The sequence below is a fragment of the Hyaena hyaena genome, unplaced genomic scaffold (genome assembly GCF_003009895.1).
Source record: "Hyaena hyaena isolate Hyena2069 unplaced genomic scaffold, ASM300989v1 scaffold_103, whole genome shotgun sequence".
Taxonomy (NCBI): Eukaryota; Metazoa; Chordata; class Mammalia; order Carnivora; family Hyaenidae; genus Hyaena; species Hyaena hyaena.
Window position 1 is genome coordinate 1,796,396 of NW_024080735.1, and position 555,006 is coordinate 2,351,401.

At 46.7% G+C, this 555,006-nt stretch overlaps 3 protein-coding genes and 1 long non-coding RNA gene across 11 annotated transcripts; 2 read left to right on the forward strand and 2 right to left on the reverse strand.

Moving 5' to 3' along the window:
• Positions 1–4,128: 4,128 nt before the first annotated feature.
• DNAH14 (dynein axonemal heavy chain 14) lies at positions 4,129–297,745 on the forward strand. Its single transcript, XM_039235797.1, has 86 exons — positions 4,129–4,181; positions 8,187–8,324; positions 15,591–15,736; positions 19,565–19,695; positions 22,182–22,334; positions 23,442–23,554; positions 31,871–31,933; positions 36,714–36,858; positions 40,105–40,236; positions 47,689–47,939; positions 53,648–53,777; positions 70,508–70,784; positions 71,291–71,333; positions 71,421–71,518; positions 75,649–75,815; positions 76,530–76,874; positions 82,593–82,934; positions 84,750–85,119; positions 87,109–87,299; positions 90,668–90,913; positions 95,303–95,424; positions 97,277–97,448; positions 106,354–106,458; positions 106,547–106,665; positions 107,402–107,476; positions 112,367–112,454; positions 116,236–116,489; positions 121,226–121,457; positions 122,139–122,192; positions 123,646–123,791; positions 125,714–125,782; positions 126,611–126,797; positions 127,671–127,747; positions 129,404–129,575; positions 136,249–136,338; positions 137,961–138,095; positions 154,186–154,401; positions 157,114–157,204; positions 159,225–159,433; positions 160,130–160,382; positions 167,688–167,957; positions 171,904–171,988; positions 174,539–174,768; positions 181,211–181,327; positions 184,469–184,627; positions 186,394–186,529; positions 188,076–188,137; positions 188,987–189,174; positions 190,032–190,160; positions 191,757–191,894; positions 193,313–193,480; positions 194,375–194,545; positions 197,191–197,358; positions 198,216–198,308; positions 202,536–202,727; positions 204,975–205,136; positions 207,507–207,698; positions 208,773–208,954; positions 209,464–209,572; positions 210,499–210,624; positions 214,715–214,809; positions 218,345–218,504; positions 225,624–225,755; positions 226,128–226,223; positions 233,131–233,271; positions 234,105–234,320; positions 237,937–238,167; positions 238,783–238,904; positions 240,346–240,590; positions 242,773–243,191; positions 243,318–243,516; positions 249,218–249,433; positions 252,138–252,223; positions 255,086–255,242; positions 256,562–256,772; positions 260,669–260,771; positions 262,449–262,676; positions 269,286–269,483; positions 270,411–270,607; positions 273,571–273,731; positions 275,156–275,352; positions 293,063–293,175; positions 293,979–294,118; positions 295,498–295,649; positions 296,825–296,971; positions 297,512–297,745. Exons 1-86 carry the CDS (start codon positions 4,129–4,131, stop codon positions 297,725–297,727), a joined length of 14,055 nt encoding a protein of 4,684 aa, XP_039091728.1. The 3' UTR covers positions 297,728–297,745.
• Positions 297,746–298,428: 683 nt separating this feature from the next.
• Positions 298,429–320,762, reverse strand: LBR (lamin B receptor). The gene is made up of 14 exons (XM_039235783.1): positions 320,660–320,762; positions 317,256–317,434; positions 315,697–315,900; positions 312,978–313,061; positions 311,771–311,966; positions 310,912–311,108; positions 308,964–309,018; positions 306,252–306,443; positions 305,524–305,627; positions 304,475–304,600; positions 301,688–301,856; positions 300,418–300,498; positions 300,206–300,328; positions 298,429–300,085 (listed from the first exon to the last, which is right to left on the reverse strand). Exons 2-14 carry the CDS (start codon positions 317,418–317,420, stop codon positions 299,925–299,927), a joined length of 1,857 nt encoding a protein of 618 aa, XP_039091714.1. The 5' UTR covers positions 317,421–317,434; positions 320,660–320,762; the 3' UTR covers positions 298,429–299,924.
• A 202-nt stretch (positions 320,763–320,964) lies between these two features.
• LOC120234124 lies at positions 320,965–323,392 on the forward strand. The gene is made up of 2 exons (XR_005528996.1): positions 320,965–321,163; positions 322,680–323,392. It is a non-coding gene; the product is annotated as an uncharacterized LOC120234124 (long non-coding RNA).
• Positions 323,393–349,317: 25,925 nt separating this feature from the next.
• Positions 349,318–483,523, reverse strand: ENAH (ENAH actin regulator). 8 transcript variants are annotated; one of them, XM_039235811.1, is made up of 16 exons: positions 483,231–483,523; positions 414,980–415,145; positions 406,758–406,935; positions 389,643–389,699; positions 385,049–385,060; positions 384,550–384,634; positions 370,323–370,645; positions 368,495–369,283; positions 366,327–366,631; positions 365,271–365,416; positions 365,058–365,115; positions 364,285–364,333; positions 362,082–362,148; positions 355,981–356,059; positions 352,754–352,811; positions 349,318–352,214 (listed from the first exon to the last, which is right to left on the reverse strand). In XM_039235811.1, the coding sequence occupies exons 1-16, from the start codon at positions 483,233–483,235 to the stop codon at positions 352,177–352,179; spliced, it is 2,415 nt and encodes an 804-aa protein (XP_039091742.1). In that variant the 5' UTR covers positions 483,236–483,523; the 3' UTR covers positions 349,318–352,176. The 8 variants fall into 8 exon arrangements, with proteins under 8 accessions (XP_039091742.1, XP_039091744.1, XP_039091741.1 ...); XM_039235813.1 differs by lacking the exons at positions 385,049–385,060; positions 483,231–483,523 and adding exons at positions 358,948–359,010; positions 457,459–457,559 and having other exon boundaries at positions 368,495–368,605; XM_039235810.1 differs by lacking the exons at positions 385,049–385,060; positions 483,231–483,523 and adding an exon at positions 457,459–457,559.
• Between the last annotated feature and the right edge of the window lie 71,483 nt (positions 483,524–555,006).

Below are 555,006 nucleotides of genomic sequence, written 5' to 3' on the forward strand. Positions count from 1 at the left end.
TATTGACTGTAATTATTCATATGTTTTGGTTTATTTCTGCCACCTTATTTTGTGGTTACCATAGAAATTTTAAGATGTATGCTTAACTTACCAAAGTGTCAATTTAACCAACTTCAGTCTCCCTACAGAAAATCCAATGATCTTACTTTAATTTTGGTCCCCTCTCCTGACCTCTGTGTGGTTGTTGTAGTGTTTAGTTCCATCTCACTTTTAATCCCACAAGAAATATTTACTGCTATGCAGTTAGTGTTTATTTACATTTACACATATTCATTACTTCTGCTGATAATTATTTCTTATATCTTAGACCTGTCCTCTTGGGATCGTATTCCTTCTTTTTTAAGTCCTTGCAGAGTATATTTTATGTGTCTATTGATTTTATTTGCCTGAAATGTCTTTATTTTGCCTTCATTTTTGAAATATATTTTTGCTAGGTGTAAAATTCTAAGTTGACAGCACCTAGAACATCAGAGATGTTATACTATTGTTTTAGGTGTGTGTGTTTGTGTGTGTGCATGTGCACACTGGTGCATGTGTGCTATAAAGAAGCTTATACTCTGGTTTTTGTTTTAAGTAATCTGTCTCTGGCTGCTGTTGTGATCTCCTTTTTGTCTTTGGTGTGTGCGTACACATGTCTGTATATACAGGATATATTTATCCTGCTTAGGATTTGTGGAGCTCTGTGAAACTGTAGATCAGTGTCTGGAAAACTCTCAGTCTTTATATTCCCCGTTCTCTCTTTCCTTCCAGACTCCTGATGAGTGTTCTGTCAGATTTGACATTCTGTCCTTTCTACTGTTTAACCTGTTGTCATTTTTTCGATCTCTATCCCTTGATAATTTGTTCCCCTAGGGTACTATCTGGGGAAGGGAAGGAGGGAATGAATATTATACAGGCAACCTAGTGAAGTCAACCACAATTATCCTTGATTGATTGACTGATTGGTCTATTTATTGTGTTGTAAATTTTGTGTAAACACATAGTTGTGTTTTGCTTCTGATATTTTGAAAGGTTCATGCATTATTTCAGTTCTAGACTTATGACATAGTATATATTTTAAACTTTATTTTGTTATCTATGGGTGTTAGGTAGCATCTGTTGACTCCATGTTGTGAAATGAAGAAATTAGAACATAATTAATGCATTTACATTGTTTTTATTTTAAAAAATTTTTGGAGGGGGGTTTATTTTTGAGAGAGGGATGGAGACCGAGCGCGAGCAAGGGAGGGGCAGACAGGGAGACACAGAATCTGAAGCAGGCTCCAGGCTCTGAGCTGTCAGCACGGAGCCCAATGCAGGGCTCGAACCTGCAAACTGTGAGATCATGACCTGAGATGAAGTTGGCCCCCCAGGCGCCCCTATGCATTTACACTTTTAACTGTTACCTACCTTGTACTCCCAAATTTTTATTGCATATATTATCATTTTAGTTACTTTTATGGGTATCTTTATACTTTTAAGTCATATGGACATATTTATCAGCTTTAAGTTGTGTCTGTGACCGTGTACATAAAAGATGGAGAACCCCCGTGCTCCCCATGTTCCGTGTACGTCTTCTCCCCTCCTTGTTTTTCTCAGTTCTTCCCTGTTATTCCTGTACAGTCGGGGTTCTGTTGGTGTAATCATATGTCTGGTAGTTGTTTTGACCTAATTCTATTCTTAAAATGAGTCTAGTGTTCTTACCATTGTTGTCTTTATTGCCATATTTTTGCCTTCATCTCTCTGAGGGTGGAATTTATTGCATACATTTTACAAGAAGTGTTTCTGGACGGTATCTTTACCAAATTCTGCACGTGTGAAAGTGTTAGCTTCACGCTTACTTGGCTCCGATAAAATCCTTAGCCACTCTGTTCTCCCGAGGGAATGTTCTGGCGTGTGAGTGTGACTGTGTGCGAGTGTGAAGGTGACTTGGGTTTTTACTTGTCTTGTAGAAAAAAGAATAACTCATTTGATTTTTTTTTTACACTGTTTGATTAGAGTGAGACCGAACAGCTTTTCACATCTTTTTTTTTTTTTTTTTTTTTTGATGTTTGGTGCTGATGATGATAGCATGAAAATATGAGCCGCTCCACAGTTGAAGTAGCTGTAGGGATTGGCACATCCTCTCTTGTAGTGGCTGGAAAATGGTGGCCACATGGTCAGATCTGGGCCGCCACCTGTTTTTTTATGTCCACAAGCTGAGAATGGTTTTTATAAAGGAATAATGATAGGTAATTTAATGATAGGTAACTTTGAATTCCAGTCACATAAATGTTGTCCTTCTCAAAAGAGCTGTATTTTCCTCATTAACAGGCCTGTATTAGGGTGCCTAGGGGTGCAGTTGGTTGAGTATCTGACTCTTGATTTTGGTTCAGGTCATGATTCCAGGGCTGTGGGATCGAGCCCTGCACTGGGCTTGGCACTGAGCAAGGAGCCTGCTTGGGAGTCTCATCTCTCTCTCTCCCTCCTTTTCCCTCCCTCCCCCTTCTCCCCCTCTCCTCCTTTCCATCTCCCTCTCCCCCTCCATTTCTCTCTCCGTCTCTCCCTCCCCCTCACTTTCCCTCCCTCCTTCCCTCCTTCTGCCCCTCTCCTCTCTCTCAAAAAAAAAAAAAAAAAAAAGGCCTGTAGTAAAAACACTGTACTCAGCTATTTTCGTATGTTGAATTTTATCAATAAAACATCTGTGGAATTTTTTTTCTCTTTTGTTGTATGGTTACTATGTAATATCTTTGATTTTTGCCTTCTGGTCCACAAGCCTAAAATACTTATCCTTTGGCCTTCTAGAAAACTTTCCTGACCCCTACTCTGTTGGAAATCCAGAATGGGTTTGATTCAGGGGTGCTTTTGAATCTAGTGGGAGTCTCCCTTGGATTCGTCTCTTTGTCTCAAGTGTGGGCCCCAGATTTGTAGCCCTCAGTTCTGGGCCGCAGGAAGTGACCTTTCTGTGGCCACAGGTCTTGTGCTCTCTGGGCCTCATTCCTATACCCTGAGTCTCCTCAACAGATCAGCCTGTCCTGCATTGATACTGTCGCTGTGGCTTCATAGCTTACGTAGAACTATCTATCCTTTCTATTCCAGTAAGAACTACTCTTGCCTCTGGCCTTTTTCAGTCCATCGCATTTGATTTGTCTGATGCTTATTCACATGACAATCAAAGCTTTTTCTCCCTATGTGGCTTCTAGGCTGACATCTTGGTTTAATTCAATTACAGTAGACTTCCAGGCCTGGGCATCACAGCATTGTTATGTGGAGGATTCCTGGGTCTTGTTAGATTTCCCTCAGGACTCACAAAACAGAACTCTTTTTTCAAAACATGCTCCCTTTCGTTCTGTCTGAAGAACGCTGGTGGTGTATGGACATGGCCTTGTAGTACTTAATGCTGGCAAGTGAGTTTAACAGCTTAGACCGTCATTTCTGTTGACTACACTACATTCTTTCTGATGATTTTCCCTGAGGGGAGGCCTTTAAAACTTACTATTATCTTTAGTATGGAATCGAAGGTAAATTAGAATTGTATGCACACAAACCCGTCATTATAAGAAGGAAAACGCTGCCTTAGAGAAGAAGTTAGTACAGAGACTGCACTGAGAGGGACAGCTAGCCTGGTGAAGGGTCAGGAAATTCTATTATAAGGAGGAAACACTTGAAGGTCATGGAGATATTAAATTAAGCCTATGGGGAAGATGGGAACCATATATGCAGTTTTGAAACCAATAGTCATAGCTGTGAAAGCGTCTTTTATATTTAAAAGATAACATGAGGGGCGCCTGTGTGGCTTAGTCGGTTAAGTGTCCGACTTTAGCTTAGGTCATGATCTCGCGGTTTGTGGGNGTGGCTTAGTTGGTTAAGTGTCCGACTTTCGCTTAGGTCATGATCTCGCGGTTCATGGGTTCGAGCCCCGCATCCGGCTCTGTGCTGACAGCCAGCTCAGAGCCTGGAGCCTGTTTCAGAGTCTGTGACTCCCTCTCTCTCTGACCCTCCCCTGCTCACGCTGTCTCTGTCTCTGTCTCTGTCTCTCTCTCTCTCTCCTAGAAATAAATAAAACATTAAAAAAATTAAAAAAAATGAAAGATAACATGAATGTATATTTTGCAGCCTCTATTTCATAGTCCTGTTTAGAAAAAAAATATCAAAAATCTACCCATTGACATGACAACGATAAATCAAGACATAAACCAGGAGAAAGACAACACAAAAGCAAGGTAAAGTAAGATACGATAAAATTAGCGTTTCAGTGCCATATGGTAGCGGTAAGCTGCTCTGACTGTGAAAATGCAGGGTCCCGTGAGGGCTGGATGAGGGTGCTGGAGCCTACGAGGGAAAGGTTCTTAGGGAGAGGTCCCTGGCTGGGTAGGCGGTTAATGCTGGCTCCTCGCTCCTTCCCCAGCCCAATGTTGGATATGCCAAAAAAGTGAGAGAGGAGTTGATGGAAAAGAGAAAGTAACCAAAACCTGAAAAGCCCCAGGAAGGAAAAGGTGGTTAGTTCTGGGTGTAGGTGGTGGATAGCAAACGGCAGCTCAGCGTGGAGGAGGGCAGCGCGGAGCAGGTGGGGAAGAGGTGAGGAGATGCAGGTGTTTTCCTTCCGCACAGTCCTCGCGGCGGCTCAGCATCCACTCGGGAAGAAAAGAAGGAAACATGATGGGTTCGGCTCTTGGCTCTTAGCGCTCCCCTTCCTGAATCCTCACTCACGAAAGTGGTAGGAGGAGGTTAAGGAACAAACCCACAGAGAGATGAGGGATGAGACAAAAGCGTGTGGGAGATCCCGGTGGAAGACTGGAAACACGGTGGAGTGATCGCTAATTCCGCAGAGCGGACGGGGCACACCTCCGGTGGCAGCAGGTGTTAGCCCAGAAGCAGCTGCTTCACCCCTGCTTCCCTCCTCTTTTCTCCCCTCCCCTCTGTGAGGAGGCCAGAGACTGAGGAGGCGTGGCTGCAGAGCAGGAACTTGGACGTTTGTGGCAGAAGCTGTTAGAAGGCCAATGCGATGCCCTTCCTTGTGCTCACTCAGCCAGGAGAGTGTTTCTTCTTCATCCCAACAAGAGAGTCAGGGACGTGGGGACGGCAGACCCAGTGAAAGTAGGTGGCCATCTCTGGATCCGAGGTGACCTTAGTGCTCTTCCTCTCCTTGCCTCTGAGACCACTCTGAGCCGAAGGCTAAGGAAAGTGTCCTCTGGGAAGCTGGCCAGCAAACAGGAAAGATCCACACTTAACGCCAGTTGGGAAAACCTTCGATTACCCCACCGTGAAGTCTGCCATTTGGCAGAAGGCGCACGTGCCTGAGGAGCGGCCATTGCTTGATGTCATTGAGGGTTCTTCAGTATGAATGTGTGACCCATGGCCATCGGAGGGAAGCATATGGCTTGGCAGAAACACAAATCACAGGAGCCTATCACAGATTGTCAGGTGACAGAAGAAACAGCATTAAGAGAAATGTGGAACATTTGGAGAAGAAAAATAGCTTTTGGAAATTAAATATATATTAGCAGAAATAAAGCTGAGGAAATTCTCCAGAAAGACGAATGAAAAGGTAGAGATAGAAAATTGGGGAGTAAAGATAAGAAAAGGGATACGTAGGAAACAAAAATAAGATGATAGAAATAAATTCCAAAAATGCCTATAATCACAATACAAGTGGGCTAGACTTCTTTTTTTTTTTTTTTTTTAATGTCAAACTGGATTTTAAAAAAGCACGTGTGGAAACATCCTGGAAAGCACAAGGTACCAACAGACGGAAAGTAACAGATGCTTCCGCACCCTCTCCTGGGTCATAGGGAATGGTTACAAGGGGTCCCAGTAAAGACCATAAAGTTAGAGTCCCTGCTCGTTAATCACGGAAATTGGTTACACGAGGTTAGCTAGGAACCCCCTCCATCCGGAAATGAAATACAAGGTCTGAAAAACACACCTTTTTGAGCAGTGATGGTGGAAGGAGGCCCCATAAAGGAAACTGGACTGGAAGCAATTTAGAACTGAGTGGAGAAGAGCAAGTGACAGAGCAGCAGGGAAAGGCTGCACCTGCCGCACCAACCCCGGGCTGTGTGGGCGCGGCCGCTGAGCCGGGTGTGCCACGAGAGATGTGTGGTTCTACAGCTCTTACCAACAGTCAGGAAGGGCTGAAAAATTAATGTGGCAACAACCCATTTTAAGAAGAATAGGGGAAAAAAATGGAAGAGAATAAACCAAAAGAATGTTGAAAGAAGGAGGTAAACACCACATAGTAACAAACAGCAGAAACCAAAGATAAAATAGAGAAAATCAGATCAAGCCACGGCTGTTGATCTGATTGGCCAGGAGAAAGACAGTCACCAGTGCACAACTCCAGGGGACAGCACTAGCACGTGCTCTCCTTGCATACCGCCTCCTGAACACACTTGTGCGGAGCGGGGCAGTGGTAGGTCAGTCCAGGAAGATCTGCAGAGATGAGAAAATTTACTATTTAATGGCAGTAGTCCGAAACACGGTATCAAATTTTTAGGAAAAATTTGAACAAAATAGGCTCAGTAAGTAATAGGCAAGACAAACTTTTTATCCACTAAAATTGTCACGTTGGTAGTTATGAATCACGACTGCCCCCCCCCCCCAAAGCCTCTCCCCCACAGACCACACTTACCAGGCTCAGGCAGATTTCCAAAGTTCATGAGTTTCTAACAGGTTTATGAGTTCTAACATCAATTAAAGAAAAAATAAGTCCGGTGTTTTACAACTTCTTCCACAGAACAGAAAAAGAGAAAATAATCCCTAAATTGAGTTAGGGTACAGTCTTCCAAGTCAGTTTCATTCACAACCTTAGAAGCAAAAAGCCCTAAAAAAAAAAAAAAAGAAAAGAAAAGCAAAAAACCCTAAATAAGATACTAACCTACAGGTTACAGTAGCTTGTAAAAGTGAATGATACACCAAGATCAAATTGAGTATCAAGAAAATACAAGGTTAGTTGAACATTAGAAAATGCATCAATACCAATTACCATTAATAGATCAAAGGAAGAAAAGCATTTGATAAAATGCACGCATTGTCTCTTAGTGATAATCCTTAGCAAGCTACATGATTAAGGGCACTTACCAAAAACATGAAACAAATATTTTTAATGGTCAAGTACTAAAAGTATGCCTTTTAAATTGAGAAAAGGGTACTTGGTATTGCCAATTCTATGTGACATCCTATAAAAGGATCACATCCTGTAGAGGGTCCTAGGGCAGTAAGATAAGGCTGGAAGAAAGAACAAAAGGAAATGAAAGCTGAAAGGTTTTAAAAAGGAGAAACAAACTGTAATCATTTATAGATAATGTCTAGAAAAAAGTACAAAAGAATTTACAGAGTTTCATAATTAGTGAATTTAATTTTGCAAGACTGCTAGATTAAAATCAATATATGTAAGTGAATTTTAATCCAGCAATTGATTGAAAATGTAAATAAGTCATAACTATCATTTGTAATAGTAATGAAAACTCCAGTACCTGGAAAAAAATCATTTTTAAAATCATATGTTTGGGGGTGCCTGGGTGGCTTAGTCGGTTAAGCGTCCGACTTTCACTTGGGTCATCATCTCGCGGTTCGTGGGTTCGAGCCCCGCGTCGCGCTCTGTGCTGACTGCCAGCTCAGAGCCTGGAGCCTATTTCAGAGTCTGTGACTCCCTTTCTCTCTGACCCTCCCCTGCTCATGCTGTCTCTCTCTCCTAGAAATAAATAAAGATATTAAAAAAAAAATAAAATAAAATCATATGTTTGATCTTAGTGGAAAGATTACAAAATATTCTTGAGAATGCAACATGATTTATATAGAAAAGCAAAGGGATTCGGTTCTTAATGAAAAGATTTTCCAGCATTTACACATAGGCAGTTGGCTAATGTATTGCAAAAAGATTTTGGTTTGAATCTTGGTAAGTGTGGTTGTTGGTGATGGTTTTATAAAGATTGGTGCTGAATTCCAGAAAACTGTATTCTGACCTCACTCTGCCATGAACTGGGTAACGGTTCTTCATCTTTTGGTTTAAGTGAGGATTCTTAACGTCCTTTCCAGCATTAAAATTTCAATGATAATATCAGATGTCTTTTGCATTTAACTAGACTCTCCCTGTTTCAGATCTGCTTTCTAAAGTGTCTATAAAAAATTGTTTGGAAGGATAGATGTAACACCGCATAGAATGAAGGTTCAGGCTTCAAGTCCTGGAGAACGTTAACTGTGGCATCTTCCTTTCTTTGTCACATCAGCTCCCTGAGCCGTGAGGAGCAGGAGTACAAGGGTGACACGCCGTCAGAGACTCCAGCAGCTGAAGCAGCAGAAAAAGAAACCTTAAAATATAAAACATTTGGAGCGTCTTCTGTAGCCTCCAAGTCGGGACAGACGGAAGAAATTGATCAAGATTATTATCCAGGCACGTCAACTTATGTTTTCTTTTATGGAGATGGAAAGAAATTTCCACAGTATAAACTGAGGAAATGAGTGCCGTACACTGAAATCTTAGTTCACCTTCAAAACACAAGGTTTGGTACTTGGTGGGTTTCGTTAGTCTTGGTGGATGGTAGTGTATTCAGATAGAGCGCTTGCCTCTTAGAGGGGACATAATCATCACAGTCAAAGTAGCAGCAATGATCTCACTGCCACCACCGAGAATATCTGGCGTTTCTGTGGCTTTCAGGGGCTTTTGTGAGGCGCGGACCCTCACGCTGGCTGAGCGTTCCCTGAAGGCCCCTGTGCCTTCCGGTTGTGCTGTGACCTCCTTTGTCGCTCTTGTCTTTGGGAGCCTGGTGACTCCTCATGCCTCCACTGGTTGTCTTCTTTCTGCTGTCTCAAGTTCTGCTGTTAACCATACATAAAATAAATTAAAAAAAAAATTTTTTTTTGAGACAGAGACAGAGGGTGAGAGGGGGGAGGAACAGAGACAGAGGGAGACACACAATCTGAAGCAGGTCCCAGGCTCCAAGCTGTTAGCACAGAGCCCGACGCAGGGCTTGAACGCATGAACAGTGAGATCATGACCTGAGCCAAAATCAAGAATCGGACGCCTCCCTGACAGAGCCCCCAGGTGCCCCGTCCACAGCTTTTATATCCTCACTTTTATAAAGGTCACTCCCTGCTCTCCATCCATGGCCCTCCCCTCTTCCCCCACCCCCCCAGCAGCCTCTTGGATACCAGTGTCCTCAGCTCTTCCCACTTCTCTGCTCTCTCCTGGGGTGGCAGAACATCAGCGCCAAGCAGTGGGATTGTGGGTTTTCCCCGCTGTCACCCTGGACCAATAAGCCTTTGTGCAGAGCAGTCCCGCACTCCTGTGTTAGTTCTTCCTCCGGAGTCGTGGTCTCTGGCGTGGGCGGGGCCCTCCCACTGCCTCCTGCTGGTTTGCCTGCTCTCATTGCCCACCACGTCTGTTTACACTGTTGTGGTTTAACCTTCACCCCTCTTACTTGATTATGCTTCCTACTTTATAAAAAAACAACATTAAAATCAAGGTAATCACATGGAAACACCTGGCTTGCAGCTCCCTGGCCCCGTTTCGGTGCTCATCTCGCTGGAGCGCCTGCCTGGGCCTTATGGCCAAGTGTTCGCGGGGCTGGCGAAGCTTCCTCTCCAGCGAGTAGGAAGCAGAAGTACTCTGGCCCTCCTGTGGCTTTCTTCAGTAAACAGGGGCTGAAGTACAAGGCAGGATAGGAATATAGGGCCAGATGGAGTAGTGGCTCCTTGGCTGTGAGGACCCAGGTCATTATCCTGTGAAGGCAAAGGCCATGGAAAAGTTTAAAACAGAGCTGACATCAGATTTCTGCTTTGAAAAGATCACTCTGGGTGCCCATTCAAGAATAGACTGAAGGGGGCCGCCTGGGTGGCTTAGTCAGTTAAGCATCCGACTTTTGCTTAGGTCATGATCTTGCAATTTGTGGGTTCGAGCCCCGCGTCAGGCTCTGTGCTGACTGCCAGCTCAGAGCCTGGAGCCTGTTTCAGAGTCTGTGACTCCCCCCCCCCCCCCCCCCCCCGCCCCGGCTCACGCTGTCTCTCTCTGTCTCCTAGAAATAAATTAAAAAAAAAAGAATAGACTGGAGGGAACAAGAATTGATAACAGGGAGCCTTTGGATATTCTTTTTTTTTTTTTTCTTTTTAGAGGGAGACCAAGAGAGCAAGCATACAAGCAGGGGGAGGGACAGGGGGAGAGAAAGAGAATATCTTAAGCAGGCTCCTTGCTCAGGACAGAACCTAATGCGAGGCTTGATCCCATGACCCTGGGACAATGACCTGAGCCGAAATCAAGAGTTGGATGCTCAACCGACTGAGCCACCCAGGTGCCCCAAAAGGCTTTGGATATTCTGAAGGTAGGATTATTGTCTAGGGTGACGGGTTGGTGAGAGAGAGGTGGTGTCAGAAGCGACAGCTAGGTTTCTGGCTTGTTGGACATAATGAACAATGGTGCTGTTCTCTGAGATAGGAAGCCCTGAAGAAGAGTCAGGATCTGTCGGGTCTGGGAGCAGATCATGAGTTCAGTTGGGAACACGTTGAATTCGAACTATCTGGAATGATTATGTGGATGGAAACTTCAGCCGTGGACATGGGTGAGATTGCTTAAGGAGAGTGTATGAAGTGAGACAGAAACAGGAGGTGGCTATAGTGGATACATGGGGATGGTCAGAGTCAGGCTCAATGGGGTGATGAGTGAGAGGGTGACGATGCGTGTCACAGAAGCCAAGGGAAATAACTATTGGGAATGAGGGAGTGGGTCCTGGTTCAAGATGGTCGATGTAGAAGGACCCTGAACTCCCCACTTCCCACAGACACACCAAATAATACAGCTACGTATGTGGCCATTTCCTCTGGAAAACACCCCAAAACTAACTGATCAACTCTTACAGATTGGGGGAATGAAGGCCAAAGCCCCCTCAAAATGGGTAGGAGAGGCTGAGACAGTCTTCCCATAAACCCTGCCCACGGTACCATAGCCCACATCCAGGAGGGGACTCAGTCCCGAGCTGCTCCCTGAGGAGCAAAGAGTTAGAACCCCCACATTGGGTACCCCAACTTTTAAGGCCTATACCTGAGAGATGAGCCCCTAAAACAGCTAGCTTTGAAAGCTGGGGCTTTGACCCATGACATGTACGAGGCTACCGGGAACTGACGCTGGAGGCTGGCTGGCATTACCCTCTCCCTGTGCCTTGCTCCAGCCCCCCAGCACCTCCCCAAGGGGAGCATGCACCCTCATCCGGTGCCCTGATTTTTGTGGCTGCCGCCCAGGAGACCCCCTTTGACCTCCTGGCTCTGCTGACCATGGGACTTGCACGTGTGAGTCCTGCTGAACTGTAACAGTTGGAGGAACGTTTCTCACGGGCCACCTGTCCCACCGAGCAGAGAGTGTACTGAGGCGCGCCCGCCCGCACGGTCTGCTAGAGTAATCTGATGTAAGGGGGGGGGGGGTGTTAATTACTTCTATGTGGTATGAAGGTTAAGAGCTGAGAGTAGTAAAAAGAACTATAAACACAAAATGTTGTTGATGGATACACAGGATAGAAGAGTAAACTGAACATCAAAGACATAAACGAGGGATGGAGGAGAAAAGTGAAGAACTGTAGAATGCATTCAAACCTAAGTTGCTATCAACCTAAATAGATTATTATAAGTTGTTTATGTTAGCCTCATGGTAAGCACAAAGCAAAAACTTATGGTCTATACACAAGAGATAGAGAGAAAGGAATGTAAGAATACACTAGGGAAAACCATCAGATCACAAAGAGGGCAAGAGAAGAAGAAAGGAACAAAGGAATTGCAAAATAGCCAGTTAACAAAAAGGCTTTAAGTCCATTCCCGTCTTTAAATGTAAATACACTAATTCTCCAAACAAAAGATACAGAGTGACCAAACGGATAAAAAACAAGACCTATCTATATGCTGCCTACAGGAGACTCACTTCAGTTGCACAAACATACAGACTGAAAGGAAAAGATAGAAAAAAATACTCCATGTGAATGGAAGCGAGAAGAAAGCAAGCTGGGGTAGTACTGGACTGTATGTAATAAGAGACGGAGACGTCAGTGTATAGTGATAACGGGGTCAGTACAGCAAGAAGGTATAACATTTGTAAACATGTACCCAACATCAGGGCACCTATGTTAACAGACCTAAAAGAAATAGCGAAACAGTACTGGTAGGGGACTTTAACATCCCACTCACATCAGTAGATAGATCATTCAGACCAAAAACAGACAACCGAACAAAAAACCCCACACCCCAAAACAATAAGGGAACCTTGGCCTTAATGTGTGAGACCAGATGGATGTAACAGATGCAGTAGTACCTTTCATCCCAAAGGAACAGACTAGACCTGTGTACATGGGGGACGTGTACTCAGCACAGACATTCTTCAGGACAGATCATACAACAGGCCACAAAACAAGCTGCAATAACTGTAAGAAGATTGAATCCTATCAAGCATCTTATCTGCCACAATGGTAACAAACAAACAAAAAACTAGAAATAAGCTAGAAAAACGCACACTGGAAAATTCACAAACGTGGAGTTAAGCAACGTGCTACTGAACAACTAAGGGCCAAAGAAAAAATCAAAGAACAAATAAAATATCTGAGACAAATGAAAATCTAAATACAGCATACCATATTTGCAGGATGTAACAAAGTAGTTAGAAGTCGATAGTAGTGCAGGTCTACTTCAGTAAGTGAGAAAAATTCAATCTAACTTCATTCTTGAAGTAGAAAAAAAAACAGATCCAAAAATCAGTAGAAGGAAGGAAACAACGGAGATCAGAGCAGAAATAAATGAAATGGAGACTAAAAAGACAATAGAAAAGATGAATGGCACCAGGAGATGTTTCTTTGAATAGATAAACAGTTGAAAGACCTTTAGGAAGAATCACACACCCAAAAACTCAAGTAAAACTAGAAAGAAGAGATGTTATTACCGTTACCATAGGATCCAAGAGACCCCATGAACAATGATGTGCCTGCCACCAAATTGAGTAGCCCAGAATAAATGCATAAATTCCTAGAAACCTACAACTTACCAAGACTGGCTCATGAACGAGTAGAAAATTTGACAGAAAAAATACTAGTAAGAATTTGAATTCAGTAATCAAAAAGCCCCCCAACAAACAGAAGTACAGGACCAATTGGCTTCACTAGTGAATTCTACCAAACATTCAAAGAAAAGTTAATGCCAATCCTGAAACTCTTCCAAAAAATTAAAAGAAGTGAGAATACTTCGAAACAAGGTCCGTATCACCCTGATATCAAAGTCAGACAAGGATGCCACGGGAAAGGAAATTACAGGCCAGTATTACTGATGAACATGCAAAAATTCTCAAGATATTAGCAAACCAAATTCATTACATACATTAAATGTGTTAAAAGCATGAAACACCTAGGAGAAAACATAGAAACCTCCTTGACATTGGTCTTGGCAATGGGATGTGTTTTTGGATTTGACACTAATAGCAAAGGCAGCGGAAGCCAGTATAAACATGTGGGACTTTATCAAACCAAAAATCTTCTGCATAGCAAAGGAAAACACCAGCAAAATGAAGACTGTGAAATGGAAGAATCTTTGCAAGTGATGTATCTAATAAGGGGCCATATCCAAAACCTATGAAGAACTCTTAAAACTCAACAGCGATAAACCAATCCAATTAAAAACTGGGCAGAGGACCTGAATTTTTCCTAAGACCTGCAGATGGCCAAGAGGTAATCAAGGAAATGTAAATCTAACCTCCAGTGAGATGTCCCTCATACCTGTTAGAATGGCTGTTATCGAAAAGACAGGAGGAGTGTTGTGTGTGAGAAACATACCCCCCTTATTAAGTCAGAGGGATAGGAGGAAAGGACGGGTGCGGGTGTGGGTTCGTTGGCTTGCGTAGCCCCGGCAAGGTGAAGGGATTCCCGCCGGTGCCTTTATGTTCCCCGGGAAGCAGACATGGAGAGTGGAAGGTAGAGATTCAGAGCTTGGAGTGCATGGAGTCCTGAGCTGGCCACTCACGAGCTGCAGGGCAGGCGAGCCAGGCCAGCAGTGGGGCTTCAGGCTGTGATGAGTAAGAGTGACCTTCGGGGTTACCGGTCCACTCCACTGGGGGCTGATGTCTAATGGCACCGGGCTGCGCAGATGTGGGCACGCCAGGCACGGAGAGGTGGGTTCGTCCAGGGCTGTTGGTGCCACGGCGATGAGATCAAAAGACGGCGAGGGTGCAGGGTGTTGGCAACATGAGTTCAGCTGCATAAAGAGAGAGAGGAAAGTAAACAGGGATGATGGATCGAACGTGATGGGGCCGTGAACTGGAGGTGCTGATGAGGAAAACAACGTGATGTTGGGACTTATAAGCGCGCAGGAAGGAGACAGGCAGTTGATGGCTGGCGCTAGGGTGTGATCGGGGGCTGGTTAGCGGAGGTGGGCTGGAAATGATGTCAGAGAGTGGGCTGGGGCATTGTACCAGACTCCAGAGAGGTGGCAGGTGTGATTTGAGGAAACAGGCCCTTGCTGGAGCCAGGGCCCCAGGGCAATCGGTGGACATCAGTGAGCTGCACAAGCGTAGGATGTAGTGAGCGGGAGTGAGCTTCAGGGTGTAGGGTGTGTTCAGGGAGAGCAGATGGAATGGTTTGGGGGTGGTAAACGGGAGCGGGGACAAAAACGAGCCCACTTCCTGGTCTTGAGGCACGCGGGGTGCAGGACTGTTACCGCCCACTGCCTGTGAGGGCTGCACGTGCGTGACGTCTGGGAGACTGCCGGCTTTCAGCTCAGGCACAGAGTGCGAGGGGCTCCCGGACTCGATGCTGAGGAGAAGGGAAGATTTCACGGCTCTTTCACACACAAGCGTACTTGTGTTCTCTTCCCTCTCTCCTCCCCAGCCCTGTCGCCCGCCCGCAGTGAAAGTCCTTACCCTCCCCCACACGTGATGCCCCCGGGCGGCTGGGTGTGTGTCTCCGGGTGTCTCCTGACTTGGGACTTGGGCAGAAACGGAACGTACCGGCTGTGTCCCTTGTACTCATTTTGTGTGATGTGTAGTCATTGTGACTTATACCTGCTTACTTGACATAGGTCACTGCCTTACACTGCATGCATTTTCATCCTATCAAGGAGAAAGTGTAGAATTTATTTGCTTTCGAAAAGTGCATTTTCAGTAATTTCTGCGTACTTCATGTGAGACCCCCACCGGTCAGGTGAGTCATAGAAGGAATCTGGGAAATCAGCAGAATGTGACTTCCCTGGATCTGTTGCTAAGCATATTCTGGCCTCTGTTACCAAATTGCAGTTAATAAAAAAGCTTTCGTTGGTATTTCACGTGAGCATTCACATTGTAAAGATTTATTGTGATAATAAAGTTAACACTTGTCTTCATTAGCACTTACCATGTGCTTTACACTTAGGAACTGACTTCAGCCTCTGAGGTCCTCCCTGGACAGTCCTCAGTCCCAGGTGAGGGAGGAACGGGGAACAGCTCCTCACCAAGTGAATCACAGGACTGGGTGGGGAAGCTTGTAGCTGCGCTCACTCGGAGCATAGGCCTCTGCCCAGAGCTTGTGCTCTTAGGTCCTGAAATCACATCACGATGGCCGCGTGGCCTGGCCCGTAGCACGTAGCATGCCCTGGTGTCGTTCGTAGCGCTCGCTGGTTATTCAGTTAATAATGCTGTTGTTTTCAGATTACCTTCAAGAAAGTAGAATTCTGCAAGATCTTTCAAAATCAGTTCCTCGTAAGAAGAAAGAGAAATCAAAGAAAAAAAAGGATCAAACTAACGCTTGTCCAAAAGTTAAGAAGAAAAAGCTGGTGTCCTATGACAGGACAGGTATGTAGTGCCACTGACCCGGCTTGTTTAGAAGACACCATGTTTTTTTCAGATTATTCTGTGCTTTTATGTGCTTATGTAGGACACTGGTTTTAGAAGAAACAGTCTTACTGAATTTTGGTTCCTTAGAATTGTTTTCTAAATCCTTGAAAACCTAAAATATCAATAGATCAAAAAATTGACAGACAGTTTGCTGACTGTATTCTTAGTTAGGAGCACTCCCTGAAGCTCATAGTGAGAGAACTGTACATAAAAGGAGTTGTGTGCCTTTGCCTTATCCTTTCAGTAAAATTTTGTGGTACCGTTACATTTAATAATTCTGTGTCTTTGTCTGACACAGAGTTTGAGTCCGCAAGTAAATGATTCATTTAAACTGAATTTCCTCACTGACATTTTCCAGTTTGTACTTTCTTTGTGCCTCAAATTCTTATTTGTATTAATATTTTCAGTTTGACAGGAAAAGGGAAACTTTTCTATGTTTCAGAGACACACCATGGTCCATGGCAGATGAGTCATAAAGCTATTGAAACTTAAATTTCCAGGCCTGACATAAACAGGCTTCATTTATTTATTTATTTTTATTTTTTATTATTATTACTTTTTAATGTATGTTTATTTTCAAGAGACAGAGCACTAGCGGGGGCAGGGCAGAGAGAGAGGGAGACACAGATCTGAAGCAGGCTCCAGGCTCCGAGCTGTCAGCACAGAGCCCGATGTGGGGCTCGAACTCACGAACCACAAGATATGACATGAGCTGAAATTCAGACACTTAACCAGCTGAGCCGCTCAGGTGCCCCAGGCTTCATTTTTCTTAAAAAGGAGATCCTACTGTCCATGCCTCTGATCACACAAGTCTGTGTGGACTGGATCTCACCATCCTGAGATCATGGCCTGTGTTGAAATCAAGAGTCAGAAGCTCACCTGACTGAGCTACCAGGCGCCCCTGGGACCTGGATTCTTGACTCACTGTGAAAGCGGAGTGCAGGCCAATCTTCAATTTGTGATGTAAAGACTTGCCGTCTGGGCCCGTAAGGTGCACCCAGCAATCTAGGGCAGGGCCTCACCCTCAAGTGTCAGGTGTATAATGTATTGTCCGGTTTTAGTAAATATCTGTGATTTTCTGAATTAATCTGGCTTCCTACAAAATTTTCCCCTCAGCTTTTTGGAGGATATGTATTTTCCTTATTCTGAAAAATCTTTATTTTTAAATTTGCCCTAAATTGCTTCCATTCCCCAAAGGTCTCTATCAGTTCATTAAATCTGCCAGGTCGCCACCAAGAATGGACGTGTTACTTAATGGGTAAGAGGAATACCCCGGTCAGCACTTGATATTTTCTGATTTAGTTTTTTGCAAGTCTGATGGGTGAGAATGACTTTTTCATTATAATTTTAAATTGCGAATTCCTGATTACTAACTGGGTTGAATGTTTTTTAGTGTTTACTGGCTGCTTGTCTTTTCCTATAAATTGTTCATCTTGCCATCAGAATGTTTATTTCTTACTGATTGGGAAGAATTCTTTAAATACTTTACACGTTAATGCTCAGCTTCTTACATAGGTCGTAAACATTTTATCCTCAGTATTAATTATGCTTTAACTTTATTTATGATGGCTTTTTTGCATATAAATTGCTAAATTTGAAAAAGTCAAATTTATTATTTTTTTTATCATGCTTTGATTCTTTTTTAAGAACGTAGTCTAGGGGCGTCTGGGTGGCTTAGTCGGTTAAGCATCCGACTTTCGCTTAGGTCATGATCTCACGGTTCGTGGGTTCGAGCCCCGCATCGGGCTCTGTGCTGACTGCCAGCTCAGAGCCTGGAGCCTGTTTTAGTCTGTGACTCCCTCTCTCTCTGACCACCCTCCCCTGCTCACGCTGTCTCTCTCTCTCTCTCTCTCTCTCCTAGAAATAAATAAAACATTAAAAAAAAAAAAGAACGTAGTCTATATTTTCTTCTAATACTTCTATCATTTGCTTTTCCACATTTACTTCTGTAATCTATCTATAATTTACACTCGCATGTAACTGCATAGTTTTCTTTTTTTTTTAATATTTTTATTTATTTCTAGGAGAGAGAGAGAGACAGCGTGAGCAGGGGAGGGTCAGAGAGAGGGAGACACAGACTCTGAAATAGGCTCCAGGCTCTGAGCTGGAAGTCAGCACAGAGCCCGATGCGGGGCTCGAACCCACGAACTGCGAGATCATGACCTAAGCGAAAGTCAGACGCTTAACCAACTAAGCCACCCAGGCGCCCCTAACTGCATAGTTTTCTAAGTGGCTAAGCACTTTCCCATTATAATTTTTGAACAAGTAACGATTCCGCTACTGATTTGAAATCCCTTTTTCACTTACTAGATTGTCTTTTGTAAATGGTCCTATCTCTGGATTCTAATCTGTTCTACTGGTCTGTTTTCCTATGTCACAACCATACTCCTTTGATTTCGTTAGGTAGGTGTGTTTGTACCCTCTCCGTATTCCTTACCTCTCAGGCCCTTATACTAGTGTCCATTTATACTAACATCAACTAGCTGTCTTGTCAATTAAGTATTTGAAGTTTCCTTCTGTGTTTCAGCAACTGATAGGGCCCAGACTAGGGTGCGGCCGAGGGCACAGAGTTTAAAGAGGAGCTGATTCTTTTGGGGGGGGGGGTGGTACCTTACCTTCGTCCTGTCCTGAGACTCTTATACAACAGTTTGAGTCTCCCTTAATCCTTAGCAGAGACCCTGTTTTGATCAGCTGGTGTTTGTGGTTTCTAGAAGATCAGAAGTTTTTTTTTTTTTTTTAATATATTTTCTAATGTTTGTTTATTTATTTTTGAGAGAGAACACAAGCAGGGGAATGACAGAGAGAGAGGGGGACAGAGAAGTGAAGCAGGCTCCAGGCTCTGAGCTGTCAGCATAGAGCCTAGCGCGGGCCTCAAACCTGCAAACCATGAGATCATGACCAGAGTCGAAGTTGGCTACTTAACCAACTGAGCCACCCAGGCGTCCCTAGAGGACAAGAAATCTTTAAAAACAATTTTTTTTAATGTTTCTTCCTTTACTTTTGAGAGAGAGAGAGAGAGAGAGAGAGGGAGAGAGAAGCAGACAGAGCAAGAGTGGGGGAAGGACACAGAGAAGGAGACACGGAATGTGAAGCACAGAGCCTGACGCGGGGCTCGAACTCACAGACTATGAGATCATAACCTGAGCTGAAGTCAGCTGCTCAACCAACAGAGCCACCCAGGCGCCCTGAGGGACCAGAAATGTTGAACAACTCCATAGCATTGCTGGTTTTGCCAGCATGGTGTTGGGATTGCATCTTTCCCTGTGATGTATCAGGAAAAGCTTAAGGGCTACGAGGAAAGCCTGTAGGCATGGTGAATACAGGCCACGCAACGGGACCAGTTCCAAGAGACTCTTTAGCTACTAAGAGATCAAGAGGAAAAGGTCTCAGAAGGGTCTGTCGGATGAGTATCTTCAGGAAGCGTATTTCCACCATGCGTGGTCATCACTTCTTTCCCGGCCTTACTGCTTCCACCCCAGCTTAGGCTTCTGTTAAGAAAACCTTCTAACTGGCTCCTGTTCCAGTACCTTCTCGTGCCACCAACTGTGGGATTGCAGAATTAAGGCTTCTCTGCTACCTCTCTTAGGTGGAAAAATATTCCTTCTTTCTAGCTTCTGTTAAAAGTAAATTTTAAGCTATTTTTTTCTCTTCCAATTATAGAGCTTTCGTGTAAACTTTAAGTTCCCATTAAAATGTTTTCTCTATGTAGAAACATTTGGAGTAGTGGACATTTTCCTTAGGTGATGCCCACATTCACACTTACATTCGGTCTTTTTTGTCAACCAGAACCAGAGGATACTGACGTGACAAGGCATATTATTAGGCTAAGAGACAAGTTTGGTTGGCAGACGGTGTTACCGCAGCGCCGCCTGGAATACAAAAGTTCCAGGCTTGCAGTTCCGGAGATTATTCTAAAGGTATTCGTCTGTTTCATTCTGTTTTGTGCTATAAAAGTTGGTCTTTGAAGGTGTATCTTAATATTTATCTCATTCTCTCCACATATCGCATCAAAACTAGATATTATCACATTAGTATCAAGTTGACAATCATGGTATCAGAGTGCTTGCTTGTAAGAGTGTTGGACGTCAGAAAAAATCCCCAAAACAAAAACGAAAAGTGCTGGATGTCATTTCATTTCACTTATTCTGAGAACGGAGAGCAGATACAACATCTGCCTGGAATTTGAATCTATTCTCATGTTCATGTTTATCAGTTTTTTTGTGATTTAAAAGAAATCCTAGTGTACTTTTGTAGCACGTACATTCCTTCTTACTGACTGGCACCCAACTTTCTGTTTCGTTGTCTGTGTGTGTCCTTATCCCTTCCTCTTCGGGGATGTTTTAGCATGTCTGGGTCATGTGACCGGAGGGGACAGGGGTGACAAGAACTAGTAACTGTGCCTCCTGTGACCATTACAGGAGATGGAAGACTGGGCAGGTCCCTCTTGGCCTACTGGTAGACCCAGGGTGTGCAAAGGGAAGGCCCCAGACCAGTGGCCTCGGCATCCCCTGGGGCTTGTTAGCAACCGGGATCCATTCCCCTCTCTACCCCAGAGCCTGTGGGTCAGAGAGTCTGGGCGTGGAGCCCTGCGATCCATGTCTGGGGCAGCTTCCCCGGGTGATTCTGACTCACAATTGAGAACGGTGTTTCTAGACCAGGGGCCGACCCCCTTTTTATGAAAAGCACCACGTGGTAAATACTTTAGGCCATGCAGGCCCCCAACCTCTGTGGTAACTACTCAGGCCTGTCCCCCCTGGTGCAGGAGCAACGAGTGGGTGTGGCTCTGTTCCAGGGACACTTGATTTACAGACACAGGCACCCAGGCCCAGCTGTGGCTTCTGCCCCTGAACTTGCTGACAAGGTAGGCCTCGTTTGTAGTGAAGACAGGACTGGACTGAGAATGTGAAACACATACTTGTCTTTAATTGGAAGATGATCATTTAGTTGGCGCACATTGTGCTGCTTGTACGTGGGTGATTTAGTTCCATGCACGACCTGTTCGCAGAGTTGGGTCTGGGTTAAGGCTCTGACATCCTCAGGTTTTTGAATGACAGTTACAACGGAAGTGCCTCGAGTGGCCCAGTAACTGTCACACAGCCGCATACCAGCACGTCACCACCCAGGGCTGAGTTGCTAACATTGACTCGTGGTTCATAGACCTGTTTCTCGAGGCTTCCAGGGATCCATGGTGGCAGGTCAGAACAAGAACAAAAAATGGCTGAGATGTTGAGGAGGAACAGGAATGGCCTTCAGGGAAGACTGCTTTTTAAGAAGTAAAACTGGATCCAAACTTTCAGATTCCAGTAATTAGAAACTGTTTACTCAGTTCAGTAGTGTCTGAGGGCATCACTGAATTATAATAAAGACTACTCAGTGCTTTTTTTTAGTAATAAAATTTAATTATCCAGAAATGATTAAATTGAACTTTCTTGTAAAGTGTTCATAGTAAAAGTTAAAAATTTTCAAAGTGAGAAGAAATAAATTTCACTTACAAATGGCTGATTTCTCAATAATGCCAGGAAAAAAGAAGCAGGCATTATAGAAAATCGCAGTGTGTCAGAGTGTGGGTTTGGTCAGACACATGGTCACATCTTAGCTTGCCCCTGCCTGTCTTTGTGACTCTCCTCAAATTACCTAATTTCTCAGACTATTAATTTCTGCATCTGTTTAATGATCATCATCCCTTGGTTAATTTAAACAATTAGATTTAAGAGATTAAATTCTTGGAGTTATAAATGTATACGAAATGATTACTTATAAGATATTTATTACTTACTTAACAAATATTAACTACTGTTATGATAATACCGAGCCACCATCATTACCAAAATAAATGATTAATATGCTCAAAAGTCTTCTGGTGTTGGCAGATTTACTGAAAGAGGGGCATGTGTGTAAACTGTACGTTGCTGAGTTCTCTGAGTGAATAAGCATGTGTGAGTAAGCACATAGATCAGTTTTCATGAATATTTCTCACATTATAAGAATGAAAATTATATATTTTAAATCTTTCATAAGGAGGCGCCTGGGTGGCTCAGTCAGTTAAGCATCCGACTTCGGCTCAGGTCATGATCTCACGGTTCGTGGGTTCAAGTCCTGCATTGGGCTCTGTGCTGACAGCTAGCTCAGAGCCTAGAGCCTGCTTCAGATTCTGTGTCTCCCTCTCTCTCTCTGACCTTCTCCTGTTCATGCTGTCTCTCAAAAATAAATAAAAAACATTAAAAAAATTAAAAAATCTTTCAGAGGATCTCATTGAACTTTGGTTAGACACAATTTGATGTTGGCTTGCCTCAGTCATGATGTTCTTAATTTTAATCTAAAATTGTTTCAATTTATTGAGTGACCTGTTTGGCCACGTTACTACTTAATTTGGTCAAGTTAATTAAAATGTTTTTAACCTCAGGAACCTTTAAAAGATGATGGAGAATTTATATATTGCCTTTCTCGGAAAAATCGAAAAGGTCTCTACAATCCGTATGACCTTCAGGTGGTCTCTGCCCACAGAGCCAGACACAGCAAAGAATTCTGGGTCATTACAGCATCATCTGTCTCCAAGGTAACAGAGGGAGGGCGTGGTCAGCTTGGAGAGTCAGGATGGAAGAATATTAGTCACTTTAGAATCTGTGTGTGTTTCAGACCTGGCCATTCGAGAAGTAGCTTAAGTTTAAGATCCTCGTTAGGCAAAAGCTTTTTAATGGCGAGGTTCCTTTTCTTTTCTATAGAGATTTAAGTTTTAGGATTCGGTTATATCTCAGATGCTTTAAGTGTTGTTGTTTTTTTTAAAAAAGAAAACGAGACTGCAGGGATTTGCTGACGTATTAGGAATTATTACATTAAAAGAAAAACTGTTCTCTCAGGTTTGCCAGAAACATCGCCAGAGGTGGAAACCCCACTCCCCTAGCACACTCACATAGCACTTTGAGAATGATCACAAGTTGTGATTCTACAGTTACTCGTTTTGGCCGTTTGTTTGGTGTTAGTGCCCCAGCCACCCGGCCCCAACGTCGGCACGCGTGAGCAGGGCCACAGCGAGTGAGGCACATCTATAGGGGCACATGCAGAGACGCCCCCGTGTGTGTTATCAACCAAATGTGGAAGGAATAACTTCTGTATAAATAAAAGTGTGCCTCTAAATACATATGTGCTGATGTAGGCATCCTTTCATTTCCAGAAGAAATTTAAGAAGACGCTAACATTTGCAAGGAGGGGAGAGGGATTCTTTGGAATAGAGTTCCTTGATGACAGAAAGGCCTGTGGTCCTGGAATGTCAGAATGGGGTGTCTTGGCAATGGGATTATTAGCCCCTCTGGAACCACTACTCTCCCGTTGTTAAAACTGAGCTCATAAATACCACTTTATAGAAACTGAGAATTATGAGACTGAAAAGAACAGATATTTATGAAAACTATGTCAGGGTGAGGGAGAGGTTTCGCTTATTCTTTCTTTATTGGAGCACAAGAAACAGCACCAGAAAAATGGCAAGAATAGCAGCATGTGGGACCAGACACCAGGTTGGGTGTAGATGACGTGGTGGAGCTTGTATACAGAACAGGCCTGTTATCAAGACAAGTAGTTCCGAGGCAAACACAGGGGTTCCTAAGTCCTTGAAGACAGTGCATATTTGTTTTAAAGAAAGTCATGGTTGTGTGCTTTATATTTGCAGGTTACTAAAGTAGGTGGTTTAGAAGAACTAGAATCTGTACCGACTTTGGAATGGCTTCTAGAAAGAACGTGTTACCATTTACTACAGCAATTCAGGATATTTTACAGTTTTCGGTGAGATAAAAAAAATGCAACCAATTATTTGTAGTATGGTCCTGTTGAAATAGCAGCTGCCTGACTGACATGTGGGTGCCACCTGGTGCCACCTTTGTGGGGACTCACAGAGGAAATGGGATATTCCATAGAAGTGTTTTAGAGTAGATGGAGGTGTAAGAAGGCCTGAACTTACCACCTCCCAGAGACACAGCAAACCTATGTGTGGATAACGTCCTCTGGAAAAGTCCTGAAAACATATGATAAAGGCTGCGTGGAGATGGGTAGAAGAGACAGAGACACGCTCTCACCAAACAGCCCACCCCCAGTGCACAACCCACAATCAGGAGGGATCTCAAAATCAGGCACCTCAATCCTTGGGGTCTGCACCAGAGAGGTGGGCCACTGAAATGTAAAACAGTGGGGGTTGTGTCCAGGAAAATTGCAAAACTATGGGGAACGGAGAGCCTGCCCATAAAGAGTTTGCACTGAGTTTACCCTGGGACCCAGAGCGAAAGGTGCACTTTGAGAAGCGTATAGGCCACACAGAAAGGAGACTCCCTTATTCTTAAAGCAAATCCCAGAGAATCAGGACCCTTTCTGGGACTCTTCCTGGGACGGAAGTGCTGGCAGGTGTCATTTTTGCCATCCCGTCGTACTTCGTGAATGCCAATGTTGGCGTTAGGCATCTTGGCAATCTTCCTATAACCTGGGCATGTCCCAACCCCCGTACCACAGGCGCGCCACAGCCAGTGGGGTGAGCACCCTGTCCTCCCCTGGCCTTAACTATACTCAGCTTGCCAGGTGAGTCCATACCCCTCAGGGCCACAGCCAGCAGGTGCCTGCAGCCACACTCGGGACTACCCTGGGGCACCCGGCACTGCTTACCTATGGGACTGTGCATCTCTGCCTCAGGTAATCCACACAAGGCCACTTCTTCAACACTGGGAGAGGTAGCTGTTGTGCCTAATATGTAGGAAGAAAATACCTAGAAAATTAGGCAAAATGAAGAGACAGAAAAATTATCTCCCAAGCAAAAGAACAAGATAGAACCTCAGGAAAACACCTTAATGAAATGGCAGTATAAGTAAATTACCTGATAAAGAGCTCAAAGCAATGGTCATAAAGAGGCCTACCAAACTTGGGAGAAGACTGGCTGAGTGCAGTGAGAACTGCACCAGAAAGAGAAAATACGAGAGAGCACAAAAAGGTAGTCACAGAGCTGAAGCAGAATGCAGGAACTCAAGGGGTTCAACAGTAGACTGGGTGAACCAGAAGAGCAGGTCAGAGAGCAAACGGGACAAAGCCATGGAGCTCACCCACACAGAGAAGCAAACACAAGAGAGATTTTTAAAAAATGAAGATAACTTAGGTGACTCATGGGACAATTTCAAGTAAAGTAACATTCACATTATAGGAACCCCATAAGGAGACGGGGGAGAAAAAGGAGCAGAAAAACTTAGCTGAAGAAATAATGGCTGAAAATTTACTTAATCTGGGGAAGGAAACAGACATCCACATCCAGGAAGCCCAGAGAATTCTAAATAAGAATCCAAAGGGGTTCACCCCAGGATACAATTAAAACATCAAAAGTTAAAGCTAGAGAATCTTAAAAGCAGCAAGAGAGAAAACTTGTTTATACACAAGGTAAACCCACGAGGCTGTCAGCAGGCTTCTGGGCAGAAACTTTGCAAGGCAGACGGGAGCAGCAGGGCATATTCAGAGTACTAAATGGAAAAAAAAAATGCAACCAAGAATAGTCTATCCAGCAAGGTAGCCACTCAGGATTGAAGGAGAGATAAAAAGTTTTCATCTAACAAGACCACTCACCCAGTCTTACAAGACATTTTAAAGGGACTTCTTTAAGCTGAGAAGAAATGGCACTAATTAATGACAAGAAAACAAATGAAAGTGAAAATCTCAGTGGAAAAAGGTAAATATATTGTGAAGGTAGTCAATCATAAAGCTAATATGGTTCGAAAGACAAATGTAGTAAAATTAACTAAAAGTACGGTAATTAGTTAAGGAATACATAAAAAGTTGTAAAATGTGATATCAAAAACCTTAAACATTAACAGAGGGGGATGAAAATGTAGAGTTTTGGAATGTATTCAAATTTAAGTTGCTATGAACTTACAATACATCAGTATATACATAAGATGTTATTACATCTGAACCTCATGATAACCACAGAAACTTTCAGTGAATCCACAAAAGAAAACGAGAAGAGAATCTAAAACTAAAGAAAGTTACCAGACATCAAAGTAAGAGAGAAAGGAGGAATAAAAGAACAGAAACTATAAAAACAGCTAGAAAGCAGTTAATAAAGGGCAAGAAGTACATAACTATTAAAATTAAATGTAAATGGACTAAATTCTCCAAAGGATGTAGAGTGACTGAATGGGCTTCTGGAAAAAAAAAATAGACCTCTCTGTGCCACTGACAAGAGACTCACTTCAAAAGTAAGGGCACATAGCATTAAAGTGAAGGTATGAAAAAAGATACTTTATGCAAGTATAAATGAAAAGAAGGATTTGGTAGCTTCTATTCATATAGCCTCAAAGACTTATAGAACATCAAGTAGGGCATTAAATAGATAATGATAAAGGGATCAGTCTAGCAAGAGGATGTAATATTTATAAATGTATGTGAACCCAACATAGCACTGAAATGTTTCAAGGAAGTATCAGCAGACATGAAGGGAGAAAGAGACAGTGATCCCATAAAGGAGGAGACTTTAACAATCCACTTATGTCAATTATTGGATCACTCATACAAAAAGTCTGTAAGGAAGCATTGGACTCAAATGACACAGTAGACCACATGGACTTAGTAGATCTATGTAGAACATCACATTCAAAAGCAGCAGGAGTGCCATGGCACATTCCCCAGAGTTAATAACATACTTGGCCACAAAAAGTCCCAGTAAACTTAACAAGGTTGAAATGATCAAACATCTTTTTCAACCATGATGGCATAAGACTGGAAATCAGTTACAAGAAGAAAATTGGAAAAATCACAAAAATATGGAGATTAAACAGCATGCCACTGAAACGAAGGGACCTTTGAAGGAAACAAAGGAGAAATTAAAAAAAAAACCTAGAGACAAATGAAAACAGAAAGAGGACATGCCAAAAATCTTGGGATGCAGCCCAAGCAGTTAGAAGAGGGACGTTCATAACAATACAGGCCTACCTTAAGAAATAAGAAAAATTCCAAACAGCCTAACTTTAAACCTAAAGGAACTAGAAAAGAAGAGCAAATGAAACCCAAAGTTAGTAGAGGGAGGGAAAAAATAAAGATCAGAGTGGAAATAAGTAAAATAGAGACTAGAACGATAACAAAAAAGATCAATGAAGCCAAGAGTTGGTTCCACGAAAAGATAAAATTGGTGACTAGACTCATGAAGAGAGAAAGGGCTCAAAATCAGAATAAAAGAAGTTACAACTGACACCATAGAAATATGAAGAATCATAACAGGGGCAACGAACAGTCACAAGCAAACTGGACCACCTACAGGAAATGGATAAATTCCTAGAAACATACAACTTAGCACAGCTGAATCATGAAAAGGCAGAAAATGTAAATAGACCAGTTACTGAAAAGGAGATTAAATCATTAATCTAAAACTTCCCAACAAAGTCCAGGACCAGAATTCACTGGTGAATTCTACTAAATGTTCAAAGAGTATTTAATGCTTATTATTCTCAAACTCTTCCAAAAAAAAAAAAAAGGAAGGGGAAGAACAGCTTCAAAGTCATTTTATGAGGCCAGCAGTTATCCTGATATCAAAACCAGAGGACACCACAAAAATGAAGAAATTTATGTTCCTGATGAACATACATGCAAAAATCCTCAACAAAATACTGGCAAATCAAATAAATAGATTTAAAAAAAAATAGATTAGAAGGATCATGCATCATGGTCAAGTGGCATTGATTTCAGGGATGGAAGGCAGGTTCAACATCTGCAGAATAGTGTGACCTAGTGTGATGCACCACCGTAAGAGAAGAAAGATACAAATCATATTGTCATCTCAGTAGATGCAGAAAAAGCATGTGACAAAAGGCAACATTCATTTATGGCAAGAGCTCTCAACAAAGTTCATATGGAGGGAACATACCTCAACACAGTAAAAGCCATATATGACAAACCCACAGCTAAAATAATATTCCAACAGTGAAAAGCTAAAAGCTTTTCCTCTAAGATCAGGAAGAAGACAAGGACAATGACATTTCTCAACACAGGATTGGAAGTCTTAGCCACCGCAGTTAGGCAAGAAAAAGAAATAAAAGGCATCCAAATTGGAAAAGAAGAATGAAACCGTTGACATGACATTACACTAGGTATAGAAGAACAAAGCTATAGATGTTGCAATTTCAGATTTCCAGATCTGCTACAAAGCTGTAGTGCTCAAACAGTGTGGTATTGGCACAAAAACAAACCTGTAGATAGATCAGAGGAACAGAGTGCACAGCCCAGGAATAAGCCCACGATTATATGGCCACTTAATCTTCCACAGAGGAGGCAAGAATATGCCTTGGGAAAAAGTCTCTTTAACAAATGGTGCTGGGAAAACTGGACAGCCCCATGCAAAACAATGAAACTGGACCACTTTCTTACACTGCACACAAAAATAAACTCAAAATGGGTTAAAGACTTGAACATAAGAACTGAATCCATAAAACACCCAGAAGAAAAGTGGGTGGCAAACTCCTTGATGTCATTCTTGGCAATGTTTTCTTAGATCTGACTTAAAGGCAAGGACAGCAGAAGGGAAAATAAACAAACAGGACAGCATCCAACTGAAAAGCACCTGAACGGCAAAGGAAGCCGTGAATAGAATGAAAAGGCCAACTACTGACCGGGATAAGATGTTTGTAAATCATACATATAATAAGGAGTGAATATCCAAAAAATAATAATAATAAGGAATTCATACTCAATGAATGACAAACTCAATGACAAAAATAATTCAATTACTAAATGGGCAGAAGATCTGAAGAGAGATTTTTCCAGGACCTGCATACAGGTGGCCAACAGACATGTGAAAAGATGCTTAACATCACCAATCCTCAGGGAAACGCAGGTCGAAACCACAATAAGATATTACCTGCTACAGGTCAGGACGACTATTATTAAAAAAAGAAATCACTAGAATTGATGGGGATGTGGAGGAAAGGGCCCTCACTCACTGCTTGTGGGAATGTAAATGGGTGTGTGTGTGGCCACTGTTTAAAACAAGATGGAGGTTCCTGAAACAGTTAAAATCAGGACTACCAAACAACCCCACAGTTCCACTTCCAGGCGTCCTGAGAAAACAAAAAGACTACTTTGAGAAGATAAGCACACTCCTTTGTTTACTGCGGCACTGTCTGTAATGGCTAAGACATGGAAACAACCAGAGTATTCATGGATAGATGAGTGGATAGAGAAGAGGCAGTGCCTGTATACAAGGGAACAGTCCTCAGTCATAAAAAAAAAAAAAAAAAAAAAGCTTACCATTTGCGTCAACATGGATGGGACCCTAAAGGTATTCTGCTAAGGGAAGTAAGACAGAAGGAAATTTACCACGTATTTCACATATATGTGGAACCTAAAAAACCAAACCAAGCCGAGACTGCTAGATACAGAGTACAGAGTTGTGTCTTGTCAGAGGGGAGAGGTGGGGAGGGGAGGAAATGAGCGAGGAGAGGAGGTACAGACTTGCAGTTGTGACCTAGATAGCATGATGGGATATACAGTATATGGGGTGCGGTCAGTAATGACATATCCACCGCAGGGTCCCCGGTGGTAAGTACGTGTGTTGTAGGCGTCAGTTCACAGGGTGTATGTACAGTGTCAAACTACCGCATTGTACACCTGAAACTCATATAACATGCATATCAATTATACTTGGGTACGGTATTTTTAGATAAAGGAAGTTGACTCAGGTATTAAAACTCCTGTCTTTTTGGATAAATACTGTAAGGAAAAGATTTTTTGTCGTCTAATTTAAATTGACTGTAATGACCTTAGTTTACCATTTGTTTTTCATGCATTTATTCATTAAATGAATATTTATTGAGAGTTTGCAAGAACCACGCATTCTTCTGGATGCTGGAGATTTCTCTGTTGACAAAACAATTGTCTTGCTCTTAAGTGTCTTCTGGTGGGTGAGAAATGAAAAAAACCCATAAGTATGTAAAATATCAGGTGGAGGAGGAATGTTACACAGGAAAATAGATCAGCATTAGGGAGCGGGGGCGGCTTGCTGATTCGAGGTGATCACTTAGTAGTTTATGTAGTTCTGAGTGACAGGACGGAACCAGACACCAAGATGTCTACGAGTCCGATCCTTCAACAGTGGTCCCAAATTTGTTCTTCTAGCATTTGTACCTGTTTTTTTTTTCTTCCTTCTGTTTTGTTTTCTTTGTGTTTAGTTGACACCTGATGTTACATTAGTTTCAGGCATCTGTACCTTGTGCTGTGCGCACCTGCGGGAAAGGCCGCGCGCTATTACAGTAATTCTTTTGTTTCTAATGTCTGTCTTTCCTTGTGGTCTGCTGCTACCTGCTGGAGACTGGGGGAAGAGATAAGCAATACCTTAAATGGTTACATTTGATATTAAATAGCTGGAATAACTAAGCCTGAGGAAGTTTGTTTCTATGCGAAAGGTGAGTAGATCTTGTAGCAGAGACATTACTCACAAACATGTATTTTTTTAAAAAATTTTTAATATAGTTTATTTTTGAGACAGAAAGAGACAGAGCATGAGTGGGAAAGGGACAGAGAGAGAGGGAGACACAGAATCTGAAGCAGGTTCCAGGCTCTGAGCTGCCGGCATAGAACCGATGTGGGGCTCAAACCCACAAACCGCGAGATCATGACCTGAGCCAAAGTCAGACGCTTAACCGACTGAGCCCCCCAGGCGGCCCACAAACAGATGTTTATCGTGTACTTTTTGCTCCCTTGTTCTGGGCATTGGAGGTGTCATAACGTAAAAAATATACAAGATGTGTTTTCCTGTAGAGCTTCCATTCTGATGGAGGGAGGTAGATAATAAGTAAACAAATAAGGTCATTTCAGCTGGTGATAGGGGCTAGAAAGACAATGCAGCAGAGAAACAGAGATGTGAGGTTGCTCCTTTAAGTAGGCCGGCCCGAGAGGTGCTCTTTAAGCAGAGGCCTCTGCAATGAAAAGGGCACGTCATCCACATGGGGTCTCGAGGGAATAGTTTCAGCCGGAGACCATAGCAAGGTCAGAGGTTGGGAGGCAGGATCAAGGTCGGTGTGTATCCAGAAGTAGAGATGGCTTACGGAGGTGATGTGGGCCCAGGGCAGGGGGTGAGGGGGGCCCAGCTTACAGAGGCAATGTGGGCCCAGTGCAGGGGGGTTGGCAGCTTATGGAGGTGATGCGGGTCCAGTGCAGGGTGCTGCAGGGCCTGCTTTCTACCTCGTGGGCCTTCCTGGAGGACTCGCTGCTGTGGCCTGGTGCGGACACTCCTCACACTGTCACTGGGGTGATTTCGTCTGGGTTAGTCTACTGGAGTCCTGAGGGTCTGTGCCCAGATGGAAGTGAATGGCTCTTGGGAGCCTGATGTGCGTCAGGATCTGAGGCACTTCTGATCTCTCAGGCCAGGGGGTGCCTGTCTGCATGACGTCAGGGGTGCTTTGTGAACTACTTGCTCTGCCCTGGGGTTCCTCAGTCTTCTGTGGTTCAAATCAGCCGGGACGATGGGCTGGACTCGGGTGGCCCCTCGAGTGGTCCTGACCTGCCGTCTTCCTCTCCTATCCGCTCTCGCCTGCTGCGTAAGGAATCTTGCTTTGGCAACAAGTAGCACCTTGAAAGTGTCACCAAGTGTCAACGTTACCTTCCTTCTCAGACAGGTTCTTTGAGTTTTTAAAATACAAATGCATTTTTTCAAAACCATAAATATTAAATATCAATATGACGTACACTATCTTAATTTTTAATTTATGAGTATACTGTGATTTCTTATCAGTGTTCCTTTTCATTATCACTGAAAATTGAGTCTTGATTCTTCTCGAAATAGAATCTCTTTTAAAAATAGTAAGCGAGTAAAGGTTTAAGGGAAAAGAATATATTTTTATAGTTTTTCTATTAATAGGGATGTAACTAAACTATGTGTCTATGATATTATAATGAGTTTTGATAACATTTACTTTTCTCTATGTTGTGTTGATAGTTTGAGAGAGAAGTGATATCTGGTTTTTAAAGTTTATGATGAATGCAACATGTTGTAGGAAATCTAGTATTCTTTAAGACGTTACTAAACATATTCCATATAAATACGTGATTTATGAATACAGAATGTAAGAAATATTTTTCTTTCAGAATTAATAAAGCATTTGTTACTTGGAAATTGAATGTTAGAAGAATTAAGACCGAGAAGAGCAGGTGAGTTTTAATAGGAAATGTATTTTTTAACAATGTTAAGGGGAAACCTTATTCTAAATATGTAGTGTGGAAGCAGGTATAAGTCATATTTCACTCAGTGATTGGAAAGTCACATTGTGATTATGATTAAATTTATCCACTCTTATTTTCAAACATGATTTATATGTAAAACATAATAAACACGACATTTCCCAGTATGTCCGTCCACGACATGAGGAAAGGACAGTCCTGTGAAGAGCTTGCGGTGACTTCCCTTAGTTACTTGGTTGAACTTTTTGCTTCCACAAAGGGGAGCGACTAGGTCATAGGAGTCCGATGGCCGTTAATCCTGTTTTACGGGGTCTCTGGCGGCCCCGTGCTGTTGCGGTGGTTGAACTGTGCACTGGGTCACTGTGGTTGGAGATGGTGCCGAGAGGCCTCCTGTTCCCCCAGAGGGAGAAGCCCCAAACTTCGCACACCGCACGCCAGCAAGGACAGAGGCACTGACGTGATCGGGGTACAGATTTGTCCCCGCAGGGTCCCTTGTGTTGCTCTCGTACAGCCATGCTCACGTCCCTCCCAGTCCCACCCTCTCCTTAGCCCGTGGCAAGCGCTACTCAGGGCTCCATTTCTGTGAGTTTGTCTTTTTGGGAACATCGTGTAACTGGAGTCGTGTGGTCTACGACCCGTGGGATTGACTCTTCCCTGAGCGCAGCTCTGGAGCTCCGTCCGGGCCGCCCCATTGACCAGGCGATCCTGGAGTGCTGGGGAGCAGCGCGTGCTGGGAGTGTGAGGTGCACCTGCTGGTCTCCAGTTTCGTTTGTTACAGATAACGCCACTCTGAACCTTCATATGTAGGTTTTTATGGGAACACAAATTTTCATTTCCCTGGGGTAGAGGCCCAGGAGTGCAGTCCTGGGTCATGTGGTGATTCCATGTTTAGTTTTGTCTTGTTTTTTAATTTTTCATCCCCAGCAGCAATGTAGGAGTGATTCAGCTTCTCCACTTCTGTGCCGCCATTTGGAATTGGCAATGTTCTTTTATTTTAGACATTCTGGTAGGTTTGTGGTAGTAGCACGTTACGGTGTTAGTTTGCATCTCCCTGATGACTAATGATGTTGAGCGTCTCTACATGTGTGTACTGGCCATCTGTGAATCTTTGGTGAGATGTCTCTCCGTGTCTGTTGCACATTTTCTAATTGGATTGTTCGTCTTTATACTGTTGAGTTTTAAGGGTTATTCTCTAGATACGAGTCCTTTGTCAGATGTATGCTTTGAAACATTTTCTCCCAGATTTGGCTTGTTCTCTTTTTAAATCAAGAATATTTAGCACCTGTACATGCCAGCCATTTGGCTAGAGTTAACCTGCTTTTTGAACAGCTTCATGTAACCCTCTGGCCTCACTGCTTTACTGGTCTGGGTGGCTTTGATGCAGAGAGCTGGCCTCTCACTCAGCTGCTTCTCTGTTCGAGGGACAGCCTTTGCTGCAGGGGTGGTTAGAGCGAGGGGTGTGGATGAGGGATGGGAAGAAGGGGTTGTTGATGGCCGTTCATTTCTGGGAGACAGCATATAGTTCGATCGTGTTTTTAAATTTTTTTTTAATGTTTTATTTATTTCTAGGAGAGAGAGAGAGACAGTGTGAACAGGGGAGGGTCAGAGAGAGAGAGAGAGTCACAGACTGAAACAGGCTTCAGGCTCTGAGCTGGCAGTCAGCACAGAGCCCGACGCGGGGCTCGAACCCACAAACCACGAGATCATGACCTAAGCGAAAGTCGGACGCTTAACCGACTAAGCCACCCAGGCGCCCTGTTCGATCGTGTTTTTAGATTCATCTGCCAGTCAGTCTTTAATTGCTGTGTTTAGACCATTTACATTCAGTCTAATTATTTGTTAGGTTTTAGGTTTGCTAATTTTTTTTTGTTTCTTCCCTCTGTTTTTTGTCTGTTTCTTCCTGTGGATTATTTGAATATTCAAAGAAGGCAGTATTTCTTAGAATTGTGTTTGGGTTTTTCTGTAGTCTTTTTTAATGTATCTCTTTGTGTAGCTGTTTGGTGATTGCTGTTGGTGTAACATTATGTATACATAACATGCACTTTACTGGCATCATTTTCTTAGTTTCAAAGTGAACTGTAGAAACGTTACCTTTATATCCCTCTGCCCCCCCCCCCCCCCCCCCCACCCCCCCCCATTTACAGTCGTTCCTCCACGTGCATCCAATGCCACAGAGAAGAGTTACGGGTTTTGTTTCCAAACATACATTGTAAAACTCAGGAGTTTTTTAAATGTATTCAGTTTGGTTTGTGTGTCATGCTCTTGCTTCCTTCACGGAGTGGCTCCGTCTTTGACTGCGTGTTTCTGTTGCAAGAACTTCCGACGGCCATTCTGTTAGGGCAGATGTGCGGGCAGCAGAGTGTCCTGTGTCTCCCATTCCTGAGAGCGTCTTCATTTCTCTGTCATTAGAGAACATTCTGCTGAATATGGGATCTGAGGGACACTTCTCCCGGCCTCTGCGGCCGTTCGAATTGCTTTTCTTCTACAGATGTTTTCTTCTTTTGCTGCTTTCAAGACTTTTTCTTTTGCCCTTAGTTTTCAGAATTTTGACTCTGATGGGTCGTGGGTGGATGGACTTCTCTGTCTTTATCCTGGTGTCGTTACCTTGGCTTCTAAACCTCTGCATTCGTGCAATGTTGACAGACTTGGTAAATTTTCATCCTTGTTTCTTCAAGTATTTTTTTCAGCCCTGCCCTCGCCTTAATCTCCTTCTAGAACTAGGGACACAGGTGCTAGATCTTTCCTATGGTCCTGCTGGTCCCCGAGGGTCTGTTTATTCTTCAGTCGGGTTTTTCTCTGTTGTTCAGACTGAATACTTTCTGTTGTTCTTCTGCTTCCAGTTCACTGGTTTGTTTCCCTGTCCACTCCGTTCTGCTGTTGAGCCAACACGCTGTTTTTCATTTCAGTCATTGTGTTTTTTAACTTCTAAATTACAGGTCTTCTGTTTCTCTATTGGACTTTCCTTTTCTCTGCTCGCCACCACCCGGGGAGGCTGAACTTCCCTGTTCCCTGCTCGGCGTTCCCCGGAACCCCCCAGAGGACTGCTGGGGAAGCTCACTACCACTGGCCATGCGTGTGCCGCCGGACTGTCCGCGTGGCCCTTTACCCTGTGGTTTCTCGCTGGGATGGAAGGGTCATTGCTGAAAAGCTTTCTGTCGTGCTCAGCTGTCCCTTTCCTGGTCCTCGAGCTGGACAGTGGGCATTTCTGTCCGCACCCGATGGTGTTTCCAAGCCTGGGCTGTAGAAGGCAGAAGACGCACCTTACCACCCTGTCACTCCTGGCCAGTCAGTCCGCTCTGCCTCTCAGTGTCTTCTGATGTTTGCTTCATATATAATGTTCAGAGTTTTTAGTTGTACTTAGAGGGAAGAATAATGAAAAGTACACTTACTCCATTTTTATAGGAGCCAGGACCTGAGTTTTCATAGATTTCTGTGATATATTTTCTAGTACCAAGCAGTTCAGTCTTGTGAGTGAGTTTGGGAGAATGTGTTTGGCTTCCTAGTACAGAGTGTACAACGCAGATGTGTTAGGGGGTAGAGGTCCCCATGACACCTGTGCCTGGATGGTCATCAGATGGAGCGAGCTCACTGTAGATGGCGCAGGCTCACCGTGACAGCTCTGAACTTCGCCATGCTTCCCCTACCTGTAATTGTTTTCACAGTGAACCCTCCCTAGTTTCCTCAGACCTGTGTTACAATACGCAAATACAGTCAATTATATTTTTTAAAGGAAAAAAGAAAGCTTTAAACAATGCTGAGTCATGTGAATTCATGACTGTGTGGACTTGGACCATCATTCTCCTGTGAATACGGCACAAGATTGGGTTTGATTTCTGGGGCGGTGCACCTTCTGGAATGTGCAGTTTGTCTTTTGTATGATTTCTTTTCCTCCCTATGCTAGATTCCCAGGGGGTGTCGGTGAACTGATCCCACCTTCATGAGTAGCTCCAGGTCATGTGAGGCCTGTCATTTGTGGAGCTTCTTTACGACGGAGGCCACAGGGCCTTGAGGAGGCAGTGACCATATAAGGCCCAGGACCTTCTTCATGGCACAGAAAGCTTTTGCCAATAACATGGAAAGACAGGAAAAGGCTAATACAAAAAGCCACAAAAATTAGCCACCCCACAAGGGATCACTGAAGAGCACAGGACCCGCCTTTTCTGATACACGGTTGCACAGGGAAGTTTGCTCTTTAAGGATCCTTTCTCTCCCATTTTGTCCCTTTCTCCTTTGGTTCTGTCGTGTGTGGTTAGAAGTGATCTGACTCACTTTGTGACCATGATCAGACCAGCAGAAAGAGGCAGAGGAAAGAAAAAGGCCTGGCTTTTCTACTTTAGGATATAGGTGGTTGGAGAATTTAAGCAACAATCTCCAAATGGTTCCCTAGTCTCATTAATTTTTCCTGTAATTGAGGAAAAAATAAATTAAGGAAAAGTATTTAAATTTAATAGGGGAAATCTAACTCTTTTGGACATCACTGCCTTCTATTTCAGAATTGTTAGAACTCAGTGGCATAAAATACTACCATCACTTGTGTGCCTACGTATTTTGTTTTTACTTAACACACCCAGTACCAAAACCTTGCTTTCAACATTATCAGCCAGACAAACCCCTTCATGCTACTAATGTTTATTAGTGCCATTGAAAATATGATGTGTATGTATACAAAACAAATTATACAGTTACCTCTAAATGAATTATATTCAGGTTGAACAGGAGATAGATAAGTCTGGAAATTGTTTACTTTCAGGTCATTTTTGCACCACAATCTTTTTTGGGCTGATGAGCTATTTCAAGGCTGTCTGCTTTATATAAAGGGACTTTGTGAAGATGCAGTTGACTACAAAAACAGTAAAGAACATGAAGATAATGCATCTGCCATCTGCCTTATAAACGTGAGTAGACGCGCACTAATATAAGCCACTGTGTGTGTGAACCAGGAAGAACAAATGGAAGTTTGAATCAAATACCTACTCTCTAGATCCGTAAGTAAACCATCACTACAGGTGACTAATGTTGCGTGATCATGCAGTGAGCATTATTCCCGTGGATAGTCAATATTAATAATTGACACTCCTTATTTAAAAAAAATTTTAAGTGTATTTACTTATTTTGAGAGAGAGTGAGCAAGCGGGGTAGGGGCAGAAAGAGAGAGAGGGAGAGAGGATCTGCCAGTGCAGAGCCCCATGTGGGGCTCAAACTCACAAACCAAACCGTGAGATCATGCCTGAGCCAAAGTTGGACACTTAAACAACTGAGCCACCCAGGGGCCCCTAGAATAGTTCTTTCACAGAGGTTAAGTATATAGAAGTATATGTTTTAAGTGTTTAATATACAATTGAACAGGATTCCAGCAGCTTTTACTACATTTACCTGCTGTGTGAAGGAGATACTGAAAAGTAAGATTGATCGTCATCTAGACTTAAAAATAGTAAAAGGATTTGATAAATCAACTCAAATTTGATAATCAAATCAAAAATTGTGTTGACTATACACATGTAATAAGGTTAATACCTATAAATCAGCTTATTTTTAGAATTGATTATATATAGTGACTGATACATAGATCCTTAATAAATAGTCTTTGAATAAATGAATTAATGAAGAAGATGAATTAGTCATTACAAATAAAGTATTTTTATAGTTGTATTGAGATTAATGTTTCAAAAGGATTAAATTCAAGTTAAGTAGGAGACATTTCATTGAAGAGTCCTTTTCTTGGTTTCATTCTAGAAGGAAATTGGCTGGACAGCCATATTAGATTGTTTTATGAGTGACTGAGTGATGGAATTCATCAGTTAATGATGGGCAGCAAGGCAAAGGAGACTATAGAATGTCTGGGAAAGCCGTGCCTCATGGATGGCAATGCTCATGGAGTGACAGGAGGGACGCTAGGCTCTTTCTTGGAGACCTGGAGTCCTGTAAATATTTGTCAGTTACCTATTATATGCAGAGAGGTGGATAAAACTAAAACTGAGGTATTGTTAATTTTCCTTTGCTTACAGTTTATTGGAAGAGATCATCCTTTGCATAGAAAAGTGATGGCTAATTCCAGAGGTCTTCCCTCAGGTCTGCTAATCATTCTGGCCAGCCGGTTAGCAAACAGAAGGCAAGGAGGGTTTATCAGCAAATGGTGCTTGTGAAATACTAGTGCCCCCAGAAATTCAGGGGAAGCAGAGATCAGCCTTTGCGGGTAAAGTCAGGGTGTGTTTCAGGAAAGGAGGACATGATGAGCTGGATTCCAGGAGCTGGGGAGCAGGGGGGAATGTGAGTGTGAGTAAATCACTCAGTCTATGTTAGATTTGAAAGTTAGGTTGGTCTCGAATGTTGAGCCAAGAATAGCTGACTAAAGCAGGAGCCGAACCTGCCGTGAGGGTGGGGGTGCCCCTGGAGGGGGGGTGGGGAAAGTTCCCAGAACAGGAGTTTGCACAGAGGGAGGAATGGCAGTGATTAGTAGCCAGGACAACTGAGACGGGGGTGAGGAGTCAGAAGGCGGCCCGCGTGTGCCTGAGGACCGCTGGGGTGTGGGTACCAAGGAGGGGGCCCCGGAGTAGGTGTGCGCGTGCCCCCCCCCCACCACGGGTGCGCGCTGCAGGGCCTCGGAGTGGGTGTGCGTATGCCCTCGTGGATGGGTCCGTACTGCAGCTCCCTTCCCCCCCCCCCCGCCCCCAGAGCACCCACAACAGGACGGGAAAGGGCCTCCGTGACTGTGTTCATCAGACCTAGGGAGACCGGTTCATCCAAAGCCGCAGAACCAGTTGGAGAGTTGCGAATTTGGGTTCAAGAATAATTGTGTTTTGGGGGTGCAGTACCTTAAATACATAATGAAAATGTGGATGTGCCCCACTCGGGGGACAGGGGAGTGGGCGGCCTCATAATCTACACGTTTCACAGGCTGCCTACACAGTTCTTCTTCTCAAAGAGTAAACTTTGAGAATTATTCTTAATTACTGAAAGTTTATAAACATGTAACTTTAGGAAGATTAATGTGATGTTAGTTGATCAGGGAAACAGAAAGCAAGGAGTTATAAAGAGATGGTTAGAGCGCTGGGGTAACGCAGGTGTGAGCAAGAGTGACTTAGTGGTTGGCAGTGAGCTCAGGAAGGGGCACTCTGAGAGACACTTTACTGGAAAGATCCGGACCTGGTAACCAGATACAGGACCAGGAGAGAGAGACCACGGATTAATGCAGAATTGTAACCAGGAGAGGGGGAACACGGAGCTAATCCAAGATTGTAAGGCTTAAGCAGCACTTTTCACATTTTTTATTGGGAAGACTCACGTACAAATATTATAACTAGGGATAAAGGCATCTGCGTATTTGTTGATGAAAATGCATTTTGGTGAGAGAATTAACACAACATGGGAAATACAGGAAAGTACTGGAGAGAGGAAGGACACAGAGGAGTGGGCGAGCTGTTTGTGTGCTGTGGGCTCAGGAGCGCAGCCGATGGGATTCCCCCGTGCTGCATTCCGCGTAGTGCAGCTTAAACTTCACCTCGTTTGGATGATTTAATTTTAGCCTCTTTATCTGACATTTAGTGCTCATATCTGTAAATGTTACACGTAACTGAGATTTCAGAGGTAAAAGCAATTCCTGGGTTTGGTGGTTCTCCTCAGCTCACAGATACTTCGATATACCTCAACTCCTCAGTTCTGCTTAGGCTTAATTTTCGTTACAATTAAGATGATAATGTATTTTTCTGTGTTTTATTAAGATATAGTTTGGGGCACCTAGCTGGCTCAGGCAGTTGAGCGTCCGACTTCGGCTCAGGTCATGATCTCGCGGTTCGTGGGTTTGAGCCCCGCGTCGGGCTTTGTGCTGACAGCTGAGTTTGGAGCCTGTCTTCAGATTCTGTGTCTCCCTGTCTCTCACCCTCCCCTGCTCTCTCTCTCTCTCTCTCTCTCTCTCTCAGAAATAAGTAAAACATTAAAAAAAAATTAGAAAAAGGTGTAGTTTAATTGTGTGTGGATTCTAAGAATGTGGAAAGCATCTGGCATATAAAGCGTGACATATATGAAGGAAAGTATAAAATATACTCTTTAGGACATGAGAAGGTGGCCAGAATATTTCATGTCTTTTTTTTTTTTTAATTGAACTTTGACTCCAACATTCAACGTCTCCTGTCTTGTGTGAGTAGCTGGATAGTTCTCGAACATATTCTCTAGACGAGTTTTGTGAAGAGCAGTCCCAGCAGGCTACCCGGGCAGTGAGACAGCTTGAGGATTTGAGAGAGAAGGCTATTTGCAAAATGAAAAGTACATTTTTGAAGGTAATTCTTTAATTCTATCTTCTCTACCAATGTGTGATGTATTGCCTAAGGCAGTGGCTCCCAGCTGCAACCCTGTAGATGGGCGGTGGAGGGACAGAGGTGGCCCCTTAGCCTCGCAGCTTCTGCTGCATGGTGGCGGCGCAGGACCCTTTCCAAGGGCCATGTGGGCGCAGGTGTGCACGGTGCAGGAGCCCCCGCTGCATGACAGTTTGTTTATCCCATTTGGCTTTACAGCAGGTGCGTGTTCATAGATGGTTTGTTCACTGAAATCCAGAGACGATGTTGCTTTTATGAAAAAAGGCAAGAAGCACAAAGAACCTGCCCAGCTCCTTCCCCAGACCTCCTGCGGCACCCCCCGCCACACCCCCCACGTGTTATCCCCATGCCGCATCCCCGTTGCAACACCCCACACACGGCACCCCCTTTGGCACCCGCGGCACCCCCACTGCACCCCCCACGTGCTAACCCCATGAGGCATCCCTGCGGCACCCCCAAGGCACGGGTGCAGGCAGCATCTCTTGAGCATCAGTTAGTTTTGTGCAGACGTCAGCAAGATGTGCCTACGGTATCAGAAGAGCCTGGCAGGTTATTTTTGGGGTGTGGGAACACTCAAAACATTTGTCTAAATTCATGGTAACTGCTGCTGCTTTCTTTGTGCTGTGTTGCTTGTGGAAGGTTTCATAGCACCTGTACCTTTGGATAGTGGGGGAAGCCTCTGCAAGTGTGTGTGTGTGTGTGTGTGTGTGAGAAAATGCACACATATGGATGTTTACCTTGAAGACACTTAAAATCTAACCCGAGCTGAGCTGTACAGGGAAATACAGTTTGTTACAAGGTTCAGTGTTTATAAGACGAAAACTCCCTGCTCAAGGGGAAGCATAACCACATGGGACAAAACTTCACTGAGGACTTTATGAAAAGGACTCCGTAATAAAGGCCTCAGAACACTCTTCCCTGAGATGCTGTGACTCACTGGACAGGGTTATTTTACAGTGCCTTCCCGGCCAGGGAGTGACGATGCGTGGAGGCGTCCCTGCGGAAACTAGTTGGTTTGGTTTATGTAACTTATAAATGAAGTTAAAAATTTTTTTTAATTTCAAGTTTTTATTTAATTCTAGTTAGTTAACATGTGTTAAAAATTGGTTGCAGGTGTAGAATGTAGTGATTCCTCCTTACATACAACACCAGCGCTCATCACACCAGTGCCCTCCTTAATGCCCATCCCCCCCACCTCTCTCCACCCACCCTGTTTGTTCTCTGTGGTTAAGTCTCTTATGGTTTGCCCCCCCATTCTTTCTTCTCCTGTGTTCATCTGCTTTTTTAAAGTTTATTTTAATGTTTATTATTTATATTTGAGAGAGAGAGAGACAGAACGTGAGTGGGAGAGGGTCAGAGAGAGAGGGAGACACAGAATCCCAAGCAGGCTCCAGGCTCTGAGCTGTCAGCACAGAACCCAATATGGGGCCCAAACCATGAACTGTGAGATCCTGACGTGAGCCAAAGTCAGACGCTTAAACAACTGAGCCACCCAGGCGCCCCCATCTGTTTTGTTTCTTAAATTCCACAAATGAGTGAGATCATATGATTGTCTTTCTCTGACTGGCTTACTCTGCTTGGCATAATACACTCTAGCTCTATCCACATCATTGCAAATGGCAAGATCTCATTCTTTTTGATGGCTGAGTAATATTCCATTATATACATATACCACATCTTTATCCATTCATCAGTTACTGGACATTGGGCTCTTTCCATAGTTTGGCTGCTGTAGATAATTTTTGTATCCTTTGGGTAAATACCTGGTAGTGCAATTGATTGGTTGTAGGGTAGTTCTATTTTTAACTTCTGAGGAACCTCCACACTGTTTCCCACAGTGGCTGCACCAGTTTGCATTCCCACCAGCAGTGCAGAGGGTCCCCCTTTCTCCACATTCTCGCCAACACCTGTTGTTTCTTGTGTTGTTGATTTTAGCAGTACGGACAGGTGTGAGGTGGTATTTCAGTGTGGGTTTGTATTTCCCTGATTATGAGTGATGTTGAGCATCATTTCATGTGTCAGCCATCTGGATGTCTTCTTTGGAGAAATGTCTGTTCATGTCTTCTGTGCATTTCTGGACTGGATTATTTATTTTTGGGTATTGAGTTTGAGAAGGTCTTTATAGAGTTAGGGTACTAACTCTTTATCCAATATGTCATTTGCAAATATCTTCACCAATTCCATAGGTTGTCTTTTAGTTTTGTTGTTTTCTTTGCTGTGCAGAAGCTGTTTATCTTGATGAAGTCTCAGTAGTCCATTTCTGCTTTGGTTTTCTTGCCTCCAGAAATGAGTCTAGTAACAGGTTGCTCAGGGTGCCTGGGTGGCTCAGTTGTTCAAGCATCTGATTCTTGATTTTGACTCAGGTCGTGATCCCAGGGTCACAGGATTGAGCCCTGCATTGGGCTTTGCGCTCAGTGTGGAGCCTGCTTAAGATTCTCTCTCTCTCTTTCTCTCTCTCCCCCCCCACTCTCCCCTGCCCTCCCTCCCTTCCCCCACTCACTCCTGCATGCTCTCTTTCTCTCTCTAAAGAAAAAAGTTGCTACAGCCAAGATCAGAGAGATTGCTGCCTGTGTTCTCCTCTAGGGTTTTGATGGTTTCCTGCCTTACATCTCACATTTAGGTCTTTCATCCATTTTGAGTTTATTTTTGTGTATGGTGTAAGAAAGTGGTCCAGGTTCATTCTAATGCATGTCACCATCCAGTTTTCCCAGCACCATTTGTTGAAGAGACTGTAAAACACTGGATATTATTTCCTGCTTTGTTGAAGATTAGTTGACCATGTAGTTGTGGGTTTATTTCTGGGTTTTCTGTACCGTTCCGTTGATCTATGCATCTGCTTTTGTGACAGTACCATACTGTCTTGGTGATCACAGCTTTGTAATACAGCTCAAAGTCTGGGTTTGTGATGCCTCCTGCTCTGGTTTTCTTTTCAACATTACTCTGGCCATTTGGGGTCTTTTCTGGTTCCATACAAGTTTTCAGATTGTTCTAGCTCTGTGAACAATGCTGTGGTATTGTGATAGTGATTGCATTAAAGGTAAAGATTGGTTTGGGTAGTACAGACATTTTAACAATGTTTATTCTTCCAATCCATGAACATGGAATGTTTTACCATTTTTTTGTGACCTCTTCAATTTCTTTCATAAGTGTTCTGTAGTTTTCAGGGTACAGATCTTTTACCTCTTTAGTTAGGTTTATTCCTGGGTATTTTGTGGGTTTTGGTGCAATTGTCAATGGGACTGTTTTCTGAATTTCTCTGCTGCTTCATGACTGGTGTGTAGAAGTGCAACAGATTGCTGAACATTGAGTTTGTATCCTGCAACTTGGCTGAATTCATGTATTCTAGCAATTTTTTCATGGAGTCCTTCAAGTTTTCTACGTAGAGTATCATGTTGTCTGCAAATAGTGAAAGTTTGACTTCCTACTTGATGATTTGGAAGCCTTTTATTTCTTTTGTTGTCTGATTTCTGAGGCTGAGAATTCCAGTACTATGTTAATAGTAATGGTGATAGTGGGCGTCACTGTCGTATTCTTCACAGTAGAGGAAAAGCTCTGTTTCCTCCGTTGAGGATGATAATAGCTGTGGGTCTTCCATCTATGACCTTTATGATGTTGAGGTGTGTTCCATCATCTATACCTACTTTGTTGAGAGTTTTTATCAACAAAAGATGCTGTATTTTGTCAAATGTTTTTCTGCATCTATTGAGAGGATTGTAAGGTTCTTATCTCTTTTATTAATGTGGTATATCAGGTTGACTGATATGCAAACATTGAACCAACCCTGTAGCCCAGGAATGAATCCCACTTGATCATGATGAATAATAATTTTAATATACTGTCGAATTAGATTTGCTAGTATCTTGTTGAGAATTTCTGCATCCATGTTCATCAGGGATATTCATCTGTTCATTCTCCTTTTTAGTGGGGTCTTTGTTTTTGGAATCAAGGCAATGTTGGCCTTGTAAAATGAGTTTGGAAGTTTTCCTTGCATTTCTGTTTTTTGGAACAGTTCGAGAAGAATGAGTATTAACTCTTCTTTAAATATCTGGTAGAATTCCCCTGAGAAGCCATCTGGCCCTGGACTCTTGTTTGTTGGGAGATTTTTGATTATTAATTCAATTTCTTTGCTTATTATGGGTCTGTTCAAATTTTCTATTTCTTCCTGTTTCATTTTTGGTAGTTTGTTTCTAGGAATTTTCCCTTTTCTTCCAGATTGCCCAGTTTGTTGGCATATATATTTTTAAAACTTTTTTAAGTTTCCTATTCTTTTGAGAGAGAGAAAGCACAAGTTGGGTAGGGACAGAGATTTCCAAGCAGACCCTGTGCTGTCAGCACAGAGCTGAACATATGTGGGGCTTGAACTCACAAACCGTGAGATCATGGCATGAGCTGAAATCTAGTGTAATGCTTAACCGACTGAGCCATCCAGGCACCCCCTGTTGGCATGTAAATTTTAATAATATTCTCTTCTAATTGTTTATATTTCTGTGGTGTTGGTTGTGATCTGTCCTCTTTCATTTGTTGTATTATTTGGGTCCTTTCTCTTTTCTTTTTGATAAATATGGCTGGAGATTTATCAATTTTATTAATTCTTTTGAAGAATCAGCTCTTAGTTTTGTTGATCTGTTTTTTTGTTTGTTTGTTTCTACATCATTTATTTCTGCTTGTCTTTATTATTTCCCTTCTTCTGCTGGCCTCAGGCTTTATTTGTCCTTTTTCTAGCTCCTTCGAGGTGTAAGGTTAGGTTGTGTATTCTTTCTTTTTTTTTTAATGTTTATTTTTTGAGAGAGAGAGAGAGAAAGTGAATGCGAGCAAGCGAGGGAGGGGCAGAGAGAGGGAGACAGAAGATCCGTGTGCTAATAGCACAGAGCCTGACGCGGGGCTTGAATTCACAAACCGTGAGATCATGACCTGAGTCAACATCAGACGCCTAACTGACTGAGCCACCCAGGCACCCCCTTTCTTCCTTCCTGAGGAAGGCCTGGATTGCAGTGTACTTCCTTCTTAGGACTGCCTTTGCTGTATCCCAAGGGTTTTGGACTGTTGTGTTTTCATACTCATTTGCTTTTGTGTACTTTAGTTCTTTAACTTCTTGGTTAACCAGTTCGGCCTTTATTAAGATGTCCTTTAAGGATTTGTGGTCTATTCACATTTTTTCTTGTGGTCGACTTCCAAGTTTCATAGTGTTTGTGGTGTGAAAATATGCACAGTATGATCTCAGTCTTTTTGTACCATTGAGGCCTCATTTGTGACCTAGTATTTGATCTCCTCTGGAAAATGTTCCAAGTGCACTCAAAAAGAATGTGTATTATGCTGCTTTAGAAGGAAGTATTCTGAGTATATCCGTTAAGGCCATCCAGTCCTGTGTGTCATTCAAAGCCACTGTTTCCTTGTTGATCTTCTGTTTAGATGATCTTCCCATTGCCTAAGTGGGGTGTTGAAGTCCCCTACTATTATGGTATTATTATCAATGAGTTTCTTTATGCTTGTGATTAATTGACTTATGTATTTGGGAGCTTGCAAGTTGGGGCATAAATGTTTGTAATTGTTAGACCTTCTGGATGGATAGACCTCTTAATTATGATATAATGGCCTTCTCCATCTTTCTTACAGTCTTTGGTTTAAAATCTAGTTTGTCTGATAAAAGTATGGCTACTCCAGCTTTCTTTTGACTTCCATTAGCCTAACAGATGGTTCTCCATCCCCTCAGTTTCTATCTGCAGGTATCTTTAGATCTAAAATGAGTCTCCTGTAAGCAGCATATAGATGGGTCTTGTTTTTTAACCCATTCTGATGCCCATGTCATTTGATTGGAGCATTTAGTCCATTTACATTCAGAGTGATTATTGATAGATATGAATTTAGTGCTGTAAAGTTGGTGTTTCTGGTGATACTCTCTGTTCCTTTCTACTCTTTGTCACCTTTGGTCTTTTTTCCAACTCAAAGAGCCCCCTTTAATATTTCTTGTAGGGCTCATTTAGTGGTCATAGACTCCTTTAGGTTTTGTTTGGGAAACTATCTCTCCTATTTTGAATGACAGCCTTGCTGGATAAAGAATTCTTGACTGCGTATTTTCCTCTTCAGCACATTGAAGATTTCCTGCCACTCCCTTCTGGCCAGCCAAGTGTCTGTGGATAGGTCTGCTGCGAACCTGATCTGTCTTCCCTTGTAGCGTAAGGGCTTTTTTCCATTGCTGCTTTCAGAATTCTTGCCTTGTCTGTGTGTTTTGCGAATTTGACTATGATATCTTGGCCATGGCCAGCTTTAGTTAAATTTGATGGGAGTTCTCTGTGCTTCTTGGACTTAAGTGTCTGTTTTATTCCCTGGATTGTGGAAGTTCTCAGCTATAGTTTGCTCAAATAAACCCTCTGGCTCTTTTTCTCTTCCTTCTTTTGGGACTTTTATGATTCACGTGTTGTTATGCTTTTTCCCTAAATCTGTATTTGTGATCCGGTGCCTTTCTTTCCCTCTTCTTTTCAACTTCATTATTTTCCATAATTTTACCTTCTATGTCACCAATTCATCCCCTTGGCTATGTCCATCCTCATTGGCATTACATTCAAGTTGGGCTTGCGTCTCTGTTATAGCATTTTTAATTTTGGCCTGACTGGTTGTTAGTTCTTTTAACTCTGCAGTAAGGGATTCTCTGGTGTCTTCTAGACCTTTTCTCAAGCCCAGCTAGCAGACTTGCCCTAGGAAAGACACACCTGCAGGGCACGGGTGAGGCTTGGTGTAAGTGGCTCCTGCTTGCTGAAGTCCATCAGTGCTGTTGGGCTGGGGTTTGTGGCAGTGGCAAAATGGTGTCACCACACCCTTGTCCCCAGAGTGGGGAGTTCGCACCCACCACTTTTCAGGAAGCCCTCACAGAAAAGCACACGATCACCCCTCTTGTGTCCCCAGCTTCCGTCAGATCCCTGCCTTCACCCTGTGTCCGAGCTGTGTAGCTGCCAGGAGGCCCAGTGCTCCTGCACGTTACCTCGGGCACGTGACTGGGTGTCAAAACTCCACATTCTAAGGTCCCACCTGGCACACACCCACGCTGATCCCCTGGAGGAGGGTCTCACTGTGCTTTTGCCATTTGCCAAGGACCCTTTTTATTTAGATTCGACTCTCTCCCATTGGCAGCTCTTCGTGTCCTTGAGGAGGGCCCTCTGTGCAGGAAACGTAGGTCAGTGTCAGTATGTACTTCCCGTTTGTGTTCCATAAACTCGTCTGCTTATGAGGGAGACCCTGAACTTCACAGGCCGCTCTAGGTCTGCTCTTCATATACAGTGCAAACATAAAGGTTTCTTTTGAAAATCTTCCTAATAACGTTTAGTTGCAATGTTATTCAGACTAATGGAAATACTATACATTAGAAATCGTACTATATTAACATCAAAAACTGTCACTTCTCCATTGTTTATTGAATTGTAGGTGGCAGAAAAGAAAGAAATTGATGAATACTTTGAGTCGAAACTCTCTGAAGATGACACAACACATTTCAAGCTGCCTGAATATCGACGTTTATTAGAAACAATTTTGAGGTTTCTGAGTCTGGTTGACTACATATTTCAGGAACTTGTCCGTCAGCTGATGAACACTGCAGTCACACTACTTTTGGAATTATTTAATAATTCTGCTAGAATGCCATTTACAAGGGAAAAAAAGAATGAAAATCTCATCAAGTAAATGACACTTTTTTGACTTGTAAAAAGAATTTATGATCACAATATGATATGTTGCAACTTACAGAAAGATATCCAATAATTTAAGCTAGAATTTGAAAATTCTCCTTGTAGTAAATCATAAGTGCTCAGTTTTTGCAATTTTTTGAACTTTGTATCTGATAATACCTTCCTTGATGCTGTCCATGAAATTTAAGAAAATTTCCCTTCCTTCCCAAATTCTGCACAGGTTAGGTTACCATTTGAAGTATATGATGCCCAGTAAAATTTGAAATTCAGATTAACAATAATATAACAAAATGTTTTCACCTTCTATTTAAATACTACTGTTAAGTCAGTTTTCTTGTTTTCTGTAACTGAATCTATCGCTGTACTTTGTGAACCATGGAATATGAATTAAGACTGAAGAATAGTTTATGTTCATACTGTCAAAACCTAGCAGTATTATTTCAAGTCAAACCAGAGTTTTAGTATCATAACTGGAGAGTGAAAATTTTATCAATTCATAAAATTTTGAAGAATCTTAAATATATTATTTCTCTGATGTATTGTGGAATTCATCAGAGCTTATTAAATCATTTGTCTAAGGCCATGGAAGTGATTTGAGTCAGTGTCAGGACTTGAACCCATATAAAAGCATTATTTAGTAATAGCACATTATAATTTTATTTCTCATAAAACTACAAGTATAAGTGTATGTGCGTGTTTGTGTGTTTAGGAGAAGTTTTTAATTTGGAACTTATCTATTTTATTATTATTATTTTAATGTTTATTTTTGAGAGAGAGATCGAGCACAAGCAGGGGAGGTGGACAAAGGATCCAAAGCAAGCTCTGTGCTGGCAGCAGACAGCCCAATGTGAGGCTCAGACTCATGAATTGTGAGATCATGACCTGAACCAAAGTCAGACACTTAATCAACTGAGCCACCCAGGCGCCTGAGCATAATTTTTATGTTTTAATATATTTTAATATAATTTAATTCATCATATAATAGAAAATATGGAAAACAAAAATTACCCTAGTTCCATCACTTAAATACAATGTCTTGTTTTGGTACAATTTCTTCTAACTTCTTCTATGTATTTTTTCCATTGTACTGTTTCATAGCTTATTTTAAAAATACAACATGCCTTGTATACTTTTTTTGTAATATTATAGGAAAAATATTTGTGTAGTGGTTCAAGTACATGAATTTTAGGAATCATACCACCTTGGTTAATCCCTGTTTTACCTCTGACATATTGTGTGACTTAGGTTAGCTAGTGAGCTAACAGAGGTTGTATACATTCTTTAAACCTCAGTTTCTTCATCTATAAACTAGAGATAACAATAATACCTATATCATAAGGTTGTTTGAGAATAGTTAGAGTAAATGCCTGCTAGACTGGTGGTGCCACCATTACTGAATCTGTTTCCATCGACCTCCTTAACAGTATTGGTGTGTATTTCCATAATGACTAATATTGTGCATCCTTTGTTATGAGTATTGGCTATTTGTGTATCTTCTTGGACAAAGTGTCTATTCATGTCCTTTCTCCATTTTTATTTTATTTTTTAATGTTTGTTTATTTTTGAGAGAGTGCTTTTGGAGGAGGGGCAGAGAGAAGGGACAGAGGATCCAAAGTAGGCTCTGTGCTCACAGTGGAGAGCCTGATGTGAGGCTTGGACTCGCAAACTGTGAGATCATGACCTGAGCTGAAATCAAGAGTCAGATGCTTAACTGACTGAGCCACCCAGGTGCCCCTGTCCATTTTTAAATTGTGTTGTCTTGAGGGCCCTGGGTGGCTCAGTCAGTTAAGCATCTAACTTCAGCTCAGGGAATGATCTCACAGTTTGCAGGTTTGAGCCCTATATCGAGCTCTGTGCTGACAGCTCAGAGCCTGAAGCCTGCTTCGGATTCTGTGTCTCCCTCGCTCTCTGCCTGTCCCCCACGCATGCTCTCTCTCTCTCTCTCTCAAAATTAAACATTAAAAAAATTGTATCGTCTTTTTATTGTTAAGTTATAAAGAATTTTTTAAATACATTTTTGATACAAGAGCCTTATTATTTCCAAATAATAGATTACTTGCAAAAACTTAACTTTCATTCTATATACATCATCTTTTCACTTTCTTGATAGTATCCTTTGGAATAAAAAAGTGCTTAATTTTGTAAAAGGCCAATTTATTTTTTCTTTGATTATACTTTAACTGTCATATATAAGAAATCATTTCCTAATCCAAGGTCACAAAGAATTATACCTTTGTTTTCTTCTAAGATTTTTAATTTTAGCTCCTGCATTTAGATCTTTGACCCATTTTGTATTTGGCGCCCTCTTGACCATCAGTTGATGATAGACGTGTGGATTTATATCTGGACTCTAAATTGTGTTCAGTTGATCTCTAGATCGATCCTTATGTCAGTGCCACAGTCTTGACTACTGTTGCTTTGTAGTAGGTTTTGAAATTGGAAAGTGTGAATTTTATAATATTGTTCCTTTTCAACATTGTTTTGACTATTCTGGGTCCCTTGCGTTTGCTATGAATTGTAGAATAAGATTGCCAATTTTTATTAAAAACAAAACAGCTAGAATTTATATGAGGATTGTGTTGAATCTGTAGATAAATGTGGGGAGCATTTATATTTTAACAGTATAAAGTTTTCCAGTCCATGAATGTGGGATTCTCTTTCCATTTATATGGGTAGTCTAATTTCTTTCAGTAGTCTTTTATAGTTTTCAGTGTATGTGTCTCACTTCATTTGTTATGTTTATTTTGAAGTATTTCATTCTTTTTTATGCTATTATAAACAGATTTATTTTTAAGTTTTATTTTGGATTAATTGCTAGTTTATTGAATATGGCTGATTTTTCTAATTGATCTTGTATCCAGCAACCTTGTCAAAGTGATTTATTAGTACTAATGGGGTGTGTGTGTGTGTGTGTGTGTGTGTTTTCACTCCTTAGGATTTTCTGTACAGGATCATAACACCTGTAAATAGAGATCGTTTTACTTCTTTTTTTCCCAGTCTGATATCTTTCATTACTTTTTGCTGTCTGATTGCCCTGGGTAGAATTTTCAGTACAGTGTTATTAAAAGTGGCAAGAGTGACTCCACAATAGCTAAAACATGGAAAGAGCCTAAGTGTCCATCAACAGATGAGGATCAAGAAGATGTGGTTTATCTATACCATGGAATACTACATGGCAATGAGAAAAAATGAAATCTGGCCATGTGTAGCAACATGGATGGACCTTGAGGGTGTTATGCTGAGCGAAATAAGTCAGGCAGAGAAGGACAAATATATGTTTGCACGTATAGGGGGATTAGGAGGAACTTGACGGAGGAACAAGGGGGAGAAGAAGAGGGGAAATGGTGGGGGAAAGGGAGAGAGGCAAATCATGAGAGACTCTTGAATGCTGACAAAAACTGAGGACTGATGGAAGAGGGGGGGGGGGGGGGGGGGGCATGGAGGAGGACACTTGTGGGGATGAGCACTGAGTGTTATGTGGAAACTAATTTGACAATAAACTATTTGTAAAAAATAAATAAATAAAAAAAGAAGTGGCAAGAGTGAACATTCCTGTTTTATTCCTTGTCTCAGAGGGAAACTTTAAGTCTCTCTCTTTTTTTTTTTTATCTTTAAGTATGTTAGCTGTAGGTTTTTTGCAAGTGCTTTTTATCAGGTTGAGGAAGTTCCCTTATAGTGTTAGTTTAATGTTTTTACATGAAGTGTTGCATTTTGTTAAATGCTGTTTTTCTGTGTCAGTTGATCCTGTGTTCTTTACTTTATGCTACTAATATGGTATACTATGTTATGTTACATATATGCATTTTTGTACAACTTGCATATGTACATTTTTGTACATTTTGAACCAACCTTGCATTCCTGGGATAGTTTCCACTCAGTTATGATATATAATCCTTTGTATAGGCATCTAGATTGAGTTTGCTAATATTTTCTTAAGCATTTCTGTGTCTCTATTCATAAAGGATATGAGTCTGTAGTTTTCTTATGATGTCTTTGGTTTTGGTTCCAGGAAAATTCTGGGCCTATAGAATGAATTGGTATAATTTCTTCCCTAAATATTTTTGACAGACTTCACAAGGAAGCCTGTCTGGGCCTAGGGCATTCTATTTTGAAAACTTAACAAATTATTTGTTCAATTTCTTTAAAGATGTAGTCCTATTCAGATTATCTATTTCTCTGATTTTTATGAGGGGATGTGGAAAGATTTTTTAAAATGTTCTGTGCCATTCTCTTGCTGCCATAAACTCCTAATCGTTTTTATTTCCTGCCTTTTTCACCTTAAATTGAGATACTGATCTTATCTTATTATGGTTTGATGTTGCTTTTTAACTCAGTCTGATAGTTTCTGTCTTTTAATTAGGAAATTGAACCTACTTAGATTTAGTAACTTGTATGCTTTGTTTTTAATCCTCGCATTTTATTTATGCTTGTTATTTATTTTACTTTGCTTTTTTTTCTCTTTTCTCACTATTTTCCTGTTTTTCTTGATTCAGTCAAATGGCTCTTAATTCCCAATGCCTCCTTCACCTCCTTGTTTTAGTGTTTCTTATGCTTTGCGGTGTGTTTACGAATCCTCCGTCTTTCTAATAATAATTATTTAAATTCTATTTCCCTGTTAGTTTATATTTGTAAATCTTTACTTTTCGATAAAAATCTCCTTCACTTCTTAAAAGCTTATTTTTAGAGACAGATGGAGGGAGAGAAAGAGCACACACACATGCGTGCACACGAGCAGGGGAAGGGCAGAGAGGGAGGGGGAGAATTCCACGCAGGTTCCATGCTGTCAGCGCAGAGACTTTCTGTTTATGAATTTGCCCCTATTCTCGGTACCTCATTTGGCAGAGTCATACAGTATTTTTCCATTGTTTCTGGCTTGTTTCACTGAGCATAATGTTTCAAGCCTCATCCATGTTGTAGCATGTATGAGAATTTCTTTTTTAAGGCTAGATAACAATCCATTGTATGCGTATACTACATTTTATTTATCTGTTCATCAATTCATAGACATTTGGGTCATTTTCACCTTTTGGCTATTGCGAATGATGTTGCTACAAACATTGATGTGTAAATATCTGTTTGAATCACGAATGTTTTCAGTTCTTCTGTTTATATGCCCTGAGGTAGAGTTGCTGGATCACATGGTAATTCCACATGTAACTTTTCGGGGAATTTCCCTGGTAATTTCCACAGTAACTGCCCTATTTTATTTTATTTTTTTTAATGTTTATTTATTTTTGAGAGACAGAGACAGCATGAGCAGGGGAGGAGCAGAGAGGGAGACACAGAACCCAAAGCACGCTCCAGGCTCTGAGCAATCAGCGCAGAGCCCGATGTGGGGCTCAAACCCACCGACCTCAAGATCATGCCCTGAGCCGAAGTTGGTTGCTTATCCGACTAAGCCACCCAGATGCCCCAGTAATGGCCCTATTTTGATTCCCAGCAGGAAGCACCAGGATTCCAGTCCTCACCAACCCTTACTATTTTCCTCTTGTAGAAAATAGTAGCCATCCTGTTTGGTGTGATGTTATATCTCATTCTGGCCCTGATTTGTATTTCCCTAATGATTAGTGATGCTAAGTGTGTTTTTTAATTGACTTTCTGTGTATCTTCTTTGGAGAACTGTCTAATTGTTTATGTGTTCTGGATATTAAGATACAAAAGTTTAGAAAAACCTTTTTTTTTCTTATTTCCTACTCTAGAACACACAAGAATATCTTTGCTTTCACTGGAAAGATAGCAAATGATGGTGAAGAATTTGTTGGTAATCCAAACTTATGTGCCACTACTGTTTTTAAGTCAGAAGTGAAAACGGAAGCAGATATTAATGAGGTAAAATGGTCTTTGAAAAATATAAGCATAGATTTTTAATGTAAAATGAATGATAAGTTTTGTAATTAAAAGCGTGATTTATTTAAAAATGTGATTTGTTTAAAAATGTGATGTATGACTATTCACAATTTGATGCACACCACACACGCATACACATCCTTCCCACTGTAGAAAGCTATAATGACACTTCTCTCAATTGGTTCATCCATTAATGCATCACTGAGGACTTCACATTTACTTGTTACTGAGCTCGGCACTGAAACACACCAGCGGGCAGAACAAATTCCCTCACCTCTCAGAGCTTCTATTCTACACCAAGAGAGACAAGTAGCGAAGTGATGAGTCCTGTGAGGAAACACAAAGGTAGACAGGGGAGTGTCGAGTGATACCATTTGCAACTTTCACACAGGAACGATGTGGGAAGGCCGCCCAGTCTAAAGTAGCAGTTATTCCCTTCCATCCTCACTGTTGTCTGTCTCTAACTCTTTACTGTTCTACAGAAAACAGAAAATAACAAAAAAAATTTTGTTAATAACTTAAAAATGACACAAGCCAAATATGAAAATCTTCACAGAATCCTAGAAAAACTTACATTAGGAAATCTTTTTTTTAAATGTTTTTTTATTTTGAAAGGGAGAGAGAGTGCATGTGAGTGGAAGAGGGACAGAGAGAGAAAGAAGGAGAGCAAGAGTCTTAAGCAGGATCCACGCTATCAGCGCAGGGCCTGATGCAGGGCTTAATCTCACGAACCATGAAATCATGACCTGAGCCCAGATTAAGAGTCAGGTGCCTAACTGACTGAGCCACCCAGGTGCCAATCATTTTGTGACATGGAGAATTGTCTCCCCCTCCCCCCCGCCCCAATATTTTCTTGGGATTTAACTTTATACAGTAGATTATTTTCCTATTTGGCAAAATCAGCATTTTTATTAAATAGCACTGTATATGTATATATTTTACGTATTTCAGAAAAAATAGGTAGATTTGGTAACAAGGGAAAATGTTTACATTTTCAATTTCAATTTATATTTCTTTTAGTAGTAGTCTAATTATGTATTTTTAAGTAGTTTACCATCAAGTTGGTTTCCATACAATACCCAGTGCTCATCCCCACAAGTGCCCTCCTCCATGCTTAATTATGTATTTTTAAAAATATGTTATTGGAGACTCATATTTTTTCTTCTATGTCTTTTGCCCATTTATCTGCTAAATAGATTTTTCTATTATTTTGTAGGAATTTTTCATATTTATATTGCAATTATCTTTCCTATTAGATGGCTTGATAGTTATATTCCCTTATGATAATTTTTATTATCAATAATTCTTAATTTCAGTGTAATAGAATTTATTAATCCTCTATTTTGTTAGTGTTTGAAATTAAGTTTATGATCCTGAGTCCTACCATCTGTGTGTAGTATAGATTAGGGCCCATTGTCATTTATTTCTATATGAGTAGCCATTGCCCAGGCATAGTTTCTGTCATTTATCATATGTTTCCATATATGTGTCTTCTCTTTCCTGTTACCCTGGCCTGCTGATACCTTTGCCTGTGTGCTGATCCCACACTGTATTAGCTTTGAAATAAGTTTTCTCCTTTCCTAGGAGTGTCTTCTCTGTTTTCAGCCATTTGCTCTTCTGTATACATTTTAGATTCAAACCCTATTTGGATTTTGGTAGAAATTGCCTAGAAGATGGGAAGAGCTAATATTTTGTGATTTGAATCTTCCCAACATGATTGTCTATTTAAGTCTTCTTGAATGTTTTTCAATGTCCTTTATAATTTTTCCATAAAAATATTGTATGGTTTTTTGGTTAGATTTAATCCTATGTGTCTTGTAGCTCCAGGCTGTACTCTATGGGAATTGTTATTTTAGTTGCTTCTACTAGTCTTTATGAACACTTTATAATAGAAATATTTTTAAATAAAAATATATGCACTGTTTATTTTTTAATTTTTAAATTTATTTTTGTGAGAGAGAGCGTGATCAGGGGAGGGACAGAGAGAGAGGGAGACAGAGAATGTAAAGCAGGCTCCAGGCTCTGAGCTGTCAGCACAGAACCTGATGCAGGGCTCAAACCTGTGAAAGGTGAGCTCATGCCCTGAGCTGAAGTCAGCTACTTAACTGACTGAGTGACTCCAGCACCCCTGCACTGTTGTAATGTTTTCCTTAGGATTAACAATCAGCACAATATACCTTTTTATGGTCTTCTATTTGCATTGCAGAATCTATCTTTAGACAAAGTTATGCTAATTTCTATTAGAGTGCCTTTTACATGTATCCTATTTTATACTGGCTGTTGCTTAATGATAACTGAAATCTCAGATTAACTGGTCTTAATTTTTACTTATTACTTATAATGGGTATTTTTCTTAAGCTTATTAGTCATTTGTGTTTCTCATTTTTATGACCCTTTGATGTTCTTTCCCATTTTTCTGATGGAGTTTTCTCTTTTCTTTTTTCTTACTGGATTATACAACTATAAAATACCATAACCATTTGTTCTGTCACAAAAATATAAATCTTAAATCATTGTTTTTCACTTGGTTAACAGTGTTTCTAGTATGAGGAAGATTTATTTTGAGTAATTAAAAACCTGTCCTACCTGGGTTCACTGGTGAAGTATACCAAACATTTAAGAAATAAATTATATAAATTTTCTACAGTGTTTTTCAAAGGAATGCAGAGGATAAAATAGTTTCTAACTTATTCTATGAGACCAGTGTTACTTTAATTCCAAAACCAGACAGTACAAGAAAGCTACAAATATCTCTCATGAACACAAATGTAAAAATCCAACATAGAAAGAATTGTACACCAGGTGTGATTTATCCCAGGTATGTAAGGCTAGTTCAACACTTGAAAGTTAATGCAATCCATCACATCAATAGGCTAAGAAAAGTTACATGCTCATATAATGCAGGAAAAGCATATGAGAAAATATAGCACCCATTCATGATGAAAATTGTCAATAAACTAGAAAGAGAAGGTAACTTCTTCAACTTGACAGAGCATCTTTACCAAAAAACCTGTAACTCACCTTATATTTTGTGGTAACAAGCTTGAAGCTTTTCCGTTAGGATCAGGAGCAAAGCAAAAATATCCCCTTTTCAACATTGGACTGGGAATACTGGCTAATGCAATAAGACAAGAAAAGGAAACAAAAAGTATACTGTTTGGGAAGGAATAACTAAAACTTCCTTTGCAGATGACATGATCATCTATGTAGAAAATCAAAAAGATTCCACAAAGATCTGTAACTAATAAGTGATTATAGGAAGGTTACACGACAGGGTTAATTTTAAAAGGTCAGTCACTTTCCTAGATGCCTGCAGTGAACAAGTTGAAGTTGAAAACAATACTATTTACATTAGCACCTCCCCAAATGAAATACTTAGGTATAAAACTTACAAAATACATACAGTATCTATATGAGGAAAACTACAAAACTCTAATGAGAAAGATCAAAAGAGAACTAAAGAAATGGAGAGCTATTCCATGTTCATGGATGGGAAGACTCAGTATTGTCAAGATGTCAGCTTTTCCCAGCTTGATCTATAGTTTTGATGTAATTCCAATCAAAATCCCAGGATCTATTTTGTGGATAGTGACAAACTAATTCCAAAGTTTTTATGGAGAGACAGAAGACCCAGAGTAGCCAATACCATACTGAAGGAGCACGAAGTTGGAGGACTGACACTATCTGACATTATGACTCACTATAAGGCTATAATAATCAGGATAGTTTGGTACTGATAGAAGAGTCAAATAGAACAGAATAGAGAGCCCAGAAATGGATTCCCATAAATACACTAAAACCTTGGTTTGAGAGCATAGTTCATTCTAGAAGCATGCTTGTAATCCAAAGCACTTGCCAAAGCAAATTTCAAAAACCACTGGCTCAGCTGTGATCATGTGATGTTTGGTGTCATGTACTACTTGTATTGCAAGACATCGCTCGTTTATCAAGGTAAAATTTATTAGAAATGTTAAAATTAGAAAATTTATTAGAAATGTGGAATGTTTGCAGAACAAGTTACTCACAATTCAAGATTTTACTGTATAGTCGACTAATCTTTGACAAAGGAGCAAGAGCAAGACAGTAGAGCAAAGATGGTACTCAGTAAATGGTGCTGGCACAACTGGATGTCCGTATGCACACACAAAAAAAGAATTTAGACCCAGACTTTACATCTGTTACAGAATTAACTCAAAGTGGATCGTAGGCCTATTTGTAAAATGCAAAATTAAAGAGATATAAGAAAAAACCTAGATGACCTTAAGTATGGCAGTGACTAGACAGAACACCGAAGGCATGGTCCATGAAAGAACTGATAAGCTGGACTTTATTAATAAACAGAAGACTTCTTGGGGTGCCTGGGTAGCTCAGTTGGCTAAGCATCTGACTCTTGGTTTAATCTCAGGTCACGATCTCCTGGTTCTTGAGTTTGAGTCCTGCATTGAGCTCTATGCTGACAGCATGGATTCTGCTTGGGATTCTCTCTCTCCTTCTCTCTCTGCCCTTCCCCTGCTTGTTCTCCCTCTCCCTCTTGCAAAATAAATAAATAAAAATAGAAAACTTCTTTGAAAAATGCAAAGTTATGAGAGTGAAGTCAAGCCACAGACTGGGAGGAAATATTTGCAAAAGATATAGGTGCTAAAGGACTGTTCTCTAAAATACACAAAAAACTCTTAAAACTCAACAGTAAGAAAACATAACCCAATTAAACAATGAGTCAAAGACCTTAACTGACACATCAACAGAGAAAGGATACAGGTGAAAAATAAGCATATGAGAAGGTGTTCCACATTATTTGTCATCAGAGAAATGCAGATTAGAACAAGGACTCCACTACATACATATTAGAACAGCAAAACTCCAGATCGCTGACACCGCCAAGTGCCGCTGAGGGTGTGGAGCAACAGGAGATCTGCTTCCCTCCCAGCAAGGATCCAAGGCGGTGGTGCCACGCTGGGAGAGTTCGGCAGCTTCTTACAGTACTAAACACACGCTTACTGTAAGAGCCAGCAGTGTGTTCCTCGCCATTTACCGAAAAGAGATGAAAACTATGTGCACATGAAAACCTGCACCTCGATGTCTTTACTCATAATTGCCAAAATCTGGAAGCAACCAATGTCTCTCAGTGATGGACACTGATGGTGATGGATGAGCTGCAGTCCTTCCAGAGAGTAGAGTATTATTTGGTGTTGCTACGTGAGCCATCAAGCTGTGACCACATGGAGGAGTCCCCACTGCTTCTCACAAAGTGGAAGAAGCCAAGCTGGAAGGCTCCACACAGTGTGACTTCAATGACCTGGATCTGCACACCACATGCTAGATGATTCCACTGTAAAGAGTCAGTAACTGAAAAGGGTGAATAGGTGAAGTACAGAGGATATTTAGGATGGTGATACTACTCTGCGTGATACTACACTGGTGGACACGTATCATCATACATTTGCACACCAAGAGTGAGCCCTAAAGTGAACTATGGGCTTTGGATGATTCATGTCTCAATGTAGATTTATCGGTTTTAACAATATGAGGAGGGAGGGCAGGACATATAGATCTCTGTGCCTCATACTCAATTTCTCTCTGAGCCTAAAATTGCTCTAAAAGAGTAGTTTTTTATTTTTATATTTTAATAATTGTTTTTGAGAGAGAGAATGCAAGTGGGGAAGGGGCAGAGGGAGGGAGACACAGAATCCAAAGCAGGCTCCAGTTCGACACGGGGTTCAAACCCATGAACTATGAGATCATGACCTGAGCCGAAGTTGGATGCTCAACTGACTGAGCCACCCAGGCGTCTCAAGAACATTGTGTTTTAAATCATGTCAGTTTTCTTTATAGTATCTGCCTTTGGCATCATATTCAGAAAAGAATTTCCCATATCAAGACAAGATAAATGTTTATTTTTTCATAATTTTGTGGTTTAATTTCTACATTTAAAGAATTATTATTTTTTTAATACTTCAGATTTATTTTGGCATTTAGTGAGAGAGCTAAATTAGTTTTCCCCAAATGTACTGCTACCTCTGGTTGAATACTTTATCCTTTTCTAGTTTATTCTTTTTTTTATTTTATTTTATTTTATTTTATTTTTTTACAAATAGTTTATTGTCAAATTAGTTTCTACGTAACACTCAGTGCTCATCCCCAAAGTGCCCTCCTCCATGCCCATCCCCCCCTCCCCCCCACATCCATCAGTCCTCAGTTTTTGTCAGCATTCAAGAGTCTCTCATGGTTTGCCTCTCTCCCTTTCCCCCACCATTTCCGCCCTTCTAGTTTATTCTTACTGTGTGCTAAATTTGTGTGTATCTTCTGCCTGTTCTTTTAGTGTATTTTTTTTCTTTCATAGTTTATTGTCAACTTGGTTTCCATATAACACCCAGTGCTNTATTTTTCTGGCACTTTCTAGATGTTTGTACTTCCTGTTAACAGTTTGTTTTAATAGGTCTTAGAAATATACTTCCAAAATTCTTCTTCATTTTTTAAAATAGTTTATTGTCAAGTTGGTTTCCATATAACACCCAATGCTCATCCCCACAAGTGCCCTCCTCCATGCCCATCACCCCCCTTCCCCTTCCCACCACCCCCATCAGCCCTCAGTTTGTTCTCAGCATTCAACAGTCTCTCACGGTTTGCCTCCCTCCCTCCCCACCCTACTATTTTTCCACTTCTTCTCCCCCATGATCCTCCGTTAAGTTCCTCCTAATCCTCCTATACGTGCAAACATATGGTATCTATCCTTCTCTGCCTGACTTATTTCGCTCAGCATAACACCCTCAAGTTCCATCCATGTTGCTACACATGGCCAGATTTCATTCTTTCTCATTATCATGTAGTATTCCATTGTAGAAGTATACCACATCTTCTTGACCCATTCATCAGTTGATGGACACTTAGGCTCTTTCCATGATTTGGCTACTACTGAAAGTGCCGCTATGAACATTGGGGTACATGTGCCCCTATGTATCCACACTCCTGTATCCTTTAGGTAAATTCCTAGCAGTGCTATTGCTAGGTTATAGGAGAGTTCTATTGTTAATTTTTTGAGGAACCTCCACACTGTTCTCCAGAGGGGCTGCATCAGTTTACATTCCCACCAACAGTGTAGGAGGGTGCCTGTGTCTCCACATCCTCGCCAGCATCTATAGTCTACCGATTTGTTCATTTTAGCCACTCTGACCGGTGTGAGATGGTATCTCAGTGTGATTTTGATTTGTATTTCCCTGATGATGAGGGATGCTGAGCATCATTTCATGTGTCTGTTGGCCATCTGGATGTTCTCTTTGGAGAAGTGTCTGTTCATGTCTTCTGCTCATTTCTTCACTGGATTATTTGTTTTTCAGGTGTGGAGCTTGGTGAGTTCCTTACAGATTTTGAATACTAGCCCTTTATCTGAAATGTCATTTGCAACTATCTTTTCCCATTCTGTCAGCTGCCTATTAGTTTTATTGATTGTTTCCTTTGCTGTGCAGAAGCTTTTAATCTTGATGAAGTCCCAATAGTTCATTTTTGCTCTTGATTCCCCTGCCTTTGGGGATGTGTCAAGAAAGAAATTGCTGTGGTTGAGGTTAAGGAAGTTGTTGCCTGCTTTCTCCTCTGCGGTTTTGATGGTTTCCTGTCTCACGTTCAGGTCCTTTATCCATTTTGAGTTTAATTTTTGTGTATGGTGTGAGAAAGTCATCTAGTTTCATTCTTTTGCACGTTGGTGTCCAGTTCTCCCAGCAGCATCTGTTAAAGAGGCTGTCTTTTTTTCCATTGGATACTCTTTCCTGCTTTGTCAAAGATTAGTTGGCTGTACATTTCTGGGTCCAATTCTGAGTTCTCAGTTCTGTTCTGTTGGTCTATGTGTCTGTTTTTGTGCCAATACCATACCGTCTTGAGGATTACAGCTTTGTAGTAGAGGCTAAAGTCTGGAATTGTGAAGCCTCCCGTTTTGGTTTTCTTCTTCAATGTTACCTTGGCTATCCAGGGTCTTTTGTGGTTCCGTACAAATTTTAGGATAGTTTGTTCAAGCTTTGAGAAGAATGCTGGTGCAATTTTGATTGGAATTGCATTGAAGGTGTAGATTGCTTTGGGTAGTAATGACATTTTAACAATATTTATTCTTCCAATCCATGAGCATGGAATTTTCCATTTCTCTGTGTCTTCTTCAATTTCCTTCATAAGTTTTCTATAGTTTTCATCATACAGATCTCATATCTTTGGTTAGGTTTATTCGTAGGTATTTTATGGTTTTTTGTGCAATTGTGAATGGGATCAGCTTCTTGATTTCTCTTTCCGTTGCTTCACTATTGGTGTATAAAAATGAAACTGGTTTCTGTACATTGACTTTGTACCCTTCAACTTTGCTGAATTTATGAATCAGTTCTAGTAGGCTTCTGGTGGAGTCTGTCAGGTTTTCTATGTAGAGTATCATGTCATCTGAGAAAAGTGAAAGTTTGACTTCTTTGCTCATTCTGATGCCTTTTATTTCATATTGTTGTCTGATGGCTGATGCTAGGACTTCCAACACTATGTTAAACAACAGTGGTGAGAGTGGACATCCCTGTCGTGTTCCTGATCTCAGGGGGAAAGCTCTCAGTTCTTCCCCATTGAGGATGATGTTAGCTGAGGGCTTCTCATAGCTGGCTTTTATGATGTTTAGGTAAATTCCATCTATCCCATCTTTCTCGAGGGTCCTTATGAAGAAGGGATGCTGTATTTTGTCAAATGATTTTTCTGCATCTATCGACAGGATCATATGGTTTTTATCTTTTCTTTTGTTAACGTGATGTATCACAGTGATTGATTTGCAAATATTGAACCAGCCTTGTAACGCAGTAATGAATCCCACTTGATCATGGTGGATAATTCTTTTTATGTGCTGTTGGATTCGATTTGCAAGTATCTTGTTGAGGATTTTTGCATCCGTATTCATCAAGGATATTGGCCTTTAGTTCTCATTTTTTTGCTGGGTCTCTGTCTGGCTTGGGAATCAAAGTGACTTTGGCTTCGTAGAATGAGTCTGGGCGTTTTCCTTCAATTTCTATTTTTTTGGAATAGCTTGAGAAGAATGGGTATTAAATATGATTTAAATGTCTGGTAGAATTCCTCAGGGAAGCCATCTGGCCCAGGGCTCTTATTTTTTGGGAGATTTTTGATAACTGATTCAATTTCTTCAATTCAGTTCAATTCAATTACTAGTTATAGGTCTATTCAGATTTTCTGTCTCTTCCCATTTGAATTTTGATAGTGTGTGTGTTCAGTAATTTGTCTATTTCTTCTAAGTTGTCCAGTTTGTTGGCATATAATTTTTCATAGTATTCCCTGATAATTGCTTGTATTTCTGAGGTATTGGTTGTAATGAATCCATTTTCATTCTTGATTTTGTCTTGATTTTGTCTACTTGGGTGCACTCTCTTTTCTTTTTGAGAAGTCTGGCTAGAGGTTTATCAATTTTATTTATTTTTTCAAAAAATCAACTCTTGGTTTCATTGATCTGTTCAATTGGTTTTTTTTTTTTTTTTGGGATTCTATATTGGTTATTTCTGCCCTGATTTTTATTATTTCTCTTCTTTTACTGGGTTTGGGGTGTTCTTGTTGCTCTTCTTCTAGTTCCTTTAGGTATGATTTTTCTAATTTCTTGAAATAGGTGAGAAGTGCAATGTACTTTCCTCTTAGAACTGCCTTTGCCACATCCCAAAGAGTTTGGACTGTTGTATTTTCATTTTCATTTGTTTCCATAGATTTTTAAAAATTTCTTCTCTAATTGCCTGATTGGTTCATTTGTTCTTTAGTAGGGTGTTCTTTAACCTCCATATTTTTGGAGGTTTTCATGACTTCTTCCTGTGATTGATTTCAAGTTTCATAGCATTGTGATCTGAAAGTGTGCATGGTATGATCTCAATTCTTTTATATTTATTGAGGGCTGCTTTATGACCCAGTATGTGATCTATCTTGGAGAATGTGCCATGCACACTTGAGAAGAAAGTGAATTCCATAGCCTCAGGATGTAGAGTTCTAAATCTATCTATCAAATCCATCTGGTCCAATGTGTCTTTCAAGTCCATTGTCTCTTTAGTGATTTTCTGTCTAGTTGATCTATCCATTGCTGTAAGTGGAGTATTACAGTCCCCGCTATTAGCACATTCTTATCCATAAGATCGTTTCTGTTTGTGATTAATTGTTTTATGTATTTGGGTGCACCTGTATTCGGTGCTCCTGTATTCGGTGGTCCTGTATTCGGTGCGACATTTATAATTGTTAGTTCTTCCTGATGGATAGACCCTGTAATTATTATATAATGCCCTTCTTCATCCATTGTTACTGCCTTTACTTTAAAGTCCAGTTTATCTAATATAAGTAAAGCTACTCAAGCTTTCTTTTGAATTAAAGTAGCATGATAGATATTTCTCCATTCCCTTACTTTCAATCTGAAGCTGTCTTCCAGTCTAAAATGAGTCTCTTGCAAACAGCAAATAGATGGATTTTGTTTTTTTATCCTTTCTGCTACCCTGTGTCTTTTTATTGGAGCATATAATCCATTTACATTCAGTGTTATTATTGAAAAATATGGGTGTAGAGTCATTGTGTTCTTTATAGGATTCATGCTTGTAGTGGTGTCTCTGGTACCTTGTGTTCCTTGCAACATTTCCCTTAGAGAGTCCCCCTTAGGATTTCTTGTAGGGCTGGTTTAGTGGTGATGAATTCTTTCTGTTTTTGTTTATTTGGGAAGACCTTTATCTTTCCTTCTCTTCTGAATGGCAGGCTTGCTGGATAGAGGATTCTTGGCTGCATATTTTTTCTGTTCATCACATTGACGATTTCCTGCCATTCCTTTCTGGCCCGCCAAGTTTCAGTAGATAGGTCTGTCACCACTCTGATAGGTTTCCCTTTGTATGTTACAGCTCTTTTATCCCTAGCTGTTTTCAGAATTCTCTCTTTGTCCTTATATTTTGCCAGTTTCACTGTGATATGTCACGCAGAAGATCGATTCAAGTTACCTCTGAGGGGAGTTCTCCGTGCCTCTTGGATTTCAGTGTCTGTTTCCTTCCCCAGATTGGGGAAATTCTCAGCTGTAATTCGTTCAAGTACTCCTTCAGTGTCTTTCCCTTACTCTTCCTCTTCTGGAATTCCTATGATATGAATATTGTTCCGTTTGATTGTATCACTCAGTTCTCAAATTGTCCTTTCGTGCTCCAGAATCAGTTTATCTCTTTTTCTTGGCTTCCTCTTTTTCTGTAACTGTGTCTTCTAATTCACCTATTCTCCTCTCTGCCTCTTCAGTTGTGCATTGGACGCCTCCATTTTATTATGAACCTCATTTATAGCATTTTTTAATTTATCACAACTATTTTTATGCTCCATAGTCTTTGTAGCAATAGTTTCTCTGATGTCTTCCATGCCTTTTTCAAGCCCAGCAATTAATTTTATGACTATTGTTCTAAATTCTTGTTCAGTTTTGTTGCTTATATCTGTTTTGAGCAGTTCTTTAGCTGTCACTTCTTCCTGGAATTTCTTTAGAGGAGTGTTCTTCCGTTTCATCACTTTGGCTAGTTTTCTGTCTCTTGTTAATTTTAAAAGCTTATTATGTGGTCTGCACCTGCAAGTACTGCTATATTAAAGAAGGCTCATTGACTGTCCAGGGCCTGTCCATTCAGGAAGTGTTCTTTATTATCAGAAATGATTAATATCATTATTCTTATTGAGACAGAGAGAAACAGAGCATGAATAGGGGAGGGGAAGAGAGAGAGACACAGAATCCAAAGCAGGCTCCGAGCTGTCAGCACAGAGCCCGTTGCAGGGCTTGAACCCACGAACCATGAGATCATGACCTGAGCTGAAGTCGGACGCTTAACCAACTGAGCCACTCAAGCACTCCTAGGAAGTGTTCTTTTAATGGTGTCTCTTGGTGTCTCTTGTTGGGACTTTGGTTATTTTATTTTCCTACTCATAGTGGTATTTGTGACTCAACTATGTGTACTTTGGCTTGTTTCTTGAGGTAGCCCTGGAAAGGAAACAGACAGACGAATACACAGGGAGCAAAGGCACGCAAACACACAGACAATCCAACAAACAAACCGAAAGGGAAAAAGAAAACAAAAACAAAAACCAAAGACAAAGGACAGTCTGAAAGCATAAAACCAGAATATCCAGCTACAAATAAATAGTAGGGTGTATGCAGTGCTGATGGAAGAGGATATACAAGAAAATGACAGGGGCGGGGAGAAAAATTGGACAATGACCAGGCAGAGAGACCAAGGTCCCGTCTTGGTGGTTGTGGGGAGAGAAATGGCGGTGCCCCAGTCCCTCTCGAACCAAGCGCTGCAAATCACTCTTTTGGGTCCCATCTCCCTGTGCCGCGGGCGTAGCCAAGGTGGGCCATGTTCTATGTCCCAAGCACAGCCTTGTTTCCAGGTCTTAGTCTATGCGCCCCATTGAAACTGCCCGAAATATAACCCAGCCGGGATCGAGCTGGGAGCACAGCAGCACAGTTTCTCCTGGCGCCGCCTGGGACCAGGGGACCCAGCCCAGAGTCAGCGCCACAGCTAGAAACAGGATCTTCTCCACCCCCAGCCGAGGTTTTTCTCTTCTCCAGGGATAGATCTATGAGCAGCCACTCTTTCTCTTCCCCTCGACCCTCCACGGCTCCCCATGAAGGGGGTTCCCTTACCTCCATCTGCTGTCTCCGGTCCCGGCCCGTTTTTATCTTCCCCAGTTTGGACTCAACACACTTAGGAGGCTGTCTTCTTAGTGGACTCTGTTCTTTTCTTCCCAAACTCCTGCGGTTCAGTGTCCTCCGGCTTCAGGCCTTCTCTGTTTGAGAGATGGGGGCGAGTGAAATGCACAGAGCTCCCTACTTCTCCGCCATATTGCATCTTATAGTGTATTTTTGAGGAGATCAGATATGTTGCGTTGATCAGCCTTCTAGTTCACGGCACACTGTTTTCATCAGTTCTTTCAAGGTCGCCTGTTGGCTCTACTTTTCTCCCTTTTCCCCATCTGTATGGATGAGTCCCTCGTGAGGACTCATGGGAAGGTATTCCATCCCCCCTCCATAGTTCACAGTGGATTGTTTTGTAACGTGTTACCGGTTGACGGGACACACACGCGCCGAGTTTCCATGGCGTCATGGGGCTGTGCTGCCCCTGTGCGTTTTCTCACTCAGCACTACGTTGGCAAGACCCGGCTCTCGTCCTGGTGGATGTGGGCCCCGATCTCATGGGATTGTTCCAGGAATCCCCACACTGTGGGACGTGTTGCCCAGCTGCTGGGGCTGTTGTCAGCACATAGCCCTTAGCTGTCCGCTTTTTCAGAGACTGCTTCAAGTGCAGCCCCCTCGTTCAAGGTCGTGCCCTTTTTGGGGTGGCCCACATGCCTCGGACATTTGTCACAGGGTAGAAAGGCACAGCATCTTAGTCCCTCTCTGGACAACTCTGCGGGGCCATTCAAGCACCAGAGCCCCCGCGGCCTGGCTGGGCCCATCCATCCGCCTGTATCACAGCTCGACCTTCCCTCCACCCACCTGCTTCCTTTCTCTCCCTCCCGCACTTGACCACAGGCATGTTCCTCAGTAATCTCCGGCCTGTCTCAGGCTGGCTGCCCAGGGAACCCAGGCTGTGACAATATACACACACACAAACCCACGCCAACATAGGTCTCACTGTTCCTGACTGTGCGGCGCTCCCACGCATCACGTTTTCTGTCCATTTTATAGCCACTCTGCTACTTCCAGGTGTCTGTTACACTAGTAAGACTGTGATAAGCAGCCTTTTACTGTGTATCCTGTGGACTTTTCAATTCTTGCCAGTGTGATGTGTAAGTGACATCTCACTGTTTCTACCTCTTTCTTCACCAGTGAGGTTCCCCATTCGTACTAACTACTTGTCCCTCTTTGAAATGCATATTGATACTTTTTGAATATTTTTTTTCTATTGGATTTATTACTGAGTTTTTGGACTTCATTGTATATTATAGATACTGATTCTTTGTTGACTTTAGATTTTGTAAATACTACCTCTTAACTTTGTCCCTTTCTGTTAACGTTAGGTATAGATCTTTCATAAGAAAGTCTTAATTTTGATATATTTTTTTTAATTCAACACTGATTCTGATTTTCCAGTTTGCTCATGATTGAATTTGGTGTAGGCAGCCTTGCGATCCTGGCATAACTCCTTTCCATCCCTGGTTCCACTTATGCCCCACAGCCCACTCTGCCATCTAGTATTTGACATTGGTTCACTCCTACTTTTGCCTGTGTTAAAGTTGTGGTGTCGACTTCTTGAGTTTGTGCTAAGATCCAGTTCAAGAAATGATGCATAATTTTTTTACTTTGGGATGTGTTGAGTCAGGGGTACCCATGGGTAAGCAGATGAAAATATTTCTATTAAGATATTGGAAATCTGGATTTCACACTCAAGAGAGAACCTGGGGCCAAGGCGGGGAGGCCCCCGGTCCATTGCATACTGTCGAATATAGCTGGGTTTTGGTGTTTCAGCTGTTCCCCTCCTGTAATGTACAATCTGGAGGAAATTGAGCCATTTTCTGGTCCGTTCTTGTTGACCCAAAAAATAATAACCAAGAATTTCATCACAAAAAGATATTCAAGCTCTGCTTCATATGTTAACATGGGCTCTTGAGTCACAGACCCATGACCTCAGCCAATACAGCCTTTAACAAATTAACAGCTTTTTTGTGCACAATAAGAGTAATAATTTCTCTCTAGGTTACTGTGAAGATGAGGCAAAGGCAACTTGTTAACTGTAGTGTTTAGGACATGATAAGTACTCATCCAATAGGAATTGTGTCAGATGGTATTCTAGGAGTATGTGGTATCAGGTATACATAAGTATAGTTAATATAGATACAAGTACACTATAGTAAGTAGTAATGATACCATATGTATTTCAAGAATGATTCTATGACAAAATATTTATACTATAATAATAGGGTGTAGGGTTTAAGGTCCCTTTGTTACTAGGATTAGAGGTTGTTTTCCAGAGGAAGCTATACAACACATTATATGTTTGTTTGAAATTGTGAACTTTATTATGATAAAACATACATAAAATGGAATTTACCATTTTAACCATACTTTTACAGATGAAATTCAGTGGCATGACCACACTCACGGTGTTGTGCAGTGTCACCCTATCCATTTGACAGCAGTGTTTCATCATCCCACAGAAACTCCCGTATTTATTTGTTAGAACTTCTAAAGATTGTGTATCACCTTCAGCATCAGCTTAGGCTCTGGCCCAGCAGCTGAATAGGGTGCTAATGTTTGTTTATAGCGTCAGCTGCTTTTATTTGTTGTCTGGTGGTTGAGGTTCTGACAGGTGACTGAGAAATCCTGGATGCCTCAAGAACAGTGGGTCACCTGTAGGGAAGAGGGGTGGATACCTTAGTTGAGAATACCTGCCTATGAGCAAATACATTGTTGAGAAAGTTATTTATCCGTGAAGTAGTCTGGCTGTTTCTCATTAAGGATGGGTGCCTGTACTAGGATGTGTATACTTCAGTAGGGACTGATGCCTGTACTAGGGTGTGTATATTCTCCACAGGGATGGATGCCTGTGCTAGTGTGTGTATATTCTCCATAAGGATGGGTGCCTGTACTAGGGTGTGTATATTCTGCATAGGGACAGGTGCCTGTACTAGTGTGTGTATATTCTCCATAAAGATGGGTGCCTGTACTTGGGTGTGTATATTCTCCATAGGGACAGGTGCCTGTACTAGTGTGTGTATATTCTCCATAAGGATGGGTGCCTGTACTTGGGTGTGTATATTCTCCATAGGGACAGGTGCCTGTACTAGGGTGTGTATATTCTCTGTAAGGACGGTGCTTGTACTAGAGTGTGTATATTCTGAGTAGGGGTGGGTGCCTGTAGTAGGGTGTGTATATTCTTCATAGGGACTGGTGCCTGTACTAGGATGTGTATACTTCAGTACAGATAGGTGCCTGTACTAGTGTGTGTATAGTCTCCGTAAGGACAGTGCTTGTACTAGACTGTGTATATTCTTAGTAGGGGTGGGTGCCTGTGCTAAGGTGTGGATATTCCAACAGAGACAGTTGCTTGTAATAGGGTATGTATACTCTAGTAGGAATGGGTGCTTGTACTAAGATACTACTCCATAGGGACTACTATATACACTGAGGTGTGTATATTCTCCGTAGTGATGGGTGCCTGTACTAGGGTGTGTGTACTCCGATAAAGAAATCAGACCTGCACCAGTGGTTCTGAAGTCGATTTCTGATTTGTAATTCCCAAGCCTGAGGACCCAGTAGACTCACCCGTGCAGCTTTTAAATGGTTCAAATTCTTGTATAAAGTTGTTTAATCAATGTTTTGGACACCTGAAACTAACATACCATTGTATGTTAATTATACTTCAATTACCAAAAGATTCTTCGGCCCTGCTACAAACATTTTAACTCATAATCTCTGGAAATAGGGCCCAAGAATTTGTATTTTTAACAAGCTCCCAAATGAGTAATATGTAGCCACTCTGGCATTAATTTATACCACAGTCTTTCGGGGGATCTACTCCATTATATTGTGCCATGTATTTTATATTACCTTATTTTAACTTGCAAATATCAGTGACTTGGTGACCTGGCATTATTCACTTGCACCAAAGTTATTATTTATCATTTAATGTTTAGGTCTATATTATCCTAAGTTGAAAGGAATATTCTTCGTGTTATCTATTGTTACTGTCACTCTAACATCTTTTAATTAGATTTTGAGTCGTATCAAAGCGGAGAAGGAGTTGAGAAAAATATATGCCCCGATATTTGAAGTGACTCTACACTTGAGTGCTCCTGGAGAAAGTGACTCTTCAGAAACTTCCACAGAGAACTCGCATAAGTCCAACAAAGGCTCTGAAGAATCTGGGGTGTGTGAAGAAGAGGCGTCCAAAAACGAAGTCAGTTTTGTCATAAAACAGTCGAATGAAGAAATGCCAGTAATGAAGAAACCAGAAAACGTTTGTTACAGCCTTGAAGAAATTCTTTCAGGTAAGATGAATGAGGCTATTAAGGATGAAGGGAGATATCCTAATAGCCGGAACAGAACAAATGTGAGAACATTTTAGTAGTTTATTATTGGTGACTAGTGATAATAAATATTAAGCAATAATATTATCTCTTAGTGATATAAATGTTAAGAGAGCATTAAGTGAGCATAAGCTTAGACCGTCGGTGGTGTGTGTAAGCGATAACACCATTACTCATTTTGGCCTCTCGTGCACACCATTCTCAGTCCTGGGGCCTGATGACCCCCTTCCTGGCGGTGAGCACCCCTGCGTGCTTGTTGAAAACCCAGACCCTCGGACCGCAGCTCGGCCCTTGTTCCTCACAGTCTGGGGCTGCGGCGGGTGACCTGCTGGAATGCTACCCCTCAGGTGACCCTCCCGTGTATTCTTGGGTGTCTGGGAAGCACTGCCACGTGGCAAGTGGTCACTTAGCTGGTTTACACACGAATCAGTGTTTCATTCCCTCTCTTTCTCAATGGACTCTTGTAGATGTAGAAATCGGGACCAAGTTCGAGAATAAATACATGTATGAGTAAGTAGTAGACTTTTTTGATATTACAAGTAATTGTCATCTGTGGTGGTTACTGCATTTTTCTGAAATATGCTTTTATTTTCTCAGATTTTCAGAATTTGCTACATACCTCTTCATAGCTCCCAACAGATTAGACTTTTCAATAAAAATTCAAAAAATGGTGTCTGACATTGAAAAACGTATAAGTAAGTATTTTAAAAGTGTGGCTAGATACAGTCTTTGGGAATATTCTCCCAGGTGTAGGTATCTGGTATTCACACCCCGCAGGGTGGCACACATTTCCGTCTATCAGGGGATCAGAAATGTGCATCTTTGGGACCAAGTAGTGTGAATTTGGGATTATTTGAGGATGTGTGACCTCTACACATAACCTTAGATAAGGTGCATAAAAGACGGGAATTAGAAAAATAGCGTAAGGTTTGGATTTTTTCAGTATATACTACAGAATTTTATGAGACTTGATTAAGCCATATCTTATTAGCATAGCAAAGATACTGTTTCCATCTGAAACCGATTTTGATCAGCCCTTCTTAGTCCTGTGTGTCCAGTCTGCACCTGCACAGGCATTAGTAGCCTGACCAGTGAATGTGTCCCTTCTCCTCAGTCTGCATCGTAAAAGATCTTAAAACGCAGGACCCATGGCAACTCTTGGAAAGTTTATATTTCCCTTTGTTATTAATCAGTCTGGGGAGGGATATTTTGAGATTGTCAAGTGTCTTTCTTTGTTCTGAAAATTTTGCCCCCTAATTTTAGCCTTTATTAAAGTGGATCTCACCACCTTAGCGGATCCATTTCTTTATTTATTCAGTTATTTATTTACGTAAATTTACGTAAATGTGGACTCACTGACCTACATAGATGTTTATATATGTATGTATACGTGTGTGCATTTGTGTGCACACAAACTTGAGAAAAAAAAACATTTAAACCACCCCATCTTTTCAACTACATGCATATAACAAGTATGTGTTTTCATTTTGCATTTTTACCTTCATAAGCATACAGGAGTGAAACTCATATTTAAAACAGTTTATAATCAGGGCGCCTGAGGGGCTTAGTCAGTTAAGCATGTGACTCTTGATCTCAGCTCAGGTCATGATCTAGTGGATTGCCTTGATGGCTCAGAGCCTGCTTCTCTCCTTCCCCTCACCCCCCACCCCTCCCTGGCTCACACAATCTATCTTTCTCAAAAATAAATAAACATTAAAAAAAACTGTAATGAAACATTTTATGATCACCTGGCATCCTGTGGGAGGCATTTTCCTCATTGTTGCATACGCTCTCATAATTGTCACTTAGACAGCCAGTAATACTCCCTCGCACTAACATGCTGTAGTACATGTAACCACACATGCACAATTACACGTGTTCATTCCTGCACACAGTCATGCAGGTAGCATCTGGCACATGGCCTGTGGCTTCCGTGGGTCCTTCTCAGAGTAAGTACATGGGAGCGATGCTGGTGGGCAGAAGTCTTTCTCGTACTGATTTGTCATTCTGGGTTAGGAAAATGAACTCTTCATCTCTAATATGAGTCTTAAGAAAACTGCGTCATCTGGCTGACTTTATGGTGATATTTTTTCCCATGCAGAACATTGTTTTTAAAGTATAACATTTGTAGAGCCTTTTAAAGAAGGCTTCAGGGCGTGGTATCAGAGAGAGGCTTTGCCCACTGATCACATATTACCAAAAGCACTCTCCTCCTTGCCTTCTAATTCTCTTAAGATTTCATTTTTATGTTTAAGCTTTCAATTGCTTTAAGCTTCATTTGCGTACACCAACTTGTAGTTTTTTCCCAGATGACTCATGATGTGTCTCTTCCAGTATCCGTCATTGAATAATCCATTCGTCACCCTCACTGACTTGAAATGGCACTTTGATATTTTATTTTATTCTATTTTATTTTATGTTATTTTCCTTTCCTTTCCTTTCCTTTCTTTTCTTTTCTTTTCTTTTCTTTTCTTTTATTTATTTTATTCTTGGACTATGTAGGCTTGATGTATCTGTAACTCTTGTGCCGGCACTATACTGTTTTAATTACATAACTTTTCCCCCAGGGATTTCTGAGGCTCACTGATACCTGTGTTAGCCTGGGAGCACAAAGACAATATTACCTTTACTTAACTTGTTGCCCAGATTGTGTGGCCGTGTTTTCGAAGCCTAGTTCTTTCCACATGGACCCTGTGGTCTTTGTTGTGAGCCCTGTAGCATCTGTGGGCACAGGGGGCTCCCGTGTTTCCTCAGCGGCAGCCCCGAAACCGGCTCGTTGCAGGAGCGGGGCTGCTCAGAGGCCTGTCAGTGGAAAGTAACAGTGTAGTTAGTGATCTGTTATGCAGGTAAAGCAATGTCCACACCCCTCCTCCATACCTGTATGAGACGCAGATGGATCAACCAGAGCACAGGGTTCGTGGGCCGTTCCTTTCCCATCTGTCCTGGAGTTTTCAGTTACAACGCTGCTCTCCAGAGTCCCTTTGTTACCCGCTTGGGTCACCACTAAGACAGCAGGCTACTTTGTCACCGTCCATATTCCTTGTGGAGTTCTCCCGGCATCCTGCTTGGTTTCTTAAGACTTGTCACACCACCCTGTGCGGTATGCGGGTTATGGTTTTGACAGTTGCGTGTCCACCCTCTGAGGTCCTTAGAGCGCCGCTCCGTCATGCCCGCGCTCCCCGGTCCTGCCCCTTTGTCCCTCCTGTACCTGCAGCCTCAGATCTGTTTTCTGTCTTTACAGCTCTGCCTTTTCCAGAGGTCATAAAAGTGGATAGGGAGGTAGCCTTTTGGGTCTGGCTTTTTTCACCTGGAAAGATGGATTTCAGATGCATCCGTCTTGCCGCATGAGATGGCAGGCTCACTCCTCTTCATCGCCGAGTTGTATTCTACCATCCGGGCGTCCCACGGTTTCTCTCTGCACTCAAGTCTGGCTCATTTCCAGTTTGGGGCAGTTATGAATAAAGTTGCTATGAACATTCGTACACAGATTTTTGGATGAATGTAAGATTTCTTTTTTCTTGATCTGATAACCGGGGGTGGGCTTGCTGGGTCCCCTGGTAGGTGCGTGTTTCATTGTAGGAGAGGGTAAAGTGGAGTTATTATTCTGACTTCTGCCAGTAATGTATAGAGTTCCAGTCACTCTGTATCCTTGTCACCAATTGGTACTGTCAGATTAAAAAACAGTGTAGCTGTTCTGATAGGTATGTGGTGGTGCCTCACTGTGGTTGTGATTTGTTTCCCAAACAACTAACATGGTTCATCTTCTCATGTGCTTATATACATATGCTTAGGTACATTTTTTGTGGTCAGATCTTTAGATCTTTTGCTAGTTGTTATTAGGATGTTTGTTTCCTTATTGTCAAGTTGTGAGCACTCTTTATATGCATCCTGCCTGGATACACGTCTTTTCTGAGATACAAGATCTGAAAACATTTTCCCCCAGCCTGTACTCATCTTTTCATTCTTTGTCACAGAGCGAACCTCTGAACTCTGATAAAGTATGGCTCACCAGTTTTTTTCTATTCTGGATTATGGTTTGTTACCTGCAAGCTCTCTAACTCAGTCCTACAGATGTTTCCTGTATTTTCTCTTAGAATATTAATAACGTTGTGCTTTATATTTAGGCATATGACTCATCTCGAGTTAATCTTTGCATAGTTTGTGATGTGTAGGTTGATGTTTTGATTTGTGTTGGTTGGTTGGTTGGTTTTTGCCCACGGACATCCAGTTTCTCGGCTAGTCTATGCACATACTGGTGGTGAGGCTTTGTCCCCCGTTCGTCACCTTGCTGTGCTGGTCTGATCCTCTCTACAAGGCATCACGTAGCACGGACATTACAACTATTTCTTCATGATTTTTCTCAGCTTCTATTTAATTATGCCTCGTCCCACCACTACCCAGTACTTGTGAGTGGTTCTGCTGTTTCCCTAATATTAAATCCAAACTTTTACACTGTCTGAACTTCCATTTATTTTTTTTATGTTTATTTTATTATTGAGATAGAAACAGAGCATGAGCGGGGGAGGGGCAGAGAGAGAGGGAGACACAGAATCTGAAGCAGGCTCCAGGCTCTGAGCTGTCAGCACAGAGCCCAACTCAGGGCTAAACCCATGAAATGTGAGATCATGACTTGAGCTGAAGTCGGACACTTAACCAACTGAGCCACCCAGGTGCCCCTGAACTTCCATTTATTGGTATAGAATACTCTCCAGCCCTCAGAATACATTAGCCTCAGTTTACAGTGGTTGTGGATGTCATGGATAATTTAAGGTGTTGCTCTCAGTGGGACATCTGAAAATGTTAACTTTTGAATTATGTATTTTAGCCAAGATTATTCCTCTTTGCCAAGATCCTCGCCTGTCTGTCTTTACTGAGTCGGTCTTAATTGTGAATTTACCTAATAAGACCGGAAGTGGAATTGCCTCTAAGAAAACAAGCAGGTGGCCAGATTGTCAGATCCTTTTTGAAATGGATCCTACTTACCAAGACCAAGTGAGTCTACAAACGACTTGTCTTAGGGAGACTCAGCCGGTCCTCAGACTAAAGGGATTTCTTGAAAACTTGAGGACCCTAACTTAGGACAGTTGAAGTGTCACTTCCACCTTCTCCCTCCATCTGTCCTGCTCATGTGCTTTCAGCTCATTTCTTCTTGTTTGTTTTTTCCAATTTCCCCTCTGAAAATGAGCTTTCTCTTTTATGGTTCCTGCATGATACTGACTTGCAGTCTATTGACCTGTGTTGGCCCCTACTCTCCCCTTACCATCTAGCTGGGTATTTTTGTGTCGACTTACAGGGGACTCTAATTGTCTTCGCTTGGGTCAAGTAATTCCTCGTCCGATAGCTGTGTCTCAGGTAAGGTCACACAGTCCATAGAAGTGCCCTGTGCAGGGCTGCGCACAGAGCATCTGTACTAAAGCGGGATGTCAAGTGAGGGAATAAATGATTGGTGTTTCTAGTCCATGGCTCAAAATAGCATGCTGATTATAAAGATAAATGGCCTGGTAAGCCTTTTCATAAACACCAAATATTTAAAAGGCCATCTTAATTTCCCTAAGTCTTACATTTCCAACATAGTTCTCTTTAGTTCCTGACAAAATGAAATCCACATAAAGCTATGATTTTAAATATTTTAACAGAACTATTAGCCCATTAGAGCACACGTTTTTTACTCTTAACATTCTGACTTTCTGACATTGTTATTTACAGATTGCTAGTCTTCTGACCATTATTGGTAACTCCATGGGCCTGGTTAGTGCTTACAGCTGCCAATTTATAAAGTACTGCTCCATGGTACAGAGGGCCAGAGTCATGGACGTGAAGATGTCTTCTCTGGAGGAATTAACTGCAGCACAGTTTAAAGCTATACTAGCCAAATTCAGAAACTATCTGAAACACATTGTTAATATGGTCATTGAGAAACGCATCGGTATTTTCAGTGTTACGAGTCTCGATTACCAGTCAGAATGCCTACCTTACATTGAGAATATCATACATCTGAGCCACAACCTCCTGCAATCTGTAACTGAAAACAAGAGCACAAATCTATTAGAAGTAAGTATTTTGAAAATGCCTGTTGCATGAGAATCTTTATGATTATTAGGTTATAATTTTAAAATACATACTTTAGAAGCATACACGATAAGTGTTATTCTCAGATATGTACTTGTTGCATTTGTTTGGGTCTTTGATCAGATGTCGTTTCCTCAGAGAAACCTCCTCCCCCGTCTGTAAACTTGCATGCTGCATTCCTTTCCCCCTTTTCCTGCCGGGAATCATGGCACGATTATAAATGTGAAAACGACACGATACCACTTCGTGTTTGCAGGGCCCGCTCTGGCTGCAGCGTGAAGAGTGATTCAGGTAGGACGAGACAGGAGGAGAGTGGCTCCTGGAACCTAGGGGAGAGGTGACGAGCGCTGGGACGAGGGCGGTCGCAGTGTGGAGTCGGGAGCAAAGGGGGTTGACATCTATTTAAGAGGGAGAACCGACAGCCTTTGGTGAGTGGCAGAACGTAGGAATAAGTGAATGACAGGAATTAATGATACTTTCAGCCTGGTGGTTAGGCAGCAGGGTGGACAGTGGGGCACCGGGGATAGCGGAGCCCAGTGCTTGCTTCACGGTGTCGTCCTCAGGGAGAGACGTGCACGTTGTGTGTCGGGAGTGTGTGTTTAAATGACCGGCATCCAGGGGGTCCTAGACGTCGTCAGGGTGAATGGGAGTGCGCCGGTTACATGCATGGTGAGGATGGAAGAGAGCCCCGACAGAAGCCTCCAGAACCCTGGTGTCTAGGAGGTTGTTAGAGGCAGAGGAGCCTGCAGGATAAGCAGAGGGATGGGGAAGCGAGGGCGTGTCTGCAGGAGGGAGTATTTAGCAGTTGTTAAAACCACCAAGAGTTTGTGGGGATTGCAGGTGTCCCTTAGGCGAGAGGGGCTGAGTGCTGCATATGGCAGGCTCCGTGGCCTCTGCATGACCACGGCCACCCTGAGACCCACAGAGTTCCTCTCTACTTCACTTAGGGCCCTGACTTAGGAATTCCCCGACAAGGATCTGAAAGCCAAAAACAGGCTTATTTAGCAACGGATTTCTCTGTCTCGTGCGAAAAGAAGCGTGAGCCCAGGCTGGTCCGATGGCTGCACGCAGCCGGGACCCAGCGTCCTCACCCTCCTGCTCGGCTCCCGTGCTGAGGGCTGCACTTGCACGTGGCTCACACTCTAGGCAGAGATAAGGGAGGTGGAAGCAGCAGTGTAGTGTGTGCGACCTCACTCCTCGGTGCCACAGCTGGTCCCCGGGCCCCTGAGGGTGCAGAAAGGCCGGTCGTCGGCTCACCCAGGCTCCTCTTCTCGGCAGCGGAAGGGGGCAGGCCAGATGGGGAACGGCTTGGATGTCGAGTCCACCAGCTCACAGCGTCTGCACAGTCGACGCCTGGCGGTTCACGCCTTTCCTCCCGTATGTCGACTTTTAGGAGGCACAGTAAATATTCCCACTCTTACCAAGGAAGAAATAGGACAAGGCAAAAAGAGATTGAGATGTTTCCTCCATTACTAAGAAGGAGAGGCTTGGAGAAAATGGCTTAGAGTTGTTTAACTGTCCCCAAACTGAAGCTCAGAATTAGGGAGAGACTTAGCGCACTCAGTACCAGCACCCCGGCCTGGCCCAGCCGTGAGCAGAGACGAGCACACAGGCTTCGTGGAGCAGGTTGGCTTGAGGGGAAGTGTGTGGGCTGAGCCTGTCGCTCCCTGCTCCCACACACCCCAGTCACAGGACTTGCCTCTGCTCTACCAGGACGTGGGTGCTTGGTGGTGGGACGCCAGAGGGCTAGGCGAGCAGGGCTCCCTCCTCACGGGACGCGGGAAGTAGGGGTGAGGGTCGGCCCCCCGCCACAGACGACCCTCCCTATCAAGTGCAACATGGCGCTTACTATTCTGCCGATCCATAAATGAAGACCAGGGTGCAGCCCCCGCCCCCACCGTGTAAGATGGTGAAGGTACAGGGTGACAATAATTAAAATTTTCCCTCTATAAAAATAGAAAATGAAGAAATAGCTAGCTTACGTGGTCTGAGCTAATGTCAAATCTTGCTGGACAGAAGTGACAAGAATTCGCTGCTTTGTCTGTAGAAGAGCTTCTGTGGTTGGTCAGTGTGGCAGCCTCTTGCTCCGAGCTCGGGGGAGACGACCTTGTCTGGTCCCCGCGGCCCCCAGTTATGCTGCAGGATGGCTCTCTGGGTTTACCATTCTGCATGACCTCATCCCATCCAAGCTGGGCCTTGAAGGTTGTGCTTGCCGGACACTGAGCAAGTATGGCAAGGGCATGAGTTAGGACACCTGGGTGTGCCTGAGGGATTGTCACTGACGACACGGCTTGGACTTTTCTTCTTTGAAAATTTTTTTCCTATTTGCTTCTGGCTAATTCCCCATAAATCTAGGTGTGATTTTTAAGCCTGAGAACTCTTTAGATATAGCTGCTGTCTGCTTTACACCTCCCCACCACCCCTGAAAGGATGGTTATGTGTGTGACCCTGTTTGGAACATGGACTTGGGGGGGGGTCACATACTTAATAGTCCGCCAGCACACTTGCTGCCAGTCACCTTGTCCCATCTTCTTCGGTGGTGGGGCTCGGTTATGGAAGAAGGGCTCTCATCGCCATCCTGCTAGGGCCACCGCCGTGAAGCCACCTCTTTAACAGAGAGCTCAGAGACAGCTAGCTGTCACCTCATACAGCCTTTGACCTGAAGAATGGGCAAGCCCGCTCTCTGCAGAAGTCAGAGAAGAATCTTCTTACCAGAGCTGCAGCCCCTCCAGCTCTGCCTGGCTTAGCGTAGCAAGGGTTCAGCACCTAGGATTTCAAGGAAAGTAATAAAAAAGGGACAGCACGTGATACAGATTCTTCCTCCTCTTTACCTAATGCCGCCGCTTTGCGTAGCACGTTAACTCAGGCCCAAGAAACAGCCGCACCAGCGTGACCAGCGTTGTGCCACCGCCCAACGCATCTTCCCGAAAGGAGCGGGTCCCTAGGCTCTCAGTGTTCTCAGCATCACAGCCCCCGGGGACTAGCATTTAAAAGACCGACAATAGCAAGGAACTAACTTCTGCTGCGCGCGCTTTGGATGAGTTTCAAAACTGTGTTGACCGAAAGCCAGACACAGAGGAGTACCTGCCAGTTGGTTCCGCGTATGTGTAACATGACAGATAGTTTGCCCGCAGCCACAGCAAGCAGAGGTGGCTTTCAGAGGCCGGGGCGGGAGGAGGTTGGGATGGGGGCCCAAGGGGTCCCAGGGCAACGAGAGTTTTCCATGGTTTGACTATGGAGGTGACTGCAGGGGTGCGTAACTGGCTGAAACTCATCCTAAGGCTCAGTTAGCGTCTTTGACATGTAAAATGTGTTTCACTTGAGTGTTTTTTTTTTTTTAAATCTTGGCCTTTCCATTTACTATTTGGAAGACCTTAGTTAATTAATGTTCTTATTCTCACTGTACCTCAGTTTCCTCATCTGTAAGTTGGGGATAATATTAGCAACTCACCTAGAGAGGTTGTAAGAGTCACATCAGGTACTGATTATAAAGCAGGTCTCTGCGGTTGGAAGAATCAGGGTTTTTTTGTTCCAGAAAACGTCCTGAGTTTTAGTTGTTTTAGGAAGCTGTTCTGAAAGGCCTCTCTGTTCATCCTCTCACGGCTCCCATGTGCTCCCTGGGGTGTGTTTGCTGTTTATTTATTCCTGAGGCGTTGGGAATCTTCCCTTGATGTGGTCAAGGAAATGCCCTTGTTCTGGTGAGAGCTGCTAATTTGATAGAATATTTTTTTATCAGAAATGAATTTTAAGAAATGTTCATTCTGCATCTATTGGAATAATCATGCAGACTTTTTCTTTCACCTTTTAATGTGGTTGTTACATTAATTGACTTTCTTAGGTCGCTCTTGCCTCCTAAGCGTGAGGCTTAGTGTGCCAGCATGTACGTGTACGTACAGGAGCATTTTTTCCATTTTTTGTAATCTTTATTTATCTTTGAAGGAGAGAGAGAGAGACAGAGTGCAAGCAGGGGAGGGGCAGAGAGAGAGGGAGACACAATCCGAAGCAGGCTCCGGACTCTGAGCTGTCAGCACAGAGCCGGACATGAGGCTAACAACCACCAAGTGCGGGGTCATGACCTGGGCTGAAGTCGGACCCTCAACTGACTGAGTCACCCAGGTGCCCCAGGGACATTATTTTTAAGACTTGCATTTATTCCCGTTCGTGAAATTGGTCTGTGACTTTCTTTTACCGTCCCTATCTGTCTTTGATATCAGTGTCGTAAAATGACATAAAGTAAGTTTGGGCATATCTCACCTTTTCCTGCCCTCTCTTGCACAAAACTGGAATTAAATTACCTGTTTCTCTGTGATACAAATCTGCACTTTAAAATGTTTCTTAATTCTGGCATTTAAATGCAACTTTTGGTTAGAGTCAAGATAGCTGTGTTTAGTTGGTCTTTTGTTTGGATCCATTTCAGTCAAATGCAGAAGGCATAAGCCTGTTACTATACTGTTACATTTTTTCTCCTCAAAACTGGAGATGAGGACACCAAGTTTTTTAAGGCAAAGGTACTTGCTTAGGGTCACACGGTTAGGAAATAACTGGAGCTGGGATTCAAACACAAGCCTCTCTGTAAAGCCTTTTCAGAGTTGGTGGGTTAGCAGTGCTTATCTCTGAGTGATGGCATCAGAGGGATTTTCTATTTTAAAAGCTTTTTTGTATTGATTGTTTTGTATGACCATCTATTTTATAATCGAAGACAATATAGTGCTTGAAAAATTAGAGACATACAGGCAATTAATTCAAGGCTGTGAAACAGACAATTGAAATGACATTGATTCCAAAATTATGCATGAGTATTCATCAAGAGCCCTGGAAACATGAGAAAAAATATGACAAAATTGTAATTTGCATATAGAAATGCCATTATTTTGAAAATTTCAAGGAATGATGTACACACACTCAGGAAAAGTGTTGACCTTCTGCATATAATTATACTGAATACTTCTAGTGGATAAAAATGGCATTTGGAATCATGCTTGGGGACTCGTAGCTCTGTAACTCACTACATTTTTGACGGTAGACTAACGAATCCTCTGAGACTCATTTCCTCCTGCATGAACGGGAGAAGATAACACCTAATGAACAAACACGCTATCAGGACCAGGTGGGACTACGTACATGCTCAAAATACGGTAGCAGGGCCGCCTGGGGGGCTCAGTCAGTTAAGCTTCCAACTTGAGCTCAGGTCATGATCTCATAGACTCTGGGTTTGAGCCCTGTGTTGGGCTCTGTTCTGACAGCTAGCTCAGAGCCTGGAGCCTGCTTTAGAATCTGTGTCTCCCTCTCTCTCTGCCCCTCTCCCACTTGTGCTCTGTCTCTTTTTCTCTCAAAAATAAACACTAAAATTTTTTTAAAAACCACAGTAGCCATGATCGATTATCCATATGGTAGCCATGGCCTTGCCATTGCTATTGTGTTTATTTCCTGAGAACAAAATTATTCATAATATAACTTCCTTTCTATCTTAGCACTTATTTTATGTGCAGGTACATTCGTGGTCCCTCTATTAACATAGAAAGGAGTTGAGCAAATCTGCTCTGGTATTTAAACACTGTCTAGAGTGGCATCTGGGTGACGTCTTCATTTTCTCGTGAAAGTAGAATTCCATAACATCATGACAGGTTCTGAAAGAGTAATCAGCCTTCTAAGGTAGCGAGCAGCCCTCCTGGAATTCAGATCGATGTGTTAACGGTCCAGGTGGTGGAGACGTCCCTGAGGAAGATGGAGTGTGATCCCACTGAAATTGAAGAGTTTGTGGAGCATTTTACCTTTCTGGAGGGGATCTGCTCGAAGTTGTCTGTGTTGGAGAAAGAGTACTCCAAGATCTCGCAGCTGCACTCTGTCATAAGGTCCTACCAGGTCCAGATTTCAGGAGAGCAGATTACCATCTACAAAATTATTCTCATGAAGTTTGGTCAGCTGAAGACCGCCATGAAGCTACGGGAGATGAATAAAGACGCCGCCATTGCTAAATTCAGAGACAGTCTGGAAGCGCACATCACTGGACTGCGAGTCGATGTCAGTAACTTGAAGGCCAAGGTCAGTGCGTGTTTCTCATCAAAAGTCAGCTGGCTCTTAGCGTCCTGGAGGCCTAAGCGTGTCGGCACTCGCTGTCTGCGGAATCTTAGGTGAATACTTTAACCCAAGTATTCTTAGCCTAGACTCCTCAGACAGAAGGTTTGTGAACCTCAGTGGAAAGAAACATTGCATGTCTGTTTTCACAAATGCGTGACTGACATTAGCATTTTCCTCAGTTATGGACGCACACAGATGACAACGCAAAGCGGTGACTCTGCCCGTAGGAGTCAGCGTTCTGCCACGGGAGGCCCCCGGCCCAGAGGGCTACACCTGTGACATCTGCCTGGGCCTCCTTCCAGGCCAGCGGTAGTGAGTGCTACAACTTGAGGCACTTAAGGAGAGCCAAGCACACAATAAACCCACTCACCGAGAGTCAGTGATGGTGTGGGCCGGGTGCTTCACCCCTGTACTGGCCCGCCAACAACAGTGAGACCTAAGGTGGTCCAGTAACCTGCTGAAGATTGTGCGGCACGTCAGAGCCGGGGCTTCAGGGACCGTGCTCGTGTGCGCCCCTCTGCCCCCAGTGCCCCCCCACCCCAGGGGCTTAGTCCCGTACCGACTCTGCCTCTGCTGCAGTGTTACTCATTGCAGTTATAGGCAGTTCCTCCACTGACCAGTAGTCTGTACTGTTTCACACAAACACAAGGAAGGTGAAACACATTCATCTTGAAACCACTTGATGCACACATCCCACCTGCAGTCTTTCAGGTATGACCAAGGGCACCTGGGGCTCAGTCCGTGAGGCCACTGCCTGGATTTTGGCTCAAGTCATGATCTCAAGTTTGTGGGATCGAGCCCCACATCAGGCTTTGTGCTGAGAGCATGAAGCCTGTTTGGGATTCTCTCCATCTCCACCCCTCCCGCTGCACACTTAATTTTTAATAAATTAAATAGTACTAGAAAGTTACAGGCCCTTACATAAGTGTCTGGTTTACACAATTCACGCTTGTTAAAGTGTACGAGACTGGACACCAATGGAGCCCAGGGTCTGTATTGCAGGGGGTCCGCACGACTGAGCGCTGAGCGGGGAAGTCTTTATTTTTTTAAGCACCTCTCAGCAAAGGAGAAACTCCAGTGGTCAAGCTTTATTGACTTTCAACTCCATGGAAACAGACTTTTAATTTAAATTTTTTATGTTTGTTTATTTTTGAAATAGCATAAGCAGGGGAGGGGCAGAGAGAGAGGGAGACACAGAATCTGAAGCAGGCTCCAGGCTCTGAGCCGTCAGCACAGAGCCCAATGTGGGGCTTGAACTCAGAAATGGCAAGATCATGACCTGAGCTGAAGTTGGACGCTTAACCAACTGAGCCACCCAGGAGTCCCTAAAAAAATAAAATCTTAAAAACAAAAATATAGTACAAAGTTAAACAGAATCAGAGAAAGGAAATGACCTCTGGAGTCAGCCGTACCCTGAAACTGCCACTTACCATTGGATGATGTGACAATTATTGATAACTTTAGAACTTTCCTGAAAAATTGTGAAAAATATTAACTACATCTCGGGATTGTTATATGGATTTAGTAAGTTAGGTAATGTGTTACTAAAACTAGCACAGTGCCCCAGAGAGGGAAGGAACATGACAAATTATCGCTATATAGTAATAATGATTAAATAATTAAGAGCCCTCCTAATGAACACACACAATTATAAATTAAGGACAGCCCTTACAGATGATCATTTATTAAAGCTTAGGTCACGTGCTAACCTGCTGTCAGTAGAACACGTCAGTGTCCCAGATGTACAGTCTCTTAGAATGTCTCCCTGCCATGTTTCAGATCAGAACCCCCATTCTGCTATGTGCTGGGACGCGCATGGCCACCGCTGTGGAGATGATGCGGACGCTAGCAGAGGAGGCGGCGGGTCTGGCACACAAAGCGAGCACCTACGCCAGCTTCCAGCACTGTTTCAGCGACTCCGAGGCCCACATGCACTCCCTCAACATGGACGATATCACACAGATCGTGCGTGCAGAGATTGCAGACATCGAGTGCGACCTGGCCTTGCGGAAGACGCTGTGGGACACGCAGAAGGAGTGGAGAACGCGCTTCGCAGAGTGGAGGAACAGACCTCTCCATGGGGTCGATATAGAATCCGTTCAGAGACACGTTTCAAAATGGATGCATGTAATCTCCACACTAGAGAAAGGTAAAAGCATCTTTTTCAAGCTTTCCCACCTAGAATTGCTCACAGTGAGCGGCCTCTGAGTCAGGAGGATTGTTGTCCTTGACCTTAACCTCTTTGCCTGTTCCCAAGTCCTGGCCGTTAGTGGCTGGAGAAGCCTCACAGGAGCATAGGGGCAGGAATCGTTTCCTGAAGCAAGAAAGAGATTAAAAATTGGTGGTAAATATATATTTTTCAAATGTTTTATTTATTTCTGAGAGAGAAAGAGAGACAGCATGAGCAGGGGAGGGTCAGAGAGAGGGGGAGACACAGAATCCCAAGCAGGCTCCAGGCTCTGAACTAGTGGTCAGCACAGAGCCCAATGTGGGGCTCGAACCCACGAACTGTGAGATGGTGACCTGAGCCAAAGTCGGACGCTTAACCAACTGAGCCACCCAGGCACCCCTATATATATTTTTTAAGTAATAACAATTTTGTGTATTCTTTAAAAGCTCTTTCCTGGGGCGCCTGGGTGGCTTAGTCGGTTAAGCGTCCGACTTTCGCTTAGGTCATGATCTCGCGGTTCGTGGGTTCGGGCCCCGCGTCGGGCTCTGTGCTGACTGACAGCTCAGAGCCTGGAGCCTGTTTCAGTCTGTGACTCCCTCTCTCTCTGACCCTCCCCTGCTCACGCTGTCTCTCGCTCCTGGAAATAAATAAAACATTAAAAAAAATAAATAAATAAAAAAATAAATAAAAGCTCTTTCCCTAGGTCGGACCACAGGCACTTGGCCACGACCGTGGCCTTGATGACACAGGCCCACCTGCATGTGGGGCATTAACCCAGGTGCTCACTGTTCTCGCCCACAGCCTCCCTCAGCCAGCGGGAGAAATAGCTGAAGTCACATTGAGAGCTGTCCCTTCTGCGAACCCTCACATCTGAAATCGCGCCAACACAGAGATGTTCCTGTCGGAGCGATTCTGTGAGGCCCGTCCTCTCGGCAAGGCGAGGGTCTCAGCCCCTGGCAAGAGCGCTTTCGCTTCTGAATCTCCTCCCTGACCCTCAGCTGCACTGCAAACTCTAACCTCCTCTCTGGAAAACACTGTACTTTGCCTGTTTTCGAAGTCTACAAGAAATAGAACAACATCATGAAACATTTAGAAAAGAAAAAAGCTGGGGACATCTCCCACCGTGTCGCTGCTGTGACGTGACACTCACTCTGTGAATCCTTCCCCAGCTTTGTGCTGCCCCTGCCCCAGCAGAAGGCCTGTAACGTAGCACCTAGATGGTGCTTCTCTTACACAGTTTCCCAGAAAGATCTTGCTCATTTCCAAGATATAGACTTAAAGAAACCAAAGTTACTCTCTTTTCCTTCCGTTTCACTAGGTCTCGAGCAACATTTTATTATCCAGTGTGGCTTTATAAAAGGAGCCCCATCTGGACAGATTGGATATTCCAGCATATAGGTGTCATTCTCGATTTTTCTGAGTCCCCGTCTTTGGCTATGTCTCTGTGTCCTTTTTCTTTTACAAGTTGAGTGAAAAGGTTGAGGTTTGAACCTTCAGCTGCAGTTTGCCAGTGCCCGAGGATAGACTGGTCCTGATCTGTGGCAGAATCTTTACCTACATCCCTACACTGCAGCGTTAGGTACATTTTTTATGAAATGATAGTGGCAGCCCCCCCCCCCCAACCGATGGTCCTCCTTCGTGAGCAGAATGTAAAAGCCTGTAACAGTCTTGAAATGTGTGTGCATGTATTAGTCTGCATACCTAGTCACTAAAAATCTGGGAACCGCCGTGGTAGCAGGCTAGCCCTGTGTCAGATCCGCCAAGAAAACTTGGCTTTGCTGGTCTCGGGTTTGATCATCAGCTCTGATGACTGCTGCTCTTTGTTTTAATCCATAGCCAATCCCCTCTGCAGGGTGATGTTAATAAAATTCATTATTTTAATACAGAACGATAACTGCGAAACTAGAATTACATTAAATAGTAGACTTGCTTTCTGGTTTAAAAAATAAGATCCATTGTTATTTGTAGGTTTACCTAAGAACGACCTGGTGACCCATCTTAAGCAATCAGTGACAGAATTTAAACAAGTGCTGCCCACCATCATAGCTCTGGGCAACCCCTGTCTCAAGCCACGGCATTGGGAGGCTGTCCAGGAGATTATCGGAAAGTTGGTGTCTCCTGATAAGAACTGTACGGTAGAGAATCTTCTAGCACTCAAGGTAAACAAATTATTTGAAAGCAAAAATAGGTTGAAATACCAGAGGGACTAATTTTAAGCAAGCAAGTCAGTCTACAAGGAATAGGAATGAGAAAAGGGAGACGTTGGTCGACCGTCTGCGCAAAGGGAACAGACTAGCAGGGGACAGGTGGTCAAAAATTACATGTAGCTGTGGGTACGGGTCCACCGTTCCATTCCACCACCACCCGGTGATGTGAGAGCAGGGGCGGTGGTTTTCCCGGATGACAGATGGAATGATGTTTTCTTTCTTAGAGGGGCTACTTCTCACAGAGAGTGCGCCTTCTAGGAGCAGACATATCAAGCTGCTGTGTTCCGTTTTACGTAGAGTGAAGATACAGTAAGAGGAGGTTGGGGTGACTCTGCCAGTACCTTGATACGACGCTTAAAATACACAGGGAGGGACTGTTTGATCTGCCATCTAGGTTTTGTTATAAAAGTAGATTCTGTGGTTTTTGTGGTTACAATTTTTTCTGTTTTCATAACTAGCTTATAGTAAGCTTCATTTATATTTCAGCCTTCGTGATTCACAGTGTCTGATATACTTTAAAATAGTGTTTTATAATTTTCTACTACATGATCTGTTATAATGAGGAAATGGGAAATTTTAAGGAATTTAAAAAGAGGAATTTGCTTCTTTTAAAATTTTCTAACATTTCTTCATTTTTGAGAGACAAAGTGTAAGCAGGAGAGGGGCAGACAGAGAGGGAGACTCAGAATCCGAAGCAGGCTCCAGGCTCTGAGCTGTCAGCACAGAGCCCAGCATGGGACTGGAACTCACAAACCTCAAAATCATGACCTGAGCCGAAGTCAGATGTTTAACTAACTGAGCCACCCAGGCACCCCTAAAAAGAAGAATTTTAAAAGATACCTTTTGTTGATCTTTAAAAATACGTTACTATAGGGGCGCCTGGGTGGCTTAGTCGATTAAGCGTCCGACTTTCGCTTAGGTCATGATCTCGCGGTTCGTGGGTTCAAGCCCCGCTTCGGGCTCTGTGCTGACTGCCAGCTCAGAGCCTGGAGCCTGTTTCAGTCTGTGACTCCCTCTCTCTCTGACCCTCCCCTGCTCACGCTGTCTCTCTCTCTCTCTCCTAGAAATAAATAAAACATTAAAAAAAATAAAAATAGGTTGCTATATATGTCCAGCCCTCAACGTGGTTTCCTCCTGAACTCACATACCCATTTCCCTATTTAGTATCTGCACTTCTGTGTCTGAGAGACCACACAGTTAGCGTTCTCATCTCCCAGACGCCCCTCCCCTCCCCAGCTCAGCAAATGGCACCTCCGTTGTTTTTCAGGTGCTTAGCCTAAAAATGATGAACTCTTTCAGTCTTCTGCTCTCTCCACAATCATCCCATCTAAATCTCATCCTGTCCTGGAGCATCCCAGGTTTCCTAACTGATCCACGTCCCAGCAGTGAATTCAGCACAACATCTAGATGATTTCAGACCATATATGTCAATGTCGTCAGCTAGGTTTATCCAAAACAGCATCCCAGGAACGTAGCACAATTGCAATGACATTTTCCCTTTCCAAGCCTTGGGCTGTTGGAGTCATCTCTGTGTGAGTCACGGAAAGGGTGACAGTTGGCAGACAATCTAGCAGCAGGCACTAAAAGTGAGGGCAGACGGGGCTCGAGGGGATCAGCAGGTGGCCTGGTGGCTCCAGAGCTGGAAAGGGTTCCAGCGAGCTGTCCTGTATTTCTCATGTGAGGAGTTAGTTTAAGAACGGATTCTCATGCCGTTTGTGGCGGATCCAAATTAAGATAATGCAACATCCAAACAAAAACGAACAAGGTCTTCAGCCTCTGAAGTGCTGTCGGCAGGAGTCGGAGGAACCCTTTCTCCCCGAGGTTAATTGCTGCCATGGTCAGAGGGGAGAGCGGGCCATCAGCTGCTAGTCTTACCTGAACTTGAAGAGTTCCCGGAAGATTTTGATCATCCTGTTTCTATTCAACAACTTACCTAGTGTAACATGAGTACCTAGATGGACAGGATTGGGCCCCGAGACCCAGCCTTCGTTTCCTAGAGCATGTGTAGTGCATGGCTGACCCCGAGACGGCGGTCTTGCAGCCAGACTGCCCAGGACAGCCCACGACAGGAGCTGGCCTGTGGTCCTGCCAGATACATCTGTTACGTCATGACTGCAGTTCCTGTCCAGCGTGTTGTGTAGGCTCTGAAAAGCCTGTGACACGGAAAGCACGTCACAAAGTAAATGCGGAGGAAGAGATCGTTTTCATAAAATGAACACAATCACTTCATGATTCGTCTTTTTAATCAATCATGCGTTAGAAACCCTGTGCTTAATCCCAGAGGCAGATAATCAGTGATCGGCCTTAAGACTCATCTGAAACCTCTTAGGTATTACTAAATTACTTGATAGATCTGAGCATTGGTCAGTCAGCTCCCAAACTTGGACCATAAAGAGTGGAAAGGGCTAAGCATGCTTGGTTGAAATTTTGCTTTATGCGTTACCTGTGTCTGGAGTTGGTTATTAGCAACTTCGGAATGTCATTGTGAGGCACAAGCTTCTTTGTTCAGCACAGAGGCTTGATGGCCCTGTGGTTCCTGATCTGCCTTTGGAGGAATAGTCTGTGTCCAAAAGCAGGCGTCCTTCTCAAAGTGTCCGCTTAGGCCATAAGCAGTCAGCTGATGTCAGCACCGTGACGCCCATCTCTGGCAGGCCATGAGCTCTGGCCGTGTTTCACCAAAACACAGGATCAGGCATCACTTTTCAGCCCCATGGAGATGACATGTGGGACCAGCGGTAGCTCCTTCTTTGAGGGATAAGAGCGATCAGACCATGAGTTAATTCTCACATGTGGAAACGCAAGCTCTCCCAGTGTCTGTGTGGCAGTGATGCTGAGACCCTGCATCAGGACCTTGTCTCTGGGAAAGGAAGGCCTGTACGTACAATGCATCCACTAATGTGAGTTTGAGCCCCTTATCCTCCTGGAGGCAAGGCAAGGCAAGCTGAGCCAGGGGAAGCTGGGTCTTCCCAGATTCCATTCTCTCAGATCATTTCCCGAGAATTACTATTGGAAGTGACAGCGTGTCACGGAAGGGGGAAAGCCGTCAGCGCCAGTGCAGAGAAAGGAAGGCTGAAGGGGGCAGCCATCTGCACAGGGGCTCAAGGTGTTGTCCACTGATCTTCACACGGGCTGCAATTAGAGGAAGTGCACGGAGTGACTAGAAACTTCACCGAGCATGCAGAGTGGGAGATGTGAAATGGTCAGGAAGGGCCCTGAAGTGAGGGTCAGGCCGGGAGGGGCACGCTCACAGCAGTCCTGCGTTGTAAGCACATCAGGAACCCTTCGTCTGCCGAATGTTAAAGAATAATGTTTCATTTCAGATGTTTCAGTACGAAAACAAAATAAACGAAATCTCAACCTCTGCCACTAAGGAGGCTGCTCTTGAGAAAACACTGTTTAAGATTATTGATCTGTGGAACACGACCCCACTACACCTGGTCGTCCATCAGTCCGAGACGTACTCCGTCCTGATCCTTTCATCCACAGATGATGTCCTTGCTCAGCTAGAAGAGTCTCAGATCACACTGGCAACAGTTAAAGGGTCTTCCTCTCTCGGGCCATTTAAGGTAAATATTATGGCAAAAGGAAAATACTGTAATTTGTGGCGAAGGGAAAATACTGTAATTGTCTGTAGTTTTATTTGTTGCTTCAAATTTTTGCGTTTCACAACCTTTGAATTATACAAATCATTTATATACCCATACAGAAATGAGATGGAGTATTTAGTAGTTTGAAAGCTAGAAACAACTTTTTTGGGAAACATTAACTGTTCGTTGGTGAAGAGTTGTCATAAAGTTCAGTTTGGGCAAATAAAATAAATTTAGATCTTATAAAAACATGACCGCGTACGCGGTGACTTACCGATGGTGCCACTGCCACTAGAAACATCTGTGGTTCTGGTGGGGCGCACACCAGGCCCACTGCCCGCAGACCCTGCTTGCCGACACGAGACTCTTCCTTTCCATTTCCTGTGCAGTTGCTCTTAATGGTGAGTCCTGTGTGTCCACACCTGTGTGTCCATGCAGTTTGCTAGAACACATCATGATTAGGAATTGAAAGACAGGGTCAGCTGATAATGGTCCCTGATAGTGCCTCTCTGCACAGCACCGCATCCACTAACATGGCCAAGAATCACTTAAAAATTTAAGGAAACTCAACAAGACAGGTAATAATATAGAGATACTTAATACTAAAATTACCATAACTGATTATAGGTAGTGTGAGAGAAATGTGTGCCCATCAAATGGGATTCACATTATTTGCAAACACGCTAGCATTTAGGGAAGATGTCAGTTAACTGAATCTTAGAGGAAAAGGGGATAAACCAAATAGACCATATTCTCCAACCACAGACATTCAAATAAAAAAATGAACAGCAGAGAAACACCACAAAATAGACAACAACAGCAAAAGTATCACAAAAACTAGAAATGTAAAAGCATCCATTAGAATATACAAGAAATGTACTAATTTTTTCTTAGAAAATTTATTTAGAAAGAGAATTCTAAATCAGACCTTGTCAGAGTTGGCTTAGAGCCCATGAAAAGGTACGTTTAGAGCACCTGATGCCTTCAGTAAAGGAAAGTAAACGTGGTAAATGATACATGGGCGTACTCAGAACGAACAACTGCGCATGTGCGCGCGCGCACACACTGCTTCCAGGGGAGGGACCCGTACGCCTTGCCGCGAAGTACCCGCGGCGGAACAGAAGGAAAGAGACAGACTGTGGCTTCTGGGAAGCCCGACTTCAGGCATCGAACGGCCTCAGGCATCGAACAACGAGATTCCGTGAGGAGGGAAACCAGAAGAGCCTGAGTTTAGGCCTCCCTTGAGCGGAGCGACCGGAGCCTGCTGGGCGCGGGGTCACGGAGCACGGAGGGCACAGCCCGGGGCCTGGCCGCGCCGAGTGCTGGCACGCGCACTCCAGAAACTCCTGGCGCTCAGGAAGTGAGCCCGCGCGAGGGCGAGGGGACCAGCCCGCTGGGCTGGGAGCGGCGCCCGTACCCACCAGCGCCTTGGACGCGCAACGCCGGCGCGCCGGGAGGACGCGGCTGTCAGCCTTGGAGGAAACGCTGCTCCCACAGGGCTTCGAAGCAAAACCCGTAATGATGAAGCCGTTTCTAAGTAACATAACAGCACTCAGAACAAAGCTCAAGACTGTTTATGGGAAAACAAAACAAAAATATCCAGGCCCCCATACGATAAAATCACGGTGTCTGCATTATGATGCATTCAAAAATGTAAGAAATAGAATTCATAGTGAAAAAAATGTACTGACGGAAACTGATCCTGAACTGAGCGGGAAGTCCGAATTAGAGACCAGTAGATCGGGGAGGGTTAAATAGATTAAATGTGAAGACCAAAGTCAAACTTCTGCAGATGAACACTAATATCTGAGGTGAAATGGACCGGGAGGGGATTGACAGCAGATCGGACATTACAGGAAGGAAGATGAGTGACTTTAAACAATTTTCAAAAAGAACAAAGTTGGAAGATCAACAGTACGTGATTTAAGACTTCTTGTAAAGCTGCGTAACCAAAACTGGTCTTTGTATTGGTTTAAAGACAGACAAACAGTACAGAATAGGGATCACAGAGCAGATGGGGGTCTCAGTCCGTCAAGCGTCCGACTCTCAATTTCTCACAGTTCATGAGTTCGAGCCCTGCATCAGGCTCTGCACAGTGCCTCCTTCTCTCCCTCTCTCTCTCTGCCCCTCCCCTGCTTGCACTCATAAACAGACCTAAAGAAAAGAATAGAGATTAAGTGTAAAAAGAAGTCTTTTTAGAAATGGTGCTGACAAATCAGACAGCTGTATGCCGAACAAATTTTTAAAATGCCTTCAAACCATATCTTATAGCACATGTAAACTTTAACTCACGAGTGGATCATAGACCTAAAACAGCAGAGGACATTTCTGAAACACTGAGAAGAAAACATCAAAATTTTTGTGATCTTGGGCTAGGCACTTTTCTTCAGTGTGCAACCTAGAGACTGATCAGTAGAAGGAAAAGTCTGTCGACTGAATTTCATCAAAATTAAAAATTTGTGCTCCTCCAATAACACTGTTAAGGCAAATATATATAAGCCAAGGCTGGAATGAAATATTTGCAACACACATGTTTGGTAAAGGACTTCTTTCGAGAATATATAAAGAACTCTCAAAAAACAGTAAAGAGATGGGAAAAACATTTAAGTGGCTACTTCACCAAAGAAAGTATTTGGAGGGAACATAAACATGTGAAAGGATGTTAACTTCATTGCTCATCCAGGAAAAGTTAAAATCCCAGTGAGCTACCACTACACATCATATGGAATGACTACAACGAAAAAGACGGATCATCCCAGGTGTTGGTGGGAATCTCATACACAGCTGCGTAACAGGTAGGGTGTTCTAATCACTTGAAAGGTTTCTTTAAAAGTTAAAAAAAAGACCCACCACGTGAGGCAGCCATTCCACTCATAGGTATTTACCCAAAAGGAAGGCAGGTTTATGTCCATACAAAGACTTACACCCGAATATTCACAGCAGCTTTATTTGTATTAGTGAGAAACAGGACGCGACGTGGCTGGACGCCTGGAGCAGCACAGGCATGTTGTCGTACATCGGTACCAGGGAATACTGTGCAGCAGTAACAAGGAAATGCGGTTCTCATCTGTGCAACAACATGAGTGAATCTCAGAATAATTCTGCTGAGTGAAAGAAGTCAGACCAGAAAGAATACCTGTTGTACGGTTTCATTTATATAAAATTCTAGAAAATGCAAACGAGGCTGTAGTTTTAGAATGTCGATCAGCGCTCATTTAGGGATGGGAAGAGGCACGTGTAGAGGAAGGGATTGCAATAGGGCACAGGAAACCTTTCTGAGGTGATGGATACGTTTGTTATCTTGAGGTGACTGCTTCATGGTTGCAAACATATGTCAAAGCATTAAATTGTGAGATTTAAAAATCCATTTACTGAAGTCAGTTATTCCTTAATAAGGGTATTGAAATATAAAATGGATTTAAAAGGAAATATGGGCGTACACAGCAGATGGGAGATAAATAAATGAGTTATAAGTGGTTCCCTCTCAAGAATCCATGTTAAGGGAAGGGCCATTCTACTGGTTTTTAAGCATTTTAGTATTAATTGATTTTTAACCATTTTCCTCTTTCTTTAATAAATATACTAGCTGGAAAAATATGTGATATCCACACAATGTTTTATTTAATTAAAAGACTAGGAGCACCTCGGTGGCTCAGTCAGTTGAGTCAACTTCATCTGAGGTCATGGTCTCGTGGTCCATGAGTTTGAGCCCCACGTCAGGCTCTGTGCTGACAGCTCAGAGCCTGGAGCCTGCTTGGGATTCTGTGTCTCCCTCTCTCTCGGCCCCTTGCCCACTCATGCTATGTCTCTCTCTCTCTCTCTCTCTCTCTCTCTCTCTCATAAATAAATAAAATGTTAAAAAAAATAAGAGAAAAGAATGAAGACAACCTGTAAGTACTAATGCCTCTCTAAAAGACACTATTAGGTAAAGAAGCCAAAACAAAACACAAAAAAGTTAAGAAGGAATGTATATAAAATATGAGCATATTTATGTAACATTTATGTAATATGTAATATTTATGGTTAAGTGAATGCAGCCACATTATACACATTGTTTTGTAACTGCATTTATGTAACTATGTAATACGAAAGGTATTCTATGTACTTGTGTACAAAAATATTTAAAGAAAGCACTGAAAGGATATACAAGCCAAAAAATACCTGTATGCTGCATCATAAATTAAGACAGAAAATTGCATGAACAGAAGAACAGCTCAAACCTCTCCCCAAACGAAATATAATTAGATTTGCATTTACTGATGTGACCGTCTACCATAGCATCTGTGTGTCGGTGACTGATAATCCCCTTGGATATATTTCTACTGCATGACCTGTAAAACTTCCTGAATGTACATGTTTATCTTACAGGATCTTGTGAAAAAGTGGGATCAGAACTTGACTCTCTTCTCTTACACTCTGGAGGAATGGATGAATTGTCAAAGAAATTGGCTGTATCTGGAACCAGTCTTTTATTCTGTAGAAATACAAAGGTAAAAAAACAAACAAACAAACAATAAGCCATATAGAGGTTGAAAAAAAGAGAAACATACGGTGAGTATTTATTGCCTGTAATCCCTGAGAAGTCATTTCTTCAGTGAACATTCTAAAATAACCTGCCTATGGGCACAGGAGTAAAATGTGCTGAATTATTTTTTCTTTCATGGAAGATTGCAAGCATCATCTCTTTTTAAAAAACTCCTATTTCTCAATTTCAGATATGAAACTGTTAAGGATTGGATAAGAAATGTCACATAGATCATTGTAATCCCTAAACCACAATACTGTGTGTCTACTTAATTCTAGAACATTAGTGTGGTTTTCGTATGAGCAGTAAACGTGTGTTCAGTAGTCTATGTACATGAATGGTGGTTTCTTACTTTGGAGCAGGTGAGAGAATGGAGAGAACTGTCCCCTAGACAGCTAGGGAAAATTCTCCCTTTTCTTTTTATTCATAGCATTCGCATTACTTGGTCTCTCTTTAAAGTCACTGGTCACAAGAGTGTGTAAATTGTGACATCTGTAATGTCTAGACAGATTTGAAGTGTTGACCATAAATGACACAGGCTAGTCGGGGAGCCATTCTGAAATCCGGTAGGCTATCACAGAGCGCGTGTTTGTAAGGCGTTAGAGCAGATGAGGGGGGACCTTAGGTATCGGGTTAAGTATCGTGACGTTTATTTTAGGGGCAGAGGGGAGCTTCGGGTGGCTCACATAAGAAAACTGCGTAGGTGTGAGTTTTGCTTTGCAGGAAACAATGCCGTGTTTGTGATATGTATTTTGTGGGAGGAGCCCTTTCTAAAGTCCTTGCACCAAGCTCTAGTCATTTTGTAGTTCTCATGGGGAAACCACATACCCGCGGAATGTGTCCTTTGTGGTTACAACTTAGTGCCTGAAATTCAAACCTCAGTCTTGCTCTTTACAAAAATTCTTAATTGACGGAAAGATAAGACTCTCTCAGTTCAAAATGGCGCCACCTCATTCTTCCCAGGCTTTGCTGTGAGAGAAAAGGGGGCCTGAAATTAAGGGGTGCTGATGACTGCAGCACCACAGCGCTCAAGGAAAGGAAACACGCGTCTGTCACGGCCCTGCCTTTGAAAAGAGGAGGATGATGGGCCCTGATTCCAGGGGGAGTGTGGTAAAGAGGAGGGGACGGGAGGTTCATTAGCAGGGAGAATTTCTGAAGAGAATGTGTGAGAGACCAGGATGCTGTCCATTCCCCTCCCTGCATGCTCCTGGTGAGGTCACCCTAGAGTCTTCTGGGGAGAGGGGAGGGTGCCCGACAGAGGGGATGATGAGGGCCCCTCCCCAATAGGGTTTTTGCTAAGCCGAAGAAGTTTCTAGGCCCATTGCCCCAAATGGGGAACGGGACAGTGGTGGCGCACTCGTGGGAGAGCTTGACAGTTGTTGCCCTGGGGTTTGGGGTTTTGGAAACCAGGACCTGCCTCTTCTCTGGATAGAAGCATGAGAGCACACTGCTGCTGCAGGCCGCTGGTTCTCAGCCACAGGTGACCTTGCCCTCTCGCGTATGCTTGGAGAAGCTTCTTGGAGAAGTTGTTCCCGCAGACCCCATTTCCTCTAGAATTCATTAGCCTTTGCTTTCCTGCATTTCTTAGGACACAAATCACTTTTACTCACTTTATGTAGAATTTGTGTCTATCTCGGAACTCGCAGTAAGTCTGATCTTGTTAAATGATGGATGTGTGTCTGATCTCTCCCAGATTTCCTATGTGTACGTCGTCGTGTATAATAAACACTATGAAATACCTTGTTATGGATCGGCAAAAACAACACGTCATGACATTTCTAAATAGGTGACGTTGTCTCTTGTTTCCCTTCCTCAAGGCAGCTCCCCGCGGAAGCAAAGCTCTTCTCTCAAGTGATCTCCATGTGGGGAGAAATCATGTCAAAAATACAGAACAAGCTGGATGCTTTGCGGATAACTACCTCTGCTGGGTTCCTCGAAACTCTGCAGAACTGCAATCTGCATCTGGAATACATAATGAAGAGTCTTGAGGTAACACCAATAGTCCCAGCATGGGGAACGATTGCATCTTGGAAATGTGAGGTAGTGCAGGACAGAAACGAGTCCTGACACGGATTTTCCATGCTGTGGCCGCCAACAATTTTGCCAGCCCTCACCAGCTATGGGGTTAGTGTAGGTATCATCAGGATGAACAAAAAGGTGGACAGGCCACTCTAAATGGCCTCAGACAAAACCAGGTTTTCAGTGCCTAGGTTTCCCTCTCTTCACATTGGGGATGATGGTGGTGCCTGCCTCGAGGGGCTTTGTGCTAAATGAGCTGACACAGAGGAAGTACTTAACTGGTGTCAATTATTTATATCAGCATGACTGCTATTATTAGATGGACAAGATTAGCAACAGTTGAAATTGAGTAGTTTGTTGATTTCATTTTTTTTAATTTAATTTAAAAATTTTAAGCTTATTTTGAGGATAGAGACACAGAGAGAGAGAGTGAGCCCAAGCAAGGGAGGGAGGGAGGGAGAGAGAGAGAGAGAGAGAGAGAATCCTCAGCAGACTCCAAGCCATCAGTTCAGAGGCCAATGGGACTCGAACTCACAAACCATGAGATCATGACCTGACTTGAAGTCAAGAGTCAGATGCTCAATCTACTGACCCCCCCAGGTGCCCCTAATGACCCCCCCCCAGGTGCCCCTTTACTTCTGTCTTAAACCCAGTACAGCTATTATGGAGCATATTAGTTCCAGGCATAGAGTACGGTGATTCAGCACTCCATTCCTTACTCATGCTCATCGTGGTAAGTGTACTTTTAATCCCCTTCACCGATTCACCGATTCCCCCCGCTTTCTTCTGGTAACTACCTGTCTGTTCTCTAGAGTTCAGTGTCTGTTTCTCAGCTTGTCTCTTTTTTCCCCCTTTGTTCATTTGTTTTGTTTCTTAAATTCCACATGTGAGTAAAATCATAGGGTATTTCTTGTTCTCTGACTGACTTACTTCCCTTAGCATTGTGCCCTCCGCAAGTAACCCATGTCGTTGCCAATGACAAGATGTCATTCCTTTTTACCGCTGAGTAACATTCCATTGTGTATATACACCACATCGTCTTTCTCCATTCATCGTTTGACGGACACTTGGGCTACTTCCATGGTTTGGCTCTTGGCGATAGTGCTGCTATAAATGTTGGGGTGCATGTATCTTTTTGAATTAGTGTTTTCATATTCTTTGACTAAATACCCAGTAGTGGAATTAGAGGATCATATGATAGTTCTAGTTTTAATTTTTTGAGTAACCCCCATACTGTTTTCCTGCTGCAAAACAGTGGCTGCACCAGTTTGCATTCCTAACAACCGTGCACCAGGGTTCCTTTGTCTCCACATCCTCACCATTTGTTGTTCCTTGTGTTTGGGATTTTAGCCATTCTGACAGGTGTGAGGTGATATCTCACGGTGGTTTTGATTAGTATTTCCCTGATGATGAATGGTGCTGAGCATCTTTTCATGTGTCTCTTGGCCATCTGGATGTCTTCTTTGGAGAAATGTCTGTTCATGTCTTCTGCCCATTTTTTAATTGGATTATTGGGGTTTTTATGGTATCAAGATGTATAAATTCTTTATATATTTCAGATACTAGCCATTTATCAAATATGTCATTTGTAAATATCCCTCCCATTCTATGGGTTGCCTTAAAGTTTTGTTGATTGTTTCCTTCACTGTGCAGAAAGTAGTCTCACTTGTTTATTTTTGCTTTTGCATCCCTTGCCTCAAAAGGCATATGCAGAAAGAAGTTACTGTGGCCAGTGGCAAAGAAGTTACTGTCTGTGTTCTTCTCTAGGATTTTAATGTTTCCATGTCTCACATTTAGGTCTTCAATCCAATTTGAATTTACTTTTGTGTGTGGTGTGAGGAACTTGTCAAGTTTCATTCTTTTGCGTGTTGCCATCCAGTTTTCCCAGCATCATTCGTTGAAGACACCATTTTTTCCCCATTGGATATTCTTTCTTGCTTTGTCGAAGATTAATCAACCGTATAATTGTAGGTTTGTTTCTGGGTTTTCTGTTGTATTCCATGGATCGATGTGTCTGTTTTTATGCCAGTACCATACTATTTTGATTAGTAATGATTTGTAATATATCTTGAAATCTGGGATTGTGATGCCTCCAGCTTTGTTCGTTTTCAAGATTGCTTTGCCTTTTCAGGGTCTTTGGTGATTCTGTACAAATTTTAGGGATGTTTTTTCTCATTCTGTGTAACGAGAACATCCTGGGATTAACTCCCACTTGATCGTGGTGAGTGATTTTCTTAATGTATTGTTGGATTCGGTTTACTAATATTTTGTTGAGGATTTTGAGCATATATGTTCATCAGGGCTTTGGCCAGTCTTTCTCTTTTTTTGTGTATCTTTCTGTGGCTTTGGTATCAGGGTAATTCTGGCCTCATAGAATACATTTGGAAGCTTTCCTTTCTCTTGTATTTTTTGGAATAGTTTGAAAAAAAATAGGTATTAACTTTTTTTTAATGTTTGGAAGAATTTGCCTATGAAGCTTCTGGTCTTGGACTTTTGTTTTATGGGAGATTTTTAATTATTGATAAAAAGTTGGTTTAAAGTTTATGTTTTGGGGCGCCTGGGTGGCTCAGTCAGTTAATCGTCCAACTTCAGCTCAGGTCATGATCTCACGGTTTGTGGTTTTGAGCCCTGCATTGGGCTCTGTGCTGACAGCTAGCTCAGAGCCTAGAGCCTGCTTTGGATTCTGTATCTCTCTCTCTCTCTGCCCCTCCCCTGCTCGCGCTGCCTTTCACTCTGTCTCACAAAGAAATAAAACATTAAAATTTTTTTTTTAAATAAAGTTTATGTTTCTTTCTGATTCAGTTTTGGGAGGTCATATGTTTCTAAGAACTTATCCATTTCTTCTAGGTTGTCAAATTTGTTGGCATATAATTTTTCATAATGTTCTCTTATAATCTTATGATCCTTCATATTTCTTTCTTGCCAGTTGTTATTTTTTCTCTTTCATTTATGATTTTATTTGGGTCTTTTTTTTTTTGCAAGGGAGGGGAATGGATCTGGCTAAAGATTTATCAGTTTTATTGATCTTTTCAAAGAACCAGTCCTTGGTTTCATTGATCTTTTCTACTGTGTTTTTTAGTTTCTGTTTTGTTTAGTTCTGCTCAATCTTTATTATTTCCTTCCTTCTTCTAGTTTTGAGTTCTGTTTGTTCTTCTTTTCTTAGATCCCTTAGGTAGTAGGTTAGGTTCTTGAGATTTTTCTTCTTCATTGAGGTAGACCTATATTGCTGTAAACTTCCCTCTTAGAACCACTTTCGCTGCCTCTCAAAGATTTTGGACCACTGTGTTTTTGTTTTAATTTATCTCAGTGTATTTTTAAATTTCCTCTTGATTGACCCATTCATTGTTTAGTAGCATGTAATTTATCCTCCACATATTTGTGCTCTTTTCAGATCTTTTCTCGTGGTTGATTTCTAGTTTTGTAGCATTGCAGTTGGAAAACATGCATGGTGTGACTTTGATTTTGTTAATTTGTTGAGACTTGTTTTGTGATCTAACACGTAATCTGTTCTGGAGAATGTTCCCTGTACAGTTAGAAAGAATGTGTATTCTGCTGTTAGGGATGGAATGTCCTGAATATATCTGTTAGATTCATGTGGTCCAATGTGTCCTTCAAAGCCACATTTGTTTCCTTGTTGATTTTCTGTTTGAATGATCTATCCACTGGTGTAAGTGGAGTAGTAAAGTCCTGTACTATTATTGTATTACTGTTGATTATTTTTTCAGTGTTCGTTATTAGCTGCTTTATGTATTTGAGTGCTTTCATATTGGGTGCATAAATATTTACAATTGTTATATTGTGTTGGAATATTTCCTTTATGATTATACAGTGTCTTTGTCTCTTGTTATAGCCTTTGATTTAATCTTTACTTTGTCCGATATAAGTATTGCTACTGTGGCTTTCTTTTCACTTCAGTTTCCATGATAAATGCTTTTCTGTCCCCTCACTTTCAATCTGCAGGTGTCTTTAGGCCGGAAATGAATCTCTTGTAGGTGGCATATACATGGATCTTGGTTTTTTTAATCCGTTCTGTCAGCCTGTGTCTTTTGATTACAGCATTTAGTCCATTTCCATTCAGTAATTATTGACAGGTGTGTATGCATTGCCATTTTGTTACTCATTTTTTGGTTGTTCTTGTAGTTTTTCTCTGGTCCTTTCTTCTCTTGCTGTCTTCTCTCATGGTTTGATGGCTTTGTTTAGTGATATACTTATGTTCTTTTCTCTTTATTTTTTGCATATCTATTACCAGTTTGGGATTTGTGGTTACCATTGGGTGTGTCTGTATAACATCTTATGCATGTAGAAATCTGTACTAAGTTGATGGTCACTTAAGTTTGAACCCATTGTAAAAGTACTAAATTTTTACTCCTCCCCACATTTTAGGTATATGGTGTCATACTTTACATACTTTACTCTTATTTAGTGAATCCCTTGACAGAGTTTTACATACATACTTGTTTTTACTGCTTCTGTGATTCCTGCTTTTCTTATTCCTGCTTATGATCTTTCCTTTCTACTCAGAGTCCCCTTTATCATTTCTTGTAGCGCTGGTTTAGTGGTCATGAACTCCTTTAAACCTTGTTTGTCTGGGAAGCTCTTTATGTCTCCTTCTGTTCTGAAGAAGAGCCTTGCTAGATGGAATATTCTTGGCTGCACATGATTTCCTCTAAGCACTTTGATTACATCACACCCCTCCCTTCTGGCCTGCAGAGTTTCTGCTGAAAACTCAGCTATTAGCCTTTTGGGATTTCCCTTTTATGTCACTAGTTTCTTTTCTCTTGCTGCTTTTATAAATGTTTATTTTTTGAGAGAGAGAGAGAGAGAGAGAGAGAGAGAGAGGCGTGCGGCATGGATGCAGGGGAGGGGCAGAGAGAGAGGGAGACAGAGGATCTCAAGCAGTCTCTGTACTGACAGTACAAAGTCCAGTGTGGGGCTTGAACTCACGAATGGCAAAATCATGACCTGAGCTGAAGTTGGACACTTAATTGACTGAGCCACCCATGCATTCTCCTGCTACTTTTATGTTGTTCTTTTTTTTTTTTTTTTTTGTTAAACAGTGAGAACAAGACGCTTGACTTGAAGGTCTCCTGCTACTTTTAAAATTCTCTCTTGATCACTGCTTTTTGCCACTTTAATTACTGTGTCTTGGTGTTGACCTCTTTGGGTTAGTTGGTTAAGGGCTTTCTGTGCCTCCTCGATCTGGATTTCTGTTTCCTTCCCCAAATTTGGGAAGTTTTCAGTTATTATTTCTTCAAATAAATGTTCTTCCCACTTTCTCTCCCTTCCCCTTCTCGGATCCCTATAACATGAATGTTATTGTGCTTGCTGGTATCTCTGAGTTCCCTTAAACCTGTTCTCAGTTATTTTTTTTTTTTCTCTCTTCTGTTCAGCTTGATTGCTCTCCATTACTCTGCTCTCTAGGTAGCTGATCTTCTGCTTTCTCTAGTCTACTATTTATTCCCTCTCATGTATTTTTAACTTCAGTTCTTTTCTTCATCCCCGATTTCTATCTTTGTTGAGTGTCTCATTGAGACACTCAACTCCACTCTCATCTCAAGTCCAGTCATTAATGATGGTTATTTTAAATTCTCTTCCAGGCATATTACTTATCTTTGTTTCATTTAGCTCTCTTGCTGTGGTTTTGTTCTGTTCTTTCATTTGGGACCGATTCCTCCGTCTCCTCATTTTGTCTGTTGCCCTGTTAGGAAAGCCAGCTACGTCTGCTGTGCTTGAAAGCAGTGACCTTATGAAGAAGAGGCCCTGGAGTGCCCTGGGGTGCGGTGTCCCCTGTTCACTGGAAAATGGCACTTCAGGAGGGTCCCCTGTGTGTGTTGTGTGTGTTGCTACAGGGGTGTCCTACTGTTGCAGCCAAACTGTGTTTTCCATCCAGTCGTCTGCAGTGGTTCTCTGTGTGCTGTGGGCAGGGTCCCATCCCTGTGCTGTTAGTGGGCCGGCCTGGGGCGGTGGCAGCCCGGACCAGGAGTTTGCCAGAGATGGGACAGCTCCCAACTGCAGGGCACTGTCCTGTGTTTTCGCACAAACTTGTACTGAGGGGTGGGGCTGCAGTCAGACCCGATGTTTGCCCCCAGCCCACCGCTGGGGCCACAGTCAGACTGGTGTGTAGGTTATCTTCCTCTCTCCCCGGGGGCAGGACTCACTGTGGGGTGCTGTGGCCCGTCTGGGCTGCTCGTACACTGCCGGCTTGTAGTGCTGCTTGGATGGGATCTGGCCAAGGGCCCATGGCGGTGGTGGATCCACACATGAGTGTGGCTGGGGGCTCCGTGCTACCGTGGTCTGTGCAGGTGTGTGTGGGAGGGGGCCTGGAGCCGAGGTCTGGCTGGAGGGGGACTGTCCACACCGGAATAAGGAGAGATGCTGTTAACATGCTAGTTCCAGCAGGGGTCAGGACATCTAGGCCAGGGGCAGGGGCGGAAGTGGTGCCTGCCAGCTCCTGCGTTCCTGGAGGCGTCCCCCACCGAGCCCTGGCCCTCCAGCACAGTTACTGATTTTTAAAATTCTAGATTTTTCAGTCCTGCCCGTTGTAAGAGCTTGTGAGATTTGACCCGTCTCATTTTCCAGGCCAGAATTTATGGGGATTTGTGTTTCTCATTCTGGTCCCCATGAGAGGCTCTGTTTCTCTCCCTTCTCTGCACCCACTCTCTCCTACAGACAGACCCCAAAGTCCACTTAGCTCCCCAACACCTCTCTGCCTTTCCTCTCTTCCTCAGGGTGATCTCTTCTCTACGTTTAGTTGGGGGGTTTGTTCTGCCAGTCTTTGGGTCATTTTCTGAGCTATTTATGCAGATGTGGGTGTTATCTGGGGGGTGTCCCTGGGGCGGCAGGGCAAGCCTAGGGTCCTCCTACTCTGCCATCTCCCCTGGAAGTCCTAGTGTGATCATTTTATAAAGTGAGTTATTGATTCCATCCATATATTTAAATTCCCAGGGTCACCTGGGTAGCTCAGTCAGTTAAGCATCTGACTCTTGATTTTGGCTCAGGTCATGATCTCATGATGTATGAGATCAAGTCCCACGTCAGGCTCCACACGCAGTGTGGAGATGCTGAAGATTCTTTCTCTCTCCCTCTGCCCCTCCCCAGAATGTCCTCTCCCTCCCTCTCTCTCTCTCTCTGTCTCACACATCCCCCCATAACAAAACAAACAAAACCTCTGCCAGAACATTAAATTTTCAGCCAGATATACATATTTTTTAAATATTGGGTTTTAATATTTGAGATCCGTGGTGAATATATTCACTTCAAAAAGCAAGATCTTGTTCCAGTTTTGTACCTTTTTTCCTTCTTGCACACAACTCACAGTGGTTGTGGATGACCTCTCCAGAATACCCACATGTGGCAGGTTCAGCCAATAGAAAATTCTCTACCCAGGGAGACCTACTGCTATGTGAATCCAGGATCTGGGGCCCCTCCCAGAGGGATCTAGTTAATCATAGCAAATTTACTGAGTAAGGACTGAGATAAGTCTTCTAAGTATTTCTAGCGTATCTTTGGACTCTTACTAAGCATCATTACCAAGCAGGAATTTTCCATGTATTTATGTATTGAGCACCTGCTTCATAGCAGGCACCGCACTACATGCTGGGACTTCTGAGAGCATCCCCTCCGATTACAGAACTCAGGGTCTGTCCCAGGAGCCCAAGTAGAGAGATGCCAGCCTGTGATGTGTGCTGTGATGGGCCAGGTGGTGTGGTCGCACAAAAGAAGAGAGGTTCACCCAGGCCGGGGGAAGCAAGAACTCACCTGGGTTTTGGAATAGGTGTGGGAGTTAGCCAGGTGGAAGAGTCAGGGAGTGGGTGGCTGGGAAGAGCACCCCAGGCAAGGGGGGTCACAGACACGGAGCACGGGTAGGTGTGGCACACTCTGGGGTTGTAACAGGATGGTACTCATGGAGCCTTGGTCGCAGAAGGGCAGAGGGCGGGGGAAGATCCTCCGGGCAGCAGGGCCTGGTGACAAGGGCCTTGGATGTCACGGTGGATTTTGACTGGGAGAGTGAAGTGACTTGATTGAGAAATGTGTCTGTAGAAGGGAGCACAGACTATGTCTAGATAGGGGGCAGTGGAAGTACATATGAAGAAACCAATGGAAAGGCTAGGAGTCCTGGGGGACTGAGGGAAGACGGTGGTCAGGATGAAGGAAGGTGGAGCCAGGAGCTGCAGGTGGGCGGATGGAGGAGAGAGGCCCAGGGTGATGGCCACTGGAGTGGTAGGTGATCACACTTCAGAGATAGGAAGTAGGGGGAGGCAGCTTGTGTGGAACAAGTAAGTGCTGTCCATGTTGAGAATCCAGTACTTACGGGGCAGTCAAATGACCATCTTGAGTCAGAAGCCAGGCACGTAGATGTGGGGCACAGGGAAGTGACGGAGCCACGGAACAGGTGCGTAGCTGGGCAGGAAGTGCACTGGCAGGTGGGAGGAGAGAGGGGCTGGGGAGCTGGGGACCATGGGCTGCACAGTGATCCTGGAAGCACATGGTCACAAGTGGCAGAGGGATGAAGAAAACAGTTAGCAGTGGGGCCGCCGGCAGAGGGGCCTTGTCCGCAGCAGGGCCGCAGGCTCCAGGAACAGCAGAAAGGTGGGGCCCGGGGGCGGCCTGATGGCCCCACACACAGCGCTTTGTGAGTGGGTGTCCGTGCGCGTGTGCTCACCTGCGGGACTTCTGTCTTTATCATCATCTGTTTTAGTTTTGTTTCATTAAGAATTATTTTTAGTGATTTAAGTATAAATTGAGCACTGGTACTATGCGCACTGCAATTTGAACACTCTGGGCTTTGTGTGTAAACAGAGGCTCAAATGCAGAAGTGACTCCTATCATAATTATTCACATGTTATGAACTCTAATTTCTTTTGGTTCTGGACAGGACTACCTTGAAATTAAAAGAATGATTTTCCCCAGATTTTACTTTCTCAGCAACACTGAACTTCTCGACATCATAGCGAATAGCAGAAACCCAGAGTCTGTACAGGTAATGGTACCGTTCTCCACCGCGCGATGTGAGGTCCCAACCGAGTCAGAACTTCTCAATGTGACTAACATTCGTTTCTGGTCCACAGCCTCATCTTGCAAAATGCTTTGAAAATATAAAGCAGTTACTGCTGTGGAAGCAAGAAATCGGGCCCCCGGCCGTCATAATGCTCATATCTGCGGAAGGGGAGTGTCTGCTGCTGCCCAAGTACGGTTTGTAGGTGACAGACTTGGCACTCAGAGTCTGTGACACTTGTTTATTGATAAACTCGGGACGTTTCTGATCTTTCATGGAAGTTTGCTGAGCCAACTGTGTCTTCAAAGATCATGTACCTGGGCAGAATTTGAGCTTTCCATCACTGTATTCATTGCCATCACCCTGAACGCCAGCACGAGGTTTTGTTATAGGAACTTAGTTAGGAAGGAGATTTGCAGTTGGCTTGGTGTTGTAAATGCCACTCCCCTGCTTCCTTCCCGAGCCCGGGCCCCATCGTGAACGTCCCCACGTTCGCCGGGTCCTGCAGACGCTCCTGCTGCCACACGGGTCCAGTTTGCTGCCAGCCTTCGGCCTGCGGCTCTGGATGTGAACTGATTAAAAAATGTGGCGCCCGAGTGTTTCCATCCCCAGAATCCCTAACCCGCCCCTAGAGCCACCGAGGAGTCAAGACACGCTTTGTAACATAATTTATCTACTTTGTCAGTTCGTATTTTACTGGGAACTCTTAACTCTGTAAACCCCTGGTTTTGACTTCAGGAGTCCCTCAAGTTAGGTGGTGTGTTTTGTGTGGGTTTCCAAATTATGATCTAGAAAAAAACAAAATTACAGAGTTAAAGTCTTTTGGCCTGTGGATGTTGTAACTGTAGAAAACAGCCTGCAGCCTTATCGAAGGAAAGGGACATGAATAAAAAGAATTCTTTGCAAATTATTTTTGAAAAAACTGTAGGAAAATCCGAGTGAGGAGCGCGGTGGAGCAGTGGCTGGTGAATGTGGAGAAGAGCATGTTTGACGTGCTGAAAAAGTGAGTACGATTTTCAAATCCCAAGATCACATGGCATGTACTTTAACTCGGTTAATTACCTGCTAACCTAAGTGGGAAGTCTCCGCAGAAATGTATGGAGTCTAGTCTTTTGTGAAATGGGCTTTGATAGAGCATGATGGGTGCATGGCTGAATGGAAAATAATCAATTTTACAGCGTGAATGTCCATTTGAGCACGTGATCATGGACCACACTTGGGCAGGTTTTGGGTGCTTTGAGACTCATGAGTATCTGCAAATTGGCCGAGCCCGAACCCACGGGGCATCGCCACCTGCTTCCAAAAGACCCAGTGGCCACCGGACTCTGGCTACAGCTCACCCTGCTTCTCCCTCCTCACGCTGTTTTCTCCTCCTGACCCTTCAGTCTGTCGATGCTACTGTTCGTGGAGGAAGAGCCTCAGAGTGTGGACTTTCGAAACTAATTTGACTAGAACAGTCTTGTACATTCCTAATTATTTATGGTTGCTTCTAGAAAAGCTACTTACTGGTCTTGGGGGGGGCCTGGTGGCACAGTCAGTTGAGTGTCTGACTCTTGATTTCAGCTCAGGTCATGATCTCACAGTTCATGAGTTCGAGCCCCGCATTGGGCTCTGTGCTGACAGTGTGGAGCCTGCTTGGGATTCTCTCTCTCTCTCTCTCTCTCTCGCTCTCTGCCTCCCTCTGCTCCTCCGAGCTCACTCTCTATCTCTGTCTCAAATTAAATAAAAATAAACTTAAAAAAAAAAAGAAAGGCTGCTTGTTAGTCTTGAAGTTGTAATATCTGTATTTATTACCATGATCCTAAATGACCACACGGGCTTCTAGAGCAGAGCAGAATATTATTTACTTACATAAAAAGCCACGGTGGCTGGCTCTGGCTCTGGCTCTTCCCCAGGGTGATGTGGTAAGAGCCAGACAGACGTCCTTTCACGTGTGAGGCCAGGAACTCCTGTGGGCAAGGACCCCCCCAAAAGGCATCTGGGAATTTGAGAGACAAAAGATTTTCACTTGTTGCATTTGAGTTTTCTGGTTAGAGAGTCTTTTCATTTGCTAATAATGTCTTCTTATGATCCTTTTAAAAATGTCACTTCCTCTTCATGTTGTTTAGGATGACAGATGACAGTGAGCATCCTTCTCCCGTTCCTTTTACTGGGAACATTGCTGATATGTCCCCATTTGTAATGATGCTTAGATTTCTGGAATATATCCCTCGTCAAAGTAAAGAGTTTTGTTCTATTCCTTGTTTGCAGAGGTTTTAATGATTAAAGAATGTTTATTTAGATCAGAGGGCTTTTTTTAAATGAAACTGTCAAAAAACCCAAATGCTCTTTCACCTTTGACTTGAGGTGATCATGAATTACAATAACAGATTTCCTTATGTTGAATTTTCCTTGGTTTTCCAGTTCATTCTTTGGTCTACTTACTTTATTTTCTAGAAAACCATATTAAACATTTCCTCCTTTTCTGTGGCTTTTTATCCTTTTCATATTTCTAGCATTTTTTTTATTTGAAATTTATTTACTTATTTTGAGAGAGAGAGTGTGCACACTTGCGAGCTGGGGAGGGGCAAAGAGAAGGAGAGAGAGAATCCCAAGCAGGTCTGCGGTGTCATCACAGACTGAGTGGGACTCGAAGTCACACGCCATCTGATGGTGGCCTGAGCGCTAATCAAGATCTGGGCTCTTAACCAATGGAGCCACCTGGGCCCCCCAGCACTATTTTTAATAAATAAGTGCTTCACCATCCCCATCACCTCCCTGAAGCTTGCCGCACGTCTGCAGAGAGTCCCTTCCATAAACTTCCCGAGCATCCTTCCCTTCATGTGTGCTCCTTCCCCCAACCCTGTTGTATGTCTTCTCTGACTGGGCTCTTGGTTTGGGGTGGGGGGGGTCAGTTATCCTTGTTATATTGACTTTCTTCATCTCTTTCGGGACAGCCGTGCCAAAGTCCAAAACATTTCCTATACTCTTAAAATGTTTATGCGATCAAAGCCTGTGGTAAAAATGGCCGATTTGTCCCCAGTGTGCCTGGTCATTCCGTAATGCCTCATAGGTCTCATATTACAGAGTTTAGTTTAATTCTGGTGTATATTTCCAAGTATTTTTTTTTTTTCAGAAAGCATCTGTGAGTGGCAAATATTTTTATTTTGCCCTCTTACTTGCATGCTGATCTGAGTGGAAATAATTTTTAAGTTCAGATCCAATGGGTTGAATTCCAGCTCCCCAAAATATCACCAAAACGATGTGCTGGTGAGACAGAGCTGAGTGGATGGGGTAATGGAGAAACACCGCGGGGACCCCGGGAGCACCAGTGGGGAGGACGGGGCTGGAATGTCTGCTGGCCTGCTGTGTGTGGTCTCAGGCGGCCTCTCGGAGTGGGGGGGGGGAAGGGGGGGCTTGCTGACACCTGGGCCAGGAGTCAGAGACAGTGGCACAGGGTGGTGCACCGGGTGGCCAGGGTCAGCCCTTTCCTGTTGAGTTTGGGGAGAAGCATCGGTTTTGTTTTGACACATGACCTTCTGCAAGTCAGCCCAATGGCGAGCCCTCTCTCCCCTGTGGAGAAGTCATTTTTATTTTACTGAGTGTTGTGGGACTTGGCAGCCCATCCTGTCTTGCCAGGTAACGTTCGGTGCCAAGTCACACTCCCCTCTGGCTGAGGATCGCCCGCGGCCTCCCATCCATGAGACGCAGCTGGCCCCAGGGCCTTGGCTGTGCGCCAGCATCAGAACAGAGCTGCGTGTGGCCATGTGGGCTCCGTCCGCACCGCGCCCCTGGGCCTGCTATCCGCCTGCAGACCGGCGAGCCCCTGCCCTGTGAGCCAAGCCTAGTGTGTGATGGCAGCGGGCCGCCCGCCGCAGATGGACCCCCAGGGCCCTGTCCGTGTGGCTCGTGGCTCGTCTCTCAGCGGGTGCAGGTTCTCTCCGCCTCTCCTGCAGCCTGCATGCTTCCTGCATCACCTCGCTGGTCCCCAAGTTCCAGCCCCGCTTCAGATCCGTCCTCCTCTCGGAAAGTGCCAGGGTCCACTCCCTCGTTTCCCCTCCTCCCCTCTTCCTCCCTCCCTCCCTATCTTTCCAGGTCGAGTTTCAGGCTGTGAGCTGTGATTTCCGGCTCTGCTCTGCTGCTCCCTCGAACGTTCACCCCAGCAGTCAGCACAAGGCAGTCGGTGGGGACAGAGGCAGAGGCCACGGCTGTCTGTTTAGGAAGCTCTCTCCCGATAGATCGATAGATCGATGGCTCTTCCTGACGATCCTCCCCAGCTCAGCTCTCTCTTGTATTTGTCAGACTTGGCGGTGGTTTTTCGGTTTCTCTGCTCTTCTTTCTGTAATCGAAACCCGCCTGCGAGAGACTTTCCAAGGTGTCAATGCCCCAGAGCACACTTTGTTGTCGTCCAGTGTTGTGTGTGTGCGTGTGTGATATACATGTATATGTGTGTATGCATGTATGTGTGTGCGTGTGTGCATGTGTGGCCATGCACATGTGAGTGTGTTTGTGTGTATGTGTGTGTGCATGTGTATGTATAAAATATGCAGTATATCTGTTACATATAATATCCGTATCCCATCTGCCATTTGAAGGAATGTAGTTCAGGGTAAAAACAGGATTATTAAGTCAAAAATTTTGATCCACTGCAAGAGCTACAGCCGTGCTCCAAAGTGTTATGAATAAAAGCAGTAAAGGCAGTTGATGGAACAGCGAAGAAAAAGAAAACAAACGCGCTAAATGAAATAAAAGGCCAGTTTAATTGAGTAAAGATACATTCATCACTGACATTGTTTTGAAATATATAAAAAGTCATTATTCTCAGTGGCAGTGATATGGAAGAAAATAATAAAAACAGACACCATTTGCAATTACAGCAAAAATTAGAATCAATATTCAATTAAAAAATCAGATAAATTCTAGGGCTACCTGGAGGGCTCAGTTGGTTGAGCATCTGACTCTTGGTTTCAGCTCAGGCCATGATCTCACAGTAGGTTCTCTCTCTGTCACAAAATAAACATTTTTTAAAAATTAAAAAAATTAATAGTAAATTCTAAATAAAAATTGGTAAATAAAGTATTAGAAGAAAACAAATTTAGTGTTGAGAATTTCTAAAACCTGGTATCGGTGAGAAAATGTGAAGATTCATCAATTTGACTGTATAGAAACTTAAAACTTGTGAGTGAAAAAAAACCCACCATAACAATATGAAGATAATACTGTTGGGACACGTGAACTTCGTTTTAAATAAAAATTTCTGCATATTTTTCAATAAATCCTATTTTCTCCATCATGATTCATTTTTAAAGCTAAATGGAAGGCTTTTCTGCTAAAATCCATTTGGTGGTTTCAGCCCAGTACTCCATCTTGTGCAAATTATTATTTTTAAAACGTTTTATTTATTTTTGAGAGAGGAGAGAGAGTGAGCAAGGGAGGGGCAGAGAGAGAGGGAGACACAGAATCTGAAACAGGCTCCAGGCTCTCTGAACCGTCAGCACAGAGCCTGATGCGGGGCTTGAATTCAGGAATCGCAAGGTCACGACCTGAGCTGAAGTCGGACACTTAACCAACTGAGCCACCCAGGCTCCCTGTACAAATTATTTTAAATGCTGACTTTGTCATGGATAGTATGAGAAATTCAAGCCTGAATACGCATCATCTCCCCCTTCTAGCTTTACCACCCCCAAAACTCACTGGACAAGTACGGGCGATAGTAAAGAGAAATTTAGGGAATATGCACCATGCATGAATTAAGGCTCTCTTAGCTCTAGCATTTGGTCCCACACACACTCCTAAACTAGAGTTAAAAAATCTTGGGTCCTGAAGGAAAGTCTCCCCGTGATCTTGTCCTGCTTGAGCATTAAAGGACCACGTGATTACATGTAATAATGGAAATAAATTGTTTTGTTTATAGATTTATAAGTCAAGGGGTCGAAGACTGGAGCTCCCAGCCTTTCTCCACGTGGGTGGTGTCTCACCCGGGGCAAGTGGCCCTCACGGTGGTAAGTGAGCACGTGGCAGGACTGTCGGGAAAGCCGAGGTTTAGGGACCAGCCATCCTGAGGATTCTAACTTGTTGCCCCTCACTTGGAAACTCATCAGAAAATAAGATGGATAGATGGACAGATGGGTGGACGTATGTGTGAGAAAGTAAATAGAAAAATTAGTTAGAACATAGGTGGTGGCTCTATGGGTATTTGTTTTATAATTCTACCTTTTCATGGTTTAAATGGTTTCATAAGAAAATGTTGAAGATAAATCACATTTTCTTTCCTTAGGGATGTCACTCTGTTGTGCTGTGGCCATTAGAGACTTACTACAGACTTACACACGCTTGTTAAGTCACAGCACTGTGGGCTCCAGGCCTCCCTGGTCGCCCTGGCTAAAACCAAGCCATCAGCAGGGCTGCACTTCTTCCTGGAGGCTCTGGGGGAGAGTCTCTCTCCTTATCTCCTCCAGCTTCTAGAGACCACTGGCAGTCCCCGGATTGTGGCCCCTTCCTTCGTTTTCAGAGCCAGTGGGTGTTTGTATCTCTCTGGCTGCTCTTCTTAGCCTAACCTCCCTCTGTTCGCAGGCAGAAAAAGTTCTCTAATTTTAAGGGCGCATATGGTCCTATGGGGCCCCCTCAGATAATCCAGAATGATCTCTCCACCTCAAGGTCTTGATTTAATAATTACGGAAGGTGCCCCAGTCACCTAGGGATTAGCACCTGGATATCTTTGCAGCGAGCCATTATTCTGCTAATTAGTGCTTTTCTGGGCCTCAGAGGAGAAAGAGGAGATGCACTAGGCATGTGTGGCGCCAAGAAAGCCAGAGCGCCCGGCTCTTGTGAGCAGAGCCAGTGGGGCACCGCCTGACGCCGGGAGCACGCGGGACCTGCAGAAGAAAAGGACGAGGAAAGACCCCAGGGGACCCCACGTGTGACAAGCAGGCGAAGGAGGGGCTCCGTGCGGGGATGGAATCGCGTGGCCTGGGGGGTCCTGGAAGCTAAGGGAGGAGAGAGGGAATTTGATGGACTTTTCTGTAGAAAAAGTGCGTCGTCGTCATTTTAAAATGAGAGAGGCCTGCAGAGCCCGCTGTGTCGATCGGCGAGGAGGGTCCACGGGAGCCTTGGAGACCCCAGTGTCCCGCAGTGGTGAAGGCACAAGCCTCGTCACCAGGGGTCACCACTCTCGGGTGTTTTTAAGACATGCTTGACTTTATTAAATCCTCTATTAAATTAAAAAACAACATGGTGAGGATGCGGAGACACGGGCACCCACCTGCACTGTTGGTGGGAATGTAAACTGGTGCAGCCCCTCTGGAAAACAGTATGGAGGTTCCTCAAAAATTAACAATAGAAGTTCCCTATGACCCAGCAATAGCACTGCTAGGAATTTACCCAAGGGATACAGGAGTGCTGATGCATAGGGGCACATGTTCTGCAATGTTCGTAGCAGCACTCTCAACAATAGCCAAAACATGGAAAAGCCTAAGTGTCCATCAACGGACAAATGGATCAAGAAGATGTGGTTTATCTACACAATGGAATACTACATGGCAATGAGAAAGAATGAAATCTGGCATGTGTAGCAACATGGATGGACCTTGAGGGTGTTATGCTGAGCGAAATAAGTCAGGCAGAGAAGGACAAATATCATATGTTTGCACGTATAGGAGAATTAGGAGGAGCTTAACAGAGGATCATGGGGGAGGGGAAGGGGAAAACAAAGTTACAGAGAGGGAGGGAGGCAAACCATGAGAGACTCTTGAATACTGAGAACAGAGAGTGGATGGGGGTGAGGGAGAGGGGGAAATGGGTGACAAACATGGAGGAGGGCACTTGTTAGGATGAGCACTGGGTGTTGTATATAAGCAATGAAACACGGGAATCTGCTCCTAAAACCAACACTGTATGTTAGCCAACTTGACAATAAATTACGTTTTAAAATAATAATAAAATGAAGAAAATCCCAACATCATCTCTTTTCCCCCTGCCTTGTCCCAGCACAACTGCCAAGTCTCTGTTAAGATAACCTGGGATTATGGACCCAAATTACAATATCAAATCCCCCTGGTCCCGTTTGTTGTTCCCTTGACTGAATATTGATCAAATACTTGTTTATACTGTTGTCTACAAAGGCAGTGAAATTAAAATGAATCCATCTGGACGTTTCTGTGGTTTACCAGGCAATTGAAAGATTGAATCTGTTCTGCAAGGAAAAGATCTTCCCCAGATCTCTGCTCCTTCAAAAATGTGAACAGTAGGAAGCAGGCTCTATTGTTTCCAGAGATAACTTCATCATAGGCTTGAACTTGAACCATTGAGCAGACTTTGCCACATTTCCTGTCAGCTCGCTTACTGCTGATCTCCTCTCCCCCGTACAGTTGACAGCCTCCCTTTCTCCTGCGTGTGTGACATGACTGGAAGCCTCCTCCCAGCAGACACCTGCGGGTGGCCGGGGATGAGACGTCCACACGTTCTGGCCACCGAGAGAATTCCAGTGTGGGTTTATCCAAGCCATAGCAATTGAGAGTTGCCTTCCATCCATCTAAATAAGTAAATGAAGATCTGGCTCCCAGTCCACCTCGCCAGAACCAAATCCTCCTCTGTCTACACTGCCGCAGCCCAGGGAGGGGTCTCGGCCCATGGGACACTCTCTCCTGAAGCTGGGAATCTTGAATAAATGCCTCAAACACAGCAGTGCGGTGGCTTTGACTCTTAAGTGCTGTGGCCTTGACAACGGTCCCTGCTGCCTGGCCCAGACTCACTCCCGCCTTCTTCCCAAGCCTCGGTGTCCAGCCTCCTGTGGACCCGCTGCTGTGGACCTACCATGTCCTTGAAGAAAGTCAGCCAACAGCAGTGACAGATGCATCAGGTGTCCTGTGCTCTACCCTCTGACCTTGCTCTGGGCAAAAATCCCCCCCGCCCCTTGCTCCCCACCATACATATTATCTTTGCTAATTACTCCAGGGTTTATCTCTCTATAGCCTTACTTACATGTTTCTCATTCACTTCATTTCATTAAATCCCAAAACGAATTCACTGCCCCCTCTCCTACAGCACACTTGTCCCTCGGTAGGACTGTCCTAGTGACCGAAAGCACGATGTATCCAGTTATGGGACAGAAACCTACAAGCATCATGACATATCCCCTCCACCAACCTCCGGGCCGATGTGACATTAATCCAGCAGCCGTCTTAAAACAGCTCTGGCATTTATGGGCAGAGTGAGTGCCTGAAGATGGATCAAGTAACGAAAGTTATACCGTTTCTGAAAATGAAGATTGCAGACGCCATATTCTAAGACTAATATTTCCGGGTTCAACTGACGAAACAGTACTAATTTCATGTTGGGGTTTTCCACCATTATTACTGTTCCCAGGTTATTATTCTAGTGATGATGGTTAAGAATACAAGATTTCAGGGCACCTGGGTGGCTCGGTCAGTTAAGCTTCCAACTTCAGCTCAGGTCATGATCTCACAGTTCATGAGTTCAAGCCCCACATTGGGCTCTGTGCTGGCAGTATAGAGCCTGCTTGGAATTCTGTGTCTCCCCCACTCTTTGCTCCTTCCCCACTCACGCTTTCTCTCTCTCTCTCAAAATAAAGAAATAAATAAGAATACATGATTTCAAAAGTAGAAATATTGATGGTTAATATATTTCAGGGCCCCCACAAGCATTAACCAAATTTCAGTGTGTAACACTCAGACACATATGAGTGTGTAACCTGCGCACACTTGCACACCACCGGTCTCACTTACAAAGTTTACTCTTTGCTTGTCCTCTTGATGTCCTTGTCAGAGCCAGATCATGTTTTCTAGCGACTGCATCAGAAGCTTTGCGAGTCCCCGTTCACGAGAAGCGCTGGAGGAAGTCCGTGCCACTCTGATGGGTCGCCTGGAGGAGATCACGGAGCTGGTGGCGCTGGGTGCGGGGGGCGCGCGCACCAAAGCCGTCCTGGGGGCGCTGCTCACGCTGTACGTCCACTGCAGGGACACCGTGGGGGGCCTGCTGCTGAAAGGGGTCCTCAGCGCCGACGACTTTGAGTGGACCAGGTAAGCAGCCGCGACCACAACTCCACCTAAAGCACCTTGTCCCAGGGCTGCCTGGACTTAAGTAAGTCTCTGCCTCCGGTTTTGTCCGCCCTGAGGCTGACTTTTCCAGGATGCGCAGAAGTTCTGAGCGATCCGTGTCGGTTTGGATACCGCCTGCCTCTGCTGCTCCCTCCTTTCCGCTGGCCTTCCTCCGTGTTCGCGCCTCCTTCTGCCTCCCCTTCCTGGCCTGGCTTCCTTCCTCCTAAGGTTGCATTTTCCCTCGACCTCCAGTGGGAGGGCAGTTCTCCGTGGGCAGGGACAGCCTCCGGCCGCACTCCCCCGGCGCCATCAGTTCCGGGGCACGAGTCAGGTCTCTAACTCAGAACCCCTTCCTCCCACCAGGAGCCTGGTATCACGTACTCGCCCGCACCTGGTGTTTTGTGTGCAAACACTGGAGTAGAAAGACAGGCACCGGCCTTGGGGAGAAGAGAACAAGCATAAGGGTCCTAATGAGAAATGTGAAGTTTCAAACCTCAGAACTCATTTTTCTCTAAAGTCTCCTCTGTTCATGGAAAAGCATAGGGTCTTTGATTCTCAAGAAAAGTTCATTGTTAAGAAATCCTACATTAGTATAATTTTCCTCATTTTTGATGTGACAGTTTCCTTTAAACTCTGGGGGAAATGGAGCATTTTCAGGCTGGTATGTTTGACTGACACCCCTTGAGTGTGTCCTAGCTGAATGCTTCTTCTTTGACACACACTCACGTGTTCATCTTCCTGCAGCATATAAGTGTATGCATTTTTAATCACCAAGGAAATGGCCATCTTTAAGAACCATCACCCCAGAGTTTAGTATGTCATCGTTACTTTGCTAGTAACTCTTGGAGAGTGAGAATGACGGGTGGAAGAGCATATGTAGATAAGCAACGTGGAAAAGATGTGATTCCAGTAAATTCTGTGAGCACCTGTGATTCTAGGCCCCAGTTCCCAAATTACATGCCAGTGTGACCGAAGGCATCACAGAGGACTTGACACCATGAGCAAAAAACGTTAAACTTTTGAACGACTCAGACGGATACAGAACACCTGTCAGACACCAGGCAAACTAGTAGCTCAAAATAGCTGACAGATGTAACATTAGAGCACCCTACAACCTGTCAGTGATTTCTTACCCTTGTAAGGCTAGGTTTTGGACAGTTTCCCCAATTTAAAAAGAAAAAGGCAAGCACTATACAAAAATTAACATGGCATAGGAAACAATATTGGCAGCATACTCTCCGATTCTAAGGTTTGAGAAATTATGCAGTGCGCAACACATACACACATCCCATTAGTAAGTAACTGTGATTATTTAAAAGTGAAATAAAAGTGATTTTCTTTTGAGGCACCTGGGTAACTCAGTTGGTTAAGCATCTGACTCTTTTGGCTTAGGCCATGGTCCCAGGGTCATGGGATTGAGCCCTGCTTCAGGCTCCACACTTAGTGGGGAGAGAGAATCTCTCTCTCCCTCTCTCTCCCTCTAGCCCTCTCTGCCCCCTCCTCCACTTGTGCTCTCTCCCTCTTTCTCTCTCTCTCTCTAAAAATAATTTTTTTTTAATTTTTAAAACATTTTTAAATGATTTCCTTTCAATTTATTTGTATATACTTTTAAAATAAGCTACCAAGTCATTTAGACAAAAACACCTTTTAAGTTGCTTTGGAACTAAAAACTAATGAAATGAACTATGAAATAATTTATTTTGATCTATGATAATCAAGAAAAAATACTGATATACTACAGGTGCAGTAAATCAAGAAAGTTTGGGAACCTCTGTTCTAGGGGAGGAATGGGGGGTAAAGCTCTGAGAATTAAAGTTCTGTCTAAATGACGATTTAGTACTTGAATCGTAAAACAAATGCTGGGTCTGAGGATAGCAAATTACTCTTTACTTTCATTTAGCTTTCCTTTCCTTCAGCACCACAAAAGCCATATGTGATGAGCCCACAGCTAATGTCATACTCAGTGAAAAGCTGAAAGCCATTTCTTCAAGATCAGGACCAAGACAAGATTGCCACTCTACCCATTTTACTCAGCACAGTCTGGGAGTCCTAGTCAGAGCAGTTAAACAAGAAAGAGAAGTGTAATGCATCCAAATTGGAAAGGAAGGAAGTAAAATTGTCTATTTGCAGGTGACATGGTGACATGTTATATGTAGGTAACCCTAAAGACACCACAGAAGACCGATAGGCCTAGTACAGGAATTTAGTTAAGCTGCAGGTGGCAGAGTCAGTGTACGACAATTAGTTGCATTTCTATACACTTAGCACAAACTATCAGGAAACAATCCCATTTACAGATGCACCCAAGGAATAAAATACTTAGGAATACATTTAACCAAGGAGGTGAAACATCTGTACACTGAAAACTCTTCTGACATTAATGAAGGAAATTGAAGAAGACACAAATCAATGGAAAGATAACCCATGATCAAGGATTGAAAACAATTAATATTGTTAAAATTTCCATACTCTTGTATCTGTGGATTTAATGCAAAGTGATCTATGGATTCAATGCAAACCTTCTCAGAATTCCAATGACAGTTTTCACAGAAATAGAAAAAATATCCTAAATTTGTATGAAACCACAAAAGACCTCAAATATCCAAAATAGACTTGAGAAAGAAGAACTGACTAAAAGAGCCAAGAATAGACAGTGGGGAAAAGACAGTCTATTGAATAAATGGTGTTTGGAAAACTGGAAAGCTACATGCAGAGAATGAAATTGGATCCCTACCCCATGGTACTCACAGAAACCAACTGAAATGGATTCAAGACTTGAATGTAAGACACACATGGCAGTAAATTCCTTGTTATTGGTCTTGGCTATAATTTTCTGATTTGACACCAAAAGTAAAGGAAACAAAAGCAAAAAGAAACAAATGGCTCTATGTCAAACCAAAAGCTTCTGCACAAGAAAGAAAACCATCAACACATTAAAAAGGCAACCCACACAATGAAAGAAACTATTTGCAAACCATTTATCTAGTAAGAGGTTAATATCTAAAATATATAAAGGACTACAACTCAATAGCAGAACAAAATTTTTTGACTAAAAATTTGGGCAGAGGAACTGAACAGACATGCAGTCTAATGAAGAAATGCAGATGGCCAACAAGTATGTGAAAGGTCATTCAGCACCAGGGAAATGCACATCAAAACCACAATGAGATACCACCTCAGCACCTGTCACAATGCCTATTACTAGAAAGACCAGAAGTAGCAAATTGTGGTGTGGCAGTGGGGAAAACACATACACTGTTGGTGGAAATGTAGATTGGGGTACCTACTATGGAAATGGGTGGTGATTTCTCAGAAAATTAAAAATATAACTACCATGTGATCCAGCCATTCCATGTCTGGGCATTTTCCCTAAGGAAATGAAATCACTATCTCAAAAAGATACCTGTACCCCATGTTCGTTGTACCATTATTTATAAAAGCCAAGACATTCATTAAATGATGAATGGATAAAGAAAATGTAGGGGCACCTGATTGGCTCAGTTGGTTAAGTGACCAACTTGGGATCAGGTCATGATCTCATTGTCTGTGAGTTTGAGCCCTGCATCGGGCTCTGTGCTGACAACTTAGAGCCTGCTTCAGATTCTGTATGTCTATCACTCTGCCTCTCTCTCTCTCTCTCCCCCGCCCTCTGTCTCTCCCAAAAATAAACATTTAAAAAATTAAAAGGAAATGTAGAACGTGTATAGAATGGAACATCACACAGCCATAAAAAATGAAGGAAATCCTTCCATTTGCTACAACATGGATGGACCTTGATGGCATTATGCTAAATAAAATAAGTCAGATAATCTGTGACCCCACTTATATGGGAAACCCCAAAACACTGAATTCATAGAAACACAGAAGAGATTGGGGGTTGCTAGAGGCCAAGGATGGAGCTGGGGTGGATGATACAGGAAGGAGATCAAAGTACAAGCTTCCAGCGATAAGATAAATAAGTTCTGGGGCTGGAGCCTACGGCCTGGCACCTGTGGTTCACAGCACTTTGTTGGAACGATGCTAAGACATGACGTCCTCAGAAGAAACATAAATTCATAACCGTGTGAAGGAGGGACACTTCCTAAGTTTATTGCGATCCTTTCACACTATGTACAGGTATCAAATCACTATGTTGTGTGTACACCTTACACTAACACAGACATGTATGTCAATGTCTTGATAAAAACAGGTGGAAACGAACACGTACTGTAGAGCTACAGATGGGTCACAAGTTTTACTGAGAACCTCTCACAGAGAAGATTTACAGTCATCACACAATTGATCGGTCATAAGATAAATACAACAGTTCTGTTTGACACTAAGAATGAATAGCATTTCCCTCCGTTACCCTTATAAGGATCCCGGTTATAATGAACAATGTCTTCAGCCACGTTTTTGCTGAAAACCATAATAAACTAGATAGGGCTGATTCTCGTCGGAGTCCTCCGCTACTGCTGCCCGCATCCCCCCAGGCAGCAGCGTCGTGCAAGGCCAATTTCCTCGCCAGGAGAAGGGCTCACAGCTTGTAGAGTTCTGAGTCCTCCTATTTCCTATCTGGCATCGTCGTTGAGTTACCTGTAACTCTTGTCATTTGTATTTTAATGTGCATTTGTTTTTTAGTCAACATCCCATTTTTAGTCTCTATTATGTTTCTACAGGTGCAAAACACTAAAAATAATTTGGCCCAAATAACACCAGCATTTAACATACCGTTTCAGACATTTGCAGTATCACTGGAGCGAGAAACAGAAGCTGTGCTACGTGTCTCAAGGCGATGCCAACTTCACCTATGGCTACGAGTACTTGGGCTGCACCCCCAGACTGGTCCTTACGCCCCTGACCAACAGGTGCTGGCTCACGCTCACGGGGGCTCTGCTCCTGAATCTCGGAGGCTGCCCCGCAGGGCCCACTGGGACGGGCAAAACAGAGAGTGTCAAAGATCTAGCCAAAGTAAGCGGTTTCTGTATCCAGGATAAATACACAGACTTTAACCGTATCCTAAACATACACTGTTCCTGCTCTTGAGATGTTCCTAACATTTAACAGGCACCTCACCGTGCTCATTAATTCATATAATTCATCCTTTAATTTTCAAATGTCCACAGTGCGGTGGGACTTGGCCACTCTGGGAGCCCAGTCAGCTTCATGTTAGGAATTCTACTGTGCTAGCTGATGCATGAACGGAGGTCTTGTCCCCCTTCGTTTAAGGGTGATCCATTTTCTTGAGCCCCCCACACACACACTTTTACCTAGTCTTTGTGACTAATAGCTGTTTGTGTGTGTGTGTGTGTGATGTGTGTGTGACAGAGACAGATCAGAGATAGAGAAGTAACCGATGAATGAATGCACGGGGCATTTCACTTCCCTGGAATGCTTTTTTTCTTAGTTACTTGTTGGTGTGTTTTAAAAACATGGCTGTAGCGTTCCATGTACTCATCAACTTAACAAATGGCGTGTGTGCATTCAGACTCGACTAAGTTTTGTGCATTTCTAAATTTGGTAGGTAATTCATGCTTATATTGCAATGTTTTCTCAGAAGAGTAAAGACATTTTATTACTCTAGAAGTTTTAACATTAGTATTTTGTGTCAGAAGTCGAGAAATATACTAAAATACTGTTTTTGTTTCTCAGGCTGTAGGCAAACATTGTGTGGTGTTCAACTGTTTTGAGGATTTGGATTATAAGGTAAAGTCTATTCATATATATGCAGAAAAAAATCATACACATAAATAGTTCATTGAGAATTGAAAGAACAAGGAAATATTTCTCTTGAAGAGACATTAAGTATTACCTGCAAATGCTATTAATTCTTTTAAATTAATGTAATTGAGACTTAAAACATTATGCAGTTGAACTATTTAAGACAGTGGGTTTCAAACTTTTTGATGGGGGAATCTTTCCAAACAAAATCCATTCTGGGCTGTGAATATATTAAGAAATTAAGAGTTCCGCTTTGTTAATGTAAATTTATAAGTTCTAACCTTATACCTTTATTTACTGAAGAGGTAACCGCTAAGAACCTGAGGCTGTTAACACAGGAACGTGAGTCGGGGCAGATACAGATGATCAGGAGTTTGCACCGTGTTTTGATTGCATATGACCTAAGACAGAGCTCATAACGTTCCGAAATATTGGTTGAAACTTCGTGTACTTCTGTGCCTCTCACCAATTTATTTGAAGTTTTGAAACACTCCAGTTTATTTTGTCTTGGATGTTAAGTTCAAACCAGTTACCTTTTATTACTGTCGGTTTATTTGCAGTTCAACGTCCATTATGGTGAGATCCTGCCTTTTCAGTCTGTGCTCACTTAGCACCTCAAAAATATCGATAAAACCTAAACAAGCTGACTGCACTCATATCATTAAGACCCTCAGGAAGGAGAGTCTCTTGCCTCCTTCCGGCGGAGTCGGGGGGCGGGGGGTGAGCAGGGCTGCGGGGAGCGTCGGAACTGAGGCACCTGCCCACACAAAACCCGAGGGGCACCCGGGAAGCCTGCTGATGAAGATAAATAATACTTTAATGCCATACTTTTTTTGGAATCAAAATTAGTGCCCCCCCAAGCCCCATGAGAAACCGAGTATCAAAATTATAAAATAAAGACACGACACGATTCCTGCAGCCACTGGGGAGAACCAGTCCCCGTGTCTGCCCGGAGGGGCTCCCGCGCGCGCTCCCGCCCCTGCGCCCCAGCGCGCGCGTCTCCTGGCCTGTCCTCGTCCACACAGGTTCTGCTGGGCCTACGGAGTTGTCCCTGGTTTCTGCACTCAGTATTGACGGATTGGTAGGTTCCAGACTGAGAGCCTCCCGGGAGCGAGCGCCAAGAGCCCGGGGCGCAAGCCTGCACCTGCCAGGGCCCTGGGCAGCCGCTCCAGTGTGGCCCAGCCCCACGCAGGCCCTCAGGGCGTCACCCAGCAGCAGCCCGCCCTCCGCTCACCCCGCGGCTGCGGATGTGAGGACCCCAGTGCCGTGGGGCCTCCACCCCAGGACCCCCAGCACCGGCCTGCCCTGGGGGGTCGAGCACCTGCCGAGGGAAGGCCTGGTGGAGGGAGGCCAGGCACCTGTTAGGGTCAAAGGCTGAACGCGGGCGCTGAGCCCTGGCCCCGGGAGAGCGTTCACCTGTGTAATAATTGTTTTCCAGATCATGGGAAGATTCTTCCTCGGACTGGTCCAGTCCGGGGCGTGGTGCTGTTTGGACGAGTTCAACCGGATTGATGCGCGTGTCCTCTCTGTGATTGCGTCGCAGATCCTGACAATCAAGGCCGCAAAAGACAGCTATTTGGTCAGGTACCCTTGAATGCGTTTCCTTACTTTCTATCAAATATTTGTTCTACAGTCAGTGTTTGGGTTGTTTTTCCCCTCAAACACAGACCGAAAGGAATGACATTTATCTTGAATGTCTCCTTTGCTTGTCAAGTAACATGCAAATACATGTAACTTTCATGCCAACCTGGGGGTATCCAAGCTCCTGCCCAGCCTTGGGACGGCCTTCAGAGCCCCCAGACCAGGTCACAAATGTATTCCAATCACTTTTACTTCAAGGCTTAAATTCTCGTAGTACTTATTTCATTTGAAGAAACCAAAGTATTTTTCTTTAACTCTACATCATTTTAAAAAAATAAAATTATACTGGCCACACCTGAAGCCCTCTCTCAGCCCATTACTCTGCATTAGTATATTTGTATTGAAAAAATCCTGTAAAAACACTGTTTGTTCATATTACTAATGTTTACTAATCCAAGCAAAAACATCTTTCTCGTCAGGTAAATTCAGGAACATACGTGATTTACTTTATGGGCATAATTGGATTTTGTGGGTTTAAAATGTCTATTACAGAGGCATCTAGGTGTCTCAGTTGGTTAAGCGTCCGGCTTTGGCTCAGGTCATGATCTCACAGTTTGTGGGTTCAAGCCCCACGTCGGGCTCTGTGCTGACAGCTCAGAGCCTGGAGATGCTTCAGATTCTGTGTCTCCCTCTCTCTCTGACCCTCCCCCACTCACACTGTATCTCTCTCTCTTAGAAGTAAAAAAAAAATTTTTTTTTAAATAAATTTAATAAAATGTCTATTACAATCTAATACTTCTTTTAAAAAACAGAGAGGGAACCCTCAGGGACTGGAGGGTTCCAGTGTTCTTCCTTTCCTGCTTCAACTACCCTCCCCGGTATTAGATGCCCATAAAATCATTGGACGATTTCTCTCCACGATCGCTCCATCTGGTCCTGACAGCAGGGCACTAATGTCCATGCCAAGGCTTCCCCTTCACGACGTCCTGGAGATTACTGAATTAGGAGCGGAGGGCGGGCTGTGTTCCATGCTAATGCAGGAACTCTCTACGGTGACCACTATGCTCCACAGTGTCACCAAAGGAAGACCTTCTGTCTGAGGGTCTCCTAGGTTCCTTTTCCCTGTTAAGTCCATTCATTCAGGTGGGTGCCCGCCAGCTTCAGGCCCCACAAAACTCTTCACACGCGATCAAATAAATCTGAACCCCAGCAGGACTTGCAACGTGGGCTCAAGTGAGCCTCTTTCCCCTCTTACAGTTGTTTCCCCCCAGTCTGTGCTATTTGGATTTAAATGTAACACGGCCTTAGGAAAGTTCCCAAGCTCACTTACAGGTTTAACCTACTTGGGCTTAAGGAAAACCGTTCTCTTAGTAGGGAATCATAACGTACAGTGGAGGACCATTTTTCCTTTACCCTTTTAGGTTCTTGTGGCTGACATAAGATAAATTAACAGGAGAAAATTTAATTTCATACTTAGGGGAGCCTCACACAGACTGAGAGGTTCAAGGAGAGGCAGGCAGTTAAGGTTTGTGTGCCGTCCGAGCTAAGGAGAAGGGGGAAGGGGTGTGAGTCTTCAGAGGGAAGGAAGAGAACTCACGGGGAGAGCAGGTGTTTGGGGAACAGACGGCTGTCAGGTCTTGCAGAGACCACGGGCCATGGAGGAAGAGGGAGGAGCAGGTTCTGCTGAGCCCCCCACAGCTCGCACGCGCAGCCCAAGCCCTCCGGAGCTGTCTCCGGCAGCCGCTCTCTTTCTGGACCAGGCCCTCTGTCTACATTTGTAGAAACAGTTAGGGGGGAGGTTAAAAGTGCCTTCTGAGTTTTTTGGGCCTTCATTGTCTTCAGCTACAAATAATTCATATACCAAAGTGGCACATTGTGGGGGGTGGGGGGCCAGCTCATTTTGAACCCCTTCCCATGTCTTCTAGGTTTGTACTGGAAGGAAAAGAAATCCGTATCAATATGTCTTGTGCTATATTTGTCACCATGAATCCCGAGTAAGTACCGGTTTATGTGCTGGGAGTGGAGACAGGCCAAAGCCCCCCTCTCACATCACAGCCGGGGTGCAGTTGTCTGACCTTGTAACCCGCCGTTCACTCGCCAACACAACACTCTCTACCCGCACATTTCTAAACGGCTCCGGCTCCGTACTTATCCACATGCATGTTTCTGACTGAGGGACTTTTTCACTTCATGAACAGCCAGGGGGAAAGGAAAAGGTGGCAGTTTGTCACAAAAAAGACCAAAAAAAAAAAAGAGAGAGACAGAGAGAGAGTACCAGAGGGAATGGAATATGGTGGTTATAAGGAGCAGAGGCTGGGCGGGCAGAGGGAATGTGGATGGTCCCCTCTGCTGAGGGCATGTGGGGGCACAGGGGAGGAGGCACAGGAAGAAAAGATGGTAAAGACAGAAGCTCTTGAGATGAAAAGTATAGTGGAAACTGTCTTGCAAACTTGTCTTCGGATAAAGGTCACAGGGGGCGCCTGGGGGGCTCAGTCAGTTAAGCATCTGACTTCAGCTCAGGTCATGATCTCACAGTTCGTGGATTCAAGCCCCATGTCGGACTCTGTGCAGACAGCTCGGAGCCTGGAGCATGCTTCCGATTCTGTGTCTCCCTCTCTCTCTGCCCCTCCCCTGCGCATGCATTCTCTCTCTCTCTCTGTCTCTCTCTGTGTCACTCAAAAATAAACATTAAAAAGTTAAAAAAAAATGGGGGTCATGTAGAAGCTAACCGGATTATTTGGGGGGGAAATGTATCATGTAGTTCCTCATTAGAAAAACTGAAAAGTGGCTTTCTTGTTTCTCTGTTTTTCTTACCCCCTAAGGTACAAAGGGCGAGTAGAACTCCCAGATAACTTAAAATCTCTGTTCCGCCCAGTGGCGATGGTGGCTCCGCATTATCAAATGATTACTGAAACAATGCTGTTTTCAGTCGGTTTCAAATCGGCGAAGTCCCTCTCTAGGAAGCTGGTCAACATTTACAACTTAGCTCACAAACAACTCTCACAACAGGTAACAAACTGCTTTCCCCAAAATAAAAGTAATCGTATAAATCTTGAAATGAGATCCTGTGGTATTGGCGCAGGGATGACCTGGGGAAGTAATGGAGCTACAATCCCGTTAGCACATCAAGTTCATGAACCAGCGCGGATGTGAGGTGATGCGTGAAATCAGGCAGGGCTCTAGTCCTTCCCTCTGGGACCTGAAGACGATCGTGAAGGGTCTGCTATTTTAAATGACAGACCGCCTTCTCCATAGAAGGCAGTGAGCATCCACAGCACTGATTCTCACACCTCCTTGTGCTTCGAAATAGTGGGGAGGACCGGCTAAAACACCAGTCACCGCGCTTCACCGCCAGCCTCGATTGTCCGGGGCGGCGCTTGAGGATCTGTGCTCCCAACAAGCTTCTCAAGGGCTCCCGAAGCTGCTGGTCTGGGTGCCGTGTTCTGAAAATGACTGGTCTGGGTTATGCCAGAGCAAAGGGTGTTTGTCTGTAACCCAACGTGGTTTGGACAGCGAGCCTGCTTTTTAGAGGGAAGCTTAGGGGGGATTCCTGGGGGGCTCAGTCGGTTGAGGGTCCAACTCTCGATTTCATCTCGGGTCACGATCTCACAATTCATGAGATGGAGTCCTACATCAGGCTCTGTGCTGACAGCACGGGGCCTGAGTGGGGTTCTCTGTCTCCCTCTCTCTCTGCCCCTCCTCCTGTGCACTCTCTGTCTCTCTCTGTCTCTCTTTCTCTCTCTCTCTCTCTCTCTCTCTCTCAAGATCTATCATGGTCTGTCTCCACAGCATACATGACTAGGGATTTATCTGTGGAGGATACACATTTATTTCCATTTTTTTCCCTGAGAAATGTAACTCAAATATTTTAATGCTTTATAGGTTCATTATGATTTTGGCTTGAGGTCTCTGAAGACCATTTTAACACTGGCTGGAAAAAAGAAATGGGAGTTAAAGTGGTGAGTTGAGTTTGATTGAGTGTTAGGTCAAAGAGAGTTATACGACACAGGGACAGTAATTTGTAAAATCTAAGTAGTAAGGGCAGGATAAAGCAGGGAACTTTCAGAGCGCATCTAAGTAGAGATAAAATATGGTAGAGGTGTTGAAGAATGTGAAAGAAGAGGAAGGAAGGATGCACAAAACCCTGTTACTTTTCCCCCAAAAGAAACTGTTCTTTAAAAAAAAAAACAAAAAAAAAAACTTTTATTTTAGGGGTGCCTGGCTGGCTTAGTCGGTTACGTGTCCGACTTCGGCTCAGGTCATGATCTCACGGTTTGTGGGTTCGAGCCCTACATTGGGCTCCTGCTGACGGCTAGCTCAGAGCCTGGAGCCTGCTTCAGATTCTGCATCTCCCTCTCTCTCTGACCCTCCCCTGCTCATGCTGTCTCTCTCTCTCTCTCTCTCAGAAATAAATTTTAAAAATGTTTTTAAATAATAAAATAAAGCTTAAAAAAAAAAAAAAAAAACAAGCTAAGTGCCCAGAAAAAGTACTTAATAAATGTTAGCTGTTAGCTATCAGTTCTTTCTCTCGGTTGCCTGTTTAATGTGTAAGAATATGTAATAAAGGGTTAAACATGTAAAATGTTGTTAGGGGACGATATTTTACATGACAACTTTCACATCTGGAGCCCTTTGTGACAAGTAACAGAACACTTAAGTTGGTTCAAACAGTAGAGGGAATTTACTATTTCTCTCAATCAGAAAATCCGGAGATGGGCAGGGTCTGCTCCTCGGATGCGGGTTTCAGTTTTATTTCTCTGCAGTGTGGTCCGCACCGCGGCCCTGCCCGTCCCGGCTTGGTTGGCCGCCTCTCTGGTGGTTTGTAAGGCTCCCCGGAGCTTTCCGCCCCACTGAACGGGAGTCCCGAACCACGCTGAACACACAGGTCATTGGAACTCCTGTGTCCTCGTGACTGCCATTGACCAGAGCTGGGATCATCTTCCTTTAAGGAATATTCATTAGGCCCCATTCTTGCCTTTCAAAACCGCCTTATACCCATGGCTTGAACATACAGCCTGGACAAATCAGAGACAGTTAGACTACAGTCTGAGCCTGAAGCTAGTGGGGAAAGAAATTGGATCTGCACAGAGGGCATTCAAGCAAGGTGACAGCCAGTGAGCAGGAGCGGCAGGGGCGGCCAACTGTCCTGGTCACCAGCATGAGTGGCATTCTCACGCATGGCCACTGGACCCATTACGTTAGCCATCAGGTCTTCACAGGACCGGATCTGTAGCACAGTCTTGGCCATTGTTTGCAGCCACATAGCCTGCGAGCTGACCTCTCTGGCCCGCCTAGAGATTTTTCATAGATCCTTACGTTACTTTCATTTCATATTAGCCCAAATTCATTTCTGTTTGCAGCTAAAACACCTTATTGATACAAAGCCCATCTCTGAATCAGTGACTGGGGAATGGCATTATCCTGAGCGTTCGAGACCATTCTGGATCTGGGGGCCAGATTAACCTCACCCATACCACATGGCTGCTTTGCAGGGAGGGGGAGGAGGAAAGGAGATGGGGATGCCCATCTCTGAAAAAGAACGTGAATGGCCTTGAATGTCAGCAGAGCGCACCTGCTAACCTGTTCTTTACATGTCTTTTCTTCTTCCACGAAAGTAACACTAATGGCAACCTTTCTGAAATGGATGAAAGTCTGATCCTTATTGAGGCTATACGAGAAGCTAGTTTACCAAAATTTCTCCCGCAAGACGTCCCACTTTTTGAAAAGATTATAGCAGACATTTTTCCTGGAGCAGTGGTTTCGACAGTAAATCAAGTTGCCTTCGAGGTAATAAGAATTTTGAAAACCATCACAGATGATTTCGATGAGGAATATTAATTACGGTAAAAAAAACATGATATAAGTGAAAAATACTATAATTTTTCCTGAAATAGTCTATTCGTGTTATAACTTGGGGGATGAAAATACTTGCACGTGTATTTTCCCCTTGGGAGAAAAATGGCCTCGATGAAGAACAGAACATAGCTTCAAGTGAAGAAGGTTCCCCATATTTTGTTCCCTGGTTTTCCCACCTTTCTGGGAGTGGTAATGTTTTTCTCTTCCTCCTTTAAAGGGGCGCTTTAAGAATCAACCTGGATCAGAATTATGGAAAAAAAGACTTTAACATGTAAATATTTTGTGATGGTAAAAAATTAGGCATTATGATTGGAGAACCCTCTTGTTTTCCCTCTTACACCTGCCTTAGAGTCATTGCCTTAGTGTGGTTGGGACCTTGACAGGTCTCATGGTGGGAGCCAGCCTCCGGCCACCCCCTGGCTTCATCTGGGACCGGTGGTCCCTTAGCAGTGCTTTCCAGAAACATGCGTTTGATCACATCAACAAAGCCACTGTTGGGCGAAACCCAAAACCAATTACCCCAACGTATATTCTTACGATGCCTTTCACAGCCTGGCCAGACCGGGTCATCTCTCCAGCGCCTCCCATCCTTTCTCCTTCTGCCTTCTTCCCGCCCCAGATTCTCCCAGTTCTCTGACTCCCCCTGGCCTCTATCAGGTATCAGGCCATCACACCCACAGATTCCTTTCCCTGGGACCCTGCCTAATTTGTAAAAACACTGTTTAAAGTTTATTTTAGAATACATGGCTTCAGTAGCTTGTAGTTGAAACACTTTCATAATTGTCTGTTCCTTAAATACAGGTATAAGCTATGTATGCAGCTTCATACCCAACAGGCACAGAATATGTATGATTTGTAGTCCAACAGGAAGCACTTAGTGAAGGAAGATCATTCATTAGGTTATGTAGGAAGGTTTGGGAGAATTTTCCTTGAAAACCATGTGGACCAGGAGTTTCATGACAGGAGAGTTCTTTCACAGTTCTGGTCTAGTTAGATTTCATATCCCTCCTGGGTCAGTTTCATTAAGCTAGATAACATTCTCTTTTCATTCCAGTGTTCAAATGTACCGCGTGGATCTGAGCCAGCCACTACTTTAATATTCTTTCAGTTTCCAATTTCTGATGTTATTTTCCTGGTCATTTCTTGTTTTATTAATTTGGGTTTTCTCCATTACAGAGATTACCTAGAAGTTTATCTAATTGCTTTCTTCAGAAAAACAGCTTTTTATCTACTTAATACATCCATTTGATTTCTAGTCTTTCAATATCCAAATTAATATTTTTAAGTATCTTCCTTTATTCTTCTGGGTTTTGTGTTGTTTTTCCCTGTCCAGCTATTTGAGGAAGCTGTCTAACTCATGTAGCTTATGTTTTTACTAGTGTAAGTTCATAAAACCATGTAACTTCATCTAAGCACTGTTCTAGTTATGTATGTTTAAGTTCAGGCAGGTAGGGTTTTCCTAAGCATTTCTTTCCCAGAAATTCAGTAGCTATTTCTTCCTGCTTTTTGGCTTGAAGTCCACTTTGGTAAGACTGTTACTCCATGTTTTGTTTGCCTTGTATACTTCTGGGCTATTTTTTTTTTTAATTTTCAAACTTTATAAATTCTACAGAGTGAAGTGGTCTTTTGCTTTTGTTTTATTCTACTGATGTTTATGCAGGTTAATATTTTTATTGTAAGGGTAATTTTGTACATTTTCATAATAAGATCCATAATTTCCTATTTATTTGGGTATTATCTGAACAATGAGGAAAATTAGCTCATGTCTCTTTGCCCAAGTTTACACACCCATATTATCTGCCCCTTTTTTTTTTATCCTTGTAAATTAGAAGTGATGTCTGTGACTCTGCGGGGAAGGCGTCGGTGAACTTCTTGTGTCCCTGGACTCCTGGCCTCGACCCTCCCGCCCTCCTAGGCTCTGTCACTGAGGCTCAGCCTAGCCACAAGATCAGCTATTTTCTGGTGTTATAGAGTTTTTGACAAAAGTGGTGACACATTTTTATAATATTCCTAGTGGTTTATTGCAGGTGTTTTGAAATGCCTTTGATTTGAAGCTTATCTTGAACATGGCGACGTCACTGGATTCTCTTACTCGATCAAAAGTAGCTCTGATTTTGTCTTCTCTTGGGGTTTCCATCATACTGACCGTGGTACGTCCTCCCTCCAGTCCTTGTATCTCCTTGTATGATGCTTTTCCGGGGTGAGATCACTCCGCGTTCCCGGGACGCGCCATGCTCTGTCGCCATGTGATGCTTAAGACACCAATGGAGTAAGTTAGTTAAAGTTTTATTTAGGATTTTCACATGTTCACTTACACACGAACTATCCTTATCTGTCTTAGAGTCAAGATTATTACTAGCTCCTCAAAGTAGACTGAACAGCAAATGTTCTCTTGTTTTCTGAAAAAAAATGTATAAGATTGAGATGAATTATCCCTTAGATTTTTGGTCAAATTCACTGTAGAACTATTTGGATCTGGGTTTTGTAGGCGGAGGCTTTGACTACTATTTCAACTTTATGTTACTTAGTGATCACTTCACATTCCCTACTTTTTATACATCTCTGTGTTTCTAAATTCATTAACTTATTTCTCCTCCTCTCATCAGTCTTCAGTCTCCACTACAGTTATTTCTTTTTCTCATGACTCATCATTCTTTCTTGAGGTCTGCAAATAATTAGTTTTTTCAAAGAGCTGGCTTGTTGTTTTGATTATTTTCCCTATTTCTTTTGTGTGTGTATTTGATGGATCTCTTTCCTTCATTATTTACATATTCCTTTATTTCATTGGACTTGTTCTCCTTTTCTTTTTTCTAGTTTCTTGAGTTTAATGCTTTGTTTATTTACCTGTGTTTCCTCCTCAAAGATCTCAGTTTTCCTCTACATATTCTTTGGCTGTTTCCCACAGGTTTTCACATGTAGTTGTTTAGTTAGCATTTCTCTATAAATATTTCTTAATTGCCTTTATGATTATTTATCACCCAAGAGGTTTTGTTTTTTTGTTTTTTGTCTTTTGCCAAATTCTGAGAATCTCAACTACCCTTTTATTATTAATCTCCATTCATGGTTAGTTTTGACTGGGGACTATATGCTACTGTATGTATTTATCCCTTTGAGATAACCTTTTCTGAGGGTTCTGACATCCCCTAATGATACTGTTTTATAAGTGATTCATGTGTGCTTAAAATAATATGTATTCTATGCTCATTGGGTATAATGTTACATGTGTACACTGTTCTGTACCTTTGATATCTGTTTCTGAAAGGGGCCTATTAAGATCTTAACTACAATTGTTGATATATATTTTTCTCTGCCTTTCTATCAAGTGCTAGCCTTACATAGTTTGAAGATATAAGTGATATATGTATATTCTTGTTCTTATTATTTAAGACTTATTCTTCTTAAATTTCACAGATGAGTGAAATCATATGGTATTTGTCTTTCCCTGACTGACTAATTTCAAAGATTTCATTCTTTTTATGGCTGGGTAGTATCCCAGTGTGTATACATACCACATCTTGTTTATCCATTGGCCTATCAATGGACACTTGGGCTGCTTCCATATATTGGCTATTGTAAATAAAGCAGTAAACATGGGGGTGCATATATTTTTTCAAATTGCTTTTTTCATATACTTTAGGTAAGTACTCAGTAGTGGAATTACTGGGTCATACGGTAATTTTATTTATTTATTTGTTTGTTTGTTTATTTATTTATTTTGAGGGACCTCCATACTGTTTCCCACAGCAGCTGCACCAATTTGCATTCCCACCAACAGTTCATGAGGGTTCCTTTTCCTCCACATCCTCCCCCACGTTCACTGTTTCTTCTGGCGTTTTTTGTGGGGTTTTTTTGGTTTTATTTATTTTTAAAATTTTAATTCCATTGTAGTTAACATGCAGTGTTGTATTAATTTTAGGAGTAAGCATAGCAGTTCAACAATTCCATATATTGATTGCAATCTTACCTGCCCCCTCCCATTTTAGGTACATGGTGTCATACTTTATATCCTTTTATTTTGTGAATCCTTCGACTATTTTTATGGCTACATGTAGTTTTGCCTCTTCTATGCTTCCTGCTGTTCTTACTTCTGCTTATGATCTTTCCTTTTCACTCAAAGAATCTCCTTTATCATTTCTTGTAGGGCTGGTTTGGGGGTCAGGAATTCTTTGAAATTTGTTTGTCTGGGAAACTATCTCTGCTTCTGTTCTGAAGGACAGCCTTGCTGGATAGAGTATTCTTGGCAAAGATTTTCCTTTCAGCACTTTGAATATACCATGCTGCTCCCTCTGGCCTACAGAGTTTCTACTGAAAAATCAGCTGATAGCCTTATGAGGTTTCTCTTGTAGGTGACTGTTTTCTTTTCTCTTGCTGCTTTTAAAATTCTCTCTTTATCACCACTTTTTGCCATCTTAATTACTACGTGTCTTTTTGTGGACCTCCTTGGGTTGAATTTGTTGGGGGCTTTCTGTGTGCTTCCTAGATCTAGATTTCCATTTCTTTCCCCAGATATGGGAAGTTTTCAGTGATTATTTCTTCAAATAAATGTTCTGCCCCCTTTTTTCTCTCTTCTCCTTTTTGGATCCCTATAATGCAAAGATTATTACACTTGATGGTGTCTCTGAATTCTCTTAACCTGTTCTCAGTCTTTATTATTCTCTCTTTTCTCTCTCTTCAGCTTGATTGCTCTCCATTACTCTGTCCTCCAAGTTGCTGATCCATTCTTCTGCTTCCTCTAGTCTGCTGTTGATTCCCTCTTGTGTACTTTAAATGTCAGTTATTGAGTTCTTCATCTCTGACAGGACCTTTTCTTGTTTTCTCTTTGTGAGGGTCTCACTGAGGTTCCCCACTCTTTTCTCAAGTCCAGTGAGTATCTAATGACCATTACTTTAAATCCTCCATCAGGCATATTACTTAAGGTCTCTTGATGTGATTTTTGTCCTGTCTCTTCATTTAGAACATACTCCTCTGTCTTCTCATTTTGTCTAACTCTCTGTGTCTGTTTCTATGTATTAGGAAAGTCATCAACATCTCTTGCTCTTGAAAGCAGTGATCTTACGAAGAAGGAGTCATATGGTGCCCTCTGTCCTAGTCACTAGAACTTGGCATTTCAGGAGCATCTCCTGTGTGTGATGCATGTGCCATGCTCTTGTGGAGCAGCTGCTTTTGCCTTCAGTCCAGTCTGTAGTGTCTACCTCTGCCTATTGTGAGCAAGGCCCATCCCTGTGTTGTTAGTGAGGTAGTCTGGGGCCCCCTTGGGCTTTAGTCGGGCCAGGCCTGGCATTTGCCAGAGCTTTGGTGGCCTCAAACTGCAAGACATATTCCCTGTAGGTGTGCCGTTTACACTTCCTGTTCATTTGAGATACAGGAATCTGAATTGCATGCAGTGTTTGATTGGAATCTATCCAACTTGTTCACATATCTGTCTCTGATGGTTCTACAGTGTGAGTGGGGGAGGCTCATTAGCTCAGAGCAACCAAGGGATTAACAGAGAATTACTGAAACCATATCCTAGAATAAACTATGTATCGTTTGTCATCCAGTTGACTCTGGAACATCACTTACAGCCATAAACACTTTACAGTATGATTATGATTTTAGTTTAAAACCTTCTGTGAAAATCTTTAACCAACTGGGATGCCCTGTCTGAATATCTCTTCCTTGACTCTCCCACTTCTCCTGATCTCCTGCGCCCCATGCTCCCACTTCTCCTGCACCCCATGCTCTTCCCCATCTACCCCAGCAGGACTACATGCTCACATCCAGGGAGGTGTCTGGGTTTGTGTCATCCATGGCAGAGGACACCTGGCCCCTGCATCTAAAACCACTCCAAGTACACGCCTTAAGTGGGTGTCTCATCAACTCTGCTTGAACAACATTGCTCTCAGCTGACTTCCCACCTCCAGGGGCCTTGCTGTAGGAACTACTTTTTCTCCTGCTGAGTGTTCTGGGTCTCCTTTGGCTGCCCCTTTGTCCCACTGTGGGAACGCAAGGAATGAGAAATGGATGGGGAGAGGTCAGTGAGAAAAAGGATAAATCCCACTTTTTTCTGTAGACAGATACCAGTAGTCTTGGCCCCACTGTAGAAGGAAACCTGGCCACCCTTATAATTCCTGTGTTAAAATATTCAGTATCTTTCCAAGCCTCAGCCACTTCCTGAATGCTTTAATGCATAACCACAGCAAGTCTTCAATCTTAACAAATTTTACTTACTATCCTAGAATATTCTGAACACAGAAACATTAAAATAATTGTTACAAAGCTGAAAATCTACCTTAATGGTGATTGGAATTACACAAAGATAGAGACTTTCTTAAATTTTCTTTTAGTATAAGATAATTAGACAACCATACTATGGTAACAGATGGTTTTTAAATGCATCTTAAAGAATAAATTCTTAAATTGGGGGAAGGTCTGTGAATCTGCTACCAGGGATCTGTGAACACAAAATTTTGTGTATATCATATTTTGAGAAGAAAGTAATAATCAGGTTGATGAACTAAAAGATTAAGAACTACTATTCAGTACCTAGTTAAGAGAGATTTTGAGGGATTATGTATTAAGGGTTCAATTGCAATGCAGTTTAAGCGTATTTATTTTCTTTTAGAAAGTAATATCTGTTGCAGCACAACAGTTGGGCTTCCACCAGTGGCCAGCTCAGAACAAGAAAATCATACAGTTTTATAATCAACTTCAGGTAAGTGGAGAATGGCATATTAGCACCTCTTTGCTCCTGAATTTTAATAGGTCTGATCAAGGAGAAAACCAGGATAACAGTAAAAGAGAACTAACTGGTCTACTGTTCTTTAGAGTCAAAGTAGCTTACTCGTTTATTTGCCCACATGTGGTTATTCAACCCTGGATGTAACTTTGAACAGATTCATTTTCTTCACCCTCATCCCCTTAATACATAATTGTAAAAAAAACCCTACAAGCGTGGTATAAATTTCTGCCTTTCATAACTATACCTTTTTTGAATTTCCTATTGCTATGAATGAGCCATTTGACGAGGTGATGCACTTCACTGATTACTAGTAAAATTGAATGCCCTTGTCTATATTTATTTGCCATTTGAGTTTCCTGTGAATTGCCAGATGATGTACTCATTTCTCAGTTGAATTTTTTGTCTTTTTCTTACTAAATGTGTAGACTTTTCATTATGCATTTTTATATCCTATCCCTTTATTGTTTACATGCAATGCAAATAAATTCTCCAAGTCTTGGGTTTTCAGAAATGTTCCCTAGAGTTCAGTTGTGCAGGAGACATTGTTAATGCAGTATAAAATCTATTGTTTTTTATGGTTTGTGTTTTTCTGAATTTTTAGAAATCTTTTCTATCCTATTTCAGAAAGATATTTTCTATAGTTTTTTTCTAAAAGTTTTTGATATTTGCATTTCGCATCTTTAAATTCTCTGGAATTTTCCTCACTGAGGATAAAGAAATTGGAATGGAAGTGAAAAAACTGTTTTAGGTTTATCCATATTTGAATTTTAATGTATTTATGTGATGCGTTATTAAATATAATCATTCCTTTAAGACTATCACAGTAGTCTAGAAGAGGGTAAGGGACACTTGTAAGAGCTTGACCATCTGACCCTTTTCCCCTTGTCTTAGTCCGTCCAGGCTGATATAACAAAATACCCGTAGACTGAGTGGTTTAAGCAACATTTATTTCCCACAGTTCTGGAGGCTGGAAAGTTTAAGATCAAAGGAATAAGAGAAGTGACAAGTGTGAAAAGAAGGTATAGAGTAGATTATGTTGACTCTGAAAATCATATGAGCTATCCAGATGGAAATATATAGTAGACTACTGAAATTTCACTCAGGCACACAGAACCAAAGACTGGAAGAAATGCATATGTTAGGAAGTCATTAGAACTCATGTTGTAGTTAGAGATGTTCAAGTGGATGAGATAGGATAGGGAGAAAAAGAGAGAAAGGGATGAATTAGGGAAGACTAACATGGAAATGGCATTCAAAAGAGAGAAGAACCACAGAAGAGGAAAGCTGAGATAAATCACATTACAGAAACAATCTTAGAGAAAGGTACAGAGTTTTTAAAGGAGAAAGGAAAGTGAGATAAAGTGTCAAAAAAAGAATTAAAAGTTATTCTTTGAATTTTAAAATTAGGAAATTTCTGTACATTTTGATATCAACCTAGTCAATGAAAGCAGAACACAGATTACAGCAGATTGAACAATAATTTAAAGGAAGGGTTGTGGACACAGAGGTGTGTGTAAATAAGAAGCTTCAGATTTCAGTTGAGGTGAATTATTGGTAAACCGAAATTAAATCATAAATCTGCAATTTTGTTTTAGACTTGTGTTGGTGTGATGTTAGTAGGCCCAACAGGCGGAGGAAAGACAACAGTCAGAAGAATTTTAGAAAGAGCATTAACACTATTACCAGTTGAAGACTTCCTGTCAACTAAAGAAAGAGAGTCTATTTCACAGGTAAGTATTACACTGAACAAAGTATTTCTCTATTTCTTCAGATATTCATACTTAAGTAACATTTTATATCCTATTTATAGAAGTATGTTCTTGTTAACTTTATTGCTAGGAATTTTGTAATTAGGAATCATTGTAGTAAGTGGAGTTTTTTCTTTTCATTTGAATCTCAAACTATTAATTACTAGTGTAAATTAAAGCTATTGAATTATATACTTATTTTGTATTTAGTCACCTTAATGGACTGGTAATGGTAAGTTGTGATTGCTTTTATAGATGATCCATTGAGTCATCTTCAGTGAATATAATTTTGTCTCTCTTGTATTATTGATATGATTTATATTCTTACTGCATTGATTAACCCTCCAAGCCATGTTAACTGTAGTAATATCTTGCTCTTACTTTATCTGAAATGCAGTTAATATTTCTACTTAATGTGGTATTTGCTCTTGGTGTATGATAGATATGCTTTCATACTTTGGAAATTTTCTTCCGTTCTCATTATACTTTGGTTTTTGACTTTTGGGGTTTATGAAGTGATTGTTAGAATCTATTTTAGAAGTTTTTAGAATCTATTTTTTTATTCTAATTGGTTAATGAAATAAGTTATGTTGATAGATTTGCTAACGTTAAGTTGTCCTTGAATTCCTGGAATAGCTCCAACTTTTTCATGATGTATGTATTTTTTAATTTAAATTTTAGTTAACAGTACAGTGCAGTATTGGTTTCAGAAGTGGAACTCAGTGATTCATCACTTACATACAACACCCAGTGCTCATCCCAACCAGTGAATGCCCATCCTCCACCCAGCCCGTCCCGCACCCACCTCCCTCCGTCAACCCTCAGTGTGTTCTCTTTCATTAAGAGTCTCTTGTAGTTTGGGGGCACCTGGGTGGCTTAGTCGGTTGAGCATCCGACTTTCGCTTGGGTCATGATCTCGCAGTTCGTGGGTTTGAGCCCCGCGTCGGGCTCTGTGCTGACTGCCAGCTCAGAGCCTGGAGCCCGTTTCAGTCTGTGACTCCTTCTCTCTCTGACCCTCCCCTGCTCATGCTGTCTCTCTCTCTCTCTCTCTCCTAGAAATAAATAAAAAACATTAAAAAAAAAAAAGAGTCTCTTGTAGTTTGTTTCCCTCTCTCCTTCCGCCCTTTCCCATATGTTCATCTGTTTTGTTTCTTATATTCCACATATGAGTGAAATCACATGGTATTTGTCTTTCTCTGATTGGCTGATTTTACATAGCGTAATACATTCTAGCTCCATCCACATCATTGCAGATGGCAATGTTTCATTCTTTTTGATAGCTGAGTGATATTTTATTTAATATAAAGTTAGGTTGCAATGAATAATGTGTGCCTCAGTTATCTTATTTAAAGACTCATTGGCAGTGTATTCCAAAAGCTTTAGAAAGTCTGGTTCTCAGTTTTGTGGATTTTTTTTCAGTTAGTGTGCAGTATCCTACTTCAAAATCATTCCTGTGGCAGTTTATCGCCTTTATCCTTTTCTCTGTCTACCTCAATTTATCAGCAAGTCTGAATTAGTTCTTAATCAGTTATTGCAGTTGATAAGAGGTGAACTATCCAGTAATAACTAATATTTATACACCACTAAATATGAGCCAAATACTAGCCAAAACACTTTTACTAGAATTGTCTCATTCAATTCTAACAACAGCCCTGTGGGCATGAATCTGTTCTATTAAAAACATTTTTTAAATTACAAAAGAAGTATGTACAATTGTGAGAGATTTGGGGAAAATACAAAAACATAAATTAGTAACCACCTACAGAGAATGACTGCAGACATCGCTGTATTCCCTTTGATTGTTTTCTCCTGCACAACATATATTTTGAAATAATTGAGATAGTACTGTGTATAAATTACCTCAATTTTATTAGCATTTATTAGCATTACATTACGCAGTATTAGGTTGGCATTTTCACCTAATACTGTATACTGAGAATTAACCCCATGTCATTAAAATGTTCTTATAATATCATTTCAATGACTGTATTCTGTATATATGACTATACTATCATTTATTTGTAATTCCCTCATGTTTAATATTTTTAAATTTGGGGTTCTTTAAAATATTTAGGTTGGTAGCAGGGCCTTAGGTAATGGAATTGTTTTTAATCTTCCTCCTTCGTTTGTGGCTTTTTGCTAATTAGTCTGTTCAAGACCTTCTCTTTAGTTTCTTTCAGTGCAGTTTCGTTTCCTTTATTTCCTAATCTCTCCCTCTCTCCCCTCTTGGTCATAGGAACTCTGTAATGTGTTTACCGCATGCCCTTGACCAAGCATCCCTTGAACACGTCTTTCTAGGGAAGGGCCTGGTTGCAGGAGCCTATAGTTTCACTGCCTACTGTGAGGTGAGCCTGACCGTGAGGCTCCCATACACAGTTGGCCACTTCAGCCAGACGGCTCAGTGACAGTGCGCTCACGGTGTTGTGCGGTCACCGCCTCTCTCTACTTTCAGAACCTTTTTGTCACTGCAGGAGAATACCCCGTATCCATTAAGAAATCTCTCCCCATTACCTTCTCTCTGTTCTCTGGAAACCACTGGGTGGCTTCCTGTCTCTATGGATTTGCCTCTTCAGGATATTTTGTGTAAAAGGAATCACATGTGACCTCTCGTCCGGCTGCTTGCAATTAGCATACGTTATTGAGGTTCATTCAAGGTGTAGAATGTGTCGCTGCTTAATTCCATTTTGTGGCTGAATAATGGTCCTGTTTATGGAAAATTTGTGGGTCCATTCATCACAATTTACCTGTTCCTCCCTTGATGCACATTTGAGTTGTTGCCACCTTTTAGCTGTTAGGAATAATGTCACTATGAACATCTGTGTACACGTTTTTATGTGGACGTGTTTTCATTGTTTGTGGACATCTGTGCCTATAGGAGTGGATGCCACCTCTGTGTACGTTTCTGAGGGACCCCGAGCTGTTCTCCCAGGAGCCAGACCGTGTTGATGCAACTTCCTGTTCCCCCAGCCTCGCCTACACTGCCTGTGGGTTTTTCCATTCTAGTGGATGCGAAGTGGTGTCTTACGGTCATTTTATCTGCATTTCCTTAATGACCGATAGATGTTGAATACCCTTTTATGTGCTTATAGGACGTTTGTGGATCTTCCTTGAAGAAACATCTATTCACATTTTTTGCCAATTTTAAAATTGGATTGTCTTTTGTGTTGGTGAGTTAGAAGAATTCTTTTTTTTTTTTTTTTTAATTTATTTTTGAGAGACAGAGCGTGAGCAGGGGAAGGGCAGAGAGAGGAGACACAGAATTCGAAGCAGGTTCCAGGGTCTGAGCTGTCAGCACAGAGCCCAATGCAGGGCTCAAGCCCATGAACCATGAGATCATGACCTGAGCCAAAGTTGGACGCTTAACTGACTGAGCCCCCAGGTGCCCCTGTTTTTGCTTTTTAATATTATTTGAGGGCCCCTTGGATTCCATATGAATTGCCCATTCTGTTCTTTTTTTCTGCAAAAAAGGCTATTGGAATATTGATAGGAATTACAAAGTATCTGTAGATTCATTGGAGAACGTTACCATTTTAACAATAGTCTTCTAGTTTGCAAACATAGGATCTTTCCATTTTTAGATCTTTCAGTAAGCAAGAATTTTTTTTTCTTTTTTGTAGTTTTCAATATGTCAGCCTTTCTCCTCCTTGCTTAAATTTATTTCAAAGCATTTTATTCTTTGGATGCAATTATAAATGGAATTGCTTTCGTAATTATTTTGTGTTGTCGAAGTGGGTTCATTGGTGCTCTGTAAAACACAACTGAGTTTTATATGTTGATCCTGTACCCCTACAAATACGCTGGCTCAATTATTAGCTCTAGTCGTTGTTTTGTAGATTCATTGGGATTTTCTATATATATGGAATCATGTCATTTAAATAGAGATATTTTTACTTCTTTCTTCCCAGTTTGGATGCTTATTATTTTTTTTCTCACCTAATTACCAGGCTAGGACTTAACAGTACAGTGTTTGATAGCTATGGCAAAAAGGGAATTCTTGCTTTGTGCCTGACTCAGTGTTTCACCATAGAGTATAATGTCAGCTGTGGGTTCTTCATAGAGTATAATGTCAGCTGTGGGTTCTTCATTAATACCCCTTATCACAGTAAGCAAGTTCCTTTCTATTTCTAGCTTGAGTGTTTTTCTCATGAAAGCGTGCGGAATTTTATAAAATGCTTTTTCTGGCTCTCTTTATATGATCCTGTGTGCTTCTTTTGTCATATTAGTATGGTATCGTACACTGATTGATTTTCTTGTGTTGAACCCACCCCTCCATTCTTGAGATATATCTCATCTGGTCTCAGCGAATAATCCTCTCAGTGTGTTGTCACCTTGAGTTTGCTAGCACTTTCTGGAGGATTTTTGTACCTCTATTCACAAGGGATGTTGGTCTGTAGTTTCCTTATGGTGTCTTTGGGTGGGTTTAATATCAGGGTAATTCTGGCCTCATAGAATGTGTTAAGAAGTATTCCCTCCTTTTCTGTTTTTTGCAAGAGTTTGAGTAGCATCAGTGCTAATGCTTTTTCAGGTGTTTGGTAGATATTTCATCTGCCACCTGATTTTGGACTTCCTCAGAGATTTTGATTACTAATTCAATCTATGCTTGTTACAGATCTGTTGAGATTTTCTATTTGCTCTTGTATCACTTTTGATCATTTTTGTTATTTCTAGGAATTTGTAGCCCATAGATTATGTAATTTGTTGGCATACAATTGCTCATAGTGTTTTCTTATAATCCTTTTAATTTCCATAAGGCACTAGTAAAGTCCATACTTTTATATGATGTTATTTATTTGTGTCTTTTTTGTTTGATAATTATTTCCTTTTACTTGAGTATTATTGACATACAGTATTACATTGTGTCAGGTGTACAACATAGTGATTGCTCTTTACGTACACTGAGAAATGGTCACCACCAGTCTAGTGACCGTCTGTCACCATACAGTCACCACAGGATTGTGACATTGTTCCCCATTGCGCCCCCATCACTTACTTATTTTATAGCTGGAATTTTGTACGTCTTAATTCCTTTCAACTCTTATGACCCCTCTCCCAATGCCCTTCCCCTCAGGCAGCCGCCAGTGTATTCTCTGCGTCTGTGAGTTCCGGGTTTGTTTTGTCCTCTAGATTCCACATAGAAGTGAAATCATGTCATATGTGTCTTTCCCTCTCTGACCTGTTTCCTGAGCATAACCCCATGGTCCAACCATGTTGTTACAAATGGAAAGGTTTTGCTCTTTTTTAATAACTGAGTAGGATCCGTGTGTGCCCGCGTGCACATGTGTGTGTGCGTACATCACATCTTCTTTATCCATTCACCCATCAGTGGACATTTAGGTAGCTTCTATATCTTGGTCATTGTAAATAATGTTGAAATGAACATACAGGTAAATATAGCAAATTAGTGTTTTTGTTTTCTTTCAAATAGATTCTGAGTAGTGGGATTGCTAGGTGATAAGGTTGTTCTATTTTTAGCTCAGTTTTGTGTTTTTTAGGAGCCTCCATACTGTTTTCCGTAGTGGCTGCACCAGTTTACATGCCCACCAAGAGTGCAAAAGGGTTCCCTTTCTACACATCCTTGCCGACACTTGTCCGTGGGGTTTGTTTTTTTGTTGTTGTCATTTTGTCTTTTTGGTAATAGTTGACAGATGGTATCGCACTGTGGTTTTAATTTGCTTTTTTCTGACAATGGGCGATGTTGAGCATCTTTTCACGTCTCTGTTGACTGTCTGCATGCTTTGGAAAAGTTTCTATTCAGATCCTCTGCCCATTTTTTAATCAGATTGCTTGTTATTAGTTGTATATAAATTTTGGAGATTTACTCCTTATCAGATAGATGATTTGCAAACATTTTCTACCATTTGGTAGGTCACCTTTTCATTTTGTTGATAACTACGTTCACTGTGCAGAAGTTTTATCATTTGATATAGTCCCAGTTATTTATTTTTGCTTTTGTTTCCCTTGTCTTTGGAGTCAGATCAAAGAAAACATTACTGAGATCAGTGTCAAGGAGGTTACCACCTATGTTTTCTTCTAGGAGTTTTATACTGTCGGGACTTACGTTCAAGTCTTTAATCCATTTCAAGTTAATTTTGTGTAGTGTATAAGATGTAGTTTTATTCCTTTGCATGTGGCTGTCCAGTTCTCCCAGCACTATTTATTGAAGAGACCGTCTTTTCCCCATTGAATATGTCTCCCTTTGTTGGAAGTTAATGGACTGTGTCAATGTGGGTTTATTTCTGGGCCTTCTGTTTTGTTCCATTGAATATGTGTCTGTTTTTATGCCAGTATCATACTGTTTGGATTAATATAGCTTTGTGGTCTCGTTTGAAATCACACTTGATGCTTCCGGCTTTGTTCTTGCTCAAGATTGTTTTGAATATTCATGGTCTTTTGTGGTTCCATACAAATTTTATTTGTTCAAGTTCTGTGAGAAATTGCCATTTGAATTTTGATAGGGATTGCACCTATTTTGTTGATTGCTTTGGGTAGAATTAACAATGCTTTAACAGTGTTAATTCTCCCTAGCCATGAGCACAGAGTATCTATCCATTTATTTGTCTCTTTACTTCCTCTTATCAATGTCTTACACTTTTCAAAATACAAGTCTTTCAACTCCTTGGTCAAAATTCATTCCTAAGTGTTTTATTCATTTCAATGTGATCATAAATGGGGTTGTTTTCTTGATTCTTCTCTCTGATAGTTTTTTTTTAGTGTATAAAAATGCAACTGATTTTTATATAATAATTTTGTATACTGAAACTTTATGGATTCATTTATTGGTTCTAACAGTTTAGGGGTGGAGACTTTAGGATTGTCTATATCTAATACCATATCATCTGCGAATGGTGAGTTTTACTTCTTCCTTCCATTCCTTTTTCTTGCCCAGCTGCTGTAATCAGGACTTCCAATACTGTGTTGAGGAAAAGTGGGGAGAATAGAATCAGAGGAATTGTTTTCCACCATTAAGTGTGATAGTAGTTGTGGGTTTGTATATATGGCCCTCATTATGTTGAGGTATATTACCTCTATAACCACTTTGTTGAGAATTTTTTATAAATAGATGTTGAATTTGTCAAATGCTTTTTCTGTATCTGTTGAGACAATCATATGACTTTTATCTTTCAGTCGTTAATGTGATGTGTCATGCTGATTGATCTGCAGGTGATAAATCCACCTCTGTATCCCTGGAATAATTCTAACTTAATCATGGTGCATGATCCTTTTAATGTATTGTTGCATTCGGCTTGCTAATGGTTGGGTGAGGATTTTTGCATGTATGTCCATCACGGATATTAGCCTATATTTTCTTTTTCGTGTGTTGTCTTTGTCTAGTTTTGGTATCAGGGTAGTGCTAGTCTCCTAAATGAGTTTTGGAAGCATTTCTTCCTCTTCAGTTTTTGGAAGAGTTTGAGAGGAATCGCTATTAAATCCTCTTTGAGTGTTTCTAGAATTCACCAGTGACACTGTCTTGTCCTGGACTTTGGTTTGTTGGGAGCTTTTTGATTACCGATTCAGTCTCTTTGCTAGTCATCAACCTAGTGAGATGTTCTCTGTGTTCATGATTCAGCCTGAGGAGATTGTAAATTTCTAGGAACTCACCCATTTCTTCTAGGTTGCCTCATTTGCGCGTCTTTAATTGTTCATAGTATCCCATGCGATCGTTCGCATTTCTGTAATATCGTTGTCACTTTTCACTCACATCCGAATGTATTTATTTGATCCTTTTCTCTTTTTTCTTGGTGAGTCTAGATTTGTCCATTTTGTTTATTTTTTTCAAAGGACCAGCTCTTAGTTTCATTGATCTTTCTGTTGTCCTTTTAGTCTCTATTTCATTTATTTCCTCTCTGATCTTTATTATTTCTTTCCTTCTACTATTGGACTTCATTTGTTCTTTTTGTAGTATTTTTCGCTGTCAAATTAAATTGACATTTATTTCTTGAGGTTCTGAACTTCCCTCTTAGAACCACTTTTGCTGCATCTGCAGATTTCATTTTGTCACATTTCTGTTTTCATTTGTCTCTCCATATTTTTTTGTTTCTCCTCTGATTTCTTCTATGACCCCAGTACTTGTTCAGTAACATGTTGCGTACTCTCCACATATTTCTAATTTTCAAGATATTTTTTTTTGTAATTGACTTCTAGATTTATACCATTGTGGTTGAAAAAGATACTTGATATGATTTCAGTCTTTTTGTGTTCACTGAGACTTATATCTTCTTGCTGGACTGATATTTTTATCATTATGTAGTGTTCCCCATTGTCTTTTTTTTTTTTAATGTATATTTATTTTTGAGACAGGGAGAGAGAGAGAACAAGCAGAGGAGGGGCAGAGAGAGAGAGGGAGACAAAGGATCTGAAGCAGGCTTCAGGCTCTGTGCTGATAGCAGAGAGCACGATGTGGGGCTCAAACCCACAAACCAGGAGATCATGACCTAAGCCTAAGTTGGATGCTTGACCAACTGAGCCCCCCAGGTGCCCCCCTCCACATTGCCTTTTATTGAAGTCTTTGTTGTAAAAGTGTGTTTTGTCTCATATAAGTATAGATACACCACCTTTCATTTCATTTCCATTTCCATGGAATATCTTTCTCCGTCTTTCACTTTCAATTTGTGTGTGTCCTTACTACTGAAGTGAGTCTCTTATAGGTCCACTCAGTATATAGATTTTATCCATTCAGCCATTTGGTGTCTTTTGATTGGAAAATTTAGTGCATTTACTTTTAAAGTAATTATTGATAGATCTGTACTTACTGCTATTTTGTTCATTGTTTTCTGACTGATTTGGCAGTTCCTCTCCATTCTTCTTTTTCTTTCTTCCATTGTGATTTGTTGACTTTCTTTAGTGTTGTGTTTAGATTCCTTTCTCATTTCCTTTTGTGTACCTATTGTAAGTTTTTGGTTTGTTGTTACTGTGAGGTTCACTCACATACATCATCCTATGTGTAGAACAGTCCATTTTAAGATGGCAGCCACTTAAATTTGAAACATTCCAAGCTCAGGGCTCCTGGCTGGCTCAATCAGTTAAGCCTCCAACTCTTGATTTCAGCTCAGGTAATGATCCACGGTTCATGGTATCAAGCCTCACATTGGACTCCACACTATCAGCCTGGAGCCTTCTTAGGATTCTCTCCCTCTCCTTCTCTCTCTCTGCTCCTCCCTGCTTATGAATGCTTGCTGTCTCAAACTAAATTTAAAAAACATTAAAAAAAAATTCCAAGCTCTACATGTTTATCCCTATCTTGCACTGTTTTTGATGTCACATTTTACATCTATTTTTGTTTTTATCTATTTATTTTGAGAAAGAGAGAGAGAGAGAGAGAGAGAGAGTGTGTGTGTGTGTGTGTGTGTGTGTGTGTGTCTGTGTGTCTGTGTGTCTGTGCAAACGGAGGAGGGGCAGAGAGAGAGGGAAAGAGAAAGAATCCCAAGCAAGCTCTGAGGTATCAGCACAGAGCCCAATATGGGGCTCAAACTCACAAACTATGAGATCATGACCTGAGCTGAAACCAAGAGTCAGATACTTAACCCAGGTGCCCCACATTTTACATGTTTTTATTTTATGCATCCGTTAAACTAATTATTATAGTTTTAGTTAATTTTACTAACTTTGTCTTTTAATTGTCACAGGTGATTAATCTATTACCTTTACTATATATTATCCTTTTCCAGTGAGAGGTTTACTTTTGTATGTTTTCTTGGCATTAATTAGTACCATTTTCAGCTTAAAGAGGTCCATTTAACACTTCCTGTAAGGCTGGTTTAGTATTGATGAACTCCTTTAGCATTTCTTGTCTAGAAAACTCTCTCCTTCAGTGATAGCCTTGCTGGGTAGACTATTCTTGGTTGGAAGGTTTTTCTATCCAGCCGTTAAATACATCATGCCACTGCCTTGTGGCCTGTGAAGTTTCTGCCAAGAAATGTGCAGGCTTATGTGAGTTTCCCTTGTGTGTAACAATCTGTTTTTCTCTCATTACTTTTAAGCTTCTCTTTGAGGTGCCTGGGTGGTGCAGTCGGTTAAGTGTCTGACTTCGGCTCAGGTCATGATCTCATGGTTCGCAAGGTCAAGGCCTGTGTCGGGCTCTGTGCTAACAGCTCAGAGCCTGGAGGCTGCTTCAGATTCTGTGTACCCCCCACCCTCGCCCCTCCCCTGCTCATGCTCTGTCTCTCTCAAAAATAAACATTGAAAATATATATATATATTTATAGTTATAGAGAACCTTTAAAGTTAAAGAGAACCCTTTTTTGAAATATAGTATATATATATTTGACTTTTTAATCACAATGCAACCTTAGCATAGATCACTTTGGAGTTATCTTATTTGCAATTCTTGAGGCTTCTGGACCTCAATGTTTGTTTTCCTCCCTAGGTAGAGAAGTTTTAGCCATTATTTCTGTAAACCATTTTTCTACTCCTTTCTCTCTCTTCTCTTGGGATCCCTATGATGCAAATGTTATTCCATCTGATGTTGGCCCAGAGGTCCCTTCTTTGATCTTCATTTGTAAAACCTCTTTTTTCCTTTGGCTCCTCTGTCTGGGTGAGTTTCATTGCTTTCTCTCCCAGCTCAATGATCCATTTTTCTGTCCTGTCCAGCTGCTGAACCCTTCTAGTATATTTCTCAGTTCAGTTACTGTCTTCTTGTGCTCTGTGACTTGTATTTGGTACTTTCTTGTTTTCTGCCTCTTTGTTAGAGTCCTCACTGGGAACTTCGTTCCCTTCAGAAGAAGAAGTTCATCCATTCTTCTCCTGAGTTCAGTGAGTTATCTTTATGATCATTACTTGGAGTTCTTTGACAGGCAGTTAGATGCCTTATCTCCATATCATTAAGGTCTTTTTCTAAGGTTTTGTTTTGTTCTTTCATATGGAACATACCTTTCTTTCTTCATTTTGCTCGACTCTCTGTTTCTATGTGTTTGGTGAAACAGCTACCTCACTCTTGAAGGAGTGGCCTTTTGTAGGTGATGAAACTTCTCACTCACCTGCCCTAGCTCTTGGCTGTCTCTCAAACCTTTGTCATTGTTTAAACTGCCTGATCTTGTCTTGGTGTGTCCTGTTGGACATGTGTCAAGACCCGTCAGTGTCCCAAGGGGAGGGATCTCATTCATACCTCCTTTTAGGCTGACTCAAAACCAGACCAGGGCAGCAGCTTTTTTAAATTATGCAAATATATACAGTCCCGTGGGGCCACGATCAGAATCCTCGCTGGAGGTGTCCCCTAGGCACCAGTTGCAAAACTCAGGGCTCCAGTGGGAGATTTGTTCAAAGGGGCAGGGGCAGCAAGGCCCAGGAGGTGTGCAAAGATGGCGTCTTTGCTTCAGTTCTGCAGGGGTGCCTCCTCGGCCACTAGGTGTGTGGGAAATCCGAGGCCTGTCACGGAACTAAGTAAATAGGCCCTTTTCACAGGAACACTGGTCAGTCTGCTGGTTGTTCGGCCTGCGGTGGTGGTCTGCCGATGACGGTCTGATTGTCCTGTGGAGCTCAGTAGTGCCAGCGCCTTTGGTCATCAGGACCAGTTGATCAAGGCGTGTCCCCTATGTGGATTAATGTGTGCCCACTGGCTTTAGTAGGGAGGCAGCTGGAGAGTAGAGGGTTGGGGCATGCTCACCAGCCGTGGAAGAGCAGCGGGAGAACGCATAAGGGCGCATACCCACATGCTCCAGTAGTGCTCTGTCTGGGACACAGCCTCGTCTGCCCGTGCTTGCAGCCGGAAGCAAGACAGCGCTGTGACCTGGGCCTTACCTGCCCCCACCAGGGAGTCAGGGAGCCCTGCCTGTGCCTGCGCTCCTGGGCTTCAGCGGTGCAGCAGGGTGCTGCTTAGCAAGGGGCAGGCGGGTGCCATGGCGCCGCTCACCCGGCCAGGCCAGCAGGGCTGGGAGAGGGAGCACCCCCAGCCTGGGCTAGCTCGTCGGCACCTGCCCCCCCACCCCCCAGCAGACACTTTCACATTAGCAGGCAAATCCCCTTCACGTGTGGTCCAGACACGTGACAAACTGCTATTCTTCTGATGGGTTTCAGGGTGAGCGAGACCACAAGCAGCTCTTGAAAAGCCAGTCTTCATTTCTGGAAGTACCTTGATTTTCTTGGATGTCAGCCCAATTGGTTTTGGGGGCTTCTCTCTGTGGGGCGCATCCTGGGGCCAAGGTGCCGGATGTGGGTCACCAAGCCTCTGCTGTTCTCATCCCCTGGGAGAAGCACGGGCCTGGTGAGAGGCCCCCCTCCCTCCTGTGCCACCATGCTCGGGGTGGGGATGTAGCCAGACAACCTCTCCGCCTGTCCCCCAGGATGTGGCCCTTTGGCCCTTTGTTGTGCAGAAGCGAGTCATCTGCTTTTCAGATCATTTTCGGAGAGAAGTGGTCCACATGTAGCTGTAAATGTGGGGTGTCTGTGGGAACAAATGAGCTCGGACTCCCTGTTTGTATCTTTTCTATTATTTTTTTTATCTCAGTCTGGCTAAAAGTTCCTCAATTTTGTTGATCTTTTCAAACAATGAAATTTGGTCTTCTTGGGGTTCTTTCTATTGTTTTTCAGTTCTCTGATTTGTTCATCTTATTACCTAGCCATTGTTTCCTTCCTTTTGCTGGTTTGGGTTCAGTTTTCTCTTCTTTTTCTAGTTCCCTATGGTATAAAATTAGATCGTTGATTTGAGATTTTTTCCTCTTTTAATGTGGATGCTCACAGCCATAATTTTTCTTTTTCATACCGCTTTCACTGCATCCCACAAGTTTTGGCATATGATATTTCCATTTTCATTCATAGCAATTCCCTGCATGTCTCTTCTTTGACCCATTGGTTAAGAGTGTATTGTTCAGTTTCCGCGTATTAGCAAATTTTCCAGTTGTATTCTGTTACTGATTTCTAGTTCAGTGCCACTGTGTCTGAAGGAAGGTACTTGTATGATTTCACAGTTTCAAAATGTATTGAGTCTCTTTTTTAAAAAAAATTATTTTAGTGTAGTTGACACAGTTTTACATTCAGTTCAGGTGTAGGACTCGGCTAACTGACAAGTTTACACAGTGTGCTGTTTTGCTCACCACAGGCATAACTGCTGGCTATTGCCTGCAACACCATTACAGTGCCATTGGCTGTATTCCATGTGCTGTGCCTTCCATGCCCCTGACTTGTTCATCCCGTAACTGGAAGCCTGTTACCTCCAATTTATCTTCACCCATTTTGCCAGCTTCCCCATTCCCTCCCATCAGTTTGTTCTCTATATTTGTGGGTCTGATTCTGCTTTTTGTTTATTCATTTGTTGGGTTTTTTCTTTTATTTTCTAGATTCGACATACAAGTGAAATCATGTGGTATTTGTCTTTCTTGGTCTGACTTATTTCACTTAGCGTAACACCCTCTGGTCCATCCATGTTACTGCAAATGACCAAAATCTCATCCTTTTTATGGCTCCATATTCCACTACATGTATGCACATCTTCCTTATCCATTCACTTAGGCTGCTTCCAGATCTCGGTTATTGTAAATAATGCTAAAAAATGGGGATGCATGTATCTTTCTGAACTGGTGTTTTCCTTTACTGTGGTTGGATACCAGTGGAGGAATTATTGGATCATAAGGTATTTCTATTTTTAATTTTTTGGTGAACCTCCATACTCATTTCCACAGTGGCTGCACCAGTTTGCATTCCCACCCACAGTGCCCGAGGGTTCTTTTTCTCTACAGCCTCATCAACGCTTGTTTCTCGTCATTTTGGTTTTAGCCATTCTGACAGGTGTAAGGTGGTATCTCACTGTGGTTTTGATTTGTGCTTCCCTGATGATCAGTGATGTTGAGCATCTTTTATGTGTCTGTTGGCCATCTGTTGGTCTTTTTTTGAAAATTGTCTATTCAGGTCTTCTGCCCATTTTTTAATCAGATTGTTTGGGCTGTTTTGGTGTTGAGATGTATAGTAACCTTCTATGGGGTGTATCATTTGCAAATATCTTCTCCCACTGAGCAAATATTATAATTAAGACAGAAGGTTGCCCTTTTGTTTTGGTGTTGGTTTCCTTCCCTGTGCAAAAAGCTTTTCATTTTGATGTAGTCCCAATAGTTTCTTTTTGCTTTTGTTTCTTTCACCTTAGGAGACACATCTATAAAAAGGTTGCTGTGGCCAATGTCACAGAGCTTACTGTCTGTGGTTCTATTCTAGGTTTTTTATGATTTCAGGTCCCACATTTAGGTAGTTAATCCATTTGGAGTTTATTTTTGTTTGTGGTGTTAGAAAGTGGCTCAGTTTCATTCTTTTACATATAGGTGTCCAATTTTTCTAGCACATTTAATGAAGAGACTGTCTTTTCCCCATTACATGCCCTTGCCTCCTTTGTCATAGATTAATTGACCATATAAGTGTGAATTAATTTCTGGGCTCTCTGTTCTGTTTTATTCATTTATGTGTCTGTTTTTATGCCAATACCATGCTGTTTTGATTGCTACAGCTTTATAATCAGCATGTAGTGTGGAACTGTGATCCCTCTAGCCTTATTGTTCTTTCTCAAGATCACTTTGGTGATTCAGGGTCATTTATGGTTCCCTACAAATTTTTGGATTGTTTGTTCTAGTGTTGTGAAAAGTTCTATTGGTATTTTGATAAGGATCACATTGAATCTTTAGATCGCTTTGGGTAGTATCAACATTTAGCAATATTTGTTCTTCCTATTCATGAGTATGGAATATCTTTCTATTTGTGTGTGTCATTTTCCATTTCTTTCATCAGTGTTTTATCGTTTTCATAGTACGGGTCTTTGACCTCCTCAGTTAAGTTTATTCTTAGGTATTTTAATCTTTTTGGTGCAATTATAAATGGAAGTGTTTTTATTCCTCTTTTGCTGCTTCATTATTAGTATATAGAAACACTATTTCTTTGTATCAATTTTGTATCCTGAAACTTTACTGAAATTATGTATTGTTTCTAACTAGGTTTTGGTGGAATCTAGGATGTTCTATGTATAATACCATGTCATCTGCAAATAGTGACGTCTTTTTCTACCAATATGGATGCCTCTCCTTTCTTTTTTCTTGTCTGATTGCTGTGGCTGGGACTTCCAGGACTGTGTTGAATAAAAGTGGTGAGAGTAGCCATCCTTGTTCTTGATTTTAGGGAGAAAGCTCAATTGAGAGTGGTTTTATGACTTCTTTTCGGACTAAACTTCAGCCAGGATGGTTTCTGTCAATTTATTGTTATTTTTTTTAATGGACAATGTTTTTATGTTTCTTTATATGCCTTGTGCTATTTGTTGAAAATGGGGCATTTATAAAAACAGCCACCTTTCCCAGCCTTTACCAAGTTGCTCTGTCATAGGCTCATTCCTCACCGATGAGCGGGACCTGCTCTGACTCTAAAGATCAGCCTGAGATGAAGGTTTCATGTCTTCTAAAGTGTTTCCTGGGCACGCGTCTCATGTGGCCTTTCACAGTTTGACCCTCACCGTTCCCCTGTCTACGCAGCTTAATTTGAGTGTGTTGATTTCCTAAACATTCCTCCTACCTAGCTTCTCCCTCGGGCCACATATGGCCTATTGCGTGAAGTCATCCACAGGGTCTTGTTGGAGGCTTTTGTGGGTCTGTAGTCTTCCTGAAGCCTTCACAGGAAGTGCCTGACACTTCTCTCACCTGAGAGCAGAGTTCGGTGGAATAGACACCAGATCTTCAGGCAGCCCCCTAGATCTTCAGGCAGCCCTCCCACCCCCAAGAGGGTAGAAGATAGCAAAGAAGGTCTGCGTGAGTGCCAGCTCTGACCTGAAGCTTAAAACTGTCTTCTACTCTCCCTTATCTGTATGTCTAGCCCTGGCTCCAGACACACCCCATCCCAGTTCATACGTTGTGTTCCTAGATGAGGACCAGTGGGATTTTTCTCCCCATTTTTTTTCCAGGGATGTCATTTATAGTATTTATAGTTTTAAAAATAATGACTTGAATATTATGGCTAATTTTTAAAAGTCAGTTTTTGCTGTTCCTTTTAAATTGCTATCTTTATCGGGTATCTTTCCTTGGAGTGAAAAACCTCTCCCCTAAAACCCTTTAGAGTTAAGAGTGGAAAAATGTAAATAATTACACTCTGGTTAAGAAACCACACTGGATTCTTTCAGATTCCAGGAAGAAAAGGAAAAGTAGATATTTGTGTTTTAAATCCAAAGTGTATCACTCTTAGTGAACTATATGGACAGCTAGACCCTAACACTATGGAGTGGACAGATGGACTATTATCAACAGCAGTTCGAAATTATGTGTATTCTAATACTGCAAGGTACTCAGAAAAGGACAGTGATCTTGGACTGAAATCAAGAATCTCAGATGCATCTAATGTAAGTTAATATGGAAGGATTGTTTTTATTTGACTATTGTGGATTATTTCTTTGTTTAAAAATTGATATTTAAGCATTATTAGATACTTGCCAGTAGAAAAATAAATTTAAAAATTATTATAATCAGTTTTGGGAAATAAGAAAAATTATAAGCTATAAAAAAACATAAAATATGCCATTGTTTTTTAATGTGGTTGGTAAACAAAATGAAAGATACTTGCTCTGAAAGGAACACAGAGCAGATTAGGTGCAAGGGGAGGGTGATCTAGTGATTATGGCAGCACCAAGACACCTTACAAATTAATGAGCTATGAAAACACTTCAGTGTAAAAGTGAATAATGTTTTTGATACAAAATCCATCATAGAATAAACATAAATAGCAAAAGCTTTTTGAAAAGTTGTGTTCTCATTCATTATAGAGCTTACTAGTAAATTTCATTCAGCCAAAATATATTAATGGAAAAATGACATTTAGAACCAAACAGATAAGCGGGGATTTTTTTTATACCTTTTTTTTTTTCAGTTTTTACTTAAATGATAGTTACTGTGCAGTGTAATATTAGTTTCAGGTGTGAGTCACCTGGTGCTCCTCACCACAGGTGCATGCCTTAATCCCCCCACCCATTTCCCCCCTCCCACCCTCCCCTCGGGTGCCCGGCAGTGTAATGAAGAGTGTGTTTCTTGGTTTGTCTCTCTCTTTTTTCCCCCACTTTTTTCTTAAGTTCGACATACGAGTAATGTATAGAACTGTTCTATCACTATGTTGTAGACCTGAGACTAATACAACACTGTATGTTAACTACACTGGGATTAAAATTTTAAAAACAATAGTAAGTCTTCTAATCCATAAATATATTTATATCTATATCATGGGTGTGAATATTATAATATTTAATATTAAATTAATTTTAAGATTTAATAAGTTAAATTTTTTATATTAATGATATTATATATCCATCTTCTAACCCATAAATATACATGCATATACATGCATATACATATACATACATATGTACACACGTATATACATATGTATCTGAATATTCTGGAAACAAGTCCCTTATTGGGGACTATGATTTATAAACACTTTCATTTTGTGATTTGTCTTTACTTTCTTAAAGGTACATTTTGAAACACCAAAATTTTTAACCTTGATGAGGTTCAATCTACTTTTTGCTTCGTCACTTGATTTTTTGATATCGTAGCTTTAAAAAGTTTTGTATAATTCAAGGTTACAAAGACTTTCTTCTAAGTTTTATTCTAAGAGTTTTATAGTTTTCACTTTTATATTTAGGTCTTTGGTCCATTTTAAGTTGATTTTTGGGGTACAGTACAAGGAAGGGATCCCAATTCAGTTGTTCCAGAATTAGTTGTTGAAAAGACTATTGTTTAAAAAAAATGACTCTTCTTTCCCCCATTGCTTGTATTATCTTGTCACCTGCGTCAGAATCAGCTGATCACAAATGTAGGGGTTTATTTCTGGACTCGCACTCTGTATGTCCTTATGCTAATGCCACACTTGAAAACTGGAGCTTTGCCCTGAGTTTTGAAATAGAAAATTAAAGTAGTTTTTAAGGCCTTGGCAAACCGATTCTAAAATGTATACAGAAGGACCAAGGGCCATGATATTCCTGAATTTAAAAAGGGGGAAGAATTTGGGTGATGAGATCTGCCAGATGTCAAGAATTACTATAAAATTAGGGGAAAACAGGGGCGCCTGGGTGGCTTAGTCGGTTAAGAGTCCGACTTCCGCTTAGGTCATGATCTCTCTGTTCATGGGTTCGAGCCCCGCGTCGGGCTCTGTGCTGACTGCCAGCTCAGAGCCTGGAGCCTATTTCAGAGTCTGTATCTCCCTCTCTCTCTGACCCTCCCCTGCTCACGCTGTCTCTCTCTCTCTCTCTCTCCTAGAAATAAATAAAAAAATATAAACAAAAAAAATAAAAATAAAAAAATAAATAAAATTAAGGGAAAACAGCATGCTGTGGGTGCAGAAAACGATGGTGGTTTTGAGCTATTATGTGTCTAGGACATCATGTAAACACCTATGGAGAAATTTTGTAGAGAAATTGACAAGTGCAAAGCTAGTGTGAGATTTTATTACTGCCTTCTCCAGTAATTGATAGAGAAGGAATATGATAAATTGGTCATGATACAATTCTCTAATTACACCAGTTAGAAATGGAAATCGGAAAAATTCTGCTAATGGTGGAGACACTCTATGAAAACTACATTGGAAAAAATGTACCAGAAAGGAACTTGTCGTAGCAGGGGGGAGGGAGGAGGCCTGGACACCTGTACAATTGGCAAAAACTGGGGAAATGGAAGATACACTCTACACACTATTTTAGTGTGTTACCCTAAAAATTTTAAGCTATCGTGAAGGAGGGTGTAGGAAAAATATATACCAAAATATCCAGTGTTTCTTTTTAGATGGTAGGAATTCAGAGAACATTTGCTTTCTTGCTTTATGGTATTATTGTAATGCTATATAACAAGCATGTACTAAAATTATATGGGGAAAAAAACTGAAAGATTTTTCTAGAAGAAAATGGCGGGTAATCACAACTCAGCTAAGCCAGCCTGTGCTGATTACAGGGAGTTCTTTCAGCCACAGAATGTTCTGCCTTCCTATTTCAGTACTCAAGAGAGCATATTGACATATTTGAGTTGGAAAGTATGATGAAGTAAACATTCTTAATTACCTGTTTTAGGTTTTCAAACTTGATTCCTCTGATCTAGCAGATATTGATGATAATATTTTTAAGGAGATGGAGAAAGATGATAAAATCCCAGAAAGTCAGAGTAAGTGTTATTATGAAATTCAGTAAAGATAATTCATTAATAGAGAAGACAAACTGAACAAATGAGTATTCTGTATCTTTAGAAATGTTTGGTTTTGTTCCTATTCTGTTTATTTTTCCCACATTTATTTAAAATGTACGTGTGTGTGTATTTACCACGTGCTACAGCATAGTGTACACACACGTAGTTATGTCACGGAAGTGGTAGGTCCTGCGCAGCCCTTTCAGGTTATCAATGGACGTCAGTATCTTACAAGAAGCAAACTGATGTTAAAAGTGGAGACGAGTCTTGTGTGGAAACCGCAGCAGTGCTCTCTCTACGGCCCCAGACCGTGTGCGCTCCCGGCCCAAGTAACAGCCCCCGCACCCTCATGCGAACAGAACTACGCATGCGTCACGTGCTGCCTTGTGGTGCGAGGATGTGAGTGTGCAGTGTGGGTGTGCGGTGTGCAGTGCAGGTGTGTGAGTGCGTGGTGTGGGTGTGTGGGTATGCGATGCGGGTGTTCGCTGTGGGTGTGTGTGTGTTCGCGGCGGGTGTGTGCGTGTGTGGTGGGGGTGTGTGTATGTGCAGTACAGGTGTGGGTATGCAGTGTGTGTGTGTGTGTGCGATATGGGTGTGTGGGTGTGGGGTGCGGGGGTGTGGGCGCGGTGCGGGTGCGTGTGCGGTGTGGATGTGGGGTGTGTGGGTGTGCAGTGCGGGTGTGTGTGCATAGTTGCGGGTTTGTGCATGTGCGGTGCCAGTGTGTGGATGTGTGGGTGTGCAGTGCGGGTGTATGCGGTGCAGGTGTGTGAGTGTGCAGTGCGGGTGTGTGTGGTGCGGGTGTGTGGATGCGCGGTGCTGGTCTGTGGGTGTGTGAGTGCGCGGTGAGGGTGCGCGGTGCGGATGTGTGGGTGCGCGGTGCAGGTGTGTGGGTGTGCGGTGCAGGTGTTTGCGTGTGTGGTGCGGATGTGCGGGTGTGTGGGTATGCAGCGAGGGTGTATGGGTGTGCAGTGCAGGTTTGTGCGTGTGCGGTGTGGGGGTGTGGTGCGGGCGTGTGGGTGTGTGGTGCGGGTGCACGGTGAGCATGTGCAGTGCAGATGCACCGTGCGGGTTTGCGGTACAGGCGCACATTGAGGATGTGCGATGTGGGTATGCGGTGTGGGGACCCCTGGGGACAGAGAGTGTGTGGGAGGCTCCAGGTCCGGAGGAAGAGAAGGTCCCGGGCCGGAGCCCCATCAGCTTGCTGCTCCAGGCCGAGCCTCTAGCCCCACAGCACCAGCGGTCCCGTCCGTTTATGTTCCAGGCTCGGAAGGATTTCTGCCCTTGCTTCTGTTGTTCTAAAATTCCCGAATGTGTGTGTCCCTCCCCGGCATTCAGGTTGGGGGGTGTGGGCTGCGGGCAGAGTGGGTGCCCTTCCAGGGGTTTAGGACGGGCCTGGAGGCCAGTGTGTCAGCTGCCCAGAGACCCTTCGGCATCTGGCCTCATGGCCCTGGCTCTCCCCTGCTCTTCTGGGCTGCTGTCCTGTCCGTCCTGCAGTTAATTATTTTCTGTCTCCACAGTGACCTACACGCTCCTCCCCACCCTTCTTGACCAACAGATATTCTAGAACCATAGAACAGGGTAGTGCTGTAGAATGGGAAAAGAGCCAGTGGAGCCAGAGTGAGAACTACTCTAAAATGTGTCTATTTGATCCTTTCTTCGAAGGGAGTAGCTTTTCTATTTCCCAGAGGCAGCACGTCCAAAACATGTCCTGGGGGGAAGGGGGCTTACAGACCATGTTATCATGGGAAAGACAGATCCACGGGCTTCTCTTCCCCAGCACGCAGGGCCGGTTACACCAGCAGCAATCTGGGAACATTGACAGTGTTCGAGGAATGGCTAAGCATGTGGTCGCAGCAGTCATTTCTAACAGATGTTAGAGACGACGCATGCACGCATTCACCTCGTTAGAAGATACTTTCCAAACAAATAAGGAATTTGTGAAATTGTGATACGCGAAGACTGAGGTTCTCTGTTACGTTACAAGTATCTCTCTCTCCAGACTACGACTGGCAGTGGATTGTTTTGGACGGTCCGGTGGATACGTTTTGGGTAGAAAATCTGAACACCATGCTGGATGATACGAGAATGTTGTGTCTGGCGAACAGTGAGCGAATAGCCTTGACTGACAAAATACGTTTGGTCTTTGAGACGGACAGTCTCTCTCAGGCCAGTCCTCCGATTGTCAGCCGCTGTGGGATGGTCTACATGGTAAGCTTCCAAAACAAACGTACCATTTTGGGTAGTAACGAGTTGTTACCTGCAGCGTTTCTGATGGTGGCTTTGTGGTTACCTCTGGATCCCGCAGGCTGTTGTGTCCCCTGGCATCTCCTAACCCGGGAACCCAGGAGTGAAAGGGACGTAGTCACTCCTGTTTAAATGAGGACCACCCAGTAATGGGAATGGCAAGCATGTTCCGCAAGCATGAGTGAGGGGTGCCTTCGACACTCAGGATGGGCTTCTGATGCCTCAACTTTCCCAGGCAGGAAAGACTGTCCTGACGCCTTTCCCACCTGCTCTGTGACCCCCCTGCACCCCTGGACCTGTGACATACATTTGCCAAGACAGTGGTGAGGGGTGGAGGACACACAAAAATTAAGTGTCGTCTCTCTGTGAAGTTTTCCTTTCTGGCTCGGCAGCCCCCCTCACCGCCCACACGTAACCTCCCCACCCCGCCCTCAACATGGTCCCCTGACCGCAGGCTGTCTTGGAAGACCAGGGTCAGGGTTAAAGTCACAAGTTGTTTCAGAGACAGTCACTCTTCAAGCCGCTTTGATCAGCTGCCCCTTGATGACTGCAGATGCTGGGCTGTGTCTGCTGGGGGCGGTGGTGAAGTAAAGAGACCGTAAGGAAGACGCATGCCATGCTTTTATTTACATAAAATTACCTTGTGCTTTATGTCGTTAGGATCCTGTAGATCTGGGATGGAAGCCCTATGTTAAGTCGTGGCTTCTGAAAACGTCTAAACTTATGAGTCAAACAGGAGTGAGCTATCTTGAATTCTTGATTAAAAACAGTGTCACAGACGGACTGCAGTTTATAAAGAAGCATCAGGAATGTCAGCCGTTTCCCGTACAGGACATCTCAGTGGTTACCACTCTCTGCAGAATTCTCGATGCTTTCTTTGAATTCATGAGTGAAAATGGAGGCTTTGGAAAACGTGAGATTTCCTTCCCTTCTAAGTAATGGTCTTGTGTCTCACTTAATGCCAATTATTTATCACCTTCTATTAAATCTTACAAGAGAAAATAGAGAAAGGAGGACCAGGAATTTTTAGTCTATTTGAATAGGTAGCAGACATGCACACGGAAGAAACTAAAAATCACTAATAAGGGGGCATATCCGTGACGTAAACCAATGTCATACATGTGTTGATGGGTCACAAGAAAACCAAGGATAAGGAAGTCTAAGAGGGTCTTTCTTAGGGAAGAATGCTTTTGCCATGTTTTAAGGAGCCTTAGCGTTGGAAATAATGGGGGGAAATGTGTCCAGAATCCGAGGAGAAAGCTGTAATCATGCACAGGTGTAAACCTGGAAAGTAGTAAAACGCGTTAGGTGAGAGCAAAGATTCAGAAAATAGTGGAGCGTTACTGCCACGGCGTGGTCTCTGCAGCCAGAACCCTACCTTCAAACCCTGGCTCTCTCTGGTTCCCGGTGAGAGCGCCCATTAGCACGGGCTCCCGGCTCTGTCTCCAAAACCCAGCTTTGGATCCACCAAACTAACAGCAATGGTAAGAAACCCCTGAGGTTTCTTGCGACAAGACGGCAAGGTCCCAGATTGGGGAGCACCGCAGCTCCGAGCGGGAGAGCCGGACGCCGTGAATGAGTGGACGTTTAGGGTTGGCCCCTCCCCTCCCGGTGGCTCTGAGGGGACCATCGTCCCTGCCTTTGCCTGACAGCACATCCCCGCCCAGCCAGAGGCAGCAGCAAAACACCGTGTTGGCAGCAAAGCCCGACCAGGTTAAGGAACAGGTCCCTGCGTGTTTCTTCCCACTGCCACCCCTGCACGCCTTAAAGTCCAGGTGACTTCGAGAAAGAGACCGCATTTGAAAGAGCGGTGTCAGCATGGATGAAGTCTCCTGCCTTGCAAAGTGTCCACTCCGTCTCCAGACACACAGTTTCAGATGCACCAGGGAGACAGGGCCACTAGGAACACAGCAGGAAGCGGTCGAAGAAGGAACCCAGTAAGTGGCTGAACGCTGACTCGGTCAGAGGAACGACTCCTTTCACTCGGCGTCACCCTCTCCAGGTCCGTCCACGTTACCACAAACAGCATGATCTCCTTTCATCTTGCTGAGTAATATCCACTGTGTATGTTCCCCCATCTTTTCGACTGCACATCTGTGGTGGACACGGGCTGCTTCTGAATCTTGCTGTTGTAAATGACGCAACAGTGTGTGTAGCAGTGCAGGCTCATTTTTGAATTCGTTTTTATTTTCTTGGGGTAAATACCCACTGGTGGAATTACTGTCTCTTATTTTCCCACTTTTGAACTTTATTACAGGAAAATCTCAGGGTTGCATACAGTTAGGGCCAGTACCTGAAGTTCTGTTTTCTCTCGGGACACTTTAATTAGCCCGAAATCTAGGCAGAAAGACGTTCCCTGTAGCTTCCCTGACAGACTGACTTTTCCTCACCCCCTTTTCCTTGGGAAGCTCTTGCACGGCCCCAGGTCTATTCCAGAATCTAATCCCACCACCTTGCTTCTCTTGCACAAAGTCAGCTCTCCTGGACTGTCATAAAAACCTGCTCCTGTCGGCAGCCGGGACTGGGTGCCACACCTCCAAGGGCACTGTGGGTGATATATGCACCTTCATTTACTGTCCTGTCTGACTTTCTTCTTTGTTTCTGATCCTGAAAGGAGCGCCCCTCCCCATGTTTATGGCTCAGCTGTGGTGAGCTCTGGTTGTTATAGTTTTTTCCATACTTCTGTGTTTGGGGTGGTAGGTAGTAGTCTATATCTGGCTCATTTACCATATTAATGAGATGTCAGTAAGTTGGAAAACTTATTTGAGATGGATAATTATGAAGTGAAATATAAATTTTCCCAAGTGATCTTTAAAAAAGGAAAAATCTGAATATGACAATAACTGAAAGTTGAATTTTTTTAATGTTTATTTATTTGAGGGGGGTGGGGAGACACAGAATCCGAAGCAGGCTCCAGGCTCCGAGCTGTCAGCACAGAGCCCGATGCAAGGCTCGAACTCACCAGTGGTGAGATCATGACCTGAGTGGAAGTCTGACGCTTAACTGACTGAGCCATCCAGGTGCCCCAAAAGTTGAATTTTTAAAAGCCTTCTGCCACCCTCCCCGAAACACTGAGCCAAGTTCCTTAAATTTTGTTGGTAAATTTCACGAACCATTCATAGAACAAATTATCCTTATAAAATCTGTTCCAAAGAATAGAAAAGGAAGGAAAGCTACACAACTTGTTTTATGAAGTTTGTACACAGCTGATCCCCAAACCAGACAAGCCAATACAGAATGGACAGTTATAGACCAATTCCATTTATAAATGTGGGTGCTGACGTTCTGAATAAAATATTAGAAAACTGGATCCAGTGGGTTAAAGATATGCCATGACAACGTGACTTTGTCCTCAGCATATAAGAATGATTTAAGTTAGACCTATCTGAATAATTTGCCAAATAAACCACTCAAAAGAAAGAAACTATGTCACTATTTCAACAAATGAGAAATGCCTTTAAATAACAAATAGTACCATTTATATGTTAAAGGACACTTGGTGGGTGCGTGGGTGGCTCAGTTAATGGACTTCAGCTCAGGTCAGGGTCTCCCCATTTGTGGGCTGGAGCCCTCCATCCGGCTCTGTGCTGACAGCTCGACATGGAGCCTGGAGCCTGCTTCGGATTCTGTGTCTCCCTCTCTCTCTGCCCGTCCCCATCCCTCTCAAAAATAAACATTAAAGAAATAGTAAAAGAGACTTGGCAATCCAAAAACAGATAACTTTCTCAACTCTTGACTTTTTCCATTAAAAACCTATAGTAAGCATCTTCGTTGGTAATCATGCGATGCATTCCCATCGATGCAGAACCTTGGGAGTTTCTTGGGTGAAATCTGAAACTGGCATCTGTACCCAGAGGGTGAGGAGAGACCAAAGAAAGAGGCAGCCTAACCCAGACTGGGAGCTGCCAGGGTTTTCTTCTTTGTACCTGAAACAGAGCTGACAGACAGCATTGTCAGCGCTCCCGTGGCACAGGGTAGCGATTCAACAATTCCCAGCATCCCCCTGTGCCCAGCGCACAGGTGTTCTCTTCATCCCCTCACCGGGGTCCCCCACCCCCCAGCCAGCTGGGTTTTTGTTTTTGGGGTTTTTCTTTGTTCATTTGTTTTGTTTCTTAAATTCCATGTACGTTTGGAATTGTATGGTATTTGTCTTTCTCTGATTTCACTTAGCATGATGCCCTCTGGGTCCCTCCGTGTCATTGCAAATGGCAAGATTTCATTCTTTTTCACAGCTCCATCACATCCCATTACACACACACGCACGTGCACACACACGCACGTGTGCACCATTTCTTCTTTATTCACTCATCTGTTTTTTCTAAGTTTCTACTTAAATTTCAGATAGTGAACATACAGTGTTATATTAGTTTCAAGTGCACAGCATAGTGACCCAGCACTTCCCTGCATCTCCCGGTGCTCATGATGACAAGTGCCCTCCTTAACCCCCTCACCTGTTTCACCCCCACCCCACCCCTCCCCTCCCCTCCGGTGATCAGCAGTGTGTTAAGAGTCTGTTGGTTTGCGCCTCTCTCTCTCTCTCTCTCTTTCTCTCTCTCTCTCTCTCTCTTTTTCCTTTTGCTCACTTGTTATGTTTCTTAAATTCCACATATGAGTGAAATCATATGGTATTTGTCTTTCTCTGACTTAGTTTGCTTAGCATTATGCTCCCTGGCTCTGTCCACATGATTGCAGATGGCAAGATTTCATTCTTTTTAAGGCTGAGTAATGTTCCATTGTGTATATACATGTCTCCTTTATCCAGTCATCAGTCACTGGACATGTGGGCTATTTCCATAATTTGGCAATTGTCGATAGCAGCTGCTATAAACATAGCAGTGTACAGACCCCTTTGACTTAATATTTTTGTATTATTTAGGTAAATACCTAGTATCGTAATTGTTGGGTCATAGGGTGGTAGCTCTATTTTTAACTTTCTGAGGAACCTCCACACTGGTTTTCCAGAGTGGCCACAGCAGTCTGCATCCCTACCAGCAGTGCCTGAGGGTCCCCTTTCTCCGCGTCCTCGCCAACACCTGTTGTTTCCTGAGTTGTTAATTCTAGCCATTCTGACAGGTGTGAGGTGATATCTCACTGTGGTTTGGGTTTGTGTTTCCCTGATGATGAGCGACTTGGAGCATCTTTTCACGTATGTATTGGCCATCTGGATGTCGTCTTTGGGAAAAATGTCTATGTCTTCTGCCCAGTTTTAATTGGATTATTTGGTTTTTGGGTGTTCAGTTAGGTCAATTTTTTATATATTTTGGATACTCACTCTTTATTTGCAAATATCTTCTCCCATTCCATATGTCGCCTTTTAGTTTTGCTGATTGTTTCCTTCTCTGTGGAGGTTTTTATCTTGATGAAGTCCCAATGGTTTATTTTTGCTTTTGTTTCCCTTGCCTCAGGAGGCATATCTAGAAATAAGTTGCTACAGCCGATGTCAAAGAGGTTACTGTCTATATTTCCCTCTGAGATTTTTATGGTCTTGTGTCTCTCATTTATGTGTTTCATCTATTTTGAGCTAATGTTTGTGTTTGGTCTAGGAAACTGGTCCAGTTCCGTTCTTCTGCGTGTCACTGTCTGGTTCTCCCAACACCCTTGGTTGAAGAGACGGTCTTTTCCCCATTGGATATTCTTTCTTGCTTTGTCAAAGACTAACTGACCATATAGTCATGGATTCATTTCTGGGTTTTCTGTTCCGTTCAGTTGATTTATGGATGGACACCTGGGTTGGTTATCTTGGCTATTGCAAATAATGCTGCAAGAAACATAAGGATGCTCTATCTTTTTGAATTAATGTTTTCAGTTTTCTTTAGGCAAATATCCAGGGGTGGACTTCTATTTTCAATGTTTGGAGAAGCCTCCGTACAGTTCTCCACAGTGGCCGCACCGACAACCGTCTAGGACAGGCCTCATCTGTCCGTTCCCTGGCCTATGAAAACTGTCTGCTTCGGCTGCTGCAGGGTTAATGAGCAACGGAACTTAGAGATGCGGTTTGTCTCGGGCAGCCGTAGAGCAGTGGGCCTCCACACCTGCCTTCCAGAATTTTAAGAGTTTATGTAGAGGCCTTACTAAGGTTTGGTAACGTACATAGTCCAGATGGCGTCAAGAACACATTGCTGTCTCAAGGCCACGTCCTTGAAATGGCTCCGAGTGGAGGAAGGGGGCAGAACAGACATTGTCAGGACCAGGGACGGGGAAGGAACCTCTGATGACCTCCGTCCGGCTTGGAGGCCACCAGCAGTCGTGGCTTCTTGATGACCTGCTTCACCATTTCATCTCCTGTGATAGGTTTTTACAACCTTATTTGCCTCCCTCTTACACAGCGTGCCTTGAGGGGTCAGCAAGGCGTTTCACGAACATGGAGACGCCCCGTTTGGCGGCTGTCTGGCTGCACCAGGGCAGAGACCACAGAGCACTGCAGGCACGTGCGAGAGAGAAACAGATTAAGATAATGATTTCCAAAATAAGCAACAATATTTGTTTCCATTCAGAGCCCCATGATCCAAACCACAGATTTATTAAGTCCCCAGGTCGGCGCTGCGGTCATCTAGCATCTCTACTTGTGTGTTCGTGTGATTTAATAAAGATGATACATTAACAGACGCATAAGGTATGAACGCATAACATTTTGCTTGTATAATAGTACAGGTGCCTCCTCGTTAGATAGTAATCATGTCCAAGGCCAGCTTATTTTGTGAGACAGATTTTCTCGCTAGAGATATTTTCTTATTCAGTAAAGATAAGCTTTGTTGGCTGTCATTTAAGGCTTGCTGAGTGGGCTTGGTGAGGGCTTCTGTGTGTGCTGTGGTGTCCCCAGGCCCATGGAGGGAGCAGAGATGGCGGCCACATGAAGACAGGATGTGGCCTCCTGGCCTTGAGAAGGGAGAGGTCGGCAGCTCTAGGAACTTGACTTGGTTGTGCATAACATACCTGTTGGCCAGGGGAGGGAACCCCTCTGTTTCGGTGGATGACCCATTGCAAATTCTAGGAGATAACGTCTTCCCAGGCATTTGGGGGCTTGGTGTTCTTGACGGGGCTCAGTTGTCCACGGTGGGAGTTGAGACAATGGATGTTTCCTGTGACTGTTATGTCGTTATGCTACGGGGTGCTGGGGCTGGGGGCCCCAGTGTGGCCTGCGGAGCCATAGGCTCTCACTGTTCAGATGTCCTAAAGGCCGGGATGGTACTTCAGTCTACCTGGCCAAGGGGATTTTACCCGTTGTAATTCAGCCTGCTGCTTTAATTTTTTTTTCAAGTAACCTTTTTGCTTGCAGATGATATTGGAAGGTGCATCCTCCATTTAGTCTGGTGTTCTTTTGCCTAGTCTTATATATCATGACCTTTAAATTGTGGCCCTCAGTCATTGTCAGTTCGACAAGGGCACTGGACACGGGGCTCAACGTCTGTAATCCCCTAACGACCATAGCCTGGTTTGCATGGCAACAGGGGAGAGCTGGGGTTGGGCCACACGTGGTGTCCAGACCAAATGGGACATATTAGAACCCTCATTCAGAGGGAGGACTTCAACATAATCAGTTTGTTAATTCTTGGTACCAAAGCTTATTTTTCTTTAGGCCAATTAAATAGAGAGCTTTTCTAAATTAATTTTGATAATATTATCTGCAGGTAGAGCACTGTTGTTTATGCAGAGCATATCTCCAGGCACATACGTGAACATACAGATACAGAGACCCGATCGCTTTAATAATCAGATTTACCCAGGAATCCGGTAAAACCATATAAAACCCACTAGTTTGTGAATAACAGTGGAGTTCAAATCGTGTCTGTGACAGATGGACCAAGTTAAGGTTACATATATTTGTGGAGAGGACTGAAGGTCTGGATTTGCCCTTGGTGAGCTTCCTCTTGGAGGCTGAGGCCTGGATCCAGGGGAGAGGCTTTCCCGCCATCTGTATCGCACCTTCCTCTTCTTGTCTAAGGTGCGCGGGGGTGGCGGTTCAATTCTCTCGTGGTGTATCCACATGTTAAAGACGTGATCAGATTTCCATGTTCACGGGACAGAGAAAAAACATAAATTTTCCTCCTAGGACTTTTGGGGTGTATTTTTCTAGTATCAGATGCCTGGGGTAATCGCTATTTAAAATTTGTCTTCAGATTAGGGCTCAGATGACATGGGGCGACTCATCCGTTCCGTTGTCAGTCAGCGGAACGTCCTCCCCTTTGTCCCTGATCCTGCCTCTCCGATTCCCCATCAGGATTCATCCAAAGGCTGGGACACTGGCCTGTGGCACTTGGGCCCTTCTCAGTCCATGAAGCCAACAGATGGAAGTGTCAGCGCCCCTCCCCCACAGGCCCCAGAGCCACAGAGGCCCGGCAGGTGCACATCCCGTTCTCACCTTGGTTCTTCTCGCTTCCTGACGAGAGCTGTGACCCCACTTGGGCGTCAGTGGCCCCTCGCGGCCACCACCAGTGCCCTCTGTGCCATGGCGTGGCCTCGGCCCCCGTGGCGGCAGACACACATCTGAGTAGGGGCCGCCCCTCCCTGTGCAGAGGTTCACGGCTGGCCTGAGATGTCCCCTCGCAGATGTCTTGCTCCCAAGTTGAGTTCCTTGGGTCCCCTGCCCGGCTCACCACTTGTAGGTTTGCAACGTCGAGAGTTTCCTGGGTGGGGTTCAAGTTGGCCCCATACGCGGAGGCAGGGAGGCCCCAGAGGCCACTCCAGGTTGTAGCTGGCGGCGTCACTCAGCAAGGGAGTTTACATACAAGGCCCGTCTCGAAGGACTGCATGATATGCGGATCCGCGTACCCGCACTCGAGAGTCCTATGTTCATACAGAAGCCCTGGTGGGAATCAGTCCTCCTTCGTTCAGGGAGTTCTCGCAATGCGCTGCTCTGGAAGGCTCCTGGCACTGGGGCAGCGGGCAGCACATGCACGCCCATGGCAGGACAGGGATAACAAACGTCTGGTTGCCTGGGTCCAGCCTGTGGCTCAGCCACAGTCACGTCCTCTCCATGGCCTCCTCCACCGGTTCCTATTAACGCTCTGTCTACTCCTGTTACCGTTCACTGTGGTCTCTGGGGGTGCTAGTCAGCGCAGCAATAGTTAGAGCAGGGAAAGAGCCTTCTAAGAAATAAAAAGGAAGAGGGGCGCCCGGGGCTCAGTCTGTTAAGTGCCTGATTCTTGACTTTGGCTCAAGTCATGATCTCACGGTTTTTGAGTTTGACCCCACATCAGCCTCTGAGCTGACAGTGCCGACCCTGCTAGCTATTCTCTCTCTCCCTCTCTCTGCCCCTCCTTTGCTCATGCTCACACTCGCTCTCTCTCTCAAAAAAATTTTTAAAAAAAGGAAGGAAGAAACAAAATTATTACTGTTTTCAAAGGCTATAATCATATTCATTATAAAAAGAAAACAAAAATCAGCAGTTGATTAGAATTGGAGCCAAGGTCCCCAGATATTAGATCAATGGGCAAAACTCAATAGTGTAACCCAGTTTTATAAAGATATCTTTCTATATTTTATAACCCTGTTATAAAATATATTTGGTTATAACCTTTATTTTTTAACCTTCTTAGAGTTTTATTTTTAGCCCTAAATTATCAACAGTGTAAAAGGAAAACCTCAGACTGGTAGAAGTTATTTTCAAATTATATATCTGATAATGAATTAATATCCAGAATATATAAAGAGTTCCTGCAACTTAACAAAAAAAACAAACAATCTAATATACTTTTTTTAAGTTTATTTATTTATTTTGAGAGAGAGAACAGGGAACAGGGGTGGGGCAGACAGAGAGGGTTGCAGAGGATCTGAAGTGGGCTTTGCATGGACAGCAGTGAGTCCAATGCAGGGCTCGAACTCATGAACCATGAGATCATGACCTGAGCCGAAGTCAGACACTTAACCAACTGAGCCACCCGGGCACCTCCAAATAACCTAGTTTAAAAGTGGATGAAGGACCTGAATAGGCATTTCTCCAAAGAAAATATACAAATGGCCGACAAGCAGATGAAAAATGCCCAACATCACTAATTGTTTACAGAAATGCAAAAACCAAATGCATTAAGTCAGAACCCCGGTGAGATACCTCTTCACAGCCATTAGGATGGCCATTATAAAGTTTTTTAAAATCAGAAAGTAATAGATTTGCACATGGATATGGAGAAATTGGAACTCTTGCACACTGTTGGTGACAAGGTAGAATGAGGCAGCCACTGTGGAGAATGGTACAGCTGTTCCTAAACAGATGGGACATAAATTATCACTTGACCCAACAATTCCACTTCTGAGTATATATGCAGAAGACCCGAAGCAAGGACTTGAACAGATATTTGCACACCCATGTTCACAACAGCGCGATTCACAAGAGCCAAAAGGCAGAAACCACTCGACAGTCTCTTGACAGAAGAATGGATATGATTCAGCCATAAAAAGAAATTCTGACTCACACTACAACATGGATGAGCCCAGAGGGCAGAATACTAAGTAGAATAAGCAAGTCACAGAAGGACAAAATTGTATGAATCCAGCTATATGAGGTACCTAGAAAAGGAAAATTCATAAGGACAGAAACTAGAGTAGCGATTAGCAGGGTCTGGGGGAAAGGGGGATGGGGAGTTACTGTGTAAAAGTTGCAAGGTTTCAGTGTGAGATGATAGAAAGTTCTAGAGATGGCTGGTGGAGATGGTTGTGCAAAGCTGTACATAATGCCACACACATGAGCTGCACGGTGAGTGGTTACAGTGGTACATTCTATGGCATATATTTCACCTAATAAGAAGAGCTTTTTAAATTATTCCTCAACATTTTTCAGGACTAGATATAAACCCTCAAATATGCAATGGCATTCCTGCCATCACAGACCGCTCCACACCCTACAATATTATGCATACAGGGAGGGCTCTTTCTCAACATTTTCAGCTAAGCTGTCAATGACCAAGGCAGGATAGAGGGGAGGCAGGTGTGGAAGTTACCTGGGTCCAGGGCTCTTTTCACAGATACTAAATTTCCAGTCAATAACAGTCTGAAAATGTTTAACCTTACAGATCTTGAATGGAACATTTCTTTGAAAATAGCATACAGTTTTCGAATAAGAGATTTTTGAATGGAGAAAACACATCAGTAGCTAAATATATTTACCTATAAACTCTCACAGAAGCTACTTGAGGTATAAACTGACCCAGCCTTTGTTGGTGAGCCATCTGGCAATATACATTAAAAAATATCAATGGGGCACTTGGGCGGCTCAGTGAGTTAAACATCCAACTTCGGCTCAGGTCATGATCCCACGGTTCATGAGTTTGAGCCCTGCATTGGGCTCAGAGCCTGGAGCCTGCTTCAGATTCTGTCTCACCCTCTTTCTCTGCCCCTCCCCCACCCATTCTCTCTCTCTCTCTCTCTCCCTCTCTCTCTCTCTCTCTCTCTCTCTCAAAAGTAAATAAACATTTAAAAATTTTTAAAAATATCTATGTACTCTGCCCTAGTATCTCTTATTCTAAGAATTCATTATAAAGAAGTAATAACTGAAGTATATAGATTTATGCACAAGGAGCTTTATTTATAGCAGAATTATTTATAATCATAAAACGACAAGAATCTGAATTCCACGTAGGAGAATGACTTCCTACACTATGGTGTGACAGTGTCACATTTCAACGGAAAGACATGAAGACAGACATAAAAAGAGAAGCCAACCCTCTTTTTAACTTTTGAGCTTAAATGTTGAAGTATTGTATTTAAATATCACAATTATTACAATGACATTCTATTAAATGCCATAGTGAGATGCATCAACATTTAATCATCGTTCCCCATGGGTGGTAGAATTATAGAATGGTAGGTTCTACAGGAAGCCAGTATTACGTTCGTATAAAGAAAACAAGCATTAGAAAAGAGAAAGTAAGCTAAAGGGAGGAACAAATAACCACTCACTCTTTGTGCTCCTGCGTGGTGTGTGTGATGTGGATGAGACACGTGGGTGGTGGGTGATGGAGGGAGACCAGCACACCCTACACAAGATGCACCTTTTGGATGTTTGTTTCAGCAAACTTACATCAATTGTCTGAAAGCATACAGCCTTCTTCTCTAATCCCTCTCTTCATTGGGACCCATCTGTCATCTAGTCTGTCACATGCACCGTATTTAGAGGTAATCACCCAAATGTTCTAAAGCTTTCGTGTGAGAACGATCAAACTTACAGAAGAGTTGCTAGAGTAGATAAAGGAAGAAATATGCAGACTTACGGTTTACATGAATAAGAAGCATTTCAGACAATGGCAGGTACATTCTCTGCTCCTCTTTTCTTCAAAAGGCAGCTCACACCTTGGTCTGATAAGGTAGCTGTATGTGACGAGAAAAATGTTCTGTGGCGGTTCAGAAACGAAACAGTGTTGAATGTCAGACCTCGCTAATAACCAGGTAAATTGTCGGTCTGTTGTTGTTCACTGTGGAAAAATACTCTTTTCTTTTTTAAGGTGACTACCTGAAGGACATTTCAACAGGGGAGAAAACTTCTCTGTATTCAAAAGTTTTTGCCAAATTCAAGAACACAGGAGAGAGGTCAGTTAATCATTCGACAGACATGGTTAAGTACCTTCTGGGTACCAGACGGTCAAATAAACACAGAATTAGTGGTCAGTGAACAGTGCCTTTGGGACTTCGTAACAACAAAATCAACTTAAATTTATTTTATTCCAGAGTCCTTGTATGTCTAACACAAGGGCAGCAGCTTTGGATGCTAACTTACCTGAATACTATGAATACGTTCTCGCAGACTCTGTACCTGTGTGAGAAAGGAATGCACTTAACGTGAATTGATTTCATGATTTCTGCCTTTTATGAGCTGAGAAATGTTGAACCAGTTACTAAGTGTTTTTAAGCTTTGCTTTTCTCTCTTATAAAACTAGAAGAGAGTATGTGACATGCTAGGTGTCTAGATTAGTGCCTGGTATATAGTTCGGTAAATCACGGCTGTGGAAATTATTAGCTCTGTAATTCTGCCACGTCACAAAAGAGATGGGGAAATCACTGTCAAGGCCTTCCTACATTTTATTATGAGGCCCTGAGACATTCATGTCACCTTCTCTTTTAAATGACAGAACATTTCAATATGGTTTTTACTGGTTCCTCCAGTCCATTCTCAACATGGCAGCTATACAGTATTTTTAATTTTTATTCTATGGTGAGTAGCCATAAAAGAATATTTGTAAAATATGTGCCAGGCGTAAACAGCAACATACAAACATCCCTATATGCACCACAGAGATCCAGGAGAACCTTCGAATTTATCTTTGAAGTCCTCTGCCTACCCGTCTCACCTCACACCGTCCCGTCGTCCGACATGACTACTGACTTGGGTTTTGTGCTTATCAGTCTATTTCCACACAATGCATTTTTCAACTTGGCATGTTTTTAAATTTGAATCGCTATGTTCTTGTGTTCTTATGTTTCTCCATTCAGTGTTACATTCCTGATTAATTCATTGTGCACGGAGGGATTCTTCACTCACCTCCCTCCACTGCTATCTACTAGTCCAGCATATAAATATGTCACACTTACTTACCCGTTGATGAGCATAGAAGTTGTTTTCAGGTTTTGGTGATTACAGGTTCTGCTGTGATTAACATGCCTGTACATGTCTCCTGGAATTTATATGCAGACGTTCAACTTTTGAAAAATCATACACTAGAAAAGGAAAGAAAAATAAATTAGAATGCTTTTTATAGGCATGTAATGACTTCCCCTGACCCTCAGAATGGAAGGAGGAAGTCTGGCCGAGCGTGAAAACCCCTCCCCCCTCTGTGAGCACATCCCCTGTCTCTCCCACCAACTACCTGTGCACAGTTACACTGGCTTCTGTTTTAGTTCCTCAAACTGGCCGTGACCCCTGATCTCATGGTCTGCAGCACACATATCGCTTCTGCTCAAAATGCTCGTCGTCCTCCGTTTTGCCGAATGTCACTCTTCATGCCAGTCTCACTGTTGCTTGTCCCCAGAGGCTGTCCCTGCTCCCTGCAGGCTGAGGTGGGGCCTCTCCAACTGTCCTTCACAACAAGCACAACTCTTCCTTTCCTCCACTCGCCACGGCCTGGTGTTCACAACCTCATTCTGGAAAGAAGGGGTCGTGTTTGTTTTGTCTGAAGTAGCTGATACACAGTAGGAATTCAGTAAATATTCACTAAATGAACTGTTATGCAGGACTGGAAACTAAATACCGTTGTGCATGCACACCGTAGAGTAATGTTTGCCAGTACATTTCAGTTCAGTGATCTGTTTTTAGGATTTTCATAATTTGTAAATAATTTTATGATAATGCTACATCCTGAACTATTTTATATGCCTTGACATCAGGCCCAAACCCCTGATTCAGCCCCTCACCTTCAGCCCTGTTGCTGCAGAATTTCAGGGTCCACAGACCTGGGTGACCTGTCAGCCCAGACTAGATGAGACTCTGCCTGCATTCACACTGCCTGCCGTTAGCCAGGTTGAACTAAATCAGCCCCTAGGACTTGGTTGAGAGGAGACAGTGTGAGTGTCTATTTGCTTGTATGTTTCTACATAAAATGGAAAGATACCAGATCCTCTCCCAAAAGATAGGTAAATCTCAACTAATAACTTGACCTAAAATAAAAGTGAATCATATGTACTAAATCAGTGAAATAAAGGTTGACTACAAATCTCTGACACTAATGGTACTTTAAAAATAGTAACCATATTGGGGCACCTGGGTGGCTCAGTTGGTTAAGCGTCTGACTTCAGCTCAGACCATGATCTCATGGTTCATGAGTTCAAGCCCCATGTCAGGCTCTGTACTGACAGCTCAGAACCTGGAGTCTGCTTTGGAGTCTGTGTCTCCCTCTCTCAGCCCCTCCCCTGCTCATGCTGTCTTTCTTACAAAAATAAACAAACATTTTAAAAAATAAGAAAAATAGTAACAGTATATAATCTATATGACTTAGCAAAGAAAATTCTACATTAACCTTAGAACATTTATGTCAATACCTAACTGTATTATGTTTAATAATGAAACTTGGACATGATATTGAAATAAATCACTGAACTTTCTTCTAAAAATGTTAACTTTCCTCCTTCCACGTGCATCTATCTCAGAGCTGAAAATACATGGTATCTGGAAAAGAATCCTGATAAATTGAAAGTAATGATTCAGAAGCTCTTCGTGTTTGCATTTACTTGGGCGTTTGGAGGAGTTTTACAACAAGACCATGACCATGAAGATGACACAGTGCCATATTCGAACTGTGAGCCTGGCTCACCTGCCAGGGTCACCTATGGCTTTGACAACCTCGTCCATGAACTGTTTGAAAATAACCCACAAATAGGTAAGTTCTGGGTGGTGTTTGAGGGGGGAGATAGTCATAATTATGCTCACTCTAGAATGTTAGTTTGAAACTCTTTATGGTTGGGCTCATATTAAAATGCCCATCTTTGCAAATGTGAGGTGAAAGGCAAAAGGTTAGTAAGCATACTCCAGTCCACTCTGGTCCACTCTGGTCCTCCCATGAAAGGAGGCTGAAGAAAATTAGATTCTGGGCTGCTTCTTTTTTCTGAAGACGCTATAACACATGTAAGGCAGAAGGACAGAGGTAAAGCCTCAAAACTGTGACCTCACCCCACCTGAGCCCATTAGCTGAACAGCTGAGTCTGTATCCTACACAGAACCAAACAGAAATGGTGGAGCTGGAGAGCACAATGAATGAAACAGAACATCAACCAGACTGGATCAAGCAGACGAAAGAACCTCCAAAACAGGAAACAGGTCACTTGAAATCACCCACGCATAGGAGAACAAAGAGAAAAGAATGAAGAAAGCCTGTGAAAATGGGATATCATTAATTTTTAAAACTCTGTACATTACTGGGGTCCTAGAAGGAGAAGAGCCTGAGAGAGGGGCAAAGTCTCAAAGAAACGATGGCTAAGAACTGACTGAATCTGGGAAGAGATTTAGATACCTGTTACATGAGTTAAGAGATCCCCCAGTAATTTCAGCCAAAAAATCTACTCAGATACCTTATAATAAACTGTCTGAAGAAAGAGAATTTGAAAACAGGCAAGGGAAAAAATTGCTCACCTACAAGGAACACCATAAGGCTCAGCAAATTTCTCAGCACAAATCTTGCACACCAGGAGGGAGTATGATGATTCAACGTGCTAAAAGAAAAAACTGCCAACCAAGGGTACTTTACCCCACAAAGTTGTCCTTCAGAAATGAAGGAGGGATGAAGACTCTCCCAAACAAACAAAAGCTGGGGAGTTCATCACCACTAGACCTGCCTAAAAGGAGCTTTTCCAACTGAAATGAAGAAAGATGTCAATTAGTAACAGGAGAACACATGAAATTATAAAACATATTGGTAAAGGTAAGTATATAGTCAAATGCTCTAATACTGTAACATGGTGGTGTGTGAATCACTAAACCCTAGTGTAAAAATTAAAAGTTAAAAACATTAAAAATTACTATAGCTCCAGTAATAAAGAGAAGTAAACTGTGACATGAAAAACATAGTGTGAGGAGGGGTAAAAGAGTTTTTGCATGTGACTGAAATGAACTTGTTATCAGCTTAAAAGGCTACTATATCTCTGAGATATTTTGTACAGATGTCATGGGGACCACAAACCAAAACCAATGGTAGATATACAAAAGATAAAGAGAAGGAAATTCAGGCACACCGCCAGGGAAAATCACCAGTTCATAAAGGAAGACAGGAAGGGAGGAAGAGGGAACAGAGAACTCCAAAACAGCCAGAAAGCAGCCAGATGGCATCCGTGAGTCTTTGCTTCTCACAATTACTTTAAAAGTAAATGGAATACATTCTGCAATCAAAAGACATAGAACATATAAATGGATTTTTAACACAAGATCCAACTGTATGCTGCCTACAAGAAATTTACTTCTTTTTGGGGAGCGGGGATTAGGGACATCAACTTTATTGGCAGACACATTTTTTTGTTTTGAAGAGATTCACTTCTGCTTCAAGGACACACAGAGGCTCAAATTGCCGGGATGGGAAATGATACTTCATGCAAATGGAAAGGTGAAAGGGAGCAAATGTAGCTATACTTGTATCAGACAAAATAGACTTTAAGTCAAAAAGTAAACAAGAGATAAAGTCATTATGTGATGATAAAGGAGTCAATTCATCAAGAGTATATAACAACTGTAAATATATATGCACCCAACATCAGAGTACCTAAATATATTAAGCAAATACTAACAGGTCTGAAGAAATAGAGAGCAATTAATAGTAGGGGAATTTAGGGGCGCCTGGGTGGTTCAGTCAGTTAACTGTCAGACTTCAGTTCAGGTCATGATCTCACAGTTCGTGGGTTCGAGTCCCGCGTCGGGCTCTATACTGACAGATAGCTCAGAGCCTGGAGCCTGCTTCAGATTCTGTATCTCCTCTCTCTCTCTGACCCTTCCCTGCTCACGCTGTCTCTCTCTCTCTCAGAAATAAATCAAACATTTAAAATTTAAAAAAAAAATAGGGGAACTTAGGGGCGCTTGGGTGGTTCAGTTGGTTAAGTGTCTGGCTTTGGCTCAGGTCATGAACTCGCAGTTTGTAGGTTCAAGCCCCACATTGGGCTTTCTGCTGACAGCTCAGAGCGTGGAGCCTGCTTCGGATTCTGTGTCTCCGTCTCTCTGCCCCTCCCTCGCTCGCTCTGTCTCTCTCAAAAATAAATAAAGATTTTTTTAAAAAATAGTAGGAGAATTTAATACCCCATTTTAAACAATGGACAGGTTGTCCAGGGAGAAAATTCAGTAAGGAAACACTGGAATTGAGCTTTACTTAAAAACAAGGGGGGGAGGCTATCAGACATGTAGAGAGAATTCAATCCAGTAGCAACAGAATACACATTCTCCTGAAGTACACATGGAATATTCTTCAGCATTGTTCATGTTAGGTCACAAAACAAGTCTTAGCAAGTTAATAAGATTGACAGTCATACCAAGTATCTTTTCTGACCCTAGTGGAAAGAAATTAGAAATCAGTAACTTGATGAAAACTGGAAAACTGAAATTACATACAAATTAAACAACACACTTAAAAATCAATGAAAAAAAATTTTAATCTTAAAAAGAAACAAAAATGGAAACCATAATTCATGGGTTCCAGTATAAAGTTCTTACAAGGAATTTTATAGCAATAAAAGCCTACATGGTGATAAAAGAAAAGATCTCAAACAATCTCACTTGACAAAAGAATAATAATAGACTAACCCTGAAGTTAGCAGAAGGAAAGAAATAACAAAGATTAGAGCAGAAGTGAATTAAAAGAGACTACAAAAACAATGGAAAAGATCAGTGAAACTAAGAGCAGGTTTTTTGAAAAGATAAACTAAATTGATAAAATTTTACCTAGACTAAGAAAAAAAGAGACTCAAAATCAGAAATCAAAGAGATATTGCAATGGACACCATACAAATGAAGAGATACTATGGCACAATTATATACCAACAAGATGGATACCCTAAAATAAGTGGGGACATTCTGAAGCAGATGATCTATCAAGACTGAATCATGAAGAAATAGGAAATCTGAACAGACCAGTAACAAGTAATCAGATTGAATCAGTAATCAAAAATCTCCTATCGGAGGTGCCTGGGTGCCTTTCTCCTGCATGCTCATACTCCCTCTCTCTCTCTCAAAAAAAAAAGAAAAAAGAAGAAGAAGAAGAAGAAGAAGAAGAAAGAAAAACAAAACAACAAAACAAAAACAAAAGGAAAATCTCCCATCAAACGAAAGTCCAGGACCAGAATTCACTGGTGAATTCTAACACTGAAGAAGAATCAACACCAGTCCTTCCTTCTTAAAATCTTCCCAAAACTTAAAAGACAAAGGAAAACTTCCAAAGCTATTTTGCAAGGCAGCGTTACTCTGCTGCCCAAACCACGTAAGGCCACTATAAATGGTGTTGGGAAAACTGGACAGCTACATGCAAAAGAATTAAACTGGACCACACACAAAAATAAACACAAAATGGATTAAGGACCCAAATGTGAGGCCTGAAACCATAAAAACCCCAGAGGAGAATACAGACAGTAACCTTTTTGATATCGCTGGTAACAATATTTCTCTAGTATGTCTCTGGGATGAGGGAACTGAAAACAAAATTAAACTATTAGGATTACATCAAAATAAAAAGCTTCTGCACAGGGAAGGAAACAATCAACAAAACTGAAAGGCAACTTATGGAATGGGAGAAGCTATTTGCAGATGACATATCTGATAAAGGGTTAGTATTCAAAATCTATAAAGAACTGATATAACTCAACACGCAAGAAAACAATCAAATTAAAAATGGAGAAAAGACACAAACAGACATTTCTGTAAAGAAGGCATAGACACATGAAAAGATGCTCAACATCACTGGCCATCAGGGAAATCCAAATCAAAACTATAATGAGATGTCACCTCACACCTGTCAGAATGGCTCAAATAAACAACACAAGAAACAACAAGTGTTGGTGAGGATGTGGAGAAAAAGGACCCTCGAGTACTGTTGGTGGCAATGCAAACTGGTGCAGCCACTGTGGAAGACAGAGGTTCCTCAAAAATTAAAAATAGTACTACCCTACAATCTGGTAATCACACTACTGGGAATTTATCCAAAGAATACAAACCACTAATTCTATGGGATACATGCACCCCGATGTTTAAAGCAGCATTACTTATGATAGCCAAGAAATGGAAGCAGCCCAAGTGTCCATCCATAGATGAATGGATGAAGAAGATGTGGTGTATATATACACTGGAATATTATTCAGCCATAAAAAAAGAATGAAATTGGGGCGCCTGGGTGGCTTAGTTGGTTAAGCTTCCGACTTTCGCTTAGGTCATGATCTCACAGTTCGTGGGTTCGAGCCCCGTGTCGGGCTCTGTGCTGACTGCCAGCTCAGAGTCTGGAGCCTGTTTCAGAGTCTGTGACTCCCTCTCTCTCTGACCCTCCCCTGCTCATGCTGTCTCTCTCTCTCCTAGAAATAAATAAAACATTAAAAAAAATACTTTAAAAAAAAAAGAATGAAATCTTGCCATTTGCAACAACATGGATGGAGCTAGAATGTATTATGCTAAACAAAATAAGCCAGTCAGAGAAAGACGAACACCATATGATTTCACTCCTATGTGGAAACAAAACAAATGAGCAAAGGGGGAGGGAGGAAGAGACAAACCAAGAAACAGACTCTTAACTATAGAGAACATTCTATGGTTACCAGAGGGAAGGTGGGTGTGGGCGTGGGGGAAATAAGTGATGGCAATTAAGGAATGCACTTACCATAATACAAAAAGAAAAGAAAAAGACCAATAGGTACATGAAAAGTATTTGTATGTATCAAATCATCACATGGTGCACTGTAATCTTACCTATCATTTGCCATTTATGTTCCAATAAAGATGGAAAACTAAAAATTTTTAAAGTCAGTAATACCAAGTGTCAGCATGGCTGTATAGATAGCAACAGCAGGTTTTGTATATTGCTAATTGTAGGATAAAAACATACTGCCACTCTGGAAAGTGGTAGGAGCTTCTTAAAATGTTCACTAGGCATGTACCGTATGACCCACCATTATGCCTCTAGGTATGTATCCCAGATACATGAAACATCACAACCTACACACAAATGTTTATGGCACCATTATTCATGATTGACAAAAATTGGGAACAATTCAAGTGTTCTTTAATAGGTGAGTGGTTAAACTGTGATCTGCCCACACAGTGGAATACTACTCAGCAGTGAAAAGGAATGAGCTATTGATGAAGAGGGAGAAACAATAAGAATGAATCTTAAATGCATTCATTCTGCAGAGTGGCAGAACTCGCTTTCAAAAAAGTGCATACTGTGAGGTTCCATTTCCATGAGAGTTTGTAAAAGGCAAATACAGACAACAGAGACATCTGGGCGGGTCAGTCAATTGAGTGTCTGCCTCTCTGTTTTGGCTCAGGTCATCCTGGGGCCACAGGATTGGGCCCCACGTCGGGTTCTGATGGCACAGAGCCTGCCTGGAATATTCTCTCTCTCTCTCTCTCTCTCTTTCTCAAAAGTAAATAGGAGTAAAACAAATAGAGAATAGATCAGTGGTTACCAGGAGAACTGAATACAAAAGGGGCAGGCACAATGGAATTGTTTAGGGTTTAAGAATTGTTCTCTATCTTGTCTCTTACAGTGATTACAAGAATACATGCAGGTGATTTAAAAAAAAAAAAAAACTCATAGAGCTGTATACTCTCCAAAAACAAATGTTCCTGTGTATAAAAATTTTATAAACAATTCGAAGAACTATATGAAATACTAACACCATTATCTTCCTATGTGAAGCCATGACTAAGGCCTTTTGCTTTCATTATTCTGTATTTTCCTGAATCTATTAAGAAAATGTATTAATTTTATAGTGGAAAAGTGAATGTGATTTGCAAATAAATGGCAGACTTACCTAATACATTGTTTTGACTCTAACTGCTACTATGTGACTGTCGCTTGATATCCAATACGGGGTGATAAACAGGACTTCTGGGGAAAGACTTCAAAGATCGCATCATGATTCACCTTGCTTTTTGGATACAAAAAGATGTTTTTTTATATAATTAAAGATCAGAAGGAAAAAAATGATAGGCCTGTTTTATATATGTGAATATACCCTTGGGGAATAGTTCTGTTTCTAGTTCAACAACCAGACTTTCCACACAGAGATCATATCATTAACGAAACATTCCATAAGTGAGCCTTTTTTTACTTAGACCTGTTTATTTGTCATTTTCAAACACAGGCATCACCCTACCAAGCGGTAACCGTTCTATCTTTGAGTATTTTGTGGATTTACAGCAATGCGAATTCGTACCTTGGTCAGAGTTACTGCCCAGTATTCAGACACTCATTCAAAAAGGTAAGACGAATTCTAAGAATCATACGCTAACCTTTCTAAAATATTGGGATTACTTTACGTAGGAAAGTAGGTATGTCAGTAGCTGTGGAGACTGATATATTCCAAGTCTGCGCAGGGGCCGGTTTCTATTTTTCCTTTTTTAAAAAATATGATTTATTGTCAAATTGGCTTCCATACGACACCCAGTGCTCATCCCAACAAGTGCCCTCCTCAATGCCCATCACCCTTTTTCCCCTCTCCCCCACCCCCATCCACCCTCAGTTTGTTCTCAGTATTTAAATTGTGGTTTGCCTGCCTCCCTCTCTGTTTGTGACTATTCTTTCCCCTTCCCCTCCCCTATGGTTTTCTCAAAATCCACATATGAGTGAAAACATATGGTATCTGTCCATCTCTGCCTGACTTATTTCACTTAGCATAATATCTTCCAGTTTCACCCACATTGTTGCAAATGGCAGGATTTCATTCTGTCTCATTGCCGTGTAGTATTCCATTATATATATAAACAGCATCTTCTTGATCCATTTGTCAGTTGATGGACATTTGGGCTCTTTCCATGATTTGGCTATTGTTGAGAGTGCTGCTATGAACATTGGGGTACATGTGCCCCTATGCATCAGCACTCCTGTATCCCTTGGGTAAATTCCTGGCAGTGCTATTGCTGGGTCATAGGGGAGTTCTAGTGTTAATTATTTGAGGAACCTCCACACTGTTCTCCAGAGGGGCTGCACCAGTTTACATTCCCACCAACAGTGTAGGAGGGGGCCCGTGTCTCCACATCCTTGCCAGCACCTGTAGTGGAACCAGTTTAGATCTATGTTTATAACACATGCCTTTAAACAAATAGCCACTGAATGTTGCTTTCTGAGAAACTGGAATATATTTGATTGAGTCAGGTGTGCATTGTAAAGCTATAGTTCATTGAAAGACTTCCTAATGAAAATACATATTATTTTAATTAGCTGTGATTACTGAAAGCAGAAAAGGGGGAGAAACTCTTTTTAAAAAGGAAAAGCAGGGACCCCTCGGCTCAAGTCAGTTATATGTCTGACTTCAGCTCAGATCATGATCTCATGGGATGTGAGTTTGAGCCCCACATCAGGCTGTCTGCTGTCAGCCCAGAGCCCACTTGAGATCCTCTATCCCTCTCTCTGCCCCTCCCCAGCTCACATTCTCTCTCTCTCTCAAAAATAAGTAAACATTTTCTTTAAAAAAGGAAAACTGCATATGTAAGAACTACACTTGATTATGATAGAAAATAATAATTAGAAGACAATAACCATAACTTAATAAACACCCACAATGTGCTACATGGTGTTTATTCTCAATCTTCTGCTGATACATATAGAAAACAAAGATGTAGAAAAGTGTGGTGCCCTGAGAGCCTGGTTGAAGTTGAGGCAAAACTGCAAATGCAAGAAATTTAATAAATGCAAACGGAGTTAATTTCTTGGAGGATTAGGCTTCTCTCATCAGCAAATTTCAAAGTTTGGTTAGAAGACTTTTTGATAGAAAACAGCCAGAGATAACATAATTATAGGCATACAGAGAGCTCTCATTTTGAAGTTATTTACACTAACGTTCTATTGTATAATGTTTGTCACGGTAAGAATTAGTGGGTGATTATATGTCTTTAAAGCCCCTGAATTGTGTATCGTATGTTAAAGCAGCTAATGTTGGTCATTTTTGTCCTTAACTTTTACTACTACGTGCAGAACGTACCTGAACGCCAGTGTACGGAACTCAGTATCTCAGTGTGCCCCTCCGCTGAGAAAGCAGAGGCATTCCCTCCAAATCTCTGAAGACACCACTTTCCCTGGTCCCGTCTAATCCTAATTGTCGGCAACGGGCTTAGGAGAAAAGGAAACCCTCTCAAGCTTTCAAACCCAAACCTGTAGCAGGAATGTAAATGTCACAGCATCACAACGTCCTCTTCGATTCAGCACCGTGCAAAGTAGATCAGGAGTCCTGGGGCAGGCCGGTCTCTGGCACAAGAAAAAGCCACAGAAAACAAAACCCCACATTTTGTTCATAGAAGAATCCAGAAAGTCTCAGAAACACTACTGGCCACATGAGGTGCTTGGGAATGAAGGCCCTGGAAGGCAGCTTGTCGGTATATATCAAAGTCATAAACCATATTTCAGTGTATAGCAACCCAGTGGCTCTGCCTGTGAGAAGCTGTGTGCAAAATGATATGTGTCTGTTACATAAACTCAGCAAAAGTCGAGAAGCACAGTAACTACCCATTGCTGGGGCTCTGGTCAGAAATCTGTGATACGCGCCTCAAATAGAAGAATATTAATCAGGAAAAAGTCTTTACTGGATAGAGGGCCTCTAGAATGTACTACATTGTTAATAACCACTGTGTGGTGCACACGGTGTGGGAACTAGTCCCTGGGGTGAAGGAGTGAGGAAGAGACCGCTGATTGCATTCCCTGATATACTTTTGAACTGTGCACCATGTGAACGTACTGGCTAGTCCGTGTCTAATTCTTCAGAGATGAAGGGAGGTCTGTGCTGTAGTTAACGCTCTTGGCTGTTTTGAGAGTTTTGGCTGTGTGATGGGGGAAGGGATCGGGTGGTATGTATAGGAAGCTGCAGGATCAAGAGAGATTTGGTTTAGCTTTAGTTTGTGTGTGTGTGAAAGTGTGTGTGTGTTTTATTTCATATAAAATTGCCTATATTCAACGGGTTTTTACTAAATGTCAGTTTCCCATGGTTCAACCAATAAAAAGATTGTAGATACTAGTACATACGTATTTGCACAACGGAACATTTCAGCAGAAAGGAAGAGACAGATCATGGGGGGAGAAGGCTTATCAAAGAAGCGAAGTTCTTTAAAAGGAGCGGCTGTCCTCACTTCCACTGCAGGGAAGGAGAAGGAGAGGCAGGCGAGATACAGGGTGGTGGTGGGGGGAGGGCGTCTACACGGTGGATGTGGGATGGGGGGGCTCCCCAGGTGCAAGTGTGGACGAGATCCACAGGGACCCCCAGGCACTTGCGTCAGGTCTGGCTTATCCACACAAGCTGATACTGCTTTATACTGTACAGACTTTTCCAGAAAGTATTTAGAACTTGAAAAGTTAGGTTAACATTTATGAATAGGCCATTTGAAACTTTTTTTTTTTTTTAACTTTACCTTAGGAACTTCAGTGCTAACTGACCCACCAGCACCCAGTGAGAACCTCCTGAAGATCACAGACTGTGGTGAAAACATCACCCATATTGCTACCAGAGACTCGGTGTCCTTTACTTTCCTCATAAGCCTCCTTTTAAAGAATTTCTGCCCTGTACTTCTCACAGGTATTCAAGATTCAAAGAAGGAGGATTTCAGGGGCACCTGGGAGGCTCCATCAGTTAAGCGTCCGACTCTTGATTTCAGCTCAGGTCATGATCTCACAGCTCATGAGTTCGAGCCCCACGTCGGGCTCTGTGCTGACAGCTGGGAGCCTGGAGCCTGCTTTGGATTCTGTGTCTCCCTCTCATGCGCTGTCTCTCAAAAATAAGTAAATAAACTTTAAAAAACCAGGAGAATTTCAGGGTTAGGAAGAGGCTTAGTCATTATTTACTCTAAATATTTTACATTAAAACTAGGGGGGTGGGGGGCGGGAATATGCCCTGAAAAACTTTAAACACTACATATCAATAAATGTTGTTACTAACAGTGAAGGCCCATTTCCCCGCACGTTTGCCCACAGAGGACATTATCAGTCTCTCCATGTTTTCCTTCCTTCCCAGATGAATTCCAGAAGTAGACTGCAGGATTCATACATGCATGGCCTCCACAGCCTGTGAGCTGATGGCCCGAGAGGGTGCCTGATGGTAGGAATGTTGATTGGTTTACATCCAAGGAAAAAATTAAAAGAAACTGCCTAATTAAAACAACAACAACTTACACGTATAATTCCTCAACCCGATGTTAAAATCTTTCAGTCTTTTAACATTAACAAATAATTCGACACCACCCCACTTCTTTCTTAACAGTTATTTACCCTTTTCTTACCATTTTGGGCTCCCGGGCTGTGGGTCCCCAGAGGCAACAGGACTACACTCCGAGGCCCCCGCTGACAACACTAAGGCAAAATGAAATCAGAACTCTCGGATAATCCACACCTCGCTTCCAGTTCGGCCTAAGAAAATTCTTTTTTTCTTTCTTTTTTTTTTTTTTTTTTATTTCTAGGAGAGAGAGAGACAGCGTGAGCAGGGGAGGGTCAGAGAGAGAGGGAGATACAGACTCTGAAATAGGCTCCAGGCTCTGAGCTGGCAGTCAGCACAGAGCCCGACGCGGGGCTCGAACCCACAAACCGCGAGATCATGACCTAAGCGAAAGTTGGACGCTTAACCGACTAAGCCACCCAGGCACCCCCGATCTAAGAAAATTCTTGTTTGTTTGTTTGTTTTACAAATAGTTTATTGAAGAAAATTCTTAACTCTCACTTAATATTTGGTGAACTGGAAAATCACGACTCCCTGTTCTCTTGTGATGGTTCATCCTCACCTCTCTCCCCCAGATTGTGTTTCAAAAATTTTCAGGGAAATTCATTTCATGGAGTAGCTCTGCTCTTCGAGAAGCAAAAAGATTTGTGATAGGTGCAGACAAACATTTGATTAAAAATAATGGCTAACTCCTGGGGCGCCTCAGTCAGTTAGGGGTCAGACTTCAGCTCAGGTCATGATCTCACAATTCGTGAGTTCGAGCCCCATGTCAGGCTCTGTGCTGACAGCTCGGAGTCTGGAGCCTGCTTCATATTCTGTGTTTCCCTCTCTCTCTGCCCCTCCCCTACTCCAACTCTCTTTATCTCTCTCAAAAATAAACATTAAAAATATTTTTAAAAAAATAACCACTACTTCCTAATCTGCCCTTTTATAAGAGATGTAAGTAATTAGAGTGGATTTCTTATTTACTCCCTGGTTTTTCCAGTCTTAACCACATTTTTTAAAAATGGAAGAAAAGAATCCATTTTTTCCATGCAATTTTCAAGTAAAATGTCATTGGCTCATCTTCATATGTGAGCATCTATTCATTTTCTGGGCCATAAATCTAACCGAATGTCTTGTTTTTCCCCTAGGAGACTCTGGCGTTGGGAAAACCACTACCATCAATCAAATGCTTGAAAAGTTGGAGGGTCCTGGAGCATTTGGTGTGAAATATGGGTCAATTTTAGGAGAAGTCCTGTTGTATAACGAAATTAAAAAATCAAGGTTGTATGTTTAAACTCTAAATTTGATTTGTCTGGTAAAAAAAAAAGTAGTTTGCTCTAATATATAAGTGTGCCTTGTTTTAAAAACCAAACTTGTTATGTAAAAATGCAGAATTACTAAGAGTTAAGAAGAAAATCTTTACCTTTCCAAAGTATTAACTCCTAGATTAATTCCTTTAAATGAGAATTTTTTACATTTATTTTAAATAATTTAAATTTAAAATCGTAACTGTTTTTACATAACAAAGTGCAGGTATGAACCGTTTTCCATCCTGGAAAAAATGCACCTAATACATACAAGTGAAGTGTTGCACATAATGGGTTTTCTTGCACTAGAAATACATTTTCTTCTCACCCAATACAAAGGTATCCTTTACAAAGGACTTTGTCATTCTCTATGTCTCTTCCTGATTTAAAAAAGAAGGAACGAAACAATTCTAAATTGTACAAATAAAATGCAAATTTTTAAAGTTAATTAAAATGTTAGAGAGACGCACTGTTGTTTGGACGGAATAAGCAGGTGGCACCATGTCAGGCCTTCTGTGAACGTCGGACACCCGTGTCCCTCGTGAGGCTCAGCCCGACCCCCGGCCCAGGGCCAGGCAGAGGCATGGAGGAGACACCTGCCCTCCCTGTAGGTGGTCCCCTAGGGGGAAGCCCGGCTACCTGCCGGCCTCTCTGTTCCCCCCAAGCCGCGCTCCCACTTTCCATCCGCACGTGTCAAGGCTGCCCTATCTGCCCGAGACATCGTGAATTCCCGCACCTATCTCTGCCCAACGCCACTCTTGGTCTGGGCCACTGTCACCTGATGTCACACAGACGATTTTGGAACAGAATCCCACTGCTGTTAAATGAGACTGTAAAAAATCAGAAAAACATTTAATACCATAGGAATCGTTCCTTATCTGAATTGTTATAAATTGTGGACTTTAAAAAATAAATCTCACTCTATGTTTACTATTTAAACTGAAGTGGCTTTTAATAAAGCAATATTAAAAAGAAATACATGAAGCCAAAACCAAACTAGAGGTGAATGGGGCTTTCATTTTATAAAGGGACAAGTGAGTTAATGGTTTGCTACCCATTGGACATACCAGTAGCCTGACATCCTAGGAATTTGTCCGGTTTATTTAAAAAAAAATTTTTTTTAATGTTTATTTAGTTCTGAGAGAGAGATCACAAGTGGAGTTTGGGCAGAGAGAGAGAGAGGGAGACACAGAATCTGAAGAACCTCCAGGCTCTGGGCTGTTAGCACAGAGCCCAGTGTGGGACTCGAACCCACAAACCATGAGATCATGACCTGAGCCCCCCAGGTGCCCCTGTCCTGTTTGTGTTCTAGAGCAAGCCTGTGTTGTTAACTTTGGGAATCGGTTTTAATGCTGACAATGGCGACACAGTGTTACCTGTAAAAGCGCAAATAGGAAAAAAATGTTTCCTTGTAGGGGAGAGAGAGAAACTCAACCACACTGACACTTTGATGACATTTTGTGTAGCCGGCTACTCTGGCAAACGAGCAAATTTTGAATCTGTCAAAACTTCTCTTCCCATAGCCTGAAGCAGAACATCAGCATCTTGCTCTCTGAAGCTCAACAGAGAACGACCACAAGGCTAGGTGCGTATCAACTACCTCGTGTGAAAACCGCCCCCGTCTCGGCTCCGCAGATCCTGGCGCGCGTGTCAGGACTCACGGACCCGCATTGCCACTGAGGGTTTCAAGCCGATGGTCCTGGGAAGCATTCACTGCCCTGTCAAACCGCCAGGCCCCAGCCCCAAGCTGGAATAGCTGTGGGAGAGCTCGCCGGAAGGTGGGACTCTGGCCTCCCAGGCTTGGTCCAGCTCTCCAAGTCCCCGGAGGCGGCGGCGGGCTGCTCTGTCCTCTCCTGCTTGTGGAGAAATTAAAATTGTGGATGAGCTTCCAGAACCTCGTCCCAGGGAGCCCTGACCGAGGGGTCTGGGAGCAGCTCCCCACTTCCGAAGAGGAGGAGCCGGCCGCGACGGGAGCCACGGGAAGGGGGGCCTGGCTGCTGAATTCCTGTCGCACCATCCCGGTGACTGCAGTGGACCAGCTTCACTCGGGGACGAATGGGTCCTGAATCCGATGCCTTGGGGGACACGCCTGCTTTTACACCTCTCACGTGCACTGCCTTTCAGTAGATGCACACCGTCCTGCAGACCTGAATATTTTTAAATTGTAGAAAGTTACCCATGTCGATTGTGCAGAAATGTAGAGTTTGTGGCTCTCGTCCCATTGCACATGGCTGCATGGAGACGCCATGTGCCCCATACAAGTCAGGGAGTCGCTGGAACCTTCTCTCACTGAACTGCCTCAGAGCAATGTCTTGAAAAGGACAACAATATAGTAAAATTATGCCATTGTTATATTTCCTAACACCTTAAAATAAGTCACGAATATTCTTAAAATACTCTAAATTTGTGTTTCTTTCCCTATTTGGCATAACAGATGGGAAGACTATTAGAAAGCCAGAAGCTGAAGCTGATGAAAGCTCATTGAAAAAAAATAATAAAGGAATTATCGTCTCAACGATAAATTTTAGCATCAGTATGACTGCCACCAAGGCCAAGGAGATGATCCTTAAGAAGTTAGTCAGAAGGACGAAAGACAGTCTCGGGGCGCCAAAGAGCAACCAGGTAAAGCCCCCCACGCCTGCTGACCCACTCCACACAGCTCACATTGTCATGTGACTCAGTTTAATTAATAGTAATAATCAGAAAAAGATCATTGTAACATATACATTACTAGAAAATGCAGTTTATAATGGAGGCTTTGAGTTTTTGTTTTAATTTTTCTTAACGTTTATTTATATTTGAGGGAGACAGAGCACAAGCTGGGGGAGGGGCAGAGAGGGAGACACAGAATCCGAAGCAGGCTCCAGGCTCTGAGCTGTCAGCACAGAGCCCGATGCAGGGCTCGAACTCATTTTTAACATTTATTGGCTTTACTCAGTTACTTGTGAATCTGGGAGGTATACACCTAACAGACAGGAAGGAGCTCCAAGGAGCTGCACAAAATGAACGACTTTCACAGGCAGGAGGGCGCGGGCGCAAGGACGTTACTCCAGGCCAGCAGCAGTTGGTGGCGGTGGTCTCCCTGTCCTCCAGGGCGGTACGGTCCACCGGGCAGAGGACTCACATGCTGAGGGCCTGGTGTAAGAGCAGACAACTGTAGCTAGGTCTGAGTTTGGTGACATGGAATCACCATTGAGTGACGGCATTCAGGGCCTGTTGTCTTACTCTGAACACCAGCCTCAGGGAAAGGTACCAAGAGAAGGACCTTGTGGAGTAGTTTCTGCTCTTCTGAAAACGTGCTGTTTTCTAAAATCCCATCTTCACAGTGGAATTCAGGCTGCTGCTTTTCATTAGTAAGACAGGGCGGTCGTGACACACGACTTTGTTCTCAGGCCGCAGCATTAATTACTGTTCGTACTTGGTAATTTAAAGAAAGGCCATACTAGCTCCTATGTTCTAAACCCTTTGTCTTCCTCAAGATTGTAATATTCATTGATGACCTGAACGTGCCTGAACCGGACACGTATGGGGTCCAGCCACCCCTGGAGTTGATCAGACAGTTGCTGGATTTGGGAGGACTTTATGACACCAAGACGATCACGTGGAAGGTATGGTGTCCCTACAATTTGCTCACATTAACTGCTGTTGTCAACAGTAACTAAATATTCACAACAGTGCTAAGTGAATTCAGAAATTTCGAAAATCTGGTCAGATGGCCATATAGAACAAGTCTGAAACCCTAATTTAACCCTAATTTAACCAGTTGCATCTTTGCAACTTGGCAAAAGTCCATGGGTTCATGGAAATCCTTGTGGTGGGATTAAATACTGGTAATTACAAGTGTCCCATAGGTTTGATTTCTGGGTATATATAAGTGCTCACTGTTATTAATCACATCAGTAGTTAACCAGACTTTTCAGTGCATCAGCAGTTAACGCACATGAGAAAAGCTCATGAAGATATGCCTGACAAATACATCCTTACTCTCTACCCAAAACTGCTTGTCATCTCTCTTTTTTTTTTTTTATAAATTTTTTTACTGTTTTATTTTTGAGAGAGAAAGAGACAGAGTGCAAGCAGGGGAGGGGCAGAGAGAGAGGGAGACAGAATCCGAAGCAGGCTCTAGGCTCTGAGCTGTGGACGCAGGGCTGGAACCCACGAACTGAGAGATCATGACCTGAGCCGAAGTTGGACGCTCAGCCGACTGAGCCCCCAGGCACCCGTCTTCATCTTTATTTTGAAGAACACAGATCAGGGATCTTCAGTGTATTGCAAAGTTCAACAAATGTCCAGGGCGCTGTTCCTGTGTGATTATTTTTGTTACACGAAACCAGATCAGAATGGCTTAAGTTTTTAAAAAAGTAAACACACGTGCCTGATTCAGTTTCTTCTCTGGAAGTCATGAGCCCTGTGCTCCAGAACAGACTTTGTAGAAGACATGGCTTCATGTCTCGGACGAACTTGGGCCCTGGGTCCTGGATGGCGCCCTGGCTGGTGAGTGACAGCAGACGGGCCTGAGCCACCCATCAACCCACGGTGGAGGATAAAACCCAGACAGACACAGCCCACGGAGAATCTGGGAAACGGGGACAAAAGGGAGAGCGAGAAATGGTCGGGAAGCCAGCCCAGAGAAGTTCTGGAACTGAGAAGAATGTGAAACCAGGCTTTTGCGGGGTTCTTGTGGCTGGGCCAGGACCCGGGGTGGAAACAAATCTGTTTGAAACAGCCCCTTGTGTGTAGACGAGACACCCGTAGGGTGCAGCCCAGCTCTGCAGGCCTGGGATGTTGTGATGTGACAGTGCATCCACGGGCTGTGGCCGAGGAGACGGTCCCCAAGCCCACCTTGGAGACATCGTCTTTTTCGGAGACACTGCCATGTTTCTCCGGCTCCCTGCTCATCACCAGCTCCTCTCCACTAGCCTCAATAACATGTTGCTTATTTTCCAGTCATTGCTTTTTAAAGGTTATGCTATTTCTTGATGACCTTAAGGAGGCCTCCTAGAAGTAACAGGTCTTGAAATTGCAGTTTAGGATTTTGGTTACTTCTAAGAACATTGAATTCTGTTACCATCACAGTTTGTGTTTTCGCAGTAAAGGATTTTTTTCTGTCTAAACAAATGTAAATCTTCTGTTCGTTGGGGGCTGGGAAACGGTATTTCACTTTCTGCAGGCGCGCGTACTTGTCCTCTCCCCTCTGCCCGCAGAACATTCAAGATCTTTCTCTGGTGGCAGCCTGTGTCCCTCTGGCAGCGAGGAGGCACATCAGCCCGCGTCTCCTCAAACACTTCTCCGTCCTGGTGCTGCCGCAGCCGCCACAGAGCGCCTTACGTACCATTTTCCAGGTAACCCGCCCGCCTCATTTTCTACTGAAAAAGAATTTTAGTTCCACGGCGTGAGAGAAAACGTGAGACTTAAAACCACTGATATTGAATGAAAATTCCCTTAAGGGGATGGGTCTTAATTGCCCCCTCCACCCTCAAATTTTCTGGCCTGTGGTTGTAATTTGTCTCTAAATAGCAAAAACATATGTTAGTGTGCATAAGAAATACATGTGGTGCACACTTTTAAAACTATTTTTGAGTTTATTTATTTTGAGAGAGAGAGAGCATGAGCAGGGGAGGGGCAGAGAGAGAGAGGAAGAGAGAATCCCAAGGAGGCTCCCCACTGTCAGCACAGAGCCCGACACGGGGTTCAGTCCTGTGAACATTGAGATCATGACTGGAGCTGAAATCAAGCCCTCCAGGTGCCCTGAGAAACACTTGTGGTGCACATTTAATGCACTTGTGCAGTAGAGACCCTCGGACCCCGTCCTCACAGGGCTCTGACCCGGTGTCTGTGGGGCGGAGCTCAGGAAGCTGCAGTCATTCACCAGCCACCTGGATTTGTGCCAAATTGATTTGTTCTTTTTGTTTCTTCATAGAATAAAAACTGAGAGAAAAAATCTGAACTGCCTTATTAGAAAAATGGCTCAACTTGAAATTAGTTTGATTAGAAAAATAAATCTACCGGGCGCCTGAGTGGCTCAGTCGGTTGAGCATCCGACTTTGGCTCAGATCATGATTTCCCATTTTGTGAGTTTGAGCCCCGTGTTGGGCTCTGTGCTGACATCTCAGAGCCTGGAGCCTGCTTCGGATTCTGTCTCCTTCTCTCTTTGCCCCTCTCCTGCTCATGTTCTGTCTCTGTCTCTCTCTCAAAAATAAATAAACACTAAAATTTTTTCAAAGAAAAATCTGCAAGATTACTAATTTCTTCAAAACTAATTATTTTTCTTCTTTATAATATAAAATTTAAATACTAATTTTTAAATCCATTTTTCAAAAAGCACTTGGTAATTCTGCGCAGTGACTCACATCTAAAAAGAAATCCTGATGTAGAAGAACATGTGTGTACGTGTGTGTATGTGTGTACATCAGCTGAAACTGAGGGAACAGTTTTATCACTTTCTGTTTTGTTTCATGGCCTCTGCTCAGGAGAGAGAGGTGGAAGAAGCGCAGGGCACCTGGCGGGGCACACAGTGAGGCACAAATCCTCCCCAGAGAGCACGCAGCCCATGCATCTCAATCATTCACCAGACTCAGACCAGCCGGAATTTTCCCCAGTTGTGGCACCCACAGTGTTTGCCATCTGCTTCAAGTGGACTCTTTATGCTAATGGGCTAAATGCCATTAATCCTCCATGAGAGCACACGCCTCTCCTTTCTAGAGGGGTACAGGCAGGATCGTGCTTAAAATAGGGGCCTAACTACCATTTCTTCCTCCAGACCCATTTGGGAATGTATTTCTCCATCAATAACTTCCCCATTGACGTCCAGAGATGTCAGGATCAAATAGCATCTTGCTCGCTGGCCATGTACCGCCAAGTATGCCAGAACATGCTGCCGACTCCCGCCAAATGCCACTACATGTTTAACCTTCGAGACATGTTTAAGGTGTGTTTTCAATCTACCCTCTGGCTTCATGGTACATTTTACGGTGAGCAGAGGTACTTTTACTAACTCGATTCTTTCTCCATTTCTCTGCCATCAACGTGCAATTATTAGAAGGGGGAAAAGAGAAATAAAATTGATTCGTTTTGCTATTTATTAGCCGCTTCTCCCAGGAGCCACTTTAAAAAGAACCATTACAGTAAGTCCACGCAGAGAATTTGGCAATGATGCCGCTAAGACCGCTAGAGTTTTAAGATTCTCAGCAGGGAAGGCACAGACTTGGGGTTTGCTCTCTTTCTGAGATGTTACTGCAGCTCTTGAAAAATGGGAATCTATACACATTTCATAAATGTGCTTGAATCCCCACCAGCCTTGCTCTTTATGGCAGGAACCGTTGCCAGCGGTGCTGACTCGGTCATTAGCCTCGATCGAATAATGTTCCTAATGAAAATCTGAAGAAAAACTATTTTGAATTTGATCTTTCTCTCCTTGCCGTGGCCGTAGTCCAAGAGAGTGCAGATCCCGTTAGAATCCCAATTCACAATCTGAGGACGTGCCAGGAGGGAGAAACACGTCTCTGTCATCACCGCCCCCACCGTGCCTCCGGGTCAGCCCAAAGTCCAGACTCAGGGCTTCCCGTGCTGGTGAGGCATCCGCAGGGCCCGCCGAGAGGTCCTCAGACCCTGTCCCTCCAGAGGGGATGCCGTGCCATCTCCACCTGACTTGTAACCTGCCCATCTCCTCAAACTTACATTTGTCGCTTATAGAAAGGGACTATACTTACCTTGAATAATGGCTTCTATTTTTATGGAATTATAAACCTGCAAAACTTAGGCCTTTACTTCACATACTACCTTCTCGTGTTATACAGGAAGTCTCACGTCCGGTCTCTAACAGCTTCTTCTAGGCTTGCTGCAAGCTGAGAAGGCTGCTGTCAACTCCAGAGAGACGCTGGCCCTGTTCTTTGTTCATGAAGCCACTCGAGTGTTCCATGATCGCCTGATCGACTATCCTGAGAAGGGGCTTTTCTATCAGTTTCTTTCAGAGGAACTTGAGAACTATTTTCAGGTAAACATATTTTGAAAAGTATTTCAAATGGTATCTTGGGCAAAAGTACTGTTTTCTAAAACTCCTCAGACCTTTCTATTTCTTTAATTTTTTTTACTTTTTAAATTATTGTAGAGAGTGCGAGCACAAGCAGAGGAGAGGGGCAGAGGGAGAGAGAGCATCCCAGATGGGCTCTGTGCTCAGCTCAGAGCCCAACATGGGGCTCGATTCCACGAACCACGAGATCATGACCTGGGCCACAATCAGGAGTCAGACAGACGCTCAACCGACTGAGCCCCCCAGCCGCCCTCCCCCCAGACATTTCTATGCTAGTAACGAAAGGAACTTTATTAACAATCCCATTTTTCACTTGATAATGTCTAAGTAAGTCTAGATTTGCTATGATGGAAATGACCGGGCCTGGAGGCCTCCGCTTGTGTGCGTGGCCTCTGCGAGCTCTGAGGCTGCTGTTCCTCTCCAGCCGGGCAGACGTGTGCCCTCTCAGTACCTGCACCTTCTGGAACTTGGCTCTCCCAGGGACCCTGTGGTCCCCGTCCCGGAGGAAGGGAGGCAGTGCCATGGACTGGCCCTCGAGGGTTGTCAGCCAGCAGAGGGGTGAGCCCAGGGCCAGGCTCCTCTCCGGAGAATTCAGGAGACTCTTTGGAATCCGTTTCTGGAGGTGACTCCTCTGTTCTTTCCTCTCTCCTTTGGCGGTGCCACTTCCTCTCGGCCCATTCTTAGGAGCCCCAGAAACATAACAAATTCAAAGGTACTACTACATTTGCAACAGTAAAAACAGAATTTTGGAACACAACGCTTATCCATAGAGATACACATGTGCATGTAAACTCGGAATACAAATGTCCACATATATGTCCATCTGTGTTCGTGAACATACGTACTTTGCACACAAGTCACAAATTCAGAAAGCTTTCGAAAACATTTTCTAGGGGCACCTGGGAGTCTCAGTCCATTGAGCATCCAACTTGGGCCCAGGTCATGATCTTATGGTTCATGGGTTCCAGCCCCACATCAGGCTCTGTGCTGACAGCCCAGAGCCCGGAGCCTGCTTCGGATTCTGTGTCTCCCTCTCTCTCTGCACCTTCCCAGCTCATGCTCTGTCTCTCAAAAAGGTTTTTAAAAAATCTTTTTTAAATGATTTTCTAGACAGTCTCATCCTTATTTTCTTCCAATCCAAGTTCTCTGCTCCTCAGTCCAGATCCCTCTTGATGTCTTCTTGTTAAAGCACCTCACTCCGCCCTCCAATCTTTTTTTTTTTTTTAACATCGAATAAATAATCTTTCCTCTAAGTACCCAGGGGTACTCCGCTCGGCCTCCACTCTTATGCAGTCTCCTGGGGCGTGGCCCGCCTCCGGTTCTCCTTCGTGGCCTCCTGAGGGGTCGCCAGCGCCCCCACCTCGGAGGCTGCGGTGAGAATTAACTGCACCAATTTGCGTAAAGTGTTTAGAACAGCTCCTGACGTGCAGTAAGTGCTCAGTAAACGCAAGCTGTCGCACTACGGGAAAGACCGTACATCCACGCTCCACATAAGAACAGGAGGTTTGGCAGAAGGAACGTGAACTCCAAAGCCAGCCCGTGGTTCGCCGTCGGGATCTGTCCCGTGCTCCCCGGGGTGCTTCCCAGTCAACCCGCAGAACCACTGGCAAGACGGGTGTGCGTCCGCTGTGGCCCTGCGCCACCCAGACCCTTGGCCCGGCGTTCACATCCAAGCCCGCACGCGCCCCCGAACCCTCGGCACCTCAGCCCGCGTGGTGGCCAGAATGTAGCACGGGGTCTCCTGTCTCTGCCTCCCCTCGGTGCCCACCCCCCCCCAGCTCTGGCCACCCCACACCTCACGCTTCCTCTTTCGGGGGACTTTTCTGGCAACCACCACTCCCTTTCCGGGTTTTAGCGCCCCTTGGCTCTACTCTTCCTATCACAGCATATGATGATGTCATTTTCCAAAATTACCAAAGATGTAATCCCCCCCCCTAGTTTTCAGGGAGCGGGACGGGGTCAGATTTCAGAGGGGAGGTAGCCCGCGACCTTGCTGTGACAGACAGACAGGAGTTTGCCCAGGAGAGCGGGAGGGCAAGCGTGTCCAAGTCTTCAACCAGACCAGAGGCTCTGCCTGGAATCGCCAGTGTCGAGTCGCGCGTGTGGAGGCGGCGAGCGGGCATTTGTCGGGGGAGCGTCGTCACGGGCGTGCGTTTGTGGAACCACCGCCGCAGTCGTGCGGCCGAGCTGTCTCCCTGCCCCCAGCTGCGCGCTGGTGCCTAACGCGCGAACAAGGGAAGACTGTTCTTCATTGTTGCCGAGACTTCAAGTTGCTGTTTCCACAGCAGGGGCTCTTAGGGCCGTAGCCTTTGGGGGTCCTTAGAAGGAGGTCTGCGTCGTACGTGTGGTCTCCTTTGCAGCCCGTGTGTCGCTCTCTGCGTTTACCCTTGATCTTAGCCAAAAGGCTGAGAAGCGATTCGCTCTCTGAGTTTAAAATGCCTTCCTGAGAAGCCGCCTACACCTCACTGCCTGAAGGGTCTGCAGCACAAGAAGGTTAAGCGCCCCGATCTGTTGTGCCCGGAGCTTCTCCGGAGCAGATGTGTTGCATTCACTTTGACAAGCAGAATTTTGCTATTAACACACACTACTCATTTATGATCTTACAATAGGTTAATTGGACGAAAGAGAAACTGATGAGCGACTCAGTTGTATTTGTGGATTTCTTGGATATAAACAAGCCTCACAGGAAGAAGATGTATCGGAGCACCAGTGACTATAACAAACTCGCCAGTGTGCTGAGTGAGTTCCAGATGAGGTCGACTTCAACACCCTCGGAGGTACAGACACGCCCTGTGAAATTGGAGAAGTGCTGTGCGCATGTGCGCTGTGCGTGTGTGCATGTGCGTGTGTGTGCTGTGCGTGTGCGCGCGCGCTCATGGGGGTGCGTGTGTGGGCTGTGCGTGTGTGTGCGCACGCTTGGGGGTGCGTGTGTGGGCTGTGCGTGTGTGTGCGCGCGCACATGGGGGCGCATGTGTGTGCGTGTGTGCGCACATAAGAAGGGGCAGGGGAAGAGTGCGCCCCCACCGGGCGGACGTGGAACTGCAGCGTCCCACGGGCCTGTCCTGGGCCGCCGCGTCCGCGGGTCCTTGTAAGACGGGTGCCTGACTCGGACTGTGGGCGCTGCGTGCGCAGAGCTAGTGGGCCTGAGAGATGCGAGAGAAGCCGAGGCCGCATCAGGGGCAGCACCCCTCCCGTCGCGGGCGGAACGGTGTCGTCACAGGCGCCCTCAGTCACTAATACCGTGACCCCAGTTCCTGGGAGCCCTCCTCCACTCCCCTCCCGCTGTGTTCCGCCCCAGAACAGGGCAGTAGAGACAGAGCACAGATGCTGTAGTTTACCCCCCCTCCCTCTCTCTCCAGCCTGTACCCTTCTCCTCTCTCCACCCTGTACCCCCCTCCTTCTCTCTCCACCCTGTACCCCCACCTCCTCTCTGGAGCCCATACCCCGCCCGGCATGCCCATGGGAACACTGATGTAGGCACAGGCCTCATCACACACATTAATCTTGCACCCATGTGACCCAGTTGATGGGATCAGGGACACTCACTCTCACTGCTGGGTCCCTGCACCACTGCAGTGACCATGTGATTTGTCTGTGCCTCCAAGCAGTTTACGTGTCCCCTTTCCTCCTCCAGACTTCTTACCCCATCGTGTTCTTCAGGGAAGCCATCGAACACATCGCAAGAGCAGCCAGGGTCCTCCGGCAGCCGGCGAGTCACATGCTACTGGTAGGGATTTAAATGGCTCAGATATTTTTACGTTTGCAAAGTAAAAATTGAGATCTGACAAAATCTACCTCGCTTATAGCAGCCCTGTTTAACCCGGCTTTGTATTTGTGGAAGCTTCCAGCCACTGAGTCCCACGGCAAGACCTAATTCCTCTCTAAGGTTTGCATGAGAAACATATCCACACCTAAAAATGCTTGGCTTTGGAAGGCAGGCGATGGCGCTGCCACCATCCGTCACGAGTCCTCAGCACTAAGTCTGCAGGTGAACCTTGACTTTGAAAACGTGCATCAACTGGAAGATTGACTTAGAAACATGAGTCTTCGCACAGAGTTCTATTTGTGATGAAAACAAGCGGGGGTTGGATGTTTGGACAATCCCCATGTAGCTGGACAAGAGAAAGCTTCCAGAAGGCTCAGTGAAATCCAACATATTCGGCCCCTTCCCATGCATCACATTCGTGAACATTTAAGCCGTCGTTTATGCCTCTTGCTCATCTATTTTATACTTTCGTTGTTTCTAACTATTTACTTCACACCATTTTTTCCCAGAAGTACTAGAGCTTTCTGTAAACAGACATGTGCAAGACTAATTAAAAGGAATTACAAGTTGAAAAACTGAATTGAAGCAGAAACACAAAAGCAAATACTTTCTCCACCAAAACGCTCCTTTTACTAACATCTGTCATCTCACAAACGGCACCCGCGTAGATCTGCTCCAGCCAGAACCCCAGAACCCCTTGCTCTTAAGGCATCTCCATCACACCCCCACTCGGTCATCGGTCATGGGGACGTGCTGGCGATGTGACCTCCGAGGTCTATTTCAAGTCGGCCTCTTGTGCGCATCTCGGCTACTGCCACCCCAACCGAGTGGCTCCCGCCTCCCTGGGGCTCCTGCAGCCGCACCTCCCAAGGTCCCTGTCACTTGTCCCTTGATTCCGCACCCTCGTGCTGAGTGCTATCTCATCTTACATAATTTCTCACTTACTATCCATCTCCACATCTGGAACAGAAGCTCTGTAAGAGCGTTGATTCTCTCTGTCCTGTTTCCATTATCAACACGTTATTTTTTATTCTCCCAAATGGTTCACAGTCTCTGTCCACTTCTTTTACCACAAAGTGGCTCTTTCTTTCCTAATAACAAGCAAGCTTATCAAAAGTTCTCAAATCTAAAATTGCTGAGATTGCATCCAGAACAAGTTTTTAAAACCTAACACTTGGCTGGAAGCCTGGCTCCTTCTCGTGACCCAAGCATCGTATCAGAGGCCCCATCAAAACTACAAGGGAGAGCCTGGCAAGTGCCTGTTTCCTCTGATCCTGCATCTACTTTCCCCAGTCAAACTCCATCAACAGATCTTTGCCCGGGTCAAGCTAGTACCAGAGTTCAATTGTGTAAAACAGTAATACAGGGGCGCTTGGGTGGCCCAGTCAGTTGAGCATCCAACTCTTGACTCTTGATTTAAGCTCAGGTCGTGATCTCACGGTTGTGGGATTGAGCCCCACATTGGCCTCTGTGCTGATAGTATGGAACCTGCTTGGGATTCTCTCTCCCTCTCTCTGCCCCTCTCCCCTGCTCATGCTCACTCGCTCTCTCATGATAAATAAATATTTTAAAAAATTTTATAGTTTATTTATAGACAGAGAGAGACAGAACATGAGCAGGGGATGGGCAGAGAGAGAGGGAGACACAGAATCCGAAACAGGCTCCAGGCTCCAAGCTTCCAGCACAGAACCCAATGCAGGGCTCGAACCCACGAACCGCGAGATCATGACCTGAGCAGAAGTCGGACGCTTAACCGACTGAGCCACCCAGGCACCCTAGTATTTTAAAAATAAAAACAAAAAGCTACAGTTAGCGTAAGAAAAAAAAAAACAAACCCAGCAATATGACTGGAGGCTGACCCAATCTGAGGCTTCAGCAGGGAGAAGCACCTGGAAGGCATATAATGACTCAGTGAAGAAAATTTTAAAACAGATTTTAAAAAATACACAATTATGATCTAGATTAGTTGATTCAAATGAGGCTAGTTGAATACGCAAAGTAAAAAATGAATCATACGTGACTTATTCAAAGTAAGCACTACCTAGTTGAGCTGCATTGTGTTACTGAATTAACACAGCAAGGAAACAGGCTTCTAGAGGCTGCGCTCCCCCGTGGCTCATGGCTTCTTTCTCTGTCTCCACAGCCAGCAGCATGCACCATTCCGACACTTCAGCTGTCACACCTCTCCCTCTGTCTCTCTGTCTGACCACAGCTGGAAAGGTGGCCTGTTCTTAAGGACTCACGTATTTAGACTGGCCCCACCAGAGTATCCAAAATCATCTCCCCATTTCAAGGTCCTTAATTTTAATCACATTGGCAGAGTCTCTTTTGCCATATAAGGTAATCTGTTCATAGGTTCTAGGGACATATTTGAGGGTGAGGGTGAGGCGGTAAGGGCACTATCCTGCCTACCACACACACAGTATGGTTATATGTTTCTTTTAACTGCTTTCAAAGACCGGTGCATAAAACAATCCTTACAAAACTATTGTGAAGCTTATAACATAAAGATTTAGTATCTGTAATAATAAATAGCACAAAGGAGGAAGGAACAAATGGAGCTGTACTGGAGCAAAGTTTCTGTGTCTTACTGGAATTATGCCCTCATTAATCTGGAGTATATTGAGAAATTAAAATATCCAGTGAAATTCCTAGATAAATCATGAAAAAAAATAACTCAAAAAATACATTATATAAAACAAAGGAATTGAATTAGAACTCTAGAAAATATTGAGTTAACACTAAAAGAAGGTTAGTTCTTTAGTGTTAGGTTAGTTAACACTAAAGGAGAAACAAAAGGGGAAAAGACACAAAACAGCAATATGGCAGATGTGACTCAAATCCTATCAATCATAACATTAAATGTAAATGCACTAAATGTTCTGATAAAAAGACTGAGATCGTAGGAAGGATTTTTAAAAGAACAAACTCCAAGCATACGCTGTCAACAAGAATTGCAGAGACAGAGTGGTTGAAAATGAAAAGATGGAGGAAGATACATTGCTGGTGGGAAAACGGTTTGAGCATTTCTTCTAAAGTGAACCCAGATTTGCCCTTTAACTGAGTGGCCCGTTCCTCTGTATCAACACAAGAAAAAGTAAGACACATGTTCTCACCACGACTTGCACAGAAACGTCCCCGGGAGCCTTATTAGAGCAACCGTGATGTGGAAACACTCCAGTGTCTATCAGTAGATGATGGATAAACAGAACGTGGTCTCTGCTGACTGCTAGCACACCCTCCTCCATGCAAGGCCCACAGAACCATCCTGCTCAGTGATGCGAAACACTTCCTATTTATGACTCAGTTTATAGGAAACATCCCCAAACTGCAAATCTATAGCGACAAGTTGTCTGGGACTGGCATTAGGATGAAGACTGAGTACAGACGGGGCTGGGGTGTCCTTCCTGGGGATAGAAATGTCCTAAAAATGGACCATGGTAGGGGCACCTGGGTGGCTCAGTCCGTTAAGCGTACGACTCTTGGTTTCAGCTCAGGTCATGATCTCACAGTTTATAGATTCGAGCTCCTGCATTGGGCTCTGTGCTGATAGCTAGGAGCCTGGAGCCTGCTTGTGATTCTCTCTCTCTCCTCTCTCTGCCCCTCCCCTGCTCATGCTCACTCTCTCTCAAAATAAATAAACTTCTTAAAAAAAAGTAGACTGTGGTAATGGTTGTATAACTCTCTAATTGTACTAAAAATCATTGAATGGTACATATAAAAGCAGGTGACCTCTGTAAATTATACCCCGGTAAAGTTAATACTTTGGTAATAAAGGTAATGCTTTGTCATGATTATCAAAGAACACTGAAGTGTTTACTGCTCAGAATAAATGGGGAAAGACCTCCTGAATTCTTATAAATGAAAAATCAAACATTGGCGGTAACATAGTGATGACTTTGTCAACCTGTCGATGCCATTTTTCCAGATTGCGTTATCTTTCCAGAGAAGGTGTCTCATATGTTTCAAGAAACTATAAAGAGCAAAGAAGTGAATACTGAATGTGTGCTAACACCTTAGAGAACTCCAATCAGTGCTTTAGCTGTATTTCATGTACTTCCCAAAAAGTTTATAAAAATAGGTACTTTCACTGTGTGAATTTCTGGCTCGCAGACATAGGAAACTGTACGTTGAAAGATTCCCAGGACGCATGTAAGAATCTCACGATAGATTGTTCTTCTTCCGAAGATTGGCGTAGATGGGTGTGGGAAGAAGACCTGTGCGACCCTGGCGTGCCGCCTGACGGAGTGCAAGCTGGTGCTCTCGCCTCACAGTCACGCCCACACAGAGTTCAGAGAAGCCCTCAAAAGAGGGTTTATTCAAGCAGGACTAGAGGGGAACCCCACCGCTTTGATAGTTGCTAACATAAACCTAAAGCAGGTAAGTGCCTTTTATCTTCCTTACTTGCTAACGCTGGCTGTGTAAATGGCCCCACTCATTTAATATTTGAAAGGAAAGTCTGGCTGTGCCCCGGCTGCACGTCCCCAGTCACAGCCCGTGAGGCTCTGGATGTGAAGTCGAGCTGCACGTAGTTTTGCATCAGGCCAACAACAGAAGCATTTTCTGTCTTTATAATTTTCATTGTAACTCACAGATTCTGAGTAATTTGTGTAGCTGAACTGGTTTTCTAGTCTGGGTTTTGGGAAAAAAACAAAAAAACGCTATCGTCTGAATTCACTGTCAACTCTTGTCCGCAGCGTCCTGTGCTAATTTCACCGTCAAGTTTAGCACTTTCTTTGCAGGATATACTTTGTTTACAGATTAGAAAAAATGCTAATCACCCAATTACTTTTTTAATCTGTCGCTTGGCATAAACTATGCCTTTCTGCAGCCCACACGTAACTGGGGAAGCTGCCTCAGATTCTATTTCCTTCTCTGTGGTGACATGTCAAGGCAACAATATTTATCATCTACGATCCAGACTCACACAGTTATGGAGTGTCAAACTTTCCTCATGTTTCTTCTCTAAGCCTAGGCCTCTCTCCCTAGAGTTTTGTTTTTCTTTCAAGGGGTATTTTGAGAGTAAATCTGAGTGCTATGTTGTATCTGCTATTCTCCATGGTATCCAGTTTTCCACTTTAATTATATGTCTTCTCTCCAAAATTTATTTATTTTTTTAAGTCTGGGTTTTTTGGGGGTTTTTTTTGGGTTTTTTTTGTTTGTTTGTTTGTTTGTTTTGAGACAAAGAGTAGGGGGGAAGGGCAGAGAGAGAGAGGGAGAGAGAGAATCCCAAGCAGATTCCACACTGTCAGCACAGAGCTTAAAGCGGGGCTCGAACACATAATCTGTGAGATCATGACCTGAGTCAACCCTCAAATGGCTGAGCCCCCCAGGCGCCCCTCCATCTAAATACCCTCTCCCCTTCATCAGCTTGAGGTTCCTGCCAGACACTTCTGGATTTCAGATGATGTTGTTTCTCATGCCAGGGGCCTACTGTTTAATTTAAGAAATCATTTTTCAGAAAACCGCTATTAGGTCAAAGCTGAGACCTGATGGTGTATCTTACCCAGAACTTCAAGGTCGTTGGATCCCGTCTCCACAGTTTCCAGGTTTCTCCTGGCCACATTCTTGCTTTCCATGGGAATCCCAAAAATGGTGTCATGACCCTGTTAAATTAACATTTGTTAGGTGGAGCACAGGGTGCAGGATGGTGAGCCACGGTTCAGCAGAAGACGACAAGGAGACCTTACTCATAGGTTCTGGAAGAGTCATTCCGCCTGCCTTGCGGAGCCACACGGAGAGGTCAAGGCAGGGTGTGACTTGGGGCTCCCAGTTAGGGCCAGATGGGTCCACGCACACCTAAAGAGCAGTGTTTTGGTGCACCCCGCGGGGGTCCCATCTAAGCGGCGCACTCTGCTCGGCGACCCTGGGCTGCGGGGAGACCTCCCAGGGGCTCGCACCTGCTCGTCACTCTGCGGGCTGCTTGTGTGAGCGGCTGGCATCACGTTAGGGTCCCCGTGGGCTGCTTGCTGGGACAGAACAGAGGCCGAGCCAGCGACACCACGGAGTAGCTAGAGTGTGAGATGATCAGTGTGTTTCTTAAGCCGAGTCCTGGGAGAGACCTGAAATCCGATGGCCCCGCCCACACCGGGCGGAGAGGCTGACGCTGGACGTGATGTTTTTTAAATAAAGCTTGGGTTTATTCCCAAAATGAAAACGCTCGGACATTGCAACAGGAACTCCTCCGGTCGAGTGTCTGTCCCAGCCCACTGTCCCTGTCACCTCTCTCGTTGGATCTGGGACCTGCAGCCGTGTTAACTTGCAGCTTGTGCGCGTGTCAAGGTCTCCATGAGCTGTCTGGAGCCAGGTGTCTGCGCCGCTTGCACTGCCCCCCCTTGACTCTGGTCCCAGTGACGCAAAGTGACACAGGCGTTTGCATACCGTCGGTACCACAGTCTCTCTAATGCTCCAAGGAATGAATGGAGGGATGACACTTATTTTTGCTCAGACAAAAAACAAAAAACAAAACAAAAAAAACATTGGATGGGTTTAAGAGAAGTTTAGCTTTAAAAAAATAATAATAAATAAACCTGAGTTGTCCTTAACTACATTTGCTGTCTCAGTTTGGTGTGTTAAGAACAAATACATAAACAGTTTACTGCTGATTCAATATCTGTTTCACCTAAGGAGTCATTTTTGGAAGATTTGAACGCCATTCTCAACTCGCAGAAAATCCTGGACTTGTTTGAAGATGAGGAACTGGGCTCCATCGTGCTAAGGTTCCGCTCCTTTGCCGAGCAGTCTGGTTCTGTCGACAACAGGCAAGCTTTACTTGCCCTCTTCCAGAAGGTAGGCGATGGTGGGCTGGCTTCAGCAAATTATCAAGGTAAATTAAAAGTAGACGTGTGTATAATTCTGTCCATGGTTTCCAAGGTGGATCATAGGTTTTAGGCCTTTAAATGAGTTTTCTTCCCTTTCCTTCCCTACTCCCTCCGCCTCCCCTTTCCTCCCTCTTCCCTCCCCCCTCGCTCCTCCCCCCTCTCCATTCCCCATCCCCTTCCCTCCTCTCAGAATGGGATAAATGAGTTTTCAAAGCTACGTGTGTGGATATGCCCATCCAGGCACAGGATCCAGGATTAGCAAGGATTTGGGCCTGCCCAGCGATCAGTGGCTAAAGAAAATGGTAACCGTGAGAGTCAACAACAAGAGAATGAGGGAGTGCCTGGGGGCTCAGTCGGTTACGTGTTTGACTTTTGGTTTTGGCTCAGGTCATGATCTCACAGGTCATGAGTTCTTGCCCCACATCGGGCTCTGCACTGATGGTGCAGAGCCTGCTTGGAATTCTCTCTTTCCCTCTCTCTGCCCCTCCCCTGCTCATGCTTGCTCTCTCTCAAAATAAATAAACATGGAAAAATTTGTAAATAAGAGAAGTAAGATCCCAGGAAAGGCAAGATATAAGAATTCTTTCATCCCTTTGAATAGCCCTGGAAGTGGTACAGAAAGAACAATCCAGAGAGAGCAGGTGATATTCAGAAGGGACTCAGCAATGGGGTCGGTAAAGAGCTGGTTTGAAGGGAGACAGAGTCCAGACCAACCAGCTAAGCTTTCTGTGTCTTTAAGGCACGATGACTGACCAGCAGCTCAGCGGAGAGATGTGATCGCCCAGACCAGGTGTCCAGAGGGGAAGGACCACAGGCTGACTTGTTTCCAGTGCCGGTGCCTATCTATAATGGAGCCATCTGAAAAATGGGCCACCCTCCACCTTCAGTGATCGGCACAGGGAGAAGATGTAAAAAAACAAAAAACAACAACAATAACAACCCTCCAGAAATGGAATCCATGATTGAGGGAGAACACCAGATGAATGGATGCTTACACTGAGTTATATTTTTTTTAAGAGAGAGAGAGAGCAAGTGTGAGAGGGGGAGGGGCAGAGACAGAGAGAATCCCAAGCAGGCTCCAAGCTGTCAGCACAGAGCCCAGTGTGGGGCTCAAACTCACAAACCGTGAGATCATGACCTGAGCTGAAATCAAGAGTCAGACACTTAACCGACCGAGCCCCCCAGGCGCCCCAAGTTATATTTGGAAATGCTATGGCAGAAGGAAAGATAGCAGTTATTCTGATCCCTGGTGGCATTCTAGCACCTTGTTACGAAATGGGTTTATACAGACTGTGATCGGTGAGGAAGAACAAGGAAGTTCTCATCTGGAGTGTGGACAATAGTGCCCTCCAGAAAGAAAAAGCAAACCGAGAATCCCAGTTGGCAGAATTAATTAGTTCATGACTTCCGTGTATCTTATACCACACTTTCAAAAACGCTTTGAAGCATCTTACAGTGGTAATGGAGAAGGCATACTTTAACCCGTGAACAGCATCCTCAACTAGGAATTTGGGGATGGGTAAAGCAAAGGAAGGTCATTTCGGTTTTGATGCAAACATTTCTGTGTTGTATGAATTTTGCACTGACTGGTTTAACTTGCTTTTCTAAGTTCTCGAGAGATGAAAAGGCAGGGAGAGAATCTTATGCACTTTGCTCTTCCAGCCTTAGCGCACTCCCTGGGCACAGTAGGCTCCTTGACATGCGGACATGCCGTCGCTTTGCTCAAACGGGACTGTTTGTGTTGAACGCTGACTGACCGCAGCTGCTTTCAGTCACGTGTTTCTTTAAAGCAACACCTGGAAGTGAGGGAGACTGAACCCAGGCCAGCCTTGCAAGAAGCCGGGAACAGTAGCCCACAGCAAGGCCCTCTGGGGGGAAGCTGCAAGGGGGTGTCATAGAAACTAGCGCTTTGTCCAAGACCCCCAGGATGGCAGGGGCTCCAATCCGTCCACCGTGGGAACTCAGGGCTGCCCCCCGGGCACCCCATCCCCACCCGGCCCTGTTTCTCTCTGCGCCTCTCAGCTCTCCACCATCGCCCACTTCTCCCATGGACGTTCTGTGCACCCGGAATGCCAGCACCCCAGAGAACGGGGGCGGCAGCACCCCATGTGTGGCCTGAGGTCCCTGCCGAGCAGAACTCGACCACCACACCCCCTCCCAAGTTCAGGTTTATGCAAGGGCCACTCCGGGCCCCACAGAGCACCGTGCTTCTCAGTCTCCTCTCCGCCCATTAAGTAAAGAACGGGAACAATGAGTTTCACATGGAACTTTCAACACAACCTTTTTTCCCATAGCAGCAGGTTACACGTTAACAACTTGAGTTTTTATTGCTTTTCAGAGAATACATAAAAATCTTCACGTCTTCATGACGGTGAGCCCCACGGGACACAACTTCCGCCAGCACTGCCAAAAGCACTCTTCCATGGTCACCACGTGCACGGTGGACTGGTACGAGAGGTGGCCAGAGGAAGCCCTCCTCACTGCCGCCCATTCTGTCTTAAGAGAGAAGGTGGATTTGGAGAGCAGGGAGGTAAATACAGCCCCAGTTGAAAGTCTGACACAGGGGAAGTTTCCAGTGACGTCCCGGGGAGCAGTGGCTCCTAGGCGGGCAGAACCGTGAGACTGGCTGGCCAGTTGTCTTGACTCTGTCCATTCCCTATCTCCTTTGGTCTGTCCTACCTCAAAGATGCCCAGATTCCTCACTGCCCGGGGCTCCCCGCTCCCGCGTCCCCCGGGAAACAGCAGGTGTCCTTGGAGGGGAGCAGCCTCTGGGTAGCGAGCCAGATGGCGGGGGGAGGTGGCCGCAGCCTTCTGTGTTCCCCGGAGACGCCTTTGTGTGAGCAGCAAACCGCATTCGCTCAGAATTCGTGGGCTACCGTGAGGAAGCATCTTCTCTGTTGTGACCCAAACTTTGTAACAAAGGAGGCCATAAAAGCACAGCCCCTGAAACTCGGCACAGCCCCCACAAAAGGGCTCGCAGCCATGCTAGCCAAGCGTCCACCAGATGAAAGGCCGAGGGTAGAGTCCATGTGAAGCCAGCTGGGTGGAAGGTGACCGGGAAGCAGCTACCCTGTGGGCTGGGGGTGGACCCCAGCTTGTGTCTCAGACAGAATTCTCCCCAAAACTTAGCCTGGCACTCTTTCTCCTCTGGTTTTCCCACCCAGCATATCAGTATATCCTTTGAGGCCTCATATTTTCACAGCCTTACTTCACTCAAGGAAGTGAAATTGCGTCTCACAATTGATAACCCACTTTAAGAAAGAACGATGGGAGATATCAGTCAGTCAGTCGGCCCGTCACCACGAACGTTGGCCATGACAGCGCCTCCGTGAATGCTCGGATGGCCATATCGGATGGCCATAGGCGAGATGCGGGTCAGGCCCAGTGGGAGGGGTCACTGGTCACTGGCTGTATTGTTGCCTTGTCCCCCCGACACCATCCAACCCCCTAAATCTTCTGTGTTCTTGGTCCCCTTTGCCCAGGCTCTTTATCGACCGCCCTGCACCTCAGACTCTTTCAGGTTCCTGACCGTGTTCAGTTTCCCCTTTCTTGGTGCGTATTTAGATTGCTTTCTCTTAATTCTTGAAAATTATTATTTTTGCAGGACTTAAAGGAAAATCTCGCCCCAGCATGTGTCCAAATCCACAAAAGCATAAAAGACTTGAACACAACGTACTTTCAGAGGACTGGACAGCATCATTACGTCACTCCCAACAGCTTCTTGCAATTCATGGATACATTTGCTTACATACTGAGGTCACGCTGGAGGGAGATGCATACAAAGAGGTGAGACTTTGAGGCCAAATCAGAAACCCGTGTCTTTTTAAAACTGGTGCTTTTAAGGGTGCCTGGGGGACTAGGTCAATGAAACGTATGACTTCGGCTCAGGTCATGATCTCATGGTTCATGGGTTTGAGCCCCATGTCAGACTCCATGCTGACAGCTCAGAGCCTGGAGCCTATTTAGGATTCTGTATCTCCCTCTCTCTCTACCCCTCCCTTGCTCATGCTCTGTCTCTCTCTGTCTCTCAGAAATAAACAAATATTTTTTTAAATGTTAATGAATAAATAAATCGGTGCTTTTATTTGTAAAAGAAAAGAAAAGAGAAAGATACAAATACAAGCAAATGAGCCAGAATCTACCTTTCCAAGGGGGAAAAGCCTCCCTAGAGGCAGGTGTCCAGAGGCTGCCGCAAGGAATCGAGCCCTTCACCAGCCGTCCTCGGTACGTGGCCACGATGGACCCGCTTTGCTGACCTTCCGTCCTGTCTCACCTTGTGACCCCTCTTCCCGCAGGAGTCGTTTGCACATGGGCCTCAGCAAGGTCTTGGAGGCCACGTCTCTCATTACAGAAATGCAGGAGGAGCTCCTGACTCTCGGCCCCCAGATAGAACAGAACACAAAGGTGCGTCTGGCTCAAAACCTCTTGTGAAAGTGGTTGAATATGAACATGCTGGGAAAGAGGCGCTCACACTCGGCAGAGGCGGCTCAGAGCACCGCCCCGTGTGCACACAGCCCAGAGCCTCTTGGCCTCAGCTTTCTGACCATGAAATGAGCAAAACGATAACAGTGATAGCAAAATAGTAACATTGTTGTATTTTAATAATTAATTGTGATGACAGGCATATAACTAGTAAAAGCTCACATAGAAAAATTCCGTCATTCTTAATTAAGTCAACCCGACTGGTGCTGCGGTTACTTGCATGGTGCAGGGTGTTCTAAAATCACTCCTCTCACACTGCCTGCGCAGCTCAGTTGGTTAAGTGCCCAATTTTTTTTTTATCGTTTATTTTTGAGAGAGAGACACAAATGGAACCCCAGTGGGGGAGGGGCAGAGACAGAGGGAGACACAGAATCCAAAGCAGCCTCCAAGCTCCAAGCTGTCAGCACAGAGCCCGATGTGGGTCTCAAACTCACTAACCATGAGATCATGACCTGAGCTGAAGTCGGACACTTAACTGACTGAGCCCCCCAGGCGCCCCTAAGCATCCGACTCTTGATCTCAACTCAGGTCTCCATCTCGGGGTCATGAGTTCCAGCCCCATCATTGGACTCCATGCTGGGTGTGAAGCCACTTTTTTTAAAATAATAATAATAAGTTAAAATAAGAATTGTACTTACCACTCTTTACGTGTGTTGCAAGAGAATGATCTTTGCTGTGGTCATCCTTTCTAGTTCAGTCTGTTGGCCGAATATATTTCAAGCTGATTTTGATATATTTTGTAATAATGAAATGAGCTTTATGAATTTTTCTTTGAATGAATTTCTCTTCAAAAAAGAGATGCCGTGTCTCTTAAAATCCATCCTCCAAAGAACTGTGTGTTTCATTAGGATAAGGAAGCCCTAGTGAAAAGACTGCAGAAAGATTCACAAGTAGTCGAGAAAGTTCAGATGCTCGTTAAACAAGATGAGGAAATTATGGCAGAAGACGTAAGAATTGTGGAAGATTATGCGCAGGTAAAACTAAGATATGATCCATGATGGTTACTAGGGGATTTGCAACATTACCCCCTAACCCCAGAATTTGAAGGTTGAACTGACTGCTCTTTATTGTACTCAAGCGTGGACACTTTTAATTCCTACCCCAATGAGTGTTTATTGCAAAGGAACCTGGGCGTACAGAGATGCGGGATCCCTGACCGTGAGAAAGCAGCACCCCCAGCCGGAGACAGAGAGGCCGGGCCATCCAGGTCACCACGGCAGGAAGTCGTCTGCGCCACATCAGACACACGTGGCCTGCGGGAGGGGCCCCAGGCACCCATCACCGCTAGTTCCATGTAAGCAGTCTTAACCCTCTGGCTTGACTGGCCGAGCCCTGCCCCCCTCCGGTGAGAGCCGGGCAGGAGTCAGGTCGGTACAGCCATCGGCCAGGAGCCCCCACTCTTCCGGGCTGCCGGGTGCACCTGCTCAGAGGACGTGAAGGCAGAGCTGTGCGCGTCTCCCACGGGCAGCGGTTTCTCGAGCAGCTCCATCAGGGCAAAGGCACATGTAGGCCTGTCCCCGCCATCTGCGTGCCTATTTGTAAGTTACACACACGAGCCCCCATGGCTAGCGGGCGTCAGTCAGCACCCGGGGTGGGGGTGCATCACGAGCCGCAGTGGATGTGAACACACATCTCAGATTAGATCGCCGTGTTCATGTTAGGCCGTGGCAGTGGAGTGGGGGGCCTCGTGCACAGGACAAACGAGGAGCAGCCACCCCTCCTGCCTCCAGGTTCGTGTCCCCCAGGCTCCCCTTCTCTCAGGAGCCTCCAGGACACTGTTTGCTCTGAGGGCTGGCTTACTGCACACTCGATGGTGTGAGCGAACCCCCTTCCTCGCGGGCGCACAAGCAGACGTCCCGGCCACCCCCTGCCAGCCCTCCCAGTGGGGCCTCCCCCCTCCCTCGGGCCCTGCCAGGCATGACTTCAGGCTCTAGCCTTCCAGCTGAGAAAAAATGGACCTAGCCGAGTCCGTGTTCTGGGCTCTGCGGTGCTCCGTGTCTGCCCCAGCACAGGGCAGCAAGGCCCCGGGCAGGTCGCAGTTGTACGCCGGATGCTGACACGGTTTCAAAGGTGTGTGTTTTAGAATCTCAAGTTACTCGTTCACAATTCAACGTAAAAGTACTTATTAAGAAAAGAAAAACATTAAATGAAATACAAAATTTTTAAAGCTGAGAATTATTACAAGCATCACAAAACCTAGAAAAGTAACATAACAATGTTGAGTAACTGCCTTAGGTGCCCGAGAGGCTTCGCCCGCACTTTCCACTGCAGACTGAGCGGGTCCCCGCTTGAAAATCGGGGTGTCGTTCCTGTGGGGTGGTCGGCACAGCTCACAATAGTGTGGCTTTCATCTTTGCTAGTTTAGGGCACTTTCCTTCCATTTCATAACTCGTCGCTGATGACGTCATGAATATTTCTAATGTCTCTCTCAATGGGTGTAAGCAAACTCGCATTTCGAGGTTTCTTGGGCGGTGAGTAGTTTTAGATGTCATGTGAATTGAAGGCATTCGTTACCAATTTTCTACCAATGTATTCAGTTGTTTTCTGATATCTGTTTCATGAATGTCACTAGTTCTTGTAAACTGCACCAGAGCCTGAAATTTTCCAGTGTGATTATATGACGCCTTCTTCTTCATGAGCTGGATTATCAAACAGACATGAGCCAGATGGTTACCTAAATGTGTTTTTTCCTCTTAATAAACTATTGATTTTGGTATGACCTGAGAATTTTCATCGCATCTTGCTTGTGATTCAATATAATCTCTATGGATTTTAACAATCACTTTTGTGTTATGGTCTGCAAATTTCTGTCTTATTTATTTATAAATAAAAATTTTAAATTATAAAATAAGGCACCTTTCACATATACCTGTGTAAGGAACATGTAATTTCTCACATTTTATTGAGATATCCCAAAATGTCTTTTTTAAATTAATTAATTAATTAATTAATTTATTTATTTATTTTACATCCAAGTTAGTTAGCATATAATGCAACCATGATTTCAGGAGTAGATTTCTTAATGCCCCTTATTCATTTATCCCATTCCCCCCTCCTACAACCCCTCCAACAACCCTCTGTTTGTTCTCCATATTTAAGAATCTCTTATGGTTTGTCCCCCCCCCCCGTTTTTATTGTGTTTTTGCTTCCCTTCCCTTATGTTCATCTATTCTGTGTCTTAAAGTCCTCATATGAGCTAAGTCATATGATACTTGTCTTTCTCTGACTAATTTCACTTAGCATAATACCCTCTAGTTCCATCCACATAGTTGCAAATGGCAAGATTTCATTTTTTTGATCACTGAGTAATACTCCATTGTGTATATCTATACTACCTCTTCTTTATCCATTCATCCATCAATGGACATTTGGACTCTTTCCATATTTTGGCTATTGTCAATAGTGCTGCTATAAACATTGGGGTACATGTGCCCCTTCGAAACAGCACACCTGTATTCCTTGGATAAATATCTAGTAGTGCAATTGCTGGGTCATAGGGGAGGGTCATCTGATTTTAATTTTTTGAGGAACCTCCATACTGTTTTCCAGGGTGGCTTTACCAGTTTGTGTTCCCCCCAACAGTGCTAAAGGGATGGTCTTTCTCTGCATCCTCACCAACATCTGTTGTTTCCTGAGTTGTTAATGTTAGCCATTCTGACACGTGTGAGGTGGTAACTCACTAAGGTTTTGATTTGTATTTCCCTGCTGATGAGCGATGCTGAGAATCGTTTCATGTGTCAGTTGGCCATCTGGATGTCTTCTTCGGAGAAGTGTCCATTCATGTCTTTTGCCCATTTCTTCACTGGATTATTTGTTTTCTGGGTGTTGGGTCTGATAAGTTCTTTATAGATTTTGAATACTAACCCTTTATCTGATACGTCGTTTGTGTGTGTTTTTTTCAATTTCTTTCATAAGCTTTCTATAGTTTTCAGTGCATAGATTTTTCACTTCTTTGGTTAAATTTATTCCTAGGTACCTTATGGGTTTTGGTGCAACTGCAAATGGGATCGATTCTTTGATTTCTCTTTCTGGTGCTTCATTGTTGGTGTATAGGAATGCAACCGATTTCTGTGCATTGATTTTATATCCTGCAACTTTGCTGAATTCATGGATCAGTTCTAGAAGTTTTTTGGTGGAATCTTGGGTTTTCCATATAGAGTATCATATCATCTGCAAAGAGTAAAAGTTTGACCTCCTCCTGGCCGATTTAGATGCCTTTTATTTCTTTGTGTTGTCTGATTGCCGAAGCTAAGACTTCCAATACTGCGTTGAATAACAGTGGTGAGAGTGGACATCCCTGTCTTGTTCTTGACCTTAGGGGGACAAAAACATCTTTTTTTTCTGACAAATTTTTTATAGATTTTTTTAAAATTTTTAATGTTTTATTTATTTTTGAGACAGAGCATGAGAGGGAGAGGGGCAGAGAAACAGAGAGATACAAATCCGAAGCAGGCTCCAGGCTGTCAGCACAGAGCCCAAAGTGGGGCTTGAAACCACGAATGTGAAATCATGACCTGTGCCGAAGTCAGAGGCTTAACCGACTGAGCCACCCAGGTGCCCCCAAAACGTCTTCTTAAACACAGTCACTATTCTGCAAAACTTAGGAATTCTGATGCATTCTCTTTGCATAACCTCCTATCCAGAAAAGCAGAACATGAGTGGCAGATTAGAGTACTGTGTGCTGCATTATCCGGAGTTGCCACGTAGGCATGAACTTCCACTTTGAGTAGGTGTCGGTGAGAACCTGACCCCCCACTTCCAGATAAACAGAAGGACTTTCCACAGAAAACCCGGGTTCTGGATGTGTATATTGCCAACCTTGTTTCTCCTCCGCTACCTGCTGTCAGATAAATTGCTCTTCCAACAGGACCTCTGGCCCAGTACCTCAGGTCACATGACCAGGAAAGCTGGGGCAGGATCGGTAAAAGCATTTGGAAGTCATTCCAACCCGACACAGCTTTTGCAATAACTGAAGTATACAGAGAGGTGACCATGCACGGCGTATAAACACTTCCATGCAGCCCTGTTCATTCACACATCCATGGGGGTTTCTGACCTTTGCAGAAAACCGCCAGAGAGATCAGGAGCGTGCTGCCTGCTCTGGACAAGGCCACCATGGCCCTGAGTGCTCTGGATAGAGCTGACGTCGCCGAGCTAAGGTAATGCACCTCAGTTTGTTCTGAGTCGGGAACGCTCAAAATGAAGCATAAACACATGGTAGAAGTTATGAGTCTGTATTCAGACATTTTCAGATCGGGTCCCATCCTGGCTCCTTTAGATTGTGCACTGTGTGTGTCACCCCCTGCACCTTCTCCGTGCCCTGAAGGCGCATTGGTATCTTTTGTCGCCTTGGGAAACTGACTGCCAGGTAAACTGCATGATGCACTATTGGTCATGAACCGAATCCCCGTCTGAGACCTAAATGTGCACCCGGGGCGTTGTGTGCCGTGGACGCGGTCCCACAGGTGGGGAGTTGGCGCTTGTGGGGCCACTGCCCGTGCCCAGGAGGCCCCCGCCTGATGCAGCAGCGCTGGTCGGGGCCCCGAGGTGCCCCTGGGGCCCACTGCCCTGTGTCCAGGCCCAGCCGCCTGGCATGCGGGAAGGCCAGGAAAGACAAATGCAAAGGGTCATATGAGGAGAAATGAGAAGCGCCGAGGTCTGAAACCTGACCCTACGTCTCTAGTTCCGATCTTCGGCTGAGATGCTCCCAGAGAGGCCTGTGGCCAGCAGACAGCAATGCTGTCTGCTCCAATGGCTTCCATTTCCCATTATTTATGGAAAAGTAGAACATGTAGTTTATTTTTTTAATGTTTATTTATTTTTAAGAAACAGAGAGAGTGTGGGCAGGGGAGGGGGGCCCACAGAGAGAGACACAGAATCAGAAGCAGGCTCCAGGCTCTGAGCTGTCAGCACAGAGCCCAGTGCAGGGCTTGAACCCACTAACAGCGAGATCATGGCCTGAGCTGAAGTCGGATGCTTGACCGACTGAGCCACCCAGGTGCCCCAGGTAAAGTAGTATTTCAATTAAGAAAGCAGGAGTGAACCAATCCACTGTGATATTTACAGCATTATTAACTCTGGGGATGAGAAGAGAGACAACAGATGAGGGGCCTGTAATCCGTGTGACTGCGGAGAGAAGAGCACACGGTGCCGGGAGGCTGGTCCCCACGGCTGACAGTCATCCCCATGGCTGACATTCATCCCTGCAGTTGACATTCATCCCCGCAGCTGACAGTTATCCCCGCGGCTGACATTCATCCCTGCAGCTGACTTTCATCCCAATAGCTGACAGTCAGACACAGAGGGAGGGAGGGAGGGAGAGACAAGCAGAGCAAAAGACACTCTTGACTTCGTTGAACTCTCTGGCCTCGCTCCCGGGAATGCATTCTCACAGGTTCACTCTGCAGACGTGCTCAGTGCCCTGCAGCCCGGCCCGGTCTGGGCGCTGAGGGTGCGGTGGTCTGGGCGGCGCGGTGGCCCGGAAGCGGAGAACTGCATGAGATTTGTACGTGAACCAGGCGGGTGTCTGCAGGAGGGATGGGAAGCACCAGAGTCTGGGGCAGAAATGTGCCTCCTGGGTTACCCAACGCCTGGATGGCTGTGGCCTAAGAGCGCAAGGGGGTAGCCTGGGTCAGGTGGGACAGTATCCATGCCCCGGCCTCCCCAGTGTCACCCCCTGCACCTTCTGGCCGTGTCCCAGAAGTCCTGTTCGCTTGGCTTTTCCCTGGCAGAGATTCCCAAAGGAGCCCAGCCCAATTTACTGGTAGCCGGGTTCTCGGGGCAGGTGCGAAGGGGGCTAAGCACACAGCTCTAGTGCCAGGCTTCCTGGGTTGGGACCCTGGCTTTCTACTTATAGGGCTGCTCTGTGCCTCAGTTTCCCTTTTATGCAGCGGCAATGACAGGTTGGATGAGTTGAAACATGTGAAGTGCCCAGAACGGAGTCTGGCTTGAGGCAGGCTTGAGGCAGGTGCTCAAGTCACTTCAGTGCTGACAGGTGTCCTTGGATCCATCAGTCCCTCCCCCTCCCCCAGTACCGCAAACCAGCCTCCTTGGGACTCCTTCCTCGTGCCTTGGCAGGGGGTGGGGGTGCTTGTCTAAGATTCTCCCTTGTGATGTGGCTACGGTACGGTTCTTCAATCCCAGTGCCAGGTAAGCGGGAAGCCTTGTGATATGATCATTGTTGCTGTTCTTGGGATGTGCGGCAGAGGCGCCCAGCGGACCCCAGTCCAGTACGTTCTGGGAGTAGCAGTGTGCAAATGAGGACCCCGTGACAGCACTGACCTTTGCCGACTAGCAGCGTTAGCCACTAAAAAGAGAGAGAGGCAGTAGAAAATGCAGATTGCAGCAACTTACTGCTGTAGTAATGAGGCTTTACAGCAGATTGCTGTGCCAGTAGGTCTCTCTTGGAATCAGATATTTGTTTCTGGAAGGTGACATGTAGGTGAAACTATAGTCAATTCAATCTATTTTCTCTTTAATTTATATTAAAATTTTATAGATAATACATTTAATGTCAACCTGACTCTTTTCCTATTATGTTTGCTTTACAAAGAGGCAGGGGCGCCTGGGTTGAGTGTCTGACTCTTGATTTTCAGCTCAGGTCATGATCTCACAGTTCGTTGAATATGAACTCTGCGTCGGTCAGCATAGAGCTTCCTCTCTCTTTGCCCCTTCCCTGCTCATGCTCAGTCATTCTCTCTCTCTCAAAATAACTAAATAAACATAGGTAAAACTGAGGAAATCTTGTTTTTGGAGCTCTCATTTCTCCTCTGTGGACCTTGTCTCTCTCTCGCTAGTTCCTCTGTAATGATCATTCTCATACTGAGAATCTCAGAAAAGCAATCTGATAAATTAGTTCTAAACAAAGTGTTAATGATTTAGTTAGTTAGTCCTGAAAAATATCTGTTTTAAAAGGACACTATAAAAGAGAACAAAGATGAATCTCTAATGATGAAATTTAAGGCAGGGTGACCTTCTCAGTGACCCCTGTAGACAATGTTGCCCTCGTAACACTGGCTTCGTTGCCAGCCTTCTTTTGGGAAGTGATGGGGGGAGACCCACTACCACGATGGACCTGCCCTTCCGTTCCCAAGTCCCAAAGGCTGTTGATTAGCAACTACCACCTCATGTCTTTTCACCGAAACTCGCTCCCTATGACTACTGTCCTGACCCCTGGCTCTCTGGAGTGTCCCCTTCCCGTTTCTGGTGCAGGGGCCTGTTGGCGGCCTAAGACACTGCAGGAGGTGACCTCTGATTAATAATCATGTTATTAACCACCCAGGAGGCACCCCTCCCGCCCGGTATTATTTCAGTGATTTCACAGTGGAGACTAGAGATCAGGATGAAGAGAAGTCAGACGACATATTTAAGGGGAGGGGTGGGCTGGTTTCTGTCACATCGTCACTAGCACCTGACATGGGACAGGATGGGACGGGAGGGTTCTGACCCTGAGGAACGGTGCCCTGAGCGCATTCACGCTGCTGAGAACCACCCTCTCTCTCGGTGGCTCTGCATATTTAGGTTTCGTGCATTTCGTCTTCTGAAAGCAAAAGTACCCATACATGGAACCCGACTGTTTCAAGGTCCCCAAAGGGAAGTCGCATGACAGTGCCTGTCAGACATCTGTGGGCACTGCCTGCTGAGACAGCCTCGTGGTTTCCGTCGCGAGGCTGATGGGGTTCCCTCCCGCCATAGGGTGTATACGCGGCCTCCCGCCCCCGTGCTGATGGTCATGAACGCCGTGTGCATCCTTCTGCAGAAGAAACCCAACTGGGCCTCGGCAAAGCTGCTGCTCTCAGAAACCGGTTTCCTGAAAAAACTGGTAAACCTGGACAAGGACAGCATCCCCGACAAGGTGAGAGAGTTGGTGCCTAATTAGTGCATGACTGAGGCGTTCTTAGTCCCTAGTGTTGAACTTGGCCCCATGCGCTCCACCTGGAAGGCGGTGGTGCAGGTGAGCGATGAGGGGGCAGCCCCACACCCACACGCAGCGGGTCAGCCCACGCCGGGACCAGCAGTGCGCACCCCAAATCGGAAAATGCTCCGTCTGAGAATCGCTGTAAGGAGAGACGGGCCCCCCGGTGGAGGAGGTCTGCCGGGTGGATGGCACCACACCAGGAAACCGCAAGGGGTGATTAAAGCGGCGGATTCAAGTGTCCGAGATTTTTTTTAGTTGAGATATAGCTGGTGTGTGATATTGTACTGATTTCAGGTATACAGCATTCCATGTTTGTCCCGGCATGGAATGAGCACCACAGTATGCCTAGGTATCATCTGCCCCACACGTAGTTACACAAGTATTTTTTCTCATGATGATAACTTTTAAGACCTACTCTAACAACACGGTATTGTTAACTATGGTCCTCGTGCTGTGCGTTACCTCCCCAGGACTTACCTTATAACTGGCAGGTGGAGCCTTTGACCCCTTTCAGCATCCTAACCCCCACCTCTGACAGCCACCAATCCATTTTCTGTAAGTTCAGTGTTTTGTTTTAGAGTCCACATCTAAATGAGGTCATCTTTCTTGGTCTTATTTCACTTACCGTAACGCCCTCAAGGCCCAGCCATGTTGTCACACTGGAAGGTTTTCCTTCTTAATTATGGCTAATACTGCGTTGTGTGTGTGTGTGTATCACATTATATGTGTATGTATGTGTGTATATATATATCACTGTGTGTGTATATATCATGTTATGTGTATGTGTTATGTATATATCACATTATATGTGTGTGTTATGTATATATCACATATGTGTGTATATACGTATATCACATATATGTGTGTATATATATCACATGTGTGTATGTGTATATATTACGTGTGTGGTATGTATATATCACATATGTGTGTATATACTTATATCACATATATGTGTGTATATATATCACATGTGTGTATGTGTATATATCACATTATATGTATGTATATATCACATGTGTGTATATATAATCACATTATGAGTATGTATATATGTCACATATGTGTGTATATATGTCGCGTGTGTGTATATCACAGTATATGTGTCTGTGTGTTTATATATCACATATATGTGTGTATATATATTTATATATCATGTTATATATGTGTGTGTGTATTTCTTCTTTATCTGTTCATCCATCAACGGACACTTAGTTTGCTCCCATGTGGAATTCCCATTCCACATAGGAATACATATCTCTTTTCAAGTTCGTGTTTTTGTTTCTTTTAGATAAATACCTAGAAGTAGAATTGCTGGATCATATGGTAGTTCTATTTTTAATGTAATTGAGGAGCCTCCATACTTTCTTCCACAGTGGCTACGCCAGTTTGCATTCCCACCAACAGTGGAAAGGGTTCCCCTTTCTCCACATCCTCGCCAACACCTGTTATATCTTATCTTTTTGATACTAGCCATTCTGACCAGTGTGAGGTGGTATCTCATTGTGGTTCTGATTTGCGTTCCCCTGATGATGAGTGATGTTGAGCATCTTTTCATGTGTCTGTTGGCCATCTATGTGTCTTCTTTTGGAAAAAATGTCTATTCAGATCCTCTGCCCATTTTTTAATCAGATTGGTTGGGGGGGTTATTTATTTATGTTTTTTGTTTTTGTTTGGTTTTGGTACATTTTGTTTTTGTTTTTTGCTATTGAATTGTAGGAGGGGTTTTTTTATACATTGGATATTAATCCTTTATCACATATGTGGTTGGCAAATATTTTCTTCCACTCTGTAGGTTGCCTTAACATTTTGCTGACAGTTTTTCTTTACTTTGCAGAAAGTTTTTAGTTTGATGTAGTCATATTTATTTATTTTTGCTTTTGTTGCCTGTTTTTGGTGTCAAATCTAAAATCATTGCCAAAATTGATGTCAAGGAGCTCACCACCTGTGTTTTCTTCCAGAAGTGTTATGGCTTCAGGTATACCTCCAAGTCTTTAATCCATTTTGAGTTATTCCTGGGTGTGATGTGAGCTAGGGGTCCAGCTTCATGCTTTTGCACATGTTTCTCAACATCATTTATTGTAGAGGTTGCCGTTTCCCCCATCATACAGTCTTGGCTTCTTCAACATAAGTTAATGAACCGCATGTGCATGGGCTTATTTCTGGACTATCTGTTCCATCCCATGGGCCTGTGGTGTGTCTGTGTTATGCCCGTACACTTCTGATCACCGTAGCTCTGTAGTATGTCCAAAACCAGGAAGCACAATGCCTCTAGCTTTGTTCTTTCTCAAGACTCTTGGGGTCTTCTGTGGTTCCATATACATTTTAGGATTATTTGTTCTATTTCTGTGAAAAATGCTCCTGGAATTTGGATAGAAATTGCATTAGGTCTGTAGATTGCTTTCGGTATTACAGACATTTTAACAATATTCTTTCAGTCGCTGAGTGTAAAGTATCTTTTGACTTATTGTGTGTTCTTCAATTTCTTTTATCAGTGCCTTATAGTTTTTGGGGTACTGAAAGGTCTTTCATCTCTTTGGTTAAATTTATTTCTAGGTATTTTATTCTTTTGTTTTAATGTTCATTTTTGAAAGAGAGAGAGAGAGTTGAAACAGAGCATGAGCAGGGGGAGAGGCAGAGAGAGGGAGACACAGAATCTGAAGCAGGCCCCAGGCTCTGAGCTGTCAGCACAGAGCCCAATGTGGGGCTTGACCCCACAAACCGTGAGATCATGACCTGAGCCGAAGCTGGATATTCACTTGAGCACCCAGGCACCCCAAGATATTTCCTTTTCGATGCAACTACAGATGGGATTGTTTTCATAATCTCTCCTTCTGATGGTTCACTGTTGGTGTATAGAAATGCAACTGAATCTTGCATATCTCGCAACTATAATGAATTTATTTATTCTAACAGTTTTTTGATGGAGTCTAGAGAATTCCACATGTAAAATCATGTCCTCTGAAATAGTGACAGTTTTCCTTCTTCTTTCCCGATTCAGATGACTTTCATGTCTTTCTTGCCTAGTTGCTCTGGCTAGGACTTCCAATACTGTGTTGAATAAAAGTGGTGAGAGTAAGCATCCTGATCTTAGAAGAAAAGCTTTCAACTTCCCACTGCTAAGTATGATGTGAAGGGGGGGCTTGTAATGTACAGTCTTTATTATGTTGAAGTATACCCCAGCTCTGCCCAGTCTGTTGAGAGATTTATTGTGAATGGATATTGAAGTTAGTCAGATGCTTCCTCTGCATGGATTGAGACGATAATATGATTTTTATCTTCATTTTCTTAAGGTGGTGGATCACATTGATTGATTGACCTTGAACCATCCTTGCCCTTGGGAATAAATCCCACTTGATCATGGTTTATGGTACTTTCAATGGAAGAGGGAATTCAGTTTGCTAATATTTTGTTGAGGACTTTTGCATCATTGTTCATCAGGGATATTGGTCTATAAGTTTCATTTTGTGGCATCCTTGTCTGGTTTTGGTATCAGGGTAATGCTGGCCTCATAAAATGAGTTTGGATGTGTTTCCTCTTTTTCTGTTCTCTGGAAGACTTTGAGAAGGATTGATGTTAATTCCTTTAATGTTTGGTAGGACTCACCACTGAAGCCAGCTGGTCTTGGATTGTTTGTTGGGAGGTTTTTCATCACTGATTCAGTCTCCTTACCAATAATTATTCTGTCCAGACTTTCTATTTCTGCATGATTCAGTCTTGGTAAGTTGCATGATTCTAGGAATTTATCCATTTTTTTTTTAATTGTCCTATTTGTTGGTGTTCATGGAAGTCCCTTGTGACTCATTTGTATTTCTGTGTCGTCAGTGGTAATACCTCTTTTGTTTCTCGTTTTCTTCTTTGGGCACTCTCTCTTTTTTTCGTGGTGAGTTAGCTACAGGTTTTTCACTTCTGTTTGTCTTTTCGAGAAAAACAGCTCTTTTCAGTCTCTGTGTCATTTATTTCTGCTCTCGTTTCTGTTGTTTCTTCCTTTTGCTAACTTTGGACTTCACTCGTCCTTCTTCTCCTAGTTTTTGGGGTTACATATTGAATTATAAGACTGACTCTCAGGTCGTAGCAAATAGACTTCTTTCACTGAGAGGCTGGAAACTTTTCGGTGGCCCTTCTGTGCGCTGGGCCCCAGGGTGGGCGAGTCTGCACGAGCCCTCTCAGGACAGTTTCCCAGTTCGCTCTGGCCTGGTGGGTCTCATGAACGGAAGCCCTGTGGGCTTTCAAAACTAGGTGTTTCAGGGATCTTTTCTCAGGCACAGGTCTAAAATGTTGAGGTGCCAGGGGCACTTGGGGGGCTCAGTCGGTTAAGCTTCCGACTTCAGAGCAAGTCATAATCTCACGGTTCGTGAGTTCAAGCCCTGCATCGGGCTGTGTGCTGACAGCTTAGAGCCTGGAGCCTGTTTCAGATTCTGTGTCTTCTTCTCTCTGCCCCTCTCCCACTCATGCTCTGTCTCTCTCTGTCTCTCTCTCTCAAAAATAAACAAACATTAATTTTTTTTTACTTAAAAAGTTGAGGTGCCAGATGTGGGGTTCAAACCTGCTACTTTTCAGAGAGAAGCTTGGGCTTGTGAGTTCCCTCCCAACTGTGGGTCACCATGCCAAGAGGGGAGGGTAGAGCAAGATTGCATCTTAGGGTGTTTAGAGAACATCCGCCTGATGTATAGGAGTCATTCAGGTCACATTTGGGTTTCTTTTGGAGGTAACTGTTCCGTGCATGGTTGGAGATCCAGTGTATCCGCAGGAGGAGATGAGTGCGGGATCCTCCCACACCACCATTTTTTTTAATGTTTTTTATTTATTTCTGAGAGAGAGAGACAGCGTGAGCAGGGGAGGGTCAGAGAAAGAGGGAGACAGAGAATCAGAAGCAGGCTCCAGTCTCTGAGCTGTCAGCACAGAGCCCAATGCAGGGCTCAAATCCATGAACCATGAGATCATGACCTGAGCTGAAGTCAGACCTTAACTGACTGAGCTACGCAGGCGCCCCCCACACCACCATCTTGAACTAGATCCCTAAAATGTATTTTTATTTGCGTAAGAAATGTTCATAGAACAGCATGTACCAGAAACCATCCTGAACACTCACAAAATATTACTTTGTGCTGGAAGAGATGGGGGTCAGATTGGGGCATAGCACAAATTGAAGAAATTGAGGTCGGCTGGATGCCTAGTGAAGGGCTTTGCTGGAGCAGATTTCCTTCAGAACAGTGTAGGTTTCCTGTAGGATTCACGGAGCCTGAGAACAGGGCCAAAGCCCTGAGCAAGTCTTGGGCTCAGGGCCCCGGGCGGGCGGGGGCCCCGCTGGGCAGTGGGTCCTGTGGGAGGAGGAAGGGGGCCAGCAGATGGCAGGACATGAGCCAGACGCCACCGGTGCAGCCACAGGCGAACAATGCCCACGGCATCCGAGGCTGGAGGCAGCAAGGCACAGAACCACCCTCCGGGTCCCCCAGAGAGAGCGCTGGCCCCCCTGGACCTGGACGTCAGCTTTCTGGTCTCCAGAAACGTCAGGGAATAAATTGCCGTTGTTCTCAGGCACCCAGTCTGTGGCAGCTGCTAACATGCTCCCAGGAAACGAATAGAGATCTTGGGCCCACACGGTGGTCGCTGCCGTAGGAAAAACCTGGAAGTACGAAGGCGGCTCCGGAAGCAGGTGGCGCGAGGAGGCAGAGGCGCACCCGGACGGGGACTTTACGTGCGGGGGACGCGTGGGCGGACCTGCAGACGCCCACGTAGCCCTGTCTTTGATTTGTTCAGTACCATTTGTGGGGTACCCTTCCGAGGGACATTACGAGATATCATGGTAGGTTACACGAGCAGCCCGTTCCCTGGTGTTACAAGGTTTACACGCCATGGGTAACACAGACCTCGAATAGCTAACAGCATGGTTAACCGTGGTTAATTAATTCCTTAGAATGATGATCTGTGCATTGGGAAATACAGGTACCGAATGGACAAGGTGAATATTTTTAGCAGAGTCTTACTGTCGATGTCCATATTATTCATGCGTTAATGTAACAACCACTCCCTCTCTGAAGCCTTCTTACTGAAATGATTCCCTGTGGTTTCATTTAAGTATATCTTTCAAGCTAACATAATAGCTCCCGTCAAGAAACTGTTAAAAAACATGACAGTATTCGAAGCAATAATGGGAACACAGTAGTAAACTGCTGATGGGCCCCCTGCCATCTAAATTACGTAGCAAAATGGCTCTGTCCTCCAAGAGGACATGTCTGATTGGGAATGAAGACAAAAGGAATGTCGGTCCGAGAAAGATTTCATTTTGGTCACGGCCCCCAAAGTAGGCGGGAAGTAGCATGTGCCCAACTTGAAACAAGGTCGTACCATGGAGATGTGGTGGCTCTGTGGGCACGTGACACGGATGAGCTGGAGAGTGTCCTCGCTGAGCCTCGGTGTCCCCAGCCGCACTGCCACTGCTGGCCAGACAGATCTTTAAATAGGCGCCATGCCCCGCAGACACCCCTCTCGGGGTCAGGGGCTGGGGGGCTGGTCTTACCCACTCACACCGCAGGTGCACAGGAAGGAAGCTTCAGACCTTGCAAGCTGGAGGAAGTTAACCTGGTTTATTTTTGTGTTAAAATGGAGTTCCTGGGGTGCCCGGGGGGCTCACTTCGATGTCTGACTCTTGATGTTGGCTCAGGTGATGATCTCGTGGTTCGTGGGATCGAGCCCCGTGTAGGGCTCTGTGCTGATGGCTCAGAGCCTGCTTGGGATTCTCTCTCTTCCTCTCTCTCATCTCTCTTTCTCTCTCTCTTAAAATAAACAAAAAAAATTTAAAAATCAAATGGAGTTCCTTTTTAAGCCGCACAGCAAAGCCCCCATGACAACAGTAGCAACGACCAGATATTTCCAGCAGAGACTTCCCTCCCCTGTGGCCGGGCCACTGCGTTCACGGCTACATGTCTTTATTTCTACCACTGAGGAGCAGTCGAGTTTTCTTCTATGAAATGATATGTTATTTTAATGTGGATTAGGGAAGACCTCAGCACAATAGGTCTTTTTCTTGTGATACATGCATTGTGTTTCCTCTAGGCTTTCATGAAGCTGAAAAAAATTGTACTCTCACCTGATTTCAACCCAAACAAGATCGCTTTCATTTCTATAGCCTGTTCCTCTATATGCCAGTGGATCATAGCATTGAGCAACTACCACGAAGTGCGGAAGGTACGCTCTTTCCTCTGAAATATCTAGAACAACCTGGAAGGGACCCTCTGTGGTCCCAGAAGTAACTCTCACTTATGGTGCTCAGAGGGACTTCTGTGGACAGAACACGCAGTGAGAACCGCTGTCCCCAGAGGCACTGTGCTGGCTCACGTAGGCAGCAGGTGCACCCGCCAAGTTATTGTATTTGCGGCATGTGTGCTGTTTTATTTGTTTTTATGTGTCACCACAGTAAGTCACTTTATATCCCTTTTGTGCACATGGTTCCAGGAAAGATTATTATAAGAAATGACACAAATGTCTGTCAAGCATGAGCAACATTTTTAACGATGAACGTGGCCTGTTTTAACACTTAGCATTGTGACATTCTTTCAGCTGGTGGGCCCGAGGCAGATGCAGGTGGCCGAAGCCCAGAGCGTCCTAAGATATGCACGGCAGAGGCTGGCTGAGAAACAGAGAGGTTTGCAGCTGGTGAGATGGTAACTGCTTATTAGCCTTATAGTAGCTCTGTGGGCTGGACGGAAACACCCGGGAGAGCCATTAGCTCAGCAGTTTTCTCAGTTTAGGAGAAAACAGGGATAATAATGAGAGTCGTGAAGAGATTAATCATGGTTCTGTGAGTAGCACGGATACTGTATGTAAAGCACTGTCACATAATAAAACACTCAATACTGCTGATTATTACTGTGTCAGTAATATATTGAGTGTTTCACCGAACTTCTCCCAGGAGAGCTTGGTGACTCCAGTTTACCACAGACTTACCAGCATCAGTCTGTGTTCTTAACCTGTTTATATCAACTACTCTTTTGCTTTGTAAAGACGTGGTTGTTTCTTTTTTTTTTTTTTTAATGTTTATTTATTGTTGAGAGAGAGAGACAGAGCACGAGCAGGGGAGGAGAAGAGAGAGAGGGAGACACAGAATCTGCAGGCTCCAGGCTCTGAGCTGTCAGCACAGAACCCAACGCGGGGCTCGAACTCACGAACCGTGAGATCATAACCTGAGTCGAAGTCAGATGCTTAACTGACTGAGCCACCCAGGCACCCCGTGGTTATTTCTTAATGTCTTGGTTTTAAGCTAAAGTAGGGGTATCATTATGAGAGCCAGGACTGAGGTCACCAGCCCGTGGACGCGCATCCAGAGAGTGGGTGACGTGGCACCCTGCAGATGGCCACCCAGCAGGGAACAGTCTTTCTCCCAAACCCCTACATTTCAATGTAGTTATCAACATTTTAAAATGGGGGATTTAGTTAATGGGCCACCCAGTTGGTTCACTTGGTTAAGCGGCCAACTTCAGCTCAGGTCATGATCTCACCATTCCTGAGTTCGAGCCCCACGTCAGGCTCTGTGCTGACAGCTCAGAGCCTGGAACCTGCTTCAGATTCTATGTCTTCCTCCGTATCTGCCCCTCCCCCACTTGCACGTGCGTGCATGTTCACTCTCACTCTCTCTCAAAAATAAGCAAACATTAAAAATAAATTTAAGAAAACATCTAGAGACACATCAAAACAACACAACATATCGAAACTTATGACAAGCAGCAAAAACAGTGCTCAGAGGGAACTTTACAGTTGTGAATAACTATATTAAAAAGGAGAAAGATCTCAAATCAATAACCTTACTTTATACTTTAAGGAACAAGAAAAGAACAAATTAAATCCAAAACCAGCAGAAGAACAGAAATAATAAACATTAGAGCAGAGATATACAAAACAAAGGATCAAAAAACAAGAGAAAATCAGTGAAACCAAAAGTTGGTTCTTTGAAAAGATCATGCAAATGAACAAACCTTTAACTTAGATCCCCGAAGAATCCTCCAAAAAACTATTAGAATAAATGAATCCATTAAGGATGCAAAAAGCAAAATCAATGTACAAAAATCAGTTGCATTTCTATAAGCCATCAACAAACTATCCAGAAAAGAAATTAAGAAAACAATCATATTTACAGTTGTGTCAAAAAGAATAAAATGCCTACAGAATACATTTAACCAAGGAGGTGACAGCCCTGTTTTCTGAAAACTGTTAAGACACTGAGGAAAGAAAAGGAAGAAGACACAAATACACTGCAAAATACTCCATGCTCGTGACCAGGCAAAACTAATATTGTAAAACGTCCACTCTACCCAAGGCAAGCCGCAGATTGAATGCCACCCCTGTCAGAATTCCAAGGTGCCTTTCACAGAAATAGAACAAACAATCCTAAAATGTGTATGGAATCACAAAATGTGTTCTCTTTTGTCTTTTTGATGATGGCCATTCTAACGGGCGCAAGGCAGGGTCTCATTGTGGTTTTGTTTGATCCGCATTTCCCTGACGATGAATGATGTTGGACATCTTATCCTGTTGGCCCTTTGTATGTCTTCATTGGGAAAATGTCTGTTGAGTTCCTCTGCCCATTTTGCAATCAGATACTTTGTTTTTTTGTTATTGAGCTGTAGGCGGTCTTCGGAGATTAGCCTTTCTCCGACATGTGGTTGGCAAAACTGTTCTCCCATCCCGGAGGCTACCGTTTCATTTTGTTAATTGTTTTTCTTGTTCCGCAGAAACTTTTCGGTTTGATGTAGTCCCATGGGTTGATTTTTGCTTCTGTTGTTTGTGCTTTTGGTGTTATAGCCAAAACAAATCATTACCAAGACCCATGTCAAGCAGTTTCTTCCCTAGATTCTCTACTAGGAGTTTTATGGTATCAGTGCTATGGTATTTGGGTTTATTTGGAGTTAATTTTTGTGAGTGGTGTAAGACAGGAGTCCGCTTTCATTGCTCTGTGTGTTTTCCCAGCACCATTTGTTAAAGAGACTGGACTTTCCCCATTGGGGGTTCCTGGCTCCCTTGTTGAATGTTAGTTGACCTTATTTGCCAGATTTGATCCTGGGCTCTCTAATCTGTTCCATTCGTCTGTGTATCTACTTATGCCAGCACCGTGCTGTTTCATTGCTGTGTAGAAATGCTCTAATTTCTGTGTGTTGACCTTACATCTTGCAACACCACTAAAATTGTTGATTAGCTCTAACAGTTTTTGGGTCGAGTCTCTGAGATTTTCTATATACAAAGATCATATCATCTGCAAATGGTGACATTTTTACTTCTTCCTTTCTGATTTGGGTGTTTTCTGTGTCGTTGTCTTTCCTGATTGCTCTAATCGGGACTCCCAGGACTATAGTGAGTAAGAATAGAGGGAGTGGACATCCTTGTCTTGTTCCTGAGCTTAGGGGAAAAGCTCTCGGTTTTTCACCATTGAGTGTAACGTTTGCTGTGTGTTTGTCATAACTGCTTTTTTTTTAATGTTTATTTTTGAGAGCGACAGAGACAGAGAGAGACAGGGTATGAGTGGGGGAGGGGCAGAGAGAGACAGAGACACAGAATCTGAAGCAGCTCCAGGCTCTGAGCTGTCAGCACAGAGCCGGGTACAGGGCTTGAACTCACAAACAGGGAGATCATAGCCTGAGCTGAAGTTGGACGCTTAACCAACTGGGCCCTCCAGGCGCCCCTATAACTGCCCTTTATTATCTTGAGGTTTGTTCCTTTTGTACCCAGTCTGTTGACAGTTTTTATCATGAAAATGTATTCTGTCAGATGCTTCTTCTGCATTGATGTGATATAAAACATTTTTAATTCAATTTGCTAGTATTTTGTTGAGAATTTTTGTATCTATATTCATCAAGGACCTTAGCCTGTAGTTTCATTTTTCAGGTCCGTTGCTTTATTATTCTGTAGTTTGGAATTATGTTTCTGTATCTTCCTTGACTCTCTGTGTTGGTTTCTGTGCATTTGCGAAAATAGCCAGCCCTCCCTGTGCTGACAGAGTGGTCCAGGGGAGGAGATGAGCCCCATCAGCCCAGGCCGAGCTCCTGGTTGTCTCGCACACCACTGCAGTTGCCCAGGCAGCCTCGTGTGTCCTTAGTGGCTCCCAGTATTCAGCATGTGCCGAGATCCGCCAGTGTCCCAAAGGGGAGCATCTCAGTCAGCACTGAGGCTCGTTGGAAGCCTGTGTGAATAGTTCTCTTCAGGGACAGCTTGGGGGTTAGGTGTCTCCATCTGAGCCCTCAGCACTGGCCCCTTAAGATGTTTCTTTGTTTGTTATAGTTCTATGAGGCCCACAAACGCAAGATCGGCTGGCCACCAGAGCCAGGTGCTCGGGTGGTATATCCCCTGGGCCACAGCCACCAAGTCTGGGGCGCCATTTTGTGCACAAGTTCCTTCCAGGGAGACAGCAGAGACCTCGAGTGCACCAAAGGGAGGATGCAGAGATGGTGCCTACTGGCCTCCCTGTCTCAGGAGAAAGCCAGTCAGCCCCTAAATGTATGCTAAAGAGAGGCCTGGCCCTCAGACCAGAGCCTCTTTCCTAGGCCTCTTTAAAGCAAAGCCTGGTTGGGAGGCATTTCTATCTCTGCCCTTTGTGCTGAGTCCTGGGGGGGATAACCAGTCAGAAAGTACCTGTCTGCTATAGTCTAGCGGTCTTATATGGATGCAGGCCCTCTTGGCTTTCAGAGCTAACTATTTGGATGCCCATCCCTCAGGGGGAAGTCTTAGAAGTTGAGACCCTAGATGCTGGATTCAGAGCCTTTGCCGTCAGGGAGAAGCTGGGAGTTGTGAGTTCTCTCTTGTTTGTGTATCACTGTGCCGGGGGTGGGGGTTATGGTGAGAGCATCTCAGCCTTCCCTGTGTGGATGCAAGTACATCTCATCTGCTAGTTTCTGAATTTCTTTCATGGGGAATGGCTCCATACTGGCCATAGGCTTGATGTGGCCACAGGAGCAGGTGAGCTCAGATGCCTCCTGTCTCCCCATTCTGAATTTTTTTGTTTTTTATTTATTTCTGAGAGAGACAGAGAGGGAGATACAGAATCTGAAACAGACTCCAGGCTCTGAGTTAGCTGTCAGCACAGAGCCCGATGCAGGGCTCGAATCCATGAACTGTGAGATCATGACCTGAGCCAAAGTTGGACACTTAACCGACTGAGCCCCCCAGGTGCCCCCTGTCTCCCCATTTTGGACTGGAGCTCCCTTTCACCTATTCCCGATGCTTGACATCTTCCATTTTCATACTTAATTCTCACAATGCTCATGATTTTTTACATATTTTTTGTATTATCATTCATTTACCCAGCAAATACTTATTTATGATATTGTCCATTTGTTTTAATTATTATGAAGTGTAGGGTAAGAAAAAATAAACTCTAAATTTCAATCAGAACCTTACTCACTGACACTCTCCATTCCCCTCCAGGTCACAACCATGGCCTTCATGAGAAGTTTCTATTATGTTAACTTGTTGAACTTACACAAATATATTTGAAATGTATATATGTATATAAAATATTAACGGAAACACTTAATATTTTTAAAGTGAGCATAGTAGTTATCTCCATGGATTTTAAGTCCTTTGCTGAGGTTTTCTCCCCACTGAGTTATATATTATGTGTCTCCCATTTTAAAAATAGGTCCCTTGTTCATCTGGGCCCTAATATAAAAAATATTTCATAAAACTCTAGGGAATTTAGGGGAAATAAATAATGCAAGAACATATTATATCCTATAAACTTCCATTAAAAATGTTACCTTGGGGAGTACCTGGGTAGCTCAGTTGATTAAGGGTCCAACTCTTGGTTTCAGCTCAGGTAGAATCTCATGGTTTATGAGTTAGAGCCATACGTCCAGCTCTGTGCTGACAGCACATAGCATGCTTGGGACTCTCTCCCTCCCTCTCTTTGCCCTTCCCCCATTCATGTGTGCCTGCTGTCTCTCTTCATCTCTCAGAAATAAATAAGCTTTTTAAAAAATGTTACCTTGGGAACACAATGTTGCCATACAATAGAAATGTCATGTGTTTAAGGATGCTCAACATCACTTATCATCAGGGAAAATACAATCAGGTGTCACCTCACACCTGTCAGAATGGCTAAAATCAACAACACAAGAAACAACCAGTGTTGGTGAGGATGTGGAGGAAGGGGGCCCTCAGGCACTGTTGGTGGGAATGCAGACTGGTGCAGCCTCTGTGGGAAACAGTATTGAGGTTCCTCAAAGCATTAAACAGAGAATTTCCATATTATGATCTAGTAAATACACTACTGGGTATTTGCCCAAAGAATACAAAAACACTAATTCAAAAAGATGTATGCAACCCTGTGTTTATCACAGCGTTATTTACCATAGCCAAAATATGGAAGCAACCTAAGTGTCCATCAATAGACAAATGGATAAAGAAGATGCGGTGTACACATACAATGAAATATTACTCAGCAGTAAAAAGGAATGAAATCTTGCCATTTGCAATGACATGGATGGGAGCTAGAAAGTATAATCCTAAGTGAAATAAATCAGAGAAAGACAAAGGCTATTTAATTTCACTCACATGTGGAATTTAAGAAAACAAACAAGTAAAAGAGAAAAAAGAGAGAAAGAGAAACCAAGAAACAGACTCTTAACTGCAGAGAACACATTGCTGGTCACCAGAGGGCAGGGAGTGGGGGGATGGGGGAAATAGGAGATGGGGATTAGGAGAGCGCTTATTGTGATGAGCACCGGCTGATGTAGGCAAGTGTTGAATCACTATATTGTACACCTGAAACTAATATTACACTGTATGTTAAACTGGAACTAAAGAAAATAAGCAAGTGATGATACAAAGCAAAAAAAAAAAAAAAAAAAGATTTCATGTGTTTAATTGAATCCGTAAGTCGTACACTTGAATCGTCCTTTCACTCACTAAGTCATGAGTAGCAAGAGTGTTTTCTCAGAATAATCAAATCAAAGGGAATGAGCAAGCAAACAAAAACAATATTTTATATCAGAGTCGAAGCAACTGAGTAATTCTTGTGGGTGAACCAGGAATAAGTAATACATCATTAATCACACCAAGAGTAGCTCGCGTGTGTATTGTTTTAAAGATTAGGTATTTTCACCAGGAGAGCAGGTTTAGAATGGGGGAGAAATTATAGATTATGAACTGCGGCTGGTAAGCACAGCTTTGCTTGATGGTTTAAGAGCCAATTCATCCTCCCAGCCTTACCTGGAAAACTTGTTCGTTCCTCCAGGCTGGTCAGCGTATCTAGGATGAAGCAATTGGGTCATTTTGTTAGAGAAGGAAACTGGATGTGATACAACATTTTCAGTGCAAAAAAATAAATCAGAAAAGGATGACTCTTCAAGGGCTAAGCTTGTAAGAAAGCCTCCTGAGGCAGGTGGCATTTTATAAAGAAATTTTAGTATCACAAAATCATGTACTTAATTACTACATTTTTCTCGTTAGCACAATCACCTGTCCAAGACGTGAAAATGAAGTGGTTACACACCATATGTGTACAGATGACACTTAAGCTCTTGAGGCAACGTGAGAATATAACACTCAGTCTCAGCAGTGAACAATTGTCTTTCAGATCGAGGAGCATGTGCTGGTTTTGCAGGCAACCTACAAGGATCTCCTTGCTCAAAAGCAGCTACTGGCAAACAGGAAGACACTGGCCACCAGGCGCCTGCACTGTGCGTCCATCTTACTCACCACCCTGAAAGACGAGAAGGCATGGCTCTCTTTGGCTTTATACCCCCTTCATCAATTCCTACAGGGCTTGGCGAGCTCCGGGATGGGTATTTCACTGAAGGTCGTATCACGCACATACCTCCTCAGACTATCTTCTCGTCCAGTCTGTTTTACTGAGATGCTCCTGATAAAAATAAAGGAGTCCTGGTCAAGTAGTCTTGAAACAGAGGGAACAGACCACGTGGATCAGACGTTACTTCCTCTTGCTCCCAAGGCATCAGTTCCCTTGTCTGATGAGGTCCACAGAATCTGTGTTATGTCATGAGCCCTCCCTGTCCGGTGCAAGGACAGCCTCAGCTGAATGCACAAAACAAGGGTGACTGAAAGGGAGGGGATGTCATCAGGGAGAAGAACATTTTTTAGAACTCCTTTATCTCCTGTTTCATCATTTCCTCTGATCCTCCCAAAGCTTCAACTTCCTCCTACTAAAATGAAGTCAGTGACTTTTACTTAACAGGGTATTGGAAGTGTCAAATGAGATTTTCAAAGTCAAATGCCTGTTAGATAAATGTCACTCACTATTATTATTGAACATCATTAATAATACAATGAATTGTTACTTTAAAAATTATTACACAAAGGATTTGACATGGCTATCAGCCCTAACACATGTGACACTATTGACAAATCCAAGGGTGGGGCTCATGTTATCCTTAGAAAACAGTTGGTGTTCTAATGTCCTCTGTTACTCACTTTAATGAGCATACCCATGAGAATGTTGGATCCAAGTGGAAAACCGTGAATACCTAAAATGTCTCCTGATAGCATATTTCATGTCAAATATCAAGAACTCACTTTTATTTTAACATTTAGACTCAATGGCAAGAAACAATCGATCAAATAGACAAGAAGTTGGAAGGAATTTGGGGTGACATACTTCTTTCAGCCGCATGCATCGTCTACAGTGGACCCTTAACAGCAGAATTTCGCCAGTTGATTGTGAACAAATGGGAGACTCTCTGCACTGAAAACAACATTCCTTTGTCTCCTAACTTTTCTTTAATTGAAGTCATGGCACAAAAACATGAGGTACTAACATATTTCTATGATCCGGTTAAGTGGCTGTTATTGTTGATTTGAATTGGGAGGGGGGGCACATAAGTGCATTTTGTCTTGACTTGGATCTTTTCCCAAATTGTTTTGATAAAGGAAGATACTGAAAATTATTCCAGGTCTTAAAAACAATTTTTTTAGGTATAGTTCTAATGCCTCAGTTAGTTACATTTCTTGTTTCTCATCCTCTGGGCAAAAGTCATAGAATGTCCTCTTACTCATTGTAATACTGCTGACCTACGCTAATAAATATAGCCAATTTCTCTCCCAGAAACCCTTTCATTAATAAAATTGGTGAACTTATTGAACCACAGGTAGCATTCTTAGAAAGAGCCAAAAATATAGACCTCACATTTTTCAATTTATCAATAAATATTTATTGTTTATCTATGTTGAAAGGATAAAAAAAAAGAAATATGCCTTTTTTATTGATCCCCAAAGAGTAATTTTAGATTGATTCAGTGATAAACCACCTTAAATTGACTATCCAATCTATAAAAAGTCTCAGAAGAAAATATTAGCTTCCCATTTTCATAATACTAATAACCAACTTAAACCCAAATAGATCAATAATTACATTAGATGTAAATGGTCTAAAAAGTCCACCTAAAAGGCTAAGATTGTAAGACTATATAAAAATATAAACTAAATCACAAAACAGAAACCATAAGTTATTTAGAAAAGACACATCTAAAACATAAATACTGATGGTAAAAAAAAAAATGGAAACTTACCATAGGTTACCAAAAAAAGACAAAATAGACTTAAAGGCAAAAAAAGGGGAAGGGGTTACTTGAATTAAATAAGTTTATGTTACAATAAGAGTTAGTTTAATTCTCCAACAGTGTTTTGTCAATTTGAATTTGTACCTAAAAATAAGACCTCAAATAATATAAAGCAAACATTAAAAGAACTACAGATAAAAATGGACAAATCTACAATCATGGTGAAATATTTTAACACACTTCTTCCTGTAACTCATAGAAAACACAAAAATCAGTAAGAATAGAGAATATCTGAACAATATAACCAACAAGTGGACTTAGCAGGCACACGCAGGACCCTGCAGCCTCCCTCTGGAGCTCACATATTCAGGGCAGGCACACACAGGACACTGCCAAAATTGACAATGTAACGCACCACCAAAACTTTTCAACAGCTGCCAAAGAGTATGTTTGGCATACTAAACGTAAAGGGAACTAAGGGATCTAAGCCAGAAGTCAATAATTAAATGTTTCTTTGGAAACCCCCCATATTTCTGGAAATTAGAAAACACACCTCTAAACTAAACATAACTCAAAGAAGAAATCAGAATTGAAAACATGAAGCACTGGTGAAAGTTCTCCCTTTGAGACCAGAAACATGACAAACCCACTCTCTCCCCTTATCTGTAAGACTCTAGTGGAGATCCCAGACAATGCCAGAAGGTAGGAAAAAGAAGTAAAGGATACTAAGATTGGAAAAGAAGAAAAAAAAGACAACAAAAAATATAAATTCTTGCAGATGATCTGTACCTGGAAAATCCAAGAGAATCTGTAGATATATCATGAAAATTAATAAAAGTTTAGTGAAGTTTCTCAAAGTTTCTGGGATTAAAGTCAATATACAAAAACTGATTGAATTTCTCTACACCAACCACAAAGAGGGTGCCCAGGTTTTTGGACCCCGTTTATCATAGCATCAAAATGGAACCCATCAGGAAGTTGTGTAAAACTTACAGACACAAAACTATAAAATATTACTGAGATACTTAGAGTTAACTCTAAGATGAGATACCACAACACATCAGCTCAAAGGACTCAAATCTGAAAGACTAACAATATTAAGAGTCAGCATGGATCTGGAGTAACAGAAATTCTCAATACACTGCTGGTGAGAATACAAAATGCTAAAATCATCTTAGAAAACTGACTTCAGGGGTGCCTGGGTGGCCCAGTCGGTTAGGCAGCCAACTTCAGCTCAGGTCATGATCTCGTGGTTCGTGGGCTCAAGCCCTGCATCGGGCTCTGTGCTGACAGCTCAGAGCCTGGAGCCTGTTTCAGATCCTGTGTCTCCCTCTCTCTCTGCCCCTCCCCCACTCACGCTGTCTCTCTCTCTCTCTCTCTCTCTCTCTCTCTCTCTCTCTGTCTCAGAAATATATAAAACATTTAAAAAAAGAAAAAGAAAACTGACTTTAGCTACAAGTATTAAAAATCCACATACCCTAAGACCCTACATTCCTAGGTGTTTCCCCAAAAGAAATGCATATGTAAGTTGATCAAAACAACATAAAAGACTGTTCGCTGTAGCATTATTTGCAATAGCAAAAAACTTGAGACACAATCCAAGTGGCCTCCCCAACAAGACAGATACATAAACAAACCTGAGCTGTTCACACAGTGGATCCAGCTAGAATGCCACACAGACGAAGCCACAGGGAATATACTTAACTTTCCTTGATCTAAAATTCCAAAATTAGCAAAATGAAACTATAGGACTACAAACTTCAGTAAGATAATAAGGAAAAGCATGAAAGTCAGGAGCACAATTGATTTTTTAAAATACAAACTACGGGGGCGCCTGGGTGGCTCAGTCAGTTAAGCATACAACTTCGGCTCAGGTCACGGACTCGCGGTTTGTGAGTTCGAGTCCCATGTCTGGCTCTGTGCTGACAGCTCAGAGCCTGCTTTGGCTCCTCTATCCCCCCCACCTCCCGCACCTCCCCCACCCACGCCCTCTGTCTCAAAAATGAATAAACATTTTTAAAAATCCAGAAGCAATTACTGAATAGGAAGTTTTCTTTAAAGAAAATAATAATAGAAACTCAGGTCCACAGCTTATTTCTCTGTCCACGCTGACTCTCTGTTCGCGCCTGTATTTGGGTGCAGTCTGTACCCCAATCAGCGAACTCTTGTGGTTTTCAGGATTCTTCACACACACCCCCTCATGTTTCCTTCTCCATAGACATCAAGGGCATGCAGTTCTTCAACAAAACACTTTTTCTTTCCTTTAAAAACTGAAAAGTCTATTTGGCTCGCGGGGTCGCCCTGGAATGTCCCCAGTGTCCTTCCCTCCTCTGGCCTCACTTTTTTCTCCCAGCCTGCTGACACTGCCAGGAAATCCGGATGAAGTTTATCCGCCTTGGCATCAGCTGCAGAGTCCAACCCTAGGTCGGCCTCTTGCTGGGACGGCACGACCGCGGGCAAAGCCCAGTCCCTCCTGCTGAGAAGTGAGGGCTGTTGGAGCAGGTGCGACGAGATGACGCTCGCGCGTGCTGGGCAGCTGGTGGGTGCACGGTAGAGCCGCCGTGTTGTCGCGAGGCATCCGCACCAGGGCCCACCGTCCTGGGAACAGGCACCTGTCACATTTTGTGTCCATCCCCCGTAGCATCGTTGTTGTGAGGGGCACTCTCCATCCCAATGAACAGAAAGGTGTAACTGAGTGAATAATTACCCAGAATTTCGTATCCCAGAGTTTTAAATTATTCATGTCCTCAAGATTATTTTACTTTTCTGAAGGCAGCGGCCCCGCAGGACCCCTCAGTGTCCCGTAGGGGGCGCTGCAGGCGCCAGGAAGCGTAGGAGGAGTGCCCCTACTCACGCTCTCGTTCCAGATCCAACGGTGGCACTCGCAGGGGCTCCCGCTCGGTCAGTACGCGACCGAGAATGCCATCTTGACCACGAACTGCCTGCAGTGGCCACTGCTGATTGACCCGCAGAAGCAGGCGCACAATTGGATCCGGCAGATGGAAGGGTCCAGGCTTCAGGAGCTCTCCGTTGAGGACGGCAGCTATATCCAAACCATAGAGAATGCTGTGAAGACAGGAGGGAGTGTCCTCTTGCAGGTATTTGGACGGAATGGCCAAGCTCCCTAATTCCGCACCCCTGCCGTATAGACTGTATGCACTGAGCACAGACTCCCTAATTCTGTGCAGCTGCAATATGGACTGTGCACCGACCACAGACCCCCTAATTCCGTGCAGCTGCAGTATAGACGGTATGCAGTGAGCATGGAGACTAAAAGCTTTAATCAGGGTCGCCTGGGCGGCTGACTTCAGCTCAGGTCATGATCTTGCAGTCCGTGAGTTCGAGCCCCGTGTCGGGCTCTGCTGACAGCTCGGAGCCTGGAGCCTGCTTCAGATTCTGTGATTCCCTTTCTCTCTGCCCCTCCCCCACTCAGGCTCTGTGTCTCTCTGTCTCAAAATAAAATAAAAGTTTTAAAAAAAATTAATAAAAAGATAAAAAAATAAATAAAAGTTTTAGTCACAGGTAACCTTGTCGGGAAAAATAATAAATACATACATACAGTGACTGTTCAATGTTCCATTCATTCAGATCAGGCTTCCTTTGGTATTCAAATACTAAAAAGATTTACATTTACATTTTTAAATGCTGTGACTTTTCAACTGACTTATTTGTTCCAAGGTGAACTTTTTACTCCTGTCTGTTGGATCTTTCAGAACCTCCCTGAACCGTTAGCTCCAAGTTTACAGGCGATTCTGAAGAAAGGTGTCCAGCAGAAAAGAGGACAGTGTCTCATCAGGGTGGATGACTCTGAGAATGAAGACAGCTCCCACTTTAGGTAATGTCTCTCACAGCTAAACTGAGTCACATGTTTGTACTTTTTAAGACAAATACCCCAGAAGGCCCTGTGTTTCAGTACAGGTAAGCTGCTCCCAGAGGAAGCAGTGAGATTGCAGTTGAACGTTTTGTTTGTGTGTGTTTCCGGGCACACCCGTCGGTACGCAGACTAGAGAACGGAGTTGTATTTATCAAGCCGTTCCCAGCCAGTATATTCCACGCTGTGCCTGATAAAAACTGGGGGCAGGAGGGGTCCCCAGAAAGGTGTGCAGAGCGCCGGCAAGCCGGAAGCTGGACCCCACTCGGCACCCCCCCTTCCCCCTTGATCTGTTTGCCTCACATTTGATTTCAGCAGAATACGCTTCTGCTCCTTTAAAAAACAAAATCCATATTGGATATCAGGAGGGAAAAGAGAGAGAGAGTGTGTTTGCCTGGTCCAATGAGAACGGTGTATCCATGTTCCTGGCAGTTAGGGACCGTCAGGAATCTGCCCCCCTACTGCCAGCCAACCTCACAAAGGATTTATACAGTCAGACTTAATCCTACACAAATGCGGTTCCCGCGGGAGCACTCTCCCCTTGAACTCATAATCAGCAGGTCGTTATGTAGCGGGTGATCAGCAAGAGCGGTTAGAAGGCGGGTTCACTGGCTCCCAGCCTGGTGTGCCTACCTGCGTTCCAGGGGCCCTGACACGCTGAGTCCTCACGTGGTGCTGGTGGTCAGGGGGCCCCGGCCCCTGGGCCCCTCCACACTCTTACAGCTTGGAGTCCTCCCTCCCAGCCTCCCTCCTTCAGTTGAGTATGTTCCTCAAAACAAGTATCCCCATCCTAGGGATTGGATAGGCATCACTCAAAAAAGGGGTCCCGTCATTGGTAAAAGCACGAGGTTAAAGGCGATCAGACACAAGTCTTTCTGTCAAGGGCCTCAAACGCTCTCCAGAGCACAGCTGCATACAAATCACGGACTGAGCGACGGCCCCAGGAATGAATGAAGCTACATTTTGCCCAATCGACAGCCTGGTGCCCACGTATGAACTGTGTGTGTGAGGAGGGGGGGAGGGGGGGAGGGCGGAGGGCACACTGGCCACAGGTCCCTGCTCTGTCACTTTCTGGCCGTGGCACACACCACAGTGGTGACGGTCCCCTAAGGGCAGGTCGGGGCTCCTACGGGGTAGTTAGCACTTTTCTTTCATCTGCCCCGATGCGGAGACCAACTGTGGTCAGGAGGTAACCTGTGGCTGTGTTTTATTTTTAATTGTAAATAGCAAATACATCCACATAGGATAAAGTGAAAGCCTATTTTGCATACAGGGCTGAACAGCACTAAAAATTCACCTTGCATACTTCCAGGAGAAATACTTCTTTCCATTATTTCATAAATCAGTTTCCTTTGTTTTCCCTCCATGGACCCTGCGAATAACGGGCGCCTTTCTCATACTTCAGGTTGTTCATTTCCACAGACACAGACAACCCCCATTTCCCTTCGTCGGTGTATGACTTTGTGACTCTGATCAACTTCGCCATAACATTCCAAGGTCTGCAGGGTCAGCTCCTGTCTACAGTATTAACTCATGAAGTTCCTCACTTAGAAAATCAACGTTTCCAGTTACTGGAGAGTATATCCCTTGATGCAGTGGCTCTTGAAGAGCTAGAAGAAACAACGTTAAACATTCTGCAGACCGTACAAGGTTAGTTAAGGTATTTCCTGGCATTGGGAGACCTTTGCTAACTCTGTGGAGGACAGAAGAAAAGCCTTAAGGGCCATATTCTGCATCGGTACCAAAAATATCAGATCTGCAGTTCCCACTGAACAGGTTAATGGAGGTGAAACACGCTATCTCTGAAATGAAATGCGTTTGCACCTCTGGTTAGCTTGTTATGCCATAGGCCATTTGCCACGAGACAGTCAGTGGAAGTTGCAAGAAAAATCCTACAGAGGCCAATCGATGCTCCCTGTTCTCTGCCATTTACGTTAGGTATCTGATGTCTGTTCTGCATATCAGGTTAGAGTAGAGACCTAAAGATTAGGTTTCCCAAGAATTCATACCTAAAATAGACAAGGACATAATCCAGTGACTTATACATGTCCCACTAAAATATGATGTTTATTAAAATAGCAGCAGAAAGGACTTTCCTCTTCAGCACAAGAAATTGCTAAGAAATCACAGCCTCTACATTTTAACAATATAATTTCTAAACAACTAAAGAGAAAGTATCACCACTTCCTGGGGCTGCACTGGCTTATCTGCTCCCAAGGGGTTCCGGATGCCCCATTTCATGAACCACTATATGACACATGTCATGTTTTGCTATAACTTTTGTCTACATTGGACAAAAGATAGATTTAATGAGACAAAAGGAAAGTTGTTTATGATAAAACACATCCGCAGTGTAAGTTGTCATTATGCCTTTGATGCTTATTCCTAGCACTTGATCCTTGTGGTAGAGTCTGAGGGCTTTTTTAAGTTTATTTATTTATTTTGAGAGAGAAAAAGAGCACAGGTGGGGGAGGGGCAGAGAGAGAGAGAGAGAGGGAGAGAGAATCCCAAGCAGGCTCCACACTGCCAGTGCGGAGCCCAACACAGGGCTCAGTCCCACAAACTGTGAGATCATGGCCTGAGCCAAGATCGAGAGTCAGGGGCTCAAACTGACTAAGCCACCCAGGTGCCCCTCTGAGATTTTTAAAAGACTAACCTTTTACTAATTTATAATTTCCCTAATAGTGGCCATAATAAAAATTGTTTTTGAAAAAAAAAAAACTAAATAGACTCCTTAACTCAGTACATTTTTTTCTTCCCTTTTTCCAAGTTTTAGTAAAAAGATTGTCCTTACTATCTCTTCCTAAATATGTTATCTTTACTGTGCTCCACACACACTGTGGGAAACCCAGGTGGGGTGGGGACTGTGGAAGACAGCCCAGAGCTGGGTCCCAGACATCACTTAGAAAGCGTCACTGAAATCAAGAAGAATGTGGTATCTAGGGTGTGGAATGTAATAATCCCCTCACTCCGTAAGATTTCGTCTGAAGCTGTGTTTAGTTCTAGATACCACATTTTAAGAGGCCTCTTTTCAAACCAACACGTATCCCGAGATGAGTGGCCAGGATAGTGAGGACTCTATAAATCATGTCATTAACAGAAGCACCTGGGGAAAATGCAAACGCTTTGTTCATAAAATAATAGAATCGATCATGGAAATCTGAGAATCGTCCAAAATATTCGAAAAGGATAGGATTATTCTGTGTTTCTAGAGCAGTGCTTTTTCAAAATGTAAGTTGTAGCCTGACAGTGGAATGAGAAATCAATTCCCTTGGTCATTATCAACTGTATGTGCTGAATAGAATAGAGTAGAGTAGAGTAGAGTAGAGTAGAGTAGAGTAGAATAGAATAGAATAGAATAGAATAGAATAGAATAGAATAGAATAGAATAGAATAGAATAGAGTAGAATAGATATATTTCCTGTATATCACAGGAAATAATGAGGCACTTGTTGTTTTCTGGAAATTTGGTTTTCATATCCTCTGTGTTTAGCGGGTCATTCCTTCTGATGGAACAGCTCCTTATTATGTCCCCTAAAAATAGATCCCACATGGAGTCCCCTGGGGGCTCAGTCGGTCAAGCGACTGACTTCGCTCAGGTCATGATCTCTCAATTCGCAAGTTCAACCCCTGCATTGGGCTCTGTGCTGACAGCGAGGAGCCTGCTTGGGATTCTGTCTCTCTCTCCCTCTGCTCCCCGCCCCCCCCCGCCCCCCTTCTCTCAAAATAAATAAATAAACTTGGGGGAAAAAAAACTCTTAAAGATTTCAGGATGAAGGATGAACTGACATGCCAGTGTTTGTTACTCACTCAAATTCATCTTTGACTTCAGCGCGTGTACTGGATGACGAGGAAATTGTGGACATCCTAAGGAAATCCAAAGCGGCCTCTAGTGAGATTGCAGAGCGCATCAAAGCGACAGAGAAGGCAGAAGGCGAAATCGGAGCGCTGCGGGGCCGCTTCGCGCCGCTGGCCACACGGGGCGCCCTGCTCTACTTCCTGGTGGCCGGGCTCGCCCGCCTCAGCCCCGTGTACCGCTTCCCCCTGGACTGGTTCCGCCGAGTGTTCGTGCGATCGGTGGTCCCCCGGGGCGGAGAACCCGAGCGTACCCCGAAAAGGGCGGCCACGCCTCTGGAAACGGGTTGCGACGCCGCAGACCCCCCCAGGGAGCCCGAGCTAGAGAGCGACCAGCGTCTCTTAGAGAAGCACCTGCAGCAGGCGACGGATGTGCTGACAAGAAAGGTGTTTAAGGTGAGACCTTCTTTGCTGCGCGTCTCCCGGGGCCTCGGTGCAGGAGGAGGGCGAGCCTCACCTCACGTTCTCCGCCCCCCTNCCCCCCCCCCCCCCCCCCCCCCCCCCCCCCCCCCCGCTCCCCAGGTGGTGTCCTCGGCTCTGTTTAACCAGCACAAGCTGTGTTTCTCCTTCCGGCTCTGCACCGCGATCATGCAGAATAATGCTGGGGCCCGGCCGGTGCACCACGACCCCGGGTCCCTCCCGGACCACGAATGGGACATCTTCTTACATTCCGACACGCTGACGAAAGCTAAAGGCCTGCCGCCCCCGCGTAAGCTTAATAGTAAGTAGAAGGTACCTGCTCTGGGTTCAGCACAAAACCATCTCAAACATGTTTCCCTGAAAAACCCTGAGAGGTTCAAGGTGCTCCAAGTCCATGGTTCTTTGTGGATTCAACTAAAAGTAGCTTCAGGTCAGTGTGCTGTATCACTGTATCCTTATCTGTTGGACATATAATTGGTGCTCAATAATTGCTGAATGGATGAATGAATGGCATTTGCTATGGTTATAGTAATCCTAACCTGTTACACTGAATGCCTAGTGCTGGTCATTAGGGACACACGCATGCACACTTGCACACACACACACACACACGTGCACACACACACACATGTGCACACACACAGATTAAATACCACCTAAAGCAAAACTTTCCCCCTCCTAACCACAGTCCCCCTCAAATTCTTATGAAAATCCCTTGAAAATCTGAACCACGGGAAGCAAGCTTATGCAAAACGATTAGCAAAATCACGTCAATGTGCAATCTTTTCAAATCCTCCTGTGTTGCACATTTTAAAATATATTTATTTCCTAAATCGTGGTAAAATACACATAACATAGAACTTACCTTCTTAACCATTTTTAAGGGTATGGTTCAATGACACATTGTTGTCCTGTGTGGTAACTTTAAGTCACAGGAAGTATACAGTCAAAGGCCGTCTGATGTTCTCCCCAAGGGAGAAGAGGGGTGGTTTGGAGTGTCCTCCGTCAAGTCTTTTGAGAATATTAGCAAAGCCTAGAAGCCAGAAGGGAAATACAAAAGAATTGCTCTTGAGAAGACAAGCCATTTGGATAGTTTTGTTTCAGTTTTGATTTGTCTTTATTTTACTGAAGCCTGGTATGCAGATGTTTGGTAAATGACTGTTGAGTTAGTAAATGTTCTTATGAGTTTATTAAGACTGTTTTGCTTATGAAAAACAAACAATAACTCTATCTTGGGGCACCTGGGTGACTCAGTCCGTTGAACATCCAACTTTGGCTCAGGTCGTGGTCTCAGGGTTCATGAGTTCAAGCCCCGTGTCAGGTGCTATGCTAACAGCTTGGAGCCTGGAGCCTGCTTCCAATTCTGTGTCTCCCTCTCTCTGTCCCTCCCCTGCTCACACTTCTTTCTCTCTCAAAAATAAATAAAAACATTAAAATAATTTTTTAATAATCCAAAATCTTAAACCAAAAAAATCAAAATGTTCAGAAGGGGTATCTGGGGAATCTGAGGAAACAGCAAATGTGCGTAGCTGTGCGCCACCATGAGAAGAGCAGCGACCGCTGTCCCCCCAGCTCAGCGCCCAGCAGTTCTCGGCCAGACCCCAGCTGTCCAGGAGGGTGGGTCTAAGCACCACAGCCCCAGGCAGGCAGCTACTCTCGAACCCCTCACTGTGGCCAGAAGACAAGGCCAGCAGTAAAAACACCTACTTGGACCCCTAAAAACACCCCCAGTGCACTGAAAGAAACAACAACATTTAATAGCTTCCTTTTTTCAAATTATGATACAAGCAGAATGTGTTTATTAAGCAAACCAGTACAATCTACTGAGAAGCAGAAAGAAGTAAGTGAATCTTCTGTAACTCCACAGTCCTGAGATCATCACTGTTAGTATTTTTGAGGGTTTTCCTTCCACCGGCTTTCCTCCCTATAAATCTTCTTTCCATACATTCATATCCATATAGGAACACTCATGTGTATTCTTTACGGCGACTTTGCTGAACAGACTCACACCTACTTTTTTTCAAATTAATAACATGTCACAAGTAGCTTCCTCTGTCAGGAAATAGACTTTTCATGTCTCCACAGCATTCCAGGTTTTGACCAAAACGTAGGTAACCGCTCTCTTGAGTTAGAGACGTGGGTCTCCAGGCAAGGTGACCAACATAGCTAGTATCCTTTTCTGGCCACAATGGAATGAAACTAGAAATCAATATCACATGAAAAATCTAAAAGCATGTGGATATTAAATAACATACTCTTAACCAGTGGGTCAAAAAAGTCACATGGGAAATTAGAAAATATCTTGAGACAAATAAAAATGAAAACACAATATAATAACGCTTATGAGATACAGCAAAAGCAATGGGAAGAGAGAAGCTTATAACTCTAAATGCATACACTAACAACAACAAAAAGAAAACAGGTCTCGGGTCACCTGGGTGCTCAGTCAGTTAAGCATATGACTTCAGCTCAGGTCACAATCTCATGGTTCATGAGTTAAAGCCCCATGTCGAGCTCTGTGCTGACAGCTGGGAGCCCAGAGCCTGCTTTGGATTCTCTGTCTCCCTCTCTCTCACTCTCACTCATGCTCGCTCGCTCGCTCTCTCAAAAATAAATAAAACATTAAAAAATATTTTTAAAAAACGGGTCTCAGGTAAACCTCAAAGAACTAGGAAAAAATTAAAAAGAACTAAACACAAAGCTAGCAGAAGGAAGGAAACAAGAAATAGTGAAGCACAAATAAAATAGAGAATTAAAAAATAGAAAACAAAACCTAGTGCCGGCTTCTTGAAAATGTCAACAAAATTAAAATAGTCTAAGCTACATAAACTAAGAAAATAAGACAAGACTCAAATAATTAAAATCAGAAATGAAAGCAGGAACATTAAAACTGATGCTCAAAAATAGGATCATAGGGGTTACTATGAGCATATGCCAACAAATTGGACACCTAGAAGAAATGGAAACATATAATCTACCGAGACTGCATCATGTTAAGAAATGGAAAATTCAAACAGACTTATAACAAGTAAGGAGATTGATTTAGCAAGCAAAAATCTCTCCACAAAGAAAAGGCCTAGGCCAAATGGCTGCACTGGAAAATTCTTCCAAACATTTAACAAAGAATAAACACAAATTTTCCTGAAACTCTTGAGGAGGGAACACTTGAAGCTTGTTCTGGAAGACCAGCATTACCCTGATACCAAAGCCAGGGATTCCTTCAGAAAAGAAAACTACAGACCAATATTTCTGATGACTATAGATGTGAAATTTCTCAACAAAATACAGCAAACCAAATTCAATAGCCTATCAAAAGGATTATTCACCGTGACCAAGTGCAATTTACTCCTGGAATTGCAAGGACGTTTTGACATAAGAAAAATCAATCAATGTAATAACCACATTAACAGAATGAAGGACAAAACCATGACCATCTTAACTGATGCAGAAAAAGCATTTGATAAGATTCAACTCTTTCAGGATTAAAAACACTCAACAAACTGGGACTAGAAGGAAAGTACCTCCACACAATAAAAGTCATTTGGGAAAAACCCACAGCTAACATTCTACTAATTTTTCTCTAAGATCAGAAACACTAATTTTTCTCTAAGATCAGAAACAAGGCAAGGATGTCCCCTGCTCTTACCACTTATTTTTAACATGGAAGTTCTAGCCAGTGCGTTAGACAAGAAAAAGAAATAAAAGATGTCCCAATTGGGAAGGAAGAAGTAAAAGTATCTTTGTTCACAGATGACACGATGTTATATGTAGAAAACTCTTAAATGTCCACAAAAACCCTGTCAGAGCTAGTAAACCAATACAGCAAAGTTGTAAGATACAAAACCAACATGCATCATCAGGTGATTTTTTATACATAACAACAAATAATATGAAAAGGAAATTAAGAAAACAAACCATTTATAATAGCATCAAAAGGAACAAAACATTTAGGAATAAACCTGAAGAGGTGAAAGACGTGTACACTGAAAACTATTAAACATTGCTGAAAGACATCAAAGACCACAAATAAATGGAAAGAAACCCCATGTTCATGGATTGTCAGACTTAATATTGTTAAGGTGTCCATACTAACCCAGAGCAATCTACAGATTCAATGCAATTCCTAACAAAATCCCAAAGGTGCTTTTTGCAAGTATAGAAAAATTCTTCCTAAAATTCATGTAGAATTGCCAGGGACTCTAAATAGACAAAACAATTTTGAAAAAGAAAAACAAAGTTGGAGGCATCATACTTATTAGTGTCAAGCCATAGTATAAAGCTACAGTAATGAGAACAGTCTGGTACAGGCATAAATACAGGGAAGCAGACCCATGGAATAGAACAGAGAGAACAGAACAGAAATCAACCCTCACCTATATGGCCAAAGGATCGTCAACAAGGATGAGAAGACCACTCATTGGAGGAAAGGACAGTCCCTTTAACAAATGGAGCTGGGAAAACTGGATATCCACATGCAGAAGAATGAAATTGGATCCTTATGCCAAATACAAAAATAAACTCAAAATGGATTCAAGATCTAAACATAAGACCTAAAACTATAAAACTTTAACATTGGACCTGGTAGGGAGCTCTCGGATAAGACATCAGTGCACAGGCAATAAAGGCAAATACACACAGGACTACATCGAACTTAAAAACTTCAAAGGATACAATCAACGGAGTCAAAGGGCAACCTATGGAGTAGGAAAAACTATTTCAAATTATATGTCAATAAGGAGTTAGTGTATAGAGTACCTAAAGAACTCAATAATGCAACAACAAAAAAATCAAATAACCCAATTTGAAAATGGGCAAAGGACTTGAAGAGACATTTCTCTAAAGATGATACACAAATGGCCAACAAGCATATGAAAAGATGTTCAACATCCTTGATGATCAGGAAATGCAAATCAAAAGATCATAATGATATATCGTCTCACACTCCTTAGGATAGCTACTGTAAAACAAAACAGAACAGAAAAACAGAAAATAACAAGTGCTCCAAGGATGTGTGGATATCAGAACCTTGTGCACGGTTGGTGGGATGTAAAATGGTTCAACACTTAATGGAAGACAGTATGGAGGCTCCTCAAAAAATTAAAAGTACCATATGATCCAACAATACCATATCTGGATATATATCCACAAGAATTGAAGGCAAGGTCTCAGCTTGATATTTGCACACCTCTGTTCACGGCAGCACTGTCCACAACAGCCAATAGGTGCAAGTGACCCAGATGTCCACCAGTGGCTAAGTGGATAAACAGAATGGTGTAAGCGTACAAGGGAATATTATTCAGTCTTGAAGAGGAGGAAACCCTGTCACCTGCTACAGCATGGATGAGCCTTGAGGACATCGTGCTGAGTGAAACAAGCCAGTCACAAGGAGTCCAAGACTGTAACCACTTACATGAGGCATCTGGAGTAGTTGGGATCCTAGAATCAGAAAGTACGATGGGGGTGCCCAGGGGTTGGGGGAGGGCTGTTTCCTGGGGACAGAGTTTCAGATTTGCAGGGAAAGTTCCGGAGATACATTATGAACGTATTTAACATCGATGAACTGTACACTTCGAGATGGCTAAGATGAGAAATGGCGTGTGTTTTTACCACAATAAAAAGCTGCCACTTACATAACTGATTTTTACACAAAATGACTTTTCCTCAACAACAGACATTTATTAAACATCTGCTTTTGGTGAGTAATGCAAAGGTCAAGGGTATCGTCTCTTTTATTTTTTTAACAATTTTTTTAATGTCTTATTTATTTCTGAGAAAGAGAGAGAGACAGGCAGCGTGAACAGGGGAGGGTCGGAGAGAGAAGGAGACACAGAATCCGAAGCAGCTCCAGGCTCCGAGCTGTCAGCACAGAGTCCGACGCGGGACTCGAACCCACTAACCGGGAGATCATGACCTGAGTCGAAGTCGGACGCTTAACCGACTGAGCCACCCAGGCGCCCCGGGTATCGTCTACTTTAATGCGGCCGTTTCCCTTTCTCTATTAGACGCGTATGAAACCTGCAGACAGCGGCACCTTGGGTGGCTGTCGGGCTCCGCATGGGAGCAGTGTCTGTACGTCAGCCGCGAGCTCGAGCCGTTCGCGCTGCTGTGCGAGTCCCTTCTGTCCCACGTGGCCCAGTGGAGCGCCTTCAGGACCAGTCCGGCCGTCTACGGCCTGATGAGCGCGCCCTTCCCTCCAGAAGAGGCTCCGGTGGAGGACGGTAGGAGAGCGCTCAGCGTGTTGTGCGCGTGCGCACCGGCGGCTTACACTCCTGGCTCGGTGTCTCAGGAGAAAATCCAAGGGGGGACGTAGCTCAGCTGTGAGCACGGCTCGTGTTAGTTCATGCCGGCCCCACGCCGCCCACCTCGCCCGTGACTGAGCGTGAAATCAGGCCGCGGCCACGCCGCCCACGCGCGCCGCCCACGCGCCTTACAGGTCGTGGCAGGTGCGCTCCCCGAACCGCCGTCTTCAGCACACCTGTTCCCTGTCGCGCCCGGACCTCCACCCACATCCTAGTGTGTCTCCCTCCACACTTCTCTCCGCTGTCCTTCCGGATTTCCGCCACAGGGAACCCACGCATCCTTACCCGCATTTCCTCTGCTCCGATTCCTGGGGACGGGAGGCCAGGAAGGGAACTCCTGGATCGAAATTGTATTATTTTTCTGTTAATGGTTTGCTCGTCTGAAAAGTCCAGGGTAGTTTTCTGTTTCCACCAGCGAGACACTGACTTCCTCTATTCCGAGAGGGCTACTGATTTTGGCTTAACTTTGGCCAATCTGAAACCGTCAAGGTACTTTACTTCGGATTTCTTGGCCAGCACTACATTTTCTTTTTTAAGATTTTATTTTCTTTTATTAAGTTTCTTTTTTTTAATAGTTTCTTGTCAAGTTGGTTTCCGCATAACACCCAGTGCTCATCCCCACAAGTGACCTCCTCCATGCCCATCTCCCCCCATAACCCCCCCCCCACCCCAGCCATCTGCCCTCAGTTTGTTCTCAGCATTCAAGAGCCTCTCATGGTTTGCCTCCCTCCCTCTCCCCAACTATTTTCCCCCCTTCTTCTCCCCCTTGTTCCTCAGTTAAGTTCCTCCTAATCCTCCTATACGTGCAAACATATGGTATCTGTCCTTCTCTGCCTGACTTATTTCGCTCAGCATAACACCCTCAAGGTCCATCCATGTTGCTACACATGGCCAGATTTCATTGTTTCTCATTGCCATGTAGTATTCCATGGTATAGATAAAACACATCTTCTTGATCCATTCGTCCGTTGATGGACACTTAGGCTCTTTCCATGTTTTAGCTATTGTGGAGAGTGCTGCTATGAACATTGGGGTACATGTGCCCCTATGCCTCAGCATTTCTGTATCCCTTGGGTAAATTCCTAGCAGTGCTATTGCTGGGTCATAGGGGAGTTCTAGTGTTTTTTTCCTGAGGAACCTCCACACTGTTTTCCAGAGGGGCTGCACCAGTTTACATTCCCACCAACAGTGTAGGAGGGTGCCCGTTTCTCCACATCCTCGCCAGCATCTAGAGTCCACTGATTTGCTCATTTTAGCCACTCTGACTGGCGTGAGGTGGTATCTCAGTATGGTTTTCATTTGTATTTCCCTGATGATGAGGGATGCTGAGCATCGTTTCATGTGTCTGTTGGCCATCTGGATGTCCTCTTTGGAGAAGTGTCTGTTCATAATCTTCTGCCCATTTCTTCACTGGATTGTTTGTTTTTTGGGTGTGAAGTTTGGTGAGTTCCTTATAGATTTTGGATACTAGCCCTTTATCTGATATGTCATTTGCCACTATCTTTTCCCATTCTGTCAGTTGCCTGTTAGTTTTATGGATTGTTTCCTTTGCCGCAGCACTACATTTAAATACCTTCTCAGAGGTTCGTGGACCACTTGGACTTACCTGTTAATGTACTTGGCTCATTTTTCTACTGAATTGGTTATTCTTTTTTGGCCATCTGTAGGAACCCTACTGGTGTGATAGATGATTAACTTTGTTTTGTTAAGGATACTAACTTGTTCATTCAAATATTTTTAAAACTCGGTCACTGTCTGTTGGATTTATCTATGGGATCTGTGCCAGCCATGGTGAAATGTCTGCGTGGCCAATTACGTCTGTTTTCCGTTCTTCTATAGCCTCCTGATTTCCAGTTCTGATTAAGAAGCTCTCCCCCTCCCCCTTACGTCATTGTTTTGTAAGGCGAAGATCTTTTTATTTTAGGGAGAAAAAACAGATTTATCCATTTGTATCTAGATTTTTGTGTATCATGGGCTTTTTTTTTTTTAAGATCACCAAACCTATTTCCTCTTTAGTCAAAAAAAGCCATTTCTGTCATGTAAGTTGCATTTAAAGTTAGACACTGGGGAAGGGAAATAGTAGTGACAGGAGGCAGGTAGAAAGCACAGCTGCATCAGGGATGGCTGGAAGTGAAAAACAGCCGCCCCCCCGCCCCCCCACCCCCACCCCGCTATCGTAGGCTGGGTGACCCAGAGGATCCTGGGATTAAACAACCAGATGCGTATAATAGTTGGTTTTTCCAAAATTTGGGAATCTTGTTACACTTCCACTTAACTCTCAGTCCCCATATGTGTTACAGGTAGATTACGCATAGAAATCTCTAACCAGATGGTAACTCTGATCTAGAATTACCAGTTTACGTTCACCAGAAAAACCGCACGCAACAGAAGCAGCTTACAAAGCATTGGCCAAGCCTAGGCTCCCTGGCCTGAGGTCTGCCTCACCTGTGACCTCAGGCCGCCTCCAGTCTCATGGGCATAAAGTTCACTTGAAGAGACGTCAGCCGTGTTTAAAAAAAAAAAAAATGTGCAGCCTTAGGCCAGACTTGTCATCGTGGTGTCTTTTTAGTGACCCAGGGTGTTTGACTGTCCATCTCTGTGTCTTTCTCTGAATTACATCTAGCTGAACTTCTGAATGAAGATGAAGGAATACACAGGCCTAGGAATTTCCCCTGGGAGAAACTCACTCCATTTCAAAGACTCATTTTGGTAAGATGCACTGTGACAAAGCAGTGATGTTCTCAGTGCTTTGGGCGCCATATCAGTAACTTAAACCATTCAAATGTAAATCGTTATTAGCGAAATACATGGATTTTACAAGTAATGCTAATAACAGCACCACATCCATCCACCCACTGTTCATACAGGGGATACCCCACCTGAGAATCTGGGTGGGGGTTGGGGGGCTGGGGGTGCAAATGGGCATCATTTGTGAGCCCCTCAGAACACTTGCCACTTAGTGTTTTACAGACAGTATTTCATTCAACCCTCATAATAATCTTAGGGGGTCAGTGCAACTGTATCCCCCACGTCACAGAGCCAGGGAGCCAGAGCTCAGAAATCGCCTAATGGAGCCGGGATTGGAACTCAGTGTATACGACCCGAGCTCCTGGGGGGAAGCCAACACTACACCCCTTCCAAGTACACTGTTCCGAGTTCATCCTTATCCCCGAAAACGTCTTTTTATTTCCACACCTGCCGTCTAGCTCAGTGAGGGAGAAACACCCCCTCTCTCCCACCTCAGCCCCCCACTTCTGCAAACAGCCAGTAACCCTTCGATTTCCGCCTTGGATTTTATTCTTGTAACACTTTAAAACTCACTCCAGAGAGACACTGCCCCCAACACTGCATGTGGCTTAGAGGCGTGTTTCACTTTGCCTTCCTGTTCTTAACATTTCGAGTGTAATTTGTCCCAGACAAATGGACTTGAACCTACGAGGTCTCTCTGACGAGACTGCAGAGCGTTCAAGGAGAGAGAACCAGGCTAACCCGAAGGTTCAGTTAAGAGGTATTAACGCAGACGCTGGACACCAGTCTGTGCGGGCGGATGCCCTCGCGGGAAGAGGGGAGACGGAGCGATGTTTTCACGGGCACAGGAAACATGAGGAGCTGCAGGAAACAACAGTGGTTTTCTAGAAAATAGGACCTTCATTTTTCCATTTCTTCCTTTTGTATTCCTTGAATTTTATGGAGCCAGTATGTATCACCTTAACAGCAAAACTAACTCCGTTCTGAAGCCTGAGCTGCATTAGCTTTCCCAGTAAGCTCCAGATGATTTCCATGTGTGAGCTGGAAACGTTGTGAGCGTACCGTCCCGTTCCCAAACCCACAGTCAGAAGAGCTGGTCTGATAGTGTCACGTGTACGGACAAAGAAATCGAGTTAGAATATTTGAATCTGGGTCTGACCTGTAAGAGGAATTGGGATCTAATACAGTGAGACTATATTAGAAAGAAGGGGGGAAGGATGATACCGCTGAGCCCCATCAGGACAGGGCCGGGTCCCGTTAGCACCCCGCTCCCCATTGCGACAGCCTGCCCGGCAGGCTGTCGCAATGGGGGGACGTGGACACGAGAGAACTTTCCAGAACTGCTCATGCCTGCCTAGGAAAGAGTTCAGCACAACCCCAACGTACAGTAAAGTAAGGGGGGGCACACTCCCGTCTGGGGGACACACCCCCGGCCATGACACCCCCGGCCGTGACGTGTCAGGACACCTCGCTGTCTGCCGCCCGCGGTGGATTCTAACGCTTCCACTACCCAGACGCACTCGGCGAGCTCGGCTCTCAGACCCCAGAAGTTCTGTGTGCAGCCGGTATTCATTTAAAAATATATACACACAGGGGTGCCTGGGGGCTCAGCTGGTTAAACATCTGACTAGATGTTTAGGCAACAACACAGAGCCTGCTTGGGAGTCTCTCTCTCCTTCTCTCTGTCCCTCCCACCACCCCCATAATAAATAAATTTTTTAATAGTTGCTGTTCTTCTTTTTTAATTTTTTAATATCTATTTATTTTTGAGAGAGAGAGAGACAGAGTGTGAGCAGGGGAGGGGCAGAGAGAGAAGGAGACACAGAATCCAAAGCAGGCTCCAGGCTCTGAGCTGTCAGCACAGAGCCCAACGCGGGGCTCGAACCCACAAACCGTGTGATCATGACCTGAGCTAAAGTCGGACGCTTAACTGACTGAGCCACCCAGGCACCCTTTTTTTAAAAAAATTTTAATGTTTATTTCTGAGACGGGGGGGATTTTTTAAAAATGTGAAACACACACACACACAGACATAAATGCTGCGTTTAAGTCAAATAAAATTAAGATTAATTTTTCCAAGGAAGAACAGAAAAGAGCAGAATTTGACATATCGGTCACACATATTATGTTAAGCAGTGACTTTGCCAATATTTGACAGTTCTCGACCTGGAACAGTGGCTTCCCATGGTCCGGCCTCGGACATCCACACAGATGCGCAGTTTCAACCCTTCCCTAAACGACGGGCTCTCTGGTGCTGGAAATGCTCAGGACAGAATCCGTGACCATTCCCTAAACAGCACACAGGTTGATACAAAACAGTTTTCACACAAAAGCTCTTTCCTCCGAGATGTGCAGTGATTTCTTCCAACGGGTCCTGAACCTCTACTCACCACGTGGACACAGTTTCCAAAATCTTCCGGTCCCTCTGGAGTTCTTTCCAGATTCGTACCCAGGTTGCTGGCCTGCTTATCTTCACGTTATTACTGGAGGAGTCGGTGCGCACCTGGCCCTCATCCGCACGTGGTGGGGTATGTGGACAGCGGGGCAGGAAGTGCCCACAGGGAATCGGGGACCGTAACCTGGGTTTTCACACCCAAGGCAAGATCTCTGTCACAGTGTGAGAGTTAGAGGCACCAGTGGCTCAGTACCGAGGAAGGGCCACGTGAGGACCACGAGCCGTGGCCTTTGTCTCCTCGCCACTAGCCCATTAGAGGTTCCCAGCACGAAGTACAGCGTGACGCTGTGAGGACGTAAATAATGAACATACCTCCTTGTTCGGTTCCATTTTACCACAGGGAGTTTCCTGTGGGTGCTCTTTTTCAGATAAAAATTCTTCAGCCAGAGCATTTAAAGAATTCAGTGAGAAGGTTTGTAGCTGAAAAAATGGGAAATGAATATAGTCTCCAAACTGGACTTAATTTGCAAGAGTCATATGAGGAATCCAATGCCAGAACTCCACTGATACTCATTCACCCCCATGGTAAGCTGCCCAGGCGGGGCTCACTGAAAGGCACACCGGGGTGGGTCAGGTGAGCGGCTGAATCTTGGTTTTGGCCCAGGTCATGATCTCATGGTTTGTGAGTTCAAGCCCCACGTCAGGCTCTGCACTGACAGCTCAAAGCCTGCTTGGGATTTTCCCTCTCTCTCTCTCTCTCTCCCTCTCCCTCTCCCTCTCCCTCTCCCTCTCCCTCCCTCCCTCCTCTGCTAGCTCACTCGTGCTCTCTCTCTCAAAATAAATAAACTTAAAAAAAAAGATATAGAGAAGTAGGTTCTGTGGTGGGTATTTTTATGTTTAAATTATTTTCCTATTTTTATTTACGTATTTTGGGAAAGGGACTGATTAAAAGTTTAAATTATATGAAGACTGGATATTTCTAAAACTATAAAAGAACCAAGGATGCAGTTTCCTAGATTCATAACCATGGAAAAACTTACCAGTACTAATTTTCTGTGCAGAAAATGTCTCCTAAACACGTATTATTAATCTGAAAGTTGGGATTGCCCTTGCACTTATTAACGGTTTTAATAGGTTGAATATACATATATATCAGAAAGTGGTCCCATCCACCCAGCCCTTGTCTTCCTCAAAACTCCAAATGCTTTTTTCCTGGTCTTTGCCCGACAGACCCCAAGTTTTACTTCATCTTCTGTTATCATCTCCAGATCAAATATGTCTTTAGGATTTACCATTTTCAAACTTTGAGTCTATTAGGCAAAAAATGACTTTAGGAAAGTGCATCCATGTGGAGGCTGCCTCCTCTGTAAACTTTTATGTAAAGCAGCCGGTCTGTGCCTGACACACTCACAGTAGGTGCTGTGCACTTACTGAGGACATGGCCCGGGATGGCTGCCAGGGGTCCAGCCCTCACGCCCATACTCCAAACAATATATAGAATGGAAGAAAGGGCGTATTACACAACAATTTAACAAACCTTGCTACCGAGGCCTGTTCACAACACTTAGATGCCCTTACCTCACTGCAAAAAATGAAGTCTTTCAGCTGGAATCACAGTCATCCTGAGTAACCCTGGGGGTCAGCTGCTGAGGAGAGAGGGACGACTAGATGCTGGAGTAGATACCAGCGGTCGCTGCTGTAGGTACTGTCACCACCGTATGTTAGAAAACCGAGGCCACCCGGTTAGTAAGTAACAGAACCAAACCCTGAACTCCGTGTGCGATCCAAACACTGTGTCCCCCATGTCTGCACCTTTCCCATGACCCCGCCACCACTGGGTGTAGTTTTTATGAGGGAATGGAATGAGTTCACAACCGTGTGCCCGTTTCCACACTGTTGTCCAGGGACTGACCTCACCAGCACACTCCTGAAATTTGCACAAGAGTTGAAAGGAGGAACGCAGCACGTGACGGTGATCTCCCTGGGCCGCGGCCAGGCGGCGAAGGCCGAGGAGGCCATCATGGCGGCCCTGAGCAGCCCCGCGCACTGGGTCTTCCTCCACAACTGCCACCTCGCGGCGTCGTTCATGCCCCGGCTCTGCTCCATCATAGACTCGTGAGAGGTTTACTTTTGTTTGTGAGGGGCCAGGCGAGTTACCTTAAGACTGGGAGGAGGGGTTTGGGGGGGGCACGGGGGGGGGCACCGTCAGTGCAGCCTCTGATTCTTGATTTTGCCTCAGGCCGTGATCTCACTGTTTTTGAGTTTGAGCCCCACATGAGGTTCTGCGCTGACTGTGTGGATCCTGCTTGGGATTCTCTCTTTCCCTCTCTCTCTGCTCCGCCCCTTCAAAATAAATAAATAATCTAAAAAAAAAAAAAACAAAAAAAAACCAGAAAAGAGCAATGAGGTGAAAGTGGAAATGAACCCATCCAAGAACTGATGGCCTGAATCCGGGAAAATTAAGCTTTCTTACGTGGGTTCTTTTTCCTCCAAGAACTTTAGAACTACTCTAAGGATACATCAGTTTTCCAGGCAAAGAGCCTCCCTGATTGTTTCTCCCCATCCCTCAAGCCCTCCCTCTCAGCAGAAAATATGCCATACGCACACATATGTGCACACATGTGCATCCAAACCATAGTTTTTAATATGCCACTTGACTCCAGACAGCTCACGTCCAACCTCCCTGGGGTGACTTCTTTTCTGGCCCAGAGTTAGCACTTCCTCTGGCCAGCTCCGGCTCAGTCCAGTTGTCCAGGTTAGAGCTCCCAAAATCCCGCTCGCTCAGGCAGAAGCTTCTAGAAGCTCAGCCTTCCTGTTGGCAGCAGAAGTAGTTGGAATCAGCAAGGCTTTAAACTGGTCCATTTTTAACCGGTTGCTGTCGTGTGTGTGTGTGAGCATTGTGAGTGTGCATATGTGTGTAAGGTGGCTGGCACTGTCCTATGAGTGTGTGTGTGAGGCTGCATAAGTGTGCATGTATTTGTGTATAAGGCGGCCAGTGCTGTCCTGTGAACGTGTGTGTCTGCATGTGTGCGTGTGTGAACGTGTGTGAGTATGAGTGTGTGTGTGAGCGTGCATAAGCATACGTGTGTGTGAGGCAGCCAGCACTGCCCTGTGAGCATGTGTGTCTGCGTGCATGCGTGTGTTTGTCTGCATGAGCGTGTGTGAGTGTGCATGTGTGTGTAAGGTGGCCAGCGCTGTCCTGTGAGAGTGTGTGTCTGCATGGGCGTGTGTGCGTGTGTGTATGTGTATGTGTGTGTGTGTGTGAACGTGTAGGTGTGTGAGGCCCTCCTCCTCATGCTGCTATTCCAGGGCTGGGCACGTTCACAAGGAGCCATAACCTAAATTACCTGCCCAGACTTGAATTCCTGAAAGCTTCGCCAGGATCGTTCTTTCCGTTCTCGACTCCTGTGCTTTCAGCAGTTTACAGAGTTCTTAGTAATTTCTTTTTCGTGTTTACTTTGTCACTTAAGAGTTAAAAGAGGAAGGTTGCTTAGTTGTGTGATTTCAGAACTGGTGAACCTTGGAAGAGGGCGTGGAAACTCCTGCTGCACCCTTCATTCCTGAATCATGCAAAACTCCTGATGGGGCGCCTGCCAGGAATCTTTCTAGAGACTGTGCACACGGCAGGGACCAGACAACATTGGTCTGCCTTCCAAAGCACATTAAGATCGAGAACAACCATAGAATAGCAGGGAGCAATGTATCATTTAAAAAAAAAAGAAATTAGTTGGGATGCTGGGTGGCTCAGTCAGTTGAGCATCCGATTCTTGGTTTTGTCTCAGGTCATGATCACACGGCTTGTGAGTTCAAGCCCCGCACTGGACTCAGCACCGGAGCAGAGCCTGCTTGGGATCCTCTCTCTCCCAAAATTAAATGAATAGATTAAGCTTATTATTTTAAATAAGCTTTAAAAAAAACTTTAAAAAAAGAAAAAGAGAAATTGGAGGAATGTTCTTCAGAACAGAATTTCAGAGGCTTAATAAAAGTAGTTAACAGCACATTAAAAAAAAACATTCTATGTAATCAGAGTATAATTGAGAGAAATTCACACTTCTTTATCAAGTCAAGCCTTTAGGGGTCAAGACTGTCATCCAGCAGCCTACTGTGAGAGAGGAAAATGTGAAGCAAATATCTTATATTTAAGAGTTAAGGACATATGTTCACAACATATTGCTAAGGAAAAATAGGCTATAAACAATATGTACAGTGCAATGTTTTTATTAAAAAAAAAAAGGAAAGAAAAGGGAAAAAGCATACTTACACCTAGTTAGTGGGCTTTTACTGTTTGTTATTTTTAAGTTTATTTAACTTGAGAAAGAGAGAGAGAATGCAAGTAGGGGAGGGGCAGAGAGAGGGATAGAATCCCAAGCAGGCTCTGCACTTAGCACAAAGCCCAACATGGGGCTCGAACTCACAAACCTTCAGATTGTGACCTGAGCTGAAACGGAGAGTCAGACGCTCAACCAACTGAGCCGGCCAGAGCCCTGGGATTTTAGTATAGTTTTTATTTTCTAATTCTGTGTTTGATTTTTTTGCTGTTGTTGTCTTTGGTTTGGTGGGGTTGTTTTATTGTTTGTTTGCGTTTTGCTTTTGTTGCTTTGATTTGTTCCGCACATTTCACACCGACAATGTCAGACATGCAGAAAGCCGCAAGAACAGAAGGAAAACTCCCCTCTGCCCTCTCGTGCCCACGTGTTCACACGGGCCACTTCATGCCTTTCATACGTTTGTATGTAATTCTTTTCCAAATCACTGAAAGTCCGTTGCAGACACTGGCCCCTCAGACACCCCAGTTTGCCCCGATGATCTGGTCAGCTTAATCCTGTCTAGCCTGTTGGCCCCCAATAATATCTCTTACTGCAGAAAAAAAAAAAGGAAGCAAAGCTGTGATCCCGGTTCTCATTCTGTATTTCTCATTGCATTCAGCTGTCACGGCTCTTAAATCCTCCTCATTCTAGAATCTTTCCTCAATCTTGGTCTTTCATAACTTGGACAGTTCTGAAAAGTACGAGCTGGGTCCCTCCGTTTGGTTTGCCTGCGATTCTCTCCAGGTCAGACTGTGGTTACACAGCGTTGCAGGAAAGCCACACGGTAGATCTGTGTCCTTCTCCATGCATCGTGTGGAGAGCACACAGGGTCAGTCTGTCCCAACCCTGGTGAGGACACCTTTGCTCATTTGATTCAAGAGGCATCTGCCCCCAGAGGGGCTCTCAGACCACGTGCATGTCTCAACCTTTCACCCACTAGTTGTAACAGCCATTGGGGATTTTTTTTTTTAATTTTTTAAGGTTTATTTTTAAGAGAGAGAGAGAGAGAGAGAGAACAGGGGAGGGACAGAGAGAGAGGGAGACACAGAATTGGAAGCAGGCTCCAGGCTCTGTGCTGTCAGCACAGAGCCCCATGTTAGACTCGAAGTCAGATGCTTAACCAACTGAGCCCTCCAGGCGCCCCACCACTGGGAATTTTTGACTGAATTATGGCTATGTTATTTGCCAAATGGCGACTTCCTAATTCCACAATTCCTTCTAAATTTATTAAGTGATCTTCTACCCTAAGGAAGAGGCTTTCCTTCTCTCCATTTACTCATTGGTTTCTTTATATCAATCATAGATTCTGTTCTATTTGGTGGAGTACAGTCTGTCGCCGCCGTCACTTATTTCAACGTTCAGTTGTTCTAGATTAGGGGGGGGGACACTTCATTTTGTTCTTAAGTTGTAATTTTTCCAAGGATTTTTGCAATGAGCTTATGCTTATGTGGAAAAACTACTTTGCAAAACGGGGAATTCCCAGTTCTTGTGCCAATTCCTGCACAGCAGGAGGGGGAGAGTCTGCCCCCCACCCCCACCCCTGCCACCTCACCCCGCCCCCACTGCCCCACCCCCACCACCCCCACGATTATTTAAATGAGCTCTAGGTCAGTTCAAACATAGAGATTCTGGGATTCCTAAAAATAGGTTGGCTTGGCTTACCTTTTTTACATTAAACTAGTTGCTTAACCTTCTGTTTTGCAGATTTCATAGCCCAGATATGACCGTAGACCCTGAGTTTAGGCTGTGGTTAAGCACAAAGTCGGGCGGTTCTTTCCTGATTCCTGTTCTTCAGAGGAGCTTAAAGGTACGGACTGTGTAGAACGAGCTTGGTAGGGACCGAGGAACACTGAATGCAAACTGTCTTGCGTTCCTAACTCCGAATTCCAAAGAGGGTGCTGAGCGTAGCGCCCAGTCTCTCCTCTGCGCTCGGCCCTGCACCGTGGTCCGTGAGGGACACTAACACAGCAGGCAAGGCCCCCGCTTCCAAGGACTCACAGTCTGACGGACATTTTCTCAAACAGGGATGTTAGACTTGCAGCAGCTACGAGCCAGAGCAAAGGATTTGTGTCCCCTGCCCTTTCCTGTCTCTGGCCCCTCCTCCCTGCCCCGTCACCCCCAGCTTGTTCTCTGGGAAGGCTCGCGCAGAGAGCACTTGAGAGCAGTGTTGGGGACAGGGGCCTGAAGGGCGGCCTTATAGAACATTTCACACATTTTACCTCGGGAGCAGGTCCGTGGCTGCAATTAGCAAACTATGGCTTCCCTCTCTTTGCCAAGGTCACACTTCCTCTCTCCCTGTCTGTCTGTGTCTCTGTCTCTCCCCTCCCCACCTGCTCCCGCTCTCCCTCCCCCTTTCCCCTTCATCTGCAAGTCCTTACGGGGCTGCACAGATACTTAATTTTAGAGACACAAGCCGAGTCTGCAAAGATCTGTCATGACAGGGAACAAAACTGAACACTCCTCATTCCTGCATCCACAGCACTTTCTTGGTAAAAATTGCCGGCGATCTGCACCGAAGGGTATTCAAAAGGTCAACATGGCCGGGAAGGTAGAGAATAGCCCCTTCTCCTGGGCACTTTCCAGGACCCAGGCCGCAGGTGAGGGCGATGACACTGGCTTCCACTCTGGGATGGGACAGGGAACCCAGTACCTCCCTCTCTCTCCCCAGAAGGGATTGGTGCTTCGGAGCAAATCCGGGGAGGAGGAGGGGCGGCCGCCAGCCAGGTTCACCCCTCAGGTCCCCCTGCTGGGGCACAGACCCCAACAGCACTCAGGATACATCAGGCTCCCACTGGGTTGCCCAGGAGGGGGAACAGAACATGGGGGAGGGGGCACGAGAGCGGCTCTGCGAACAGTCCCAGCCTGGACCCAGACACCTCCCGATCACATGCGTGCAGATCCATGGATCACCATATGCCCCACACACATCCTCACACGAGCACGCACACAGTTTGTACATATGAACATACATGTGCGCGTCTGTGTGTTTGCGTCTGACGTGCACACAGGGGGCATTTCACACACCCCACAGGTTCAGAGTCCACAGCCACACTCTTTTTTTTTTAATTGAGTTCTATCTTACTTCTTTTTAAGTTTATTTATTTTGAGAGAGAGGGAGAGAGAGAGAATCCCAAGCAGGTCCCGCGCTATCAGCACAGAGCCTGATGCGGGACTCGAGCCCACGAACCACTGTGAGATCCTGACCTAAGCCGAAATCAAGAGTCGGACGCCCAACCAACTGAGCCCCCCCCACACCAGCGCCCTAACGGAGTTTACTTTTCATTTTAAAATCTGAATGGGAACGATAGGAAATCTTGGTACAATCCTCTCACAGAAACTTCAAGTGAAAAAAGAATCAACACGAGATATTTGATGTGCTGCTGAGTCCTGCAGGTTCACGCTCGGCCAGCCCCCTGACCGGCTCTGTCCCCCCACCAGGTGCCTGCGTCTGCGCACACTCTCCTTACTCACCTCTGTTTTCAAGGTTGCAGTGGAAACCCCCCACGGACTGAAAAATAATTTACTCCAGATGTTTGGACACAGCGGAAGTGGGGACGTGACAGAAGAGATCTTTGAAAAACCAGACTGTGGACCCTGGTGGAAAAAACTTTTATTCAGCTTATGTTTCTTCAATGCGCTAATCAATGAAAGAAAAAACTATGGACTACTGGGCTGGAATGCTGCTTACAAATTTAGCTCTTCAGACTTGGAGGTAAGTGTTAGGTCTTCAAAACAAATAGTAACAACGAATGAATAACGGTGTATACAAACTGCCTGCTGTATGTCTGCACAGACACTGGGTGTTTTCCCTGGCGGCCAGGAAATGAACTCTGTAACTCAGTAACAAAAGCTAGTGTCTAAAAGCTTGCACCTCCCTGCCCGCTTTTCCAGAAACACATCACAGCTCCCAGTCTATAGATGTGCAAGTATTCAGTCTGTTGGAGAGCTCAGTAACTCTCGGGGATTTGGTTCTTGGCCAAGAAAGAAAAAAAAGCAGGATAAGGGAAGGGAAGCCAAATGTCACACCCACTTCAAACGGCATTGACCAGGCCGACTAATTAACATAGATAAGTTAGCATAGTGCCCAACACTCAGAAACCACTGCAAAATGTCTGTGGTTTGTACTGGGTTTGTGTAAAGCAAGAGAGATTGCACTGACCCGCTGTGGGGGAGGCGCACAGCTTAGTGGTCTTTATTATTATTTTCTTTCTAGAACCTTCTATCTGCTTCACGTCACAGGGTGTTTTTCTGTTGCTAAAGTAAACATGTGGTGACAGCTACTTAAACACTCCCCCAGGCTAGATCAGAGGCCAAAAACCTGAGCAAAATCTGATTCTGCCTCTGGGTGTCCAGCACCTAGACCTGCCCGGATGGGCGCCCTCCACCTCTCCCATGTCCTCATTGGGCTTCTAGGCTCTCACACCCTCTGCAAGTCAGTGTGTGCCCCTAACCAGATGGACACAAAACGGCTGTGCTCTGGGCTTCTGTCAGGGTATGGGCTCAAACACACTTTGTCCTAACCTCACCCAGTCAACAGGCTACCTAACAATATATTGGGGGAAATGCCTGTCGCATATATGACATCAGTGGCTAACATGCCAACTGTATGAAGATTCCTTGCAAGATAACAAGAGAGAGAAAAATATCCCAGTGGGCAAAGGACACGGAAAGGCAGTTCCCGGTGTCAATACAAAAAGGCAGTAAGATGACGAAAATCTGTTCAACTCCATGAGCAGTTGTGATGTGAATTTTACATCAACTTGAAGGGACCACAAGGCCCCCAGGTATTTGGTCAGATGTAATTTTGAGTATGTCTGTGAGGGTGTTTCTGGGTGGGATTCGTAGTGAAACCAGTAGATTGTAAAGCAGATCGCTCCCCCTGATGTGGGTGGGCCTCATCTAATCAGTTGAAGGACTGACCAGAACAGGAAGGAAATCATCCTGCCTGACTGCATCTGAGCTGGAACACCGGCTTCTTGCAGCCTCTAGACTTGAACTGAAACACTGGCTCGCTCTGGGCCACTAGACCGGAAGTACGCCTGGAAACTCGTCAGCCTCCGTCATGACGTGAGCCAGGGCCTAATAGTCAGTTTCTATGCATGTGCTCCTCACCTCGGTCCTCTGGAGACCGACTGGTACAGTCTTCAAGGAGGTGCTCGTTACAGCCACAGTGAGATGCCACTTTCCCCACCGCGGTGGCTACAACGACAACACAGAGAGGCAGGTCCAATCTTACGCTGCTCTTGGGAATGGTCACTAACTTTCCGGAAGGCAGCTTGGTGGTGTGTATCAAAATTCTTCAAGGAATTCCTGTTATCGTTGATTTAGAAAGAGATCGTCGCATTTATAGGACTGACTGGTAAAACTGGTTTTAACAGCCCGTCCACAGGATTTCATTTCTGCATTTATACAGAATTCATTTCTCTTACAGATAGTTTTCTAAAAAGCATCCTAGGCCATCTTGGGGGGAGATGAACGGCAGGAAGGGGGGTGTTAGCAGGCACTGTGTCACCCACAGAGCGTGTGTGAGTTTGGCGCCGGCTGGCGTTCCTGGGGCGCTGCTCTTCAGAGCTTTGCAGAGAGGCTGCAGGCAGATGCCGGTGTCCAGAAGAGGCAATCTTCCCCTCCTTCCTCCTCCCCCTCCTCCCTCCTTCCTCCTCCCCCCTCCTCCCCCTCCTCCTTCCCCCCCACTGTGCGGCACGTGGGAGACAAAGACCTTGTGGGTGCCGAGCTGAGGGTCCAGAAGTTCCAACTGGGAACATTGTGGGAAACTGGATTTAGGCACAGCCCCCTCATTAAGGAAGCGGAAACTTCTACTTCCCTGGGAAATTGAGTTTGGACACAGGCTCCTCCCAGTGGGGGGCGTGCCCAGCCAGCCGGTGGTAGTCAGGCAGCTCAGGGGCTCCTGGGGGACCCTCCATCTGGCTGGTGCTGTCCCCTAGCCCACAGGGCCAAGCATCAGTGCACCCCCCTACCACACCCAGGCTGCGGCCCCTGACAGCTCCCCAAAACCTGGACCTGAGCCCCAGTGATGAGACCACGAAAATAATGCATCCAATGAGACCTGATGGCCAAAGGGAAAGAGCAGGAAAGAACAAGCAAAGGGACAGGAAGGTGTAAGAGACCGTGAGGATACACACGGCCACACACGCGCATGTACACGTATTCCAGACACACGATGTTTTTAAGTGAGCGCACGTCAGTTTCTTTTTAACCTTCTTTACCCTCAAGATGGTAAAACTGACTTTTAAATATATAGGAAAGAAGTTCTATAAACCGAGAGAGATAGTCACGAAACACGATTGCCAAGTCACATGGCAAACCGATAAATGCCCTGCAGGCAATAAAACGGTGCCTTTGGCTTGTGATTTTCTTGCTGAGCCGGACACCGTCCGTGTCTGTGGAACAGAATTCACCAGCACTCTTCTCAGAAGGAATCGCAAGCCATCGGCTGTCCGGGAATCAGTATCTACTCTGACGGAATTCTGAGTGTTCTGACCACAGGCACATCTGAACAAAAACCGGTGATCCCAGAGCACTTGGTCGTCCGTGAAAGGGTGCCGGATGCTGCCTGGTCTGACGTGGAAAAGGCACGTGCCTGCCCTTCTGCCCACTCCCACATTTTGGGGTTTCGGTTTTTTTGTCTTAACAGCTCTGATTATGATCTACATCATCTCTAAAGGATATTCAGGATCACAGAGTTAAAAGGGCAGGGGGGGGTGGGGCTCAGGGTGCTCAGCCGTGTCACAGGTGCAGGGAAGAAGCTCACCGGTGCCTGGACTCCACGCACCGTCTTCAGCAAATCCGGGCTCTGCTCACACCGACCGCTGTGAACTAAAAACAAAATGAGATACTGAGTCGGAGGGGAGAGTGGTCAGGGTGGGAAGTTGAGTCAACAGCTGGAAAGACCAGGAGCACAAGAAGAAAATGACAGAATGATGGAAATCACGGGGGACAACTAAGATGTCTGAAGAGACAGGAATTCCGGCCGAGAAGATGGACTAGTTGGAGAAAAACTAGGAAGAAAGCGGTTTTATTTTCCCCGCACTGATGACAACAGATCAGTCTGCAAGATTGAAAACCCGCACGCATCTGGACACGAGCTGGGACACGAGCTGGGAAATTCCGAGCCGTGAGGACCCATGGTGACCTTGTCAGGGGTCCCCACCAGAAGGCAGTGGGAGAGCAGACACAGCCCCGGAGGAGGCTGCATGCAGGGGATCCAACGGGGCGGGGGGGGGGGGGGGGTTGTCCTGCACAGCAGGTGGTGCAAGGTGGGGGGTGTCCTACACAGGCGGGTCTTGCATGGCCCAGCCTGGCTCTCACTCTCAGTTGTACCAGCACAGTAGTTGCTGTGTGCGACTACATCAGGGTGGAGGCGGAGACTCACAATGAAGGGAAGTGACTGAGTGGCGAGTGTGGAAAGCAGGAAATCTGTGAGCCTCGCCACATTGTTAAATCCACATGGATAATAATGAGCTGCTCAGGGTGAGTGGTCTAAGTGCTTAACACAGATTATTTAAAAGGAAGGCTCATTCGACAAGAAAAATCTCTTAGGCTAAAAACACTACTCTATCTCAGCAGAACCCAGAGGTAGGGGAGAAGGGGCATGTGGGGCGGGCAGGGGTCCCCTGAGGACAGGAAGGGGGAGGCTAGGCGGGCAGAGGAGGAAGTGGGAACTGTTCCCACTAGGGGCGGGGAAAAAAGAAATGTTATTTTAATAAGAATTCAAGGAAAGGAAAGGTTGCCTGTGTTGGAAACACTCCGATGTCTAAATTAGCAAAGAAGCAAAGGGCACACAATGTGATCAAACTGTCAGAAAGGAAGAGGGAGAGAAACAGAATAGAATAAATGACAGCAAAGTAACATGGAAGGAGTGTGTGAAACGTGAGTGGACTGCATTCCCTCCCGAGGAGGCACGTGCAATTTATAAGAAAAACACTTAAGTTAATGAAGAAAGTTTAAAACTACCAAGAAAATAAAAACAGCAAAAAAGCAGGAAATGACAATGTTAACATCAGACAAGAACGAATTTAATCTGAAAAAGCACCAAATAGTAGACAGAGACACAGTTTGTGAAGAAACAACAGTGTGAGAATGGTTACCTTTTGCGGAGTGCCTCTCGCAGTGCTCTGTGGACTCATGACCTTGACCCTCGCGTCAGCCTGGAAAGACGGTGGTCTTACCACGTTTTGCGGTTGACGCACAGGAGGCTGAGGGAGTTGGCGGTCAGGATTCGAACCCAGATGGTCTGGCTTCGGAGTTTGTGCGCTCGGATATTGCACGATTCGGTCCTGACACAGGTCAGACTATAGCCTGCAGTAGCGTGTGCACAAACGTGTATGCGGGTACCGGGGACACGTACATGCACGTGCGTGTGATTACACGTGTGTGCGCTCCTGTGTCACCACCAGGGGGACTTTCAAAACCCGTTTCAGAATGAGGGCGCTCTCATGAGCAAGAGTAAGATCATAGAATAAGGTAGAACCCAACATCCCCCTAAGTACACAGCATGCTTTTTTTCATATACCTCAGGAACTCTTAGAAAACTCAGCCAGGAACATGGCCACAGAGTAAAATCTTTAATTATTGTATCGGCCATATTCTCTGATCATAATCTAAGAAGTAATAAAAATTTGACCCCCAAAATCTTAAGTTGGAAATTAAGAAACATGCCGCAAGGTAAGTCTTTTGTCAAAGAGGATATTAAAAGGAAAATCACCAAGTATCCCAAACACAAAGGAAATGAGTCTACTTCATACCGTAATATACGTAATATACGTAAGAATATAGGCTAATTGTACTTAGGACTTGGTGTAAAAATCTATATAAACTACTGATAAGCTTCAGCAATGAGTCAAAAGCATAATCCACTATGAGCACCGAGGGCGGAGTCCAAGAACACAAGAACGGCTCACTCTCTGGAAATCTGTAACTCGCTTTCCATAAGCACATCACTAGATGTGGAAAAGTCTCTTGTTAAGAATTCAGACACCATTCCTGGCATGAACGCAAAAATATAGAGGGATTATAAGGGACTACTTAAATATGGGAAAGCCTACCAAAAACTACAGCAAATATCTTAAACAGCCACCACTGAACTTGTTTTTATTAACATCGAGAATCAAAAAAACAAAAAGAATCAGGCAGGGTGCTGATGAGAGCATTAACATTCAGCATTGCCTCAGAGGCTCTGGTCAAGGCAATAAGAAAATGACATAATTCACATTAATGACGTCAAATCATGTTAATCCATACTAAGAATGAGGGAATAAAAAGGAAATGCCAGACCAGCATTCTTTTAAAGCAAGGAAACTTTACTTTCTAAATTTTTTTTAAATATTTATTTACTTTTGAGAGAGACAGAGCATGCACAAGGGAGGGGCAGAGAGAGAGGGGGAGACACAGGATCCGAAGCAGGCTCCAGGCTCCGAGCTGTCAGGACACAGCCCCACGCGGGGCTCGAACCCACAAACCAGGAGATCATGATCTGAGCCAAAGTCAGATGCTTAACCGACTGAGTCACCCAGGCGCCCCTGGATTAGCATTTTTGGAAGAAAAGAAAACAAGAAAAAAAGATGAAAGGGAGGGAGGGGAGGAGAGAGAAGGAGGAATGAGGTCAAGTCTGTGCCAGGAGTGCAGAGAACATCTGTGCGAAGGGGCCCAAGAAACCTCCCAAGGCCAGCGGGGTCTCCGGGACGGGTCTGACGGCGAGAGCAGGGGTCGCAGGAGACACGTCCCTTTGCTTACCCCTTTGTGCCTTCCAGGTCTAGTGCCACCAGCTTACGGTGTCTATTCAAAGTAATAGTAATCATAACTGATTTAGTAAATCAGTGTTCAACAACAAAAAAAAATTAATGGATGAAAATGTATATCCTGATGTTTTTATCCCTCTTGCTATTTCCATATACAAGTGACCTTTGAACAATGTGGGGGTGAGGGGCACCGACCGTGTGGTTAAAAATCCAAGTATAACTTCTGACGCCCCCAAAGCTTTACTAATAGCCTCCCGTGAACAGTCGATTAATACATATATTGTGTGTTGTGTGCATGATACACCGCATGCCTACAATAAAGGCGGCTCCGGGAGAGACGATGTTACTAAGAACATCATGGGAAACAGAAAATACATTTACGGGAACGGTGAAAAATTCACATATGCGGGGACTCACCTACCTCAAACCCATGGTTGTGCGAGGGTCAACGATATTTTTAAAGAGGAAATACAGGCAGCTGTTGGAGAGTTGTTGGCTTTATGTCCACACCTCAGAGTGGGCCACAAACACCTTCCGAGACCACACAGACCGGGGCCTTTCCGCAGGTCGCCATGAAGGTGCTGGAAAGCGCCCTGAACACCCAGAGCAGCGTTTCGTGGCAGAAACTGCGCTACCTGATCGGGGAAGTGACTTATGGCGGCCGGGTGACCGACACCTGGGACAGGCAGTGTCTTAATGCCCTTCTCTACAAGTTCTGCAACCCAGAAGTGCTGAGGGAGGACGTCAGCTTCTGCAGCGATGAGGTGGGAGAACATGCTGACCCACAGCACTCAGTTTCCCAAATGGGGGTGTGTTATCTAAAGTCTGCATTTAAACATTTTCGTGTTCACTTTTCACGGCTTTTATTAGCCGTTACTCTCTCAACTGACATTTCATCTGCCCAGATGTACTCTCAAGGCCAGAGAAGGCCTGGGAGTGAGACTGTCCCCTTGCTTGTGCGAGAAGCAGGCCAAACGGTCAGCGTCCATTCAGGGAGAGGAGACTCGGGTCCCACGGGTCACAGGGATCACGTCCAAGACGCAGTGGGCGTCTTTTTAACCAGGATAGTCCTGTCTGTCATTATCACTGGACAGGTTTTAGGAGGCCCGTTTCCTCCCCATTGGCTGTGGCTCTGAGGGTCGGCCCCACAGAGGAGGACTGAGTCACGGCTAACGGCGGGAAGGAAAAGCTGGTGGACAGCCAGAAGGGCTCTCCCACGCCACTAAGTCGCTTTTCCATTTAAAAAAATGTATTGTGTATTTCCTAACTGCAATTTTATACTTTTTGACCATCTTCACCCATTTTGCCCCTCCCTCCAAGTGGTCAGACTGATTATCACTGTCACGTTCCTTCTATAGTTTCACCAAAGGAAGGTGGTCTGTTCAGGCCTGACGGCACCCATTACCTGTGAGTACGCTTCGCCGAGGCCACAGGCAGTCAGAGGCTGCTCACCTCCAGAGTGGGTTCTCTTTTTCTCTCTCTTTTCCCAAGAAGAACATTCCTGTGCGTGCTGCGGAGCTGCAGTTTACAAACACAGGCATATTCTGTAGCTTTTGACAAAAGTGTCTAGAATATGCCACCCGGAAGTAAGAGGAGGCTCCTGCATAAGTTTCACGGGAAGAAGTATCTTCACGGGTCACTGAACGTAGGTACCGCTCTGGACAAAAACTAACAAATGGTTAAATGTTCAGATACGGCAGCCGGTGCCAAAGTCCGCGAGCTTGAGGGATTACGTCCGCCTCGTCCAGTCCTTGCCCGACGACGACACGCCAGAGCTGCTGGGGCTGCACCCGGAGGCTGTACGGAGCAGCAGGGAGGCTGAGGGCCAACGCCTCGTGGACAGTCTCCTTGCCCTGCAACCCGGGGCCGCCGCCCATCTCGTGATCCGGTGAGAGCTCACTACAACACTCGTCAGTCGGAAACTATTAAATACTCGTATTAAATAAGTAAGCATTAGATGAATATTTAAGAATTTGAAGAGCTACAATGCAGAACTTATAGACAAATAAGTCTAAGATGTAGTGGGGGCTCCTGGGGGGCTCAGTCAGTTAAGCATCGGACTCTTTTTTTTTTTTAATGTTTTATTTATTTCTAGGAGAGAGAGAGAGAGAGAGACAGCGTGAGCAGGGGAGGGTCAGAGAGAGAGGGAGTCACAGACTGAAACAGGCTCCAGGCTCCGAGCTGGCAGTCAGCACAGAGCCCGACGCGGGGCTCAAACCCACGAACCGTGAGATCATGACCTAAGTGAAAGTCGGATGCTTAACCGACTAAGCCACCCAGGCGCCCCAAGCATTGGACTCTTGATTTCCGCTCAGGTCACAATCTCAGGTTTGTGAGTTCGAGCCCCGTGTTGGGCTTTGTGCTGACAGCTCAGAGCCTGGAGCCTGCTTCTGATTCTGTGTCCCCCTCTCTCTCTCTCTGCCCCGCCCCTGCTCGCACTCTGTCTCCCTCTCTCAAAAATAAATGAACATTAAAAAGCTGTAACAGATGTAACCCAAATTCTCAGGCCTCCTCAGCCTGTACCTAGAAAACAAGGTCATGTCTGTCAAGGCCACGGTGACACGGCAGGAGCTCAGGGCTCGAATGCCTCTCCAGCAAAGTGAGTTCCTGCTGTTCTGAGACACCGTTCCCCGGGCTCCTTCGCAGCCGCCCCGGACACAGGTGCCCACACAGCCTCACCCCCCTCCTTCCGGGCTTTGTGGAGAATGGCTGTGTGCAGCCGGGATCTTCCATCCCCAGGGCCCCCCGCCCCCATTAGTAATTTACCTGGAGTAAAACTCTAAACTCTGTAAATGGTCCTCTTGGTCTGGAGGATACAGAACTGACCTTCACCTTCTAACAGGCTCTTAATAGACGCGTATATTTTTTTCCACTTAGTTCTAAAACCTCTGAACCCACTGGAATCCTGTACTCTTCGGTCTTGTCTCTTTGTTGTTGGGTTTGGTTTTTTTTTCCTGAGAGAGACAGAAACAGAACGAGAAGGGGAGGGGGAGAGAGAGAGAGAGAGAGAGAGAGAGAGAATCTCAAGTAGTCAGCACAGAGCCCAACGCAGGTCTCGAACCCACGAAACTGTGAGACCATAACCTGAGCCAAAACCAAGAGTCGGACGCTCAGCTGACTGAGCCCCCAGGAGCCCCTTTCTGTCTCTTTGGACCACGAAACTCATATTAAACGGTCTCTGACTAGATTCTCACTCTGGCTTTGGCCCACTCTCTGGTGCTCTCTTCCCAGGCCATTAACTGACACGAAATAGGTGTAACTGAGCCCTCCGCCCGCGCCCCCTCCCCCACCCCTGACTGAGTGACAGTGTCCTACTTGCCATGTGGCAGGAGAGGTGAACACAGAGAAAGAGGAGTAGCTAACTGGGAGTCTCCCAGTCCGTCCCCCAAATATCAGGTTCAGTTCCCTGCGCATCCTCGCCTCTGAGTCCTGACGCTGTACCTCCAGCAAACAGTGAGTGACGAGCTGGTGCCCGGGTGACTTGACAATGTCGAGTATGTTTATTGTGCCCCTCTGGTCATTCTGGAAGGCTGAGGTTATGCTGCCTGAGCTCAAAACATACTAGAAACTTCTCTGCGTGACTGGATCTAAAAGATCCGTCCCGTTTGATTTAACGCCCTCACATCCTCAGGGGTAGCAAGTATTTGCCCTTAGAAGACGTGTGATTTTTGAAGTCTTTTGAATCATCAGAAGCTACTTTGGATGAATTCCACTGAGTAACCTTGCTTTATTTATTTTTTATTTTTCAATGTTTATTATTTTTGAGAGAGTGAGAGAGAGTAAATACAAGCAGGGGAAGAGCAGAGAGAGAGGGAGAGACACAGTGCGAGCAGGGGAAGGGCAGAGAGGGAGAAAGACACAGAATCCAAAGCAGCTCCAGGCTCTGAGCTGTCAGCACAGAGCCCAGTGTGGGGCTTGAACCCATGAACTGTAAGATCATGACCTGAGGCAAAGGTGGACACTTAACCTACTGAGCCCCCAGGCGCCCCTAAAGTTGCTTTAAAGTCACAACCTAGGTGTGAAAACAAAGTAGGGAAACCTACTAGTAGGTGTGAGTGGTGAGCATGGTGTGGCTTCCAGGCTGTTGGCACGACACTCTGCTGTGAGAGACCAGTCCGTACCAGCAGTCAGAGTGACAGCAGCTCAGAGGGTGTGCCCCGTTTCCTTCTCACCCGGTAACACATTGGGAGCCCCAGTTTCCTCCAGCTTTAGTGTTTTACAGCTTCGTTCAGTGTCCCAGCCTCGTCCAGACCTGTGTCCACACCACCCACTCAGCACATCCTCCAAGGAACTTGACACGCAAAGTACTCTTTGTAACAAGTACATGCTGTCAGGTCGCCTCCTGCATCTTCATTTCAGTGTCGGCACATCACGCAGATGTTCAGAGGGCAAATCGTTGACATGGAAATCTTAAGAAAACTTTACAACTACATATTTTCTTGTAAATGTCTGAAGTGCAGGGGGTGCCTGGGTGACTCAGTCGGTCAAGCTTCTGACTCTTGATCACAGGGTCATCAAGTTCAAGTCCCACACTGGGCTCCACGCTGCTTATGAGCCTACTAAAATAAAAAATAAATTAAAATTTAAAATTATAAATAAAATAACAATTCCTCTGGAAGCAGGGCAAGGGGCCAGTTTTATTCCAACTCTTGATTTTGGCTCAGGTCATGATCTCACAGTTCATAGGTCGAGCCCCGTGTCGGCCTCCTCGGCCATTTTCTCATCTGAAAATGCCATGGACTCCGTCACGTGCGTACTGTAGTCCCGCGGTTGTGAAGCTCTGTTTGGCCTCAGGCCTGAGTGGCGGGCTGTCCTGGGTCACACAGATCCGCACCGCTCGATGTCTTGTAGTCACGAGCAGAGTAACGACGAACTGGTGATGGAAATCCTCTCCGACCTGCTGAAGCGGCTGCCGGTGTCCGTGGAGAAGGAGAAATGTGTGGCGCCTCCCAGCACCTTGAGGTGCCTCATGTCCAGCCCCATTTGGGAGTCTCTTTGTAAGAGCGTCCAAGGTAGGCACGGGGCGTGCGCGTCCTCGGGAAGGACTCTGGTCCCACAAGGCCCTGCCGACGCGGCCAGGCCGAGTGGGATGGGAAGTGCAGTCTCTCCCACCCCCTCCTCTCTCCAAGCGGAGAGACGGAGAGACGGGGAGCAGAGAAGGAGAGGACGCCGTAGCTTTGTTTCCCCTTCTGGTTTTGTGGGGGCAGAGGCTGGAGGGGAGGTCGCGGCCCTGAGACTAAAAGTGAAGCAATAGCTTGTAGCAAAGCAGGAAGGAGATGCCCCACCTGAGGCTCCAGAGCAGCTCGGGCGTCCCTGCCCTGCCTGCCTGCCGAGCAGCTTGGAACATGGGTCCCTCCCAGGCGGCCCCCAGCCTGAGGACCCGGAAAGGGGGCAGGTCCAGGCCCAGAGGAGGCAGAGCCGCCCAGCCTGGGGCCAATGTGTGGGGCGGTGGCAAACGGCCCAGTTAAATTCTCAACATTAACACCTTTATTATTTTAATTTTTGTAAACATTTACTTATTTTTGGGAGAGCCCAAGCAGGGGAGGGGCAGAGAGGGAGGGACAGAGGATCCGAAGTGGGCTCTGAGCTGACGGCACAGAGCCCGACGTCGGGGCCTGGCCCCACACACCGCGAGATCATGACCTGAGCCAGTGAGATGCTCAACCAGTTGAGCCCCGCAGGCGCCTCAGTGCCTTAAACCTTTAAAGAAAGTTCATTGGGAGCCCTGGGCTAAGCAGTGGTCGGTGACATCAGTGCTGCAGTTGAGTCGGGACCGTGGTCGGTGCACTGGGCTGTGGCCAGGCCCGGCTGCTCTTCACTCCTGGACAGCCTGAGAGCTAAAATGGCTCTCACATTTTTTTTTTTATGTTTTATTTATTTCTGAGAGAGAGAGAGAGAGAGAGAGAGAAAGACAGCATGAGCAGGGGAGGATCAGAGAGAGAGGGAGACACAGAATCTGAAGACAGGCTCCAGGCTCTGAGCTGTCAGCACAGAGCCCGACATGGGGCTCGAACCCACAAACCATGAGATCATGACCTGAGCCTCAGTTAACCAACTGAGCCACCCAGGCGCCCCAGTTCTCGCATTCTTTATTGGTTGGGAAAAACCGAGAGAAGAAGACTATTTTAGGACACATAGAAATCATATGGGAGACAAATTTGAGAGCTGCACAAATAAAACTTTATTGGCAAGCGGCCACGCATCTTCATTTTTGTATGTCTGCATCTGTGTTCACGCCACAGAAGCAGAGCCCCCAGTCGTGGCGCAGACAGGGTGGCCACGGAGCCTGAAATAGGTCCTGATTTTTGGCAGGAACTGTGTTGCACTCCCTGGTCTCCACACATGACGTTCTTTCCATTTCCAAAGCCTCTGTTTCTCCACATGAAGCCTCCTTTCATCTGAAGAATAAGCTAATTTTCTGTCTTTTCCCATCCAGGCTATGATCCCCTTATCCACTGTGCCTTGCTAACCTTTCTGAGCCGAGAAATTGAGCGATTTGATACGTTCTTATTTGTTGTGCATGAATCTTTGAAAGGCCTTCAACTTGCGCTAAAAGGAAAAACCCTCCTCACCCAAGAATTAGAGGAAATATATGAGTCTTTCCTTAACTCGAGAGTGCCTATGCTGTGGCAGGTAGGACGTCACGCCTCCCTGTGAGCTGCCGAGCGCCTTAAGCGTCCCGGGGCACGCGGGGGGAAGTTTACCGTGGCACCCGATGAAATGTTACGTACTGAGAGATGCTGACGTACCTTTGCTGTGAGCCTATATTAATAAAGCCTCTTTGAGGGCAATTTGGCAATTCTGCTTAGATCAATTTAAGATCTTAAGTGTTTTTAAGTTTCAGAAAATAATGTCCTTTTTAGAGATTATAAAAACCTATATACTTATGTATGCATATATGTGCTTATAAAAACACACGTATGCGTTAAATTCAAGAACTCCCAACGGAAAGTCTTAGAAGAAAATGTACAAACAACCCTTCCCAGTGGTGGCCTTATATGAGGGAAATGTGGGGGTCTTGTGGGTGGGAAAGAGGCTTTAATTTTACATTTTATATGTCGTTGTATCTTATTGTACTATTTTGATTTTTTTATCAAATTCATGTCTTTTTAAATTTTTATTGCATATAACTGACCCACAGTGTTAGATTAGCTTCGGGCGCACAGGGCGGTGATTGAACACTTGTATTCCTGACCCCGTATTCATCGTCACAAGTGCGTCCCTGAGTCCCCATCAATTATTTCACCCCTCCCCCCACCCACCTCCCCTCTGGTGACCAGCAGTGTGTTTTCTTTAGTTAAGAGTCTGGTGTTTGATTTGCCTCTTTTTTTGTTTTGTTTCTTAAATTCCACATTTGAGTGAAACCGTCTGGTATTTGCCTTTCTCTGCCTGACCTCTTTCGCTTATCATAAACCCTCCAGATCCATCCATGTTGTAGCAAATGGCAAGGTTTCATTCTCTTCTATGGTGGACTTCTATTCCATTGCGTATATACACGCCACGTCTTCATCCATCTGTCTCTCAGTGAACATGGGCGCCCCCGTCCTCGGCCGTTGTAGATAATGCTGCAGTAAACACGGAAGGGGCATGTAGCTTTTTGAATTAATGTTTTTGTTTTCTTTGGGTAAATACCCAGTACTGGAATTACTGATCATAGGGTAATTCTACTTTTAATGTTTTGAGGGAGCCTCCACACTGTTTTCACAGCGGCTGCACCAATCTGCATTCCCACCCACAGTGCATGAGGGCTCCTTTCTCTCCACATCCTTGTCAATGCTTATTGTTTCTTATGCTGCTGAGTTGAGCCATCCTGATAGGTAGGAGGTAATATATCACTGCGTTTTGATTTGCATTTTCCTGATGATCAGTGACGTTGAGCATCTCTTCATGGGTCTATTAGCCACCTGGATGTCTTCGTTATAGAAATGTCTGTTCATTACTTCTGCCCATTTTTTTAATTGGATTATTTTTTGGTGTTGAGTTGTACGAGTTATTTATATATTTTGAGTACTAACCTTTTATCAGATCTGTCATTTGTGAGTATCTTTGTGCATTCAGTAAGTTGTCTTTTAGTTTTGTTGACTGTTTCCTTTGCTGTGCAGAAGCTTTTTTTATTTTGATGTGGTCCCAAATAGTTTATTTTTGCTTCTGTTTCCCTGGCCTCAAGAGACATGTCTAGAAAAATGTTGCTACAGCTGATGTCAGAGACATAACTGCCTCTTCTCTCTTCAAGGATTTAGGTTTTAGGCCTCACATTTGGGTCTTTAATCCATTTTGAGTGTTATTTTTGTGCATGGTGTAAGAAAGTGGTTCAGTTTTATTCTTCTGCCTGTAGCTGTCTGGCTTTCCCAGCACTGTTTGTTGAAGAAACTGTCTTTTTCTTTTGTTGAAGACTAATTGACCATGTCATTGTGGTTTCACTTCTAGGCTCTCTCTTCTGTTCCATTGATCTGGGTGTCTGCTTGACTGTAGCACCACCCTATTTTGATTACTACAGCTTCGTTGTAGGTCTTGAAGTCTGGGATTGTAATACTTACACTTCTTGTCTTCTTATTCAAGATCTCTTTGGCTCTTTGGAGTCTGTTGTGCTTCCATACACATTTTCGGGATTCTTTGTTCTAGTCCTGTGAGAAATGCTGTCGGTATTTTCATGGGATGGCATTAAGTATGTGGATTGCTTTTGGCAGGATGGACATCTTAACAATATTTATTCTCCCAATCCAGGAGCATGGAACATCTTTCTGTTTGTTTGTGTCATCTTTAATTTTTTTCATCAGTGTTCTACAGTTTGCAGAATATAGATCTTTCACCTGTTTGGTTAAGTTTATTCCTAGGCATTGTCTTATTTTTGTGCAATTGTAAATGGGACTGTTTTCTTAATTTCTCTTTCTGTTGCTTCATCATTAGTGTATAAAAATGCAGTGGATTCCTGTATGTCGATTTTGTATCCTGTGACTTTACTGAATTCATGTATTCGTTGTAGAATTTTTTGGCGGAATCTTTCGAGTTTTCTATATACAGCGTCATGTCACCAAAAATAGTAAATTTTTACTTCTTCTTTGCCAATTTAGATGCCTTTAATTCTTGTCTGATTGCTGTCACTAGGACTTCCAGTGCTATGTTGAATAAAAGTGGTGAGAGTGGACATACTTGTCTTGTTCCTGATCTTAGGGGGAAAACTGTTTTCCCCATTAAAGAGATGATGTTTGCTGTGGGTTCTTCATATATGGCCTTTATTACGTTGAGATACTTTCCCTCTAACCCTACTTTGTTGAGTGTTTTTGTCATGAACGGATGTTGTACTTTGTCAAATGCTTTTTCCACATCTACTGAAAGGATCGTATAGTTTCTATCCCTTCTCTTATTGATGTGATGTATCATGTTGACTGATTTGTAAATATTAAATCACTGCTCCATCCCAGGAATAAATCCCACTTGATCATGGTGGATAATATTTTAATGTATTGGTGAATTCAGTTTGCTTGAATTTCATTATTTTTGGTCAGGACTTTGCATCCATGTTCCTCATGGATATTGACCTGAGTTCTTTTTTAATTTTTAGGGTGTATTTTTCTGGTTTTTGGTATCAGGGTGATACTGGCTTCACAGAATGAATTTGGAAGCTTTCTTTCCTCTTCTATATTTTGGAATAGTTTGAGAAGAACAGATATTAACTCTTCTTTAAATGTTTGGTAGAATTAGGGGCTCCTGGGTGGCTCAGTGGGTTAAAGATCTGGCATCGGCTCAGGTCATGATCTCATAGTGCATGACTTTGAGCCTCACATCTGGCTCTGTGTTGACAGCTCGGAGCCTGGAGCCTGCTTCGGATTCTGTGTCTCCCTCTCCCTGCCCCTCCCCCATTCGTGCTCTGTCTCTCTTTCAAAAATAAATAAATATTTAAAAATTTTAAATGGGGGTGCCTGGTGGCTCAGTCAGTTAAATGACCGACTTTGGCTCAGGTCAGAATCTCACAGGCTGTGAGTTTGAGCCCCGCATCAGGCTCTGTGCTGACAGCCTGGAGCCTGCCCAGATTCTGTGTCTCCCTCTCTCTCTGCCCCTCCCCACTCATGCTCACTCGCTCGCTCTCGCTCTCTCTCTCAAAAATGAATAAACATTGGGGCACCTGGGTGGCTTAGTCGGTTAAGCGTCTGACTTTAGCTTAGGTCATGATCTCGCGGTTCGTGGGTTCGAGCCCCGCGTCGGGCTCTGTGCTGACTGCCAGCTCAGAGCCTGGAGCCTGTTTCAGAGTCTGCGTCTCCCTCTCTCTCTGACCCTCCCCTGCTCACGCTGTCTCTCTCTCTCTCTCTCTCTCTCCTAGAAATAAATAAAAAAAATTTTTTTAAAATTAATAAACATTAAAAAAATTTTAAATGTAAATGTTTGGTAGAATTTGCCTATGAAGCTTTCTAGTCCTGGACTTTTGTTTGTTGGAAGTTTTTTGATGACTGATTCCGTTTAATTGCTAGTAATTGATCTGTTCAAATCTTCCATTTCTTTCTGATTCAGGTTTGGTAGCGTATATGTTTCTAGGAATGTACCCATTTCTTCTAGGTTGCCCAACTTGTTGGCAGAGCATTTACATCCTGTTCTCCTATAATCTTTTGTTATCCTGTGCTGTCAGTTGTTATTTTTCCTCTTTCATTTATGATTTGATTATTTATTTAAGTCTCTCTCTTTCTTTTTTCTTTTTTCTTTTTCTGAGGAGTCTGGGATAGTCTTATCAATATTGTTGATCTTTTCAAAAATCCAGTTCCTGGTTTCATTGATCTGTTCTATGTTTTAAATTTCTGTTTCATTTATTTTTCCTCTAATTTCCTTCCCTCTTCTGCTTTTTGGTTTTATTTATTCTTTTCCTAGCTCCACTAGGTGTAAGGTTACACTGTTTGAGATTTTTCTTGCTGCTTGTGGTAGCCCTGTGTTGCTCTACACTTCCCTCTTAAAATAGCTTCTCCTACATCCCAAAGACTTGGGACCCTTATATTTTCATTTCCACTTGTCTCCATGTGTTTATTTCCTCTTTGATTTCTTGCTTCATCCATTTATTGTTTAGTAGTGTGTATTTAACCTCCACGTATTTGTGTTCTTTCCAGATTTTTTTTCTTGTTGACTTTGTTTCATAGAGTTGTGGTCAGAAAAGATGCATGGTAGGACTTCAATCTTTGAATTTGTTGAGACTTGTTTTGTGGCTGAATATGTGATCTAGTCTGGAGAATGTTCCATGAGTACTTGAAAAGCATGTGCGTCCTGCTGATTTTTGATGGAATGTTCTCAATATACCTGTTAGATCATCTGCTCCAGTGTGTCCTTCAAAGCCACTGTTTCCTTGCTGATTTTCTGTTTGGATGATCTGTCTGCTGATGTAAGTAGGATGCTACAGTCCCCACTGTTACTGTATCCAGATCAATTGCATCCCTTGTGTTTATAATTAGCTGCTTTATGTATTTGGGTGCTTCTAGGTTGGGTGCATAAATATTTACAATTGTTAGATCTTCTTGTAGGATTGTCCCCTTTATTATTATAAAGTGTCCTTTGTCTCTTGTTACAGACTTTGTTTTAAAGTCTATTTCATTTGACAAGAATTGTTACCCTGGCTTCCTTTTCACTCTATTTGCATGATAAATGCTTTTCCATCCCTTAACTTTCAGGTGTCTTTGGGAATGCAGCGAGTCTCTTCTAGGCGGCATAGAGATGGCTCTTGCTTTTTTATCCATGCTGTCACCCTGTGTCTTTTGATTGGAGCATTAAGTCCATTTACTCAGAGTAATTATTGATAGGTATGTACTTATTGCCATTTTGTCACTCGTTTTATGGTTGTTTTTGTAGTTCTTCTCTGTTCCCTTCTTTTGAGATGTCTGCGGCTTTCTTTAGTGACACATTTGGATTCCTTTCTCTTTATTTTTGCATATGTTACTGGGTTTTGATTTGCAGTTGCCATTTGGTTTGTATAGAATACCTTAGGTATACAGGAGTCTATACTAAGTTGACGGTTGCTTAAGTTTGACCCATTGCAAAGGCACCAATTTTGACTCTTCCCCATGGTTTGGGTGTCTGGGGTCATACTTTTCTTTTGTGAATCCCTCGACAGATTTTTGCATGTATACTTATTTTTACTGCCTTTGTGATTCCTGCTTTTCCTACTTCTGCTTATGGTCTTTCCTTTCCACTCGGAGTCTCCTTTATCATTTCCTGTAGGGCTGGTTTAGTGCTCATAAATTCCTTTAAAACTCGTTTGTCTGGGGAGCTCCTTATGTCCTCTTCTGTTCTGAAGGACAGCCTTGCTGGATGGAGTGTTCTTGGCTGCAGGTTTTTCATTTCAGCACTTTGATCACATCACGCTCCTCCCTTCTGACCTGCAGAGTTTCTGCTGAAAATGGAGTGATAGCCTTATGGGATATCCCCCTTGTATGCAACTGCTTTCTTTTCTCTTGCTGCTTTTAAAACTCTCTCTTGATCCATGCCTCTTGACATTTACATTCCTATGTGTCTTGGTGTGGACCTCCTTGGGTTTTGTTAGGGACTCCCTGTGCCTCCTGGATCTCAACTTCTTTTTCCTTCCCCAGATTCAGGAAGTTTTCAGCTGTCATTTTTTTCAAATAAATTTTCCATCCCCTTTTCTCTCTTCTTCTTCTAGGACCCCAATAATGCGAATGTTATTATGCTTGATGGTGTCACTGAGTTGCCCTAACCTGTTCTCATTTTTTCTTTCTCTCAACTACTCAGCTTGGTTTCTCTCCATTACTCTGTCCTCCAGGTCACTGATCCGTTCTTCTGCGCCTCTGCTCCACTACTTATTCCATCTCGTGTATTTTTAATATTAGTTATTGTGTTCTTTGTCACTGATTGGTTCTTTTATATGTTCTCTGTCTCTATGTTGAGGGACTCACTGAGGTCCTCCACTCCATTCTCAAAACCAGTGAGTATATTTATGACCATTACTTTAAATTCTCTATCAGGCACATTACTCATTTCCATTTCATTTAGTTCTCTTGCTGTGATTTTTGCCCTGTTCCTTCACTCAGGACATATTCCTTTGTCTCTTCATGTTGTCTAACTCTCTGGGTCTGTTTGTGTGAGGAAAGTCAGCTACATCTCCTGCTCTTGAAAGTAATGACCTTAAGAAGAGGTCCTGTAGTGCCCGTGGTGCAGCGTCCCCTGTTCACCAGAACCTGGTGCTTCAGGGGTGTCCCCTGTGTATTGTTGCTACAGGGTGTCTGACTGTTGCGGCCGAGCTGTGTTCACCTTCCATCCAGTCGTCTGCAATGGTCCTCTGCCTGCTGTGGGAAGGGTCCCATCCCAGTGCTGTTAGTGGGCCGGCCTGGGGCGGCAGCAGCCCAGACCAGGAGTTTGCCAGAGATGAGACAAGCTCCCAACTGCAGGGCACTGTCTCTGTGTTGTTGCAGAAACTTGTACTGGGGGGCGGGGCTGCAGTCAGACCCCATGTCGGCCCCCGGCCCACCGCTGGGGCCACAGTCAGACTGGTGTGTACATTATCTTCCCCTCTCCCCGGGGCAGGACTCACTGTGGAGTGTTGTGGCCCCTGGCTGGGCTGCTCGTACACTGCTGGCTTGTGGTGCTGCTTGGATGGGCTCCTGCCAAGGGCATGCTGGAAGTGGCAGATCTGCAGAAGAGCAGGGGTGCGTGGTTCAGTGTTGGCAATCTGCATGGTCTGCTGGGGGAGGGGGGCGGGAGGCCCTGCAGCAGAGGATGGGCTGGAGGGGGTGGGGCACACTGTTAGCATCCCTGCTTCCCACACTTGTGTCTAGGCTGGTGTTGGGGGTGGGGAGAGATGGTGCTTGCCCGCTCCTGGGGTCGTGGAGGCGTGTCTGTCCCCCCAGGACCAGCTCTGTGATTAACAAACAAAGCTCCCTCTCATAGTCCCAGGGGGTTTCAAACTGCTGCTTCTGCGCTGAATCTCCACAGGCTATTTGTTGTTCTGTCTCTTTAAGGGCAGGGACTCAGTTTTCTGTTGCCCTCCTGGCTCTCCCAAGAGCGGAGCTGCTGATTGTTAAAGCTCCAGGACCAATTGTAAGAAGTCAAAAAGCCACATGTTCTAGGGACTCGTCTTCCCCATGCGGCATCCCCCCCCCCCCGCCCCGTGCCTGAGGTGCCTTGGGTGGGGTCTCCTCCTTTTCCCCCTCTGTACCCACTGCCTCCCTCCCTCCCACCAAGGGTCTGTTTGGCTACTGTGTCTCCTTCTGGCCCTTTATGATGTGGCCTCTTCCACACTGAGCTGTGACGGGTCAGTCCTGCCAGTTGTTGGGTTGTTTTCTGTTCGCTGACACTGATGTGGGACCCCCTGGTCGTATCCGTGGATGGGGCGAGTGCAGGGTCTTCCTGTTCCACCTTCTTCCCCAGAAGGCTCATATCTGGTAATTTGTATAAAATTTCAAATATTTCCAAAGAAAACATAAGCTACTTTTTCCAGTAAAGCAAGCTTGGTTATTTGAACCAATTTATAAATGAAAATAACTAAAAACCCTTGATTAAAAATAAGTAGGGAGCAGGGGGTAAAATAAGAAAGCCTGTCCCTGAGCCGTGGTCAACTCCAAGTCCTCCCCTGAAAGGCTCTGCAGCCCAAGTCCAGGGTGAAGGGCACATGGAAACGCAATCAGAACGCCTCTCAAAGCATAAGAGACCTTCAATCTAAGCCCCAAGGAGTCACACACATATTTTGCAAAAATAGCCAAACATACATAAAAGAACCATGTGTGAGAACCATAGCAAAAATATAGTACAGGGCGCCTGGGGGGCTCTGTTGGTTTAGTGTCAGAGTTCAGCTCAGGTCATGATCTCACAGTTCATGGGTTCAAGTCCAATGTCAGGCTCTGTGCTGACAACTCAGAGCCTGAAGCCTGCTTCGGCTTCTGTCTCCCTCTCTCTCTGGCCCCTCATGCTCTGTCTCCCTCTCTCTAATATAAAAAAATATTTTAAAAACTAATAAATAACTAAATAATAAAATAGTACAGAGTGACCCAAACACTTCAGACATTTGAATCACCAGATATAGATTACAACAAAATACTTCCTGTGTTTAAAGGAACAAAGATATTTAAACAAGCTACATAGTTTAAAGGAATAAGAAACCGTAAAAAATGACAGAGCAGATGTGAATAAGAATCCAGAAATGAAAACTACATTAAATAGAACATAATAGTATACATAGGTTGGGCAGGAGGTTGGCCATTGCTGAAAGGAGAATTAGTAAGCCAAGAATGGAACAGAAGCACATATCCAGAACATAGCCCCATGGTGACTGAAGGATGGAAAATATGAAAGAGCAGTTAGGATTCAGGGGGCAAAGTGAGAAGCAGGACAGCGAGAGGTCCAGGGAGAGGAGAGCAGACAGAGCAGAGGCAGTGACTGAAAGAGATGAGAATTTCCCAGAATTAACAGACGTGAGAAATTCAATCCCAAGCAAGATAAAGTCTTAAAAAAAAAACAAAAAAACACTTGCACACAGATACATGATCACAGAACTGCAGAAAATCCAAGGAAAATCTCAAAAAGAAGCAAGAGGAAAAGTAACATTCGAAGACATGAGAACAGCATCTTCAATATGTTGGAAGAAATGAAGTGTTACACAAAACTATATAGATGAAACTCTGGTTTCTAAACTGAAGATGAAATAAAACAGGCCAAAAAGAGAAAAGAACAGAGAGAATTCATCATTAGCAAATGCTAATAACGGGAGCTCACTGACGCACTGCCGGCAGAGGGGAAAGGAAGGCCTAAGTGAGAGGAGGAAAGGAAGTGGTAAATCGATCCAGACAGAAATCGGGCTGAGTGTCCACCTTTTAGAGCAGGACAGGATGCAGACCAGCTGAGGTGGACACACCAAGAATAACGGATAGGCAAGGCCTGGGGAGTGTATGGAATTTTTAGGTCTCATATTATCAAGAAGGAGGCTACTTAACAATGACCTGTAGACTTGGACGGCTTATGTATGCGTGCTATGGTTTTTAGAGTAGCCACTAAAGCAGTCAGAAAAAAATTGTACAACTTCCCGAATCTCAGAGGACAGAGAGAAGCTGCTTATGTTGTTTTGTAAATGAAGAATTTTTAAGATCCAAGATGGCATACACAGTCTGATCTCGACTTCACAAATACATAAACCCTTGCACATGGGTGTTGAGACATGTACAAAGATATTCAGAACATTGTTTGTCACAGTAAAATACTGACAACAGTTCCAACATGTCACCCACAACAGGATGGATAAATATATGGTATGTTTATACAACAGATGACACAGTCGTGCAAGTGAATGAGTCACAGCCACAGCCTCATCAACAGGATGAAACTCAAAGACGATGACAAAACTACACACAAAAACCCTTATGTATACAGGTCACTCCTCACCACTCATGGATTATGTCTTTGCCAACTCTGCTGCTTGATGAAACTAATTTCTAACTCCAAAACTACTCATGATGCCTGGGGAGTCATTTACAGAGGTACTAAGTGGTGAAACATTTCAGTCCCCTCCATGCATACTCCCCACTGAGATCAAACAGGTGACATCCGGCTTCTTGTTCTAGCTCTCCGAGTATCAAGTGCTCTCTTCATCATCTGTTTAGTGCCACATTTTTCACGTTTGTACTTTTGGTTGGTGATTTTGCTGCCTAAAATGGCAATGCTGAAATGCTGTGTGGAGTTCCTGCCCAGAAGGCTGTGCTGTGCTTTATGGAGAAAATACATGTGTTAGATAAGCTTTGTTCGCTCATGAGTTATGGTGCTATTGGCATGAGTTCAGTATTAATGAATCAATACCATCGAGATGTGTTTAAACACAAACACGCATAAAACAAGATCATTTATTGATTAGGTGACAGAAATGTGAACAGCAGCAATAGCTCAGCGCTCACGAATCCAGTGTTCATGGTGGCTTCAGGACACGTAAGGTGCAGCAGCTATGTGCAGAGCTATAGACGGAGAGAGAAAGGGCTGGAAGAGAATGTGCAAACATGACAAATTTCCTCTGGGTGATAGAATTCTGAATGATTCTGTTTTTGCCTTGTCCCTTCTATATGTTCATACTTAGATAGTGAGAATATATTGCTTTTTTGTAGACAGGAAAAAACTGAATGGCCCTTTTAAATTAAAAAATAAAAAGAAGCAAAACAGAAAGATGAATGATGAGTGGTCCATAGCCTTAAGTGGAAAACCAGATCATAGAAGCACAAAATGTATTAGAACAAGAATGAAATCAGCTGTGAAGCTCTGGCAGCATGGGGAAGGAGATGGGCAAGGATTATTGAAGAGGTAACATGATGTCGAACACAAAACCATTGCTCCCAAAGTTAAATTCTCCACTTACGGTTAGCACTAGTCTCCCTCAAACCCTGAATACACCAGATTAAACACCTGTATAGTGGGGCACCCAGGGGACTCAGTCACTTGAGCGTCTGACTCTTGATTTCGGCTCAGGTCATGATCTCACGGTTCATGGGTTCAAACCATGCATCAGGCTCTGTGCTGACAGTAAGGACACTACTTGGGATTCTCTCTCTCCCTCCCTCTCTGCCACTCCCCCACTCGTGTTCTCGCTCGCTCTCCTTCACTCAATTTTTTAAAAAAAACCTATATAGATATATCAAAAGATGGTTAACATCATTTATCATCAGGAAAATGTGAATTAAAACCATAGTGAGATACAGTTTCGCACCCACTGGAGGAGCAGAATCCAAAGGTCAGATAAATAACAAACGTTGCGGGGATGTGGAGAAGGTGGAGTCCTTGCGTGCTTGCTGGAAATGTAAAATGGTGTGGCCGCTCTGGAAAATGGTCTACGAACGCCTCAGAAAGGTGAACAGCCACCATCCTACCCAGCACTTCTACATCAGGCGTATGGCCCAGGGAAACTCAAACCCAGTCACGCCAAAACCTGCCAGGCATGTTCACAGCAGCGTGATCTGTAAAGCACTCCAGCGTTCCTGACGAATGGAGACAGAATGTCGTAGGTACGCAGACATGATACGCACAAGCACGTCTATACCACGGAACGTTATTCACCCATCGAAAGGACTGATGTACGGACATACTACAGCCTGAGTGACCCCTGGGAAACATTACAGGAAGTGAAAGCAGGCAGCCCGCAAAGGCCACATGTTATTTCACTTCTTTCTGAAATGTCTAGAATAGAAAAGTCCGCCGAACTGGGAAGGAGATGAGCCGTCACCCGGGGTGGGGTGGGGGGAGGGGAGGTTGGTGAGAGCATCGTTACGGGTGTGTGGGGTTTTGTCTTTAAGGGATGAAAATGTTCTGAAATTGACTGTGGTGATGGTTCCAGAAGCTGATGAATGTACTAAAAACCATTTAAGTGAGGACATTTTATGCTAAGTTCTATGTCAAAGTTTTAAAAAACCTGCCCACAAAACCCAGAGTCACAGAAAGCGATGACCACTGTGTGCAAACCAGCACAGAAGGTTGAGGCGCGGGGTCCACGGACTTCTCACGGTCAGAATGACAAGGTTTCAGAGCTCGAGAGGATCGCGGGGCCCCCCTGCCCCAGCACCCTGACTTTACAGACACGGGAACTGAGACACAGAGAAGCTCATTTGTGACAGGTCTGGGATGCCCATAAGTTCAAGGTCAGGCTGAGAGAATACGGCCCCCGTGGGTCACTAGCCGCACAGTCACCCATGGCTGAGTCCACCTCCGTGCCAGAGGGATCCGGGCTGACGCTGGCCAGGGAGGAATGTCTGGCTCGGACACGAGGTGGGCAGCGGGGCCGTGCACGGAGTGGGCAGAAAGAGCTGCTCTTTGAGGGCAGATGACCCCAGCCTGATGAGGACACAGAACATCGGAGGGTCTAGAAGTGCTTTCAGGTGCAGCTACCGAAGAAAACTGGATGAGAGTATGGGCCACAGAGCAAGATCTTGGTAGATAAAGATCAAGACAGAAACACAAACATACAGGAGAATATTAGCCAGCGAGAGGAACGAAGTACAGACACGCAGTGGCGTGGATGAGCCCTGGAAACGTGCGCTGAGTGAGCCGAGATCTAACACAGCCGTGGGTTAGATCTGGGAGCAGCCGGAGGAGGAGAAGGGATGGTCTAGGCAACACCCACTGGAAGAGGGAGGGAAGCGGTGGAGGAGCCAGCGAGGAGAGCTGGAGAGAAGGTTAGGATAGAAAGTGGTCATGGGGGGTGGGGAGCGGGCGGCGGCGGTGATGCGCAGAGTCAGAAGCTGCGGAGAATGGGTGCGGAGCAGGATGGGCGGGAGGGGTGGGTAAGAATAAGGAAAGTAGAAGCTGCTGGTGACTTCTAAAGAAGTGACAAAGGCCATAGGTTGAATCTATGAACAGGTAACAGAGTTAACTGGGGGGTGGGAGGGGCGGGAATGGGATCTACTGGCAGCAACGTCCAAGCACATGACACCATGTCACCAACCATAGTCACCATGTTGTCCACTAGCTCAACTTAATCTCATAAGATTTGTGTCCCTTGACCAACATCACCCCCATTTCCCAACCCCACCCCCAGCCACCACCACCCTATTCTCAGACCCTACAAAATTGGGTTTTCTGCCTTTTAGACTCCACACATAGGGAATCCAATATCTTTCTCTGCCTGGCTTACTCCACTCGGCATAATGCCCTCTGGTCCGGCCATGTTGTTGCAAATGGCAGGATTTCCTTCTTCTTTTATGACTGAGTGATACTCGATTGTGTGTGCGCACACCACGTTTTCCTTTTCCGGTCATTCATGGAAAGCCATTTGGGTTGTTTCCACATCCGCGCTGTTGTGAATAAAGCTGCAATGAATGTGGGAATGCACATATCTGTTCAAAACACTGATCTCAGTCCCTGCATATGCGTGACCTGGGGTGGATTGCTGGGTCATGTAATAATTCAATTATTTTTTTTAAATTTTAATGTTACTATTTATTTCTGAGCAAGAGAGAGAGAGAAAGAAAGCATGAACAGGGGAGGGTCAGAGAGAGAGGGAGACACAGAATCTGAAACAGGCTCCAGGCTCTGAACTGTCAGCACAGAGCCCGACATGGGGCTCGAACCCACGAACCGTGAGATCATGACCTGAGCCGAAGTCGGACGCTTAACTGACTGAGCCACCCAGGCGCCCCTAATAATTCAATTATTAAGTTTTAAGGAGCTACCATACTGTCTTCCATATGACTGACCATTTTAGATTCTTAGTAACAGTGTGTAAGGGTTTCCTTTTCTCCACATTCTCCCCATTTGTCATCACCTGTTCCCTTGATATTAATCATCCTGACAGGTGTCAGGTGATCTCTCCTTGTGGTTTGGTTTGCATTTCCCTAATGACTGATGTTGACTACCTTTTCATGTACCCATCGGCCATTGTAGTTTCCTTGGGAAAATGTCTCTTCAAGGTCCTGCTCCCGTTTTTTAATCAGATTGATTTTTTGGCTGTTGAGTTGGATGAATGCTTTATATACTCTGGATTTAACCCTTTGTCAGAGAGATGGGTTGTGAATATCTTCCACCATTCTGTAACTTGCTTTTCCAATTGATTGTTTCCTTTACTCTGCAGAAGGATTCTAGTCTCATGTTTATTTTAGCTTTTGTTGAATGTGCTCTGGTATCTTATCCAAGCAATCATTGCCAAGACCAGTGTCAAGGATCTTTTTCCATAGGTTTTCTTCTAGAAGTTTTATAGTATCACATTTTACATTTAAGTCTTTGATTCATTTCTACTTCACTTTTTTTAAATTACTTAAATTCAGATTAGTTAACATATTGTATAGTATTAGATTCAGGAATAGAAATTCTACTCCTGAAGTAATGATGCATCACTTATATACAGCACCCACTGCTCATCCCAACAAGTGCCCTTCTTAGTGCCCATCACCCATCTACCCCATCCCCCCCCAATTCCCTCCAGCAACCCTCAGTTTGTTCTCTGCATTTAAGAGTCTCAGGGTGCCTGGGTGCCTCAGTCAGTTAAGCATCCGACTTCAGCTCAGGACATGATCTCACGGTTCATGGGTTCAAGCCCCGTGTCGAGCTCCGTGCTGACAGCTCAGAGCCTGGAGCCTGCTTCAGATTCTGTGTCTCCCTATCTCTGACCCTCCCCTGCTCATGCTGTCTCTCTCTCTCTCTCAGAAATAAATAAAACACTTAAAAAAGAAGAGAGTCTCTTATGGTTTGCCTACCTCTCTGTTTTTATCTTGTTTTTCCTTCCCTTCCCCTATGTTCAATCTGTTGTGTTTCTTAAACTCCACATACGAGTGAAATCATATACTTGTCTTTCTCTGACTTATCCTGCTTAGCATAATATACTCTAGTTCCATCCATGTTGTTGCAAATGGCAAGATTTCATTCTTTTTGATCACCAAGTAATAGTCCATTATGTATATGTGTGTATGTATATGTGTGTGTGTGTGTATATATCCACTTTGTGTGTGTGTGTGTGTGTATGTATCCATGTATATATATACCACATCTTTATCCACCTATCAGTCAATGAATATTTGGGCTTTTTCCATACTTTGGCATATGTCCCTTCAAATCAGCATTTTTGTATCCTCTGGATAAATACCTAGTAGTGCAATTGCTGGGTCATAGGATGGTTCTGTTTTTAATTTTTTAGGAACCTCCATTGTGTTTTCCAGAGTGGCTGCACCAGTTTGCATTCCCACCAGCAGTGCTGTGGGAACTATCCTTCCCAACATCTGTCATTGCCTGAGTTGTTAATTCTAGACATTCTGACAGGTGTGAGGTGGTATGTTATTGTGGTTTTGATTTGTATTTCTCTGATGATGACTGATGTTGAGCCTATTTTCATGAGTCTGTTAGCCATCTGGATGTCTTCTTTGGAAAAGTGTCCATTCGTGTCTTCTGCCCATTTCTTCCCTGGATTATTTGTTTTGGGTGTGTTGAGTTTGATAAGTTCTTTATAGATTTTGGACACTAACCCTTTATCTGATATGTCATTTGCAAATATCTTCTCCCATTCTGTCAGTTGCCTTTCAGTTTTGTTGATTGTTTCCTTCACTGTACAGAAGCTTTTTATTTTGATGAGGTCCCAATAGTTCATTTTTGCTTTTGTTTCCCTTGCCTCTGGAGACGTGTTGATAAGTGGCTGCGGCCGAGGTCAAAGAGACTGTTGCCTGCTTTCTCCTTTAGGATTCTGATGGCTTCCTGTCTTACATTTAGGTCTCTCACCTATTTTGAATTTATGTTTGTGTATGGTGTTAAGAAAGTGGTCCAGGTTCTGTCTTCTGCATGTCGCTGTCCAGTATTCCCAGCACTATTTGCTGAAGAGACTGTCTTTATTCCGTTGGATATTCTTTCCTACTTTGTCAAAAATTAGTTGGCATTTGTGGGTCCATTTCTTCTTCAATTTCATGAGTGGTAAATGATAGGGATCCAATTTCATTATTTTGCATGTGGATATCCCATTTTCCCAGCTTCTTTTGTTGAAGAGACTGTTCTTTTCCCCAGTCTGTGTTCTTGGCACCTTGTCAAAAATTAGCTGACCACGTATGCCGGGTCTTCTGTCTGGGCTCTCTATTCTGTCCCACTGGTCTATATGCCTGTTTTTATGCCAATACCATATTGTTTTTATTACTATAACTTTGTAAGATACCTTAAATCAGGAAGTGTGATGCCTCCAGCTCTGATGTTCTTTTTCAGATTTGCTTTGGCTATTTGGGGTCTTTTGTAGTTCCATACAAATTTTAGGATTTTTTTTCTCTATTTCTTGTGAAAAATGTCATGGGAATTTTGATTAGAATTGTATTGAACCTATAGATCACTTTCTACAGATTTTCCTGTAGAAAGAATTTTTTACAATATTCTTCCAATCTAAGAAGACAGGAAATCTTTCCACTTATTTGTGTCTTCCTCAAGGTCTTTCACCAGTTTTGTATAGTTTTTAGTGTATAGGTCGTTTACCTCCTTGTTGAAATTCAGTCCTAAGCATTTTGTTATTTTTCATGCTATCTACAGACAGGATTGCTTTCATGATTTCTCTTTCAGATAGTTTCTTGTTAATGTGTAGAGATGCAACTAATTTCTCTGTGTTGATTTTGTATCCTGAAATTTTACTGGGTTCATTTATTAGTTCTAACAGTTTTTTTGAATCTTAAAGGGGTTTAAAAAAATTTTTTTAATGTTTATTCATTTTTGAGAGACTGAGAGAGACAGAGCACGAGCAGGGGAGGGCCAGAGAGAGAGACACAGAATCGGAAGCAGGCTCCAGGCTCTGAGGTGTCAGCACAGGGCCCAATGCGGGGCTCAAACCCATGAACCATAGGATCATGACCTGAGCCGAAGTCAGATGCTCAACCAACTGAGCCACCCAGGTGCCCCTTTAAGATTTACTATATATAAGATATCACCTGCAAACAGAAATTTTACTTCTTCCTTCCCAATATTTATGCTTTTGATTTCTTTTTCTTGCCTGATTGCTGAGGATAGGACTTTGTGTACTGTGCTGAATAGAAATGGCAAGAGTAGACATCCTTGTCTTGTTCTTGATCTTAGAGGGAGAGGCTTTTAACCTTTCCCTGTGAGTGTGATGTCAGCTACCGTCTTGTCACGTGTGGCCTCTGTTATGCTGAGCCACATCCCTTCTCTGCCTAGTTTGTTGAGAGTTGTTCTCATGGGAGGATATTGAATTTTTCACGTGCTTTTCCTGTTTACTGAAATGATCATAGGATTTCTTATCCTCCATTCTATGCCTGTGCTGTGTCACATTGTTTGATTTGCCAGGGTTGAACCATCCTTGCATCAGGAATGAATCCCACTCGATCGGATTATGATCCTCTTAGTATGTTCCTGAATCCCATTTGCTAGTATTTTGTTGATGATCAAACAAGGAGGATTGAGTGTTGGGTGGTTGTGTATTTAGGATAAGAGCACATTAATGAACATGGTGCAACGTGGAAAGCTGAAGCTTTGGAAGAGAGAATATTAATATTCTCCAGAGAGGCTGTGCAGGACATGGGGCAGGGTCCAGCTGGAAGGAGAAGAGGCAACTCATCAGTAGTTGGTGAATGAGTTATGGGATTTGGGAGGGGGCGGGGGGAGCTGGAATTGCTCACATTTAATGGCACATAAAGAGCAGGGGGTAGGAGCAGGTCAGTGGACTTAAAAAGAGCGAGAAAGGCATTTGGCCAGAATGGAAACGTCAGGCACTCTGTCCGAAGCACTGTTACAATAACACTGCTCTCCCTGGGTGTCGGTCTTTGGGTTCCCCACTGGGTGCTCTGCGCTGGCAAATGGCTTCCTCCTGCCATGTGTCTCCCTGGCAAGTCTGTTCCCAAAGTTTGCAGAGATGTCCCAACAACCCCAAAGACGAATCTTAAAAAAAAAATTAAAAACTGACATGCCTGTGTCTGCATCCCAACAGAAACATGCCTACAAGTCCTGTAAGCCCCTGAGCTCCTGGGTTAATGATCTCATCCAGCGAGTTAATTTCTTCAACACTTGGGCCAAAATGGCTTACACCGCAATACACCATCGGTATGGAGGAAATCCGCTTTGCATCTCTTCCTTAATTTTGCTTAGAACATAACGGTTTACCATGTAATTTCATATGGCTGGACTTCTGGGTTCTCAGAGCAACATGTGAATTAAGCAAGGGGGCGGAGGGGGGGAGGTGGAGGGAGAATAGTGGTGTTGAGGATGGAGACCTGGAGACAACAAGATGCCCTGAACCCGTCCATGGTCCCTCCAGTCGAGGACAGATAAGACCAGACTTGGTACTTTCTCTCTGTCATTCTACACTCTGTCCTGTGACACCAGCAGGGGGAAGTGCAGAAGGAAGTAAGAATTAGTTACGTGTAATTTTTAAATGTGTTTAACACGTAAATCAAAACCATGTGAATGGCACGAGTGCAGCTAACACTCCAGGGGCACCCATGTGTCACAGGCCCTCACGGAGCTGACGGCCGCCCTGTGAGAGGCCACGGGCCTGGCCGTTCACCCCCCTCCTGTTGGAGGGAGTAAACGAGGCATGAGCAGCCCGCCCAGCATCTCATAGCCGGCACATAGGAGCACTGAGATTTGAACGTGGAAAGTCTGCTGGTGCCACTTACCTCCGAGCGGACACTAGGACCTGTCTTCAGAGTCAGCCAACCCACGTTGCCTGAATCCACTGCTGCCCAGCAAGTTACAGTCCCACCCGTAGAGCCACAGCGGGGTCTCTGCTGAAGGACAAGCCCAGGGTCCCGGGGGGGAAGGGGGGAGACCGGGGAGCTCCTGGCCACGTGAACTACTTGGTGCCAGTGCCACTGAGCTCCCGGCCCTCGCTCTGCCCCCTGCAGGTATGTGAGGCTTGTCACCACCTGGAAGCGGCCTAGCTCGTCATCCACCCAGACCCCCAGATACTCTAATGACAAAACCAGTGATTTTTTTGAAGGATTTCCGGCGAGATACTGGCTCCCAGCATTCTTCTTTCCGCAAGGTGAGTGTGAGAGCAGGGCCGGCTCCCACCCGACCTGTGCACGGTCGTGCCCCCCTGCCCCCAGCCTTCCCCCACCCCCTTCAGCGTGAGGCCCAAGCCCTACAACCCCAGGCACCACTGAGGGGGGGTCCTCTCCTCCCTCCCTCTGCTTCCCTTCCTCACCCCCCCCCCCCCAGCAGGACCACCGTCTTCTGACTGCACGTGCCCCGGGCAGGAGAGAAGGTGTGGGATGGAACTAGAGGCAGGGCCGGCTCCCGGGGGACTGGGCCACGGCCGGGCCTCAGGCAGGGGGCCTTGATGTGACTCCGAGAAACTCGGGCCCTCAGGCATCTGCTTTATTCTCCAGGCAGGAATTGGTGGAGGCCTGGAAGGGAGAGGGTGGAAGAGAACAGTCGTAGGACACTGGGAGCAGAGCCACCTGGGCCTGTGCTTGAGAGGGAGGCCCCAGGCTTGGGCTCTGAGAGCTGGGTGGCGGCTGACGTCCTTCACTGAGATGGGGACCCAGGGAGAGGAGCAAAGTGATGGGTAGTGAGGTGGCCGTCACCTCTCTGGTCTGAGACGTGGGCGGGGAGCAGTGGCTCGAGGGGGCTGGTGCTTGGGAGAGACGTGGCCACACGGCGTGGCGGCCGCACTGAGCCCCCGGGACAGGGCCAGGGGTGCCGGCCACCGCCAGAAGCACAAAGGCGGGTCTTGTCCCCTGGCGGCTGCGGACTTCTGAGAGGTGCCAGCAGAGGCCTGGGGCAGGCACAGCCTCTCGGGCCTGGGAAACTTCTGAGGAAATCGGAGAGCCTGTCACAGGAGGAGGGCAGGAGCGAAGGCGCGGCCGGGCGCCGATGCAGGCACTTCCCTGCTTCCCGCGCGGCATTGGCCTCACTGCCCGGCTAGGGTGGGGAGCACTGGTGTGGTGGGTTCTGGGCAGGGGCATCACATGGAGTAACAAGGGGAGGAGCTGGCGTACGGTCCTGGCGTAGAGACGCAGGGCGCAGGCCAAACCTGCCTGTGCAAAACAGGGCAGGTTATAGGCTCAGGCGAGTGGAGAGGAAGGCCAGAGGTTTAGCTTCAGGTATGGCTGGATCCAGATGACCGATGGTCCTCTGCCACCTGCTATCTTGGCTCTGTCTCCTCTCTATCTTGGCCTCCTTTTTCTCAGCTGCACACAGCAGCTCCCCACAGTCGGGGGGAGACCAGCCGCCAACAGCTTAGCAGCCCCAGAGGAAAAGGTGCCTGCCTTTCCCTGCATCTGTATGCCGCTTCTCGAGAAAGACTCTGAAGCGCCCTGGTCTTCTCGTTGCTCTTGGGCCCCAAGCCGTCTCCGGGAGGCAGCGCGGACCCCTCATTCCCCCAGACTCGCAAGGAGCTGGCCGCTGTTCCCCCCAAAGCCTTTCTTACAGCTGTGCTTCAGGACTACGGACGGTCCCAAGGAGTCGCTCTCGATGCCCTCGCGTTTGCCCACCGTGTGATCGCGGGCACCGCAGACCAGGAGCTCTCCGCACTCCACATGACACTCAACACCGTCAGGAGAGCCTTTAAGGTATGGGACGCTTAAGGCACTGGACAGAGTGACTGTGCAGCTGGTCCTTCCCTCGCCAGCCTTCCCCCTGCCTCCCTTGGGCCGCACACCACGCGAGTTCTAGAGCTGTGTGGGGATCCTCATCCCCACCCCACCCCCACTTTTTTAGGCAGTTTTATTTTTACCACTTTTTCCTGTGAAAAAATATACACAAGGTAACACTTACCATTTCAACTACTGTCTTTTTTTAGTTTACTTACTTATTTTGAGAGAGAGCTCAAGAGTGTGCAAGTGGGGAGGGGCAGAGAGAGGGAGAGGGAGAGAAACCCAAGCAGACTCCACGCGGTCAGGGCAGTGCCCCATGTGGGCGTGAGCTCGCCAACTGTGAGATGGAGGCCTGAGCCACAGCCCAGAGTCAGAGGTTTAACCGACGGAGCCCCCCAGGCGCCCTCATTTTCGCTAAGCCTACGCTTGGTGGCCTTAAGCACGGCCGGGCTGTGCGGCGGCCCTCACGCCCCACCTCCAGGGCTGGAGCCCGCCTGTCCTCATGGCATCTGCCGTTTGTCCCTGTAAATCTGGTGACAGGAGCCCTTCCAGATCTGTCCCTGCGACTGGCCCCTCTCACTCGGCACAGCGTCTCCAGGGCTAATCTGTGTGGTGGCCAGTTCAGAACATGGCAGCGCCCCTCGTCCATGGTTTCCATGGCTTCAGTGGCCAGCGGTCACCAGTCGGGATCACGTGATCCTCCTCCCGACTCAGCATCAGGTCGGCAGCAGCCCAATGCTGCATCGTGTCACCTTGGCATGGTGTTTCGTCATCTCACGTCACCACAAGAAGGGGGGCACAGGACACAATGTCTGGGGGGAGACAGACCACATTCACATGGTGTTTATCATAGTGTATTGTGACAACTGCTCTATTTTGTTCTTAGTTACTGCTGTCACCCCCTCTGGGTCCTGTTTATACACTAGACCACATCAGGGGTGTGGATGTGGGGGGACCGCGGTCCACGCCGGGCTTGGTGCATGAGTGCAGACACCCTGGTCCGCGTCGGGCAAGCTGGTTTCTGGCATCTGGATGGGGGGTGGTCTTGGAGGGCAGCTCTGTCTCCCGCATGACCCTTCCCCGGACAGAGCCTCTGTTAAAGAAAGCACCCCGTCCAGGGATCCACTGACCGCATCCCTCTCTCATCCCAGGACACAGACCGCACTCACGTCGGAGTTCATGTTTTCGGTTTATTCATCGAGGGGGCCAGGTGGAATCAGGAACAGAACATACTAGAGGACTCGCTGCCTCATGAGCTCTGTTACGATTTTCCTGACATCTACTTCCTGCCAACAAAGGTAAACACGGGAGTTTACTGTGAAGTCAGCCTTCTGGGCTTTCCCGTGGGGACACGAGCCATTCCTTCCTATCCCCATTCCCTGGAGTTTCACGAGGGACATTTTACGAAATGCTTTAGACAGTAAGACAGCAAACGTTAAAAAAAAATTTTTTTAATGTTTATTTTTGAGAGGGGGAGGGGCAGAGAGAGAGGGAGAACCAGAGTCCGAAGCAGGCTCCGAGCTGTCAGCACCGGATGCGCGCCTGGAACTTGATCATGACCTGGACAGAAATCAGGCACTTAACCGACTGTGCCCCCCACCCCTCCAGGCGCCCCTGGACAGCCAACGTTTACTGTAAGCCAGAACATTGCTAAACCTGGAACAGACGCTCTCCCACCACCCAGCTGCTCCTCCAGACTGTTCTGGAGGCCGTGACGGTCACACGGGTCATCCAGCCACAGAACCCCTGACCAGTCGTGTGTACGGCCGTCCCCCCAAACCTAGCGCATGGAAACATGAGCTCCTGCTTTGCAATCTCATTGTTGGATTTTTCTTAAGCTTTCTACAGAACGAGCAGGCGCCTCAGACCAGACCGACCCGCAGCTCCACACATTCGAGTGCCCGGTGTATCAGACGCCCAAGCGGTCGAGAACTCTGACCACCACCGGCCCGCCTGCAGACTTCCTGACCTCCGTGCACTTACCTACGAAGAGACCCCCCAGTCACTGGGTCACCATGCGGGTTGCCTTGCTGTGTGAGAAAAGGGAGAAATAAACGTGTGCACCAAACCCCCCACTGTGTGTCTGAGCGGTATGACCCAGCACCCTCCATGAAACACCTGCGGGTTCAGCCACGCTGGACAGGTGCGAGCGGCCCGCCCTCCCTCTGTACCCGCAGTGGACTCTTCTGGCTGCTGCTTCCCAGGTGAGTGGGGGGAGTGGGGGCAGTCCCAGGTGAGGGGGGGCAGTCCCAGGTGAGTGGGCACACCTGGGGGGTGGCGTCCCAGGTACAGCAGGTGAGACCTGCCTAGGCGCCGTGGGTTCCAATCAGGAGATAGCGAGGCGTGTCGTCTGCAGTGACATAAGATGAAACCCACGAGGGGTCCCCGGGAGCACTTCCCCGGCCGCACGCGCAGCACGGGGCTGACCCCGCCGACCTGATCACAGACGTCTTCCCTTGAAGAGATGCGGTCTCATGACTTCACCCGACCTCCTCCCACCGAGGATTTCGCTCACCTCACTGACACACGGGCCTCCCACCTACTGGATGCTTCTGTGGCCCCGACAAACTCACGTGAGAGTGCGATAGAGAAAAGACCAAACCGTTCAGACTCCATCTCCTCAAACAGCAGGACTAAGTGCCCGGCCGCTGAGAGCCCCGGCGCAGGCGGGGTGGATGGGTCACCCAAGGGCTCCTGCGTCAGCCCCAATGATCCCAGAGTCACCAGCAGGAGGAAGAGGCTCCGAAGCACCACGTCTTTTTTATTTCCAACTTTATTTCCAACTTAAAACTTCATTATAAAACTTGTCAAACGTTTCAAAAACAAAAATTAACAACACACCATAGCTGATATCCACAAACTGCAACCTGTCTTTTTATATTTTACATCTTAACCAGAGAAAGACTTAAATCTCCTCCTTCCTCCCCAAGCCTCACTGGTGAATCGAGTACAGAATGAGACACTCTTTCTGATGCAGGAGAAAAGCATAATAAAAGCCACTTGCTTACGTCTGTACAAAGAACACACTGGAAGACCACGGGTGCCAGAGCCGACAAAGTCACACACGGCGCCCACGGCCACGCACCTGTGTCTCGTCTACACACTGCAGCAGCAGCCCAGACACTCTCCTCCATCCCAAGAACCACTGAACTGAACACGATCTTCCAGCGCGCCTGCTGCTCCCTTACGGGACTATCAATAAGGAGACCGTGTTGGCTTGGACCTCGCGGCTCCGGCTGCCCCGTCACATCTATTAAACTGAACAAAACCTAAAGAGGCTCTGCCTTAAATTACGTGTAGACCAACAGGCTTCTAAAGATGACCGCCGCCCTGCTTGACGGCGAGGAGCACGTGGAGAGGGAACGTACGGGTACAGTATAAACAGCACGGCCTCAACAGTAGCAAAATCACAGTTTTATCTTAAAAAAGTAAAAAACATACAAAAATATTAGCCTGAAATGGCAAGTTTTCAAAAACCAATCTGTGTAAAAATGTTTAAATAGTGCTGTTACTCCAAAAATATATATTTATTCTATTTTTTTTTCTATTTGCAATAGTTTATAAAGGCAAAACAGACACCTGCGCGTGAGGTAGCAAAGCCAAATCCGCCAGCTCTGGGGTGAGGAAGACACCCTCCCTCGGTCTCACCAGCTTCTTTTACACAACCTTAAATGAATTCTAATGGGTTCACAATTTTTAATTTAAAATACTGCATATGTTCTCGTTAAAAAGATACTTAGTCCTAACGCTTATTTCACATTCAAAATACTGTACAGAAAGCTCTGCGGTCCCCATATATTACATGAAATCTATGTACTCACTGTCCAGCGCGGCTGCGGACGCCGAGGTGGAGAGAATGGCCCGGCCCCGCTCACACAGAGCTCAGGGCACGTGTTTAAACCCCACTGACCGCGGATGCGGATTCTCTCCAAGAGACATGGACAGGTGGTTTCGCTTCAACACGAGGACAAAACGAAGTCATGGCTGGAAAAGTCCTCGAGGCCCATAGACGTCACCGGGACTCTCCTCCTTGCACTCGAAGAACTTGTGTTCCCCGAATCTCAAGGACGGATCCCAACAACCCCTTCTCCTCAGCGGGTGTCAGACTGAGCGACCACAAGCAGCTGTGCTGAGCCCGCCGGGCCCCACGGTCGGGACTCAAAGAAAAAGAGGATCCTGTCGGTGCGACAGATGACGACCGGCTCTGGAACCTTCTCTCAGTGGTGATGGGGCGGGCGGGGCGGGGGGCGGCTAGTACACGCCGGGCAGGATGCGGTGCGGCACCCGCCGGCAGTACTGCTCCCAGGCCAGGCCGTACCGCCGGCGGCAGTGGCGCTCGTCGCGTGCCTCCCGGTGCACCAGCAGGACGGCGAAGTAGACGACGTAGAAGTAGGGCAGGGCGTGGCCGAAGCCTGCGTCAGGGCACAAGCGTGAGCCACGGCGTCCCCGCCCCCGCCCCCACCCCCGGGGAACTGCGGGATTGCCCGGGGCGCCCCCCGCCCACACACACACACCTCCCCTGCTGCACTCACCACAGGGCAGGGACCATGCCAGGGCCATGAGGAGGTCCCCAAGGTAATTGGGGTGGCGCACGAGGCCCCACCATCCAGAAACCAGGAGGTTTTTCCCCGTGGAAGTAGGAATGGTTTTTAAGTCTAAGTGGAAATAAAAACACATTTACAATCATCTCTAGACAAGAGAATCTTATGTAATGTAAATATCATAAACATAAACCAATATTTACGTGCGAGCTTTGGATCCGCGGGATTTTTCCGGAATGAGTTTTTCTGAGAATTTGCACATCGGAAGATTATATATCCACAAACTGCAATGTTTTTAAAATCGCATGTTAACAACTTAATATTTAAAAGCATCGGTAATGTCAGGAATTATTTCTGTGCTTTTGAGAAAATTTCCAACGTAGAAAATACCTTGATTTCTTAAAAACAGCCCTGGGGGGCTCAGTCGGTGAAGCGACCAGCTTCAGCTCAGGTCATGATCTCAGTCTGTGGGATCGAGCCTCGTGTCGGGCTCTGTGCTGACAGCACGGAGCCTGCTTGGGACTCTGTCTCCCCCTTTCTCTCTGCCCCTCCCCTGCTCACACGCTCTCTCTCAAGGTAAGTAAACATTTTTAAAGAACAAGTCAAACCCCTCCACCTCAGAACATCAAGAGAAGAGGAAGTCCTGAAATGTCACCATTGCACCACTGTCCCCATCTACCTGGGGGCACAAAACCAAGGACACAGCGCCACTCACAAACGAGCGCTGCTTTGGCCCCGGTTCTGACGACACACCCTCAGGGACAATCTGCGCGCTGACTGCTTTCGTCCAGATTCCGGAATGTCAAATTAAGAGCCCCTGACCGACCAGTGACCGCCCGCACTGTCGTGCCCGTGGAGCGCACGGTGGGAAACGAGGCCCCACCCGCGGCTGACACGCACACTGCGCCACCGTCCTGAGTGACACGCAGGCGTGGTCAGGAGCAGAACCAGTGGTGAAACAACCTGAATCTTACCCTCGCCTTGAACTTCCTCTTCTACCCGGACGCCAATCAGAGCAGCAAACTCGCTATGTGTGAAGTTCTGCCCATTTTTCCACCCTGCCCCCGCCGGAGTCATTTAACAGACCCCCCCCACCCCCCAATCCCACTTTCGCCGCCACAGTCCACATCAAACACTCTCCTCCGCGGAGTCCACGCTGACTGCTCTTCCCCAGAGACAGGTTCTGGCCGCCTTCGACATGGCCGTATGGGCGGCGGGTCCCCGCCTGCACGCCTCCCCCGTGCCCAAGGCAGGCCCAAGCTGCTTCCTCTTTGAGGTGCCCAGGAGGAGCCGCCACCGCACAGAAAACCACCCCGAGAACGAAGCGTCCGTTCTCTCTGCAAGGCAGGAGGCTTCCTGGATGACATGGACCTGCTTCAGCCACTGCCAAGGGTGCGTCGTGAACACATGTGTGACAGCGCAGGAGACTCCACACCCGATACGTGACGTGCGGCCACAGAAAACAGTACTCACGTTTCAGGGCGACAATCAGAGAAGCCATCGGCCAGGACACGTCATTGGGGTGGCTGACCAGATAGTAGGCCTGCAGGCTGTAGACGAAGGGAACCCACGCGAGGTCTCCGAACGCCAGCATGAATCCAAACCCATCGTGAGTGATGTCCATGGTGGTCAACAACGCCTCCTATCGGGGACAGGGGAGGCAAGTCTTTTAAGAACGCTGGGGGAGGGGAGGGGGGTATCGGGGAGGGGGGCTCAGTCGGTTGACTCTTGATTTTGGCTCAGGTCATGATCCCAGCATGGAGCCTGCTTGGGATTCCCTCTGCCTCTGCCCCTACCCCTCCACTACTCACACTTGCTCACTCTCTCAACAAGAAAAACACTTGGGGAATTAAAACAGGTTTTTCAAGTGTTCAAACTAAGTTCAGAAGGACGCAGGGTGATGGGAGGGCACAGTCCCTGAACGTTTCACAAAGGGGGGTGGTCTGGTTCCTGGGCCGTGTCCCTCAGCAGGTCACTGCCACCTTCCTCTCCACTCACAGCACCCTCTTGGCCCACAATCTGGAAACGACACGTGTCCAAAACGCCTCTCATGCTTCCTGGCTGTGCCCAGGCCATTCTCCGACCTTGGGCTCCGGCTCCCCGGCCACCCCCCAGCTGCCACACCTGACCCTCCTCAGATGAGGCGCTTGCCGGACGCCGCGCCTGCTCACGGCGGGTGTGGCGTGTCCTCACTGACAGCGACCCAATTATCTTCACCCCGCCACCCCAGCATGCAGCGCACGGTTTGCCCGCTACACGGTAAGCATTTCCAGTGTTTGCCAAAGAGACAACACCGCCAGCTGCCCCAGATCAATCCCGCAGGCGCCCGCCTCCCTCCTGACCGTGATCGGGCTCTCATGTCGCCTTCCACGTGGAACGCCGCTGCGTCCCCAGATCCGTGGATGACGCAAGACCAGGGTTTGGCCCAGACCCTGCAGGCCGGACTCCAGATGTGGGGCTGGCCCAGGGGGCTCTCTAACTACCTGGGGCCTCGGGGCCACGCGGCCGACACGGGATGAGCAGGGTGTGAGCTCTGGGGGGGGCTCCGAGGCCCAGGGGAAGGAAACGGTGGTAATAACTCCAAAGACCACTTTCTGCCAGAAAGAAACCAAATGGACAACGGAACAGAAAACCGAAGTCACAATCTCCAGGCCCTCAGGCCACACTTGAGCACTGACCGCCGTGCACACTGGCTCTTGGGACTGGCCGTCCAGGTTCCTGGGCGCAAGACAGGGGCAGGGACGAGGCGTCACCTCTATAATCACTGTCCTCTGTTCCCTCAGGTCGGCCTCACTCGCCGCCCGGCCACAGCCTGATGCTGGAGAAAATCATCAGGCAAAGCCCCCCCCCAGCTCCGCCGCCGTCCCGAAGGCAGCGGCACTGACGACACACGGGGAAACCCCCCCAACTCTGGCTCTGGTGCTCAGCCCCCAGCCTGCGACAAACCGCCTCACAGACGTCAAACCAAGTCACCATCGGCTTATTTCTAGACGCGTGAATTTCCAGCCGGGGCCACAGTGACTCCACCGTACGACCCCGAGCTGGAAGGAAGTGGCCAGAAGTGCTGACCGCTGAAATGCCAACGGAAAGGCGTGTCAAGAGAAGTCTCTGTGATACTCAGGCAACAGCGAAGCGTCATGAGGCTCCTGAGACAGAAGGCGGCCACCCCCTGGGGGCCACTGACAGTGCCGCAGCGAAGGATGCCTGCCCGCACGTGTGCGTCCGGGAACCTGGGTACATCTGGAACCTTCTGAGGCCCAGCACCAGGCGCCCCGTGGGACTGCAGTGCTCAGAGTGGGCAGAGCACAAAATCCGTAGCCCGGCCACTCGCCACAGAGGTTTGTTTACCCCGAGAGGCCTTGAGCGACCAGACACAAGGCAGATTACAGAAACAGTAACATGACGCTCCCACGTCACCTGAGGGTTGAACTCACAAACCGTGAGATCATGACCTGAGCCAAAATCAAGAGCTGGTTCCTTAACCAACTGAGCCAGTTTTGTTTTCAAAACTGGAAGAAAACTCAGAGTGAGTGTAAAACAGGCCTGAGGAATATGTTATTTTTAAAGGGACTACATTTAGTTGGAACAAAGATTGGGAAAATATAAGCCAATCTTCAAGGACTGAGGACTTTGTTTTTTTAAATGTTTTATGTTTGAAAGACCGAGAGAGAAAGAGTGCGCGCACAAGGGGAGGGGCAGAGAGGGAGACAGAGAATCGGAAGCAGCTCTAGGCTCTGAGCTGTCAGCACAGAGCCCAACGCGGGGCTCAAACTCACAAACCGTGAGATCATGGCCTGAGCCGAAGTCGGACGCTTAACTGAGCTCCCCAGGTGCCCAAAAAGCACAGACGACTTCTCACATGCGAGTAAGGCCAGGTTAGCTTTCCTTAGGCCGGTTTCCCCAAGTATCACGACTACACACCAACGAGCCACCCTCGCTGTGCAAGTACTCGCTGCCTCCTGACAGTCAACAGCACAGGACCCTACCTAACCCCATGGCCATCTACCCACCCGCTTTCATCGGACACAGGGATTAAGAAATTAAGATTTATTTCTAGGAACTGGACAAGGCACAGAAGTTAAATATTTCACACCAGGGAGCAGCGGACACACTCACCCTGCGTTAGTGCTCGCCGCACCGCGTGGACGGGCGCCCCACCTGCTCCCCATCAGCCCGCGAGGGGTGCGCCCTCCTCACCCCACCAGACACCCGCACTCAGAGCTGCTGGACTCCAGGGCCTCTGCCCCAAAGAGGACTTACCTCATTCCAGAGAGCGTCCGCCACGTACAGGAGCTGGAAACTGTTAACCAAAATCATCGCTAAGGACGGGGCAGCTCGTTTCTGCAGCTTCATCTCAGCCAGAAGCATCACCAGGTTCACCACCACCTACAAGAATGGGGGCAATTGTGTCCCCAAGTGCCTCCCCGGACCCTCGGCAATGACGAAGGGAGAAGGTCACCTCACCACGCGGGGATCTGCAAGGGTGACTCCAACACCAGGACACGTAGTTACCTCCCCGGTGCTCTGGTCCTGTGGAGCGAGGGACCGACAGTGGGGACGGGGGGGAGGGGGGAGAGGGTGCAGAAAGCAGGCCTGTGGATGCAGCAGCCCCCACAGAGGTGGTGGGGATCCGCAGGGCTGGATGTGGACACTGCGCCGGGCCTGACACAAATGCCAGGAGACAGCGACATCCGACTCCGTGTCTGCCGCCCTCCCACAGGTCCCGATTGCATCAGAATTAATTTTCTTTTCTTTTTAAAGATGGGAAAAAGGGCGCCTGGGTGGCTCTGTTGGTTGGGCGTCTGACTTCAGCTCAGGTCATGATCTCACAGTTCATGGGTTCGAGCCCTACATCGGGCTCTGTGCTAACAGCTCAGAGCCTGGAGCCTGTTTCAGACTCTGGGTCTCCTTCTCTCTCTGCCCCTCCCCTGCTCATGTTCTGTCTCAAAAATAAACAAACTATAAAAATATTTAAAAAAAAAAAAGAAAGAAAAAACTTTTAAAAAATAAAGACAGGAAAAATACATTTTTTCTTATGTGGACTGACCTACACGATCATGGTCCTACATAAATACATGGACGTAAGCAAAATACAACAAGCCCTCCATCTTTAACGACCTGGAACAGGGCATCGTAGTCCTGTGCACTCTGCTTACGGGAACAAAAATACTTGAAATACACATTTACAGAAAGCTGTAACTGTTCCTCAAAAATACCACCCCCCGCTTATTTTAAGGTGTCTAAAACCTTTCCTAAACCCAAGATTAATGTGTACTCCTGAACTGAAATGAAAAACAAAGACGACATACCCATCCAATCAATCCAGGGCGTAATTCACAAAAGTATTTGAGGTCAAAAGTACCGATCCGAGGATTCAATTCACGGCCAATGAAGAAATCGTAGATGGCATTGCCTGCAGAGAGAAAGTCCTTATCCAAACAGAACAGCGGCTACGAGGCTTTCAGTTCAGCCCCGTTAGCTGCAGTCCAGGATCCCAACTTAGTCCCAGGGAGCCTGCCAGGTGCCAGCTCGGGCAGGTGGGCGTGACAGCAGGGACGGAGGAGGCCAGAGGATGCCCGTCCTGTCTAGAAGCAGCTAGGATCCTAGGGCCAGGCACCCTGATTTTAAGGGAACTGGAGCTTTTTTTTAAATGTAGACTAACCATTTTTCTAAAATAAGCAACCTGAGGTTTTAAAATGTTTGAATACTTGAAGGTCAGAATCAACCGATTTATAATCTCTGTTACTTTGGGGTTTTTTAAGGATGTTTATGAGACCAAAAAAAAGAAAATCGTCATAAACTGTGACACCAAGTTACTAAAATATCAGTTACTATAATAAAGAAGTCACTAAAATAAACTGTCATCAAGTGACTAAAAAAGGAACAGAGACAAACTGGAAAGTAGAAAAACAGTAAATAAATTTTTTTCCCTTTGAATGTATTTTCCTTCTCATTTTTCCTCCAACCTGGTATCCCTTTCCCCGAACAACCCCCCCCAGCCCCCCGGAGGCTGTGAGCTGGAGTGTGGGGTGCTCACCGGAGCTGGCAGGGGCCAGGGCACTCGGAGGCGCCCTCGCTGCCCGCACCGCCAGGTACACGCTCAGGCCCAGGGCGAAGGCGGCAGCGGCAAGCGCGAACTGAAGGAAGTGGCTGTACAGGTAGTGCAGGTCCGCGCCCCAGAAGACGGCCCCCCCGACGGCGGCGCATGTCAGGAGGAAAGCATAGAACCCTTGAAAAGAAAAGAAAATGTGTGTGTGAAACCAGGGCTTCGCGAGATGTACATCCTGGAAAGACCCTGGGAAACGACCGTTTCCGAGCTCACGCGCACTCCTCAGGCTCGGGACACTCGCACGGGCAACGCCCGGTTTTCAGCATAGACACCAGGCTCTCACACGGATCATCCAGTATTTTAACTTTTTTTTAAGTTTATTTACATTGAGAGAGACAGAGATGGTGTGAATGGGGGGTGGGGAGTGAGGGGGGAGAGAGTCCCAAGCAGGCCCTGCGCCCAGCTCGGAGCCCGATGTGAGACTCAAACCCACAGAAGTATGAGCTCATGACCTGAGCCAAGATAAGAGTCAGACACTTAACTGACCAAGCCCCCTGGTGCTGTGCATTTTCAAACATTTCAATAGTTTATATGCTATGCTTTTTCATTATGAACCATCCATATGTGAACAAAGCCAACAGTGCACAGAAATTCACTATTAAACAGCAGAGAAGAACCTCAAAATTCACATAATCCTAACCCTCGAGCCCGAATCGCTAAGACCTGAACCCAACACACCAAGCGTACGTACTTCTACCTGAAACCCCGTATCCATGATGGATACAGAAGATCCACCACGGTCCCTCCCCCCCCCCCCCCCCCCAGCCCCAGAGTACAGACCCCAGGACCTGCCCCCAGAGAGGCCAGCGCACGCTGGCCGTCGGGTCACAGGCAACTCCTCAGCCTGCAGTGCCTGGGCCAACGTGTGCCCAGCCGGCTGCTCCCGTGGGCCAAAGCGGGAGGAGTGTGCCCGGCGTGGGCACCCCCAAACGCGGCCACACTGGGATCAACGAGCAAACGGACAAGAGGCAGCCATGCGTGGGCTCCCGTGCAGCACGACGCGGTCTCTGGGCCATCGTCGGAATCTGCCTGTGCCCGTGCCAGGTTTCGTCCCGAGGGTACCTCTGAATGGTTTCAACTTTTCCTCAGCTTTTTAAACCATTCACTTATGCTCATAAAATGTACGAACGTGAAAGAAAAAGGGCGGCAGACCGAACAGCTTCCTGCCCTGTGGCCCACGTGCGTTAAAAAGGACCCTTCACAGTGTACTGGGCTCTTCCTGGATTGAGGGGAAAAACCTCATGAACAGAGACGGAGGGACGCCGGCCCCAGAGGTACCGCATAGGAACCTGGAATCTGAAAGAGCAGGATCCCAGTCCCGCCGGCTGCCACCCGCTCGCGCTCCATCGGAGCGGCCCGTGTGCACCCTCACAGGACAGCAGAAACAGAAACCACCACCTCTCAGAAAAGAAGGAAATCCGCCCAGGGAGAACACCACAAAGAGCAACAGGCCGAGGGCAAAAGTCATCCCCCTCTCCCCCCCACCCCCCACACCCCGTCCCCACTCGGCCTTGCAGGTGCTGTGGGCAGCCTGCTTCTAACAGCAGCAAGTCTGGTTCAAGTTCGTAATCATCTGACAGTAGCAGCAAGTGAGTGTTCAGCACCCACCACGATCAGGCACCGAGCTAGGCTCTGTGTTTTACAGGCCGCACGAGAGGCATCTACGGGACCCTCAGCTGCCCTTTCAGAGCCCAGCAGAAGGACTTCACAAAGAGCAGGCGTGAGATAAGCCACAGAAAGAAGTACCCACAGTTAGAAAGGTAAAAAGTAACAGGAGTGGGGCGCCTGGGGGGCTCAGTCGGTTGAGCGTCCAACTTTGGCTCAGGTCAAGATCTCTCACTTTGTGGGTGTGACCCCCACATCGCGCTTTGTGCTGACAGCTCAGAGCCTGGAACCTGCTTCAGATTCTGTGTGTGTCTCTCTCTCTGCCCCTCCCCCACGCACACACTGTGTCTCTCAAAAACATTACAAAAGAAGTGACAGGATGAAAAAAGGCCAAGAATTAGGGTGCATAATGAAATTCCCAGGGAAAGGAGGCGAGCCCACCAGCCCTGTTCTGGTGGAAAGCCCTTCAGGGAGAAGTCTCTAAGAGCAGGGCAGCCGCACCTGACGGAAGCGTCCTCAGGGTACAACTGACCCCCCCCCCAACAGGTACCACCCACCGGGTGCTCACAGCTGATGGGCCTCCCGCAGGCCAGCCCCCTGTCCGGCACCGGGGATCCCCAGGGACCCCCGACCAAGGTCCCTCACAGCCCCGGCTGGCAGACAGGATAACGAGGACAGAAGGTGGGCGTGGAGTCACCACAGCGCACCCGACACCGATGGGACCCCGATGCCATCTACCCTGCAATCAAACTAAAATTAAAAACTAGGAGTAAAAAAATACATAAAAAAGGAGAAAGGGACCCGAGGGCTTCTCTGAGCAGAGACATGACAGGGATGACATAGCTGCAGGACACTTTGGGGACAGTTTTCCAGGAAAAGCACTGTGGATGCGGCCACGTGATGCCAGAGGCCGGGGGCGGGGTGGGGGGCGCGTGTGCCTGGGAGAAGCGCCGGGGCGCCCGCTCGGCTGGACCCGCTCCCATGGGTGGGGGCGCAGCGCAGTCACTCACTGGAGCGTGAAGAACACTGACTCACCGTTCAGTCTGTACTTGAGCCTTCTCCCATCGGCAAGAGGCGTCCCTTCCACGACCTTAAAAAGAAGAAGAAGGTTTTTCACTTTACGTCGTCGTCGTAGTCAATTCCAACGTGCCTGGCGAGGACGAGGCCCCTCCGCAGGGCCGGCGGCAGCGAGTGGGAGACATCTCCGATGAAGCGGCTCCACCTCAGGATGTCCCCGACACACACACACCTGGCAGTGGCTGCTCAGGGCACAGGTGACAGCGGGAACAGCCACCCTTCCCTGCCACCCCGGGGGCCGCCGCCAGCCCCAAGCGCTTAGAAACCTCTATGACCTCGTCCCCCTCTCGCTCAGAAGTAGGGCACAGCCGCACAAGCCGCACAAGCCACGTGCCTCCGACCACATGATTCAAATGGCCAGATGGCAGCCACAGTTCACGCCCCAAAGTAACTATTCAGAAATGTAGCAATTCATCGTAAATACAAAACACGAGGGGCACCTGGGTGGCCAGGCTTAAGTGTCAGAATCTTGATTTTGGCTCAGGTCAAGATCTCACAGTTTACGAGTTCAAGCCCCATGTCAGGCTCTGTGCAGACCCTGTTTAGGATTCTCTCACTCCCTTTCTCTCAATAATAAACTTAAAAAAAACTTTTTTTTACAGTGTAAAAAATATTAAAAATAAAACCAAAAACAACCTTTAGAACATACATATATGTACGTATGTACACACACACACACACACACATATAAAACAAGAACTTGGTGTCACTTGAGTTGAGGTAGGCTCCTCTCCCCTTTCTCTAGCTACAGAAGGGGACCAGGAACAAGGCAGCACCTGGTGGAAACCACAGGGTTAGCAAAACCCTCAAGCTCATTTCGAATGGCCCCTAAATGATCTTATCTGTTCAGGCAGCCGACAAATTCCAAGTTGGGCTACAGTCGGCAAATACACGAAAACGTACGTATACATAAAATCTTTAACCTTTGGACTGCTTTTTATTAAATATCATCTAGTTCGGGTAGGCTCACCTAACCTCACCCGGAGGTGAGTGCTCTATAAAGCCTCACTATAAAAATGCCTGAAGGTTCACAGCACAAAAACGGTCGTCATGACGGTAACGTTTCGGCGAGAGCGCCAAGAACCCGGCGTCCGCGGCCCTAGTCTATCGCCGGCACTCGCGCACCTGCTCAGACCGACCCTTTGGTTTACGGGCAGTCGGTAAACCTGCAGAGCCCTACGAGTAAGGTCTTTAAGTGAATTATTCACTCTGCGAACCTCTGTTCCTTTCAATATATCCAGTAAAACATTCTAGCAAAAGAGAAAAAAAACTACACTTACAATGAGGACAAATTTAAAAGACATTTTGCCCAGGTCTGAAGAGAACTAAAATGTTCCTCAACAAATTCTCTCAAAAATAGGCAAATTAGAAACACAGTGTATTAAAGAGAAAAGTAGGGGCGTGGGTGGCTCAGTCGGTTGAGCGTCTGACTTCGGCTCAGGTCACGATCTCACAGCTCGTGAGTTCGAGCCCTGCGTCGGGCTCTGTGCTGACAGCTCGGAGCCTGGAGCCCGTCTCTCCCTCTCTCTCTCTCAAAAATAAACATTAAAAAACCTCTTTTTTTTTTTTTTTAAATCTTTTTTTTTTTTTTTTCTATTTCTAGGAGAGAGAGAGAGAGAGACAGCATGAGCAGGGGAGGGTCAGAGAGAGAGGGAGTCACAGACTGAAACAGGCTCCAGGCTCTGAGTTGGCAGTCAGCACAGAGCCCGACGCGGGGCTCGAACCCACGAACCGCGAGATCATGACCTAAGCGAAAGTCGGACGCTTAACCGACTAAGCCACCCAGGCGCCCCTAAAAAACCTCTTTTTAAAGAAAGGGAAAGAGGCAGGCCAAGGCCCCCAGAACGCGGAGCTCCCCGGCCGAGCAGCACGAGGCCCAGCGCGCAGCCCGGACGGCGGGACTCACCTTCCCGAGCGGCAGCGCGTAGAGCAGAGCCTGCAGGAGGACCCAGAGGACGTAGACGCCGAACACTCTGGTTTCCCACAAGTCCTGCCAGGCGGGCAACGGAGGCGGGAAGCTGCGGAGGCCGGGCTCCTTCTGTCGGCCCATCAGCAGGAGCAGGCAGAGGAGGGGCGGCAGGCCCAGCATGACCAGCAGCACCCCTGCAGACAAGGCTCGAATCAGTCCAGGCCGCCCGCTTCGTCGAGCCCCTCTGGACTTCTGGGTCAAGACTGGAGCCTGGCGCAGCGCCCAGGGCCATCTAACGTCCCGCCCCAGCCGCCCGGCCGCGCCCGTCGTGCCCAGGGGGCAAGCGCCGAGGCCACTGGCGCAGGATGTCAGCCGCCAGCCGGCCGACCTCCGGCCCAGAGACCAGGCTCCAAAACGCGACTAATCCACCCACGAGGGGAGCAAACAGCTTGAGGTCCCAGCAAACCAAACATCAGCACGTCTAAAACCATCAGCCTCGTCCTGAACACACAGAGCACCAGCACGCTACAGCCCTAAGTGTCTCACAGTGAACACACCTTCCCACGCAGCGGGTGCTGATGCTCGGTGGCCCGGGACACGGTCCCTCACAGGCCCGCCAGCCCAGGGGGCTGCTTACGAGACACAAAGCAATTAAGCCGTGCGCGACTCTGAACCAGCTGGCCGAGCCTTCCCTTGACTAGCCCACAGGCTGTCACTACTTTCAAGTCACCCCCACTGACTAGCACGGAGCCCGGGCCCCCGCCCGGCTCGTGACCTACCGCCTCCCATCCCTCCCAGGAAAGGCCTTTCCTTCCCCGCCACTGCCCTGCTTGCGCCAAGCAGGGGCGCTGCCTACCGGGGACTCCCCCAAACTCCAGGTCCTTAGTCGGCGCGGCTGGAGCTTCAGAGGTTTTCAGTGGTACAGATCGTCTTGTCGAAACAATGTTTTCTTCCTTAGAATCCATGTCTTTCGATTTGATCTCTTCTCTTCTGGGCCGCAGGCTATACTGTGTAGATACATAACTACGTTCTTCTGACAGATGGAATTTTTCCTAGTTGAAAAATAAAAAGTGCTGAATATTTATAGGCAGTAATCAGCAGGGGCTCCTGGGTGGCTCAGTGGCCAGATTTCAGCTCAGGTCATGATCTTGCAGTTCACGAATTCGAGCCCCATGTCGGGCTCTGTGCTGACAGCTAGGACCCTGGAGCCTGTTTCAGATTCTGTATCTCCCTCTCTCTCTGCTCCTCCCACACTCGTACTGTCTCTCTTTCTCAAAAATAAATTTAAAAGATAAATTAAAAACTAATAAAAATAAACTTATAGTCAATCATTATCACTAATGCTATTACATTAACTCAGCATTATAATACAGCTGGTTACTAACTAGAATAAGTTTATTAAGTTATATTCAGCCTTAATTTAAGAACAGAATTTTAGAAAAGATTATGAGAAAATACTATGGTTTTCTATGTGATTTTTTTGTTTAATTTACTTATTTTGAGAGAGAGGGGTGCCTGGGTGGCTCAGTTGGATAAGCGGCCGACTTTGGCTCAGGTCATGATCTCATGGTTCATGGGTTCAAGCCCCGCATCGGGCTCTGTGCTGACAGCTAGCTCAGAGCCTGGAGCCAGATTCTGTATCTCCCTTTCTCTCTGACCCTCCCCTGCTCACGCTCTCTCTCTCTCTCTCTCTCTCAGAAATAAATAAAACATTAAAAAAAAGAGAGAGAAAGACAGAGCACATGAGAGCAGGGGAGGGACACAGAGACAGAGGGGGAGGGAGGGAGGGGGTGAGGGAGCGGAAGAGGGAGGGAGAGGGAGGGAGAGGGAGAGAGAAGGAGAGAGAGGAAGAGAGAAAGAGAATCCCAAGCAGGCTCCACAATATCAGTGCAGAGCCTAATGCAGAGCTCGAACTCATGAACTGTGAGATCATGACCTGAGCTGAAACCGAGTCGGACGCTCAACCGACTGAGCCTTCTGGGTGCCCCTTCCATGTGATTCTTGAGGAAATGTCGCTTTAACATAGAGAAAGGCCAGCTGGGGTGAAGAGGGACGCCTCGCACCTGAGTGCTTCTGGGCGGCGTGCAGTCCCTCTTGGTGCGCTCTGGCTCCCCGTTGTATCTGCTGATGCTATTTCCAAACGGCTTCTGTGGTGAAGAATAGAGAACATTGGAACGTAACAATCAGACCCCGTTAAACACAACATGGTGTCAAAACATTGTTATTATGAAACTAAGCAATGAAACAGATTTTCACAGCTAAACTCTGAAGAAGTTCAGCAGACTTTTGTTAAAAAGGAAAAGCATTGGGGCGCCTGGGTGGCTTAGTCGGTTAAGCGTCCAACTTTCGCTTAGGTCATGAGCTCGCGGTTCATGGGTTCGAGCCCCGCGTCGGGCTCTGTGCTGACTGCCAGCTCAGAGCCTGGAGCCTGTTTCAGTCTGTGACTCCCTCTCTCTCTGACCTTCCCCTGCTCACGCTGTCTCTCTCTCTCTCTCCTAGAAATAAATAAAAAAACATTTAAAAAAAAAGGAAAAGGATTAAAATCAATTAGCATTTCCCAATCTTTAAATGATTGGATTTGACAGTATAGATTTCTATGCAAGATCTTTCATCTTTTAAACAGGCTGAATGTTATAATGCCGTCGTTCGATGGCAGATACGCTCATATTTGCTGTGAGTCAGATAAGGTAAAACTCAATCAGTTAGTTCATTCACTGGATAGAAAAAGGGGGGAAAGGCATTCACTGGCCCAAAACAGCCACCAAGGGGAGGTCAATAAGCAGCAAGTACCGCGGGAGCCTTGCCCGTGACCCACCAACTGCCTCCTTGCTGGGTTCCGCTGCCTGGTTTCTCCTGAGCCGCGCCTTCTGCCTGTGGGTCCCTGGCCTCAAACCTGCACCCTCGTCAGGCAGCGGAGGGAAGTTACCACACAGAACGGGGGAAGCGGATCAGCCTGCAAAAGGCTTTTTAGGCCACACGTGGCTGAAATCTGTCCGAGTTCCTGTCACATCCCTGACCGTAACACTACGACACAACAGGAGGAAAGCAAGTTACAAATGCAAGTACGTCTTCGGGAGGCCCAGCGGCGAAGGATGGCAGTGACGTGGGGTCCAGGTCTAGCTCTGGTCAAAGCCAGACTGAGCGGTGAGAACATTCAACACGTACTTCGGTTTACCAAAGTGCCAACAGGCTATTCAGCAAGTACCACGCCGTCCACGGCACGGATAACAGCCGTGACCCTGTACCCGCGGCACAGAGGACGGCCGTGGCCACACACATCAGTGACCCTGTACCCGCGGCACACAGGACGGCCGTGGCCCCGTACCACGGGAACTGTGACGGCTACAGGCTGACAGGACGCCCACACGTTGGGGCAAGTTATGCAAAAGGTCACACTGAGGCGTCCAGAGCAACAAGGCGGCGTGACCGTCACAGCACAAGCAGCACGGGGATGGTCCTTCCCACGCGGCACACCATCCTCGCTCCCGCGGCGGCTCCACAGAGAGGAGCCCCGCCAGCCTGCAGCTCAGGTCACCAGGACTAAAGAAGGTCACACTGCAAAAATATAACGGACACTGAACGCTAAAACCGAAACAGTGACGGAAAGCGGCACGCGGCACCTGCTCCGTAGCCCGTCACCCGCCTGGCAGGGAGAGCCGCCGATGGAGGGAACCTTCTCGCTCACAAGCAAAGCTCAGAACGCGAGGTAGAGCGGTGAGCAGACGCCCTTGGCAATCAAACTGGCAAAAACAAACAAACGAAAAATTATGGTAATTCTCAGAATGAGCGGATGGGCATTTACACGGCGCAGCCACTGCGACAGGCCTGTGTAAGCACTGTGGCAACAAGTGCAAACGCCTCACACCCGCGCTGCCACCTGACCTAGCGGTTCCACCTTTAAAAATTTATCTGAAGGAAATATCAGATGTTCTGTAAGAGTATCTGCTCAGCACAGTGAAAATTCAGACAAAGAAGCAGCTAAACGCCTGTCAATGAGGCATTTTAACAATCATGTCACATCTGTGTGAACTGTGGTCCATCCAAACCATACGACAAAAATGATGCACAAAAATATAACACAGGTTATTCCCAATATTTTAAAATTTACAAATCTGGCTACAGAATAGGATGTGTGTCATCCGGTTTCTTCAGGTTATTAAAAATCTGTGTGCATTTTGCCCAGTAAAGAGGTAATATTAAGTGAATAGAATAAAAGATCTTTATTTGATTATTTTTCTTAAAAATCATTACTAGGGGTGCCTGGGGGGCTCAGTCGGTCAAACGTCCAGCTATTGATTTCGGTCATGATCTCAGTTTGTGGGACTGAGCCCCACATCAGGCTCTGCACTGGGGGCCTACGCCTCTCCACGATGAGCCCTCCAGCTTCAGCTCGGGAGAGAAGTGACCAAGGGTAAGGACACTGAGAGACCAAGGATGTGTTTTTGTAACACACAGCGACATCCCGTTATCTTACACGGAAACACCTCTAAACTGTCAAACGTCTTCAGTCCGGCCCACAATCTACGTCCATCCACACGCAAGCACCGCTCTCGTTCAGAAGCACAGCTCCAAGCAGCGCTCTGGGAACCGAACTTTCACTCTCACCGGCGCCCAGAGCCCCGCACCACCTACCCTCCCACACCCGCCCGCCGACGTGGCCTCCCCGAGCCGCCGCGTCACACGGAGGCCCTCGCTGCGAGCCGTCCGGTGGCATGGGCACGGAGGGAAGCCCGTGGGGACCCGGCCCGGGGCAGAGGCCTCGCGCCAGCCGCGCGCACCCACCAGCACGAGCGGGGTCAGCTTCACTTCCAGCACCTCCTTCCTCATCTCCCTCAGGTCGGCCTGGTGCGAGGCAGAGGCGGATCGGCGGGAGCTTCGGGGGGGCCGGCCCGGGGATCTAGACCGCGACCGTGACCTACTCCCCCGGCGTCTGGACGGCGAGCTGGAGCTTGAGCCGCTCTTCCTTTGTCTGAAGGAAGTCAAAGGCTGGGGAGGGACAAGAAGGCAGAGTTTTAGCACAAGACGGACTGGGTGCCATCAGCTCTGAAAGCCCCGGGCATCAGGCTGTCTGAGAGCCCGCCGGCCCAGCCAGGGACGCATGGGACACACACGTGGGGTACAAGGGCACGTGGTTTCCCAGCGGCGCGGACTAGAAGGGCCCCCAGCACCCTGCTGGGTTAACGGGTGGTGGGACCAACAGCAAGAAACTCTGTCCCACAGTTTCATCCTGAGCAACACGCACAGGCGGGTCTGGGAAATGGGCCCAAGGCTGCAGTAGGCTCAGCAACACTTGACTCTGCCCGTTCCTCTCCCACCCTAGTCCGTGTGGCCCAGGAGCTGAGAGTGGCCTGACGCTTTTTACATGACTGCAAACAAGAGCAGACAGAAAATGAAACTTTGTGACACAGGAGAACCCCCTGAAATTCAAGTGTCAGTGTTCACAAATAAAGTTTTATTGGAACACAGCCACGTTCACCCGCTCCAGGCCGGCCTAGAGCTACTCTTGGTTGCGGACACCAGATGGCCCAGGAAGCCATTTACTCTCTGCCCCTCCTTCTAGAACTCTGCCAACCTCTGGTCCACAGTATTCAAACCGTGGGCCACCAGCCACCGGTTCAAGAACTGTTTCTTACCGATCCGCACCCAAAAACCAAATTGGGAACACATGTGTAGAAATTTTTATAGCATTTTGACCAAGGAATTTTAGGCCTATTGACCAACAATATAAAAAGTTGGGGCTTTACTTTGTACGCCTTTTCCTCCGTCTGTCTCGTAAGCCACGTTTCCAGTATTTTGCATATGTCCTTCCACAACACGGACCAGATCATTAAAGCCCCAGCCCTCACAGAAAGGCTGAGAAGCCCGGAGCTACACTTAAATCCAATCAGTGTCACTCTCCTGATTAAACGCTCCATGTCAGGATGAAGCCCAGTTTCTGCGATTTAACCCCACCCCTCACCTACTGCGGACTTGGCCCTCTGAGTAACCACCCCCATTCCCCCCACCCCCCCACCCTGACCCCAGGCCGTTGGCATGCTGCCCTCCCCGTGTGGCCTCAGCACCTGCCCAGGGGTCCTCTGCAAGCCCTGAGACCCCAGACCACACCCCCCGCCGCGTGCATGGCAGCACTGCCCACCAACGTCCCTCACCAAAGGCATCACACCCGGGAAAGGGTCCGTGGAAGCGGGTCTTCTCCAAGAGGCCACAGCCTCTGGGGGACAGGCTGCTGTGCGTACCCCCACGGCCCCAGAGCTAACCCACAGGCGCCCCAAAGCCCGGGCTGGGCTGGGCTGCCTGAAGCTCTGCCACATGGCAGCCGCCCCCACATCTCGTGAGCGCACCTTGATGTCACTCTCCTTCAGCTCAAGTTCGGTCCCGTCCTTGTACTTCACGGTGTAGAGCTGGGAGCCGTTGTCGTGGCTCAGAATTTCAACTTCATAGTACAGGGAGCTCCCGGGCCAGCGACCCCGCACCACCTCCCCGTCGGCGAACTTCCGACTCGGCATCTTCCAACACCAGGCTGAACGGTGGAAAAGGAAACAACAAAGTCACCGTGTACACGCGCACATGGGTCTCTTTTCCGCAGACTGAAGCCTCACATACACCTTCCCAAAATGCCTAACTGGTCAAGATCTTAGGAGCAGGAAGGCCTCGCTCAGTGGGGGGGGATGTCCGGCCCCGAAGTGTGTAGGTGTTAACTGGGTTTCCCAGGGACAGAAACACAGGCAGGAAGTGGCAGAGGTGGGACCCCCCAGGCTGTTCCTTCTTCTACGCGTGTATCCACTGGGGTCACTCTACGTAGGGTGACCTCACCACGGTGCCGCTGCGGCACCTGCTGGGGACACAAGGACGCAGCAGGACACAAAGGTACCACGTGGCTTGCACTTTGCAAAACACTATCACCCAAGCGCCCGGACTTCTTGCTACCTGACAAGGCACGGCCATAAAGGATACGTTTTCTGATTTATAAATTCCCACAGAGGGCGTGTGGCTCAGTGGGTAGGGCGTGTGACTCTTCACCTCGGGGTCATGAGTTTGAGCCCAACATTGGGCATCCAGCTTACTTTAAATGGAGAAATTCCCATAGTCTTACAAAGGCTTTAAAATGTATTTACTTTTTAACACATTATCTCTATTAAAAACCATAACCTCTAAGAAACCAACTTGCTGGGAAAATCAAGAATGTATACTTAACTTACAATAACCCACCAACAAGAAGACAACTATTTCCAAATCCATGACAAACAGCAGATTTGGGGTCCTTTCATTAAGCCCTCGTCTTACAGCTAAAGTCCCAAATGCATGCCAAGCATCTGTCACCTCCACGGCCGGGCGGGGGGCACCTCAGTCCACCGCAGACGCCACTGTCCTCACCCCCTCCCAGGAAGCCCCGTGGAAACACCACGGTTGGAAACCACACGCAGTCCCGGGGCTGCCGGCCCCCCTTCCTCAGAGATCCCCTGGCCGCAGGGTGCCGGCAGGCTCGCACGGGCACCTCAGTGCCCTGCCTTCTGTGTCACCTGCCAAACCAGCTGGGCCTGGTCTGAGCAGCTGATGGCACGGCAGGAAAACGCCACCTTCCTCCCACCTCAACAACCCTCACGGGTTCTGGGCACATGAACGCGCACCCTCAGCCAGCTCCTGCAGGGGCGCTGTGGGGGCACCCTGCTGCTCTCCAGGGTTCAGGAAGGAGAGTCACGTTGCCCCGCCTACCCCCGGGGAGAATCTTTCCTCAGTGCTCCATTTCTTCATTGTTAATTGCCTGAGAACTCGCTGGCTGTTTAGGACAGCAGCCTGGGCCTGGGGGGGTGGGGGGGGAGGGGGCCGAGGAATGAGCCCACCGGCACATGCCCACCAGCACACACCATGATTGGGGGTCATCGAGGCTCATGGGTGAGCTGGGAAACTGCTCTCTGCCCTGCGCCATGGGGCGCCGGATGGGTGCGGGCTCCAATGGGGGAATGGGGGGCGTGCAGGGCTCGGGGTGAAATCACAGACGTCACACCTGGCCAAGGGGGGGCTCTAGGGAAGCAGGGGGAGGGGCACAGCTGAGGCACGGAGGAGGGGCACAAAAAGGAGATGACAACAGCCAAGTTGGCCTGTTTCAACACTTGGGTCGGAGCCTCCCAACACTAAGAAAGAGGAAGGAAACATGCCCTTCTCCTCTGCTTGCCCGTGCCCCTCCCCCTCGCGGGACCCCTACCACCAGACCCCTGGACTGGGCTCCGAACCCCTGAGGCGGGCAGCAAGGGCCAAGGGCATGTGCCGCTTGTGTTTCCCACACCAAAGCACAAGGTCCCCCACTTTTAAATGAGTTGTAAACCAGTCCTTGAGCAGACCCCGCACATTTCTGAACACTCATTTACTGCCATCTTCCTATTACCTGGTGGAATTCTGCAGGTTATGCTAATTAAGCGACGCAGGGGATTGGTTAGGTGGCTAAGCTTGATTTTTTTAAAAAAAAAAGGGGAGGGAAACGAAGAATCGGGACTTCCAGCAAGTTGGGTCTGGTGGCCAAGACAGGAAGGGCCAGCACCCACCGCCCAAGGACACCACCTTATCAGCAAGTGCTCCCAAGCCTGCGAGGTCTGTGTCCCACCCCTGGGACTCCACAGCCTGGCTCTAGTAGGAGCTCCCGGGGAAGATCGGGGACAGGACACAGGCTCACTGCCTTCACGAACTCCCTTCCTGAGTCGGGCCGCATGGAAAGGCTTCCCTTCCCCGGGAAATTAAAAACCCTGTTGACTGAACACACCTCCGCTCCCCCCAGCCTTGCTAACTCCACGTCAACCCGGCCCCATAATGTCACTGTTGGTGCACAGGACCGCAGGACATTAGGCCGAGCAGACAGCAGGTGCGCAAGGGTCTCTGGGCCTCACCCTGCCACACCCGACCCGACCTGGCAGCGAAGGGGAAGCTGACCGCCTCCCTCGCACACCGGGCCCAGCGCCGCTGCAGCTCTGCTTTTCCCCCTCCCCCGACAGCGCTCAGCAGCTAAGCGGGGCCGGCACTGCCGGGTCTACACGGCCCTGCTCACAGCCGTCGTCTAAGTGTAACTACCCTCATTCTGGTGGATGCGGCAGGTGCGCGCGCGCCGGGGGGGCCGGGGGTCCCGGGGCGCCCCGTGCAGGCCTGCCCGGCCAGGCCCCCCGAGACCGCCGAGCTGCGTCAGGAGGGCTCTTTTTAGGGCCGTGAAACGGTGGAAACACAGGACCGAGCTGTGCTGAGCAGCGGCGCGCAGCCCGCCTCACCCCCTGCTTCCAGGGCCTGCGAGCCCGGGGGCCGGCGGCAGCCAGGCGCGACGGCATCCCGGTCCCGGCGTCCCCGTCCCGCCCGCCAGCTCCCCCAACCCCGCCGGCGCAGCTCCCGTCTCCCCCCGCGTCCCCGTCCCGCCCGCCAGCCTCCCCCATCCCCGCGGGCGCAGCTCCCGTCCCCAGTCTCCCCGCGTCCCCGTCCCGCCCGCTAGTCTTCTCGATCCCCGCCGGTGCATCTTCCAGCCCCCGTGTCCCCCGGCCCCCGGCCCACCCGCCGGCGCCGCGGCCGCACGAAGGGACCCGAAGCCCCCACAGCCTCCCCCCCGGCCGACACCGCCACCGCGCGCCCAAAATGGAGGGACGCGTCCTCGATTTGGATCCGCGCCGCTGTACTTCCGCCGCGGCCTAGCCGAACGCCCCGAGAGGGAGACGAGGCCGCGCCCCCCGCCCTCCTGTCCGGAGCTGCCGAGCGGCCGGCGCCAAGCGCTCACCTATGCGGGGATCTGGCGGGACAAGAACGGCTCTGGGACAGTCGCCGAGCAGCACCGGCGGCGGCTCCGCGCGCACAACACCGCCCGGCGCGCGCGCGCCCGCGCACCCGCGCCCGAGTGCGCGCCGCGCTCCGTCCCACCCCGCCCCCAGCGAGGCCGCCCGGCGCTCCCATTGGCCTCTCGGTCTTTTGAATCGTCGCCGGCGCCGCCGATTGGTCGTGCGTGTGGCGCGCCTGCCCCTCCCGGCGGGGCCCGCGGGGCCCGCGAGGGCGGCGAGGAGGCTGGGAGGCCGGGAGGCGGGGAACGGGGTCCGCCCAGCGCCCGCTTATCGCGGCCGCCCAGGCGTCGCGCCCCCGCCCCGCCTCCTTGGGCCCCGGGGTCCCGAGTCCCCATCGCCGCGGGCTTCGGGGTGCTGGGCAGCTTGGCGGCAGAGATAATAAACAGCCGCCGGGAGAACAGTGCGTTCGCGTGCGCACGACTCGGATCAACTGTCCGCGGCCGCAGGTGCTGCCTGCCCAGATGCTGGCAGGGCTCTCCCAACCGCGAGCGGGGCTGCGGCCGCCCCAAGGGCGCCCGGCTCCTTTGTCCTGGCGGCGGCGGGCCGGGCCTGAGCCGAAGGGACCGGGGGAGAAGGGCAGGGGTGGCGCGGGGTCCGGGGCGGACGGCGACTAGAGCGTGTGGGGACTGGGGCGGGGAGACAGAGGGGCACGGGGTCCTGGGCTCCTGTCCCGCGACGGCCAGGGGTCCTGGATTGACTGCCAGGGACTGAAACCTCTCACCTTCCACCCTGTGCTACCGCCCACATCCCCCGAGTCTGGTGTTAATTGGCCTCCACATTGCCAAGCATTACGTTAACTCGGATCTGGTGTGGATTTTACCCTCCACGTTCTCATCATCGGTTAGTTAGTTTCCTTCCTTTGAGGTCGAGAGTTGAAAGACGTCCATTGAAGTTCCCCATTTTGCAGTGTGGTCTTAAAGTATTTCTTAACCCGACTACTAGGTTAACCTAACCTACTAGGTAATCTTAGTGAATTTCAGGTGTGAAAGCACTATCAGTTAAATATTCGTAAGAAACAGGCTTCTTCATTTATAGACCAGATTCAGTCTCAAGAGTTTCTTACCTGGCAATTAAAACACCCAGGTTTACTACTTTAAGAAAAAGGGAGGGGGGGCCGCCTGGGGGTCTCAATCAGTTAAGGGTGTGACTTACACAGGTCTTGATCTCATGGTTAGTGAGTTTGAGACCCACATTGGGCTCTGTGCTGACAGCTCAGAGCCTGGAGCCTGCTTCGGATTCTGTGTCTCCCTCTCTCTCTGCCCCTCCCTTGTTCACACACTCTGTCTCAAAAAATCTAATGGGCTGAGGTTTCTCAGACATTCACAACCAGTGTGAAAATTTTCACTGGAGCCTTTCCTGAAAACAAGTCCTGACAGCCAGTTGTCTACTGTCTGGGTATTGCCGCGCGTGGAGGTCTGAGCTACAGAAACGCAAACTGACTGCACTTCAAAGTCAGAAAACCTGATTTTTGGCCAAGCCCTGGGCCTGAGTTGCCTTAACCTTTAAGGTGAGATAGTATTTGCAGTAAATGACACAGAAATGAAAACACTACCTCTGGTATGAGGGCCCCTAAGAGAAGTTTCTATTCCTGAGAGCCAAGTGGTGCTGTGCCGTGGTTTTGTGCTGCGTCCAACCCAGAACCAGGATTACATGCTTCCTGGAGCATTTCCGTTCGTGAGATAAAAGATTCTCTTAAAGACACACACACGCATTTCATCATAAAAGTCAGGTTTATAAAGCTTCATAACGAAATAAAGCTAAAAAATCATAAACCACTAGATTAAGCTTATAAATTACAAAGTACCAAAAACGGTTTCCAAAACAACTGATTCTGACCTCAGAGAAATTAGGCAATCATCATTTGTAGTTAGTTGACTGGAGTATGTTGCGAAAAGTCAGATTAGTACCAAAGCCACTTTCTCAGTAAAGAAATGGTTAGTATTCTCTTGCTTTGCTTTACAGAGACGGCTGACTGTGTATATTTGCGAGCGGAGAATCTCGTGGAGTTCTCTTTCCGAGATGCTTGTCCACCACAATCAGCCAGATGGATTTGCGGGACGTGTAGAGAAGACCTCACAGAGCCACGTTGTGAATGCAGCCACGAGTGGCACGGTCCCCTCCCCCATGCACACGGAAGATGAGACGTGGTGGGGAAGGAAAGTCATCAGCACTGCCACTGAGGCAGCCGCCGACCGCACGCGGGGCCGGGAACCCTCACACCGGAAAGACAGGCTCCTCGGTGCGGTGCGTTCCCACACGGCCCTTCTTCTGTCCTGCTTCCCAGAAGATCTGGGCTGTTGGGGCTGCAACAATTCTTGCGGGAACTGGGTCTGGGCACAGCATCACGTGGCATGAGGGAGTCCAATTGGACCCACTGGGTGCTGTTTTACAGGCGGGTGCCACCCCCTGCGAGCTGCAGAAAACCTGTCATCAGGTGGAAATACCCCCGGGGCCACCTGATGGCACATTCCTTCTGAGGTCCGACCTGAATCATTTCTATCCACACAGAAGCGGAGTTCATGGTTACCAGGAGGGACCAGCGATGTCCGTCTGTCTCGATAACGACTTTTTTCATTTTTATCTGAAACACATGTATGTATATTTGTACCACTTACTTCGTGTTTTCTCACTTCTAACTATCAGATGGGGGAACTTTTAATAAATGGCTCCAAGTACCCCACTCTCCTCAGCTCTAACGGAATATCTTAATCCACGTGGAATGAATATGTGATTTTCTTCTGCACAAATATTCATGCTACGTGCTTCTGAGCGCCTCTGGATTGGTGCTAAGCCGACTCGGCAACCTCGGGGTAATCTGTGTTTCCATTACACGCCATCAGTCTAAGAAGAGGGACTCGCGCGTATTTTTAGTCATTTATGTAGGTGTGTGCTTGGAGTAAAATTTTGTTTACTACTGCGCTCCCAATAGGTCTTAGGTCGTACGATCAATTAGGATGCTCTTCAAATAAAGTGAAGAAACTCAAACTTATCACGCACATTCCACTGTCAACATTCATCTCAAATATTCGACATCATCACCCTCAAGTGTGTTCCACGCAGACCGAATTCACTAGATCCCGTACTAATAAGGATCACAGTGACCTTGCCCTGGTTATCTAGATGCGTCTTCCCAGACAGGCCCTGGGAAGGAGGACAGACAGTCCTAGAGTCCAGATTCAGGGCATCAAAACCGAGAGTCCTGGAGGGAAGAATCACAGGGTGGAGGCAAGGCCAAGTTCATGTGCTCTCGGGCCCAGGAGTGTAGACAGAAAGTCCATGCACGAGCTGCTTCCTGAGCAGCCTGAGGAGTCTCCAGCTGTGGGTCAGTGGGATCGGGTGACCTGGAAGTCAACGGCCAGGGGAAGCAGGAGGCTGCCCGGGCATCTGGAGGGCTCAGGTGTTGAAACGGAGGACACTCAGGAATCCTCAGCCCTGGGTCAGACTCTGCTCCACCATATGACACGGGGCCAGCCCGCTGGCCTCTCCAGTCCTTGCTTCCTCTTCCTGCAAGTGGGGACAATGACACCTCCGTCACTGCGCTGACCCAATTCGTAAACAAGGCAAGGAATGGAACGTGCTTCCCAGAAGCAGGATCTCAGTGGACATCAGTCCCCGACACGCCTTCCCTTTCTCCACTGTGGGGGCCCCCACTTTTCCCAAAGGGCAGGGTGCAGTCTTCGTGCTCGGCTTTGAGCAGTCACTGAAGGAAGTACTAAACATGAGCACTGAGGAGGGGAGGGACCCAGCACAAGGGCGGTGCTCTCTGCCTCCCTGAGTGACGGGAGGCGCCCGCAGGGACTCCCCGGTTATCTCCCAGTGGTGCCTACCCCAGACCAGGCACCCCTGGTCAGTGTCTAAGGCCCCCAGGAAAACTATGGTAAGATTTTAAAAAGAAACACTTGAGGGGCACCTGGGGGGCTCAGTCGTTAAGCGGCCAACTTCGGCTCAGGTCATGATCTCACCGTTCGTGAGTCTGAGCCCCGCGTTGGGCTCTGTGCTGACAGCTCGGAGCCTGAAGCCTGCTTTGGATTCTGTGTCTCCCTGTCTCTGCCCCCACCCCCATGCTCTGTCTCTCTGTCTCTCAAAATAAATAAACATTAAAAAATATTTTAAAAAAACACTTGATTCCATGGTGTGGATGAAGAGAGATCAAGTGCAAGGTCGAGACCAAGCCAGAGGGAAGTGTGACCAGCGTAGTGGGTGGCGGTGCTGCTGCAGGGGACGCGGGACAGGGGTGGGGCGCAGGGGGGAGGCTGAGCCGAGCTCCCCAGGTAGAAGGCTTCCTCATTGGCTCGGTGGGAGCGTCCACACCAGTGAAAGCTCTGTTGTGTCTTGACTTCCTCCGGCCTCGAAGCTCAGTACGTAGCCCAAGAGGGAGACAGTGTCTTCTAGTCTGGCTTCCTGAGGGACACATCCAACCAACAGAGTGAACCAGTCATTCATTCGTGTAACGAGGGGAGACGCCCGTGATGGGGTAAGGACAGTGGCAGGTGGATGGGGGACGATCCCTGCGAACACGATAGAGGGAGGTTCGCGTTGGACGCAGAATGACCCCACTTGTAACGCACAGAAGTACAAGGTGTGAACCTCCCACGCCGTCAACCCACCAGGTAGGATCGTGACGCCACCCGCCTAAATGTCATTTGTACAGATGCATGGCGTTCCCTTTTCAAAAACATCCACTCCTTTTTCCTATTTTGCTTCATCTGACCCGGCCCTGGAGGCAACTCGCATCGCTCCACAGGTTAAGCCCAGACTTAACGCCCGTCGCGATCAGAAGGAAAGACGCCAGGACCGTCTCTCAGCCTCTGGGGCTCCTTCCGGGGCCGGACAGGCCGCTCAGGAAGCTCGATGCTCAACTTTTAAAGAAACGCCCTAGGCCTTGACCCCAGGCTTGCTTCCCACAAGCCTACGGGGCGGTGCGTGCGCTTCTGGGGCGGTGCTAGCGAGCCAAGCGCGGTTTCAGCAGGACGTGGCTCCCTTTTCAACATTCCCAGCCATCAGGTCAAATCAGGGGCTCCTGATAGCGTTTCCTGTGCCGCATCCAAAGGGGCAACAGAATTCCTGCCGGTTACTTTGAAGATACTTTGCTCACTAATGTGTTCTCAACAATATTATAAATACCTAAATACAACCAGTGGTTTGTTGTTTTTTTTGAGAGAGAGAGAGAGAGAGAGCGGGGAAGGGTCAGAGAGAGAGGGAGACACAGAATCCGAAGCAGCTCCAGGCTCTGAGCTGTCAGCACAGAGCCCGACGCGGGGCTCGAACCCATGAACTGCGAGATTATGACCTGAGCCGAAGTCGGACGCTTAACCGACTGGCCCCCAGGCGCCCCTCATCTTAACCGTTCTTACGTGTTTGGCTCAATGGCGTTCTGCACGTTCACGGTGTTGTACGCCGTCGTCACCGCACATCCCCAGGACATTCTCGTGTCCCCACCAGATACTAACTTTCCACTGCCTCTCCCCCAGCCCCGACAGCCACCACCTCCTTCTTGTCCCGGGCCCTTGGGCTGCAGGTGCCTCACGGCCCGGGACTCACCCAGTATTTGTCCTTTTGTGACTGGTTTATCTCAGGACGGTGTCCTCAAGGTTCCCCATGCGGTGGCAGGTGGCAGAGTTCACCTCCTTATTCTAGGACTGAGCGATGCCCCCCGCGTGTGCGTGAAACACCTTGTCTACTCGCCCGCCCGTAGCACTCAGGCTGCTTCCGTCTCCTGGCTATTGTGGAGGATGCGGCTGTGAACACGGGTGTGAAAGGGCCCGACCCCCTGCTTTTAGGTCTTCGGGGCCCCCGTCCAGACGTGGAACTGCTGGATCCTATGGAAGTTTTAGGCCACATTCCTCCAGGAGCCGCCACTACTCCTTTCCACAGTGGCGGCTCCCGCTGACACCCCAGCCGCAGCCCGCAAAGTTCCAGTTTCCCCGCATCTTCACCAACACCTGCTACTTTCTGTTTTTTTGGCTTTTTTGCTTTAAGGAGCCGTCCTGATGGGTGAAAGATGCCCCCCCCCCACCAATGTTCTAACAAAATAAATATTTGTGAGCTAAGGATGTTTTTATCATACAGACCGAGTCAACCGCACAGGGCGCCATCAGATAAACAGTGATTGGTCGCCAGAGCACACAGTCCAGTGCTCCGTCTTCCTTTAAAACATAAACAGGGAGGGGCGCCTGGGTGGCTCAGTCAGTTAAGCGTCCTATCCGCTCAGGTCATGATCTCACAGTCCGTGGGTTCAAGCCCCACGTCGGGCTCTGTGCTGACAGCTCAGAGCCTGGAGCTGCTTCAGATTCTGTGTCTCCCTCTCTCCCTACCCCTCCCCTGCTCACGCTCTGTCTCCCTCTGTCTCAAAAATAAATATTAAAAAAAAAAAAGAGGCCAGGGACAGGACCTGTGGGCAGGAAGAGTGGCCCAGGGCTTGTGAGGAGTAACCGGTTACGGATCCGGTTACGGATCCACGGGTGGGAGGGGGTTAGAGACAGCAGATTCTCTGAGGAATCCGGAAACACGGTTTCCAGGCCCTGGAGGGACTCCCTGCTGTTGGGATGAGGTCACTTCTTACTGTTCGGTAGAGATTCAGTCATGAGACCCTTCAGAGGAGCAGCGGGGGCCGTGAGCTGGGAGGAGGATTGTTAACCTCGGCGGCAGAGATCAAGGAAGTTTCCAGAGGAATTTTTATGTGGTAAACAGATGTACAGGATCCTGGAGGTCGGACTAACGTTAAGCTAAGGTTGCCACTTGCCCTGATCAAAGTGTCAACATCGAGGCCACTGGGCTCCTGGCCCAGTCACTCTCTCTCAAGGACTGTCGCTGGGGTGCAGACAGCAAGGAAATTTAATTTTTTCTCTTTTGCCTTCGCTCCCCACGTGACTAGTGCTTGGAGGTGCCCCAGAACCCCCAGCCGTTCCTCCTGAAGGGACTCGTAGTGCTCGGTGGTTTCACCGTCACCGGAGGACTGCAGGGTGACAGGGACGGGCTGGCAGAAAGCCTTCCGTCTGCGGAGCGAGTGGTGGCCCAGCACATGCAGCCGGGCCGTTGGGACCTCACCCACTGGGCCATCCTCAGAGGGTCCCCTGAGGCCTTGGGCGGGGGGAGGCGGGGGGCGTGTGCCGGCCTCATAGTAGGACCCCGGGTCCCCAAGGTCGCACGGCCACCTTGCCCACGTGGGAATGACCTTGCTTTGTCTGGCCACGGGCTCAGAGGGTTTCATGGTGAGGTTGGCTTTCTGTGCATGAGATTGGAGGGGTTTTCAAATGCAGTTGCTCCTGCGGTCCACGCGCCAAGCGTTAGAAATTCTGGATCCTCAGGGACGACATTCTGAGTGCCTCCGCCGGCTCTGCTGCCCCTGCGGTGGTTTATCATCCATGCGGGGGGGGGCAGGGGGGTGCAAGGGGACAGGAGCGAGAGGCTGCCGGTGGATGGGCACTTGGGGGGCGGCCCGCACTGCTGTCTGCACTGTCCGAGAACCTTCCAGAACCTTGTTGTAGGGAGCATGTGAAACCGGAAGCCAAGGGGCTGGAAAGTCTCCCACTGTTTGTTGGGCCCCTGAAGGACTTCAGAGAGAAGAACACACACAACATCTGACCCCTTTGTCTTCTGTTCCAAGTTCTTAAACAGGAAGAACAACAACAAAAAGGGCTCGATTCCCAGGAGAATCGCCAGCTCGCCAGGGCCTGGGCCGCCACCTCTCCTCTGGGGTCAGGAGCCCAGGAGCCCAGGCTGCACCTGCCCCACGGCCTCCGACGGCAGCGAGAGGGTACGAGAGCCCAGCCCGGTTCGAGGACACTCTCTGTGCTCTTGGCAATGACGAAAGGGCCCCTCCGGCCCCTGCAGCTCCGGGAAGCCATCCAAAGGACATTCGAGAGAGAATGAGTGGACGTTTAGGGCAAGGAGGGAGAGTCGCTGCAACTCATTTCACGCTCATTTCACACTCACTTCAGGCCCCCTACCCGCCCCCCGTGTGGCTGGCCTGACCGGCTACGCAAGCCCAGCTGGTGCAGAAGCCGGTTGTCTGGGCGTCGCCCTGACTTCACTTCCTGGAGGCCAAGGTTGTTGCTGCCTGCACGTGAACAGGAAGAGGGCAGGCCCCCGCTGTGCCCCGCGGTGCGCTCTGCGGTTTGGGTGATGTTACAACACGGAAACCAGGAAGCTAGTCTTGGCGGGGCCGTGGGGCCACCTCGCACGGGGACCTCCGCCGGCCTGGCGTCTGGCAAGGGAAACGCGCCCAAAATGTCATCGCGTCATCAGAAAGGGTCGGGACAGAGTTTATGACGATGATATTTTTAGTTTGATCCTCCCTAAAAGCGAATAGCCCCTCCCTAAGTTTGCTTTGAGTCAGTGGGTGACAGGAGGTGGGGACACGTTGATGCCCTTGGGCAGGGTCACAGAGCGTTGCCGCAGGGAGGCGGTAGGTCAGGAGTCGCCAGCAGGGGCGGAGAGCCCAACACAGTGGCCCATGGCCTGGGGGCCCAGAAAGTCCCTGCTGGAAGATCCAGCGAAGGGAGGCCAGCTGTGGGGGGGAGGGGAGGGGGGCAGCACGCCAGGTCAGGGCAGAAGTGCGGCGGCTCCGCGAGATGGAGCATCAGAGGTGCCCCTGGATGGTCGCCCTCCCCTACACACAGGCCACAGGCTCCCGGGGCTTGGGGACCACAGGAGGGGGAGCATGAACCCCCTGCCGCCCCCTGCCACCTGGTGCAGCATCTGAGACCCCAGGAGACCAGGAGCGGCAGCGTCACCCTCAGCTCGTCACCTGCCGACCCGCTTCCTCCCGAGTTCTCATTGTTCCAAAGGGTCCGACGCCATCAGCCAAATTTCTGAGGGCGCCACCAGTGGGACCTGATGCCCGGGTCCCTGGTGCGCCTGGCGGGCTGTAAGGAGTCTGTCTAGAGGGTGGCGCCTCCGGGGGTACATTAGAACCACTTTGATCTTAATTAGCACTGGGGACTTGAACGCCCAGGTCCGGGGGCAGGGAGGTGGCCCAGGAAAGTCCCAGGAGAGGCTGAGGCCCTCAGGGGCTGGGCGGGTGGCTGGGGGCAGGGGCGGGGTGGTGGGCCGGGTCACCTCTACCTAACTGCCACCTCGGTGTGACCAGAAGCCCCTCAGCCCCTCAGCCCAGCTCTGCCTGGAGTCTGAGACCAAGGACACCTGAGTGCGGCCACGTGGGAAGCCACCGCTGATGGGAGCCGCTTTGTGCAAACACACGCAGGCCCTCACTGACGTTTTGATGGGGGCTTGGGGTGAAGGAAACGTTTGGGCGGAGGGGAACACGTCCACAGGGACCCCTGGTTCCCAGGCTGTGTGTCTCCATGGAGGACACCTCCTGCGGGGCTCTGGGGAGAGCCCATCGTGCCCCACGGCCCCTGGGGTCGCCCAGGCTGATCACGGGTCTCAGTTGCTCTTGCCTTCAGAGGGCGTCCCGCCAAGAAGCTAAGGGAGCCCCTGGGAAAAGACCCCTCCCCCGGGAGGTGCTCATCCTGTAAATTAAAGGGTTCATTTCAAAGACACTTTTAATAATCCCAAATGCTGTTGCCAGAAAGAAAATAATAGACTTGGCACCGGAGAGGGATGGCGTGGGAGCCCCTGCCCAGGGCCCGGCAGAGTGAGCCTGCGCTCAGGGCTGGAGCCCTCAGAACTCTAGGGAAGGGGAGGCAGGGCTCGCGGATAGACATGGGACAAACGTCCACTCAATCAGGACAGTGTCTACGGGGCAACAGCCTGGCGGTGGCCTAGTGGGACAGACAGACGAGCTGGAGACGGGGCACAGCATGGGGACACTCCAGTGGGACCCAGCAGGTTGGGGAGAGGCCGATCCCCACGAGCAGCACCCCCTTGGAGATTTCCCTGGTACGGCTTTGAAAGGACTTAGGGGTGGGATCCCTGCCTTTTTTTTTTTTTTTTTTAAGTTTTGTTAATGTTTATTTTTGAGAGAGAGACAGAGAGAGAGACAGAGTGAGAGCAGAGGAGGGGCAGAGAGAGAGGAAGACACAGAATCCGAAGCAGGCTCCAGGCTCTGAGCTGTCAGCACAGAGCCTGATGCGGGGCTCGAACCCATGAATTGTGAGATCATGATCTGAGCCAAAGTCAGAGGCTAAACTGACTGAGACCCCCAGGCACCCCAGAATAGCATTCAGTCTTAAAAAAGAAGGAAATCCTGACACCTGCTATCACGTGCACAAGCCTGAAGGACATTATGTCGAGAGTGACACACCAGTCACATACACCTAAAATAGCCACATTCATAGAAACAGAGAGTGGGGTGGTGGGGGCTGGAGGCTGGGGGACGCGGTTGGGGAGTTACTGTTTAATGAAGACACAGCCTAAGTTTGAGACGATGGACTGTTCCGGAGATGGATGGCGGTGATGGACGCACAACGCCGTGAATGTACAACGCCACCAAACTGAAAACGCAAACATGGTTAAAATGGGAAATCATATGCATGTTTTACCGCAACAAAAATTTGTAACATCTCCATTCAGCGCTTAGATGAATGTGTGCCTGGACAGATTTCATCCGCGGAATCCTTGGGCTGGGGTGTCGTTCGATATTTATTTGGAGGAAGGGGCAAGAGTGTTAATTCCTACATAGGAGCCCTAGTTCCTATGTTGAGGCTCCCACACGTCACTGGCAGCCATGTGACCTTTGGAAACTCAGTGACTCTGGGCGACACACTTTCCTCGCTGGTAAAATGGGACAATGATCAGGCCTACCCCACAGGGTTCGTTATTAAGTTCAGAAGGGACGATGCGGTAGGCACTCGGTGCAGCCCCCAGCACACAGCAAATCCTCCAAACAAATGGTAACGCTCATGAACTGTTGTACAGTGCGCACACAAGAGTGCGGGGCTTCACAGGAATGCTGCTTCCCAAACATTTACCCCGGGAATGGTTACACTGAACAAAACCCCATCGGAAATCAGTGCTACCCATCACACTGTGGGAGAGGGGTGGTTCTTGTCACCACGACCAGGACTCAGTCAGAGGCCAAACCAAGCAGCGGTTAATGCAGCACCAGTATTACTTGATTCCATGTATATTTGCTGAGAACTCAGATGGGAGCAAAAGAGAGCAGCGCCACCCCGGGGAGTGTGGCTTCGAGCCGGGAGAGTGACCGACCCTCTCTCCATCCCTGTCCCTGCCCATTGGCGAAAACAATACAACGAGGTTAGATCATGAAAACATCTACAGGCAACAGAGAGCAGACGATGACAAGGACGCACCTAAAATAAAAATGGTCATTCTTGAGGGGCGCCTGGGGGGCTCCGTCGGTTAAGCATCTAACTCTTGATCTCAGCTCAGGTCTTGATCTCAGGTCGTGAGTTCAAGCCCCGCCGTTGGGCTCCATGCTGGGCGTGAAGGCTGCTTAACAAAAAATGTTTTTAATGTTTAATTCTTGCAAACAACTGTAGTCATTCTTGAAGAAGGACGGGGCTCACATCAGCCAAGGATGCCCTCAGGTGCGGACCATGCATGAGGTTGGCCGGGGAGGGGTCCCCCGTGGCCATTCCAAAGGACCACTCCCTGGTCACTCCAGGGGAACTTCTCATGGGAGACTCTCTGGTCACTCAGATCTTAGCTGAAATGTTGTCTCCTAAGAAACTCACCCCTCCACCTGACCCGCAGTGGTCTTTCCGGTACTCTTGAGGCCGTCACCATTACCTTCTTCAGAGTACGTAATGGTATGTGCTATTACCCTCCTCACCATTGCCCTACCCCCGCCCTAGAGTGGAAACCCCCCGGAGAGCAAGGCCTCCTCTGTCTGCCCAGCACGTGGCAGGTGCTCAAGACGCCTGTGGGAGTGGTGAGGCCCGGGCATCTGCACTGTCATGAGTTTCCACGGCAATCCGGAAGTACATGTGGGTCAGGCCCAAGGCCCACCGAATCCAGCCTGTCACCCACCTGACATCCCCCAGCTTCTGATTCAAGTACTGGTGACTCGGCCGGAGGGACGGAGATGTCAACTGAACACCCCTGCTGGCCCTCCCACACGACCACCCCTACAGCAAGTCTCAGGAGGCCAGAGCCTGTGCCCCAGCTGTCCCACAGGCCGCAGGAAATTACAAGAGGTCCTTAAGCAAAAGAGTGACTGACCCAGATTATTATTTTTTTTATTCGAGGGACCCAGAATAGCCACACACAAAAAAATCCTGAAAAATAAACAAAGATGGAGGACTTACACTTTTTGATTTGATCCATCTATACATAGATGGATGGGGTGGGATAAAGTCCAGAAGTGTCCACATTTACAGCCAATTGATCTTTGACGAGGGAGCCAATACAAGTCAACAGGGACAGAGTAGTCCTGGCAACAAATGGCACTGCGACAACTGGACACCCGCGTGTGGACGAATGAAATTGGACCCCCTACCTCACGCCATAGACACAAATTAGCTTGGAATAGAACAAGGACCTAAATAAATGTAGAGATAAAATGATAAATCTTAGAGGACATAAATTTATGGACATAAATTTTGAGATTGATTAGGCAATTAGATATACCAAAAGCATGAACAACCAAAGGAAAGACATAGCTACACTGGACTTCATCAAGATTAAAAGCTTTTGTCCTTTCTAAAGGACTCTAAAGGACACTATCAAGAAAGAGAGAATACAACCCATAGAATGGAAAAAAAAAGTTTTGCAAATCAAATATCTATTAACAGGCATGTTTTAAAAATACATGAAGAACTCTTGCAATTCAATAATAAAATAAATAATCTGATTTTAAAATGGGCAAAAGATCTGAATAGACATGTCTCCAAAGAAGAGGGAAGGTGTCAGATCTCAGCCCTCCCAGAGGGTGGGGACTGACAGAGGCCACTGCTGCCAGCATCCACGTGGAGGGACACGGCCAGATGGCAGATGGGTGGGACAGGGGTGTGGAGACACTCCTTTGTGAAACCACTGAAGGCGTTCCCTTTAAAGGCACCCGATCATGAACAGAGGGGAGGGTCCTAAGAAGAATCACGGAGTCTGCCTCCAGGTGGCCGCCAAACACCTGCTGGGGTCTGGGGTCTGCGGGCCCCTGGGTCACCCTTCCCTGCAGGGAGGGGGTGCAAACACCTCCCGCCTCCCAGCCCAGAGCAGGGGGAGCTCGGGCAGCTCTTGCTTTCCTACTTTGGGAGCATATGACGGATTTCAGTAACAAAGGCTAGTTCTTGCAGGTTCGGGAGCTGGTAAACTACAGGGCATTTTTATTGTGACACAATAATTGAAATTATTCCAAAGTTTGAATTCTGCCCAGAATGTCCCCCTGTCCACAACCCCTCCGTGTCGAGCTTGAGGGAATTCTGGTTTAATGCAAAAGTGGCAACCGCGGCCCCAGCACCCACTGACCTTGACCTCTCACAGCTCCCAGCCGCCGCGGCCGCCTCCCCACGCGCCAACGCTGCGCTTCCCATCCTCAGGGCTCTCTAGGTAAGTGCAGGCTGAGTGAACAGCTTCTGGGTCAAGGCCCCCAAGATCCCCCCACGTCACTATTACCCCAACAAAGGTCCGCCCCGGACTTCTTGGTTCCAAGGCAAACCTGGGAGCCCCGAGCTGCTGCTGAAGCATCTGCTGGGTGTAAGTGGCAGACGGAGCCTTTCCTGCACCCGCCAGCAGGCCAGCACCCCGGCCCCGCCCCAGGGGTCATCTCACCTGTCCCTCCAGTCCCCCCTCTCTGCTCCCAGCTGGTCTGGGTGCCCCCACCCCCACCAGCCAGGAGGGGTGGGAATGCCCAGTGTCCCTCCATCCCACTGTTCCTACACACCCCCCTCCCCGGTCTCCGGGTGTCTGATGGGGGGCATCTGTAGGGCAGGCGTGGGACAGGAGGGGCGGCCAAGCCCCCAGGGGCAGGAAGGGGCTGCATTCAAGCACAGGAAACCCAATTGGCCAAAAATACATGAAAACAATCCTCTAAAAACAAACTCCCTTAGGGAGGCCTCCTTTGTGGCTCAGTAGGCCACGCCCCTGCCCAAAGCTGTGCGGGTGCGCTGGGGTCTCCAGGAGCCCTTCCCCCCACCAGTATCCTGCTTCCTGTGGACCCGGACCCTGCCCCCACCTCCGCCCCCACCGGCCCAGGAGCAGCGTGGTGGGTCCCTTGGGGGAAGAGACCCAGAACAGAACAGGACAGGCCGGCGGGGCAGGTGTGCACGGTCTGGCCGCACTGCGGGACCCGCCTATGCGAAGGCGCCCGGGAATGCCCCGGAAGGCCAGGTGTGTGGGCCGGGGCGGCAAACTGCAGCCCGCAGACCGAATCCAGCCGGAGGCCAATTGTGTCAATAAAGTTTTATTGGAACACCGCCTCACCTTCCGTTTCCACGCGTCTGCGCTGCTCACCTGCAGGGGAAGCCCATCCCCCGCCCCTCTGGATTTGTACCTGACCTTGCCGCCCCCTGCTGCAGGCAGTCTGTCGCCACTGAGCAAGAGTCGGAGGGCCAGGCCCTGCAGGTGTTGGACCCAGCTGCCTGAGGCGCTGTGTTGAGCCAGAGTCTGAGGATGTAATTTTGCTGGGCCAGAAGGACCTCCCCGTGTCACAACCCCGTGCGCACACGGTGGGAGGCGGTGGAGACACAGGACCTCGTATTTTCCCCCTGGATTAAAATGTCTGTTGGGGCTCAGTTGGTTAAGCCTCCGACTTCGGCTCAGGTCATGATCTTCCCATTTGTGAGTTTGAGCCCCGCATCGGGCTCTGTGCTGACAGCTCGGAGCCTGGAGCTGCTTCGGATTCTGTGTCTCCCTCTCTCTCTGCCCCTCCCCGGCTCACACTCTGTCTCTGTCTCTCTCAAAAATAAATTGACATAAAAAATTAAATTAAAATGTCTGTTTCCATGGAGTTGAAAGTAAACAAAGCTTGACCACTTGCGTTTCCCCCTTGTCTGAAAGATGCTTAAAAAAATAAAGACTTCATCTTGGGATTTGGCCACATGAGAAAATCCTGAGCAACTCTTGGTTTCCCTTCCTAAGGACAGGACCCCGGAGGCTTGTCCGGGCGTTTATCCACACGAGGGCCCCGCCTGCGAGCCCACCGTGCGTCCTGAAGGAGGACGGACCCCAGGTGTGGCCGCAGAGCTGGCTGCAGTCCTGAGGCCACCAGGCTGGTGGAGGCGGCCAGCAGGGCCGGGGCGCACGGGCTGGAGGGGGCTGGGCCGGGGCGCCACAGCGGCTCTTTGTCCCTGTTGCCTCTGTCCGTGCTCCCAAGAGAAGCAGGGGTGAGGCCCCCGGGGGTGGCCTGGGTACCTGGTGGCCCAGAGCAGGCACTAGAGGCTAGAGACAGAAGGTGACGCATGAGTGGGGTGGCTCAGGGCACGGGGGGCCTGGGTGGGACAGGTAGTAAAATCTGGAAAAGGGACCAAACCCCGCCAGCCCAGCCCAGGCTTTGAAGAAGGAAATAGAAACCTCATCTTTTTGTGGGTGAGCAAAGTGGGCGTGGCCGGATCCTCCTGCCCGGGGGTGACGGGGGAGCGGTGCAGGGCCCCCCCGCTGGGTTGTGGTCTGGCCTTCCCCCCAGCCTGGTCCTCCAGGGTCACTGGGTGCAGGTGCACGGTGCCCCTGGCCCTGAAACCGCAGAGGAGCAAAGTCAGAGGAACCTCCCCCCCCCCCCCCCCCACCCCCGCCCCGGAAGGACAGAAGGGCCGTGTCACGCTGCAGTGTCACAGAGCGGTTACAGCGTCAGGTCAGTGACAGAGACCCAAACTTTCACCCCCCAAAACGCGATTCACTGGCGAGAGGATGAGGAGGCAGGAAAACCCTGACAGAAGCAGAGTCCCGCGGGGGCCACGCCGCTCATCTGTGCTCGTCCCCCCAGCCCCCTCCCCAGGCGTGATCAGAGCACGTAGGTCCCCAGCGCCCTGTTGAGGAGCCGAGCACAGAACTGACGGTTTTACAGGGTTTCATCGTCATGACAACCCCGTGCGGTAAGCGTTATTGTTACCACCTCTGTTCTGCTGACGTGGGGCCCAGAGAGGCCGTATAACTCACCCGAGGTCACACAGCCAGGACCTGGAGAGCCAGAGTCTCTCCACCGCTCTACTGTGCCGCCTCCATCGTGAACTGGCCGGGACACCCCCAAATGCGCCTCCTAGCCTTGCCGAATCCCCTCCCCGTGACCCTGGAGGTCAGCAGGGAGGACAGGCAGGAAGAAGGGGGAAGGGCTGTTGTCAGGCACCTGTGCAAGTTACCGTTTCCATGGCAACTTCACACGTGTCCTCGGTTCAACTGCACCACAGCCCCCAGAGGAAACGAGACCCCAGCGAGAGAGAGAGAGAGAGAGAGAGAGAGAGAGAGAGAGAGAGAGGGAAGCCTGGGGCCCCCAGTGACCTTGGCCTTGCCGGGCACGGAGGCTGCGGGCCATCGGTGCACAGAAGCTAGAGCAGCTCCATCTTCCTGCGAGGCCCCTCTGCTCAGGTCCTGTGCCAAGTCCTGACACTGGAAGCCACCAGAAGAGGGCGTGGGGCAGGGTCTCATGGCTCCCACACAAGCCACCTGCAGGGCCCTCCCTGCCCTGCGGGGAGCCGCCCTCCATTTCCTGTCGCAGTTCTCTGGGTGCAGCCTTCACAGGGCAGGGCCAGGGTGGGGCGGGCCAAGGGGAAGTTCTCCTCCCCCAGGGCCCAGTGCAGGGTCCCCTTCCCTTCTGTCCCTGCAGGGGGCCGGGGATCAAGGGGCCTAAGGGAGGGAGAAGCTGGGGCCGGGGTCTGGAGCAGAGGCCAGAGGATGGCCCACGGACAGCGCCAACTGTTTCCTCTCCCCCCGCCCCCGAATCTGGGTGAGGGGCCCCTAACGGAGAAGGACGGGGGCGGAGCATGGGCGGTGGCTTCTCCAAAACGGCACACCTGGTCCACAAGCTCTTGCCAGAAACACAAAAACGGGGCCCTTCGCTGTGACCCAGAAGAGCTCGGTGCTCCTCCGATGAGGCCCCTGGAAGTGTTTCCTCGCCAGTGGCAGGAGGGGTTTGGCCAGGAGACCCCCAAGGGGCTTGCTGGCTCTGTCCCCCAAGACTGTGAGTTGAACCCCATGCAGTGCATACACAAAATTCTAGAAAGAGGAATGAGGAAGGCAGACTCAGAGAAGGCTTCTTTAAGATGGTGAGTCCTGCGTCCACCCCACAACTGCTACGTTAGAGGCAGGGCCCAGAAACTGCTTTTTCACGAGCTTGCACCTAGACCCAAAACCATACGACCTCAGGCCCTTTGCATTTGCTCCACAAAAGCCCTGGTGCCTCCATTTTCCCCCTGACCGGCACTGTGCTCCCTCCATCTCATTCCATCTCTGCTGAACGTTCCTCAGAGGTCTTTCCTGACCACCTGGTCTAATGGACAAACTGGTCGTTTTGCAGAATCGGTACGTCCCCAACAACATTAGGGAAATGCTTACACTAAGAAAGTATTCATTGTTCGCCTGAAACTGGGACGTAACTGGCTGCCCTGCATTTTCATTTGCTCAGTCTGTGGTTCCTGAGCCGGGGAGGGGGCTCTGCACCCCCAGCCCCCGGAGACAGCAGGCCATTGGCAAGCCGGAGTTTCCAAGGGCCGACGGGGGTGCCACCAGAAAGAAGGCAAGCCCTGGGCACCTGCAGAGGGGGGCAGACGGATTTGGGGGCCAGGAACAGGCCTAAGCCGGTTCTTCTCCCGTCTTCCCGCCCCGCGGCCCACACGCCTCCACGTGGGCCGGGACCCCTGCCTGAGGAAGCAGGCTCCAAGGGGCCGACTCCGGGGCGGACGACTCCCCCCCGGACGCCCGTAGCTGTGGCAGCTCGGGGCTGGGCTGAGCGGGGGTTGGTTTGTGCTGACGTCCCAGCTCCCGGTGCCCCGGACGACAGAGAACATGTTGGTCTCCGCCTCTGGCTCCTGAAACCCTTGCCGTTTCCTGGGTTACTGGACAGTGTCCTATTCTCTTAAATATATTTTATTTCTTTATTTTTTAAAAGTTTATTTATTTGAGAGAGAGAGAGAGAGAGCAAGTGAGCACGCAAGCGAGAGGGAGAGAATCCCAAGCAGGCTCTGCGTTGTCAGCACAGAGCCCAACAGGGGGCTCGAACCCACAGGCCATGAGATCATGACCTGAGCTGAGATCAAGAGTTGGACGCTTAACTGATTGAGCCACCCAGGAGCCCCCAATGTCTCCTGTTCTAATGAGGCCACTCTGGGTGGGCTCCTGGGTGGAGGTGGTCACGGGGAAGACCAAGCGGTGCTTAGGAAGAGGCGAGGGACTCCCAGCAGCACCCACTCTCCGGAGAAGGGAGAGGGGCAGGACATGGAGTCAATGCTTGCTCACAGCTGTGCTAAGGCCCCCGTAGAACCCCGCTACTAGGGGTTTCTGAGAGCGCCCAGGGGCGTGGGGAGTGGTGCACCCCCCCCCCCAGGGCCTGGCACTCACACGGACCTCGCTCCCCGACTCTGTGAGGCGCTCCAGCCGATGAATCCATCCTGGGGAAGGGATCACGGTCACTCCGGCTTGTAGCCAAATGGGCAGGAGTCGTGGCTCCCCCCGGGGGCTTACTACTTGGCGCTGGCGTCTGACATGGGGGCGGTCTCGGGGCACCAAGCCCTTGACCTTGGGGCTCTGACTCGAGGTCCAGGTCCACAGGGTCAGAACTGAGTTAAAGCCTGGGACCCGCAGCTCGTGTCGCAGAAGTGCTCGTTGGTGGGAAAACCCCGCACGTCTGGTGAGCGTGTCAGAAGCGCCATGTTCTGCCCGAGCAGGAAAGGAGGCAGGTCCAACCGGAGTCTTTCCTTAGATCCCGTCTTCACGGCGTCGTCGAGAGGCAGTGGGGTCCATGGGGTGGGCCCCCACCCGTACGACGGTGTCCTCGTCAGAAGGGGGGACTGGGGTACAGACGCGTGTAGAGGGACAACGGAGGACGCGGGCAGGAGACGGCTCATGGACAGAGGCCCAGAGCTCATTCTCCCCAGGCGCCCAGAAGAGCTCATCTTGGACTTGGACTTGAACTTGGACTCCCAGAGTCTCTGCACAGTGAGGTGGAGACACCGGGTCGGGGCAGCTTTGTCGGTTAAACGTCTGACTTCGGCTCAGGTCATGATCTCGCGGTTCATGAGTTCAAGCCCCGCATCTGGCTCTGCACTCCCTCCCTCCCTCTCTCTCCCCCTCTCAAAATAAACTTAAAAAACAGAGAAGAAAAACAGACACCAGGTCAGTGCAGCTTTGTTACTGCAGACCCGGCTGACCAGTCCAGGCCCTGCTGGCTCGGCCCTCTCTGTCCGGCCACCTCCCGTCCCTCTGTCTCCTCAGGTTGGGGGGTTCTCCCCAAGGACTCGTGGGTGCTGAAGCCTCAGGTCACCCAGGGAATCTTGGATCCCTTGACTCCTGTCTGAGGAATGGGCTCGTCTTGGCTCAGGAAAGCCACTGGGTGCCAGACGCGGTCGGAGGCCCAGCAGCGGAGGCTGCCCTCCAGGTGGGGGGCACTCTCACGCCAGCCTCTCTGGGGACCGTGGGCATTGGCTGCGGAAAGTGCCCTGGGAGCCGAGAAGGAAACAGTCAGCTTCTGTAGCTGAAGGAAGAATCAGAGCGGCCGGACACGGACTTGCGGTCACATGAATAAAGTACAGGAGACCCGCTCGCTGTTCCCAGAGCTGGTCTGTGCTCAGGGAGGCCACACGCCCGCCAGCACCCTACACTGCACCCTGCACGGCACCTAGCACACAGGAATCTTCCACACCAGACTGGGTGTCAGGGGCTCCTGATTCCGGAGCCGGGGCCCCCTGCTGGGTGGCCCGGAGCCCCGGTTTCCATGGCTCTGTGACGTGGGATGGCCCCTGTCCGGGGGGGGGGGGGGGGGGGGGGGGGAGGCGGCCTCCAGTCCCAGGACCCTTCCTGTTTCCGGGTTGGGTGGCAGTGTGGGCACAGCCCTGGGGGCATCCACATCAGGTTCCAGAGCCGCGAGGAACCCGTGTTTGCAGGGGAGCCTCGCCCCCGCCGGGCAGAGGCATCTTGCTACAGCCACAAATATGGAGCAGCGTGGAACTAACGGCTTATTTTCAGTGTTTTAAGGAGATGGATGCCAGTTTTGAGTGACTGTCACCTTGTGCTGCTTCGGGACCCCCGAGTCAGAGGGAAGTGGGGAGAGTGGGGGTGGGGGTGGGGGGTGGGAGGGGAGTAGGTGGTCCTGGCTGTCAGCACAGGGAAGGGTCTCCTCACAGCCGCCCAAACCCCTCCACACCAGCCACAAGCGTCCCTGTGGCACCCAGCTGTCCCCGGTGTCCCCACACTTCCCTGGCCACTCAGGCTGGACGTGCTATGGTTCGCTGGGGACTTCCCCCAAGTGGGCGCCCAGGGAGGGGCCAGGTGGGCTGGGCCCAGGGCGGCTCTTCCAGCTGACACACCCTGGGGTCGGATGAGCCCCCTGGACCCGGTGGGCTGTGCGAAGTTGTCGAATGCACATCCCACCTTGCATGCGTCCACTACGCACACCTTTGCCTCGGTTTCCCTAACTGTAAAATGGGGCGAGCACAGACGCCCAAGCAGGCTTGCAGAGGAAGGGGAGGCGAGGACGGCAGGCGGCCGCCAGAGGGCGCCCGAGCGCCACCACCCCATGAAGTCACGGGGGCCCTCGCTGCACCTGTGACCCGCAGCCCGCAGCCCCGGGGCCAGGGAAGCTGGCCCCAGAGACCCCAGTATCGGCTGCGCCTTCCCCACAGCCCACCTCCCTCCTGGAAAGCTGAGTGTGTCAGAGACACCCCCCACCATGCGCCTCAAACCTCAGGCGCTGGGGCCCATAAGCAAGTATGGACGACACTTGGTGGTGTCGGGAATCGCTGGGACTGTGTGACCGGGCGTGACGCAGATTTGCTGAAAGAATGCATGTGACCCGCAGCCCAGTCACAGGCGAGAACATGGCAGAGCTGAGTCTGCTCTGTCCCCAAAGGTCCCTTCTGCTGATCCGGCCTCAGTGGCCTTCACGGACCGTCACCCCTCATGCCCTTACCCCACAAGCCTGAGAGCTCCCAGGACAGGGTCCCCTCAGTGGAGAACGCCCCAGGGCCCCCAAGACTGGTGGCCCAGGTGGTAAAGCAAAAGGGTCTGGGGAATGACTCTGGGGACACAGGAGCAGGTATCTGACTTCCGCTTCCTCCTCTTGGCAATGCAATGGGGCCAAACCTCTTTCTGGTCAGGGCCCCTTCCTCTTGGCAGAGGATGAAGCCAAGGTCTGTCTCCCTCAGAACAGGGAAACAGCCCCGTTCCCAGAGTGTCTGCCCAGGTCTTTGGCACGCGAGAGACCATCAGGAGGACGTGACCTACGATAATTTTGCGTGTCAAGTTGACTGGGCCGTGGGGTGCCCAGACCTTTGGCCGAATATTAGTCTGGATGTGTCTGTGACCACATTTCTGGACGAGATTAACATTTAAATCAGTAGCCTGAATAAAGCAGATTGCTTTCCCTGGTGCCAGTGGGCCTCGCCCAATCAGTTGAAGGCCTGAAGAGCACCCAACGGCTGAGGCCCCCAGAGTTAAGAGGAAAATCCTACATCTTCACTGTTTTCACACCGGGGCATTCGCTTTCTCCTGTCTTCAGACTCGAACTGAAACATGAGCTCCTCTTGGATCCTGAGCTGCTGGCCTTTGGGCTAGAACCATATCACCACCCCTCCTGGGTCTCCAGGTCGCTGACCGCAGACCTGGGGACCCGTCGGCCTCCGAAATCACGTGTTCTATACATAGCATACACACGATACTCCTTACACGTGTGTATGACGTACATGTCCACATAGAATATTCCGTATGATCCACACACAGCTGTCCTACGGCGCTCTGACCAAGACAGCAACACAGCACCGCCTAGCTCTCCTCTCGCTGGCAAACACCAGTCCTTTGGGCACATGGAGGAAGCTGGTGCCCGTGCAAATCTGTCAACATAGCCCCTGCGGAGTCCGTCCCTGGGAACGGCGTCTTGCACACGTAAGGATGTTCAAGAGGACACCATGGCCCCCTGCCGGCACCCACGGCCCCCTAGTAAAGGGGCTCCAACGCCTGGTCAGTCAGGCCAGCCTCCTGGCCACAAAGATTGGCTCAGGGTTGGGCACATGGCCAGGTCAGGCCAATTAGAGTAAATGAGTTTTTATTCAGATTTGGTAGGAACTGATTTTTTTTTTTTTTTTTTTTAAAGAGAGCTTCCTTCCTCTTCTGAGAAGACGGTTGTCCACTCAGGCTCCCGGAAGCCATCCCGCCACCGCAAGGGAGACGGCCGGCCTGACAATCCAAAGCACAGAGCCAAGTCCTAGCGCCACAGCTCCCGGCGTCCAGGGCGCTCTCCTCGGGAGCGAGGGGCCTGCGTCGTCCCTGGGAGGGATGAGCCGGGCCTGCTCTTGGGACCGAGCCCCGGACAGGAGCTGGGGACGGCGGTGTGGCTTCTCCCCCACCGGCTCCTCTCCTCCAACCTCGGGGGTCGGGGCGGGGGGAACCTTCGCGGGCATTCGGCCAAGGCAGGAGAGGCCCGGGATTTCGGACAGGCTGGAAACGAGGCTGCTGGGAAAGCTCACTTCTCCGAAGTCGCCTGGTCTGCGGAGGGGCCTTCGCCCGCCTTCACTTCCCCGACTTCAGACTCTGAGGACAAGGACGCTGTGCAAAAAGCGAGGCCACCCAACGGTCACATGCGTCCTTTGTGCTAGCATTTCAGCAAGCTCCTTACAGACCAGACCCAGCTGCCCTCAGCCAGGAGGCACCGCCTCTAAGGACATCCAACATGGATCTCTCATTAATGACACCACGTCTTGAATGTGCCTTCGGGTCTGAGCTCCTGGAGTCAAGGGATTCCACAGGGGTCCCGCTCACGGGTCACAAGCTCGATGCAGTCGACAGCAGGCCCAGAGGAAGTGGAGACGTGCACCCAGCCGCTCACTGACCCGACGAGGCGGGTCCCAGCCAGGCGGCACCAAGGTCCCTGGGGCAGCGGCAGACGGAGGGGGTGCGGCATTCGGGGGATGAAGGCAGATGGCTCGAGCCTCTCCCGAGTGGCAGGGTGACACACAGAAGGACGCCCAGAGAAGGCGCCTCGAGCTTTCACAACCAGGTGCATTTTAACAGAATCCTCACAAGTAGAACAAATGCTTTCTCATGTCACAGGCTTCGGGGAAAGAAGAGCAACTGATAAAATAAATACAAGTCTCCTCTGAGTTAAGCGTCTCGTCTTTTTATTTCAAAACAAGGAAGGACACCACGTGGCAGCGAGTGCAGCAGTTACAACAGCAAAGTTGCAGCAAGAGAAGTGGGTGGGGCCCCGGAGACACGGCGCCCGGCCGCACACACGGTCCGCTGCGTTCTCGAACCTGTCCCATCAAGTCCCGGGATGTCAGCTGGGGCCCCTTCCCAGGGCCCGGAGGCTGAGCCTTCACTGCACCCGCTCTAGACGTGTCGTGTGCACATGCATACAGGTCACACCTCACGACTACGTGGGATGCGTGCAGTCCACATGGCTGCCTGGAAGGCACCGCTGCTCCCGTCCGCAGCTCCTCTCCATTCGCTCCTGTTTGAAACTCGGGTGCAGGACCCCAGAGGTGCCCAGTCCTCCCTGCCCTGTGGGCTGGCCGGGCCTCTCCCCTCACCCTCCCACCCACCCCCTTCCTGAAGGGGGTGCCAGTCCATCTGGATTCACCGATGGTTTACAAGGTGTGTGTTTCTCGTACTCCTGAAATCAAGCCCGGCCTGTAACTCAGACAGTCTGAGAGATAAGATTCACGAGGCTCCGTATGCACATAAAATACCGCCTTTTGGGTGTTTAAATGTACCTTAACTTTTATTTATTTAAAATTTTTTTCTTAAGTTTATTCATTTATTTTTGAGAGAGAGCAAGCAGAGGAGGGGCAAAGAGACAGAGAGAGAAGCCCAAGCAGGCTCCTCACCAACAGCACGGACGGAGCCTGGCACAAGGCTCAAACTCACAAACCTCAGATTATAACCTGAGCCCAAACCACGAGTTGAATGCTCAACCGACTGAGCCCTCGGGCGTCCCATAAATCAACCTTAACTTGTGAAGCGTGACTTCAGTCCACGCCACCGTCAGAGGCTCCCTCCCAGGTTATAAAGTTCTGCTTCCAAGGGCTTCGTGTTTACATGTTCAGCAAAGAAAAACGCTCTGCGTAACCTTCTAAGGACACAGATGCGCATTTCAAGTTGTACCATTTGTCACAGAGCAAGATAACACGGGAGACTAAGCTGTTTGGACTGTTAGGAATTCACCTTTAAACTTGACCTCTTGTGCTATTTTACCATATGCTTCTGGCCCATCAACGGGGCAGGTCTGCAGAGGACAATGTATTTAACAACCCAAATCTCGTAATGGAAACAGCAGATGTTGTCGCTGCTCACCCCCCCCCCCCACGCCCGAGACAAAGTCTCCAGGCCAGGTGTCCTGTCACTCAGATACCCACTCTCACCCCACAAAGGGTCAGCAGAAAGCACAACCGAGGGGTATTTTGTTCTGAAGGTAGGTATTTTGCTCATAAAGGAAGGTTCTGAAAGTTCCGCCCAGACACGAGGCAGCAGAGAGCTTCACGCCGGAGCCCCGAGCGGCACAGTCACGGCTGGTCCTCAAACACCCACTCGGTCCCCCAGCTACAGACTAGAGAGTTTCTGTGCGTTTCTATAATTAACCAACCACGGGGAGGCTTCCTCATTCAGTCTTATCAAGCAAACCAAAAAAAGAACTTCTATGAAAATATGTAAATACTGTAATTGAGTTTGGAATATTTTGCATCAACTACAGATGTCTCAAGATAGAACTTTCTTCCAAGCTCATTCACTTTTGTTAGAAACACTTCGTTTTCCCAAAAGAGGCACGCTCACATATGGAAAAGCCTACCTTCCTAATAGAAAAACAGTCCCAGAACACAGGCACCCACCGAGACCTGAAGGGACAGGATGTGCACGAGGCATGGCCCAACTTTCAGTGTCCACACCCCCAACTCGGCCTCTGACTTTGTGCCCATCACCTTCATCTTGTCGACACCAAGCAAGCACTCAGGACGACACTCACCCAAACGGTCTGTCGAGGAAGGAGTGACAACCCGTGTGTGTCTATAACGAGGGCGGAGGGCGGGGGGACAGGGGACACCCAACCTCAGAGGGGCACCGCCCACCCCCCCAAACACAGGGCACGCAGCTCCGAGTCTGTTCACTGAAGCAGCTCTGGGACCAGAGTCACAGGACGCCCTGTGGTTGACACGGGGGAACGGGAGACCAGGTCGCACACACGTGATCCCACTGCCCCGTGCCTCCCGGCTGAGGGCCAGGGACCAGACACAGAGATGCTGCCAGGCAGACCCCTGTGGTCCCCAGCACCGACCTCAGTTGTCACCTCACCGATTCCTGTCATTCCCTCCTGAGAACGTGTGTTCTCAAGGATTAGGATTTAAGACTCTAGAACATATAAAAGCTGCACTTAAGGTGTGAGTAATCAGGGCTTTCTTCCCTTCTCTTGGCTCAAGAATAAGGCAGCCAACCAGGGCCCCCCCTGCCCAAGCCAGCAGGCACCGCGAGCCAGCAGGCCCCGCATGGCCGGATGACAGCATTGACTCGGGAGCACGGGGCATCAGGCCCAAGGAGGGGCGCAGGGTGTATTAATCCAGATCCTGGAACACCGCGCGCTCTCAGAGACAACGAACCTCAAGTTCACCCTCAGCAAAGGACAGGGCAGGGACGAGCCAGCTGTGAGCTCCCAGCTCAGGCCCAAACACCGCCACCCGCACCCTGGGCAACAAGGTAGTAGAGGAACAACGATGTCAGGTGTTAGCACGACTCTTCTGTGTATCCCAACCCTCCAGTAGTTTTCTTGGGGAGAGCGATGCTCCACGGAGATTCTGGAGACGTCTGCGCCCACCACGGGGGCTTTGCCGGCTGTTCCCAGCGCTACATCAGCTCCGTGCCCATGTCACCTGGCCAGCCACCAGCGTGGCGGGCAGAGGGCTTGGCCGTGGCGGTGGCATTGCCCACCTTGAACACGGGCACCACCAGACCCGAGGGGGCGTGGGGCCAGGGCAAGTCCCAGATGCCAGGCCCCTGACACGCGGCGGGCAGAACTGAACACGTTGTACCCCCACCCCTCCCCGGAAGGGGTCAAGGAAAATCCAAAGTGGAGTTTCCCCTTCTACGATTTAATGAAGTAAATGCAAAGACGTTTAAAAATGTCTTTGCTGTTTAGAAAAGGGGCTTAGAGGCACCATGGGTGGGACTAAGGGCACAGAACGTTAGGAGTTTTGAAAACCGATTTTGCAAAGCCGCCCGCGGCCTCGCGTGGGGGCCGAGTGGGAGCCCAGAACCTACCTGCCTGGTCTCTAGGTCTGCACGAGGACTCGTGCACCCGACACAGAACCAAACACCGTGGCGTGGGTTTCTCCCTCTCGGCATCGCTCCTCGTGTGGGTCACAGGGCTGCTGTGCACCCTTCTACACCCCCCAAGCCTTCTCGCAGGACCTGCCGCTAACGAACAGACTCCTGTGATTCGCGGCCTGTCGGTGATGTCCCCTTTACGTGCGGAAACGACTGTTGCCTACGGCTAAAGGAACCGCTCTCGGAAGGGGGGAAGAGTTAAGAGTTACACACCACGAACTCGAGGCATGAATGCAGACTTTGTTTTCTCATGAAATACGGGAGCATTCCTAATGGTTTTTATTGCAACAGAAAGTCGTACTCAGAATGCCACGGAAGCAAGGTCACGTCTAGGGGCTGGTGCGCTGGCGCGTGGGGCCAGGTTAGGGAGTTTCTGGGCCACAGACGTCTGTAGTAATTGGAAGGAAAAGCCCTTTTATTGTCTGTTCTGCCCTCTCCCTCTTCGCGTGTGGTTTCTTCAGTTTTAACAGAAATATCCCATAAATGTGACATTCTTTCGCCATCCTAAGTCACTATGACCAAGGTATTCCACTTTCCCCTCCCGTAAGAACTCTTACTTCATAAAGACAAACTACTTAGAAAGACAGGTACGTGTACCCAGTCCGTACCTGAGCAGTGTTCACACGGGGCCTCGCCAGGACACCCCAGACACCCTAAACTCACTGTTCTAGCACGTTTTCCTAAGCAATTTTGGGCTATTTTTTAGTTTGAAGGTTTCACTCTTCTGGGATCAAGATATAAAACTCTCTTGATCCTCAACCGTTTATCTAGAGTCGATGTAAGGAGACCCACGCAGCCCACGGCCCAGCGAGAGGTCGGGCCCCCAGCAGTGCTCGGCTCATGTAAATGCCCTTTCCTGAAGGGTCATCGGCTCCAGCACCTTTGTCCACTATGCTCAGACCCAGGAGAAGGCTACTCTTAAAAGTAAATGTTCTGGGGCGCCTGGGGGGGCTCAGTCGGTTGAGCGTCCGACTTCGGCTCAGGTCATGATCTCGCAGTTCGTGAGTTTGAGCCCCGTGTCGGGCTCTGTGCGGACAGCTCAGAGCCTGGAGCCTGCTTCAGATTCTGTGTCTCCCTCGCTCACTGCCCCTCCCCCACTCGTGTTCTGTCTCTCTCTGTCTCACTCAAAAACAAACATTAAAAAAATGTTTAAAGTAAATGTTCTCCACATCTGTACGGACCTGCAACGGCTTTGTTCATTCCGGAGCTAACTGCAAAAGGATCTAAGGATAAATACCGAGTGGCTGCTGAGTGACAAGTCAGAAGCACTGAGCGTTAGCACTTGCAGTGCTGGCCTGGGACCAGTCCTCACCTCGCAAGCTCTGGGGAGACGCCCAGGCACACGCTCCTGTGGTAACAAGAATGGCACCACAGGATCAGATTTGCCTTCAGGCAACAGGCCTATAGGACACCGGTATAGAGCCTCTGGAGAGTTCTTTCACGCAGCTCGCTTCATGTGGGGCCATTTCCACGTGCCAGCGGCAGAGGTGGCGGGGTTACAAGGTCACGATGGCCACCAACAGGCATGACGGCGACCCTGCTCCGCAGAGCACTCCACAGTGGCACTGGAGGGAAACACAGGGCCTCGGACACACCCGAGCGTGGCTGCGCAGACTTCAGTGCTTGTCGTGTTACTTAATACACTTTTGAGAGGGTTTGTGATCTACACATGAAGGGAAGAGCCTGAGACCGGACAGGGGAAGGACAGCAGCTGACACTCTGGGACTGTGGATGCTGATGGAGGGGAAACCCGGGTCTGGCAAAACAAGAAAGCAGAGGGTGGCTATACTTCTGATGAACACATTCGAGCTGTAAACCGGCCCTCGAGCATCAGAACCTCATGAAGTCGGGTAAAAGTTATCGCTGCCTCCGAGGTTTCAAGAAACCAGGTACTGAGTAAACGGGTACTACAGACCAGGCCTCACTGTGTTTAGAATTCAGGGCAAACCACATGGGGAACCTGGATGGCGTGTGAGCATCTAAGCCGCAGAACAAAATGGAATAAAATCAAACCTTCGTCGTTCCTGACTGGGAGACACTGTGTCAAGCGGGGCGGAGAGGAGAGGGGAGAGGACACGTGATGGTCATTCTGAACAAAAAGTACGCATGGCCACATCTTTGTCTACATTACTCAATGTGCTGGACTTCGGGACACCTGAAGGACACTGACGTGCCATGTAACTGTACGCACTGAAGTCACAGGCTTGTGCACGGGCTTTCCACGTTCAGATGTTATTTCAGAGCCGACAGCCTATTTCACAGTAGTATCTGAGCGTCACACACAAGCAACATGTATATACTGCAAGTTTATTTCAATCACACAAACGAAGTTAGCGTGTAGGAAATTTAAATGAAACAATACGGTAAAAATGGCAGAGAACCGAAAGTCTAAAGAGGAAGCACACCGAAAGCATGAGAATCCAACATTCATTAGTGTTTCGTCCTCGGTTCTGACGGACACTGGGTGCTTGCCAAGCGTGGACGACCCGCGATCCGGACAGCCATTCCGGAGAGGCATCAGCACCGGCGGAAGGGGTGTACATTCAGTTGGTTTGCGATGGACTGTTGGCCATTTACACAGCACACAGGACGGATTTGTCATGGGTCAGATCACAGTGTTGAGGAAAGAAGTGCCTTCCTGTAACCAGAAAGGACCCCCTGAACTGCACTCAGCTTCAGACAGCCCGTGGACTGGAGCACGAAAACCATCGTCTGACGGGGTTCCGAGGAACCTCACTCTGATAAGGAACATAACTTAAGCTTCTGCTTCCCATCTTAATTACTGAAATCTCTAACAATGACAAAACTGTCACGTAGGACAGTGAATGTGTACAGTGATTTCATCAAATTGCTAAAGAACACATTTAGCAATCCGGGATAATGCAAAATGATGGAAAATGGCGTGATTCAACACTGGTTCTTTCTGTCATTTTACACAGATATCCTGTTAATGTTAGACCAAGGCACGAGACAGTTAGTGCATAAACCGGTTCCTTTTTAAGATCTAGCGCTTTACTGTAGTCTTTTTTCTTACTTTGGACCACGTGTACCCAGAATCCTATCCTACTAGAGACTAACTTAACCAACAAAATCAAGTGATTTATCACCAGATTTATAGGGGACAGAAGCGTTTATACCATCAAAGTGTCTGCATTACCAAAAGTACAAGAATAAAGATGAAAATGTCTCCTATTTCTTCTAGAAAACTGTACTTTAGAAGCCTGCTGCATCTTGAATGCCTTTACTACTGCCCGACAATGAAGAGGCATAGAAAACATGACTGTCGACCTGAATGATGAGAGCTCCTCCATCACAGATTAAACTAAAACTGCAGTTTCTACAAAAACGGGAACTACCGTAACCAGGAAAAAACCCCCCCCTCATTCAAACCGCTTGGAAGGGTCGTGGCGGCAAATCTGCAGCCTCTAGGAAACTATGCTAGGGACAAGCTCCACCCTACCAACTGAGATTACGAAATCTAGAAAGCAGATGAAAATGGATTATTTCTGCAAAACTTTAGTAAAACTCCAGATAATCAAAGATTCCAAAGCAAATATGGCACATAACTGAAGATAAATCAAGATGGAGAGCCTGGAGAATTTCTGATTTCCTCAACTTTCAACAACAACAACAAAAAATCATTGCAACATAGAGAATCTCCCCCCTATTTTAATCTTCACGCGTTTCCAGGAGAAGGGCGTGGACTGCAAACGCACATGCACACGCCTGAGTCTCACTCTGTCATGACAGGAGAACCACTCAGAGCCCCTCGCTGGTCCCCTCTGCTGCATGGTTGATGCCTGTGACCTCAGTCGCTGCTGACCTCGCTCCTTGTATTTCCACACAACAGAATTCAGACGCAGCTTCCTGGTCAGAACACGCACCTGAGCAGCTGTCCGGCTGCAGGGCACCTCAGACTCAGGGATCAAGTTTTCGAGTCCCACAGGACGATGTGATTCGTGCGAAGCTCAGAATCATGTTTCAGACCATTGAAATTACTGAAGTTAACATACGAACAGCTGAAGACATGATGTAAAAGATTAAGTACTTGGTTCTGCTAACATATTTACCAATTAAAGTCACAAAATATTCCTCATTATTATTCATGCAGGTAATTGAGAAAAAAAGACAATGCAGAAATTAACTTTAAATGAAAAATTATTCCTTCCCTTCCTCCCACCCCCCTACACTCTACAAAATGTTTTCCCTGGGACCAGGCCAGTGAAAAGGCCACTATGTATTAGTGTGACATGCATTACTGTTTGCAATTAAAAAAGCTAATTTTGTGGTGGTTGTAATTACATTATAAAAATGTCCACATGCATAAATCTAAAAAAGGTTGAAAACCTACAGTAAATCTACAATATATTGTTTTACATTTGACCACTGGTGTGTGTTATGTAGGAGTCATAGATTTGGTAAAGCATTTTAACAATTTAGGAAGGCATCTAAATCTTTAAATTCTGGATGAATTTTATGTTTTAATCTACAAAATTGCATGAAGGCTAACTCGAGAGACTTCCTATCATTCTAAAATTCCTCAAGCCAGACAAATCATTTTTTTGGACACTTTCTTATAAATATCACCCTTTGAAAGCACATACAATTCCATCTGTTCCACGGTTTAGGATCTTAACCTCCACACGGCTGACTTCGATTACGGAATATCAAATGTGATAGGAAGACAAACCTGAGAGAAACATTTACGATACAATAGCGTAACTTGCTCAATTCTTCATCAGCACTCTCTGAAAACAAACTTCTTAAGCCTTTCTCTTCTTTATTTTAGCAATGGATTGTGGAAAACGTGCGATTTTGTCTTGACATGAAACTATTTCAATGCACGGCGATTCTGCCTGATGGGTTTAGGATTTTCTGCATAACCGTTAAATAGGAACTCTTATCCGATTCTTCCATCCTGTTGAAAAGGTCAGAAAGCAGCAGCAAACTGGGAGGGAAACAGCTTATCGCCAGAGTAACAGCGTCTGGAGGCTCACAAGTGTGCTGGGTCTCCTCCTTCCGACTGTTCGGATCCACTTTCTTCTCGCGGCTCACAAAACATAGGGGGTTGTTCTTAACAGCTGTTGTTCACAGGGGTCTTTTTTCTTCCTCCAACTACAGTCCTGTTTCTCCTTGGTTTGTTTCTCTACGCAGAATTGGACTTGCTCAGTTCTTGCCTGATCGCTGGGAAGGAGAAGGAAATGCACTGCAAGTAAATTTGATGTGGAGGCAAACACGGGAGAGATTCTTTCCTAAGAACTTTAGCGACTGTGTTCAAAGTCCCAGCAAAAAGAAGACAGACTGACCTTGCACAACCTTTGTTCTCTTAATACAAAGATGGTACGAATTCTTATGTGTGTACACACACACACACACACACACTCATTCACTCGCTTTCTCCCTTTTGTGTACAACATGAAAGAAAATGGACACTGTGGGCTCAGAACGAGGGGCGGCAGGTGGGACGAGAGGACAGGTGTGGGACGGGCCAGCTCCCCTGGACCTCGCACCTGAGATGTAGGGACTTCTTTACCCCAGTTTTTACAAACAGCTTCCACTGTAAGGAGAGGGCTCCTCCCGCACCCCAAGCCACGCGAAGGACAGTATACTATGCAAAACTAATTGTTTTATGCTCCCAAGTAATAAACTGGTTATTGCTTTACGTGCATTTCTTAAAGATGGGTATCCTCAAACAGGGGCAGCAAATCTGTTTATATACTCACCATCGATGAGCTCTTCTTTTAGCTTTGTTAATTCTTTTCTCATTTCATCTAAAATGTCCTAAAATATTAGAGAAAAACAGAAATACAGAAGAGAGTTACTGCTGCAAATACTCTTGCTTGTATAAAATTCTAAGAATATATGAAGTTTGGTGTATGGTTTTGTTTGCAGACCACTCAGGTCTCACAGTAGCCTCGCTTGGCAAATCATGTTTTAACAGTCTTCCCAATCTCTGCTGATTCTAGCCTGGCGAAGCCTGAAATGCCAGAACACTTTCTAAAACTAAAAATAATTCGCCATCCAGAGAAAGGTAGGATTCAGGTAATTTTCTAGAAAAGATAATAGCTCTGCTCTTAACCTTTTCTTCTGGGAGCAGTCTGATAGGTGGTGCGGAACGAAACTTTAAGGAACAGGAAAAGTCCACCAGACGAGCAGACCCTGGCCGAGCCGTGAGCCGGTGTGACGCACAGGACTCCGCAGGAATCCCACCACAGCTGCCAAACTATGTGCCACGGAACCCGGGACCCCTGTGGAGGGCCCTCAGGGGCTGCCCCAACGGGTGGATGCCAGGGTGGACGGGGCCCTGCTGGACCCGCACGGTCCCAAATAGCAGGCACCGGCCACACGCAGCCATGAACACCAGAGACGCGGCCAGGCTGGACTGGGGTGCATCGTCGTGTAAAACAGACTCCAGAGTTCAAAGATTCCACGTGACGAAAATACTGTGTGATAGCTCTTTAGCAATTTTTAAATACTGGTTACATATTGAGATATCATTTTATTCCATGAGGTTATATCAGACATGCAGAGACGGATTCTGCCACCTCTCTGCACTTACTTCACGCAGCTGGGCTGTTTGAGGTGCCCGGGTGCTCACGTGACCCGTCATTACCATCTAACGGTGCCCCTCTGGGTGCTCCCTCCTCCAGGAAAAACATTCCACCCTCAAAGATTTTGCCAAATTTCCATTTCTAAGTCTACTCTGAAATAATGGACACCCCCACCGCCTTAAAAAATTACCAAGAACGGCATCTGGCGACACCTAAAAGGTTGACAAGGTGATGCAATTTGAAAAGTAAAAGCTATCCTCAGGATGGGCTAGTTTCCAACTTGCAGCCTTCTTTAACACCGCGCACCTCAGTAACATTAAACTGCTCTGTTTAAGGTCCATTTTCTTAAAAAGCTTTTCAGGTTTAAAATAAGGTTGAAACTATCAGTAACTCCCCCACTTTACAATAAGGAGCAAGCACAGCACGAAACAGAACAGCCTAACAGATGTCCTTATTCAAATCAGTATGAAAATCAGGGCTAAAATTCAACCTCTCCTGGCTCCTTCTCCACTACTTCAGATGGCCGAAACGCACCATGTTTCCAGGCGTGCGCAAGCACTATATTTTAAAGGGTTTTTCAAGAAAAGAAAGCCATGTTTAATACATAGAAAATAGGGGCTTGATTATCGATGACCTTAAGCTTCCTTTTCAAACTACATAACTCAATTTAACTTTTCAAATAGCTTTGCAGTTTATAAAAATTAGGTTTATATGAAATGACTGTTAGTATTTCTCCTTAATTCATATTTAATTTTGAACTCCTATCACTGCAACATTATCTGTCCCTTTTGGGCCACAACATTCACTAGCATTTAAAAAGACGAGTGACGCCATGGGGAGAACATGCTTTGAAGAAAGATCTGGGTCCTGACCTCAACTTGAACTGCTGACAGAGCAGTGTGACTTCCCAGGCCCTCCGAAGTGCATGGCTAGAGTGCACACGCCGTCAGGCAGGCTCCCGCGAGGATCCCCAGACAGCGTTGCACCGTGAGCCTGGCCGGCGCCCCGCCTGCACATCCACCAGGGGTCAGTATGAGGCCACCACAGGACCCGGTGTGGTCACTGCTGTCAAGGGCATGTGGGGCAGGAGGACCACGGGGGTGCTCTCGCTGTGGCTCCTCTGGGCTCAGCTGCTCTGGCCAGCCTTGCCCTTCCAATTTTTGTAACACCACCAATTTTTTAAAAATGTACTCCACCATCTCTATGAGTAAAATCTTTGGAAGTCCACAATCTCCTCATGTGTCACTCCTCCTTTCCTGCTTCTGAGCACATCTGTGTACAAAGCATGTCCATGTATGATGCACATCTGTGTACAACGCACGTCTGTATACAAAGTTTATCTGTGTAAAAAGTTACATCCGCATACAAAGTACTTCCATGTAAAAAGAACATCCGTGTACAACGCACGTCCATGCATGACATGCGTGTCCATGTATGATGCAAGTCCGTGTACAAAGTACATCTGTGTACGATGCAGTCTGTGTTCAATGTACATCTGTGTGCAGTGTATCCAAAATATGGACAAGACCTTTATCTTTTTCATGAAGGTGAGAGAACTGCTGGCGCTGGTTGGTCGCCGTGTCACCAGCATGGGCGACGATTCACAATTCAGTACTAAAGCCTCTCAACTGTGACTCCTTAATGGCCGCTGGTGCTCCCCCACATTGTCTTTCTGTATACTTTTACTACAATATTTTCTTAGCATAAAATCCTGGAAGTGAAATTTCTGGGTTCAAAGGTAAGAGATTTATTTTGATTTGTTTTCCCAAACTGCTTCCTATAAAACGGAATTCTATGAAAGTGCCATTTCCCTCACATTCTGGACAACGCTAGGTTTGTTGGGTCCATTTTTGCCAGGATTCAGTAACAAGTGCCAGCCCATTTCCCTTTACAATTACACACCATGCACTTATGTTTAAAGTTTATACTGCACCAGTAAGCCACTACTGGAACTTTACATTAATGCACTGAACAAAAAAAAAATTAAGGTTTAAAAAAAAATTAAGGTTTGAAAAAATAATACAGTACTAATGCTGCTATTTCATTTGATAATAATATCTAAGCTCTATATTATTTTTTTAAACATTTATTCATTTGAAAAAGGGAAAGAGAGAGAGAGTGTGCCACCTGGAGAGGGGCAGAGAGAGGGAAAGAGAGAGAATTCCAAGCAGGCTTAGTGCTGTCAGCGTGGAGCCCGATGCAGGACTTGAATTCACAAACTGTGAGATCATGGCCTGAACCGAGATCAAGAGTCAGACTCTCAACTGACTGAGCCACCCAGGCGCCCCTTAACTCTACATTCTTTTTATGTACATTCATGACCTGTCAAGCACATGCACGCGAGATGTTTCTAAAAAGAAACAAGTTCACCGGAGGCAGCGGCCGGCGAGCGGGCCTACCTGCTTCAGTCTGTCGTAGTCTAGCCCCTCTGTCTGGACGCCGTTGGCACTGGGCTGTGACGAAGGTGCGGATTTTGGTCTGTACAAACGGAATTTCCAGGACAGGTAAACGACACTGGGGATGATTAAGCAGTTCACAAAAAATTGCAAATTCACCAACCCAACACTAAACCAGACTGAAGTCCTTCTCTTAAAGCACACCGTGTTAACAAGTTAATTGTCACGTTGCAGGACGGATTAGAACACGAAGCAGGAGGCATCTCCACTTGGCTCAGCACCCGTAGCGTGGCCATGCCTTCGGTCAAGGGCAGAGGAGTACGTCCTCCAGGCAGGGCCAGAGCGAGGCCACGTGCGGCATGGTGACTGGGACATGGCAGGAGGGCCACGACGCCCAGGCCTGAGCAGCTCGGTCTCGTTCTCCTGGAACCGTACGGTGCCCCCTGTGCATCTGGCAAACCCACCATTAGTATGCATCAGTTTGCAGACTCTGTGCCTTGGCTGATGGTGAAAACACATTTTCCAGACGACGTTTTCATGGAGGTGTCGTTGGAATGGTGTGTTTCCAGCTAACTACTTCCATAAACTTCCTTTGTTTTTTTTTTTTTAAATGGAAATGCCACACAGAAGCAGACTGCCAATTATGACTACATTTCCAGAAGGTTAGGCTCTACTAAAAACTCTACGTGCAGAAGTCAGTCTTAGAAAGCAGGGGTGCTTACAACAGAAGTTTCAATATCAAGCAAAGCAGTCCTGGCCACCAAAGAGAAGCCCAGAGCAATAACTGGGGTCTCACCGGGCACTGGTTAGCCTGGTAAAGCGGCCACGCTCTGAGCGTTAGCAATCAATGCAGATGAAAACTAGTCAAGTCACATATGGTCAAGTTCGCAGAGGGCCAACGTCACAAATCTGAACCAGGACTCCGTACACATAACTTTGCAAAGTTACGATTTCGTTAACTCTTACAAGGATTACACTCCAAACCCAGAGACACCGTTTGTGAAGATGAACTATTGAGTTAATTTGCTGTAATATCAAATATGGGACTGCTTAAGGGAACAAGCTGACCAATGCAATTTCATTAAACGTCACATTAGACATAACAGAATACCTTTCAGGGTACTCCTCTCAATAAGCACTGAGCTGGGCACGGGGAAGGAGGTAAGGAGAGTTACAGGACACGGCTCCTTTCCTATGGGAGGGGACTGCTGATTCCCCCAGTCACCGAGGATGTGCAGACCCGTGGCAGGTCAGGCAGGGCCCCCGTGCAGAGTCTGAACTAGGGAGAAGCCTTCATGGTCGGCAGACCCACTGTGCGCATTTCCTCTCCCCATGTGTCTGCTCCTGCTCGCCCGAGTCTCACTATCAATTACTCTGCTTTTCTTTTACTCATTACATTAAAGTGGCACAACCAGCAAATTCTTTCCGCCTAAGTTCTATAATGAACATCCCCTGATAGTCACATGAGCACCTGCAGTCTGCTAATTAACCAACCAGGTGGTATGTTATGAATATATCCGTATTTATTAAACAATACAAAACATTATTATTACATAAAAACCGATTGAGGAAACATGCAATTAAGAAATTTTAATTCATGCTAACATGCAACCCACCACCATGCCCACTAGCACCACCAGCACCATCACCGCCTCCCCACCCCACCCCCATGATAATTAACTAAAGGGGGGAACTTTTCATACTGAAGGAAAGAAGTAATCACCACTTTTTAAAAAAAGGTTTATCAACCTTCTGGGGGTGAGGGGCACTACATGGGAAAGCAGCAAGATAATGGAGAAGAATAACAACAATGGAGAAGAATAAGAGAATCTTACTAAATGCTGTTTTTCTCTCTTACGTACTTAGCAAATTTTCTAAGTGTTTTGGTTACAATGATTAAACCACCTCAAAAAAGCAGGAAAAACGATTTCACACTTGTAATATAAACAATTTATGCAGATTTAACTGGCTGAAAAACATTAAATCCTTTAACCATCAATGGCATGAAAGTAATTTTAGCTAATATCGATTTGGCCAAAAACAGTCTGACTGCAGAACTCCCGACTCCGTGCCCGAGAGCAGCCCCCCTGCCCCGCCCCGTATGCTATCTAGGTCCTGTTCCCAGCAGACTTGATGCTAGTTTTTAAAAATAGGTGCATGTAATAACATGGGCATTTCTCAGTTACTTCTAACCCATGGACTTTCACCAAAATTGATAACAAAATGAGGGTTTCCCACAGGTTTGTGTGTTACCTCTGGACACCTGCTGATGAAATAACTACTACAGTATTTAAGTCCCTATTCTGCCAAATTAATTCTAAATATTGTGTGAGCACCTGAGGACTCTTAAAAATTGTCAACTTTTTAACTAAGTAAGAAATACATAGTTCTTCTCTTAACTTTCTTAATTTGAAAAAAAATGGTATAACAGGACTTATCCTAGAAAACAATCTGTTCGGTATGTTAGATGTCAGATTGTTAAAGACACTCAATTCACTGCCAAGTACGTAGGAGACCGAGATTTTCCTCAAAGAATCAATTTTTCACAATGGCAGCTGCAATAAAGTCCCATGTTCCACTGACAAACAGTATGAAATCTTCCGCTCTGCCCTTGGAAGGCCTTGTCTCCATGTACACGGAGAACAGCCTCAGAAGAAAGCCCACAAGCTACAGGGAGCCTGGAGAGGACGCAGGGGCCTAGAGCCTATGGCAGCGCCGCGGACGTGCTCACCGCACACACTCACCCGGAGCCAACCGCAAAGTGATGGCAGGGAGGTGAGTACGAGTAACGTTCTAAGGACAATCTCTTAGAGTTTAAAAAAAGTGTTCTCAATAAAGCTAAATATGAAAGATTCGACCTTCCCAAGTATCCTCCTCGTGGTGATTACCAGTCCAGGTAGAAAAAGCTCAGCCCTGCCCTGAACGTGTCAGTTAAAAGTCTCAAATCACAAAGTCACATCAGGGTGATACCTGTGTAATGAATCATAGGACCTGTTGTCAAAAACAATCTGATTTTTCCTTGGAGAATCCCGTCTATGAAGGGGGAAAGACCATTTAAAGGGAAATACAATAGAAAACTTTTAAAAAGTAATTCTCACGATGTTACTGTTTTATAGGTTTGCAGTCACAGCAGAAACAATGAAAGGACTCCATTAACCTTAAAACAATCTTTTTCTTTCCTGTCCAGAAGACGGTATTTGGACACAAGCTCTATCTACAGTCATGTGAGGTCCCTGCCTCTCTAACTTGACGATGACTGAGCACAGAAAGGGAACCACCATGTGCTGACCCCTGTGCAGACCGCACACGCACAGACATAGTAAAAGCTACCTACACGAAGTACCACAAGTATCAAAGCACAGTAAAAATCAGTCATTTAAGTATACAAAACATAAACAACTTTTTTCTACCCTGAAGAGAAGATCTGTGAGCTCTTATTGAAAAACACAGGAAGAACTCACAAAGTTTCCAAAGGTATATTCCAGTCATAGTCTGAAGTATTTAAACATTCCTGGTTTACTCTACTATGTGAGGTCTTCCCTTAATAACCACAGCACAACACAGTATCCCATGTGTACTATGAGGTGTTCACCCATCTTACCACTAACATAACTCCGACAAGGACACTCATACGAGAAACAGGTACTTTCACTGCCCTGCAAGGGCGAGGTACACTTAAATAAAAACGTAAAGTGGCCAATACACTGGCTCTCAGAAGGAACAGGGCAGGAAACAGGCAGAAAAGCAATACAGCTCTGAGTCTTTCAAACATACATTCAAAATCTTTTATGGCTTAAAACTGCTTTTGGTGATACTTTAAGGCAGGTACCACTGGCTGGATCAAATCTATCAAAAGGCATATGAGTGTTCAGGGAATCCCCGATGTTTCCAGCATTTCCATTTCAGGAAAGAAGGAGCCCTCCATCTCCCAGAGCAGAATGTGATTACGACACACCCCGAATAACAAGACCCAGCATTTGGTTATTCTATAGAAAACTCCTTTTTTTAACGTGACTTTCAGAACACTTATTGAACTTCCTTTAGAAATCTGAAAACTCTTTCAAAGAATCTTTCTTATTATTTTTTAATGTTTATTTTATTTATTTAAAAAAATTTTTTTAATGTTTTATTTATTTCTGAGAGAGAGACAGACAGACAGACAGACAGCATGAGTAGTGGAGGATCAAAGAGAGAGGGAGACACAAAATCTGAAACAGGCTCCAGGCTCTGAGCTGTCAGCACAGAGCCCAAAGCAGGGCTTGAACCCACGAACTGCAAGATCATGACCTGAGCCGAAGTTGGATGCTTAACTGAATGAACCCTCCAGGTGCCCATTAATGTTTATTTTTGAGAGAGAGAGAATGAGCTGGGGAAGGGCAGAGAGAGGACAGAGGATCCGAAGTGGGGTCTGTGCTGACTGCACAGAGCCTGATGCGGGGCTCAAACTCACAAAGCGTTAGATCACGAGCTGAGCTGAAGTCAGGTGCTTAACCGAATGAGCCCCCCCAGGTGCTCCTCGAAGAGTATTTTTCAGATGAACCCAAACACACTGAGAAACATCCTCCCTTTGGGGACCTCTCCACATCCCCCCTGAGACACCCTTTCCAGCAGGGACTCGGGATCAGCTCCAGGCAAGCACACCAGGAAACCCTGATCACTAAGGTGGGGGTGCAGGCCAGACACAGAGAGAAGGAACCTCAAACTTCAGCAGACACACAGGACACCACAGTTCTGTTCTCTGGGACGCGCTGGTGGAGAAAACCCACACAAACTCCTCCTGGAGGCGCAGCAGAAGCCACCCCACGCAGGTGTCTGATAAACACCAATCATTCCACTCTGCTGAAAACACGGCCACCAAAAGCAATTCCTGCATTTTTTTCCTAAAATCAAATACACTCATCTTTCAGTCACTGAGAAACCAGAAACTTCTATACATTGAAAAAGGCTCTGTTCCTTTGTGGAACCCACATAATTGTGCCACCGCACCATCTCTGCCAGCACAGACAGCCCAGAGAAACAAACCCAAATTTACAATCAGGCTAACGTGGGACGGACTCATGACGGGGTCTATCCTCATATTTTTCCTTTTTTAGGTTTCTATAATCAGAGTCGAGTCTGCTTCTTAAGAGGCAAAACTAAGGCACAGAGGCCAGAAAGAAAAGGCAAAAAACTGTTTGGTCCCTACATACTTTTTTCTGGAAAAAAAACCAAGTCCTTTAAACTGTCTCTGAAACCAAGAGAAAGTCTCATCTATGCCCCAGACGTGTGATCACGTTAGTTATGACAATAAAGCAACGCCCCGCTGAGAAAGGCTGTCGTGGCCCCGGGAGAAACAAGATTAACCAGGCTTGTTTCTGGGCACTTTTTCTAAGATGACTATAATTAAAGTTTCAACTGAGAGAGAAATCCATCACAAATTCACAAATTCAGAACGTTAGGGTTCATTTTGCTCCTTCTTACACAATGAATGAAATTTCTCTCTGGCTTCTTTTCAGTTTCAAACATAAAAGTTTCTTTCAACAATCATGTTTACAAAATGAAGGATGTCACTGAGACTAATGGGGAAATGGGAATATGTTACGTAATATTGTTCGGTATTAAATTTCTCGAGAGCGACAGTGGTGCGAGGGTTCCACAGGAGACTGCCCACCTCCTCAGGGAAAAGGCTGAAGGCAGAAGGCTGAAGCAAACTTGCAGACAGCCTTCCAACTGTCCAGGGAACAAGCGTGGACGTGGAGGTCAGAGCTCAAAGCCAATGTGGCAAAACTAGTAACTGGGGAATCGGGACGATGGGCATCTGGGCGTTTGCTCTTCTCTCAACTTTTCTGCAAGTTTTGAATTTTTCGAAATAAAAACATCTGGAGGAATAAAAGTGATTTTAAGATTTCAGACAACCTGGCCTACAGTTAGCAGACGGTGGATTTCAGACAATCACCAGGAAGAATATAACATGCTCGGTAGTGTACAATAGCAGTAGGGCTACAGGGCTTATCTGCTCCTTTGTACATTCAAATCCACCATTTGCCTTTTTCTACAATGGAAATGTAGATGCTCACTTCTTTTTAGCTACACACATAAATATGAAACTTAGAAAACAAAGGTACCTGGAGATAACAGGTGACTTGCTGCCATTCATTGTATTTGTTCTTTCCCAAGGTTTTCTTGTTGGTTCTTTAAAAATACGGAACATGAGTTATTAAATATGCTATGTGCTCCAGAGTTATTGTAAAACAAATAACAAAAGACTATGTATCATTATGCATGTGTAGGTAGTAATATAAAAATTTTTTCATTTCAATTCTGAACTTTAATTAAAATCTATAAGGATTCTGGGCGCCTGGGTGGCTCAGTCAGTTGAGCGTCCGACTTCAGCTCAGGTCATGATCTCACAGTCCGTGGGTTCGAGCCCCGGGGTTGGGCTCTGTGCTGACAGCTAGGAGCCTGGATCCTGCTTCAGATTCTATGTTTCCCTCTCTCTCTGCCCTTCCCCTGCTCATGCTCTGCCTCTCTCTCTGTCAAAAATAAACAGATATTAAAGAAAAAATTTTTAATAACATCTATAAGAATCCTAATTTATATAACTTCAGACTTTAAAACAAGAAGAAATTAATAAGCAAGTGTGACCAGCCCCCCTAGGAAAACTGCAGACCGTGAAATCTAAAACCCTGCACGTCCACACGCCAGGGGCTAACAGTCTGTCTAACGAGCAGGCTCCGTACTAGAGGAATTCTTGGCTTGGGGCCTGTGGAGGCACCTAAGGGAGTGTGCAAATGAAATTATGAGCATGTCTGTATAAAAATATAGACAGCTGTCCCCTCTCATTAGGGCTGGGGGTGGGGAGGGCAGATTCATAGCTCTTTTCACCTTGTGGACAGCTCTGTGACCCTCACTTGTAGTGGAGCTCTGAAGTATCTACGCTCTTGGTAACAACACACATTGATTTTGGCTTACGGAAGAAAGATAAAGCTATTACAATAAGTGGTTCACAAACCAGAGACGTTTTAATGAAGGTAATGTCAAAGTGATCTGAGTCCTATTTAAAGAAAAAACAATTCACAAAGTCACGATATTAATTACAATGCAGCTATCAAAGTAGTGAATAGTCACCATTCAATAATGAGAACATGAGACTGTGTGGTTGGGTTTTTTTGAGAATGGGTTACAATCACAAAAATGGAAACTTTTTAGGATTTCTAAATAGTGGAATTCTAGAGATCACTGGTAGTCTCCAAATCAAAATGAGTAGGAATTCCTGTGGACATTTCTCTACAGTGATTACTTATGGGCCATTCAAGATATTAATTCACTGAAATCATCAAATGTATCCATGTTACTTTATTCCAAATGAGATACAAAGCTGAACAGATAGTCCAGGGCTTTGTCTTTTAGTCAAACAAGAGGACCTGGCATGTGAAACAGGAGAGCCACAAGGGCTGGGCATGGGCACGTGGAGCGCCAGCACTGACAGGTGCTTTATTCATATTCCACACAAGATCCTCTCTGCCCAAGAGTTCTCAACATCAGAAACTGCACTGAACTCAACAATACTTCTTAAAAACTTCAATGAGATTTTCCTTTTACCTTACAAATCAGAAGCTTTACTTCCTTGATAATCAGTATTGTCCAAATGCAAGGTTAAAATGACAATGCTCTCCATTTGAGAACATTTTGAGATGGACACCAGCGCTAACTACATGTTCACTTACATTTTTTCAATCATGTTTTTTAATGTTTATTTTTGAGAGAGAAAGAGACACACAGAGAGAAACAGAGCATGAGCAGGGAAGGGGCAGAGAGAGAGGGAGACACAGAACTGGAAGCAAGTTCTAGGCTCTGAGCTGTCAGCACAGAGCCTGACGCAGGGCTCAAACCCATGAACCGTGAGATTGTGACCTGAACCGAAGTCGAATGCTTAACCAACGGAGCCACCCAGGCGCCTCCCACTTAATCTTACCTTCAAGAATCAATGATTAAAGGTACTTCCCTTTCATCTGATAATGTATACTTCCTTGCTTTAGCAAATAGCCTCAAATCATTAACAGTAATACACATGGAATGTGTTAAAAATTATGATTTTCAAAGAAAGAATCATCAGAAAAAAATCTTCGGATTTTAACAGATCTCCGAAATATCACAGAGGCGGAGGAAAAACAAGCCATTGCTTCTGAGTGTGAACAAAAATCTTTTAACGTTTTTGTGGCCAAGCAGGTACTTGGTCCAAGCATGGGTAAAAGGGGAATTTTTAGTTGAGGGGTGTTGTTATTTTGAGAAGGATGACAAAGGTTGAAATACATCTCTGGGGCTTACCGGGCGTGCTTGTCGACGAGGCCTTAGCAGTTGCGGGCTCAGTATCCTCCTAAACACACAGAAACACATATTAACCACACGGCACCCACGAGAAACCTGGGGCAGACTCAGCGTCACACTCTCCTCCACATTCTGTACCCCCACTATGCTCCCCACCACGTCTTTCGTCAGCCTCCCACCCCCTCCATTCCAGCGTGGACTGCCAACCCACCCCCCCAGGTCCCATCCTCGAGTGCCCTCCCTGAGCTCCACCAGCCGAGATGAAGCCAGATGTCCCAGACGGGTCGGGGAAATGGCACGGGAGACCAAACTTGGTGGGACTGCGGGGGAGGTGGGGAACACCTGTACTGCTCAGCTGGACAGCGGTGTGCTGGGCAAATGAAGCCCAGCTGACAGGGGGAGGGGGGAGGGGGCACAGCCCAGAGCCATGGGGAAACTGTTCAAAACCAGAATTCAGTCTAATTCCTTCGTTTTCAACAGCAGGTAACTGAGACCCTAAGAGATTTTAAAAATCAAGTGAAAGGTCATTCTCTCCTCTAAGGCACAGCACTTACTCTACAGTTAGAATTCAGTTCTTTCCCCACAAACGCAACCTGTCTTATGAAAAATGCTATTAAACATTTATACGTGATGCTCAAAACAAGCCATCTGTATGTAGTGTGTGAAGAGTTGAAACAAGTAATGATAAGTTCCAGCTAATCTCCAACAGCGTCTCCGGAACGTTCGCGCTCTGCCTGGCGATCACAGCACCCCCAGACTCTCTGTGAACTCACGTGTTTGTCCTCTTTTTGTTCAGTTTCTATTGTTGATCCCTTTTCAGCAATTCTTCTCCTAGAAAGAAGGTAAATCAGATTGTTTAAAAATTCATCTCTTAGTATAACAAGTACTTCTTCAAAAGGGAAGAACCGTGTCCAGCTAAATTATATTTGAATGAAATGAACACAATCCTCTCAATCGTGACCACATTCACAGAATTTCTTGCTTACCTCCTGGCCAGCAGGGCACTCATTTCCTCCATCAGACCACTGCCCCCTAATGGGAGGGGTCCATTTCCGCGACCCGTATCTGATTTGGACAAGGCAGGGTTCACACTGATGGTGCTCCCTCCGCTTGGGAAAGAGGAGTCCTCCATCTTAACGAGAATACAAACACACAGTGAATGAACCCCCTATGTCAGACAACCCTGAGTGTGTTACATTCAAAACAGAAGGAAACATTAATTTCAATAAAACCATCTAAATATTGTTTGTAAAATCTTTCTAAGAACCAATGGAGTGAATGGCACAGACTTTATATTAATCAGTGGAAGTTTCATCAAAGTTAACATCAACAGTAACAGGATAAAATGGGATAAACACAGTAACAGGATAAGACACGTCTCCCTGTTCGACACACTGACAGGGACACACACTTTGGTAGGGAATAAAAGTGTAACCTGTCCAAAAACATGCAGTATACAATGAGGAAACCTATCAGGGAAAGCAAACTGAATGATGAGCCCCAAAAATAGGTGTTTTACAAGCATCAACAATGTCAACATCATGTAAGAAACACCGAGGGACCGTGACAGGTCACAGCACACCTGAGACAGTACCCAGAGGGACTCCGGGGTCTCGGGCTAGGAAAGAAAACTGCCGTAAAGGACGCTGTGGACCACAGGTGAAATGTGACTAGATCTGTAGATTTAGCAGGCCATCAGCTTGGCTTCCTGACTTTGGTCATTCTACAGTGGACACGCAGGTGACTGTCCCTGTTCGCTCCAGCATTTAGGCAAAGCGGGGCATCGTGTGTCTGACAACAAGGGAGAGTGTGTTCACGCAGAAGGAAACAAACACACAGAAAAACAAAGCAAATGCTGTAAGCGGTGAGTCTGGGCGATGGGTTCACGGGAACTGAACTCTCTCCACTGTTCTGGAGCATAAATTATCTAAAAGTTTTCACTCAGCGAAGTTCATAAAAGTAGAAGGCAGGGAAGTCAGTACTGAGTCGCGGAGAAAGGACAGGACACACACAGAAAACGGGACACTGGGACACGCATTTACCCGGGACACTTTCCTCAGCTTTGCTCCGGCAATGGCAGCGGCAAGTCCAGTCAAAGGGCGATTGTCTTCAGATACGGGTCCCGCAAAAAATCCAGAGGCAGGGAGCGGGGGCGCAGGGGGCGGAGGGGGAGGCGGGGGCACTTGGTTGGGCAGGGGGGGCGGTGGGGGCGGTGGGGGCGGCCCCGCTGCGGGAAGCGGAGGGGGAGGCGGTGGCCCCGGGTGGGGGGGCGGGGCCGCGGCGGCCGGGGCTGGGCCGGGCGGGAGCGGAGGTGGGGGTGGGGGTGCGGGTGGTCCCAAGACACCGCCTGCAGGAGAGACAGGAGAGAGCCAGTCAGCGGGGCGCTGCGGGACCCTCTTTGGGAGGCGGTGCGGGCCGCCGCCTCCGACATTCGCTGCTATTCATGGATCCATTTAGCACAGTTAAAGTCTGGATCTGGGTGAAAAAGACACTAACTACAAGGCAAAAAATATAGGACTTTTTTCTTTAGATTTCTGGGTGTTTCTGGGATTTGGCAAATACAGTAATTGCTTATAAAACCTGCACTGGGGCAGTGTCCCTGGAGACGAGCTAGTGTGCTGAGGGCACTTATACTGTCTCCAGAAACTGACCCAAGGCCAGCTGCGTGCACCCCTAGACGCGGTGACAGTAAGTGTGTGGTGGTGGGGACACTGCTGTGTGTTGGCTGCTGTCTGGCCTGAGACCGCAGGGGGCGCGGGTCCCCATTCCAGTATCTTACACACGGTCCAGTCTTAAATCCAATGTTCACACACTCACTGAAATGAAGGAATCTACTAGAAGAAAGCACCACCTCAAAACAACTTGAAGTAATTAAACGACAGAGGTTCTTTAGTGTAGAAGACAGGGTAAGAGAAAACTGTCTCCGTATCTAGTAAAACCCCAGAGTGAATGAACAAGAACTTGCTTCCTATCAGAAGAATGACCTAGAGGGCACTCCCTCCCTTCTAGAAGAATGTCAGGACAAATAAAATGCTATTTGCACAACGGGCGCTGACTTTCTGAAGAACAGAGAGCAGGGGCCGGGGCTCTTCCGGGGGGGGGGGGGGGGTTGGGGGGGGGGAATCTGACCGGGTCAGACTCCTGTGCCTCCCTGGCCCGCACTGCTATCCCACCACACACATCCCCACGTACTAGAACTCTGGCTCGGTGTTGAAGCAAATTTGAGAAGTCAACGGAAAAATCTACACAGCAATAACAAGTCTTACTACTTAAGAACCAAGATTTTTTTAAGGAGGTGTTCAATTTAAATCCAGACTGTAACACTGTTTCTTTATGAATACAAATTTGTTGTCATACTCCTTCCTTTACTTCCTGCTAAATCCTCTTTTTGAAAAAAAGGGTTGCTAAGCCTCTTCTTACTTAGGTCTGGAACCAGGGCCTTCCCTACCTACAAACAACCCATCCTTACAAGATGGTCTCCTCCCTCCCGTTACCATGGCAGCAAGGCTAGGAAGGGGAGGGAGTGGGAGGGATAAGGGTAGACGATGCTTATTCCCTTCCCACCACCCCTTCAGCCCACCATGCTTGTCATTGTGGACCACGGAACCCACTGGGGCACACACCAGGCCTGCCATGCTCCCCACCCCCTGTGCAAGGTCAGGCTGCCCCACAGGATTCAGGGGGCCCCACCCCAAGAAGTCCAACGTGGGACACCTACTAACACAGGAGAAGCCGAAATGAAATAGGGCCCACGGTCGGAACTGCCCCAGAGGAGGCTCTGGGACGGTACCCCTAATGACCATAGCTGGGCACCAAATAATAGTCTCCAAATTTCCCACACATTAAAGGAAAACAAGGCAGATCATATATTTGTGTAGATAAACGTGTAAGTAACAATTTCCTAGTGAAACTTAAAAGAACTGCGTTACGGAGGCCGTCAAATTCTGGGAAAGCCCTCCAGCTGTGATCCCGTGGAAAACACCAAAATCCAGATCTATAGGGCACTTCCTCATACCGATCCTCCAAACGCGATCGACCCAGCAGAAAGGCACCGCACTCATCTGCCACCTGTTTGAGCTACAGGAAGTGTGGCAGTGGCGCGAGGCCGTCCGCCTCTGGAAACCACCCTCCCCGTCCTTCCAGGCGGTGACAGCCACTGGCGCACAGCTTTTCCAGGGCCAGTTGTTAGTAGCAACGACGGGAGCCTTACCCTGTGGGGCTGGAGTCCCGGCCGGCTGGGAGGCTGCCTGCAAGCCCGGCTCAGAAGCAGAGGAGTCCCCCAGCACAGAGTTTAGAGGAGTCTCCGCAGGGGCGGGGGCAGCTGCAGAGGGAGAAGGGAGAACACTAGGCTTGGAGGAGGGAGTTGAGGCAATGGGGGTGCTTGCAGGAGGAGAGGCTTGAGATCCACAGTGCGCGCGCGGTGCGAGGGAAGGCGGCGGCGGCGGCGGCGCTGCTGGCCCTGAGGTAGGCGGCGGAGACACTGGACACGTGACAGAGTCAAGCGGCCCATTGGGTGCTGTTGGTGACGGAGGCATTGGGGGCACAGGAGAAGAAACACAGACAGGGAGGACAGGCCTCGGGCCGGTGGCTTTGCCGGGGGGGCTGCTAATCATGACCGGAGGAGATGGAGGGAGGGGCGACACAGTGCAAGTAGACCAGGCACAGGGCTTCGCGGCTGGAGGCTGAGGAGAGGGTGTGTTCACGGGAGAAGAAGGCCGAGAGTTTTTGTTCAGAGGACGAGGAACTGTAGCGTAATGGGGAAGAACAGGGTGGAAGGCTGAGCCTACGGATGCTGCAAAACGTGTCGCTGAGTGCCGAAGAGGCGGTGTGGGGGGCGTGCAAGTAGGTGGCAAAGCGGTCACCACAGCAAAGTCAGGACTGGCGTCTGACACTGGAGCTGAGATGACTTTAGCATAGGATGGAGGAGGTGCCGGAGGAGGCTGGCAACTGGCATACGCAGGAAGTGGCGCGCTATACGGGGAGCTGTCGGAGGGCGGAGCTGCACGGAAGGTGGGGAGCAGCAGCAAAGACGGGACAGAAAAGGAGAGAGAAAAAGGGAGCGAGTGAAGCCACAGAACCAGCATTCGGACAAAATGCACACATGTAGACCACAGTTAGTCCCCGAGAACGCGCTCCCTTGTACATGCATCCTGAGACCCAGGAGGGGAAGACACAAGTTTTCTCTTTACCTGGGGAGTAGCCTGGTACCGAACCTGCTTAGCTCGGCTTTTGCAAGAGAAGGATTCTCTCTCAGGTCTCACTATTTAGTCCACTAAAAGGACATTCGAATTGCATGAACAGGACCACAAGCAGAAGAATACGTCTGCTTGCTTTTTACAAATAGCAAAACTAGCAAAAAGTTTTGTAAAGGGCTAGGAGGAGCCCCAGTTCGGCGCCTATTTGTGGATAAGTCTTGTTTTGTTGGCTACAGCCCCAGAAAATAATTAGGCAGTTAAGAACAGGTAAATTATCTCAAACAACAACCAATCGGCTACTGAGACCTTTGATACAGGTCATATGGAATAGGAATAATTCTTAAATCCTATTACAATAAATGTCAATTTTAATAAACGTCTCAAACTTTGTTGTTTTAACGCTTATATCTTTCAATAAATTCCATCAGATTTAGAAATGTTCACTGGTTTTTTGCGATACTAGATAGAATACATGTCAATAGTTTTAGAGAGGATACTTTTCGGCTACTACCCTGAATTCCTCCTTCAAACACTTGAGAGCACAATCAAGCAAAGTTCTTGAATAGGACGGGATTTAGGACAATTCAAGCGACCTCAAAAAGGGACTATATTCCAAGTTCATCCAATGGAAACACTTCCCATAAAACACACTTGTACTTTATGGCCAGTTACAGGGAGTGAGAAGACTTGGAAAGCCGGACTTGCCCAAGTCTCCCGGTGGTGCCAAGGGCGGTAACACCGAGCGGAGGAAGAAGGCAGTAAAGCGGCCAGTGCGGCCTGTTTCTCCGCGCCCCCCGCCCCGCCCCCCGCACATGCACCCGCACCCAGGAGCGCGCTCCTTACCGGCGGCGGACAGCCTGCGCTCCCGCTCCCGCTCCCACTCCAGCTGCTCCTGCCGCTCCAGCTGCTCCTGCCGCTCGCGCTGCTCCCGCTCGCGCTCCCGCTGCTCCTGCCGCTCGCGCTGCTCCCGCTCGCGCTGCTCCCGCTCGCGGTCGAGCCTCTCCAGCCGCTCGCGCTCCAGCCGGTCCTGCCGCTCGCGCTCCCGCTCCAGCCGTTCGCGCTCCAGCTGCTCCTGCTCCAGCCGCTCCCGCTCCGCGCGCTCGGCGCGCTCCCGCTCGGCGCGCTCCCGCTCGAGCTCCTTCTGCCGCTGCTGCTCTTGCAGCTGCCTGAAAGCCCAGACACGGCCGTGAGAACCCCGCGGCAGTGGCCGCTCCTCCCCGGAAACCCGCTCCTGCAGGTGAGCCTACCCGCCTTCGTTCTGATGCACAGGCCCGCCCGCCTCCCAGCCTCAGGGGCTTCCCAGCCTCAGGGGCCTCCCAGCCTCAGGGACGTGAGAATAACCGAGCAGGGTCACCATTACCACTCGACACTACGGCTCATTTCATCGTGCACTCACTGTTCGTGAGGGAAGTGCCACTAATAAATGAATTTCCCAAGTAACCAGGCGTACCACTTTAGTGACTGAGTCACTGTATCAAACTATCTGGATACGAGTTAATATATTATCATTTTAGAGATGCAGTGGCCGGCCACAGTAACGGCTCTGAGAAAGTTTGCTTCATTTATTTTTGAGCCCTTTCCTGCTGCTTCCTAAGGGTCACCACTGGCAGATCTGCTGGGAGGAAAGGTACACATTATCTTAAGATTCTGGACACATGGCTCCAAACTGTGTTCAGGAATAGTGTCTGGGCTTCCCAGGAGCCCAGGGACAGACAACTTTCTTTCAGCACTGCCGGTTTTAACTGTCCATCACAGGACAGCTTGCCTCCTGGCCTGGGGAGCATACTCGAATGCTGCATGTGTTCTCTGAAGGGTTTTCTCCCCGACAGTTAATATTCCATCCTCATCTGTAGAGTTCTTTTCTCTATTAAAAATAGTGATGTTGAACATCACACATGTTGGCCACATGTATTTTGAACTTTTATTATGGCTTAACTGCCTTTGATTTTTAAAGTTTCATTTAAAACTGTAATATGTTAACTTTGTTAAAGTTATGTAATATGGCTTTTAACTTATTACATAGAGAGTCTAGTGGTGGACTTTCTGCATGTGCTCTGCCTCTGACATCCCGCTTAGCCCCTTCTCACAAGATCACAGAATTACTTGTTTTTACAATAAAATCCTTAGCTCATATGAAATTCATCTTGGGTTTGGGCATGCAGTAGTGAGCCACATCACAGTTCCTTACTAGCCGAAGATACCATCTTTACATGTTAACTGTTTCTGAAATCCCACAATGCTTTGGTTCGTGGACCTGTTTGTCTAGGGTAGCACCAGTATGCTTTGATGTCTGAAAGAAATTATCTAGTAGGGTGCATCCATCCTTATTCCTCTTCTGAGTTTTTCTAGAAGATTCTCAGACACTTAGCTTCTTCTGGGTACGTTTTAGAATCACTGTTAAATTTACCCCTTGTGCCAAGGCCTATCCTTCTCAGTCCTATTAACATTGTCTTAAATGTGAAGATCAGTGGGAAACATCCAGGTCTTTTAGTCTCCTTGTCTAAGAATGTATAGAATGTCTCAGAATTTATGCAGTTAAATTAAAAATCTCCTTCTTTCATGCTAGGACTTCCAGTGCTGGCTGTGGAATCATGATTATATTAAAATCTACAGAGGCCCAATGTATGTGGTTCTGAAACATACAGTTTGCTTTTAACTTCCACACATTCGTATAAGAGAGCAAGCAAAGGTCTCCAAATATCCATCTGGACCTAAACAACAGTCTTACCGTAAAAGTTAACTTTCCCCAAATAAAAATACTCAGCCCCATTTTCTACATAATAATTTCATAGCACTGTGGGTAAGATCAAATGAAGTAATGCCTTAAAAGCTCTTTTAAAAATGCCTGGAGGGGCGCCTGGGTGGCTTAGTCGGTTAAGCGTCCGACTTTCGCTTAGGTCATGATCTCGCGGTTTGTGGGTTCGAGCCCCGCGTCGGGCTCTGTGCTGACTGCCAGCTCAGAACCTGGAGCCTGTTTCAGTCTGTGACACCCTCTCTCTCTGACCCTCCCCTGCTCACGCTGTCTCTCTCTCTCTCTCTCTCTCCTAGAAATAAATAAAAATATTTAAAAAAAAAATGCCTGGAGCATATGAACACTTGATAAATGTGAGCTATAATAATAATTATTTGGAAATTTCAAATTAGGACTTTCCTTGGACTGGCTAATAGATTGGCTGGGTTCCAATTAGAGGCAGAACTAAATGACAGAGGGTGTACGCTAATCTTTGTTCCTCCCAGCAGTAGCAATAAACCACTAAGATTCTTCCAGATATCTCTCCCCCTATTTCCTAAATGGACTATAAAAAAAGGAAAAAGCCCACTTGACAAGTGAACCAATCCCACATCTGTCAGAACCCAAAGCCTCCCTCTGGACAGATCACCGACTTAACAATGTTGCAGGAGATGCGCCTAGGAAACTCAGTCGCCTGACAGCTCAGAGCCTGGAGCCTGCCTCAGATTCGGTGTCTCCCTCTCTCTCTGCCCCTCCCCCGCTCATGCTCTCTCTTGCTCTCTCAAAAATGAGTAAACTAAAAAAAAATTTTTTAAAGAATATTGCAAGAGGGGCGCCTGGGTGGCTCAGTCAGTTAAGCGTCCGACTTCAGCTCAGGTCATACTCTCATGGTTCGTGGGTTCGAGCCCCGCATCAGGCTCTGTGCTGACAGCTAGTTCAGAGCCTGGAGCCTGCTTCAGATTCTGTGTCTCCCTCTCTCTCTCTGACCCTCCCCTGCTCATGCTGCCTCTATCTCTCTCTCAAAAATAAAGAAAATATTAAAAAAAAAAAAAAAAGAATATTGCAAGAGATAAACAGAAGAAACCCACAGCAGTACTCAGTACAAGCAGTCATGGAGATACCAACTAGAACATAATAGATTAGATTTTTAGGGCACAGTACTGACTCTCTTATGCTGATAGACAAACCACTAGCTGCCGAAGTTTCGGAGGGGTAGCGAGAATATCGTTGCAGGGGTGAAGGCCACAAATTCAGTGTATCCACAAGGATATTTTCAATAATAAACTAGGTAGAGTCGGTTCTTTTTATAATACCTAATAAATAAACTCGGCTGGGATATACATTAAATTTAAAACATACAATATGTGTCAAAAAATAAGAGCATGTGCCATAATGTAATCTGCTAAGCAATCTATTGGGTCCACAGGCAAGGAGATGCCCATGTGATTGTAATCAGAGCGTGTCTGTGAACGGCAGCTGAGGGAAGGTGTTTCAGGGCTCGGCAGCTCACGGAGAAACCTGTGATGACAGACCCAAGTCACTGGGCCCTTGTACATTTCTGTGCCACCTTTCACTCTACTCCTGTCAAAATAACGCAGATGTGTTAAGCTTATTAACAAAAACCAACAGATCGTTGCTCCAACCTTTCCAGCCCTGGTCCCAACATCAGAGACAATTACAATGTCAATTCTTTCTGGACTTTCCATCTATTTTCACTTCAGTGACTGCCTACGAGATCTCTTGAGGTCCCTCACCACCCTCTGAGATTCCCCCAGCGCGGTCCCAGGAGAATACACATTTCTAGTGAAGTCCATATTGGAGTTTACATTATTGATACAATAACGTAAATACTGTTCAGTTAAGCCATATAGTATCCTAAAACTGCACTGCATTTCTTTTTATTTATTCATTTTAAGTAATCTCTGCACCCACTGTGGGGCTTGAACTCGTGACCCTAAGATCAAGAGTCACATGCTCCACTGACGGAGCCAGCCAGGCCCCTCACTGCAGTTCTCATTCAAGTTCTTTGGGTTTTGATTGTTTGTTTGCTTGTTTTTGCCTCCAAGTTAATGGCCACTTCTCCAAGCAACACAGTGCTTTTATCGCTAAAAGTCAGCCTACATCCCAGGCAGAGGCCAGGTCCAAAAGAATTACTGCAGAATGGCATTTACAGCCAGGGAATTCCCACTTAAGATTATTCCACAGGTTATGATATTTATTCTAGGGTTTTTAGCCTATCAGAGATCAAGAGTATCCAAGGATGTAGGAGAGGAACACAAGGCCAGAGGCATTCCCCACAGTCACTGACACTCAACTGGGGCAGGCAGTTCACACAGCTGCAGAAGATTCTTTATTTGAAGCATTACAAGCCCCTGGTTCATTTTTAGCCCGCTCACTGAAAAGATGCACATCTAAATATATTTCCCAAACTAGTGTGTCAAAAAGAAAATCTCAGGCTTATAAAACTTTAGTAGCAGGAGTAATTCCCAACTAAAGGTGATGGTGTATTAACATGACAATCACGTTTCTATCTCTAAAGCAGGACATCTGTATTTTTTTAGAGAATAGTTCCCAAATTTATCATCTCTGCTTCTCTTAGAAACATCACTCCTGACTCTAACACAGGAAACGCAGGGACCCTTCCTCCCAGAGCTGTGCAGCATGGTTTCTTCGCTCATTGCTAGAACCATCTGAGGACCTTTCCAAAGTACAAGGGCCCTAGTTCTGAACTTCGCAAAAATTCTGCCAGACTGATTTTTCTTTTAAGTTAGGATATGCATTTTACCACACTTTGAAAGTTTCTGAGAAAACGTACATTTTCCTGAAACAATTACAGTGCAAATGACCAATATTATAGCCACCAAGAGCATTTTAAAAATATCAAAAATAGGGGCGCCTGGGTGGCTTAGTCGGTTAAGCGTCCGACTTTCGCTTAGGTCATGATCTCGCGGTTCGTGGGTTCGGGCCCCGCGTCGGGCTCTGTGCTGACTGCCAGCTCAGAGCCTGGAGCCTGTTTCATTCTGTGATTCCCTCTCTCTCTGACCCTCCCCTGCTCACACTGTCTGTCTCTGTCTCTCCTAAAAATAAATAAAAACATTAAAAAAAAAATTAAAAAAAAATATCAAAAATAGTTCCTCCTATGATAAAGAGTGTCAGGCAGATAAAGGATGGTTTATATCTTGAAAGAATGAAGCAGATGAGGGCAGACCGGAGACAACACTATGACCCTCCGGACACCTGTCAGAAAATGAAACTACACACACTCTCTGACCATATCCCGTGGATATTTCACTTCTCCGTTAGTAAGCAAATAGAAAGCGGACGGGATGAAAGCAGAGGATGCAGGTCTCATGTTACAGAGCCCCGGACACAGGCCCGTACTTACAGCAGGAGGCGGTCGACTCTCGGTCCATCCTGCCGCGGCCGGCTGGCCGGGGGGCTGTACACCCTCATGGCTCCCACCCCTGCTCGGTGCTGGGACTCGGAGGCCCCTTTATATCTTTCAGGTAGTGGTGCCATTTGCTATTTATAGACATTAACTAAGTTAAGTCCTACGCTGAGACTGAACACAGGACTGACTCACGTTTCTTAAATATGGTTTTCATCACAGTCAAAGAAGCCCAATCTTACTAATACGAGTAGAAACCAAAGACTGACGTCAACAAATGCTACGTACAGGAGTAGAGAGTTACTAACCAGTAACTACCAACACGTTACGACAGTCAAGGTACTGGACTGATTAAGACAACATCTGAAGTAAACATCTGTTTCATCAACTCGAATTCACTCTCATTAAAACAGAAAAATTAAACGTATAAAATGCACACACAGCTTAACACGTCAAGTCGTGTTACAGAGCTGGTGACAAAACACCACTTTTGATTTCGTTCTCCAGACGCACAGCCCTTCAGTCTGGCACTGATCTCTGGACTCTGCATACAGTGATTTGTTTAGACCCAGCAGTTCTTAGCTGTTCAGAGTCACATGTTACCTGCTTTCTCCTTCACAAGTGAGCTAACTCCTACCCCTCTAACCCATAAAACCTCTTCTTCCTCGTTCTTCCAATAAAATCATCCCCCCTCCCTTTGCATACCAATATTCACTTATATGATCCACGGCCAATCACATTTACTTTTCAGAGCAATTTCTTCTTTGCTCTGGTGTCAAAAATTACTATTTTCCCCCCATTTGATTCTTTTTCTTTTATATTATCCCTACTTCACACCAAACTCCCCACCGGAACCATAGACCCTCTCAATACGGCCTGGCGCAGCAGGTGATCCGCTCTATTTTGCATTCCCTCATTCTTGCTTTCCTGGGAAGCATCTCAGACCCCTGGGCCCATTGGAGGGGCCCTTGAAGTCTGGCTTTCACCATTAGTGACACAGGGAACTTCCTCATCTCATCCCAAGATGGGTGCCTCGTTTCCTGGTATTCCCATTACTTCATCATTCCTGGTTTATTCTCTCATTTTATTTTTAAATGTTTATTTTTAAGAGAGCACGTGTGAGAGGGGGAGGGGCAGAGAGAGAAGGAGACAGAGGATCTGAAGTGGTTCTGCACTTGAACCCAGAAACCAGGAGATTGTGACCTGAGCTGAAGTTGGATGCTTAACTGACTGAGCCACACAGGCACCCCAATTCTTCATTTTAACAGAACACACTTTCCAGTAGCTTGCTGGGAAGTTGTGCAGAGGAAGAAGTTTGGAAACAACCTCTCGGGATTTGAAGCCCCACCATCCACCCCAAGCTCTATTCTCATAGTCTACAATTCCAGTGACAGGCCCTGTGGGTGGGTCTGTTTTTCCTACTACTGGGCTGGACTCTGGTTGAGTCCTATCCATGCAGACCTGGGGCCCGGCAAGTGAGGATCCACGGCCCAAAGCCAGCCACCCGCACTCACCCATATTGTCCCAGAAAGCTGCAAAAAAGCGCACTACTGCCACAGAAATCTTGCAGCCACTGTCTGGCTACAACGTTTACCACCTGGCCCTTCTCAGAAAGGGTTTGCAGTGCTCTGACCCACACCATCATGTCACTGAGGGCCAGGAAACTTTCTCAGGTCATTTATTTGCAGATGCTATTTCCTCACATTTTTTGTTCTTTGCTCCCCTTAAAGCTCCTATTATTTGGGTATCAGACCTCCTAATGTGATCTTTTCTTTCTCATTTACTGTCTGTATCTTTTATTATCACTATTTTTAGGGTAATTTATTTTTCAAAACTCCTCTATTTTTTAAATTAATGCTCCTTTTTTTTAATGCCTAAGTACATTTCCTTACCCTCTGAATGATTATTTTTTAAATAACTAGGGTTTCTGCTTTATAAGTAAAATATATTTTCTTAGTACTCCAAAGCTGTTACACTGTATTTTCAGGTTTTCTTCTGCTCCCTGTATTACACCTACTTCCTTCAACTTTAATTTTTTCTGTTGTCATCTGTCTTCAGGTAATACACCACATGAGCCCCAGTCGCTGAGACAAAGACCAGTACTAAGGGTTCACTGCATAGTATCTTCTTCCCAGTATGATTTAATCTGGGCAAAGATAGATTATATGGGATGTAGGCCAAAGGAATATGTCACACACTTTTCTCATTATTTGAAAATACTTAAGTGTTAAAAGGCAAGATGCCTTTTTCATTGTTATAAAACAAATTCAAGAAAAGACTATTAAAAAGCAATTTCTGGGTTGCCTGGGTGGCTCAGTCCGTTGAACGTCTGACTCTTGATTTCAGCTCAGGTCATGGTCTCATAGTTTGTGGGACAGAGCCCCATGTTGGGCTCTGTGCTGACAGTGAGAAGCCTACTTGGTATTCTCTCTCCCCCTCTCTCTGCCCCTCCCCCCATGATATGCACGCACGTGCACACACGCTTGTGCACGCCTGAGCGCGCGCGCTCTCGCTCTCTCTCTCTCTCTCAAAAATAAGTAAATAAATAACAATAAGTTTCTTAGCATGGCATATAAAGCACTTTACTACCCTCAGTACTGGGGGAGGATGGGGAAGGAGGGCCACCGGCCCTCCCCTGCCCTTACCCTTCTGCTCTTCCTGCCTGGAATGCTCCGCCTGGCCCTGTTCAAGGCCTGGCTCAAAGCGCATCTCTTCAGGGAGGCCTCCCGCCATCTCCCATGCAGCACAGAAAAACCTAAGCAGCATGAAAATAGCTCCAAACCACCTAAGCCCACGTTTTCTGCCTCTTGTACCTAACACCTACATATATGTGAACTCAGTACCAGAAACTTCCTGGCTCTTTCTTAGAAACTTTATTCAGGTCTCTACTCTAAACTAGCCTATACTGTTTGCTGTGAAGGAGACTCGTCTGTAAACTAAACCATAAACAGTAAAATATAAAAGTGTGGGATTAGATCATAAGGTTCAGAAAAGAAAGCCACTGACACACTTGGGGGAGGTCTATGGTCAAGGAGCAGCTACGGACGGGAGAGGTGCAGATGGAAGGCACAGTGGTGCGCAGAGACACAGCCGGGACCCAGGGCCTGGGGCGCTCAGGGCTGCCGGGCCAAGAATTAAGCTGGGCGTGAGGAGGGCTCGAGGGAGCGCTGAGGGGAGCCGTCGCACAGGACCATGGACTCATTCAGGTCAGCGGACTTGAGCAGTCAAACTCTCCCCTGCCCGAATCCAGAAAAATCCTGACTGTTCATGAACGAGCTCAGGACAGAGTAGAAAGCTGAGGGGTCACTGGCAATCCAACTCGATCCTCCGGTCCGTGGACGCAGATCAGCCGAGAGGGGAAGTCTCGACCTCCTGCCTCCGTCTGTGCAGACACAGCAGAGCAGACCCGAGTCCCCGCGCTGCGTGCTGCCGCTCACTGCGCTCACGTCCTCAGGGCTTCCCCAAGCGCGGAGTCTGAGCTCACTCAGCCCTGGGGCCGGTGAAGACCACTCCACCCTTCCCTTCCCACGACCCTCCCCTTCTCTCACCACACCCCCCAAGTCCAAGACTCTGCCCTCTGGCCACCTGGTGGCAGTGGCCGCAGTCAAGTCCCGCCCAGGCCTCCTGCGGGCCCCTCTGGCCCTGCTCCTCTCTGGTCTCAATGGCGCAGCTGCATGGCGGGCTAAAATGCTACTCGTTTCTACCAAAATCATTCAATGCCTCCCCTTTCTGTCGGCAAAAGCTCAAGTTCCCTGCAGTCGCCTGCCATGTCCTGTGTGTGACAAGAGGCCTCCCGTCAGCCTCACGCCCACCAAGCACTCCCTGCGTCCACGCACGTCCTCCCTGTCCCAGCCTCGGGGCCTCTCCACCCGTGTGCGCACACCCCTGCCCTGAGGCCCCGGGGGGCTCCCTCTGCCCGCCACGCCTCCGCCTCGGTGGGACCCACAGCTGCCCAGTGGCCCCTGCCCGTGCCCCACACGCTCCCCTCCATGTGGTCTCTTCCGGGAGCATCAATCGTCTACACTCCTCTACATCCATCTGAGTGAGGCAAGGCTGCTTACACCCCCAGCCCACTCCCTGTTGGGCTACATCACAATGCCCGGAACGTCGCTGCGTTGCTGAGCGACGGCGACCACAACCAGCTTCCGTGCTGGACGTGGCTGAAGCAGACGGGAGAAGAGGAACAAAGGAGAAACCTCTAGCCAGGCCAGGATGGGGTGGGCAGCGCAGCCGTGATCAGGCTGTTACTAACCACGCACCCTGAGAGCAGCCACACCCCCACCCTCTCCCCCCCAACCTTAGCTCAGCGGACGGCAGTGTCACAGACCGTCCTCGACGCCAGCGCTGCCTCGGGCGAGTCAGGGCTTCGGTGGAACTAGCTGTAGCTCAGCGTCTGTGGGGTCCCCAGGCTTATCTGCTCCCCATCCTTGTTCCCTAAAGGAGAGCCTGCCAGTCTGTGCACTCTGCCCGCCTCCACAGACCCCAGCAGCCTCGAGATCAGGGAGGGTAGAGATGTCACCTCCGTGGTGCAGGAAGGAACCCCAGCCAAGGGTGGACTCCGTTCATTCTAATCCGTTTAGAAATAAGCAACGACTAAAGATCACCAGATATCTGAGTAAAACACAAGTGGGACAGGAGCGCCTCGGTGGCTTAGTCGGTTAAGCATCCGACTTCAGCTTAGATCATGATCTCAAGGTTCGTGGGTTTGAGCCCCGCGTCAGGCTCTGTGCTGACAGCCAGCTCAGAGCCTGGAGCCCGTTTCAGACTCTATTTCCCTCTCTCTATGACCCTCCCCTGCTCACGCTGTCTCTCTCTCTCTCTCTCTCTCTCTCAGAAATAAATAAAACATTAAAAAAAAAAAACACCAGTGGGACAAACAACCCAGCTCTACAGAAGAGAGATGATCAGGGAAGGGAAGAGAAACATGAGACTTAAGATACAATCATGAGTCTGGACCAGGCTGTTAAAAAGGGAATAGTTAGGAGACAGGAAAAGCTCTTGGGGATTAAGATTGATCTTCCAACAGAGGATCCACCACTGTGCTACCCAATAAGGTGGCCGTGAGCCAGGTGTGTGGCTCGTGAGCACGTACAACATGGCCTGTCTGGACAGTAATATGAGTAAGTGTCAAATACATTTCGAATTTTGAAGGCTCAGTATGAAAAATAGAATGTAAAACACTAACATTTTTACACTTACTTCACCGATGGAATGATGATATTTTAGATAAACTGGGTTAAATACGATATGTGATTGAAATTAATGTCACGTTTCTTTTTTATTTTTGCTAATATAGCCACTAAAAATTACATACATGGCCCATAATGTATTTCTAACAAGTGCTAGTCTAGGATATATGGTTAAAAATATCGCCAATGATACAGAACAACAAAAAAAGCAGAAAATGAGAAAATATAAACATCATGAAGAAATAACCCTTGGGGCCAGCATTTGACATGTAGGAGTTCCCAAAAAAGACAACAGAGAAAACAGAGAGAAGAAATTTTAAAATACAGTATGCGTATTAAGTTTTCAAATGGAAAAGGTCTATTAAATATTGAGGCTAAAGAGAGAAATGAGGGGAAAAAGAATCCACAAAACTCAAAAAACTTAAGCTAGTCACATGCTCATGACAACTCTGCCTACCCTGGCTAACGAGGACCCCAGAGCAGGGTGGGTAGGGCTCCCCTGCAAACACAAGGACCAGACGGCAAACTCAGGGGTCAGGGCGGGAGCGAAGGGACCAGGCGGCAGGACTCTGCGCTCCCCTCATAGAGCGAGCAGTGAAGAGACACCTAACACTGAGACACAGGTTCAGTTTCAAAGAGAAACCGAGAGAAGACCTACAAACAGTGGCCACTGGGAACGGGCAGGGAAAGGAAGGCTTCCGATTTGCTAGTGGAGTCAGGTGCCACCAGCCATCACTGGACTAATCAGCAGGCAGAAACAAACATATTATCTCGGCTCTGGCTATGGAAGAAGCCATACAAAGCACTAAAAGCAGAAATGGATGGTTAGGAGCGATTCATTCCGGAGACTAACGCAAAGGGAAGGCCAGAGGAGAGGATGCTCCCCCATCTCGTGCCTTCCGGTGCTGAGATTCTACCATGAATAAACAACCTTGAGAAGAATTAATCTGACAGTAAGAAGGGGATCTAGGTCAGAGGCAGGAAAATGAACTAGAGAACCATGGCAGTGTGTAAGGGAACAAACACCAGAAAAGCTACTGGGAATGAGAATGTCCAAAGAGACAAGCCAGCAGGCTTTCAGAGAAAGAAGTCCCAGGGCGTGCTGGACCGGGGACTGCGAATGACGATACTCGCAGACTTCTTAAGGCAGACCGTCCGGGAGGAATACTGAAGAGAAGAAAGCATGCACACCCTGAGGTATTAGCAGGATACCTGAACACATGTGTTCCGCAACACGGATTCTCTACTGAGGGTCACTTGTGGGGACTCAGGGGTCTGTGACCCTCCAAAATGTCATGCAGGTGTTGCACATCAGAGCACATATATATGCATTTAAGAAGGACGGGGGGCTGGGTGGGAGAAGCCAGGAGTCCACTGCTGGCACCAATTCTCAAAAGGATGTGTGACACTACTCCATTTTGTTGGAAATATGGATCTCAGGTTCAGGGCCACAGGGGTAAATGTGGGTAAACTGTCAGCATAAGATAGTTAAGAGAAAACTACAATATCCAACGAAATCATCAGTTCTTTGACGTACACGTATACCATGTACAGAAGAAAAACAGAGGGCTAAGTGCACGCCCTTACGTAAGAAACAGAGGGGAGAACAAGGAAGAACAGTCAGTGATGAAGAGACTGTGGTAACGAAAGGAAGAAAGCAAAGAGGCAGGCTGTGCACCAGGAGAAGAAATATAAACCGGAAATTAGTCAATGATGGAAGCGGCATTTCTAGTAGATCCAAGCAGACACAGACTTCACCAGATAAAAACAGAAGTGGGTGGAGGAGAGCAAAGAGAAGAAACAGAAATGAAAATTAACACCAGGAGACAAAAAGTGGTGTCTGATGGAAAGTTTATCTAAAAGAAAAGAAAGAAATCTGTGTGTGACTATGGACGGAAAATAATTTTAAAATATACACCAATTTTTCAGAAATTTGGATTTCACTCTTCCAAATGACTGACTTCAGATGTTCATCTAAACAAGTAATATGAACAACATCCAATTTTCAAATCCTAACGTATCTTCCTACATTCAAGCAGAAAAGCCTCAAGTCCAGCTGAGCGCTGCAGGGCGAACACCTGGATGGGACAGCGTTTTCACAGCAATCAGTAAAAAATCCACTCAATACTCACTTCCAGTAAAACCGCGAGCTGCAAGTCACGGACAGCCCTCCGTGCAGTGGATCACCTTCCAGGACCCTTAACCGGCCGGCAGCACCCTCCGCAGGCTCCTGTCTCTGTTCCCTATCGTCCTCACCCAGCACCCGTCCCCAGGGCCACCTGCTTGTCCACTCCACGATGCCAAAAATTATCCGTTACATTCGGATTCTCTCCTGGTTCTTCCTGGCTTTCTACAAATGTGTCCCTCCTGATAACACTACAATCATTTTTTTATTAATTATTTTTCCATGTGTGTATGGGGGAGGGTGAGCAATAGTATCATTACAATTTTTAACTCTTGAAATTATTTTGGTATGTTTAAAATACAACTGTTAAACTTCCCTTATTTCTACAAAACCTTAGTTTTATTTATATCCGTTGTAGCATCACGCAAAAGGGTTGGGACAGATTTTCAACCAAATAGAGAGTGACTTAACCAAACAGGGAGCCTGTGAAAAAAAAATTTTTAATGTTTTATTTATTTCTGAGAGAGACAGAGAGAGACAGCGTGAGCAGGGGAAGGTCAGAGAGAGAGGGAGACTCAGAATCTGAAACAAACTCCAGGCTCTGAGCTAGCTGTCAGCACAGAGCCCGACGCGGGGCTCGAACCTAGGAACCGTGAGATCATGACCTAAGCCGAAGTCGGGCGCTCAACTGACAGAGCCACCCAGGCACCCCAACAAAATTCAGTTTGGAAGGGCCTTCCCCAAGGGTCATGCGGTCACACACAGAATGTGGAGAGAGATCCCCATCTGTCTGTCAGGGGGACATGACACACATCAAAACAATATGGAGGCACGCCTGGGGGCGCCTGGGTGTCTCAGTCAGCTAAGCATCCAATTCTTGATCTCGACTCAAGTCATGATCTCATGGTTCTTGAGATCGTGCCCCGAGCTGGGCTCTGCACTGACAGCGTGGAGCCTACTTGGGATTCTCATTCATTCTCTCTCTCTCTCTCTATCTCTCAATCTCTCTCTCTCCCTCCCTGTCTCTCCACCTCCTTGCTCATTCTCTCTCTCTCTCTCAAAATTAAACATACATTAAAAAATAAAATAAAATAAAATAAAATAAAATAAAATAAAATGGAACACCTGGTTTAACTCAATTTTAGTTGCTCAATGTACCCCCATGTTCTAAAACACTTTTGTTACAAGTCTGGCATCTTACAGTTCAGAAACTCTGCTAATTCAGAAAAAAAACTATACCTAATTGAGGCTGTGTTATCATTTCAAATCTGTTTCTTTATAAACGGCATTGAAGCAAAGAGACGATACTATTGATCTCACCGAACCAATGATTTAATCATGAGCAGAAGGAGTTTGTATCCATTACTAAGCTCTATGGTAATATTTCAAGATCAGTGACTTATCCAAACAGCCAACACGATGCCAACTATCTAGTTAAATTAGTTATGGGAAAGCCATGATGACCACAGATCAATCTATAACTACTATAAAAATAAGACTCTGTGAAGTGAAAGTCATTTCGTATGCTAAGTGACTTTTAAATGGCTGACACGACATAATCTACTTCCGATATCCAGATGCTCGTGGGCCTTCTGCAGTAGAAAAGAAAAACTGCAAGTAACAACTTTTAAATTTACCTTCTTTGAATTTCCAATTCTTCTTGTGATGGACCATTTTGAACTTGGGCAGGTAGCTGTGAATTTTGTCTAGGCAATGTTGGCCCTAAAAAGGGAGGAAAACATTATAGATGAACATTATCTTTATAGCTAGCTGGACAGAGGAGATAAAATCATGAGAAGAATAACATAAAACCATCACATATTTACAAATGTATCTTCTTTTTTGTTTAGCAAAATAAAATTTAAGCTTTACATAACACACAGCAAATGAAAGACCGTGACATAATACTGTCATCATCCCCAGAAAGCTTACTTGAAACAAATGGAAAACATCAACAATAAAGGAAAAATAAACATTTATATATGAAGAGCTTGAGTAAAACGAGTGTTCAATGAAAATCTGAATAGGCACCTGAGCTTGACGTTTTCTAAGACAATGAGACATTCTCTTTGGGGTATTTATTCATGAAGTGGAGAGGGAGAACTTAAATGAAAAAATCAGAATTCAAAAACTCACCTAAATAGAACACTGGAAATGAAAAACAGGAGAGAGAGAGCATGAGAACCTTATTACTAGGATGAAGTACGCTAATGCATTTATCAAATCTGCCCAACTTAAGCTGCCATTCTTATTTACTTGCTTGGCATTTCCAGCACTGGTGAAAACAAACATTTGCTAAACTTCTAAATATAATTAGCCTACTTATCTGAATTTTTAGTGTAACAGACGTAATCTTAATAACTCTTCATTTGGTGTAAAAACCAAAAAACCAAAACCCTGCATTCAAACCAATACAGCTGTCACGAGAAACTAATGGCCCTCCATTCCCACATACCATGTACAATGCAGACCCATTTTTAGCATCTTATAAAGAATGCCATTAAATATGGGACATTTTAATGTCACTGGATATAAAAATTCAATGTATCACGAGAGAAATAAACACTGGACCTAAGTAGTATGCAATGCCCACAGTTAAAACAGAACAATCTTGAACTCTAACCCAGTAAACAAAAGAATCCAGTAAACAAGTAAATCTAGTGTGTCTGCAAATGCCCCTAACAGATATTTTCACTGTTTTGTAGACCACTAATTCAAGAAACAGTTAACAGAGAAACACTTCTGTGTATTAATGCCAATTCTGGCATCTCTTAAGTTAACAGCACAAAAGCACCCACTGTGCGCCGTACAGTGAAGTGACCCTCCCAGCTAGAAGGACATGGCAATGTACTAACACAGTACTGATAGATCCCAAATGTAGAAAAAAGGATAATTTGATCTAAACTTACCTACTACATTTTTTCCTCATCTCTTTACCCATTTCTAGATTAATCATGTAATTTGTCTCTTGGAGGACAAATTACATGACAACTGAGTGATATATTTCATTAGATTTTCTAACAGTCTATTTTGACAACCACATAAAGAAAGTATTAAAATATATTAATCCCATGTCATCAGCAACAAAAAATCAAAAATCTTTTTAAATTAAAAAACGCACTTAAATTTCTGCATAAATGAAAAATATAACTCGTCTGTAACCAGGCTGAAATTCTTTCCTTCTTTTGGAAATGAACACACTGATGTTAAAAACAGACTCTCATATTAAGCCATACACTAATGTCTAATACTATTATAAGGAGAAGAGGTCTCATCTCTTTAGCAGAAGGAGGGAGAAAATAGAAGATCGGGGTGGGGGTAAACTTGAGAAAATACAAACTATTTGGGGGAAGCATTTGTTTACATCCAAAGTTACACTTATCCAAAAATATTAAATGTTGAGCATGTAGCTTGGGCAACTCACCGGACCATTATGGTTTAACTCTTTTTTAAAATACTGTTTGTTTATTTAAGTGAAAACCTCACACTGCTCAAATAAATAATTAAACAGCAGGATGCCAGGGGGTCAGAGAGACTTGTCCGGCACCCGTCTCATCGGAGGATGCTGTCAGACTACTCACATCCAGTGGGAGCGTGTGTTACTTCCACGGTCATACTGATAGATGAAATTCACCAACAGAAATCTATCAATACAAGTTTTAACTCAAGTACATAAATTCAAGAAAAAGGTGTCAAAATTTCAACTCAATCCTGATTTTATTAAACAGATTTGCAAAAAAGCTAACAAAGTTCGACAGAACTCAAAAAAAGCTTGAATCAAAAAAGGCATTTTTTAAAAGGAATGTACAGAAGCAGTTTTGGATTTTTTCTAAGTTAAAAACTTAACGAACTTTCTTTTTTAATTTAGCCTGATTTTCTTTTTTCTTTTTCTTAATGTTTATTTATGGAGACAGAGAGAAACAGAGTATGAGTGTGGGAGGGGCAGAGAGAGGGGAAGACACAGAATCTGAAGCAGGCTCCAGGCTCTGACCTGTCAGCACAGAGCCCGATGCAGGGCTCAACCCCACAAACCGTGAGATCATGACCTGAGCAGAAGTCGGATGCTTAACCGACTGAGCCCTCCAGGCGCCCCACGAACTTGTTTTAAGAGGAGGTTTTAAGAATGTGGAAAATATTTTCTGGCTGATATCATTAATTATAAAAATAATGTGCTACAGTTTATTCATGCAGCCTTAAGGAAGACCCTTTTAAAATGAGGGGAATTTTGATCTGAGAAAAACTCTGAAGATTATTTTCTACGTGGTTCTCTGTGATAACGGGCAGCCGGTCTCTCCACAGACCTTCTCTACGTGGTGGCAGAAGGGGAGAAGCCTTCCCCCTTGCATCTTCTCATACTTATATTTACTTTAGTTGTTTTGTTGGTTTCTTCTCCATCAGTACTGTCAAGTCATGAAAATGACACACTGAAATTCATGTGCATTTAAGAATAATGTAAATATACTGAAAGCACTGGACAGGAGGGTTCTAGGTCAATTATAAACTTTGGGTACACAAGGCCGTGCTTCCTTCCTGTCAGCCCGCTGGGTTCTACAACTGGTCAATTATAGCAACATGAAGCAGGCTGCCATTGTATTTTCTAGAATGTAACAATTATCTTACTTCACATGGGTCATATTCCTAAGTGAGTATCTATGTTCTCACAGAATGCAAAATAAGGCACTTTCCTACCCAGTGGGCAAACGACAGTATTTTTAAGAGCACATATCATGTGCTGGATGACGGCTCTCTTCTGGGGGAAGTGAGAGGAGAAACAAGGGAGCCCGCTTCCTTCCTCCTGGAGGGTCATAAAGAACAGTGGCAATTTTCGAGGATTAGTTCCTCTGCTTTATTACCACAGCCAAAGACAAAGACTGATACTAACTGTCCTGGCTAGAATTCAAAGGGAAGAGATGTGACTTCATCTCTGATTAAGAAACTGTGTCCGTGTCGCTGGTATCTTCTATAGATGAAAGGAATCTGAGCAGAGGTTCCTGGGAACCAGGACTTCATACTGAGTTTTGGCTAAAGCACATCCACCTGCCACCACATTTTAATTTTCACAAATGTAGTTTCACACTTAGCCACAGACTATTTAAAAACACAGGACTAAAAGACCGATAGGTGTTATTATACACAATACAATCAAGTGTAAACTTAGCAAGGTGGTCGTTATATTGTCATACACAGTTAAACTGATTAAAGGTAATAATGGGGAAAATCTGCTTTTTAACACATTATTTTACAACTTAAAAATTCCTCTTTATTAAGGGCAAATCAATCTTCTCTCTGCAATTGGTTTAACTGTATTAGTTATTCTGCACGTGGAACTCAACACAGTAAGTAGCTAAGTACAGAACACCACGTAGGTTCTCAGAATGAAATAAAAAAAAAGGTCCTCTAATAACACCAATACGAGTAATAACTCATGGCTAGTTCAAAAGGTGGCCTAGAAGAACCCCCAGGAGGAGGCAGAGAATCACAAGTGAGACTCACGAATTAAACCCCGGGGAGGAGGTGCTCATGAGGGGCCACGCCCCCAGGCTCACGGCTGTCGCTGGGTCGCCCCTGAGCAATCCAAAAATGTAACTTTAGGTGACTAAGAAATACATCAGAGTTTTCATTTTTGGAAATTTCTAACACATGCTTCTTTGCCTAAACCAATGAGTACATTAAATTTGAAAAAAATATTCTCTTTATAGCTAAAGAAACAATATCAGAAATCCTGAAGAATCACATCAAAAACTGAGTCACAGGGATAAGTACATACACATGCCTGAACTGTTTATCTAAAATTTGAGCAGTAGGTCACTTTATGGTTTTCTCTCTTGTAAAATAATTGGGCCAGTCAAGGTATACAGGAGTAAAAAAAGATATCTATCTATCTATCTATCTATAGATATATAGATATATACACACACACACATACAGGAGCCAATAAAAAAGAAGTTCTAAGGATTACAAGTCACTTTTTGAACTTAGGTTTTCAAACCAGAAAGCTTGAGAATCAAATGAGGATACCAATGACTCAGACAAGGGGGGCTTGTGTTTGTGTCTGGGCGTGTGTGCACACGCAGCCCTCTCCTCGGGTGAGGGGATGAAGGTGCACCTGTCTGACTACCTGGAGCTCTGGGCAGCTAAGCGGCACAGCCGGTCCTGCGTGCGAACAGCACACACGTGTGCACGGGAGTGAACGAGCACTCCGTGGGCCCAAACCCACTCCTTAGCAACAAGTGCCTGACGTCCTACAGGAAGAAGGCCGTCCCTCTGAAGCCAACCCAGTGAAGCGGTGATGGCTTACATCTGCCTCACAATACAGACACCCCAAACTTCACTCCTGAGCAAAGCTCCCTTCCTTCGTATAAGGCCCATTCTCAAAACATGCTACGGTGGGTATCATTCTGTCCCTGAAATTATAAATTAAAAGACTGCTTCAAACAAAATAGTTGAAAACAAAAACAAACAAACAAAACCACCCCTTGTTCACGCTGTAAGAACTGAAGAGGAATTCATTTTAGGACTCTAGTTCTAACCAGATCCCCACTGAGAAGCCAACTCAAAAGCTGACCAGATCACCTACATGAGCCACAACAGTATCACAACATGCAACAGTAGCTGCTGTCGATCCCAACACCACAAAGCAGACTATGGCCTACGGAAACAAAAGTTATGGCAATGTGCAAGTAGTATGTACCACAGCTTGAAAAAGTAATGTAAACATAATGTTGCTTACCACAGAAAATACATCGCAAATTAGTGCTGTCCTGGGTAGCAGCAACCTTGCTCTGGGCTGCAACAGACACCTTGGTGTTAGAAGCTTCAAAGGACAACGGGGCCATCTGAAGAACTTCACACAAACTAAAAGGTGCTTTGAAAGGTTCAAAATGTTTTTATACGTACGTCCTATCTAGATCCTCATTCTGGAAGCGCTGTAATTTAATAAAAACGTATCTTCTTTAATATAAACTTGAAAAAGAATTTTTATGTGTCATCTTACTTGCGGAAAAACCCTGTAATAAGCTACAGACCAAATGAAGCCCTTAGAGCTTGTTTCCCGAGTTATACAATCAAAGAGTGCAATCCATTTACATTTTATGATGTTTTAAAAAGTAAATTTTTTTTTACTTGTTTTAAAAAGTAAAAAAAGAACGGAGGTTTACGAGGTCAAGACCCAAGGCTGAGTTCATTCCATGGTATTACTGCTCATTTAGAAGACTTGGCGGCTGAGAAAAATTCAGGAGAAATGCTTATGATGAACTCAGCATAAGATGAACTCAGTTCTACTAGTTGAAAAAGACAAAAGGCATTTTAAACAGCCTGGAGAAATTAGAGTGTCTTATAGTCATTGATATAAATCAGAACATCTTCATTTGCTTTGCACTTTGAAACTCATCAAAACTATTCATTGTTTTTAGAAGCCACATTTTGTTCCTTTTTTTTCTTAATATGTATATATATTTGACAAAGTATCTTATGAAAAACATGTGGCCACATCAAATAGTCATTTAATATTTAAGTTATCAACATTAAAATTTACCTTAATAATGAAGTAAATTCTCTTTAAGAGAAAAACCTCAACAAGAAGAAGGTACTAATTTATGAAAAGGGAAGGGCTTACATAAAATCAAGGTGATGCTCAAAAGTGGGGTAGAAAAAACAAAATTAGTATTTTTCTTAGGATTACATTAGTGACATTCAAAACTTTACATCAATAATTTTCTATAAAATCCCCAAGAAATTCTTTTCAGCATGGGAAAGATTTTCTTTGCCCATTGATATTAACCAAAAACCAACAAACAGATTAAAATATTGGCTTAAGAAAGACTTCATAAAGGCAAACAAGACAGTAGTTTAGATTTCCTCTAAACTGTGCTCTTTAGATAATACAATTTATGCTAAAAAAAAAAGCTTGCATAGAATCAGAACCAAACCAACTTATATTTAAAGACTGTACATCTGAACATGGTAATAAATCTTAAATAATCAGGAGAATTTTTTTATCATTTTTAGAAATTAGATTTAATATCATCCAATTAAGTTTAAATCTTGGTTTAAAAATAATACATACCACAAATATTTTCAAACAGAAACAGAATACTTAAGATTGCTAAATGGCACCTTTGCTAAGTACCTCCAAGAACCCACGCGAGGCCTGTGAGTTGCATGCACATTACCGTAATGACAGGAGGGAGACTACAGGCACACGTATAACACATCTACCAAGTCGAGCACATCATTGCAGAGGAGAGAAACAATTTAGGAAATTGTCAATAATTCTATTTTGAGTTTAAACTTTTAAAGAACCTGTCTTACCAATGTCTGTAAATGACCACTTCTAATAAAACCTTTATTAAAGTAAACATGCCTGGTTTTCAGCTTTTAGTCTTCAGTTCCTTTAATTCATATTTAAAGGGAAAAAGAGTCAGGAAAATATAAAAACTCACAAGGAAAACCTGAGAAATGATGTTGCCTCTGACAGCAAAGAAACTGCCACATTCCAGTACCGATCGTCTCAGCAGAGTCATCTGACAATTGTCAGAATGCAGGGGAACCGTTGGGATTGCGGAAGACAGAACATTTTCAGCCAGAAACGTCCACACTTGTCACAGTTTACACGATCACGCCATGCACGTGCACTCGGGATCAGGCATCTGCTTTCCAGGACCCACACTCCCTGCCATCGTGTAAGACACTCCTCTCCATCCTTCCCCAAAGACACTAAATTATTCTTTCCGTCACACGCAGAAGCCTGCCTGGGCTTCCTGCTCAACTCTGATGCTCAGTGGAGGGGGAGGGAGGAGCGCGGGACTCTGCAAGAGCAGCTCTCCCTGCATTGGCCGCGGTGGGTGTGAACGGGCTCCGGGCTGGGAGCAGGAAGGACGGGCCCTCCAGAAAAGCATCGGCTGAGGAGCAGGTTAAGGGGAATCAATAAAGCAAAGCTGAACATCTCTATCTGACTTCCAGAGAAGAGAAACGACCACCTGTATCAGCTACTCAGCCTAGAACAGTCTCGTCACATCGCACAATGGAAGCAGCCTGGGTGAGGCAGAAGCAGCAGCGATGACGGGCAGGTAAATCTGATGGGCATGACTACATTTTCCTGCTGGATGCAGTCACTGTGGGAGACCTGTCCCAAGGCTGTTTGTAATGAGGACATCACCCATCTCATCATTTCTTCTGAGGATTAAATGAGATCATGTTTGCTTAAAGCCAGTTTTAATTTGATTTACTCTCTGGAAAACTGATCTGCTGAGTGAGCCCATCATCAGCTTCCAAATTAGCAGCGTTCATGTTTCAGCCTGTCACTAAGGGCCCCTGATATCTCCCTCATGACTGTGAAGTCCTGCGACAGACACGTGAGAGCGAGTGGGCATGAACTGTGGCTGTGCTCGGGCGTCTAGAGCAGAACAGAGGGAGACACCATGCCGCATCACAAACAGAACACGTACCCCGGGAAGGCCTACTGCTATGGCCACTGCGAAACACTCTGCAGGTGCCTCAAAACTCCCACAAAGAACTGGCCTGACTTCAGTAATCCCACCTCCTTCCGGGTACACATCCAAAGCAAGGAAATCATGGTATCCAGGAATACCACATCCCTCAGTCTGCCCAGCCTCATTCACCACAGTCCAGATACCGAAACTACCTGAGATGAGCAGATACAGAAGGTGCAGAGCATGTGTGTGTATGTGTGTGTGTCTGTGTGTGTGTATAATACTCCATCCCACAACACGACGGATACACACAGTGGAATGCTATTCAGCCATAGGAAGGAAACCCTGTCATTGGCAACCACGCGGATGGACCCTATGGGCATTATGCTAAGTGCAGTGAGCCCGGTGCAGAAGGACAGAGACTGCACGGCATCACTTGGACGGTCAGTCGGTTGAGCCTCTAACTTAGGCTCAGGTCATGATCTTACTGTTTTGTGCATTCAAACCCGGCATCAGGCTATGCTGACAGCTCGGAGCCTGGAGCCTCCTTCAGATTCTGGGTCTCCCCCTCTCTCTGCCCCTTCCCCCCTCACACTCTGTCTCTCTTTTTCTCAAAAATAAATAAATGTTAAAACAGTTTTTTTAATTAAAAAGCGCACAGAAACAGTAGAAAAGTGGTTGCCAGGGCCTGTGGGGGTGAATAGAGAGAAGTTGGTAAAAAGGGAAAAACTTTCAGCTACAAGATGAGTAAAGACTGAGGATCTAATGTAAAACACGGTGACTACAGCTGATAGCACTGCATTGCATAAATGAAATTTACCAACTCACCAAAATCATTTTTAAAAAGGGGGTAAGATGGTAAATGTGTTAACTGAGTAGGTGGGAGAAATCCTTTCACAACACATACTGCATCAGATCACGACGTACACTTTCTATCTTACAATTTTAGTTTTCAATAATATCTCAATAAATCTGAATGTGTATGCACGTGTGTGTCTCATACTGCGGGGCTCTGTGCCAGAAGATGTGAGAAATACAACAAAGAGCAATTGTGTTCAGAGTGATGGCATTTTTAAAGCGGCACTTTAATACATTTTCAAAAAATCTTCGTCTCAAAATAGGTAGTTTTTAATAAGGAAGTCTACCTATCTCAGGAAATGCGCCCACCTACACACTGCTCTCGTGCTGTTGTGCGGGGCCTCAGCAGAGCTGCACATACGGGCCTCCCCCGCAGCTCTTCATTTCTTTCATCTTTCCCCCACTTACGGCCTCAAATGCATTTTATTCCCTTCTAAGCACGTGAGAATGGCTGCTGACAGCTGACAAACCGCCAGTAATTTATTAGAGACCTGAACAAGGACAGTCTGCACACGCTCCCCAGGCCAGCACCTGCCCCGCCGAGAACAGCTCTGCCTCCAGCCAAAGAGGCCTCAAGAGGCAACCGGAAGTAGCGGCCCAGGCCCACTGTGCACTCACACTCACACCCGTAAAGGCAGGAGGGACCCACGTCCCACTTTCTCTTCCCTACAGAGCTGAGCAGCCCAGCAGACCAGCTGACACCCTTCCCCATGGCCTTGGTCACTAAGGGCATGATTATTAGTATGTGCGCAGCCAGGCAGGCGATTTTCACAAACACGGCCAGCTTTTGCGAGAGCACTGGCCAGCCCTCCAGCGCGCATGGTGATCTTCTCAGGGGCACAAACCAGAAATCTCGGACCCTCCGCACCCCTTCCTCTCTACTACCGCTAGTCCACCTAGCGGTACTTTCTGCAACCTCCGAATCTCTACAAACGGTTTCCACTGCCATGGGTCATGCTCCATGACCTCTTGTCCAGGCTGGGGGTTTTCAAAGTGGGGTACATTTCTCCCAGCGTGCTGAACAGACACTGGGCTGGGCAAGAAAACAGCGTTTCTTTTTCTGTTCATTTTTCTCTCATCCTTTTTCATGTTTTCATCCTTTTTAACATTTTATCACGTATGCAGTATGTCCACACCAAAGTGCATGTACCAAACCGTGCACACACCCAGAGCCAGGGAGAAGCTCCAAAGCAAAGAGGCCAGCAGCCTGTGCAATGACGACAGCAAAAGTGGATGAAGCGCCCACTCTGACCCAGGACCGCCCCTTCCCCAACGCAGCCAGTGAGACCTGAACAACCCAAACTCGTGGAGCCTCTCCCTTAGTAAATGTCTTCACTGCTGCTCACTGCTCTCGAGGTAAATCTCAAACTATAGTGCCTTCTCTCCAGGACGGGACCACTGCCCACCTCACCCATCCAGGCTGTCTCCCAATGGTTCAGGGAGCCAGGTCTTTCCGTCTTTCAGATGTGCTCCCCCCCACCCCGTCCCTCCCTCGCAGGGCCACCTCACACAGCCCATGCCTTCTGCATTCTTTGCTGGTATGGTCGGCGGGAATATTTCCTTTTCAGCCAGCTAGAACTTGTGAGTAGCCCACACTCAGCGAGAGTTCCGATTACCCCCAGACAAGTAAGAGAACTATCCCCACTTCACCAGGTGTGCTTTTCCCTACTTCCAGTTTTATCATGTATGTTTTTTCCTATTAGGCACTTTTTAAAAAATCTAAAAAGAGATAAGCATAAATATAAAATTAGATAAATCTCAAATTTTCTAAGAAAAATGAAAAGTCTACCTGAAGACTTAGAAGAAAGGTCTTAATATAATATTGCAATTAGGCAAAGTGGTCCAAACTTACACTTGGATGGGAGAGAGACAGAGAGAACGGACTTGCAACAGCCCACAAAACTGAAGTCGGGTGAGGTGACAATAGAGACGCTGTGGGCAAGGTTCATGGGGGCGGCACGCTCAGTGATATAAGGACACCTGAGATGATTTTAAAGGAAAGCTATACAACTTCACTCCCTTTTCCACATGTAAGGAGCTGAAAGTCTTAGAACCACAAAAGCGCCTTCATTCTAGATGTACAATATGGAGACTTTCAAAGACCATGTGTCTTCTTCCCTACTTTTACAAGAGGAAAAGAATTAAGAGAACCAATAAAAGTATAAAGTTTTTAAGCTCTTGGATATGGGGGGGAAAAACGAAGGCAAAGCAATTCTGGGCAGGAAAACTAAGCTTAGAGACAGAGAAGATATCAGAGATTTCACGAATGGGTCAAGCACTCACCTCTACATACAGCTTGTCAGAGAAAATTACTACACAATTCTGCTACAATTCACCAAGTTTTAAAATTCTGGGGGTATTTAAATCATTCATTCATTCATTCATTCATTCAGAGAGTGCGCACGCACAGGAATGCTGTGGGGGGCAAGGGAGAGAGTCTCAAGTAGGCTTGCCCAGCACGGAACCTGATGTTGGGGCTCAATCCCACAACCTTGGGGTCATAACATGAGCCAAAATTGAGGGTCGGCCTCTTAACTGACTGAGCCACGCAAGCACCCCACTTTTTCTGTTTCTTTTTAAGTTGTCTCTGCACCCAGTGTGGGACTCAAACTCATAATCCTGATATCAAGAGGTGCTTGTTCCACTCACAGAGTCAGCAGGGTGCCTCTAAAATGTTGAGTTTTTTGGGAACTAAAGAATCTGCAGAAGGCTTTTTGCTTTACTCTGAAGCTCTTTATTTTAAAAACTGCTAATATTCAGTTATCACCTTCACTGTACACCAGTCATCCAACTTTAAAGTAAGAAAACCAATCGCCGAAGCGGCAAGTCCACCGACATGACGCAGAGCACGCACCTGCCTGCGGGAGTCATGCGGGGTGTTAGGGTTTACTCCACGTGCTGCCATGCAGGACACACGAGAGAAGGCAGCTGAGCCCTGAAGACACCACACTAACTTCGGTTCTATCAACACAAGGTCCATCCCGAGTGCCACCATGGAAGAGACCAGAAACCCTCTCCCTGGGGGTTAATGCCACTCATCCAAGCGACACTTCAGACTGGGCAAGTGCGACTCTAAGGCTCAAGTATGTGAAGACCAGTGAGTCTAAGTCTGAGTAAGAAAAAGAAATCCTTCTACGGCATCACCACAGTAAAGATCTGGACGGTGTTTGTAAAGGAAACTCCTCCCTGTAAATGTATTTCTTCCTACATGAATGCCACTGTCATACCCAAATACCCCTGAGAATTTCCAGAAAACAGAGCCATTTGTTTTCCGTGTGAAGTTTTTCCACAACGGCAGAAGCCCACGGGAACAGCAGGCCTCCCTCGCAAGAACCACTCCTGGCGCCTGGACACGAGAGCACGCTGGGGGCTCACCCTGCCTCACGTCGCCGCCCTGTCCTGCTCCTGGGACGCGGGTTGCCTTGCAGACATTTCTGACCACGTCCGTCTTCTCTGCCCACGTCGCAGCCTCTTCAGGCAGACCATTTTGAATTACTCACTTTTGTTTCTCTCAGAGCATGCAACATAGTACCTTAGTAGAACAAATACTTTTCTTCTTTTACATTATAAGACCACCTACCTCTTAGGAATTTTTTGTGGATTACCAAAACAATATTCTTTATATATAAAATGCTGATTTCAAAGATACCATTGTTTAATACCACCTTCAAAAAATGGACTTGACCTTTATGCTTAGGACATAAAACAGGAATGCCCAAGGTTCGCCCAGAGGCACGGCACCAGTGGGCCGGATACGAACAAGCCTGTAGCACGCCACCACACTTCCAGGCCCTCTCGGCCCTTACATCTCACGGCAGGCCTGGTGCCACTGTGGGTTGTGACGGTCTCACCAGAGACATGGATCCTGCAAGTTATTTCTTATCATCAATGAACAGAAGAGATTCTATTCTCTGAAGGCTTCTCTGGGGCGCCTGGGTGACTCAGTCTATGAAGTGTCCGACTTCAGCTCAGGTCATGATCTCATGGTTCGTGGTTCAAGCCCCACATTGGGCTCTGTGCTGACAGCTCAGAGCCTGGAGCCTGCTTCAGATTCTGTGTCTCCCTCTCTCTGCCCCTCCCCTGCTCACGCTCTGTCTCTCTCTCAAAAATAAATAAGCATTAAAAAAAAAAAGCTTTAAAGCTTCTGTTTACCTCCTACATCCTGGTTTAAAGATGGAAAAGTCCTACAAAACAAGTATCTGAATTTCTGACATCTAGCAAATGCTTCTCCAATTTATGGGAAACAAGCAGAATTAAAATTCAGGAATCCAAGTGAAGTAACTGTATATAAATTACTACTCTCATGCAGTAAAACAAGCAAATCATCAAGGATGACATCCTTGGATCACTGCAACACAATTAATTAAATTTAAGCTAACTGTAAAATAGGTTGAGAAATGTGGTCCTTAGCTCGACCTGCATCAGATAATGTATTATGAGATGTCCAACCTCCAGAGAAGCAGAGACATAAGAATGACAGGTAGACAGATTGGCCTGTCTGCCTAATAGCAAACTTCAGGCCAAAGTAACCTTCTGTAAGACTATGACCCGTAGATTAATCGGAACAATCTTATCTGTCCCTTTTAGTCATTTGGTCACATCCGTCTTGGAGTGGGACAAGGTATCCTAAGTCTACAGCATAGCACTAAGGCCGTGCTCGTGAACAGTGAAATATTAGAGTTGAATTGTGGTCAAGCTGTTTATTTTCCCAAACAGTGAGTGACCTGGAACTTAAAAATCTAGAAGTAAATATTTTCAAGTTCATTTATTATAAATAATAATCTCCCTATTATAGGACTGTACAAGAATTCATCTATTATAACATAATAGAGAAGTCACAAATGTACCAGTTAGAAACCAGGAGAACCTGAATTTCTAAAAGGCAGAGCTCGAATGGCAACAATGGGTACTCGTGTTGGATGGAAGATAGATTCAAATCTAATCACTGGGCAATTTTTATACATTAAGCACAAAACAGGGCCATGAGACTGCATTCTCCCTGTCATTGACAAATGATGATGACAGGGATCAGGACTGAGCTCCACCTACCTCTCCCTGGTGAAGCCCTGCCCCCAGGAAGTCATCTTCAAGGGAAGGAGAAAAGATGCAAAACAGAAAAAGAGGGAATAATAACAATAGGAGGGGAGGTTTCTCTGTTACGGAGAAACCCAGGCTTATACTGAAGACAGACTCCTACACTGAAGAAATAGAAAATAAGGAATAATCAACTCTCATCCACTAGACAATCTTATCCCACAGGCAAACACTCAGGCCCCCCTCAATCCAGGCATCAATCCCTCCCAGCACGTGAGTGGCGGCCACAAAGTAAACATTCAAACTCTCCTCCTAGTGCCTAAGAACTAGATACAGATAATCCAAGGATAAGTCAGTGTAAATGCCAGAGGACAGGGCTATCCCAAACAAATGAGAAGGACGTGATACACGAGTCATTATCATCTGCACTAATCCACAGTCACTTTCTCTGACTGCAAAGTAGTCCTTGCGGGTGAATGTGAGATGAGAAAGCAGAGGCTCAAAGGGAGGCCCAGGGAACAGAACGTGCCAGAGGTAGCCTTCCAAGAGACTCTGGCTCTGGTGCACCCACTGTAAGTAAGAGCACCCACATGCCATCCTGGGGAGAGCGGAGATTCACGACTCAAGTCACTTTCCAGAAGCCCTCAGTTCCCCCGTGGAACCCAGGCTGAGCCCCAGGCTGGAGCGGAGGCTGTGCGGTGTAACAGGTAGGGCACAGGAACTAGGAGCCTAGCTTGGGAGCACCTAACCTGTTCAACAGCTGGAAACCCTTTTGTTACTTTAACTAACACCCTTGGACCAGCCGTTCAGAGTGAGCCTGTCCAAAGAACCATCTTTCACAAGTAATCAAAACTGGTCTTGTTTTCAATTCGGGTACTAGGATTATTTAAACTTTTCTTATCGGTATCTTGGCACAATCACAAAAAGGTCCAAAATTTCCTAAATGTCAACAACAGTCCATTAGAACTTTTAGATTAACTACCTCTACGAAGAGCTGGTAAATTTCAGTCCCAAACCAAGAGCCTCGGGATTCGAGTAAACATCCCTGAGCCCAGGAACGTAAGGCACACGCTGTTCATAGAACTTTCCAAAACACACAGCTAGAGTTGTGGCACAGTGATCTTCTGGGATAGCCTGAAAATCACTCTCTCATCGGAACAGATTTCTCTTTCACGGAAAAGGATGTCCGTATATAACACACACGCCAACTGTTAATAAATCACTGAACTGTGATTTATTAATGTATTAATAATGCTCTTATTAATGTATTAGTGCTCTAATTAGGCTTAATGTATTAGTGCTCTAATTTCATCTGAACTCTAATAAAGGAATTCACAGTTTCCTTCTCCTACTGTGAGCTACTTGAAGACAAAATTGTGCCCATGTGCCTTTCTTTCTAGCAGCCAGACTCAGGTCTGCAGTAAAAATCAACTTTGTGCTGAACTACATTCTCATTTTTCGTGTCTTCCCCCCAAACCGGGGATTTTCTTCGTCTGGCAGTGGGGCCACGTGGCCCGCAGACACGCCGCCCCACCAGGGCCGCTACCGCTGGCGTGGAGAGCAGCTGGCTGGGATTTTCTCACGAGAACACTCACCTACGGGAATGAGGTGCTGGCACACGGGCTTCCTGCCCAAACTCTCTTGGCCTTCACTGAAATCTCTCTCCTGTTTCAGTTTTCCTCTCTCACCTCACGACCCCCAGGCTCCAGCAGGCCCCTTTTCAAACCACGGCCGGCTTTCTATGGTAAGGCTGTGTCCACGGGATTTCCCGTGCTCACAGCCTCCCACTAAATCGGCATCACCCACGGCTCTCAAAGTGATCACACCTACCTTCTCCCCCAGGACAACCCAACTGCGCGCTCCTTCCTGGTGGGGCCGTCACATACTCTCCAGGCACCTTTCCAACCCCGCTCCCAAAGCCACCCCACCAGTAACACACCCCCACCTGCTCCAGCCAAAAGTAGCCTCGTTCCCCTTTGGATACGACTCTGCCTATACTTCAGCTAAACATCTTCTCTTTCAGATTATGGTTGTGTCTTATCCTACAAGATCAAAAGAATCCTTGAGGTCTGAGTCTAATTATTACCCCTTGCATTTAGATGCACTCTTATGTTGGATGAATTAAGTAATTTCCTGTGAGGAAATAAAAGTAACAAGACAGGTCTTCACTAGGGGGTAAAGACAAGGAAGAAGCCAGAGAAAATGTCAGTCTCTCTACCACTTTTTATTCCTCGAAGTTAATACACTCAGCAGAATTTTCTAGGAATTTAAAAATATTAGTGTTCAAAAGTAATATTTCAGAGTGTAATTCTACTAGTGTCTTCATCTTCTGTAACTCCCATAATGATATGCTAACATATTCCCACAAGGGAAACCTTTTTGGAGAAGGCACCTGCCAGAGAATGAGACCGTCTTGGACTCCAATTTTAAGTGCTTTCCACTAAATCTCAATAAAGATCTTGACATTTTACCAAAATATATAAAACAAAGAATAAAGGAAAGTTCTTTTCTTTCTCATTTTCTCACCTCAAGTGACTTCCCTCAAAAGCCTTTTAAATGCACCTTGAAAACGTTGATTGAGGAGCAGAGAAGTGGCCTGAGGGCCAGAAGACCGAATGTAGGCCTTGAGGGAAGCCCTGTCTCTCCTGCCAATATTTGCGACTGACTGGAAACTGGGGTCCCAGTTCCTGCAGATCAACCTCACCTAACCGTGAAGAGTGACTTTATAAGTGGAAGAGGGAAGGACAAAAGCGAAGCAGTAGGTGACGGTAACAGCATCCCCAAAAAGACTGACCCACTGACCTGACCCCCAAACCTGATGAGCAGCTAACACTTGCTGTTTCTGATTTTTTTTTAATTTTTTAAATTTACTTTTGAGAGACAGCATAAGCAGGGGAGGGTCAGAGAGGGAGACACAGAATCTGAAGACAGGCTCCAGGCTTTGAGCTAGCTGTCAGCACAGAGCCCAACGCGGGGCTCGAACCCACGAACGGTGAGATCATGACCTGAGCCTAAGTCAGACGCTTAACTGACTGAGCCACCCAGGCACCCCAACACTTGCTGTTTCTAAAGGTTACTGTGCAACAGGAAAAGATAGGCTACAACCTGCAGAGAGGGAGAGGTTAGGGCGTGAGGTCCCAGGGTGGGGCAGAACACATGTTCTGGAACAAGGCTGGGAGCGGCAGACCTGGCCTAAGGTTCCTCTAAAGAATGTAACTGACCCCGCCTAGGGCCCCTCAGGCCCCCTCCGGAATCTGACGGAGGACCTGACTAAAAACAAGTGAAGCCTAGGCTGCCCCAGGGATGCTGCCCCAGGGACAATGTGGCCGCGGACTACCCCCGCTCACACAAGGCTGCTGAGCAGACCGGATGACCCAGCATCTCCGGTTGCCCAGCAGAAAGGGACACGGGGGAAGGGATGGGAGGCCACCACAACCTTACAGAACCTCACAGAAAAAGGACCCCTGCCTCCTGTCGCAGGCGTTCGCTCCCGCGTGTCCCCTCTCTAACAAGAGCTTCCATACGCCTTCTTTATCTTCTACTCGAATCAAAGTCTGCCTGCTGCTCCTTTTATTGTGTCCACGACTTCACTGTCGGAAGCAGCGAGACCACGCACCCCAGGTAGGAGGCAGAAGCCCTGCGACGACTGCGATAGGCCCTAGGTGGCCGAACAAATTAAGTGGAAAATATCACCCGAGGTCATGTGTGGGGCCCTCCCAGGGACCAGTCCCGAACGATTTTATGAGGACACTGGCCAAGTGCCCGGAACACAGGTGTCCAGAACTGAATCTGTGGCCCCCTCCCGTCCCTGTCCGCTTAAGGCCACCTTCACCACAGCCCCTGCCAGACACACGTGGCACCACCTGCCAGCACATGGCCTCGTCCCGGGCCCGCCCAGCACACTGCTGAACCACTCTGAGCGAGTCAGGGCTGCAGGGCCATGTCGCAGCGCTCGGCTGTGGCCCCGGCCCAGTCCCCCTGGCTCATGCAGGCTGCGCCCCGCCGCTCACAGGAGGTCACAGCTGACTGCAAGGCCCGAGGGGCCATTACAAAGACCATGAGTGACGCATGCACCCGGTCAGGAGCCAGCGGGCAGCAGGCACCTGATGGACTTGTCGTCCCGTCTCAGCCCTGCTCTAAGGACAAAATGTCTACAAAGGACAGGCGTGGAAGGCCCAGAAGGATGCCCTCAAGGCCACAGTGGCAGGAAGTCAGTGTCACCTGCTCTCCACTCTGCTCCCTCCTTGCTGGGGCTGTTTCACTTCTGGGCAGCATCACAGTGGCACCAACCTCCCGCGGGGCAGCCCGTCCAGTCCCACAGCACCAGCCTGGTCACAGAGGTGCCCACCCGGCACCCTTCAAGCGTGGTGTCCCCCACCCGGCACTAAGCCACAGGCCCTCCCAGCCTCCCCAGCTTCTCCCTCGGGGTTCCCTCCCCCATAAGCCCTTGTGCCCAGGCCACCACATGTCTCTTTGTTGTTTCCCAATGGCCCCAAGTTCCATATGCCCCCAAGCCCATCTAGAATGTTCTATCACTCATGAGGCTTACTCATTCTTCAAAACATAATTCAAGTGTCATCTTCTCTTCAAATCTTGCCTTCACCCTGGAACTTTCTCTAGCATGTCTGCACACTACACTCACAGCATTTCCACACGCTGTGTGCCAATGAGCCACTCTGGCTTCCAGTAGCTCTGGGGGCAGGAGGGGGCCGGGGACAGGCTTCTCCGGGTAAGAATATTCCCAGTGCCTGGCACAGACCCTACACGCAAAATACACAGGATGGCTTCTGAGACATGACTTCAACACTGTCCCGTGGACACTGCAATCTTCAGGGCTGAAAACTACATGTCACTAGTAACTTAAGGGATTTCTAGAAACTTTGTGAGATTTTAAAAATCCAATTAAATCCAAAGCATATCTCAAAAAGATTAAAAACTGCTGAGATAAAATTCATATGAATGCTCATATTGAAAGGTATATCAGACCAAGTTTCCAGAAAAAAAAATTTAATGGAATCTCTATATAAACAATATTTTAAAAATTAAAAAAAATTTAAACATGAGGATATCTTTGACTGTAGTCCCATCTTCACTAGATATAAAACAGTTATCTACCAAAAACCATCTGAGTGAATGGTAAGAATCTGAAGGTTTTCTTCTACAAAGGCATGCTTTATCTTGGTTGAAAAGAATCAAAGCAGAACATACTTGCTGGTTTGAGTATGATTTTCCTTTTTAAAAAGTGAATTTAAAAAATTATTTCCTATTTTCAAATGACCTGAACCTTTCTCAAAAACAGACTGTGCAAATTTACCTCCACTAATCATCACAAGGACTAACTTCACATTTTATATAATCCACAACTATTATCTGCAAAACTGTTATAAATATACTTGAGAAATAACACAGAAATTAAAAATATCAGTCTGGATAACACATTTTGAATGTAACTGTTCAAAATCCAGTCTATGTCCATCAGAGAAAGGAGAGAGATAAACTGTAGCATTTGGTATAAAAGAATGAAGCCTAATTCTTTTTCAAGAATGTTAGAACATGTGATTTGTGTTTTTTAAATTCCAAATATAACTGGCTGTATTTAGCACCTCCTGTACTTTCCAGTATATTAGATAATTGCACACCAAGTTAAAAACAAAATAAAGGAAAACATTCCTGTCACCCTCCCTTTGCATAAAAGAGATGGAAATATCACACACAAGCCCCCCCCCCACACACAAACAGCACCTTATAAAGGTCAGTATGAATGGCCCCAAAGAAAACTGTTTTTCAATTTTAAGAAAAGTTTTGAGGGTTTAGAGAACTCGGGGGCAAGGGAGAGAGAAAGAAGAACCATGCTATTGTGGGTTTTGGCAAAACATACGGGTCAGTAACCGCAGCCCCTGCTCTGGGGAACCGCCTGGCGCCTTGGCGGCCACGGGCCCCAACCCCCGCATAAGTCAGGGCGGCCTCACGGTTCCGTCTGGGTGTGCGCTGGGTTTCTGAAGAAGACGTTTTCTGAACAAAGGTGTGTATGACTTTAATAGGCCGAAAACTTACTCAGAAGGATAAACCAGTATTCAGTGGATAATACTGACATTAACAGCTAAAAGACATAAAAAAAGAAAAAAAGAGACAGATATTCAGTATGGAAAAGTGGTTTTAAAAAGTGCTACCCATGAAGAAGCAGAAAAGACTAGTATCTGCAGTTGCTTTACATTTAGGACTGTTTGTTTCTGTGGCTTCTGATCAGAGACTTTTTGGGTATATTGTTTGTGTAGGGAGGGGACATGCAAGTTAAGCTTTTTCAGCTTGGTTTTGGCAGAAAGACAATAGATGGTTTCAGCAAGGAACTGGCTGTGGACCCAGAGCAAACAGCTGTGGATGGCAAGCCACGCTCAGATGAGAGGGAACGTTATGGGGGTGTTTGCTTAGGTGGCTGGGAGGGACCCCCTGAATAGTACTGGGGTGAAACATACAGACCCTAGTTTGGAGATCCACAGAAAAATTCTACGCTTTTGCTTCTTGGCATCTGAACCCTCCAGTGCCTCCACTTCCCAGCCAATTAATTAATGTCATCAAAGATCAGAAATTAGTGTTTATCTCTAGTAATTTATGAAAAAAATCATTTTCTAAGTAAATCAGACTATAAAGAACATCAACCATTTCACATGATTTGTTTTCTCTAGTGAAACCACCATTAAACCAAGATCCTCTGCCATGACAGGGGCCACGATGCGGGGGGACAGTAAAGACGGGCCAGTCTGTCCCAGCATCTTCTCCACTGCCTCAGCACACGGCAGCCCACAGGCTCAGGCTGTGACACAGAGGAGAACAAAATTTCAAGACCATCTGAGAAGACTCTGCTAAATGTTTCTGCCTTACCAACAAAATGTTTGCAGCTAGTGAGATGACAGGCGATCTTCCCATTTGCCAAACTTCCCCATATGTGGAAATTACAAGAGAATGTAACTGAGTCTCTCTACATTAAGACGCATTAATTTCAAAAGCTCAAGATCAAAAGAAAAAACATTAATTAGCATTTGCATTTTGAAAGCAAACTGTATGACTATGTGCTGATAAAAACAATCCTTTCCAATTGATTAAAAAAACCTGGATGACAAGATGAAAACCAATCGCCTTAACCACTTCAACAGCATTCAGCTCCTAATGTACGTCCATCGACGCCCTTCTGAAGGTTGTAAAATAAAACGACTGCTCGTTTTGTTTCAAACCCAGGAAAGCCAACGTCATTGTCCTGCACGCCCCTCCGCACTCCCGTCCTTGGATTACGTGTTATGCAGCTGGCCTCTCCAGGGGGTGCAAAGAGCCACGATTCTGGTTTCTGCCCTGTGGTGAGGCCATGACGAAAGAGGGGCAGCTCTGTCCACGCGACAGCACCCACAAGGGACCCCCACCAGTGGCACTCAGACTGTCCACACCCACGACCGCGCACCCTGGCAGGCTCTCCTACACTGTTTTCTGGACTTACTGACAAACCAGAAGCCCCAGAGGCCGGTTTTCTCAAATAGACAAGATGTAAGAGCTACATACAAATTATTTACAGAAATCTTAATTTCCTCAAAGCATCTAACATAAACCATCTACAGGCATAAGAACATAGTTTCAGCAAGATTCCAAAATATTTTCTTGCTCTGAATTCATAACTGAAATAGACATGGGCTAGATAAGGCATTGTATAATAAGATTTTTAACATATCTATAACAGGCTTTAACCTTCAACAAAATAACAAAAATTAATCTGTCTCCTCTTAAAATACATACATTTTGTTGATAGCACATTCATATCATCAAGATCACTACTAACAACAAAGGCAAGAAAAATTGTACTTATATTGTTTTATAGAAGACACTTATTTTCAGAATATAAAACCTATCTCCCCAAAGAGATATAACCACACATTGGTGTATTTTGTTTTCAATTTTGTGGACCAAAACTAAAACACAGCTCATCTCTGATATATAGTTTTAAATCCTGGGTTTTTACAGTAAATTATTGCTGTAGATCTTTAACCGCCATGAAGTGTCAGAGGAAATGCAATTTGTGGCTTGTACCACCTGAGGGCACTCTAAAAACCTTTAAACAACTTCCAGAATCCAGTTCCTGAATACTAGAATGAGGGAAGCCCAGTTCTACTTGAGGTTCATGGGCTCCATAGTGGCTTAAAAAACGTGTTTCAGAAAACATGTGTTTCTTCGTACAAGGTGAGATGATAAATACATGTAATTTCTATCCACTGCCCATTCCCTGAGCCTCACATCCATGCAACAAAAGCTGAGGTTCTAGAGGAGAATGAGCATATCTACCTTTCAAATGACAAGGTTACAAATTTACTAACTAACCAATCTCTTAAGACTATCTTCAGACTCTATGTTTAGCATCAACAAATGAAAGGTCACCTTTCTGTGAAAAACAACAGAAATTCAAGAATTACTTCAAATCTACTTAACACATACATATACACGGCACTTCAGTTCAAGGAAACGAGTAAACCCAGACACCGTACCTGTTTCCTGTGAATTCAGCACCTCTAAGGCATGCATCATGGCACTTGCGAAGACATTGGCATCCTCCTTGCTGCCAAAGTTGAGGCCATACACCTGTCTAGCGTCTCGCCACTGGTGGAAGGTCTGTGTAGCTTGATTGTACTTCAACCCTTTAGGAATGGCACAATTTATCACGACCTAAAAGACAGTAATTCCTTATACAGTCAACCTAATAATTGGCAAAATCAACAAATCCTGATTGGATATACTTCTTCAAAACTGCTTCTGATGGACCTTGGCCAAAAACAAAAACCACCTGGTTAAAACAACTATCAACGGTAAAATCAACCTGTAAAAGTAACAGTCTGACGGAAGTTAGCTGTCTGATGGTTACAAAGGCCTGGCCTTTAAATAGTAAGTCAGCCGGACAAAAGAAAATCCATACCCTCATTAACTATATTTTAACATGTTTATTAAAGCATAATAAATTCAGAAAGCATACAAAACATAAGCATGTATCTTAGCGAATGTTCCCACATAGCCAAAATCCTGATCGAGAAATAGGATGTTAATACTAGAAACTTCCTTCCTAAATCCTCCACCTCCCAGATGAGGTCTGCAACTTTCTGAATTTTACACAAACAGAGCTACACGCAACACACCATTAACATCCATGCTCGCTGCCCCGACAACTGTGTATGGGAGTCCTCAGTTCGCTGTGCACAGCTGTGCTTTGTTCTCACTCACTGCTCGGTGGCGCCCCGCTGTGTCCCTCACACTGACTGACCCATCCTCCATTACTGGACATTTGGATTACTTGCAGTTTGGTACTATTGAAAATAGTTGACGTCACGAACATCCTACATGTCTCCGGTACACGTGAGGGCCTGTTCGGTTGGGCATATACCTGGGAGTGGGGCAATCACACACCAAAGATACGTTCAGCTTTAGCAGAAAACTTCATGGCTTTCCAAACCAGTTCTACCAATTTTCGCTCCCCTGGCCGCATACAACAGCCTGCATGAGTGCAAAAACACGTTATTGGAACGTCGGTCTGTATTTCTCCGATTACTAATGAGATTTAGTGCTTTTTCATGTTTTAAGGGCTATCCGGATACCTTCTTTAACAAACACCTGCTCAAATTAAACCTCTTGCCCATTTTTGTACTGAGCCATCCATTGTTTTCTTTATTGATTTGTAAGAGTCCCTTTATACATTCTGAACAGGACTGCCCCCATTACCTGTGTTGGTTATCTGTGCTTCAAATATCTTCTCCCCTAACAGAGTCTTCTGATGAATGGAAGTTCTTAACTTTTATTCCATCCAAATTAGGATTCTTTTACTCCAAAAGGCTAAAGCTTTTTGCAACTTGTTTAAGAAGTGTTTCTAGTCCCAAGACGATGAAAATACTATCCCATGTTATTTTAGCAGCTTTATCGTTTTAACTTTCAGATTACATCTCCAGACAGTTTATGCCTCTGGTATGAATGAAGGTTCGAATTTCCTTCCCAATACGGCCACCCAATCGATCCAGCATTGTCTATTAACTGTGCTTCACATTTACTTTTTTCATAAATCAGGTGGCTAAACGGCTCCATTTTGTTCTACTGGTCAATATGGCCATCTCTGAGTCACGAGGAGCACATCTGCATCACCGCTGCTCTCTCCCAAGCCGCGTGCCACTGGAGTGCTGTCCTCCTTCCCCTGGCCTTCACCGCTGCCGGAGCTGTCCTCAATCCTGTGCACAGCCATGGCTCTACATTCAGATGATTAATTCTGTGTTCCTTATGCCATCTGCCAGTCTCCACTTTTCACTAGAGTGTTCGGTCCACTTACTACGTTTCATATAAATTTGGGTCTAAATCCATCCTGCCTTCTTTCGAAGTTTATTATTATTACCCTTCTACTAGCTCGCCAGTTGCACCCGCTTCCGCTGCTGTGCCAGTAGCCATCCCAGAGATGACAAAAGGCACCAGAACATTATTGTCACATTTATGCAACAGCCAATCACTTAGGATTTGCCCACATTTACAATTTCTGCTGTTTTACTCCTCCTGCCCCTCCAGGCTTCTGTGGGGACTCTTTCTGATCCCGAAGAAGACACTTTATAATTTCAAGTTCTTTCAATGCAGATCTCGTGATAAATTCTCTCCATTTTTGTCAAAAAGTGTCTTTAGTTCACCATCATTGTTGAAGAGAATTTTTATTAGGTATGGAATTCGAAGGGGGTCACTTGTTTTCTTCAAAGCCCAGTGCCTTCCAAGCTCTTGCTGTTTCTGCCGAAAAGTCAGCTGACCACTCTCGGTCACTTCAGCCATCTTGTCTCCACTGACTGCTCGCAGGCCTCACACCTGTGAGGTGAGTGTGAGTGTCCGGTGTTTTCAACAGGACGGGTTTAGATGGTTTTCTTTGTATTTACCTACTTAAGGTCTACTGCATCTCTAAGGTGATATTCTATTATGAACTTGAAAATTCTTATTCATGATCTCCTCAGTTTTTCTTCTGCCCCATTCTCTCGTCTCCTCTGGGCCTCCAATCACACATACAATTTTCACTGTATCTCTCTTTTTTCTCTTAATCCCCTTCACCTCTTTCACCCAAACCCCCCAACCCCGCCACTTATTCCCTAGATTTATGAGCCTATAACCATTTTGTTTGTTTTGTTTTTTAGATTCCACATGTAAGTGAAATCCTGAGGTATCTGCCTTTTACTCCATTTAGTATCACACCCTCCAGATCCACCCTGGTTGTTGCAAATAGCACATGCCCTTCTGTGTTCCTGGCGGAGTAATCCTATGTTGGTCGTGTGTCCCAAATCCGTTGTATCCTCAGACCTAGGATTTGGGCTTGGGTAGGAGCAGAGCCATGGCTGGGTGAGGGTTCAAGCCTGGGAGAGGATAGGGGCCTATCCACCCACAGGGCAGAGACCTCTCCAGAGGGGTGAGTTGAGGGCAAGGGTCAGAGTCTGTATTTAGGGACCATGCTGACGTTTAGGTTAAGATTAGATTTTTGCTCAGGGGTACCTAGGTGGCTCAGTAGGTCAGGCGTCCAGCTTCGGTTCAGGTTATGATCTCAACAGTTCATGGTTTTGAGCTCTGCGTTGGTTCTGTGCTGTCAGCTCACAGCCTGGAGCCTGCTTCAGATTCTGTGTCTCCCTCCCTCTCTGCCCCTTCCTGGCTCACGCTCGCTCGCTCTCTCTCAAAAATAAACATTAAAAAAAAAAAAAGATTAGATTTTCGCTCAGAATCATACTCTCCAGCTCCATCCATGTCGCTGCAAAGAGCCAGTGTTCTTCTGTGCTCCTGGCTGGGAAACACTCCCCTGTGTATGCACCCCCCGTTTTCTCTGTCCGTTCGTGTATCAGTGGACACCTGGGTTACTTCCACATTCACCTACTATAAATATCACTGCAATAAACTGAGGGATACATATACCTTTTGGAATTAGTTTTTGTTTCCCTGTGTCTCTTCAGCTCTTTTTTATATGTCCATGTTTTTCTCTCAGAATATCTTAGCTTCAGTCTGAATATTTTCTTCTGATCTTTCAGTGTACAAATTCTTTTTAATTGTTACTAATTTGTTGTAAAACTCCTCACTGAACTGTCAACAGCAGGTTAATCTTCTATTCTGAAATGTCCATCTGGTTCTTTTTTCAAGTTTCCAGTTCTTGGCAGAAATTCTCAACCTTGTGTTATTTCCTTGACTATGTTAAGTATTAGTTATTTTATAGTGAATTTCTGATAACTGAGCTAACTGGATTCCCGAAGGATCTTGTTGTTCTATTGTGATTCCTCGTCTCCACATATGCCTGGCTACTTTGATCTAACGCCAGATGCTGTGTGTGGACAACTGTATGCACATTCTGTGGCCCACAATGATGCTCAGTTTTCCAGGGAAGATTTATGCTTGCTTCTGGCAAGCAGCTAGGGAAACTAACAATCCGAAACCAACTTCATCAAACAGTGAACGAAGTGGTTACAGGTTGGGTTTCGGTTCCCCTAAAGGCCAGCCTCATTCCGAGTCAAACCTCTCCCCAGGGGATGGGGCCTCTGGGTCCCACACCCATGGCCTGGGGATTACCAAGAAAACGCTCCCCTCATTAGCAGGCCCTAACTTCAGATTTTTGTTCTGCTGGTCCCAGGAGTCTGCCAAAAGCTCTGCAGACACATGCCTTGGAGGTCTGGAAGCTGGGCTCATTTCTCTGGTTCTTACTTCTTCCAGATCATAGACCCAGAATTCTTCTTTATCATGTAGGCTCTCCAAACAGTTTTTTTCTTCTTAAAATTCTGTCCAATTGTGTGTGTTCTCACAGAGAAGCTCTATTATGTTACCTTGTCCACCAAAACCCAAACTTGAAATTATTTTTAAAATATGACCATATATATATATAAAATACAAAAAATATAAAGACATTATACCAAGTGAAATAAGCCAGACAAATTGACAAATACTGTCTCATTCCACTTATCTGAAATATCTATAACTAAACTCATTAAAAAAAAAAAAAAGATAGGATGAAGGCTGCCAGGGACTAAGGAAGAGAAAAACAGGGACTTACTATTTAATGGGTTTGGAGTTTCAGTCTGGGAGGATGAAAAATTTCTGGAGATGAACAGGGGTGATGCTCAATAATGTGTGCGCACTTAATGCCACTGATCCGTACACTTAAAAATGGGTAACATGGGAAATTTTATGTTGTGTGCATTTTCCCATAATTTAAAAAAGGATGGCCTCTTGTTGTATGATGTAAGTATCGGGGTGGGGGCCACATACGAGTCCTTACCATTAAGTTGTTAAGTCTCATTTCAAGGTGGATCTGTACCCCTACTTGGCAAATGGTCTGATAAGGTCAGGCAAGAAAAACACAGCCACATTCACTTTTTCAATTGTTCACTAACAGAATGTTAAGAGAAGGGGGAAAATGTTACTTTAATCACATTACGTCATCCCTGGTTCACTCTCTCCACTGTGAGAAATTTAACATGTGGGTTCAACTGCTTCATTCATTTTTAACTTTCAGGGATAGACAATGCTGTATATCATCACAAGAAACTTTTATTACTTTTTTTTATTTTATCAAGTAGGCTCCACATCCAACATGGGGCTTGAACTTGTGGCCTGCGATCAAGGGCGGCACACTCCACTGACCGAGCCAGCGGCGCTTCTCCACCAACTTCACAGGTAAGGGGAAGCCTGTGTGTTCATTTAACACTCGCTGCTTGCTGGATGTCCACAAGAGGTGTTATCAGGCTCACACCTGATATTCATCCTCAGGTTATTCTCTAGATTAACGGTGGCACTCCATCCTACACATGCTCACCCTCCCACCAGGCCCCAAAAGAGAGAACTGTGCCCTGAACGTCTACTCTTCCTGGCCTCCTGGGCTCAGTACCTGATCTCGTCTCTGAAGTCGTCCACGCCCCTCTTCCCTGTCTTCTCCGCAAACTCATCCTTCTTGGATGCCTCTCTGTGCTGCAAATGATATGTACCGGACTGAAGCCACTCCCTGCACTCCTTCCCCCCATTCTCTGCAGCCCCCTGCAAACCTGAGCACGGTGCCCAGACCACACGGAGCACCAAATGTTAAGGAAAAAAAAAAAAAAAGTATTTTAATATGTATGTAACATGTGTGCATTCAATTTTACAAATAAATGGTAGGTGATTTTTTTAAAATGGCTCTTTACTACAAAAGTTTAGACATTGTTTAATAAATTACAGTAACATGTTTCCACTTAGACTGATAACCATTCAAAAATATAACAAGGTATTCTGGAAAACCAATTAGTTGTCAGATTTCTTCTTAGGTAATCACTTTTATTATTTTAAAGCAGTGTCTTTATAAAATTATACAGCTGACCTTCAAATAACAAAGGTTTAAACCACATGGGTCTACTTACCCATGGACATTTTTCCAAAACAGTCTTGTTTACAGTCCTGTAAATGTATGTTCTCTTCCTCATTAATGAATAACATTTTCTTTGCTCAGCTTACTTTAAGAATAAAATGTGTAGGGGCGCCTGGGTGGCTTAGTCGGTTAAGCGTCCGACTTTCGCTTAGGTCATGATCTCGCGGTTCGTGGGTTTGAGCCCCGCGTCGGGCTCTGTGCTGACTGCCAGCTCAGAGCCTGGAGCCTGTTTCAGTCTGTGACTCCCTCTCTCTCTGACCCTCCCCTGCTCACGCTGTCTCTCTCTCTCTCTCTCCTAGAAATAAATAAAATATTAAAAAAAAAAAGAATAAAATGTGTAATACATATAAAATACAAAATATATGTTCAACTATGTTACTGGTAAGACTTCCAATATAGAAGCACCAATATAGGGCGGCTCAATCGGTTAACAGTCCGACCTCGGCTCAGGTCATGATCTCCTGATTCATGGGTTCGAGCCCCCTGTCAGGCTCCGTGCTGACAGCTCAGACCCTGGAGGCTACTTGGGATTCTGTGTCTCCCTCTCTTTCTGTCCCTCCTCCGCTCAAGCTCTCTCTTTCTCAAAAAAAATATTGTTTTTTTAGATTTTAGGGATAGACTATTAACTATGGATAGTTATGGTTAGGACTGTGGGTTTGTTTTTGTTTGTTTTTGTTTTTCTACTAGTCTTGGTCAATTACATTTTTCTACAAAATAACCCATTTCTTGGCATAAAGCTGTTTATAATATAGTTGATCTCCTTACTGTAACTATAGTGCTATCTCTTTCCAATCATACTATGGTTTATTTGTAACTTTTCATTTTTTGTTTGATTCTGCCAATTTTTCCATTCAATGAAGCAGTTTTTGGGTTAATAATTTTTATTTTTATTTAGTTAATTTCTCCTTATATTTTTAGTATTTCCTTCTGCTTTCTTTGGGTCAAGCTCACCATTAAGACTTCTGAAGGCAGTTTATGTGTGCCACAGGTTTCCATATACCACATCCTGTCACTCAAGTCTAAGTCTTTTTATTTTCTAAGCATTTTTTACTCTTCATAATGATGTCAGCTTAGTGTCATGAATTTAGAAGTGTTTTTAAGTTTCCAAACATTTTGGGGCACCCGGGAGGCTCAGTCAGTTGAGCGTCCGACTCTTGGTTTTGGCTCAGGTCACGATCTCACCGTTTGTGACATCGAGCCCTGTGTCAGGCTCTGCCCTGACAGCGTGGGGTGTGCTTGGGATTCTCTACTCCCAACCCCCCCGCCTTTCCCCTGCTGGCTCTCTCTCTCTTTTTCTCTCTCTCCCTCTCTCTCTCTCAAAATAAACAAACTTTAAAAAGGAAAGAAGAAAGAAAGATACAAAATCCTTTGCGTCCTATGCTGAGGGTGTGTGACCCAGCACGGACCCCCACCCTGTGTAGACTGAGGTCTCAAGGCCCATCCTCCCACAGGCCCACGGCTGCTGCACACCTAAGATAGATCTAAGTCTGTAGTTATTCACAGTCTGTAACAGCCATCCTGAAACACAGGGCTGCTGCAGCATCTGTCTGCATGCTATACCGGGGCTCCTAGCGGAAACCCAGGGACAAGCCTTTCCTTGGTTAAGGGCTCAGCCGGAGGTTTGTCCCATTTTTCCTGCATGTGTTTGACTCCACCATCTTACCAGAACCGAAAGTATTTCATAAATCTTTATACAAGTTCTTGCTGCGATTAGCATATACTTGGTGTGAGTGAGGCCCCATCCATGTTTTCCTCTACCTACTACTGCTCCTGGCCCGCGAAGGCCCAAGACATCAAGTCATCAGATAATCCAGTCACCTTTCTGAGAAATCCAGAGCAGGGAATTAGGAAAAGCTTAGTTTTGATCCCAGATATGAATTACAAAGGCCTAACTATTCCAGCAATCTTAAAACCTACGATGTTTCCACCATACATGAATTTGCAATATTTTCTGAAATTACTAACACTTTCAACTCCCTCTTCTAGCCCCACACCTGTGGCAGGAAATGAATTCCTTAAACATACAACCTGCTACTTAAGTGGTATTTCACATTTTGGTTTGTCCTAAATTTACTTTAGATTCCCAAACCTTGCTAGCTGGAAGCCAGAAGATCTAAAGAATGTTCATAATTTAAACTCATATTTGTTTTTTTGTACAATTAGCTCTAAATCCTCATCCAACCAAGGTGGAAAGAGCGGGAAAGGCAACGCCATCCCCAGCTGTCCCACCCAGAGCAGGCTGACTGTAGTTGCAAAGAACCTCTTCAGTGTGCAGACTACTTTACAAGTCCTTCTGTAATTCTAGATAACTTTCACTAAGAAGGTAGAGACCCTTACCTGATGATCCTGAATCTTCCTGCCCACCACTCTGAACGTGTTGTTGCCTGTATGGTGATATATGTGAACTCTGCTGAACCCTGTTGAGCCACCAGCAGGTACCCACTTCTTGTTGGCATCATCATAAACCATCACAGCAGCTCTTGCCTGACAGATACTCTGTTCACTGTAAAAAATAAAACGTGCAAACTTAAGACATTTAGTGTATGTGAAGCTTCCCATTCAGCCCTACACAACAGAGTGAGCCCACAATTAGTGCCTCATCGGCTGCTAGAACAACGGGGAACATGACGGAGGCTTCCTGCCTTGATGGGTAAAGTCTAAGGGGGAAAAGAGACCAAAATCTGATGTGTAATGAGGGACCAGGGGGCGGTCAGGATCCACGAAGAGCACGTAGACAAGAAACACAAGAAATGTTTTCTAACCTAATACACTATCTAATACATTCATTAAACTGAACTCAACCACAGTATAAATTAGCCATCACTTGTCCAACCGTATATATGTTTATAACACTGGTGACCTATGATTACCCACTCTTTACTGGAAAGGTTGTTTTTACCACTGGGCTTGCTGCAAGTCCTACATAACAAATTCAGACAACTTCCATCTGTTCCAGGAGATACGGCGTGTCCGCTAACAGTCAATGGATGGCAATGTGACTTAAGTCCTCGACTCCACTTGGGCGAGACAAAATCCTATGTTCTAAATTTCATTTAACTATGAGAAAGTAAAATGAGATAATTTCTAAAGATCCCTCTAGATTTTAAATTCTAACCCTCATAGATAAATATTAAAGAGGACTAATTTCCAGGAAGGATCTTTAAATCTCAGCTTCATTTCCATTATTTGTTACCAAGTAAGACTGAGATACATGAATGTATAAATATAGAGATGACCTTAATTTCCTATTATGTACTGGGTTCATCTTTTAAATATTCTATAATATTACTGGGGGGAAAAGGGCTGCTTTGAGTGCGATTACTTCATACCATATCTTATTTTTCAAAAATCAAATACCAAGAATGAGCAACAGAAGAAAACAGGTACGTTATGTCAAACCAATTAAAACGACTCAATCTCCACATCCAAGACTTAGCTGAAGCTTAAAGCAGAGACCAGTGGCGATTTCCCAGGAGCTGAGCCAACCTCACCCTTAACAAAAGCATTGTCCGTTCTACCAGTTTTAGCCTGTTATTAGTGTGGGTTCTTGGCCAATATCCTCAAAAACAAGTCACTCCCAGACCCTCCCCTCTTACCCACGCCTCTGCCCCATCCATCAACAGTCTGTGTTTCACTCTTGTCATGTGACCTGACACAGAAGATCAGGGGAGACCCACCAGGGTGATGGCACTGAGCAACACGGTTGCTTTGGAACAGCGAGGTCATCACTATTTCTACCTTTCCATCAGAGAAACAGTTACAAGAACTAACTTGTAACAATATATGTGCGGCACAAACACTGAAATAAAGTGGCACTGTCTAAATTTTTATGCTGCACTGAAATTTCTTGGTAAACTAGGTCTGGGAATAAAAACATGCTAATGACAAAAAGCGTGAATTATTTCTAAATGCCTAATTAAAGAGAATCTGTCAGCTTAAAAGCTGGAATCTCTTCATGGCCCACAACAGAAATACTTGTGAAGAGACAGCATTTGCAGGGTCCTGCACAAAGATTATGTGAAACAAGCTTAGGCAAAGTGCCCCTTACAGTATATGATCCAAGAATAAACCTACTATTAATCGTAAATAACAAATCTGTAAATTAATACAGAACAGCATTTTCCTGTTTTCAAAAATTAGTATTTCGGGACATAGGTTTCCTAAGGTTCAAAATACAATGTCTCCCCAGAAGTCCCAGTGGGATCAAATAAACCAAAGCAATAAACCCCCATTTGTTGTAAATTAAACCATTCCATGCCTTAAAAAATTTTTTTTAAGTTTATTTATTTATTTTGAGATATACATAGTGAGCAGGGGAGGGGCAGAGAGGGAGGGAGAGACAGAATCTCAAGCAGGCTCTACACTGACAGTGGGGTTCATGATGTGAGATCATAACCTGAGCCAAAATTAAGAGTTGGACCCTTAACCAACTAAGTCACCCAGATGCTCCTCCACCCCAAATTTTTTAAATATACACAGGAAATATAAAAACAAGAGTTGCCTCCACTTTTCCCTCCATGTTTCTTCCCCACTGCTCTAGAATGGGCTTCTGGAGACATTCTAAATACTGAAGTACACAGTTAACCAAACAGCTTCGACTAATCCTTGATTAATCAAGATATATACAAACTCCTTAGCAATCAAAGGTCTTAGCACTTCAATTTCCCTGGGAAAGCTATAACCACAGAAACAAAGACAAATGGACACAGCCAAGTAGCCAAGGACAAAAATGCAAAAATTAGTTGACTAGTTTTCTAATGGAAATGAAATCTTCAAAATGAAATGTCAAAAATACAAACCCAGCTCTAAACAAAGTCATGAAGCACCAACAGAAGCCAAGAGTAAAGAGAAGAAAAAGAAATGGGTAACAGGAGCACAGCCATGTGGCAAGCTGTTAAGGGACAGGTTATGCCCAAATAACCCTGTTGTCCTATAAGCCACTGGGTGCTCCGGAAAGCCACGGCGAGGCCCAGGAGAGAAGATAAGTCGTTGCCCACTGGTGTTCTTGGGGACAAGCTCAAGCCAAATCTCTCCAGTTCTGCTCCACAGCATCTGAGGGTCCATGCTCACTGGACAAGACGTCTGTGCTGTAATAAACATCCCTTGGCCTCTGCCCCAGCTCCAGGCACACGGCTCCTAGGAGCCCTGCACTCTGCTGGGTGGCAAACAGCTCTCAAGTCTGCTCATAAATGGCTCCATGCTTCAAGATGGAGGCTGACTGCCAGAAACACCAAGCCATGCTGAGAGCACTGAAATTTTCTGTGCTTCTGGGGAAGGAAAGGGGACAGAGACTGGTCTCACTCACCAACAGGCACTACTGTCATCAGTCATGCCTGAGGAACGCACCCTCCTAAACATGCAGACAAGCTCCACACCAGTGCTGGGAGGGCGGCAAGCCTCCGGAGGGCATGGAACCCTGTGGTTGCCCCAGACTGTGCGCTACGCACCTTCTCTACCTGGCTCTTCCTACATTATATCCTTTATTTAAAACAAAACCATAATAGCAAGTCCAGCAGCTTTCTAAGAACTGTTCTAGCAAATGACTGAACTTGAAGGGAGGTGGTGGGAACAGCAGAATCTGAGGTCAGCTGGGCATTAAATACGCAGGCAACCCAAGGAGCCCACTGGCCGCTGGTCCCTGAAGGGGGCCTGGGGGACTGAGCCCTTAACCTGTGGTGTCTGTGCTAACTCCAAAGGGTGTCAGAAGTGAACTGAACTGGGAACCCCAACTGGTGCTAGAAAATAGAATTGGCGGTTGGTTGATGTGAGAAGAAAACCAACTCTGATTAAAGGTGCACATAAAATAGGCCAGTGGTACCCAGTTTGGGATTTCATGAACCCACAGACTTCAAAAATAGATGGGATGGATCAATCTAGAGTCAGCTGACAATATTTTGGTCCACTTCCCAGGGAGGAGATGGGGGGGTAGGGGTGGTGGTTGAGAGGGAGGAAACAGCACAGCAACTTATTAAAATGAGAATATTCTGGAACTTAATCTCAAAATAAAAATCATGTAATGTAACATAACATAAATGTAGTAACTGGCTTTCTATACAATTCTCTAGAACATAAGCTATTTTTCCCCATTTCTCCCTCGTCCAGTGAAATACTTACAAGGGCCTGCTTACAGCAGGATTGGCCTCAGTCATGAGAGAGGTGCCTACACGTGGGTGCACATATGAGCAATGGAGAAGTGACAGAAACCGCTTATTGATTTTTCTGATAAGAATTTCCAGCTTTATTTGAAGTTTTAGCTGAGAAAGCAACGAGTAAACTTACAAATTGCTGAAATTATATCCATATGAGCAGCTTTTCGGGGAAAAGTGAAATGGAAGGAAGGCAAGATTTAAGTACCACAGCTACCAAAGGAAAAAAAAAAAAAAAACAAGAAAATGAGTATCTAAACAAAAGCCCAGCAAAAGAACTGACCCTTCTAATACCATTCTCTCTGCATTATAGTAAGCCTCAAAAATAAACCCCTAGTCAAAGTCTTCAACGTTGTGAGTCAGTAAAGGAACTGCACACAAGATTAAATTGGTAAGTTACTAAGCTATAGTTTTGTGAAGATCAAGCACTCAATTAGTTATAAATAAAAACTTTAGGGGCGCCTGGGTGGCTAAGTTGGTTAAGCATCCGACTTTGGCTCAGGTCATGATCTCACAGTTCGTGGGTTCGAGCCCAGCATCAGACTCTGTGCTGAATGCTTCCTCAGAGCCTGGAGCCTGTTTCGGATTCTGTGTCTCCCTCTCTCTGCCCCTCCCCTGCTCACGCTCTGTCTCTTTCTGTCTCTCTGAAAAAGAAACAAACATAAAAAAAACTTCTTATGACCAAATGCAGTTGGTATACACAATTACATTTCATCTTCCTAATATTAATTTTGGTATTTTAAAATGAAATATGACATTAGAAGGCTAGAGACAGCTGATTTTTAAAAAAAGGTATAAAAACCATGATACTATGTTACAATTTTGTGGCTTCACCAGGTAATTCATTTCTGAATATAGCCCAACTTCCGTGACAAAACCACGTGATGGCAGAGAACCGCATGACAAATTCTATTCTCACAGGTCCCAGGGCTTATTAAATAGCAGACTCAGGACAGCCGGGTCACTCTCCTATACACCCTGAGGCTGCAATAAAGCCCGATCTTTGAAAACAGCAACTTCTCAAAGACATCACTCGTGAGTTCCTAACTTGTCAATGAAGCAGGACTATGACAGTGCCTAGCACACAGTAAATACTCTTTGAGTGCTTATTCAGTGCAGTTTCACCTAACAAAATCCCACTCCTCAAGGCCTGAATCAAGTATCATCCTTCCTGTGAAATGTTTCTGGGGCCCCAATGCTGAATTTAATCCCCCCCCACCCCCCGCCAGCTGCTGTAGCATTCAGTAACCTTTCAACAGGAGGACTCTGAGGAGATGTTTGGCCACAAGAGGAGCTGCGATTTTACTCAAGGGGTTTAAGCGCAACATGATTTCCATTTTTAAAAGCAGACTCAAGCTACCATGTAAAGAAAGGGTTCAAGAAGGTGGCAGATGGGGCGCCTGGGTGGCTTAGTCGGTTAAGCGTCTGACTTTCGCTTAGGTCATGATCTCGCGGTTCGTGGGTTCGGGCCCCGCATCGGGCTCTGTGCTGACTGCCAGCTCAGAGCCTGGAGCCTGTTTCAATCTGTGACTCCCTCTCTCTCTGACCCTCTCCTGCTCACGCTGTCTCTCTCTCTCTCTCTCCTAGAAATAAATAAAACATTTAAAAAAAAAAAAAAAAAAAAGAAGGTGGCAGGAATTCAAGAAGCTCAGGCTGGCATGAAGACCAGTGTGGACTTTGCATATGGGGAGGTGTGGGGGGATGTGGGGAGGTGTCGGGGGGTCATAGAGGATTCGTGGAGAGGTGTGGAGAGACAGAAGGGGTGCGTGGGGAGCCGTGGGGGACGTGGGGAGACATGGGCTATGCACATGGGGAGGTGTGGGCAGGCGTGGGGAGGTGTGGGGAGATGTGGGGGGTACGTGGGGAGACATGGGCTGTGTACATGGGGAGGTGTGTGGAGACATGAGGGGTCTGTGGGGAGGTGTGGGGAGATGTGGGGGGTTTGTGGGGAGATGTGGGGGGTTTGTGGGGAGACGTGGGGGGTTGGCAGGGAGATGTGGGAGGTTCGTGGGGAGGCATGGGAGGTTCATGGGGAGTTGTGGGGGATTTGTGGGGAGACATGGGGGCATGGGGAGACAGGGCTCATGGGGAGGTGTGGAAAGACATGCGGGGTTTGTGGGGAGTAATGGGGAGACATGGGGGGTGTGGAGAGACGTGGGGGGCATGGGGAGGTGTGGGGGGAGATGGAGAGGCATGGGCTGGGGGGGGGGGCAGGGCGTGGGTAGTGTGGGAAGGGCAGCACGTAGACCCCGGCTGGAAGACACCAGACGGAATCTGCTGCTAGCAGATGGGGGGCGGGCAGGGGGCCCAGCAGAGGCAGGAAGAAACAATGGACAATACCTAGCAGTCTCCTGATAAGGAGTATGTGGCACAACGCAGTGTGCATATCACTATTGAAAATCATGGTCCCAATTCACTTATTTATTTTTACACACATATAAAGGGGCCTTCCACATCCCTGAAATCCCCAATATGCAACACAGAGCCTAACCCAAGGTAAACCACCACGGTCTGTACAACCACCTCTACTATATGACCAACCTCTTAGAGGAAGAGAATTAGCACCTGGCCTATTGTGATCCTGAGTCATCCCATGAACTAAGATGACAGTAATTCGGAAGACAAAATATTAAAACAGAAATTACACTAAAAAATTGCAAATTTTAGGATAGAATTTCCCATCTTCTGCTCTGATGTCAATATTTTTGCTCAAGCCTGCAATATTATAACATTTCAAGCATTAAAGAGGCCTGAGAGTGAAACAATGTTAGATTTCAATTCAGTTCACGCCTATACTGCACAGCTGCTGGGGCACAGCGTATGACGGAGCTGGGCCATCTCAGTTATAAAAGATCATGCATTCCAGCTGGAAGAGCACCTGTGTGGACTCAGGCACCAGCAGAATCACAGAGTGCTTTTTCTCTCAGTTCCCCACTCCCAACCCAGCTGCCCTACAAACTCAGGGGTCACTCCAGAATCCTTCCTACCCTCATCCGCCCAGGCACTCAACTCGGCACCAAGGCCTGTCCGTTCTACTCCCTAATGAACTTCTAAGTTCATCAGCTCCCTTTGCTTGCAGTGCTCAAAAGCTCTGTCCCCCAACCCCAGGATCTTAGCAATCTAACTGGCATTTCTAGCTGCAATCTTACTCCCTCCTCCCAATGCTTCGACGGGCATTTTTCTAAGTGAAGCCTGATAGTGTCACTCTTCCGGTTAAGGTCTCATTTCAGGACAGACTCTGCCTTCCTAACGTGGCAGACAAGGCCCATGGTGATTTGACCTGTGTTCCTCAACATCCTTTCTTTGTTTCCAGTGTGTACTGATGGTGCCTGGGGGCTCAGACATTTAAGCATCCAACTCCTGATTTTGGCTCAAGTCATGATCTCAAGGTTTGTGAGTTCGAGCCCCATATCTGGCTCTGGTGACAGTGCAGAGCCTGCTTCAGATCCTCTGTCTCCCTCTTTCTCTGCCCCTCTTCCGCTCGTGCATGCGTGCACTCTCTCTCTTAAAAATAAACATTTTTTTAAATAATAAAAATTTTAAAATACATAAAGTAAAATTTAAGATGTTTAAACACACAAATACGGATTGGGCACGTAAAGTGCGCCAGGCACCACTCCACCACCCTAGTGCTGGGGGTACATCTGTGTTCACAACAGGCCACCCCCGACAGCACAGTGACCATGATGCCATCCTTGTCCATATATCCACACACTGCACCTGCCTGTTCCGGCTACCTACCTGCACATTTCCTCTTCCCAAACACCCTCTGCCTAATACTCAGCTAGCCCTCCAATTTTAGACATGAGGGGCACATCCTCCTGAAGGTTTTTCCTGCCCCCCCAAAGGAACTCACCCATTCTGTTCTCACAACCCACTATGTGCTCCACCTCTCCACCAACATCATGCTAAACCCCTGAAGGGCAGGCACTGTATCTTTTCATCCCTCCTAGTTAAGATCTGTTAAAAAAAAGTGACTTGAAAAGGAGTGACAGACAGTAACTGAAGAAAGCTTAAAAAAAGAAGTGTAAGCTTTGGTTAAGAACCCCAAAGTATGCCAGGAAGTCCCCTTTTTTGACTTCCAATACCCAAATGGATAACCTACCAAGTCCTCCACTTTCTGTCTGTAAAACCCACCATAGGCACTCAAGAGCCAGAGCTGGGAGGCTCCCCACGCCCCACTCTCTTCTCCCAGCAGCTGTCTTGTGTGATCAAGAGTCAGCTATGTCTGTCCCCACATGTATCCATTCCAACTGTATTTGTCTCACAATTGTGCAACCAATTAAGTTGCTACCGTGCAAATACACAGAAATCCTATTAAATTAGATTGAGCATTTCAGAAAGTCTCTACTGAGGCCTGAGTCACTGACAGCTGTGAGGCATGTTATCAAGGGTGGAGGGCCTGCTCCGGTCTGGCAGGTTCTGCACTTGGAACACTTCGCGTGCACCCCTCTTCTCTCTCCATCTTCACCTTCAAGAAACCAAAGTTGAAACTCATGACAGAACACGGGCATGCGTTAGGAAAGAAAAACACTGTAGAATTCTCATCACCAGACCAACATGAAAGGCTGAACAGATCAAGGCTACAGAACTAACACATGTGCGTTATAAAGTAGACTAAAACGTTTAAAGACACGTATCATTTTTAAGGACACCCAACTTTAACTAGATTGGTTACCCAACCATTACCACCAGGGCAGGTCACCCTGGGCTCAAGGGCTTATGGCAGTTAGGAAATGCTAAATATGTTTTTCTCCTTCACAAAAAAAACTTGCTAAGATTCAGGGGGACTGCTAGTAACAGTCACAGCTATGACACTGTCATAGCCACTGTCACAGCTATGACACTGTCATAGCCACTGTCATAGCTATGACACTAAGGGACACATGAGATGTGAATGCCACTGACAAACAGAGACAAAATAAGGGCAGCAATCTGTCTTCTGCAAGGCAAGAAAACCATCTGGGAGGCAGCAGTAGGAAGAATGCGTAGAAAGGCAAACCCTCCCGTGGAGACCGCACAGGCGTACACCACTCTGGGAAATGCTAAGGTTAAAAAAGTAAAAATACCAATGTGTCACTACTAAACCCTTCATTCCACAACACGTGGGAAGTACAAACGCAATCTACTATAATAACTGATCCACAGTCACCAAAGAAAATGATCAGTACATCTAAATCAAGACAGCAGATTTTAGAAAATGTTTGGACAAATCTGTTGGGTATTCCTGTAGGATGAAAAAGAAACATCTCTTAAAATAGGGAGAAATCATTAGGTTGGGTCAAATGTAGAAAAAGTACCTCAAAGGGGGCACTTACTACATGCAGTCACATGTTTTCAGGATTAACAAGGATAGTCTTTATAACCACCTTTATGTACTATTTGGCTTTCACCATGAACACCTCCTACTTGAATAAGTACAGAAGCTGCAAAATTCTATACACGTGACAACAAAAAGAGCTCGACTCTACCAATGACGTACTTGGAGAGGGAGGAGTGCAGAGCAAGTGAAAAGGCACAAGTACGATGTTCTCAGGAGCACAAGCGAGGAGAGTGAGGAGCACATGAGGACGGGAGTTAGGGAGTTTGTGGGGAGAGAAGAAAACGGGGTCACGCTGGGCAGGAAGCAGCAGGAGCAGTGAGATGATGGGGGCCGCTGGCGGACCACCCAGATGGGGCACGGACGGAAGCGGACCTGGCCTCACCGCAAAGAAGCAGAGGTAACTTCGAGCCATTCTCCCTTTCCTGGGGCACCCAAGAAGACTAGGTAACAAAAGGAAAGTAAAGCAAACGTTTTGTTTTCTTTTTCTTTTTTTTTTAAATCATGGGAGGGGTGAAGGCCAGAAAGAGACTCTCAAGCAGGCTCTCAAGCCCAACATGGGGCTTGATCCCATGACCCTGAGTTCATGACCCGAGCCAAAATCAAGAGTCAGACACTTAACTGACTGAGCCATCCAGGCACCCCAAGCAAATGCTATTTTTATAAAAAAAAAAAAATCAAAACCAACCGCATCAGAAGACAGCACTCTACACTATCCATAGACAATTTATTTTCAGAGCCTATGTTTTAACATATGACCTAACTGCATGCATAAAAATCCTAACGGAAAAGGGGCGCCTGGGTGGCTTAGTCGGTTGGGCGTCCGACTTTCGCTTAGGTCATGCTCTCGCGGTTCGTGGGTTCGAGCCCCGCATCGGGCTCTGTGCTGACTGCTGGCTCAGAGCCTGGAGCCTGTTTCAGTCTGTGACTCCCTCTCTCTGACCCTCCCCTGCTCACGCTGTCTCTCTCTCTCTCTCTCTCTCCTAGGAATAGATAAAACATTTTAAAAAATTAAAAAAAAAAAATCCTAATGGAATCAATGCGGGAAAATGTATTAATGGGTTACTATCCACAGTACCTCGTGCAGACTGACACATCCCCTCTAGAAGTCACAGTGTGGGGTGCCTGGGTGGCTCAGCCGATTGAGCACCCCACTTCGGCTCAGGTCATGATCTCATGGCTTGTGAGTTCGAGCCCTGCACAGAGCCCGCTTGGGATCCTCTGTTCCCCGCACCCCCGCCCCTCCCCTGCTTGCACATGTGTGCTCTCTCTCTTTCAAAAATAAACTTTTAATAAAAATTAAAAAAATAATAAAAGTCATAGTCCTAAGAATCCAAATCTCTTTACATTATCAAAGACCTAAAACCCAGAGACAATTCAGTGACACAGGTATTTAATTACTGAGCCAGTGTTGTGAAGAAAATGATGCTAACAAAAATACAAGGGGCGCCTGGGTGGCTTAGTCGGTTAAGCGTCCGACTTTCGCTTGGGTCATGATCTCACGGTTCATGGGTTCGAGCCCCGCGTCGAGCTCTGTGCTGACTGCCAGCTCAGAGCCTGGAGCCTGTTTCAGTCTGTGACTCCCTCTCTCTCTGACCCTCCCTTGCTCACGCTGTCTCTCTCTCTCTCCTAGAAATAAATAAAACATTAAAAAAAAAGAAAATAAATATATGAATACAGCACTAAGTAGCACATACTATTCTGTGTACTTTGCATTTATCAATCCATTTATTTGCCAACCTTCTTTGGTAGGTATTTGTCAATAGCCCCATTTTACAGATAGGAAATTGAGACAGAAAGGGGATTCAGAGCAGACAGTCTGCTTCAGACAGAGTATGGACTCATGACCACTCTATTTGAATAACAAGAGTCTTTCAATTCTGTTACTTCCACAAAACTACCTATTCAAAGTTTTCTACTGTTTCCACATTATACTTCATGTAACATTTTACATGCAGCTAAGGGAAGGGCATCCACAACTGACCCTTGAACACATGGGTTTCAACCGTGTGGGGATTTTTTGAAAGATGAGGATCATCCTGTAAATGTATTTTCTTTTCCTTATGATCCCCCTAACATCTCCTTCTCTCTAGCTTACTTTGTGGCAAGAATATAGCATATAATATATATAGCAGACAAAATATGTGGTAATCAACCGTTGATCTTATTGGTCAGGCTTCCCGGTCAACAGTAGGCTATAATGGTAGTTATGTTTTTTGGCATCAGAAGGTATGTGTGGCTTTGTGAGCGCATGAGGGTTCAGTCCCCCTAACTCCTGTGCTGTTCAAGGTCAACTATGCATACAATGGAATATTACTTAGTCTTAAAAAGGAATGAAATCCTAACACCCGCAACAACACGGATGAACCTTGAGGACATCATGCTGAGTGAAACAAATGAGACACAAAAGGACAAATAATGTGTGACTCCATTTACATGGTCAAATTCAGAGGAAGGAGAACAGTGGTGGCCAGGGGCTGTGGGGAGGGATGGATGAGGAAGGACAGATTATTCAATGGGCCAAAGTCCAGTTTGGGATGATGACCAAGCTCTGGAGATAGGTGGCAGTGATGGGTACACAAGAATATGAATATGCTTAAGGCCACGGAACTGTACACCTAAAAATGACTAAAATAGTAAATTTAGTTATGTATATTTCACCACAATTTAAAATATATAGGTAATAGTTTAAATATTAAGAAAATGTAAGAGTATTTTTGTTCATCAAAGAATAAAACTATGTAAACCTCACCTGCATTTAGTTAAAGGTTGTATCTTAACACAAGATTTAAACACTTAATTTTAGGGGCACCTGGGTGGCTCAGTCGGCTAAGCCTCCCACTTCGGCTCAGGTCATGATCTCACGGTTCGTGGGTTCGAGCCCCAGGTCGGGCTCTGTGCTGACAGCTCAGAGCCTGGAGCCTGCTTCAGATTCTGTATCTCCCTCTCTGCCCCTCCTCTCATGCTCTGCCTCTCTCTGTCTCAAAAATAAATAAAACATTTAAAAAAACCTTAATTTTAGTAGAGAAAACAGGTAACACTTTATATAACTAATCTAACTTGTTATAATAAAAATTTTAAGGTTTGTTATGTTCCTTCATCTGAGATACTCCGCTATTCTGACTTGTTTCTAAGACATCTCTTTGGGTTGTTATTGACAACCCACTCCTTCCTTGTACTTAACTTTGGCTTTAAAATCTCTCACTCCTGAACACTTCTGCCACTGCTGTAAGCATACACCATCTTCTTCCCTCCCGCCCGCAACGACCAGAAAGGGGGTTCCCAAGGACCCCTACCCTCCTCGTACTCATGCCATCGTGTCATCTCCCACTGTATGGGGGCAGGACCCAGCGACCGGCTTCTGTTCTACAGCAAAAGTTTTGGAATATCACTGCCAAGGTCAATTTACAAAGACAGTGGCTTCTGCTTGCAGGAAAAGACCCACATGACAAGGCCACCTGTCAGGAAGGAATTGACCCCGCCTCAGTCCAACAGTACACAAGCATTGGAACCCAACCAAAAACTCTGAGAATGAGCCTTGAAGCAGTTCCCCCAGGAGTGACCTGGGCTGGGACTGCAGCCCTGGCCAGCATCGTGACAGCACTTGTTGAGAAAGCCATACTCAGATTCCCAATCCACAGGGGCGACCTGGGTGGCTCAGTCAGTTGAGCATCCAACTTCGGCTCAGGTCATGATCTCACAGTTCATGAGTTTGAGCCCTGTGTCGGGCTCTGTGCTGACAGCTCAGAGCCTGGAGCCTGCTTCAGATTCTGTGTCTCCTTCTCGCTGCCCCTCCCCCACTCGTGCTCTGTCTCTCAAAAATGAATAAACATTAAAAAAAGATTCCCAATCCACAGAATAAATGTGTGATAATAAATGTGTATTATTTTAAGCCATTAAGTTTTGCTGTCATTTTATTGTATGACCATAAATTACTTTACCACCTGGACCGATACCCTCTTGTCTGTCCCTAAGACCTTAAACTTTTTTTTCCCACTATATTAGTTTCAGGTGTACACACCATGATTCAATATGGATGTATATTATGAAAATGATGACAATGAACCTAGTTAACATTCATCATCATACAGTTAAAAATATTTTTTCCTGTGATGAGAACTCTGAAAGTCTGTATTTAACACACAATACAGCCTTGCAATGAGATTCCTTGGTGATGTCACACTCTACACACCCCATGGCACTTAGCATGGGACAGACACAAAGGGATCATGTTCTCTAGGTAGCCATCCATCTTTTTGAATTGAACTTGCAGTTTCAAAGATCAATTCTCAAGATTACAGCAAACCTAACAAAAAGTTTGTGAGAGCGTGACTAACAAAAAGTGAGAGCTAACAAAAAGTATATGTTTAGAAACAGTCACAGAGGGGGAATACATGGAAACACTTCCCTTGGCAACATACGCCTTCGCTGTCCTGGCAAACCCTCCTGTGAACGAAGTTTTCTCAGAACCACCGATCAGACGACCTCCCATTCCCTGGGGGTCTTCTGCCTCCCATTCCTCTCACTGGCTCATGCGGCAAAGCGGCCACAGTGCTTCCAAGCCCTGCGTGAGTTAAAAATAGCAAGAGCATGCCCGGCTGGCTCAGTCAGTAGAACGAGCAACTCTTGATCTCAGGGCTGTGAGTTCCAGCCCCACGTTGGGTGTAGAGATTACTTAGAAAATTAAATATTTTAAAAAATTTTTATGAATACTAAGTATGGCTGATTTTAGCTATAAAGATACCAGACAGGACCAGGTTAGGACTGACTCGGAAGTAAAATCAGGTGTGGGGCGGGGGAGGCTGGAGGTTCGCTTATATCCTTTATATTCTCACTCTGGAAGGTTATTAATCTCCTGAGGGAGTAATTCAGAGACCATGTGTGACAACAAAGCAAAAGACAAATACCACATGTGATCAAGAGAGAAAAACTGAAGAACACTGTAGGATCTCAACCTTTTCCCCCAGAAAAGTCTACGCCAGGAGGGTTCTGCTTCTGGCCAAGTAATGGCCCTATGAACTTCTTTCCAAACGACCCTCCCATAGAGGGAACTAAACTGGGTGAAACATACAGAACACCTCTCTGAAAGTGCTGAAGAATGACCAGAAGGCAATCAGCACTGATAAAAAGAAGGATACAGAAAGAGATCCAGATTTTACAGCCTTGGTCCCAGGGCAGGCCCAGAGTCTGCACTCCAGGCAGAACAGCCCCAACAAGAAGTCCTGCCTTTCTAGCTTCAAGAACCACAGATAACATTGAGGGCAATCCAGGGTGCAGAATTGGAGAATAATTCTAGGGGAACAAAGGGGGAGGGGAGGAGTGACCCCTAAAGCGACACACGTGTGGCACTTTCTGAGCAACCTCACCAAGGCTGAAAGACAAACTGAAACATGAGTGGCTGCCCGCCTGCTCTAACAAGGTCACCGCCAGTCTGCAGCGCTCCGTGAGGCAAGTCAGAGGCTCCAGGCAGATCACCGACCAGACCCTAATTCAGTGAAATACTCAGCAACCTCAAGAGAAGAGAGACACGAGAGCCCAGCCACACAGTGAAGATGGGCAGTGCTGGGCTGAAGGCAGCTACTATCTCCATGTTCAATGACAGAAAGTGAAATGTGCTTATAATGAAAATACAAGAAATAGCAGAGAAATTTTTAAATACCAAATGAAAGCTCTCCTATTGAAAAGATGTATTTTTCTTTATTATGAAGATTAAAATGGTCTGGATGGGCTTAACAGAATGGCAATAGCATGGGAAAGAACTGGTGAACTTTGCCATGTATCAATAGAAACTATCCAATCTAAAAAATGACAGAGAAAAAAAGACTGGGGAAAAGATAAACCTGTAGGGTATTACTAGCAGGTCTAACGTACATGTAAAAAGAATCTGGGATCGAAACAAAAACACGCTTAAAAGACACGGAGATAACCATAGGCAGACATACGGTAGCTCAAGATGAAGAGAAATGCTTGAAACACCAGGAAAAATGAAACATCACATACAATTCAGATGACAATGGACTCCGCTCCAGAAACAATTGGGACCAGAGGACAGAAAAACCTAAATGTCACTCCGTACCACGCAGCCACCAAAAATATCAATTCAAAGTATATCATCAACTTAAACATACAAGCTAAATGCAGAAAGGTTTTAGACAGAAAAAGGAGAGTGAACTGGGGACAGTTTCCTGGTTTTTCAGCAAACACCATGGAAGAAAAAAGCGGGCAAGTTAAAATTTACTCTCATCCAAACACACACCTTTAAGAAAATGCACATGTGTGGACATTAACTAGATCTCAGTAAAGCTATCACAGAGAGAAGGGAGGGAGGGAGGAAAGGAGACCCCATACAAGCAAGGCTCAGAGGAGGAAAAAATGGCAGAACAAAAATCTGACATGTATCCAGGTTCCATTTCTTAAACTCCTGCAACTAAACACAGAGCCTCCACCCACTTACGATGAGATGAGGTTATTACATCCTGATCATATTTTTAGGTCGAAATGTACCTACTGCACATCCCGCATAGCCCCGCCCACTGTACACTTACGCTAGCCTACAGGTGGGCCGAATCCTCCAACACAAAAGCATTGGGTATCTCACGTGGTTTACCGAATGGCGTACAGAAAGTGAGCCCAGCACAGCCGTGTGGATACAGCACAGTTATGTCTGTCGTTCACCTGTGACGGCGTAGCTGCCGGGAGGTACGGCTTCTGGCTGCTGCCCAGCATCACCTGAGTAAAGCACCTCAAACCATCCGCCTGGGCAAAGATCAAAACTCAAAGCTCCAAGTCCAGCTTCGCGCCACTGTAAAGCCAGAAAAGTCCTCAGCTGAACCACTGGATGTGGAGAACCGCCTGCCATTAAATGACAAGCCAAAAAGTACTAGGCAAATAATTTGAACCGATGCGTCAAAACATGACACATAAACGGTCAAGAAATCCTCAGAAGACTAAACATCATCAATCCTCATGGAAACACAAATGGAAATCACAGTGAGATGCCACTACCCACCCACCCGAAGAGCCTACACACACACACACACACACACACACACACGGCTGGGGGCAGCACGAATGCCTCAGGAGCTCCGAAAGACCAGGCAGCATCTGCTCAGAGAACTAAACACGTGTCTGCCCTGTGACCCTTCGACTCCAATGCAGGGTAACACCAAGACCTGGAATGTGCCCAAGTATCCAGCAAGAGGAAAACGGTAACCGTGGTGCCTTCAGACACGGCTGTGTTGCCAAGAAATGCGGACTGATTCCTGCAACACCACAGGTGAAAAGCACACATGTCCGCCATGAAGGAAGACTTACACATGGGGACCATGTTGTGACACTAACAAATGACGCTCTGGGTCAGGAAATGCTCGTCGACAGCAGGAATAAATCAGAACAGTGGTTATCCCTGCAGGAGAGGGACGAAAGTGGGGACCCCGCCCCTTGCCCCCCAAATGTTCTGCCTCCATCAAATCTCTCCCAACGGTTTTGTTTTGCCACTAGAGGAAGAAAAACTATTACTGGACCCTGGTTAACGACATATAAACTGAACCACTTTAACAGTGCGCTAGCCACTGTACCTTACTTCTCTGACATACATCTAAATAATTTATACACAGAGACAAATAAACAGATATATATGTGATAAAGTACAGGAAAATACAAATGAACAGACAGGACGCTGTGCGAGGCAGGAGGCTGGGAGGGAAGAGGTATGGTAGGGGTAAAAGGTACAGACATGAAGTCTTAAAGAAGTCCCAGCGAACACAGTTAGTAATCCTGTATCGTGCACCTGAACGCCAGCAAGACAGGAGACCTTCAAGTTCTCATCACAAGAAAAAATATATGTAACTGTGCGTAGTGACCGATGTTAACTAGACCTCCTCTGGTGATCATTTCACAGTATAAACATCTATCAAATCATTATATGCTGTACACGTGAAACTAGTAGTCAATTATACCTAAACTAAAGAAGAAAAAATATATAACCACACACATAATTTTTCTTCACATTTGTGCCAAAATCCAGTAAGCATAATATACATTTCATACCACTGAAATGAAAATCCTGAACAATGTTTAAGAAACATTAATGGTGGAATCTGGATTGTGGGCATAGATATTTTCACCGAATAATTCCTTCAACTGTTCTGTACATTTGAAATTACTCACGACAAACTTTTGGGGAAGAGGGTTAACCCAGTGCTCATGCTTGTGCAGCATTCTCTGTAAAGGAGCTAATCAGGCACACACTTCATACCCATAATGAAAATTATGTGACACGGTGCATTTTAAAATCTTTGTTAATAAAAAGAAAACACAGAAGACTGGCATACTTTATTTCTCCATATCCATTCAGATAAGAATTCTAAAAGTTTCAAACTGGATTAGTTTAGAAACAATGTGTAGATGAAAGCAGTCTGGCAGCAGGACAGTGACTGGGCCCTCCCGTTCTCAACACACACACACACACACACACACACACACACACACACCCTCAGTGAAAGATTCAGCAGGAGCTGAGTAAGCGCCACACAGGTATTTTACAGCCCATCTTCTCTCCTTGGCTCCAAACCCACAAGGACAACTGCCCTGTATGTCACGAGTGAAACTCAAAACACACCCTCTGTGCTCCTCCCTTTATTTCCGTCCTAGGTGAAGGACAAAGACCCTGCAGTCTGGCCCCGGCTGGAAACAGCAGTGCGGCTCTCACTGTGTCTTTGCCATCAGCCGATCAGCTGCTCCTCCTCCTTCCGCCCCGCGGCCACCGGCCCGCCGCCACCGGCCCGCCACCGAGGTAGCGCTTTCTTCCCCTCCTGCTGCTGCAGGCTCCAAGGCTGCCCTCCCAGCCCAGCATCAGCACGTCCTGGACAAGGACAGGCATCCAAATGTCACCTAGAAAATGTACAATGCCCTTGCTGCTCCCTAGGAGACCCTAGTTAAGAATATCTCAAGGAGGACTTTTACAAAAGAGATCCACATATCTGTTGGCATAACTAATGTCACTTCCAGATAAACTGTGAAAGACAGTTTATTCACATGACCACACCACGTCTGTAGTTAGGACCAGATGACACTGAGATCCTAGACTTCATTCTTCTAGAACTACTGTTAAGTATAAATGTGATCAAAACCATCGCTACACAAACCATACTGTTCTTCCCCACAGAGCCTGTAGCTAACAAGGCTTCTCTCTGAAATCGTCTCGTCAGTAGCAGAGTATAGGGAGCGGGTGTCTTCAGATGCACGAGGCATGAGTGTGACCTCATTGCCAGCTCTAAGGACCCCACGCACATAACTGTGGTCCTCAGACTCAGTCCTTAGCCTCTCTGAGCCTCCGCCTCATTTCCGAAGTGAAATCATGTAGTATCCCCCTCGCAGAATGGTTCTAAGACTGAAACCACGCGCATCAAGCACTTTCAGCGTCTGGCACACGGGGAACACTCTGGAACAATCCATTATTAGAATTGCGGTGACAGCACCGTGGCAAAGGAGGACAGCAAATAACCAGGGTTCGAGAACCACAGGTGAGCACAACACAACCAAACTGCCACCGTGTGCCCTTCACACGTGACGGGCTGACAACTAAAAGACCCACCGAGTGCGCTGAGCCGTCCTCTGACAGGTACAAAATCGGGACTTCTGGCTCTGCCGGTGCAGGTGGGCGTGCGTGAACTGGGACTGTTCTGTGATCAACAGGGCCCTCGTCGTATCTGCTTACCTGAGGCTGCTGCTTTATAGGGGATACCAAGGCCCCGCGGCCACTTACGGGGCTGGGGCTTCACGATGGCCTGAAGCGCCGCGGTGACACCTGTGTGGGCCAAGCACAGCTCTAGGCCCTTGTTCTTATTCACGCAAACGGCCACCACGTGTGACTCAGTGTGGTTACAGGCGCTCCATGTCCTAAGAAGGTACCTTTGGTTAATGTTTAAGATTTGAATTCAAAGTCAACTCAAAATGAGACGTATGTCCGGAGGACACTGCAGTGCCCCAGATACTTGCTCAGACTGAATGGAGTGCCTGACGCGGCTCCTGCTTGCCAACGGCCTCCTGAGCCCACTTCGCCCATCGTCCTCAGGAAACCCTCAATTTCCCCAGTCTTTCTCCAGCATTCACATGCACCAGCCACTGACTCCTGCTCGAGACAGTTTCCTATGCTGTGATCCTGTCCTGAATTCTGACCTGACCTCTGCAGCTGGGAAAGCACATCCCCCCACTCTTTTCCGTGTAAGGCTCCTGCATGCACACAGGAGTCCAGGCCCTAAACATGACGCACCAGACCACTGGGCATAACTAGCTTGATCGCGCGAGGTCAGCACGCTTCAGGTCTGCAAAGCAGGCTACAGGACCGCACACGGCAGGAATACCAGCAGCACTTATCCAAGGCGGATCTGAGCTGGCACGCAGCGGACCTACAACACCATAAACTGGTCTTCACAAGCCCTGGAGAGCCCACAGCAAACAGTTTCTTGCAAGTTTCATGTTTCATATTAAAACTTAATAAGTAGTTTGCAATTCACTCCATTATCCAGCCTGTTTTAATATGATGTTTTCCCCCCAAAAACCTTTCGGTGAAACTGCCCCTCCAGGTAGGTATGCCACATTCATCTTGCATACGGTGTCCTGTCTCCGTGAGGGTACAGGAGCCCCAGCATGAGAGGACGGAAGTGCTCAAAAGTGCTGTGGTGCCACAGCAGGGGGCCTGAATTTTTTTAACGCTTATTTATTTTTGAAGGACAGAGAGACAGAGTGTGAGCAGGGGAGGGGCAGAGAGAGAGGGAGACACAGAATCTGAAGCAGGCTCCAGGCTCCAAGCTATCAGCCCAGAGCACAACGTACAGCTCAACCTCACGAACGCTGAGATCATAACATGAGCCACAGTCGGTCACTTAACCGACTGAGCCACCCGGGTGCACCAGGAAGCCTGAATTTCAAGGCTAGAACACCGAAGCCACACATGGAGACTCAAGGGAAAATAACACACACAGATGGAAAGTTAGCAGTCGTGTGACTATCACTGACAACAGAATATATGTGACAGAAGCAAAGAGGGATTCAGGAGTCACTAATATGATGCTTTGTTTACACACTTGGCAGTATGTTTAGAGAGTAATTACAGCACACAGGATCGAAGAGAATTACTGGTCGTGATCTGAACAACAGTGATCCACTTGTACCACACGTCTCAGCCCAATACAAACTGCAGACATTCAAGAGATTTTGGAATGTTCTGTCCTGTGCTTCTACAAAACACTGAAACAAGGTGAGATGGTAACTATTAACATGTTTTTTAAAAAGGCGCTCAACAAAAAGGCCTCAGCACTGTGCTTTTCTGATATTATTGGTAAAGTGGAATTATTAAAATCAAAGGTTTCTTTTTTTATAATTTTACAATGTTTATTTTTGAGAGAGAGAACACACACAAGCGGGGAAGGGGCAGAGACAGAGGGAGACACAGAATCCGAAGCAGGCTCCAGGCACTGAGTTGTCAGCACACAGCCTGATGGGGGGAATTGAGCTCACGAACCGTGAGATCATGACCTGAGCCAAAACTGGATGCCTAACCGACTGAGCCCCCCAGGTACCCCAACAATCAATGGTTTATTTCAGGCAAGCCTCTTCACTGGAAACTGCTGAAGCAGTAACCTACATTATGTGCCTTACCTGGTATCAGCTGTAAGAATTCTCTCCAATCTACGTTAAGTAGCTGAAAGGAGTATGTGTACGATAAAAGTCCAGGTGAGGCTGGGGTGCCGGGGGGCTCAGTCAGTTCAGCCTCCAACTCTTGATTTCAGCTAAGGTCATGATCTCACAGTTCATGAGACTGAGCCCCACTTTGGACTCTGCTGACAGAATGGAGCCTGCCTGGAATTCTCTCTTCCTCTCTGTCCCTCCCCTGCTTGCTTGCTCTCTCTCAAAATATATAAATAAACACTTAAAAAAAAGTACAGGTGGGGCTAGGAATGGAAAGGTGATTTGCCATCTTGTGAACCAAACACACTGCTTCTCTGACATCTTGACCTGAGCCAAAATCAAGAGTCAGAGGCTCAACCAACTTAGCCACCCAGGTGCCCCTAACTGACAACATTTTCAAGCAGAGCACAGAATCTGTTTCTGGAATTTCTTCAGGGAGATCACATCACTATAAGCTACTAAATCTTGTCATGTCCACGGAGGCACCAGTCTCTCCTCTCCATTCCGGCCATCATGCTATTTATTGCCAGCCGTGCAGAAAGCCGTCCTCACTTCATCACCCTGTTAGTGGTGACTGCCCCGTCCCCTCTCCCCAGCGCTATCCGCTGGGCCATCCCGGACTGCCTCCCCCCACATGGCCCCTCCAGCAGGCCTGCAGGAGTCACAGAAGTCAGTCCGGGGAGAATCCAACCACAGATGATTCCCGCTGTGTTGTGATGGTTCCTTGGCCAGAAGGGGTGTCGAGGTGTCCTGGCATCCAGGCCTGCAGCACCTCTATCCACAGTGTTAATACTTGGAGCAGAGTCAGGTGTTTGCTGAATGTCAAATGAGCATCTGAATTTACCACTTCCATGTGAAACACTGGACAATCACTATTTTAATCTTTTCAACCTTTTTTAAGTTAGAGATTACTTTTCACAGAAATAACATGCAACTTTGTATTTAAAGTCAATGGGAAATGCACCAAACAAACATCCAGAACTGATAAAATTGAGGAAAACAGGCATTTGGAAAAGTCATCATACAAGGTATCAGGTCTATTCCACTGAAGCTTGTGAGCACCTCGTTCTCACAACTACTACATTAATTATGGCACAAAGATTCAAACTAAGTATTTCTACTCAGCAGATCACCACAAAACACATCTTGACACGAGTGGATGGTCGATGTTACTTCATCCCAGCTCCCTGACAATCACCGAATCACAAAATGTGCCTTGTCACGACAAGTGGGGACCTAAAATACCACATACACTACTCAGAACATTCTAGAGTAGGATGTTTCTGCCCATATTCTCATCTGGTAGCCTAATCTTCTTGATGTGTAGCAGCTGACTACCACTGGCACCGGTCCTAAGCCCTGATCCTATTTCTCCGTCATTCACAGCATCTCCAAGTACAGCTGTGTGATTTTCATAGTACATCTAAAAATATAAAGTTCAAACATTAAATGAATTCCATCTAACATTTAGGAATATGACTGAACCTAATTCATGTTAAAGAAGTAATTTAGCAGAAGGCAACATTCAAAATGATGAGTAATCCAATTCATAAAAAATAAAAACGTTTTGGGCTGCATTTTAATTTTAGAAGTGCCCTCTTTTTTCCTCAAGAAATGTAATGCCTGCATCTAACTGCACTTAGAGTAATCATTTATTATTATTTCCCTTCTACTAAAGAGGATATCCTTTCTGGCTAAAAATTTAGGAACTAAAGCTTTCTCAGTACCCTGATATAATTCTCAGCCCTCCACAACTGTGACGGAGAAAGACTTTTCTTAAGTTGGCTTACTTCATCTTTGCTTGAATGACCTCCTAAGCCACTTAGCTACAAAAGGCTCATGTCACCTGTAATACTGTTGTTCTGCAAGTCGGGGGACAAGGACGGCTCCATCTCACACAAGGTACTCACTGAAAAACCCAATTTACAGATACTTTTCTCCCCTCAGAGACCATCACAACAGGGACTTACACTTGGGTGGAACCCTGCAAACCCGTCTGACCGCCCCCTCGACCAATCAGACCCGGTACTGCACCTACAGATGGCCCGGAGGGAGGGGGTGGGGAAGGGGGTGCTCATGTGCAATTCCACTCTCTCTGGGCTACGATTTCCTGATCTCCAGAACAGAAAGGCTCCTGAAGTTACCCAAGTCACATCACAAAATAGGAGGACCATGTGCAGCCCTAGTGATGCTGTCCGAACTGCTTCAGACTAAGGGGGGGGGGGGGGGGGGGGGGGGGGGCGCGGGGAACTTGGCTTCAAATGAAACTTTTTCAGAAAGTTTAACTATTTAAATGTATCAAGTGGCACTTAAATTATAGTACAAGAACAAAAACTACAAATATTCTTGTCCAATTATTAAGCCGGAAATGAGTGATTCAGCCTATTATGCTGCTCTGAAGTAGTGCTAACAATTTCCAGGAAATTTAACTTACTTGGTATAAGATTATAGTCAAAAACCTGATCTACTAGACAGCCATTTCTCTTCAAAAGCCCCTAAATAAAAACGAAGGCAGGAGATAGAGATGCAACCTGGGTGGCAAAGGGTTAAAGATCCCATTTCTCTCGCAGCCTACAGGCTACCCCCCTAGCAGCTGCCACCTAAGGTGTGACTCTCTCCATGCTCTCATGAAAATGAGCATCCATCTGACCAGCAAAACAACATGGTAAACAAGGGAAACACACAGCCGCAGCTGGTGGTGGCAGGAGCTCTGTTATTTCAGGGTGCGCCTGGGGCACAAGATTCACAGGAATCCCCCCTACTCCCCTGCTTTCTCCCTCTTGAAAATGATCAGAGACGCCCTCCAGCCATGCCCTGGACACCAGCGCTGCCCCCAGAAACCACTCCTGTCCACAAAGAAACCAAGGTTCTCGCAGGTGCACACGACAACGTGAGTCTGTACCCAGAGAGACTACTTTGTGATGGCAGGTGCCCCAGAGCAGCTGAACCCCGAAACCCAGTTCGTCACCCAGGCTGGAGGACACTATACAGAATAATCTTTCTACACCACACAGGTCAAGTGAGAAGACATGTGAGGAGGAAGCCCCACAGACCGTCTGCACAAACCCCTTGGCTATACTCAATCTGAACAAAGTTTCATAAATGACAAACCCATGGCTACACTCATTCTGAACAAAGTTTCATAAATGACTCCTAGGGCCTACAAGGTATGTTCTAAGATCATGGTCTATGGCAATCCAGCTCTAAAGTCAACCTGTGCAACTTTTTATTTAAATCTTTGCTTTGTAACTGGTGGCATTGAGTTTCCCTCTATTTAATGTATTCTACAAGTACAGTATTAGTATTACCTAGTTGCATGCTTCCAAATGACCTTAATGTTCACAAACCTCTGCAAGGTCAGTCAGTGTCTTGATGGCTTTTTTTTTAATGTTTTATTTATTTCTGAGAGAGAGAGAGACAGCATGAGCAGGGGAGGGTCAAAGAGAGAGGGAGATATAGAATCTGAAACAGGCTCCAGGCTCTGAGCAGGCTGTCAGCACAGAGCCCGATGCAAGACTCGAACCCACGAACCGCAAGATCATGACCTGAGCCCAAGTCAGACACTTAACCGACTGAGTCACCCAGGCACCCCTCTTGATGGCTTTTTAAAGACATGGTAGCAGCTGCAAAGGACTGAAGGAACAGGGGCGCAGTTGGTCCCAAACCCCCAAAGGGCTCACGATGCAACGGCCTATGCAGGGCAGTGAAAAGAGAAGGAAGGCGTTTACCTTACAAGAGCATGCCTGTTCTTTCCTATCCAAATGTCAAAACTTTGCTCTTAATGATTAATCATTCAGAAAGAGAATATAAATTATACAATCTCCTGCTGTCTTCTAGGAAAATCCTACACAAAAGTACACAGGAACAAGAAAGTGAGAAGGGAGGAAGGGACGAAGAAGAGGAAGAAGAGAGGGAGAAAGACAAAGACATCCTACATTAGCAAGAAGGCACAAAGAATCCTACATTAGCAAGAGCTTCAGCGGAAGAGGGGAGGCCTCACCAAGACCACCAGTGTAATAAGGTACTTGTCTCAGTAGAGTAAGTACCTTAGAGAAGGTACAGTCTTCAGTAAATTTTTAAAACCAACAAAAGTAAATAAACATACACATTTTAAGAGCCAATGGCACTCGTGTGCACACAAAGTATAACCTTCAAATCAAAAGGGAAACGTCCATCTATCCAGTGGAAGGTGGGAAGGGTAAAGAGGGGCAAAAAAGAATTAAAAGTGAAAGATATTAAAGACAAAGGCTGGAAAGGCAGTCCCAATAAAATATAAAGCAAAATACAGAAGCATGATAGTCAACAGTAAAAAGATAACTGACAGAAAATTACCATCTTAAACTACTACACTGTGATATTAATATTTGATTCAAGCAAAAATCAATGGATGCTAAACACTGGGATGGAGCTGATGGACATTCCATCTCAAAGCATCACCCCATGGATGACTTATTCATAATACAGACACACGGGAAAGCAGCACCCCACAGACAACTGACTAATAATACAGAGACACAGAGACCTTTGTAACAAAGAGACGAGATGCATGTGCACCATTGTTAACAAAATGATCAAACTAACATCCCAGAACTGGAGAAAACGGTCATCACAGAGCTCCACATGATGGGCCACAAAGAACACAACATCGCTACATTAACACTCCAGCCTCCAAATATTTAGCCTACATGCATTCGAGAAGAAAACAATTGAACATATCCAAAATAATGGGCATTTAACAAAGCTACTGGCCACAACTCCTCAAAATGGCAATGGCAAGAAAGGGTGGAAAAGGCTGAGGAACTGTTTTCAGAATCTAGATTAAAGGAACCCCAAGAGACCGGATGAGCAGAGGTAACTGGTGAATGGAGGGAGGGGAAGAGCAGTAACGAATGTTACTGGTAAATTTAAGAAAATCTGTGTGAAGGGGCATCTGAGGGCTCAGTCAGTTAAGCGACCGACTTCAGCTCAGGTCAAGATCTCATGATTCATGAGTTCAAGCCCTGTGTCAGGCTCAGTGCTGACAGCTCTCTGCCCCTCTTCTGTTTATGCACTCTCGCTCGCACGCTCTCGCTCTCTCTCATCTCAAATAAACATACATTAAAAAAAAATTTTTAAGAAAATCTGGGTAAAGACAGTACGTTAGACAATGCGCATGAGCATTAAACACCTGAATGGCAGGATGACTTCACTGTGATGACAGAGCGAGTGTCTGTGCTGCTCACATCCAGGGGAGCCACGTGCAGCTCTCAGAGGCTGCACCCACCACACAAATATACAAGAGAAACCAGAAAGAAGATGTGAAAAAGTAGTAACTGGTGAATCTATGTAACAAGTACATTAATTTTCTTTGTAACATTCTTATAACTGAAATCTTTCCCAAAAAAGTAAATTTAGAGGAATGTCAAAAACACATAAAGAGTTTATATACCGATGAAAACAGGAGAATAAGATCTATCCACCATGAACAACTTCACTCTAAACAACATGCCTCGAAATATACCTAACAACTAACAGAACTGTAGGGAGAAAATCAACAATTATTCTTAATTTAACCCACTGTTCAGAACTGACAGATCAAGCAAACAAAATATGAGCAAAAATATCAAAGTCCTAAACAACACAATTAGAAGGCTCAAACTGGAAATACACAGAATGCCACTCCAATCAAAGAGAAAATATGTAGTTCTTCTAGCATATCTGAAATAGTTATATAAATAAACCATGTACTCGGCAAAAGGATGCCTCATTAAATTCCGAAGAGTCTATTTTATAGATTATGCTCTGATATAATGCAAAATCAGAAATGGAATAACAAAACAAGTATTAAAAAATTCGGAAACCAAAAAGTATAATTACAAAACCCTGAAAAAGAAAATCATTAAAAGTAAAGAAACATTTAGAAAACACGTGTTAGAGCAAAGGTGGAACATAAGAGGAAAATATGTGGCTTTAAACACATTTATCAGTAAACAGAAAAGGTAAAAAATTTTAAACCGAAAGAGAAAAGCCAAAGAAATTAAAAAGAAAGAAATCACAAGGAGACCAGAAATCAATACAAATTTAGACCAAAAGAACAAGTGAGGAAGTCAACACCACCAGACCTGTTCATGGTCAATGCTAATGACCCAGGCAACAGGCTGCTGAGAGTGACCAAGAAAAAAGAAAGAAAACCCAAGAGTAGGGAACTAATTAGATCTTCCTAACACGGGAATTTTAACTAAACAATAATGAACGCATAATCTAAATAAATGCCAAAATTATCACAAGAAAATATAGAGAATTTGAATAGATTGAAAAGAAAAACATCAAAAAATACATCAAAAGATTAAAGAAACCAAAATGACAATGTTCCTCTCACACATAACACACACACACACACACACACACCACATACACACCACACATACACATATCACATACATACCACACATGGACCACTCACTCTCACACACCACACCCACCACATACACACACCACACCCGCACCACTCACTCTCACACACAACACATATACACTCACACACCAGACAACACCAACAAAAACTCCTGAGACTATTTTTATTAGGTAAATTCTATCAAGTTTTGAAGAAAGTACTCTTGTCTTAAACCAGTGTATTCAGAAAGCAAAGAGCAAAGGCCACTTAGATTCTTTTATCAGGCTACTGTGATCTTGCTTCAAAAACCAGGTTAAGTTATAGGCTAATTCACTTACAAAAGTAGGTGTATAAATTACTAACCAAACAAACCCAATAGTGTACTTCAAAAGAATATAGATTAAAATCCAATAGTGTACTTTAAAAAAACAATAGATTCTCCATATTAAAAGATAAAAGAAAAAACATTATTATCTCAATAGAAGCAGAAAATCTGAAGGAATCTATTTAGTAATTTTAAAATCTTACCATGCCGAGAACAGACAAGAGCTTCCTCCTCTTGGTAAAGGTTATATACACCACAAAAGCCCATGACAAACAAAAACTTCAGGTGAGCTGCCCGCTCCCCAGAAGTCAGAGAGGACTGCAGGCCGGCCCGGCGCACGGGAAAGAGAGCAGCGTGCCCGGAGGGAGAGCGCGGGCACCAGGGCCGGCAGCCACCCCGGCCCATCTATCTGAAAGAACCTATGAAATCCGTTCCCCACCAAATCTATATACTTCATGCAACACCAAATCTAGTCAGCTTCTTCAAGAAGCTCAATGAATTAACCAAAGATACTTATGCAAAAATAATGGCTAACCCACATCTAAATCGGGCTGAAAAAGAATAAACCTGCACGATCAGGCAGTGAGACATACTAGTACATTCTGGACGCAACACTGAGAACAGGCAAGTGTGAGCACAAGCACAAGGGCCACACAGGAAAAATGGGAACTTTCTCTGTGACACAGAATGAAATGGTAACTTAATAAAGGCTAAAAGGGCATCACAAATCAATGGCCAAAAGATGGATTGTTTAATCAATGGCTCTTAACTGTCCAAAACGTGAACTCTACCTGAAAACATTTTTCCCTAAGAAAAATGAGGTAAATAATTTAACATTTAAGATTACACGTAGAACTTTTTTTTTTTTTTTAACAATTTATTTATTTTTGAGAGACAGAGAGAGACTTGAGCACGAGCAGGGAAGAGGCAGAGAGAAGGACAGAGAGAGAATCCAAAGCAGGCTCCGGGCTCTGAGCTGTCAGCACAGAGCCCAATGTGAGGCTTGAACTCATGAACCGTGAGATCGTGACCAGAGCTGAAGTCGGATATTTAACCAACTAAGCCCCCCAGGCGCCCTGATGTAGAACTTCTTGAAAACTTCAAAGGATTTTTTTTTTAACAACACACACAGTTCTTTACTAGAGTTCAAAGTACATGTTTAAAAGCTAGGAAATTATTAAAGGAACAACCCCTGAAAGAGCTTAAGATACCATAGCTTATAGCTACCAAAAAGTTATTTTTAATTATATAATACTCTAAATTAGAGAAAACTGAATAAAGTATACCTTCAAACAGAACCTTGTTTTTCTCCAAAACGCAGCTCTGTAAATCCTGAAGTTGAAGGCTAGTGCCACGAGTCACTGATTCTCAAAGACAACACTAGTGGCACATCAATCAAAAGTACTGTGGAACGAAGGATGACATTTGTGTTTACCAAATGTAAAGTTTTAAAAATCACTGCATCAGCCAATATACAAAGTCATAAAAATGAAATCACTTTATATAAAATTTCAACAACTTAAGTAGCATATGGCTATGAGACTGAATGTTCAAAATAAAAATTTTCAGTCACTTAAAATTATAAAAAAAAAAGAAAACCCTGGTAAAATCAGCAATGTGTCACAAAAAAACAAATGAAAATAACCACTGAAACCCTTTTCACATATCAGGTTTTAAGAGGTCAATGTTATTTTTTCCACTATAATACAGTGTAAAACTTTCTGTGAGAAAGTTCTGCTAGAAATTTCTGCTAGAAACTTCTAATAAGCAAAAACTTGTGTGTATGCCAAAAAAAATTTCAGTAACAGTACACATTACGAGTAAAATATTAAGTCATCGCACTAAATAAACTCAGAATCTTAAACAAGCAATTTTTAGTGGCAGACAATAAAAACAAGAATTCCTTGTCCCTTCATTTTGAAAAAACCAAACTCTTAGGGGGCATTCCAGGCAAATTAATGTCCAGACTCTTCTTACCATTTTTGGCCAATGAAGTTACTACTGTTCCTTTATTCCTTTAGACAATGTTAGTGCCTTGGGAGAGAGGGGACAAATGGAGCCAGAGAGGAAATAAGGGCTTCCTATAAAAGAGGGTAAACACGCTGGGGGGAAACCCGCACTGGCTGCTACTGGACAAGGGAGTGCTGCACACAGAGCAGTTTACCCACCAGAAATAAACAATAAATGTTTACAGATCCTACGTGTTAACGTGAAACACTGAACTATGTTAACAACAGCATGTATAAGACCAAATAGTACAGGCACCTGGGTGACTCAGTCAGTTAAGCATCTGACTTCAGCTCAGGTCATGATCTCACGGTTCGTGGGTTCGAGCCCCGCATCAGGCTCTGTGCTGACAGCTCAGAGCCTGGAGCCTGCTTCGGATTCTGTGTCTCCCCTCTCTCTCTGACCCTCCCCTGCTCGCGCTGTCTCTCTCTCTCAGAAATAAATAAAACATTTTTTAAAAAATTTTTAAATAGTATCTAGAGGTGCCTGGGTGGCTCAGTTGGTTAAGCATCTGACTTCGGCTCAGGTCATGATCTCACAGTCCGTGGGTTCAAGCCCCGCGTCAGGCTCTGTGCTGACAGCTCAGAGCCTGGAGCCTGTTTCAGATTCTGTGTCTTCCTCTCTCTCTGCCCCTCCCCAGCTCGTGCTGTCTCAAAAATAAATAAACATTAAAAATTGTAAGAAAAAATTTAAAGGGGCGCCTGGGTGGCTTAGTTGGTTAAGCGTCTGACTTTCGCTTAGGTCATGATCTCACGGTTCATGGGTGCTGTCGTCGGGCTCTGTGCTGACTGCCAGCTCAGAGCCTGGAGCCTGTTTCGGTCTGTGACTCCCTCTCTCTCTGACCCTCCCCTGCTCGCGCTGTCTCTCTCTCTCTCTCCTTGAAATAAATAAAAAAAAAAAAATTAAAGAAAAAATTTTAAAAAACAGTATTTAAAAAGAAAAAAAGACTAAACGGTAGAAATCCTCCTTTTTTACTCAGCTGAGTATCACAAAAAAGCACAATATTTTTGTAAATGGGGAAAACACAAGAATTGAATATAAGCATCATTCAGACTGTTTAAGCAAGCCCTAAGTGAAAAGATCACAAAATAGCTACAAGCATACTTCAGTCAACGTTAATTAGACATTACACGAGGGTTGTCCAGGCTTTGACAATTTATACCCAGAGGGGATGATGTCAGCCTACCGTGTTGATTTCTCTCAGGGTTTATGAAAGAAAATCTGCAGAAGAGAAAAACAATTCCAAAAATATGGACCTAGAGCAATCAAGTGCTTGTTTGTCCCTGAAATGCAAATAGGAAATACCAAATTACAATCTTAAAAAACACAAGCACCGTCACAAACACAGGTCAGTTACTGATCTACACTGAAAACCAACACTGAGTTACAAAAGGAGTCCTCTACCCTATGCTGATTCTAAACTAGCATCACAGAATTAGAAAAGCAAAAGCAAAGAAGTAATCATATTCAAAAAATAATTTTACCACTAACTACGATTAGCTGGAAATACATACTATGTCTTGAAGTGGAAAATGTAAGTAAGTAAGTACTATTTAAAATTTTTAGATTCTATCAAATGCTGATGAGATTTCTAGTGAAAAGGTTAGGAATGCCAAAAACAAAGAGCCCTGAATCAAGGACTCTACTCCCAGCCCTTAACTAATTCGAGGGCTGACAGGTAACCTGCACAGTTAGCTTCACTCATGGCCTGGACACGAGCTTCACTACCATGTCAATTCTTGCAAAAATCACAGGAAGTAGGATTTTGTTGCTATCTCCATTTTGCAGATGGGGACACTGAGGCTCAGATGTTAAATGGCTGGCCTAAGGTTATAAAGGAACGAAGCCATAAGCCCAGGATTCAAACAAGAGCCATTGGAGCCCAGAACACTTTCCTGAAGCACCACCAAGTGTGTATGTATTGGATCTTTTTCATTCCAACTTCTTCAACCGTGCAACAGAACGTTCTAACAAACACAAAAAGAGCAATAGAGTTTTCAGCTATGAAACAAGACAGATCCAGAAGCCACGGAAAAAAGAGATCAATCAATAAAAACAAATGCCCTGATATAAAAATGAACAATTCACAAAACATTTAGAGAAAACAGACAGATGAAAAATATTCAAGTTCTCTATGGCAAAGAAATGGCAAGTATAACAAGACATCCTTTGAAACCCCGACAGTGTCAATGTGGGAAAGGGGCCTATCTTGTTGATAAAAGTGGAATGGTACAACCATTTGGAAGGGCTGTTTGTCCTTATAAATCAAGAGCCTCTAAAATGTAGATAAGCGCTGATTCAGCCAATTACATCGTTTACGTTACGTAAAATATGTGTGTTATGTACATATAAAATGCTAAACCAACAGCCTCTCTGGATGATGGGAAATCCCAACACGGAACTAACTAGATAAACACATTTTCAGATTGAACCTCCTGAAACTGCAGACATTCAGTCACTCGTGAATAGAAATGCATACAGTAATTCTTTAAATATGGATCTATAGTACATTTAAAATTGACTTTTTAAATATTAAAATAGGGGAAAATGTAATACAAAACACACTATTTTAGGAAAAAAGAAAGACCAATAGGAAGAGAATATCTTACAGTCAACTCTATGCCTGGCACCTTTACAGACATTGTCTCTTATTTCCTAACAATCACCCTGTAACGTATTGTTACTCTCAGTTCACAGATTTGGAAGCAAATCTCAGACAGGTTAAATAATTCAGGGAACCAGTCAAAGGCAAGGCTAATACTCACACCAGACCTCACATATCTGACCTCAAAACCCATGCCATTTCCAATATGTCACACCAATACATTCCTTTCTCATGTGTAATAGAACTGATATTATAAAATAAAATCAGTAACAAAACATCCAGAACATATGAAAAATATGTACATTAAAAACGAAATAATACTGCTTTCAAAGCGCAAGAAATCATGAAAATACCTGTTAGGGACTCAGTTGTATCCCCCGCAAAAAATCCATCTGCTGGAGTACTAACCCCCAGCACCTCAGAATGTGACTGTATGTGGAAGCAGAGTATGTGAAGAGGTAATTAAGGTAAAAAGAGATCAAGCTAGTGGCCCTAATCCTTCTGAGAAAAGATTAGGACACAAAGGGAAAAAGAGTGTGAGAACACAGCAGTAAGGGAGACAACCTCAAGCAGGGGAGACAAGCCTCAGAAAAAAACCAAACCTGCCAATACCTTGTCTTGGACGCCCGACCCCTAGGAGCGAGAGAAAACACGCCTCTGCTGATTGAGCCGCCCGTCCGCAGCATTCTGGTGCGGCAGCGGCAGCAGGCTGTACAGCGCTCTACAAACACTCAACACTGTAAAAACCCACACCAGACGTTCCCCTGGTATTAAAGAAAACATGCTCCTTTTAGACAGAGTATCCTAAAGCACCAAAGTATTTTACAAATACTTTTTTTTGAAGTTTATTGATTTATTTTTGAGAGAGAGAGAAACCACAAGTGGGGAAGGGGCAGATAGAGTGGGGGAGAGAATCACTGTCCATGCAGAGCCCGATGTGGGGCTCGAACTCATAAGCCATGAGATCAGGACCTGAGCTGACGCTGGACACTCAATTGACTGAGCCACCCAGGCACTCCTACAAATACTTTTAAAGAAATATTGTATCATTTTATAAATATTGTAAATTTAACCTCCTAGAATTACCATGTTAGTTAAAAAGCACTGGTGGCCCATTCAAAATGAGCACGAATAACCCTACAGTCCCAGAACTAGGCCCTCTCACACATGCCCAGTAGAGTAACTAAGCACCTGCCACGGCCCCGCAGGCGGGAAGCCCCTTCCGCCTGAAGGGAAAAGCCACCTGCCCCGCCAGCTGCCGGCCTCCCCGAGACCAGGTGCTCAGGTGCGGCCCCACCGCGGAAACTCCTCCCAGCTCACAGCAAAAGAAAAACACAACGAAACAAAGCCTCACACTGAACTCACCACCAAGGGCCCTCGAACACTTGAGAAATCCTCTAACTTGAAAGGTAAGAAACAAAATAGAGAGAAGGGAGAAATTTTTTATAAAACAAAAAGAAGACAATGCAGGGAAGAAGAAAGATTTCATATACATATATATATATAATTAATATTTTCAAAAGGAAAATAAAGATATTCACTGGAGAAATAAGAATGTTATTAGGGGGGCACCTGGGTGGCTCAGTTGGCTAAGTATCCAACTTTGGCTCAGGTCATGATCTCACCACTTGAGGGTTCAAGCCCCACGTCAGGCTCTGTGCTGACAGCTCTAAGCCTGGAGCTGCTTCAGATTCTGTGTCTCATTCTCTCTCTGCCCCTCCTGCCACTCTATCACACTTTCTCAAAAATGAATGTTAAAAAAAAATTAAAAGAAAAAGAATGTTATTAGAAGAAATATAGATAGGGGCAACTGGGGGGCTCAGTTAAGCGTCTTGACTTCAGCTCAGGTCATGATCTCATAGTTCGTGGGTTTGAGCCCCACGTTGGGCTCTGTGCTGACAGTGCCTGGAGTCTACTTTGGATTCTGTGTCTCCCTCTTTCTCTGCCCCTCCTCTGCTCATACTCTTGTCTCTCTCTCTCAAAAATAAACTAAAACAATGAAAGTTTTTAAAATAAATGAGGAAGAAAAGAGAAAATAATAAAAACAGGTCCAAGAGGCCCCAAAACCCCATAACAAAACTTCTTTCTTTTCAGATAGTCCAGTACCAGAAATAATAATAAATTGCATTAGCACTGAAGGGCGTATGTTTCTAAATTTAGAGCATCCATCAAGAGGCACTTGGTGGCTCAGTCATTCGAGCATCTGACTTCAGCTCAGGTCATGGTTTCATGGTTCCTGAGTTTGAGCCCCACATCAGGCTGGCTGCTGTCAGCATGCAGTCTGCTTTGGATCCTCTGTCCTCCCTCTCTCTCTGTCTCTCTGTCCCTCTCCCACTTACACGCTTTCTCAAAAATAATAAAATACTTTAAAAATAAAAAGAAAACATCCATCAAAAGCCAAAGCACATGAATTAGTTTTTTTAGACTCACACTAAGACATGTAAAGTTTCAGAGCACCAGTAATAAAGGCAAGTCCTAAAGACTTCCAGGAAGAAAAAGCTGGTTTCTTCTAAAGGCATAAAATTTTTCAGAGCAATACTGGAAACTTGAAGACACTGGAGCGACGCCTTCAAAATTATGAGGAAAAATAATTTCCAATCTTGATCTCTAGCCATAACCAAATTACCAATCAAGATAAGCAAAAGATATTATTCTTTTCTTTTTTAGTTTATTTTTTAAATTTATTAAGAGACAGAGAGAGAGAGAGAGAGAGTGCGCAGGGAAGGGGCAGGGGAAGAGGGAGAGAGAGAAATCTCAAGCAGGCTCTGCACTGTCAGCACAGAGCCTAACGTGGGGCTCAATCTCACAAACCATGAGATTATGACCTGAGCTGAGATCAAGAGTCTTAACTGTCTGACCCCCATGGGCGCCCCTCTAGTGTTCTTAAATACTGTATGTCTGTGTCTAAAAGAACTTGCTTCCCCCGCCTCTTTCTTAGGAAGCTACAAGCGGTAATCAATACAGATAAGAGGAAAAGAGACTTCCCAGGACAGTGAAAACTGTACTACAAGAGGTTCTGGCCAAAAAGCAACAGGTCCAAACTGTAACAGAAGGTGAAAGGTATCCAAGAAGAAAATAAAAACCTGCTTAAGGGGACCTGGTCAGTGTTTAAAGGCAAGTTAACCATCAGCGGGAGAGTGTGAGGCTGAGTAAGTGGTGAGTGCATGGAAATCCAAGCACATGAGTGCTAAGATTCACTAAATATGATAAGACAAAGTCATTGGCAAGGTAAATGGGATCCTGGGACACAACACAGCTCAGCTGTGAGTGGTGTTTATGTAATCTTAAGAATACAAATCTCGGTTAACCAGAATTTGTCACATAACTGTATCCACAAGATGAAAAGAAAAACACACATACACCATGGGGAGACCCTGCTAAAAAACTAAACCCATCTCCCGTCAGAGGAAGTCAAGAGATAAAGTCTAGAACTGGAGCAAATCAAGAAGTGTTGCAAATACCAGGAAACTGCAGAGGCAAGGAAAAGGCGGTAGCGGTTCCCCTGGAGAGCTGGGTTCTACAGGGAAAAGGCACAGCCAAGGGATTCCTTTTTTTTCCCCCCCAATTCTAGGTCCTACAGAACTACTGGACTTCACAAACTATACGCTACCTTGATAAAAATTAAATTTTAGAATCCTGCTTTAAATTTTAAAAATCATGCTTTAGAATATTTAATTACATAGCAAAGTATTCACAGTATGTTGTCGAGGAATCACATTATAGAACATTATTTTCAATTAAAAAGAGTCCTGCATAAAAAAAAAAAAAATACCCCGAAAGTGTTTTTTTCCTGCAGTAGCGGCATTATTTTCATTTTCTTATGTAAGCTTTTCTGTATTGTTCAAAGTTTCTATAATACACATGCATTATTTTGTAATTCCATTGATTCAAGAAGGAGTAAAAGGTCAGTAGACCCCCAAAACCAAAGAATGAAATTAATACTAATTCCTGCCCCAGTAAATCACTTAGGCCCCACTGTGCAGTTAAAAATAAATTTGTGATTTTGATAAATACTATAAAAATCCTGAGGGACACTCTTAAAATCTAGCAAGAAAACAAAACAATGCCCGGTCCCCAGGTGTTCTCCTTTTTTTTTTTTTTTTTTGAAGTGTGCCTCCATTTCATCAGTCTTAAACTTCACACCAAGATTACACGGCTCACAGAGCTGACTTCCAGTTTCAAAACTAGATGGAACGGTCACTTTCTAAGCTTAAAATGTAACCAAAGAGACGGAACAAGGAAACTACTTAAAACTTCCCTCATGTCCAAATCAGAGCTAAAATTAAAAGAGAAAAAAAAAGGCAACCAACAAAACAGATGAAATATTTATAAGACAACTGCTATGAATGCTGGTTTGGGCCCACACGCGCATGCTGGGGCAAGAATACTCGAATGTTCCTGACATTGTAATACCCCAACCTTAACGCAAACGCTCATCAAAAGTAGAATGACAAACAGCAGCATCTCAGAGTGGTGTAAAAGGAACGAACCCTGATGTTAAAGCCAAAGAAGCCAGACACAGAGCATCTACTGTGTGATTCTAGTTACAGACATACCCACACAGGCAAAACTAACCTACGCTGTTACACATCAGACAGTGGTCACCCTGTGGGGAGGGCAGGGGGGGAGCAGGGTTCCGTTCGATTGTGTGCTAGTCACACAGGTCTGCTGAGTCAGTGAAAACGGGGTTAACACTTGGGACATGTGTACTTTTCTGTACACGTTATACTTCAATACAAATTTCAAATCAAAAAATGTTAAGATTCAGATGACAAACAAGCACATGTAAAGGTACTCCAGGGGCGCCTAGGTGGCTCAGTCAGTTAAGTGTCGACTTCGGCTCAGGTCATGATCTCAGAGTTCGTGGGTTCAAGCCCCGCGTCGGGCTCTGTGCTGACAGCCAGCTCAGAGCCTGGAGCCTGTTTCAGATTCTGTGTCTCCCTCTCTCTCTGACCCTCCCCTGCTCACGCTGCCTGCCCCCCCCCCAGAAATAATAAAAAAAAAGTACTCAACATCATTAATTACTAGGGACAGATGAATCACACGCACTAGGATGGCCACCATAAAAACCAAAAAAACCAAGTATAGTACCTAAACACAAGTGTTGGCAGAGGATGTGGAGAAGCTGGAACCGCCCTCCCCCCCCCCCCCCCCCCCCCCCCCCCCCCCCCCCGGCACCCTGGCCATGGGGAAACTAGTCTGGCGCATCGCCAGTAATTTGAACGTGGATTTAGCGCATGACCAGCAATCCCGCTCCCAGGTGTATGTCTGAAGAAACTAAAAGAGGCACTCACTCAGACACTTGCACACACGTGCCCACAGTAGCTCTACTGACAACAGCCAAAGGCAGAAACAACCCACACAGCCATCTACAGATAAACAGACAACTGAGGCGCAGCCTATCCACACACCCAGCAATGGAGTAAAAGGAATCAAAGTGTGAGTAAAAGTAATCAAAGTGTGAAAACCAGTGAAGAACTGACGCCTGCTAAAACATGGGTAGCCCCTGAGACTTCAGCTAAACAGAACACAAAAAGCCACATATTTTACAATCCCATTTATATAAAATGTGCCGAATAGGCAAATGTGCAGAGTCAGAATGCAGATTCGTGGTTGCCAGGGGCTGGGGGGCAATGGGCAGGAACAAACAAGAAGTGGCTGCTTTGTGGGTACAGGTCTTCTTGGGGTGATGAAGTCTGGAACCAAATCGTGTTGTCACACAACATTATGAATATACTCAATGCCACCCAAATGTACACTTTAAAATGGTTCCCAGGGTATGAATTTTATGTTAGGTATTTCACCACCATAAAAAAATGTTTTCAAAAAAAGGTAACACTTAAATGCAGGCCAGGATACAGTAAGCACTCTCCATACACTGGTAATTGGAACATAAACTAAAAACAATCCATCTGCAAAGTATTTTGGCAATTAAGAAGTAATTCGTCTTTATCCTAGTTCATATTTCTCCTTCTGAGAACCCTAAGAAACAAAAAAGCTTTAGATCCAAAAGGGCCCATTGTAACATTCATAACAGCAACACACACACACACACACACACACACACACACACCAAAAACAACTAAATGACAAGCCATCAGGAATGGGTAAGCAAATCAAAAATATAGTTAGAAAATTAATTATGGCAAAACTAAAAACGTTTACTAAAGGTATCTATCATAAAATGGGGGAATGTTGACGTTACAAAGCAAATGTAGGGAATACAAATCCTATAAACAAAAAAACCTCAAAGAATGTTTACTATGAGTTTGCTGTGGACACTGTGGTTTCTTTCTGCTCTCTGTCCCCTGAACAAAGCAAGCTTTCTCACCTCAGGGCCCCTGGACCAGCTCTGCTGACTCAGAGTGCTCTTCCTCCTCACCTCACAGGACTACCTCCTCATCTTTCAGGTCACCTCCAACTTCACCCCTTCCCTACCCACTCCGATGTCAGGCCTCAGTGCACCCCCTGCCCTGCCTTTTCCTACCCCACATTTTATCTTCTTTAGCGTCTATCTATCTAACTGATGTACCCATTTCCTGGTACAGATTTTTCCTCCATTCCTATGAGGACGTCTGCCCCCTGGGTACAGGGCCTCTCACCTTATCTGCACACACACCCCCACCAGAGACTATACCTGCCAGCAGTGACGAATACTGTGAAGCTAATCAACGAATACTAGTTGACTGATTAACATGTTCCCTCTACTTTTCCATAGTTTGTCAATTTTCTATAGTAAACACATATAATTGTTTTTAATCCTATTTTTAAATATAAAACTATTTCAACGGATAAATCATTACTTACCAAACCAAATATAGAACTTTGCTGGACACTTCCTAAGGACAAGCCAAGAGGTCTGGTTTTCAATCGTAACAACAAAAATAGCTATAAATCCTTATAAAGGATAATGCTCTGGTACACTTTACAGCCTATCTTTTCTCTTTTCAGAAGCTCAGAGACATGTCCCAGATTTCTAGCTCTATCATTCATGCCCTTCTCCCCTCCACACACACACCGTTTGAGTGGTATTTTAGAAGAGTCACGTGTGAAGCATAAAAACTATTTCAGACCCCACTAGAAACAGTAGGCAAAAGTGCAAACACCGTTGAGAAGTAAATAAATTTAATTTACTCCTATAAGTGAACTTCAAAAAAAAATAAAAGCCTAACTACAATTACTTTTCTGCTGATCTGTAATTGAAATGCAGTTTCATAAGAATATAACTATATTTAGGATCTATAATTATATTTATAGTGTCCATATATAAAAAATTGAGGGGCGCCTGGGTGGCTTAGTCGGTTGGGCGTCCGACTTTCGCTTGGGTCATGATCTCGCGGTTCGTGGGTTCGAGCCCCGCGTCGGGCTCTGTGCTGACTGCCAGCTCAGAGCCTGGAGCCTGATTCAGTCTGTGACTCCCTCTCTCTCTGACCCTCCCCTGCTCACGCTGTCTCTCTCTCAAACACCTAGAAATAAATAAAACATAAAAAAAAAATGTTTAAAAAAAAATGTTTAAAAATAAAAAAAAGATAAAAATAATTGAAAAGAAAAATTTCCTCTTCTGAAGAGTTGGTTGAGATATTCGAAAATCAAAAGTGCTGGGACACCTGGGTGGCTCAGCTGGTTAAGCAACAGACTCTTGGGGCACCTGGGTGGCTCAGTCGGTTAAGCGTCCGACTTGGGCTCAGGTCATGATCTCGCGGTTCGTGAGTTCCAGCCCCGCGTCCGGCTCTGTGCTGACAGCCAGCTCAGAACCTGGAGCCTGTTTCAGATTCTGTGTCTCCCTCTCTGACCCTCCCCTGCTCACGCTGTCTCTCTCTCTCTCTCTCTCTCTCTCTCAGAAATTTAAAAATCAAAAACAAAAACAAAAAGAAAACATTAAAAGCAACGGAATCTTGATTTCAGCTCAGGTCATGATCTCCCCGTTGTGAGATTGAGCCCCGCTTAAGATTCTCTCCCTCTCTTATTCTGCCCCCTCCCCTCTCCACACACACACTCTAAAATTTAAAAACAAAAAAAGTGTTACCACACTGTGTAGAGAACAATGCCAGATTCCAATAAAATACTAGCATTGAAAATTTACTGCTGTTATGTTTCCACTAGTGACTGGAAAACTACCCATCAACTAAATCAAGGTTTGAAGACACCAGTTTAGGTGCTGAAAATCTACTAAGCTCAGGCCACAAATGTAACCTGGAACATCAAAGCAAAACAGTCCTTTCCATTTATCATTCTATAGCTACCAATCTGCTAACAAATGTGCCAGCAACTTTAAATGTAGATTTAAGTTCTACTCACAATGATACAACCAAATTACACACAGAAACCGTCCAAAATCTTGTACCTTACCCTTCAAGGCTCAGAGAACGCCAAAGACCTTCCAAGCAACATGCCTAAGGAACACTCAAAGACCTCCTAGCTTATGACTAGCAGCTTGAAGCCCAAGCCTAAACAGGCACTGGGGTTACTAAGGTCCTGGCTCAGGCTATAGACACTTTATCTGGTATATAAAAGGTGAGCACACACCCACATTCAAAGTACTCACTGCAGGTTCTCATTTCTGCAGTAGTAAATGAGTGTTCCCTCAGATGATCAAGAAAGTCGCAAGAGCGCAGTACTCAGTCACAGCGTGGCCATCAATTCAGTCTCTTTTGTAGTCTTGACACAATTAGAACCATCAGAACGGGTGAGATCTCTGACCCACGGATGCAGCCCAAACCCACCAGGCAAGCTTAGGGATTCGAGCGGCCAAGTAAATTCTACAACCAAGGCTTCCAAAGGCCATCAGAATTGAAATTCCAACACAAAACATGAACACACCTTGCCTCATGCTGCCACGCAAACAACAGGAAGGCCTGTGTGCCTTTGCCACTGCCAAAATAACACGCAGCTAATTTTTTTAAGTTCTCCCACCAGCAGCTCATGATTACATCCTGGGCAAGAACTAAAAGAAGACAGAAGCAACACTTTTAATTTGCTCCTTCCTAGCTGTCAACACCTCTTCCAAGGAAGCTCCTCTATCAGTCAGAAGCATGACAAGCCAGCAGGGCTAAGTGACTGTAACCAAGTGAGCGGGGAAAACACGCGCCCTTGAGGCAAAGGAACCCGATTTGAGGCACCGGGACGCTGACTTCCGGTACAAACCAGCGCGCCCCTCATCCCCAAGCAGACTGTTCAGCTGCTGCTGCCCCTGCAAAGCTGCCTCCATCCTCCTCCGGACCTCCCCCTGGAGGAAAATGACAACTTCCTAACAGCCGACTTTTCGGCAACTGGCGATAAGAAAAGGCTAACCATGGGCCAATATCCCTAAAAACTCGCACCAGCAGCAGCTCTTTGTATAAAGGGCTCACCCACATGGCGCCCTTAAAAAAGAATGGCCATCCGGATACAAAACTGACCACAGGAAAGGCTTTTCGTCAACCAGCTGCTAGTGTGGGATTCCCTTCTTCTCCATCCTCCCAAGAGTACAGCCAGAGCTAAGGGGCCGGAACGGCCTCTGCTCCCACCGTCACTCCTGCCTCACCGCTCTCTAGGGAGTAGTTCACAGATCCAAGAAAGGTGCTCAGGGCTCCCCCATGCCTTCCTTCACTCAGTCCTCAAGGTGGGGGGGCAGCCTGCTTAGGCCCAAGCAGAGTCCACCTTGTTCTCCTGTGAGTCACTGAGGAAGCCTCATGGATTCTTCGATTCTGCTTACAACAGAGAAGTGAACAAGGAGAACGCCATCTCTGTGCCTTCAGCTTCCCGTTTTTCGCTACCTTTCAACCAACAGCTACCAGGAAGCCCTTTCAGCAAAACCAGACAAAACCCCAAAGGATGCTGCCACAGGTGGGAGGGAACAGGTTAAGAAGCCAGGGCACCCCGACAATGGGTACCCTGAACTGCAGAGATGGCCAACCCACATCGATTCATCTCCCAAACTGGCATCTGGATTTCCAATTCCGATGAACACCCTTGAACACTCCGTGTGAAGACCGCCACCTTAAAACACTCCCTAGCCGCCTTTGGGGGACAGGGGAAGGCAGGAGAACTGGAGAGAAGACCTAGGGGACCCTGGGGATTAAGGGAAGTCCCCGCCCCCCAGACAGATGAGGCAGCAGCATCAATGGGCTTTCAAAGCCGGGCACCCCGATGTGAGCTCTGTATAACGGTGGTCCCCTGTATAACGGTGGTCCCGGAGAAGTATTTCTAAGGCATCAGGTCAATGTCGCGGCCCCAGCATGCGTCTAACAGATAAACCACACTTAAAGTACCCGGCAATAATTAAACGTACTGGGCGGAATCACACTTAACTGCCAACAGGGACTAGTATTTTAAGAACATCTCGAATCCCTAAGCTCTCCTCAGCTTACCTGCACCACTTTGGGTTGGAAATCCGGGAGGGCTCGGTAACTGCCATGAGCAAAGGCCGCACAGCCGCCCGCGCCTATTCTACGAGTCACACTTCGGGATGTGCGTGCGCTGCGGGTGTGTCCGCGGGGGTGTGCGAGTGCTACGGGGGTGTCCGCGGGGGTGTGCGAGCGCTGGAGGGGGGTATCTGCGAGGGTGTCCGTTGGGGGGTGCTAGCGCTAGGGGGTGTGCGAGCTCTAGGGGGATGTCCGCCCAAGTGTCCGCGTGCGGAGGGGGGAGTGTCTGCGCGGGGCGGGGGGGTGTGTCTGTGGGTGTGTGCAGTACTGGGGTCGTCCACGGGGGTGTGAGCACTGGGGGTGTCCTCTAGGGTGTGCCAGCGCTGGGAGTGTCCGAACGCTGGGGGTATTCACAGGGGTGTGCAAGCGCTGGGGGGGGGCGTGTCCGCGACAGTGTCGGGGGGGGGGGAGCTATCGTGTGTCCGCGGGGGTGTGCGAGCACTGAGGGTGGTGTCCACAGGGGTGTGCGTCCGTGTGCTGGGGGATGTCCCTGGGGGTGTGGGCGCAGAGTGGCCGCAGAGCGGGGCTACTAGGCCGCCTCTCCGTGCAGCCCTCCCACGGCCATCGCACGACGGCCCCTCGGCATCCCTCAGCTCGGTCAGCCCGGACCGCGTGGCGGGTATGGGCTGCTGGCCACCGGCCCGTTCAGTCACGTCCAGGCGGCAGCTCTTTGCTCAGTAAGCGGTCCTCGGTCGTCTGACCGCGCCCACCGCTGCCAAGGTGCACCCTGACCCCGACTCACCGCGCGAGGGTCTCTTCACACCCGGGAAGGGGATGCTCCTCGGCCCTCCCGGGAGGGATGCTCCTCAGCGCCAGGACGGGGGTTTGCTCCTCAGCCTGGAGCCGCCACCTTGGCCCGGGCTGCCGGGCTCCCAGCCTGCAGCGTGGCCGCTGCCTCGGACCGCCACACCCAGCACGTGCAGAGGCGGAGCCTGGCCGGGCCTCAGACGCCGGACGCACGCAGCGCCACGGCACCTACGGTCGGAGGGCGGGCCAGCGCGTATGCACGCACACACGCACGCGCAGTGGCCACCGCAGAGCAGGTGCAGCGCTCCTCGCACCCCGCTGATGCAGACGCCACAGCGGCCCCGCACGCCCAGACCGCGTACCCAGCGCCGGTCTCCCAGCCACAGGAGGAGTCCCAGGCCACGATTAGGGGCATGCTGGGTCCGTTCGTGTGTCTGCCCATGGGACCCCAGCTGGGGCCTCCGCCCGCCGCCTCCACCTGCCCCATCCAGTCCTCGGGAAGGGGTGCAGGCCCCGACGGTGAAAACAGGCCTCGCCACAGTCTCGGAAAATGAACCCGTTTGCAAATTCTTGTGTAAGTAAACAACACAACAGTCCGGAATTCAGGCTTCTCTAGAAAGCCCCTGCCCGGTTCAACTCCGCTGAAATCTTCCGAGGCGGGGCAGGGGGCGTGCCGCGTCACACCAAGTTCCAGGACACCTGCGCGACCCTTCACGGCCCGCAGTGTCACCTCGCCGCCGCCAAGGCCACTGCCGTAGGGATGCTTCCGCACGCAGGGCCCCTCCTTCCCACACAGGACCCCCCCACCTCGGCCCACCTGTAACCTGCAGAGTGCCAGCAACCCGCCCACACTCACCGCCGTCGCACGCACGCAGTGCCTCCTCGAGGACGGCCACGCCCAGGCCCAGCCCGGCCCACAGAGAAACCCCCCGCTGGGTGCGCTCCCTAACGGGTGGCACAGAGGCCACCGGCTGCCAGGGGCTGGGGGCCAGGGACGTGCCCTAGACGTCCAGCTGGGAGCCAAGTTCCAGGGCGCCTCCCGCACAGCACGGTGACCGCAGCTCACCGCATACTGCGCCCTGCAATGCTGGTCAGACACGGCCGCTCAAACACGTTCTCAACACAAAGGAAAAGGTGATTATGTGACGCGACAGAGGAGTTACGCAACCTTATTGTCATCACTTCCAATACACACATCAAATCCTCACACTGCACATTTTAAGCTTACCTATTATATGTGAACAAAATCTCAATGAAGCTGGGGGGGGAGTGGAGATGCATATGTAAGGTAATAAATCTTTTTTATTTTTAAATTGTTTTAATGTTTGTTTATTTTTGAGAAAGGGACAGATCATGAGTGGGGGAGGGGCAGGGAGAAAATGACACAGAATCCAAAGCAGGCTCCAAGCTCTGAGCTCTGAGCACAGAGCCAGATGCGGCTTGAACTCACAAACGTCAAGATCATGACCTGAGCCAAAGCCGGACAGTTAACAGACTGAGCCACCCAGGTGCCCCCCTTTTTTGTTTTGGAAACGGGGGTACACGCACCTGTGCAAGCAGGAGACGACCAGAGAGAGAGGGAGAGAGAATCCTAAGCAGGTTCCATTCAGTGAGGAGCCCAACCCAGGGCTCAATCCCACAAACCTGAGATCATGACCTGAAGGTGACATGACCTGAGCCAAAATGAAGAGCTGGATGCTCCAATGACCAAGACACCCAGACACTCTTAAGCCTTCCTTTTTTTGTTTTTTAATATTTATTTATTTATTTATTGGGGGGGGGGGCATAGAGAATCCCAAGCAGGCTCCGAGCTGGACAGCACAGAGCTGGATGCGGGGCTCAAACCCACCAATAGCAAGATCATGATCTTGAGCCAAAATCAAGAGCCCAACACTCAACCGACTGAGCCACCCAGGCGCCCCTTGAACTCAAACTTCTTCCTGCCACAACTGAACACATCCCACTGAGGCAGGCGCTTGGGCCCACAGCTTCAGAGTCACAGAAGCTCTCTGTGGTGGCACACCGGTTCTCCCTCCCAAAGCTCTGCTCCCACAGCCAGGTGACAGGAGCATTCGCCCTGGGAGAGAGGGGCCATTAAGACCCACTCCCACACACTCTCTCCTTGGAGCCCTCTCCTCTCCTCGTTCCACGGACCTCAAGAGCAGCCCAAAATCTGTGTCTACCACCCACATGAAACATTCTGTGTTCTCTCATGTTACACGTGCAGAAAGGGTATTTCTAACATGTCAGCTCTTTAAGAAGTCTTACTAAGACCATGCGACAACATGGCAGTGTTCATGATGCGGTGTTAAATGAAAGAGATTCCAAAGGTTATGCCAACCTAAGGGTTAGGGTTTATAGGAAACCTCCTTCTTGTTCCTGTACTCCACATTTTTGTTGACAGTGCTTTTTTTTTTTTAATGTTTTATTTATTTCTAGGAGAGAGAGAGAGAGAGACAGCGTGAGCAGGGGAGGGTCAGAGAGAGAGGGAGTCATAGACCAAAACAGGCTCCAGGCTCTGAGCTGGCAGTCAGCACAGAGCCCGACGCAGGGCTCGAACCCACGAACCGCAAGATCATGACCTAAGCGAAAGTCGGACACTTAACCGACTAAGCCACCCAGGCGCCCCTTGTTGACAGTGGTTTTAATTTTAAACTGGGGGTGATGGATAACTTGACTATCCACAGCCTGACTGCTGTGGTGAAGGTTTCAAGGGTACTCACATGTCTAAACTTCTCAGACTGCACGCTGAATCTGTGACTGACTGTATGTGAAGTGTACCCTCCACGAAGCTGTTAAAATGCCTCAGTGGTATGCGGGCTTTGAGAAACTACGGCAGAATGATGGCAAGGCCAGAAGGTGGGGAAAGACAGGAATCTGCTCCATAAAGTCACTCAGAGAGTGAATTTCAAAAGTAAGAAATGACAATCACAGAGAAAAAAAAAAATATGCTTCTAAAGAAAAGCCCTCACACACACCCAGTACACAGAAGACTTCTTCACTTGAAGCAAAAAAAATCGCAAGTTAAGGTGTTAGAAGCAGAACTTTTATATTGCAGAAACGATTCTGGATTACACTAAAACCCAGAAGAAAAGCAGCCAAGAACTTTCAAGACATTAGAGTTCTTCCCATGGATTTGAGAAATCTCAGAAAAAACAGGCTTAGAGAAAAGGGCAATAAAACGAAGAGGTGGGGTTTATTTGTTTGTTTAGGGATGTATGCTTTCTGTGCCTTGCTTTTATATGTGTTACCCTATTTTTTGAATTTAATCTAGAATTAGTAAATTAGTCCTTTCCATTTGTTTCCTAAAATATTTTCACAGGTTTTTTTTCTTGCTTTGATAAATATAAGTAAAATACTTCCCCAAGGGCTCCCAGATTAGAGGGTAACCCTTTTTATGTTGGTTAGCTATTCTAAAACACATCTGTATTCACCTTGAGACTGAGAAAAGAAAGGAAACAAGCTAACAAGTCTGTTTATCAGCAAAAAAAACCAAAACAAAACAAAACAAAACATAATTTCACCTACAAATGAGGCAAAAACAATCACCTAAAGCTAATCCAAAGTTCAAGGACTCTCTCATTAACAAATCTCTCAGAAAACACAGAGATTTTAAATGTTAAAAGATTCATAATGTGGGGGAAGTGAAGCAATCGTCCCAGACAACGAAAGGATGCTCAGTTTCCTAACATCCAGACTCTAAGCACAGGGCCTAAAGATGCCCAGATGAAGGTCTTCTGAAGGGGACACACCCAGGGTCCCCATACTAGTGACACCTGTCACAGGGTCGATTCTCCCCAGGCCATACTCTTACATGGCCCGGACATCACCGCATCCCAGATCCATGGGAAAGCTGGGGGAAAGTGCCCCTGACCCGGCGGGACACGAGGTGGCCTCTCCCCTGGTGTGACACTGGACGGTGGTGGGCTGTGGTCAGTGATGTGCACATGGAATGCCAGGACCCCCACTCTCTTCCCCGACCCACCCCTGAAAGCACAGTGGACAAGAGCCTAGCAACAGTCCTAAATGAAGAGCAAGTCTTCATTCCAACAGTCAAGATAGGAAATCTCTAGTTAGGAGATGAATATTTTAGTTGTAAAAACTAAGGTACAAGCAATCACCATAAAGAAATACAAAATATGGATAAAATTTACTTCCTAAATTCTCACTTCAAATTCTAGTTTTCCTGGCTTACCCAATGAATGTTTGGTAGACAGAAGGGATTTTCTTGGGGTACCTGGGTGGTTCAGTCGGTTAGGCGTCCGACTTCAGCTCAGGTCATGATCTTGTGGTTCATGAGTTTAAGCCCCACATCGGGCTCTGTGCTGACAGCTCAGAGCCGGGAGCCTGCTTCAGATTCTCTGTCTCACTCTCTCTGACCTGCCCCTTCCCTGCTCATGCTCTGTCTCTTTCTCTCTCTCTCAAAAATAAACATTAAAAAATGTTAAAAAAAAAAAAGGGGGGGGGATTTTCCTTTTAATTGCTCAGTCTTATAAGAAATGAGATGCTGTCTTAACAAGTTTCTTTTACATTTTCTAGAATAAAGTTGAGCCTCAGCTGCCTTTTATTACTGTAAAGGAATTGCTGCAACCCTCATTCCTCAACAAGCTCTATAGTCCTATAAATTCAACAGACTGCTAAAATATTCATCAACTTCTTCCATCATAGGACTTCTCCTTTTAGACATATTTCCTGTCTATTTTATACATAACTGAATTTTGCCACCGTCCTCAGCTCAGTATCATCTTGGGCACGTGCTCCCAGCACTCCTCCTCCAACTCGGGAAAGTGTCCGTGCCGCCACCCGCCGGGGCTCCTGGTGGCTCAGCTGCGCTGGAGAACAGGAACAATGACCCAAGCAGGGCCGTTGCCACTCTTACCCCAGGATGTTTCCACCTGAAGGTCACAGCAAACACTTCCTGACTTCCGTCTCCAGAAGCTGGCTGCGTGGAATGCGGAGAAGCCACGCGAAGCCATGCGAAGCCACGCAGAGGAGACGGGGCCCCAGGGGCCGCCAGACCCAGCGCCCCACCCTCCTCCGCAGGTCCCTCGGCTGCCCTGATTCTGGAAGGCACGTGCTTCTGGAGCGAACATGAACTTCCGTCACTTCATGTCCTGTGCGGTCACAGCCCACTCAAGTGCAAACACCCCAGCAGCAGCCGGCGCTCTGGACATCAAGTGACTCCCAGCCTGCTGGCAGCGGAGCCATTAACCTTTCACTTTGTCCGCCGGGCCCTCGCTCTCCAAAGGGCCAAAGCAGAGTGACAGTCGTGGAAATGCGTACAACAGCCTGCGAAGGCCCGGCCAATGACAAAACTGAACCGCCAAGTGTGCAGACAGTTCAAGCCCCGGTGTGTCCACTGAAGGACCTGCACCACGTGTGAGCGAGGGACAGTGGCCGCCGGCTCGGACCATACCATGGGGGCCACTCCCGCCAGGAAAAGCCCGGTGAGGACTTCCGCAGTCAGCCATCAGGGGGAATCGGGGAACACTCTGCTCCTCCTGGAGGAGAATGGCATGGAAAGCTTAAACCTGAGGGCAGAAGACATTCACTTTAATATTACAAGGCTTCTATTGATTCTTTTTTTTATAATTTAGCCCTTTACGTTACTTTTTTAGTTAAAACTCTAAGGAAACACTGTCACTGCGACACCTATTCAGCAGCAAGTATAAATTCGCAGGGACATAGCACACACTGATCTGGACACGTGAGGGTTAAGGTGCCGATCAGATACACAGACAAATGACGCTGTCAGCTTATTACCTAGAGCTCGCAAGGGACAGCGGGCCAGAAACTGCACACAGCACACAGGAGGGAAGCCCCGGGACTCAGGAGCGCTGGGGAGGAATGAGGTCTGAGGGGAGAGGAGAAGGGAAACGGAGGGGCGGCCAAGGATGCAGCCAATGGGGTAAGGACAGAAGCCAGGGCTGCAAGTCCCTAAGTCACGCTGGTGCCAGGACGGCAGGCCGCACCGGATGCTGGGACGAGGCCGGGGGCCACCAGGAATCCCTTCCCTCCTCTTCCTCCCTTTGGAGAAAACACTCTATCAGCACAAAACTGTTGGGAATCCTAGAAGGACCTTTTAGAGAGCCGGCAGCTTCCTCCAGAGTTAAGGACTTCCCAGCGGAGCAGGCACCCGTGTCCCAGACCACCATCACAGGAGGCGGCCCTGGACAGGGGGCTCCGAAACCGGACTTCGGAGGCCTCCACCGGCGGGTGAAGGAGAGGGCCACCCCTATTCCTGCCCCAGCTCCCAAGGGAGGGGCTCTGGAAACACTCACCGCCTTGTCCCACATCATGCGACTCACCAAATTACATAAGGGGGTTGGCGGCAAGTCAAGTCTGTCACTATCCGCACCCAGCACCCGGGGCACAGCATTACTGAAGGTGCACCTGGAGGGCTGATGCGGCAGCACAGAACTTCGGGGGGGCTGAAGGAGACGCTGGTGGGCAGGCCCCCTTCTCCCAAACCCGAGACCCACACCAGGAGTTCTAGGCGTGACTTAAGATAAAGCCAGCGCAGCCACGAGTCAATTCTTCTAGATTTAAAGGTCAACGTCGCATCGTTCTGTGGACACCCCACACATTGCCAGACTGGCAGGAAAACTGGTACAGTGCTTGTGGAAAGCATTTGGCTCTATGATTCAGGAGGCTTTAAAGCAGTTGCTATTTATCTGAAGATCTAATACTATTTCTGGAAATCTATCTTAAGGAATTAGTCTGCAATTAGGAGGAGAAAACCTTCTGGGTTCCTGAAAGCATCATTCATTATACAAAATCACCTTCAACCATGTAAATAGCCATTTACAAGGAAATAGGTAAATTACAGGGAAATATGCAACTAGTAACATCAAGCTTTTTTAAAGCATAGAAAACGCAAAACATCAAGTGAACAAAAAATGCAGAAAGTATAATCAAGCATGTATGTAAATGTACAAAAATAGAAGGAGAAAATTGGGGGGGGGGGGGCGCGCACCTAGGTGGCTCAGTCAGTTAAACATCATGATTTCCTGGTTCATGAGTTTGAGCCCCAGGTTAGGCTCTATGCTGACAGCTCAGAGCCTGGAGCCTGCTTCGGATTCTGTGTCTCCCTCTCTCTCTGCCCCTCCCCTGGTCACACTCTGTCCTCTCTCTCTAAAATATAAACATTTTAAAAAAAGAAAAAAATTTTTAAAGACGGTGCAACTGTGAAAAACAGAAGCAAATGATAGGGTAAATCTGGCTCATCAGGATAGACGCATACAAGTCAGGGAACATCCAGGTCAAGGGGGTCTCAGGGCGGAAAATGTGCTGGAATATTCAGTGCGGTGAGGGAGGCAGTCAGAGGGAAAAGTTCTTTAGCTGAAGAATGGGAACAGAGACACAGCGCCCGGCAAAAAGGAAGTGGAACCTCGCATCAACTGACCGTCCCAGTGACACCCAGCTTTACTGTGGCCCCACTGCCCTTTATTAGACTGCCAGTCCCCAAACCAACTCCAGCGTATCCCAAAACAGAGCATGAATTCAGAAAACATTAAGTAGATGCTCCAATGCCGATGGACTTTAGACTCTGGACGGCATCCCATCAGAATTCTCTGGTAACCACATACCTCCCTGTATGTTTCTACTACACTATCAGAGAATAACCTGCATTCTCTGCACGCTTTCCCAGAAGGAACAGCATGGAAAATGGCCCAGAAACAAACTTGGAAAGGGAATTCAATCTTCTTTATGTGATTAACCATAACATTTATAATTTTATATACAATTAACCGTAATAGAAATACAAACGGAGTCCTTAAAAAATATTTAGGAAAAAATATCTAAAACGTAGCTCATTTATGATTCATGGCCAAACTAAACTCATTAAGTGTCCAAAACACCGCTAAAGTATATTAAATTTACTTGAAAAAGCTACAAAGGTAATTTCATGAAGACCACTACCCAGAAAAGGAAGTAATTCCAAGAGAGGGTGCCGAGTTGGAGGCTGGGGCCTGAACCCCATGACACTTGGCTCATGCTCTTGGCGCCTCTGTCCCGGTTCGGAACCCAGCAAGAGGACTCACCTCTTAGGGATGCCGTGAAGATTAGACGAGTCCACTTATCGAAAGCACTTGGAAGCCAGGATGGCCTAGGTCACAGAGCGGACACACAAGGCTGTCCCTCAGTCCTGGAGGAGGACAGAGGCAGTGGCCCGAAGAGCACTGCAAACGCACGTGAGACCCCCCCCCGAACTGCATGGTGAAGATGGTTAGGACTACATTTCACTGTGTGTAGACTGTGCCACAATTTCTTAGAAAAAGGCTACTGTCTGCCACCCACTTGCTATTAGAATTTTAATTTCTCCTGGAAAAAAAGACACTATCAGATTCTACATAAGACTCTATATAAATCTAGGATTCCTATAAAAATAATCTTTATCAATCAAGGGATTCTGACATCAACTTTTGGGTCCATACATTTAAACTACAAAATTTCAAAATAACGTATCGTGCTACAGTAAAGCTCTGATGTCCGAACTACTTAAATTTTCCAGCAAAACTGGAAAAATATTCATTTTTGAGTAAATCATAACAAAACCAAAATGCAAATACAACAGAACAAAAACAGAAGCCCTTTCTTCGAACACAAGCATTTCGGTGTATTTTCTACAGCAGGAGCAGAGAGACCTCACAGGCCTTCAAGGGAGCAAACTGCAAAAAGCAACAAAAATCATCTTTAAGCGTCTGTTTTAAAATAAAACCCTGCAAGAAAGCCCCAAACCCCTTCTCTCCGATGACGTCATGAGCGCGGCACACAGGGACACAGGGACTGGGAGCACCGACTTCCTGCACCGCTGCGGACAGACGACGCTTGTTGCGTAGCAACGAGACCCTGCAGCCTCAGAGCAGACAGAACCCCTTTGCTCCGCTCGCCAAGCCACACTTAACCCCATCGAGGCTGAGAAAGGACGCAAAGGCCATTTTTGCAGAGACCACTACCAATGCCCACAGCTCGTCCAAGGGCACAAATTCTGGAACTAGAGAATGGCAAGCCAGGTCCCAGCCCTCACGCACCGTGAGAGACCGACGCGCCCTCGCTCCCGGGGCTTCCCCGCACACTAGAAAGCACGGCCACCAGGGTGGACGCCTTTCTTTGACAAGCATCACCTGCAAAAGTTGGTTTTTTAAAGCTCCTAGGTAATAACATGCCCACGCATCTTTTGTTTCATAATTTAAAAGAAATAATTTGATCCTTTCAGTTTAGTTTCTAAAATTCATAATTTATAAGGGCTATAATTTCCTAACAATTTTCTCCTACTTAAAATTTATTGGAACTATTTTCATGGATTACCTATATGGGTAACTAGTGCATCTCATAAAACTTTTTGTTTCCTTTAACAGAGTTTGGTTTAATCTAAAGAAAAATAAAAGCTTGTAGTTATTCTGGCCATGGTTTGAAATCCTTTCATTGTGCTGGGATTCCATTTCTCTTGAGAAATGACCATCAAGCCTCACCTAAGAAAACGACTAAATACAGAGAAACACAACCGTGGTTCTCCAACTTTTCGAAGAGGAGAAGGCCCTTTAAACTCATGAAGTGTACTTTTAATGTATGTTGACTGAGAAAATGTGATCTAAAAGAACCCTGAGTTCCCTCTTTTAAGTTAATCTGTGTAATATAACGGCAGGTACACACACACTTGAAATCCATTGCACGAGAAGGCAGACAGCTTCAGATCACAGAGCTCACTGCACAGGCCCCTTAAACTGACCCTGCGGCTGCCCCAGAGCCCACAGATTGGAAGTCATTCATCTGCTAGAAGAGCTGGAATCACTCCAAAGACCTGGGGTAAAGCGCGTCCAGGTTTGGAAGAGAAGACAGTGCCGGGTTCGGGTCCAGGAAGATCCAGCGCTGGTGGGCCGTGCGCGCTCTCTCCGGCCAGGGCTCTGCCCAGGTGCGTTCCTCCCCCAAAGCGCCGCTGTGCCCACACCACACGGTTTCCCTTTCACCTGCCGTTCAGAGACTTACAAAACCCAGCCCACTGTACCACACTGCCCATCGCCTCCTTCCTGCACAAACTCCAAAGCTGAAGGTGGACACTGCACTGGACGCAGTCTCAGGGATGGGAAATCCGACCTGAGAAGCAGGACCGGAAGGTAACAGAACTACAGGCCACACAGAGTTAGGAGCAGGGTCTTTGGAATCATGCGAGACTCTGATCTCAACCTCCTGGAAGTCTCCAGCCCTGTCCATGAATGTGCAACTAAGAGTAGCTGTTACAACCACACATCTACCTACTCATTCTGTGTGTGCAGAGAACATTAAAAGTTGTCCTATGTAACTGGCTGGCCCATGTGGTTTGTGCCCAGCGGAGGCAATGGTTGGCCTCAGAAATACTGTGATCTCTGGCTGGCACCCGTGCCCTGTGCCCGACGTGTATTGGGATCAATGAGGACAATTCAGCACGTCTTTGGGACACAAAAGTTAATCATGAAAATATCTTTAAAAACAATGAACTGGGGCACCTGGGTGGCTCACTCTGTTCAGTCTGACTCTTGATTTCAGCTCAGGTCATGATCTCATGGTTTCGTAGGTTCGAGCCCTGCATCAGGCTCTTTGCTGACAGTGCAGAACCTGCTTGGGGGGTCTCTCTCTCTCTCCCTCTCTCTCTGTCCCTCCCCTGTTCATTTTTTCTCAAAGTAAATAAACTTAAAAAAGCACTAAGTTTGATTTAAATACTTGCATTGAACTAACAATGAAGTATAACAATCTCTTTGAATGGTTTTTTTTTTCACTTATGTTAAAATCCAAAAGCATGAATTTTTCTCATCTTCATGTAGTTCCTAACTTACAAATGGGAATATGTGAACTTATTTTCAGGACAGCTTTTCTTTTTTAAAACACTATTTAGAAATTGTGCTTGCATTTCCAAGCTAAGGTCTAAATAACCAAACAGATGTGTCTTTTGTAATAAAAGTAGGAAACAGCACAAAAATCACTTTTCTTCCTCACTTAAACACAAAACATTTAAATGTTTTAAACATCAAACTTTGGGGGCACCTGGGTGGCTCAGTTTGTTAAGCATCCAACTCTTGATTTCAGCTCAGGTCATGATCTCACGGTTTGTGAGTTCGAGCCCCACATCGGGCTCTGTGCTGACAGCATGGAGCCTGCTTGGGATTCCCTCCTCTCTCACGTTGGGCTCCACACTGGGTGTGAAATCTACTTTAAAAAAAAAAAAACTTTAACTCAGGGCGCTTGGGTGGCTCAGTCAGTTAAGCGTCCAACTTTGGCTCAGGTCATGATCTTGCCATTTGTGGGTTCAAGCTCCCTGTCAGGCTCTGTGCTGACAGCTTGGAGCCTGGAGCCTGCTTCGGATTCTGTGGCTCCTCCCCTACTTGTGCTCCATCTCTCTCTCTGATCTCTCAAAAATAAACATTAAAAAAAAATTTAATAAAATAAAGTAAATGCCAAACCTCTTTTTTTAACTTGTAAGAACTGTACAGTGGCTCCTGACATTACCAAATTTAGAGCAGTAGTTACCAACTGGGGTGACTTTCCCCCCATATACCACCATCCGACACTGGACACATTTCTGCTCGTCGCTGCTGAGGGGAAGTTGGCGTGAACTAGTGGCTCTAGTGGCAGCAGCCGGGGGTGAGGCCGGGCATCCTGCAACACAGCCCCCGGGGACACAGGATTATCTGACCCGAAACGTCGGTAAAGCCGAGGTTGAGGAAGCCTGACTTAGAGGTTGGGATCCATCCTGGAGGAAAATCCGCTTTCAATAAGACCAAAAATACCCAAGTTTCCCAGTACCATCTGTTGAAAAGATGATCCCTTCCCCATCCAATGGTCTGGATGCCCTGGTCAAAAGTCACAGGACCACAAATGTGTAAGTTTAACGTCCAGGGTCTCTACTCAGATCCACTGGTCTGCGGGGCCACCTCCGCGCCAGCACCACCTTTGTGCCAGCACCACCTTTGTGCCAGCACCACTCTGTTTTGACAACCGCAGCTCTGGAGAAAGTTCTGAAATCAGTAAGTGGGAGTCCTCCAACTCTGCTCTTTTTCAGGGTGGATTTGACTATGCCGGGCCCCGTGGAATCCCATCCGAATTCAGGATGGGTTTCTCTGTTTCTGAAAAAAAAAAAAGAAAAACGGTGGGGTTTTGACAGAGATCACATTGAATCTGCACTAGATCACCGTGGTAAATGGAACTGCTTTCTTACTTCCCTTTTCAGATTGTTCACTGCTGGTGTGTAGAAACACACCTGATTTCTGTGTGTTGCTCCTACACCCTGCAACTTTGCTCAACTGGTTCCCTCGTTCTAGGGGCCTCACGGATGTCCTGTGTGTGTCTGTGCGTAATGTGTGTGTGAGCGCACACAGCTGCCTCTGGAGCTGTCCCTCGGGGCTGTGTGAGCTGATTAAAGGGAGAGGTGGATGAGACCAGTGCTGTGGTCCACACCCACTGGAAACTCAGACAGGAGGCGATGTGGACACCGTAACCACCAGCATTCAGATCGTGACATTCCTTGAAAACAGGGCTGTTATGGATGAATCAGTTATGACGAAGTCACACTGGGTAGGCTGGGCCCTCAATCCGGAGTGACCCATGTCCTTAGAAGAGTAAGCCACCACACAAGGACAGAGCCACACTGGGAGCAGACGGCAGCGTGACCAGGGAAGCAGAAATCAGAGTGATGTGTTTACAGAAGCCAAGGATCACCAGCAAACACCAGAAGCTGCACGAGGGGAGGCGGGAATTCTGCCTCAAGACTGTAACACAAAACCCTGAGTTTGTAGCCTGCCTTAGAAAACTCAGACCTACCAGCCCCCATCACCACACGTCAATTCCAATCACCCATCGATAACAGGACAGAGGAGATCTAGAGATCAAAGGACAAAAACACCTACTTCATAACTGCCCACGGTCTATTATCAAACCCGGACTGAATCAGTTTCTGGGGCGCCTAGGTGGCTCAGTCTGGTGAGCATCCAACTCTCAATTATGGTTGAGGTCATGATCGCAGGGTGGTGGGTTCGAGGCCCGAGTTGAGTCCCCCACTGGGCCTACGGCCTACTTGGGATTCTCTCCCTCTCCTCCTCCCCTGCCCTCACACACATGCATGTGTGCTCTCACTCTCTCTCTGAAGAAATAAAAATTAAAAATATAAAATTTTAAAAAACCTTATGAATCAGTTTCTAATTTTAGTGCTTTTTACAGATTCAAAGAGAACTGCATAATTAATCAGCTAAAGGGAAGCAGGCTTGCCGACTGGGTGACGGGGAACTTATTTGTATAATCAGGTTTCCAAGCAGGAAAAAAATACACATGATGTGCTGTCCTTACACTTTCAAGTGTATCACATGTTAACATTTACATATAAAAGTTTTTTTATCCAAATATCCGATCACGACACCTTGGCTCAGTCACCTGTTCCTACCGTGATTAAAGGCATACAGACACATACTGTGTCCAACACAAAATTGTTCAAAGTCCTGTCCTAATACCTTTGAAAATCACAATTCAGCTGGAGAATGAAGATGAGAAGGCCTAAAACAATCAGTAATCACGAGTTTAGCTTTTAAACATATCTTCTGAGAGCTATTGGAAGTCCCTGATTATACCAGCGTGTCACCAAGCGCTGAGGGACGCAGGCCAGAGTGAGAGAAGCCTCCACTACATTTCTGAGGGGACGCTTGTGCCCGGAGGAGCGAACGCTCTGGAAGGTGAACAGATGCTGAGTTCACTCTGGGAGCGGGGTGGAAGAGGAAACCGCAGCAGCGGGAGAGACTGTGTGGGCACAGAGGCGCCTCCCCGAACACAGAACAGAAGGAGCAATACCGAAGCCCTGGGGAGCCACAAACACACCATTCTGCAATGAGCAAGGGGCACTGAGGCATGTGGCTGCAGGGGGTGCGGGGACCCTGAGTGCCAGGCGGGGACGTCCCTACCACGAGCGCGGGCACAGGGTGAGGTCCTCCAGAGGACGAGCAGGAAGGGCAGGGGGGTCGAGAGGAGGCCTGAGGCTCTGATGGTGGAGAAGGGGGCTGGTCACCCGAGGCGCAGGTGATGGTTCTACCTTCAGGGTTCAGCTTTTCAATCTGAAGACTCATCATAACACATTTCAAACATCATTTTATTTTATTTAAAAATTAAAAAAATTTTTAATGTTTTTTTATTTATTTCTAGGAGAGAGAAAGAGAGACAGTGTGAGCAGGGGAGGGTCAGAGAGAGAGGGAGATACAGACTCTGAAACAGGCTCCAGGCTCTGAGCTGGCAGTCAGCACAGAGCCCGACGCGGGGCTCGAACCCACGAACCACGAGATCATGACCTAAGCGAAAGTCGGACGCTTAACCGACTAAGCCACCCAGGCACCCCTCAAACATCATTTTAAAACCTAGGTTCTCTTGGGGCACCTGGGTGGGTCAGTCAGTTAAACATCCATCCAACTTCGGCTCAGGTCATGATCTCACAGTTCATGGGTTCGAGCCCCACGTCGGGCTCTGTGTGGACAGCTAGCTCAGAGCCTGAAGCCTATCTTCGGATTCTGTGTCTCCCTCTCTTTCTGACCCTCCCCTGCTCACACTGTCTCTCTCTCTCTCTATCTATCTCTCTCTCAAAAATAAAAATAAAACATTAAAAAAACTTTTTTAATAAAATAAAACGTAGGTTCTCTAAGAGTTTAACTTCTTCCTTACGTTTAAAGGACCTGAAAACAGAAGTCTTTATGTTAAAAGCTGAAGAAACAAGGCCAAAGAACATTCAGAAGGCTGTACTTACTGATGAAAGGAAAGGCCCAACACAAAGAGAACGATAACTAGAGCACACCGAATCCATAAGTCCTCCAAACGCGTTACGGCACACTGTGAGGCAAGGCAGTGGCTTCGCGATCCCATCTCACACGGAAGGACGCTAAGGCCTGTGCAGCCCAGGGAAGGCCTCAGAGGCAGTAAGGAGAACAACTTTAAAGCCAAAGGTGATTCTGTTAAGGTTGATTTCTCTTCCCAGAATGAAAACACCATGAAAAACCTCCATACCCAGAGGAACGTGAGAGGATGACAGAGAGATTTTCCTTCAAGGAGACGATCTGAACAAGATAACAGAGGAACATGACAAAACGCTACAGCAATACAAAATAACCCTGTCGCTCTGCCACAAATAAAAAGGACGCTACACGAGAAAATTTTAAGTACGATTTGCAGATGACGTTTTGAAAGAATCAAACACAATAGGAAATGGTCTCTCCCCTCAAGATACCACATTGCACTCCTCAAAGCTTCTGAAGAGAGATTCACGGCTACCCGCCGACTAAGCTATAGGCACAGGGAATGGGGTCATGTTTACGCACACCTTTACTGTTTTCAAGTAGCTTTGGGGGATCTATCCTATAGGGCAATATCTCTAACTCTAGAATCCCAGAGCAAGAAGAATCACGCAGGATCATGCTCTCAGGCCACGGCCAGCTCAGTCCTGAGTGTCACGGCAGGCGGAAGGCATAGAGTGTGACATGGGACACTGACTGACTGTGAGCTGCAGGGAGCTGACAGAGGCACAGGTACCAACAGACCACACGCGACAAGCTCCCGATGCTCGGCAATCCAGAAGAACACGCGTGTCAAATGTAACACAGGACAAAATAGGCTCGGGGTCTTGATGGGGTCCCCCTAAGATGTCAGGGTGCCCAGGGAGGCAAAAGTAACCCCAACGCTGACACCCCCACTCCTGACCTGACCATCTGTAAGCTCAGCCCCCATCAGGCGCCTGGCGGCACAGTTGGTTAAGCATCTGACTCTTGATCTTGGCTCAGGTCGTGACCTCACAGTTTGTGACTTCAAACCCCACATCAGGCTCTGCGTTGATGGCGTGGAGCCTGCTTGGGATTCTGTCTCTGCTTCCCTCTGCCTCTCACCCGCTTACGCACGCTCTCTCTCCAAATAAATAACTTAAAAATTTTTTCAAAAAAAAAAAACAAAACAAAAATCAGTCCCTGTCAAACGTCCCTCCCAGGTCACACAAGCCTCTGGCAGTCCAGTTCACCCCCCCCTGTCAGCGGCTCGGGGACTAGCAGACACTTCAGTGACGGAGCAACACAACACGAACCGCGTACAAAGCGGAAGTGCAAACCTTCCCGAAGACGCGGCCTTCGTGAGGTCACCGGCAGGACGGGAACGGGTTCCAACCAGCGGCAGAGCCGCTGACGAAGATGACAACTTTGAGAGGGACGCTGACCGGGCAGGAAAACGAGAGGGACGCTGACAGGTGAGAAGTGTGCCCTGTATCCTGACCTGACCTGGGCGGGGGGTACACACGTGTGCAGATACAGTAAAAACCCATCACGTTGTGTGTACATGTATGATACACGCCGCTGTATCCATATTAGACCTTTAGGGGGAGAAAAAGGAACGTGATCTCATGATCCTCCAACTCCAAGAACCACCGGGTCTGAACGTGAAGCCTAGAAACCCCACAGCCAGCTGGCTGCGGAGACGGACGACGGCAGAGAGCGGCGGCGCACAGCATGCCCGGAGCCCGCTCTGCCCCTGGACCCCCAAGTGCCCGGCAGTGACCGCTCCTAACGTCTAAGCACGGGTAGGCTGTATGTGCAGCTGAAAGCACTTTAACAGAGACAACAAGTGAGCAACTGGAGAATGCCAACAGAGGTCAGGTAACAGGGTGTCTGAGAAATACACTGGAAACCGAGGCGAGGCCCCTGGCCTTCCGAGTGGAGCCCCTGAGCATTTTGGCAAAATGACTTTCTTTGGGATGACACGAGAAAAGTCTATCATGAGGGCCCCGGGGGGGAGGGGGGGAGGGCCTCAGTCGGTTGAGGGTCCAACTTCAGCTCAGGTCATGATCTCACGGTTTGTGGGTTCAAGCCCCACATCAGGCTCTATGCTGACAGTTCATAACTGGAGCCTGCTTCAGATTCTGTGTCTCCCTCTCTGCCCGTCCCCTGCTCATGCTCTGTCTCTCTCTCTCTAAAAAATGAATAAATGTTGGAAGGAAGGAAGGAAGGTCTATCACAACATGAAGGGTACAGCTCCATGCTATCTTACGGTTTTAGAGAAAAATTATGTGAAGACCAGCAACTAACACTTGGTCCACTCTTGTTCCACTCTAAGAATTTAACACAGTTGCAACTACAACATGAATGTTTTCAGAATTTTGTTTCGTTTTTCAAGACAAGACCGAAATAAAGCTTTTCCTCCCCACCTGGCCATCTCTGAGGTACCACTCCTTTTGCAGCTCGATTCATCTGATGTGGCCTCGCTCCTGTACCAATTATTTTCAGAAAAGAAAGATCCCTTACAGGATAAGATCGCGAAGAAAATAAATCATTCACTCACACGTGCACATTTTAGAAAACTCAAATACAGGCTTCGGTGCATAGAAGTTCTAGGACATGGGACCCCCAGAACAGCCCGCCTGGGCCGGAACCCCCATCCATGGGGTACAAGTGGGTGGCCCTGAGGGAGTTGCTCTTCGGGGACTCCGTGTCCTCATCTACCAAGTAACAACAGTTCCTACCTTAGAAGCTGTTGGAGGAGCATTAAATAGGCAATCTGTAAAGTATTTCGGTCAATGAGCACTCAACAACTGTTAGCTACTGTATTTCAAAATCTAAGAAAACCGAAGTATATAAACGCCAACGTTGGAACTGAATTATTAGCAAAGGAAAAACTTTCTTTTTTTTATAAGTTTTATTTCTGAGAGAGAGAGAGAGAGAGAGAGAGAGAGCGCGCGCGCAGGGGAGGATCAGAGAGGGGGAGATACAGAATCTGAAACAGGCTCCAGGCTCTGAGCTGGCTGTCAGCACAGAGTGCGATGCGGGGCTCGAACCCACAAACCGTGAGAACATGACCTGAGCTGAAGTCGGATGCCTAACCGACTGAGCCACCCAGGAGCCCCAGGAAAAACTTTCTTAAAACCCAGGCATTATGTTTAAATACAAGCACATACATTTTCAGTAAAACTAAGACAAGCAAATATGGAAACAGATGTTATACTGTAAAAGTGCTAAAAGTTTAATTTCTAAATATAGAAGAATTTCATTTTTTTTTTAACTTTTTTTATTTATTCCTGAGAGACAAGAGGCAGACAGAGCGTGAACAGGGGAGGGGCAGAGAGAGGGAGACACAGAATCTGAAGCAGGCTCCAGGCCCTGAGCTGTGAGCACAGAGCCCAACGCAGTGGGGCTCAAACTCACCAACTGTGAGATCATGACGAGAACCAAAGTCGGACGCTTAACCGACTGAGCCCCCCAGGCCGCCCTAGAACTTTTCTGAAGGTACCACATCAAACCTACTGCACTAGAAACTACATGGTGCTGTACCTTCTAGAGAGGACGAGAAAAATCTGAGCACAGAAGGGGGAGGGGGGCGGAAGCATGGAAAACTTGATGTTAATAAAGCGTCAATTCTCTCCTCTACTCAAATTAATCCATTAATTTATCACAAGTCTCATTAAAACCCCAACAGGTTTGGGGTATCACTTTTCTTTTTATTTCATTTTTATTTGTTTTAACTCACAAAATAATTCTAAAACTCCTTTAGAAGACTGTATATAATGGAAAAGCAAAGTTTTGAAAATTCTAAGAAAGAAAACAGTAACTTCCCTTACTAGATATTAAACTACAAACTTACAATTGTTAAATCATGAGGAAATAGCACACAGTTAGGTCATTACCACGTCCAGAAATGAACTCGGTGTTTATGGAAACCCAGTACACAGGAATGTGCCATTTCAAGACGATGAAAAAGGATTGGTTAATCAACAGAGGATGCTGACAGGTGAGCAAACACTAGCTACTTAGTTAGATCCTAACCTAACCTCCCACCTTACATCAAAATGAATTGTAGGTGGCTTACACTGAAGCACAAATGAAGCCATAAAAGGAAAAGAAGAGAACGTAGGTGAGTACACATACAATCAGGCTGGGGGGGGGGGGGGGGGGGGGGGGTGCGACAGGTGCGACCTGAGGCAGAAACTATCAAGGCGGGGACTGCAGACCCCAGGACCGGGAGCACTTCTCTCCCAAAACAAAGAAAACTAAAAGACAAGGTGAATTTCGCCCTGGGTCTGTCCCCTGCAGTCTCCTCCCACACGACCTTGGGACCTTGGGCCTGACCGAGTGGCTGCCTGGGGCCCAGGAGACAAGGGGACAGGTTACAGGCAGGGGTCCGATAAGAGCCTGCGCACCAAGACTGGCACTGCCGCGGGAGAGACAGACACACCAGGCGAGCCCCGGGGAGGTGCCCGGCCAGCTCACGTGCCTCCTTCCGGGTGTGAGCTGGAGCATCAACCACGTGGGAGGCGTTAACCACGTGGGAGGCGTTATACCCGCACGATGTTGAAGACACAGTAAGTCACTGCAAAAAAGACAAGACACCCCACCGGGAAGCAGCCAAGCTCACGAACAGACAATGCGCACTGCAACAGGGGTGTCCAATACCCACACGAGGAATCACTCCACCTCCACGTCATCAAAGAAATACAAACCAGAACACTGGCGGGCACCGGCTGGCCCAGTCAGTGGAAGCCATGACTCTTGATCTTAGGGGGCTGTGAGCTCCAGCCCCACCATGCTGGGTGCGGAAAGGACTGAAGAGAAATCTAAAACATAAACCACTGAGGTAACACCTTCCGCCTATCAGATTGGCAAAGATTAAAAATGCTGATGATACCCTAGATCGGACGGGATGTCAGAAAACGGACACTCATCTACCGCTGCTAACTTGGTAACGCGTATGAGAAGCTAACAAAACTCCCTTTCGTCTGGTAAGTTCAGTTCATGTATTATTCACTCAAATATTTACTGTGTGCTCACAGACGCCTAGGTGGGAGCTAGGAACACAGCCAGGTCAGGCAGGGCCTTCACAATCTGGGTTTTGTTCCAAGAGTACTGAGGTGCCACGGAAGGCTCTAGCGGGGAGTAACGACAGCGACCGGCCACTTGTCAGAGTGCCGGGGAAGGGGGGATGAGTGTGGGAACAAGGAGCCGCCACACGTCCAGGGAGGGTCGCCTGGCCGGCTCAGTCAGTGGAGCATGGGACTCGATCTTGGACTGTGAAGTCTGAGCCCCACGCTGGGTGTAGAGATTACTTAAAAATAAAATCTTAAAAATAAATAAATAAACAGAAATAAATGTTCACGCGAGGGGACCGGAGACCCGTACTTGAGTAGTGTCAGGGGGAGGAAGAAGCAAACAGGTAGACCTCACAGGACCTAATAGAAAAAAGTAAGAGAAGAAAAAAATATATACTACTGATTCTACTACTAGGAATTTATCCCAAAACATAAGATGTGCAGATACAAAAGATCAAATATGTGTACAAGGACACATATCAGAAGATGTTCACAGCATCCTCTGTGATATTTTTGTTATACCACAACAAAAATAATGAAAAGAAATCTAAAAGTCCATCCTCGGGGTGCCTGGGTGGCTCAATTGGTTAAGCGTCCGACTTTGGCTCCGGTCATGATCTCACACTTCATGGGGTTCGAGCCCCGCGTCAGGCTCTGTGCTGACAACTAGCTCAGAGCCTGGAGCCTGTTTCAGATTCTGTGTCTCCTCTCTCTCTGACCCTCCCCTGTTCATGCTGTCTCTCTCTCTCTCAGAAATACATAAAAAACATTTTAAAAATTAAAAAAAAAAAAGTCCATCCTCTAAGGAGTAAATTAAGCAGATTAAGGTCACCCAAAGCAGAGTGAAAATACTACGCATTCACTTACAATCACACAGATCGGTACTTAGTGACAAGAGTTATGTAGAAAGGCACCAAGTACAAAATATATAATGTAGAACACTTTCACTCCCAAACACTATGATCTTACTTTTACTGAAAACACACTCATACACACACAAACTCACTCACAGCTGCCTACATGCATTATAAAGTCTAGAAAGCTACAAATTCAACGGCAAAATTCTAGATGGTTTGATTTTGAGTTATTAACATCTTCATACTTTCCATATCTTCTGAAATTGACATAAAAGCTGTACTGGAAGTTTATAATGGAAGGAGAACAGTGACCAAAACAGAACACACTGACCAGACATTTATTTGGGCAACAGTCATTGGCTCATTTTCTCAAAATACTGCAAAAATTAAAGAGATTACAAAGCAGTAAAAATAACAATGTTCTAAATTAAAACTTCTGATTCATAAATCTTCAAGAGTCACAATTTGCGGGCAACACCAGGCTAGCATGAGATGGGGGGCTGAGTGAAGAGAGGAAGGGACACCTCAGGACCGTAGAGCAAAGCAGACACTCAAACAGAACCCACATGTGGTCATCCTAAAACCACAGGAAGGTCCCTTCGCTGCAGGGTAAACGCCCAGCCTGCACCCTTGGGCGATGTGACCCAAAGAGCTATTCCTTTTACTTCACTTATGCTCTGGGTTCTTCAGGAACTGACACAAGTAACGCAGAGACGGAACAGGACAGGAGATGGAGGGCCTCACACACAGTTAAAGGCAGTCAGTTTTGGACTTCCTGCCAGGGCATTCCCCGGTTACCGGGACCACATGTTCTAGAACTGTACCCCTGGAAGAGCCCTCAGTCCATCTAAAAATGTGAAGACTACTTCGTTCCCTAAAGACAGAGCTTGCTTTGGTATCTGAGGGTACTGCAGACATATCCAAGGAAAATCACCACCAGGTTGCAGTTTTCTTAAGATTCTCATGATTTGCTTCATGGACCATCAGTGAGCCTCACCACTTCGTTCCTTTTCACGGTCAAATGCTATTCCATCGCATGGACATACCACACTTGGATTTTCCACTCATCAGTCAATGAGCATTTGGGCTGTTTCCACTTTCTGACTTCTCCGGATAAGCTGCTATGGGCATCTGTGTGCTGATGTCTCCATGGACACACATTTTCATTTCTCTAGGGTCTACTGCCACGCTCTGGGGCCACATGGGCGCCAAACAAACACGACTCACGCACGCTTCCCCACCAAGCCCAGAAATGCATTTATGTCCAACAAGGCTAGCAGCTGGAGTAGACAAGCGAAATGTAACCTACTTACCATCCATGAACTAGAAAAGGCCCGGAAAGGTAAAGCAAACTGCCCCAAAGTTTAACATAACGCATCTAAGATGGAGCTGAGCCCGGAAGCAAGAGCAAGAACAGAACTGTGCGCGGCTATAAAAGCACAGTTTTATATAGCTTCTCTTCCTGTATCATTTGACTCTCACTACCCGGTCAATAAATGTCCCGTTTTTACATTTTAAAATATGGATCAGTGAAGCAACATGATTAGCTCAAGGGTATCCAGTTAGTAAGTGGCTTTGATGAACCCTCACAACCCTACCATGCCTTTTCTTTTTAAAAGGAGAAAGTCACCCTTTAATAGGAGAAAGTATGCACGATTTACATGTAATACGAACCTGAGAACGTCTAAGATATTAGCCACTAGTCTATGTGCAATTACGTTACATCAGACGAGCTCTTCTTTCCATCAAAAAAGATCTTGAGTAAGTAAACCAACTAGCGGAAAAAAAGGCAGTCACTTAAAAGGCCTATCCTGTATTAAGATTACATATATACACACCTACCTCAAACATAAATCCTCCATCTTCTACTTCTACAACACTACCTAAATGAAAAAATAATAGAACCAAGAAGTTGCATGTTACGCTAATAAACTACCAGTTTTTTGGGTTTCCCCCTTTTTTCTCCGCCTCGTACGCGAAACACGCCTTCTCATTTTGTAAATGATCCTCTTCAAACAAAGTATAAACACGTAATTCCACATACAGCTTTCCACACGTGTAGAACGCCTGTAAGATCGTCTCAAGAATGTGAAGTATTATTCAGTTCCCTTCAGCCTGGGAATATTACGCGCAGCGAGCCTGCTATTCCTGAAACTGGAGTCATCTGAGAGATCTTATCATAAATACTTAAATGGCAACATATTCATCATATCCTCTCTTCGGAATTCTGACCAACTCAAATGGAAATTCCTGCCCATGCATTCCTATTTCTGGATGGACTTTAAAACATCAGAACTACTCCTTAATATAAAGGCTCAACTTAATACTACAACGCACGTCCTACAGTACTTAGAGGCATCACTGAGACAAAACCAAATGTTAATATAACCTGAAAAGCCTTTCTTAAGCACCAAAATATCCCAAAGCCCTTTGCAACAGCACAAAGGTATTCCCATACCGAACCAGCCTACTTTTCCAGGGATCTGTGGAAACATGGACACCTGAGTTGCACAAACCACCTACCAATCACCTAAGGCCCTACCGAGCGAAAAGCTGATCTTTTGTGCTCTTAAATTATTCAAAATGAGCCTACAAAGAATTGCTGTGGACTACCTGGACCAGCCTTTCAGACGGATGTGCCAGGTTCTGGTTTTGGTGCTACTGGAAGTATCAGTGGGATTCCTCCCCCTCCAAATGTAGCGAGGAACCGAGCAAGAAGCTTAGAAATCACAAATTACTCTTCATTAGAAAAGGAACTTTCAGGGGAAGACATAATTTACCTGTGACAGGCTGACAACTACACATGATAGTGATCAAACTTCACTGAATACCCAGAACTACTTTTTTTTTTGGTTCATCACTTCTGAATCAAACAACTTTTATAATCATTTTGTTTTAAAATACCCCAGTTTCACTGTTCTATATTTCTCAACCTTGAGATAAATCTACCCAAAATTCGGGGGGGGGGGGAGGGGACTCGTAATGTCTGGTCTGCAAGACTCCTACAGCTCTAAATCTTTAAAACAGAAATCAACAATAGTATGGGAAGATATAAGGTTACCTATGTTTTATTACAGTTCCTGCGTTTTCAAGGACATCAGTACGTGGGGGGGAAAAAAAAACCAAGCTCAAACCCACGGTTCAAGTTTTTCAAGCCATATTTTACAAAGATGATGTTTTTGGTTTGCACGCCATAATTACGTTTTAAACTGAGCCTTCCCGTTTGAAAATAAGTTATGTGAAACGACTAAGGAAAAGGAATCTCTTTAGAGACACAGCACTGAACACATTTTTAAGGCCACGAAGATCACGGTCTGAAACTTGGAATCAGAGAAAACAACTCAAATTCCCAGTAAGCTACAGTGAAAAAATACAGCTATGTGATACGAAAATGTATTTTTTAATGGGAAAATGTTCAACCTTGATGGAATAAAAAGAAGGAAAACTAGCGTTTAAAATGGAAACTACTTGAATTGAGGAAGATTCCCAATGACATGACATTTTCTCGCCAAAGCGAAGGAATCTGCGGATTCGGTCGCCGAAACCTCGCTTCGCCTTCGGCAGGTCCGGGCAGCGGCGGGCCATCAATCTCAAGCACAAAGGAGCCTGCGCGGCGAAGGCGCCGCGAGACCACCGCCCCCCGAGGCCGGAGCCCCGCTCCCCGCGGGACCCCCGGAGGCGGGACCCCCGCGAGCGGGCCTGCGCGGACGGCCCCTGGGCGCATCGCTGCGCGGGGAGAGGCCGAGGCCGCCCCGCTTCCCGACGGCGCCCCGGGGCCGCGCTCGGCGGCGGGGGAGGCGCCCGCGTGCAGAGGCCAGCGCGCCCCCCACACACACGCGGGCCCGCGCCCCCCGCCCCGGCGCCGTCCGGTCACCTTCCGCCGCCCCGCGGCCCCCCGCGCCCTCACGCTCGGGGCTCCCAAACTTTTCCTCACCCCCCCCACCCCCGTTACAGCCGGGATCTCGGGACGAAGGCGCACGACTCCTCACCTCCGCCCGGAACAATGCCCGTCTCCCGGCAACGCGCACGCCGAGACCCGCGACCCCCTCCCCATCCCCACCCCCGGGTCCGGCTGGGCGCGCCGGCGGGGGAGGGGACCGGCCGAGCAGGGCCTCGGGGACGGCGGGCGGCGCCGGGTGCGGAGCGAGGCCCGAGGGACAAAGGGACTGAGGCGCCGAGGCCGGGCGGCGCCCGCCGGGGGTTGGGGGGCGGGGGGGGTTCCGCGGGGTCGCGGCGCCCGTCGCACAATGGCCCGTCGTCCCCGCCCGCGCCCTCACCTCATGGTGCCGGCGGCCCGCGGCTCCCCGGCGGCCGGGGACGCGGGGGTCGCGAGCCGGGCCTCTCCTCCGGGGGCGGGGACGCGGCTGGCGGCCGGCGGCCGGCGCTACACCATGTCCCCGCGCGGAGCGGCGGCGCCGGCCGGGCGCGGGAGGCGCGGCGGGGGCCGCGAAGCTGCGAGCTCGGGAGCCGAGGCTGCGCGTCGTCCCGCTGCGGGAGCGCCCGGCCGCCCTGGGAGGGGAGCCCGCCGCCGCCGCCGCCCGGCCGAGTGCAGGCGGCGCCGCAGCAGCGGTGGAGAGCCGCGAGCGCCGCGCGGGGCCGGGGAGGCGGGGCGCGCGGCCGAGGAGCACGCAGGCGCCGCCCTCGCTCCCTCCCCGCCCCCTACCGCCCCTCCCCCTCCCCCGGCGCGGGGGCGGGGCGGGGGGCGCGCGGCGAGGGGCGGGGCGGGAGCGCCCCCGCGCTAGCCGCCCGGCCCCGCCGCCCTGCGGAGCGCGATCCGCCGAGCCCCTTTGTGGCCTCCCGCCCGCGCTGCCCTTGGGCCTCCCCCCGCGACCGGGCTGCGCGGGGCTTGTGGGGGGGGGGGTGTCAGCGGGGCTCCCGGGGGACAGCGGGGCCTTGGGGTGGGGGAGCCGCGAGACCTGCGGGGGGTAAGGGGGGCTGCAGGGAGGAGCGGGGATTAGGGGAGCTGCGGGGGACAGCTGGGGGCTGCGGGGCAGTGGGGGCTGCGGCGTACGGCGGGGCCTGCGGGGGTGGCAGCGGGGGGCTGCGAGGCCTGCGGGGAGGAGCGGGGGTTGGGAGAGACAGGGGGAGGGGGAGCTGGCGGGGGGGATTTCGGGCTCCCCAGCTGGCTTCTGGGCGGGGGCGGGGGCGCCTAAACGGGACGCGAGGGCCGCTGGGGCGCCGGGGAGACACCGGAGACACGCACTCTGGGGGCGGGTATGACCTCATCGGCGGACGCACGCGGGGGGCACGGCCAGGGGGCGAACCCACGACAGTTTCAAGGGCCCCCGTGTTCCCTGCGCTCCAGGTCTCCCGCTTTGAAACGTAGCTGTCGAGCGGGGCGCCGCAGACCAGTGGAAAGGCACGGGGGTGGCGGGCGGGGGCGGGGGCCGTCCTCCGGCGAGGCAGAATTTATAGTGTGGGAGGTTGTCGGCCCCCGAAAGCAAATCCGGGAATCAAGCAAGAATTCAGACTGGACAAATGGTAGGCGTCCTGCAGTCGCCAGGAGGAGGAGGAGGAGGAGGAGGAGGAGGATGGGTCTTCTCCGGAGAAGGTGGCTGCGATGGAAAAAGGCTGCCGCTGGCTTCCCGGTGTTGCACCGGCCCGTCCAAAATGGAGGCCCAAGCAGGGCCCCAGGAAGCCGTTCAAGAGTTTTGGTGGTTATTTTAAGACGGAGGTACAGTTCCAGCTGTCGTTATGACACTGGCGACCATTTACACTTGCAAAGGAAACGTGAGCAGGTGACAGGCGTGCTTGGTCAATGCCCGGCTTGTCTATAATGGAACCGCACGGCCCAGTTTTCACTATAAAAAAGCAACCTGCTTGCAGACTCAACGCAGAGTTATTTTCTTTTCCGAACCTGCAGCCTCCAGGCAGCGGTGACCTGCAGCTGTGGCCCGGGACCAGGGTGGCCTCAGGTGGCGGAAAGCACAGCGCCTCTGCTTTAACATGGCGTACTTGAAGAACGCTAATTTCCACCCACACGCCTAATTACAGTTTACCACCACTCAGCGGCTTATGCAGGGATCTCTAAGCGCTGGGAGACACCCTCGCCAGTCGACTGTCCTTGTCGCCACATTACGGGCAGGGACGGAGGTAAAGAGCTCAGGAATTGGATGAATTAGTTCAACGGGCACCCTTAAGAACCCTAGCTACCCACTGTGAAGGTCATTGTCTTCGCCTAAGTACTCACTGTAGTTTCCATCATTAGGACCGGGGCGCTTCCAGTATTACCCTCCGGATTAACCAAAGACCGCTTGGCGTGGAGGCTTTTTTCTTGGGAGCGTAACAAGTTACAGTGAAGTATCTTGGGGAAGTATTAATAAGACATATGCCACCACAAAGAACTCGCACCACTTTGCCTGAGTCCATTCATAGCAATACAGTAAATCCAATAGAGCTTGTGTTTCAGGGAAAACTCTCACCAAGGGCCAAAAGGGGTGGAGATTTTGCTGTAATGACTCAAACCACCTCCTGCCAGAGCGGGTGAGAGGCAAGGATAGAAATGCCTTACAGATGACTCCATCACTTCTCGTTTGTGAAATGTAATCCATCCTGCACTCAGTAAGCGATCTATCACATCATCTCTGTCCTAACAGCAAACATTCCGATGGTATGGGCACCGAATTAGGCAATCCAAGTGGAAAATGCTGCTCTGTTTCCTATGTTTATTAAAAATGTACCAGCCAAGAATCTTGGCTGCCTATGGCCATTTTCATCCCCTTGCACGGCAGCTCGCCAGTTGGTCATCCCACTGCATTTGGATTCGGATATGGCAATGGGTGGCCTGACCTCCAAAGGGCATCCTGTGGAAGGGCAGTTTGTTGCCCTGGACAAAAATGTTACTGCTTCTCATTCCTACTTGGTTTCACAAAGAGGGCCAAGAGAAACTTGAGCTAGGAAATCACAGACTGATTCTGGTCACAGAGGAAACTTTGCGGAACATGTCACCATAGAGAATAAAAGAATTTTAGAGGTGGAAAGAATCTTAAGTCCCTCCCACTCATTTTTTCCAAAAGGGAAAGTGAGACCCAGAGAGGTTAGGTAAATTGCCCGCTGTCACACAGCCACTCTGTGGTGGGACTTAAACCGAGGAGTAGCGATTCCTGGGGTGCTGCTCCTTCCCCCACAATACACCCCCTTCCTGTGGCCAAAGATACCGTGGTGTGACGCGGTCAAAGCTAAAGCTGATTCGCTTCTCGTGAACTCTGCTTAAACGTGAGCAGAGAGACTGTTGGCTCCGCCAGATGGAGAAAATGGTCTGAACTCTGGTCAGTCTTGTCCGGCCAGAAGCCCAGTGCCCGGCCCTTCCGTAGCCACCCAGGCGTTTGAAAGGCAGGAAGGTCTGCCTGCTCCGATCTAAGATGAAGAGGAGACTATTCATCAAAAGAACTAGGCTTTCTCCTTAACACTGAGTTTGTGAATCTCCACCCCCTCCCTAGAGTAAGCCCCACCCCCCCCCCCCCCCCCCCCCCCCCCCCCGCCACGGCATTCTAGAACATCCGGCTGAAGAGACCTGCTCCGAGCCCCAGGTGCTCACAGCCCCGATGCTGGTCTACACCTCTGTGAGCAGTGTGCACCAGGGCAGAAGATGAAATGGAAAACCCGCTTCTGTCAAAGCTGACTTGGCCTTGGGAGTGTTGTCAGTCTGGCTCTGAGGCTTCTCTCGGAACATGCCGTGTTTAAATTCGTCTGATACTTCAGTGTGGGTTTGCCCTCCATTTATGGGCATGAGGAGGGTGCGTGACTAATGCTGCTCAGCAGTGAGGCAAACAGGGCTAGCGATTGTAGGCAAGGTCTCCCCAGTGCCCCAGAAAAGGACTCTCCCCTGAAAAATTAGGAGTTACTTAGGGACGGGTGAGGAAGGGAAGGCAGTTTCCAGTGAGTGGTGACGGCACCCTTTCTACTTACATATATCGGTATTGTTTTCTTTGGTGGCAGTCAGTTCGCAGCAGAATTTTTGTTCATCTCTCCAAGAATGGAAAAAAGAAATAATGTAGAACATGATATTCCAGTAGGATTCAAGATCTTTCTCTTACTCATCTTTCAGCTTTAGCTGCCCATATATAATCTGGGTCCTAAAATATTATCAGGAGACATAGACGCGAGAGGAAAGCAGTTGCCTGTGACATTTGCTTTCTTTCTCTCCCAATTGTCGTGTTTCTCCCTTCCAAATTAGGACTTATTCAGTTAATTTCATTTCCTCTTCCCGGAGTCTCTTTTCTTGACGCTGCACTGTGTAAACTTGACAGAAGATTATTAAAGCCCGAACGGTAACGTCACAGTAACATTAATTGGGAGAGACTATATTCTATAAAAATGCAACACTGCATCTTTTCCACAAAATTCAGCCACGACCGCTAATTAAAGAGCACAGCAGGTGGGCTCCAGTTCTAGCTAACAATCAAATCATGGTGCTTTACAAATGGGATTTAAAAAGAAGCACCGCCACAATCTAATTCTGAGCTCTTACGTCTTGCAGAATTTCCCAGTAGCTTGGGAAGAAAAACTAGTGGTTGCCCTTCTTGTTACATTGATTTACTTGTCCCGTGTACTGTGACATAATCAGACTTGAGAATACCTGGCAGTTATCTTGGAGATGACCCTGGAATCTCTCCCAAAGGACATCAGGAGGAAAGTTGTTAAAGAAAAGATGATTTTCTGCCTAATCGCGGTAGAGAAGCAAGATATTACCCCTAGGATGTATCCCAAACAAGCTGTCGGGTATTAATTCACACTGCATCACCCCACATCGTTTGGGGGTCCTCTCTCACCTCCAGGTTGTTTCAAAGTTCATTAAAAATCCCGATTGTCCTTCTCTTTGAAGCTGGTGCTAAGCGTGGCGATCCAGCCAAATTCTAGTTGGGGAAATTAACTATCTTCGCATCTTGGTGTTTCTTAAGTTCGATGTCAAAATCCAGTCTCTGGTCAAGGCTTCCTACAGCGGAAAGAAAGGCACAACCTTCCCACAGTTAGTGCCTTTGGTGCCAAATGGTGATGTCGCATCCATTCTATACGTGAAGAGATGGAATTTGTAAAGTCCTTGAGAAGGTAGCCAGTGGCTAAACACCTCTAGTCTCTGTACTAACAATACCTGCTTTAGATGAAAGATACAGACAGGCTCGGGCTCTACGTTTGAGAAAAGTAATGTTCTTAGAGCCACAGGAATGTGAGAGACGAGCTAGTGGTTGGCCCAAAGCGGGATTTGCCCACCTGCTAGGCACTTACCATACCTCTGTTATTCTTCCCAACATTCCTGGGAAGTGGGTCCCCTTAGGGTCATCCTTGCAGCTCCCCAAAGTGGAGCACAGGAAGGTCGGGAGGCTTGCCCGAAGCCACACAATCAGTAGAAGAGAAAGCCGGAAAGGCCGGTTCCGCGGGCCACGCTCTTAAACTCTGCACCAGATGGCCTCTTCTATTTCACTTCCTCCGATTAAGAAAAGAAAAAGAGAAAAAGGCTCAAGGTCCACTTGGGAAATAGAACTAACATAGTTAAAAGCAAAGCAAACAAAACACTCTCAAGTCACCTACCTCTTCCTTCTGCCCCTGGTAGCTACGGGGCCCAGGCCATCCGGCCATAAATAAAGCCCTCCCCCAGGCAGAGATCTGTGCCCTGAGTGAGTGCCCAGGCTTGTCCCTCGTGCAGTGAAGGGACTCAAAAAATGAGTTCAAAGAGTCTCCAATGAGACACCACGAATAATGTTTGCTTGCCTATTTATGTGTGTGTTTTCTGGAATAATCAGGCTACTGAGAGTTTGTTGGCTTGTTTTCCAGAATAATCAGGCTACTGAGAGGTAACTCCTTTCACCACACCTTCAGCTCAGGTATCCCAGGCTCACAACTAGCAGAGGCACAGGTTCTTGAATGAACCCAGTGAACCAAAAACTCACGTAGAAATGCTTGAGGTGTATTGACTGACATTTTGGGTTGGATACAGGCCAGGAGACAAGGAAGCCAAGCCCAGGTGTGTTTTTAAAGGCATCTCCAGAAGTATCTGCATTCTTTTTATTATTAATCTTCCAGGCAGTATCGGGGAGGCTAGCTGGGGGGTGCCCACACCCCCTGGGTGTCCCTACGCTACCTGGAACTTTGGTTGTGTGCAGACCAACTCGGCATAAAGACTTTGTCTAATAGGAGACCTGAAATCGCTGTAAGAACTCCTCTATTTTTCTTCCTTTATCTTCTCGTGAGAGACTTTTTTTAGTCCTGAAGGACTCACTAAAAATATATCCCCGATGCATGTGGTTATAATATGTCAGGGAAAGACCTTGAATGGAAGCCTACTTACTATCTTAGCTTCTCGTCCGTGCTTTCTGGTCTAATTCAGGTGGTGTTTCGTATCTGTCAAGCATCTCGTCATTCATGTTTCTGTAAATAGGCCCCGTTTGTGTGTTTTTTGCAACGTTGCCTTCACTGAGCACGTCACCAAACTTGAGGTTACTCAGTGTCTCTCACTTGCAAATAATATTCCCCTTCAAAAGCTCACAGTCTTGGGGCGCCCGGGTGGCTCAGTCGGTCAAGCGTCCAACTTTGGCTCAGGTCATGATTTCATGGCTCATAAGTTCGAGCCCTACATCGGGCTCTGTGCTGACAGCTTGGAGCCTGGCGCTGCTTCAGATTCTGTGTCTCCCTCTCTCTCTGCCCTTCCCCCACTCATGCTCTGTCTCTCTCTCTCTCTCTCTCTCCCTCAAAAATAAACATTAAAAAAAATTCAAAAGCTCAGAATCTGGTCTTTTCCTTCTTACTTTTCACTTTATTTCCTCCCCTATTACTAATGAGATAGTAGCTTTGAGTTGCTTGATTTGAGTTATTTATATCTTCGGGCCTCTGTTCAGTATCAGGCCTGGTTTGGTGTTCCTTTCAGACTCAATGATGCCCAAATTAAGTTAAGAATCAATTGCTAAGACAGCTGGCCTGTAATTCTTCATCTTCCTCTGGTATCTGGAGCACCGGACAGTCTGTTTAATATTGAACGTTGGTGTATCTAGCCAAGCTCATAGTTTACGTCAGGTTCAACTCACGGGACTTTCAAAGGAACTCTTTCTGTGACCGATGGGATTGCTCATGCGACAACACCACGTGGCGTAAGGTAACCAGGGCCCTGATGCGACATCTAACGCAACTACTCTGCCATTACTATCGACTTGTCAAAGAAAAGAGCTTTTCTGCTTTGTCCTTCCCTCCATCCTCCAAGTCTTTTTATCAGGATTGTGACTGATTGCCACCAATGGAAACACAATTCAAAGTAGCTTAGGCAGAAAGAAAGAAAGAAAGAAAGAAAGAAAGAAAGAAAGAAAGAAAGAAAGGAAGGAAGGAAGGAAGGAAGGAAGGAAGGAAGGAAGGAAGGAAGGAAGGAAGGAAGGAAAACTTATTGTGTATTTAGAGCATGATCTTCAGGCTAGCTACCGGGCTCAGTGTCACCATCTCTAACTCCATGTATTGACCTATTCTCTCCTGCTGTACAAGTTCCGATTTCACATTCTGCCAGCGCTGTGACCCCCACACTGGACAGTCTGTCCAACCAGCAAGGACTCCGGACCAACTTGAGCTGTCCATTCAGAACCAGTTGCTGTGACCGTGATGAAGAAGTTCTCCATCTGGCCAGGACCAAGTCACAGGTCCACCCTGTGGCCAGGCTCTTCACAAAAATGATCACAATAAATATGGATTATGCTAGTAGATAATATTAGAATAGTCGTAATCATACCCAGGCCTTTGGTTCGGTCTCCATGCTGATGCTGAGCCTGGTCATGTGACCCACTTTGGCCAATGAGATAAGAGCAAACACAAGCAGAGACTTAAAAAGTCTTGCTCACTGGGGCTTGCCCTTACTTGTTGCTCTTCGGAAACCAGAACTACCATGGACCTGTGAAGAAAGCTGGGCTGGTTTGCCGAAGAACCAAAGGCCACGTGGACAGAAGGGAGTTGACTGAACTGAGGTCCTGGACCAACAGCCTGTCGACCCCAGATTGTGAATGAGGGTTCTAGACCATCCAACCCCGCCTGAGCTGATCCAGACCAAGATGATTGCCCGGTCAACTTACGGAATCGGGAGAAATAATGGTTATTGTTTTGTTTTAAGGCCACTTAAGATATGGGCAGATCGCCATGCAGCAAGATGAAATGATACACCGATTCTCTTCAAGAAGTCCCCACGGTGTTGGAGGAAAATAATGGCTGCTGTCCTGAGGAGCCACTTTGTGGTAAAGCTCTTGCCCCAGCTGAAGAGCGTCCAGGTTCTGATATCAAGGGCCACTCCGAGGACTCCTCAGGATCCACGTGGCGACAACACACTCCTCACTGGTTGGTCAGTTGATATACCAGAGAGTTCTTCAGACAGAAGAGAGAGCAGGAGGGGGGCCTGGGGGGCTCAGTCGGTTAAGCGGCCAACTTAGGCTCTGGTCATGATCTCGCAGTTCGTGAGTTCGAGTCCCGCGTCGGGCTCTGTGCTAACAGCTCAGAGCCTGGAGCCTGTGTTCAGATGCTGTGTCTCCCTCTCCCTCTGACCCTCCTCTGCTCACGCTCTCTCTTTCTCTCTCTCTCTCTGAAATAAATAAAATATTAAAAAAATTAAAAAAAAAAGAGAGAGAGCAGGAAATGCAAGATGGGGTGAGCAAAATGATAAAAATTCAAGGCCTCAAAAAAACTTTAAAATATGAAAGAGGTGGGGGAGTGCCTGGGAGGCTCACTGGGTTACGCATCCTTGGTTTCGACTCCGGTCATGATCTCACCGTTCGTGGGTTCGAGTCCCACATCAGGCTCTGTGCTGCTTGAGAAGTCTCTCCTTCTCTGTAAATAAATAAACAAATAGATAATTTTAATGTAAAAAAAACTTAAAACAATTTTTTTAATGCAGGGTCTCAGAGGGCAGCCACTGGCTTGCAGATAAGGAGTTCTTGAGGCCACCCACAAGAACTACAACTTGTGAGCTGAGTGATCAACATTTGGCTTCCCTTTCTGCTTATTTTCAAGTCTCGACAAGAGCCTCATTTGAATGTTCCAAACCATTCCCAGCTGGTCCACGAGACGTTAATAGTTTCTGTCCACACTCAAGTTTAAGTTTCTAGTGGGAACTGCACCCTTCTTAGGCCATCAGGTTTGGTGGCAAGGATAAATATGAGGATGATCCTCCCTCTAATTCACCAGACCCTCGGAATCACTTGGCAGAGTTCTCAGTGTGGGACTGTTGTCTGACTAAGGAGCCAAGCGAGCCTTGGGATAAAACTCATGTTTGCCTCTGATTTGAAAAAGACACTGAGGCCATCCCCCCGCAGAGTTCAAGAAGACCGTTTCTCTCCAAGGTGGGAAGAGGAGAGGAAACAAATATTCCTGGAGGGCTCCGAGCAAAATGTTAGCTCTTGGCCTCCAGATGTACCGGGCGCCCATCCAGGGGTGTAACTGCACAGAAGCTAGAGTATGTGAAAGATCCTAGGAGGCTGTAAGAAGGAAACTTAGAGCTCAAGACACTTAGGTCTGACAGAAGTGGACATGGGGGTCAGGAGGAGGGAAGAGCCAGGGCAGACGGGAGAGGAAGGGGAGGCGCTTTACAAACACTCGGGGCAAAGTGGTATGCAGGAGGGTCCTGGACACCTGTGGATTACACAGAAACATGCGTGTGCCCTCGCTGGAGGACCCCTCAGTGTTTTCCTCACTGGGGTCCCAAGTCACTCTCTGGTGCCCTGGACAGGTCGACTGCATTGTCATGCATGCCAGAGGTCGAGAGACTTATAATAAAACACTTCCTTTATTATTATTATTATTATTATTATTATTATTATTATTATTTTAGAGAGAGAGGAAAGAGGGGCAAAGGGACAGAGAGAGAATCCCAAGCAGAATCCAGGTTAGGCAAAGAGCCGGACGTGGGGCTCGATCCCACAACCCTGAGATCAGGACCTGAGTCTAAACCAAGAGTCGGACACCCAACTGACTGAGCCCACCCCCCTCCCCGTGCCCCAGTGATCACTCCCGTTTAAAAGGTTGTAATGTACAGCCCACTCGCAGTAAGGTGTAAGAAGTAAGACTTCTCATAAAGTGTCAGGAAAGGCAGGGGGTGGCTGGTGTCCCAAACAGTCAAAACTGTCTCTGTCTTTTGTTTTTACCTCCCGGAGTGTTAGCTGCTTCCTCTCGATCGGCTCTAACCACAGCCACCAGCACCTCCTGGCTCCCCTCGGACTCAGCCATCAGAGGGGGACTCCGCAGGACTGTGGGTGAGGAAACAGACGGCCTTTGATCGACTTCCCTGTGTCGTGTCCTGGTACCCAGTCTAGCTCGGGTCCCATGCCTGGCCGGGGAGCCGTCCTAGAACCAGACCCTACAAGGAGATAAGGACTCTTGCATTAGCTTCTTTCTCATAATATATTCGTGATTCTTCCTTGTCGTTGTGTCTATTGGTAGACACATTCCTTTTTATTGCTGAGTAGTATTCCGTTGTATGGATATACCACAGTTTGTTCATCCGTTTATCTGTCAATAGACATTTAGGTTGTTTCCAGTTTTTAAGTTATTATGCACACAGCTGGTATGAACATTCATGCACAAGTCTTTGTGGGAACATATGCTTTCATTTCTTTGGGGCAAATATTTCAATTTGGAATGGCTGGATCACACAGCATACATTTAACTCTACAGAAAACTGGCAAGCTGGCTTCCAAATTGTACCATTTTCTTAAATTTTTTTAATGTTTTATTTATTTCCTGAGAGAGAGAGAGAAAGACAGCATGAGCAGGGGAGGGTCAGAGAGAGAGAGATACAGAATCTGAAACAGGCTCCAGACTCTGAGCCAGCAGTCGGCACAGAGCCTGACACAGGGCTTGAACCCACGAACCGTGAGATCATGACCTGAGCCGAAGTCGGACGCTTAACCAACTGAGCCACCCAGGCATCCTCAAATTGTACCACTTTCCATTCCCCATATACGAGAGCTCCCTCTATTCCACACTCTGTCAACACTTCATATGGTCAGCCTTTTCTATTTTAACCATTCTAGTGGATCTGTATTTTTTTAATATATTTTTATTTATTTAATTTCTTTTCTGTTTTTAGTTAAAAAAATTTTTTTTACAAATAGTTTATTGTCAAGTTGGTTTCCATATAACACCCAGTGCTCATCCCCACAAGTGCCCTCCTCCATGCCCATCTCCCCCTTCCCCCCCCACATCCATCAGTCCTCAGTTTTTGTCAGCATTCAAGAGTCTCTCATGGATCTGTATTGTTACCTCATTGTCATTTTAATTTGCATTTCCCTGGTGATTGATGACATTGAGTGTCTCTTCTCATGCTTTTTGGCCATCTGTATACCTTCTTTGTTCCTCATAATTGCTGCTCTTCCATGTTTAGGCTCTCTTGTCCGGAATGTAAATAGTTAACTCAACTCGATTGTAAATCCAGGTCTGATCATATCCTCACCCTACCTACAAGCCTTCCACGGAGCCCTATCTGATCAGAATAAGTTCGCACAAGAGTTTTTTAAGACCAATTTCCCGCCATTTTCCTTCCTTATCTTTTCTCCCTAAGCTTGCATCTTAGACTGTTGGCCATTCCCTAACTCTGCAATACATGCTCACAGGGTGGTGGTTTTCTCATGCCACATACCCTACCTGGGTTGTCCCTTGCTCTTCTCCATGTGAATTCATGAAGTGTTCATCCCTTCAGGCCCAGCTCAAAGTCTCCCCTTCCGGGAAGCCTTCCCAACCTCCTTGGGTAGAGCTACAGTCAATCTTCATGCTTCTGTAGCACTCGGCTCACGCTGCTACCATGGTCCCCACCTCACCTGAGGCTGCCCGCCTGCCCGGAGTGTAACTCTTCAAGAGCAGCAGTAATACCTTGCACCCTTCTGCACCCTGAGGGCCTCACATGGACTCCGGCACGGTCACCCTGCCTGGCCGAACGGGGATATGTGACTGAGCCAATGAACGCAACACCTGCCTTGAGACTGGCGTCCACCCTCTGTGGACCTCCCTTTCCTCGTGTACGCTGAAAGCGGAAGAGCCAATTCAGACTATCTTTCAGGTCTAGTGTTTCTTTAAATTCTATATTTCATATTGGAAAGAGGGTGAAAGAGTAGATTTCACCGCATCCCAAAACTGGTTGACAGGTCCAGGAGCACTAATTAGATGACTGGATTGTCTTTGACTTTGATGCTTAGAAGAACAGCATCTGATGCGTTAGGAAAGTGACAAGGTGAAAATGGCGGCTTCCCTCTCAATCACCTTTGCTGGCAGACGCGATAATGAAGAAATTGCACCGTTTGGGGATAAATCTCAATGCAGCCGCAATAGCACGTTCTCACATGCTCCTGCGAGTCGGTGCCACACGCTTCCTTGTGTCGTGGGCTGTTTCTTCTACAGTTTGAGGGAAGGCAGAGGAAGAATGATAATACTTGGGAACATATAGTCTACTACTTAGAGACATAGTCACAATTCAAGCAATCTAGTAATTATGACTTAAATTATAACTTGTATTTATCATCTTTTACCGAAAAAAATTTTTTAATTTTTTTTAATGTTTTATTTATTTCTGAGAGAGAGAGACACAGCGTGAGCAGAGGAGGTCAGAGAGAGAGGGAGATAGAGAATCTGAAACAGGCTCCAGGCTCCTAGCTGTCAGCACAGAGCCCGACACGGGGCTCGAACCCACGAACCGTGAGACCATGACCCAAGCCGAAGTTGGACAGTCAACTGACTGAGCCACCCAGGCACCCCTTTTACAAAAACTGTTTAACTTTATTTCTTTATTCTGCACGCATGAGCAAGGCAGGGACAAAGAGAGAGGGAGAGAGAGAATCCCAAGCAGGCTCCTGATGTGGAGCTCGAACTCACATACTGTGAGATCATGACCTGAGCTGAGATCAAGACTTGGAAAATTAACCAACTGAACCACCCAGGTGCCCCTCATCTTTTTTTCAAAAAAGGTTGTTTACCAAGTATATCGAGTTAAAAATATATGAAGACATTTTTTCCGTATGCAATAGGACAAATATTGTTTCAAATAATCTTTGACCCGTAAAATCCAAGTGTTTCTTTCCCACATGATTACCCCGGAAAAGGTTAGAAATTGAAGCAGTCTGTGAGAGCTTCTTAACTCGGTCCAGAATTCTAGCATTTATTAGCTGGCCACAGCCAGGGCCAGCTGTGTAATTTGGATTTCAAATTTACTAAGTGGTAAATCATTTGTAAGACCCAAAATACACCAGGGGTGCCTGGGTGGCTCAGCCGGTTAAGCGTCCGACTTCAGCTCAGGTCATGATCTCACGGTTTGTGGGTTCAAGCCCCGTGTCGGGCTCTGTGCTGACAGCTCAGAGCCTGGAGCCTGCTTTAGATTCTGTGCCTCCCTCTCTCTGACCCTCCCCTGTTCACGCTGTCTCTCTCTCTCTCTCAGGAAATAAATAAAACATTAAAAAAAATTTTTTTAAAAAGACCCCAAATACACCAATACAGCAGCAACAACATCGTTCGCAAACATTTCGGAAAGACCACGAGCACGCTACCAACATGGAATAATTGTTCTGCAAAAGGACACAGGTGAAGGCATGTTCCCCAAAGGCCTGACGGTGCCGAAACACCCTCCAAGTAACTGTGAACCGTCAGTTAATTCTGAAGTAAGGCTGCTCGCGGAATTCTATCACAGCAGCCTTCCAGGACTCCTTCATATTTTTTAGGAGCTTTGTCCAAATGAGTGGTATTCTTCCTTCTCTGACAGTTTGAGAACCGCACGGATCGACCCCTTCTAGAGATGTCTTTCCCGTACGTAGCACATCCATATTCCTGTCATTTACAAAAAGGTGCCAACCGGAGCTGCCCCTCTGGCTGGCTGGCTTCCATGGTCTAGAAAAAGAGAGAAACAGTCTTGGGAAAGAGTCTACCCAGGAGGTAACTAACAGGATTAGTTTACAACAGGTTTAGTTTAGTTGGTTTTTGTTTTTGTTTTTGTTTTTTAGCTCTGCCCCCAAGAGAGTCCAGGACAGGAAAACCTCCCAAACACATGAAGTGATATTCGTATCATGATAGATGTGAAGGGATTATTTTTTCAGGATTCTTACCATGCAGCTATTCAAAAGGAAGTTAATTATTTAAAAATATGGTGACCTGGGGGAATGCTTTTTAACACATAATGAAATGAGAAAACCAGGCTATCAGAGTGTGAGAATAGAATAAGGCCAATGTTTATGTATTTATTTGACTTTTTAAATGTTTATTTTTGAGAGAGAGAGAGGGTGTGTGGGAGAGTTGAGGGGAGGCAGAGAGAGAGGGGACAGAGGACCCGAGGCAGGGTCCACGCTGACAGCGCCCAGCCCGACGTGGGGCTCCAACTCACGAACCGTGAGATCACGATCTGAGCTGAAGTGACGCTTAACCGACTAAGCCACTCAGGCACCACAATTTTCTAATTTTTTTAAGTAATCTCTATACTCAACGTGGGGCTCAAACCACAACCCCAAGATCAAGAGTTGCACACTCTACTGACTGAGCCAGCCGGGTACCAGAGAAGAAGGCCAATTTTTAAAAATAAGAGTAGGTAAGCCACAACCCTATGAGCATGTGTGGCAGGATTAGCGAATGTTTGACAATCTAAGATGCAGGCCTGTGGGGAGGGGGTGGGTGATCGGGGAAGAAGATAGGGAAGAAAAATGGCAGGAAAAAAAAAATGTGTGTGTGTGTGTGTGTGTGTGTGTATACATATATAAGAATATATATGCATAAGTACTTACACATGCACACATATAAATATGTGTATGTATATACATGAGTACATACACGTATGTATGGGCTGTGTGTTGGGGGGGATCGTATAAAATGGAGGGATATGCGCAAAAATGTTTTATTCCTGGACAGTGGCACTATTTTCTTTTACTTACTTTTCTATAATTTCTAAATTTCCTACAATGAATGCATCTTATTTTATAATAAAAAGTTATTTTTAACAAGATCTTTTAAAATAAGTGGTTATGGGCCTCTTTTAAGTGGCTGGCTCTTCTGTGCATTGAAAATACAATTTGGGGGGCACCTGGGTGGCTCAGTTGGTTAAGCGTTCAACTTCGGCTCAGGTCATGGTCTCGCGGTCAGTGAGTTCGAGCCCTGCGTCAGGCTCTGTGCTGACAGCTCAGAGCCTGGAGCCTGCTTCCGATTCTGTGTCTCCCTCTCTCTCTGCCCCTCCCCTGCTTGTGCTCTCTCTGTCTCTCAAAAATAAATAAACATTAAAAATAGAGATACCCATCTGATCTGGCAATGCCCCTTCTGGGTATAGATCCAAGAAAATTGAAATTTAGGGGGCAAAAAGGTATCTGCACACAAAGGTTCTGAGTAGCATTTTTCATGATGGCCAAAAGGCAGAAGGGACCCCGTCTCCAGTAGCTGAGTGGACGTGCAGAACGCAGTGTACAGATGGACAAGAAAAGGTGATGCTTCCTTCCTTAAGAAGGAAGACAATTCTCACACATGAATTCGCTTCACATGAATTCATGCGCTTCAACACACATGAACTTCAAGGGCACTGTGGGAAGTGAAAGGACCCAGATATAACAGACCTAATACTATGATTCCATTTATATGAGGTCTCTAAAGTCGTCAAACTCACAGAGACAGAGAAATAGAATGGTGGTGGCCTGGGGCCAGAAAGAGGGAGAAAGGGGGTGGGGGGCAGGTTAGTGTTTAACGGGGACAGATTTTCAGTTTTGCAAGACGAAGAGCACTCTGGATGGATGGACGACCGAGTGAATGTGCTCGATGCCACTGAGCTGTGCATTTGGAAATGCTTGGGGCAGTAAATTTTCTGGCATGTGCATTGCACCACAATTAAAAAGAGTAATTTAAAAAATACATTTGTACGAGCACCTGGGTGGCTCAGTCAGTGAAGCGTCCAACTTCAGCTCAGGTCATGATCTCATGGTTTGGGAGTTCAAGCCCCACATTGGGCTCCGTGCTGACAGCTCAGAGCCTGGGGCCTGCTTCCAATTCTGTTTCTCCCTCTCTCTCTGCCCCTGCCCGGCTCAAGCTCTGTCTCTGACTCTCTCTCAAAAATAAACATTAAAAGATTTTTTTAATAATAAAAAACACACTTGTGCTGTTTTAAACTTTTTTTAATGTTTATTTATTTTTGACAGAGAGACAACCAGCGTGGGAGGGGCAGAAGAAGAGGGGACAGGGGATCTGAAGTGGGCTCTGTGCTGACAGCAGAGAGTTGGACATGGGGCTCAAACTCGCAAACCATGAGATCATGACCTGAGCTGAAGTTGGACACTCAACCAACTGAGCCATCCAGGCGCCCCAACTCGTACTGTTTTAACCATCACTGGATAAAAGCCCAGGCACTTAATTTATATAAGGACCCTGGCTATTAACCAGCTGTGAGAAGTGGGACGTTCTGGCTCCCAGGCTCTATCTATACAAAGTCAGTTAGCAACAAGGAAAGGGGCCTCAAAAGGCAGCTGTGGGTGTGACCGCGTGGCTGGCTTGTACTTGCGAACAGAGGTGAGGACGGTGGGGACTTGTGGGGACAGGATGGGAGCCCCGCAACCTGAGGATCCCTAAACACAGAACCTTAAGTCTCCATACTGAGCAACATCCGGTAAGTGAAAGGGAATAATACAGTTTAGAAAGTTCCAAAAACAACAAGAGTGAACATTTAAACTGCAGGGTGTGGGTTCTTAAAGGAATGAGTTCTTTTTTTTTTTTTTAATTTTTTTTTAATGTTTTATTTATTTCTAGTAGAGAGAGAGAGACAGCATGAGCAGGGGAGGGTCAGAGAGAGAGGGAGTCACAGACTGAAACAGGCTCCAGGCTCTGAGCTGGCAGTCAGCACAGAGCCCGACGCGGGGCTCGAACCCACGAACCGTGAGATCATGACCCAAGCGAAAGTCGGACGCTTAACGGACTAAGCCACCCAGGCGCCCCTTAAAGGAATGAGTTCTGGTGAGAAGTTTCCAGTCTTAGCCAGTATCGAGAAGCGCACTCTCATCCCCGGGGCTAGACAAAGGAGGTGTCCTCTGTCCAGACACCTGCAGTCGTTTGCGGAGCCCCCCCACTCCCGCGAGGCCAGCACACCGTCCCCTTGGTTACGGTCTCCCGGGCAAAGCTTCATACATTTGCCCTCAAGAGTGCTTTCTCCGTAGGTAGGTGCACCTGCGCACCGCAGGGGTGCGGCCTGACCACAAACCGCGCAGCTGCCGGCACCCTGCACTGAACAGGGTCTTGCCCTTTCTCCTCCCTCTGCATGTGGGCCCCAGATCGCTAACCACCTCGGGTGGGTAGTATTTGAGGAAGCACTCGGCGATCACTTTTGGCTGATTCCTCCCCACTCGGGGTCCAGGGCGTGATTCTCAGGGGAATCAGTTTTGAAGTCCTGGGGGGGCAATAACCAGCTTTCACTCACAAAACGTAAATGCCACAGTTCTGGCCTGGAGAGACTGACAGCAAGATGGGGAGAGACAGAGAAAGAGAGGGAATGGGGGTTGACTGCCCCCAGGACCTCTCAGGTCAGCCTGTGGACAGCACTTTCCTGGGGAGGTGTCTAGACCCCCGCCCCCTTCAATCGGACCAGCTTCATTCCTTTTAAATTCTGAGGACTCCTCACTTTGGGAAGCCACCAACAAAAATCAAAACATGTTTCTGCTTCCGGGACGGAGGTAAAGGTTGAAGACTCTTCAAACGAGATCATTCCTGGGCAAGCCACCCACTAGTCCCAGTTATTGAGGAGGCAAGGTTGTGACAATGTTATTTATCCTGTAAGAGATAACTTGTTCGTAGTGCAACCAGAACTCACTGTCTGCAAGCTATTAATGCTTTACCCAGTCCACTGTGCAGTCGGCCTGGGTCTTTTGTCCGGGGATTAAATACACTGACTTAAAGAAAGGGCTCGGCGTTTACGTCTCCAAGACCTGGTGTCTAGTTCTAATGCTGCCACTTTGTAGGTATGTATCTTGATTTTTCTTTTTTTTTTAATTTGTTTTTTTCTTTAAGTAGGCTCCTCACCCAACATGGGTCTTGAACTCACAACCCTGAGATTGAGAGTCATGTGCTCTACCCACTGAGCCAGTCGCCCGCCCCACCAGGTATATAACTTTAGATGTGTCCCATAGCTTTCTGGAAAGTTAGTTTCCTCACAGGTAAAATTGTTTAGTAATACCCTCCTTAACCTCCCCTCAAGTTATTGTGGAAATCAAATGACATGACCCAGCTTTTGTGTTTAAATTAATTTTTAAAATATTTATCTTGAATGTGTTGTGTCCTGACATTATCAGCGTTCTTACTTACGAAATGTCTTAGCCTAATGTGCCCGAGGCCAGATACCTCCTTTTTCTTTTTTTCTGCTTTTTTAAACTAAGGAAGAATGTGTAACATTCACCCCATTTCAGTCAGATTGAAAACTTGGGTTAGGAACACTGCCGTTTGAGGGTGAGATTAGCACTCACAGGACTGGGTCGGCCGGTCACACCAGTTTCCTTCCCATGGGTAAGGTCTTTCTGATGGGCTTCCGTGGACATTTACTCAAAAATGTTACTGGAGGGGGTTCCTGGGGGACCCAGTCGGTTAAGCGTCTGACTTCGGCTCAGGTCATGATCTCACAGCTTGTGGGTTCAAGCCCCGCGTTGGGCTCTGTGCTGACAGCGAGGAGCCTCGAGCCTGCTTCAGATTCTATCTGTCTGTCTGTCTGTCTCTCTCTCTCCCTCCCTCTCTCACTCTGTCAAAAATAAATAAAACATTTTTAAAAATTGTTAAATGGTCAAGATGGTAAATTTTATGGTATGTGTATTTTACCAGAAGAGGAAAAAACAGGACCATCTCTCAGCAGAAATTTAGGGCTCTCTGGCAACACTCTTGGGGTTTGGGGGGTTGTTTTTGTTTTAGTTCTTCTTTTCAGAAATCAAAGACAAGTGCTTATTACTTCTCTGGAATGTCCTATTTTCTTCTCCTCCTTCTGGGACTGTCTCTGTTGGTAAATTATATCTCTATTTCACACTCACGTGTCAATAGGAATTGTAAGTGGATGGGGGTGGGGGTGGGGGGACTTGGGCCTCTAGAAAAAGCATAATAGCCGTGGTATCGTAAACCCTACCAAATCTTCCAAGCCATTCCAGAAACTGCTACTTACTTTCCCCACTCCCAGTAAAATGTCCAGGTTTTCAAAAATCTTACGTGTCTTTGAACCCTTTTGGAAACATAAGAGAGTGTTATTGTACTTTACTACATACCTATCTATAAAGTCCCTTATACATGGATGAAACCCCCAAATTCAGTTATGTGGAATGCCTCACACACGGGGCTGCGAAAGCACAATGCACACAAACACTCCACTTAATTACCACTTGGGTCCAACACTCCTAACCTCGCCTGAAGGAGAGATTGTCTCCCTTGGTAGAGTGACTTCCTTAACAATGAACCATTCATTCGCTTGCGATTGCGCCACAAGGAGAGAATTACCAGTTCTTCAAAGTAGCTTTTTAAAGCAAAAAGTTAGCCTTTGGGGAGTGAGAAAGGCTGGGAACAGGTACGGGCGAGAATTTGGATCTGGATTAATTCAGCCCAGGCTACCCTGGACCCGGAAGACGGTTCCCCATGGATGTGGGTTTTTTTGGGTCTGAGTTCAAAACTAGTGGCCCTATTCTGATTTTTAATGCAAAGAAATCGTCATCGTGCTGAACACAGCTGATCTAATGGTGACTTTATGTGATCAGCACAGCTGAGGGAACAAACGCTGAGTGGGCCAAGCGACCCCCGTCCTCTGTCTGGAAGCCAAGGGGGACATGGGTCCAGAAGTGGTAGACAGAGGACAGCATCCACTTCTCTTCTTCGGGGGACAGTTTTTCACCCAGAATTGTCTACACGGCATCGTTCATCTAGGTTGAATTCTCCTTAAAATAAAATAACTCCGAGGCACCTGGGTGGTTCAGTCCATTGAGCATCCAACTCAACCAACTCAGGTCATGATCTCAAGGCTCGCGGGTTCCAGCCCCGCGTGGGGCTTTGTGCTGACAGCTCAGAGCCTGCTTTCAGATCCTCTGCCTCCCTCTCTCTCTATCCCTCCCCCACTCACACACTCTCTCTCTCTCTCTCAAAAATAAAATAAACATTAAAAAAACAAATAAATAAAATATTTTTTTAATAAAACAAAAGAACTCTGTGCAGGGCTCTTCTAACGAGGAATCGATAATATCATACAGCTTGATTGACCAAAAATTAGCAACCGGTTTTAAGGGAAGAAGGAAAGAGGTTTGGAAAGACAGGAAGGGACAATTCCTGCAGAAAGGCTGTTGGAAAGAAGAGCTGACCTGGGGAGGAAGACCACGGACAGGGGACAGCAAGCTGAGCCTGCGCAGGGAAGGATGAGCAGACAGAGCGTCTTTTACACTGGAGAACGGAAACCATCCAGTTGGAACACGAGTGGTCAGCACCACTCATGTGCTCATCAGACTTGCGTTCCCGTCCCAGGAGCCGCCTTCCCGGGCAAATAACCTTATCGCTCATTACAGGAATGCCCAACTCTCTCAGCAGAAAGCGTCAACGGTCCGAAATTCCGGCCTCGCTGTTCCTACTGTTATAGGACAGTCTCTACCAGATGCGCTCAAGCCCCCGTGTTGAAAAAACCGCCTTGAATCAAACCGCAAATTCTCACGAAATTCTGTTCTTGCCTTTCCCCCCCCCCCCCGGAGACCCTGCGAAAGCTCCCTTCCCAAAGTCATAGATAAACTCAGGGTTCTATCAACAGATTGTGCCAGCCTTATATGGGGACACGACATATCACATACCAACTTGGGGGGTACACGAGAAGGTTAGTTGATAATCGATATTGATGGTGATCTAGGTCTTAACCATTCACAAAATTCGTTCCCACGCGTTATCTCATTGGGTCTATTTACCACTGTGAGGGGCTCGTGGGGTATGTCCGTTTTGGTACCGTGAAGTTTCACACAAGAGAACAGGAGCCCAAAGACGTGAGCAATTTATTTGAGGTTAGACAGCCAATCAAAAGGCAAGGTAGAATCTTGATTCCCGGTGTCTTGATTTCAAATGTTGACCGTCAAACTACAGAGGTCGTAATTACGATGTTCAGTACTTTGAATAGGAAACAAAGTATTTTCCTAAATCTTAAAGAACCAAAACATATTGATTTGCTGGGAGTGCTGTGCCAGAGCACCACGCCTGTGTGGCTCAGAACCATGGGAATCGTTGTCTTCGAGATCCGGAGGCCAGAATCCAGAGGCAAACTGTGCGGTGATTCCTCCGGAGGGCTGTCAGGGAAAATCTACTCCACGCCTCTTGCCTAACTTCTGGTGGTTTCCTGGTGATTTTTCACATCCCTCGGTGTCTGCCAAGAAACTTCAATCTCCACTTTCCTCTTCATACGGCACGTTCCCCGGGTGCGTGGCCGTGTCCAAACTCCCCCCCCAACTTTTTTTTTTTAAAAGGACACCAGTGGTCTTGGATTAAGGGCTTACCCTACTCCTGTATGACCTCATCCTAACAAATCACATCTGCCGTGACTGTATTTCCAAATGAGGTCACGGTCTGAGGTCCCGGGGGTCAGCACATGGATTTTGGAGGGGAAGCAATTCAACCCATAACACACTTCCACAAGCCCAATGGAGCGCATCGCTGATGTTTTTATTCCAGTAGCTCCGGGGGACTAGAGATGTTTTTAAGACCATCTACTTTGCTTAATACCTTAGGGCAGATATACCTCCTGGGCAGCTCTGTGGCTGATTTTACTTTATTCTCAGGAATAAGTAATCATGAGTGCTTGATGAATTGGTGAGCCAGTTGCCTGGAAGCCACTGTTTGTATTCTGATTACAGGACACAACTACCTCCACTGCATTTGGAGAGTGAGACCAGCCAGGAGCCTCGCTGCTCCTCCGAACCCTTTCCTGGTTTAACATTCAAAGGCTGATCCCAGGGGCAAACACTCTCCTCCTCCACACGGGTCTTGCCTGATCCGTTTACCAACTATGAAAGCTAGGTTCAGATCGGAGTGACGGAGGCTTTGGAACAATCAGCGAGGACAGCCGCAGGGGACGTTCTTTCTCTTCTTCTGTTTAGTCCATTGTCTGTTGGTTTTGATGGAAATCTCTATTTTGAGAGGGAAAATTATACTTGCTTACTGGAAACAGATGTTTTTTGAGTCAGTGGATTAGATGTTTTTATGACCATATTGATTTTGGTTTCATGTAATTTTGCGCCCATTCAAATACTGGATACACGGATACATACATGAAACCTACCTGTAAATGATGACCTATAACAAGAAAATAAATACACGGAAAACCCATCACCCAGCTCAAGGACCAGGACATCACCCGTCCCTCCCCGCTCCCCCGGGATGTACGTAATGTACTTCTTGTGTTGTTTGGCTTCGCTGTGTGTGGAGCTCCATGAAAGGGGTGTGGGGCAGGACGCCGGTGGGCGGGCTCAGTCGGCTAAGCTCCCGACTCTCCACCTCAGCTCAGATCTTCATCTCAGGGTCATGAGTTCAAGCCCCGAGTTGGGCTCCATGCCAGATGTGAAGCCTACTTAAAAAATAAATAGTGCCTCGGTTACTCAGTCAGTGAACTGTGAGATCATGGCCTTGAACTTAAACCAAGAGTTGGACAGTCAACCAACTGAGCCACCCAGGTGCCCCCTTCCAGTGACATGCTGATGGCTGTTCAAGGACCCACATCGCCCCTGGCCCGGCTGCTATAAACTTCTGTGTCCTTACTATGGCCGACCGTGGCTGTCTCCCTGCATCAATGCTCCCTTGGTCCCCAGTAATGGAGGTTGGCCCCCACATACTCACCCAGCCAGGTGCCTCCTTTCCAGGCCCCGCCATGGTTCAGTGCACGACTGCGTTCTCCCAATGGACTCTGGACCCCCATGAAGTGTGTCATTCCAGAGTACCTGCTTAGAAAGAAACTGCTTATCTGCTTACCCTCTTCCACTGTCTCGGGAGCTGAGCGCTCACGTGGTGGTGACCCCGCACCCCCCACGCAGACAAGGACAAGTCTGGCAGAAGGAGGGGTGACAGGAGGGTCCCTGCGGGACCACGCGAAGCTCAGCTGCCCCACCAGTGGGGACAACTCCCCTCCAGGTTGGTGTAAGGGCCTGTCGAGTGAGTCTGAGACCCCCCGAACTCTCCTGAAGGAGAGAACTCTGACTCTCTCTGTTCCGGGGACCCTTATCCTGGCCCAACCGTCTTTGCTTTTATTTATTTTGTTTAAGTTTATTTATTTATTTTGAGAGAGAGTTCAAGCAGGGGAGGGGCAGAGAGAGAGGGAGAGAGAGAATCCCAAGCAGGCTTCACGCTGTTAGCACAGAGCCCGACGCAGGGCCAGAACCCATGAACTGTGAGATCCTGAACTGAGCTGAAGCCAAGAGTCAGATACTCAACCGACTGAGCCCCCACACCGGGTGCCCCAACAACCTCCTTGGCTTTTAGAGAAGGCATCTGAGCCCAGATGGCTTGGCCAAGGTCACACCATGATTTAGCGACAAAGCTGGGACCAGAACCCGGCTCTTCCTTGGGTACAGGCTACTCCAATGCACCGTGACAAACCGCTTGGTCCCGTTTCATACTGTATGTCAGCCCACTGTGCTCGTAGAAGGAACCGTCTCGATCTTGACCTCTCACCCGTTCCGCCGCGGCTGTCATTCCTGCTTTCCTTCCAGAGTCTCCTGCCTAAGGCGCTGCCCTGACCTGCGGGGCCTGTCCTCTGTGTCACAGCACTGTCTCCTCCTGCCCCCTCTTCACTCGGAAGACCCCCTCCCCCGGTCTGTCTCAGCCCTGAGCCTGGACTTCTCCTCCCTCTTTTCCTGGTCCTGGAACAGCGCGAAACCCCAGCATGCCCCAGACCCTTCCGGAAGACAGATGTCCAGGCAATCCCATCTCCCGACGGCCAGAAATAAGTGAGCAGCCAGCCAAATGAGGTTCATTATCTGGAAAAGCCCATCGCCTCCCCTGTAGACCCTTGGAGCCACATTCTCAAAATGAATGAATGGAGGGAAGGGATCGGAATCTCCGAAGACGGCGTGTCCTCCATTGCTCACACGTCTTCCCTGTCAACACCTTTCTGGCTGGACAGGAATGGGAAAGCCGTCCGTGAGCTCCTCTCCGCTGCTCTTCAGATCAACAAGGAATCCCACATTCTTACATCGCCTTCCATATTTCTCTCCCCTCTCTCCTGTCGTCTTTGTTTTAAAATTCAGATCATTTAAGAGGCCAGGGTCATAGCTAAAAACAACCCCTCATTTCCTTGCACCACCAATGATGTCATTCACTGTGTTCTTAGGTCTGTACAGTCCATACCAGGCACACAGGCACTTGCAAAATAAAGCCTTGGGTGGCGAGCAGCTTCCTGAAGTCCATGGCTTTGCTGTGACCCCAGGGCTGGCCTCCTCCAGGAGATATTCATCTCGATTACTGATGACCCATGTCACCTTTCGCCCAGAGATCTGTCCCAGATTTGCCGCCAAGCATGATGCTCACACCTCCCTGCAGGGGTGAGAGTCAATAACTCTGTTCTCGGCAGAGGGAAACCGAGGCTCCAGAAAATGGGGCAAGAGACTGAGTGGCTGGGGACATCGTCAGCCGAGTGAGGAATAAAATGCGTTTTGTGAAAAATATAGGAACACGTGCTTTGATCTGCTTTTCCCTGGGCCGAAGCCAAAAGGTGCGTGCGTGCAGAGGGTTAAATGTAGGGAGATTCATTCGGTGGGGTCAGCTCGCAACAGAACAGCTGGAAAGGAATGACAGAGAAACGGTGCTCTCGCCGAGCTTGAGCTTCGGAACTGCAGCAAATTTGTGGATTCGGGCTGACCAAGGCCGGAATGCCAGAGCTCAAGTTACCCGAGAGCAGCAGCCACGGGAATGTCTGCCGGTTGGATGGGAAACCCTCAATGTCAGCATTCACGCTCCACTGAACTCAGCGGTTTCACCCACCACGTAAGTAACTTTCTTCCCGTCCTTCTGCGGATACGGGGCCCGGAGCTTGGAAGGAACGTTGGAGGGAAAAGCCTCCACGCACGTGGGACTAAGTGTGGCTCGTGGTCGCGGGAGGTGCCGACCGCGTGCGTCCCCAACAGGTCCTCATGCATCGCAAGGCAGCGACCACATTGTGTGTTTGTCGCCTGACCGCGGGGCTGGTCACGAGTCCCAGCTGGCTGCGTCTAAAAGCTCTAAGTCCCCAGGGGCGAGGAGCACCTTGAGCACCTGTTCTTCAGCAGGTCATGGTGCACGCACTGGCCACACCACCCGCCGGGACGCGGCCCCACTGTGTGTATTGTGGGACTGACCAGAAGCCAGGAAGCCGGGTGGCTCCGGGGGGTTGGAGGATCGGTCCCTAACAGGCCCCCGGCAGCGCAGCGCTGGGTTGAGGTCACCGCACACTCTGCCCAGCAGCGGGGGCAGCCGTGAACGCAGGGCTGGTGGAGATGTCCACAGAGAGCTGTCCCCTTCGCTCTGGGGGTGCAGCTTTGGGGACAGGGAAGCAGGGGATATTGGTCAAGGGTGGAAAATCTCAGTTAAGATGAGTAAGTCCTAGGGGCACCTGGGTGGCTCAGTCAGTTAAGCATCCGACTTCGGCTCAGGTCATGATCTCATGGTCTGTGGGTTCAAGCCCCACATTGGGCTCTGTGCTGGCAGCTCAGAGCCCGGAGCCTGCTTCGGATTCTGTGTCTCCCTCTCTCTCTGACCCTCTTCCTTCTCACACTCTGTGTCTCTCTCTCTCAAAACTAAATAAACCTTTAAAAAAAAAAAAAAAAGATGAGTAAGTCCTAGAGATCTCCTGTACCCTCCAAACTTGACAATACTGTGCTGTGTACTCAGAAATCGCTAAGAGGGTGGGAGCGCCTGGGCAGCTGAGTGGGTTAAGCGTCCGACTTTGGCTCAGGTCATGATCTCATGGTTTGTGGGTTCGAGCCCCCGTTGGGCTCTGTGCCGGCAGCTCAGAGCCTGGAAACTCCTTCAGATTCCATGTCTCCCTCCCTCTCTGCTCCTTCCCGGCTCACACTCTGTCTCTCTCTGTCTCTCAAAAATAAACATTAAAAAAAGAAATTGCTAAGAGGGTAGATCTTAGGTTAGTGTTATCACACACAAAATAACAATAATAAATAAAGAGGGCGAGGGGAAACAGCAGTGACCCTCACAGAACACAGGCTGCCGATTTACTCCCACCTTCCAGATCTTGCCCCAATTTCTCCTTGGGCAACTCTCAGCCAGAATCCTACAGAGAAAGAGATTCCCGCTAGGCCGAGTTGATCACCGCAGAGGCGCCCAGAACTCTGCTGGTCACATTGTCACATCGCAGGCGGAGCCCCGGCGTGGAGTCGGGAGACCCAGGAGCTCCGCGCACGCTCCCCCGCCACTAGTGCATTCTTGGCACAGCTGCCTGCCTTCTCTGCGCTGGAGCTCCTCAGAAGGGGGAAGAAAACAACGATTTATTGCTAGAACTCCATGCAGAGGCGAGAGAGTTAAAATGCTAGCAGTGAGCTTTGATAACTTCCGTGCAAAACTTCTAGAAGGTACCAGATTCGGCAGCTTTCTCCCCGATCTCCCAGCCGTGCACATGAAACAGGTCTGTCGGGAGCCATCTCCTCACTGAAGCATGGGTCTGACAATCAGAGCTTCCAGCACCTTTCTCTCTGTCTCTGATTTTGGCAATTTGCAGCAAGTCGTCAAATCATTTCTCTGTCCGTGTTCACTCACGTGTAGAACGGGGGTAACGGTGTTCCGACTGCAGTGACTGCCCGGTCGCTAAGTCCCTTCAAGAAATGAAGCCCTGGCAGGGTCCGAGCCTCACCAGGGCAGCAGCGGCCGGGTTGCTGGGGCTTGTCGTTAGCCCCTTCTTGGGACCACAGATGAGATTGTGCCCGAGTTTGCTAAGCCAGCAAACCTGCTCCATTTCACCTGGAGCTGAGGCGACGGGGCTTGGTGCCATCAAACACAGGAAAGCAATCCATTTCCTGGTTCCCGTCTCTTGCCTGCAGAGTAATAAAGAGGGGCTTGCCTTGCTCCGTCTACTAGAAATGGTGACCGTGGGGCCGAAAGCAGAGGGAGGACATGGGTCCAAGCCACAGCGGAGGGATCAGGGCCTGAGCCAAGCAATGCCCTTTTCCTGGACCAACCACTTTCTTGTTTTTTAAAAGATTTTATTTTAATAAAATTAAATATTAAAATAAAATCTTTAATCTCTCTACCCAAAGCAGGGCTTGAACTCACAACCCCGAGATCAAGAGTCACAGGCACCACCGACTGAGCCAACCAGGTGCGCCTGGACCAACCCCTTCTACAGAGGACACAGGGGTCATGTCAGGGGGCTCCTCCTACGACTGCGTATCTGCAGAGCACAAAACACAAACTTCGCCCACCTCACCCCTTGGCTTTGGAGGGTTAACGTCCTGGTAAACTAAGGGTGAGACAAGAATGCACAATGATACTTGCTCCATGTTTTTCATGAACGTGGGCTTCCTGGGTCTGAGTACTTGATGGTTCCCCTTGGTGATTACCGTCTGGGGCGCAGGACGCTTACGCTCTTTCGACCGACGTCCCTAAGTGTAAGGCAGAACCCACCGGCAGATGTAAACCCATGATAGTCAAGCGTAAAGAATAATCTCTTGCCTTCACAGGTGACAAAGCCCAGGCTGACATTTGTCACCCTCAGCTTTCCTCAGTTAGCCTGAGTTTATTTATAGAGGTGAAGCCTCCATCTCACCCCATCCACATTCTCTCCCTGCGTCCCTGTGAGCCCGTCATTAAAAATAGCGGTACAAATATTTCATGATAAAAGAATCAGCTCCAAAGCCCTTCGTTAGCCCGTTTCCCCGCTTTCATAATCAGAAGACATTTATGTGACTTATTGCATCTGGGGCCTGTGTCGTGTTTGTTATGTTTATATAGTAACCAAAAACTCTGGATAAATATTTATGCCATTACAAAACTTTGAACGGGCCCCAAACTTGGAATAACCCGAAAGAAAATGAAACACTGACACTCCGTGTGGGGCAGTTGTGAGTGCCCCGTTGTTGACGTGACTTGGACACTGGAAAAGAAGGAGTCAGCCAGAATGGCTGCCATATGTCTGCCGCGAGTGGGCTTTGCAGGGGGAGGGGAGGGGGGGCAGGAGGAGGGCGCCACGAGGCTGGGCTGCGCCCAGTGTCCCGACAGCTGGTAACGTGCGGGGCATCGCTTTTGCACCTGTCAGCTGTTGCCCGATGGACGTCTGTGTGATAAACGATTAATGGTCTCCATGGGGCTCTTCTTTCACTAAAAAATTCAGTGCATATGGTTCTGGCCGGCTCTGTGGCCCATCCTATCTGTGGGTCATCTCGGAAGCACATTTGTTCCCCGGGCCATGACAAGGAGTCTTACGGCTTTTGGGAAGATATTGGAGCCAGTGACACAGGGCATTGGTCTTTAGGGACATGAAGGGGGGGAGCCATATTCGGAGCCTTCGCTCAGAATCTTCTAGAGGAGTGTGGGGGGTTGGTGAGGCGGGAGTGTGGAGACAAAGGAGAGCCTAACCGGAGCTGTTCCTTCGGTACATAAAGACAGAGCGCACATTTTTTTTTTAAATGTTTTATTTATTTCTAGGAGACAGAGAGAAAGACAGCGTGAGTGGGGGAGGGTCAGAGAGAGAGGGAGTCACAGACTGAAACAGGCTCCAGGCTCTGAGCTGGCAGTCAGCACAGAGCCCGACGCGGGGCTCGAACCCACAAACAGCGAGATCGTGACCTAAGCGAAAGTCGGATGCTTAACCGACTAAGCCACCCAGGCGCCCCTAGAGCGCACATTTACACTGGTAATCACTTGAGACTTTCCACGGGGGGGGGCGGGGGGGTGGGGGGAGGGAGGGAGAATGCTCCCGGGCGTTACAAGGAGGCTGTGTGTTCGCAGTAACCCGGGGCCGGTGATCTCTGAAATGGGAACGGCTGTGGCTACATCACAAGGTGGTTTTATGAGTCAGTGCAGCAGTACCACGGCTGCTCACGACAACATCAGGCACATGGTAAGCAGTGGGCCACGGCCACCGTGATGACCCTGACCCGACTCTGCGAGCAAACGGCTCACCCTAGACGCGTTTCACTGAAACGACTAGAAAACCCGAATGGCAAACCTCTGCAAGGGCTTTGACTCAGCGCAGGGCTGTTTACGGGTCTATGTTCCCCGAAAGCGCTGGCCTGGGGGTGCGGCAGTCCGTCCCCGCCCGGGAGAGAAACCCTACCCTGGCCACGGCCAAGTTAGCAGAAGCCTGGCCTCCTCGCTGCGCGGGCTGCAGGGCCTTTTTGCCCTTGAGGAGTTCAAAGCATTTCTGGAAGCTTTGCTAATGGGGCACGGAACCTGAGCTAGCTCCTGCCAGGGCCACGGGCCGCGGGCCAACAGCTGTGGCGGTGACAGTTGTGGTGTCCCATGTCATGGCGTCTGACCCCAGCCCCGGGGATCCCTGACAAATGGTTTTCATCTGTCTGGAAGCCAACGGGAGGTGAAAGGGAGCCAGACTCTGGTCCCCGACAATGGCGCCCTGGGCACCCCCCTCCGTTATCCCTGCCCCTGCCATGGAGGCCATGGAGTCTCGGGGGGAAGGCGAGTTCCCACACTTCGGATCAATGAGAGGACTGTTCTTCTACCGCGTTTTCAGGACAGCGCTGTTTGTTTGTTTCTTTGTTTGTCTGTTTCGCTTGGACATTCAGGGAGATTCCTTGTCCAGAGGAACCCGACCCCGGGGCCGCCTCACTGGTTCGGAACGCTCACCGTCATCTGAGGAGGAATCATCACGCTCACTGTCCTTTCCTGAGCGCCTGCTGTGTACCTCGCAGCAACACAGGTGCGTCCCGTACCTTACCCCGCTTTCTTTTATGAGTGTGTCCCCAGGACCCCAGTTATTCGGCGGGCGGCTAGCGAGTGGCCAAGGCAACACCTGACTCACTCTTCCCTCCACGGAAGGCCACCTGTTTTAAGGAGTATCTCGAACCATTTATTCCCCTTCTCAAAAATAGCTTATGAAGTTTCCTGTCGACCAAAATAATGCATGTTGGTGTTAGAAAATTTGGAAAATGCAAAATGCATTAAAAAGTACTAATTAACCCGTGTCACTATTAAAGTTTTTCCTTAGGTATTTTTCTGTGTATATATTTACACAATTCTTTTTTTTCTCCCCAAAATTGGGAACCTGAAACTTTTCAGACTTTCCATAGATTTTTAAATCTACTTAAAATACCAGGAAACCTATTTTACCCGGCGAAGAAACCATGGACTTCTGAAGTTCAAATACAGCTCAGAAAGCCGGCCAAGCGATTTCTAAGAGGGGACTATATTTGGCAAAATGCCTTTTTCCACCCTGACAGAGGCTGTGAGCGCCTGATCATTTATTTTTCTGGCATCAGGACCACATTTCTGCGGCAACCAGTGGCTATTAGCGTCATTAGAAGTTCTTAAACCTCTTTAGGCATTAATCACGCCGCAGATGTCACAAAAATTCAGTGACTGAAAATGAACATACATTAAAGTCTCCAGCTGCTAGCTCAAGGTCATGGGGACTATAGCTTCATTATCTCAATTAGGACGTTCCACCAGACCCCATCCGGGAGATTTTACCTTTGTAAGAGACTAAGGAGCCTTCACTATGCACGTCATTCAGCATTTTTTACTTTCTTTCAGTCTGCCTCCTGGACAGCTGTGTGAGTTCCTTTAAAATGTCGCTCCTTGGGGCGCCCGGGGGCTCAGTCAGTTAAGCGTCCGACTTTCGGTTTCGGCTCAGGTCATGATCTCACAGTACACGAGTTCAAGTCCCACATGGGGCTCTGTGCAGCTCAGAGCCTGCTTGGGGTTCTCTCTCACCCTCTCTCTCTGCCCCTCCTCCAGTTTGGCCTCTCTCTCAAGATAAATGAATAAACTTAAAATTTTTTTATTTTGAAAGTCACTCCTTGGATAGAGAGCCCATCACGGAGTTCTCTCATGGGCATGAGCATTTACACTCTGTTTTGATTGTACCTTTGCCCCCAAGATAGCATTTTGTAGCATTTTGTCTACTTTGTCTGATCACATGGAATTATTTGTAGCAGAGGCAGCCTGGTGGGAAAGACAGCCAATAATCTTGAAAAGCCCTTGACATTGGAGACACATGGACTTCCTGGCAGCCCGTGCCTAGAGTCGCAGTGTCTCCTCTGCCCAGAGGTATAGCTTTATATTCACGCCTTCTTGCCCGTGTGTGCATCAGAGCACACGAATTCCTTGGGTGCTGGACGGGGTAACTGTCGCACACGTCATCTTCGATGACTTCATCCTGAACATCGTACAAACCATTTCTACTGCTTCTCAAAAGGAGCTCGGGGGTGCCCAGGGAAGCGACCGGCGGGCTGCGGGAGCAAGCAGGTGGGGCGGCCGGCCTGGTTCCCACGGCTTTTCCAGGCGGCTTTATGCGTCCACTTGAGAAATGGAACGGGCGATCGATTTCACCGGAGCCCTGTTGGGTACATATGGAAAAAATGTGGGAGCTATGTCATGAACCACAGTGGTTTGCGTTCCGTGTAATTTGAAGACAAGATTCCTTTGCTGCGTGTCACTTACCTCCCATACGACCTCGGTCGCCAACATTTCGTAACCACCGGTCTGCTGCCAGTGCCCGCACGCAGAGATGGGTTTGTATTAAAAAGTACATGAGAGCAGCACATTCTGATGTGGTGAGTGTATCAGCACTTTCCACCCGAGGCCTTGATGACTGCCCTGTCCCTTTTAGGAAACAAAAGACCCAAGAAGGCCTGCTCGTTCTGTTTCGGCTCCTGGAGAGAAGGGGACAGGATGTCAGGAATGAAAAGAAAAGCCTTCTTCCTTTGAATTATCCGAGCGTCCACAGATGGGAACAGTCGTGGGGGAGAACACTGGGCTGCGCGTTTTGATCTGATTTTGTGGACCATCCCTTTCTGGCTGGAAAGCTCAGTCGCGGCCGAAAACCAGACTTGCAGCAGCTCCAACGGAAAGAGATTTCTTTTTTTCACATAACGAGGAGACGGGGAGCAGACGGGCCAGGCTGGGTCATCAAGGACCTTTCCAGGTCAGGTTGTGACCTCATGTTTGCTCCATCACGGCAGCGAGGCCGCATTGGACACTTAACCGGCCTCGTTTTCTAAGGCAGGAAGAAGGGACAGGGCCACACTGGCCACATGGTCTCCTGTCATCTGGGAGGCGAAAGGTTTCCTGAACCCTGAACCGGGTCGTGCGGCCACTTGCAACAGGCTTGGGTGTTCGCTGGGAGCGCCGCCCTCATGAATGAGGTGTGGCTCTGTTAGCGCCCATGTGTCATCAGAGGCTACTTGGGGACCGCGGCCAGGCCAGGGTGTTGGGCTCTGGTCGTCCACATGGGTTCCCAGAGGCATGGGCGTCCCAAAAGCCCTTGCTTACTTGACAGCGGTCCTGAAAATTCTGTGCCTACATGAAAAAAATTGTTTTAAGTTTCTTTCTTTATTTTGATAGAGTGAGCAGGACAGGGGAAGAGAGAGAGAGAGAGAGAGAGAGAGAATCCCAAGCAAGCTTTGCATGCTTGGCTCAGAGCCCAACGCGGGGCTCGAGCTCATGAACCGTGCTTGCTCTCTCGCTCTCTCTCTCTCTCTCTTTCTCAAATTTAAAGAAAATTCAGTGTTTAGAAACTTCTATAGCGATTTTAAAAGTGCCACTCAATTGTTTGCAAATTTTAAACAGTTTCAGAAGCATTCATGACACTGATAAAAGGCAAGAGTTTCTAACGGTGGAGGCTCATCTCCTCCGTCCCTGGGAGAAGGAAGCTACGCATTCCTCCTGAGTGCCGTCCTGTCTCCCAGTTTCACAGCAAGTTATTTCGCATGGACACGCATGGAAAGTGTGCCTCGGTTTCCTCAGATGTGCATGGGGCCGATCACGATTCAGCAGGTCAATCCCACGCAGAGCGATGAAAATCGCTACCTGGGTATCTGACATTACGACTCGTGACGCAGGAGAGAGCCAGGTTGCACAAAGTAAGAAAGCATTTTAAAAAATCAAACATGGTTTTGATTAAAATAACACAAGCTATGAAAGTGCCCTGAACAGAGATCGAAATCAAACGGCACTGAGAATACGCAGCCGCTGGGAGGGTGGGAGGCTGAGTGTGCCTGGGGCAGGCTGGGACCTGGCTCTGATCTTCTATCGGGGAAAATGTTTGCACAGCGGGGCTGACAAATTAGAGCACAGTCCTTCTACGGGAAGGCTTGCAATCAGAGAGGGAGGGATGAGTTTATGTTTTTTACTCTAACGTTCTTCTCCAGCTCAGAGCAGATGCCACAAATCCTATCCGTAAGGCTGCATCTTCTCAGTTGAAGGCTCTCGTGCAACATGCTATCCCTGGTACGTTTCTTTTGAAGTTCTTGTTAGTCATTTACACCTTAGTAAGAATAAAGAATTTGAGGGAGGCTTTTGCTCACTTTGTACTCTAGCGAGCCCTGGCTCCGTAACTCCAACCCGGCCCCTGGGAGTCCTGCCTGTCATGTCCAGCTTAGCTCATACCTTCTGTGTGAACATGGCACTGGGGCTGTCCCACTTCCACGCTCACCCACCACCCCCAGGATGTGACTCAGCACGTATCTACACTCCGCCATCCCGGCTTCATACGGCTTCAGGTGTGTTCCTCCTACTCCATCCCACGTGCATGAGCGTTAGTGTGCATGTGTGTGCGTGTCTTCTTACACACCGCCTGTCCACGGACACTCAGGTTGTCTGCATGACTGGCTACAGTCAACAATGCTGCTACGAGCTCAGGGTGGACACGGTGATATGACTCCTGTGGACAAACACCCGCAAGTGGAGCTGCTGGATCACGTGGCAGCGCCTCCGTCGCGTGGGAGGGGTTCCCGTGCTGCTCCCACGCGGCTCCCACCAGCACCGCGGAAGGACTGCCTTTCCCCACATCCACGCCAGACTTGTCGCCTCTCGTCTTTCTGATGCCAGAAAGTCCTTTATAAAAAGAGTTTGTCGGGGTCCCTGGAGGCTCAGCGGGCTAAGCATCTGCCTCTTGATCTCAGCTCAGGACTTGATCTCAAGGGTGTGAGTTCGGGCCCACATTGAGTCCGCACCGGGCAGGAGCCTACTTAAAAATAATTTAGAATAGGGCCGATGTTGAACCGAGGCCCTCACAGCCGCCCCAGGTGCTCAGTGTCACCACGTGGACAGGAATGAGGGGATGGACGAGGGACTCAGACACAGCCCACTTGGCGGGTTTGGCGTCAGGAAGCGGCGGGCAATGGTCGCCTGACGTCCTCTCTGTCTGTGACATCAGGGTGGGTGACAGTGGAGGGGTCAGCAGGGAGAGCCATGGGACCAGCGGCCTCTGGCAGGGCCCACTGGCTGGTCCTGCATCCAGGGAGCAGGAGCAGGGGACGAGGCAGATGGCAGGGGACTGGCCCTCGCTTGCCTCTCCCGGCTCCACCCTGCAAGCAGAGGGAGGGCCCGCCTCGGGGGTGTCCCAGCCAGAGTGCCAATGTAGCTCCTGAAAGAAGGAGCGATCCCAGGTCACCGGCTAGCACATGTCTGGACAAGGGTCCCGCCGCATCCCAGAAAACCGCGTGGCCACACCCCTGTCACTGCCACCCCCTTAATCTTCCACCGGCTCTGGGATCCACTTTGTGATCCATACTAATGTTCTTTTTTTTTTTTTTTAATGTTTTATTTATTTCTAACAGAGAGAGACAGAGAGAGAGAGACAGATCATGAGCAGGGGAGGGTCAGAGAGAGGGAGACACAGAATCCGAAGCAGGCTCCAGGCTCTGAGCTCTCAGCACAGAGCCCAACGCGGGGCTTGAACCCAGAAACTGTGAGATCATGACTTGAGTTGAAGTCGGACGCTTAACCAACTGAGTCACCCAGGCGCCCCTAACGTTTGTTTTTGACTTGCCGGATCTCCGTAGCGTGACGGCTTTTAGTTCTGGAATGTTCCATTCACTCCATCGTTCATTTATTCATTCCACAAATATTTACCGCAAATCAGGCAGGGGTGGCCGATTACTCCATTGCACCTGCCCTCCAGGGAGGGGGGCGCCTCCACTTCAGTCGGGCTAGAATGTAAGGGCCATGAAGCCACTCACTCACCGCTGCCCCATGGGGCCTGAAACCGAGCCTGGCATGTAGGTGCCCAGCGAATGTGTGCTGGCCACACAGGGCAGTGAGTGCGACGCCAGAGATTAAGCTTCAGCTCCCACTTTCTTGAGTTTGAGACCCTTCTGAGGCTCTGGGAGAGGCCCTACTATGTGCTCTCATGGTTATATGTTTGATTTTTTTTAAGTCTTTATTTACTTGGAGAGGAGAGAGAGTATGCGAGCAGAGCAGGGACATTGGGAGGGAGACAGAGAATCCTAAGCAGGCTCCACACTGTCAGCGCAGAACCCGACGCGGGGCTCGAACCCATGAACCGTGAGATCATGACCTGAGCTGCAGTCAAGGGTCAGACACATACTGAGCCACCCAGGCGCCCCATCATGGTTCTACGTTTTTATACAAATTTCAAAAGTAAGATATTGTCACTAGGATAACCTCTGTCTCTAAGCCAAGTCCCCCCGTCACCTGCCCTCAAGTCAAGTGACGCCCGAGCGACCACGGGCATTTGGAGACCCAGCTAGGAGGAGCTCCTGGGGAGACGCTCAGCGTGAGCCCCAGGGCCGTGCTGAGGCGACGCTGGCTGCCTGAATCGGCGTGACCTCTGGGAACATTCCGCCGCGCGGTGGAAACTGCCCCCCTACCCCCTCCCTGTGCATCATGAAGGAGCAGCGTCAGCTGTCGGGTCACAAAACTGAGTATGTCCTACAGGTTTGTGGGTGTTCGAGAAACAAGATCTTTCTCAAAGGGGCCCCCAGAGTGGTTTAAGCTTCTGGCCCCTCACCAGGGGTCCCGCCTTCCCCGCACTGAGAACTGTCGGCTCCTGTGTTGTTCTGGAAGCTACAGGTGCCAGCGTCCGGTTCCAAGTTCTGGACTCTTGGTCCCAGGACACCATCCAGCCCTTCTAGTAAAGGGTCCTTCTTCCCGATGCGGCTCTTGTGAAGACGCCTCGAGCACTTTCTCCAACGGCAGCGAGCTTCCCGTCAGACCTTCAGAACGGACACAAACATCGGGTCCCAAGTCCCTTTCTGTAATACCCAGCTGAACACCGTCGTCTCTGTCGAAATCCTGTGCCACAGGCTTTGCAAGCACCACCGTCACCCCGGAAGCAAAGACTGTGAGTAGATGTCTGGTGATGTCCCTCCGTTCCTTCATTCAGCAAACGCATTGAGTCCTTACTATGAGTCATGTGTTGGGAGTAAGACAAAGGTCCCTTCTTCAAAGAGCTTGCAGTCTAGTTGGGGGGGGGGGGCGGGGTGAGCCAGCGGCCCAGGTGGTGACGATCCAGCCACACACTGAGGAGGGTGGTGACGAGCGTGTGGGTGGGGAGGCCCACTCGGGCGAGTCAGGGAGCGCTCCTTGAAAAGGCTGAGTCAGCCGCTTGGCAGGGATGCGGCAGCCCTGGGTTGGGGCGAGGCTTGCCTGGGAGAATCACCTGGGGGGGGAGCTTCAAGCCTCCCAGTCCCACCCAGACCTGCTGACTCAGAATTTCAGCAGGGTGAGCCTTAGGCATCTGCCTTAAAAAAAAAAAAAAAAAAAAATCACCCAGCACCGGTTTTGATCAACTGGATTTGGTGAGGTGGACGCCCTTTGTGATTTGGGGGTGGGGGAAGAGGCTGCAGGAAGGGGGACGTCCTCCAGTGGAAGGAGAGGGAGGAGGAGACTTGGGGGGTGACCCAGAGCCCCCCGGTGGGCCGTCGGAACAGAGTGGATCGCAGGCGCTCAGCGTGGCCAGGTCCCGTGGCTGTTGGCTAATCGGGCCAGTCTAGCAACCTGCTCGGATGGCAAGCACAGCGCCAGGGGCACAGGGGCGTGAGGGCCCGGGTCACAGGCAGGATGGAGAGAAGGGGCAGGTTGCCCTGTGACCCTGGGACTTCCAGCCCCCTGAGGTCCGCAGCCAGTCAAGCCTCCCTTCTCCGATCAAGACACAGCTCATGCTGTTATTTATTTATTTATTTATTTATTTATTTATTTATTTATTTGCAGGGGAGGGGCAGAGAGAGAAGGAGACACAGAATCTGAAGCAGGCCCCAGGCTCTGAGCTGTCAGCACAGACCCCTATGTGGGGCTCGAACTCACGAACCGCAGGATCATGACCTGAGCCAAAGTCAGCCGCTTAACCCACTGAGCCACCCAGGTGCCCCGTGTCATTTATCTTTTTAAAAAATGGGCTTTTGGGGCGCCTGGGTGGCTCAGTCAGTTAAGTGTCTGACTCCAGCTCAGATCATGATCTCATGGTTGATGGGTTTGAGCCCCGCGTCAGGCTCTGTGCTGACAGCTCAGAGCCTGGAGCCTGCTTTGGATTCTGTGTCTCCCTCTCTCTCTCTGCCCCTCTCCCGCTCACACTCTGTATGACTCTGTCTCAAAAAGAAATAAACATTTTTTTAAATATTAAAAAATAATACAAAGTGGATTGTTTAAATGTGTATTTATTTTCCAGAGAGAGAGAGTGTGAGCGAGGGAAGGGCAGAGAGGGGGACAGAGGATCCAAAGCCAGCTCTGTGCTGACAGCAGAGAGCCTGACACGGGCTGGAATTCACAGAACGTGAGATTGTGACCCGGGCTGACATCAGGTGCTGAACATACTGAGCCACCCAGGTGACCCCCGTAAAGATAATTTTATCTATATGTAATTCCTGTGCCATAAAATCCATTCTTTTAGAAGCATAAACTGGAGTGTGTTTCAGGATATTTAGAGTGTGCAACCCTCACCACTATACAGTTTTAGAATGTTTTCAGCACTTTGAAAAAGAAACTTGATGGGGCAAGGGAGAAGTGGGGATGGGCATCGAGGAGGGCACTTACTGGGATGAGCACTGGGTGTTGTATGTAAGCGATAAACCACAGGAATCTACCCCCAAAACCAAGAGCATACTGTGTATACACTGGATGTTAGCTAACTTGACAATCATTATAAAAAAAAGAAAATGAAAGAAAAAGAAACTTGAGCCCATTGGGAGTCACATCCCATCCCCCACCTCCACCCCATCCCCCACCCCATCTGGCCACGCTACTTTCTATCTCGGTAAATGTATCCACTCTGATTACTCCGTATACATGGAGTCATATACATACAGGGTTTTGTGTCTGGCTTCTTTCCTCAGCAGGCTCTCAAGGTTCACCCATGCTGTGTGTACATCAATACCACATTCCTTTTGATGGCTGAATAATATTCCTCATGTGGATTTTATTCATCCATTCGGCAGCTGATGGACACCTGGGTTGTTTCCTGCTCTGGGATGTTAAGAATTACGCTGTGAGGTGCCTGGGGGGCTCAGTGGGTTAAGTGGCCAACTTCAGCTCAGGTCATGATCTCAAGGTTGATGAGTTCAAGCTCTGAGTCAGGCTCTGTGCTGACAGCTTGGAGCCTGGAGCCTGCTTTGGATTCTGTGGCTCCCCTCTCTCTCTGTTCCTCCCCTGCTCGCTCTCTGTCTTACTCTCTCTCTCTCAAAGATAAAGAATAAAAAAATTCTTTTTTTAAATATTGCTGCTGTGAACATTTGTGTATAAGTTCTAGCAAAAGCATAGGTTTTCAATTCTCTTGGGTATGCAAGCAGGAACAGAATTTCCGGGTCGTGTGGGAAGCTCATGTTTAATTTTTTTTTTATTATTATTTGAGAAGGAGAGAGGGAGAGTGGGGAGAGGGGCAGAGAAAGAAAGGGAGAGAAAGAATCCCAAGCAGACTCCAAACAGTCAGTGAGGAGCCAGCCGTGGGGCTCAATCCCACAAAGTATGAGACCACGACCTGAATCAAAATGAAGAGTCAGTCGCTTAAGCGACTGAGCCCCCCAGGCGCCCCGCCTTTTCACTTCCTTAATGGCATCCTTAAAGCATAAAAGGTCTTAATATTGATGAGCCCAATGTATCTATTTTTTCCCTCTCTCCCTCGCGCTAATGATGTCGTATCTGAGAAGCCAGTGCCTGATCCAAGCGTGTAAAGATTTGTTCCTGTGTTTTCCTGAGAGTTTCACAGTGTAGCTCCTACATTTAGATCCATGACCCACTTTGGACTCATTTTTGTAGGCCCTGTAGACGCGGTCTTCTTCATCGTCTTGCGTGAGGACATCTAGTTGTCCCTGTGCCATTTGTTGGACAGACTATTTTTTTCCCTGCTGAATTCTTGGCACCGTTCTCGAGAATCCATTAACCACACGTAAGGGTGTATTTCTGGCTTCTCGACTCTGCCGTTCACCTAAGTGTCTGTCATGACGCCAGTTCCACACTGTCTTGACTACTGTACCTTTGTAGTAAGCTTCAAACTCAGGGAGTATGAGACTCCCAACTGCTCTTTTGCTGTCATTTTAGTTGTTTTGACTATTCTGGGTCTCTCAGATTTCCATATGAATTGGAGGATCAGTTTGCCGACTTCTGCAAAAAAGGCAGCTTGGATTTTGGTAGGGATGGTATTGGAGTCATCTATTCTTGAAGTAGTCTATGAGGTCACTAAGAGGAGAATTTATTACCTGTTAATACTCAAGAATTTATTATCTGTTTGACAGATAGGAAACAGAGAGACCAGAATAGCGCATTTTTAAGCCCCTCGGCCTGAAAATGCTGTTTTCCACAGCCTAGCAGATGTCTCCTAAAATCTCCTGATGCCCGTCTCCCTCTCTGTCCTCAATTTGCAAGCAAATATTTACTGAGCAATTGCTCTGTGCCAGGCACAGTTCCAAGCACTCAACAATGTAAAGATCAAGCTTGAGAGAGGACCATTTGAAGCCTGCTGTCAAATCGATTGTTCTTTCTGATACAGAGACGATGCCCGTCAGGAATTTCTATCCTCTTGATCATCCAGGAAAACCCCAACTAAATTTTCCTTTACATAACAACTTACAGGGGCACCGGGGTGGCTCCATCGGTTAGGCGTCGTCCGACTCTGGATCACGGTTTGTGGGATCGAGCCCCACGTTGGGCTCTGCACTGCCAGTGCGGAGCCTGCTTGAGATTCTCTCTCTCCCTCTCTCTGCCTCACCCCCACTCGCACTGTCTCTATCCCTCTCAAAATAAATTAATAAACTTAAAAAAAAACTTACCATCTTTCCCTGATGGCAAAGCTAAATGTACCCATCTTAGAGAATCTGGAAAATACAACAATTTCAAAGAACAAAATAAAAATTACCCATAATCCCACTAGTGGGAGGCAAACTGGTAGCACCATGTTGGGCCAAGACTTCCAACTCTGTAACAGCAGTTGGTAACACGGCGCGTCTGCCCTGCTTAAATTTCATCAGTTCCCTCTTATCTCCTAATGAGTGAGGCAGTCATTTTCTCGCCCATTTACTTAATAACTATTTTTTCAGCCCCTGTCATACAGTCACTGAGTCCTTACCTACATCCTTACCTTACAAATGCGTAGGATGCATTCGTAAGAAGAATGACCAGAAGTCTCTGTGCTCTTAGATTTTACTTTCTAGCAGGAGAAAGCGATACTAACCGAAGAGATAACAACCAGGCTGTGTACACGATGCTGGAAGAGGGCGCGTGCTGTGGGAAAAATCCCAGAGGCCTCGGGTCTGGGGGTGGAGGCGCCCGGGGCTGCCTCACCGAGTGAATAAAGAGGAGAGCTGTATCCGTCTGTCGTGATTCCGGGAGATGCTCGGATGCAGTCCAGGTACCCTGAGGGCTGGACAGTGCTCCCCCAGCCCCAGCTGTCAGTCCCCTCTGGGGACGAAGGAAGTCAGCTCACCAAGATCCCCCCACCAGTGGCTGGTTAATGTGGGGACTCCAAGGCCTGCCCCCTGGTCCCCAACTTTCCACCCCGGCTTTAGATCTCCACGTGGGCATGGCGGAGGCCTCACTAGACGCCATTGGTCTGACCGCCTCCTCCCCGGGCACAGCCTGGCCGGGCCCTCCCCGTCCCCAGGGGTTGGTATCCAGAGCACTTCCTGGCCGACGGCTCTGTGCCGACATCTGCCTCCGCGTCGGCTCCCCTGGGAATGCAGCCCAGCGCCGCGGGGACCAGCAGAGCTTGCTGCTGAGATGGGGTTTTAGAAGTAGATCGTCGCCCTCGGGCTGGCAGCGAGGACCCCACCGGTGGCAGTAGGCGGCGGGCAGATGGGCTCCAGCCCAGGGCAGCAGGGAAGTTGGAATAGAACGGTGTTTCCGGTGGGAGGGAACCCACCAGCAGGGGTGAAACCCCAGGTGTTTGCGGAATAGGGGGAAATAAATACCCCCAAGAACAGTGGAACTGGGTGGCTTTTGCTGAGGATAATTAACACATTGAAATATTGAGGATTAGCCAGCAATTTTTTGTAATGTTTATTCATTTTTGAGAGAGCCACCAGGAGTGGGGCAGGAGCAGGGGGGCACGGAGGATCCGAAGCGGGCTCTGTGCTGACAGCAGTGTGCCGGATGCGGGGCTCGAACTCATGGGCCCTGAGATCATGACCTCAGCCGAAGTCAGACGCCCAACCGACTGAACCACCCAGGAGCCCCGCCCAACCAGCGATTTAAAATGCCGCGTGGTGGGGCGCCTGGGTGGCTTAGTCGGTCGAGCGCCCGACTTTCGCTTAGGTCATGATCTCGCGGTTCGTGGGTTCGGGCCCCGCGTCGGGCTCTGTGCTGACTGCCAGCTCAGAGCCTGGAGCCTGTTTCAGAGTCTGTGTCTCCCTCTCTCTCTGACCCTCCCCTGCTCACGCTGTCTCTCCCTCTCCTAGAAATAAGTTTTTTAAAAAAATGCCGCGTGGAGCCAGAGACCTCCTGGGTGCATATGAGAAGTTCATCTTCTGAGCCCGGAGGCCATGGAAGTCTGAGAAGCAGGTGCAGGGCTTAACCGCGAGATAGTTCAAGGCAGAGATAGCACAGCTCAAGGTGGTTAAACTCACAACCTGGACGGGCCCCGAATGGGGAAGACCGCACCCCTGACGCGGAACGTGAGTATCCGAGTTGAGGCAGAACCCCACATCTCGAGTGTCCAGCTCACCTGAGTCCCCCGAGGCCACAGGGGCGAGCCCCCCCAACTCGGAGATGGTGCAGACTATCCACCGCGGGACAGCGCACCCCTCCTGCGGATTCAGCCACTCTCCGCCCTCCTGGCCACGAAGGAGGATGAAGCCCCAGCATGGCCCTGCCGGAGACAAGCGGGGCCTGAGAAGGGCCCCTGACCCCCACGGCGCGGCGCGGGAGCCGCTGGGAGAGCGTGGGCAGGACTACGCGGGAGGCCTGGTGGCACCGGGGCAGGGGGCAAAGCGGAGTTTGGAAAACAGAGAGATTATCAGGGCGGGAGTTGTCCCTCAGGACGTAGGAGTCCAGGTGCACACAGTCAACGTGTTGCTTGAAGGTTCTGGAAGTGTGAAGCCAACGACGGGACTTGCTCAGTGTGGTGGAAACACCGGGATGGCCCGCAGATGATGGAGGCAGGGGAGACGAGGTTCAGGGAGGTGGGCATGCCAGAATCAGTACCCTCTGCCCAGCAGTGCCCTCCCTGGGGGGCCCGAGGTAAGTGCGAGGCAACCCCCTTGTCGTCAAGAGCCTGTCAGCTCACCAATGGTAACGGGGATCTGGGGGCGCCTGTGTGGCTCAATTGGTTACATGTCCGACTTCGGCTCGGGTCATGATCTCACAGTCTGTGGGTTCGAGCCCCGTGTCGGGCTCTGTGCTGACAGCTTGGAGCCTGGAGCCCACTTTGGATTCTGCGTCTCCCCTCTCTCTCTGCCCCTTCCCTGCTCACACTCTGTCTCTGTCTTAAAAATAAACATTTTAAAAAAATAACAAAGCGTAACGGGGACACTAGGACCCCGAAGCAGCAAGTACCAGGAGTAGCGGTTAAGCCCAGAAGCCAGGTGGGTGCCATTATCATCATCGTCCGGGGGCGGAGCCCCTCAGACGGCAGTGCTGGCGGTGGATCGAACACAGTGAGCTGTAGGACCACAGGTCGAGCGTGGATGATCAGGAGGACACGGTCACCCACTGCAATAAACAGTCATGATCCTTTGCTCAGTTTCTGGAAAGGAGCTCGGTTTCAGACCCAGGGCTGATGGAGTGTTCAGGTCCCAGAGGGGTGCCCTTGAATGCCATGCCGATGCCCGTGGCAGGTGTTCCCCAAGTTTCCCCCCTGACAGGGATTGGGGTGTTTATTTCACTGGCCGAATGTCAACTGTCCTTCCTAGGACTGCTGGGCAGGGGTCTGAGTTGAGACCCTGAGACCTAAAATTTCTTCATGGCACCCGGGTTAGAGTGCGTGCAGATGGGGACCAATTAGTAAATGGAGGCTAGCCCGGTGCTGGCTCCCCTCCGCATGTGCCCCCCTGAGTCCATGGCCCAGCCAGCGGCCGTGTCCCCAGCCTGAGTGTGTAATTAGAACGCACACACCTTGAGCCCTCGGCCTGTGGAGTGAACGGCCTTTGAAACGGCTTGGCCCCAGGAGTCACAAGAGTAAGTTAAAAACAACGTGCATCAGCGCGGATGGAGAGGTGGCCCGGCTTGGCAGCAATTCACACAAAGCAACTGCAAAAGGGACTTGGGCTCCTGAGGCCCACGGGGCTGGCTGTCCCCGTCACGGCTCCATCGATCACCAGTCTGACCAGTCAGCACGCGTCCAGCAGGCCCCGGGCGATGACCACAGATCACTGTGGTCCCACCAGGCAGCAGCTACATCTGCAGCCGCTATTCGCCAGAACAAATTAACATAATTGCCCATAATATGAGGCCGCGGAGCGAGGGACTGTTCTCTTCTCCATCCCCACCAAAAAGAGGATCCGAACACTCGATTCGTTTGGAACAGACACCACATACGTGTACAGTCTTGCCCCAGCGCTGAGTTAATGCTGCTGCTCTTGGCACAACGCAGTCCCGAGAGACCCGGACTGGCCGGGTATTGATGACATCGTCTCATCAGAGGAGCTGAGCAAGCAGTGGCGACGACTGCATTAGAGACCTCCACACCACAGGGTTCCAGAGAACTGGGAAGGGGGGTGGGGGGAAGACTCAGTTTTCAGAGAGATCGGACGTGTCAACAACATTTTTAGGGGGCCAGTGGTCTGGCGGACCACGTGCTGAGATGCAACCCCCCCCCCCCCACCTGAGTAAAGGATACAGGCTCTTGGATGTCTCACAACAGAGAAGAAGCCCACAGCTGTAGGCCTCTGAGGTTTTCAGGCGGCACATTCCAGACCTGGAAATATCAATTCCACCCACGTACCATGCGATGTGGGGGCCGGTCACCTTTAAGCGGGGTCAAGGGCAGGAGAGGGCTCTGCAGAGAGTGTCCAGGCCCACTCGCGTCCCTACTGCAAGGACCCTAAGGCCCAGCTGACCCTAAGTCGCTAGAAGCACCGGTGGGAGAATCACAATTCAGATCCCAGTGTCCTGGATCGAGTTCACGCCATCTGCAGCAGCGGATTAAGTGCCGTTCTAGAAACCTTCTGGTGAGCTGTTAGGCCCTCCTAGAGACAGACCTTGACCATGTGACAGGTGACTGGGCATCCTGAACGCGCATCGTAAGCCTTTGGAATCCCAAGGCCAGGCAGTCCTAACGTGGCGCCCCATGAAATGGCAACGGCCACCATCCAAGATGGCCCCCGAGTGGCTGAAGGGCACACACCAGCTAAGCCAGTGGGCGGGCCAGACCCCCGTCTCTTTGACCCAACACCTCTCAGCTCACCCCCATGGCTCCGCGTGGGTCACGGGTTATGAGTGGTTAACGAAGAAGGGAAATCCTAAGCATGGTTCACGGAGGTTGGGCTGGATGTGCAGCTGCAGGCTGAAAGTGGAAGTGGCTGCATTCTAGTACATTCAGGAGCGACCTCGAAGGACAATGGTGGGCGGAGATCCTCTCAGCTGCCAGCCCTTCCAGTGACGAGTCAGTCGTCCGGTGCATGAGAAGAAAGAAGTGGTGTGGGGGGAGGGTCAATAAACAAGGACTCGTGAGTCGTGGTGAGCTGAGCGGCTGGGCAGAGGGCCTTGAAAGAGAAACATCTGAAGATCGGAACTAAGTCTGTGACAATAGGGGCACTTTGGTGGATGTATGGGAGGGGCGTGCCGTGCAAAGGTCATCCGTTAGCTCGCCAACATCCCGGAGATCGCACCGCCAAGGAAGAAGTACTAAATAACCAAGTGGGCTGAGGCCACCCCAGCGCAGGCCACGGTGGGCAGGCCACACGACCGTGGGCCCAGTGGTGCCGGTGCCCTCAGCACCGCTGACCTGGGTCCCGGCCTGCCAGCAGAGAGACCTGCTGAGCTCTCTCTCTGGTCTCAACACTCGCTCGAGGAGACCCCCCAGCTGCCTTATAAAGAGTCGCAGTTAGATGTTTTTAACGGGAGACGAGCCGACAGCGGAGTATTCACGAGGTCTGCACAGGAATGACTATCTTCATGGCTTTATGGCAAGAGAAGCAACCAGTGATGGAAAAAATGACCAGATTTTATTATTTTAACATTTAAAACTTTTATGCAAATGAAGAGGCATCAGACTAGGGAAGAGTTTGCATTGGATTCGAGATGCAGAAACCAAGGGTACCTGGGTGACTCAGTTGGTTAAGCATCTGACTTCGGCTAAGGTCATGATCTCGAGGTTCATGGGTTCAAGCCCCAAGTTGGGCTTTGCGCTGACCAGCTTGGAGCCTGGAGCCTGTTTCGGATTCTGTGTCTCCCTCTCTCTCTGTTCACACTCTGTCCCATCTCTCTCAAAAATAAACATTTAAAAAAAATAATTAATGTGCATCATGATTTTAACACGTAGCTACCTAACATATAAGAAACGGGCCAGGACCCTCACAAACAGACAGAATATAACAAGGGCCGTGTGCTGAGTATTTGCCCTGCCCACGTGGATTTATCACTTCAGGTTGTACAGACTATTTTGTGTGCAGAGGATTCTGTAGCAACAGCACAGAAGATGGTTTCAAACACTTTGCAGGGGCACCTGGTGGCTCAGTCGGTTGAGCGTCCGACTTCAGCTCAGGTCATGATCTCCTGGTTCATGAATTCGAGCCTCACATCAGGCTCTTTGCTGACAGCTCAGAGCCTGGAGCCTGCTTCCGATTCTGTGTCTTGCTCTTTCTCTGCCCCTCCCCCGCTTGAGCTCTGTATCTCTCAAAAATAAATAAACATTTTTAAAATTTTTAAGAAACAATGCACTTGTCAGTGGTTGCAATGTATTTTACTGGTGAGGAGGTACAGCCTTATTTTACTTGAAGCTTCCTTTTTCTTTTTTTTGCCTTTTTGGTAATTAATTCTGCCAAGAACTAGACAGATACTCCAGGGACGGCTCTGCCTTCCTCCAGGCAGGGCCTCCACCAGCACCAGTACCCAAGGGCTCTGGGTTCGGTCCGCCAGCTCAGGGTCCCACTAGACCAAAGGACCCGCGTTATGGCGAAAAAGGTATCAGAGGAGGCCGGTGAGTGTGAGCCTGCCCCACGAGCCTGCCACCTCTCTTCATGACCCTCCAGGCTCTGCAGGGCAGGGGTCCCGGTACCACCGAGGGACACAGAAGAGTCTGCTCTTTGAGCTCCAGCTGCCGTGTGGATCATCCAGGCTCTTTGTGCCCAACGGCCAGCAGGCATCGTGTCGGCCATGGACATGCAGCCAGTGGGCCAGAGAAGGCAGGACGCTATGACACATCGGGGGCAGAGGGGACATGTCTGGCACGCAGGCAACTCTCGTTGCTCCCCCACCCAATTCTGACGCCTGATGGGCAAGGGCGACCGCTGTGCCTGAGAAGCACATGGTGACGGGGGGGAGGGGAGAGGGAACAGATCCCTCAGAAAGCAGGCTCTGGGTCCCCCCTGCCCGGAAAGCCACCAAAACCAGCAGAGGTGCTGCCTGTGGGTGAGGGGCATCTAGGGTGCAGAATGGGGTCAAGGGGAGAAAGGCAGGTCCGTTCTAGCCCCCAGACAGCCTCGCTCCTCCCCTTACGTTGCTCTAGGAGCAGCACCCCCAGGGTCCTGGAGGGAAAGTTCCACGAGGGAGACAATCTGAGCCCACGAGGGTGGTTATTAGGGATGCTGTGACGTGGTCCCCATCGGGACCGATGGCCTGAGGCCCCCAGCTGCTGCTGGTGGGGCCGCCAGGGCCCAGCCTTCCTGTGAGCCGTCCTGGACTCGCCCCTGTTGGGGAGTCTAGGCCCTTCCCGAGGGCCACCCTCGTCCCGGGACTGGGGGAGTCGGGGATGGGATGGCCTGGCCCCGCGCCCTAACCCACAGCAGCTCTGAATGCCCTTGGGGTTGGAGGACAGCTTCGAGGGGGCTACTTCGCAGACCGATCCCGCCACTTCCTCTCCCTGCTGGGAGCTGACCGCAGAGTGCTCCTCAATAATCGTCCTGCTGTGCCCCCAGCCCCCCGGGAGCCCGCCGGGGACACAGGCATCTGAGCAGACGTGAAGGGAGCGGTAAGGGAGAGAGCTCTAAGCAAAGGGACTGTGGGCCCTAAGGCTAGCTGGTCCCTGTGGTCAGGACAGCAACAGCCGGAGCGGCTGCAGGGGAGGGGGCGGAGGGGCAGAGCAGGGACAGGAAGCCAAACCCACTGCACAGGACCCCAAAAGTCACCACTGGGATTGGGCTCTGCATTCCGAGTGGCACCAGGGCAGGGCTTAGGTGTGAAAAGTGACACAATCCAACTTCAAATGTAAACAGATCCTTCCAGCTGCCATGTCTTTGGAGCGAGGGTGGGCACCGGGAGACCGCTGGGGGGGGCATCTCAGTGACCCCGGGGAGGCAGGCGGGATAAGGGTGCAGGCAAAGGAGATAAACACGGACCTGGTTCCAGGACCTGGTTTAAAAAACATTTTTAAAATTTTTATATAATACAGGGGCGCCTGGGTGGCTTAGTCGGTTGGGCGTCCGACTTTCGCTTAGGTCATGATCTCGCGGTTCGTGGGTTCGGGCCCCGCGTTGGGCTCTGTGCTGACTGCCAGCTCAGAGCCTGGAGCCTGTTTCGGTCTGTGTCTCCCTCTCTCTCTGACCCTCCCCTGTTCACACTGTCTCTCTCTCTCCTAGAAATAAATAAAAAACATTAAAAAAAATAATAAAATAAAATTTTTATATAATACATTAATGCAATCTATTATTTTCTTTCTGTTTTCAATGTTTGTTTTATTTTTGAGAGAGAGACTGAGCGTGAGCAGACGAGGAGCAGAGAGAGAGGGAGACACAAAATCTGAAACAGGCTCCAGGCTCTGAGCTGGCAGTCAGCACAGAGCCCGACGCGGGGCTCAAACCCATGAACGGTGAGATCATGACTTGAGCCGACGTCAGACGCTTAACTGACTGAGTCACCCAGGTGCCCCGCCATCTATTACTTTCAATCAATAAGCCTTTAGTGCTTTCTAGTTGTCAGTAAATGTTGATCTACGCTGTCATTTTTAATGACTTAATTTTCATAAAATTCCATGGAATCGATCATTTAATGAGTATACTTAATCCCTTATCTGGGGACTTTTAGGTTATCTCTTAGTTTTTTACTACACTAAGCAAGATCAGCAGTACTGCACACACACATGCGCATGCTCGCCCCTATTATTCTGGGATAAATGCTAAGAAATGGGGTTATGAGGTCAAAGAGCACGCACATTTCTAGGGTTTTGGAGACGCGGTCCTCATAGTCCAAGCATTTCCCAAACTACTTTATCTCCACACAGAGTTTGAATTCATAAATCAACATTGCTTTTTCACTCAACAGCGAACAAAATAACTGTGCCGAAATAAGCAAGAAGGACGTCACAAGCTGTGTTTGGAAGGGTAATTAGCTTCCCAGGCAAGGATATTACTTGAGAAAGAGAGAACAGAAGAGATAAATAGAGGGAGGGTAGCTTGACGTCTAGAAAGTAAGAAGAGGCAGGTCTGTACTCAAGGGGGCCCTGAGCTTCCAGAAGCTTCCATTTGGCTTGGCCTCTGGCCGTTCCAGGGACTCTTGATCATACTCTGCCTGCTGGGCACCTGCCACCACCCAACACCCCTATTAGCCCTTCTCCAACGCCAGATCCTCTTGCAGGTGCTTCTTGTAGGCTAGTCGTTGCTTTGGAGAGGCACTAATTCCTTCTAGTTCCTTCCAGGATCAAGGTTTTCTGCTGGTTCACAGAAGAAATGGCGGGATTGGAAGACGAGCCAGGTCAGAGATGGAATGTGGAGCACAGACCCGGACAGGAATCGGTGTCCTCGAAGAGGACTGACTCACAAGCAACAGAAGAATCTTCTGACATCAACAGCCACCTTGACCTCACGGCCGAGTCTCCTCACGCCCCGGGCCCCAACCCAAGCTCATTGTCTTCCGTGGGCTCTAGCTCCCGGCTTCGATTAATGGCACCGCTTCTCCTAGCAGCCTGTGCAAGACACCTCATTTGTCACTCCCGATTCCCTCCCCTTTCCCTCCCACGTCTGGGCTGCCGACTGTTCCATCCACTGCTGACTGTTTCCATCCACTGCTGACTGTTTCCATCCACTGCCTGTCCCCCCTTCCCTCCAACATCTTGGCCCGAAGGAGCGTGGAAGTCTCCATAAAGGTTCAGACAACCTCATGCGCCTTCACACGGCATGCAGGGTACCATTTCTACTCCTGAGTGAGGCGGTGACACCCCTTCAGAATCTGGCCCCCTCCTTGCTTTTCAGTTTCAGCCCTGCCTCCTCCCTCACGGTGCTCCTTATGATCGGATCCCCTCCTTCCTGCCGCCACAAGCAATCGCCTCCTGTGCTTCTATTCCAGCGCCCCCTCCCGACCTCCCACCACCGTCCTTCCTCAGTTTCTCCGTCTGCTGAAGCCCTTCTCCTCCTGAAAGATCAAGTGCCTTCTCCAGACAGAATTAATTACCATCTTCCAAGCTCCCACAGCATCCATCTACTGCTGGGGAAGCTGTGACCATGGCATCAGTTACTTCCTGGTAAACAAGTTCACTGAGGACGCAGGGTAGGTCTCTTCCATTTTTTACCTCCTAGGGCCTCGCTCAATATCAGGCATCCAGCAGGTGCTTACTAAATACTGCCCGATCTAGGTTGAGTCAGAACCAGAGTCAAGTCACCTGACCCTCATCCAGGGCCTCTTACGCTGTCCCGAAGTAAAGCATAGTGGGGAGGAGCATTCCCACAGGGCAGAGCGGACTCCCCGCCCAGCTCCCTGCCAGCCATTTCTGTTAGGAGTTGAAATCCTAGTGGAAATTCATTCTTCTGGGTGTGACATTGCCTCTAGTACCATCACGAGTATCCCTGGGAGGGATTAATTTTCACTGCTGCTCACCCTACGACAATTTTTGTGCCCAAAGGGAACTTGGAAGGTATTCTTAGCACCTCTCCAAAGTCACCACTAGGCTTCAAGAGCCACCTCCAGGGGAGATGGCGTTGGTGAAGTGTCAGGAAGCACGGGAAGGAGGCAGGGCAGGGGCCAGGGGCTGCTAAGGGCCAGTCCTGCAAGAGGTACCATGAAGGGAGGTACAGGGCGAAGGGGGCGCGGGAGCCAGGGGAGGGGGTGCCCAGCGCGGGGAGGGAACGTGTGCTGGGAGGGACACAGCAAAGGAAACTTCCCGTGACTCCTAGTTTGGGCAAATGTATTCCCCACGGAGAGTACTGATCCCCGGTTTCTGATTTCCAATCACCTCCGGTAAATCTCCTTTCTGCTAGAGTGCCAGAAAATTCTCAGGTAATTTTCCAATTTCCATTCGCCTTAATCTTAAAAATAAATACATGCCTCGTGGCATTTTTTTCAGAGGGGTGGGTGTTTGATGAAATAAAATGAGTGACAATAGGGTGTCACAACTCCAGAAAGGTTTCGTGTCGCTGGTTGAGAGTTTCCCGGCGAGTGGGAGTTTGATGAACTGAAAAATGAAGTGGCTTCCAAGTCACTCTGCCCCGACTCTGCTGATTTGCAAACACGTAACCTTCCTACACTGCGGAAGAGCTCCCAGCCCTGGGGTGAATGAACCCTGCAAAGCTAGTACTAGGTGCTCACCCCGCAGCGGGAGAAGGCACTGGAAGGAAATGTCAGCAGTCAGCTGATAGCAGTGCCGCCCTGGGGGAGGTGAGCCAGAGGCGGGACCAGCCAGGGCCACTGGACAGGCATCTGGGTTACCGCACAAAAGCCTTCCTGGGAACACTCGGCACAGAGGCAGTTTGAGCCCCGGCCTCACATTTCATGCTAAAAGAGGCCACCATCTGGGGCGCCTGAGTGGCTCAGTAGGTTAAGCATCCGACTTCGGCTCAGGTCATGACCTTGTGGTCCATGAGTTCAAGCCCTGAGTCGGGCTCTGTGCTGACAGCTCAGACCTGGAGACTGCTTCAGATTCTCTCTGCCCCTCCCTTGCTCGTGCAATAAACATTAAAAAAAATTTTTTTTTAAAGAGGCCATCACCTAAATGGGTTGAGTGCTCCACTCTGGCTCATTGCAGTCAGAGGCGTGAACGCTGCCCAGGAGAAGAGGGAAAGGGAAAATCAACCTTAAATTAGAGTCTGTTTCTTCTTAGACCTGGTGGTGTCTTTCAGGACTGGAGACTAGAAGCATCTTCCTACGTTTGAAGGCAACGCATGACTTAATCTCATGCTGTTTAGCTCTGGATGACGTAGGGGGTCTTTGGGATGTGGTGATCACCTCGGATTAATCAAAGTGTGATCTTCCTGTTTCCCAAATAGGATCCCTTTTGGCCGGGACCCGTCCCCTCCAGATTCCAGCCGGTGGTGTTGCTGATGTGGAGGCTCCTTCACAGGTGTCCTGCTGATGCCCAGGCGACTTTCATTGTTTTTCCTCGTCCCCAAGGGCTCACTCTCTCTCCCACTGGGTTTCCCTGTTTCAAAATCCTGTCCAGCTGCCAAGGCGAGACAAGGATAATGCAAGGCAGGACCCTGTGGACATTTTTTTTAAAATGAACTTTCAAATGAGAGCTGTACCCACTGTCAGTTTAGGAAGCGAAAAAGAGAGGAAGTCCTTGGCTCAGCTCAGATGGGGGCCGGGAGCCCCGACCTGCCCCCTCCCAGCCCCTGGAGAGCAAATCTGTCCCAGGCTCCAGAATTCTGCCAGCGTCCGAATCACAAGGTCTCAATCTCCAAGGGAAATTTTGTCATCTGGCATTTCAATGGCTGCTTTAAAATACGACAAAAGATTTGGCAGGGGCCCCACGGGAGGGGCGGGCACCTGCATCTCCACTCGGAAGCTATGGGCAGTGCGGGGGAGGCTCGGCGGCCACTGCCAGCTCGGCCGCGTGGCTCGCTCCCTGCCGCCCCGTTTGGGGTCGATGTCGCATGATGCGCCGGGTCGAGGAAAGGCCTTAGGATGAAGCAGAGAAAGGAGAGAGGGTGCCACGTGACTTGCATGGGTCGGACGGCATGTTGGCTGGGCTGTCCACGCCGCTCGTCTGCTGAGGCCTGTCCGGAAAGCTGACAGTGGAGCTTGTGACTGGCGAGCAGGGAACAGATACGCAGAAGCACCCACTTTGGGGGAACAGACGCGCGGGTGCATCCACGCTGAGGGGCAGAGGCGAGGGAGCACCCACGCGGGGGTTGGAGCGGGAGGCGCGGGAGCACGCACACGGGGGTTGGAGGGGGAGGCGCGGGAGCACGCACGCAGGGTGGGGTGGGGCGGAGGCGCGGGAGCACCCACGTGGAGAGCAGACGCGAAGGCACTTACATGCGGAATCCCGCCCCCACCCCCCGCAACTCCGCTCCCGGGGTTTCCAGTCGGTCGAGCAGGGCCTGGCACGCAGCTTCCGCGGGATCGCCTGCTGAATCCAACACAGTAGTCACTTGGGATTTCTCTGGAAGAGAGGAGGGGCTCTGCCTCAGTGAGCGGAGGGAGCCACTTGGGTATGGGAATTCCACGAAGTACAGTGACTTCTCCGGAATCGGGGGACTGTTCCCGCGACAGGACAAGGAAGACGTGAAGCGAGGCCGGGTTTGGGGGCGGATCTCAGGGGCCCGCTCGCCAGCAGAGCCGCCCTGTCCCCCCAGTTCCCCTCCCCAGCCCGCTTCATGGGCTCATCGTGGGCTCACCGTGCGCTCCAGACAGTTCCCCAAACGTCCTGTCCTCTGAAAACAGACCCATCCCGGAGGACACGCGCCAAGAGCATTTCCCCATGTGGTATCAGGGGCGGATCGCGAAGCTACTGTGGCCAAAGCCACGAGGCTCCAGGAGGAGGGGCGTTGGGCCGCAGAGCCTGGACCCCGCACGGAGCTCCGTGGACTCACCCTCAGGACTGTCCTGACAGGCAGCTTGAGGGACGACCGTGAAGGTCCGGGCATTGAAAACAGCACGATCTGGGCTCAAAGACAAGACTATACCCCTAACGGAGTCACTGCAAAGAAACGAGCTAAGAGATGCAAAGTGTGCGGCCAGGGCTCTGCACACGGCAAGGGCAGCTGTGAGCCGCTTTGTTTTGGCCCCTGGTTGTGCCTCTGTTCTATGCCTCAACCTCCCCCCCTCACCAGCTCCCCTGGGACCACCCTCCAGCGATGACATCTTTTCAGGTGTGAAAACACGGGGGCCACGCCCGTGTGCAGGGCTCCGCAGTGTGATCCGTGCGGGGGAAGGGCTCCTGCCTCTCTGCCCGGAACCCGCCGGCGCAGATCACTTCTCTCCTCCTGCCCTGAGCTGCGAGGAAACAGTCCCGTAGCCTAGATACACGTGTCCGCGCGTCTCCGGTGGCTGAGTGACGGCAGGAGCCGCACTTCTGTGGCCACAGAGGCCTCGCCAGGCGCCAGCGGGGCAGGAGCCCCACTTAGTTAAGAACAAGCCGGATGCCGGGGAGACATGGGCTCTGCCCACGAATAAAACGATTGCCAGCCTCTTACTAAAAGGAAAGCGCAGAAGGCTGAAAGCTTCTCCTGAAGAAATCTGGCCCCTCTTCCCTCCCCCCGGGCGACCTGAACCACAGACTCGATGGTGCTGTTCCAAGCTCAGTGTCCCCGGGTCGGGACGAGGTGGGAACCTGCAAGCGGAGCCTGGCCTGCGTCTGGAGCCTGCTGTCTGGGGCCGGGCGGCTTCGCCCAGGTGAGTGCCCGTCCCCACCCTGAATGCCAGCCGACACGCCAGGCTTGCGGGTGTCTCGAATCTCACGGGACACTTTGTCCGGGGCTTGGGTCCTCGAAGTGGCTGCAGCCACCTACCTGCCTCTGCTTCCTCTGCTTCCTGAGCTAGTGCTGCCGGTGCCTGCTCCCTGTGGTGTCGTGACCAGTCCCGTCTACCTGAGGTCATGGGCACTCGGGGGAGCCCGGCATGTCAGCAGAGCAGCAGGGAAATCCAGAGGCAGGTGCAGGGGCCCGGCCCAGGCCCAGCGTTCCTGTCCACGCTTCCCTTCCCACGGCGGCCCCATGTTCACACATTTCCAGGGTCACAGGACAGTTCCAGCACATGCGGGTTGGAGATCCCAGGGTAGCTGGGCCTGCTGCCCATGTCGTGGGGAAGCGGCCATGGGGACCACGAGCCCTGGGGGCCACAGGTCTAGAGGCAGGGATCGGGGGTCACCCCTGCACACTTGTCCCTGGGCTCACTGTCCTCCGGGTGGTTAGCCCCTCTGGGAGCAGGAACAGAGACGTACAACAAAGAGGAGTCACCCATGGATCTGCGGATGTTTTAACTTGTGAGAAAAGGAGGCCCCGGGGTGCCTGGGGGCCCATTCGGGTAAGCCTCAACTTCGGCTCAGGTCACCATCTCACAGTTTGTGGGTTCGAGTCCCATGTCGGGCTCTGTGCTGACCAGCTCGGAGCCTGGAGCCTGCTTCCAATTCTAACGGGAGACGAGCAGACAGCGAGTATTCACGAGGAGCGAGGAATGACTATCTTCATGGCTACACAAACAGGCCACGATGTGGCGGCCAGTCACCTTGCGAGGCTGGCACTGGTCTTGCGGCCATGGCTTGACAGCCACTCCGCGCTGTCCCCATAGTTTAGAAGGGGGTTCACCTTCTTCCTTCTTTTTCTTCTACTACGTTGGCTCCCTCCTCGGGCTCAGAGCAAGTCAGAAAGTCAGTGTCACACAAAGAGTAGATTTAGGGGTGTAAGGCCACAAGTCTAAACGTCTAAACCAAACTGACTCCATGACAGGCATTAAGTTTCCCCTCTAAACTAGAAGGCCTGAGGGGCGCCTGGGTGGCTTAGTCGGTTAAGCGTCTGACTTTCGCTCAGGTCATGATCTCGCGGTTCATGGGTTCAAGCCCCGCGTCGGGCTCTGTGTTGACTGCCAGCTCAGAGCCTGGAGCCTGTTTCAGTCTGTGACTCCCTCTCTCTCTGACCCTCCCCTGCTCACGCTGTCTCTCTCTCTCTCCTAGAAGTAAATAAAACATTAAAAAAAATAAATAAAAAAAAATAAACTAGAAGGCCTGAATTTCGGCTTTCCCGAAACTACCAGGTAGTTACACATTGCGCAAGGCAGGAGTAACCACCCTTGCAACACCCAATCCAGAAAGGCCAGCGACCACCCTCCACATTGTTAAGGGAGAGGCCTGGAGATAGAAATTTTAGATAGGACCCTGTTACCTAATGTTAAAGTTAACCTGTTAGTCGCCGAACAAGACCCTAGGCTCGCTCTGTGATTGGTTGAATTTAAAAGGTACTCTAAACGTTGTAATTGGATCCCGCCAAAAGTAACGAATACTCTAGACAATGTGTATGGTCAAACCAGCTGTCAATGATGTTGAGTAATTATGATTGGATCACTGTTCCCATGTCACAACTTCTGTAACTCCCCGGTCTCAAACCCCATAAAAACCCTACTCTGCCCTTGTTCGGGGCTCTCAGCACAGATCCATATGCTGGTGAAGTCTGGGAGTCCGAGCTTAAGCCCGTAATAAAGCCCTTTGCTTTTGCATACGTGACTCGGACTCCTTGGTGGTCTTGGGATTTTGGGGAGATAGCGATCTGGGCATAACAGGGGAAGGTCATACTCTGTTTCCAGATCGATGTGGGTTGTTGGGCGTTGGCCTGGGAGGAGAGAAGGCTGTGAGGCAGGGGGCGTCCCCGTGATCACCGGGCTCTAGAGTCCCCGTTTGACTGTCACTCACAGCCCTGATAATACCGAGGTTTGCCACTCCTGCCCTTCACAAAGTTTCTGTTCACGTTGAAGGTGAGAATGAATTTGTTCTACGTAGCAGAAGCCAAGTCGAGCCAGCTCACGCACGAAAGGACCAGTCGCTGAACAGCTAGAGGGTTGTTCTCCGCGCCCACTGGCAGGCAGGCAGGTGGTGGCCATAGGCAGGTGACAAAATCGGGGACGGGAAGGTATCAAGAGTGTCTCCACGCGGCGTCTCTGCATCCGTGTCCACTCTTCTTGCTCTATAATGGACTCTTTCTTTCTTTCTTTCTTTCTTTCTTTCTTTCTTTCTTTCTCTCTTTCTTTCTTTCTTTCTTTTAGTTATTGAGGGGGGAGGGGAAGGGGCAGAAAGGAAGAGAGAGGATCCGAAGCAGGCTCCGAGCTGTCAGCACAGAACCGGATACGGAGCTCGAACCCACAAACCACGCGATCATGACCTGAGCCAAAAACAAGAGTTGGACGTTCAACCCACTGAGCCCCCCAGGCGCCCCCACAATGAGCTTTCTATGCCCTCTGTGCACTTGGTCAAAATTTAAATCAAATAATAAAATATAAACGAAGACCATGCCTTAGTTCGTAGTCTTTTTTTACACGTTCAAGAGATCGGGCCAGAATGAAACTTCTGGTCTTAGTTCTGACCGTGGCAAAGGCGCTGGCCAACCCTGCTGGGCTTAGAAGCCCTTCCGGGGGTTCGAACCACAAGCAGGGAGGAGGGCCACGGCAGACGGCTGCAGAGCCCACGCTGGCAGCCATGGGCAGAGGAGTCTGCAATTCCGGGGAGGACTGCCCGGAGGACAGGCCGGGCTCCCCAGACCCTCTGATCCAGATCCACGGACAGGATTCTGCTGGAATCCTGTCGTCCCAGGAGGGACTTTAATCTGCTCTTTTCACTTGCTCCAGTCCGGCGTCCAGAAGACTGCATCCAAACACCCCCGTGGGTGGAGACCCAGCACGTCCAGTGATGACCTCATGCCTTCTTGGAAAGGCAGGGGGGTAGGGGGCAGCCGGGGAGGGGAGGGCCCAGGAGAGGGGTGAGAACTGAATCAGAAAACACTCGTAACGTTTATTTGGAGGCACGGACCTTCCCAGCTTCTGGGAGGGTCTTGGAGCCCAGGGGACACGTCCCTGCATCCTATCAGCATCGTTCACTAGACGCCAAGCACTGCTGTGCGCAGGCACCACCAGCCAAATCGCGACACGTCTCTGGTCCTATGACTGCCGGCCCCCTTGGCGCCTCTCTGAGTCTTCATTTGTTTCTGGGTAAGTAGAGGCGAGGTTGTCGAGCAGCTGAACAATGTCACACCTCCGAGACGTCCTTGAACGTAATGACTGTAAATCTTCCTGGACTCTTGCCAAACACGGTTGGGTTTCCTGATGCGTGACAGGAGGCCAGGTGGGGACAAGGTGGTCGTACCCAGTCACTGAGTCCAGGCCTCTGGTTGTCAGAGGGCGGGGAGGGTGCAGGGTGCTGAGTCACCGGCCGAATGACCCTGCCCACCACCACCACCCATCCATCCCCCCTTCCCCCGTCCCTCCCCTCTCCCGTACCACCCCGCACCCGGCTTCTGGGCCAGCCCAGGTGGGCCTCTTTGTGGGCTTTTTTTTTTTCTTTTTAGTAATCTCTACATCCAGCTGGGGCTCGAACTCACAACCCCAAGACCAAGAGTCTCACGCTCCTGCGACTGAGCCAGGGGGCGCCCTCTTTGAACAGCCCTTCTCCCCCGCCCCCAGCCACCCACAGCCCGGCCATCTCCTCTGCTCTGGTGTGGAGGCCCTACTGCCCCCCTCCTCCCCACAGGCTCCCCCTCCCCCAGCTCCAACCCTACAGGGACCAGAGAGAAAATGTCTCCCAGGGCTGTTCCCCAAGTGCCTCCCCCTCCCTCCTCCCACCCGCCCCCAGCTTGGCCTCAGAGCAAGCAGACCCTCTGACCCCATCATTCCCATCCTCCCGGATGGCCCATTGTCCACCATCACAGATAGGGACACAGTGACAATCTAAACCAAACGGAGAAAGCAGGAGAAATGTTTTAAAAGAGGAAAAAAAAAGAACAGATAATTTCAAAAGGACATTAAGCTCCATTCAGGGACACAATCTCCAATCAACAGTATGAAAAGCAGGCAGGGGCCCAGGGGGCCTGTTGGTGAGAGTGTCCCCAGGCTGGCTTCTCACAGAGGGCCGCCTCCACCCCCAGCAGCAGCCCCGTGAGGTTGGGGAGGGGGGGCGGAGGGAGCATGTCTGCAGGGTTCTGGGCCTCCCTGCCTCCGTCACAGGGAAACTGAGTCTCCCTGAGGCGTAATTAACCCTTGCAGTGTCTCCCAGAAACCTGATCAGGGTCAGGTGTTGGGGTTGCCACGTGGTGAGGAGTTTGGCTTCTGGAGGGAGGCGGGGGCACATGCGACAGGGCCAGGGACAGAGACAGAAGGCTGCACCCCGGCTCCTTAGCAGGCAGCAGACAAATTCGGGATCAGGATAAGGATTCTGACGCTCGCCCTTTAACGCTTCATTTAAAACAGCCCCCGCCCCCAACACCCCTCCCCAGGCCATCAACAGCATTCAGCCCCCTGTGTGGACAGCCCCGTGGGAATCAGAGGGAAGCCGACTGGGAAACTTCAGCCATGGCCGTGGCAAGGCTCACAGGGTTCCGAAACACAAGCCAGCACGGGAGGCAGTCACGAGGACGGAGCTGACCCCAGACTGGTCCCTAAGTGCTTGGGAAGCGGGAGGTGAACCTGGGGGTGCACACCCCGCCCCACCTCCCAGCATGTCCCCGGGGGGTCACCACCACCGGACTTGAAGAGCACCCAAGCCAGGTGGTGGGTGGGGCTCTGTTGGTTTTAGAGGAAAAACAGCTACAGATCGGATTTCAAGGCTTTGAGTCTCTCCGCGCACTCCTTCCAGTCTTTTCTAAATAGGCTGGTGCCGTACCCTCCCCTCCCGGAGGGGAAGTGGCAGCGGGGACCCCCCCACCACACCCCCACCAGAAGGGAGGTGGTCAAGCAGCAGGCAGGGCTCTACAGGAATCTCGAAGCCCCCAGACCGCCTCCTGCAGTCCAACCAGCTTTCCTGGGTTGGGGGAGACAGGAATCCGGAGGAGTGTCCCCGGCCAGTGACCCCCAAGTCTGGGTGGTTCTGACAGCAAGGACGCCTGCGGAGTCCACACTGGGAACTCAACCAAGAGGAACAAAGAGAACAAATGGGATCAGTTTTCCCCCCAGTGGAGCCAGAATTTTCTTTGCCAAAGCTACTGATGTTGAGAGATGCCTACACCTTGTGCGGGGACCCCGCCCCCATCGGGATCCCCTCCATTCCCCCCTCCTGAAAACGGGTCGAGTTCCCGCCCACTCACACTGAGACCCCTCAGAAGTGTCAGCAGCCAAAGGTTCATGAGCTACGTGCCCCAGAGTGGGTTAGTTCCCAAAGTCGGGCCGGGTCAGGAGCGAGGGTTTTAGAGCCTCAAAGTCCCAAACCTCCCTCCCCAGCCCTGGCACTGGGCCCAAAGCCGGGGGCGGGGGGGGGAGGTGTCACTTTGGGGCAGAGGACGCGCCACTTGGCATGTGTACCTTCAGATACAGCCTTTCCACCACCCTTGGGGTGGGTGGTCAGAAAATGGTGGCATCACGTGCAGCCATTCCATCTGCCGTCACACTACCCAGCAGGTGTCAGAGCCCAGGTCCCGGCGGCAAAGCTCTGGTGGCCGGAGCAGACAGCTAATAAAGAAGGTGGTTTTAGACATCCAGCCCCAAAGCCGGTTCCCTCCAACTGCATACCCAGCTCTGACCAAGACAAACATTTACATTATTTTTCATTTTAAACAATTGATTAGTCTCGCAAAGAGAACTGATTGACAAGCGGCAATTAACAACGAAGTAATCACTTGCAAATTGCCAATAATTGCTGTCATTTCAAGCGTGCTGTCATTTCAAGTGTTCTTCTTCACTTTTTTCTCTCTGTTCGGGTTCCAATTATATAAGTGAGGTCTACGTCCAGGGGCGCTTGGGTGGCTCAGTTGGTTAAACATCCCCGACTTTGGCTCAAGTCATGATCTCATAGTCCGTGAATTTGAGCCCCACGTTGGGCTCTGTGCTGACAGCTCAGAGCCTGGAGCCTGCTTTGGATTCTGTGTCTCCCTCTCTCTCTCTGCCCTTCCCCTGCTCTCTTTCTCTCTCAAAAATAAATAGACAGGGGCGCCTGGGTGGCTTAGTCGGTTAAGCGTCCGACTTTCGCTTAGGTCATGATCTCACGGTTCGTGGGTTCAGGCCCCGCGTCGGGCTCTGTGCTGACTGCCAGCTCAGAGCCTGGAGCCTGTTTCAGTCTGTGATTCCTTCTCTCTCTGACCCTCCCCTGCTCACGCTGTCTCTCTCTCTCTCCTAGAAATAAATAAAACATTTAAAAAAATTTTTAATAAAAAAAATAGACATTAAAAACAAAAACTAAAAAAAAAAAAAGCGAGGTCTACACTCAGAATGGGGCTTAAATTCGTGACCCTAAGATCAAGAGTCACGTGCTCTGCTGACTGAGCTGACCGGGTGCCCCGACGTCTACCTTTGATTTTAAACCAACAGATTTTTATTGACCTTTAGACAAGGAGTGGGCTAGGAACCATGGTGTCTAAAACAGACACCATCCAAGTGTTTGCCTTTGAGATCTTCGTAGTCTGGCCAGGGTAGGAAGAATGCAGGGAAAAGACACCGAAATGTCAAATGAATAGTAAGTGACATGCGCTGGCTCTGAGAAGGTGACAATTACACTGGACGGGCGGGGAGTTTGGTCTTAAGCTGCTTGAAGGTTGTAAACAGCGTCTATCTCTAGGGGCGTGCTGTCCTTCACGTCAGTGGTTTCCCAACTTGGGAGTCTATGACTGACTGTCACAAGTTCAATGAACGAAGTGTTCTGTGGCCAAAACCATTTGGGGGACGTGCTGGTTGGGTGGGGGTTTTTTTACATGTAGCTGAGATATCATTGACACATAGCTGTGTCATCTTAGCACGGACACCATGTGCAGAGCGCCACGGGGCTTCAAGAGCCTGAGTGCCTTGCAAATGAGTTCAAGACAGTGCGTGCCACAGGCCCCTCACTCGGCCTCGAATGAGCCCCTCCTCCGTGCCCCTTTTCCCAGCAACCAGTGCAAATTAGCACTTTTGTACACACAGTGATTCCAGAGAGCCTAAGTGTTCCCACTCGGTGTACGCGGCAGAAATGAGATTGCTCAAGGCTCACGCTCTCCCTGGAGAGCCCAGCCCCTACTCATCTCTCTTTCCTCCGATCTCCAAAAGCGCTTCGGTATCACCACAGAGCCCATCCTTTGCCTGTCTCCTGTTTACATGGTTCCAAATCTCATACCACCCTGCTCAGCGCAGTTGTTGATTACACTCCAGGGTTGCGGGGAAACCGGAGTTTAGATACTAGCTCTGGCTTATTGACTGTGTGACCTTAGGAAAGCTACTTAACCTCTCTGGACTTCTGTTTCTTCAACTGTCCCTCGTAAGGTTGCCCTGAGCATGCAGCCAAAGTACCCAGCACATAGTCAATATTTAATACACATTGGCTATTTTCATTCCTAATCTGCAGTGCGTTCTATACTCGGTCCCTGAGTGAGGGAGAGGACATAGCCAGTGCGTGGAGAGCCAGATATCAAAGGCAGCCCATAATATCGCCCGAAACATTGATTGTGTGTCTCTTCTGAGAGCTCAAAGCACTTTACAAGCTCAACTTTGCAATTTTCCTGGGAGGCCCTTGGCTTGGGTTGGAATCCAATACAATTACCCTGGGTTGGGGTGGGTGCTTAGTGGCCTGCTCAAGGTTACTTCCCAGGGTCAACCACAGGCCAGAAATAGAAGTTGGCTCCACGGTCACCTCTTTGTCTCAGCAGCTTCCTCTCAGTGTGGTTCTGGCAAAGAAAAAGCACCAGGAGTGAGGCAGCACCTGGGGTGAAGGTCAGAGAACAGCGTCTGTGTTTAGCGCTGCCTTGATTGACGACGCTTTTTTCCCCCCTCAGGCTCTGCAGGCTGGCCGATCGCCCCAGCAGCCTCCTGTCCCTGTCTGAGCCTCAAAATAGTATTCCCTGACCTCCATTCAGCAGTCTGTGGAGGGAGAGGGAGAGAGGGCGCACCGGGCGGGCCATAAGCTTCTCCGGGCTGCCTTCTGTCTTCTGCCCTCGCCATCGCCGCACCTCCCAGCTCCTTGGAAGGAGCCCACAGTTCCCTTGCCGCTTCCGTAAGCAGGAAAAGGTCTCCACTGCCAGCCCTCGCCCTAGCACGCATCAAGGGAGCGACTTGGCCACCGGCCTATTTAGGACCGTAAGCGCAGTCCAGCCAGGGAAGAGCACGAGACAAAACCACGTAGCAACAAACCTCTGGGAAAACCCACCCTGTATGTGTGTGTGTGTGTGTGTGTCTGCGTGTCTTTGAGTTTTCAAGCCCCTCTCTTTCCTCCCTCTCCAGCTTCTGAGTTCCTTGTGTTTGCAGTGATCACAGTTCGTCGTTTATGTGGTCCCATGCTGCGTGGGGGGCCTCCCTCGACCACCCAGATTGTCACGGGGCACTTATTGCCTAAGCCACCCAAACAGGATGGGCAGGTGAGGTAGAAGGTGACCAGGAAGGGCCAGAGATCTTCACTGGGGACCCCTCCTCACCAGGAAGTGGTATGAGGAAGCGACAGGAGGGGGCCCTGGGCGGCCTGACCCCTCGCCGGTAGAGATGTGCAAGCAGAGGGGGCGGGGAACTGAGTCAGGAAAGCATAAACATACAGTGAATTCCTGACCACGCTGTTGGCAATGTCTGTCATCATGACACTCGTGTGTGGCAATGGTCTGATGGCCCAGATGCTCTCCTCGTGGTGAGAGGCACGGGGAGTGAGATCAGAGGGTAGCAGCCCAGCCAGGACTGAGGCCAGGAGGCCGGGGCTCAATTCCTGATCATCTGCACATTGTCTGCACCATTGGTCAGTCACTTCCTCCAGAAAGACCTCCAGTTTACAGTTGTTGCTCGCGGGGCTTCATGTCTGCTCTTATCACACAGAGACTACCAAGCTCTATGTTCTTCTGGGTCTCTCTGCCCTCCAGTAGCTTACAAAATGTGCAGAGCACAGTGCCGCCTCTGCGAGAGAATGTGCTAGAACGTTCTGGAACCTTCTTCTCAAAGTGTGCCTGTCGAGGGGCACCTGGCTGGTTCAGTCAGTGGAGCATGTGACTTATGATCTTAAGGTCGTGAGTTTGAGCCCCACCCACAGTGGACATAGAGATTGTTTAGGAAGGAAGGAAGGAAGGAAGGAAGGAAGGAAGGAAGGAAAGAAGGAAGGAAAGAAGGAAGAAACCAGTGTGCCTGCCGAGAGCAGTGTTCCAAAATCTCACTTTTAACACCGAGAACTAATATTCACATCAAATAATAAGAGCCATTTGTTTGTATTTTATGTGTATTTTCAATGACCTTCTCCTGTACCTGATTTCATCCAATTATAGATACCATCGATATAAGACACACTTTTATTTTTCTATACCACCAAGGGGGGGAAAACTTGCATTGATTGCAAAACGCGTCCTGATTTCAGAGATATTAAAATGGGGTGGGGGGAGTGCATCTCAGATCTGATACAGTATCACATGCAGAGTAATCTCGTTTTCACTAGCTTCTGGCAGTGAGTCAGACCACCGCACCCTACCCTCTCGGCAAGCCTGATACAAGGCCGGCCTGCTTCAGAGCAGATACGGCTCAAGGAAGACCAGGGGAAGGAGGGTGGGGGAGGGTGGATATAGTGTCTATAGGGACGAGGTACCACATGGGTGAGCAAGTCTAGTCCCCCCACCTCTGCTTCCTGGGTCTGCCAAACAACGGAGCTCGGGACTCGCAGAAAGGGACCGCGGAGGGGGGAGGACGTGCCTTTAGAGCGTCACCTGTGTCCGGGGCAGTGTAGACCCTGCAGGAGTGAACGAAGCTTCCACGGAGAAGGCGTCCAATCTGAACCAGAAGGTAAAGCATCTCAGGGCCGCAAAACGCAGGGAGGCAGGGAGACGTGCACCAGGACCCGGTGACAGTGGGGCCCTTTAGTGACAGCTGACCACGGGCAGCGAAGCCGGAGGAAGAGGTAGGCAGCAGGCTCAAGGTCGTCCACAAATGCCTCAGGGTCTTGGACCCTCTCCAACTGGCTGTGGGCACCATCAGGTTTTTGAGCTTGGAGATCATTGATGTGAAACAACATTTCAGGAGGGGGCACAAAAGGCATTTAAGGGGGAAAAATAAGGAAAATACATCCCAACATTTATTGGAGGGGCTGCTGCCAGAAAGAAGACAGGACAAGAAAGAGCCATTTGGGGACAGGGGTGACAGAGGTCACTGACTCGGATGACCAACATGAGATCAGAAAAGAATCCGTCTTCAGGTGGCTGGAGGCAGTCGTGATGTTGGTGCGGGAACGGACGGGACGCCAGGGCGGGAATCGCTCTCACAGACATTCTGACGTCATGGGAAAAGATGAGAAGCAGAAAGGAGGGTTTAGGACCTCCCTGAAGAAACTGGTTTTTAAGTTACAACATATTTGAAACATGCAGAGTAGTACAGACAGCAATAGACAGGCACACCTCGGAGGGGGGCCGCTCCCAGGCCAGGAGGGGGTGCTCCCAGAGTGGGGGGTGCTCCCAGACCAGGAGGGAGATGCTCCCAAACCTGGACGGGGGATGCTCCCAGACCAATGATATGCTCCCAGACCCAGAAGGGGGTGCTCCTGGACCAGGAGGGGGTGCTCCAGATGGGAGGTGCTCCCAGACCAGCAAACCAGACCACGCGACAAATCCAGTCCAGAGAAATTACCGGTTTCCTCTTCCTCCTGCATGTGAAGGTTATGTTTGCAGGTAAGTGTGCCATGGTGTATGTCTAAGAAACAGTGTACAAGAAAATTAAAAGCAATGTGCATGCCTTGATCAAAAAATACTTCATTGCAGGGGCCCCTAGGTAGTCAGTCCGTTAAGCATCTGACTTTTGATTTCAGCTCAGGTCATGATCCCAGAACCCTGGGATCGAGCCTGCATTAGGCTCTGCGCTGACAGTGTAGAGCCTGCTTGGGATTCTCTCCCTCTCTCTCTGTCTCTGCCCCTCCCCTGCGCGTGCACGCTCGTTCACTCTCTCTCAAAATAAAAAAATAATTAAACTTAAAGAAATAGTTTATTGCTAAAACACCCTAACCATCATCTGTCTGAGTTTCCGCGAGTCTGAGCTTTCCGCTGCTGGAGGGTCAGGCCTCCCTGCTGGCGGCTGCTGACTGGTCAGGGTGCTGGGGCTGCCGGCTGGCGGCCGTGGCACTTTCTGAAAATAAGACAAGACGGCCTCAGCGATGGACTCTTCCCCTCACGAGCGATATCTCTGGAACACGCGGTGCAGCCTGACCGCATGGGACCCGTGGTAGAACTTCCTTCAGGGCTGAGTCCGTCCTCAGACCCCGCCGCCGCCGCCTCAGCCCGGCCGGTGTCCCGTTCTGCGTCCTCCGCGGTCACTTCCGCCGCCGCCGCCGCAGCCCGGCCGGTGTCCCGTTCTGAGTCCTCCGCGGTCACTTCCGCCGCCGCCGCCGCAGCCCGGCCGGTGTCCCGTTCTGAGTCCTCCGCGGTCACTTCCGCCGCCTTCACGGCGTCTTCACCAGGAGGACGTTCCTCCTCCAGGAACCGTGTGCTCCTCCGTTCAGTGTGATGATGAGATCGCAGCCCTTCGGTTCCGTCTTCGGGCCCCACTCGGGGTCCCCGTTCCGTGCTGTTTCCACCACATCTGCGGGGACTTCCTCACCTGACGTCCGGAACCTTCAATTTGTAAAAACTACAGTATCTGCGAAGCATATTAAAACGAGCTAAGCCTGATAATAAATACCCGGTACCTACCGCTCCCATATTCAAGTGTCACTCTTTGCATGCATCTGCTTCAGATTCTTTTAAAAAACATTTTTCCCCAAAGAGAAAGCAAACATTGCAGATAAAACTGAGGTCACGCCCACTCCTTCCTCTCCTGCCCTGGAGATAATCTCTATTCTCCTATTGCCCTGGGGTCCTTCCAATTATTTTTGGTCTCTTATGACACAGAGAGAGGGGCCCAAAAATGTTATGCAGGGAATTTAAATTGTTTATATACACAGTATAATAGCATGCATGTCTTTTTGCAATTTTCTTTTATTTCACTCAGTATCTGTGTTATGTTTTGGAAACTCATCCATGATTATATACATGTATATTAATATATATTTATTTTAACTTCAATATAGTACATCCTTTTATGCACATGTCCTTAATTATTTCTCCATCAACAACACAGTATCGGGCATTGAATGTGTGATCCAAATATATATTGTGCACCTGCCCAAGACTTTTTAAAGAAATTTGTTTTTAGTAATCTCTACACCCAATGTGGGGCTCAAACCCACAACCCCGAGTTGCAGGCTCTTCCGACTGAGCCAGCCAGGTGCCCCCTGCCCAAGGCTTTCTGAGGGGTCTACATTCAGAAGTAGACACTTGGGTTGTAGGACACATGTGTTTCTCACAGATATTCCCAAACTGCTTTCTAAGCGTATGTTTTAAACTGTGCATTTCCCCCAATATTTGATATTGCCAGGCTTTGAAATGCTTGCCAACCTTATGGGCATAAATTGGTGTCTTGTTTTCTAATTTGCATTTTCCTGATCACCTGTGAGGGTGGACATTGGCCATTCAAGTTTCTTCTGAGAATAAAACTGCTTTTTTGTTTTAAATTTTAAAATGTTTATTTATTTTTGAGAGAGAGAGAGAGAGCCAGGGAGGAGCAGAGAGAGTGGGAGACACAGAATGTGAAGCAGGCTCCAGGCTCTGAGCTGTCAGCACAGAGCACGACAATTAACTGACCGAGCCCCACCCCCACCCCGGCATCCCTGTTTTTGTTGTTTTTTTTAACTGATTTGTGGGAGTTCTTCATATATTTTGGGTAGAAATCCCTGTCAGTGGATGTGGTTGTAAATATCATCTCCCATCTGTGGGCTTGTCTTTCAACAGTAATCAGTGTCTTTAATTTTCCTTTTCATTACGAAAATGTTTAATCAACCACAAAGGTTGAGAAAAGAGTAAAGTGGAACCATCTTACCCATTACTCAGACTCAGTTGTTAAAAGATTTTATCTAATGTGCTTTATCTCTTTTTTCTTTCTTATATTTCTGCTAACATATTTTCTTCTACTATTTTTTAAAGATTTTATTGTGACTCCATCAGTTGAGTGTCCGACTCTTGATTTCGGCTCAGGTCACCATCTCGCGGTTCGTGAGTTCGAGCCCTGAGTCAAGCTCTGTGCCCAACGGCACAAAGCCTGCTTGGGATTCTCTCTCTCCCCCTTTCTCTGATTGCATACACTCTCTCTCTCAAAATAAATAAATAAACAGTTAAACAAGATTTTATTTTTAAGTAATCTCTACACCCAACATGGGGCTTGAACTCACGACCCTGAGATCAATAGTCACACACTCCACTCCACCGACAGAGCCAGCCGGGTGCTCTGCTACAAACACACTTTGAAGCAAGTCCCAGACTGTACATCATGTCTTTCTGACACACGTCAGTAACCATTAGGACAACAGGGGACAGTCCGTAGTCATGTCACCATGACACGTATCAAAATGAACACTTACACCGCCATGTCACCTTGGACATAGTGACTTTGGACACATGGAAGTTTTTCACTGGGCTTTGAGTTTTCTGCTGCCAAACACACATCCCACCGCCTGGCCCAGGGTTACCATGGTCTTTCTATGTGGGGACAACCCCAGGGGGTTCCATTTCTGACCAACCCATCAGGTGGCCCTTTGCCAGGAAGCAGCAGCCTTTCTACACCTGTGTTTTGGGGGAGGGGGCGGTCACAGGAGCCGCCTGTGACTGTGCTGCTGGTCACACGGCCCATGACCACTCCCATCGCCATCTCTCTGACTCTTCCGTGAGAGAGCAGCCGTCGGCCTCAGAGAGGGGGGCTGCCCACTGCTGGTGTTGGCCCTGGCCTGCCGGGGGGGGGGGGCGGGCGCTGTGAGCTCACACACAAAACTCTTCCTCCCCTCGGGGAAGACAACAGCCAGAGAAGCCTACGAGAGTCTGCATGCTTGTGGGGAGGGCTGGGCTCGCTTCCCCCGCTGTGTTTCCAGAATGAAGGATGCGGATGTTTCCCGGGGGTGAGGGGGGCTTGGGAGCAAATCCTAGAGGGGGGGCTTCTCAGCTCTGAGTGTGCCGGGCCCCCCCATACTCAGAAAGCCTGTGGAGTCCTCCCTATACTGCTTAACACGCAGAAGAGCCCAAATCACTGGGGTTACTGGGAAGATTGGAGCAGCTTTGGATAAGACACCAGTGACGTAATGTCTGGTTTGGGTTAAATATCCCAGATAGATTACTCACTCTTGCTAGATGCGAGGTAAAGACACCGCCGTGCTATAGCACAAAAGCTGCGGAAAACAGGGCCCCTGCTGGCCCTGGACTGGGCGCCTCGGTGTCCCCTGCTCGCCCTGGACTGGGCGCCTCAGTGCTGGCCTGAAGACCACGGGTGCACTCTCCAGTCGGCCCCATGATCTTGCAAACTCGTTTTCCCTGGACCCCAGGCCACCAACAAGAGGCAGGATGCTCCCTCCCGGCAAGATCTCCTCTCTGGGTGCCAGGGAACAGACTCCGTAGCCAGAATCAGGCCCCAAAGGCTGCATTCAGCAGCTTTATCTTCTGGGGCCCCAATTCTGTGCCTGGAACATTCATTCCATTTAAAGAGCATGTTACAGGCACCCCCTCAGACGCACTCCGGGAGTCCCTCGAAGGCACCAACCATCCGTATTCTTATTCCCCAGCCCAAAGCACCATGTCTGGCACAACGCATGTGCTCAACAACTACCTACTGGATTAGCACACAGGTAGCTAGGAGGGTAGGAAGTCTGTCCCGTCTGAACCCAGACCCTCAGGCTTTACCTGGGCATGAACTCCTTCCTCTGCTTTACCTGAGACCCTCAAACACTCCATCCTCCAGTGGACTTTGAGCCACTCCCTCCTCCAAAGGCGGTGCCAGCCCTGCCCACCTAACACATGGCTCCGGGGGCCCCCAGCCTGCCGTCTGACTCCAGGCCCCGGGCCCCCCACTTCCGTGTCTGCGCTTAGAAGCAACAGGCCCCCCACGAAAGCCGGGACTCTGACGGCAACTTCCAAGCTCATGTGCCGAGGGCGGAATCGAACAGGGAGCCCTTCCCAGAGCATCCAGGGGAATCAGCTGCTCAGGCTGGCACAAATCCAGAACGTGTGCCCACAAAGGGCAGTAGGTTGCAAGCTGAGACCTAATGTGCGCCATCTGGTCTGGAGAAACGGCCAGCGGGAGGGATGGGGGCCTGGAAACCGCCCAGAGAGCAAACTTCTCGGCGGGGGGGGGGGGGGGAGAAAGGGGAGAATGATGAGTCAGCACTGCTCGCGAACAAAAGCTTCACTCAAGTCCTTTGCTACAGGCCCAGCAGTGGCTGTCCTTGGGGTAGCCAGAGTGGGGCGACTCCATCTGAAGATGGCCCTTGGGGGGCACCGGGGGGCTCAGTCGGTTGAGCGTCTGATATCAGCTCAGGTCATGATCTCACAGCTTGTGAGTTCGAGCCTCGTCTTGGGCTCCGTGCTGACAGCTCAAAGCCTGGAGCCTGCTTCCGATTCTGTGTCTCCCTTTCTCTCTGCCCCTCCCCGGCTCCTGCGCTCAAGGTCTCTCTCTTTCTCAAAAATAAACGAACATTAAAAAAGTTTTTTAAGATGATTCTGAAATTCAAAGTTCTAAGTCATCTGGTCCCAGGCTTGGCGTGGACATGGGCAAGCATGGCTCTGGCCGAGGGGGGGCAGCGTGTGGCACTGAGAATCCTGCCACAGAAACTCAGATGTGCCAGGCAAGATGGGACAGGATGGCTGGACGGGTCGGCCCACCGCCTTCCCCCAGGACGGGGACGGCTCCGCCTTGAGTCTGGAGAACAACTTTCTTCTGTGTCTTCCCCTCGCAGCCACGGTCACTGCCGCCCGTAAGAAAGGCAAAAGCAAACCAATTACCAGGTCTAATTATCTCCCTTCAGCCTCCTCCCGGCAGCGGCTGCCAAGACTCTTGCCAAAACTCCGCTTCACCAACACCCTGCTCCAAAAAGCCCAAGTCAGCGAGAAGGCTCTGCCCGCTGCAACCAGCTGGGAGGCCTCCCGACACCAAGGGAGGCCACAGGAGTTCAAGGCCAGCTTCAGAGCGGCTTTGGGGCCCGCTGCATCTGGACAGAGATGGGGAGCCGACCCCCTGGGACCGCAGCAGTCAGTGGCCGCACCCCTACCCCAGGAGGTCAGGAGGATTTCAAGTCCTGTTGGTGCTTGCAGGGAGAGCTTGGCGGTCAGGGCTTGCCTAGAGCTGAGCCTGGGCCTCTGGGCCGAGCGCGGCTGGGAGACGGGCCAGAGCTCTCGCGGGGACGCTGAGAAGCTCTCTGGCCGCTGTACCATGGCGTGGCCAACGCAGGTACCCAAGCTGGTGCCCCACCTCTGCCCACAGGTGAGCTGGAGACCCGCCGGTCTCCTCCTGCCCTGAGCAGAGGTCGCTGCTGAAGGGTGCCCGCGCTGAGGCGCCCCCTGAGGGTACCCCGGCGACTCAGCACCCCCTGCGGCCCAGGGGACCAGGCCCAGGTGCACGTTGCTGGGCAGTGGTGAATCCTGAGAAGCAGGAGTGATCTGGGGCCGCCGCTTGGAGAACAGGGGCGGACTGTGTAGCTCAGTGCACACGGCCTCAGGCCACCCATCCGTTCCGTGCGGACGCCACCCCAGCCCCTCGAGGAGGGGCCCGTGGGGAGCTGGTGACCCATGTCCAGTAGGAAGGAGGTCTAGCAACGACGATGGACCTGTTTCTCTGCCCTCACCCCATGCATGTGACAGTTCAGATCTCAGTACGCACGCCTGGCACGTCTGGGGATAGAGAAATCTCATTAGTCGGTGATTAATGAAGAGTGTTTTCATGAAATCATTGAGGGGTGGGGGAGGTACTTCCCCCTGGGTCATTAGCAAGCACTGACTGGGCAGGACAGTCCCAAGTGTCTGGTTACAGAGCCTGGCGCCTGCCCCCTCCTGGCCCAGCCCTGTAGCCTAAAGATGACCACAAAGGGCAGTAATGTTACCAGGAGCCTGAGCCACCAGACACACCCAACTTGCAGCTGGCCACACACCAGGGGACACAGAGCACCCCGCCTTTGTACCGAAGACAAAGGCTTTGCACACTTCATTCCTTTCCTCTTTGGCAGGGGCTGGAAGGCTGGATGAGGTGGGCAGAGGTGAGAGCTGGGGATTGGCACTGGGCGTGCGCCCGGCATCTGAGGACAGCGGGGCCGGCGGGAGAGCAGGCCGTGGCACAGGGCAGTCACTCTTCTCCTGGGGCTCAGCCTGCCCTCCCTCTGCCTCCGTGTGCTCTGGCCCTGGGGGGTTTCCCTTTCCCCCTTCCCTACTGCCGTGAAGCCTCGGGTATCAGGGCCCTGCTTCGCACAATCCCACATGCAGCTCCTCTAAACAAGAGAAAGTCCAGGGGCCCCAAATGGCTCAGTTGGTTAAGCGTCCAACTTCGGCTCAGGTCATGATCTCACAGTCCGTGAGTTCGAGCCCTGCATCGGGCTCTGTGCTGACAGCTAGGAACCTGGAGCCTGCTTCAGATTCTGTCTCCCTCTCTCTCTGCCGCTCCTCTGCTTGCACTCTTTCTGTCTCTCAAAAATAAATAAACATCAGAAACAATTTTTAATATTTTTTGTTGTTAATGTTTTATTTATTTCTGAGAGAGAGAGAGAGCGTGATCGGGGGAGGGACAGAGAGAGAGAAGGAGACACAGAATCCGAAGCAGGCTCCAGGCTCTGAGCTGTCAGCACAGAGCCCAATGCAGGGCTTGAACTCACGGACTGTGAGATCATGACCTGAGCCGAAGTCGGACGCTCAACCGACTGAGCCACCCAGGCGCCCCTAGAAACAATTGTTAAAAAGATAAAGTCGAGTTGGGGGGGAGCTTGGGAGCAGGGCGGGAGCACGCTGCCCACCGTGTCCCCAGTGGCCTCTGTTCCCGTCAGTGCTCCCTTTCCCAAGC

Excerpts from the sequence above, each read along its gene's own strand:
- LBR (XM_039235783.1), bottom strand. The coding sequence starts at position 317,420 with ATGCCGAGTCGGAAGTTCGCCGACGGGGAGGTGGTGCGGGGTCGCTGG. Across the intron at positions 311,109-311,770 it reads GGAGTTTGGGGGAGTCCCCG|GGGTGCTGCTGGTCATGCTG; the intron begins GTAGGCAGCGCC and ends CCTTGTCTGCAG. Across the intron at positions 300,499-301,687 it reads TCTGATTGTCGCCCTGAAAC|TTTGTGGATATATAATCTTC; the intron begins GTGAGTACTGTT and ends AAAACATTGCAG.
- DNAH14 (XM_039235797.1), top strand. The coding sequence starts at position 4,129 with ATGACAACGATAAATCAAGACATAAACCAGGAGAAAGACAACACAAAA. Across the intron at positions 233,272-234,104 it reads CCACCCTGAAAGACGAGAAG|ACTCAATGGCAAGAAACAAT; the intron begins GCATGGCTCTCT and ends TTTAACATTTAG. Across the intron at positions 255,243-256,561 it reads GATACTCATTCACCCCCATG|GGACTGACCTCACCAGCACA; the intron begins GTAAGCTGCCCA and ends ACTGTTGTCCAG.
- ENAH (XM_039235810.1), bottom strand. The coding sequence starts at position 457,505 with ATGGCAGTTACCGAGCCCTCCCGGATTTCCAACCCAAAGTGGTGCAG. Across the intron at positions 365,116-365,270 it reads AGTGCCCTGCTGGCCAGGAG|GAGAAGAATTGCTGAAAAGG; the intron begins GTAAGCAAGAAA and ends CCTTCTTTCTAG. Across the intron at positions 362,149-364,284 it reads CTCGTCGACAAGCACGCCCG|AACCAACAAGAAAACCTTGG; the intron begins GTAAGCCCCAGA and ends GTATTTTTAAAG.